General features: G+C 39.3%; 1 protein-coding gene and 4 pseudogenes across 3 annotated transcripts; 4 read left to right on the top strand and 1 right to left on the bottom strand.

Moving 5' to 3' along the window:
- Positions 1 to 54,308: 54,308 nt before the first annotated feature.
- On the bottom strand, positions 54,309 to 55,472 carry LOC149191665 (NAC domain-containing protein 18-like; annotated as a pseudogene).
- Positions 55,473 to 55,595: 123 nt separating this feature from the next.
- On the top strand, positions 55,596 to 56,624 carry LOC149191664 (uncharacterized; annotated as a pseudogene).
- Positions 56,625 to 56,672: 48 nt separating this feature from the next.
- On the top strand, positions 56,673 to 57,802 carry LOC149191663 (uncharacterized; annotated as a pseudogene).
- A 27,860-nt stretch (positions 57,803 to 85,662) lies between these two features.
- LOC149191662 (beta-1,6-galactosyltransferase GALT29A pseudogene) lies at positions 85,663 to 102,861 on the top strand (annotated as a pseudogene).
- A 60,231-nt stretch (positions 102,862 to 163,092) lies between these two features.
- LOC149191661 (2-Cys peroxiredoxin BAS1, chloroplastic-like) lies at positions 163,093 to 416,536 on the top strand. 3 transcript variants are annotated; one of them, XM_089404386.1, is made up of 7 exons: positions 163,098 to 163,466; positions 202,337 to 202,411; positions 290,057 to 290,138; positions 290,306 to 290,385; positions 361,809 to 361,934; positions 415,843 to 415,956; positions 416,072 to 416,536. In XM_089404386.1, the coding sequence occupies exons 1-7, from the start codon at positions 163,212 to 163,214 to the stop codon at positions 416,186 to 416,188; spliced, it is 849 nt and encodes a 282-aa protein (XP_089260512.1). In that variant the 5' UTR covers positions 163,098 to 163,211; the 3' UTR covers positions 416,189 to 416,536. The 3 variants fall into 3 exon arrangements, with proteins under 3 accessions (XP_089260513.1, XP_089260512.1, XP_089260514.1); XM_089404387.1 differs by lacking the exon at positions 202,337 to 202,411 and having other exon boundaries at positions 163,093 to 163,466; XM_089404388.1 differs by lacking the exons at positions 290,057 to 290,138; positions 290,306 to 290,385 and having other exon boundaries at positions 163,100 to 163,466.
- Positions 416,537 to 576,716: the final 160,180 nt, after the last annotated feature.

Genomic DNA, 576,716 nt, shown 5'->3' with positions numbered 1-576,716 from the left:
TGACTACTGTTGACCATAATCTGAATATTTCTGAAATTATCTAAACTATGAATCAAGATGTTCGCTTGAAGGATGTCAGTTCCAGGTGACCATGTTTACAAGTGACCATGACATACATATAGATATGTCATTGTGTTTGAAGTTTGTGCTACAATAGTTTGACATGTTTTTGGTTGATTGATATATATGAGTTGTATGATGTCTAATGATGACCTAGATCTATGACTTAATGTTTGAGATATGTCTTGGACTATAGATCTTACTGTGATAGCAAACTTGGATATTGACATGATGTCTAATGTTTTGACTTGACCACTAATTATTTGTCTTGATGACTATGATATATGAGCATAGTGAATTCTTATGGCTTGTATTATGGGTATGACTTGATTCATATTGTGTGGGTGATGAAAACATGTTGGCTTGATAATAGATGATGTCACGACTAGATGAAAGCTCTACTTGTCATCTGGTTCAAATAATTGACTCTGATATATTGGTAACTTTTGATATTGGTGGAATACTCCCTAGGTATGACTTTGATTTTGATTTTGGTTTTTATATACTAACGGTCTACTTTTGTCAAGTAAAAATCCTCTGATGATATAAGTAAGAGAGATATGGATTTTGAATCTCGTAATAGTGTATCCTGGCATGATGAATCAATTTCTGAATATGGGAAAAGATAATCTATATTGTGAAACTATTGAGAAGTGGACATGAAAATCCTTACACACTCTGATTTGAAGTAAAAGATGTTGACATGGAATCCGAAATTTGTTTGAAGCATTGATGTTCCATTTTGAACATCCATCTATTTAATGTGGATAGAACCTGAATAAATTCATGATTGAATTGCTTCATACACATTGTCGCCAAGTATCCTTCAATATGTTTACATGATATGATCTATTCTTGGTCTGAGATATTCTTCCAATGATATATGACTGTATGGATATGCTAATGTTGATTATTGATAATCACATATGAGTGTCACCTTAGTATGATATCTTCCATTATGAAAGGTTTGTGGCACAACCGAGGTTGAGTATGATGTTGCCAGCATGACTAGCTATGAACAAGATGCAGAAGCTCCTCAGAGAGTTGTCTAAGCATGATCTGGATATGACATGGATACATTGTGATAATAAAGAATGGGATCCAATTGGAAGATAATCCCATATACATATATAGTTGGGAACGCAATACTCTCATATATTAAGACAGTGCAGCTATGCGAGACAAGCTTAGGCTTGTGGTTGACACCTCCTTGAGATGGAGGATGATTATGGTATCCTTTTGTGATTTATATGATTTATATTTGTGCTCTATCATGATATTTGATTTGATGTTTTGTATAAACAGGAGACAGATGATACTGACAGATAATGATTACTTGATAGAAGTACGATGATATGAGCATGATGAGATAAGTGTTGATCGAGGAGAAAGAGCCAACTCTTCCTACCCTATTTGAGCTCCCAGGGTGAGGAAGTGAGATGGATGGCTCCTATGGTTGAGGGAACTCTGGACAATAGGGTGTTACCCCTATCTATCACCCATGGGGTTGGAGTAGTAGCTCATCCTATATTGGACTTTGCAGAGTATACCCCAATCGGCATCGTACCAACAAGTTGGGCTTGTTTGGAGTACTTCTCCTTGTCTGGCCAATGAGTTGAGTGTACTTGGGGGTGTACAACCTAAGGCGATTGTGATGTAGGTAGTCTAACACTTGATTATTCAAGGTCATGTCTGGGAAGATTAGTAGTCAATAGGATGGGTTGAGTAGTGTTGTTGGGAAAAGTATCCATTCGGAATGCCCCTATCCCACTCTAAGGTGTGATAGTGCCTTAGCAACAAACAAGGTAAACTAATTGAGTATTCTTCTTTATGAAATATAAATGAGGAAGAAGGATGTAACTAACCTGTGTCTTACGCTAGTTTGTCGATCCAAATCACTCCTCTCTTCAGTAGCTCCCAGCTTCTTGCTCCTTCACCGGCCCAGCTTCACCGAATTCCTGCAAGATCACAAGAGAGAGAAACTACACAAAGATACAGATATACATTCATAAAAAGCTCAAGATCAGATTAAGCTAAACATGTAAGCATAACAAAACATCATTGGTACACAGCATGTAGGAGAAACTCAAATAGTTTATTGATAGAATAAGAAAGTCCAAGAGGAGATACAACCAAGTGAGTTCCGATCCAGCATCTACCTCCCAGCAAAGGAATCCCTTCCTCTCCTCCAACAAAGCATAAATCACCCAATTTACTAATCTCAATCTCAAACCAACAGCAATTCTCTGCAAAGTACAAAATTCCAGCCTCCTGAACCTCTGGGTGAGCGATCCATATATAGATGTAAGCAGAGAGGATGAGTCAGCTTATGTTTTGACTTGTGGCTTCTCTCTGTCAGTTCTTGCTTCCACTTGGAGGTTGAGAGCCTCTTACTCATCACTAGTCGAATTCATTGAGGCAAGTGTCATTGGAGAAGATTCTGGAAGCTTCCAGGGTCTTTCCACCTCGTTGAATGAGTTTGCCATTTGTCATTTCCCGCTCAGCGCACCCAGGTAGTGCTTCCACCTGCATTGCAGTGCACCTAGCCAGTGTAGCCTCTGCATTTCAACGCAGGCAGCTAGTGGAGCCTCTGAATTGATCCTGAATTGACTGTTTCTGAGTGGTTTTTGGTGGAGAACTTCTGGGAGAAGCTATCATTGGTTGACCTTGTTCCTTTAGGAGCTGTAACAACATCTTTAGGGACTTTGGATCCCTTGAATTATGGACATTTCATGCTTATAGCTGTAAGGCACAAAAATGTCTATAACAAGTAGTATCTCCCATATATCACCTAGTGCTCCATATGGAATTATAGTAGTATCTCCCCCATGAGATTTCGAGTAGTATCTCGATGGTATCTCCAGGTAGTATCCTGATGACTCATTTTTGAGTTGTATCTCGATGGTGTTTCCTGGTAGTAGCCCGATGGTATTTCCAAGTAGTAGCGTGATGACACATTTTCAGCCTGTAGCCCGATGGTGTTCCTAGGTAGTAGCCCAATGGTATTTCCAGGTAGTATCCTGATGACACATTTCTGGGTTGTAGCCCAATGGTGTTTTCGGGTAGTTTCTTGATAATGTTTCCAAGTAGTAGCCTGATGAATTTTTGGGCTATATCCCATTGAATAGAGGGTGGTAGATTAGGATCCCCTCCGATGGAAAATTCTTAATATTCTAGATCCGAGAATATTCAACATATAAGCAGGAACAATCAAGAATTAGAAATATATGTACATTAATGATCCAGGATGATGAGATACTTGATATGGGATGTATCTCATGTTGATCAATGGTTAGATATTGATAGGTGGAATACTCCCTAGTTGAGAGGGAGTGATAAAAATATGCAACTACAATCAAATTCCAATTTGGACTACTCATTGATGGAGATGATGATGGAATCATATTTCTCTTTCTTAGAGGACCAAAATATACCTAAATATCACCTCATTTGGACAAGTGAAAGTAGAGTTATGAATTATTTTATTCATACATATATTTTGGATCAGGTCGGCCCTACGTACATGTACCAATGGACAAGTCAAGTGGACCATCATGGAAGCCTATAGATAGAAGATAACTCAAGCTCATTTGAACACACACATAAAGCTCTCTTCTCCTCTTTTATATTCTCTTGACTCGCATAGGTCTGAATAAGGAAGCTCGCTCAAGGGTCTGAAACTTCAGGATGAAGCTCACACTGAACTACGATTTTATGATTCAAAGCATTGGCACAGAGTAGTCATGAGAGCGACTTTGGGTCCTTGGTCACTGGCACAAAGTGGTCATGAGAGTGAATTTTGGTCCTCAGTCGCTGGCACAAAGTCTTCTTGAGAGCGACCAGGAGTCTGGGCAAGTTTGCTCCCTAGTCGCTCGCACATAATGGTATGGGAGCAACCAAGATTCCATAGTCACTATCTTGTAGTTCATAGAGAGTGACCATGTCTGTCATAGTCGCTTGCACAGCTCGTCCTCCGTTTGGATGAGACTCCTAGATGATATTTCAGTATTCCTAATATTTCCCTCAGTGACAAAAGTCTTCAACAGTAGGTTACAGGCAGTGACAATACATTACAGTTATTTGAATCAGAGTTCCAATGTTTTTAGATGCATTTCATGGATATTCTATTTGTTGTGAAGATATGGATCATTGTACTATCTTTTGTTGAATTATTTGATGATAATCTATTAGAAGAATATTTGCAAGGGTTTCCCCATAGTGGGTTTTGCCCTGGACTCTGACCAATCTTGGTGTCTCTATGTATGCATGATTTTCTTCTATTGCTTCTTTATGTTCCACTACATTGATGATGATGTTGTTGTTCTATCTACATAATTGCATATGTTGATGAATAATGAAGTAAATTTGATTAATGTTATGACGCTATGGGGTGAACTTAATACATTAATGAAGAAATTCAATTATCAAAGCAAAGAAAAATATAGCCTATGAAAAATTAAGAGTTTATGGGTATCTTGAAACTTAGATTTCAACAAAGGCTAATATAAAGTTGTCATTTGGAAAGTTATCTGTCAAAAGAGTTTCATTGCTTGATATAAGAAAAAACAATTATTTTCATTAAATGTTGGCAAAATATGATTCATTTATCAGATATGGACCTCGATTTTTTCCCTAAAAAACATTGGTTTTATAGACCAAAAATTAGTATTTGTCAGTCTTTATGAAATTGTTGTTGCTTTTCTTCCTAAAAAGTTTCCTCACACAATTTACTTTTATTGTAAGCTTTTGTATAATAGGTCAAGAGGCACTCATTGTAAAAGGGGGATTTTTGTGTTTGAGAGTGGGATGGAAGCCTAAAGGTTACGTCTTTTTGTAAGCCCAGTGAGCCTCTGCATCATATAACTTTGTCAAATCCAAAGGTTTTTTGTTGGATTCATGACTCGAAATAGCTCAGTTTTCTTCGCTATTTTTTTCGTTAAGCAATCTTTAAAATTCATTTATTTTCTTTCTATTTCAATTGTGCAATAATTTTTAGTTTTATGGAACACATGATAGGTTAAGTTGAGTATCAAATTCCCCTAATTCTCCTAGAAAAATTATGTTTGACATTGAGAATATAATATAAACAATTTTCTTGTATTACCCCTCTGCATCTATTGATTGTTTCCCTAATTTCATGTGACTAAAATTTTCCATGTTGTTTAACCATTAAAATGTTTTTCTCATGTGTTTTCTACAATAACAAATATCAAATATATTTGGTGAATATCTAGGTTTGTTATTTTTCTTCTTATGTTCTTCCACCTTTCTCCTATCATCTTTGTGCTCTATCTTTCAGGACTCCATTCCCAATGGAATTTCCTTTCACCATCTAAGGTTTTTACTATTTTATCCCAGTTATCCACTATCCTTATTCTCAACCCAATTTATCATACTTATATCATCTAAATCTAGCCATTGCATTAAAACTTGCGAACCATTATCTACTGACAATATAAAACCATTTAGTTCATTGAGGGAGCCCCCTCTAGTTCAAAGGTCAGCTTGGGCCTAAAGTAGGTTTTTTGTTACCTTGAAGTAGTTCCTAGAAGTTTGGAGCCATCTAAAAGAGTTTCGACATTTTCCATAGGTATATACTTACATACATACATATACATACACATGCACACATATACATACACACACATGCACACGCACACACATGTACATGCACATGGAACACATGCATGCACGTGCACACACACATCCCTTTGGTCTAGATAATGTGGTTGAGTACTTTAATATTCATATAAGAGGTCTTGGAGTCAATTCACTATGATAGATATATTTATTTCATACCTCACTCAATTTCCCTGTGAGGTCAACTCAAGTGGTTGAGAAATATGTCTTCAAAAAATGATGTCTTATTGTCAAGTCCTGAGGTCAAGCATATTATAATGCACATAAATGATTTACCTTAGTTTTCACCTTTGACCTAAAGTGAAGTCTCTAATAATTTTGCATGGATGGACTACATGGATTATGCATACATACACACATGCATACATGTGTGTGTGTGTGTGGTTGGTAACCATTGTTATGAAACCAGCTCACAAAAAGATAGAAAAGATAGATAAACGCCTTAGAAATAAGCCTCTTCGAGGGGGCAACCTCCTTTACATTACACAAATGAAAAATTCTTAGATGATTCAAATGACAAAATCTCCTTTCTATATATAGGAGTCTAAGGGGTCACAATATAACAAAATCCGACCTAACAATAATAATATAAAGGCACAAAAATAAAAATAGTGGGATTCCATGGGGCACAATAATAACAATATGGGGACAATAGGGGCACAACAATAAAAATAAGGGATATAATGACAATAGTAATGGAGGAATCACTAGTATTATAAGGACCTAACATGCCCCTCTCCTTCAAAAAAGTGTTGTCCTCAACGCTTGAGTAGTTTTGGATTCTTCTGTATAAAATTCTCATCCTCCCACGTGGAATCTTCAACGGGTAAGTTCTTCCACTTGATGAGATACTCTAAAATTGATCGATTTCGTAATTGTTGAGTTCTTGTTTCTTTGACTGCTTCAAGTTCCAATATGATTTTTCCTTCCTCATCAAGTTCTGGCAATATTGTTTGAACTGGAAGCTTGTCACCTATAAGCTTTTTTAAGCATGAAACATGGAAAATTGGGTGTGCTACAGGAAGCTCCAATTTGTATTCCATAGTACCTATCTTTTGCAACACCTTGTATGGATCGTAATACTTTGGTGATAATTTATTATCCTTCTTAGCTTTCTTGAGGGACATTTGTTTATATGGTTGTAGCCGTAGGAATACCCAATCAGCTACATCAAAACTTCTTTCGTTGTGATATTGATCTGCCTGTTGTTTCATTCTATTATGCGCGAGGGTGAGGTTATCCTTTAAGAGTTGGAGAACTTGTTGTTGATGCTCAATGTGATATTCCACTGCTTGAACCTTAGAATTTTCTCTTAAATTTGATGTGATGGATGGTGGATGATATCCATAAAATGCCATAAATGGGGTCATTTTTGTTGCAGTATGGAAGGAAGTGTTATACCACCATTCAGCCAGAGGCAACCATTTGACCCGTTGTGTCTATTTATCAGATACAAAGCAACGAAGATACTCTTCCAAACATTTGTTTACTATCTCAATTTTCCCATTAGATTGAGGATGATAAGATGAGCTATGAGCTAACTGAGTACCAAGACAAGGAAATAATTGTCCAAAAATTTCCTGTGAAAATGGAATCTCTGTTGCTTACAATAATCTTTGGGTTTCCATGTTTCTTTTGAATTGTTTCCATAAATGCAGTAGAAACTGGACTTGCTTTAAATGGATGAAATAATGTACAAAAGTGTGCATACTTGGTAATTTTTCAACTATCACCATGATAACACTCTTTCCTTTGGACTTGGGTAAACCTGTGATAAAATCCATTGAAACCTCCTCCCAACATTGGCTTGGAATGGATAAACGTTTTAATAGTCCTGGGGTCTTAATTGTTTCAACTTTACTTTGTTGACAAACCAAATATTCCGCCACAAACTTTTGAATATCCAATTTAAGGCCATCCCAAAAAAAATCCTTCTTAACCCTGTGGTAGGTTTTTAGAAATCCTGAGTGCCCTCCTAAGCGAGAGGTGTGCAATTCCCTAAGAATCTTTAGTTTGAGTTGGGAATTCTTACATAGGTGTTTGGTCAATTTAGTGATGTCTAAATTGCAACTTTTAAATGTCAACCCGGGGCTCGTAAGTTGATGAAGTGAGGTGTACTATATGTACTTAGATAACCTTTTCTAAGTCTTTTGTCGTTTTTATCTTTTTAGTTTGTTTTTTATTGTATCTTTCCTAATGTGATGTGATGGAGATGTAATAAAGCGAGTGAATGTGGGTGATTATGATGATTTCTAAGTGATTTCTTGAAACTTAAAGAGTATTCTAAAAGAAAACTTGAACAATAACTGAAATAAAATCAAAGCTTAAAATCAAATAAAGGACTAATGGCATCGGCCCAGTATCTCTGCTGCTGATGAAAATGAAAATGAAATCTATATTAACTCAATTAAAAGCAAGAACAACTACTTTACTCTACTTGACACTATTTTAACTCTTCATTTAAATCTAATCAATGTGAAATTTAAGTGAGACAAATCACACTATTTCAACCTTTTCTTAATCATGTGAGAACAATTATGAACAGGTCAGTAATGTGAGTCTTAAAAAAAAATAAACCAAGCTGCACTAAGTGATATTTTAGCTAAGTTAGTTGATTATAGAAAAAGAACCATCAATAAATGAAAAACTTGATAACTACTGAGCAGAAAGTAAAATGCAAGTTAAAGAAATGATACTAATGAAAATCAAACTGCAGAAAAATAAAGGTCAGCAGCCTAGACAAGATGATCACACATGCCACTAGCTATGAAAAGAAAAGAAAGAAAACTGTCTCGGGCTTGCCTAAGAAACCTGCATAACACACTGATCAGTCATGAACAAAAGTGCAGAAATGTAAATCAGCAGAATTCAAAGTTTATGTACAGCTATTATACATGTTGAAAACGCAGCAATTTAAAAGACATCTGTACAGCTATTATACATGAAATCAGAAAAAGAAATGCAAGAAATTAAAGATTACTATACAGGACTTCAGCAAACAGGGGCCCTCTGCCTACTTCAGCCGATTCAATGAGCAAATATACGCTTAGATGTAAAACAGTCTTCTCATGTATTAAACATCAAAATGTCAAGTACAGTGGGGAGTTCAAACAAAATGATTACAACAGCGACTAACTATCCAGCGTTCAAAGACGCTTTATTTATAACAGAGGAAAGCAAACTAACTTAACGAAAACTAAGCTATTCAAGCAGCTGTGTAAAAACACGTAATCTTGCTGCGTCCTCGGATTTAGGCAACGGTCGTTGTGGGCATTCAATCTACTGTTGGATTCATGTTTCCCACTGTCTTCGTGGCTGAGGAAGATGCCTCCTGTTCTTCACGTGCTCCAAAACAGAACACGCAGAGTCGTGCCACCGCCAATGACTTTTGTTGACCGTATTTGCCTCCTCGTTGACCACGGGTTTTTATGACCGGTTTGGGTGAGTTGGAAGGACACACACCATGTCCTCGGTTCCACGAACTTGCCCATGTGGCTCTTCTTCCCGGAGGACACCTGGAACATATCATTTAATAAAACAACTGCGGAATCCGGGGTTGGCTGCGGAAACCGGGATCAGCTGCGGAAACCCTGTGTGAGCTTCGGAAACGCAGCACTTTGAACCAAAATTCTAAACCAACAACAGTCATTAGCATAATTAGCAAACCATGTAAAAAGTCCTAAAATACAATGATTTGAGCAATTTGATGGAGGGAATGAGTGGCAAAAGAAGGAAATGAATAGGAAAAGGAGGCTGAGAGGATGTGTAAAGAAGTGCAGGTTTGAGGCTCAAAATACCCCCACTGTGAAGGTGTTGCATGTCCTCATGCAACCAAAACTTTGTCATTGTTTTTCAATCCATGTGCTCAGATGCTTCTACCAAAACATCTAGCCTTCTTCTCTTTCTCCTTGCTGCCAAAATTGTCCTTGGTTTTCTGACTAAACACTTGAATTTCAAATTGATCAATTCCCTGCTCAGCTTCTCACATTTTCTCTTCAATTTTCTGTTCTTCTTCTGCCAGAGTCCTAAGTGAAGCATGGTATTGTCATGGAAAATTTTGTCCACCTTGATTTGTTCTTTCAATGCTTCGTTTTCTTGTTTAATATGTCGGTTCAGGACTTCTAGCTCAAACACCTCCTATTTTAAAGATTGGACCTGTTCATCAAGAGGCAATATAGTGCTTGGACCTGCAACTGATTGCTCTAAGGTCTCCAAATAATTGTATACCTCCTGCTGGTCAGGGTCAATTTCAGGTGTTCCTCTTGGGCTATGTTCAAAATCAAATTCTGTTTGAGGTTCTGGCTGAAAGGGACTCTCTTCACGTGGAGGAGTGGACTCAACACGTGGAGGACTTGACTCAAGGTCAAGCTGAGTTGGAGCCTTTTCAGGTGTACCTTCTCCCAAATCAATGAAATGTGATTGTTTTTCTTTAGTCACACTCATTTTTCCTTTAAGTCTACTGCTTCTTCTCACTTGTGCACTAGTGCTCTTTTGTTGGGCACTCTGTTTTTCTTTCTGTTTCTTCTTTGAGAGGGCAGCAGCTTGAAGTTGTGTTAGTCTATCAGCCAAGGTTTGAGAGTCTTCTTCTACTGAAGGTTCAGGTGATGGATATGATTCTTGAACAATTGTTTTCCCTTTATCCTTTTTCTGTTTCTTGGTTTTATCTCCCTCTTCCTCTTCTTCTTGAGCAATTTCTTGAGTTTCTACTGTAGGAGGATCTTGGGCTGCAACATCTCTTTTTCTTCTCCTACTTCTTTTTGGAATTCTAGGGGAACCGCTAGAGGCTTCAGTCACCTCTTGGAAATGGTTTCTGATTAGAAACTTTTCCCATGTATCCTTGTTATTCTTCAATTGCTCTTCTATGAGAATTCTAATGAGCCCGTGATGACAAAGGTGGGATTCAATATGGCCTACATGCTTTTGGACGGTGGAACTCATTTTCTTTAGGTTTGCTAACAGAAAGTAGGGTAAATTGAGGGCATGGCCTTCCATGAAATTCATCATAATCCTTGCATGGTACATATACATAGTGCCAAAGCGGCCCTCACATGTGATAAACTTTTGAACAAGTAATAACAATGCAGTCCATTCTTCCTTAATTACATGCACAGGAATCCCTTTAGTGAATATTGAAGTGTCCATACCTGGGTTCTTAAGCATGTCTTTCCATCCCTGATCTTCCAGCCCTCTATTCTTAAACCATCTGTCTCCCTGTTGTGGTAAACTGGTTGCTGCTGCTATTGTATCCTTTGTTATTGTGAATTTTAGGTCCCCTACTTCCACGGTGTGTCCATTGAAGGATCGAGCAAATGCTTTCGTTACCTCCTTATTATACCCTCTGAATTTTTGAATAAACTTCAACCACTTTGCTTTCTTTAATGCTTCCTTCGTCTGTGGATATCCTTCTAAATACTTCGGACCCTCAGGTTCAGCTCTAAGCAGCTTCCCCATCTTCAGCTCTCAACTTCGGCTGAAGCTTTGACTGTGTGTGGATGCTCAAGGAGGATGCTCACGAGAAAAAACAGGTGGATTACGGCTGTAAGTGGAGTAGCTGTAAAGTAATGCAAGGCGTATTGTAGAACTGTAATCGGTGTTTGAAACAGAGCTGTGGAGTTTGCAGCAGAAATGAGAGTGGAAATGGTATGAGTACGAGGGAGTAGAAGACAAACACGAGAAATGAGTTCAATGCATGCGGAAATGGAGTGATAAGTGAACGGAATAACAGCCGAATCCTTTAGAGTCGGGTGGCTTACGCACACGTCTCAGCGTTGGCTACGGAAATGATGGTGAGGAGAGCCGTGGTACATTGGGTTACGTCACAGAGGTACGGCTAGTAATGGAGGAGCAGCCCCGCTTCAAGTTTTGAATTAATGATGATTAGGGGACCGTTAGAAAGGTATGAGGTGGATGAAGCATTATCGTGGAGGAGGAGTGGGATGATCTTGCCGAATCATTGCATTTAGTGGCTCTTTCCACGATTTAATAACTATGCATAAAATGACATTAAATTATTGTTTGGAAAAGATTTTGATCATACCTTCATAAGTTTTCCATTTGTTGATTAAGGTTGCTGACCCATTATTGCTTTTTGATCTTGCAGGTGCCTCATATCTTTGCTGCTTTTGGTGATGATGATGCTAACCTTTGACTGTGATTTTCATTTGAAAACAGAGTGTTGCTGTAGAGACAGAGTGATGCTGGCTGCGGAATCATTTCGAGCTGCGGAAACTGGTGCGAGCTGCGGAATCATTTCGAGCTGCGGAAACTGGTGCGAGCTGCGGAAACTGAGACAACAACCCTTTAACTGCACAAAATAGTTAGAAAAACAACTAACTGAATGAAATAGTCCTGAGAGGGACTTTTATTAATGGAATGGAATGAGATGGAAGTGTAGTGGAGTGAAGTGGAATGGAGATGAAGATGAGATGGAGGTGAAGATGGAAATGACAAGTGGAGTGAATATGGAGAGAAAGAGATTTTTTTTTTGGAAAATATAGAGTGTCAGGTGTCCCTGATTTTCACTCCATATTTTCTGTATAAGACTGCCAATCTGAGATTGGTTTTCAGGCTTATACACATTTTTTTTTTTTTTTTTTTTTTTTCTTTTTTTTAATTCAGAAGAAAACAAAGACTAGGCTGATGGAGGAGAAGAATTCTTCTCTACCAGCCTCATTGCAGAATTCTCTTGAAACATTTTGACAAAGTCCTCTTTTGAGAGTGGCTTATGATAAATTTTCAATCGGTGGCCATTCACAATGAGAGGAGTTTGAAACTCATCAATAGTCTTGATTCGAACTGCTCCATTGCTAAAGACTTCATCAATCTCATATGGCCCAAGCCAATGAGTTTGAAATTTTCCTTTGAAGTCTTTAAACTTTGAATCAAACAGTAACGCCCAATCTCCCTTTTGAAACTTCTTCTCTTTGATATATCTGTCATGCCACTTAGTTCTTTGGTGCTGAACTAGATCGGTCCTTAAAATTGCATCTTGTCTTATTTCATCTAGATCATTCAGCTACTCCATTCTGTGCTTTTGGCCTTCTAATAGACTCATCCCCAACTGAACTTCCATCTTGAAGGTCTTGACTTGAAACTCAATGGGGAGCAGGACTTCTTTCCCATAAACAAGTTCATAGGGAGAATGTCCTGTTGTGTTCCTCCATGTAGTTCTATAGGCCCATAAGGCTTCAGGAAGCCTTTCTGCCCAATCTCTTCGGTGGAGATGAACAGTTTTGGTGATGATGCTCTCAAGAACTTTATTTGTGGATTCCACTTGACCATTTGCTTGTGGATGGTATGGAGTAGATTTTCTGTGCTTGATTTTGTATTCCTCCATCAGCTTCTCCATCAAGTTAGATGTAAATTGACTTCCCTGATCTGTCACAATTTCTCTTGGGACACCAAAACGAGTAAAAATATCCTCAAAAAGAAATTGAACAACTGAATTTTCAGTGGCAGAAGGCAATGCCTTGGCTTCTACCCATTTAGTAACATAATCAGTGCAAACCAATATATACTTCTTTTGTTTAGATGGTGGATTAATAGGTCCAACAAAATCTAAAGCCCATTTCTCAAAGGGTTTGATGAGTACCTGTGGTTGTAATGGCATTTTATTTGAAAGAGTTGGTCTCCCAACTCTTTGGTAGCTGTCACACCTTCTAACATATTGTTTTGCATATTTGAAGAGAGAAGGCCAATAATATCCTAAAGAAAGGATTTTATAGGCAGTCCTCTTGTCAGCAAAGTGTCCACCGCACGGTTCATCATGACATGCTTTAAGGATGTCAGGTATTTCATCTTCCCGAACACATCTTCTGATCACACAATCTAGCCCTGTTTTGAACAATTCATTAGAAATCCATGAATACTTTGAGCTCTCCTGAATGATTTTCCTTTTCTCATTAGGAAATAAGTGTGGAGGTAGCTTCCCTGTAACCAAATAGTTAGCAATATCTGCATACCAAGGAGTTTTAGTAGTTACTGCAAACAGATATTAATCTGGAAACTTATCCTCTACGGGAGAATCTTCGTTAGTATTTTGGATTCTAGACAAGAAATCAGCTACTGTATTTTGTTTCCCTGATCTATCTAACACAGTAATATTGAATTCTTGTAAAAGTAAAAGCCATCTTGTGACTCTGCCATTAGTAACAGGTTTGTTCATGAGATATCTAATTGCAGAATGATCAGTATGGACAAAAGTTTCATAGCCTGTTATGTAATGTCTAAACTTGTTAATTGCATGCACAACAGCTAAGAACTCTTTTTTAGTCACAGTATAATTTAACTCAGTGGGAGTCAAATTTTTACTGGTGTAGTAAATGGCATAAGGAACTAAAGCCTTTTGACCCAACACAGCTCCTAGAGCTGTATCTGAAGCATTTGTAGAAATATGGAAAGGAAGTTTCCAATTTGGTCCTCTCAAAATGGGTGCTTCAGATATTCTTGTTTTTAGAGTTTCAAATGCAGATTGACAGTCAGGATCCTAATTGAATTCACAGTCTTTTGTAAGTAATTTGAAGAGTGGAGATGCTATCTTGGTGAAGTTTTCAATAAATCTTCTATAATATCCAGTAAAACCAAGAAAACTTCTAACATCTTTTTGACAATTTGGAATAGGTAACTTGGAGATGACTTCAACTTTTGATCTATCAACTTTAATTCCATCTCCTGAAATATGATGTCCTAAAATAATCCCTTCAGTAAACATCATAAAACATTTTTCATGACTTAATGAAAGATTTGTTTCTTTACATCTTGTAAGGACTTTTTCCAAATTTTCTAATGCCTCTTCAAATGAATTACCATAAACTGTAAAATCATCCATATAGACCTCTACACAATCATGAATTAGATCAGAAAAGATTCCTAGTACTGCCCTTTGAAATGTTGCAGGTGCATTACATAATCCAAAAGGAAGTACTCGGTAAGCAAAAAGTTCCCCAAGGACAGGTGAATGTGGTCTTGTCCTGGTCTTCAGGTGCTACCTGAATCTGATTGTAACCACTAAAACCATCCAAGAATGAGAAATACTTTTTGCCTGCTAAAGTATCTAATACTTGATCAATAAAGGGCAAAGGAAAGTGATCCTTCAAAGTTGCTTTGTTTATTTCCCTGTAATCAATGCAAACCCTCCATTTACCATTCTTTTTAGGTACTATAACCAAAGGGGAAACCCACCGGCTATCTGAAATGGGGTAAATGAAGTTTACATTAAGTAACTTTTGGAGCTCTTCTTTCACTATCTCCCTAAGGTTTGGATTCATCCTTCTTTGAGGTTATCTGATTGGCCTACTGTTTTCCTCAATGTAGATATGATGAATGCAAGTCTTAGGGTCAATACCTTTCATATCAGTATACTCCCATGCAAATGCAGTAGAATGTTTTTACAAGATTTTGGTTAGCTCTTCCTGTTGTGATTTTTCCAAGTTTCTGTTGATATTCAATGTTTTTCCTGGAAAAATCTCAATGGCAGAACTACCAAACTCTTCCATAGAGAAAAGAGACATTTGTTTAGATGATAGACACTCAATATCAGAATCCAAATGAAATTGTGTGTGGTCATATTCTGAAGATGGTTCAAAGTTTTCTAATGTGTTCAGAATTTGACTATCTTCACTAATCTCATAAATGGTAAAGACAGGTTGTATAGTATCTTCATCATCAACCCACTCATTATCCCCTATTTCTGTAATTGCTTTTGCTGGAGGATACAGATTGAACTTCTTTGTCGAATTACCATCAGAAATATACATATCCCCAGACCTACAACTTATGAAAGCATCAGCTGTGGCTAGCCAAGGTCTTCCTAAAATAAGAGGATGTCCTCCTAGATTACTCTTGGGAGTTAAAATCATGAAATCCACTGGATATTCCCAAGAGTCTAGGGAGACTGGAATGTCTTCTAATACACCATCTGGTTTAATAATTGATCAATCTGCAAGTTGCAATAAAGTAGGTGTAAAAAGAAGATTAGGAAGTTTTAGCTGTTCCATAGTCTGTCTACTCATGATGTTGATAGCAGCCCCTAAATCAACCAAAGTATTTGGTATTTCTACCCCATTGATATGTGTTTTGACAATTGGACTACCGGGATCTACATATTTATGCATAGTAATTTTTCCCATCATGATATCTGCAATTTTTCCTACCAGGTGGATCCTTCTGGTATCTCTTGGTTTCCTTCCTGGTCTTTTAAAACTCAACTCCTTTATTGTTTTTGCTAGAATAGGAATTTCCTTAATGGCTTGTAACAATGGAATCTTGATACAGACATTCTTCAATTCATCTAGAAAATTATAGTCATGCAACCAAATTTGTTTTTCCACTCCTTTGTCAATTTGTAATCTTTCAGGAAAAGGAGGTGTGGATAAAGATGCAGGTTTCTCAACTATGGGAGTTGTGGGGGTTAATTCTTTTTCTTTTTCTTTTTGAGTGTTTGGGTTTTGAAGAGATGCTTCAGAACCCTTATTGGCTTCAAGAGATTCTTCCTCAAAAATGCTTTGCTTTTGATCATTTATGGAAGGTTTATCTAGGACTCTACCTGATCTGAGTTGTACTTCATTGAGAGGAACAATCATATAGGTAGGAAATTGTTGACCTTCCATCATGTAAGCATTTTGAGGGTTTTTATTATTCGGGTTTGGCAATGGCTGAGAAGGAAGTTGATTTGACTTCTGTTGGAATGGGAGCAAGAGTTGAGAATTTGGATTCTGTTGAGAAGGTTGTTGTTGTTGTGGAAATGGAAATGATAGTTGTGGATTTTGATTTGGAAGTTGTGGAGCTTGTTGGTTTTGAAAAGATGGAGGATATTGGTAAAATTGAGCGAATCTCCCATAAGGATTTTGCATACCTTGTACCCATGATTGAAAAGGATTTTGAGGTTGGGACCAAGGTTGTTGCCAAGGATTCCAATTTGGTGGGGGTTGAAAATTCATAGAGTTGTTAAACCCTTGATTTTGTTGCCCCTGCCAAGGTCTCCTTGTGACAAAACAGAGAGATTCGAGTGTATTTGGATCTTCTTGAAAGACAGCTTTGAGCCCAGGGATTGAAGGACAATCCTTGGTCTCATGATTCTCTGAACAAATTACACATGTCTCTACAAATTTTGCATCCAAGGGACATTCCCTTAGAGCATGTTTCTTTCTACACTTTGGGCAAAAGATGGCCAAAGCCTCAGCTTCTGCTTTCTGCTTATTGTGAATCTTAAGGGTGTCTAGTTGTTCACTAAGACTTCCTAAGATATCAGTTTTGAATTCATCAAGCATATTGCCAATCTCAGCCCTACTTACTGATCCAGTTGCAGATTTGTTTGCTCTGATGAGAGAAGGATCTCTAGGCCCTTTTTGAGTTTTAGATTTCCCCCTTTAGAGATGGACACATAGTTCTGCTATATCATTGAGTGAAAGTTGAGATATATCTCCCTTCCCCATCATGTTCAAAATATCTATCCATTCATCTCTAATGGCTTTTAAGAGAAGGGCTTTCAAGGTCTCCTCATCTAAGTTGTTCATTTTTGCTCTTTTCAAGTTGTATTGAAATCTTTCAAGCAAATCCTCCAAATTTTCATCCTCTTTTTGCATCATTTTGAATACCTCATCCTTGTGATTGGTGGGCATACAGTAGTCCAGATACCTATCCAAAAATGTTTGTTTCATATCATTCCAAGACCTAATGGATTGAGTGAGTAATCCCATGAACCACTTCAAGGCTGCTCCTTTCAATGTTGAAGGGAACAGTTTGAGTTTTTGAGAGTCTTCCAGATAATCATAAGTTCGACATACTACCTCAAACTCAAATAGAAATGTTTCAGGGTCCTCATTCCTCATCCCATGGAAGTTTGGGAGGACAGATGGTGAGATGTTTTTCATGGTGGCTCGGAAGTCCTCATCAACTATAGGAAACCCGAATGAGTTATCCCCATCCCTATTTCCTCCAATGTTACCTCTACCTCCTCCATTGTTTCCTCCTCCTCCTCCTCTACCTCTACCTCTACCAAATCTAGTTGCTCCTTCCTATGTCATAGTAGTTTCCCTAGAGACTTCAGAGTCTTCTGGTTCTTCTACAAAGGGTGAACGAGAAGGAATTTCTCCCTCTTCTTCAGATGATTCTACTTCTTCAATTACAATTTGTCTCTCTGTAGAAGGAAGGAAAGGATCTCTCTCTAGTTCAGATTCGATGGAAGGTGTGGGAGAGTCGACTCCTGCCTCTTGAATTCCAGGAATCCTAGGGCTTGGAGTGTAAGTTGGAGAAGATGGAGGTGTCTCTTGTCTATTCCTTGAAGTAGATGGACTTGTAAAAATCGAACTCTTGGCTCTAGCTAAAAACCTTCCCCTAGAATCTTTTGCTCTATGCATGTCATTTTTTATTTTTCTTCAAGTCGGGGTAATAATTCTCTTTCTGATCTTCCAGATCACTCTAGGTGCAAGAAGAGAGCATACTCAAGAAACTATTAAACCAATAACTTTCTCTTTTCTGATCCTCCAGATCACATTAAGTGCAAGAGGAGAGCATACTTTGAGAGGTTATCAATTTTCCTTCCTTGAAATTTTCATGTTTTTTTTTAAGAATTGGCTACCTAATTTCACTTCCCTGGCAACGGCGCCAAAATGTTTGGTCAATTTAGTGATGTCTAAATTGCAACTTTTAAATGTCAACCCGGGGCTCGTAAGCTGATGAAGTGAGGTGTACTATATGTACTTAGATAACCTTTTCTAAGTCTTTTGTCGTTTTTATCTTTTTAGTTTGTTTTTGATTGTATCTTTCCTAATGTGATGTGATGGAGATGTAATAAAGCGAGTGAATGTGGGTGATTGTGATGATTTCTAAGTGATTTCTTGAAACTTAAAGAGTATTCTAAAAGAAAACTTGAACAATAACTGAAATAAAATCAAAGCTTAAAATCAAATAAAGGACTAATGGCATCGGCCCAGTATCTCTGCTGCTGATGAAAATGAAAATGAAATCTATATTAACTCAATTAAAAGAAAGAACAACTACTTTACTCTACTTGACACTATTTTAACTCTTCATTTAAATCTAATCAATGTGAAATTTAAGTGAGACAAATCACACTATTTCAACCTTTTCTTAATCATGTGAGAACAATTATGAACAGGTTAGTAATGTGAGCCTTAAAGCAAAATAAACCAAGCTGCACTAAGTGATATTTTGGCTCCAATAAAGTTAGTTGATTATAGAGAAAGAACCATCAATAAATGAACAACTTGATAACTACTGAGCATAAAGTAAAGTGCAAGTTAAAGAAATGATACTAATGAAAATCAAACTACAAAAAAATAAAGGTCAGCAGCCTAGACAAGATGATCACACATGCCACTAGCTATGAAAAGAAAAGAAAGAAAACTGTCCCGGGCTTGCCTAAGAAACCTGCATAACACACTGATCAGTCATGAACAAAAGTGCAGAAATGTAAATCAGCAGAATTCAAAGTTTATGTACAGCTATTATACATGTTGAAAACGCAGCAATTTAAAAGACATCTGTACAGCTATTATACATGAAATCAGAAAAAGAAATGCAAGAAATTAAAGATTACTATACAGGACTTCAGCAAACAGGGGCCCTCTGCCTACTTCAGCCGATTCAATGAGCAAATATACGCTTAGATGTAAAACGGTCTTCTCATGTATTAAACATCAAAATGTCAAGTACTGTGTGGAGTTCAAACCAAATGATTACAATAGCAACTAACTATCCAGCGTTCAAAGACGCTTTATTTATAACAGAGGAAAGCAAACTAACTTAACGAAAACTAAATTATTCAAGCAGCTGTGTAAAAACACGTAATCTTGCTGCGTCCTCGGATTTAGGCAATGGTCGTTGTGGGCATTCAATCTGTTGTTGGATTCATGTTTCCCACTATCTTCGTGGCTGAGGAAGATGCCACCTGTTCTTCACGTGCTCCAAAACAGAACACGCAGAGCCGTGCCACCGCCAATGACTTCTGTTGACCATATTTGCCTCCTCGTTGACCACGGGTTTTTATGACCGGTTTGGGTGAGTTGGAAGGACACACACCATGTCCTCGGTTCCACGAACTTGCCCATGTGGCTCTTCTTCCCGGAGGACACCTGGAACATATCATTTAATAAAACAGCTGCGGAATCCGGGGTTGGCTGCGGAAACCGGGATCAGCTGCGGAAACCCTATGTGAGCTGCGAAAACGCAGCACTTTGAACCAAAATTCTAAACCAACAACAGTCATTAGCATAATTAGCAAACCATGTAAAAAGTCCTAAAATACAATGATTTGAGCAATTTGATGGAGGGAATGAGTGGCAAAAGAAGGAAATGAATAGGAAAAGGAGGCTGAGAGGATGTGTAAAGAAGTGCAGGTTTGAGGCTCAACAATAGGTATAACCAATCCTTGTACCATAACGAATCATTTTTCCAGCTAAATGTATCAGATGCACTGGGATCTTGTTGTATCTTTTGAATGACTGCCCACACTTCCTCATCATTCTTCCATTCATCCCTTGCTTTGTTTTTCTAATCTGGTTGGATAATAGAAATGGTGCAAAGAAATGCTTCCACATCCTCATCCTTTCTTGAGAGTGCATCTGCCACAACATTTTGCTTCCCTTTTTTGCATATGATTTCAAGTCATAACCCAACATCTTTGTGACCCATTTTTGCTGCTCTTTTGAAGATAATCTTTGTTCTAAAAAGTATTTAAGACTGACATGATCTATTTTTACCTTGAAGTGTCTTCCCATTAGGTAGGGTCGCCATTTCTTAAGTGCATGTAGTATTGGCAACATTTCCTTCTCATAAATAGCTTTGTGTAAATACTTTCCTTTCATTGGATGACTTTCGAAAGCAATGGGTCTTTATTCTTGCATTAAAATAGCACCAATTCCATTTCCTAAAGCATCACATTCCACAATAAAGGTTTTTGTGAATTTCGGTGTAGCTAAGACTGGTGCTTGGCACATTCCCTCTTTAAGATGTTCAAAGGCCTTCGTTGCTATTGGAGTCCATGAAAATGCATCTTTCTTCAATAATGTTGTTAGAGGTGCTATTATTCTCCCATAATTCTTAACAAACTTGTGATAATACCCTGTCAACCCAAGAAATCCTCGTAGATGCTTTATGAATGTGGGGATTTTCCATTCCTTAATGGTTTTAATTTTGCTAGGGTCTACCTTAACACCTTCATGAGATACAATATGACCTAGATATTGCACCTCTTGTACTCCAAAGAAACATTTGGAGATTTTTGCATATAATGGTTTCTCCTCCAATAGTTTGAGCACCATGTCAACATGTTGGACATGATCCTTCCAAGACTTGTTGTAGATTAGTATATCATCAAAAAATATTAACACAAATTTTCTAAGGAAGGGTTTGAAAATGGAATTCATCAAACCTTGAAATGTAGAAGGTGCATTAGTAAGGCCAAAAGGCATGACCAAAAATTCATAATGACCCTAATGAGTTCTAAATGTTGTTTTTGGAATGTCTTCAGTCTTCCTTCTGATTTGATGATATCCTGAACAAAGATCCAACTTGGTGAAGTCAATTGATCCATTCAATTGATCCAAATAATTAATCAATGACAGGAATGGGAAATTTATCTTTAATAGTGTGCTTGTTGAGCTCCCTATAATCTGGACACATGTGCCACGATCCATCCTTCTTGTGAACCAATACTACTGGAGCATATAAATAATTTTGACTAGGTTGAATTATACTAGCCTCTAGCATTTCTGCAACCATACGTTCAATTTCACTCTTTTGGACATAGGGATATCTATAAGGCCTGATGTTTGGAGTAACACTTCCTGGAATCAAATTAATAGCATGATCATGATCATGAATAGGTGGGAGGCCTTTGGGAGTCTCAAACACCTTAGAATGATTGTCTAGGACTTTTTGGAGATCTAGAGAAATGGATGATTTCGATGTGGGAACCTCTAGTGAACATAATTGTGCAATTATGCCTCGTTGTTATTTCTTTAGAAGCTTTGTCATTCCATTAGATATGATTATCTTTCTCGGTTTCCCTGCGATACCCCTTAATTCAACTTCCTTTCCTTCTAAACAGAATTTCATGAAAAGTTCTTGAAAATTAAAAGCTATTGTACCCAAGGATTGTAGCCATTGGACTCCTAGTAAAACATCAGCACCACCCATTGGAATGGAAAGCATTGGACTATTCAATACATATTCTCCCATGGATAATTTGATATTATGGCACTTTCCTGAGCAATTTATGGTTCCTCCACTTGCAACCATCACTTGACATTCTGGTGCTGGATATAGGAAGCAATTTAGTTCCTTGGCTATCTTACAATGAATAAAATTATTGGTACTTCCCGAATCAATCAACACTGTTACCTTTTTCTTCTTAATATGCCCTTTTATCTTGATAGTTTGAGTGGTAATTCCAGCCAATGCATTAAAAGATATGGTTGGATTCATTTCTTATTTTTCTATGGTTTGTTCCTGATGTATATCCTCTTGTTTTAACATTTCTTTTTCCTTTTTTTCTTCCTCTTCAAAATCTATGTAAAATAATTTCTTCTCGGCACACTTAACACCTTCAGTGTATTTGCTATCACAACTGTAACAAAGCCCTTTTGCTCTTCTTTATTCCAATTTTTGTTGTGTCAACCTTGTAGGTTGTGTATGGCTAGGGGCAACAACACTTCCATCTTTATGATTGTGAGTGGTAGGCTTCCTTGTTTCCCTAATTTTTCTTTCCATTTTTCTTGCCAACCTGAATGCCTTCTCCAATGAATCTGGTTCCCAAAGGCGAACCTCATGTTGGATGTTATCTTTTAAAGTCCCTATGAACACATCAATCCTATGCTCCTCTGGAATATATTTTACCCTTATATTCAATTTTTGGAAGTCCTCAATGTGCTCCATCATTGAACCCTTTTGTTTGAGATTTATCAATTGGCTAAAAAGTGTTGCTTTTTGTATCCTCATAATGTGCTATCATTTCATCCATAAAAATAGCCCAAGTGACAATTTTTTTACAAGAGAAAATCCATCGATACCATACAAACTGATTTGGTTCCAAATATAGAGTTGCAATGCGTACCTGTTGTGTGTTTTGCAATTATGGAGATTGAAAAATTGCTCCATCTGTAGTATCCATGTTCTGGGATCCTTGCCATCAAACTTCCTCATATCAATCTTTGGAACATGGTGGTTCTTTGATCCAATGTTAGAGTCTATGAAATCATGATTAACATTTATTTTGTTCTCATCATGAGTTTCCTTTGCTACCCTTTCGCCATTAGTAAGCATTTCTTGTAGAAGCTTTGTCAAGTATGTCTTCAAATCTTCCATGTCTTTCTTTAAATCATCCATCTTAGCTTCCACGACATCCATCCTAGCTTCCATGCCATACATATTAGCTTTTATGTCTTTATTTAAACTTTCCATCTTAGCTTCTGTTACTTTTTGTGCAAGTGAAATTTGTTGCACTTGGTCTCGTAATTTTGATATATCATGTTGCATTTCTTCCTCTTCTTCATGAGTCATGCTAGATATTTCAGGTTGCTTACTAGTTGTTTCCATTTTCTTTCTTCGGGGCATCAATTACCGATAATAATGCTTCACTATGCCCTTTGAATTCCTTCAAACTAATTTTCCAAACCAAGCTTATGCAAAAATTAAAAAAAAAAAAAAACTAGACACCTTTTTTCACTTTGTAAGAGCTCGATATTGAATCTGATGTATCTCTATAATTTTGGATCTCCAAGGTCTAAAATTTCTTCCTGTAGTAGCCCCTTAGTAATCTTTCTAACCCCACAAGTCTGATCAATATTGGGTTCTCCAATGAAGATTTATGTCAAATCTCCCACGATGACCTAAGTATAGACTGGTTCAGTAGAGCGAACTTGTACAACGTGCCGCGGGTCACTTTTTCAACCTTAGGTTCTGAAAATAATAGCCAAAAAACTACAGTCTATCCTCTTGTTGTAACTTCTTACGAAAATTCAATATGATGCTCAGAGTGAAAGTTGTGATGATTTTCCAAAGGTCACCTATTTGGAATGTAATTTGGGGGTCTGCAAAAACCCTAAATTCCTCAGATTATATATCCGAAAATATAGCGAAACAAGATTTGAAATTTGGGCCCAACGTTTAGATCGATTCCATCTCAAATGGGTTTTTTTTTTATCTTCTGAAACTTTGTAGCGAAAAAGTTATAGCGAAAATGTCACGATAACCTGTTTGGAGCAACGAAACCCTAGAATCCAAAGCTCTGATACCAAATGTTATGAAACCAGCTCACAAAAAGATAGACAAGATAGATCAACGCCTTAGAAATAAGCTTCTTCGAGGGGGAAACCTCCTTTACATTACACAAATGAACAATTCTTAGATGATTCAAATGACAAAACCTCCTTTCTATATATAGGAGTCTAAGGGGTCACAATATAACCAAAGTTGACCTAACAATAATAATATAAAGGCACAAAAATAACAATGGTGGGATTTTATGGGGCACAATAATAACAATATGGGGACAATAGGGGCACAACAATAACAATAAGGGATATAACGACAATAGTAATGGGGGAATCACTAGTATTATAGGGACCTAACAACCATGGTAAACCATTGTTATATAATAAAGTAGGATTGACCCAAAGGGGGCATCAAGTATTAACTATCATAGAGTTAGTTGCTATGGTGACTTTATCAAGATAGCTCTTCTTTGTAATTCACTTGAGTTATTCCACTGATCTAGTTACCTTTGTTACAATTCTCAATTGATGAACCTACTAGGTAAGCCACCATAATTAAAATTGATAGGTTTACGTTGGGTGGCATCAACATGATATTAATAAGTGCTCAAATGTTCCCTTGTGTAGTTTTCCTTGGTGTGTGTGTGTGTTTATGTGTTGAGTGCTAGCACAAGAACTCATTGGTACTTCTCTACATTTACAAATGGTACCTAATATAAATCAAGTAGTGCTTACTATGATTCTTGAAACCATATGGACATGGAGTGAGGCATGCAACTAAGTTACGAAGCTTAAGGAACTGACCACAAAATTGTCTACATGAAGCTTAAAGCACCCTAATCACTCAAGTTAGCCAACCCACTTACCCACACATGCACACATAGATATATATATATATATATATATATATATATATATATATACAGAGAGAGAGATTTGTGTGTGTGTGTACATACCTATTCATGTGTGTGTCGTTTTTCTAAAGAAAACCCCACTAATTCTCTTATTGTTCTCCATAATATCCTAATGAATGGAATTTCAATCACTAACTACATTAATGCTTGGTAACCACAATGGATTTGACCATATTTTAACCTGTGACCCATGGCCTCCTTGTTGGTAGTAAACCATGGATATATGGTTCAATAGATTAAGAAAACCCCTCAAGGATTTTACATATTCAAAAAATCCAACTCCTCATACATGAAACTCAAAAATTTTTACCATGATCGTGTTTCGCTTATTGCATGGCTCAGTCAATGTCCCTACTTATTGAGGCACCTTAAGCAATGTCAACAAAATCATATTGGGTACCATATAAAAAAAATGGAAAGTTCATGAATATTCCCTTGTGAGGTTTTCCTTGGACTCTTTCTCTCTCTCTCTCTTCACCCCTCCCCAACCCCCCACACACACATCCACGTGGGATAGCTCAAGTGGTAGAGTGTTTTAAACTTCATGTAGGACTTCTCTGAGTCAATCCTCCCAATTTTCTACTTCTATTGTATGCCTCACTCAATGTCACTACCAAGTCATGGGTTAATAGTTTTACACTAGGTATCATTAATGAAATATGGGGAATTGTGTTAGTATTCCTAAGTGAGGTTTTTATTGGATTCTCTCTGTATCATTCATGAAATATGGGGAATTGTGTAGGTATTCCTAAGTGAGGTTTTTATTGGACTCGAGAGAGAGAGAGAGAGAGAGAGAGAGAGAGAACCCCAAGGTTTAGTGTAATTAATTAGACCATCCACCAAATTCATGTCACTCATAGGGACACACACACATATATCCCTATGGTCTATCTCAAGTAGTTGAGTGTTTTAATCATCATGCAGGAAGTCTCTGAGTCAAGTCCTAAGGTTAGTTGGCTCCATGGCATGTCGACATGTTAAAACTTAATGTCCCTATTGGGTTAGGAATAATGTAGTCCACATCAATGATTTACCCTTGTTACCACCTTTCAAATGTATGGAAACTTCTAAGGGTTCCTCATGCATGGATTACATGGACTATACATACATATGTGTGTGTGCACGTGTTTGGTGTTATATACCTAGGGGGGATAATATGGGGTACCAAGGGAGGTACCCAAGGTAATAATGTAATAATGGAATGGGCCATAGTAATAAATAAGGTGGTTAACCCATGTCATGTAAGGGACCACAAGTAGTTAATAATAATGTAATGGGCCCATGGTATTAGTTGATGGTATGAGGGAACCATGGTAATGACCCATGGTATTGTATGTATGAGGCCTATATAAAGGCTAGAGACTCCACTTGGGAGAGAGTGAAGGATTATTGTATGAACAGGCATATGGCTTGTGGAGTGCTCTCCTTCCTTAAGGAGTGAATGTATGGTGTTGCCCTACCATAAGGGTTGATCAATAAAGAATCATTTCATCTTATTCTTGGGTTTATTTTCATTATCTTATATTTTCGTATTTGATCTAATATTTCCGGGTCAGATCCATAACAATTGGTATTAGAGCTACAACAAGTGGTATCAGAGCTACAACAATTGGTATCAGAGCATTGTTGTAGATCTAATGCAAAAATATACAATAATGGAAATAAACCCAGAAACAATAAGATAGAAATATAAGATAATGCAAGTAAACCCAAAGATAATATGAAATGCTTCTTTATTAATCAAAACCCTTAAGGTAGGGCAACACCATACATTCACTCCTTAAGGAAGGAGAACACTCCACAAGCCATATGCCTGTTCACACAATAATCCTTGACTCTCTCCCATGTGGAGTCTCTAGCCTCTATATAGGCCTCATACATACAATACCATGGGTCATTACCATGGTTCCCTCATACCATCAACTAATACCATGGGCCCATTATATTATTATTAACTACTTGTGGTCCCTTACATGACATGGGTTAACCACCTTATTTATTACTATTGCCCATCCCATTATTACATTATTACCTTGGGTACCTCCCTTGGTACCCCATATTATCCCCCCTAGGTATATAACATTCCACCCCCCTAAGCATGTTTCGTCCCCGAAACATGGGAAGAACACAAATAATAAGATCTACTCAAAAGAGTAGTCCACTGATACCATGCACGTGCATCTAGCCATCCAAGAGAAAGGTGAACCCTCGATCTCGCTGGTGCCTCACTCGCTTGAGATGGAAGTTGACTGTGGCAGCTCTTCTGTGTTGATGTGTAGTGGGTGGATCTTCTCTCCTCGCTATCCGTCATGTGACTACTTGGTTTCCATCTTGATGGTTGTCTTGCGGGGTGATGTGGGCGATGATATGTTGAAGTTTTAACCCACGATGGCTTTTTCTTTACTTCACCCTGCTGTGGTGCTTGTTGTGGTGTCTTCTTTTTCAATATGACTTCAACCATTGATCCCTCCTCAGATGTGTCAGCACCTATAACCTTTTCGTCTTGAGCCTCTGTTTGTGTTTGATTTTCGACCATCAACTGCTCATCATCTGATATGCCATTCTCTGGAACATCTTATGCTTCAGCCTCCTTGGACTCTACCTGTTTATTAATGGAAATATCCTATAATGTAATTTTCTTCTTTTTATACCAGAGCTTCAGGAATTTCTTCTGTACATTAATATTGATAGTACCCACTGATTCCATCCAAGGGTATCCCAAAACAACATCCATGTTATCCTTATCTGAAGCATAAAAATCCCCATGCAACACATACTTATCCATAGAAAGCTTCAAATCCTTATAAATTTGAATAGCCTCATCATCAACCTGTGTATTTTCAATTTGTTTTGTTGGAACTTGCAATTTTTTTGCCAAATTAACATTGATGAAATTATGCTTGCAACTAGGATTTATAGAAACAATGATCTTCTCTTTCTGAATCAATCCATGAACCTGCAATAAGGAGACACCTGTAGCAAATAATCCCTTATGTGTCGCATTCTCCTTTTTTCTAGCACTAGACCATTTGTCCAAAAAGACTTTTTCAAATTCTGCATCTGAAAGTTTGGTCAACTGCTCTTGGTCAAGTGATGACCACCAATTTTCAGCCTCATCTCTCAGATTAAGCATCATTGAAACCTTCCAATATCTCACATGTATGGACTTGTGACTCTGTATGAATTCTTCCATAGTAGGACCATCATCTTTCCCTGTAAAATATAGCATCTCCATGAAGAGGGTTTGAGAAAAATTCCTCACTTGGCGAAAATTTAAAGTGGCCACAGTTTAGTCAATATTGCTCAGAATCTTTATTATGACCTGTTTTCGAAAATGGAATGACCATTCTGCATCTGCCCATGTGATATAAATCCTGATCCAGGCACTAGAATTCCAGATCTGCGCTGCAACTCTCCCGCAGTCACCAAAATTTCTGCAAAAAAGAGCTGATTTTAAATCAGCGATATCTCCCTCATCCGAACTCCGATTCGACTGATTTTTTTTTTGAAATTGGGTAATTTTTCTCAAACAATTCATATCTACAATTATATTTTGTAGATCTTGCACCACGACATCTAGATCTGCGCCGCAAACTCGCTGCCCTGAAAATTGTCTGCAACCCCCCTGATTTTTAAATCAGCAATATCTCCTTCATCCGGACTCCGATTCCACTGATTTTTTTTTGAATTCGACTATTTTTGCACAAAGAATCCAGATCTGTAATTATATTTTACAGATCTTGCACCAAAATGTACAGATCTGACCTGCAAAGTCGCCGCCCCCGAAACCCTGCAAAAAATAAAAAAAAATCTCCACTTTTGTGCCCAAGAAAGAGCTCTGATACCAATTGTTGTAGATCTAATCCAAAAATATACGATAATGGAAATAAACCCAGAAACAATAAGATAGAAATATAAGATAATGCAAGTAAACCCAAAGATAATATGAAATGCTTCTTTATTAATCAAAACCCTTAAGGTAGGGCAACACCATACATTCACTCCTTAAGGAAGGAGAACACTCCACAAGCCATATGCCTGTTCATACAATAATCCTTGACTCTCTCCCATGTGGAGTCTCTAGCCTCTATATAGGCATCATACATACAATACCATGGGTCATTACCATGGTTCCCTCATACCATCAACTAATACAATGGGCCCATTATATTATTATTAACTACTTGTGGTCCCTTACATGACATGGGTTAACCACCTTATTTATTACTATGGCCCATCCCATTATTACATTATTACCTTGGGTACCTCCCTTGGTACCCCATATTATCCCCCCTAGGTATATAACATTTAGTAACTATGATAAGCTATTGTTATATAATAAATTAGGCTTGAACCAATAAGGACACCAAGTATTAGCATATCGTAGAGATAGTTGGCCCACAAACTTGATTATGAGACTTATTAATTACAATGCACTTGAGTTATCCCACTAATATAGTTACTTATACTGCAACCCTCACTTGAACAACCTATTGGGTAAGTCACCATAATTAAAATTAACATGCTTAAATTGGGTGCCATCAACGTTATTTAAAAAAATATTGAGAGTTTCCCTTGTGTAGTCTTCCTCTCTGTGTGTGCACATGCACTGTCGCATGCTCTCATGTGTGTGTGTGTGTGTGCATGTGTGCTCACGCGTGCTCTCATGTGTGTGTGTGTTTCCTTTTTGATCTAGCCCAAGTGGTGGATTCAATCGCTAGTGTTGGCTACTTTGTTACATGACTCACTCAATGTCCATACTGGGTTAGGTGTTGGCTAAAGTGGTTGAGTGTTGGGAATTGCAAAAAAAATCTTAGGTTCAAGTCCCTAGGCAAATATGTTATTTTTCAATGTCCTTGTTGGGTCAAGTCTACTTTGTGTACACGTATTCCATGTAATCCATGCACAAGAAATCCTTTGAGATTTCATTGCATACAATAGGAGTTAACTAGGGTGAATAATCAATGTAGCTTATAATATGCTTTACCTTAGAGGAATATTAAGTATTAATGTATCAAAATCGTGTACGGGAAACAAACTTGGGATATTAAGCAAGGCACAGAATAAAGTAATCCTACCCTGGGGATTGACCTTGAGACCTTCTACATGAAGATTAAATTACTTGAACACTTGAGCTAGAAAATAGGGATGTGTGTGTGTAAATACACAAAGGTAACCGACCCTAGGGATTTACCTCAAGACCTCTTGGATGAAGAATAAATCACTCAATAAGTTAAGTTAACACACAGGGATATGTGTGTGTAAGAAAAAATAGAGAGAGAGAGAGGGGCATGGGGGACCCTACAAGGGAGCTTCAATCACTTTCTAAAATGACAAAGATGGTACCTATTGTAAACCTATTTATGTTTATTGTGGCATATTACCCAATAGGTTCATTGAGTATGTCATTAATAGAGGTAACTAGAATGATGGGCTACCTCAAGTGGTTGAAATATTTGATATTCATGTATGAGGACTTTAGGTGTGGGTGTGGGTGCGGGTTTGGGTGTGGGTGTGGGTGTGTGGGTGCGTCTATGCATGCATACATACCTACATACATACTTACACACACACACACACATGTGTGTGCCCTCATGGGTTGATTAATTTATTGAACCATTCATCCAATTCATGTTGCTAATGGGGATGCCATATTTCATAGATATAAATCTATGTGAGTCCCTTGGGGTTACCAATTACTTGCTAAATTACATGAGAGAAAAATAAATTTATGAAGAGAAAATTTAAAACACCCAACTACAAAACATGAAAAACACAAGTCTTATCTTGGAAAACCCAAATACGAGGAAAAACAAGTTAAAGGAATTACATTTATCTGTTGGACAAAACATGGCTAAGCTATAAAACTGAGCCTTCACTTCTCACCTCCCAATGCCTATTACAATGAAGTATCCCTAAGCCTTTTAAAGGCTTCATTACATGCAATCCATGGCCAGAAAAACCATGTGCCTGAAACCACTATTGTATACCAAGTAACTTTGACTCTTTCACAAAATCAAGTTTTACCTAACAATCTCCCCTTAAAACTTGACTTAGGGTTCGTTGACCAAATATGGCCAAGTGAGCCAACACCACCCACCTCTAGGCCCTACACCCTCAAAGTTTATATCTAGGGTATACATACCCCCTATCACCTAGGTCTATCTCTAGACTTCTTTACAGTAATTTCATTGAGGTACGCATGCTTACTAGGTGTTACAATCATATTCACATTTACATGAAATAAAAAGTTTTTTTTACTCCATTATACACACACACATATATATTTTTATTCTAACACTTAAGCCATCATCCTCTCACCTTTCCATCACTCTTACCTCTACTATGAACCAACAAGCCACAAACACTCCAACCTATTTCAAGAAAAAAAACTCTCTCTCAAAGTCACCCATTGAACATAATATCTTTGCCTCAATGAGTTTGAACCTTCACATGCAAGGTTCAACATGGTTTGATATCAAAACCACCTTGTAATCACAAGAACAATTGTTGTATTTATGCCTTGTGATGTCATGATGTCATTTTCAAAATCTTGGGGTTTTCACTCGCAAGTGATCTCCTCCTTGTTATGCAACCTTGTGTTTTTGTGTGGAGAGGATCCCACTCCCAACACTTCGTTCAATTATTTTTTCATTTAGACATCCTTTCATTCTAACTCAGTAGTGATCAAGAAACCATAGTCCTTCACTCCATCATGTTGACCAAATCACTATGTCTCTTTTTTATTTTCTTTGGAATTGTCCACACCCTAGCTAATGAAACATTTATCCAACTTGAAGTATTTCCTCCATGGAAAATCTGGTGTTGCCACCGCATTTTTATTCTCCATCCCAATCACTTAATTCAATCTTTTTCCAATCCTTTATTGTTTCAACCTCCCTTACTCCACAAGCCACTTCCTGAAAATCCTCATCCTCCTCATTTATATTGGGTTATTCATTCCATGCCCATGCTAACCATCACCTCTATCTAGAAATCCAAGGGAGCAATTTCAACAAGAATGATCGTAAGGATGATAACTAGGACTCATCCTATGATCCCAATGTTGTGGCTCGTCATCAAAATTAGGTCCTAGACTATGCATTCGTTCATACCAAAGATTGTCCCCACCTCTCATGCTTGAACTCAATTAAATAATAACCGATTAGAAACCCTAGGGCTTGGGCTTAAGGATTTTCCACAATAACCATGTGAATAGGAATGGGAATTCAATATATTTCCATTACTAGAGGTGTAACAATACGTTTGTACCTTGATGGAACTGATATATGACTTGAACTTCAACTTTGGTTGGTATTATTACCCTTATGATCACCCAGGCCACCATTTCATCAATCCCCAGTTCCAGATATCCCACATTAATTGTCATGTATCATTTTTTATGGCCATGAGACTATATGGGAATAACCACCACCTTCATCTACAGAAAAAATAGATACAACCTCTAGAACTCAAAGCGCTCTCAATATTGGGCAAACACATTTCGATGAAGGGAAATAACTTTAACATCTCACAAATAAAGCCCACCCTCACTAGAGAATCTAGGTTAATCCTTGACTTTGATACCATGTTAAAATCATCAAAGAGAAAATTAAATTTACTAAGAGAAAAATTTTAAACAAGCAACAAAATATAAAACACACATTATTTATCTTGGAAAACCCAACAAAAAAATTTAGCCAAGACTTGACCAAGTTGAACAAGTGAGCCTTCACCACTCATCTCTCATGGCCCATTACAATGAAGTATTCTTAAGCCTTCTATTGACGATGCTAGACCTGCCAACATTCAAGGGGTCTCCCTGATATATGGTCCCCATTAGACCTCAGACTATTTGGGATAGGAGCCCCATCTGGAATATGGCCCATTTGTCGGTTATCTTAAATATATTTCTTGTCTCTAACTATCAGCAAGAGAGAGGAATGAAAATGTGCCTTCGAAAAGCAAGGGGGGTGTGCTCAGTGAGTGTTTGATCATATGTGTGTAAAATGTATTTCACTACGGAGGGGAGAAAATTGAGCCTCTAAGGGAGAGGTAGTAGTACCACCCTAGTAGAGACACACATAAACGAGAGGGATTCGTACAACATCAAGCGGAATAGCCCACAAATATGTGATGGTCGGTGAAACCAATATAATGAGGAGAATATGTCTAATATTTGGTGGAACAGTGCACAAGGATGTGACAACGATAATATCAATTACAACACATTCTCAATATGATAAGTACCAAAATAGCCGAAATAGTTCAACTACTTTAGCACATATTAAATCAAACATGAATTACAAACATTCACATAACAGTCTTATAAATATCCATAATGCATGCATGAAGAACATGTTAGCCCATAGGGCTTCTTATATTAAGTAAAATTTCCAAGACACATGTATACAATTAACACCACTAGCTCCAATAGTGGAGCGTTGGAGCCACTCATTGCTCCTCAAAAGAACTAGCTTGTCTCTCTAATGCCTTGCGAGAGGAGCCAAGGTGAAAAGTCCTCTACTCTTAGAATGAGGGTGTATATATAACAATGAGGAAGTGATGCTTCACCTTCCTTATGAATCTTCATCTTCCCTCATGACCATTTCACTTCCTATGACTTTTCAACTTTATATGACTCTTCATATTCCATACATGTCCTATGGACTTCCACTTTACAATACATTTTCAAAACATAATTTATGTCATTAACCACAATGGTGTGGCATGTGACAACTCATGACATGACACTACTGACATAGACTTACTTGATGATGTGGCAATTCCAAGCCACTACTGCCACTTTGTGTTGTAGGTCTTCTTCTTTTCACATCTTCATGGCTTGGTGATAAGGGATCTTCAATGACCTCAAGTCTTGAATGGTGATCGCAAATTTGTGTCCCTTTGCTTTCTCTTGATTGATCAGCTTGTGTATTCAGCTACAAGATCGTCTTTCAGGATGTTTCCCTCCTTCATCTCCTTATTCATCATCTCGCCATGGCATAATAAGGTACTTGTTTATGCAATTCACTCATGACAAGACGACATTAGTCTAAAAACCCCCTAGTCTAAGATTGAGCATGTTGATCCATTGACTGAGATAGAACCAAATGGAAGGCTGGGAAAAGGGCTTAGTGACTACGAAATTGTACAGTTTAAGCAGAAAAGGGGAGCCTTGAGACTGCGCAATGCATTGTTCAGGCTAGGTTGAGGGGACAAACTGCGTAATTCCCAGGGTCAATGTGACAGGTTGAGGGGATGAGCACTGGGTGAGCACATTGCTTAGTTCTAGGGGAAAATAGAGGTTGGGCCATTATGCAGTTTCATAGTTCAGGAGATCATGGATGAGCTTGAGGCTAGTGACTACACAGTGTACAGTTAAGGCCAGGTTGGGAGAAATAATTGAGCAATTTTGGGGGTCAAGGCAAGGGCTTGAGCATAGAAATTGCACATAATTCATCAGTCTTGGGAGGCAGGAATAACACATTTCGCAGTGAAAAGAGTCAAGGTCATAGCTAAGGACTAAGACTGGCAGTGCGTAGTTTAGGGAGGCTAGGTGAAGCTAGATTGCTTGGTCTAGAAGCTTTCCAAAAAATGACTAAGTCTAGGATCAGTGATGCTGATGTGAATAGTGATAAAAAATCAATTGTGATCAAACACTTAGAATAATTGATGACACAACAACATAGATAATCCAGGAGACATGATAATGCATTTCCTCCGCGTGACATCTTTACGACAAATGTGACACTTAAGATACACTTTGCAACGACCGTGACGACACTTGTGCGACAGTGTTTAAAACTTTGGGAATGAGTGCGACAAATGTTTACATGGTTAGAACAACTCATTTACAAAAAGGTGACCTCTTGAAACCACTAGAACAGGATTTTATAGATGATGTGACAGCTGACATGCGAAAATATGACATTTTTCCTCTCTTGCAAAGGGGAACAAAACTCCTCAAGAAAACACATGGAATGAGTTTCAAATTTTGTGACGACAATGTAAAAGACCAAAGAAGGCTCAGAAATTGAGCGTAATCCAAAATTTTAGAGGGTGTTTTAGCAGCGACAACACCTTCTAAAGGCTTAATTACATGCAATCCATGGGCACAAAACCATGGGCAACAAAAACCATGTTCCCAAAACCACCATTGCAGACCAAGTAACTTTGACTCTTTCACCAAGTCAAGTTTTACCTAACACTACTAACATGGTTATCATATATCACTTTTGGAATTAACTACATAGAGTAAATCATTAAACTATTACCATATCCATGAAGGGAGCTCTAATTGAGTAGTTCATATGGCATAATACATGCTGAGATTTTGTAAATGGGGTAGCAAGATAAGTGGTATTAATTGTGGAGAAAACTCCATAATTAAGCATGCTTGAACCAGAAGTTTCTTGGGATGGTGACCTCCTCATAAGTCCTAGTTACTAGATGCAATCCTTGTAGGTGATGATATATGTGATTTAATTTTCTAGTAACAATCCCACTTCCTCACCCCTTTAAGGACCATCCAAGGTAATGAGTGTTATGTGGACTACTCAAAATCATGAAAAATATCAATATGTTACACTACGAAAGCCCCTTAATTAAATGAAAAGTGTGAATAGAGATGTAAATGAATAGTTCATATGGCATAATACCCTCTAAGGTTTTGCAAATGACAAATAAATCTAAGTGGGATTAATTATGGGGAAAACTCCATAGTTAATCACACTTGAGCTAGAAGAGTCATAGGATAGGTGACCTCCTATGAAGTCTTAGTTATCTAGTGCAATCCCAAGAGGTGATGATTGATGCTATGTGGTTTATTTCACTACTATCAATCCCACTTCTTCACCCATGTGAGCATCATTTGATGCAATGAGTGTTATGTGGACTACTCAAAATCATGAGAAATTTGGTTAGTTGAGACTCATATTCATGGGTATGGTCATATTTTAATGACTTACTCTATGCAATTAATATGTTTCACTAGAAAATCCCCTCAAGTAAATGAAAATAATGAAGGGAGCTCTAACTGAATAGTTCAAATGGCATGATACTTGGTAATGATTTAAATATGGAGTAGCAACATAAGTGGGATTAATTGTGGGGAAACAATTATAGTTAAGTGTCATTGAGCCAGAGGATTATTGGGATAGGTGACTTCCCAAAAGTCATGGTTATTAGGTGCAAGCCCCAAAGGTGACGATTAGTGTTATTATATTTATTGCGCTAGAATAAATCCCACTTCCTCACCCCTGTGAGCATCACCCAATATAGTGAGTGCTATGTGGACTATTCAAAATCGTGAAAAATTTGGTCAGTTGAGACTAATATTGATGGACATGGTCATTGTTTAATGACTTACTCTATGTGTTAATATGTTTCCCTGCAGAAGTCCCTCAATTAAATTTAAAAAGTGAAGGAATCTCTATATGAATAATTCATATGGAATAATACTTCCTAAAGTTTTGCAAATGGGGTAGCAAGTTAAGCAAGATTATTTGTGGGGAAAACTCCACAGTTAAGCATGCTTGAGCCAAAGGAGTCTTGGTATGGGTGACCTCCCATGAAGCCCTGGTTATCGAGTGAAAGCCTCATAGTTGATGATCGATGCTATGCAATTTATTTTACTATATCAATCCCACTTTTTTACATGTGTGATAATGACCTGATGCAACGATTGTTATGTGTAATATCCTGAATTATGAGAAATTTGGTAATTTGAGACTAATACTCATGTATATGGTCATTGTTTAATGACCTTCTCTAATTAATTAATCTATTGCACTATGAAATCCCCTCAATTAAATGAAAAGAGTAAAGGCAGCTCTAAATAAATAGTTTATGTACAATAATACTTGCTACGATTTTACAAATGGTTAGCAAGCTAAGTGGGCTTAATTGTGACAAAAACTCTACAATTGGGCATGCTTGAGCCAGAAGAGTCTTGGGATGGGTGACCTCTTGGGAATTCCAAGTCACTAAGTGCAAGCCCAAGAGGTGATGATTGATACCATGTGACTTATTTTGCTAGTATCAATCCCACTTCTTCACCCCCGTGAGCATCACTTGATGCAATGAGTGCTATGTGGACTATTCAAAATCATGAGAAATATGGTGACTAAAATTCATGGATATGGTCATATTTTAATGACTTACTCTACATAGTTAATCCTTGAAAATTATATTTAACATGTTTCGGTGTGAATGCCCCTCAATTAAATGAAAAGATTGAAGGGAACTCTAACTTGATATTTCATAAGGCATAATACTTGCTAAGGTTTTTCAAATGGGGTAGCAAGATAAATGAGCCTTAATTATGGGAAAACTCCATAGCTTAGCGTGGTTGAGCTAGAGGAGTCTTAGGATGGGTGACCTCCTGGGAATTCATGGTTATTGAATGCAAGCCACAAAGATGATGATCGATGCTATGTGATTTTAGCTAGTAGTAATTCCACTTATTCATCCCTGTGAGTTGCACCTAATGCAATGAGTAATATGTGGACTATTAAAAATCATGAGAAATTTGGTCAATTGAGACTAATACTTGATATGGATATGATCATAGTTTAATGACTTACTCACACAGTTAATATGTTGCACTGTGAAATACCCTCAATTAATTTAAAAGTGTGAAGAGAGCTCTAATTAAATAGTTCGCATGGCATAATACTTACTAAGGTTTTGCAAATGGGGTAGCAAGCTAAGTGGACTTAATTTTGGGAAAAACTTCATAGTTAAGCGTAGTTGAGCTAAAGGGGTCTTTGGATGGGTGACCTCCTTGGAAGCCTTGGTTTACCAAGTACAAGACCCAGAGGTAATGATTGATTCTATGCAATTTATTTCTCTAGTATCAATCCCACTTATTCACCCTTCCTAGCATCACACAATGTAATGAGTGTTATGTGGACTATTCAAAATCATGAAGAATTTAGCGTGTTGAGACTAATACTCATGGATATGGTCATAGTTTAATGACCTACCCTACACAATTAATATGTTGCATTGTAAAATCCCCTCAATTTAATGAAAAGAGTGAAGGGAGATATAATGTAATAGTTCATATGGCATAATACTTGCTAAGGTTTTGCAAATGGGGTATAAAGCTAAGTGGGATTAATTGTGGGGAAAACTCCAATATAAGCACACTTCAGCCAAAGGAGCCTAGGGATGGGTGACCTCCTGAGAATTCTGTGTTTACTCAGTGTAAGCCCTAGAAGTGATGATTGACGTTATGTAGAATATTTCCCTAGTGTCAATCCCACTTCTTAAGGTAGTCAAACTCACTACTCTTGTCACTTGTTGAGGTTGTGCCTTCGAATCTTATATAACCCCATAGGATGTTCCTTCCTAGGACTTGAATGCTCGACTTTATCTCATTTCCTCTAGCCCCTCGCAGGACCCTAACCCATGTTACTATGGTTTTGGGACTAGGTGCTCACATTACGACTTCAATAAACACAATCAGATGAATAGATATGCAATCCAAACATGGCATAAGTCTCTACCAACATGTCCCAATAAGCTACGGACATGATCAGAGGTTCAAATTAATAGCACTAGTTACTTATGGTGGGGTGACCCCTGACATTAGTGGGGGGGGGGTCCTCACTCGTAGTTCCCACTCAAGGTTCTCCTCTATAAATCAAATGATGTTGATTTGGTAGAAGAAATCAATGACCCACATTGATTGCATGGGGGCTCCCCTGTGATGTAAGCAGAGAAGGGGGATCCGCACTTGCAGTTCTGATCTCTTGGAACCTTGCACTAGACTTTGTGTGCCTTCACTCCCAATCTGGGGAAGTGGCATTCGAAGCCAAATTTTGCACACAACCTTCAACGAGCATAATAGTCGGATCCTAATTCCTTCTTCTATGTCGATCTTGGTGAACCAAAATTTCAGTTCACGCTCTACACAAATGTTTTTATATCTACAACAACCCCACATTTTTCCTTGAAAAACTTTAAAAAAATAGGGACCGTTTAAAAAAAACATTTTCTTTTTTTATATCACTAAAAAAAAAATTGTTCAAAATACTTAAAGTGATACAAGCATTATTGCCTTACTCTAAATACACATTTAGGTCGAAGGCATTGGAAGTTGATACTTACGCTACAAATTGTTATCCGATCATACCAATTTTTCATCCCCCTGGCCTCCCGAGTCCTAATCATCCTGATCAACCTGACTTGTCAAGTCCCAATCATCTTGACCTCCTGAGTGTCAATCGTCCCGACCTCCAAAGTATTCCATTGAATTTACATGTTTTCACCCCTTTCAATTTTTATAGGTTTTCAATAAAATTCAATACTTGCAATACTCGGCACTCAGCTACTTCGTGCTTGTTTGAGCATTGATTTAATAAACATTCTAACTTTCCAAACACCTCACCACGCACTTCACCATTGATATGATAAATTATTGGTGATTTAACAATGCATTTATTGATATTTAAAGGAATCAATTCACGTGCATTAGGGGAATTTTGAGGTCTAAAATGGGCCTCCTAAGAAAAATGTACAACCAAAATAAACTTTATAAGAACCAAGAGGATTCAAGATGATGATTTCAACCATGGGGGATGATTCATCATTTTTGGAGTAAAAAAATAAAAAGATTAAAAAATAATAAAATAATATAACTACCTTTTCAACTCGTATTTTCAACTTATCTCCCTAATGTTTTACTCAAATTTCAAGCAAGAGTACTTGTTGGATGCAAAAATTAATTTATCATCTAACGCATGCCCATGTTGCATACTTTCGATTCACCATGCTACACGAAAAATGAGAAATACATGAAAAACGTGATTATAATCACATTTTCCATGTATTTCTCATTTTTAGTATATCAAGGTCCATCGAAAGTATGCAACATGGGTACTCCTTGGTTGAGGAATCAAACTATGCATCCAATGAGTGTTCTCGATCGAAATTTTAGTAAACCCATAGGGAGATAAGTTGAAAATACAACTTGAAAAAATATTTTTTTCTTTTTTTCCATCTAAAAGTTGATGATGTAATCTAATCTTATTTTATCATTTCCCCTATTATTTTATAATTTCCTTAGGAGGCCCATTTTAGACTCAAAATTCCCCTAATGTTTACAGGTCATTAACTCCGTGAGATTTTCAAAAAATCATATATTTACTATTTTCAAGAAACCATTAAATTTTTTATATTTTCAAAAAGTTACTTGTTTATTATTTCAAAAACCCATTTTTGTGTAGTTAATTGAGTTTTACAGTCTAAAATCCCTTTTTCTCTTTGTACTCAACTTCTCAATTTTCTATGAAAGATCTATTAGTTATTCAAGAGTTTTATTTTTTTGGTTAGTATTAACCTATATTTCTTTTGAATTCAACTTTTCATTTTTGTTAAACAAGTATATCTTATCATTCCTTTTAGGTTGTTTAAAGGTGAAATAATGGAAAAGAAGGGAAAAATGAAATCTTCAAAGTCAGCAGTTCAGAATATTAAAGTGAAGATGAAAGTGACAAAAAATTTAGTGCCTAAGAAAATAAATCTCAATTCATCATTTATCTCGGACACGACATACAAGTCTAGGGATGTAGACACGGTTTCATGGGAAGAAATCTATGATTTATTTGAAAACGGTGAATGGAATGACCTTGAAAATTTAGATTATAACTCATCTAATAAAGTTGTGGGAAACAGAGCAATTAAAAGGACTGAATTGCACAAAATTGCTACCAGGCCAACCATGTTCCCTTACTACAACATGGTAAGTTGGATTATCTCTCAAGATCATGTTCAAATTTGCTCCATTGTTGACCATAGTAAAAATGTTATTGCTTCTTGGAGGTCATAAGTTCTTAGGACTATCTACAAGATTAATTCTTGTGAAATTCTTCTAGATGTGGAATTTTTGAATGACTTTCATAACAATGTACTTAGTAAGAATAATAGTGATTATACCCTAGTTATCAAGAAGTGACTTGATGATCCTAAAGGGGATAAAATCAAAACTAGAAAAGACTATCCAATAGCTCTTTTTAAAATCCCTAAGATAATTGTCATTAAGATGCTCGCAAGATTGTATGGTGAATCAAATCCTGAACATTTCAAGGTAGAATCAGGTCCACTTATCTATGGAATATTTAAATAGTCAAAGAGGTTTAATTGTGCTGATATTTTATCCCAAAATATTTCAAAAGAAATTAAGATATCTTTAATTGCCCCTCCATGTTGTGAACAGGGTTTCTTTAGGTCAGCATATCTTATGGATATTGTTATTGCATCAATACCTTTCCCATTGATGGAATGGAGTTACTCTCTAACCCATCAATAGACCATTCAACATTTTTGTTTTATTATGTGGCAAAGTAAATATAATAATCATTTTTATAATATATGTGACAATTTTATTCTTTATTTTCATGAGGTTTTATTTGGAAGGACTCCACCTAGGGTGATCAAGGAATTTTAGTCTGCACTATCTCAAATTCGAGACCGGTTCATTGAAGAGAATTTTTCTTACATCAAAATCTATGGAATTGAAATAGGACCTCATGTATTTCCATGGTTCATTTCAGATAGATTATCAATGAGAGATATTTCGAATAAAATTGCTTTGAATAGAGTTACCAAATTCTTACATAAAATCCAAAGAAAATTATGGCCTAAATTTCCTATCAAAATTGGCGAGATGATATTGAAATATAGAGGGTATGTTGTAGTAGAAGAAAATGTCTACATGAAATATAGTTACATTCACCTCCTCATTACAAATATGATCCAAATAATGTTATTGTTGATCATTTTAGCTTAATCAATTTTTTTAAAGTTTATCTTCATCAACAACAACTCTTTTATTATGATTTTATCAATTATGATCATTTTGATCACGTTTCACCAAAAGATCATTTTATTAGCATGGAAGAAAAGGTCAAGTTGCAGAATTTAAGGGAGGAAACATATGACTACTAGCTTAGGTAGATAAGTATAAATTTTGGCGGGTCACTTGAAAGATTGAAACTTTTTTAAGGTATTAGCTTTTGTTTCAGAGTTATTCCTTCATAATTTTATTATCAATCTACATAGGAAGAAAATGTTGAGGTTTTGAATCCTTTGGAGTTACATGTTTCTTCAATTCCAGTAGATAAATATCGTGTTCAATCATAAATCAGTCAAACAGAAGTATCCATACATTCTTAGGCTATAAAGAAAATGATAGTTCAGGAACATGGAATTTCCCTTTAAGATAAAATGATCATAGATGTTGAATATCCTGATCAGATAAGTTAGCCGAATGATCATATAAAATTGATTCCTTTGAGGCAGATAAAGGTAAAGACTTGATTGAGGCTCAGGAAACTATTCAGACAATTGTTCAAGAAATCAATAAGGAGACTCAAGAAAATCCATTGTCACTGACTTTAGAAGTTCAAGATGTTTCTCCATAAACAATTCTAGAATTTGTGATAATTTCTCAAGGCACATAAGAGGAACTAGTCTAAGATATTTTAAATACACCAAGTTCATCAATACAAGTTATGAAATATATTTCTCCAGAGGTATCAATGACCCCATTTCAAACAATATTGTTTTTCCATCTTTAATTTTCAAACCAATTTCTGAATTAGAGCTAGATGCTCAAATTTTGTTTTCTTTAAGTGAATATTACTATAATTCCCAAACAAAATTAACAGTGAGGTCTAGGAAAAGGAAACATGATTCTATTGAAATGGTCTCATAATTAAGCTAGCGAGCTATAGAAAATCCTAAAGAGAAAGCACAAGAATCATCATCGGCATTAGAAGCTTGTGTTCTAAACCTATACTCAAAACCCAAGTGGGGAGTTATATGAATAATTTGATACAAAGTTGAACAAAACTAAGGAATTGGAAGAAGAATTGGAAAAAAACAGATTATTTAGTGAACAACAGTGGCAAGCACATGCCTCAATAATTCTTAAAGAAGGATTTGATCTAGCAATACAAAAAATGGAGGTAGAACATAGTCTGGAAAAATTAGATTTAGAAGAAGGATGGCAAGCCAAATTGGAAAAATTAGATAACAAACATGCCCAAAAAATTGAGTCTTTGAAACAATTTCAAAGTGTTGAAATTAGAATTCTTAAAGAAGAATCATATGTTAATTTGCAAACAATTTTCATAACTTATGAAGAACAAATCAAGTCCCTGCAACAACAAACAAAGCAAATCCAAGAGGTTACTTTAAGCATCAATGTTTTTAAAAAACGGGCTTTAAATGTTAATGAACAACTCAAAGGGGTATAAACTAAATTCTTCAAGCAAATGGATATAATGTATACGTTCTTTCATGAATTTATATCCCTCACTGATAAGATTGTTTCATTAACCAAAGATGACAAGATAATAAGTTAGATATTTTTTATGATTTTTTATTGGGAAAGACATTTTAATCCAGATAACATTATGAAATTATCCAATAATGATAAAACGTTCATGTGGGATTCATTAGGTGAAAGGGATTCTAATTGTAAAGAAATTAAGGAATGGATCGATCAAGCCATTAATCTTTGTGATGTTGTATGGGACATTGGGCTTGATATTATAGATGAATTTGACATGCATCGGTCTCAAGCTCTTTGAAAAGCACAATCAGGGGTAATCAATCTACTGGAAATAGAAGAAAACAGCACAGTTGAAGCACAAATAATCAGGGAAGTGAATGTTTGGGATGCATAACATACACAAATATTCTTTCAATTTCCATAGGAACAGATGAAAATAATTTCAAATTTTTCATCCAAGTACAATGGTAAGAAAAGACACATCCAGAGCCTCATGTCTAGATGCTATGTCAGCCTTCAAAATTTCATGCATATCTATCTTTCATAGATATCTAAGAATTTTTCATAATAGTCCCAATACATCAAAGAAAATGAATCTCCCAAAAAGTTGTGAGATGGCTTATCACAAATCACAAAAACGAAGGAAAAATATTAAAACAGCCTACCCAAATAACACGAGAATTATAATGAATTAATAGGATTTTATTTCATAGTTATTCCATGTGAGAAAATCTTTATATTTTCTATATTTAGAAAGTAAATCCTATATTACTTTATTTTATTTTTGTATTTATATAACCATTTACGTTGGAATAAGGGTTGGAAATTATTGCACTTAAAGAGACTCGTATTTTTAATCAAAAGATTTCACCCAATTTTTGAAGAGAAATTAAGCGTTGGGGTATTTCTAAATGTTATGATTTGGATATTGCATGACTTTTAATTTATTTGAAGCCATTGTTGTTAATTTTATCTATTGTTTTCATTAATATCAATATCGATCGATTATTAGAATGCACTTTTGTTGTTTCTTTTGAAACAATTAAGCATATCATGTTGTCGAAATGTTTAAATTGAATTAGATTTATTCTTGGTTCATTCTAAGTGAATTAACATTCATTTTCTAATATTCAAAAAATATAGTTTAAGCAATTTTCTCTCATTTTTTAAATAGGTTTCATTTTTCTGTTAAATATATTAGCCGATTGCATGCAAATAAATTTCGGAAATATGAAAAAATATATTCATGATATTTCATAAGATCTTCAAATAGAGCCAAAAACCAATCTAGTGGTTGACTAGGCCCACATTTCAGTTAGGGAAATCACCATTTTTAAACATTTGTAGTACCTTTCAAATAATGCATATGGGTGATTTCCTCTACCTACCCCCTAATGTTAAAAATTGTTAAAGAAACACTTAAACACACAAAACAGGTTGTAATTTTTTTTATAATATATTGTAAATATTTAATTATGTCATATATTTTCCCTAACTTAGTTTAATTTTTATCATTTACTTAGATTAGAATCGAATAGGAAATTGGGCATTTGCTTTGAAGAGTATATGGCTATCCCAAACTAATAGGGATCTAATTGGGACAATAATAAGGCCAATACTCTCTCATTGTAGGAGGAATTTTTTCGCTTGTAAACAATTATGGCACTAGAAGGAGGGCCACAAATAATGTATGAATTTACAATCTTCAGATATAAATATTCCACCTACATCACCTGATTTCGGTACCTCTCCCATATATCTTCATCAAGTTGAACCACAAGCTATGTTTTTAACAATTACACATGTTTATGAAACATCTCAAACTATAGTAGATTCTTCTAGAACTTAAGCATCCCCCTATGAAGTTTTTTTCTACTCATGTTCATCCTTAACTACATCTATCAAGTGATTACACTCACTCACAAAGTAAGAATTTGGGTTTATCCCCACTTTTGTGTACCTTATCTAAAAAGAGGAGACCTAAAAAAGAAGCTCAAGCGTTAGTTTCTTCTTCATCACAAGTTGATCCAAAAACACCATCTGAATTTTCCTCAGTCACTAATCCCTTATTTCCATTTGAGGAAATTGATTTGGATTCTCAAACAATATATTTACAATTAGTTTAATCACTTAACGTTCCTAACTCGACCTCATATATTTTTATACCTCCCCCTTCTTCGACTCAACCTATCACTATCCCTATAACTTTTGTTACAAGTTCTTCTACACCAACAGGTCAACTTGTTATCACACCACCATCCACTCCAATTCTGATTGTAGCCATGGCTTAACAACCTTAGTTGTATGGAGGAGCATGTAATGTCCTCGGTGCTCAACATGACTTAGCTAAACATCTAAAAAGTTTTCTTCCAAATTATAATCTTTAAGGGTTGGTTTCCCTTGAAGAACACATTAAGCAGTTTATGCTTTCTTTAAAGTTATGGGAAGTACAAAATGAAGATGTTTTTTTCATTCATTTCCCTTATACTTTTGAGGGAAAATAATTTTCTTGGTATTTTTCTATACCGGATGGTTATATCAATAGCTAGGATATGCTTCAATCCAAATTTCTCAAAAAAAATGGTGAGGACAAATCCCCTGCATTTTTAGTATTAGAACTTTCACAGATGGACCATATTATTGTTTGTGTGAAGTGTATGTTGAGGGGATGATGGCTCTATGTTGCACTAGGGTTATGGGTTTAGATGACCTACTACTTGGTGTCACCTTTTGTTTCTTGATCGAGAGATGTTGTGTCGACAAGATGGGCTGCGATGATGAATCCATGTTGTCCTCGCATGATGTGGATTGAAGGGATCTTCGATTTTTTTTATCCTGTGAATGGGCCAAACCTTCATTTATTTATGCTTTCGATTCAAGAGTGTAACCAAATATATTGTATGATTAACTGCATTGGTATTAAGGCTCCCTTTTAATGTGCAACAAATAAAATGTGCATCAAAAAGTAGACAGGAGGTTACATCTACAACGAAAAGGGGCTTTTTTGCTATTATCTTGTCTCGATCACCCTATGGGGTTTTTAAACATCAATTCTCCTTCTACACATTAGGATTTCAGTTCCCTTGGGTATAGAGGCTCATTTCTCAGGGTTGGGGGATGACAAAGGATCAGTTTGCAATAGATTTGCAACACTATATGATTCTTATCTGTGAAACAAATAATCTCAGATGTTATTTCTAGATCTTCCCTTTTATGGGTCTCCTCCCTATTTTCAAGATCCAAATTTGGAAAATAGCCAAAAAGAAAAAGAAAAAATACTAGATATTTGACAAGAATTTAAATGGAAAGGCCACAATCCAATGGATATGGGACATAAATCTAGTGAAACAACTAAAGCAAAGAATTAAAAATGATGTGGGAATATAAAAAACACATCAAGTTTTGTTATAAGAAGTAAAAGTACTCTGGGACTCTCTCTGGCTGAAATATTATGGGGTGGAAAAGGATTCTACCATAATTTTAAATCTAAGGATGTGTGGTGGTGGTGGGGGGGGAGGGGGGGGGGTGGTTTTGTACAACCTTCATAAACTCTAATACAAATCCTATAAACACAAATTGTTCTATCTCCTTCAAGGATGCACTGAAAGGGAAGAATGTAATTTCGGCCAATCAAATCCAAAATCATCTAGGACCTTACATTATTGAACAAGTGGACAAGGTACCAGTTATGGACATAAAACCCCGGAGGTAAAATCATTCTTTACTGATCTACAATCTAAAGTATTAATTTTTAAATTTAATGGTTTATGGCTTAAATCTAAAGACTTATATCAGTGTGTGTACTGATGTTGGACAACAAATATGATCTCTACTTATGCTCTAAAGGCTTCTTCATAGTATAATTTGATACATGGCAAGATGTGGAAAATTTTCTAAACGAAGGGTTGTGGTTTTGGGGTAGATATGCGCTTTTTGTTACACCATGGTTCTTGAAGTTTGATGTTACAATTATGGTGGTAACAACAATGTAATTTTTGGTGAGGTTGTCAAACCTCCCTCCTCCTTTTTGGCACCATTAAGTCTTGGAGGATATTAGAAATAACTTGGGAAAATTCAAAAGGATGGACCCAGACAAAATAACAAAAGGTATCTTTATATTTTCCAGGATGTGTAGAGATCAACCTTAGCAAAGGTCTTCCTTATCATCTTCTCTTAAAACATGAAAAATTTCAGTGGACACAGGGGTTAGATTATGCGAATACAACATTCAGATGCCGAACTTGTTTTCAAACAGGACACTTGCAGCACACTTGCCCACAAGCTAAAAAGGGCCCAAAAAAGAAAAAGAGGTAGACCTCTAAGACAAGGAAATGGAAATTTCTTGACACTTCTAAAGATGAAAAATAAGAGCCTGATGAAAATACTCCAAATACAGAAGAAAAGACTCAACCTGAAAGCTAATCAAATGGCAGAGTGGGGGATCAACTAGAAATAGCGTCTCCTAGCTAGAAGTGTCCTAAACCAATAGATATCATAGTATCAAAGAAGCACAAAATAGAAACAACCATGGAAATGGAATCAAGAGGCATAAAGAGACCCCATGTATTTGAGAGCTTGAACTCAGACAAAGAAGTCCCTCAAAAGGTAGATGGAGATCAACTGGAAATAGTGACAATCATCCTAATCAAGGAGTTTGGCAAAAGTTAGAGAAATAGAACAGAAAAGGGGGGAAACTAAGTGATTTTTATCACACTTAGCCTTGACAGCCTATGTAAATTTTCATATTTTTTCTTCTTTCCTATTGTGCATCAGCCATCAGGTTAACATGATCAAATGCTTTCGAGCATCTGCAAAATACAATTTTGTTCCTTGTTTTCAGGTTGAATAAAATTACAAGTTTTTCTTTAGAAAAAACAACTTTCAAGGATTGAAATGAATCCAAAATAATCCATTAAGGATTTCATTCATAGATCTCTACTTCTTTTAAATATGATTGATTTTACGTCTATGATGCTTTAAATGAAATTTATACTACTACTCTACACCCATGAATTGAATTAGTTGTAATTAGAGAAAAAAAGCAATCATTAACTGAGAATTTCAAGGAATTTAAATGTTGGAAAACAAATTTTATGAATAGCTTCTAAAAAAGCAACAATTTAAGAGAAAAAGGTTGTTTTTATTATAAAATAATATATATATATATATATATATATATATATATATACATGTATATATTTATATATATATACATATATATGTATATATATACATATATACATGTATATATATACACACATATATATATATACACACACACACACATATATACACACACACACACACATATATATGTATATATATCTATATATGTATATATATCTATATATGTATATATATACGTATATATATATATATATATATATATACATATATATATATATATATATATATATATATATATATATATATATATATATATATATATATATATATATATATATACATATACATATATATATATATATATACATATACATATATATATATATATATATATACATATATATATATATATATATATATATATATATCTAAAATTGTTAATGACAAAAAGGATAAAGATTTTATCGATTTGGAGACTATTATGAGAATTATAAAGAAACTATCCAATGAAATCATAGATTTCAAAAGCATTATTTCATAAGGGCCTTCAACTAAGAAACCCTGGATACATTTTAAAATATATCCAACTTCCCAACCTCAATCAACCCATGTTGAGGAACTAAATATTAAGGATTATGCATAGGAGGATTACTATAGAGCCCATAATTCCAATCATTTAGAGGAAACATGAGCAAGCTTTGAAAATATCCTTAAACCTTTTGTCAGTAAAGAAGAAGAAGAACAATTTCCAAAAGAGAATAAGGAAGAAGTTGAACCAAGTAAATTAGTGAATGTTTTATGGGATGTTTACCAAGGATGATTTATTAATAATGATATTGAAGAAGAAGAAAATGAGGTTAATGTTGTATAGACTAGGAGTAAAGCGCATAATCTAATTCCTACTCCTGCAGTTACTAATCCTCTTAATCCTTCTAATAAAACACAAACACCAGAAAAAGTTTTTGCTTAATCAAGTATTAATTCCCAAACCGAAGGTTTTTAGTATGGCTTAGTAGAACAAATGAAGAAGAGTAGGGCTAATGTGTCTTTGTTCAAGTATCAAAATTATCTCCAGAAAAAAACAAATTTCTTAAATCCTTAGGAATCGATACTGCTGAAAATCAATCTTCTACCAAAGGTAATTCTCAAAATACTTCATCAAAGAAAATATCAAATATTAATGCAACCTTAATTAGAGATATGTCAATTTATCATACTCCTCCTTTCTTTTCAACCTTTGAGATATGTAATCGAAATGTTCATAATTCCTAGTAGACTCGAGGACCTCATCTAATGTTATGCCTTTATGAATTACTAAGAAACTAAATCTAGCCCCCATACAATCTGCCACGCAAATTGTGCAACTTTCTAGGTCCAATGTCAAGATACTAGCACAGGTTAAATATGTGTTAATGCGACTCAATTCCAACCCAAAAATTTATCAGATCATTGATATTATCATTGTAGATATATCAAATTCATATGGTTTATTAAAATATTGGTCAAAGAAGCTTAATGAACATTTCTCCACTAATTGGTCATGTGTATGGTTTCCCTTAAATGGTAAACCTAACATGATTAAGGTTGAGAGAGAGAAACATATGAAATACACTGTGACTGGTCCCAAAAAACACAACGAGCCCATTCTATTTACTCATGATTCACTAGGTAATTATTCTTTTGATACATTTTTGGCTAGGTATGCATCTGAAGAGTCTTCAATTAAAGAATCAGAAGTTGAAAGCTTTAATTTCCTTACAACACCTATTTTTCTGATTCAAAGCATGTTTTGTCTTCTTCATCGTCTTCTTGTATTTCAGTTAATTATGTAAATACCAATTTTTGGACTTTGTACTTTGATGGTTCCAAATCAACAGAAGGCATCGATGTCGGCTGTGTTTTATTGGATCCACAAGGTAATAAGTTTCTCCTTTCACATAGACTTAACTTTCAATGTACTAAAAATGTTGCTGAAAATGAGGATTTATTACAAGGTCTTCGAAAAACTATAGATATGAAAATTAAGAAAATTAAAGTTCTAGGTGATTCAAAGAGAATAGTTAGACAATGTAAAAATATTATTCATTGTGCCTCTAACCTAAAAACAAAACAAAAAAAGAGGTTTGGAATTTAGCTCAAAATTTTGATAGTTTTGATCTACATTTTCTACCTCGATCACAAAACAATGATGTTGATATTTTGGCAAATGTAATTTCCAGGCTCCTTCTAGAAGAAAAATTTTCTCCTCATAAGTTATTTGTTGAAATCCTTTTTATGCCATCATTTCCTGACAATATATCTAATTGGGAGTTTCTGATGATGATGGAAAAATAAAGGATTTCCTCACTATGGAAGAGACCTTTAAGGGATTAGTAATAGATGAAGAACAACATAATTTCTAGTTAAATTCAGAGTCTTTGGATGAATCTAAATCACATAATCCTATCCCTAAATCAATAGTTCATCTTTAGAATTTATATGATTATAAAAACAAGTTCAAAAGGAGTAATAATTGTAAAACCAATAGTTCTTCAATGCAATACGAAGTTATAAATTTAGGAACTCAGAAAAATCCACAAAATGTTAATCTGGGAGCCAACTTTACTCCTGCTAAACACTCAAAATTTATTAAGTTGTTTAAAGAGTAAGAATATATTTTTTCATGGACATATGATCACTTATGATACCAAAATTATCCACCACATCATTCCGATTAAACCATATCCCAAACCATTTCAAGAAAAACTCAGGAAATGCATCCTAGACTTGAAATTCAATTTAAAGAGGAATTAAATAAACTTTAAAAGCTAAGACATTTTTTCCTATTAGGCACTCACAACGGGTCTCAAATTTAGTTCCAGACTGGAAGAAAAATATGGAAATAAGGATTTCATTTATTTACGCAACCTTAATAAATCATTTGAAAAAGATAACTACATCATTTCTCCTATGGAACAAATTTTAGAATCTGTTGCTAGATCAAAAATGTTTTCCTTGCTTGATGGGTTTTTTGGGTATAACCAAGTTTTGGTTGCACTAGAAGACCAAATCAAAACTACTTTTATAACAAAATGGGGAATTTTTGCATATCATGAGATTCCCTTTGGTTTAACTAGTATTTGCACCAGATGTTGCAAAGGAAACGTCGTAAGGCATAAAGTGCAGAAATCCATTATCCATGTAGTGTGTGTATTATTCAACAAGGTGGATCTCTCTAAATTTGTTCCAAACATTTATGTTGTTGCATTGCTAATTTATTTAGAATCTACTACTACCTCCTCTTCTTGGAATATTAAATTTCTTATCACTCCATGATGACAATCCCTCTTATTATTGGCATCACAATTTTTTCCACTTTAGTGGCTTTCCCTTCAACCTAAAGAAACATGAACTTGAGTCACTCAATTAAAAAGAAATTGCTAAATTGTTATTTATCAAGTTTTGAGTAAAAACAATTAATAACTCATATTTACAACCCTTTAAGTCTTGTATTTATAACTCATATTTATAACCCTTTAAAATGAAACTAACTATCTATATTTTTATTAATAATAAAAAGAATCTTCTTTATAAAACTAACACTCACATGCTACTCCTATATATTTATCTTATATTTAATATTCAGTGTCCATCAATTGAATGAAAAGTTGAAAGCTCAACTTAATTGCACCTTTCTGAACTCCTTTGTGGGAATTCATGTCCCATTAATTTAATGGCAAATTGAAGTTTCAAATACAGTACACGTTTTATACCAGACTCGGAGAGTTAATGAACAAATTTTCAAGGTTTTAATGGATCTAGGTCGTTTGTATTTTCTCTGATGTTGACTATATTACAAAAGCCAAAATCTCTTGTATTGTGGTGAAACCTTGGCTAAACCATAATCCAAGTGGAACCATGAATAATCCAGGATTAGCGAGTATATTACGAAACCCAAAATGGTGTAACCTTGGCTAAACCATAAATCCAATTGGAACCATGAATAGTCAAGGATTTATCATCACAAAAAACATAAAAAGGTACATTGTTTATATTAGTATACGTCCAATAGAACTTGTTGTACCATATTGTGGATTACTGTGGCCAACCAATGAGAACCAAATACCATGCTACCTTTGTGGGTGGAATCTAATTCGTTGTATCTAACCCCGGTCAACGTTCTGTATGCCCCAATGAATATCTAATAAACTATATAATCGAAGAATTATGTAACACAACATATACTGATAAGAGGTCTCCTTTCATAGTCCCTAGCATTTACAATGTGGAGTTGCAGCAGTAACTCGCTATTAAAAAATAATTATTTAGCAATGTGTTTATTTTGCAAAGAAACATGTTGGACAGTATTCCATATGGGCACAAACTGGAATTGACTAACAGAGTCCAATTAACATTTCACATTTGTAGCTTTGATAACTGTTTATGTTCTATAAAATACTGATAAAATGATAACCTTACAGAAAAAGAAGACATCACTTTGTAGGGTGTGTTATTTGTATTTACACAATTAATTTTTTTATTCAATCAGCTATGCTATTCTTTGTGCTTTTGTTGGGTTCCTTCATCACCACCATCATTGGGAAATTCATTTCCCTCTTGAAGTATGAAACGAGTAGCAATTCCCAATTGATCTCACACTACCACCACAAAGAAGCTAGCAATCCTGATATACAAATCGAACTAGCCATCCTATCAAGCAATCCATGTAGTTCTCAATCTATAGCTTTGATAACCCAAAACTCAAATATTTTATATCTAATATGTATAGAAATTTTCACATTAATATGTCAGGATCTCATTCTAAGATCTTTACAGATCTGATACAGAGGTAAACCAGATTTTTCATACTATGACAAGCAATATTAGCAAGTCTTGGAGTCCCTCTTATGTAATGTCTCCTCCTTATTTGATATTGTTGCTTTAGTATGGTTTGATATAGAAACTTAATTGTAGATATGGGTCTCCTGATCTCTTGCAAACATTCTGATCTGATGATTGTTATAGCTATGCATCCCATGAATACTATGGAGATTTTAATTGCAAACCTTCTGATTGAATATAGGAATATTATAATACAAGTTTCTGCTCTTATGCAGAAATTGGAAGTACAAGCCTTCTCATCTTTAGGAAGGCTTTTGTATGAACAACCGGTCTACTCCTCTATAAACAATAATATACCATAGTGAAATGCTACAATGATCTGATGAATAAAGGCCTAAATCCATAGACAGTTTCTTTGCACCTGATACGCTGATTGTATATACCTATTGCTATACACAGAATATAGCAAGCTGCTATTGTTCATTCCATGCACAAATTATGACAATTTTCATGTATACCATAGAAACTATTATACAGATCAGTTTTAGAAAGAACAATCTATTTTGAGTTAGTATCCAAAAAAAATTGTGTATACCAATCTTAGTCCTGTTGAAAAGAATTCAAAATCTTTGTGATGAGCGGTTGCTTAGGTGGTCCAATGCATGTTCTGAATGTAGGGAAGTCTGAAATTCTGTTGACTGACATTCAATGCGCTTAGGAAGTTCTGTTGTTGGAAAGTTTGATTGGGCTGCATTGAATTAAGCAAGGCTGAAACATTATTGTTGACGTTGTAGGTGTAGTTGTTTTGCATGTTGTTGAATCTCTTTGCAGGTTTGGTTTCATCGTCCCCATATGCTAGGGAGAGGGTCCTCTTGAGAGAATTGAATTCGTTGTCATTCTCCATTGCTAATTCTTCTTGTTTAGGGACAACTTCATATCGGCAATCACTATTGTTATCATTGTTATTGCTGAAATTGTTGTGAGAGATGTTGGAGCTCTGGACTTGAGGTAGTCTGCTGTTGTTTCCATTGCCATCCTTGGCTTCATCGTTTAAAAAACCATCTATGAAGGATCGTCACTCTCCAACAACCCACTGAAAGAGGCAATTTTGGGCAGTTGCAGTTTTTTTTGCTAATCAATATTAGGCAAAGAAGCCATCACTTCATCTGCACTTGGTGATTCATCTCATTCTACCCCTTGTACTCTCTAAGAATGACCATTTTTCTTGTAAAGTCAGCACAACACACAATCATCAAGCTGGAGAACAAAAGTACCATAAAAATCAACTATATCAATTTTAGTTGAATGAATCAATTCCTATTCATAAAGAATCAAAACACAAGAACTGTGAAAGGAAAATCACTCATATTGATCAATATTCACCGATATATGAACAATAATTCCATCAAATATTGTCACAAAATAGTCAAATTAGAATATTTCAACAATATTCTGGAGCCCAGATACAGGAATTCAACTAATAGCTATACTTACTCTCAAAGAACCCTTCTTGTTAGGAAAACTGCTAGGTCTGGCTCCACTATCAGCAAGACGGTATTCATGCATGATCCAGTTGGTTTTTATCCCTTTGGGTGGTCTTCCTCCATAGAACACCAGGGCCTTCTTCACTCCCACCTTCTGTGTACCTGCTGATGTAGATGTTAATATAGGCTTGTCCGTTCCAGTAGCTTTCCAGTACCCAGATGTTGCAGCTCTATTAGGTCTAGCCCCGTTGGGGTATTTCTTGTCCCTTGGGCTGAAAAAATACCATTCTTGCTCTCCAAAAGTTGCCTTCTCTGCACATAATTCAGATACCCAAAAACTCCAATTTTAGGATCAATACAAAAACAATTTTCCTTCTACAATCTTCAAAATTGAGTTACTTCTAATGGAATAGAATATCTCTACTGGAATTCTGCAGGATCTAAGGAAAAAGATCATAAAAAATTGTACAAAATGGTTAATCCTGAGATTAGCTGCAGTTCATCTTATAGACCTGCTCTATCTAATATACAAATTCTTATTATGGGGTGATGCAGCCTAAAGATATAAGGAATCCATAAAAAATTATGAAACGAAAAAATTGAGCAGAGAGGTTTTTGGTATTCACCAGGTAGCTTCCAGGGATGAAACTTGTAAAGTTCAATTTCTGCAATAATCATCATAGGCAGAGGCGTGGAAGATGCCTTCTTCCTCAGGTAATGAACAACCAACTCCTCATCTGTGGGGTGAAATCGAAATCCCGGAGGCAGTTGTGGCTGCTGATGTTGATGCTGATGAATAGTTCTAATGAACTTAATGTTGATGAAACTCAAATTTCCTTTATAGTAAAAAGCAATCAGCTACAGAAAGGTATTTTGGTTCCTCCATCTTCTAAAGTTAGTTCTAATACATTCAATAATCCAAACAAAAGCTTTAAAAAAACTTCAATGAGCAGTGCTCTTTATATGTTTCTCCCAATACAAAATTATCATTCCCTGTTCAACAAAGGCAATGAAAGGATCCCTAAGCCTGTGAATGCATTGGACCGCTGATAAGTACAATTCTTAACTTTAGAGAAGTATGAGTGAAAATTGTGACATGAGTGAGAAAGGATTTTTCTCTTTTGGAATTGGAAACAATAAATCTTACCCAATATACTATATCTTCTTCAAGTTCTTGAAGTTTTTTGGGTTGTTAGTTGTCAGGTCTCTATATGGCACAAGGTTACCCCTGGCATAAAAATTGCAGACGAAAATTTGCAGGCGTCTTCAACAACACCCAACATGAATCTGAAGAAAAATTTCGACAACGGCAATGGATTTATCAACAGCTTTTCTTCCTCTAGGGCGAATTCGCCCTCGACTCCTGCAGATTCAATCATGAAAACCATTTGGATGCAGCAGTCGTCGTCAAACGATTCATCTCTAACCTTATTTGATCCGGATCTCATTTCTACATTCAGGAAAGCCATGGATGAAATTTCCCCAGAGATTCGATGGAGCCCGTTTCAAAGGTCTGTTAGGGCTACATGGGAAGCAAGAGCGGAGAAGATGAAAAGGGTACCCAGGAAAATCTTTCAGGCTCCGATCTAGCAGCATTCAGGTGAGGGTGAATGCTTTGCAGCAGATAATAGACGAGAGGTCGACCAAACAACCCCCCATATCCAAAAAATCCTCTATCAAAAATGCTAAGTTGATGGCTCCCCCCGGGGGAGAAGATAAGGTGGTTCTGTATTTCACAAGCTTGAGGGGAATAAGGAAAACATTTGAGGATTTCTGCACTGTGAAATTGATTCTTCGAGGTTTCAAGGTTTCGGTCGATGAATGGGATATTTCCATGCATTCCCCTTTTTGGCAGGAATTGCAGGATCTTTTGGGGAAGCCCATGCCGGTGCCTAGCTTGTTTATTGGGGGGAAATACATTGGCGAGGTTGATGAAATTCAGCAACTGCATGAAATAGGGGAGTTAGCTAAGTATTTTTGGGGTGAAATCGAAATCCCGGAGGCAATTGTGGCTACTGATGTTGATGCTGATGAATAGCTCTATCCCTGTTCAACAAAGGCAGTGAAATGATCCCTAAGCCTGTGAATGCATTGGGCCGTTGATAAGTACAATTCTTAACTTTAGAGAAGTATGAGTGAAAATTGTGACATGAGTGAGAAAGGATTTTGCTCTTCTAGAATTGGAAACAATAAATCTTACCCAATGTACTATATCTTCTTCAAGTTCTTGAAGTTTTTTGGGTTGTAAGTTGTCAAGTCTCTATATGGCACAAGGTTACCCCTGGCGTAAAAATTGCAGATGAAAATTCGAAAGCGTCTTCAACAACACCCAACACGAATCTGAAGAAAAATTTCGACAACGGCAATGGATTTCTCAACGGATTTTCTTCCTCTGGGGTAGATTCGCCCTTGACTCCTGCAGATTCAATCACGAAAACCATTTGGACGCAGCAGTCATCATCAGACGATTCATCTCTGACCTTATTTGATCTGGATCTCATTTCTACATTCAGGAAAGCCATGGATGAAATTTCCCCCAGAGATTCGATGGACCCTGTTTCAAAGGTCTGTTAAGGCAGCACGGGAAGCAAGAGCAGAGAAGACAAAAAGGGTACCCCAGGAAAATCTTTCAGGCTCTGATCTAGCAGCATTCAGGTGAGGGTGAATACTTTGCAGCAGATAATAGACGAGAGGTCGACCAAACGACCCCCCATATCCAAAAAATCCTCTATCAAAAATGCTAAGTTGAGGGCTCCCCCTAGGGGAGAAGATAAGGTGATTCTATATTTCACGAGCTTGAGGGGAATAAGGAAAACATTTGAGGATCGCTGCACTGTGAAATTGATTCTTCGAGGTTTTAGGGTTTCCGTCGATGAACGAGATATTTCCATGCATTCCCCTTTTCGGCAGGAATTGCAGGATCTTTTGGGGAAGCCCATGTTGGTGCCTAGGTTGTTTATTGGGGGAAAATACATTGGCAATGTTGAGGAAATTTAGAAATTTCATGAAATAGGGGAGTTAGCTAAGTATCTGGAATGCTTCCCAGTGCAGGGTCATTCCAAACCCTGCGATGGTTGCGGTGACGTGAGGTTCATTCCTTACCAAAACTGCGACGACAGCCGCAAGATTTTTACAGAAGAGGAAGGTCAGGGCCTTTTCATTAGTTGCCAGCAGTGTAATGAAAACAAACTCATAAGGTGCCTTGTGTGCTGCTGAGGTTTTTGTGAAAACCTGAACAGGCTGCAAATATGAGAAAGAATGGTGCAGAGTTACCATGTCGCCAAGGTATGGTGGTATTGAACTAGACAACAAATTATGCGAGATAAATTAGAATGGTGCCTCAGTTTTACAGAGGCCCTTGCTACAGAGAACCTTCGATGTTCGGATGGTGCTGGAAACATGGAGTAGGAACCCAAGTCAGTAAACCACAACTGTTTTGCAACTGTTTCAAATATCGTGAATAGTTCCAACCACTCAAATACCTTCCCTTGATCGAACAATTAACAATCCTCTAATCGTCTAACACATAATCTAACAACACACAGGGATGACAAGTAGATTTTAGGGAAGTTCATTTCAAAGGGAAACGCCTTACGGCATAATTAATGCACAAGCAACTTTCCAATGAGCAATGGATACTTCTTTCAATAGACTCATCAATAATTTTACGGTTGTATATTTGTATGACATAATTGTTTATTCTAAGAAAAGAGGAGTGTGTTGATCATTTAAGGAAAATATTTGATAGTTGTCATAAATATGGCTTATCATTAAATCCAAAAAAAACTATCTTTGATGTTATTGAGGGTAAACAATTGGGATTTGTGGTATCCAAAACCATAATTATAATTAATCCAAATAGAATAAAAGCCATTCTACAAATTTCTCTTCCTCATAATAAAAATTTTATGCAGTCTTTTTTAGAGAAGATTAATTTTGTTAGAAGATTCATCCATGGATGTACGGAAATTCACAAACCTATATACGACATGATTAAAAAGGATCATATCTTTAAATGGGGCACTACAAAAAAAGACTCTTTTAAGAATATCAAATAAGCTATTGTTGTTGCACCAGCACTAATTAGTCCAAATTTTGAAAAGGAGTTTATCTTGTATATGTTTGCATTTGATGTGCCTTATGCAATTGTCCTTACTCAGAAAATTTTCGAACGTATTCAAATAGAAATTTAATTTATGAGTTATGGGTTTCAAGGTGTGAAATTAAATTATTATGACATTGATAAACAAGCATATGTGATTTTCAAATCTATCAAACATTATAGACCTTTTCTTTTAAATTCACAAGCTAAAGTTATTTTTCCTCATCCTATGGTGCATAATTTGTTGGTGCAGAAGGACCTGGGAGAAAAGAGTACAAATTGGATGACAACACTCCAAGAGTACGACCTTGAAATCAATCCATCTAAGATCATTAGATGACAAGGTATGTGCAGATTATCAACCAAATCAGAGGGTTCTCAATTTGACCAAGAAGAAGGTTTGTACAATGAATTTGAGGTAAGCCAAGAGGAATTTTTCTATATTCTTGTGCCAATAAACTCTTGGTACTACGAAATTAGGTGCTTTTTGACAAATGGAATTGTACCTAATAATTTAGCTATAAACATAAACGAGATTTAAGATTAAAGTGTGTTAATTATCAACTTGTTGATGGAGTACTTCTTAGGAGAAATTACGATAATGTTTTACTTCGTTATTTATAAAAATTTGATGTCGAGAAATTCATGATTGAACTTCATGATGGTTTGGCACGAGGGTGTTTTGGTGGAGAAACTATTGCACACAAGATTCTTCAATCCACTTACTATTGGTCGAATCTGTTTAGATATTCATATGCATATGCAAGAAAATTTAAAACATGTCAAACAACTTCAAGAAAAGAAAAAAACCAACTTTACCTCTTCAACCTGTTGAAGTAGAAGGCCCTTTTGAACAATGGGGTCTTGATATCATTGGTGAGATAAATCCAAATTCCTCAAAATTGCATTAAATATATATATATATATATATATATATATATATATATATATATATATATATATATATATATATATATATATATATATATTGGCCTAACTCACGGGGATTTGAACTTTGGATCTCATGCTTTACATATTACTTCATAACAAGGAGGTCGTTAATTGGGCTACACCCCGTGGCCTCAAAATTGCATAAATATATTCTCACTTTTACTGACTATTTCACTAGGTGGATTGAAGCAATTCCTTTGAAAAAGGTCAATGATGAATAGGTAATATCTTTTCTTGAAAGTTATATAATATATATGTTTGGAGTACCTACATCTTTCGTATTTGAAAATGCTTCTTATTTTTCATCCCTTAAAATGATTGAATGTTGTTTCCATAAGGGAATTAAATTTAAGTTTCCTTTTAATTATTATACTTAGGGTAATGGATTACAAGAATTAACCAACAAGAATATAATTAAAATATTAAAAAAACCTATTCAAAATCATTAAATAAATTGGCATAATAAACTCCCCAATACTCTGTGGGCTGACAAAGTTACTCCTAAGAGATCATTAGGGAATTATCCATACTTCCTTGTCTATGGTAAGCAAGTCATCCTCCCATAAAATATTTTCCTACCATCCATGCAATTAGCTCAAGTTGTAAATCAAAATTCAATTAAATACATGGATGTTATAATTTATACCATATTGAAACTAGAGGAGGAGAGACAAAAAACTAAAACCAAATTCCATGAACATCAACAAATCATTAAAGCATGGTTTGATAAAAATTCAGTCACTGATAGGGATTTTTCCAATGGTGATCTAGTGCTCAAATGGGATAAGAGTTGTGAGGAAAAAGGAAGACATTCCAAATTCTGACATTTATGTCTTGGACCTTTCCAAATCTTTCAAAGCTTGGTCCTTCAACTTACGTTCTACAAACATTAGAAGGCGAGGTTGAAAATATGTCTGTGAATGGCCAAATTTTGAAGATATATTTTTCCTAAAAAAACATTGGTCCATATGTAAATAAACTGCCATTTTTTTAAAACCAGAATGAGTATATATTATATTAAAAAGCCACACTCGTTCACAACAAAATCAGGGATTTACATCAGTGTATCCATGCTTCAAAAAGCTGATAATAATTTATTTCCCATCTAGAATGTTATAATACATATTTCTTTCCTGATTATAAAAGTTTCCCATTCCGGGATATTTACAGTTATAGCCTCGACATAATTGAAATAAGAGGTATATACATTTACAGTTCATCATGATGATAAAACAAAAAAATAAGACAGAGGTGATCAGATATCCATTGGAGCTGGGCAGTTTAGATCCAGGCCAGGAGAAGCATCTTCTGAGTCTTTGGAATTCTCCTGGTCTATCACGCCCTCCATGTTTGCCTCCATGCCTTCCTCCATGGTTTCCACTTTGATCTTCAGATTTTCTAGTTGATGGCACAGTGCATCCACTTCGTCCTCCAATTGCCTAATGTGTTCTCATTTCTCGAGCTCCCGTTCCTACATAGTCATGTTATCATGCATTTGTCAGTGCATGCTACATTGGAGTTTGGTTAGAACCTCCTACAGGTTCCAATGGTCTTGTACACAGGTGATACAGGAAGGTATGTTTCTACCACCCTACCCCGAGAAACCGACCCTCTTCCCTCCAGACCTCGACCTGTGGCTTCCCCACATGCCTGACCAAGAACTATCGTATGTACCCTGCATGTTGGCTTCCTAAACATCACTTTTTATCAGTCTCCAGTAATTTTAATTGTTTTCCATGTTCTCCCACAACTAGGCACCCTCTCTAGCCCTCTAAAGACTGCCTTATTCCTCGGCTAGTATGTGCCTCCCAACCTCACTCCAACTCCAATTCTCCTCCCACTTCTGGAGAGAATTACGAACCCACCCAGTGTCCCAAACCTAGTATGACTACAAACACTCAGAACTACCAAATCCCAGACCTTCCAGCGCCCGTGACCCCTCATTTATACTCAGAATTTCATTGCTTTCCTTTAAACCCTTAGACAGGTAGACCTTCCACCCCTCATTTTGACTCTTCACAGCATAAATCATTGCCTCCGTGACACAAAAACTAATAAAAAACAACCTCGGCTCTAGCCACCAGGATTTTGTGGAGGCCATCATCCCACTCCCAAACCTTAAAACATATAAAATCCACATATCGTTTTGCACTTTATAATTGTTGCCTAACCGAGAGGTGATGCAGAGATGATCAAGGAGATTGTTGTAATCGAGATCCCATGAATAATCCATCATAACTCTACCATACCCCATTAATTACCCACCAAGCTCTTGATCTCTATCAGCCATCCCCATTATTCTCCCACCAGCGAACCCGACTTAACTGAGAACTTAAATTTTTCTCCGTAATTCTCAAATCCATGCAGACGCCCGAGGTGATTCGTCGCCCAATCCTCCAAGAACCAGGGAAAAAACAATGAAGTCGTATGCTATGACTTAATCTTGGAATGTGTTTGGTACTAAACTTCCATATGATGCCACATCTCGTGCGAGTGTGGATGTCCAGCTTGCTACGAGTCCTCGTGGTGGTGAATATAACGTGGAGGGACATAGGAGAAAAGGGAGGGACCATGGGGAGGGGTAAGGGGAGGGAAATGAGGAAGGGGAGGGGGAAAGGGAAAAAGGGGAAGGGAGGGGGGAGGGAGGAGGGAGGGTAAGGATGGGGGGTGGGGTGAGGAAGCGACAAGGGGAGAGCAAGGGGGAGGATGGAGGGTCTTCATATCTTTATGATGTGTTAAATGTGACTTTTCAAATTCCTTAGCATTCCTTCAAGACTTTAATAACAGCCTACAGATGTATCTCTCATTTTCTTAAGGAATATTTGTCGTTCCCATGACATCATTTAATACACTTTTTTCCTCCTCCAGATGGCATGCCTTATTAGCATGTCTATCAATGTCTTGGTTATTTCCCCTCAAGACATGGTAGAAGGATGCTCAGTCAAAAGCTAGGAGCAGGTTCTGGGCTCTCATAATGATTTGGTTCAAGTTAGTGATCTTAGCCTTTGAAGTGTTAATCATCTGCCTTATAATGATCATGGAGTCTCCTAACCCCTGAATCTTTTTTATCCCATTTCTTTGTGCCAGGATTAGTCCCAAGAGAATTCCATATGCTTCTTCTTGGTTATTGGTCTTCCAATCTAGCCCCCAAGCATAATGAAATTTAATGATTCCATCAAGATTAATGAGAATCTCTTTCCCTCCTGCCACCCATGATTACCTTGTGATGCACTGTCAAATTGAAGGGTCCACTTATTTGTGGTTTTAGCCACTGCGCCTGGTCATTTAGGGAGAGCCTCAAAATCTAGCTGGCCCTAACATAGGGAGTTTGATCCATACCCCGAGAGGCAGGGAGGACCTCCCATGGGGCCATCCAAGTAGATTCCAACCGATCCAAGGAAGGGTTATTGAACGATTTATGCAGTTCCATACAAGCCAAGAGGGTTGTCATGGCTATATTCCTTGTTGGGACCCGGAACATTCTAAAAATCGCCTTGTTCCTGGATATTTATATTTTCCAATTAATATACTTCGGGAGAGCGGACCATACCTCCTTAAGATTATTTTTGTCCTGAAGAGAGCCCACGTATGATTTGGGCCAAGAGTTGAAGAAGGAACGAATGTATGCATGCCAGATGGTTCTGTAGTATAAAGGACCAAGGGCCACAACCCAAACTTCCTTTGTCACATCACATTATAGGAAGAGATGTGAGATCGACTCCTCTGATTTGTAGAGAGGACTTCTTTAGGGGCCAATCTACCCCCGCTTTCTAAGATTTTTAGCAGTAAGAATTTTTTTATGGGTGAGCAGCCAACAGAAGAAATTGATTTTTGGAATGGAATTTGTTTTCCAGATTTTTCCCCAAACCAAATTTTTAGGAGGTAAATGGGTATCAGCGAGCATGTGCAAATAACCATTCTTCACAAAGTAGATGGAATTCTTCCAACCCCAACTGTCTTCCACATTTTGTGCAATGGGGGCACGACCACTTAAAAACTGCAAGAGCCTTTCTCGTTGGGGGAAAGAGCCTCCGGGATGATATCCATCTTCCATCGCTTCCAACCACCTTGCTAGTTCCACTCCACAATCTGATCCAGTGAAACCACCCCTCTACTTTCCAAGAAGAGACGAAGGTCCACTAAAGATTGATTAAAATCTAGGGATTGAAGGTTGAGAATTGAATCAGAAAAAATATTAATAGTGACACCATTTCTAGCGATCTTTCTTAAATATTTTGTGATGAGATCCCTGGAGGAATTGATCAAACACCAAATGGGGGAACCCCATCTAGAGGCCAATTATCCAACCCAGTCATTTGGAAGAGATAGATACTTAGACCTGATAACTTATGACCACCATTGGCTTGGATTTGTCGCTGAGCTCCAGTAAATATTTTGCTCCTATAGCCATATTTGCAATTCCTGGGTCCCTAATCCCTAGACCACCATGTTGCTTTGGGGCTCTAACTGTTTACCAATTTACTAAGTGATATTTCTTGGTTTCTATTTTTCCCCCTTGCCATAGGCATTTCCTGATGTACGTGCCTATTTGGTGAACCACACTTTTGGGAGCTTGTAGAGTTGTGAACTGATACAAGGGATAGCCGAAAGGACTGATTTTGCCAGAATTTCTTTGCCCGCATTATTGAGCCAAATTTCACCCCAGTTTACAATTTTGGATTTCATTTCATCTTGCACTTTTTTCCAGGCATTCGGTGCTGCACATCCCAAGAATATTGGGATCCCTAAGTAGTTGAAATATTTCCAGTCTCGGATAGCTTTAAATCCCAGAATTTCCTCAATCTTTTTTTTCTTTTTTCTTTGTAATATTCCATCTGTCTATGTGGCACTTAATGTCACTTGTATCTCCCCTCGATGCAGTGAGAAATTTGTCCAAAATGTTTTTAAACCTCCTTGCAATAATGGTAGAAGCACCTCCCATTAATATAGTGTCATCTACAAATTGTCCATGGTTTATGATTTTGATGCCCTCCTGGAAAGGAATGCCCAAGAGGTTGAGGGAGGCCTATTTTGATTCCAAATATCCACTAGCAGGGCATTATCCATAATTATATAAAGGAAGGGTGAGAGGAGACACCCTTGATGGAGACCTCTGGAGGCTTTGAAGAAACCATAACCCTTCCATTCACCAATGGATCAATCCAGTGGGAGGATATACAAAGATTTATCCATCTTATGAAGGTCTCATCCATACCGAGTTTACGAAGAAATTTTTATAGAAAACTGTGTCTAACTCGGTCAAAGGCATTAGCCATATCCAGTTTAATAATCATGCCCTGATTACCCTGCCTCCAGCTAGAGTCCAGGGCTTCTTGGATGAGGATAATGTTGTCAAAAAATTATCTCCCAAGGACAAAGCCTCCTTGATTTTTAGAGATTACGAGGGGCAGTAGCAGCGTTAGACGTCAGGCCAACAGTTTCGAAAAGATCTTATAAGAGACATTACAGAGGGAAATGGGATGGAATCTAGAGAATGAGGAAGGGTTCGACTCTTTAGGGATTAAGACTAGGAAGGAATAATTTATGTCGCCCCCCATTGCTCCATTTTTAAAGGAGTATCCCACCAACCTACACAGATCTTTCTTTATGACATACCAGAAAGAGTGATAGAAGCTTGCCAAGAAATTATCTGGGCCCGACGCTTTATCCGGGAGGAAGGAAAAGAGTACCTTTCGAATTGCATCCTCCATTGAAGGAGAATTTAGTGATATATTCCAATCCATTGAAACAAGGGGTGGAACACCCTCAAGGAAGAAATCTTCATTGTCAAAATCTCGTGTGTGGTCCTTGGTACACAAGTTTTTATAGTGCTCGACTGTTGCTCATTTGATTTCTTCAAACTTATTGATGGTCTTTCCGCCATGGGTAATCTGAGTGATATTGTTTTTAGATTCCCTAAAATTGGTGTGCTTGTGAAATAATTTAGTATTTCTATTACCTGCCTTAAGCTAGTTATTTCTTGATTTTAATCTCCCATACTCCTCTTCCTCTCTAAGAGATCTGTGAAGGCTCTTGAAGGTTTCTGCTTCTCTATGGATATCCATACCTTGAATCGGCATGGTTTCCATCTGCACTTGGATTGCAACCAATTTTTATTCCATATTTTTTATATTGAACTGCCTTTCACTTTTGTTCTCCTTTAGCCAAGTTTCCGTGTCTCTTTTCAATCTGCGTATCTTGGCCTCTCAGATAGTAATTGGGTTGTCATCAATCCAGCCCGGGCAAGAAGTGGAGACCATTTCAAAGAAGTTGGGGACTTCCATCCATTAAGGAAAGTAACAGAAGGGAATGGGCCCTAGATATAGGGGCATGGAGATTTCCAAGTGAATTGGTCGGTGGTCCGATCCAGCCCAAGGGAGGATGGATGACTTAAGGCAGTAATTAAAAGTTAGGATATTGTCAGCTACCAAGAAATGTCTAAATGGGTCGCAATATGATTTAGACCCACTCTTCTGTTAGACCGGGTGTAAAGGAATTTTTGGGGTTTGACATCATATAAGTCCAGGGCTCAGATGAGAACCTCCATGTATTCCTGATGGGCATCCATAATTATGGAGCCCTCTCTTTTTCATGGCAGCCCATTGTAGTATTGAAGTCCCCCCCAATAATGCAGTTATTCCCATACTCAATATTTTTTAGGTCCATCAGGGAATTCCACCATTCTCGCTTTCCCGGAAGTGGGTGGGCATGTACAGATTTATCACAGTGAAGATTTGTCACTTCTCAATTTTATTAAAAATAGTTATCATCGAGTGCGTAGTTTTTAGAGTACTTACCAGATTTAGCTTTGTTGCATTCCATAGTGTACAAAGGCCTCTGGACGCCCCTTCGGAGTTGATTGTTTCAACCTTGCTAGTGTTCCAAAATTTATGTTTAATGGATTTGATAAACTCCTCACCCATATTGGCCTCCTATAGCAAGGTGACTTTGGGCCTTTCTTTGCTGATGATGGATTTCACTTCCGTGATTCTCTTTACCGAACCCAGTCCTCTACAATTCCAAAATATTTTATTCATTAATCACTTTTTTTGGTTCTCCGCCCCCTTTTTAGGGCCTGAGTTGTTTCCTTTCTTCCCCCCACCTCCTTTGTTTCCTACATTTTCCATCTAATGTGGGATAGTGTGTTATACTCCCAATTCTTTGTCTTTCTCAATTTTTTCCCATATGACTTCATTCGTTGTTTTTCACCCTATTTTCTTCTAATTTCAGATAGTTTGTTTCTTCCTATGCCTGTCTGATCTACCTTCGACTGAGCTTAACTTCCCTGTTGTTCCCTTTCCTTCAGAAGAGGTCATGAAGCCTTCCAATTCCTCCTCCTCGTCTGATCAGTCTTTCGAAGAACTATCATTTTCTGGACTTGAACTGGTCTCCATGTGGTCGCTGGTGGGGAGGCCCTAGGGAATAGAGCAAGGGGCGGAGGACCCAAAAACCATAGGGGGAGGCAGGGTGGGTTTTGGTCTTTCCACACCAGCCTCCAAGCCTAATACTTCAAACTTATTCGCATTTTCCAATCCCGAGCCATCCCCACCTGGAGGGCAACTTAGGGGGGCCAAGGCCATCCCTAAACCGGGGGAGTTGTCATGGGGCGGGATCTTCAAGGACTTGTGACACTTGACCTACATCCATTTCTCTTTTGATCCCCCAGAAGGTTTCTCCATGGATTCTCCCCCTTTAGGGCAACATTTAGCAAAGTGCCCATATTCATGGCACCACTTTCACTTGAAGGGAAACTAATCATAGTCAATCTCTTGTATGTGTGACCAACTATCCATAAAGAGGCTGACTTCCATCAGGAGCCCTTTTTCCAGGTCCACCTCCATGCAAATTTGAGCATAGGAGAATAGGTCATTCTTTGGTTCAGAGCAGTCGATGTATTTCCCAAGAGAGGTCCCAATAAGTCAGAATGTCGCATCATTCTAGCAGTGCAGGGGAAGGTAAGGGAGTTTCACCCAAATAGGAACTGAGGAAAGAACATCACAGTCGGGGTTGAAACTAGGGCTCCACCAATACATATAGAGCCCTTGGGCCAATATAAAATACATATCATTTTGAAAAACAAGGTCACGGTCCAAATGGTTCTCAAAATAAAAAATGTAGAACCCTTTGCCACATAAGGAGGAGATCACGCCCCCCTTGATCAGAGGATTCCAGTTCTTTTCAACCCAGGCCTTGACAGTACGAGGGGAAGGCCAAAGACCCATGAGCTACCCAATAAGGCCATTTTCAGCTAGCTAGAGGGCTCTTGAATGAGCTTGAGGGGCACATATTTCAATTTTGGGGATATCATTAGCTTTCTTCACAAACTTAGAGTCCCCCTGCTTGCAGAATTTTGGGCTAGAGGCGACAAGAGAGTTGAACGTAGCAATTTTAGCTTGCAAAGGCATGGTGGCAGCCTGTAGAGGCTCATCCTAAGGTGCCGACATTCCCACCAAAAAGGGGACAATAGGACCATGCCATAGAACCCTACGGCCACCACCGACCAAACCGACTGAAGACCACCGAAGATGACAGCAGGATGTGCCCGAGAAGGATGGAGCTCAAGGCCTTGACAACCAAATGGGCACGAGAATGTGAAGCAACAAGCGCTGACAGACCACAAGCCAAACGGCTCAACTGCAATAGGCACTGACAGACTACAAGCCAAATGACTCAACTGCAGAAGGCGCTGACAGACTACAAGCCAAACAGCTAAACTGTAGCAGGCGTTGACAGACTACAAGCCAAACGGCTCAACTGCAGCAGGCGTTGACAGACTAAAAACATAAGCCAAAGACAAAGGAGGCAGTCCCACGGCAGGGAGATGGCAGAGAGGCAAGGAAAGTGAGCCAAATGGGATCGTCCACAGCAGGCGCTGCCAGTGAAGTAACACATGCTAAGGCCGAGGAGAAAATCCTGCCTGGGGGCTTAGACCCACCGTAGGGAGATGGCAGCTAGATGCTGCAGACCTGCAAAGATTAGGTCAAGCCGCCATGGATGTCGAACACCTCTCAAAAATCGTAGGATAATAGTTATGACCAATGTGCATAAGTGTAAATTGTCATTTACTAAATGAAGTTAGTTTCCTTATTTTATTTTTTTATTTCATTCTTTGTAAATGCTTTTTTTTATTTCTCTTTGTTCAAAGGATTATCTTTTAATTTATTTTTGCTATATAATTTCAACAAAGGTTACACTTGTCGAGTAATGTATATTTATAATTATAGTATTTATTATTCAAACAAATCAGAATGTTAAGGGAAAATTAATCTTCAATTATATATAGTCTTCTATGCTTGATATTACTTTATTTACTAAAAGTTTTCATTAGTTAAGAAAATACTTGACTGATATTTTTAGGAGAGCTCCATTCACTTTCACATAAAATAGCAGACTTTATTTTATTGATGATGAATAATAAAATGATAAGTTATAATTATTAATGCATCAAAACTTTTTCTAATTAAAATAACTCTCATATCACCCCACTTCTTAGATATCCAAAAAATTGCAAAAGCAATACACATATTCAATACCAAAAGGATATCAAATTATTAAGGAGTTGAAAGCATTTCAAAAACGAAATGTGGGAAGCATTAGGAAACTCGTTGAGGCTATGGGTGCTTGCTAGAAGCGGGTAAATTATTCTATGATATTAAGGCATCTTTGTCAAGGCTATAGATGCTCGAGAGCAGCAAACAAATGTAGAATAAAAGAGAGAAAAGGAAAATATATTGCTAATTGTTTTGATAGTATTAAAATTCAAAACTCAGTATTAGAAGTTCAAAATTGATAGATATTATGTCTTGAAATAATAAATGCACTTCATCACTTGGCTCTTCTTTAAAATTCCAGGCATGTTATGAGTATTTGTTTTGACTTCTTACCTTATTTTCTAAATGCCAAGCATTTTCAAATTGATTATAATTTTAGATAAAATTTCTAAAGCTTTAGGATTTATTTGAATTTTAAATATTTATTGGTAGAGATAATTGTTTCTCACAATGTGTCATGATTTTTTCATAGGTCTACAACAACCCCTCATTTTCCCATGAAGGAATTTAAAAAAATAAGAACGCTTTAAAATATATATATATATATATATATATATCTATATCACTCAAAAAAAATTGTTTGAAATACTTAAAGTAATAAAAGCGTTATTGTCTTATTCTAAATATGCTTTTAGGTCAGATGGTTAGAAGTCGATACTTGCACTACAACTTCTTACTCAATCATCCCGATTTTCCATCCTCACGATCACCTCGACCATCTTGGCCTCCTAAATGCTGATCATCCCAACCTCAAGGGTATTCCAATGAATTTACATTTTTTCCCTTTTTTATTTGTATAGGTTTTCAATAAAATTTGATACTTGTGATACTCGATACTTAGCTAGTAGGTGTTGATTTCAGCGTTAACTTAATAAACACGCATACTCACCAAACACCGAACCGCGTACTTTTCCATTGATATGACACATTGTTGATGATTTATTGTTGCCTTTATTGATATTTGATGGTTTGACTTCACATGTTTATAGGTTATTAACTCTATGAGATTTTCAAAAAATCACATATTTACTCTTTTCAAGCAACCATCAACTCTCTGAGATTTTCAAAAAGTTACTTGTTTATTATTTCAAAAAACCATTATTATGTAGTAAATTGAGTTTTACACTCTAAATTCTCCTTTTCTCTTTTTTCTCAACTTCTCGATTTTCTATGAAAGAGCTACCAGTTATTCAAGAGTTTGATTTTTTTCCAGTTAGTATTAACCTATATTTCTTTTGAATTCAACTTTTCATTTTTGTTAAACTAGCATATTGTAGCATTCCTTCTGGGTTTTTTAGAGGTGAAACAATGGGCAAGAAGGGAAAAACACAATCTTCAAGGTTCACAATCTAGAATATTAAAATGAAGATGAAAGCAATAGAAGTTCCAACAACTGAGGGAGAAAAATCACAATTCATTATTTATCTAAGGCACAACATAAAAGACCTGGGATGCAGAAAATGTTTCATGGGAAGAAATCTATTATTTCTTTGAAAAAAGTGAATAGAATGACCTTGAAATTCATATGATAACTTGTTTGATAAAGCTATGGAATATGAAGCAGTTAAAAGGACTTAATTGCACAAAATTGCTACCAAGCCAATCGCATTGCCTTACTACGACATGCTAAATTGGATTATCTCTCAAGCTCATGTTCAAACTTGCTCCATTGTTGATCTAAATAAAAATGTTATTGCTTCTTGGAGACTTGAAGTTCTTAGGTCTAACTATAAGATTAATTCTCCTAAAATTCTTCTGGATACAGAATTTTTGAATGATTTTCATAAAAATGTACTTGGTAATAAGAATAGGGATTATACCCTAGTTTTTAATAGGTGGTTGTATGATCCTCAGGTAGCTTAAATAAAAATTGGAAAAGGCTATCCAATAGCACTTTTCAAAAGGCCTCGGATATTTGGGAATAAGATGCTCGCAAGATTGTATGATGAATCAAATCATGACCATTACAAGGTAGAATGGATTCCACTTATTAATGGAATCTTTAAATGGTCAAAGAGGTTTAATTGGGTTGATATTTTATCCCAAAACATTTCATAAGCAATTAAGTTATATTTGGTTGCCCTTCAAGGTTTTGAACAGTGTTTATTTATGTCGACATATCTTATGGATATTGTTACTGCATAAATTCCTTTCTCATAGATGGAATGGAATTACTCTCTAAGCCATCAACAAACCATTCAAAATTTATGTTCTTATAGTGGGAAAGTAAATGAAAGAATCATTATTATGATATATGTGACAATATTATGCTTTATTTTCATCACGTTTTATTTTAAAGGACTCCACCTAGGGTGAGAAAGGAATTTCAATCTGCATTATATTAAATTGGAGATTGGTTCATTGAAGAGAATTTTTCTTACATCAGAATCTATGGAAGTGAAGTATGACCTCATGTATTGCCATGGTTCATTCCATATAAATCAATAATCACAACGATTGCAAATCAAACTGCTTTGAATGGAGTTACCAAATTATTACATAAAATGCAAAAGAAATTGAGGCCTAATTTTCCTCTCAAAATTGGCTAGATGATATTGAAAGACATAGGGCATGTTGTGGTAAAAGAAAACGATCTATAGGCAATTGAGTTACATTCACTTCCTCATTACAAACATGATATAAATAATATTATTGTTGATCATTTTAGCTTAATCAATTTTTCAAAGGTTTATCTTCATCAATAACCACTTTTTTATTATGTTTTTATCAAATATATGATAATTTTGATCCAAGTTTCATCAATGCTCGTTGTATGTATGAGTGTGGAAGAAAAGGTCAAGTTGTAGAATTTCAAAAAGGAAACATATGAATATTACCTCAGGTAGAGAAGTGTAAATTCGGGTACGTCACTTGGAAAGATTGAATCTTTTTAGGGTATTAGCTTTTGTTTCACAAATATTCCTTCAGACTTTGGTTATCAATGTTGAGGTTTTGAAGCCTTCAGAGTTACTTGTTTCTTCCATTCCAAGATATAAATATCATGTTCAATAAGAAATCAGTCATATGGAAGCATCGAGACATTCTTAGGGTACACAGCAAATGACAGTTCAAGAACAAGGCCTTTCTCTTCAAATAAAATTATCATAGATATTGAATCTCCCGATTAGATAAGTTATCCTGATGATCATATGGAAATTGATGATTCCTCTGAGGCGAAGAAATCTAGAGGGTCAATTGAGGGTCATGAAACTCTTCAAACAATTGTTCAATAAATAAATCACTAAGGGGACTCAACTCAAGAAAAATTGTTATCACCTTCTTTAGGAATTCAAGATGTTTCTCCACAAACAATTCCAAAATATGTGACAGACAATTTCTCAAGGCATACAAGAGGAGCCAGTTCAACATATTTTATAGACTCCAAGTTCATTAATACGTGTTATGGACGATATTTCTCTAGAGATATATTCCATGTCACTCCCATTTTAATCAATATTCCTTTCTCATCTTTAATTTTCAAACGAATTTCTGACGTAGATCCAGTTGCTGAAATTGTGTTTTCTTTAAGTGAATATTGTAACTATAATTCCCAAAAGAAAATCAGTCGTTAAGAGGTCCAATACAAGGAACAATGATTATATTGGAACAATCTCAGAATTAATTTGACAGGCTATAGGAAATCCTAAAGAGAAAGCACCAAAATTGGCAGAAGCATTAGAAGATTTTGTGACTTATATTCAAAACTTAGTCAGGGCATTATCTGAAGAATTTCATAAAAATTTGAACAAACTTAAGGAATTGGAAGAAGAATTTGAAAAGAGAAAGTTATTTGGTGAACAACACTGTCAAGAACATGCCTCAATTCTTAGAGAAGGATACGCTCTAGCGATATTATAAATGGAGGAAAAGCTCAGTTTGGAACAAGGTTGGGAAGCTAGATTGGCAGAGTTAGATAACAAACATGCCCAACAAATTGAGTCTTTGAAACAATTTTAGAGCGATGAAATTATAATTCTTAAAGAAAAATCAGATGCCACTCTGCAAACAATTTCCACAGCATATGAAAAATAGATCAAGTCCCCACAAAAACAAACATTTGGAAAAATCAGATTTAGAACAAGGTTGGAAAGCTAGACTGGCAGAGTTAGATAAAACACATGCCCAACAAATTGAGTCTTTGAAACAATTTTAGAGAGATAGAATTGTAATTCTTAAAGAAGAATAAGATGCCAATCTGCAAACAATTGCCACAACATATGAAAAACAGATCAAGTCCCCACAAAAACAAACAAAGCAGATCCAGGAGGCTACTGTAAGAATCAATGTTTTTAAAGAACATGATTTTAAGGTTAACGAACAACTCAAAGGGGTACAAGCTAAATTTTCCAAGTAAACAAATAAAATTTATAGTTTCTTTCAATAATTGGTATCTCTCACTAATAATATTGATTCATTAACCAAAGATGGAAAGATAATAAGTCACATATTTGGCATGATTGTTTGTTGGGAAATATAATTTAATTCACAGAACATTGAGAAATTATCCAAGAATTATAAAAATCTCATGTGGGCTTCATTAGGTGAAAGGGATTCTATTTGTAAATAAATTAAGGAAAGGATCGATGAAACCATTAATTTTTTTTGAAGTTGTATGGGACAGTGGGGTTGGGGTTGATATTATAGATCAAATTGAAATGGCTCAACCTCAAGCTCTTAGAAAATCACAACCGGGGGTAATCAATGAACTAGTAGTAGAAGAAAACAGGACAATTGATGCATAGATAATCATGGAAGTGAATTTTTAGGATCCACAAAAGATATAAAGATTCTTTCAGTTTCCTTGGGAACATATCGAAATGATTTCAAAATTTTCATCTAAGTAAATGGTAAGAAAAGATACATAGAGAGCCTCATGTCTAGATGTCAGGTCAGTCTTGAAAATGTCATGCATATCTCTATCTTTCAAAGATATCTGAGTAGTTTTCAGAACGGTCCCAATACATCAAAGAAAATGTCCCTAGAAAGTTTTCAAATGACTCCGCACAAATTACACAAATGAAAGATGAAAATTAAAATGGCCTACCCAAATAACAGGAGGATTGTAATGAATCCAATAGGATTTCATTTATATCGATAACAATTAAATGTTAGAATGCACTTTTGTTGTTTCTTTTGAACTCTTAAGTATATCATACAGTCAAATTGTTTAAATTAACTGGGATTCATTCTAAGTGAACAGGCATTCATTTAGTGATATTCGAAAAACATAGTTTAAGCTTTCCGCTCTCATTTTTTAGATAGATTTCTTGTTTTTATTAAATATATTATCCCATTACATGCAAATAAATTTTGAAAATATAAAAAAATATGTTCACAGTCTTTCATAAGCTCTTAAAATAGAGAACCAATCTGGTGGTTGACTGAGCCCACATTTCAGAAAGGGAAAACACCATTTCTAAACATATGTAATACCTTTCAAGTACTGCATATGGTTGATTTACTCTACATACACCCCAGTGTTCAAAAATTGTTAAAGTGACACTTAACAAGTTGTAAATGTGTTTATAGTATATTGTAAATATTTGATTATGTCATATATTTTCCCTAATTTAGTTAAATTTTATCATTTACCTAGGTTGGAATAGAATAGGAGATTCAGCCTTTGTTTTGGAGAGCATATAGCCATCCCAAACGAATAGGGGTCTAATTAGGACCCTGGTCAGGCCAATACTCACTCGTTGCAAAGACAAATTTTTCCACCTGTCGATGACAAGGCAGAGAGCTCGATTCTTATGAGACACATTGCTCTCGCTCATTATAAGGCATTCAACGTCCTCACATTATTAATTCTTTACATTCCAGTTTTTTTTGTAGGACCTTCTCTACCTGAATTGCACTCTCTCTCTCATGTTAAACTATTAGACCTTCCCTTGTCCATGATTAATATTAAAAACATTTTCGAACATGCAACAGTATGCTGGTAGAGCACTTCAAAAGCAGGGCCATTGTGGGACATTGGTACTCAATAGTGCCCATTGATTTCCATGAGCATGTTATGACCGGTATGATGGTTTTGAGGTAGGGATATGCCTTGGTTGTTTGACCTTCTGATGCGAGGAAGCCTTGCCAAGGGATGGATCACCTAGGATAGGGGATTTCGAGGAACTTGGAAGGTGAGTGAGTGCACGGAAGGGGGTGATCGGATTCCCTGAGGGACTATGTAGTAGAGAAGGGAAGGTCGCAGATATGTTTGTTTTGGTCAATAGCATTTCCAGATGGAATCAAATGAACATTGGGAGTGAGCCCTGGAACAATGAGTCGGTAATTGTTCACTGAGAGGACAAGTGGCGCAGGATTATAGCACTGAACATTGGATGCATATTTGACTTTGCAATGGATACTGGACTTCCTGGGAAGGAGGTTAATCCTGGTATTACTTTGAGGGTGGAGGTGTGACCCTTTGGACTCCCTTGTTACGAATGCAAGCATCATATCCTTTTATTTGTTGGTTGAGAAAATGTGCATATGTGTGTATTATTGTAAATATTGTATCGAGCTAGTTTATAAAGCTCCACAGACATTATGATTATTTGTTGGTTGAAGCAAATGTGTATGTGTATATGTGGTTAGTGTAGATACCATAATGGGTTGTGTTATAAAGCTCCAGTAAATTGTATGTTTGTAATGTTTCAGCAGTGGTCATTGTAAATACTGCAACGAGTTGTGTTATAAAGCTCCATGGGCAATATGTTTTGTTTTTAGCGTTCTCATTGGTTATAGGTGTCAATGAACACCGAGGACGGTGTTCCCCCAAGGGGGAGGGTTTTGGAACAACCCTGGTGAAAATTCCATGTAAAAATATATAAGACCACGGTTGATGGGACACGTATTCCAAGCTAAATGTTGGCCAAGGCATTCTAGGGGATGTTCATTTGTTTGTTCATGGCTAAGGAAATTGGAAAAGGCAATGACTAAGGCTTTGGAAAGGCATGAGGCATTAATTGGCATTTTATATATGAAAATAAAGGAAATTAGGAGAAAAGAGAGGTGAAAGGTCACAAGTTGCATGTGAGGAGGAAAATGAAGAAAACGGAGGCCTCATTAATAAAAAGGCTTCTGAGGATTAGTTGGCAAGCTCTTGGCTCAAGCTTAGTCAGTGTTAAGCTCTTATTCAGTGTTAAGCCCTTGGTCAGTGTAATCTCTTGGCTCAAGTTTTTGCTATGCTTATGCATGGGATCAAGAAAGGCAAAGAAGGAAAAAGGAAGCAAAAGATCAATCAAGGAAGAGAAGGATCAAGCAGCTACATCAGGATGCTTTGTAGGTATTGATTTTCATGTGTTTTTTCCTTGCTAAATTTGGCATGCATGGTATTGCATGTGGTTCTTTTATTGTTATCGCATGGGCTTTGCCATGTGTAACAGTGTTTTCAGCCTCGCCTTGTCATTTCTGAATAGCCATGGTGTGATGGGGTTCTCATGTTCTGGTTGAGCTGGATTGCCGAATGGATTCAAAGTTGAATGAGGTGGATCTCTGAAATGATAGAACACATGGCCTAGTAACCCTTGAACCAACTGTGGTTTGGGGTAAAGCCAAATTTTGTGTTGCCTCGGATGGCCTAGGAATCCTTGCTGGTGAATGGCGGGATATACAGTAAATCCTAGAGGTGGTTTGCTCTCCGTTGGGCCTAGTAATCCCAGATTGGGATATGTGGTAAAGCGTGGAGAGTGGGTCTTGGTTTAGGGCCTAGTGATCTGGTGTGGATTGTGGTAAACCCTAAGAGACTGGGGTCTCAGTGTAGGGTGTAGTGATCCGGGATTGGATTGCGGTGAAGCCTGAGAGACTAGGAAGCAGGTAAATTCCTCATGATGTAGGTCGAGAAATCCGGTGGAATTCATGCTTGTTTGGCCTAGTGATCAGGTGGAGATCACGATAAAGCATGTTATGATGTGTTAATTATGTTGGCCTAGTGATCCGGGATGGATTATGGTAAAGCCTGGTTTCTATTGATGAGGGTGAGGTGGTTTAGCCTGGGTATGCCTTGGTTAGTTCTTTTGGTTTGAGTCCCCATTCATGCTTAGAATATGGCATGAGGGTGAATGGTTGAAGAGATATTTGACTCAACCATTCTATGGTCGAATGGAGCGTGGAAGTCCCATCCCGGGTTTAGTTTTTGCATCATTAATGAAGGTTATTTCCCCTTGTATTTCTATGAGTATTTTGATGGATTATATGTAGTCTATATGCTTGTACTTTCATGAGTATTTATGTTGTTATTATGCTAGTTATATGTGTGTTTTTTGACAACAACTATGTATGGCTCTCAGCATGTTTTTACTTGTAAATGAATGGATAATGTATCTATGGTATAATAGATGGTAACGAAAAAAATGACATGAGGGAAAAATGGTTCTTAGCGATTCTCAGATAAGTACAAGATCCCTATGTTTATTCTATTGGTTACACTTGTAGATTACATGCTTGCGACATGTTTGACGAAATTCTTGTCATGGCTAGTAGGTGTCTGATTAAGGTCTTGTTTAAATTATTACTTTTGCATCATTGTTTCCATGTTCTTTTACTACTCCTAAGTTATAAGTGGCTCAAATCCTGGGGACGCTGGCATAGCACTGACTAAAAGAGTCTCTGGACATTGGCAGGCAAGCCTGTGAGAGCGACTTTGTGTTTTTTAACATTGTCATGCCTTTAGCATGAGAGTGACTAAGGCTTAAGTTGTCCAAAACCTTACTGGGACCCAAGGCAAGTTTTCTAAAGTGTTGGATGGGTTCCTGAGGGTCCTGAAGATGATGTTGAATGTATGTTTGGTGTGTTTCCTCCGGTTCCACTTCCTTAACGTGACTTAGGAGGTCGAATCATATCATAGTGCCCTCTCATCGCATGTTTAACCTAGCTAGCCGTTTTCTTGGGTAGTTGTGGGAGGAGGGTGTTACACATAAAATCCTCTTTTGACTAGACTCAGGGACCCTAACATCTCGACCAACCCGATTGTAGTGGGATTTACCCTCGTACTGGTTGTAAGACACATAATGCAGATGATGACTCTGACCCATGGCCTCTCCTATAATGTGACAATCAAAATATTGCATGCATGACTGGGCAAATGACCTTCTTCCTTTTTTACTATTGTCCATCTCTTAGGCAGATTGGCTACCCACAACCCTTGGATTCGTTAGATTTGTATCAATGTACCCAAAGTGAAGTGACTGCAATTGGTGATACCCAAACCCTCCCTGGTGCACCAAATGCCCCCCATGCCCCAACTCCAAGCAAATACAATAGAAACAAAAACACAGATGGTTCTAGCCCCCTGATCCCAGGGAAGAGGGAGCCTGAGGATATGAATAAAGAGGCGAATATAATTAAGCCAATCCTAGGATGGGGAGTAGTGAAGGGACCAAAATACCAACACACTATCGAGCGACCATACTTATCTCGTAACTAGACGAAGACACCAATACCAACCATCCATAACCAATTGAGACAAATGCACTTCACAGAAGACATTATATGAAGGAAGGGGTCGACCTAGATGTACCCATTAAAGCAGAGGTAGAAAGAAGAATACACACAAATGCAGCCTATTCTAGGGCGTTAAGCTCGCCTCCCGTTGGGAACGTAATCCGCCTTCTCAACCATGTATTATCTATAAGAATTTTCCTGTAATTCCCTCTCGACTTACTACCACCAGCTATAACAGCAACACCTTCAACCTCAATCATCGCCAAATGCCTCCACCCTCACTCGTAATAATTCCCTATTATTCCTTGCATGGGATTACATGTGTGGGCGTGGCCACACCACCCCCCTTCCTAAATGAACATAATGACCATTACTGTGACTCAATCCCACAATGCTCTCTATCTTGGCTCACACGTTGATCCGGGAGAATAAGTTTGTTAAATTTATTAACAAATATTGTATTCAAATATCTAACATTAAATTTAAAGTTAATACTAATTTTTTAATGTTTATTTATATGTGTATTTAAATTGTAAATTATAATAGAAATTATATATGTAATATTGATGGTTATATGTCATTGAGCAAGCTCAATTTGCAATAGTTGTGTTATGAAGTATTATGTAAACCATAAGATTCAAGATTTAAATCAAGCCAACCCTAAAAAAATATTGATAATTATAAGATTATATAACCATCAATATTTTTAGAGAGTATAATAACTATATATTATTTAACTATTCATACTAAAATCAATTAATAATATTTAATATTTACTTGTGATTGTAAATATTTAACATATCTTTAAATTATTTATTTGTTTATTTAACATATATTATTTTATTTCTTTCTTTCGCTAAACTACATGTACTCCGGTTAAATATAACCCTTCTATTTAATATAAAATGTTGTGTATACTTTTTCTCTATACAATCAACCAAAACAATAATACAATGCTCTCTCTCTCTCTCTCTCTCTGTATATATATATATATATATATATATATATATATATATTATATATATAACCAATATATAATAATATAATATATATATATATATCTCTCTCTTTCTCTCTCTATACATATATATATAAATATATAATATCTCTCTCTCTCTCTCTCTCTCTATCTATATATATATATATATATATATATATATATATATATATATATATAAGATTGTTGGATTCCATTATTACAATTATATTTGAGCAAAGTGCGAATCTTGAATTCACTTGTGAGGGAATGTCTGCTTAGTGAGATTCAAACTTTTAGTACTAGCATTTGCACAAAGAGGTGCAAAGGCACGTCGATAATGTTTTGGGGTTTTTTTACACTTCGAATATATATACAATAACCTTTGAAATGGAAGGGTTTCTAATGTCTCACTGGAGGTTGAGGATTGACTGGTCAAACGTGCTCGGACGTTGGCTCGTCGAACAAGCTCAGAGTTCAAGTATCTCTTCAAAGGTCTAGTGTGGCGAGGGGCCCAAATATGTAGGATGTCATTTTATAAAAATGGTTATATATATATAAAGTTCTGCTAATGTCAATATTGAGATACAATGGAGGACAACTAGAGCGGATCAATTGAGGCAATCAATAGGCAAGTTGGGAAACAAAAGATAGTTGTATATTGGGATTGCAAATAAACAAAGTAAAAAATGGAGGGAACCAAGTATTTGATTACCACTTTAACCATATAATTATTATTAACTTGGTAACACAATTTCACAATAATTCTTTGTACCTCAAAGTTCTAAGAACTATTACCACATTAACCATATAATTAGTATTGACTTGGCAATAGGAATTCCAAACAATTGTGTATACCTCAAATTTCCAAGAACTTTATGACAAGATACTTGCTAAATAACCCCAATATCAAAGAAAACACTTCTATTGCTACAAAATAGTGATTTAAACACCCCTTAGAAGAATCCAAAGACCCATACCCCTCAATTGTTCTAGGAGTTTTGTGGCAAGTTGCTCACTATGATACAATATAGTTGTTATATTTTTCTTCTCAAATAACATTCTGGTAAGCCTTTGCATTTATTTGAGAGGACGTGAATTTGACATATCCAAGAACCCATATTACTTTGTATTCCATATGAATTTACATTTAAGTTCTGCTACAACAATCTAATTTCATTTCCAGAGAATATCAATGAAATTAACTTGAATAACTACCTTTCCAACTAAAAACAACAAAGCATTTCTCTGAGGATTCGTCACTTTGACTTATTAGGAGAAAACGTAGGTTCTCAAAGTCTTGACCTTAACTGTTCTTAGGGATTTGTGACAAACAACTTACCAGCTTTCAAGCTTTGTGACAAGTTACTATTAACATTAATACATTGGTGAGTTGCTATATTATTTTTCTTCTTAAATGGAATTCCAACAAGCATATTGGTCAACTTTGCATTTCTTTCACAGAACATCTGAATTTGATACAGATAACCCATAATCTTTTATATTCCATATGACTTGCATTTATGTTTGGATACAAAATCTAATTTCCTTTCCAGTGAATGTCAATGAAATTAACAAACTTTAACTACTTTTCCAATATAAGTTGTAGGAAACAGACATAATGCACTCATATGAAAACAACTAATTTATACTAATGCAAACCATATACACACAATAAAGAACAATGAAGACTTACATTAATATTTTGTATGTACATAGGATATATACATGGCGAAGCACAATGAATCATGTTTTGAATTCAATAATATCCATTGTCACAAGGGTTAACAACCCTACGATGTTCCACAAAATTTCACATTAACATGTGATCCCAAAACCCTCATAAAACTCACATGGAATTAAATACTATATGACCAAAACCATTTAAAACTCCACTAGTTTTTCACAAAGTTGAACCTAGGCATGAATGATTGACTTATAGTTACCTAGTTTTTTTTTTTTTCAACACGAAATTGTTCTTGACATCAAATCTTGTATATGAAATTTGCACTAGAACCCAATAGAACTTTGAATTGTGTACAAAAATGTGATCTAAGACTTCGGAGCTTAGGTTGTAACCTTAGCTATTGCAACTCCCCTACCCTCTCCTTTTCTTCATCTTACTCCCTTTCCTTTTCCATGCATCTTCAACAAAATAGTGATTATGAAAATTTGCAAATGAAATTAGTAATCCATTATACAGACCAATCCAATTAAAATAAAAGACACAAGCATGATAAAAATCTACCCTTTCATATCATATGATATGTGCTCGTCATTGGACGCAGAACATAGACACCCTAATTTGTTATAACAACAAAAACAAGCACATTGCAAGTGACACTTCCTGTACATAGGCGAAAAATGTGGAAGGCGATGTGAGGGAACAAGGTTATGTTGAATGCTATTTTTTAATACTAATTATAGCATAATAAACTTCATCAAATTTTGAAGCTATCTATCAAAATATTACTTATGGCAACAACCCCTCTTCAACTGGCTCCCAAACATATGTTATGCTTGTTGAGTTGATTTTTGTAATTTGATGTTGACCAAGAACTCTTCCCCATAATGACAGTGCAATTATGTAGACGACTAATAAAAGTGCTGAAAAATATGCTTTGAGCTTTTAAAAATAAAAATTCATAAGAGAACCATTAAAATCTAAAAGAATAATATTCGGAAAATTTTCCTACAAACATAAAATGTGCTTACTTCTATTATTTTAGCGATAGCTACAACCTTGCTAATGGCTTGGCCCATTGCTTTCAGCATAATTTATGGAGCTGCTAAATACAAATAAAAAGTGCTTGCATCTTCTATCTTCAAAATACCGACTATGAAATACAAAGATAATTTGGACAATCATAAATATCACAAAAAATTGAATACTAACTGTCATTTCCTTCAATAGCCAAGATTCATTCACATATTTACATATGTGAAGAAAAGCAATGGACCGAGGTCATTTAAATTAAAGGAGATAGACATAACTTCACATGATATTATTAAGTAAACCAAGAATAGGGAATGAAAAATACAAAAGAGCAAGAAATTAGGAGTGAAACAAAATATTATCCAAAATGAATAGATGATGGCACAACCATTTCATGACTAAAAACAGTTTGATGGAGCTTGCAATAAAAGAGAAAATGAGGCTAGTGTGCTATTATGGTCACCTGGCTGATGAGAATTTTCTCAAAGTTGATGATCCTAGGAACTACATATAAACAAGTTCTCTCTATTGACCCACGAGCAATTCATTACTACTAATGCTCCCCTATTTCTCTCTATGAAATACCCTTTAGCTTACTAAATTATGCAAGACAACAACCAATGTGAAAAGAGTAATCGTTGAATAAATAAATATGTTTAAATACAAATGATTAGCATAATTCATAGTTGGTTCTAACATTAATTTTAATTTTAATATGTCAGAAATCTTTTTATTTAATTGATTGTTGTACTCGAAAACTTCTTTTATAAATTAATAAATAAATATAACTCCGATGAAAATTCAAAAATCACCATACTCAAATCCATAACCTATTCCCAACAAACACACTCAAAACCCTAGACATATGTGTATTTCTTTATTCTACAAAAGCCTAGATACACATTGAGAAAATGAAGTCAACAAACATGCTCAATTTCCTTCATTGATAGAAAGTTTTGATAGACATTTATAGTGTAAGGTGGTTTGGAGGGGGATTCAAAATTGGTCGGATGTGTTTACTTGAACTACACTATTATTGATTTGTGAATATGAATGAATATATAAATACCTACCTTAAGAAAAAATAAATTCCTCCTTTTGAACAAATCAAAATAGATTTACACAAACATCATTGTGCTTGTGCGAGCAGAAAGTAACTGAAATGAAATGAAATGGTTGTCATTAAAAATAATATATTATATTAATAAAAACTAAAAAGTTGGGTAGGCTAATCATGCCACGTCCGCCCTCGTGGTGGGTGTTGTATGGACTATTAAGACATATGGCCGACATAATTTGGTGGAAATTCATAGGGTTGAACCGACTGACCGTCACATGTTTACAAAGAAAAGAAAAATACCTTGTCCAAAATTACATTCATAAAATCTGGTCTGAAGCTGTTATGAATTATATGAAGAGCAACACCTTAATGCAATGCCGGAGCACCATCAAATTTTATTTGATTGACTCCCGGAAAGTCAATTTTTTTGAGTTGAATGGTGAGAAGTGTGTTATTAAATGATTTTGTTGGTAAGGATAAGGATAGATTTGGGAATATTAGTTAGCTAAATTACAGATTTTTATAAAAGTAGAAATGAGGATTTGCTAGCTAGTTCATATATCCTATTTCTTGGGATCTAGATAATGTTGATTGATTGGGCTTTTTATAATGTAATTTGTGATGGAGTGAATAAAAAAATGGGAGTTAGTCGGATTCAATTACATGTAATTGTTTGTTATGGATGTGTGTTCAAATCTATATTCTCAGCGTGTATATGAAGTTCTGCAATATCGAATTGAATGTCGAGAGACTCTGTCTGTGTGTATAAAATTTGGAATTGTGAAGAAATGTGACTTGTGTGTGTTTATTGTATTGTAAATGCATTTTGAAATATTTTTGATACCCTATTTTAATCCTCATTATTTTTATTTTTTTACAGAAACGGTTATGGGATTTCATTAGATTTTTGGCAAAAAGCCACAATTCAGGTTACAGATAGTGAAGTTGGTTTCTGAGCGCCTCTCCAACAAGAGGGACATAGCACATACACTTATGAGTCGCCTCTTTTTACATTTTATAATGTGATCTATTACTACTGCTTTCCCGAGCTTATGAACGCATACAAATTGTTTCAATAAAATGCAGTAAAACATGGAAGATTAGGGGATTGGATCCCATGAGGTTTCTTTGTCTCTGAGAATAGTCCTAGCAGATAGCTGGACTGCCTTGTTTGCCTCTATGTCTGCCTCTTTGTTGTTTGCTCTCAGTACATGGAAGAATTTCAAATTCAGGGCCTTTGTCATGTCTTTGATCCTTGTAATCGTCCTAGCAAGACGCAGATCTGCTGGATTAGTATTGGTCGCCATTGCTTTGATGATGACCTGCGAATCACCAAAGACATTTGCCTCTTTGTGTCCCAACTCTTTGAGAAGTTTGATCCCTTGGAGAAGGGCCATCGCTTCAACTTGCATGCTTGAGGAGTGACCCAGTCCCCCAGCATATTTGTGTATAGAAGTTTCTTCTGAGTTTATTATGAGCCCTCTTGCACCAGCAATTCCTGGGTTTCCTTGGCTGCCCTGTCAAAGAAGAGAGAAGGAAGTGTTTGCTTAGTAATCCAGGACTGAAATTCTTCTTCATTTTTTCTAATTTGCCAATCTTTGAGAAAGATAGGAATGGTGGTCGATTTTTGGAATTGGAGATTGAGTGCAGCACCAAACTCAATATCTTGCTGACAAAGATTTGTATCATCCCTTTTGTCTCTCAGCCAATCAATTAACTGACATTTCACTGTATTTCCAACAAGTTTGAAATCTTGTTCTTTATTTCTGAATATCCTTGTATTCCTCTCTAACCAAATTTTCTAGCTGATGAATTTAGGAAGAGCAGTCCAAGCTGCTATGATAAAAAAAAAAAATTGGATTTGGGCCTGGGTATCTGGCCAGCCATCCAGCAAACAGGTCCGAGACGGAACAGGGGAAGGCGAACTTAAAATTCCAAGTTCCAAGAAGCTCTTGCCAGATAAGGCCTGCGAATTTGCACTCTAGCATGAGATGAAGGGCGGATTTTGAGCTTTCTTTGCATAACGTGCATCTTGAAGGGCCGAAGAAGCCCCTTTTCTATAACCTGTCATCTGTAAGGATTTCTTGATGAGAGATCAGCTAGCAGAAATGGTCGATTTTTGGGATAGAGGGAAATTTCCAAATGCCAAACCAAGGTGTCAGATTAGGAGGGACATGAGGTCTTTCCACGCATTTGACGTAGCCCAGAGTGACCTTGAAACCATCCCGATGCGGACCCCAGCCTCGCACATCATTCCTCCGAGCGTGGGAAGGAGCCAGACCATGCATATTGTTAAGGAACGCAGCGAAGTCGATTTGCAGTGCGGGTGGAACCGGGAGCTGCTTCCATCCAGCCCAGCAGTCACTGTTCCAATTCGAAAGATCCCACAGCATTTTAATGTTGGCGTCCTTCATCCAATTCTTCAGCTCAGTCATGGAGATCGATTCTGCCAGCGGGGGCCTGTTCATTATGCTGTCGTCCCACAGGTTGATAGATTTTCCATTCCCAGGTATCCAGAAGGAGTGAGCAGTTATCAGAGGGGCAGCTTTGTTGCAGAGCATGTTGAATGGCGTTCTGAGGTGGGATTTGGGTTGATCCAAGCATCGGAGTCTCTGTCCTCTGAAGTATTTTTTCCACAATGCTAAATGCACCCAACTTGGTTTAGGAGCTATGATTTTCCAAATCAACTTTGCTCCCATGGCTAAGTTTTGAGCACAGAGATCTTTGAAATTCGGCCCTCCCTCCTGAAGCGGTTTGGTGACAATTCCCCAGTTGACTAGAGGGATCTTCTTTTCATTTTGTTTGCCTCCTTTCCAGAAAAAATTTTTGATTAGCTCCTCCATCTTCTTGAGGATTCCCCCAGGTGCTAAGAGAACAGAGAATTGTAATAAAGGCAGGCTACTGAGTACTGCTTTGCCACCAATGTTGAGCCAAGAGGATCCCCAGGCCTGCATTTTTTATTTGAATTTCTCTATCTGAGGGTTCCAGTCTTTTCTCAAGGCCCTCTTGTGGAAGATGGGAAGGCCAAGGTATTTGAAAGAGGTCCAATTTGAAGAGGCTTCAAAACCTAGACATCTGGCAATGGAGTTTGCGGATGAGAAAGAGGTATTCTAGTAGAAGATGTGACATTTGCCCTTATTTAATTCGATGCCCGAGACTTCACAGTAATCTTCCAGCACTTCTTTAAATATGGCTGCTGAAAGTGGAGTTGCAGCCCCCAGCAGCAAGGTATCGTCAGCGAAAAGGGCGTGGTTGATGTTTTTTACCCCTCTTGCTATGCTCAGGCCAGCTATTTCTTGATCTTGTTGTTTCTTATCTAAATAAAAGCTGAGGACAGAAGCCTGCAACACAAAGAGGAGGGGTGAGAGGGGACACCCCTGCCTCAATCCTCTAGAGGCTTTGAAGAAATCAGCAGCCCTACCATTTACCAAGGGAGAAATCCAGGGCTCCGAGATAGAAGCTTGGATCCAGTTGATAATATTTTGGCCAAAACCCAACTTATGCAAAACATCTATCAAAAAGCTATGCCTTACTCGATCAAATGCATTTGCTAGGTCTAGTTTAATGACCATACCTTTTTCTTTTCGGTGAAGACTAGAATGGATCACCTCTTGAACCAGGATGAAGTTATCCACAAGTTGTCTGCCATGAATGAATCCTCCTTGATTCTCCGGGATGATTTTGGGGAGGATATTTCTCAACCTGTTCGCTATCACCTTGGTTATCACTTTGTATCCAATGTTACATAAGGAAATTGGGTGGAATCTACTGAATGAGCTTGTTCCTTTTTCCTTGGGGATGAGGGTGAGAAAAGCTGAATTTGTGCAACCTCCAATTTTCTGACAATCTTGGGACTTTTGAATCGTCTGGTCCCAGGGCTTTGTCGGGATCCATTGCAAAAAGGGCGTCCCTGACTTCATTTTTGTTGATTTTGCTTTCAAGCAGCTAGTTCATTCTAGAAGTGATAAGGCATGGAACAACGTCCAGGAGAATAGAGCTTTGTCCAGCCTCCATGTCTTCACTATACATCTTCTTGAAATGTTCGAAAGCTACATTTTTTATGTTGGCAAAATCCTTTAAAGTGCAGTTTTCTTCTTTGATTTCTGAGATGGAGTTACAGCATTTCCTGGATTGAGCTTGCTTATGAAAAAAGAGGAGTTTCTATCACCTGCTTTGAGCCATAGACTCCTGGATTTGAGCCTCCAGAATTCTTCTTCAGCCAAACAAGCTTTATGAAATTTCTGCTATAGCTGCGACTCCTTGTCCAGCTCTTCTTTGGTGATTTCGGCTGCTTCTAGATGGATATGTTGCGTTTCTAGGGCGTTTTGAATTTTTTTCCTTTCAGTAGCAGGGTTGGGCAAGGTCTTGACCCAGTTTTTTAGCATTGCTTTTACTCTTCTAAGTTTTTCCTCCCAAACAAAAAAAGGGGAACCCTTGACTGGGTCTTTCCAACAATCTCTGACCTTTTGCATGAAGTCTTCCTCTTTAGTCCATAGTGAACTAAATTTGAAAGGGATAGGCCCCAGGTCCTTAGGAGCCAGCAGCTCAAGACTAATGGGCTTGATCCGATATACTGCTATGAAGGATTTGCATTCTAGCCTCTAGCCCAAGAAGCAAGAAGTAGCTTTAACAAAAAATCTATCAAGTCTTTCCGCTATATGCCCAAGACCAACTCTCTTATTTGACCAAGTAAACTTACCAGAAACAGGCTTGATGTCTAGCAGGTCCCAGTCCTGCATGAGATCCTCCACCCATTCTCTTGTCGGATCCCTTACAATGCTGCCTCCTCTTTTTTCTGATGAGAGGAGGGTGAGATTGAGATCACTGGCTATGATGATATTTTCCAGGTTCCCTAGATCTACCAGACTTTTTATGGAATCCCAGCAATTTTTTTTTCACCTGCATTGTTAGGAGCATACACATTGAATAGACAAATGAACTCCTTAGTTTCTAAATGCTGCATTTTTAAGAAAATCCAATGGGTATTCAGAGTCTCAGAGATTAATGAGAACTTATTTGGATTCCAGAGCAACCCAAGCCCTCCCGAAGCTCCACGGGCAGAAATTGCTTGCGCTCCTCTTTTATTCCAAAAATTTTTACTTGCTTGGAGGAAAGCTGCATCCTCCATTTTGGTCTCCTGGATGAGGAGGATGTCTGGGGTTTCCAATCTTATTAAACTTTTCATTGCTTCTTCCTTGGCTCTAGAGCCCATACCCCTATAATTCTGGGAGACTATCTTCATCATTTATTTTTGTTGTGCAGGGCACCCTTGGAGCCCTGGGATTGGTTCCTCGTCGTCTTCGGGGTTTTTGCCAATAGCTTCTCTAGAGTTGGTTGGTTTCCCTGAAGCTTGTCCTTGTAGGTTTCTTGTTCTCTTTTTTCCCTTGCAGACTTGCGTCCTCTTGTGGATCTTCTGGGAGAGGATTGAGAGTCTCCTATTTCTCCTTCTTCTTCTGATTCCTCAGATTCTTGGGTTTCCTCCTCCTCTTCTGAGATCTTGCCTTTGGATCTCTCTGCTGCACTTCCACTTTTGATGGAGGGGGAAGCTTTGGATGGAGAAATTTCCTTTGGGATCTCTACCTCTTGGGAGATCATGATTTCAGATCCTAGAAGCTCGAATTTGTTCCCTTGGCCTTCCATGGTTGGTTTCTGAGCAGGACCCATTTGTGGAGCTTTAGCATTTGCATTCGTAGTCTTCTTGTGAGAGATTTTGGTGCGCTTTACCTAATTCCAGCCCTCTTCTTTCCCACGAACTCATGTGATAGGTCAGAGGTTCATTGAGTGAAACCCTCGTGCTCTACACTAAATAACAGAACATAGACACCACTTACTCTCTTTCATGGGCCTCTTTGTAGGAAACGTCTTTAACCTTCTCTCTACTATTACTATTACTACTAAATATGCCACTAAATGTCTCCTCTACTTCATTTTTTCCCTTTTCTCTTGCGTTCAGGATCAGGACTGTCAAGTGTAGTCCAATTTTCCTCTTTAAATTCAAGGTTTGGTTCATTGACACCTACATCATCGTAATCTGGGATGTCTCCTAAACTTTTAGCACGTACTTGTTTCACGTCTTGTCTCTAATATTCCTAATATTCAAGTTTTCTCCTTCTTGCACTCCCCTCCGCGTATGCTCCACCTTTAATAGCCACTCATCCAATACTTGAATTGTCCTTGGCTTGGCTTCCAATACCGACAGATAAACTATTGAATGTTTTTGTATTCAATTGGTTCACGCTAATAATTAAGTAATATTTTTTTATAAATTTGTGTAGCAGTGACTATGTTGCCATGCATCACTTATTTAATTGGAACAATCAAAGTTACAAAATTGTAGTTTTTTAATGTATTTTGTCATTAATTGCGTTGATAGGTGTGACTATTTTATAATAGACTTTTTCATAACTTTATTTTAATTATTATTAACTATTATGTGGATGGTACAGATTTAGCATCCATAGAATATGCTAGAATATTCATAGTAGTATGCATAGATCAAGAGTTTAGATTTATCTCCATGTTAGTTATTATATTTTAATTAAATTATCTCAGATTAATTAATTAAATAAATGTCATATCAACATGTGGTATCGTTAAACCATGGTATTGTAACAAAAAATATTTAAAAGTTACAAAATTTCGTGATAAAGTTGACGTGAATCTCCATGATTAAGAATATCGTTACATGTTCTTTTAAATATATATATATTTGTAACAAAAAAATTTAAAAGTTACAAAATTTCATGATAAAGTTGAGGTGAATCTCCATGATTAAGAATATCGTTACATGCTTTTTTAAATGTATATATATATATATATATATATATATATATATATATATATATATATATATATATATATATATATATATATATATATATATATATATATATATACGGTTATATTAATTATTTAAACTCCGTTGGGCCGAGGCCAAAAACAACCATCATTACAATACTCAGAAATACTTTTAGTTGCAGCTATCCTTTCCTTACATAGGTGTAGATTTACTCTAGATTACGAGATCAGGATCCATGTAATTTCTTCATCATCCTTGCTGAAAGCTCCTTGTGGCAGAGGCATGCCTGGTTTGCTTTTGTGTCTGCTTCCTTATTTGAGCCACGTAAAATATGGAAAAGAATGTAGGAGGAGAAATCTTGGAGCACGTATCTCAACGTTTGAAGTGTCTTGTTGAGCGCCAGATTGTTGAAGTGGTCCTCCGAGTTTAATATCTTTATCAAAATTCTTGAGTCCCCAAATACTTCTATTTCCTTATTGCCTTTTTCACGTGCTATTTGATAGGATTTTAGCAGCCCAAGGATTTCTGCCTCATTGTTGGTTCTCTGTCCAAGGCCCCAGCTGAAGCTATCTTCTCGAATTCCCTATGAGGAGTAGAACACTCTGCCTAATCCTGCTATCCTTGGATTGCCTTTGGAGGCACCATAAAAAAAGATTGTTGTTTTACCCTGTTTCCTCCACCAATCTTGAAAATCTGAGTCTGTTTTTCATAATCTCCATACAAGAGTTTTACTGGGGCAAGTGGTATTCTTTATCTTGTCTCAAAAAATATATGTTCCCATCCATTTCTTTTCTTCAGGGAGAAGCATGTTATCATTTTTAAGGGGATGATTGGCCACAGTCTCAAGGAGTAGTGCTTTTGCTTTTACTGCCACCTTCAATGGGGAATTCAAAATGTTGTTGAAGATCTTATCATTTCTGGTGAGCCATATTTTCCAACAGGCGTATTTAGGAATTGCTTTCCAGATTTTGTTCCAAGTTGTCTTTCTTTGGGTCCTGTGACGATATCGTATTCTCCAGGTGCTAAAAAGGTTAGCTATTTTGACTTGCGATGGGGCAGAGACATTGAGGCCTTGGAGGATGCATTTCCAGACTTCTTGAGCAAAAGTGCAATCCACGAACACATGCTTCATGGTTTCCTGAGCTTTGTAGCAGAGAGAACACCAATGTGGCCCATGAATGCCTCTTTTATTCAGATTGTCGTCAGTTAGCACTTTCCCATGCATTAATACCCAGGTGAAGAAGTTTATTTTGGGAATCCCAAGAGGATCCAAAATCTATTTCCACATCGATGCAGTGTGGCTCGAGGCTTCTTGTGCTTGGAGGGAGGCAAATCCATGCCTTACCTTGTAAATTCCAGTCTTTCCCCATCCCCATTTATCCATCGAACACATGTGAACTGGTGTCAGGCCCGTTAGCGCTTCTTCTAGGAGAGTCTTTTGACTGCGCAGCTGTTCAGGAACTCGTGGAATTTCCCAATTTCTCCATTTTCCGGAGTCATCCCAAGTCGAAATATCTACCAAGGTGAGGATTCCTTGTTGCATGAGGAAGTTCTTGATTTCTTTGATTTCTTCATTTTTGCTAAGAGGCGATTGTCCCATTATGTTCTCTTGCCACAACATCGTGTTTTTTTCGTTGCCTGGGATGCGATACAAGTGATTTTGAAAGAACTCGAGCCCCTGGCAGCAAAGGTGCCATATTGACATCCCTTTGATGTTGTTATCTATCTAAATGTTTCTTAGCGTTGAGCCTTTTAGATATTTTTTTTATGACCTGACTGACAAGGTGTTTGCTATTTGAGAAGAGGGTCCAGAGTATTTTTCCTCCAAGAGCCAGATTTGCAAGACCTAGGTCTCTTAACTGTAGGCCTCCTTCATCTATGGGACATTTAACTGTATCCCAATTCACTAAATGGAATTTTCTTTGATTTCCTCTTCCTCCTCTCCATAGAAAATCCCTAATCATTCTGGAGATTTGTTTTGTGATCTTCTTTGGAGCCAGCAGAAAGGAGGCCTGATAATTTGGCAGGGAGGACAAAACAGATTTTATAAAGATGAGTTTGCCTGCATTGGTGAGCCATTACCCTCCCCAAGCTGTAATCTTGGACTTAATTTTTCTTATTACCTCTTTCCATAGCAATAATTTGTTAGAGCCCAGGGTTATTGGTAACCCGAGATATTTGATTTTATCCCAAGAAGCATATCCCAAAAAGCCTAAGGAGTAGGCTATTCTCTGAATTGCTTGTTGATCCACATTCCACCCGTATATTTCACTTTTCCTTTTATTTATAAGATCTCCTGATATGCTACAGTATTTTTGAAGGATTCCACAGTAAGCTTTGGCTATCTTGATGGAGGCTCTACCCAGAAGAAAAGAATAATCTGCGAATAATGCATGGTTGAGAGGCTCTAGTCCTTTCATCAACCTGACTCCTGGAGATGTCCCTACTTTCCTTTTAGCTACCAGTTTTCTACTTAACGAGTCTGCCATCAGTATGTACAAGAAAGGGGAGAGGGGGCAACCTTGCCTTATTCCCCTCGAGGCTTGAAAATAGTTTGTTGGCCCGCCATTAACTAAAGGTGTTATCCATGGCTTTTCAGTACAAGCTTTAATCAAATTGACGAAGTTAGAGATAAAACCAAAGGAAAGGAGGACTTTGTAAAGGAAAGAAAGATTTACCTAATCGAATGTGTTTTCCATGTCAAGCTTTATGAGCATACCTTGATCCTGTCGAAGGTAACTAGAGTGTATGACTTCTTGCCCCTGTATTACATTGTCTAGTATGTGTCTTCCTTTGACAAAGCCTCCTTGGGTGGCGGAAATGAGTTTCCGAAGCAATGGATTGATTCTATTTTCCAACAATTTTGTCAGTATTTTGTATGATGCATTGCGGAGCGAGATTGGCCCAAACCTATCAAAAGTGCCCGGATTCACTTCTTTTGGTATTAATGCAAGGAAGGTTGAGTTAATACTACCTCCCACTTTGGCTTTTTGATTAAAATCTTTAATCATCCTCACAAGATCAGTTTTTATTATTTCCAGCAGACTCTATAAAAATGAATTGAGAAGTCGTCAGGTCTTGGTGCCTTGTCTAGCTCCATGGACCATTTTACTTTATAGATTTTTTCCTCGGAGAAAGGTTTTGCAAGACTAGTGTTGTCCTCCTTGCTTACCAAAGATGGAATGTGGGAGAGAAATTCCGATATGACTTCTTCACTCCCATTCCCATCCACTTTATACAGATTCTGGAAATGATCTTCTGCTACCTTTTTTAGTTGTTCTTGACCTTTAAGCACAGACCCATCTGAGCAAGTGATTTTAGAGATATGATTTCCAGATAGTCGGGCTCTATATTGCCTATGGAAGAAAGAGGTATTTCGGTCTCCAGCTTTAAGCCACAGGCTACGAGACTTAAGCCTCCAGGTCTCTTCTTCATGGCGGAAAGTGCGAAATGATTTGATTTGGGTAGCTTGTTCTTTTTCTAAATATGAAGCAAAGATCTCCTTACTTTCAAAATCCATTTGCAGATATGATAAAAATTTAACTGTCTCCTTTCTCTCGCTGGTAGGAGAATTTGAGGGTTCTTTAATCCATTTTTTCAGATCTCTCTTAGTTATTTTTAGTTTCTGCTCCCACGCGAAGCTGGGAGATCCTGCCATGATTATGGACCATGCCTCCAGAACAATTTCCATGAACCCATCTTTCCCTGACCAAAGCGGGTTGAATCTAAAGGGGATAGGGCCAAAATTTTCTTCCTCTTCCAACTGTAAGAGAGGCCATCTTTGGGAGAATTTTCAAGGAGGATCAGTCTTTTTCCTAGAAACAAAGAGCTATGCGCTAGGAAATGATCTAGGCGAGCAGAGATGTGTTCTACCCCAGCTTTATTGTTTGTCCAGGTGTAAAGACCTTTCTTCGGTTTGAAATCATGAAGATCCCAATGAAGTATTATCTCCTCTACTAATGGAAGCATTTACTCCCTACCACTATTGTCACCTCTCTTTTCTTTTGGATCAATGACGAGGTTGAGATCTCCAGCCACTATTATATTTTGAGGGGAGTAAATGTCTAAGAAATCAGACAAGGTCTGCCAGCATTCTTTCTTCTATGTAAGGTGGACTGGAACATAAAGGTTGAAGAGAGAGATGGAGAGCTTACTAGAGAGGTGTCGAAGTTCGGTGAATATCCAATGTTGGATCTCAAAGGAGCTTTCTAGTTGATACTTGTCCTCCGACCACAATGTTGCTAGGCCACCATAGGAACCTCTTGCACTAATGGCCTTTCCTGCATTTTTCCCCATTTTAATTTTTTGATCTCAAGAAGGGTTTCCCCTTCAATCTTAGTCTCTTGGAGCATGAGGATCTCGGGAGTTTCCATTTTTAGAAGATCTTTGACTGCTTCAGCTTTCTAAGGGTTCCCCAAGCCTCTACAATTCCAAGAGACTAGTTTCGTTATATAATGGGACTAGAAGGAGTTGATACCCCCTTAGAGGGCATTGTTCTGGCGTTTCTCCCAATAAACATTTCAATGGTGGATTGGCTGCCTTGCATTTTTTGCCTCTCCACCTTTTCTTCCCTGGCTTCCTTATGACATTTCCTTCCAACTCTTTTAGAGGGTCTCTCGAATGTCTCGTCTTTCGATGACCCAAAGGTTTCCGGGGGTTTTTTTTCTTTGTCATTTCTGCATATGTAGGAGAGGAGAAGGTTCATGTTGGGGAGTCAAGTTGGGTTACTTCTACGTTCTTATTTTCTGCTTCGAGTGAAGGAACTTGGTGTTCAATCTCCTCTATCTCTATTTCTGGAATTTCGATTGAAGTGTTGAGGGTTTTGAATGGGTTTATTGTATCTGTTGTCTATGGTTGTTCTCCTCTTCCTTCTGTTTTAACCATTCCTGTTAAGGGATTTCCATACTCCATCGGTACCTCTTTCCCTTTATTCCTATTACTCACCTTGGCCTGGACTTCTTTCTGCACCTGGATCCATTTTTCTCCTTTCGACTTCTCTAGATCTTCCTCCTCCAATTTTTTTTTAGCAATATCTTGCGAAATTCCCATATTCATGGCAATTTCTGCATTTGAATGGTAGCTGCTCGTATTCTAACTCTTTGATATAAGACTAGTCTTCTATTGTTAACTTTATGGCTTCAAGTAACCCTATTTCCAAGTCGACATCGACGCATATCCTTGCACATGATATTGATCCCTTCTCTCTGCTCATTCTATGTATTTTCCCACGGTATTACCAATCGTTTCTAGTGACTTTGGGTTCTAGCAGTGCAATGGAAGATGAGGGAGGTGCACCCACACTGGAACTGCTGACGGCACATCTTGTGTTGGATCGAAATTTGGTGACCATGAGTTTAGATACAGACCTTGAGGTCCCATGAAATATGGTCCATTCCTAAAGATGATATTTCTGTCTTCTACTGAATCAAAAACAAAGACAAAAAATCCATTACCAACTAGGAAACTTCTGATGCCTTCCTTTAATAGTGGTCGCCAGTTCTTCTGTACTCATGCCTCTACAGCCTTGGGGGAAGGCCATAACCCTGTAAATTGACCGATGAGCCCTCTTTCAGCTAAGTTCAAATCAGATTTGCAAGAATATTCAACAGGCAGGGCGACTGTGGGGATGTTGTCAAGTTTCTTTACAAACTTGAAGTGAGTTTCCCTTCCTAGGCGTTTACTACTATCGCCAATCAGCTTCCTGAACGCAAGGATCTCTCATGGAGTAGGCGAAGGAGGAGGGGCCTCAAGGCCCCCTCCCGGGGCCGTGGCTATGGAGGGAGTACTCAATTTGCACGAGGGGCTACTGCGCACGCGAAGCAGAGGTTTTTTATTGCTTTTTTAAATGTATATATATTTAACTCATATATTATTTTTTTAATTAATAATAATAATAATAATTTAAAATAAAAATTGTTTGTTTTTTTAATTAATTAATTAATTAGTTAATTTTTTTATTAAATTAAGTTTGTATTGTCTCAAAATTTCAAAAACATCAAAGTACATTTGTCATATGTCCATGTTTTTCTAAGTTCATCAAAACAGTCTCAATTTGCCACTAGGGAAACCAAATATATTAATTGCCACCTGAGTAAATAGTCACACCAATACAAAGATAACTATTGAAAGTCAGCCAACCCATCAACTAAGAAACTAAAAAGGAAAATATCTAGTTGGGCATCCAGAGTCTCCACGCATGAATGTTGGAACCTTTTAACATGTTTGATGTCATTAAACATTGAAAAAAATATCATATTGCTCCTCTTGCTTCTCCTTCAATACTCTGCTAAGGAGAGTTTTAAACTACCAAGATGAGTGATTGAATTAAGATATTGTTTATGTCTTCCCCTAGTGTGAGTAGGATCGAGAACCCGATGGGAAGCGTCTTTAAGATTTGTCCCAGTATATATATATAAAAATATATATATATATATATATATATATACATATTAAAATATATATATATATATATATATATATATATATATATATATATATATATATATATATATATATAAATATATACAAAAAATCAAAAGCAAAAAAAAAACAAAAGCAAAACAGAAACAAAACAAAAAAAAAAAACCAACAACAACAATGTGGAAAATATTAGAGACAGCTTGTGCCTGTGCTTAGGCATAGGTTCTAACTTGTGAACTACAACCACCTCTCCTTCACAACCTGCTAGGCCCCTATACTACTAGTGTAACCCCTTATTGTTATTAGTACAACCCCCTTATTATATTGATGTACACATGTAGTGCCCATATTGTTACTATTGTGCCCCATAGAAGCCCACTATTGTTATTATTGTGCCCTTACATTATTATTGTTATGTCGGCTCTGATTATATTATGACCCCTTAGACTCCTATATATAGAAATGAGGTCTTTTCATTTGTATCATCCAAGAATTGTTCATTTGTGTAATGTAAAGGAGGTTTCCCCCTCGAAGAGGCTGAATTCTAATACGTTTGTCTCTCTTTTCTATCTTTTTGTGAGCTGGTTTCATAACATTTGGTATCATAGCTTTGGATTCTAGGGTTTCGCTGCTCCAAATAGGTCATTGTGGAATTTTCGTTGTAACTCTTTTCTGCGAAGTTTCAGAAGCGAACAAAAAAACCCATTTGAGACAAAATCGCATTGAACATCCGGTCCGAATTTCAGAGCTTTTCGCACTATATTTGCAGAGATATGATCTGAGGAATTTGGTCTTTTTGTAGACTCCTGAATTACATTCCAAACAGGTGACCTTGGGAAAATCAATATAACTTTTGTTTTGAGCATCAGATTGCAATTTCGTAAGAAGTTACAGAAAGAGAATGGATTATAGTTTCCTGTGTATATTTTTCAAATCCTAAGGTTAACACAGTTACACGTGGCACTTCATACAAGTTCGATCTTCTAAAAAGGTATATAATCAGGTCATATTGGGAGATTGTTCATAACTCTTTCTTGGAGAAACTAAATTTGAACAGACTGGTGGCATTGGAAAGAGGACGTAGAGGGATACTGCAGGTCACAATTTCAGAACTGGAAGAACCGAAATTATAGAGTTATAGTCATTTCAAGATCGAGCTCCTAAAATCAAGAAAAGGTGATATGAGGAAGTTTGATGGCAAGGATCCGATATTTTGGATACTTCAGATGGATTAATATTTTGATCTACATGGTGTACCACTGTTACAAAAGGTATGTATTGCATCTTCATATTTAGAACCGGATCAATGTTTATGGTATAAAGGGCCTTGTTCTCGTAAACAACTTGTTACGTGGTCAATTTTCACGAAGGACATGATAGCACATTATGAGGATACAAAGAGCAACACCTTCTTTAGAGCAACACCACAACAATTCGAAAGAGTAAAAGGGCTTTGTTACATAGTGGAAAGTAAAATTATGGCAACAAGGAAGTCTACCCCTCACAACTATAAAGATGGAAGTGTTGTTTCTCCTAGCCTTCCACAACCTACAAGGATTACACCACAACAATTGGAAGAAGAAAAAAGAGAAAAAGGACTTTGTTACAATTGTGATAGCAAATGCACTAAAGGTCATAAGTGTTCTGAGAAGAAATTATTTTACATAGAGTATGAAGAGGAAGAAAAGGATCAAGAAACATCAAAAGAAGAGGATATACGCCAAGACCCAACCCCAGAGAAAAAAGAAATGAATCAGACCATATCTTGTAAAGCATTGGCAAGAATTACCACTCCTCAAACTCTCAAGATAGAAGGACATATCAACAAGAAAAAGGTGCAAGAAGTGAAAGATCACATCGAGAAAGAAGAAATGAATCCAACCATATCTTGTAATTCATTAGTCGGAATTACCAGTCCTCAAACTATCAAGATAGAAGGACATATCAAGAAGAAAAATGTTCAAGAAGTGAAAGATCACATCGAGCATCAAGAAATGAATCCGACCATATCTTGTAAAGAATTGGAAGAAATTACCACTCCTCAAACTCTAAAGATAGAAGGACATATCAAGAAGAAAAAGGTTCAAGCAGTGAAAGATCACATCGAGCATCAACAACAAGTTCTCCAACTTTTAAAGGATAATGCCACTTTGGTGCAAAATCGAATGAAACAATAGGTAGATCAACATCATAGTGAAAAATGTTTTGATGTAGGTGATTGGGTATTTTTACTGCTACATCTCAAGCAAGCTATTTATGAGAAGGAAATGTTGGCAATACTACATGCACTTAAGAAATGGCAACCTTACCGAATGGGAAGACACTTCAAGGTAAAAATGGATCATGATAGTCTTAAATACTTTTTAAAACAACTATTATCTCTAGAAGAACAGAAAAAATGTGTCACAAATATGTTGGGTTATGACTTTGACACCATCTATAGAAAATGGAAGCAAAATTTTGTTGCAGATGCACTCTCAAGAAAGGATGAGGATGTGGAAGCGTTGTTTTGTGTTATTTCTATTATCCAACTAGATTGGATAAACGAAGCAAGGGATGAATGGAAGAAGGACGAAGAAGTATGGCCACTTATTCAAAAGTTGCAAAAGATCCCAATTCAAACAATATTGCCAGAAATTGAAGAGGAAGGAAAAATCATATTGGAACCTAGAGCAGTCACAGAAACAAGAACCTGACAACTACGAAATCGATCAATTTCAGAGTATCTCATCAAGTGGAAGAACTTACCCGTTGAAGATTCCACATGGGAGGAAAATAATTTTATACAGAAGCATCAATAACTACTCAACCGTTGAGGACAACACTTTTTGAAGGAGAGGGGCATGTTGGGCCTCTATACTACTAGTGTAACCCCTTATTGTTATTAATACAACCCCCTTATTATATTGATGTACCCATGTACTGCCCGTATTGTTACTATTGTGCCCCATAGAAGCCCACTATTGTTATTATTGTGCCCTTACATTATTATTTTTATGTCGGCTCTTATTATATTATGACCCCTTAGACTCCTATATATAGAAAGGAGGTCTTTTCATTTGTATCATCCAAGAATTTTTCATTTGTGTAATGTAAAGGAGGTTGCCCCCTCGAAGAGGCTGAATTCTAAGGCGTTTGTCCCTCTTTTCTATCTTTTTGTGAGTTGGTTTCATAACACAACCACCCCACTCTCCTTGGTAGTTGTGCATGCACTGTTGAGGTTGTGAACTCATAGTAGAATGTCATTGAAAATAAAGGTCGACAACGAGAATGGTAAGAGTAGAGGAACATAAGTTGATATTAACCATAAAGATGCAAAGGAGAGAGCTAAAATTGGTTCTGCAAATAGAATGAAGACATTGGTTCATGCTAGGAGGCAAGAGAAGGCTATCCAGGTTGGACTTCAGATCATTTATAGCATGTCACTCTTCTCAAAACCAAAAATCAATAACAACATACCACCTTGTAAACTTGATGTCAACTATTAAACATTCAAATGAGAAGGGAACATTGATAATGGTCACAAACAATACCACTAGAAGAACCACTTCCCTACGTCTAGGGTTCGAGAGGTGGTGGATGACAAAAGGCACCACTACTACAGTGAAAGGAAGATGTAGAGGCCCCACAACCCCACCTATAAGTAGAGGTCCACCAACGCCCTTGAACCCCTAATTCCACTCGCACCGTAGATGCTCAATCACTAGAGAAACAAAGTTCTGAACACTTAATACATAGAGCACCAACCTCATAACACAACAACTTGCAACAAATTAATACATTACCTAAATTGTCTGAGGAAGAGTCTTAGGAAAAATAGGGAAATTTCCCCTCAACATAACCTTGACACATAAAGGCTCTAGATGCAATCCCACTTGCATTGGGGAGGGAATTACCTCACAATAATTAACTTGTTTTTGTCATGGTTTCGTATAATAATGCAAATTGAAAAAAAAAAAATTCCATATTCATATTCACCATGAAGTTAACTCTCGTGCTTATGCATGTGGGGGGAAAGCCATGCCACCCCCGTCATAAATGTTGCATGTGGAAATGGGGTGGTGGGCTTGCCCCCCAACGTTTTGCCCACCCTTGACCTCCACCCCAATCGGGAAATAATATAAAATAAAGTTATAATTTAGTTAATTTTATAATAATAAAAATAATAATAATTGGGCAATGTGAGATATATCATGAAGTGTTTTGATGTTTATCATAAATTGATGGCCCCACTACTTTTTATAAATTTTTAAATTTGAATTATGAATTTACAAAATTTAAATATCTCATTTAAAAAAAATACTTAATTTACTTAACTTACTTTAAACAACAAAAAAATACTATAATATTATATATAGTCAATTTTTAAAACATAAAAAACATTCTCTTATTCATAAATACTCACCTTTTTCATTGTAAATACACCAACCTAGATCCATCCTAACTCTGGATCTTCCAAGCTCCCAGAGGGATCAAATCTCTTCATGTGCAAACCTTTTTTAAAGTGAACATAATTAATCCCTCTCAGAGCTTGGTAGATCCAAAGTTAAAGAGAGATATAGGATGGTTAATAAATATAATTACCGATTTTATTTTATTTTATTTTACTTTTATTTTAAGTAATTTGGTCGAGTCAAAATGTTTAGATAACATAACATAACGTAACACGACATAACAACATCTCTTCCATATTGGGTTAGAGAGTGTCTATCCATACAAAAATTAATTTAAAAATAAATATTTATAAAGTATTTTGATTATGAAATGAGAGATAGTTTTATTGCATGTGGTATTGATGAGCCATGGTATTGTAGCAAAGTCTATTTAACCATGGTGAAGTAAGGAGAGTATAAATAGTTAAATATCGTGTCATATGTAAGTATTAAGTTTTCATGTGCTTATTAATGAAATTTAAATATGGTTACAAAATTATTATTTTAATGTATATAGTAAAATGGATTTACAGCTATTATTTATATCTTATATATATGTAAGTATTAAGTTTTCATGTGCTTATTAATGAAATTTAAATATGGTTACAAAATTATTATTTTAATGTATATAGTAAAATGGATTTACAGCGATTATTTATATCTTATATATTTTAATGTGATAGAGGGTTTAGGTATATCTCAAAAGTAATTATAATCTTTTCTTTTTAGATTTAATTAAAAGATGTTGTAAAATTGAATTCGAATAGAATATTTAAGCTGACGGGTCTTTCTTTTGAATCAATTCATCTCAGTTTTTTGTCTACCATTTTCATATGACCTTAACATTTGTCCAACTACAATGACATAGTTATTTCTTATAACCATGACATTTGTACAATTACAGTTCCAGATATTTTGCCCTCACTCTTCTTGCTATGCCCCTTACGCCCTGTGTTACGCTTACTGCCCTCATTGGGATCGATCCTCTGCACCTGAAAATCTATTAGATGTCAGCTGCAAGAGACGAAATTAGATCGCCACTACAACGACACCAAGTCTATGGAGATCTGACCCAAACAACCCTACCAGAGTTGCGTCATGGTGGGTAACAACAACATCCTTCTGCAGAAAAACCACAACCACGGACCGCTAATCGATTCCCATGAGATGGTAATCTGACTCAACAACGCCCTCACCAGGGGTTTCGAAGAAAAAGTGGGCTCGAAGACCACTCGGTCATTCATCAACGGCAATATTCTGCATGGCTGCGCCAGGAGAGTTGGGTGTTTCTGCCATTTGTACGGGGAAAACATCCCAATTATAATATACATCTGCCATCCGAGCCAATTCATAGATTGTTCACTACAATTTGACCCACATGCCCCACTGCTCGTCACCGATGCCCGATTCGACAACCTTTGCAGCAGATTAGTGAAGTATTATTCTCTCAGGGCATGTGCTCATCGTTGATGCCTGATTCAAGAACCTTTGCAGCAGATTAGTGAAGTATTGTTCTCTCAACATTTTTGTGGAGACCACCGGGAAGCATCTGGCCAAATGGAGCGAGGCACACAAAGGTCCCATGTTCCATTACTCCTCTGGAATGCAGGCCGTGATGGTTGCATTGGGGATTTGCGAGAAGGTGAGTCTCTTCAGTAAGTCTGCGGAGGCAAATCACCATTACCATACAAATCAGAGGAGCGAGCTCACGGCTTCATGATTATGAAGCCGAGTATCGATTATATCGTGATTTGGCTGATAGGTCACCCAATATACCTTTCCTAAGCGAGGTCTACATTGAGCTTCCACCGATGGAGATCTATTTTTGAGATTCCTTCTCTCTCTATGATTTGATTCATCAAGGGTGAGCCCTAGGGTTTTTTATCATTGGTTTGCTTTGTTTAAAGAGTGAGAATGAGAATGAATTCTCTTGTTTTTATTTTCTACTGGTATTGTAGTATATGTGACATTAATTGAATTATCTCATATCAACTATAGCTTCATTGTTTTTCTTAGGTTTGTAGAACATGAAAAGTTTCTTATCAAGGGTATGCACAAAATTGTTGACGTGCCTCATGTATAGGACTTAGTTTCATATCATTAAGAGTTGATTTCAATTTTGGTATAAAATATTAGGCTTTATTTCATATCATCAAGACTTTAATTCGATTTTTGGTTTAGGATGTCATAATTTTCATATTTCATTCGAAATTTGTCATGGTGCTTTGGTTTTTGTTAGACAAAATGTATTAGACCTATAAATACAAATTTATTGAATTGTTGACCTGTTTGGTATATAGGAATTTGTTCGATATCATTAGAAGATGGTTTAAATTTTGGTTTATAGTGTTGGGCATTTATCATATCATTTAGACTTGAAAACTCAATTTTGGCTAAAGTGAGGGTTCTAAAATTTTATTTTTATAGGTGAACTGAAATTGCTTAGGACACTTTGCTTCTTGTGCATCAAACTATATTAGAGATATAAGCACTGGATCACGCTTCCATACAACCAATAGACCATATATCAAAATTGCAAAGATTGAATTTTTGTTTGTAAAAACAACAGTAGGCCACAGACTGATAGAGAGGCTTCAAACTTTATTTATTTTTGTTTTTAAATATAACACAGTATACATCTATTAAATACCCTTACGGTAAAAGGAACATGTTACAAAAAAATAGATAGCAGAAAGTCTATTGTCATAAAACACAGAAGGGCTATATACAGGGACCTTAATTGAAACTAGAACTTGACTTCAAACAGATCCCCTTAAGCACAAAAATAGGAGGACAACAAAAAAATTGTCTAATCCCATGACAGAGAGACAAAGAGAAACATAAATCAACGAACAATCCTTTTATAATGTCTCTGGAAACATGCAAGGGAACAACATGTGCTTGTTTAAAGAAGCAGAAGTGCATCACCCATGTGTTTTGCTTCATTGCCTTTAAGGTCACCTTTTAAACATTTTAGCATATTATATATTATGCCTTGTGTTTTTTTTTTCTCGTAGAAAAAATCGTAATTTTATTCATAATATAAAATTACATTTTGTAGATGCTAAAATAGCATATGCAGGAAAAATTGTTCTTGTTTTTCACAGGAAACATCAAAAATTAAAACTAAATAACTATTCTTTTCTCCCTTTCTTTTTCTCCACCTTACGCCATCCCCCAGTGTTGGGGGTAGTAGTTACAAGGGAGAGTTGATTTTTTGTTGTGGTTTTGGGAGAGTCCTTGTCCGACTCAGATCCTTCTGATCCATGAGTTCTCTTGTTTCCAATTATTTCCTTTTATGTTGTCTGGAAATCGTGTTGCTGCAATGGGTTACTGGGGGTTTCCTCTTGCATTTGCATATTGTGTTGGATTTTTTGTTCTTCCTTTTCTGCTTGGTCTTCTGTAGTGTCTGTTGTGTCTTCTTCTTCTTCTAGTGACTCTGTATTTTGCCATCCTTTAGTCTTCTTCTGTTGCTTCTTATTCCGATTGGGAATGTTTTTTGCCTATGGACAAGCACTATGAAGGTGGACTATTTATAGGCATCCTTGGCATCGGAATGTTGTATTTTCATAATCCAAGGACTATATCCACTCGATGTTATTAAAGTTCAGTGTTATACTATCTGGTAGTCCCTGGTTGAGATCTACTTCAACACATATTCTAGCGAATGTAAATATTCCCCTTGTAATTTTGTCTTCATCAATTTTTAGAAATTTCCCCAGGGTATTGCCTATAGCAATTAAGACCTTGTCGTGCCAGAAGTGTAGTGGAAGGTTGTGCAGCCTAATCCAGACTAGCATCTTTGATACTACCATAGTATTGGTGTCAAAATCTGGAAACCATGGGGTGATGAAGAGCCCTGCGCTGCCCCAGAACCATGGCCCCTGATTAAGGATGTATTCCTTGACCTGTTCTGTGCGGAATCTTACTATAAAGAAACCTTTTGGGTATAAGTAAATATCACAGTCTGGTGTCCAGGTAGTGTGGATCCAGTGGTGCAGGTCGCTAGATCTAGGCCAAAACCCATTGAATCTGCAAATAATTGAGTGGGAATATAGATCTGAGTACATAACATTTACCTCAGGCATTGCAATGGTGAGCGCAGGATTCTCAGTTTTTTGTTCTACAATGTAGGGCCCGGGAAGAACAGGGGTTGTTGCAGGATTGGCTTGCGCTTTCCCTTTACCCTTGATAGCATCCTTGAAGGAGCCCGTGTTCTTGTAGTTGATGTTCTTTGAGCTGGTTCCAGAACATCCACCTCGCAGACGAAGGTTGATGATGATGGTCGAATCTGTGGTTATGTTGTAATCCTGGAGGGTATAGTTGTCCTGTAGGCTGCGTCCCATGTAGAACAAATTTTGCCCCAGTTCCGGTATGCCAAGTAAATTCTGTATTTTATTCCTTAGCTCCTGGATGTTGCTGCCCTTCCATGACCTTAGGCAGTAATGTTTGCCTTCTGGTGCTTTAATGAAGAACTGTATGTATTCTTCCTTTCTAGGGTTTAAGTCTGACTGAGTAGGGCTTGAGTCCGACTGAGTTTTCCCCCAATCTGCTACCCGGATCATCCCGTTCCCAATCCCTAGATCATCACCATACAGACGGCACTCTTCTGTGATTGTGGCCCGGGAGTCAGGGCATAGGGAACTCTGAACGTTGTGTGTCCCCAGATCTGGTTTTTGTGTAGGCTGTTGGTTCTTCTGAGTTCCAGATCTGTTGTTTCAGTGATGGGTCTAAGCCACTGACTGCCTTCCATGGCCAGGATTCTCGATCCAGATCTGTGCATTGACCCTGCAAAAACATCTTGAACAAGTTCGGGAAAATAGGGAGGGTATATAACATACGATTTGACCCTTACCACATATATAATGCCTTGTATAGATCCAGCTTCAGCACTCAGGTTGCCCTCGTGCCATACGGCCTCCTCAGAGATCTGAGGACTCAGGACGAAGTTGTATTCTTGGGCGTGCTCCTTTATAGTTGTCGTCCAGTGCTTGATGATGCATACACAATAGGTCGGGATGGTCTATCGGACAAATCCTAATTCGTCGTCATTCCAACAACGTTTCTCAGTCCAAGGTTCTGGATCTGATGGATCTTGGCATATCTGTCTATTGTGTGCCAGATCGATTATGTCAATGGTTGATCTGGGGTTTTTTTGCCCTTCCACAGTGAGAGTGTACAACCCGATTCCTTGCACCAGTCTTCCAGGGGCTACAGTAGCAGATCTGGTAAACTGACCAGCAGATCTAGCACTGTTAGCGTCGATAACCCCTTCCCTTTTCTCCCATCTTTTATTGCTCAGAGAATCCGACTTGGCTGCATGTCGCTGGAGGTGACTTGCCCTAGCCCCTTCTGTGATGGACATGAACGTTGGAGCACCATTGGGTATTCTACGGTTCAAACCCTCTCATCCTCCATAGCCGAGGTTCTTTACAAATGAGAGCACGTAAGGCTCCATAGCGCAATCCTCCCTCCTGGTCTCCCTTTCTTAGAGCAGGAGTTCAATTGATCGATAAAAAACCCTTCCTAGTGTTGTTATCAACATCATCTTGTTTACATTAATGATCCTTTTCCTTGAAGAGAGGTTCATGGAACTTGAGTTTATCACAGTTATGTGTCTGTGTTCTTTAGACATTACTATTTGTATGTAGAATCTGTGTCAAGTTTAATTACTAGAACAACAGTTTAAGCTTTGGACACAAGCTCTTGGATCTTTTGTTTCATTGGTGTATATAATATACATAATATTTGTGATTACTTAAATATTTTAGCTTCAAGTAGATAGATCAAGTTTGTAAGAATTCAATCACTAAAGATTGTTTATAATAAATATCTATGATCTCTATCAAGTTTAGTACATGTAATTGCCTCAGATTCCCAAAGACAAGATGTATTGGAATAGCGAGCTATTTTGTCAATCGTACTAACTAGATAGTTTTCACGAAAGAATTCAATGAAACTCGCAACCATTATGTCTTTACAATATGAATTTGAACGGATGATAAATGATGATAGCACTTGGATTCAATGTTTTTCTTAGGTTTTTTGGGTGGTTCTAGTTTTTCCCTATGATAGTCTGATTAAACTAAATAAAATCATTTGAGTCATGCCCAAAAACGAGAGTCTGACTATCTATCTTTGTATTCAGTTTGTTCTGTTGCAGTGTGAGAGTATCGAATGAACTTGGAGTTGGGTGCCCAAAGGTTGGATAGTTTACAGTAGTAGTAATGACCTTGACCTCACTAATGATAGGAATAGTATGTATGATCATTATTTTCGGCACCAGAAATAAATTTCCAGTGGCTTTTATGAATAGCGAGGAGGTTGTGCATGTAGTATCCAAGCTAGGAACTTTGCTTGCAGTGACAATGCTTCTCAACAATGTGCATCTAGTTCTATCTGGTAAGATCTTTAATAATTGTTTTTCCTATCCTTGTTGTTAGAATTGCACAATACTGTTTGCATAGTGCAACATGTATAAAGTGAACAGAGTCCACTGGTTTGAGACTATATCGAGGCTTTCCTCTTTTTTTCCTATCATTAATTTTCTGAGTAATTTTTTTTACATTCTGTATAACAAAGATGCAGTCTATGCTTTTATAATAAAATTACTGGCCATGAGATCCATTTTTAGAAAACTTTACCTGACCCCATCTATATTAGCGATATTGAAGAAAAACTATAATAGTCATTTAGTTCAACACATACTTACAAGTATAGTCCAATAAGAACAGTTAGGTTTCTCACAACGGTAAGGAAGAGGACTCACATGCTGCAACATCTTAAGATAAATCCCAAGGTGTTGTTGTGACTATACAATCAATAATGCCAGTGGGTATCTATTAACTGCTAATTGGCTAGGTCTGGTATTCGATGAGGCCAAGATGGATGGGAGATAATATAGAACTTAGAGACTTTTGGGTTGAGAATAAGTGTTTGCTCCTCTGAGTGTATTTACAATGTTCTTGAGCCTCCTAGTTACTATTGTTGCCTACCTCCTCTTATAAAAATAATACTAAAAAATGGGCCTTATTGCATTGCAAGACTATGGCGTTTAGGGATGCGTTGTGTGATATACTGATTGTGCAGAGCTTTACAAAATGGTGATGGATGCTCTGCATCATACTTACCTTGTTTGAAAATTATTTTGAACCTCCTCGTTCAGAGTCATTGAATTTTTTTCAGCTTTCTCCACCGGTCAAACTATGACTCAATCTGCACAATGCCCCACCTCTTTGCTCCAAGGTCTTCCTCAGCTATGATCCCATGAAAATCAATTATATTGTTAATAGTTGATTCCATTTGTATTAGGTGCACTGAATTGCTCAGCGGTGATATCTTTTTTGATATTGTTTTGCTTATGGATTGGATCTCTGCCTTTCTCTATTGTTCTTTAACCCTTTTTTATTATTATTTTCCATATCACTTGCTTCTCTTTTCGGTAATGGTGAGGCTACATCATAGTCATGTCCAAGAATAACACCCGATTAGGGTTGGGAATTGAACCAATGACTTAACATCTAGGAGTGCCTTAACAATGCACCTAACTATCCAAGACCCCGTGGACGATAGCGTGTTTGCTTTTACTTATATAAAACTTTTCTATTCTACAATGTTCTTTTCCCTTGTACTCAAACCTCAGTTATGCATAGACTTTGGGTCTGTTTTCTTACCAGAAGTAACTATAGCAATTATTTTGAACAATGACTTCACATAATTAATATCATCTAGTAAGGATTGCTCTTAGTAGTTTTTATATACAATCATCAATGTACTGGATTTGTATACAAAATATACAAGACTACATATATTTTCATGCTCCCCAAAGTTTTGTTATTATAAAACTAAAGAATGGAAACTTGTCTAATTCTCAAAAAATTGAAATATTAATGATGATTTAATTTAGGAGAATAATAACATCATGCCCATGATGTTATTTTGTGCAGGGATATTATAATTGAGCATCCTTGTATATACTTGTGGAGCAGGTGATGTTGATGCAGATGCGGATGGAATTTTATATGAAATTTTGAGAAGTTCATTGAATTTGAAAGGTATGTGTAATTTAGCTGCAGAGTTGTTGCAGTAGTTGTAATTCAACCAGGGACAAGGCTTAAGGAAGAAGATGGCATTGAGCTAGCTAAAATATTTTCACATTATTTGTTTTTCAATAACCATATTACAGATATGTGTACATACTTATATTCAATCAAATCAGATTTCAAGTATTTGAAGAGCTCAATTATACTCAATTTTCTAGGACAGGTTTGAAGCAAGATCTGTACAGCAAGGTCTCTTCTGACCTAGAATTTGAGCAACAATATCCAGAAATTGTAGTAGGGTTTTGTTTTCCATATTATGGATGTTAGGCAGTGTGAACTCATAAATGTATAATTTAGGTATTGTGAATGTACAGATACATTTTCGGCATTTTGGAAGGAAAGTTCCTTTTTCACCTCTAATTTCTCTATTTTTTTTAGCATTTTTCATTTTGGAAGGAAAGTTCATTTTCACCTATGATTTCTCTATTTTCACTCTTGAGCATGCCAACTGCAACTCTTAGTGGGAAAACCTCTTCTTCTTCTTTTTATAATAAAAGTTGCATTGATATTTCAAAGCGGAGTTCAACAAATAGTAACACACACAAGGGTAGGGAGAGGCATGAATGATATCTCTTGCAATTGTGTGCACAACAATCTCTACTTGGCAATGTTGAATTCACCTATCAGATGTGCTTTTACAACCTTCTGAAAGTTTTAGTGTTCTTCATGCTATGTTTATAAAAACTAAACATGTTACTTAGACTTCAAGTTTTCCTAGCCATATTCAGAATGTGAACTATTTCCATTTTTTAGTTTTTACTGTTTTATAAACTTAGATATAAACCAAGGTGATGAAACAATCTTTATTAGCATCACTAGAAGCATGAGATAATCTGGGATGGAGGAGAGTTGCCTGTGTTAATCAATTTTAATTAAAAAAATGTTTTTTTAGTTACTTTATCATCCAAATTTTATTCATATGTATTCATATTTAAACAATAACCAAAACCTAGTCAATGAAAGTATTTAAAAATATTATTGCTATACAACTTAAATAATAATTATATATTATGTTAATTAGCTAATTATTATAATAATAAAAAATTGGTAAAAGTTGGATAAAAAAATTAGAAAAATAATATTTAAATGATTTCTTTAAAATATATTTTATATTTATTATAATATAAAACTTAAATTCTATGATGAAAGTTAGAAGGTGAAAAAAATAAGAGAGAATGAATAGGGTACACTATTTTACATAAAATAAAATAATTTATAACACCAACGAACAATAGATTTATTTTAAATTGATCGAATTAATGTAACATTCAATCAAAAAAACGACGGATGGAGCTCCGGGAAGAAATCCGGTCGCTGCTTGATGCAGGTTAGGGTTTGGACGCATACACTCTGTTGCGCCTGAAGCTGCTGCCCCAGTCAAGCATTTGCCTGCATACTCCGTCCATGTTACAACATGCACCCTTCGCACCCGAGAAGGCTCACTCGTTCTCTTAATTTCTCTTGGTTGTGCAGCAATCCACTGGTGAACGGATATTCGAGGACTCCTGGCAGGTGACACGTTGTTTTCAGACAGTTAGGGTCATGGAACTCGACCAGGTAGACTATACCGAGGACCCTTTTGCCTCTGTCTTCATCTAGATGACATCCCCTCCCCCGATATCGGAAGAGCAGTTTCCCCATATCCCTGGCCTGCACGATGTCCCTCTGCCCTCGCCATTTGTTTCAAGTCCCTCCTGTCTGGTTGCATCCTTGCCTGAAGACCCCCCCTCTTGGCTGGTTTTCGCAACCCTTCCACCTTCATCATCAACCCTATAGTTTATGGCTAGTTGCATTAGCCTAGACCCCTCCATTTACCCCTCAGGTTAATCACTCTACCCTCAGGTCGACATCTCTACTCTTTTACCCTCTACTGCTCCTGAAGGAGGACCCCCTGTTTTATCCGATGAACCACCTCTCCCACACTTTTCGGCACCTCCCACCTCTGGCTGTTTTGAGGGCACTCCACCAAATATTGAAGAAAATCACTCTGAGCCCCCCCCCCCCCCCCAGACGAGCAAAATCCCCCTCCAGGAACTCCTCAGATCGACAACAGCGCAAAGAGTCACAAGCTAGGGAAGAAGGCTAAGTGTGTAAAGGCCAGATATCAGAACATCGCTCTTCATTTGGGCGAAGACATCCAGATGGGCGAAGCACTGGATACTGCTGATAGGGTTTTAGTTGGTCGGGTGCGAGGACAGAATTACTCCACGACTAGGCTCAAGCAGTGGACTGCTGAAATATGGGGGCACATTTTGACAGAACTCCCTTTTATACAAACCCTTGTTAAAGGATGGTTCGTGCTTCGCTTTGCAAGGGTTGAGCACACCACATGGATTTTATCCAAATTTTGGCATATTGAGCACACCCCTTGTTGCTCAAAAGATGGAGCCCTCTTTTCGACCCTGAGAGGGAGCAGATGGGCAGAGAGCCATTGTGGGTCAGACTACCAGGATTTCCCCTTCACTCTTGATCCAAGAATATATTTCGAAATATTGGGAACGCTATGGGAACCCATCTAGAGCATGATAATTCATACCTATCCTCGGGCAATATGTCCCTAGCGAGGATACTGGTTCACCTCGACACAAGGGAGGGCCTGGAAGAACATATTACACTGCACTGGAAACATTACACGCGCATCCAAATTCTTGATTATGAGGGGGTTCCTTTCCAGTGTAGGAGGTGCCACAAAGTTGGGCATTTATTCAAGGAATGCCCTTTAAATGGGCCAGCTAAAGCAATCGATCACCAGACGATAGAACCTGTCAAAGACACAGGAGTACTTGAATATCAGGCGACCACCAGCACTGCACAGAACAAGGCAAACAAGGAGACTCTGAAGAAGCGCGGAAAATCTCCCATTCGGCCTCCCTCTCTTCCTATGACCAGGGCCCGTGCGGCTGCGCTCTCTTCGGGTATGTCTATGTGTACCCCTTGCTCTTTTATTTTCTCAAATTCGTCTAGTGCATCAGTGATCATCTCTTCTCAATAACAATGTTTTGTTACTACTTGCCCGACTCCACACTCCTTGGCCTGCTCTCTGAATCCACCCCCTCCCACTATCTCTTGCACCCCACCATCCTTCCCTGAGTCGGCCATCTCTTCTGCACACTCCACTGACTCTGATTCTCGGAATCATTCTCACTCCTACAATCTTCGATCCCACCTCTTGATACCATAGGCATTGGCATCATATCCCCTTCCATCCCCCCCAAACCACCTCAGCGTAGACCCTCATCCCTCTCCAATGCCAAGCAACAAGTGGGTATGGACGTCGTAGCAGGCCAACAACTAACTATTGACCAGGTTCTTAGAGCAAAAAAACACCCTGGGGTCCTCCCCCTCATGAAGTTGCTCTCCTTCAATTACATAGGGTTAGCTAGTCCTGATAAAAAACTAGCGTTCTGTAGGCTCCTTAGCATTGAATGGGTGGATGTCATATTTCTCCAGGAGACTCTGGGTTTAACGGAGCCCATTACACACCTTCTTGAATCCATGCTTCCCGGATGGCATTTTCATGCCCTTGATGTACATGGGAGGTCTGGAGGCATTGTGATGGGGTATAACACCAGGACTATTAAATTAAACAATATATGTGGGGGATCTGGATTCATTGGGGCAGATCTCTACACATCTGATCTTGGTATTGAAATGAGAATGATCAATGTATATGGTCCTTGTCAAAATCGGGGTTTCTTCTGGGAGCATTTGCTTAGATCCAGCCTCATGCAAGTGGATAACCTCATTTTGGGAGGAGACCTAAATTTCTCCATTGGATACTCAGAATCATGGGGACAAAATGCACAGATTGATTCCCTATCGAACTATTTCGAGAAAGTATTGGAGGACCATGGCCTTATAAATGTTCCATCTGCTAGGTTGCAACCCACCTGGAGGAACATATGGACTGGGGAAGCTAGGCTGGCCAAAATATTAGATCGCTTCCTCCTAAAAGAATGACTCCTAGGATTGGGGTGTAACTATCGGCAGTGGGTCGGGTCGGGGGGTCTGTCAGACCATTTGCCCATATACCTTGATATCTGTGGACATGTAAACAAGCCAAAAGCGCCATATAAGTTTAATGCTACATGGTTAAAATATGTTGACTACATTAAGCTTGTCACTGACTACTGGAAGACCCATCCTCCTAGTTAGGGAGGTAACATATCAGAAGGATTTGCCCACAATTTAAACAATCTGAAGAGCCTGTCCAAGAGATGGGCTCACAACAAGGGACTGATAGAAGATCAAGTCCTGAGAAACACTGAAGCAGAGATAGCTTCCATGGAAGATGAACATGGGAGGGGATATCTAACACCAGAGCATAAGGAGAGGCTCACATCCCTGGTTGCTCAAAGGGACAAAATTCTTAGAGACAGAGAAGAATCGTGGAGGTTACGGAGTAGAGCCATCTGGCTACAAGAAGGTGATGACAATACAAAATTCTACCACAAATTCGCCAATGGACGTAAAGCAATCAACACCATTTGGCATATGACTAATGAACAAGGCATCAGGGTTAACTCCTTTCAGCAATTAGCCTCTCTCGATACTACACATTTCAAGCATCTCTATAAGGCCCCTCCCAATGCATCACTGGCTGAAATCATCAGAGTGGCACAATTATTCCCCCGGTTTGTTGATCAGGAGGATGCATAGGATCTCAATAAACCTATTACAATGGGGGAGCTAGAAGCTACTCTGAAATGGTTCAATAAGGACAAGAGCCCTAGACCAGATGGTTGGACTATAGAGTTCTATAGTGTTTTTTTCGAAATTATAGGAGAGGACCTCCTTAAGGTCATTGAAGAATGTCGAATCTCAGGGCGAATGTACGAGGCCTTCAACTCCACTTTCATTGCGCTCATACCAAAATCCGACAACCCCGACTCCTTCAATGATTTCTGCCCCATCTCACTCTGCAACTGTATTTATAAAATCATTGCCAAAATCATATCAAATCACCTCTACCCCATCTTATCTTCTCACATCTCCTCTGAACAATTTTCTTTCCTTCAGGACCGACAGATACATGAATCTGTAGGTACAACATAGGAGGTCTTGCATTCCATTAAGACAAAGAAACTGAAAGGTATGATACTCAAGGTAGATATCTCAAAAGCTTTTGATTGTGCTAGCCGATTATACATTAGAATGATTTTAACTCATCTAGGTTTTCCCATAGAGTTCATTAATTGGATTATGTGTTGTATAACAAATGTATCTTTCAATGTCTTTATAAATGGATCGGCTTCCCCTTTCTTTCACTCAGAAAGGGGTCTCAAGCAAGGCTGCCCCCTCTCCCCTCTTTTATTTCTGCTCATCATGGAGGGCCTTAGCAGACTCATTTTGGATGATCACAGGATGGGGCGATTACAGGGAATCAGGATAACAAAATAATTGCATTCTGACTCATTTACTTTTTGTTGATGATGTTCTTATTTTTCTCAATGGCGGTATTGGGGACCTGTCAGAATTACAAAACATCATGGCCATATTCAGTACTGCAACAGGTATGGAGATCAACAACATAAAGTCTACCATCATTATCTCGGGTTGTTCACCGCATGAAATACAATACGCTCTCCACAGGTTTCCATTCACTCTCCAAACCCTGGATGATGGACTAAGATACCTGGGTTACAGACTAAAACCCCACTGCTACAAAATTGTTGATTGGATATGGTTGGTGGCCAAGATCGAGAGAAGACTAAACATATGGCATCATAAATATCTCTCCAGAGCTGGTCGCCTAGTCCTCATAAAAGTCGTTCTGGAAACCACACCTATGTATTGGATGTCCTTAGCATGGATTCCTAGGGGCATTCTCTCCAAGATTCAAAATCTTTGCTGCAAATTCCTTTGGAAAGGTAAGCAGGAAGGAAGGATATTTGCATGGGCTAGATGGGAGTTACTAGTTTTGCCCAAGAAGTGGGGACGCTGAGGTATCAAAAGTCTGCCTCATTTTTCAACTGCTCTGGCCGCTAAACTAGGATGGAAACACATCACTTCTTGCAACTTAGGGACGAGGGTGGCCTACTCGAAATACATATATCCCCAAAACATGATGGACTGGATCAGACACCCCACTTGGAACAAGTCAGGCATATCCATCATTTGGAAAGCAATACTCAACTCCCTGCCTCTCATTAAGGATGGGATCACTTGGAAAATACACTCTGGCTCCTCGGTGTGCATTGGATGGGATCCCTAGATTGGCAGTGGCAACTCACACAGGCTCCCTCAAGAATTAATCATGACGCTCAACAATGTTGGCATCACGCATATTGATCACATTGCGGATCCTGAAAACACCACTCTTTTCCAACAAGCATGGAAGTCTGCACACCATCTAAATCTCCCACACATCTTGCATCATAGTTGGGAAACATACCTCTCGACCCTTGTTGAATCACACATTAGGATCACAGAGGGCGATGACGAACTAATTTGGGCACAAGCAAAACATGGGATATATTCACCCAAAGAAGGATATATCTGCATCTATGCAGACCATCGACCTCCAGTTATCAAGCTTTGGTGGAGCCAGCTATGGAAACTAAAGGCGCCCCCCAGAACGCGACTGTTCATGTGGACAGTGCTCAGGAACAAGGCCCCCACGGGAGACAATCTCATTAAACAAGCCTTCCACATTCCATCTTGGTGTGTTTTCTACAAAAATAGCTCAAAATCCATTGACCACCTCTTCCTATTTTTTCTTATCACTGTGGACCTCTGGCTTTCGACCCTCCGTGCCACTCACATCCCCAACCGATGGCAGGGTACATCTATAAGGGACACTTGGCTATCTTGGTGGGCATCGGCAACTGTTGGTATCATCCCATGACCCCCTTTGCCTCCTAAAACATATCATTTGCCCATTCCTTTTCATCATATATCTCTTAGAATCCTTGAAAATTGATTAATTAATAGTCCTATAGTTATTAAAATGCATTGAAATTGATTTAGGAAGTTTATGTTAAAGAATTAGAAGTTTTTGGTAAAATGGTTACAGGAAGTTCCAACATCCTGTGATTGGCTCATTGTTTGACATGTGGCACACCAGCTAGGCTAGAGCGAAAGGCATGGATGAAAAGTAGAATGTCCAAGCATGGACAAACACCTATCCTACAGCAGAATCGACCCTCCTACATGCGCGGTCAACACAGGTCAAAGCATGGCACACTGGCGACAAAGGCAGCAACAGCAGCGCATTCTAATTTGATTTAGTTTTTGTTCTTTTTGAAATCAGTTAGGATAGAAACATTTTGAAAATCTCGATGTAGTAAAAGCGGCAACAGCCATATTCCAAATGTACATTCATTTTCGAAATGACATATGTAAATACAGTTCAATGTAATAAACGATGGTTAATCGTTGTATCATTCTGAAACAAAGTTTTTGAACTAAATACTAAGAATCCAGTTACAGTTACGACTCGTGTCTTGTGCATTGATTTGCTAGTCGGTTGAATATAGTCCAGTATACCTCTAGAACGCGGACGGGCCCTGTGTTAAACCGGTATACTGTTCTTTTCATTTTATTTGCACTTAGGGTATTATATGGTTTGCACAGTAGTTACGATTGGTTTCCGATTTCAATAGCTCTTGATTTCAATTGAATGTATATGGTTTGCGTTTATGGTAATGCTTGAACAGTCATCGCTGAGATCTTGAAGCGCGTCCTGTAAGGGATTCGATCCCTGTGTGTCTTTTAAAAGCAATGTCATGAACTTTATTTTTATTTCAAAATCCATTTATGATCTCTGTATATTTTTACCTTGTGTAAATATTAGTGAATGTTGGGTGTTTGCAGAACAAGGGTTTTATGTGTGATGTCTCTGTAAGGAGATCGAAAACTTGGTTTGCAGTGATACACAGTGTTTAGGTTCAGTATTTAATTTGGTAAAAGCATTTAGTGATAGTATTGTAATCAGGTATGTTAGCAGAGTGACCTGAGTGTTTGCATGATAGGTAACATACCCCAATCTTCTGTAAGGAAGTAGTGTGACCTACATCATAACCACTTAGTCAACAATCCTTTATGTCTATATACTTTAGACGCATGCCTCTAAGTTTACGCATCCTGGTCGATAATAAATATAGTCTAGTCTAGTACCCTAGCTAGAACACTACATTTTGGCGCCGTTGCCGGGGAGGCGTACTTAAAGGATTCAGACAAAAAGAAAAAAAAATTCAACACACAAAAATAAACAAAAACACAGTTAGAAATCATGTTCATTTATGCCTAGATTTAGAGACAGTCAAGGTAGATTTGTAAAAACCCCCCACCATCTAAAAACTAACCCATCATCATCAGGAGCAGACTCTCTAGGGAATACAACACCAGCTGAGGAAGTTATCCAAACATTCGAAGAAAAATTTTATTCAGGACAGAAACTTACTCTTATTGAGAGGGAAACTTTATTCACACATAAATCGCAGAAGAAGCACTTTCCTAGACCTTTTACACAAGGAGAAAGTAGTACAGTTACCGAACAATCTTCCTTTCTCCTTTTTCCACCAAGTGACACTGATACAGAGAGACCAATTAGAATGGCTGAGGAAGGATCTGGATCAGTACCACGCCAAGGAGATGAAGAGGAGTCAACTTTTAAGTTCCCTATACATGAACCACAGGAGGATGAGGAGATCAAAATGAAAAACATACCCCCATCCGTGCTACCAAATTTCTATGGTATGGCTTCGGAGGATCCAGACTCATTCTTGTTCGAGTTTGACATTGTATGTCGAACTTATGGCTATACAGATGATGCCCATAGGCTTAGATTGTTCCCATCCACATTAAAGGCATCAGCCTTAAAATGGTTCATGGGGCTTGGTGAGCATGCTATAGTTGATTGGGATGGCATGAGGAGAATATTTCTTAGGAAATATCAGCCTTATTGCAGATCCAAAGACTCTAAAGATGATATCTTTAGAATGAGTCAACAAGAGGATGAAACCTTAGAGGAATATTTAGCACGGTTTGTCTACAACTTACAAAAATCTAAACACCGAACCATGCCTCCTGATCTGGTCCGCACAATATTCTTGAAAGGTATCCGAGAGGAATACATGGATGATCTCAACTTGATGGGAAAAGGTGACATTTCTGCCTTACCCTTTGAAGAAATCGCTGAGTTGTGTGAAAAGCATTCAAGGAGTAAAGCTAAAATGGGAAAGAGAAGCTTGTCATCAAGGGTCACAAAATCTGCCTCTGCAAGTGTCACAAGGGCCGAAATAGGGAATCTTTTAGAAGAGTTTAAAACAGATCTGTTAAGCACTCTAGGGAACCAAATTGACACTTTAAAAGCCAAGAAGAAACAAGAAGATGAAGATCATATCATGGCTATCTTCTGCCCAAAATGCCGGAAGAAACATGCATTAAAAGATTGCCCTCTAGATAACATCCAAGTTTGTGCTTTCTGTACTGAACATCATGATATGTTTAACTGTCCTAAAGTTAAAGTTTTGCAGAACTGTAATATGGCAGCCAATACAGAGATGGAAAACGTGTATTACATGGGCACAAAGCGACCATGGCAGCCAAGGCCAGCACCCCAAGGTATGTTTCCAAATCAAAATCTGCAATTTCCTATGAATGATCAAATGTATGCACAAAACTCATGGAATGTACCCATGCCATGGCAGCACCAAAACCAACCACAACACCAATGGAGACCGTCTCAACAGTACTCCCAATCTTATCATACATATCCTCAATCATACCCACCTTACTCACAACCATATCCACAATACCAACAACCGTATCCATCACATTCTCAACCATATCAACAGTATCCTCAGCAAGTTGTCTATCAGCCCCAACCTCCTCAACAAGCACTGCTTGCTCCTCCACCAATAAATGCACCACAACTGCAATTTCCAGCTAACTCACAACCTCCCAGACCCACTCAAATTCCTGCTCAAACTGTCCCAAATCCGAATAATAGAGCAGAGAGGCCAGCCTACAATGTAGAAGAAGGAACCTCATATTCCACACTGCCTTTGCAAAACATTAATTTGAGGTCTGGTAGGGTGCTCCACAAAGATTCTCCAATAACAGATAAGCAAGAAGAAAACTCAGAAAAGGAAAATGAAATGACAAATCAAACAAAACCAAACAATGATACCAAAGACAAACAGATGCAACCACTGCATCCACCTTTTCCAGACCGATTGGTCCAAATAAAACCACCACTGTCTATACCACAATTTGATGTCTTAGATGAACTTAAAAATGTCTACATAAAAATTCCATTGCTGCAAGCTATAAAAGACATTCCTATCTATACCAAAGCCATCAAAGACATGTGCCTCAAGAAGCCTGCTAGAAAAAGGATTGATCCTCAAACCATTCATGTTTTAGGAAATTTAGCAGGCCTTATGACCAATACCATCTCCATGGAGAAGTATGTTGATCCTGGCATCCCCAAAGTGACCACCATCATTAACAACATACGGATTCCAAACACTTTGATAGATCTTGGAGCCGCAATCAATGTCATGACTCTTGAAACCATGAGAACACTCCAGCTCATAAATTTGCAACATACCACGATTGTTCTAGAACTAGCTGATAGGTCCAAAGTCATTCCTGAAGGGATTTTGGAAGACATCATTGTCTCACTGGACTCTTGGGAGTATCCAGTGGATTTCTTAGTCCTTCAACCCAAATCCAATTTAGGAGGACACCCTATCATCCTTGGTAGACCATGGTTAGCGACTGCTGATGCATTTATAGGATGTCGATCGGGCAACATGATCATTTCAAGAGGGACCGAAAGAAAACAACTCGCCCTTTATCCATCGGCACAATCACCAGCAGTAACACACAATTTGTGGCTTGATGATAAATTCAATGATAAAGAAGAAGTACAATTTGTTTTTAGCATTGACCAAATCTATGATTTCCAGGAACAAGACAATAATGATTTGGTAGAATTATTCCTTTCTCAACCTGATATGTCTGAAAATTTGAGAAGTGAACAATATCATGCTGCAGATGTACTTTTGGCCCAAAACTTTCAGGAAACATGCACCATCCAATCTTTGCAAACTACATTTCACGACATTTTTCCAGTTCAATCCATCACCAATACACAGAGTCGGATCATAGAGATTAGTCTAGGGAAAACTCTGAACATAGGCAATCACCTAGACTCATCTCAACAAGAGAAATTGATTAAACTCTTGAGAAAATACCAAAAAGCCTTTGCTTGGGACTACACCGATATGCATGGGATTCACCCCGACACATGCACTCACCATATCTATACAGATAGCACCATTAAACCAGTGAGGCAACCACAGAGAAGAATGAACCCCATGCTCCAAGATATTGTCAGAGAGGAATTGCAAAAACTTTTGAGAGTTAATTTTATATATCCTATTTCTAACAGTCAGTGGGTATCCCCATTGGTTATAGTGCCCAAGAAAAATGGTAAGTGGCACATTTGTGTTGATTACAGACAGCTGAACAAAGCAACGCTCAAAGATTATTTCCCACTGCCATTTATTGACCAAGTGTTAGACACTCTAGCTGGCAAATCATCATTTTCTTTTCTTGATGGTTTCAGTGGCTACAACCAGATCAGGATCGCCTCAGAAGACCAGGACAAAACCACATTCACCTGTCCTTGGGGCACCTATGCTTACAATGTTTTGCCATTTGGACTTTGTAACGCTTCAGCTACATTTTAGAGAGCTGTGTTAGCTATTTTCGCTGATTTAATTCATGATTGTGTTGAATTCTACATGGATGATTTTTCAATATATGGCAATTCATTTGAACATGCATTAGAAAATCTTGAGAGAGTTTTTAAAAGATGTATTGAAGCTAACCTGTCCCTCAGCAATGAAAAGTGCTTTATGATGTTAAACGAAGGGATAGTGTTAGGCCACTATATTTCTTTTCAAGGCATCCAGGTTGACCCAGCAAAGATCCAGATCATTGTTGATTTGCCAATTCCACAGAATCAAAGAGAGGTAAGAAGTTTCCTTGGGTACGCAAGCTATTATCGAAGATTTATTGAAAATTTTAGTAAGATAGCTTTACCTTTGTTTAAACTTCTAACCAAAGATGTACTTTTCAACTGGAATGAGAACTGCCAACAAGCATTCGAACAACTCAAAAAGAAGTTATCAACCGCACCAGTCTTGAGAGGGCCTAATTGGAGCCTACCATTTCATATCTTTACAGATGCATCTGACACTGCAGTAGGTGCATCATTAGGCCAAAAAGAGGAATCTTGTACTTATGCCATTTATTTCATTAGTAAAAATCTAACACCTGCAGAGTTAAAGTATACAGTTACAGAAAAGGAAACACTTGCCATCATTTATGCTGTGAATAAATTCCGACATTACATAACTGGTTATGAGGTCTTTGTACATACTGATCATTCGGCCATTAGACATTTAATGAATAAACCAATAACTAGTGGCAGAGTTACCAGATGGTTACTATTGTTACAGGAATTTAACATCACAGTGTTAGATAGACCAGGCAAAGAGAACCAGGTGGCAGATTTTCTCTCTAGACTGCAAAATCCAGGTGAGGTTGTTCCAGTTGAAGATTCTTTTCCAGATGAAAACTTATTTGCAATTTCCATAGTAACTCCTTGGTATGCTGATTTGGCCAATTATTTGTCTACAGGAAGGACACCTCCACACTTTACTGCAAAGGAAAGGAAGAGACTAGTCAAACAAAGTGCTAGATATTCATGGCTTAATGGCGATTTATTTTACACTGGTTATGATATGATTATTAGAAGATGTGTAAGAAATGATGAGGTAATTGATATTTTAAAATCTTGCCATGATGAACCGTGTGGTGGGCATTTTGCAGCGAAGCGGACAACATTCAAAGTTCTTACTCTTGGATACTACTGGCCATCCATTTTCAAGGATGCCAAGAAGTATGTAAAGAGTTGTGACAGCTGCCAAAGAATGGGCAGGCCCACAGCTACCGATGAGATGCCCCTTCAGCCCCAAGTTCACTTAGAGCCATTTGACAAATGGACTCTAGACTTTATAGGACCCATTAACCCAACCTCCAATGGTAAGAAGTACATCTTAGTATGTACTGATTACGTCACAAAGTGGGCTGAAGCAAAATCACTGGTTAGAGCAACCGAACACACAGTAGTAAATTTCCTTTTTGAAGAGATTTTTGTGAGGTATGGAGCACCAAGGGAAATTGTGACTGATCAAGGTACCCAATTCACCTCAAAGCTAGTGAAGGATATCACAGACAAATACCAAATCAAGCATAGGAAAAGTACCCCTTACCATCCACAGGCCAATGGGCAGGTGGAATCCACAAACAAAACTTTGGAGGGGATCATTACTAAAACTGTTGCAATGAACAGGAAAAATTGGGAAGAGAAGCTCAAAGATGCACTCTGGGCTTACAGGATTACCTGGAAAGATACTACAGGATTTACACCATATCAGTTGGTGTACGGAAAAGAGGTAATGCTTCCTATTGAGTTCCAAATACATACTTTTAAACTGGCTGCAGATTTACAAATTGATTTGGACCAAGCACAAAAAGAAAGAATTCAGCAGTTGAACCAGTTGGATGAGATGAGGCAGCAAGCAGAGGAAACCACAATCCTCATGCAAAAACAAAGGAAGCAGTGGCATGATGCACATATTAAGAAGAAGCAGTTCAAGGAAGGTGACTGGGCTTTACTTTTTGACTCAAAATTCAGAGATCATAAAGCCAAGTTCACCACCCATTGGATGGGCCCCTATGAAATTGTTCAGGCTTACGATAATGGTTCAGTCAAGCTCAAAACTATTGATGGAGAAGGTCACTCCTTTACTGTCAATGGTCATCGCCTGAAACTATACACCAAGCCCATCAGCAAGCAAGATTTTCTCCATACACTATCTCAGCAAAGAGAGGTTGAGATACTGCAGCCCTCAGCTGCAGTATCACTGCCTTAGTTTCTTTTATTTCAATTTCAGAGTCAAAAAGAAATAAAATAAATAAATAAAATTTATATAAAACAAAAACTAAAAAATATATATATATATATATATATATATATATATATATATATATATATATATATATATATATATATATATAAAATAATAATGGGTTAGATGTGAAAACCAGCCTCTGGCACACTCTAACCCCGAATTCCTACTTGAAAACCAATTCGTTGGCGGGTATGAATTCTTTTGTTCACTGTTTGATTTATCAGCTGAATCATGACTTGAGGACAAGTCAAAATTTTAGTCGGGGAGAGAGGCATCAGCATTTTGTTCTTTTATCTCTCCATTGTAAATTCTTAAAGATTTCTTATCCTATATCTTCACTATAAATTTCCAAAGCAGCTTGTTCCAGCATTCCAGACTTCAATAAATAAGCTGTTTTGTCATTGTTTTATCTCAGAGGGACCTGGTTATAAACATTATGCAGGGGGACCTGTTCTGTCCAAACATCTATGCTACCAACACCAGCAGTAAAGGGACCTGTTTAAGACACCCAGAAGGGACCTGTTAAAGAGATTGACACCAAGGGCTACTTCAACAAAGTTTTATCAAGTTTCTACAAGAGTTTCATCAAGTTTCTACAAGGATTTGGGCACCAAGACTCCATCAAATGCCCAAGTTCAATGAACCTGTATACATATAAGGAGCTGCATGAACATCTTCAAATCTTTCTCAAGGGACCTGTTGCATTCAATCTTTCTCAAGGGACCTGTGCATTCAATCTTTCTTAGAGGACCTGTTACAACAAGCAAAAGAACAGTCAAAAGGGACTAGTCCTACTCAGCATGTCAATACAACAATAACCAACAAAAGAGTAATATGTTTCTTATTCTTAAACATTTAATTTCTTAGATTGATTTTTAATGTAAATTTGATGACTGTGAACTGCTATGATCGATTTCAAGGACACCTACATTTCCTATCATCCCTTATTCCACCGATTCTCATCATTCTCAATCTTCAACCTATTCATACTTCTAAACCCATTACCAACACATCAACCTTGTCATACATCCTACAGTCATACCAACATACCAACCGAAACAGGACACGTGGTGGATTGTGTTTTTAAATAAAAGGGGAAAGAAACAAATGTAAAGCGGGCTGGCTATTGTATTCCACACGGCCAAATCATGACTCCACCACCCGACGTACCCAAGTGATTCAAGGGACTCCCCGAAATCATACCCAGCATTATATATATACGCTCCCAGCGCTCTTGTGGTGACATCTATGCAAGCGTACAACACTCCTCTGTTCTAAAAAAAAATGAATACGCAGTGAGTAAGTACAGCTGGTTATCCCACCATCATTTTCGGTTATCTTACGTTGGCATTTGATTTCCCGTGACTTCCACAGTAAGAATCAGAAGCAGTGAGCGCCGAAGGAAACATTATCATATGGTTTTGACAAGAACCGGAAGCAGTGAGCGCTGAAAGAAGTATTACCATTTGGGTTCGACTTACACAGTGAGGATTGGAAGCAGTGAGCGCCGAAAGGGAAAATATAACCACTCTGTTTTGACTCCCACCACAGTCATGAGACAATCGACCGACCGAGCATCATATTGAAGATTAAGGGAAGCGATACACCAGGTAACAAATTTGAAATTTCTTTGTTGAAATTGTAGAAACATAAACAGAGAAGGGTTAGAGCACGACCCTCTGCCACTATGACTAATAGGGTCGAGCCGAGTGTGTTCGACAGTTCAAAATATCATGAAGATTGCATTGAAATTCTTAGAGAGATACAATGGTTACCATTCTTAGAGAAATTTCATGGAAGTAATGAAGAGGTTACCGAGCAATTTGCTTTCACCTTTAATGGAGAAAAAGCCCTGATAGGTAACTTCTCATTCAGGGTTTCAGAGGATACTATAGCTCAGTCAATAGGGATTAGTCCAGAAGGGGAGAAGTATTTTAAAACAAAACAATTTAAAGAGAAATCGTGGACGTAGTTTATGTCTAGATCCAGAGTCTCATCAGTCAACTGGAAGAAAGGTGTTCCCAGAAGTTGGTTGATGCATCCCTGGGATGAGATGGTCTACATCCTTCAAAAATTCATAACCTGCGAAGGCCGTTACAGTATTGTCTATCTATACCATATTAAACTACTGCTCCACTTGAAGAAACAATGTGTTATCAGTCTACCATATTTTCTATTACAAAGCTTAACCAAGATGTCCAAGACTATCCAGAAGCAGAAGGGGAATGAAGACAAGAGCCTATATCACTTTGGCTTAATTAAAATTCTTATTGAGCATGAATTGCAGAGAAGAGGGAAACCGTGGAAAGAATTCCTAGCTGCTAATCAAATTAGAGATGAGGAAGATAAAGAAGAAGTGCAAGAGGACTCAGGGTTCATGAAGGATATTGATGAAGAAATCCTCGTATCCAAAGCCAGCAAGGCACCTCTACCTGTGGGCAGCATAAGGACCAGGAACATGAGAAAGGAATATGCTAAGAGGGCCGAACAAGATAAAATTTTCACCACTTACTCACGAAGAACAAGGAGGACACCAAAAGCCCAGTTACAAGAAGACCAGCTTGAATCCAATGCACCTGCACAAATGGATGTTGAGAGTGGTGACCACTCACTACCAGGACCAGAAGTTGATATAGAGGTAGAAAGCAATAACAAGCAGGAAAAATGTTCACCACCTCCCATTAAGAGACAGAAGAAATTGGAGAAACAAATTGAAGAATTAAAGGAAGAGCTCATGGAGGCTAGTATGCTAGAAAAAGTTATCAAGAGAGAAAATGAAATGCTCCGGGCGCAGAGTAAAGAAACTCAGAAGAAGAATGAAAAGTTAAGGGAGAGAATCAGTGAACTGGAGGCTGAGCAAACGGAGATTTCTAACTGGGCCACTAAGTGGTACAATCAGAAGAAGACCCTCAAAGAAAAATACAAAAGGTTAAAGCAGGAGCTCAAGGGTCAGAAAGATAACCAGGTGAAAAAGAATGTGGACACATTGCTCAAGGCAGCAGAGATCCAGGCAGGGACAGAGTTCAAGGGAAGCACTTCGGGGATAGCATGAGGACATGCAAATTCCTTAAGTCAGGGAGAGATGTTGGTATCATCCCATGACCCCCTTTTCCTCCTAAAACATATCATTTTCCCATTCCTTTTCATCATATATCTCTTAGAATCCTTGAAAATTGATTAATTAATAGTCATATAGTTATTAAAATGCATTGAAATTGATTTAGGAAGTTTATGTTAAAGAATTAGAAGTTTTTGGTAAAATGGTTACAGGAAGTTCCAACATCCTATGATTGGCTCATTGTTTGACATGTGGCACACCAGCTAGGCTAGAGCGAAAGGCATGGATGAAAAGTAGAATGTCCAAGCATGGACAAACACCTATCCTACAGCAGAATCAACCCTCCTACATGCGCGGTCAACACAGGTCAAAGCATGGCACACTGGCGACAAAGGCAGCAACAACAGCGCATTCTAATTTGATTTAGTTTTTGTTCTTTTTGAAATCAGTTAGGATAGAAACATTTTGAAAATCTCGATGTAGTAAAAGCGGCAACAGCCATATTCCGAATGTACATTCATTTTCGAAATGACATATGTAAATACAGTTCAATGTAATAAACGATGGTTAATCGTTGTATCATTCTGAAACAGAGTTTTTGAACTAAATACTAAGAATCCAGTTACAGTTACGACTCGTGTCTTGTGCATTGATTTGCTAGTCGGTTGAATATAGTCCAGTATACCTCTGGAACGCGGACGGGCCCTGCGTTAAACCGGTATACTGTTCTTTTCATTTTATTTGCACTTAGGGTATTATATGGTTTGCACAGTAGTTACGATTGGTTTCTGCTTTCAATAGCTCTTGATTTCAATTGAATGTATATGGTTTGCGTTTATGGTAATGCTTGAACAGTCATCGCTGAGATCTTGAAGCGCGTCCTGTAAGGGATTCGATCCTTGTGTGTCTTTTAAAAGCAATGTCATGAACTTTATTTTTATTTCAAAATCCATTTATGATCTCTGTATATTTTTACCTTGTGTAAATATTAGTGAATGTTGGGTGTTTGCAGAACAAGGGTTTTATGTTTGATGTCTTTGTAAGGAGATCGAAAACTTGGTTTGCAGTGATACACAGTGTTTAGGTTCAGTATTTAATTTGGTAAAAGCATTTAGTGATAGTATTGTAATCAGGTATGTTAGCAGAGTGACCTGAGTGTTTGCATGATAGGTAACATACCCCAATCTTCTGTAAGGAAGTACTGTGACCTACATCATAACCACTTAGTCAACAATCCTTTATGTCTATATACTTTAGACGCATGCCTCTAAGCTTACGCATCCTGGTCGATAATAAAAATAGTCTAGTCTAGTACCCTAGCTAGAACACTACAACAACCCCGATCAAAGCTAGAAACCTTCCTCTCCTCATCTACTGGGTTATCTGGTTAGCCTGGAACCAACTCATTTTCCTGAACATCATACCTACTTGGCACACCATCTTTGCCCACATTTTGGCCATCTATCACCTCATACCTTGTTAAAAATAGCAACAAAAAATGATAAAAATAGAATCTAGTATATTCAAAATTTAATTTGTCCTTGAATTAAAATTCGAATTTAGTCTCACTAGCTACTTGAAAAAATAATTAATTAATTCATCTTGAGTTCATTAGTTAGAGAAATTCAAGTTAGAAGTATTTGTGAAGTCATGCAACAGTTATCCCTAAAATTAAGGAGATTACCCCTTAATTAAGGAGATAAGATTGAGTTGTAATTAGTTAGCTCAGTTTACGGAGTTAAGTCCAGTTAAATTAGTTCCAAACTGCTTGAGGAACTAACTGTGAGTTCGGTCAGTTAATGCATGCATGCATCCAACTAGTGTACTCCAGATAATTGAAGATTCTCTCATCAGTAACTCATGCATGTATATTCAGAGAAAGACCGAGTTGAGCGAAATGTCAAGGCATGTTACTATCAATTGCATGAGTTTTCCTATAAAGGAAACTTATCCATGCAGAAGGAACAAGGTTCCTTGAGGATTGCGTAGTTTTACAGGGTGTGAGATCAGTGTTACACTTGGTAATAGTAGGATCACCCAGGAGAAACAGCGCAAGGAAATAGGAGGCTTGGAGGGCAGAAGAGAAGGTTTGTGAGAAGCCTTGTTTGCATGTGAGCATCCAGGAGGATTATACTGAGAGTTGGCTAGCTGTGACAGCTAAAGCTTTGTGTAATCTTGATGTATTTCCACCTTGTCTGATAATATAGATAGTGGGGTTTTTAGTTGAGGCTTTCCCCTGAGTATTCTTTTTTGTTTCATGTGCATTGATTCTTCTTCTAGTTATATGTGTTCCGCTTGATCTTGCTCAAATCTATTAAGCTTCTGCAAGTTTGATTGTAAAGTAGATTAAATTATTTTGCTTTAGTTATATTGCATTATCAGGTTAATCTACAATCAGAATTTCTACATGGTATCAAAGCAAAGGCTATCAGAGCTGTGAACAACATACTGAGAAGAGAATTCAAAGTTTGAAGTTCGGGGTTGCAGGTGCAAATTGAATTCATCTCATACTTCAAGGTTGGTCAATGGCGTTCTATGGCTTGAGACTTGAGCATGCCTCGGAAGGCAGCTCGAATTACATAGCATGGAAAGATTGCATGGAGACTGTATTAGAAGATAACATCATGAAGGATTTAATTGATCAAGAAATCCCAAAGCCAGGCTCAACTAATGCACAAGAGTTGGCTAAATGGAAGAAGTGTGTGGCGAGGGTGAGACAAATTATCCTTGAGGGAATTTGAGACCATATTGTCTCGAGTCTCCATGGGAAGGATACTACATATTCAATGTGGAAAACATTGAAGGACCTCCACTAGAATAATAGCGACTAGAGGAAATTGGCGATCAAGGATAAGCTTCGAAGAATCAAGATGGAGAACTGCGATACTATTTCCACATATCTGAACAAGCTCACCACTTGCAGAGATGAGCTTAGCAGTGTGGGAATAACTATTGTTGATGATGATATGGTGAGCCTCGCTCTCCTTGGCCTTCCAAAGAGCTGAAATAGCTACCAGGACTCTGTGAATGGAAGGGAGAAACTACTGGATTGGGAACGACTCTGGTCGGATCTCATGTAGGAGGATATCAAGAGGAGCACACAAGATGGTTTTTCATCCAAGGATGATGAAGAAAATCTAGCTTTAGTAAGTAAGGCAAGGAAAGGGAAGGGGAAGGCGTCCGATTCTGAATCGAATTCTTCTTGTGGAGGGAAGAAGGTTGACAAGTCTAAAGTGAGATGCTTTAATTGTCACGAGATGGGTCATTATGCAACTAATTTCCCATCGAAGAAGTCCAAGAAGGGATACTCGGAAGGATTTGAAGGTGAGGCATTAACCTCTCAGTTTGAGATGGACTTCACCCTCATCGCATGCATGGTGTCATCGATGATGGATTGTGGTTGGTTTCTTGACAGTGGAGCCTCATTCCACATGACCGACGATAAAAGTTTATTCAGTACACCGGAGGAGAAATACCTCAATATGTGCATAGAGATGGGTGATGATGAAAGGTATAGTGTTTCAGGAGTGGGCATGGTTTCTTTTCAGAGGGAGCATGGAGCTCTTATCACCTTGACAGATGTGAAGTATGTGCCTGGACTGAAGAAGAACTTGGTATCGATCGCTATGTTGGAGGACAAAGGCTACGATGTTATTTTTAGTAAGGGAAAGGTTTTCCTTAGACACATCACCATGAGACAGGTGAAACAGATCAATTCACGAGTCAAGAACCTGTATGCTCTTGAGGTTCAAGATGCATGCAAAGCCTTGAGGAGCAAGGAAAATGTTAAAGACTTGGTGGTTGAGAGGGAGAGTAAATTACCTCTCAACATGCAATCCCAGAAGAAGTCTCAGACAATTGTGGAGGAGCCACAATTGGAGATGATGAGAGGAGACCGAGTGGAGGAATCCACTCATGCAGAGACCTCCAATATGGGGAAATTGAGAGCCAAGTCAGCAAAGGGATCACATGTAGCCATACCTCCAGGTGTGAGGTGGGGCGATGTGAAGTGATAGTCTCAAGAAGGCTTAAATTGGATAGGGTCCATTGAGAAGCTTTATCTCATGGATCGTACCTTGCTATGGGAGCCCAAAGTACAGAGTAGTGGGAAGAATCAATTGGATTGTTGCAGTCAGAGATCAAAGTGACATAGGCTAGAGAAGTTAGATACCGAAGAGCGCAAAGAAGGATTGACAATAGTGCAGAAAGGCTGAGTCAGAAAAAGCGCAGAGTTTTCAGTTGACAGAGGCAATAGCAGTCAGAGACTTTGGTGACAGATGCATCATACTGATTCAGGTTGGATGTTTTTGTTTTTTTTTTTTTGTTTTTTTTTTTGTGGAGTTGCTGGAGCAACAATAATAGAGAGAAGTGTTGCATGCAGAACATTCCAAAGGTTCAAGATCGAGATCGAGTTGAATTCCTTTCTTGTTGAGAGGGAGTGTTAAAAATAGCAACAAGAAATGATAAAAATAGAATCCAATATATTCCAATTTTAATTTGTCCTTGAATTAAAATTGAGAATTAAAATTTGAATTTAGTCTCACTAGTTGCTTGAAAAAATAATTAATTAATTCATCTCGAGTTAATTAGTTGGAGAAATTCAAGTTAGAAGTCTTTGTGAAGTCATGCAACAGTTATCCCTTAAATTAAGGAGATTATCCCTTAATTAAGGAGATAAGATTGAGTTGTAGGTTAGCTCATTTTACTAGTTTAAGTCCAGTTAAATTAGTTCCAAACTGTTTGAGGAACTAATTGTGAGTTCAGTCAGTTAATGCATGCATGCATCCAACTAGTGTACTACAAATAACTAAAGATTCTTTCATAAATAATTCATGCATGTCTATTCAGAGAAAGACCTAGTTGAGCTAAATGTCAAGGACAGGTTACTATCAGTTGCATGAGTTTTCCTATAAAGGAAACTCATCCATGTAGAAGGAACAAGGTTCCTTGAGGATTACGCAGTTTTACAGGGAGTGAGATCAGTGTGAGTGATCAATGTTACACTTGGTAACAGTAGGATCGCCCGGGAGAAACACCACAAGGAAATAGGAGGCTTGGAGGGCAGAGGAGAAGGTTTGTGAAAAGCCTTGTTTGCCCGAGAGCATCCAGGAGGATTGTACTGAGAGCTGGCTAGCTGTGAGAGCTAAATATTTGTGTAATCTTGATGTATTTCCACCTTGTATGATAATACAAATAGTGGGGTTTTTAGCTCAGGCTTTCCCTTGAGTATTCTTTTGTGTTTCATGTGTATTGATTCTTCTTCTGGTTATATGTGTTCCGCTTGATCTTGCTCAGATATATTAAGTTTCAGCAAGTTTGATTGTAGAAGTAGATTGAAGTATTTTGTTTAAGTTATATTGCATTATCAGGTTAATCTACAGTCAGAATTTCTACATACGTGATGACGATGTTACACCATCCACCAGGACTATTATACCTGAGGCTATCAATAGAGACTACCCTTGGGCTTATTTTGACGGGTCAACCCAAGAAGGAGGGTGTGGGGGGTGAGACATACTCTATCTATCTAATACTCATTTTCTTAAGATCCAGGTGGGGTTGGGAATGTGTACAAATAACTTTGCAGAGCTCATTACACTTAGACATATCCTACAATTTGCCTTAGAAAAACAATGCAGAAACATACAATTTTTTGGGGACTCAAAGATTGCTATCAACTGGATAAAAAATATTTATTCTTGTCATGCTTATTGAGGCACATTTTGGAAGAGGCACACAGACTCATAGCACTATTTGATCATTTTGTTTGTTGCCATATATACATGGAGCGCAGCTAGATTTCTGATCAGCTTTCCAAGGAAGCTGCGAACTGGCCTCGAGGTACATGGATGATACAGGAACAGAGGGATGATTAACGCTCCCAATACTATCATCGACCATACATGGACTCAGAGCATAATGGGCCCGGAGGGGCCTGTCTTTATAGGATTTATTTTTTGCATATTTATCAGTACATATATATCTCGATTTTACTTGTTATATATAAGGGCAGAACAAAAACTGTACTCCCTTTGTGGAGCATTTTTGAAACTTTGATTTTTACTTTGAACACTGTACTTCCTGCGCGGAGCCATTTTGAACTCTAATATTTTTTGGATGGGCGAATCACCTCACTTTATAGCATATGTGACACAACATCTAAAATATGTAATTTTCTTATTATCAATGAAAATTACGATTTTTTCTTAAGGAAAAAAATAGCTTTATTTTAAATTAAAATGTATAAACATTAAAACAAACATAGATATAATTTTATAGTTTTCAATTGAGGTGTGGGTAATAGTAAGTTTTAATTAAAGTTTGGATCTAATACATGATTTTTCATCTTCAAAGGTTGATGTTGCTAACTTTGAAAATGAAAAACATATGACATACACGTCTACAAATGTCGTTCTCATACAACTTTTCCAAATTAACAAACCTACGGGCCTCTTTTTGCACCATTTGAGGTAATTGCTAGTTATATAATATTTTGATTGTGAAATGAGAGATGATTTTTGGATGTAATGCCGCCTAATAATAATAAATAATATAATATAATATAATATTAAAAGATAAGTAAATAAATAAAAGATAACAATAGTAAATAAATAGTAAACAACAAAGAAAAGATAATAATAATAAATAAATAACAGATAATGAAGAGAATATAATAATAATAAATAAATGAAATTGTAAATAATAAATTGGAGTTCTAAATAAACATATATAAAAGTAAACTATGAAAATAGTAAGAATAAGTAAAGTTAACAAAAAAAAAAACTAAAAATAAATAAAATAAGAAAGAGTTAAAATAAGAGAAATATTAAATTAAGTAAAACTTAAAATAAATAAATAAAAGATAACATGTTGACACATGGAATGTGTGCATGTGAATCCCTTTCCATTTTTGGAACTGTTTGGTCTATTTAATGGACGATGAGGAAGATGAGATGCATTCATTTCTTTGTCCATTTCCTTGGGAGAAAGTGTTGAGAGACAAAGGATTCCTTGACAGCAGTATGTTGATTGAGGGCTCAAGGGTGGCCAGTTATAGAAAGATTATGTGTCGCTGAGCCTACGGTTTGGTGGAGAGACGTCCCCAAAACTTTGTTGCAGTTAGCGGAATTCAAATAACATTCAACTCCAAAATCACAAGTAAGGAATATCATTATTATAGGTAAATTGTTTATGCTTATATTTTTCGAAATTCTAAGCTAATTAATTGAATAATTGTGTGTTGATTATAAATCTAATCAGTTGTATATTTAAATTGTGGATTGTTGCATATAGTACCACAAGATTTCAAATCTATTGGACCTTTGAATTTTTATATTCTTACTTATTATAAGTGATATTTCCTTTTATTATATCTATTTGAAATTTTTATAATATAAAATATGAAAGATAACAAATACTTTTTTCAAATATTTTTAAATAAAAATATATTTTTGTAAATAAAATAATAATTAAGTATTTTTTCAGTTTGTATATTTTGTGTTAATCGAACCTTTATTTAGTCATCTCCATTCTCATCCTCTCTTGGAGCGGAAGAAAATAAATCTTATTTGACACTCAATTTCAGAAATGAGAATAATATACGAGTTGGGTTTTTGGATTTTGGTAAAATAAATAAATAATCAAATGATAGGATATTTTGAGAGGACATATGTGCTTACATAACCTAGGGCTCTGCTACAAAAGTTCTGACAAAGCGCGCGCTTTTGCTCCAAATACTTGTTTCATATTCCACAGGTCGACTTGCTTCCGATTATGATATATACACATTAGTCGACTTTAGATCACAATAAAAACCTTAGCCATTGTGCATGGCAATAAAAAAAAAAAAAAAAATGAAATTTACTTTACCAAGAAACAGTTACGAATTATATGGTGAATTTATTCAACCATGAAATTATATATATATATATATCCATGGTCGACCTCGCTTCGGTTTGGTTTGGTAGTGAGGACCGTGTGTTGTAAAGGTAGATAACCAATGGCATCTTTGAATTTCAAAGTGAGGGGTTTTAGCGTCGACGGAAAAATTGAAGGTGGAATGGAGCTAATCCCTCCAAACAAACAAATTTTAATCCTTACATACGCTATAATTCACAATATTAACCATATGTCATTCCATTCCACACAATAAGTTTAAATAAAGTAAGTTGACATACAACCACGTTATGTTCTTTCCTTTTCCTTGAGGGAAACCAAACATATTCTAGATACTTCACACAAACTATTACCCAGTTAAACCAAAAATATCCTCCAAATTAAATGAATAAAGCAAACAAACTATTACCCAGTTTAACCAAAAATATCCTCCAAGTTAAATGAATAGGCGAATAGGCTCGCGGGTTTGACCCCAGGACTTCCTCCCACCAATTATCTTTAAAGCTATTCGTAAACCAATGAACCAAGTGGGGCCAACCAATGCTTCCTACTCTTATACTTATTGAGTCCTTGAATGGGTATGAAAACGAAACAAAACAATTTTTCCATGTTAGGCCAGATATATATTAAATAATTTAATTTTATTAGAAAGGAGTTATTGTGTAAAAGTTTTGGTGTTCCAACACATTTAAGGAGGCTATAATATTAGGATGTCTATTGATGCATTTTAAATGGAAAAATGGATTATAGATGCATTTTTATTACTATGATGATATTATAGTACTCATATAAACTATCAAGTATATTTTGATTACTTATTGAAAATAAAGTAATTGTTATTGAATCTATGTTAATAAATAATAATTGTTATTGAATCTATGTTAATAAATAAATTTATTTGACTTAGGTCAAAATTAAAGAAGGGGATTTTTTTTTAATGTTTATGTAATTTTTGTATTATATTTTATAGAAAAATCATCTATATTAAGAAAATAATAATATTATTTTTTTTTTTTTTTCCAAATTAAATTAAAAATAAAATTAAATATATATATATATATATATATCAAAATAAAATCTAATCCTTTTGGAATGATAGTAAACATTTCATTAAGATAATAAGATTAAAAGATAAATATATTAATATTGTGAGAAAATGTAATACTTAAAAAAACGGTGCATTGAAATGCAATAATGAGAGAAAATAGATAGTATATGTAGATATAAATTGTTAATGAGTGTAAAGTTAGTCATGTTATTAATTTATAAGTTATAATGGAGCTGTTCATTAAGTGGGTTTATGGAAGATGAATTCATTTAAACAAAAAAAAAAATGGATTTAAGGGTCTTAATATATAAATGTATATGTTATAAGAATCATAGCATGTTCACTTATTGTAAGAGGATATCTTAACTATGGGAAATAAAAGTTGAATGAATAATGATATTGAAGATTAACCTTCTTAATCATGGTACTTTGTTATGAACAATGCCAAATTGACATAATAAATGTTGACTATAAATATTTGAGTAGAGTTTAAAGAACTCATGGATATAGAGACATAGTGGATGTTTAACCCCCTTTGGTGAAGGGATTAGAAATATCAATTAAGACCCATGTGGGTGCTGAGTTTTTTAGCTTGATAAAAACAACATGCACAAACATCAAGTCAAGGTAATACTTGGAATTTGTTAGTTGGATATTACATAATTGGTTGTGAAACAATTTGTGTGTCCACATTTAAAATTAATGTTTAAGTTTGCTTCGATGATGTTGCTTCTTAAAAAGGGATGAATGTGACACTGAAGGGATGAAGGAAAATAATATGACGAATTGATGAACATGAAACAAATAATGACATCTCTAGAGTTATCTTGTCAAATGTGTCAACTAGTCTAGATTTATTTTTCCAAAGGAAAAATCATAATCTTTCATTATTTTTGAAAAATTACATATGGTAGATGCTTGGTAGCATATGCAGCATTTGGCCCTTAGCCATATCAGTGTATACAAGTCAAAAATATATACATCCATGTCCATTTCAAAAATGGTGTTGAGTAATAAACATATTCACCATGCAAGGTGATAGCATGATAGTGTGTGAAATAGAAAACCATAACTAAGATATCTAAAATATAGATTCACCGTGCAGGGCGATAGCATAATAGATAGTTTGAAAATAAAAACATACTATGATATATACAATGAATAATATTATTTCTTGATATGTCCCAAAAATATTTAGGGCCTATATGCCCTATGATATGCCTTATCAATATAAGGCCTGTGGTAGTATTGGTACTGGACTGTACCCCTCTGCTCCTGAATCATCCACTGGCCTCTAGGTAGTAGCGTGGCTTCCTTGCAAAGCCTATCAGCGCTTTTGTTATGTTCCCTGTAAATGTGATGGCAAGAGATGGAGTTAAACTGAGATTTGAATATGACCACTTCATCCAAAATATTTCCAAGAGTGTGTGCATGGAAGGAAGTGATGTTATTGAACCAATTTATAATGATTTTCGAGTCTCCATAAATCTATAGATTGGTGCAGTCATGGCCTGGTGAGAAATGTAGTAAATGTCGAAGGGTGATTAATTCAGCATAATTGTTTGTCCCTCCTCCAAGTCCCAGCTTGACCTTGAAATGATGATGATCAGATAAATACAATATGAAACCTCCCCCATACCCATGTTCCTATGCAGCACCATCAAAGTATACCCAGGGGATAGATTTATCAACGTGATCAGGTGAAAGTGGTCGTCGAGGAAGAGGCATTGTGAAATTAGGCATTTCATGGTAGGCGGAGATGATCTTAGCAGAAATAATCTGCCGTCTAGCAATACCATCCTCAAAGATAATTATGTTCTGGGTCAGCCAGATAGACCAACATATAAGCAAAGGGAGGCAAAGCAGTTTTGATTAGTGATGAGAGGTATACCAGTTTCTCCAGGCATGATTTAAGTTTTCCCCATCCCATTTGCCAACAAATTGGATCGATGTAGAGATGGATTGCCAAAGGCTTACAGTAGAACCACATTTTAGAAAAAGGTGTTCAATCGTTTCTGAGGCCTGCTTACAGAGGACACACCAGTGCGGTCCATATATGGCACGATGGGTTAAATATTCCCCAGTGGGAACTTTTTTACTAAGCACACACCAGAAAAAGAGCTTGGTTCTCGGTGGAGTTTTAAGCTTCCAGATAGTCTGCCACCAATCTTGAGTAACCTCCAGCTGTCTGTTATTAATCAGCCCGAGATAACCAACTTTTGTAGTATATAGTCCATTATCAGTTAAGCACAAAATAAGTTCATCAGGTCCCTCCTTAATTCTAATGTGAGATTCAATCAGTGCAGAAGTATAATGTTGCCACGTTTGGTGCCATTGGGGTGGGATATCAAGTAAGTGAGCAGACTTCCATCCCTGTGCAAAGATGGAGCTATTATCTTGATATGCAATGTGAGTGATAACTTTGATGTATCTCTAAATTAGAAGGTGGATAATCTCTCTCAGAAGATGGTGTCGATCGCCTTCACCGGTCCAGGGATCCAGACCAATGCGAGCTTTTGAACCATCATTTATCCTCCGGGCCAAATTATTGCAGATGATAGGTAAGGAGTGAAGCAGAGCTTTCCAAACAGAAGATATGCCAATCCTATACCATCTTGGTAGACACACCTAGTCCATGAGCTGTAGAGGCCAAATGTATTTGTGATAAGTAACAGTAGTCCAGAGGTTCTGTCCAGTGAGTAGTGTCCATCCCATTTTTGCAGCAAGAGCCTGAGAAAGGAGATTTAAATCTTTTAATCCCCAACCTCCACATTTTTTAGGCAGAGCACTCTTATTCCACCTAACCCAAGCAAAAAACTTCTTATCTTGATGACTGTTCCATAGATATCTGTTACATATATGTTGAAGGCGAGCAAGGATGCTTCTGGGAATCCATGCCAAAGCCATCCAAAAAATAGGTATGGCCTCCAATACAAATTTGATGAGCACTAATCTTCCTGCTCTAGATAAGAATCATTGACACAAATTTGATAACCTTTTCTCCAACTTAATGAACAACCATATCCAATCAACAATTTTTTGACACAGGGGTTTGATCCAGAACCCCAAGTATTTAAAACCCTGATCAAGTGGGATGCTATATGGGAAGTACTGTTAAGCAAATCGAGACTCTTGGATGGAAGTGTGGGCTAAGGTTCTAGTGGATTTCCCATGGTTAAACATCATGCCCGTAGCCCGAGAGAAAAGGGAGAGTACATTAGCAAAGGAGGCAGAGTCTCGTATGCTACCATCAAGAAAAATGAGAACGTCATCAACAAAAAGCAGATGAGTGAGGTAACATAGGTCATTCACTTTTAGTCCAAACAATCAACCATTTCTCTTTACCTATGCAAGGAGCCGACTGAGTCCTCCCATGACAATAAGGAAAAGAATGGGAGATAGGGGGCATCCTTGTCTGAGTCCCCTCTCAGCATGAAAGAAATGTGAAGCAGATCCATTGATGAGTACACTTAAGGAGGCTGAGGTGATGCAAGACATGATCCAGGTGTTGAAATCATGGGGGAAGCCCAGATAAATGAGAAGCATTTTGATGTAAATCTAGCTAACACGGTCGAAAGATTTTGACAAGTCAATCTTTAAGATGATACCCTTTAGATTTTTGGTCCTGATCGAGTGTATGGCCTCTTGAGTAGTGCCAATGGCTTCGTGAATTTGTCGATTCTCAAGAAAAGCAAATTTCTCCGCTGATATATGGAGAGAGAGGATGGGCCTGATCCTGTTGGCAATAATCTTTGCAATGATTTTGTAGAGACAATTGCAGAGAGAGATGGGGCGAAAGTCATTGAAAGATGATGGAGAATCAGACTTGGGTATAAGAGCAATGAAGGTGGAGTTAATGGCATCATATAATTTTCCAGTGGTCCTGCATTCCTCCACTACTTTGAGCACGTCTTGTCCCAAGAGTTCATAAAAGGCTAGATAAAATTCAATAGTCCATCCATTCGGCCCTAGACTTTTATCCTTTTTAAACCATTTCAGGGTCCCATCAAGTTCAGCAGGTGTCACTGGTGAGGTGAGATCATCCGCCATATCTTCATCCACAAATCGAGGAAAATGGACAGCTACTTGAATAATGTCCGCTAGATTGGACCCAGGAGGGGTTTTGTAGAGATTCTGAAAATGAGAGGTGCCTAGAAGAGAAATTTTATTGAAAGTGTCTGCCACACCTCCATCAAGTAAGGGCAGATTCCAAATAGTGTTAGACACCTTTCTTCCCTTGGCATTGTTCTGAAAGAATTTTGTGTTATCATCTCCTGCAAGAAGCCAAATGGCCCTGCTCTTGAGTTTCCAAGTTTCCTCTCTCTACTTCAATATCTTATCCTTCTATTTCTCAAGCTCAATAAGATGGGATTTTTCATTAATAGTTGTAAACCCCTTGTTACGATCATCCATTAAATTACTCAGTTCTGCTTCAGTCTGAGATAGGATATGATCATCCCTCTGTACTTTCTCTTTAGCCCAAGTGATAGATAGTTGCTTGAGATGAGAAAGATTGTGGCAGAAACCCTCAGCCAGAGATCTATGTCCCGATATGGGATTTTCTTTCTAGTAGTCAGTGATCAGCTTGATGTATCCCGGATCTTGTAGCCACATGTGGTTGAATTTAAAGGGGGATTTAAGCATTGAATGGGGACCAAGGATCTCCAAATATATGGGAGAGTGATCAGATATGCCCCCAAAACCCACCCATTGTCTATATCTATTCAGATATTGTAACAGAGGCACCTTAATCAGGAATCGATCAAGCCTTCTAACTAGAGCTGCATCCCCAATCCTTATGTTCCTCCAAGTAGGAAGGGGCTTGTTATAGACATTTTTGTGCCTTACAGCTCCAAGCATGAAATTTCCATAAACCAAGGGCTCCTAAGTCCCTAAAAGCGTTGTTCTAACCCCTAAAGGAACAAGGTCAACAAATTACAGCTTCTCCCAGAAGTTCTCCACCAGAAACTGCTCAGAATAAGTCAAAACAGGATCATTTCAGCTGCTAGACTGGCTAGGTGCATTGCATAGCACCTAAACACACTAGCTAGGTGCGTTGCAACGCACCTAAATGCACTATGAGGGTGCATTGGGCGAGAAATGACAAATGGCAGTGTCATTCCGCGAGGTGGAGAGACAATGGAAGCTTCCAGAATCTTCTCCTGTGACACTTGCCTCACTGAATTCGACCAAGGATGAGTAAGAGGCTTTCAGTCTCCAAGTGGAAGCAAGAACTGACAGAGAGAAGACACTAATCAAATCACAAGCTGACTCATCCTCCTTGCATACATCTATATATGGATCCCTCATCCCAGAGATCCAGAGGCTGGAATTTTGCACATTGTAAGGAATTGCTGTTGGTTTTGAGACAAATATCAGAGTATTGGGTGATTTATGCTTTGTTGGAGGTGAAGAGGGGCTTCTTTGCTGGGAGGTTGATGCTGGGTCAGGAATCATCGGTTGTAACTCCTCCTGGATCTTCTTGTTTATCAATAAAAATTATTTGAGTTTTTCCTCCATGCTTTTGTATCATTGATGCTTGTTACATTTGTATGGTTAACTTAAATCTGATCCTAAGTTGTTTATGAATATAGATCCATGTCTTTGTATAGTGTTCTTCTTCTGTGATCTTACAGGTACTTGGTGAAGCTGGGCAAGTAAGGGAGCAAGGAGCTGGAAGCTGTCAAAGAAGAGAGGGATTGGATCAAAGGATTAGCGCAAGACACAGGTTGGTTCTTTCTATTCCTCTCTATCTATAGTTCATAAAGCAAATACAAAAGTAGTTTTTCTTTATTTGTTTCTAAGGCAGTTGTCACACCTTAGTGGGATAGAGCAGTTCTATATAGACACTTTTCCCGGTAACAGGGCTTATTCATGGGGACATCAGAGAGGTTATGTTGCGCCATTAAATTCATCATATACCCTGATAGAGGATCCACTTGGGCCTGTGAACCCCATGATTCCCCAAATCCTGGGGAGAAATTGAGATCACCCCAAGCACAAGGTGATCAGATGAAGTTATAGACAGATTGAGGAATATGTTCCAGAAATCCTCTCGCCTATGACAGGGTCCATATATGTTAATGATCCAGAGATCCATACCAAGTTCAGTTGAGAAAATATCCATACCAATAACCCCTAATCCACCCCACGATGATATGAACTTAATGGTGCGAGGATTGTATCCATGGCTAACCCCCAGAATGCCCCATAGCATCAAGGAATAAAAGTGCCAACTAGGTTTTAAGGATTCCAAAGATCTGGTGATGAGATCAGCATCACCGAGGGTTTCTTGAAACATAATGATATCTACAGACTCAGTATCAAATAATTTGTCTAAGGCTGGTTTTTTGGAGGCACTAGCCATACCTCTGCAATTGAAGGAAAGCCACTTCATGGGGGAAACCTCCCCTGGGTAATCAACACTCTAAGAGCCCTGTCCAAGGAGGATTGTTTGCCCGAAACTACTTTTGCCCCAACCTTTTGAATGGCTTTAGAGAGATAAGATTTTCGGCCACGAGACGATTTGGTGAAAGATCTAGGGAGGGCAAGTCCCAACCCTAAATAGGAGGGTGTTTGACCTTCTGAGTGAGAGCGAGAGCGCAAATTGTATGAATGAGGCAGTTCAAACTAGTCCTTAGAGGATGAGAGAGGAATGGAGGGTGATGGTGGGAATGATGGAGCGGTGGTAGAAATGATGGGAGGGGGAATGGTAAGAGTGCAGGGTATGGAGGGAGTAAAGTGCTTAAAAGATGATGAATCTTGAAATGCAATGCGAGAATTAGATACAGAGGAGTTAGGGTGAGAGGAAAGAGGAGTACCCGCTTTTCTCGCATCCTCAGCAGCAACCTGGGAGCGCATCATAGGAGGAGATGGTGTCCTGTGCGAACATTATGCAGCTGGGGGAGAAGCAGCTCGAACGGTGGCCTGCAGGACCGAAACAGGAGTACGGTCTGGAAGAGAAACTGCTTGACCCTTTGTGGCTTTTGGTGCAATCGGAGGATCAGGTGATTTTTTTACCAGAGGGCATTCCTTGAATATATGCCCCACCTTATGACATCTTCTGCATCAAAACGGGGCTCCTTCATAGTCCAGAATCTGAACCCGAGCAAAATTCCTCCACTGTAATGTGATTTTCTCCTCCAAACCCTTGCGGGTATACAAATGAACTAGAATGCAAGATAGGGTTTGATTCTTGGACTGAATGTAGGATTTATCATAGTCAAGGTAGGTGCCAAGCGTATTCCCAATCCTGACCGAAACATCCTCTGACCAATATTGTAGTGGGAGTCCCGGTAAACGAACCCAGAGTGGTCCAGCCCTAATTTGTTCCCTATCTGGATCGAACAATGGACTCCAACGCTTAAGAAGGACCAGAGCCATCTCTATATGCCAATATCAAGCAAGTACCAGATTTGTATATTCCTCCTTTGAAAAATGTAGAGCAAACCACCCGCGAGGGAGGATCTGAACCTTCGGCAGTTTTTTGAGGGTATTTCCCCAGATTTCTTGTACCCAGAGGGTCAATCTCTCTGTCGAATAAGTCCTACCATGGACATGCCCAACCAGAACAGAGTTGGCCTTATTCGTGACTTCACCCATTGACAAACCCTCATCGAATCAGATGGTGAAATCCTTTGACGAAGCCTTTACACACTTAACTTTCCGCTTACCAGTCTGGGGCGCAATAGGATGATCCTAAAGCGGGTCAGAGAACAGTGTGCCCATCCTGTTGAAATTGAGATGTCGATTTAACCCTAATCATAGGTGTTTCAAAGCATCCAGACGGAATATTTGCAGTAGAAATTGACAGGATGGAGTTGAGATTTGAAGGACCCCGAGTTGTGTGATCTACAGCTCCAATCCTCGCTTGATCCTAAGGCGGTGGAGAGCTCGACAGATGAAGAATGTCTTTGAGAGGGTTTGGCTCAAACGAGGGCAAGGGCTGTGAGACTACAGCGAGCAGGTGAAGATTACCAGGGGAGAGCGATAGACAATCCAAAGCACGTGAGTCTATAGAGAGGGTGCCAAAATGAAGGGAGGATGTTGTGAGACTAGGGAGGGTGACCACCGGGGCGGAGCAGGACGGAGCAGATACGGAAGGCGGAGGGGAAACAGAAAACGTCGGGTTAGGGTTAGGGCTTCCAAAAATAAGCTGGTCGGGAAACGAGTCTGGTGAGTAATCCACCTCCTCAAAGTCCATGTATTCTTCCATATTCAGCAGGGAAATGACACCGTGGCCGCTGGCGACAAAAGGCAACAGCAAAGGGAACGGACGCAGTCGGAGAGCCAGTCGGAGATTTGCAAGGTAAACGACAAGCCTGCAGTAAACCGAGAAAAATTACCCTAAACCCTTGCAAGGCAGAATATTCGGGAGCTCCGTCATCGTGCCTCCTCATTGTCCAACATAATAGTTTTAGGTACCAATACTATATGGTCTTTCTATACTTTTTTGTTCTAATTACTGCTCATAAAATTGCACAACAATCTAAAATCACAAAGTTTTCAATCATATTCACCATTTCAACTAGTCTAGATTTCTTATGTGTGATTCTCATATAATTTTATGATGTTATGATATGAGGTATGTTGACATGTGGTTCATTTATTATGTGATTTCATGTTATATCTTTGATGCTGATATGTTGATGTTACAACTTAGGATGGTATTTTATGATGTGAAGCTTGTGGTGTGTTATGACATGCATGAGCATGCAATTCGTTATTATTCAGAATATTGAGGTTAACAATGATGTTATATTATCATGATGGCATGCAATACTTGGCATGTGCATTTTTTTCTATGATATTATGGTGCTATAACGAATGCATTGGTTGCATGTTGAGATGTGGTGATTGACAGGAAATCCACCAATGGGCCAAGAGGTCTGGTCTATTTGATGATCTCGTGGGAGTCCATACTTGCGTGTTAGGGTCCAACCCTAACCCCTTTATTTATGTAATAAGCCCAAGGGGCCAAGTTAGAGTCATAGTTAGTTAAAGCGTTAATAAAGCCCGCATTAATAATTGTAAGTGATTGACCCACATTATAGAAAAGGGACCACAATTAGTTGTAAATGGACCATAGTTAATAAATAATGTCGTTAACTCATGTTATGCAAGGGACCACTAGTAGTTAGGGTTTTGGATGTCATTTAGTTATAAATAGCCTTAATTAGTGAGGAAACGATCATCAAGTCTTATTGCAATTGAGCTTTGCTCTGTTGGAGGTTGCCCCCTCAAAGAGGCAAGTAAACATTGTAATCTGCTTTTGAATAATAAAATATCTTGCAGTTTGTCTCATTTCATGTGATAATTATGTGTTTTGGCCTATATTTCTTCGTATTTATGGTATTTTGGATTTCTCGCAGGTCAAGAGTATAACACTGCAAGGGAGAATATGTAACACCATATGGGTTGGGGATAAACTCAATCAACACTACATAAGATATTGTTCTTTTGTCTTGTATAGCTCTTGATAGATAACTCTTGAAGGGATATATGACCATCTTGAGGAGGTCAAGTGCCTAATATTGTAGTCCAAGTGTTTGATAATGGATTGGGATGTCGAAGTCTGGTGGGGGTGTAAGGACTTCAATGTTTGGGGTTGTGCACCTTAGCGAGTGTGGAGAGAGTGAGCCAACCTCTTAAGATGCTTGAAGTATTATTGCATGGAGTACTAAGTCAGGTGTCTGCCTTAGGGCAGATGAGGTCTGAGCCGAGTGCGAGCCTTGGGGCCAACCTTGGGCTATGTTATGGACCAATGAGGCTTTATGTATAGTTCTGAAAGTTGGGAAAAAGGACAAAGATTCCTTGGGATTTCCCGAGTGTTGTGGAAACTTTTGATGCTTGCTAGTTATTTAACTTTCTCTTGGGAGAAAAGTGTTGTGAGACAAAGGATTACCTGATAGTAGTACATTAATTAAGGGCTCGGGGGTGGCCAACTGTAGAAAGAGTATGTGCAACTGAGCCTATGGTTGTGTGGAGAGTCGTCCCCAAAACTTTGTTTAGGTTAGCCGAATTCAAATAACATTCAACACCGAAATCACAAGTAAGGAATATCATTGCCACAGTTAAGTTGTCTCTACTTTTATTTTTCAAAATTCTATGCTAATTAGTTGAATAATTGTGTGTTGATTATAAATCACATAATTGATCTAATTAGTTGCATATTTAAATTGTGGGTTGTTACATTGGGCATGTGGTATTGATGAGCTATGGTATTGGCCCATGATATTGTAACAAAGCCTATTTACAAGTTAATAATACCTATGGTCAAGTGGGCATGGATATCCATGGTTAAAAATATTGTTATATTGTAAATTTATTTAAAGTATTAAGGTTTTTATGTGCTTATTAATTAGATTTAAATATGGTTACAAAATCATTATTACATCAACACGAGTTTCTATTGTGGGTTTCTTCTTAGTGACATTGTAGAGATTTGTCGTCCTCCACTGTAGAAATATTCAGATGACATTGGTCGAGGTCATCATGATAGTTTGATCAAGGTTATCATGGCTTGCAGTGTCACATCTAGGGTTCTATCTACGTAGCGTGTGAATGGGGCCAAGGAGTTAGTTCCTTCTTTATGCAATTCATGGTTCCTTCTTCCTGCAATTCCCCTCTGTCTACATAGTGTGAAAAAGGGGCTAAGCAGCCAAGGACTCAATTCCTTCTCCCCTCCCCAAGTAAGATCTGTTACTCACATTTCCTCTGCTGCTCACTTTTCCTCTTCCATTGACTTCCAGGGTTTTAATTTGTTTGTTATGGATTAAGTGCAAGAGTAACTCTTAATGATGCTTCTTGTTGCTTACTATATCAATTCCAAGGTTTTAATTTGTTAGCTATGGATTAGGTGCGAGAGTAACTATTTTTGCTGCCTCCCTATTGCTTATTGTATCAATTAGGTAGGTTGGTTGAGACATGCCCTGGTTGAGGTTGTTAGCTTCCAAACCCCTGGAATGAAATACATTGCGTTTGTTTCTATTTGGTCGAATGAAATACACTGCAAAACTCATTTTGTTCATACATACTTAGAAAATAAGAAGACAAAGAACAATGAAGAGTAGATAACAATGAAGATCAAACTTACCTTGATCAGGGAATACGATGTCAGCTGCAGAGGTCTTCCATGTATCCAAGTATCCACCAGGATCCACATGAGAGTCTCCATAAGCTCCACCAATTCATAACCATGCCCAAATCTTGACAAAAAATGCAGCAACCTATAAACAAGGGTTGAATATGTTGAAGAAGGAACCATTCATACCGAAGGAACATGATAGGTATCTGTTTTTCTAGTTGTTTTTCTTAAAATGGGATGCAAACTATTTGCAACAATTTCAACAGCTAAAGCCAACTTGAAATTTCTAATTGGTTTAAAAACTATTTGTAGTGTCGATTCAACTATTAACATAACATTGCGACTCAATGCTTAGAAAAACCTAGAAATGGGCAAATATGAATGATGCTTCTCCTTTTACCCAAAGTGCAAATGTTGCACATTAAGACTATATTTAGTTGAATAGGTACTACTCATACAGATTCAAAACCAAGAAATATAAATGTCATGATTACGCAAAAAAAAATTGATCCCTGTAGAAATGACATATTTTCTTCCCCTTTTCTTTCAATGTTACTGTAATAAAGGTGCACAACAAAATCTACTACAATCTAGAAAATGTGAGGGGAAAGATAGTAGGCTAAGTAAAAATGCCACTTCTTGACAGGATCTTCAACACACACAAATCGAATGATATGAATTCAATAAAACATTCAATATCAACATTAACACAAGAAACATAGGTGCACCATCTGAAATATCAGATGACACAACACCAAAAACATATTATCTTGATCGCTCTTGATATCTCCTAGAGGAAGAGCCATATCTTCCATGCCTATCTGATGACTGAGTATGGCCTACTCTAAGATGACAACCTGCTTTTTGAACATGGACAGGATCTTTAAGATCGTCTTGGACTGGGAGATCGAGCCAACCGTTAGCAAGTGAAATTCATGGAAATCACTGTAAAACAAATTCAAACATATATATGCTCAGGAAGAAATAAGAAATTTGAGTTTTACCAGGTAGAGTCGAACTTCATGTATATAATTGTCTTTGCCCATATACACATAAATTTTGGACGGTGAATCTAAGTGAGACAATCAGAAATCGACGACAACCTTACCGTAACAAAATAAATTCCATGTTCTTAGTCATACCACCGTGGGATTCCAGAGCCCAGCTCCCAGCTCGTCAAAATGAGAATGAAACGTGGCAGTGAAAGGACAAAATGATGGTCAATTTCCCTAATGGTGGTGGAGAGTTTCACACCATTGGTCAAACCAAAAGGTTGTATGATACATGCACTTGTCTAGGTTTCAACTAGCCTTAAATATGGTGTTCCATAAAACCTCGCCATGTGTGTTGATCTACCATAAGCCATGCCACCATAAATACACTCCACCAAGCCCATGGTCGCGCTGCTAGTGAATCACCTCACCATTTTTCCACAAAATATTAAATAATATAAGATCGATTATTATTAATCATAATATTCCTAGTTTTTCTTTCTTCCAAATTATTGAAGCCCCTAGAATTGTAATAATGAAATTGAAAATAATAGGAAGAAAAAAATCTAAGCTAATTATAAATAAAATCTTCAAAAGGGAACATTTCTTTAAAAAGTAATTTTCATTTTCAACTAAATCGAAAACAAAGAAAGTCGTGAAAAAATTATCTATGAGGGTTGTGAGGGTTCAATGCCAATATTTTTATTTTTATGTCCCGAGAAGGCAAAATTCAATGAGAAACGTGGTGAAAGGAATCTCCGTCTCCACGTTTTTTGGTGGTTTAGGCCCAAAAGCTCGAACACTAGCCAACGCCCTGAATGTTCACGAACTCGCCTTTCCTTTCCTTTCCTTTCGTGCCTTGTGATAGAGATAGAGATAGGTCTTTTCCGTAGATGATTTGGTGAGCTGGCCATTGGTTTAAAGTTACAAATTCGTATATAACTCCCTCTCAATTTGTGTTCCCACCATGGTATATGAGTTTATAATGGTTTGTATAATATAGTGAAATTATAGTTACCATATGTATGCTTTTGTTCATATGTATGCTTGTTTTTATATAAAATGTAGTTTATAATGATATATAATATGCTTGTTTTTATATAAAATGTAGTTTATAATGATATATAATATGCTTGTTTTTATATAAAATGTAGTTTATAATGATATATAATGTACAACAAGACTGTAGAGTTAGTATTCTCTCTCACTTGTTTTAATTATTGAATTTTAAAGTTAGCATATTAAAACACATTTAATGTATAAGATAAATAAAAGAAATTTGATTTTTGAATAGCAAATTTAAAATACATAATCTTTGCAAACCAAATCTTTCCAAAACATACTCACTAATTCTCAGCTACATCATAAGACACATGAAAAATCACGTATATTGGATGCAAATAGCAATTACCAATTGTCGTTCAAATGTCCTGATCAAATGTTACCAATTGTCAGCTAGTTGGTGTGATTTTACTTAATGACCCCATCAAATCACAACCACTAACCAAGGAAATAATTAATGAAATTGATATTGTTATGATCTTGAAATGAAATAATGTCAAATCAATTCAAATAAATTTGTGAACTGATGCAATAGGGGAGTATGGATCCTTGAAAGCTGCAACATCGCCAAGTTGAGAAAAGACCATCTGCTATCAACACCCCCAAGTTTTTGCACAAATTTTAAAACTTACAGGTACTCAAATTACAGTTGCAATAGTACAAATTTATTTATGTTAGTTTGGTTTGGGAAGATTTACATTATGACAATGTTGCAATTTTGCTTATGCAACAGTATGCTGGTTTTGCGAGAAAGGCATACCTGATAATCCGTTAAGGTAAGAGTTTTACATCCTACTGCACTGTATAAAAAATAGTAATCCCATGTTCGTATAAACTTCTCGTTGAAGCCCATTTTTAATATATCTTTGCATACATGATGAAGAAAATAGTACATGTAACTTAGTTTGAAATAAGCGGTCTGGGTAATAAATTGAAAGTAATAGTGCACTCGTACGAAATCACTGCAAAAGTTATGGAGTGTGACCTGGAGTGAGAGGAGGACAACCGCTGAAAAATTGTTTGTACAATTTTGTAATAATTGATCAATAAGACCTAAAACTTAATAGCCAATTAGATTCAAGAAAATTAAAATAATTTGTTTAAAAAATAAATTAAAATAGTTTCCAAATGTTAACTTTAATCAATATGATTTAATTTTTAGTCAAAGTTTAAACTAATTGCAGTCAATTTTTTTTGAACACGTAATACCCCTGCCTGCAGCAAAGATAATAATATTAATATATCATAGCTTGAAAATATATGTTAAATCTTATATATGATACCTTGAAACGTCAAGCTTTTATTTTAATTTTGCTTCTACATATTTATTTGTGCTCATCCCACTATCAATTTTGAAGTTGATCTTTCGATTCTTTAATTAAATTGTACATCCTTCTTGTGAAGAATCTAAGTAGTCCTGTAGGCACCATTTTAGAACATGATAGTTAAAATCTTATTAGATACATCATAGCATAGAGAGATTCAATGAGGTAAATTATTTGTAAGGGGAATTATTAACACGAAAATTATTGTTTGTTGTTATGTATTTATATTTTTGTATTTGTTGATGAATTTGTCATCACCCCTAAAATTGGTAGAATACGTTCAATTAAAAATGTATTCGTTGTTTTTGGTCTGAAGTTTTCCAATTGTGAAGATATGACATTTTTAATTGGTAGAGGAACATTATTGATGTCAATAATTTTGTTGGTTAACTAGAATAGTAGCCGTGTTTCAAGGGAAAAGGCAACAACCAAAAAATTGGTAAATTACATAGCAATTTATAAAGATTTGAAAATACACTGAAGGTATTAGTATAGGAAAATAAGTTGATCTAAGAAAATCCAGCTTGAAATTATAAATGACCACTGCTGCATGTAGCATACTACAAGCTCAAAAGATTTTTTGATGATAGTCTTGATTGTGATTGATACCATCAACATTGACCATTAGTGACTCTCAAAGTTTAAACAATTCCCTCTTTTAAATCTTTAAATGTTCTCTCTTTCGAAAGAGGGTCATGTTAAATTATGGTTACAACTTTTAAATACAAAAAACCAACATGAACATATGCCGAGAAAAGAAACAAAAGGAAATATATACAATCTAAAAACCTATAGTAACTCACCAATAATTTAAGACTCCGAGAAAGAAAGTGCAGAAATCTAGCATCTCTACACGAGCGCCGGCACCTCCCTACGCTGGTGCCTTTAAATGCTTGCAGAAGGAATAAGAATCTCATTTATCTGTCCGCCTCATTGATGACTCACTGTCTGTCGGTCGGGGTTCGGTCGGGCCGGGAACCAGAAACAGTCGAGATTCCTTACGGTCGGGCTGGGCTGGACTGCTTGAGTAAGTGAGCTCACTCTCCGCCTGCCTCCTTAGTAGCTATAGTTTTCCTCCCTTCGGTCGGGTTCTCAAAAAACACATGTTTATAATGAGACTATGATGACTTGCTAATTCAACTCTCGCTTGCTTTTGCACCTTTGTAAATGCTAGTTTTGATTTAAAAGTTAAAATGGATTTTACTAATAGCTACTACTTATATGTTATATATTTTAAAGTGATATCATATTATGATTTTTATTTTTTATTTTTATTTTTATTTTTATTTTTATTTTTTTTTAACTAGAATGGTTAATGTATTATAAATCAATGGTTGGGTTGTGGCCTAAACAACCGACATTACAAGGAGTTTTCCAAATCTTTGTGCCTTTCTACACCTAACAATCTTTTAGTGCTTTAGTACTTAAAGGTGTATCACGTCGGCAATTTAAGGATACAAAGAGGTGCACACAAAAGGAGCGAATAGCGAGTCCCGAGCAATCGCATTGGAGGAAAGCTGCGAAAGGCCCCCGAAAGTTAAGGTCCCTTGATACTTGGGCCTTTTTAAAATTGAATATATATAAATCACCCATTAAGCCTTTCATCGGAGTTTAATTCTGAGTTTCAGTTTTCGTCATGGAACAGTCTTTACTCAATAATCGAGGTTCCACCTTTATCGGCAACGGGGATCGGCTCATCCTCGGGACTCTTTGCAACACTCCACCTCCGCGATCAATATGCTGTGTAAACTAGCGGACTTCAAAAGATTTAGGCACCTACGCATAACCATTTCGGGTCCTCGCCCATCGGCCCTTCATGAATCTCTTGGCTCCGTCAGTGTTGAATACTTATAATATTTCTGCAAAGTAATCCTTTCCGCCATATTATTGTCTTGGCTCATTATTCGAGGGTCCACCTTTATCGGTATCGAGGATTGGCACAATCCTCGGCTCTTTGCAACACTCCACCTCCATGACCGATATGCGATTTAAACTGACGGACTTAAAAAAAAAAAGGCTTATGCGCATAACCTTTTCGGGTCTGTGCCCATCGGCCCTTCCTAAAGCTCTTGGCTCTATCATTCCCCGATCTGGATTGGTCAACTTTTGAGGTGAGCTTCTGCTGTTGATCTATTTTGATTAGATTCTATGGTTCTCTTCCTTTTCAGACTTCAGGTTTTATAGGCTCTGGCACAATACCACATCGGGTCTGCACCCATCAGCCCATCACAGAATCTCTTGTCATTGCCAAACTCTGAACTCTGAACTGCGAACCTGCATGTTGTATCTCCACCGTTGATCTATTTTGGTTAGATCCAGTGGTTCCCATGTGTTTCGGGTTGATAACACACCCGTGGGTTAACCACCCGATAAAGCGGTTTCCCCACCATCCCCCGCTGCTTTGTGTCCTTCGCTTATTGGAATCGGAGCCAAGCTCACAATACCTCTTACCACTACTAATGCTGCCCAAAAACCCACTCTTGGCTAGAAAACCACCCTTCTGCTGCTTTAACTTCTGCGCTCTTTCACAAGCGATGCCCTTGATCTGCTCCAATGATCTGTTCCAGTAGTTCTATTTAGTTCAATTGATGTTGAATCTGGTCCTTTGATTACTGAGATCCAACGGTTGCTTGAGGTGTGTTTTGCTTGGTTCATCACTATTAAGCTATGGAATGGTGGTCCACACTAGTTCATGTGAATTTATTTTGAGAAATCCTTGAGTCAAATAGCATCACTCGTTGGCTTTGTTATCTGCCTCTTTATTTTAAGTGCAGAGAATGTGAAAGAAAGAGGAAGAGGTGTAGAAACTCAGCAAGCCCTGTAGCCTCTGGAGAGTGTTGTTAAGTGTCGGATTGCTTAGATGCTCATCTGAGTTTATTGCCTTTATCAATATTTTTTAATATTCGAAGACCTGGAGAGCTATGTGACCATGTTCCTGGGCAATCTGGCAACCTTTAAGAAGCCCTAGAATTTAGACCTAGTTGTTGGTACTCTTTCCTAGTCCCCAGCTGTAGCTATCTATACAGGAGCAATCATGTGAGTAGACCACACCACTAGCACCAGAGATCCCTTGGTTGCCTTTGAAGGCACCATCGAAGAAAACGATTACCTTTCCCTGCTTCATCCACTAGGATTGAAACTCTGTATCTTGTGTTCTAATGCGCCAAGTAGGATTAAATGTGGGTCGAGCAGGAACTTCTTTGTTGACCCTGGCAAGAAGGGTACCCAACCAGCTTCACTCTTCAGTTATGAGAGTGTCATCTAACTTATTGGGGTAGTTCCCTAGAGTCTCCATCGGGGCCGCCTTAGCTTTGGCTACCACAGACAAGGGGGAGGACAATACATTGTTAAATGTCCAATTATTTCGGGCTAACTAGAGCTTCTAGAAAATGAACTTGGGAATGGAGTTCTAGATCCAATTCCATGAGAGTTTGCTCTTAGGGTCCTAGGATACCTTTCAGTCCAAGTGGAGAAAAGTTCCACTACTGTGTACTAGATAGGGGCAGGTGCATTTATACCTTGAAGGACGAGGGCCCATATAGATTGTGCAAAGGCGCAACTTATGGAGAGATGATTTATGTTTTCGGAAGCCGATCTGCACAGAATGCACCAGTGCATCCCTATAATGCCTCTGTGGGCAAGATTTTCACCTGTCAGCACTTTCCCGCGAATAAGTAACCAAGTGAAGAAATTCGCCTTGGGTATACCATAAGTATCCCATGTGGAGGGGTTAAGGACTTGATTTTGCATGGGTTGCAAGGCAACAAAGCCAAGCGTAGGGGTATATACCCTTGTCTTCCCCCATCTCTAGAGATCTGGTGTATTGAGGTTAATTGGTGCCGAGATCTTCAACTTATCCAAGAGAAGGTGCTTTTGTTGTAGTAAATGTGCTGGCAGATCATGGAAGACCCAATCTTCCCAGTTCCCTTGATTGTCCCAGACAGAAATGGCAGCTAGACTGTGCAATCCGTGTTGAGAGAGCCAGTCATGGATATCAGCTAACTCTACTGTGTGTTCAAGGGGGGAATTGCCCATGATTTTATCTTGCCACAACATGATATTTGCTCTGTTTCCAGGCACCCTGTAGAGTTGGTTTTGGAAGGTGGCAAGCCCTTTTCTGCAGATATTCCAAAGCGACGTGCCTTTGGGAACTCTATCTGCTTGGAGATTTCTCAATGAGACTCCTTTGAGATATTTATTCCGGAGGAGTTGACTGACTGGGTGATGTTTATTGGAGTAGAGCTGCCAAAGGATTTTTCCACCTAAAGCGATGTTAGCCAGTCTAGGATCTCTAATCTGGAGACCACCTTCCAGCTTTGGCCTTTTCACTTTGTCCCAACTTACTAAGTGAAATTTCTTTTCATTTCCTTTGCCTCCCTGCCATAGGAAGTTTCTGAGCAGCTGTGATATCTGATCCGTGATTGTCTTTGGTGCCAGGAGGAAGGAGGCCTGATAGATAGGGAGAGAGGAAAGGACGGACTTTATGAGGGTTAACTTGCCAATGTAGTTAAGCCACTGCCCACCCCAAGTAGCTACCTTAGTTTTGATCTTGCTGATGGCTTCATTCCATAATGAGGCTCAGTTTGCCCCTAGAGTTAAAGGCAGTCCCAGGTATTGAATTTTGTTCCAGGAGGCATATCCCTGAAAGTCCAGGATTCTAGCAATTCAGAGTGTGGTTTGCTCCTCTGTGTTCCAATTGTACACTGCACTTTTTCTTTTATTATTGAGTGCTCCTGAAATGGTGTAGAAGCTCTGTAGTGTCCCATTGAATTCCTTTGCTATTCTAGTGGAAGCTCCTCCCAAGAGAAGAGAATCATCTGCAAATAAGGCATGGTTGATTGGTTCTAGTCCAATCGTTGGTCGGATGCCTGGGAGAGTACCTTTGTTTCTTTCCGCTTTCAGTTTCCTACTCAGGGTGTCTGCCATTATTATGTACAAAAAGGGAGATAGCGGGCATCCTTGCCTTATCCCTCTTGAAGCTTGGAAATATGAGGTGGGTCGGTCGTTAACCAGCGGGGAAATCCATGGTTTGTTAGTGCAAGCCTTGATCAGATTCACAAAAGCTGGGTTGAATCCGAAGGTAAGAAGAACTTTGTAGAGGAATGAAAGTTTTACCCGATCAAAGGCGTTGGTCATATCCAACTTGATCAACATCCCTTGCTCCTTCCTCTGATGATTGGAGTGCATGGTTTCTTGAACAAGTATTACATTATCTAAAATATGTCTTCCTGCTACAAATCCTCCTTGACTGGGAGAAATGAGCTTAGATAGCAAAGGTTTTATTCTGTCTACAAGCAATTTAGCAAGAATTTTGTAAGAGACATTACAAAGAGAAATGGGTCTAAATTTGTCAAAGGTAGTTGGATTCATTTCTTTGGGTATTAGGGTGAGAAAGGTGGAGTTGGTATTGCCTCCCACTTTAGCCTTTTTCTGAAAAGCCTTTGCCATTCTTAGTAGGTCAGCTTTGATGATTGTCCAGCAAGCTCTGTAAAAGTGTGCCGAGAAACCATCTGGGCGTGGGGCTTTGTTAGGCTCCATGTCCCAAATTACATTGTTGATTTCTCCCTCAGTGAAGGGTTTCATTAGATTTGAATTATTCTCCTCGTTGACCAAGGAAGGGATCTGGGAGAGGAATTCATTGGAAATCACCTCATCTCTTGTTCCATCCTCTGAGTATAACCGCTGAAAGTGAGTTTCAACAGCTTTTTTAACTTGGGTGAAACCTTTGGCAACTGTCCCATCTGCTGTGATGATTTCTGAGATGTGATTCCGGGAGACTCTTGCTCTGAACTCCCCGTGGAAGAAGGTTGTGTTTCGGCCACCTGCTTTCCCCATAGGCTTCTAGACTTAAGCCTCCAGAACTCTTCTTCTTTTCTGAAAGAGCTGAAAGAGGCAACTTGGGCTACTTGTTCTTTCTCCAATTCATGTGTGGTTACATCTTTATCCTCCATCTCCAATTGAAGATCTGCTAATTGTTGGACAATTTATTTTCTGTGTGTGGTGTAGGTGTTGGGAGGCATTTTGACCCACTCTTTTAGAGCTGCTTTGGTTGTTTTTATTTTTTTGCTCCCAAACATAACTGGGTGACCCGATGACCATGGTAGACCAGCTCTTGTCAACAACTTCCATGAACCCTTCCTGCTCTATCCACAAGGGGATGGAGCGAAACAGTATGGGCCCCAGGTTTTCTTCCTTGTCTAGTTGTAAGAGGATGGGTTTATGGTCTAAGGTGAGCTTTGGTAGGATTCTCATTGATACTATTCTCTTGTCCATCAAAAGAGTGGTCTGCACTAGGAATCTGTCAAGCTTGGCTGGGATGTGAGCTGCCCCTGTTCTATTGTTGGTCCAAGTGTATCTCCCCTTTTTGGGTTTAAGATCAAGGAGGTCCCATTGCTGAATTATGTTCTCCACAAGGGGTAGCAATGGATCTTTGCTATTGTTGCCCCCTCTTTTTTCTTTTGGGTCAAGATTGATATTTAGATCTCCCACTATTACAATGTTCAAGGGAGAATAACATTCTACAAAATCGATAAGTGTTTTCCAGCACTCTTTTTTCTCAAGGTAAAGCACAGGAACATAAAGATTAAACAGGGCGAGAGTGAGCTTACTTGCTTTATGTCTGAGTTCGATGTAAATCCAATGTTGAGTCTCGAAGGAATTCTCCAACTAGAACAGATCCTCCATCGAGACTGTGGCAAGTCCTCCTGAGGTTCCCCTCGCGCTTAATGCCATCCCAACTTTAGTCTTCCAGGTCATTCTGCTTAGCTCAAGAAGGGCTTCCCCTTCTATTTTTGTCTCTTGGAGCATGAGGATCTCTGGGGTTTCTGTTTTCATGAGATCTTTAATAGCTGCAGCCTTCATGTGGTTCCCCAAGCCTCTACAGTTCTAAGAGACTATATGCATTATTTATTTGGGGTGGTGGAGGAGAGGCCTCCCTTTGGTGGTCGTGCTCTGGTGTTTCAACTTATGGTCATTTCTAGAGTGGACTGGCTTCCTTGCATTTTTTGCCTCTCTGCTTCTTCTTCTCTTGCTTCCTTGAGGGATTTCCTCCCTGCCCTCTTCGAGGGTCTTTCATTTGTCTCCTCTTCTGATGAGCCTGTTAGTTCCAGAGGCTTCTTTCTTATCATGTCTGCATAAGAGGATGGCAGGTTTTCTCTTTCTGGGGAGTCATTTTAGATCGGAGATGCCCCTGTGTTTCCTTCCTCAAATAGTGAGGGGTTTGCCTACTGTTCTGCATCACTTTCCGAAACAGGGTTTTCCTCCTGTGTGATGAGAGCTGTGAAGGAATTTGAAGGAAGGTCTGTTCGTGGGAGTGTTGCCCCTTCCGGCTGCAATTCTGTGGATGGCTCACTATTTCCGCCTTATGCCCCTTTCCTTCTCTGTTTGTTATGCTGCTTTGATGTGGCTATTTTTTGCACCGTTGTCCATTGGTCTCCTTTTATTTTCTCTGCTTCTTCTTTGGTTTTCTTTTTACAGTTTCTTGCAAAGTGCCCGTATCCATGGCAATGCCTGCACTTGAAGGGCAGTTGTTAGTAATCCAGTTCTTGCACATGTGACCAATCTGCCACTGTTAGTTTTATAGCTTCTGGAAGCCCAACTTCCAGATCTACCTCAACACAGATTATGGCACATGAGTATTGTCCCTTCCTGTCTGCTCTATCAATATACTTTCCAAGGGTGTTTCTAATGGTTTCTAAAGTCTTCGGGCTCCAACAGTGCAAGGGTAAATGGGGGAGGTGCACCTAGACAGGAACAACCGAGGGCTGGATCAAAGTCCAGGGTCCGTTTGTTCAGGTAAAGGCCTTGAGGTCCCATGAAGTATGGCCCGTTTCTGAAACTGAGGTTCCTGTCTTCAATGTAGTAAAAACTGAAAACGAAGTAACCCTTACTGATAAAATGACATTTTATTCCTTCTGAGATCAACGGTCTCCAGTTGCGTTGCACCCACGATTTGATGTGTAAGGTCCTTGGTTAGTGACTCGGTTGGGTGCCGGGCGGACCAGGCACTGGCACGAGCGCGCGGGCGAGATGGCAGGCGCGCGGGCGAGTTGGCCTGCACGGGCGGGCGCGCGGGCAAGTCGAGTCGCACGACGAGCACGCGGGCGGGCGCGCGAGTTTAGCTGCACGCGGGCGGGTGCGCGAGCTGGGCTGCACGCAGGCAAGGCGCGGGCGCAGGACGAGTTGGAGCACACGAAGGTGAGACGAAACAACAAGTTACATGCAACGATATGGGAAACGATGAGAGTTTATACCCGGATGAGCGTGGAACAAGGAGTTAAGAGCCCGACCATATTGTAGGGCGTTCAGGGGTGTGTTTTGGTGGTCAGCTAGGCGAGCCACCACTCCATTGCGATGGCTATATATTATGGATACGCTTGAGCTTTGGAGGATCATTCTTCACAAGCATCTTCGCTAGAACTCAAGAAGGAAGTGTGCAGAAAAAGAAGGAGAATGCGCATAGCTCATGCGCACATCTCATAGAAGGTTGCTCACTTGGTTAACGTTCTTGGAGTTGGTCGAAGGTTGGGCAAGGTGTGCCCGGGGTTGTTCTAAAGTGCAGATTTGTGTGAGACTTGAGGAGGGGGTCTTGGTGTCTCGGGTGAGCACCCTCCCACCGTGCAAGGTATGCACAAAGGTTGTAAAAGGCTGTTTTGCCTCTATTGTAAAATTGGCTAAGTATAGACTTGGATTTTGCCAAGGATACTTGTGAAGCTTGTATTATTGAAGAAAGATTGATTAATATATATTGTTGGGCAGACTCATTGTTCAGGGAGTTGCCCCTCCCTTTATACTGTGCAATTGTTGTTCTCTTTTATAATTGTTGATGATAATGAATGAGTATGGGTGTTCATTAGTATAAAGGTTATGCTTAATAATACTTGGTTGCGAAACACAAACTAAGTAAGAGAAAGTGAATTAGGCGTAGTCCATGAACATTAGTATTGGTGAAAAGAAAGTGTTCGGTGGTGCCACACCTCGCCAAGAGCAGTTGGAAGACTACCGCAGGCCTGGGGGCGTGACAGTTGGTATCAGAGCTAGTCTGAAGACTTGGAGGAGTCTTGCAGGAAGCTGGGTGAAGCAAGTGTGCATACACTTGGAAGTTGATGACAGGTACTTGCAGGTGAAGGAAGCTGTTTCACATACAAGTGGAACAAGAGCTGGTTCATGATTGCAGGGACTTGGTGAACATGGAGATGGCTGAAAAGGTAGAGATGGTGGATGAACCTACGATAGGTGAGTCTAGCAATAATGCAGTTGAAACCTTCCGGTACAAAGTGTTGGAACAAATGAGTCGATGGAGTTCTGATTGGGTTTCGATGAAGGCTGAGAACATGAAGATTCGGGAGAGCTGCTCGGAACTAAGAAGGGAACTTGAAGAACTCAAGAGCCAATGAGAAAGTACGACATATGTTGAACTCAAGGAACTTGATGAGGAGATCCAACAGAGTGGTCTTGGTCTTCAAGAGCTCTTTGATGAAAGAGCCCGGTTAAGGAAGGAAAGTGCCAGGGTGGAAGACGAAATCAAGCAAGTTGAGGAAGAGATAAAAAAGAAGCTTCTTGGTAAGAAGGTTGTTGTGATTGAGCAGGAAGAGCTCGACTACATTGATAGGTTGGGAACTCACTACCGAGATAATCCAGAGGACATTCAGAAGTTTAGTTCTATGAACTTGGTCAGTGGACACTTGGTTGGTGCACTTGAGTAGAATGCGATGGAGGACAAGCTTGAAGGAAGTCAAGCTAAACCAGGATCGAACCGCTTAGAAGAGCTAAGCAGGGAGGTAAAGTACCTTAGGAGGAAAGTCAAGATGGAGCATGAGCCAATTGACACTTCTGAGGCTGAATTCTTGAAGAAGGTTGCTGATGTAAGGCGCAAGACAAAGCCAACCAAGGGAGGTGATTCCTTGAAGCTAAGTTTTGTGCAGGTGACCGTGAAGGGCAAGATATTTGTAGCTTTGGTGGATACGGGAGCTACTCATAGCTTCTTAAGCAAGAAGGCAGCAAAGTCTTTTGGGAAGAAAGAAAAGATGGAGAGGGAATGGAGTGCTTTCAAAGCAGTCAACTCTACCATAAGAGCTGTTGATGGTGTGTTAAAGGACACTCAGGTGAAAGTAGGATCGTGGTTTGGAAAGTTGGACTTGAGGGTTGTGGACATGGATGATCATTCTATGGTGCTGGGGCTGGACTTTATGGAGCTTGCACAAGCCATACCAATGGTGGACCGGGACATTCTCTTGATTACAGATGAAGGGAGAACCATGATGGTACCGATGAATAGAAGAAGTTGCTTGGGGTATAGGCGAAGGACGACTTCTATGGTTTTGTATCCCAAAGATCCAAATGTGAAGCATGAGGATGTGGAGCAAAGAGGACTTGGGAGTGTGACTCAAACAACGAAGGAAAAGAAGTTGATTGACTTCGTTGCAAGAGCCAGGAAGAAGGATGAAGAAGGTGAGAAGGCAACCTCACGAACATGGAGACACTTGATGGGAGCATCTTCTACTAATGATCTTCACAATGGAGTTGCAAATGAAGGGAGTCCGAGTACTACTTCAGAGGCAGTGGTTGATGAGGATTATGGAGGTAGAGATCCTGCTGGGATAGTGGACTTTTGCAGGTATGCTATGGGCATATATGACTTTCAATTGACAAAGGACAAGCTAGGAGAGCTTGGATGTACATGTGAGGAGATTGAAGCTGTGCATAGATACTTGAGGACACGCCATCAATCTGACACATGGGTGGATGAGAGTCAGGGAGGAAACTTCTTGGCCCTCCTTTCTCTATAGACAGCCTTGGAGATGGGTTGGTGTGGAGGCCTTGGTACGGAGGAACCACACCAACTTTGCAAGGCGCCTTGGGAGGAGGCTTCTTTATGACAGATTGCAGACTTGGATGCAAATGGCCAGAGGTTGGGATGGAGTCTACATGGGTTGGACGTCATGGACAACTAGAGTCATGGACATCGGGTTGGAGAGATGGAGCATGGCAGTTGTGAAGGGACATGAAGCAGGTGCATTCTATGGGGAGTGCCGAAGCAAAGGATGTTGTGCAAGTACTGTTATGGAGATGTATGAGCTAGTGGAGAGGTTGTACACTCTTGTGCAACAAGACCATGGCTTGGACATGTTGCAGATGGGATGGAGTTTCCATGGACCTGAGCATGGGATGATAGATAGATTCTTGATGAGTTCGAGATGTAGCAGAAGTCAGGGAAAGACTTGTGGTGGCATAAGGATGTGCATTCTTGTGATTTGGGCGTATGGTTGGACTGATCACCCGACTAGTTCGAGTCATGAGGGGTACCAATGTGCAGAGAGATGTGACTATCAGTTTTACACTTGACAGGAACATACATAGGTGTGTTCTGATGAGAGACTACATGGAGGGATGACACATGATGAGGTCGACACAGGATGTTGCAGTGGAGATTGTTTCAAAGGGGTCGAGATGATATCTGACATACTGTTGAGGAGTATACCTTGGTATGGTAAGCTTGGTGGCAGTTGGTCACTAAGGTGAGACATGATGGAGATGGAGTTTTGCATATGTTGCAGGGATGTTTGCCATGTGTGGAGGAGTTGACATCATGGATAGTGATGATCTTGGTGGATGGTTACCAAGATGGTATGTTGTCGAGGACGACAATGATTTCAGGTGGAGGAGGATGTAAGGTCCTTGGTTAGTGACTCGGTTGGGCGCCGGGCGGACCGGGCACGGGCACGGGCGCGCGGGCGAGATGGCGGGCGAGTTGGCATGCACGGGCGGCGCGCGGGTGAGTCGGGCCGCACGACGGACGCGCGAGTTTAGCTGCACGCGGGCGGGCGCGCGAGCTAGGCTGCACGCGGGCAGGGCGCGGGCGCAGGACGAGTTGGAGCACACGGAGGTGCGACGAAACAACAAGTTACATGCGACGATATGGGAAACGATGAGAGTTTATACCCGGATGAGCGTGGAACAAGGAGTTAAGGGGCCGACTCATAAGAGGAGCGGGCCGACCATATTGTAGGGCGTTCAAGGGTGTGTTTTGGTGGTCGGCTAGGCGAGCCACCACTCTATTGTGATGGCTATATATTATGGATACGCTTGAGCTTTGGAGGATCATTCTTCACAAGCATCTTCGCTAGAACTCAAGAAGGAAGTGTGCAGAAAAAGAAGGAGAATGCGCATAGCTCATGCGCACATCTCATAGAAGGTTGCTCACTTGGTTAACGTTCTTGGAGTTGGTCGAAGGTTGGGCAAGGTGTGCCCAGGGTTGTTCTAAAGTGCAGATTTGTGTGAGACTTGAGGAGGGGGTCTTGGTGTCTCAGGTGAGCACCCTCCCACCGTGCAAGGTATGCACAAAGGTTGTAAAAGGCTGTTTTGCCTCTATTGTAAAATTGGCTAAGTATAGACTTGGATTTTGCCAATGATACTTGTGAAGCTTGTATTATTGAAGAAAGAATGATTAATATATATTGTTGGGCAGACTCATTGTTCATGGAGTTGCCCCTCCCTTTATACTGTGCAATTATTGTTCTCTTTTACAATTGCTAATGATAATGAATGAGTATGGGTGTTCATTAGTATAAAAGTTATGCTTAATAATACTTGGTTGCGAAACACAAACTAAGTAAGAGAAAGTGAATTAGGCGTAGTCCATGAACATTAGTATTGGTGAAAAGAAAGTGTTCGGTGGTGCCGCACCTCGCCAAGAGCGGTTGGAAGACTACCGCAAGCCTAGGGGCGTGACATGATGGCTCTTGGTGATGGCCATAACCCAGGGAATTGGCCGATGAGTCCTCTTTCTGCAATATTCAGGGCAACACGACAGGGCTCTTCAGCTGGGAGAGAGACGATCGGGATTGTTTCCATCTTCTTGACAAACTTGTATTGGGAGGCCGAGATTGGGCACTCGTTGCATTCACCCACCAGCTACTTGAGGGCCAGGAGCTCAGGGGGGAGGGAGGAAGGAGGCTCAGAGCCTCCCTCTGGAGCCATGGCCGAGGGGAGGGATTACAGGGGGACGGTTGCAGAGGGAACAATGGTGCGCATGCAAAAAACTAAAACCCTTCAAAACATTCAATTTTCCATTAGTTTTAACTTTTTATTAGTACTTAATTGAATCAATATATAAATATTTATTAATCTCTTTTTTTGTAAGTTTGGTGGGGCTACATTTTCATCATATCCAATATAATATCATCTAAATTATCTAAATTGGGACTAAGAATTGAATGGAAAAAAGACAGGGAATTATACCAGTAACTTCACATCAAAAAATACCTTAACAAAACACAGATCATCGTCTATCCAAAACCAAACCAATATTTTACTTCTTGACATATAAAAATGTTTTACAGTAGACTATTAGACTCATAACATCACTTTTCATAACATCACTTTAGTGCGGTGTAGGCATAACATCACAGCTACCAGACCTAAAGAAACTTTGTTTGCGTATGTGAAAAGAATATTCCTCTTTGTCCATTGTGTTCTCCACCCCTTATCAAACTAGTATGTGGCGATAAGTAAGTCACTATTTAAGTGAGCGTTGGCTGCATGTTCCATCTTATCTGCGCACATCTTCAGGGTTTTGTTCTTCCTTTCCAGTTTTGTGAAGTGGAGTGGCATCCATGGCCTCTGCAAGATCTTTATCTTCCCCGCTACTGCTATCTTCTACTCACGAGAGGGTCAGGGCAGGTTCTTCATCGTCAGGCAGGTGGAGGGCACCGATGGGGGGTTTAGAAGGCCTGTGGAGAGTACCCAAGGGGGGGTTTGAAGGCCTTGGGAAGACCTTCAGCACACGATTGGCAGGCCCTCGGACCGCTCCCGCGTTCACCTCTAACATTAAAAGCAGCAACCTAGGGAGGAGGCTGGTCGTCAATGCTGTAAGTATACCTTCGTTTCATATCATATGTAAACTATATTACGTTTAAATTCAGTGAGTCTTAGTTGTTTTAGCTCTTGGGTTCCTACATTACTCCACAATCAGTTAATTAAATACTATATGCAAATCAGGAAGTTCGTTCTTCTGTTATTTTTTGTTACATGTGTCAATATTACTAGATTAGGGATCGCATGTATTATCATTTGCTCAATAATACTACTGCGCTTGCCTTTTAGCAACTTAAATTTCAATGTTTTGATGGTTACATTTTTGTTAGATTCGTTTTCTTCCAATTATTTGTGCTGCATCTGCATGCCGAAGATTCAATTTCTGGCACCGGTTAGTTATATTAGCAGAGTAAGGACCTTTTCCCATAAGCACATAATTTAATTTAACTAAGCTCTTTGGTTTCCGTTTTCTCAGAGGATAATCCTCTTGAGTTATCATTTCTGTTAAGTTCAAGGCGAAGAGTTCAAGAAAGCTCTATCATGATTCGCGATGAATTTGCCAGATCGACATAGGCTAAATGTTGGTGAAGCAGCTGTTGAAAGCGACTCAAAATCTCGTTACTACTTGTTAAGATGTCTCGAGAGGTGCATTATAGCGAAAGTCTGTTTTAGTTTAACCAGTGAAAGGAATATTACATAGCGGTAGTAAAGTGGCTAAGATTGATGCTATCCTAGACTGAAATAACATGCATTCATTAAGTATTCCTGAATTTTAGCAGCAAAGGTGATTCACTTGCATAAGTGTCTTCTGACCGGATTTTTCTAACAAAAAAGTAGGAACCCAATCAGCATGCTATGCTGGCGAATTTTTCATACGTGCGTACTATGTTATGCGTCATAACTTATAAGTCATGACCCACAAATCATCGAGATTGTTACCAGTAACATACGCTGAATACTTCGGTCATTCTCATGCGCTGTTGCATGGCTACCCTCCACACGACTTGATACCCATGCTGGACCAACACCAATGTCACCCACTTCTGGTGGTAGAATTTGCTTGAAGTCCATCTAGTGGAAGTTGTCCTTTGCAAATGTTGTTGAGTTGACTTCCCATGATCCAATACGAGGAGGGAACAATCTCCCTGAAGACTACTGGGTTTGCAACAATGGTGTTGTTCAATTTGTTGTGCGTCAATGGAAGATTATATTTCTTGAAGACCAATTCATTCCACTTTTGTTGTTCCAAGCCATTTCTCTTCTTTGTGTATATACACCCAAACAGATTCTAGTTTCTTTCACAACAATAAGTGCTACATTTGTAGATAACGATCCAAATCACAAACCTTTGCAACTTAGGGAAGTGGTAATTGAATTGGTTCCACTTGTGAATCGTGATAAGGGTCAAAGACAAAGTTGGAACATTCAAGAAATAATTCTATGATAAATAATACATTTTCGAATCAGAATTTCAGATTTTGAATGTATAATAAGAACTATATAATCTAATAAATTAAAACTTCTTACCTGGTTGGCTGTTGGCTCTTTGTCAAATTGTCAACTCTTCACCAAAAGTACCAACACTTTCACAATAATCCATAAGCTTATTTTTTTGAACATCTTGTTGTTTCTTATTGGAAACCATGCTTTGTATGGAATTATACAATATCTCTTGTTTTCTCTTCTTTCTGTTAATTAGTTTTCAGTTATGTTGATATGACAAGCTTTCCTGTCCTCATCTAGGAGATTTTATGATCACTATTGTCAACTTACAACATTTTAATTGGAATTCTCTGGTTGAGGAGGAGTTGTGTTTGGCAATTTCCTATTTGCCAATATCACTAAAACTTTCACCTGACCCCAGCTTTTATTGCAAGTACAAGTGCATAACAAACAAGAGCACAAGCGTGAACGTCATTGGAGGGACATGACCCCTGGTGGAGACAATAACATGCTTGGGTTTGCAATGACTTGATAAGCCATTGTTGACTACAATCCATCTTTTCACCTACTCATTTGTTGAAAAGTCCTTTGTATAAATTTTGGTTTGAGAAACACCTAGTTGCATTTAGAGTTGGGAGATACTTGTTCCGTCAATGATTATTGAAATAGAAAGGTAATCTTGTCTTGTCTTAGAATTGAGATTGTGGTCAACTTTGTTGCACTTTTTCATTGTGTTCAAGGGTTATCGACTCAATTGTGGATTAGGATCGGTATACATTTCTCTCTTATTTCTCACTAGATACCATTGTCTTGTCTAGCCCTCCTTTGTGAGTAGGTGGTTTGCTTTGGGGGGTCTTGGATATTTTAGAGTCCTTGCGTATTTCAATGGGTTGCCTCCCCTTATTTAGATACTCCCTTGATGCACTTGACCACATCTAACCTATTAGACAAGAGTGGACAATATTTATAGATAGTTCATTGATGTCAACTGGATAGACTTGTGGGTGAGTTACATTCGAAGATGGCCTCCTATGCAAAACACATAATGGAGTCGAGGGACTACCTCATTATTCGATCTCTATATAGATATCACCACTTGATGCATGCTCATTGTATTCCCTTGGGCTTGTTCAGAGTCAGATCACATAGGCTTTGGGTGGAGGTTGAACACTAGCTTGACCAATTGGACATAATTTTCCACTTCTGCCATATTTAGGAGATCAAGATAGAGAAGCACTTCACATTTTGTTGCCCCACCCATTACGAGATCCAAGGGTGTTTCCATTGTGTATTCAAAGAATCATGGACCCTCTGCAATTTCTTCCAATGCCTTGACTAGATATGCCAAGCTTTATTGATCCGTAAACTGCTGTGGATATTCCACTGGATAGTTCGTCATAATAGATCTGATAATATTATATTAAAAATATGAGATTCTACACTATTATAGTTTTATTTAATTTATAGATCTGTAAAATTAAATGTAATTAGTGCATGTATGTAAAAGTAAATCAAGCAAAAAAGTAGAGAACGGCAAAATAAGCTCACACATACATAATACACAAGATATGCTCTATGGGAAACCCTTTCGGGAGAAAAACTAGCTGGAAGGCGAGGTTGCTTCACTCTCTTTCTCTGCCTAGAAATATGGTTGCAGCTACAAAGAATCAATGTCTATGGCTCGTGGGCTGCTATAGTTGATTCGAATAGAAAATGGCATCAACCCATGGTATTCATCCACACATGTTATTCATCCACCCATGAAATTTACCCATGGTATTGTAAATGGCATCCACCCATGGTATTTATCTACCCATGGTATTGTAAGTGACATCCACCCATGGTATTTGTCCATGGTATTATGACATCGACCCATGGAATTGACCCGTGGTATTGTAATTGAAAAATATTAGAAGTAACAAGTCACATTTTGTAAAAGGATAGTTTGTTCGCCACAATGTAGCTTTTACAGTTATTCTTCGTTTTAATAAATTTTTTTTTTGTTGTTTTGTTTATTGGACATTCTCCTTTTTTTCTTTTGGCATTTCAATTTTTTAGATCTTAGGGGCCTCCCCCCAAGATCCAGATCAGTGGTATCAGAGGAGGTTATGATTCCATATGAATGAGGATTTGATGCATATTTCAGTTTCAAATTTTGCAGCAATATTTAACAAATTTCAGGCATGTGCTACATCCTCCATAGAGCATTTTCTTGGGCCAAGCGGGAATATTTTTTTGTTTGTAGGATTGTTTTTGGACGGTGAGTGTGCAGATCAGATTTGAAATTTTCAGTGCAAAATTTACAAAAACAAATAACAGATCTGGATTCCTTGCGAAAAATACCCAAATCCAAAAAAAAAATGGTCGAATCGAAGTCCGGATGAGGGAGATATCGTTGATTTAAAATCATCTATTTTTTTCAGAACTTTTGTGACGACGGAAAAGTTGCAGCGCAAATCTGAGATTCTAGAGTGTCCAGATAAAGATTTCCAACACATGAGAAGATGCAAAATGATCATTCTATTTCCAAAAACAGGTTATAATAAAGATTCAGAGTTATATTGACCGAGTTATGTCCATTTTAAACCAGGAGCAACATTCGGAGCAGGTTCCCTTTGGAGGCGTGTCGTCCCACCTCGCTTTAGTAGGCGTTTGCTTCATATTCATTAGTTTCAGCATAGTAGCATTCGGCTTAGGTTCTTTGGAGACGTGCCCTCCCACCTCAAGCTATGTAAGCACCTACTACTTCATCAACAATCAACATCACGGTTATGGGTCAACCACACAAAATCTTTGTCATTGAAGTCCATTTGCTAGGCCGCACACTGTTAGTATCACGGTTGGTCACAAGCATTACAGGGTATCTCTATCCTCGGATCTTTGTTTGTCATGGTTATGGGTCATCCACAAATCCACACTTTGTCGAAGTCCATTTGCTAGGCCGCACAATGTTAGTATCACAGTTGGTCACAAGTATTACATGGTATCTCTATCTTCGGATCTTCGTTTATCATGGTTATGGGTCATCCACAAACCCACACTTCATTGAAGTCCATTTGCTAGGCCGCACACTGTCAGTATCACAGTTGGTCATAAGCATTACAGGGTATCTCTATCCTCGGATCTTCGTTCATCATGTCCACAAACCCACACTTCATCGAAGTCCATTTGCTCTGCCGCACACTGTTAGTAGCACAGTTGGTCATAAGCATTACATGGCATCTATATCCTCAGATCTTCGTTCATCATGGTTATGGGTCATCCACATATCCACACTTCATCGAAGTCCATTTGCTAGGCCGCACACTGTCAGTAGCACAGTTGGTCATAAGCATTACAGGGTATCTCTATCCTCGGATCGTCATTCATCATGGTTATGGGTTAACCACATAAAACCTTTCTCTTCAGTGGCTCTTCATATTCAACAAAGGCTTCGCAGGAGGGAACTTCACGCAATGGAGATCTTTGTTTCTTAAGGGGGGAGGAATGATCCAAATAGAAAATGGCATCAACCCAAGTATTCATCCACCTATGGAATTTACCTATGGTATTGTGACATCTACCCATGATATTTATCCACCCATGGTATTGTAAGTGACATCCACCCATGGTATTTTCCCATGGTATTGTGACATCCACCCATGGTATTCATTCACCCATGGAATTGACCCGTGGTATTGTGACATCCACCCATGGTATTCATTCACCCATGGAATTGACTCGTGGTATTGTAATTGAAAAATACTATAAGTAACAAGTCGCATTTTGTAAAAGGACAGTTTGTCTGCCACAATGTAGCTTTTACAATTATTCTTCGTTTTAATAAAAAATTTCTTTGTGGTTTTGTTTATTGCGCATTCTCCTCTTTTTCTTTTGGCATTTCAATTTTTTAGATCTTGGGGGCCTCCCCCCAAGATCTGGATCAATTGTGCACAAATCCTCTGTGTGTTCTCTACCTCCTATCTCTCCTGGCTATCTTTGCTCAACTATGGAACCTAATGCTCTCAGAAGAATGGAATGCCTCTTCCTCCTAGGGGCCCTGTTATAACACAATCTGATAGCCTACTAGTGGTTAATTTTGACTACATCAACTTTTAACTAGAGTTACAAAATAGACTCTTCTAGAGTCTTTTACATCACAATCACGTGGCTAGCCCCGTTTCCATGAATAATAGGGGTTGACGCAGCATCCTCCCGAACTATAGGTGTAAAAACAGGAAGGTCAACTTCTGAGTGGCATAACTTTTGCATACACACTCTGATTGACATGATTCTTGCGCCATTGGAAAGCTCTCTATGTGTAGAATAGCATGAAAAAGTGTGATGCTTAATCGACAAAGTTTTACTTCCAAAAAATGTTGTTTGATGCCTCAAAACGCTCTCAAAAGGTTTCAGACCCCATTTTGCCAAATTGGGTCCCGCCAATAAAAACGGTCTCGTGAGTTGATTCCTCCACTTTTTCCACTCCAAATGCACGTGATGGAAGACAAACAATATAATGATCCAATTCAGATCACACCTCCCTGTTTTGGGAGGCTTTTGGTCCCTAAAATCTTTTACTAAATGAGGTGAGAAAATTTTTCCTCCACCTTCTCTCTGGTGTACCATTTAGCTTTGCTTGGAAGTTGTCCCTTCAACCCAATCTGCCAAAGGTCTTGTTGCCCTTGTCTTGTAGTTCTGGACCTCTTCTGCAAAACTGTATCTTCTGTCAACTCTGCTTGAGCATTTGGTGCCAAATCCTCCACAGAAGGTAGGACCTGTTCCTCTTCTTGATCTAGCATGGAAGGCTCATAGAGTTTCAAATTCTCCACATTTACAACTGAGTAAATGCGCATATATGGTGGTAAACTGAGTCGATAGGCATTATCACCCACCTTTTCTAGTATCTCAAAGGGACCATACCTTAGAGCCTTGATTTTCTTACCAGGCCCCTGCAGCCTCTCCTTGTTCAACTGTAGCCATACTCTGTCTCCCACCTTGAATGATTTCTCTGTTCTATGCTGATCATGCCTGGCCTTATACTTCACCTGCGACTTCTGCAGTGTTTCCTGTACCTGTAGATGGATATGCTTGATCTTCTTTATAAAATTTTCAGCGCTCAAAGCATCTTCTGTAAGGTCTTCCTTCACTCCTCCTTGCTGCTCATATGCAATATCCAAAGGTGAAGGTGGCAAATATCCAAAACAAGTTTCAAATGGGAACTTTCCTGTAGAAAAGTGTGGACGTTGTATATATACTAGATTTTCATCCCAGGTCTTCGGATGCTTCTGGTTGTAAGCCCTCAGAAATTGCACCAAAGTTTTGTTGACTACTTTTGTTTGTGAATGGAATGCTATAGATCTCTTCAACTTCGTGTCCATATTCTCTCACAATGTAGTCCAAAATGCACTGAAAAATCTTGTATCCCTGTCTGAAATGATGCTCCTTGGTATCCTAAAGTGTACCCAGACCTGTCCAAAGAACAAGTTTGCTGTTTCTTGTCCGCTGATGGTCTTTTTACATGGCATTAGAACACACATCTTACTAAACCTGTCAACTACCACGAACAGGTAGTCATGTCCCTTCCTGGTTGTTGGTAAACCTCCCACAAAGTCCATGGAAATGCTTTCCCAAGGACGAGTAGGTATAGGTAAGGGATGATACAGACCCTGTTTCCTATTGCTAGGCTTGTTGGTACAACAAAGCATGCATCCTCTTATGAACCTAGCTACTTGTTCTTGCATCTTGGGCCAATACACATACCTTTGCAAGTTAGCCATGGTCTTCCCTACACCAAAGTGCCTTGCAACCTTGGAGGTGTGAGCCTCTCTAATCAGCTGCAAATGCTCACCTTTAGGAACACATAGCTTATCCAACTTGTAGAGTAACCCATCTTGGAGATGGTAGTCAACGGTGCTGTCGCCATCGTGCACATGACTCTGACTCTGCAATTGCTGATACACCTCCTTGAAGTCCTCATCTTCTGAATATGCCTCTTTGTATGCATCATGGGTGAATGGCTCCATGTGCATAAGAGTCCCCAAAGCTGTAATCTTTGATGTGGGTGGCCTTGAAAGCATATCGACCAACTTGTTTGTGTTGCCCTTCTTATACTTGATCACTAAATGAAACTGCTGAAAAAACCCCATCCACTTATAATGCCTGGCCTTATGTAGCTTACTTTGGGCTTGCCAGTACTGTAATAGTTGGTGATCTTTGTGGATTATTGTCTCCTTTCCCATCAGATAGTGCTTCCACTTCTTCATAGCTTGCACCATGGCATAAAGCTCCTTATCGTAGGTAGGGTAGTTAAGAACTGCCCCATGAAATACTTCAGAATGGTAGCAAACGTGCCTTCCTCCTTGCATCAAAACAACTCCCATAACATACCCACTTGCATCCTTATCCACTTCAGAGGGTCGTTGTAAGTTTGGTAATGCCAGAACTGGTGCTTCATTGATCTTCTTTAACTCATCGAAAGCCTTCTGTTGCCTTTTTCCCCACTGGAAACTCTTGCCACTTGCTGTTATGGCGTGGAGCGGTGTTGTTACCGCTGAAAATGAGGTTATGAATTTCCTCAGGTATTGTGTTGCCCCAATGAACCTCCTAACCTTAGTAGCATTAGTAGGCGCTGGCCATTTCATGATGGCCTCCATCTTGGAAGGGTCTATCTTCAATTCTCCTCCACCAATCACATATCCCAAATACACCAAGGGCTGCTGCACAAACTCGCACCTCTTGAGATTTGCTAGCAGCTGGTGTTTCTTCAATGTTTCCAGCACCTGCGTCAAATGTGAAATATGCTCCTCCCAGGTAGTGCTATATACCAATATATCATCCAAATAGACAATAACAAATGAATTAATACGTCATTCATTAATCTCATAAATGTAGCTGGTGCATTACATAGGCCAAAAGGCATAACTAGCCACTCATACAAACCTTGCCTGGTTCTGAAGGCGGTGTTCCATGTATCTTCTTCTTTGACTTGAACCTGGTGATATTTAGACTTCAAGTCCAACTTGGTGAAATACTTTGCTTGTTGTAACTGATCTAGCAAATCGTCTATCGTGGTCTGGGGGTATCTGTTCTTGAGCGTGATTTTATTCAACGCCATGTAATCTATACACATTCTCCAAGTCCCATCCTTCTTTGGCACAATGATGATGTGTGACCCACATGGTGATGTACTCGTTCGAATGACACCCTGTTCCAGCAGCTGCTGCAACTATTGCTTCACTTCACTTGCTTCTATAACAAACTGCCTGTACATAACAATATTTGGCAATGGGGAGTCTGTCAATAGCTGAATCTTGTGCTCCACTTCTCTCTTAGGGGGTAACCCTTTAGGCTCTCGGAACACGTCCTTATATGCTTGTAACAACTCCTCCAATTGTTGTTTTTATTTCTTAGTACACCCCTCTAGGGATGCCTTGCCTCTTATTGACTCCTCTACAAACCAACCTCCTCTTAAAAACAATAAAACATACTTCTTGTTGGAACTTGGAACTGATCAATTTCTTGGCCTGGTTGGCACTTACCAGTGAATTTTTCGACTTGCCTTTGTGCACGTTGATGATGGACGATTTTCCATCCTTGATGAGCTGGTACTGGTTAACTCTCATGAATATTGCATCACGCATGTACATGTATGGAATCGCAAGTACGACTCCACATACATCAAGGGGAACCACATCTAAATCTACTTCATCAATAAAATCAACATTGATAACAAATATAATTTTGCACTGTTTTGTTACCTTCAACTCTGCATCCTTATGCACCCATCCCAGTGGATATGGGTTTGGATGATCACGAACTTCCAGCCCCAACTTCTTGACTAGATCTGTTGCAATGAGATTTGCTTGCGATCCTGAGTCAAAGAGAGCATCAATCTCCGTCTTCTTGACCTGTATCTTTACATGGAAGAGTTTGGTCATTTCTTTCTCTCCGTATTGCTGAAGGCTACTCAGATTCACCTCCTTCTGCACTGATGTACAAACGATCTTCTCATCCACGTCTAAGCTGCTTTCAACTTAGTTGCTCGAATCAGTGGCCATGAGATTTTTCTTCTTATTATCTTTCTTCTTGTTCTTCGGGTTTAGCTCTGGATGAAACTTCCAACACTTCTCCTCTATATGGCCATCAATGTTGCAATGGTTGGTAGGATCTTTGCACTAGTGTGCTGTGGTTGCCGTCTTTTTATCTTTCCCCCTTTTTGCTTCTTCTTCCCCTCCTTAGAAGCATCTTGTTGCTCCTTTTGTTTCGATCCACTTGATTGCGCTCTTTTTAGGCCTATGTTCTCTAGGTATTGTGCCTGTACACAAGCCTCGTTCACTGTTTTGGGCTTGAACAACATCACTTGTTCACACAGATGGCCGTGCAGACCCCACAAATACTTAAGTACATCTGGGTTCTTTGGAGAGATACCCAACATAGCCATTTTTTTGAATTCTCTGGTGTACTCGTGCAAACTTTGGCCCGACTTTTCCCTGAAGGAATGTCACTGGATCCACTGGTCTTCCATGTACTCAATGGGATAAAACTGTGACTTGATGACGGTTTTGAAATCCTCCCACTTAGTCACTGGAGGTTCTCCCTCCAACCTCAGGGTTTTCGTGTGGCTCTCCCACCAAGTCAGTGGATGGCCCTCCAATTTCAGCTGCGCAAATGAGATCTTCTGCCCTTCCTCGATCTGATGGACACTGAAATAAACTTCCAGTTGCTACAACCAGCGGTTCAGCTTCAAAGTGTCAAAATTACTGTGGTATGGTTTGATATCAACTTTTGCTTCCACTATAAATAGGGATTGGTTCACAACACTCAAACTGGGTTGATCTTTTCCAAGTTCTTTCTTTCGCTAGTTCTCTGCGTCTTCCTGATCTCTTGACCCCCCTTTTGATTTGTCCTCTGCATTCAAACCCCCTTTTTCTCCAAATATCCCCAACTTATTGCTTAGGGCTGCCATGAGGAGGTTGACATTGCAGTTTATATTTGTGACTTGTTCTTCGAGCTGTGAGAACCTCACCTTTGCAGGATCACGAGGTTTGTTTACAAATTGGTTGCCCATGATTAGGGTTTTACGCTTTTGGGCCTCCCCAATCTAGATCCCTGCAATCTCCATAGAATACCCAAAGAAACCCCCTCTTTGATACCAAAGGATCCTTAAACTGCCGTGGATAGTCCAATGGACAGTATGTCACAACAGATTTGATAATATTATATTAAAAATCTGAGATTCTACACTATTTCAATTTTATTTAATTTTTAGACCTGTAAAATTAACTGTAATTAGTGCATGCATGTAAAAGTAAATCAAGCAGAAAAGTAGAGAATGACAAAGTAAGTTCGCACACACATAATACACAAGTATGCTCTCTGGGAAACCCTCTTGGGAGAAAACCCAGCTGGAAGGTGAGGCTGCTTCGCTCTCTTTCTCTGGCTGGAAGTATGGTTGCAGATACAAAGATGTAATGTTTGTGGCTCGTGGGCTACTATAGTGCACAAATACTCTTTGTGTGCTCTACCTCCTATTTCTCCTAGCTATCTTTACTCAACTATGGAACAAAATGCTCTCGAAAGAATGGAATGCCTCTTCCTCCTAGTGGCCCGGTTATAATACAACTCGATAGCCTACTAGTGGTTAATTTTGACCACACCAACTCTTAACTAGAGTTACAAAATATACTCTTCTAGAGTCTTTTACATTACAAACACGTGGCTAGCCCATTTTCCATGAATAATGGGGGTTGACCCGGCATCCTTCCGAACTATAGGTGTGAAAATAGGAAGGTCAACTTCTGAGTGGCATAACTTTTGCATATGGACTCCGATTGACGCGATTCTTGTGCCGTTGGAAAGCTCTTTGTGTTTACCCCAAAAAAACGTCGTTTGATGCCTCAAAACGCTCCCGGAAGGTTTCAAACCTCGTTTTGCCAAATTGGGCCCCACCATTAAAAATGGTCCTGTGAGTTGATTGCTCCACTTTTTCCACTCCAAATGCATCGAGATGGATGACAAACAATATAATGATCCAATTCAGATCATTTATAGATGAGGGGAGGCCTTGATGGTCCGTTCCTAGATTATCTATTGTCTCCATTCTCTTCTAACAATTCCTTGTACCCTCTTCCAAAGCATCTCTTCGGGAAGTTTTTGATTTTGGATCCATAGTGGTTTGGTATCTGACTAGCCTAACAACACTTTTATCCTTAGTTTACCAAATTTAAATCTTACACTAGATCTATTTTTGGCTTTTATAGGTGTGTCCCATGCGCTTCAACAATCTATTGATACTTTCTTACTTAGTAGTCTCATTGACCCATTTGTTGTCATTTGTTGGATATTGATATATTTATCTTACCATATCTTATATAGTCATTGACTAAACCAATGTCGTTTAGGACAACCACATACTTTTTTAAGGTGCTCCAATTTTCTAGGTGTACCAAGTGGTAGATTGATAGTAGTGTTATTTTTATTTTTGAACCCAAATCAATGACGTACCAAGTGGTAGATTGATAGTAGTGTTATTTTTATTTTTGATCCCAAATCAATGAGGAGGCAAGAGGCAAGATCTCACTCCTTTTTTTTAGAGATCTTAATGACATTATGCTCGTGTTCACTAGCAATTATATGGATTTGTCCATGCCTTAGATTTGTGCTGCCTCTTCCAAATAGCAACACATTGCATAGACTCAATCTTCTTCTAGGTCCTCCTATAGATGTTCTTCTATTTAAAGTTTCCTCCATTTAGCCTCATATGTTAGGGAGCTAGTTTTAGTAGTACTTGATTTACTCATATTATTTGTTTTTAGGCTTCTTGTTTCAGCCTTTTTACATCTCCCTGGCATATTCATTCTCTAATCCTAGGGTTTTGACCCTAGGGTTTTGGCCTTAGGTTTTAGCTCTTAGCTTAATATTTGCTTTACCTTTTTCACGTTACTTCATATTGGAGTTGCTATTGTGATAACACATTGTATTAATACTATTGTACTGAGTAGTCCCATTCACCTACTTTTGTGATCATTTGTTGGACATTAATAAAATTATCTTATCTATCTTATGTCCTTGTAAGGCTCGAACATTGCCTCTTTGGTCTAAACCATGGTCTAATAAATGTAACCAATTGCAGGCTTATCTCCATCTAACATTCATGAAACTTTAACAACAATCTTAATGATCCTGATGATCTATTAAAATTGGAAACTAGGACCAAATTCCATTTTAGACAACTCACTTGATGGAAATGATTATTGCATTGAATTCCTCTTTTCGAGAGGACCAAAATCGACCTAAAGATCATCAAATTTGGATAAGCAGAAATGTGTTTTTGAATTTATGCCCACACGTGCAAATGGTCACAGTCGGCCACATCATCATGTAGGTTCATGAAGCCCAAGAGACATGCCACTTCACCCTCAACGATTTGTATAAATAAGAGAGACCTCAAACCTCATTTGGCATCATCTCATCTCACATATTCTTCTCTCTCCTCATCTGATTGGTTCGTACAACTTATTGGGCATCTCTTTTCCTCACATGTGTGGCAGCAGAAGGATGAATTACGAGGTTGAAATTTCAGAGTCTGTTGCAAGTTTGACCAGGGGTGTTTTGACCACATTTCACTGTGATTTTTGGGTCAAAATTTTGTTTTTGGCAAGCCACATTTATTGGTACATGAATTAAGGCATTTTGTTGATTTTGATTGCAGACCAATCGTAGGGTTGACCACAAAATTTGACCAAGTTTAACCGCCGTTTTCATGACTGTTTTGGGTTGAATTTGACTAGCAAAGAAGGCTGCGTTTGATTGGGCTTGAGTGAGCTGCATAAAGTACTGTTTGTTGCTGTGTAGACCAACATTGACTTTTTGGTTAGGGAAAAATTGATTTGTTGACTTTAGATTTCACAGGCCTGTTTTGACTATCATTTGGCAAGTCAATTTTGGCTTTATTGTACTCTCTCTCTCTATTGAACATTTTATATAATAATAAGAAGAATTGATTAAAGGGTTTTCCCCATCTTGGGGTTTTTCCCTGGCATTAGCCAAATCTATTGTTCTCTTGTCTTGGCCTAGCTTCTACATTTTATTGTTCATGTTCTATCTACAGTTATTGTCAATGTGATTTATGGTTCATGTGATTGCTATTGGAAACTAATTTAGAAATTGTCATTGGGATGCTAAAAGGACATTGAAGTAATTGTGTTAAACATAGAACATACCATTGTTAACTAAAATTAACATGGTATCAGAGCCCAGGTGAAGACAAAGCCTAAGAAAGAGAGAGAAAAACAATCACTAAGAGAGATCTGTTGGACAAGACTATTAGACAAGTCTCCATGGCATCTACATCTCACTTCAAGATTGAGGACAAGCTCAATGACAAATCTGACTATCATGCATGGCAAATGACTTCGGACTTGACTTTGGAAGAGCATGATGCAATGGACTATGTGTTGGGCCTCCAAAATGTCATCCTCTTTCACCCTCACTTTTATCATTTTACCATATTCCATAGCTCTTTACCATATTCTGCAACTTTATAATCCAACATTAATACCATTTGCATGATCATATAGGTTTATCATTATTATTTTCCAAGTCATTTATTTTTTAAGTATATTAAGAGAATTTATGATTAAATATTAGGAAATTAGCATGTTTTCATATATATCTAAAAGTGGGATGAGTTTTATGATGTTGTAAGCCTATTTGAAGATTCTAGAAGAGTCTTATTTGGCCACTCAACCACAAATTCGAATTTCAATTTCAACTCATGAAAATTTGTGGAATATTTGTAGAAGATTTGGATCATTGACTAAGCACATTCAAAGGAGAAGAATCATGGATGTTTTGATGTGTCTCCATTAAAGGGTTTTCCCCATCTTAGGGTTTTTCACTAGCATTAGCCAAATCTATTGTTCTCTTGTCTTAGCCTATCTTCTACAATTTATTGTTCATGTTCTATCTACAGTTACTATCAATGTGATTTTTATGGTTCATGTGATTGCTATTGGAAACTAATTTGGAAATTTTCATTGGGATACTAAGAGGACATTGAAGTAATTGTGTTAAGCATAGAACATACCATTGTTAACTAAAATTAACATGGTATCAGAGCCCAAGTGAAGACAAAGCCTAAGCAAGAGAGAGAAAATCAATCATTAAGAGAGCTCTGTTGGACAAGTCTCCATGGCATTTACATCTTGCTTCAAGATTGAGGACAAGCTCAATGACAAATCTGACTATCATGCATGGCAAATGACTTCGAACATGACTTTGGAAGAGCATGATGCAATGGACTATGTGTTGGGCCTCCAAAATGTCATCATCTTTCACCCTCATTTCTATCATTTTATCATATTCCTTAGCTCTTTACCATATTCTGCAACTCCATAACCCTACATTAATGCCATTTGCATGATCATACGGGTTTATCATTATTATTTTCCAAGTCATTTATTTTAAGTATTTTAAGAGAATTTAGGGTTAAATATTAGGAAATTAACATGTTTTCATATACATCTAAAAGTGGGATGAGTTTTATGATGTTGTAGGTCTATTTAAAGATTCTAGAAGAGTCTTATTTGGCCACTCAACCGCAAATTCGAATTTCAATTTCAATTAGAAGATTTGTGGAATATTTGTAGAAGATTTGGATCATTGACTAAGCACATTCAAAGGAGAAGAATCATGGATGTTTTGATATGTCTCTTAAAGATGTGTGAGAGGATTTGTATCTCATATGTTTAGGTAATTGGTTGTAACCACAAGAGATAATTGTTGATCTAGGAAAGATTTGTGGATTTACATTTATTGATTAGTTATCTTAAGTTTTTGTATAAATAGGAGTGCATCCATCATTCAAAGGTGTTCTTTCCAAGATATGAGATGTTATAGAATAACGAATAATGGAGAAGAAATAATTAATATAATTTGTAAAGTGGGGATAGAAAGGAAGAGAATTTAATTATTGTAATATCTTTGGAATTTTCTCCAACTTTATGGAATACATGTTGCTGCTTTGATCTCCAAGCTTTGATAATCGTTCGGTGTGCTTGCTGAGGAGTGGAGGGCACCCATCAACCGTAGCTTGCACACTTCTTTCATTTGTTGTAAATATTTATGTTATTTCATTTTATGCAAGTTTAGTTTAGTTTCTTTTATGTTATTTTGATTATATGTTTTAATGTTTATTTCATCAATGTTGTTTTGTTAAGATTGTTTTAATTTCCTTATGTTTGGATTGGATTGACACACTAGTAATCTCACATTAGTAATCTCATAGACTACTAGATTAAATTACTTTTTCATTTCATAGCTTAGATTAGAATTGTTGGTTTTTGTAGAGCTAGTCTTTGAGAGAGAACATGCTTGATAGAGAACGTGTGCACTTGATTTTCATTTGCTTTCATTATTTGCTTTGAAATTAGTTTCAAGTTTCTTGCATTAGATTAATCTATTTTGAGAAATAATCGCCTAGTACATATAGTACACGTTATATCTCTTCAGTTCACGAACCTCGTGTTGACAATTTAATGACAGGGGGATTTGACTCACAATTAAATCATCCAACATTCTTTCATTATTTGCTTTGTAATTAGTTTCAAGTTTCTTGCATTAGATTAATCTATTCTGAGAAATAATCACCTAGTACATAAGTACACGTTATATCTCTTCAGTTCATGAACCCCGGGTTGACAATTTAATGATAGGGGGATTTAACTCACAATTAAATCACCCAACATTATTTCATTATTTGCTTTGTAATTAGTTTCAAGTTTCGTGCATTAGATTAATCTATTCTGAGAAATAATCACCTAGTACATATAGTACACGTTATATCTCTTCAGTTCACGAACTCTGGGTTGACAATTTAATGATAGTGGGATTTAACTCACAATTAAATCACCCAACATTTTGGTGCGACATTTTCGAAAAGGTGCAAGGGGAAAAGTCCTGAGAGGTGAAAAGGGTCTTCAACAAAATGGTCCTGAGAGGTGAAAAGGGTCTTCAACAAAATGTTAGAGGCATGAAAAATGGTACCAAGCTATAGATGATCAATTGATACCCTCCAGTTGGGGTCTTGAGCAACCCTCCCTTATCTAGCTACCAGCCCGTAGCTAAGAAGATACCGAGGTGAGTTCAGTACTTGTTGGTTCATAGCTACCAACCCGTACCAGTATCAAGCTAGCTCTAGATACCAACCCTATCGGGCAATTGAAGGCGAGCTCAGGTCAAGTGTTTGGCCACCTCCCGTTGCCATACCTTGGATGGAAGTCTTGTTGCCTTACCATAGGTTTTAACAACCCTGGGTTTAAAACCCATCCATCTCTAACAACTAAGTGAAGTCCTTCTCACTCAATGTAGAGATGCCTGGCTATTGGTTCAAAATTTCCGGGGAGCAACCATCCCCCTCTCACTACACCTTGGTAACACCGATGAGTCATTACTCACCGTGGAGAGGGATCGGCTATTGGGCCTTTCCGGGGAGTCAGGTCTTTGGTTGAGCCCACGGCCAATTCACCCTAATGTGAGGTGACCTCAGGAAGAGGTGAGGTTTTCGTAAAGTAAAAGAGGGAGTCTTACAGGACCCCTAAACGACATTCTGGCTAAGACATCTCTTGTCAAGCTTCGTAGAGTTTCCAGAGGAGTCTTACAGGACCCCTGAACGACATACTGGCTAAGACCAACCTCTTTTCAAACTAAGAAGCTGACTCTACTATCCCTACTTGATAGGGACCCTGATTTGTCCCTTCCCTTTTGGGGGGTACCTTTTTTTTTCATTTTTTTTTTACTCTGAAGTGTCACTCGAAATGGTGTGGTATTTTGGTGCCAAAATGTTGGGTGATTTAATTGTGACTTAAATCCCCTTGTCATTAAATTGTCAACCCGGGGTTCGTGAACTGAAGAGATATAACGTGTACTATATGTACTAGGTGATTATTTCTCAGAATAGATTAATTTGATGCAAGAAACTTGAAACTAATTACAAAGCAAATAATGAAAGCAAATGAAAAGCAAGTGCACACGTTCTCTCTCAAAGACTAGCTCTACGAAAACCAACAATTCTAATCCCCCTGTCATTAAATTGTCAACCTGGGGTTCATGAATTGAAGAGGTATACGTGTACTGTATGTACTAGGTGATTATTTCTCAAAATAGATTAACCTAATGCAAGAAACTTGAAACTAATTACAAAGCAAATAATGAAAGCACAAATGAAAATCGAGTGCACACGTTCTCTCTCAAAGACTAGCTCTATGAAAACCAACAATTCTAATCTAAGCTATGAAATGAAAAAGTGATTTAATCTTGTAGTCTATGAGATTACTAGTGTACCAATCCAATCCCAAACATAAGGAAAGTAAATCAATCTTAACAAAACAACATTAATGAAATAAACATAAAAACATATAATCAAAATAACATAAAAGAAACTAAACTAAACTTGCATAAATGAAATAGCATATATATTTATAACAAAGGAAAGAGGTGCACAAGCTGTGGTTGATGGGGGCCCTCCACTCTTCAGCAAGCACATCGAACGATTATCAAAGCTTGGAGATCAAAGCAACAACATGTATTCCATAAAATGAAGTTGGAGAAAGCTCCAAATATATTACAGTAATTAGACTCTCTTCCTTTCTATCCCCACTTTACAAATTATATTAATTATTTCTTCTCCATTATTCGCTATTCTATAATATCTCATATCTTGGAAGGAACACCTTTGAATGATGGATGCACTCCTATTTATACAAAAACATAAGATAACTAATCAATAAATGTAGATCCACAAATCTCTCGTAGATCCACAATTATCTCTCGTGGTTACAACCAATTACCTAAAAATATGAGATACAAATCCTCTCACACATCTTTAGGAGACACATATCAAAACATCCATAATTCTTCTCCTTTGAATGTGCTTAGTCAATGATCCAAATCTTCTACAAATATTCCACAAATCTTCTAATTGAAATTGAAATTTGAATTTGTGGTTTGGTGGCCAAATAAGACTTCTAGAATCTTCAAATAGGCTTACAACATCATAAAACTCATCCCACTTTTAGATATATATGAAAACATGCTAATTTCCTAACATTTAATCATAAATTCTCTTAAAATACTTAAAATAAATGACTTGGAAAATAATATTGATAAACCCATATGATCATGCAAATGGTATTATTGTAGGGTTATAGAGCTGCAAAATATGGTAAAGAGCTACAAAATATGGTAAAATGATAGAAATGAGGGTGAGAGAGGATGACATTTTGGAAGCCCAACACTATGCGTAGGGAAAAGTGGTGGAGCATCTTTCAGATGCACTGACTGCTGCTAAGACAAAGTATAGAGAAGGTGAGGTCAAAGCTAAGAAAATTATCTTTGACTCCATACAAAAGCATTTGGATGCTTATGTTTCTGATTTGGAAACATCTAAAGAGATGTATGATAAGCTGTTTGGGATGTTCGAAGTAAACATTGCAAATCAAATCCTCTTTCTCGAAAACAAGTTGAAGGACATCAAGATGAATAAAGTGGAGTCTATCCAATATTGCTTCATGAGAATATCTCAAATCAATAATGATCTGCTATCTATTGGAGAAGTTATTGCCGACATGGTGCTCACTCTCGTTGCACTTGGAGGTCTTACAAGACCTTGGGATGTATTTGTCACCACTATTCTCAACAATGACATGATACCTGGTTTCAATCAGTTATTGGCTAGATGCATTCAAGAGGCGATTAGGATGATGGAGAGAGACAAGCCCTCAAATGGAAATGAACCTACTGCCTTCTCTGTTCATGCAAAAAGGAAGAATAATGCTGGTCCAAGGAGTCAGGGTCAAGGGTTCAAGAAGGGATTCAAGGAAGGAAGAAAATGTGCATTCTTAGTTCATGCAAAAAGGAAGAATAATGCTGGTCCAAAGAGTCAGGGTTAAGGGTTCAAGAAGGGATTCAAGGAAGGAAGAAAATGAAGGTGCTAAAATTACAACAGGTTCAACCACTATGCTAGAGAGTGTCCTAAAAAGAAGAATACTCCAAGGAACGATGACAACAACGACAACAACAATTTCAAAGGCAATGGAAATCAAAGGAACAACAAGTTCAATAATAAAGGAAAGAGGAATGCTTTCGCTGCTCAAAATGGAAATGGTTGACCTCCCAAGAGGACAAGAAATGCTATGTATGATGAAAGTAATGTTGTAGAAAAACAAGATGAGTTTTATCTTATTTATGCTCTACCTACTGCCTCTCCTCCGGATACGTTAGATCATTGGTTGATTGATACTGGAGCCTGAAGCCACTTCACTGGATATGAAAAGGCCCTCTCAAATTTGGTTGAAAAGAAGACTAATTTAGAGATCATACTTGGATATATTGCCACCTACCCTGTGAAAGGGATAGGTACTGTCACTCTTCACTTGAATCAATGTCAAACCATTCATCTACAAGAAGTATTGTATGTGCTTGATTTGAAGAAGAACCTAGTGTCTATTTATGCAATGGAAGATAAAGGCTTCAAGGTAGTATTCATTGATGTAAAGGTACATATTTGGCAAAGAAACCCTAAAGATGCATTTCCTCTTTGATTTAGGGTTGATGGTCTCTATCAAGTTGGTGGAAGTCCTTTGAGAGCTTTAGTAAGCGATACTTCACTTCAATCTGAGTTATGGCACCGAAGATTTGCCCACTTATATTACAAAGCTTTACCTAGGGTAAGGAAGATGGTCATAGATATGCCCGAGTTCAACATGAATCATGAAAGTGTTTGTCAGGGTTGTGCAGCTAGGAAACTTACAAAGGGACCATTCCCTTCTAGTGAAAGCGAGATAATCGATATTCTTCAACTGGTCCATTTTGACTTGTATGGTATGTTGCCCGTAACATCATTGGGAGGATACTTATATTATGCAATCTTTGTGGATGACTACCCTCATAAAACTTGAATCTATTTCTTGAAGAGGAAGGATGAAGTGTTAAAATGGTTTTATTTCTTCAAAGCATTGGTGGCAAATCAAACAGGGAAGAAGGTCAAGATATTGGGGATTGACAATGAAACCGAATATGAAAATGAATTGAATGACTTTTGCAGAGAGGCTGACATTAAGAGGGAGACAATTGTCCCATACACTCTTGAGGAGAATGGCGTTGCTAAAAGAAAGAATCGAACAATCATGGAAGCCACCCTTGCCATGCTCCATGATCAAGGCCTACCAAAGTTCTTATGGGCGGAAGTTGCCAACATTGCCGTATATGTTCAAAATAGGAGCCCGCATCAAACCTTAGATTTCAGTACACTCGAAGAAGTCATCACTGGTAAGAAATATGGTGTTTCCTGATTTTAGAATCTTTTGTTGCCTGGTATTTTCTTGTGCCTAAAGAGAAAAGAAACAAGTTGGAAGCATCTGGGAAGAAAGGTATATTCGTTGGCTATAGTGAAAATTCTAAAGCATATAGAATCTATGTGCCTGGTCAAAGAAATGTGGAAGTAAGTTGTGATGTCACTTTTGATGAAGACACTGCCCATGGGAAAGCCATAGATCTCCCTGTGAACCACCATTTTGTGGGTGATATCTCTAGGAGATATTTTTTTCCAAGACGGTCCTCAGCCGACAGCTAGCAACCCCTTGCAGCCACGAACTAGCTCATTATGCCATTTCTCAACCACCTGAGCCAACCATGTGGTCCCTCGCCCATCTGCCATGATCGTATGATTGAAGGTGGGCCTCCCGAACCTAAAGGTATGCCTTCTCATTTGGTAATTGGGTATTGTAGTTTGCTTATCATGGACTCTTTTAGGCGTGGATTAATGGGGGGATTCGGTGGAAAGAATGGGTTAGGTCTGTGCCCTTGTCCCCTAGACCCCTTTTGGATATGAACCTTGCATTCTAGTCCCTTGGGATCTCATTTATTGACCATTTGGCTCTAGGGATGGTATGTAATGGTAAACCCCGATTTTGGTTGCGTGGTCTTACTCCCTTATCCACTCATTATTACCCTATTCATCATTTCTCCCACTTGGGTCTACATTCTTCCATTAGGTCCACATAGGGTTAGCTTGCCCCCTCCCCTTGTCCACACCTTGGGTCATGGCCTGGAACGATGCCCGAAGGTTGATGTAGCTAAAAAGAAAGATAAAAGCATATTTGGCCACATTCAACAGGAAAATGTACCACAAAATGCAAAATATGGCTAGGGCAAACATATTTAGCACGTGGGCAAAAGCCAATACATGAACTCTACCCCATCATCATGGCCATCACCCTGGTTCCTACAGGTACTATGAGCCTCCTTCATCATATAAGAACCCGTGATTGTCCCAACCCCTGGTGGGCAATGAACCGCCTTACCTTAAAGCGAGGTATTCACTACTATATCTTATACATCATGCTCTTACCCCTTTAGCCCTGACCAATCAATCAAAGAAAATCATAAAAAGGCAAAAGGCATACAAAGGAGGGTGGAAAAATCAAGGTCGAGGCACCTCATGTACCGTGATTGCTCCTTCCTATACATTATAAACCCAAGTGTGGGCTTCCCTTTTATTAGCTACCCTTGAACCTCAGCATGTGGCCCAGGGCTACCCCTTCTCATCCCCTACTTTATTCACCTATCTGTCACATGCCACCACCTTTTGAAGGATGTACCTTGAATATATTATCCCCTTTAGAAGTAGAAACCACCTAATAGGATTCTTGGTTAACCCCATTTGGAGTTTAGGAGACATTGGCACATCCTGAAGCCCATTATCGAAGCGCAGGCCATTATGAAGTCCCCACCTGTGGTCCATGATTGTTAAGCTCATTTACTCAATTTCTCTAATAACTTGTTGTTTTGGAAGGCTATGGGATGTATTGGATTTTATGCAGGATTGCAAATGGTCTCCATTTTGGGTTTAGTCTCCCTATACGGGGTCCTAATCTTCCAAAGGGTTACATTGGCACAAGTAGGGTGTGTGTTGAGAACCATGTGCTTCCACAACAATAGACAACACTCCATGGATCCCCGAGGATGGTCAAAGATGTTCGAGATACTCCTGTTAGATGAGAAAGATGCACTTGGTTCATTTTTTGCCTAGCTAGCCCCATTGATGTATCGTGCACTTGGCAGTTGAGCCAGGACTTGTAGGACGATGTGGCATCCCCTACATCGTCATCAAAACTCCTGCAGATGATCTATAGGCATCTCCGACTCATTTTGGAGACCCATGAGGTTATTGACGCGCCCCCACACCCATGGGGAGCAACACATGTTTATTGTTTGGAGAACAAGGGGCCAACCCCTTGTCCATCACTTTTTAGGGTCCTACTCTTCATTATGGTACCCATGGACCTTATTAGGCCTCTTAGAGGGCCCTAGACATGCATAGATTATTATCTGACCTCTTGAGAGGCTTATTTTTCATTTATGAGCTAGTTTGGTGGGCTTGTCACCAAAAGTTAGATTATTGAAACATTATTTTATTTTTGGGGCTTATGTAGAATAATAAACTTTGGGAATGGAGAATTTTCAAAAGTGAGCATATCAAGACTCCTCCTCTCCCTGGGCGATGGGTTATGTATTTTGATGGGGCTCACTTTAGGACTGGATCAGGAGTTGGCATTGTCATCATATCCCCTTCTGAGGAGTACTTATTATTCTCTTTAAGACTCCAATTTACTTGCGCCAAAACATCGCTGAGTATGAGGCCCTCCTACTAGGACTTGAGGCGGCCCGATCGAGAGAAATCCAACAATTAATCATAATTGGAGACTCTGACCCTGTCATCTCACAAATAAGGGGGGCTTTCGAAACAAAGCATGGAAAATTGAAACCCTATAGAGAAAGAATCACTAGCATGATCAAGGGGTTCAAAGAGCTAAAATTCTTAGCCTTGGATCATGTCTTAATGACATGGCCAATGCCCTAGCCCTAGCCATAGCTGCATCCACATCCTTGATCATTCGCAGTGACATCGCTAAAAGAGGGAAGTGTATAGTTGACACAATCCACTGGCCCTCCGTTCCTGACTATGAGGAACATTGGCCTGTTTTTGAAGATGATCAATAGTCAATTTCCTTCAAGGGCATGAAGATCCTGATAGGAAAGTAAAGATTTAATAAATGAACATCACTTCGATAGGAATGACGTTACTAACACTGAAAATGATGTTCAACAATGTCTGATTCGTTGGATCTCAACCTTGGATCTAAAAGCTCTCCTCAAATGGTCAAAATCGGGAGAAACATGTCCAAAGAAGAAAGGGGTGAGCTCAAGAAATCCTTAAGGGAATTCAAGGATGTGTTTTCTTGGTCTTATGACAATTTGAAAGCTTATAGCCGTGAGGTCATCTAACATACTATTCCTTTCAAGGAGGGTGCCAAGCTTGTTAAGCAAAAAATAAGAAGAATAAACCCAAGCTCGCACCTTTGGTCAAGGAAGAGCTCCAAAGATTGGTCGATGCAGGGATAATAACCCCTATACGAGACTCGTCCTGGATCTCTAACCTTGTGATCACTCGTAAAAAGACTAGTAACATTAGGATGTGTATTGACTTCGTGGATCTCAATTGTGTGTGTCTAAAGGACAATTAGCCCTTGCCCAATATGGAGAATCTCTTGCAAAGAATAACAAGTTCCCAAATGATGTTATTCCTTGATGGTTTTTCAGGGTATAACCAAGTCATTGTAAAGGAAGAAGATCACATGAAAACTGCCTTCACCACACTATGGGGAACATACATTTATCTTAGGATGCCTTTTGGCCTCCTCAATGTTGGATCCACTTTGCAAAGGGCCATGGATTTTGCCTTTAGAGATCTCATTGGAAAGATCATGGAGATATACCAAGATGATTTGACTGTTGCAAACACTTGAGGAAGGTATTTGAGAAGTGTAGGCAATACAACATCTCCCTGAATCCTAAGAAGTCAATATTTGATGTTGACAAGAGTAAACTGTTAGGACACGTGGTCTCCAAGGATGGGATTAGCATTGGCCCTGAAAGAATTCAAGCCATCAAGAGCATTCCCCCTCCTAAAGATCAAAGTGCCTTAAGATCCTTTTTCGGCAAAATAACCTTCATGAGAAGATTTGTGCCAAATTTTGCCGAAATTGTCAAGCATGTGAATGACCTCGTAAGGAAAGGTACTCCCTACTTGTGGAACCAAACAACAAATGAAGCCTTTGAAGAAACTAAAGCAAGAATTGTCTCTGCTCCTGTACAGTATGCGACTTGCATACTGTACAATGACTCACTATATTCTCTGTGGTTCGTATTGTGGCTAGCTTGCATCACTATACCTGTGGATCACATTTGTTATACTATGTGATTCACATTACTACTTTCTATGGCTCACACTCTCTATTTGTGGCTCGCGTTTAGTGGCTTGCGCTAATCTTTGTTATAGTGAGTAAGTAATCTTGATGATAGTAAGTGATTTATGTGACCGCGAGTTAGTATGAAAGTGAGTTAATAACTTGTAATGACCCTTTGGTATGGCAGTATATAGATAACAATAACCTTGAGCTTATGACAATTGATATGGTAGTGACCTCGTTGCCTTGATGACTGTGATAGCATATTCTTGTTGACTCTGACCTTGATGACAGTGATATCAGTATATAGTAACCTAGTACGATATGGCAGTGATGTGTGTCTAATGTGATAGTGCCTCTATGACAAACTATGATATATTCAATGGGGGAAACGACTCTAATAGACCTAACTAGTTAGGGTTTTGCTAATTTGCCCTAATCAATGACATTTGGACAAAATAACTCTTATGATACATTGTGATAGTGACCTTGCTCTTATATGATGACAATGACCATGTTTATGATACATGATGATGATAACCTTTGATGGCAGTATATCTTTGTTGATGACACTTGACAACGATGGCACTTGTTCTTATGACTCTTTCACAAAGATGATAACATTTGATAGCACTGATTTGTGACAATGATGATGTCTCTTAACATTGATGACCCCTGATAGTGAAAACAGTTTATCCTATGACATGGATGTTACTTCTTGTGACAATGATATGGCAACAACTCTCTAGAGATCAAATCGTTCAATTCACAAACGTAGTTGTGAACTGACTTGTGTTGGCCCTAGGAGGCCTAATGTGATTGATGTATTTCATTCTTATTGTACTTTGTATCTAAACAATTGATGAATGCCTAATAGAAGAAGAATTTGGTTGGGTTCTCCCCCTTGTGGGGTTTCTCCTTGGTCTTTGACCTAAATCTGGTGTCTCTATTATGCTTGCTTTTCATCTGTTGTTCCGCTGAATTTTTGATCCTATTGTTCTCTCTACGTAATTGCTAATAATGATATTATGTTATAGGTTGAATGTAATGTGAAAATGTTGAAAATTTTATAAATGCAATTATCTACAATAGAGAACAATCTAGCCCTAAAAGTTAACAGTTATGGCCTATAATACTTATCATAATTCTTCATTCTTGATGTTGAAGACATGAGATGATATAATCTTTGACGGGTTGAACGTAATCATCATATTGTGAAAGGGTTTGCCCACCCTAATTTCATATTTTGTGGATTTTTGTGGCAATGAATTACATTTTGAGAATAAATCATGCTAGAATTAAGTACTCTTTGTAATATAGTTTGAATATTGCCCTTGTTTAGAGCAACGTTGATACACAAATTGGTTGAAGTATTGACCCTTGTGATTTGGATGTTAGCAAGGTGACATCATATGATGATTTTTCCTTATCATGCTTATTGGGTTTCCCTAATTCACTTTTGGTATTGTGTTTTCTTCATATACTTGTGTCCCTTTGTTGATTAGTAAATTTTCATTGGTAAGGACACTTCGGTTTTCACCATTTGTACTTTGACATTTGAAGATATCATTACTTCCACTTTATATATATTTCTGAATTATGATGTCAATTTGGTCTATATTGGTTCTTTTCTCCATTACTTATCACGAAAGACTTCTCTAGTTCAATTAGATCAATGATTTTTTCTTTATTGGACAATGCTTCCATGTTGGTAAGTTGTTCTAACTTACTTTTTGTGACTTCTTTTTGTTCTTCAACTTCTTTATTGTGCAACCAAGCTTTGATTATGATTCTTAAATTGAGAAATTTCTGTCTTTATTAATGACAACCTTGTCAAATTCCTTTTGTATCTGTTATACCTAATTTTGATTATCTTGAAGGATCACCTTTCAGAGATCTTTAAGGCCTTATGATATGGAAGCGCTACTAAATCTAACTTCATCGAAACATCCTTCAATGTTATCTTCTTCTTATGGAAGTGTTGACCACTACGTTTCAACGACCCATAGCAGTACACCCCCTTTTTTTGCAAAAGGGATAGCGCTTGATCGACGTGTCCGTGCCATTCGACTATCATCATCAGCCCGATCATGTTATGTTGTAAACCCAGTCTGCATGTGTAAATGTGTAAATAATCTCAGTAGATCTGTGTCATGTATGTATTTGCCTAGGTAAACCTAATTTTCTGATGATGATCTACGTTCCAAAAGGTTTTTTGTCTCGCCGACCCATGGTCGGTAGAGTTTTCCTTCAGCCTAACCCCAAAGCTGGAATTGATTTTGTCATTAAAATCATAGGGGAGTCCTAGTGTGCTAGGTCGAGTCTATGTAAAAGTGATTTGGGAATAATCCTAACTATTTGGTTAGGTTATTTTATTACAAATTGCTTGATCTGCTAAATTATGTTTGTGTCGCAGAACTGGGTAGTTTGTGTGGGTCTATATCAAATGGGTTTTCCCCCTTAAGATTTAAAAATGTAAAAACCATGATGTAAAGTGTCTTGAAGGTTAGAAAAATGCTTTATCCCCTCATAAGTCTTAGGTCCTAGGTATTTTTAAATTTTCCGAAGTTCTAGGGTCCTTTAAAAAATTAATTTTTAAGAGGTCCAGGGACTAAGGTTAAATGATTATTTTGCTAAATTTTAGGCCCTTGGTCCCTTGGGTTAAGTCAAAGTCAAAATTTGAGGAAATTAATTCAAAAATTATTTTTTTGAATTAATTAAAATGCATTTAAATGGTAATTTCGAATTTCCTCATTATTTTAATTTCGACGGCTGAGATTAAAAGATTTTTTGATCTTCATCAACGATCGACATCGCTTTGACAATGATCACTCGAACTAGCCGTTGAGAAATTTTTCTTTAAATAGGAGGTCAATTGTCATTTGACCTGGGAGTCGTGTGCTGAGTGAAAGCTCTCTTGTAATCGTTTTTCATGTGCAAATAAATAAAGAAAGACTTTGGGGTTAATCTCTGCCGGTGTTACTCTTCGGAAAAATTTTGTAAGATGTTTTATTTTCTTGCATAAGATTTATTTTCAACCATTGATGTTAGCTTATTGAAGATTGATTTAAACACAAATATCCAATGTTCCACCAAGTCTCCGGGACGGGGAGACGCGGGTGCGGGGAGACGCACAAAGGGGACGTGTGGGAGAACCCTGAAATTTTAGGGAAATTTAGGGGAGACGGGGAGACGTCGGGGTATATATAATATAATTTTTAATTATATATATATTATATATATGTATATAATTTTGAAATTTTCATGTTCATATTCATTGTTCAATAATGCTAATTCATCAAGATTCAATAATAAAATTCAATATGAAATATTCAAATACAATGTACATTGATCCATATCATTCATCATTCATCAATCATCATTCTATAATTTACATCATTCTATAATTTACTGTTATATTGAATCATTGAGCTAAAAATTAAATTGAAAATTTTGAATACATCATTCATCATTCTAGTCTTCTAAATTCTAAATTGAACACTAAATTCAAATTTTCAATTTATATAACTCAAAGTTTCAAACTCAAAAATAGTTCAGAGTGAAGAGTCGGTCATCAATATCTAGTGTCACAACTCAAATGTTAAAAGTTAAAACTTAAAAGTAAAAATGGAAAATCAAAATGAACACTGAAAATAAAATCAACTTCAAGGACTCAATCTCAATGATTGGTCCTCTACATCCATCTGCTGCATGAAGTCATCAGGAACATCAATGGGAATGTCGTTATCTGAGTCAGAGTCACTCTCTTGAGTAACCAATGGAACTCCAACCAAACCATGCTGCAACTCATCTGGTCCATCCTCATCATCTGTCTGTGCACTATCCTCTGGATCCACATCCCATCGTGTTGCTGGTCCCCTCCGATACTCTGGTGTCTTCCTATGTGCAAGACGTAGAGAACTATGCACTGCAACTAGCTTCTCTGCTCTCCTAGAGGAAAGTCTATTCCTCTTGATAGAGTGGATGAAGCTATATGTGGACCAATTCCTCTCTGCTGCAGAGGAACTAGCAATCTGAGACAATAAACGAATAGCAAGATGTTGGATCTCTGGAGCCTCATCCCCATGCATGGTCCACCAACCAATGGGGTCAGTCTGGCCTAAATCATTGCGATCTTCCCTTGCATCCGGCTTGTTGAAGGGACCACTTAGACTTGAAAATTGCATCCACTGTCTCCTAATGGATCTCCCTTCTTCTGAACTATACATCTTTGTAATGGCTGCTCGAAATCCCTTTTTGACCTCTGGATCTTCAATGGGAAGAATTCTACCACTTCTTGCCACATACCATTTTGGGTTGAGTGCATATGCCGCCATGTGCAAAGGTGTATTCATTCGATCCCACCTACGCTGAATAATGGGTCGAATCTGAGTCGTATAGAACTCTAAGGAAGGATCTTTCTCACGAATGGCCACCCTTACTTGATCCAACATACTATCAAAAGTCTCATAGATTTCTCCAAGACTAGGAGAATCTGTGTCAGTGTAGCGAATGACCTCAACTACAGGACGTAAGAGTGACACCAAATAACCACAATCTGTCCACCAATCATTATCCAATATCTGAATCCTGATTTTCTTCCCTTCCTCTGTCTTGGATTCTGCCCATCTGTTCCAATCTGGAGTCACAACCATGGCCTGCAATGCTGACTGCACCTCCAACATCCTCTCTAATAAAAGAAAATAACTAGCATATCTGGTATCAGTAGGCTTGAGGAATTCCTTCCTCGCATGAGACCTGTACATGGCTAAGGAGGTGTGGTGATTGCAAATAAACATTTGCACATTTCTTGCAGCTGTCACCAAGTTAGATACCCACTCAATTTTGCCAATGTCTTTCAATGCATTATTGAGTGCATGCACACAACAAGGGGTCCAGAAAATATGTTTGTATTTACTCTGAACCATTAATCCTGCTGATCTACACACTGCTGCTGCATCTGTCACAACCTGTACAACATTTGTAGAGCCAACCTCCTCTATAGCATCACGAAGAAGCTCAAATTGGAAAGCTGCATCTTTGCGCTTTCCAGAACAATCAATAGCTCTAAGAAAGAAAGGCCCCTCTCGGCAAGTGACTATGATGTTGATGAGTGGACGTTTGGCAATGTCTGTCCACCCATCCATAACAATAGAACAACCTTCCCTCACCCATGTCTGCCTCAAAGTTTCCTTTTGCACATTAATATTGGCCACTTGCCTTTCTAATATCACTGTCCTCAACTTATGTTCACCTGGGGGCACATATGAGGGTCCTGCTGTTGCAATTGCCTTGACCATCTCCTTGTAGTAAGGAGAACGACTAACATGGAAAGGAATTCCATTGGCAAAAAGAAATTTGCCAATGGCATCATCTGTATCATCACGGTTCAACTTACTGTACATCCCTGCAAGAGTTGGTCCCACTGCACAAGAGCGGGAATCCTTAGTCCCAATATGAGGTGGTGGAGGCATATCTTTCTTTGATTTTCTTCTTGAGCTTGTGGCTTCATTAGAATTTTCTTGAGGCTGGGCCATGACATTTTTGCTTGAGAACATGCCCTTTGCATCTGCTGCCATTTGCATTCTCAAGAGCTCTGATTTTTGCAGCAGTGTTAAATGTGAACATATGCTAACCCCTTTGCCACCTACACCCAAAAGATGCATCCTGAGACGACTATAACTCCCAGCCCAAGAATGGGCACAAATGTTGCATTTCCAATGGCGTGTCCCACCTCTTGTGCTTCCCGGTTTTGGTTGGGTTGAAGGGCCAGTGATTTTGGTAGCATATAGCAAAAGAGGTTTGCTTGGATTGAATGTCCCCTTTGCATATTCTGCCAATGACTTTGATGGGGTTGCCGTTGGAGTCGGTGAAATGACATTAGCACTAGCTGTACTACTGAAATGGGTTTCATTCCTTGTTGGTTGCGTTTCAGTTTGAAGAGGACTCCTTGTTTCCGTTTGAGAATCATATTCATTTTCAGTTTGACTGTCACTGCCACTTTGGTCGCTGTCACTCATTTTGCAAATAGTTTATTTTGCAGATTTTGTATTATTTAATGCCCTGCAAGAAGGGTTTGCTTTAAAAAAAAAAAAAATTTAAACGGTGAATTTAACAAACAATTTAAATTTTACAGTTCTGAGTTAAAAAAAAAAAAAAAATTAACAGTGAATTTGACAAACAATTGAATTTACAGTTCTGAGTTTTTTAATTTTTAATGACATGTAAATGAAAAAACTTCAAAACTTTAACACTGAAACAGTGAAAAATGAAAAAAAAAAATTAAAAAAAATTGCAGTCAAACTCACTGTGTACAGTCTGGAGCAGCTGCGTGGAAGTTTGGACTTTGGAGCAGCTGCGTTGCATTACACTTTACACTGTACAGGCTTACAGTTACAGCAAATATTGAAATATGCCGGCTGGGTGGAGGACCATGGTATAGCAGCAATGCTGCCTGCGTGGAGGGTTTGGCACAAGTCTGTTAAAACAATTTAATAATTAATAACAGCATTAAAATTTAAATAATAAATTGCCAGATTAGTGAAGGCTGAGAAGCCCAACGAAACCACCTCAGAAACCACCTCAGAGACAGCAAAAAATCCCACAAAATTACTTCACAAAATCAGTAAATCACCTCAGAAACGAATTCCTCCGAACGTCCTCCTCTGTTCAGTGTTAAAACTACTTCCTCTGAACGTCCTCCTCACAAAATCACTTCAGAAATGAATTCCTCCTCTGTTCAGTGCTAAAACTTAACATCTGTTGCGTGGGACTGTGGGAGAATGTCGCTGCCGGCGTGGGAGAATGGCGCTGCCCGCGTGGGAGAATGCCGCTGCCGGCGTGGAAGGATTTCGCTGCAGCTGTGGGAGAATGATGCTGCCGGCGTGGGAGGATGTTGCTGCCGGCGTGGGAGGATGTTGCTGCCGGCGTGGGAGAATGTTGTCCACGATTTCACTGCGGCTGTGGGAGAACGCTGCTGCCTCAACGTAATAGCAACTTGAACCTGTCCACGATTTCGCTGCGGCTGGAGAATGCTGCTACCTCAACCTAACAGCAACCTCAACCTGTCGCTGCCTGGACTGGAGTATGCGCTGAAGGTTTGTTGTGTTCAGAACTCAGAAAATGGAAGAGAACCGAAAAAATGCGTTGAACAATGAAGGGTAATGCGTTTTCATGAAAGGCGGCAAGTCAAAACTAAAAAGTCGAATTAAGTTTTAAGTTTTTAACCCTAACTTACTTTTCAATATTAATGTAATTTTTTATTTGTAGTTATTAATTTAGTTTTTTTTTATTTTTTATGTTTTTTTAATAAATGAATTTTCATTTTTTTTTTATTTTTTATTTAGTTTATAAAGGTTAATTAGACAAAAATGAAGGGGGACGCCCAGAAGAACCCCATTTTCGGGGGGACGCCCAGAAGAACCCCATTTTCGGGGGGGACGCCCAGAAGAACCCCATTCGGGGAGTCGAGTCTCCCACACTGGGGAAACGCACCCCCTTGCGTCTCCCCGAGTCTCCCCAAAAGGGGGACGTGGGGAAACGCACCCCCGAGAGTCTCCCCGTCCCGGGTGCGTGGGGTGCGCGGGGTGCGTGCACCCCACCCTGGGGGACGCGTCCCCGTGGAACACTGCAAATATCTTGTTTGATCACTAGGGTTTGAATGCTAGTTTAATTTCTGAATATAATGGCAGTATCTCCATCAGATCTGAATTTCATTATTGTTTTCTCTCTCTATGTTAATGGTTGAATTAAGCTGTGCAGGAAATCCTTGATTTTGAGTTTACCGGGCGTCCGAGGAAGTTCTCGGCTAAACTAGCCAACTCCTAGATTGCATTTTTTGAAGAGCCCAACTGGTTTTGATCCTGGGTTTATCATTAGAATTCCTGTTGCGAATGCATGAAGGGTTTTCTGAAGCACCTCATATTGAACTTAAAATTTTGAAAATATTTTGTGGCATAATGATAAATCTGGGTATTTAGAGCCTTTAAACTGTGAATTTTGTTTCTTGCTTCTGGGTGTTTGTTTTTTCCATTGTAGGTTGCAGAGCTGAAGAGGATATTTTTTTTTGAAGCCAAATCTAGGCGCTGGAGGGTAAGATCTGGCCTCAGAGTCAGCTCTTGCAGGGGTTTTCTGGAAAAGGTTTTTGAAGAAATTCGAGGTTTTCCAAGCCATTTGATCGCTGGGGTTCATAAAAATTGTTTTCTAGGAATATTAACCAACATTTTGCAGTCCAAGGGTTTTAAAGTCATTCATTTTCAGATCTGAAATTTTTTATGAGGGTTTCAAGAAATTTGAAGCAGAGCTGATTCAAAAAATTTCAAGTTTTCTGGAAAATACTTTTAGGTTTTGGTAAATTTTTTCTAGATTAATTGGATGCCTAGTGGGGTTTCATTGCGCAGAAAATTTTCGAAATTTTAAAGGCCCACAAGCTTTGCTGCTGCTATCCCCTCGAAAATCCTCGCAGTCTTCCAGCTGCAAGCCAAACCCACAATCCATCAAACCCTCATTCCTTCTCCATCATCGCCCACCTTCCTTCTTCTGCCTGCGTAACTCTTCATTATGCCTCTCACAGCCATAGCCTCATCCGATTGCTCTACGCAGTCGTCATGCAGTCCTTTTCCTTCTACGCATTCTGAGTTAGCCCTCTCCTATCCATAACAATCTCTCATGCGGGCTCCATTACAACCACTGTCCAACTTGCAATCAAATCCACTCAGCCTCCCACGTGCTGTCTTTACCTGCACGGCTCCTTCCTTAATCCAACATTGCCTTTATTCCCTGCAAGCAAACACACCTTCTCCATTTCCATAACGCACAGTCATTTCTCCATTCTGCCTACAAAAATCGCTCGATTTGCATCACCTTTCCTTGCAGCTCCTCCTGCGGCCCTCCATTACTGTCTCCCCTCCTTGCCGTCGAGTTCCTCTTGCCATTGTTGAGCCCTGCACTGACATCTCTTTCGCTCGAGCCTCCTCATCCTCACTCTCCAAGCGTTGTCTACATCGCCATCAAGGTCTGTCTGCGCACAAGAGAAAACCAATTCGATACATTCAGATTCATTTTGTTATTTCTCCTTTGTTTATGTTTATGATTAGGGTTAGACCTTTTTTTTATTTTTTATTTTATTTATTTATGTTTTATTTTACGTATTTAATTTTTAGTTTAGAATTTTATTTTGTTCCTTAGGTTAGCGTATTTTTCATGAAGTGTGTTTTAAATAGAAGAAATAAAAAAAATCTGATTTTCATTATTGTGTGTTTGATATTATTAGGTGTTAGTTTTAATTAGACTCTTATTTATTATTAACTTTTAGTTTCATTTAACTTAGGTTTTTTGGTCTTAGAATATGGTATATTTAAGTTTAGTTTTGTTCTATTTTTTGATCTTAAAATAAATAAAAAATCATTAAAAAATCATAATAAAAATTATAAAGCATCCTAAAATGCATAAAAAGGGGTTTTGATTTTGATTTTTTTTTTAGGTTTTGTCTAGATTTTCATTTAATTATATATATATATATATATTTTCTTTGAAAATTAAAAAAAAATCATTAAAAAAAATCTATAAATTTATAAAAAAATCCTAAACATTTAAAAAATCATAAAAATTTTGGCGATTGAAACTAAGCAAAAGGGATTTGCGCTTTAATGTTAAATTTTTTTAAATGTGGCCTATGGCCCATTAAATTTTTTATTTTTAGCCCTTTAAATTCATTTTTTCATCGCGTTAAAAGATTTTAAATTTTTCAGTTACCATTAAGCATTATTTTCTAAGGAATAATTCAAATTAAAATTTAAAGTTCCTTTGGTCATTAAATGCATGATTTTCCTATGGTCAAATTACGATAAACGTTTTGAAGCTATATTGACTTTTGGAAATTTTTTATTAATTCTAGATCTTGGTCATGAACAATAATTGTTTTGAATCTGGAATATTTTGCATGTGACAGTGTTGGGCATTTATGTGGATTATCGTCACTTTTTCATCACATATTGAAAATAGATCTGGATAGCTTGTTTTATTGATGGTTGATTTAAGTATCGAAGGCACTGGTCTGAAATTATTTCTATCTTGTGGCCGTGTCTTGTTTTGGCATTTACTCTATCATCAAGATCTCCAGGTGCTTGTTTGCCTTGTTGTGTCTCCCAACCCAGCTGGTTCCTAGTTGGTCTTTCTTTATCCCATAGGGTCTACCCCCCTTAGCCTAGGGAGACGGCTTAAATGGGGAGATCGGGGATCAGGGTGACAACCCTCGGTCTGAGCGTTGTCATGCTGCCTAGACACTTTGCGCGATAACAGGAAGAACATCAAAAACTTCTTCATGTTTAAGATGAAAGTCCCTAATGTTTCCATTTGAGGTGAATCCAAAATTATGTCAATGTTTTCTTTATATAGTTGTAACATTGAAGTATGAATTTATAATCATCAATGTTAATTATAACTCCCCCATTTCATTCTCGTTACTAAAAATGCTTTTCTTTTCAGTAATTCATGGCTTTGGAATAAATAATTACTCCATCAAGTCGATGTCAATGTAATTTTCCTTGGGTCATGATTTTCTATGAGTTTTTTTAGTGCTCCCGCTTTGTATTCTCACAAATGTACTTAGTAGTTCCGTTGACCTATTTGTGGTCATTTGATAGACTAACAATATTATCTTCTCTTTTCATATGAACGAAAAGGATGCTTCCTTCGAATTTTATTATTTCAAAGCACAAGGTGAATAACTTTATAAGAAAACCTACCTTCATTATTGTTATTAAAATCCATTTAAAACCCACCCTTTTGTATAAATTCCCTTTATATCTCTTGTAATAATATTTCCCTTTATATTATATTCACTATATATATATTTTAAACAATAATGATAGGTGTTTGCATTAAATCTGCGGCGCTCGGACACAACAAATACTTGGGAAATCATTACGTTTCATCATTTTCAAAGGGTCCTTCGGGGAGGAATTGTCTATCAGGACCAAATAACTATTAACTAGAAAAACTACAATATCAGTCCAACATACATAGATTCTGCAAAATTGAGACAGCAAAAAGCAAATTTACAGTTTGCTCCCACCACTAAGGAAAGAGGGGGTCTTCATCGGTTGGTTTGTTCAAGTCGAAATTCAGATGGGAAAGAGCTGGACCCATAGTGGTGTTAGTAGGATTCTCATTCTTTGCAGTGTTGCCCTTGTTTTGGAGATCTTCAAGCTGTCTTTTGATACCATCAGTCTCATCATCTTGACGGACAAATATGAGATTGAGTGATTGAAGCTCCTCAGTTACAAGAATTAAGTAATTATCTTATTGTAGAATTTGCCATTTAAGTCCATAATTTCCACTTTTAAAGACTCCTAGGGGTTGTTGTTGACGATACTGGGAAAGTTTCCAAAGGAGCTTGAAGAGTTATGACTGGAAGACATGGCTAATAGGATGGAGGGGTCGCTGAGAGGTGCGCAAGGGGGAGCAGAGATAATGTTATGATGATTGCAAGTGGGAGGAGAGAGGGCTCGAAGGGCTGCATTGAAGATACATGAAACAAGGGGGGTGAATAAGAACAAAGAAGTCTCGAAATGAAAGCCCGAGGAAGCGCAGGGGCACTTGAAGGAACATGGAATGGGTGGCAGAGGGGCGTGGCTAGGGCTGACCATAACAAAGCAAAATTAGAGGGGTGTAAGAAATAGACGAATAAATGATTCATCGCCAGATGAGATTCTGACCGGAGTAAAACATAACTAAAACGGCAAAGACTGATCATCAAGCCTTTGGACGCTAAGGCCGATCCACACACAGTCCACACTGCTGATCTCTGTAGAAGAGGTCCTTGAAGGAGAAAATCGCCAAATTAATTTGCAGGGATCGGGGAGCTAGGGATTCTCGCCACTTATGGACACAAATCCTTCAATCTTGAGGGGCTTGTTGCAAAACCACATGGAACAGAGGAAAGATGATGCCATGACTCCTGTGAAGGGTAGGAGTGCAGGTGAACCAAGAGGGTAGGGAGAGAAGGACTTCGTTGAAGGAAATGTCGAGTCAGAGAGATGGGAGGGTTGGACCATGTCATAAATTTAACAATGAGAAACGTCCTTCTCATGCGAGACCAATCTCTTCGTAATTAAAACTCTAGAGAATAAGGAGCTTTAGAGCCATCAATATGAAGGGTGGCCCAGTTGGGCTTGAGGCCATGTATAGTACCTCACAACATTGAACTTGAAGCCTAAAGGATTATAATGGCCTCCCACGCATGAGAGTTGCACTCTGTTGTTGCCATGACATCAGTCTTCAAGGCCTTTGAGATTTTGATTTTATTGTTCCTTAGGTTCCAGAGGTTGTTCATACTAGGGTGGGTTGAGGAGGAAACCTTAGGACAAGGAATAAACATGAGTAATTATGGAATGGGGTATGATTCGTTATTGCCATTAATCTATTTTTGACCCCCATTCAAAAGGCATGATGAGTTTGCTTGGTAGTCAACCTTGGAGTTTTGATTTCAGAGGATGTGAAAGAGAGAGAAAGAGGTAAAGAGGCTAAGAGCGCGGTTGATTCTTTTAAAAAGGAGATTAAGGGGATTTTCTCGAGGGAGCGTGCCATTGATCAAATGTTGGATAATGAGCATAAAGTCTCCAATGACGATTAGGTCCAAGGTCGCCATAGTTAATCCCAAAAGAAGTCCATATATTTCATCTTGATTGTTGGTTTTCTCGCCTAAACCCCATGAATATTTGACTACAATTTTTCCATTGGGATTAATGAGAATCCCTCCCCCTCCTGTCACCCCTTTTATTCACTTACTATATTAAGGTGAGATATGTTCATATTCTTCTTGAATTCTTTCTCGAAATTATATAAGCTTGTTCATTCTTATATAATCACTTCCTTGGAAAAAAACCTTTTACTAGGGATGGCATGAGCAAGAGGGATCATTATTGATCCTCAAGGAAAAAAGGGAAATTCAAATTTTTATTTATGGGGTGTGGGGAAGGCTTCTAAAAATCAAGTTGAAGCTCTCATCTTGTTCCATGGTTTAAGTATTATTGACGAAAGGCAACATAAGAGATTAATTGTCGTTGGGGCTTGGAACTGGTAATCAAATTATGTGTAAAGGTACAGGGCAGAGTCAAAGTGCACTATCCAGAATACTAGACAAGATCGACAAAGAAGTTGAAAGGTTCGAGAAGGTAGAATTTTTCCTTGTGTTAAGATCATTGAACTAGAAAACGAACAAACTAGCTAATGCGAATAGTAGGGATTGATCAAGGAACCTTTGGAGATAAAAAGGGCCAAACGTGTTTCCCAATTCCATAATCCAATGGTTAAGAGGAAGTTTTAAAGACATTTTTGGGGCATTAAGCCACATGCCCCATTTAACTATGAAGGAATTTATTACAGAATCATGTTGTATGTGTTACCCCACACGTATGTCAAATCACATGTATCGAACCAACAACTTCATCTGACATGGGGGAGAGTGGCTGGGAATGTTGGGAGTCTGTCTTATGGGGTGTCGCCTTGTTTGTGAGAAAGCTAGCACAAACACTAAAATAGTATTACTTATGGAGATACTGCAACATAAACGACATGAAATTGCTGAGCTGAAAATAGAATGTGCCACATTCAGGCACACTTTAAATGATCTGATTAGTTGCCAAAATATGATAGACTTTATGGCACACCTTTCTGTAGGCTCGTCAGGTAAAAGGGAGGGAGAAATAATGCAGCAACAACTGGTAGACATGGAGGTGGAACCTGAGGTGCAGAAACTAGTGAGCACAGAACTCCACCTATGTTGACCTAAGCATTCCTTTGTCCTATATGGCAATCTTCACAGTGCAGCCTCTCCAAAAGGGGTGTTAAGAAACAACCTGATATCAGCACAGCTCCAGACTCACCCTGCAACCATGATGGGGATTTATCTGCATATTATGAATTTCTATTTCTTTCTTCTGAAGCTTTGATGGATGACGCTGCATTCTATTGCCTCCTTGGCAAAGATAAAAAAATTGTAGCTTCAGGGTCATTTGAACTTGTGAATTGGATTTGGTCAATTTAATAGGCATATCTCTGAAGTAACATGACTAGAGGCAGGCTGATGATATTTGTTAAATGGTTTCCATATTTTATTACCATGTTTTACTAGATGATATTTTTGACCATCTGACTCTTAGCTCTTGGGATGTTTTTTGGTTGCTCAACAGGGTGAACTTCCATTGGTTGGAAACAAGGCTCCTGATTTTGAAGCAGAGGCTGTTTTTGATCAAGAGTTCATCAAGGTACTCTACCCTGGGAAGTTTTGATTAATTATCCAAAGAGGGGAAATTATTAAATGATGCTATTTCTTTCTGAAATTGTGATGGTCCATAAGTCTATTCTTTCCATAGCGAGTAACAAACTAGATTGACTCAAAAAGTAAGGTAGGAGTTCTGCATGAGCTTTCTAGTTTGTTATTTTCTTGGGGTTTTCCAAACTTCTTCATTCTGAATTTCTAATGAGTTTAGTTCATTGAATTTCCTTCTGGAATATGTTCTGTTCAAGTAAATTGAGACTAAGAAGGTCTATATAGTCAAATATCCAAAATCAGAAAGCAAGGTTTTAATGATTCTCAAATGCTTGTTTGAGAAGTCTCGAAATACTTTCCATAGCACTTGGACATTTGTGATTGAAGAAACAAAGGCTTTTTGCTGAAAACCATTTTCAAAATCAACAATGTCAGTTCCTAGTATCTTTTGTTAAGTGGAACAAGTTGCATGGGAGGAACTTTTTTGTGTGGGCATGGCAGTATATGTTGCTGCATTGTGGAATGATAGTGTCTTTTTTTTTAATTAATTAATTTTTTTTTTTTTACACTGGAGTGTTTTATAAGTACCAGGTTTATATAGAAGGACATGATTGCTACAAAGGATGTCGACTTTGTACAGTTTCTTACTTTACAGCTTTGAATGTGTAAGGAGAGTTTTTCAACAGGATGCAATTTTTGAGCAATCCAGGATCTCATATGAAGATTACAGTAGTCAAGAATATTTAAATCTCAAATTTGATGTTTGCTATTTGCAAAAGGTTTTCAAATCCCCTATTTTAAGATTTGCGTTGATATTTGCCATCAAATCTGCATCAAGGTCATTTGATCTTGGTACATTTATGAACTTCATGCTGTTGAAGTTCAAAATTAGGTCTCCTTTTCTTTACGTTTTAACTTTGAGTGATTGATGATGTTGTTCCTTGTAGACAGTTTCTGGCTAGGAAACTGTGTCAAGGCATCAGGATGTGGGGTTGTTTGAAAAATGGTTGCTAAGGGTTAAACTTGTTGCTTTAAATACGAAGAACAGTTCCCCAGAAGTTTAACCAAAAGGCCCGCTCTCAACCCTGACAGATACTAGTAAACTGAAGATAACAGACAGCCTTACACTCAACCTGAATATATCAATTATCTGGTATAGAAAGAAAGCGTATAAAATGGCAGTCAATGTGTTGTAGCTCCCAGAGACAGCCTCGGATTGCTTACAAGACCAGTGCTTGGGCACATCTAAATTTGGAGTGTCTCAAATGATCCTTAGTAAAGGGCGACCTCACTTATATTCTATATGTATATATAATGGGTTGGTTCATTCACCTAAAGGAGTAAGACATGAATTTATGGTATTTCTTTACATATACAAATCTCAGAAATATGCATAAAACAGTGGAGGCCGATTTGTTCAAGGACTTACAATTTAATAAGCTTTTGTAAGGCAATGATAGAGGATAAGAAGAAGGAGCAACTCATCATATGGAGCTTACAGCATCAAGAATTCTATGTTTAACACATGGAGCTTGCAGCTTTAAGAATTCATACACTTGTTTGAGTTACAGGTAGATATAATGGACAGCAGAGAGATGGGGTGATATGATTCATGGAGTGCTACTATTAAATATATAATTTCAATGACCCATTAGACACATGCATTAACAATGTTGATACAAATGAATCTGTGATATAGTTACAGGCACTTGCATCAACATATCAATCCAAACGAATCTGTGAGGAAACTTGAAATATTTCCAGTGGCTATGATTGCATGAATTCAGTGAAGAAACATGAACATCAAATGGGTTTTAACAGCGGGATAACACACTGTAATACTTGAAGGGGGAATCACCACCATTTCCTTGATATTTTGAAAAATTTGTATTACAAAGCCATACAGTCTGAAAATAACATGTAGTATTTTCTTTAGAATTTCTGAACATTTGTTAAGTGTTTCTTCCCTCTATTTATCTGGAGAGGGGATCATGGACATTCATTACAACAAAAATATCTTTGGCCAAGTCTCAGCTGTCAAGTTGACTAGCTGTCTTGGCCTGAAATGGCTCTGTGGCCTAGAAACATTACAAAATTAATTGCCTCATTGAAAGGAGGCACCTTACAGGAAAACACATCAGTCGATCACATAAGAATGTCAACAACATATCTCCGTGCCTATTCTGTGCTCACTCCTGCTTCAGGTTGTAATTTGCTCATGGTATGGCCTCTTGTGCTGCTCAACTGACTCCCAACGCTTCTGCCTTCACTGATTGAACCATACATTATTTAAAGTTGGGAGTGTGCACCATCAACTCCATGCTGCAGTACTGAGATAGAAGACCCCTGGGCGGTACTTCGTCTCTCTTTGTTATGGGACACCATGCCTGAGAATTTAATCCTCCTGAGCTAACAAGTCTCTTTCCACTCTTGTCAGTATTGACCCTGATTTCGTGTCGCAACAAGCCTTTCTGAATCGGCCCATATCGGTTTTGATTGCACCATCTGTTCCTCTTAAAGTCACAGTTGCCAACCCATCACGTCTTTGAAGCCTTGATATACTTGGTGATGCTCTCTTGGTGGCAATATGGAGGACTTTCCCATGCTGCCCTTTCTGTTGTAAAAAACGTTGCGAAACAAACAAATCCCGATCCCCCTTAGCCCCCTTCACTTTGGCTCCCTTTCGTAGCTTTCTTCATATGACTGGGGTTGGAACCAGGGGCTTAGCCTGAGGGTCCTAGAGCCATTGAACTACCTGCCAGGGGACTTTTTCCTTTGTTATATGAAATCCTGCATAGCGACGATTCCCGATGCTTGCCCTTTATATTTCCTCTAGACTCCTGCGATCGCCGATTTGCGGGGTAGGGCCCTCTGAAAGCATTGCATATCGCAATCGGGAGAACAAGTCCCATTACCTTTCTTTATAGTGCTGGCCGACTCGTCTGGACGCGAAAACTTAATAGGCCAGATCGCATAACATATCGCATCTGGGAGGATCTTGCATATTGCAATCGCAACATCGGCGAAGGAGGGATCTTGCCTTGTGCGATCTTTAATTGCGATGGTGACATCATCCCTGCCACGTGTCGCCCTATGAGTGGTGATACATGTCACCTAGAAATGCCCCCCTCAGGACCCTGAAAATGCCGAATCCCCGTGACACGTGTCCAACGTACTACCACATCAACTTCGTACTGCCACAGGGTTCATAAGGACCAATGATATTCCACCACGTGGTCCCCTGGAGGAGAGAGAAAAAGGCCGCCCGACCTTGGTTTTTCTTTGGATTCCTTTGTTAAATGAAGTCGACCCTCCTTGGTGATTTAACACTACATCGACAATTTTTTTTTGTTTGTTTTGCAGTCTTTTAACCCCGGTCTTGTCCTGGATCGTCGATTTGCGTGAAGTGCGAAATGCGGGACCAACCATCTTCCACCATGTGCCCCCCTAGGAGGAGAGGGAAAGGGGCTGCCCTACCTTAGTTTTCCATTGATTTTCTTTGTTAAAGTTTTGAGGGCATCATTTTAGAGGGTCATTCCAGGCTTGAGGAAGACTAAGTTTTCAGTCCCTTGGCTAGCCGAACACCACCCCTTCTCTCGGGCTATGTTGTCTTCATTTCCTTGGACGAGATTGCAGTGGAAGGGAAATGACAATACTTCTGCTAGCTATCGCTTTTACCAGGAGATTGAGTTTAGTGTTGAATTGGGTGGAGCGAACTTCAGTGCTGGAGATTGCAATGAATCTCATCTAGTTGATTAATCAGAGACCAAGTTTTCCCTTTGTTGTGCGTAGTGGCTGCCGTAGTGAGGAATCTGAACACAGAAGATAATTCTGGGCAGCGTACTCACCTGCCTCAAATGCTGCAATATCATTTCAAGAAGCCACATTCTGAAGATTGAATTCATTGTCAAGTCATCATTGACAATATCGGCCATCAGAGAGATGAGGACTGTTGAATGTGCTTGTTGTATTACTGAAGAAGTCATAATCCTGGAGTTGTTTGTGACATAATATATCTTGAAGACTGAAAATTTGTAGGAAGTTGTGTGACAAGGTTCAAGACCACATTCTCCTTCAGAAAAGGGCGTAAGGAGGCTGCATATTTCCTGAGCAAAGTGATTTTACCAGGTTCCTCTGTAATCCATGTTGCTATATATTTCCTTTGTCAAGTAAATTAAATTTGTGTATATATCACCTTGTCATCAAAGCAATATGTATGCCATTGATTCATGTATTTTTGGGAATGATGTAATATATGAGTTGCTGGTTTGAAATTAAATTATATGTCATAAACCAAGACTACCCCTACAACAATACAATCATAAACTGTTGGCAAAACCATTCGCAGTGAAACTCATATACTCTCAGAGAACTCTGAAAATATCAAGCGAGAATTTTTCAGGGAGCTTGAAATTTTCAAATTTTTTAGCTCATGGATGAGTCACTAAGGCAGCTCGCAGCCCTTAGCGCTGACCCTCTTGTTAAAAGAAATTTGATAAGGAGAATTTTTGGAGGGTTCAGATCTGGAAAAGGTGAGGAACCAAAGAAAGAGCAGCCTCCAAAACTCCCAAAGAAGAGTAGAAATCAAATGAGAAGAGAGCGGATCTGTTTTACATGTCAGGGAGCATGGACACTAGATCACAGGTGTAAATCTAAGGGAGAAATGATAGAGGTAGAGGAGGGGGAGACTCATTCTGTCATTCAAATGAGGGTTATTTTGAAGAGCATCAATAGGCATGTGGGGATGATCGCAGTAGTCGTGGTATGCATAATTATCTGGTGGATCGGTTTAATGAGCAGCAGATTATTCCCATGCGGAGAGGAGACTGGGGAGGTGAGCTATCAGTGGCGATCCGGCATGGTGAGCACATAGGAGAGCTTGAGAAGACCTGTAGAGATGTTGAAGACAACCCAGATTTATATCCGGGTGTGTATGATGAGCTGCCAGGGAATCTTGGGAGAGACCTTCAGGATGATGAGTCACTAGTGATGATTCAACATGAGCAGCGTATGGTGGAGCATGAGTCAGCTCAGGAGGATGATATGCATAGTATGCATGTTGAGATTTTTGGGGAGAGCCAGTTGGAGGTTCATGTTGAGCTCGTGATCGTGGAGGATGAGCAGCCACCCTTGGGGTCAGCCATGGATGAGGAGCAGACAGATGCGCAAATAGTTGGCAGCGTGACACTATTCGTTGACACTTGTCCTCAGGAGATGCTGGAGTATCACAGGGTAGTTTGGCAAGAGATTGGTGGACTGGAGGAGCGTGGAGTTTCCTATCAGGCGAGGGAGATGGTAGTGCATCCATCTTTGGGTCTACCCATTGGTGAGGTGCAAACCAATGTAGTGGCATTTAGCCGAGCTGCAACATTTTTAGGCAGCAACCCTCTCTAGGAGTACATAGACGGGGCTTGCAACACAGTTTGCCCACTTTTCCCCATTAGAGTGAGAGAGGCAGGATTTATTGGACATGTTTTGGTTGTCCAGGTAGAGCATCAGGAGTTGACCATGGACCAGTTTCAGCATAGCAAATGTATCCCTTGCACAAGTGCCCATGCATTGGGTTGGCGAGAGATCATGAGTTGGTGTCCTCTTGATGGATTATCAACCTTAGCTCGGGGCATAGTACAACCGGGGCACATAGATGAGGAGGTTACTATATGTTTCAGTGAGCAGTGGGAGGTGGATCGACAGGTCACCAACATTTTCATAGTATTTTACCTGCATCAGCAGAGGTGATGGCCTTGGCTTATGCCCAAGGTTGGATTGGAGAAAAGTGATGAGCTAGTATGCAGTTGGTGGGACAACATTCATAGTTGGAGCTATAGCACAACCAGAGCCGTGGGGCATTGGTGTTCCTTCTTAGTGGCATTGGGATCTAGGTGGATCTACTAGTAGCAGGTTGAGTCAGAGATGGACATGGGATCCAGGTATTGGAGGGTCTAGTCATGTTTCGATAGCTCGGAGGCGTGACGTGGACCAGTGGTTTGTGTGGGATTCGGGCATTGGGCCACCAGATTGGTCCACATATTTGGATTGCTCGAGGGAAAGCAATCTTGGGGCGGGAGGATTGTCATGCCCCCATTTTTATTCTTCTTCATAGTACAACGAGGATGGATTTCTAGGGTAGGGGATGGCTAGTTCAGTGGAGCAGTTTATGTCTTTAGGGGTCCCGATGGAGTTTTGAGGAGTTTCTATGAGGTCCGATGGCATTCGCTTGGTATATTCCATCACTCGCACAGTTTGCCTTTCATTTCGTCGCATTCTGACTACTTTCAGAAAACTGAGTTATTAGTGGGCTTGACTCAACTAATTACGCTTAAGGTGGCATTCCGAGAGGAATATGTGGCAAAACACCTCAGCGTAATGGCTCATTGGAACCAAAACGAGAAGATCTACAAGATGGGATGGTTAGATATCATTTTCAATTACCCGAGGAGATGTGGTGGCCAATTTATCATTTTCGTGCATTAAAAATAATATTTTAATTGAAATAAAACAGGGAAAAGTGCTCCATGATTAAAATAATAATAAAATAGAAGGTTCTAGAGGAGTCCATCAAATCTATAAAAGAGGAGGAGGAGACCATTGGAGGACATCTTGGATTTGATATTATATCTTGTATGAGGTTTAGAACCCGGTTCTCTACTCCATTGGTAGCCCCAAGACGAAAACCATCGTTTGAATTAGAGAGATTGGGCGGGCACTCATCTCCCCTTGGTGGGTCCATTTAGGATTCACAGGTTGCAGTGTATCGTTTTCCAGTTTGTTTTGGGAGGCCCATTGTATTATTATTGCAACTCTGTTGAGGCCAACTATCTCAACTATTTTTCCAGCATGTAAAACCCCAGTTATTATATTATAATAAAGCTGAGATTGTTTCTGCTTATCGTATTATCAATTTGCATGCTTTTTATATGTTATATTTTACATGGCAATCTTCTGTTTGTGAGTAGAAATTTTATGTGAAAGGAATGTTCCAAATTTATTTCGTTTGGGACATTACAATCACCTTATGGGTTTCACGGTCACCCTCCACCAAACATAACACCAATACCCCCGTCGGGTCCTTCCAGTAGAGTAGGCCATTGGATATGATATATTTTTGTGCTTGCAACCTCAGAGCTCAGTATTTGGATTTATCTACCCCCAACGGGCACCTCAAGAATAAGAGATAATGAACAATGTTCTTATACCAGGGAGATCCCTCATATTTGGCATAGATTTTCTGCTCAGATGTTCTAATCCCGCTTTGATGATCCTTGAGTCTGCCCTCCTTTGTGATCAGGTTTATCCCTAGAGCTTGGCAATTGGATTTAGATAAAACCTTGGCCAACCCCTAACCTTTAATGAGCTTGGTAGGCTTTATTTCTAGCTCATATTCTTGTATTTTTGTTATCCACCTACCCCTTTTTCCTTCGCTGTCTCCTTGCACCAAGATGTCCTTGACTGTTGTCGTTGGGACAAACGCTGTGATTTCCGATTGCAACACATATATGCGAAATGCCTTCAAAGCCTTGACTAGTGCATAGTCTTGTTTCTCTGATATGTTATATTTCAGCTCAACATCCCTTAGGACCTGGCTGAAGAAGGCAATGGGTTGTTCATAACCCTCTTCATTTTTCTATAGCAGCACTGTAGCGATAGTTTGTGGGGACGTGAAAGAAAAGATGTAGAAAGGCACTGAATAATCGGGGCTGACTAGTACTAGGGCTTCAACCAAAGCCTATTTAATTCTAATGAAAGAGTCTCTGGGGGTATGGCTCCACTAGACGTCATTTTCCTTCTTGAGCATGTCTGTAATACCCTTGACAATTTCTGCGTAGTTGGGTATGAACCTCCTCAAGAAATTTATTCTCCCTAGAAAGGCTTGAACCTCTTTCTTGTTTTTGGGCAGGGGAATATGGCTGATGGCTTTGACTCGTTTAGGATCGATCTTTACTCCTTCTTGCGCTACTATGTGTCCAAGTAGCTTCCCCTCACTTAGGGCGAACTGAGATTTCTTAGGATTCAGAGAGAGACCATACCTCCTGCATTTTTCAAAGGTGAGCTTTAAATGGAGGATGTGCTCTTCATCAGTCTTAGAAAAGACTATGATATCATCTAAATAAACCACCACAAATTTGTCTTGGTCCCCTACGAAAGCTATGTCCATGGCTCTCTGAAATGTGGCCCCTGCATTAATGAGACCGAAGGGCATGCGAGCGTACATGAATGTTCCCCATGGGGTGGTGAAAGTAGTTTTCTTTTGATCCTCAGGATGGACTGCCACCTGGTTGTAGCCAGAGAACCCATCCATCATGGACATTTTGGCTGAGCCAACCACCTTTTGCAATATATGGTCCATCTTAGGCAACTGGTAGTTGTCTTTTGGCGACGCCCTGTTTAGATTCCGAAAATTTGCGCTTAGCTTTATTTCTCCGCTCTTTTTCCAGATAGGGACTAGGTTGGCCACCCACTCATAGTACCTTAAAGGCACTATGATCTTTGCCTATAATAGCTTTCTCACCTCTTTTTCAATGGAGGGGAGTAAAAGTGGATTTATCTGCTTGAGTTTCTGTTTGCATGGCTTTATTCCACTCTTCAAAGGAATCTTATGCTGAATGATGCTAGTATCAAATGCTTTCAAATCCTCATAAGGCCAAGAAAACACATCCTTGTAAATTTTGAATAGATTTAAATACCTTTGTTTATATTGCCAGGGGATTCCTTTTAATAGCTTGATCATCTGGGGTTCCTCCTCTGATCCAATGTTGTAGTCTTTTATTCGATCATCTATCTCCAAGGCTATTGGTTTGGAGACTATGTCATCCTTATTAAAAAGCCTTTCCAGTGCTACCAATCCGCGCGGGTTGGTGTTCCCTTTCAGTTGCAAAATTTTGCGCCCAACCACAGTGTCTTTCCATGGAGTGGCTTCTTGATCTTCTTCTTCTTCTTCTTCTTGATTGATGGTGGAGTGGGTGAACTCCCCAACGGCTTCTATGAATCTTTCACCTGCTCGTCATTCTCGAACACCTACTAGTGCTTGACATCATCAAGAATTGAAGGTCTGTATTGGACTTCTACCTCATATCTGAGGAGCGGATTTTGCGGGGGCCTGAAATTGCTTGCTGCTATGACAAGGGAGTTAGCCATCCAGTTTCCTTCCCTGGGCAGAAATTGGATATTAAAGGCCAGGAAGAAATTATCAATTAGATCCCACACTTCATTCCGGTACGTCCTCAGTTTGGGGTGTTTGGCCTGGCATTGATCCCTGGTCTACCTTATGACCATCTCAGAGTCTCCATAGACTGTTAGGCATTCAATATTCATTTTTTTGCCGTTTGTACCTCAAGGAGCAATGCTTCGTACTCTACCACATTGTTGGTCGCCTCAAATTCCAGCTTGAAAGAGGGGTATCAGGCTGCCCTTCGGGGATACCAACAATATTCCAGCTCCATTTCCCTCTTTTGAGTTTGCCCCGTCGAAGTATAACTTCCATACTTTATTTTCATTTGCGCACTGATGCTCTAACTACCTCGTTAGGTGCACTGATGTTTCCTCTAAGAAGCTCTCATCTTCTTCTAGAAATAGCCAGGAGAGGTCACTTTCTTTCCCATGCACTAGGAATTTTCTGAGCCTTTAGCTAGAGTCACAATCTTTACAAACTTGGATTCTCTGTACAGCCTCCTTTGCTCGCCTCCAAAAGTGGGAATCGTGGCATAAGTCAGAGATAGAACCCCCCACCTTGGAACCTCAAGATCTAGATAAGAGCATGCTGAAACGAGGAGGAATATCAGCCACCACTATATCCATTACCACACTCTTCATAGGGATCTGAGCCATGTTTACCACCAGCTCCTTTATCATCCCTAAGCACTTTACTCTCTTGGAGTCAAAGGAGTATAGGTCCTTGTATGGTCTGGTGATCTCCAAGCCCAATTGTTCCATCATTGTTAGTGGCATGAGGTTGTGAGGCTCCGGAACCCAACATGCAATTATGCAGTAAGAGGTCGTGGATTACTAAGGTCACGTAGAAGGATGCAGTAGAAGGATCCAACTCTTCCACATGCGGCCCAAAAACAACCATTGGCCTCTCCTCTTGGATGTTTAAACTGTCATGAGTTGGTGCTGAGGTAGGTGGATGCATGAATTGAGAGACTTGAATCCTAGTGAAATTGCTCAATTAGGCTGGACATCATACTTGTAAGGGTAAAACCCTCCAAAACCTAGCCTTAGGGCTAGATCTTCCACAAAAATTCAATTTCCTTTGAGGCTTGAGGATCCACCTGCAAAAAATGGATGAAAGAATTCCACAACCCCAAATATATACAAAATTTTTGAAACCAGAAAAACCCCAAATGCTACAAAATAAAACAAGGGTTAGAATATCTTACAAATATTTACAAAATATTTTTTTTGGTTCTCATTAGCATGTTAAATATTTTTAGCCCAAGATCAAATAAAATTTTGGGAATTTTTTTAAAATAAATGTTATGGATGAATAATTTCGAAAGAAAGACCAGTTGAAACCCTCCTGCAACCCTCTTGCAAAATAAATCGTCACAATGAAAGATTAGAGCCCAAACAAGGTTGACTCTTCCCCATAGTCTATGAACTTGGAGCCCAAAGGCTAACTAACCTGTAAATATTTATTAAATCTTAAGACAAACTGTTAGATCATATAATGAATCGGATCAACTAAGATAACTCGTACCAATTGAATGTTCTTATCACCGCCGAATGAAATAACAATTAAATATGCAACATAATATAGAAGATGAACTCATAACTAGCACATACCACAGATCAGTAGATAGAAGAACACCATGAACTGAAATCCCAAAGTCTTTCTATTATGAGAAAAATGTTTCCACTAGAGCAAAATCTCAGTAAATGAATTACAAAATCACCTCTTCCAAAGATGGGAAATATAAGCTAAATGGCTTCTTTATATAGAGAAAACCCCTCCAAGTGGAAAATAATGGCTAGTTGGCTTGATTTACTTCAAAATAATCTCGACTATTGAAAATAACTTGATTATCTTTAATCCCCACCGTCGGATTTTTATTTTTGAGGAAAAATTCGAATTTCTCTTAAAAACCATTTGTTATCTAAGTCACAGGACACGTCCCCCAGGGTCCCGTGTCCCATATTTTACGTATTGGACACGAAAACGGCCCTAATACGTGTCAAATATGATTTTCAACGTTTCATGAAAACTTGAATACGTATTCTACGTTTTCCGTCGTGTCCTAAATTTCGAATACGCGTATTTGGTTGGTAGAATACGTTGCCCTAACGTATTTCGACAGGTTGAATACGTACCGCGAAAAAAACATAATTTAAAGCCTAGGCGTTGGTCTATTCCAGGTTATTTTTGTCCTGCTGTTGTCTGGAGCTGTCGTGTGGAGCTGTGAGCAGGGTGTTTGTCTTTGAAGTTAGCATTATATTTGAAGTCTGGAGCTATTTGAAGTCTGGAGCAGTCACTAGATTTACCTGACTAAATCTCTAAATTTGAAACTCCAGCAGATTAGTCTCTCTTCTAAAATGGAAATCCGAAAGTGATATGTTACATTAGTTGAAAACTCACAAGTTAATAGGCACTCCCTGAAGGCTGAAATCTCTATGTAGCACACTTTTCTGCCAATCATTGGAGATTCAAAATTTGTATCACATCAGTTTTTTATTAACTGGCAAAATATGTCAATTTGAAATTCATTGTGCCCATACTTCAAAACTCACATTTCGTTGTGGCTGCTTTATATCTGACAGGGTATTATATTCAGCTGTTGAACCTTGATCCCATTAAGTCAGTGAGAATTTATGCATTGCTAACCATTAAGACATGTTGATCTAACATTGATTCCCTACCAATAGCTACTACTGCTAGCTTGTCTGCTTGTGGGATTCCATTCTTCAGAGCTTACTCTATTCCTTTAAGATGTAACTTCAGTTATTCCTTCAATACAGAACTATGAGAAACTCGACTGCTGACAAAGCTGAGTATGATTACAAAGGCTGACTCCCGTGGCAAACAAGTTGATAGCTGAAACTTTCAGCTTTCCACAGAATATGAAAAACCACCTTTTATATATATATGCAGGCTGCAGCTATGCTTATTGTGTGAAATGAAGTCAGTGCTGTGGAGTTCACTGTGTATATTTCCTTTGTTACCATGGGTACTGTCACCTGTGGCTACAGTTTTTCCTAACTTTTAACAATTTGTAATTAATCACATCAAAGACACCCCAACAATTTGTAACAAACTGAATATTGAATTAAAATTGAAAAATTCTTAAAACAGTGAAACACATATCTGACAGTGATAGATTATTGTGACCTTTGACAGTGCATAATTATTTTCCATTGTCGTTCTCTCAGGAGTTAGTATCTACTATGATCTATCTATGTACATTGTACACTGAACAATGATACATTTTGATTTTGATGACTTAATGGAAAATCTGCATTTTATGGTTTTAATATCTAAGTTCTAAATTTATAATTAGTAGTAAGTACTTACTACTTAGTTTCTTATGTGCTTGTAAGTTGTAAATTTTGATTCTATTTTTTTTTTTTTTTTAAAGTGAACTATGAACATTGAACTTTGAGAAGTAATTAAATTTTGATTCTATTTATTTTTTTAAAGTGAACTATGAACTTTGTGAAGTAATTATATTTTAATTTGATTAGATAAGCTGCAACCTGCAATTTAATATGGATAAAAAACTATATTTCGGTATATATATATATATATATATATATATATATATATTTTTAAATATATATAAAACGTGGCCCCCGTGTCCTGTTTCAGGTCGCTGTGTTTCGTATTGAATACTCGTATTTACGTGTCCTCTGTGTCTCGTGTCCTCGTGTCATGTGACTTAGTTTGTTATTAATCCAAAATTCAATACTTTGGATTAATTTCGTCAAAAAGGTGACTTTGGCTTAACCACCAAGGTCCAAGGGCTCAAATTTTCTTAAAATATCCATTTTTCCCTTGGTGGAGGACCTCCAAAAGTTGACTTCTTTTTGACCCACGAATTTTTGATTATTTTCCACTTAGAGAGAGTAATTTCTCTATAATTATTTTTAACTCAAAATTAATTAATTTTCTGGCTTAACATTTTTACTTAATTTAGCTAGAAATATTAATTAATTGACTCTAGAGGGGATTAATAATTTTTCCACCTTCAAATATTTTAGCCATTGCGAGGGACCATGCACTAAAATATTTTTACGTCAAAATAATTACAATATCAACCCTTAGAAGGGGAAATACACATTCAGACCAGACCCTCAAGACATTACCCAATTCTGCGACATAATGATCTAGTATGAAACCAAGTGTGCTTATAATAAAGTAATTTGGCCATGGTGTTCTGATTACAAGGGAACATGCACTAAAATTATTCCCAAACACACTTTTACATCAGACTTGATAAAAAATAAGACTCACCTAAGACCTTGTCAACGAATTCCACCCTAGCTTTGGGGTTTAAGCTGGAAGAAAAACTCTGCCGATTATGTGTGTTTACAAACAGACATCATTTGGGGAGGTTAAAAAACTTGCTAGGATGAAATCCTTTTTTAAAATTAGAGGCTTACCTAGGTGTTGTTACATAGTTAAATGCTCATACTAGCATCATTTACAATAAACTTTGCAGAAATTGGGTTTATAATGATGAATGATGGCAAAACATAATGATCTAGTATGAAACCTAGTGTGCTTATAATAAAATAATTTAGCCATGGTGTTCTGATTACGAGGTAACATGCACTAAAATTATTGCCAAACACACTTTTACATCAGACTTGATAAACAATAAAACTCACCTAATACCTTGTCAACGAATTCCACCCCAGCTGTGGGGTTTAAGCTGGAAGAAAAACTCTGCCGATTATGTGTGTTTACAAACATACATCATTTGGGGAGGTTAAAAAACTTGCTAGGATGAAATCCTTTTTTAAAATCAGAGGCTTACCTAGGTGTTGTTACATAGTTAACTACTCATACTAGCATCATTTACAATAAACTTTGTAGAAATTGGGTTTACAATGATGAATGATGGCGACTCATGACTTCGATCTTTGAAAAATTTCCTCCATTTCTTTGTACTTTGCTTTCTCAGAGTGTTGACAAAGTGTTGTCAACACTACTTTTGTACCATAAGGTATCATTTTTCCATTTAGAGTTTGGATTTTGATCCAAATTTTTGATTATAGAGTAAGATTCTGGATCTTTGACATACTTAATTTGAATCTCATCCAACCAGTCAGGAACTACTACTAATGTTGTGCATGCTGTTATATCGTCATCTTTACGCGAAAGTACGTTAGTGTCTATGATATCCTTCCCCCTTTTATGTAATATTTCCATGTCAAAAGTATGGAGTTTCTCCATCCATTTTTGTTGTTTTGTAGATAATGTTTCTTGTTGCAACAAGAATTGGAGATTGTTGTGATTTATATGAATCGAGAATTTGCTTCCCATGAGGATTTGTCGCCATTTATTCATGTACATATGATGACAAACATTTCCTTATCATAAGTGAATTTTATGGGTTTCTTTTCGTTGAGATTTCGACTTTCAAAACATATTGGATGGTTGTTTTGCATTAATATTGCCCCTATTACGAACCTTGAAGCATTATATTCTACCACAAAAGGATTGGAAAGAAGCATTATATTCTACCACAAAAGGATTGGAAATATCTGGGGTTGCTAATACTAGAGTAGACAACATTACTTCTTTTAATGTCTTTAAACATTCTTTTGCCTTGCTATCCCAATGAAAGGGATTTTTCTTTAACAAGTTGGATAGAGGTGTAGTCAAATGCGCATAGTTATTTATAAATCTTCTATAATATCCTATTAATCCTAGAAATCCTCTTAGTTTTTATATATTTTTCGATTTTGCCCATTTTTTGACCATTGTGATTTTAGTGGGGTCTACCTTGACTCCTTCCTTGGATATGATGTGGCTAAGGCCTTTGACTTCTCTTTCACCAAAAGTGCACTTAGATAATTTTGCATAAAATTGAGTTTTTTCCAGCAAGGAAAGTACATCCTCTAGATGTTTAAGGTATTCTTCCTAGGTCCTGCTATAGATAAGGATTTCATAAAAAAAACTAAAACAAACTTCCAAAAGTATGGACAAAAAAGCTCAGTCATGGTTGCTTGAAATGTAGCTGGTTCATTTGTTAATCCGAATCACTTTGAATTCATAGTGTCTTTCATGAGTTCTGAACGCAGTTTTCTCACATCTTCTAGCATTAATTGTATTTGATAATAACCTTACCGTAGATCTAACTTCGAGAAGTACTTTGCTTCGTGGAGTTCGTCTAACAACTCATCTATGAATGGAATGAGGAATTTGTTTTCTATAGTTATTTTGTTTAACCCTTGACAATCTATACATAGTCTAAAAGATCCATCTTTCTTTCGAACCAAAACCACTAAAGTTGCATATGGACTTCTGCTTGTTGTAATAACCCCACATTTTAATAGACCTTGATGTTGAGTATGTTGTCATTGATGTCAAAGCGGGTGCAACAGATGCAAGATGTCGTCATTGATGTCCTCGGTATGCTGGTTGTCATGGATGAGATGATGAGTGTTAAAACCTTAGCTCGAGGGTTTGGATTCCTTAGACGATGTTCATACGCCACACTTGTTGGAGGTTTTTGCAAAAGTAGGTCAATGAATTTGCCTTGGAGACCCTTTCCATTGGATTCTCCTCATCAAACTGATTCTATTGATATGTGGAGCGTCTCGTGGGCCTTCGCGGTTTGAGAGATATGTTCGTTCAAAGATCGTGCACCCAACCAGTGGTCCAAAACCGCGAAGGTGTGTTGATGTGGCAATTTCAGTGCTGTGATAATGTGGCATAGAAAGATTGAAGGCCTCAACAAATTGATGATGTGGCAATTTAGTATTTATAGAAAGGACCCCCATGACAAGGATATTTCATTAAGTAATTAAATTTTATTGAGGATAAAGTCTAGGCTCCAAGAGTTTCAATTCAAATTATTTTCAAGGGGTTTTTTCAAATCGACCCTTATGTTTGGCTCCATTTTGTTTAATTTAAAATTAAGTCTTCCCTCCTTGTTGGCTCCTAGAAGCCTCTTTTATTGCTATAAAAAAGGGTCAAGGTCATCAAAATGTGCATGGACTTGTGTTCAGACTCTGAGATATCACGCTCAATCTATTAAGAAGAAGGTTGATACACATTGCTAAAAAGGGGTTATGGTTTCCGTGATTCTTTTGGAGTATGGGATTCAGTGGTTCCTTTTTGTAGGAGGTCTGCATACATAGAGGAGCTATTTTGTTCCCTGAAAAGCAGTTCATCATGAAAGAATGCTAAGATCCTCTAAAATTACCTGTGACTAGATGTGAAAGGGTTTTCAATTGTGTTTGTGGGCAATGGTTGCTCAAGGGTTTTGTTGGGGTTAATTGTTTTTTTGCAGGTGGTCTGCCTACTCATTATGGCGTTGCTCAATTCCCGAATGAAACATTTGTAGGCTGGAAAGTGCCACTGATTTTTGTAGGGTTTAGCTTTGTATTCTTGTAGATGAATTCACTGTGTATTGAAGGGTTAAACTTGGACACCTTCGGCATGTTGGAAAATGTAACTAGGTTTGGTCTTCATTTAATGTATTTGAGTCATCTTGTAATATACTTGTCAAAATAATAAAGAAAAGAATTATTATTATTATTATTAAGACTTATTAAAGCATGGGTTTCATGCTTAGGTCATCATGTTTTAGGTCAAAGGCCCCATTGAGGACTTCTAGGGTTTATTATGAGTTAATAGAGTCAATGTACTTTTAAAGAGACCCTTCTCGGGCTTTTGAATCATGTAAAAAGGTTAAGTATTGAGTAAAAAATGAACTATGTAACCTCCACACCTAGTCGGCCTCAAGGAAGGCTATTTGACCTCACCTAAAGGCTATAAATGAAGCAGACCAAATTCCATGTAGAGGACATCAACTCAAGCAAGTTTGATATCTTTGAAGTTGGGAAAAGTGCGAAGTGAAGGAAGAAGGCAAAAAGAGTACGACTTTGGTCTAGGAGAAGGAAAGGAGGAAAACCGAAATTTTGGTGCTTCTATCTCTCTCTCTCGTGCCTTGGTTTCGAAGATCGAAGTTCTCTTGTTGATGTCGTAGCCAGTTGCTGTGTGTCACTGCTGCTAGATCAAAGTATAGGTTGAAGCTGCTGGCGCTGGATGTTGCTGCCTCAAGAAGTTGTATTGGGCCAAGATCGAAGTTCCTATGTGAAGATCAAAGTCTTCCAGTGAAGATTGAAGTCTCGAAAGCAAGGTCGAAGTTGCTAGGTTGAAGAAAGTGCTGCTACTGCTGCCATGTCAAGTAGGATCATGTGCAAGAGAAGAGGAAGACTGACTTGGTGTGGAGGAAAGTTTGTGTCAAGGTCTAGAGTCTTGGAATATCTTCGGAAAACTATTGAAGGAAGAATTATTGACTGGGCTTTCCCCTAAAGAGGGGTTTTGCCCTGGCTGTGAGCTTATATCTGGTGTCCATTGTTTTATGTGCTATTGCTTTGGTAATTGCTTGATGAACTGGTAGTTAGGACTGGCAGTTACCGATTCACCATGTGGTTACAAAAAAATAAAATTGCTTGATGAACTAAAAGAAAGAAGATGTAAAGAAACCTAATAAGAAGTCAAGAACATCACAAGTAATTATCAAGTATAAGAAAATCTTTCTTCCTTTCTGATTTTCTAACACAACATTGATCTATGCTCTGAATTTTTATCCCTATCTTGAAGCTGTGACATCAACCATTGAAGCAGTCATCTAAGCCTCGATAGTTTTGGCCTGAAAGCAAACTTGTTGGTAAAAATTCCTAAAATATCATTGGAAATACTTATAAGCCTGTTGTCTTGGACTTCTGAAACAAGTTTTATTTGTTGATACATTACAGAAAAACCTTTCCAGTAGTGGAATTGAAGATTTAATGCCCTAAATTCGACTGGTGATATTACTCTGTTTGAAAGGAAGTGACAACATGACCTTTATGACCTCTGCAGCCTGTACACTATATCTTGTGCTCCTGCAATAACTAGCATGAAGACCATGTGTTGAAGATTAAGATCTGGGCTCTAAGAGCAGAATCATCAATGAAGGATGCGCACTTGACTGACGCTGCCTTGACCGTATTCTTAATTCCATGATCTGTACTTTCAGCCATCTTTCATTCCAAGAAGACTTTGAAGAATTGTGACTTAGTTATAATTTTGGACTGGTGAAGCCTTAACATTAAGACCAATTTGTGGAACCATGGCAAACCTGTATTTTTGATCTCCGTAGCCCTGAACCTGTGGAATTGTAGATATAACAGAGTATGTTGAAGATAAAATTGGTATTGATACGTTGGGTTTTTGATGGTGCAAAAAGATGGCATGGCACACTAAAGTTTGTTTTAATAGGCAGAGATGTATTGTTGTGATGGATGTGATCATCTGAGAATAAATTGCAGAGAGAAAGTTTGAGAAAGCTGAGATTTGGAGTATGGCAACAATTTGCGTGTGGAAATGAAATGTGTGTGTCGCCGGTGTTTGTTTACAGATTAAGATTGCCTCTAGCATAAAATTATGCAGAACATTGACAGTGTATTGTAGTAATAACGTAGATGTTATTGTGGGATGACATTGCTTTTACTGCTGCTTGTAGCAGAGTGTGAGCAAGTATCAGAATTCAAGTATGCTTAGACAAAGAGGTTATACAACTGCCATTGATATTTGGGTATGAGAGAAATGACACACTGATATACAGTTGTGTATCTGTGATGTATAGTGACATATGATAGTGATGACAATGTATAGGATGACAATAGTGTGATGAATCACAGTTCATCTATGAATGTTGTGACTCTCTACATGACTCTAGATGACAATGATAACAATTAACTTATTGTATGGTAGAGTGACCTTGAGTATTAAGACCAATTTGTGGAACCATGGCAAACCTGTATTTTTGATCTCGGTAGCCCTAACCCTGTGGAATTGCAGATATAACAGAGTATGTTAAAGATAAATTGGTATTGATACGTTGGGTTTTTGATGGTGCAAAATGATGGCATGGCACACTAAAGTTGGTTTTAATAGGCAGAGATGTATTGTTGTGATGGATGTGATCATCTGAGAATATAATTGAAGAGAGAAAGTTTGAGAAAGCTGAGATTTGGAGTATGGAAACAATTTGCGTGTAGAAAAGAAATGTGTGTGTCGCCAGTGTTTGTTTACAGATTAAGATTGCCTCTAGCATAAAATTATGCAGAACATTGACAGTGTATTGTAGTAATGTAAGAGATGGTGCAAAAGGAAAGCACGTTGTCAGGGGAAGCCTATAGAGATGATGCAACAGGTAAGCATATTGTTAGGGGGAGCTATATCATATGGAGATATCGTCAAGGATGTGTCAGCCACCCTTTTCCATTGATATCAAAGAGGGGAGAGAATCTAGGAAAGAAATGAAGAAAAAAGTATGAAGTTAAGGGGAGCTTATGCAACACACCAAGTTATAATCAGTGTGTTGACATCAATGACAAAGAGGGAGATTGTTGATTTTGTTGTCATTGATGTCAAAGCCGGTGCAGGATGTCATCATTGATGTCCTTGATATGCTAGCTGTCATGGATGAGATGATGCGGGCTTGAAATGTGGAAATTTCTGAATCTAACACATCAGAAATCTGTATTGCATTATCTCGTTTATTATCTCCTCCTTATTCTTCCCATTAACAAGTTATTTATTAATATCAATACCAAAATAAACACAAATGCAACCTTCACACATATACAGATCAACAACTGAAATAACTGAGACAACACAAGGGACACCGTTATTTTTGGACAATCGTCCTCGGAAAAACCCAACCGGTGCAACAAATATGAGGGTTTTATTACTATGCAGTTTTCTGAATACAACTAGGGTGCTAGAAATGGCTCACCCTTCAGAGATTTTCCTTGGTAGAAATACCTTGCTCTAGAGACAGAGATTCCAGTTGATCAGCAATTGGATGATGGGCCCCACAGTGACTTCGATTGTTCCTTAGCTAGACAACCAAAGGTGCTTGAAGCTTCTCTTTGGAATTGCATCACCCTCCAGGGACAATGTCACCCTCTATGGCTCTACATCACCCTCTATGGCTCTGCGTCTGCCTCTCAGCTCTCAGTCTGCCTCACGAAACACCACAGCGTAGCTCTTTTTGCCCAGCGTCAGCTCTGCCAACCTCTGCGTCTGCCCGCATTAGCTCTGAGTCAGTTTCTTGGTCTCCTACGTCACCAATGTTGGTACTCCAAACCTCTGCGTCAACCCAGGCTGCCTCTGCGTCAGCCCGCATTAGCTCTGAGTCAGTTTCTTGGTCTCCTACGTCACCAATGTTGGTCCTCCAAACCTCTGCGTCAGCTCTGACTGCCTCTGCGTCAACCTAGGCTGCCCTTGCGTCAGCCCAGGCTGCCTCTGCGCTGTCTCTCCGACACTATCTTTGCCTCTCTGCTATGTATTCTTGACCTTTTGCCGAACTGCCCTTCTTTGCAATAGATCACTAACTTGATTTCTCAGCAAACTCTGCCCCAGAAAATCGAATTGACTGATCAACTTGGTGTGTCTCCAACTGACCCTCAAGCCTCCTCTTATACTTTTCCTGTTGACGATTCAATGACCGAGATTAAGTCCCTAATCAACGGCTAAGATTAGTTCTGGCTTGATCTTCGTTATTTATAACTTTCTCACTCAATTTTATATTAATACACATTAATATTTTAATTTTCCTAAGTTTAGACTTAGGAACCCCATTAAAAATATTAATTATTTTAATATCTCTCCATCTGGGTGGAATTTCCCCAAACGATTTTGGGTCTTGGAGACCTCATGTGCCTTAGCCTCCACCAGTTTTCATGGCTAGAGCACATCTGATGCTACCAAAAATCAGCATGAAACCCTAGCTTGAGGGTTTGGATTCCTTGGACTATGTTCATACCCCACACTTGTTGGAGGCTTCTGCAGAAGCAGGTCACTGGATTTTCCTTGGAGATCCTCGCCATTGGATTCTCCTCGTGATGTTGATTTTGTTGATATGTGGAGTGTCTTGTGGGCCTTCACTGTTTGAGAGATATGTTCGTGCACCCAACCAGTGATCCAAAACCCCAAAGGTGTGATGATGTGGCATAAAAGTGTTGAGGGCTGCAACAATTTGATGATATGACAGTTTAGTATTGATAGAAGGACCTCCATCAAAACGATATTTAGTTAAATTAATTAAATTTTATTGAGGATAAAGTCTAGGCTCCAAGAGTTTCAATTGAAATTATTTTTAAGGGGATTTTTCAAACCGACCCTAATGTTTGGCTCCATTTTGTTTAATTTAAAATTAAGTCTTCCCTCCTTCTTGTCGGCTCCTAGAAGCCTCTTTTATTGCTATAAAAGGAGGGTGAATCTCATCAAAATGTGCATCGACTTGTGCTCAGACTTTGAGATATCTTGCTCAGTCTATTTTGAAGAAGGTTGATGAACATTGTAGAAAAGGGATTATGGTTTCACTGATTCTTTTGGGTTATGGGATTCGATTGTTTCTTTTTACAAAAGGCCCTATTTGCAGACATTTTGCCAAGGATCCAAAGGAGCAGATGTACCATATTTTTCTTCAAAGGATTGAGATCATCAGCGTCAGTGCTATGTTATTGTAAACCCATTTTGCAAATTTTTAATGTAAATGATGCTAGTAAGACCATGAATGTATGTAACGACCTAGGTAAGCCTATTATTTTGGTGATAATTTCATCTTAGAAGATTTTTCGTCTCACTGACTCATCTGTCTTTCTAAACACAGATGGTCGACAAAGTTTTTCCCTCCAACTTCACCCCAAAGGGTGGAATTTGTTGTCAAAGTCTTAAGTGAGTCTTAGTGTTATAGTCGAGTCTTATGTAAAAGTGATTTGGGAATAATTTAAGCTAATTGGCTAAATTATTATATTACAAATCAATTGGTCTACTAGATCGTAATGTGTCGCAGAATTGGGTATGTAATTTGAGGGTCTAAACCGAACAAGTATTTTCCCTCCTCGAGGGTTGAATTTGTAAAAAAATCTTATGTAAAAAATATTTTAGTGCATAGTCCCTCATACTTAGACACCATGGCGATTAAAGGGTGAAAAAATAATTAATCCCCTCAAGCGTTAATTAATTAGATTTTCTGGCAAAAATAAATAGAAAATCCTAAGTCAAAAATTTAATTAATTAGTGTCAAACTGAAAAGTCTAGCGAAATTAATTTCTCCAAATGGAAAAATTCGTGGGTATCAAAATAATTAATTTTTGGAAATCCCCCAAGGGAATATTGGATATTTCAAGAAATATTGGACCCTTGGACCTTGGTGGTCAAGTCAAAGTCAATTTTTTGAGGAAATTAATTCAAAATAATTTTGAGTTAATAAAAAAGGGATTTAATGAGAAATTCGAAGATTCCTCAAAATAAATATTTTCAACGGCTAAGATTGAAAGGTCATCAAGGATTTATTGATGACCAAGATGTAGAAATTTCTGTTTTCCCACCCCGGTTTTCAGTTTCTCCTTATTTCTCCCATGTAGTTAAATGCCCATTCCCATAACTATACATTTAACAGACTGAAAAAATAAATATTGCTGAAAACACAAATTCTGGAAATTTTTCAAAATGCTGGAAATTGCAGAATTAAAAAAATCAGCAATCAAAAACAGCCATTAAAACAAATTAAAACACTGATATTTTTGGTAAACTTGACCCTGGAAAAACCCCCTACAACTCTTGGGGAAAACCAGTTTGAGAGCTCTTCTTTATTTCTGAAAATTGCCTTTTTACAGTGAGAATTATTCAGCAAAAAATCAGCAAGCAAATTTACAACTTATCTCCTTTCCCGTGCCTCACAGCAATCTGGAAATTACAGCAAACAGGACAACAATAAATGCTGTACGGCCTCTGTTTTGTGTGCAGAAAAATAAGCAAACTGCTCCTCGATTTTTGTGCAAAAATCTGCCTTTCACTATGTGCTGAATCAGCTGTACAAATCTGCTCAACTGCTGCCTTGGAATGTGTGCCAAGCTGCTGTCTCCTTCTCCTCCTTGCTCAGAAATCTCTCTTGCTCTCCTCTCCCTCCCAATCTGCTCATGAAAGAATGAATGACCTTTTCCTCCTTTTCCTCCTTTAATATAACTCCAAGTGACTTTTGGGTGATCTCTAAATCCAATGGCTGAAATAGATTTAGATCAATGGTTGAGATTAAATGCTCATTTAAATCTCACTTTCTATTTTTTAATTCACCCCACTTTAATAAAGACCCACTTAGTCATTTATTTCCAAAGTCACTTTTCCTTTCTAATTTTTCATTTACTTTAAAATTAGACTTAGTAACTTTATCACTTAAAGTCACTTTTAAATTAGATTTAACTTTATAAAATTATAAAGTCACTTTAGGAGAAAAATTAAATTCTTTTGGACACTTTTCCCTAGGCCAAAGATCAAAGCCTAAGGGAACCACCTGTCCTCCGGTACCAAATTTCAACACAAGATTATTTTGACGAGGATCAATCCAACTAGCTGTTATTTTTTTACTTGGAGGATTTATCTATATATATATAGAGTCATTTGTATGTTGAAGCCATCTGAGTTTCGGCTTATCTAGCTTTTAAAATTTGATGTAAATTATTGTCTTGCCGGGAACGTTGGAATATTCATAATAAATACTTTGGGGTGCAGTTCATGGTGTCTATAATATGATGATTTGTGGTATGTGTTGGGTACGGGCATTCCTATATTGTGCTTTATAAATATTTTAATTGTTATTTCTTTTAGGTGATAGCAACATTCTATTGGTAAGCTGTGGGCTTATCTCAGGTGATTCGATTCACTGGGTGTTCTAACGATTTGTTCTTCAGAAATATATAGTGTTTGTAGGTTCCCTAGCCCTTGGACTTCAAGTTCACGAACTTCGGATAGAGACTAACTATGTTTGGACTCTAATTATTTTTATGGTGTTCTTACTTCGCTAAGGCTGCGATTTATCATTTATCTTTTGAAATACATTTAGCCACTACTAAAGATATATAAAGTTCCAAAAATTTCAAGCATTTTACATGTATATTTTGTAAATATAATTTGTACAATACACTTGTAAATTATTTTATTTTCTAACCCTTGTTTTGCAGTTGGGGTTTTTTGGGGTTTTGAAATTTTTTGTATATATTTGGTTTGGGTATTTGATATTTCTATTTTTATTTTTTTGTGGTGATTTTCTCAAGCTATCAAAGAAGATCATTTTTTTTTAAATGCTAGCCCGAGAGTTAGGGCTTTTAATACCCTAACAAGGCCATCCAAAAAATTTGGCAGGGGTTTGTAAAAATTTTCAGAAATTAATCTAGGGCTAGATCTGCCTCCTAACTCCCTCTAGTTTCAACGAAGAGAGGGCCGTAGTCCATTGAGGTAAGAAGCAAATCATTTGTGGATAATTTTCTGAATTCTAGGGCTAATGAATAGATTTTGTAGGGGGTCCAAAATTGATTTGAGCTTGGTTCGTGGCTTTACTAGGCCTTCAAGGCCTAGCCTCATCTACTAAGGCCTCCATGAACCCAGTCGCAGGCCTAGTGGACTTGCTCTCCATAGCAACAGGATTCATTAGCCCTCCTCCAAGTTTGTGCAGGCGTAAAGGCCTTATCCCTGCCGTTTGTTTGCCCTTTCCTTCTTTGCTGTGGCTTCTTGCCCTTCCTTTTTTCCTACCGCAGGCATAAAGGCCTTAGTCTTGCCCTCCATTGTCGTCCATTCTTTTTCCATAGCCCCTCTCGTGGCCTCACCTCTCCTCCAAGCTTCCTTCTCTGCCTCTATCCTCTCGCTTTTCTCTTTCGTTGACCCTCATCCTCACCCGTCAACCTCCATTACCCTTCCTTATAGCTTCCTCCCCTATGCCATAAGCCTTCTTCCTCTCGGTTGCCCTTATTCCCCCCTTCTTGCTTGCTATAGCCTCCTCCTCGACCCCTTCTCTCCCTCGCTTTCCTTGCTGTTTTCTACCCCTCCCTTGACCCTTCTCAACTATATGAACCATGAAGAACTTTAGGCACCACAATGCCATGGACTAGATTCCTGACCAGGGTAATCTATCCATTGTCTCTCAATAATTTAGGCACTGCAATGCCATAGACTAGATTCTTGACCAGGGCAATCTATCCAAGTGGCCTCACCTCTTGGATAGATTGCCCTGGTCAATCTATCCATTCTTTTTCCATAGCCCCTCTCGTGGCCTCACCTCTCCTCCAAGCTTCCTTCTCTGCCTCTATCCTCTCGCTTTTCTCTTTCGTTGACCCTCATCCTCACCCGTCAACCTCCGTTACCCTTCCTTATAGCTTCCTCCCCTATGCCATAAGCCTTCTTCCTCTCGGTTGCCCTTATCCCCCCCTTCCTGCTTGCTATAGCCTCCTCCTCGACCCCTTCTCTCCCTCGCTTTCCTTGCTGTTTTCTACCCCTCCCTTGACCCTTCTCAACTATATGAACCATGAAGAACTTTAGGCACCACAATGCCATGGACTAGATTCCTGACCAGTGTAATCTATCCATTGTCTCTCAATAATTTAGGCACTGCAATGCCATAGACTAGATTCTTGACCAGGGCAATCTATCCAAGTGGGAATAAGATGGACTCAAGCTTCAACCCCTGTAGGTACCATTAGACTTACTTATTAACCATCAACCCAAGGACCTAGGTGCGTATCCATGGTCAAAGCTCTATGACCCATGCCACCCTCCCTACTTCGGGACCTACACATTAACACAAAGTGTCGGCAAGATGTCCTCCTAGACAATGCTTCACTCACAAAGCCTCAACACTCCTTGATCCAGCAGATCAAGGATGAGCAATCTCCCCCAATCAAACTGATTGGTAACCAGTATGCTATCAAAACCTTTGAGAGATTCACCTGTACAAACACAACCCTAATCAATAATATACTTTCATATGTACCTAATCAAATTCAAACCTCCAGGGTCTTTCAGACAACTTGATGTTGCTTCTCAACTTTTCATAGTAGGACTATCAACCGAATCTCTTACAGAAGATTCCTCAATCATACACTTTCCTTTCCTACTTCTCATGCAACAACATATCCTCCGAAATTCATTCTTCAATAAAAACCAAGCTATGCCCTCCCTCTCGACCAGGGAGCATCTCTTTATCTAGATTCCCTCTTAGTCTTAGGGAGATCTACTTCTTTTCGTCATCGGAGTATTTTTCGTGGCTTCCAACCATTTCGTCAGAGTTATCATGATCCACATCATGCTTATCATATCAACGAACATCTTCACCATCTTGAAGATTGTATACTTGCACAACTTAGATAGCAAGTACAACCAAAACTATAGAAGCATGAAGTTAGCCATATGAGAATCACAGAAACATTTCAACCTTACATATATCAGATACCCAAAATTAAACAAGAGACATACTCTTCAACATCTAGCTAGGGGCTTTGTCATAAACCCTAGCCTACTTCATAACAAGTTTCATTATATCTTGGGATTCAATGTTTCTTCCAAAGGTATGACATTCCTTACTACAACGCATAACAAACCCTTGAAACAATTCAAACAAATATAGATCAACAAAGTATCTAATCACTTTTAGAATTCATATGTTAGACTTCCACCAGGGTTTCATACAAATACTAGATTTCATAAAAGAGTATTAATCAATCAAGACCAATCACAGCTTAGTCATTAACATGACCAACTTCTACTAGGGTTAGTTGCAAACCCTACATTTTCAATCAAACATCAATCCCAACTAAAACTCAGATTTCAACAATCTTACACAAATGTCAAATCATCATATTGTCACCATACATCAGAGATTTTTACTTCTACTTCGGTTCAACTCCAAAACCCTAGAATTTCACAAATACTATCATCATGGAAAGACAAACTTTGACTATGGCTTAGTTCCAAACCCTAGGATTCATGACCACTGACAAATAGGTTAACTCATACATCTAGGACTTCATTATCATGCATAGGCATTTCATATCATGTGTTAGTCAAACCCAAGTTCAAAAAGATTAATAAGAGTTAGACAACAGATTCGACTAGGGTTTGATCAGACAAATACACACATATCAAGGCAATCATTCTAAAGACATTATAAGGTCTTGCTTACACATTACACAAAACCCTAATGAGTTAGGGTTTCAATGTAGAAACATAGCAAAGCCAACATTACCAATATTTTCAAATGTTTGGGACTTTATCATTCAACACTAACAAGTTAGGTTTTCCTGATCATACCAAAGTCCCAAACATGACATCATCAATAAAACTTCAAATAGCATTTTTCAATATCCCTAAGCAGTTTAGGGTTTCCTACATTCACATTAGCATACCCTTATGTTAGGGTTTTCCAGAGAACTTGTCTAGAGTTCTATAAAAACAATTAAGAATGTCCTTCATTGTTTTTCTGTAACTACTAACAATACAACTGCAATAGTATGTTCAGATGCAAAATAAAAAATCATAAAATCCTTTGTAAAGTCAGGGCTAATTAAAACAGGAGCAGTGGTTAAAGCTAACTTTACTTTAGTAAAAGATTTCTTGGCTTCAATATTCCATTCTATTTCAATATCTTCTTTTAGCATGTTTGTGATGGCTCTTAAGATCTCGACCATATTTGGAATAAATCTCCTGAGGAAATTTATCCTACCTATGAAGGATTGGATTTATTTCTTGTTTCTGGGAGGGTCAATTTTCAGTATGGCTTCGACTCTGTTAGGATCTATCCTTATACCTTCTTTTAAAATAATATGACCTAGAAGTTCCCCCCTCTAATCCAAAAAGAGTTTTCTTGGGGTTCAAGGAGATACCATATTTTCTGCATTTTTCAAAAACCTTTCTCAAGTGTAAAATGTGCTCGTCATATGTTTTAGAAAACACAGTAATATAATCCCGGTAAATGACAATGAACCTATCTTTCTCATCATCAAATGCAATGCCCATTGCTCTCTGAAAAGTAGCTTCTGCATTCATAAGGCCAAAGGGAATTTTTATATACATAAAAGTCCCCTAAGGTGTAGTAAAAGCTGTTTTGTGTTGATCATCAGGATGAACTAGAATTTGGTTGTATCTTGAGAAACCATCCAACAAAGAAATTCTACTTGAACCAACTACTTTTTGCAAGATGTGATCCATTTTAGGCAGAGGGTAGTTGTCCTTGAGAGAGACTTTGTTTAGATTCCTAAAATCTACACAGAGCCTTATTTCTCCTGTTTTCTTTCTTGTAGGTACTAGATTAGAGACCCATTTTGAAAATCTTAGAGGTACAATGATTTTTGCATCAAAAAGTTTTTTGACTTCTTTTTCTATCAAAGGTAATAAGACTGGATTCACTCTTCTCAATTTCTGTTTGAAGGGTTTTTGATCTTCCCTGATGGGAATGGTATGTTGTATGATACTAGTATCATATGATTTTAAATCTTCATAGCTCCAAGCAAACACATCAGAAAATTCTTTAAAGAGTTCAATGTATTTTTGTTTTTCTTTAGGAGGTAAGGATTTGGACAGTTTCACAATTTTAGGACTCTCTTCAGTTCCTATATTATAGTCCTCTACCTCGGCTCCTATTGGTTCTATTTTTGGCTTCTTGGCTACATTGTTGAAATCAAAAAGCTCTTCCAATGGCACCAATCCTCTTGGCAGCACATTGTCTTTTAGTTGCAGAACCTCAAGTTCTTATGGATTGTCATTAGTTTCATTTAACACTATTTCCTTTTTATTCTCATCTACATCATTATCTGTGTCAATATGTACACACTCAAATTCATCTTTTAATTGTAAAAAAAATTCTACTTTTTTATCACTTCCAAAAACTTGCCAATATCTTACATTGTTGGGACAACTGGCCTGTGTTTTATCTCGACCTCATATTTTCTGTTAAGATGGAATGAAACCTTACAAATACTGGCTGAAGTAGCTAAAACATTAGCTAAAATATTCTGGCCTCTAAGAATAAGAGACAACTGATATTCAGGAAAAAATTAAAGAAAATCTAAAACTGCATTTCTATAGGCTCTTAATCTAGGGTGTTTGGCTGAGTACTCACCTTTAATCTGGTTAATGATGAGTTCTGAATCCCCGTGCACATAAATTCATTTTGCCCCTAACCTCTTTAGAAATTGTAGTCCTAAGATTAATGCTTCATATTTAGCTATATTGTTTGTACATTGAAAATTTAGCTTGTAAGAGTGTCCCTTAGCTATATTTGTTTGTGAATTTACAATGAAAACACCAGCCTGTGCTCCTTCCTTGGTCACAACCCCATCAAAGTCCATGTTCCATAGGGCTTCACCCTCTTCCTTTGGTTTTCCAAGTTCTAATTTCATTTCCTCTGTCTTGCTTAGTACAACTTCTAAGAGTGAAACTTCCTCCTCTACAAATTCATCATTATACAAAATAAAGGAGTCTAAATCTAAATGCACAGAGTACAGGCGGTAATTGTTTGTTTTTTCTTGGCTACTAACCATTCACTTCATTAGTGTCTCCCTGTATAATCTTCTCTGCTGACCAAAAACAAGAATGATAGTATATGTCTTATCCATTTGCAAAGTACCTTGTAACTCTGCTCCCCATGATCTTGATAGCAACGTTCCATACCTGGGAGGTATGTCTGCCATTACAATATCTATTACCAAACTCTTTGTTGGTATTTGGACCAGAGTAACACATAAATCTTTGATTAATCCTAAGTATCGTACTTTGCTCGAATCAAATGAATATAAATCTTTTTAGGGTCTTGTTATGTCTAATCCTAGTTTCTCCATAATAGCTCTAGGCATAAGGTTGTCTGAGACACCAAAATCAAGCATAGCTGTTAAATTATGGTATGTTCTATGCTTAGAGCAGTTTACTTATCTTTCTAATTATTATCCACAGATTAGCAATCACATGTACATAAGTAAAGTGTAGATAGAACATTAAACGATCAACAAAAACAAGCCAAGACAAGGGACACAAGATGTGGCGGCTAGCTAGGGACAAACCCCAATAGGGGGAAACCCTTTGATCAAATCTTTTTTTATCTTCAATAATTCAGCAAAGAGAAATAGTACAAAAATCTGATTTATATCAGCAGTAGCAAACCCTAGATCAGCGGCATAAGCATCAGCGACATCAACATCATCGGCATCACCGGCATCCGTATCATCGGCATCAGCGTCATCGGCATCAACGACATCAGTATCATCGGCATCAATGTTATCGGCATCAGCGGCTTCAGTATTATCGACATCAGGGACATCAACCGTAAACTAGGGCAGTCAATATCTTCCAAACCGTAGGTCAGATCACCTCGATTCTTGTGCCAAAAATTGCAGATTTCCAAGGAGAGTCAGCTTCACCTACTACATAGTCAAGAGAGAGAAATGCTGGTCAGTGCTGGTAAAACATCCAATCTGCAGTTTGTAAACCCTTAGAAAACTGCGTCCTTCCTTCCCACGTGCGAGAGAGAGACCTATCTGCGCAGGAGAGAGAGAGAGACTCTTTTCTGCGCAGAAGAGAGAGAGAGATGGATGAGAAGTGTGTGTCCAAATGAAGAGGAGACATCCTGTATTTATATGCAAACATTGATGATGAATAGATGTGTCTGTTGGGCTTCTGAGCCTACATAAGTTGCTGGCCGACTTTGACAATTTGTCCATAATAAAAATAAATTCATATCTCCATAGATACTTATTGGAATCGGATGATCTTTAGATCAATCCTACACCTCTCGACGAGAGGAATCTAGATAAAATATTATCAGCCATGAATAAGGTGATCCTCATGGAGTTTGGCCCTAGTTGCCAATTTTAACGCTCCCTCTCAACTAGGGAGAACTCCATCTGCAATTCGTCTGACTGTTGCTACTATTCATCCATCAAATGCACTGCCCTGAACAACTTGACCCCTGCTCTACTCTGCTTTGCACTGCCTAGCTATGCTCAGCTCTCCTCTGCTTTGTTTTGCTCTGCTCGAACTATGAAGAAGAAGAAATGATCGAGGATGTATCATACCATCCTCCACTGACCTGAAGTCAGTCTCAGAGTGTGTACCATTCTCACTGGTCCCAGACCAGTACCATTGATCCCAGACCAATGGTGGTCATCCTAACATAGGGAGTACGGTAGATACAACGATGCGTCCATCGGTACTACTATGGTCCCTATCCTCATTCCCTGCTCATTGATCAGATGAGAGGTACTTCCCATGAGTCCCAGACTCCATGGGTAGGATGCCTCGACAGGAGAACTAGTCATCCTGTCCACAGGAAAGGGAATCATCCTGTCCCACAAGAGAGCGAATCATCCTGTCCAAGGAGAGCGAATCATCCTTGTCCCACAAGAGAGCGAATCATCTTGTCCATAGGAGAGTGAATCATCCTGTCCACAGGAGAGCAAATCATCCTGTCCCACAAGAGAGCGAATCATCTTGCCCACAGGAGAGCGAATCATCCTATCCACAGGAGAGCGAATCATCTTGCCCAATGGATGCTACGGAGAACTAATCATCCCGGCCTACAGGAGAACAAATCATCTTGTTCCACAATCACCATGGAGAACACATCATCCAGGGCCATAGGAGAACTAATCATCCTGTTCCATAGTCGCCACGGGGTGTCACAAGGGAAGGTTGAACCTTTTATCCTGTACAAAGTGCACCAACAGGGGATGATGAGTCACCCTGTGGTCATATGTCGGTCCAAGAAGTACCCCATGACCCCCATGGAGCTCCCAGAGCTCAGTAAATCATACTTGACCCTCATCAGAGGGTCTCTGAACGACACCAAGTTGTTCTCAAAAAGTTAGGAATTTGACCTTTCCTAGGGGCGTTGTTAGAATGTCGGCGACCTGTTCATTTGTACCGATATGTTGGAGCCTTATTGCTCCTCGTTGCACCATATCTCGAATATAGTGGTACCTGATATCGATATGCTTGGAGGGATCATGAAATACGTGATTTTCTGGTAAACAGATCCTGCTTTGGTTGTGACATAGAATCACGGTGGTGTCCAATGTAAATCCACATAGCTCGCTGAAGAGCTTTCACAATCAGACTGCCTCACAGGAGGCCATGCTAGCAACAATATACTCTGCCTCGGCGGTGCTCAAAGCCACTGACTTATGCTTCCTCCTCATCTAGGATATCGAAGCAGATCCCAAGGAGAAATAGCACCGGAAGTGCTCTTACGGTCCACCACACTGCTTGCCCAATCATTATCAGTATATCCAAGTAGTCTGACATCTCCTGCAGTGTATCTTAACCCATAAGTAATTGTGCCACGAAGATATCTCAGCAGATTCTTGGCACCAATCCAATGTATGTGGTGAGGTTCAACCATATGTTGACTCAACGTGTTGACTGCAAAGCATATATCTGGATGGGAGTTCACTAAGAACATGAATGCTTCGACGAGTTGACGATACTCGGCGGCATTTCATAAAACAGGTCCAGCAGCACTATCGCTTAACCTTTTGAAGTCAAGCTCCATTGGGGTGGGTGGTTACGGGCTTACAGTCCACCATAGCGAATCTTTCCAATATCTTCACCACATATTTTCCTTGAGATAGGAAAATTTCCCCTGGCTTCTGCCAAACTTCAAGTCTTAGGAAATAGTGCGTCAGTCCTAGGTCCTTCATTTCAAATTCAGAAGCCAACTCCCTCTTACATTTGTGAATGAGAGGGTCCGCACCTTTTAGAAAGAGGTCGTCAACATACAGCACCAGTATGAGAGGTTTGTCATCTTCAACCTTTAAACGTTGGGATCGGCTTCACTCCTAGTGAATCCCAACTTCATTTGATCCTCTTACCATGCTCGGGGTACTTGCTTTAGCCCATAGAGGGCATTCTTCAACTTGCACACATGAGATTTTCGATCATAAATCTCAAATCCTTTGGTTGCTCCACGTAGACCTCTTCTTTGATCGAACCATGCAAGAACGCGGTCTTAACATCCATCTGATGTAGTTTCCATCCTTGTGAAGCCGCAAGGGCTATGATCGAGCAGATGGTGGTATATCTTGCAACAGGTGCAAATATCTCATCATAGCCTATACCTTCCTTCTGGGAGAATCCAGGAGCGACAAAACGAGCCTTATACTTTTTCGTACTTCCATCAGTTGCATGCTTTATCTTGTAAAGCCATTTAGAAGTGACAATTGTCTTATCCAGGGGTCTGGGAACCACTTCCCAGACATCATTCTTCATAATAGACTCATATTTTTTGGTCATAGCATCCTTCCATACTTGATGCTTGACAACACCTGAGAATGATGAAGGCTCATTTTGAATGATCGCGCTCATGATGTTCAGGTATCCCTGATACCTGTTTGGTTTCTTACTTTCACAGAAGGTTCCTTCGGGTGCAGTGTGTCCTTTAGCATCATCAAGTGTCCCCCTAAGCCATGAAGGCCTCTTCCTAGAAGAGGAAGGCTCAGGTGGAGGAGGATCAATAGGATCCATGGGTTCTTCCACATCGGGCATTGTTTCATCATCTTTTTCTTTCGGTTCCCTAGTGTCAGCTTCTTGAGAGCTCCTCACTGTAGGAAGATTGTTCAAAGGTGACATCATGATTAATCACGACTTCCCTTTGACCGACTACATAGATTCTATAGCCCTTAGTATTTTCTCTATAGCCCACGAAGATTCCTTTCTTTCCAGATGCACCCAATTTATTCCTTTTCTCTTTCGGCACATGAAAATATACAGGGCTTCCAAAAATTCTAAAATGAGATACATCAGGTTTCTTATCGGTGAGCATTTCTTCTGGAGTTTTGGAACCCAATGCTTGATGGGGGCATCGGTTTTGTACATATACGGCGGTGTTTGCAGCTTTGGCCCATAGAAACTTTGGAAGTCTTTGATCATGAAGCTTAGCACAGACAACTTCCACAATCGTATGGTTCTTCCTTTCCGCCACACCATTCTGTTCAGGAGTGTATGGTGTAGTAGTCTCCCTCTTAATGCCAACCTCTTTACAAAATTCATGAAACTCATTAGATTCATATTCAGTCCCATTATCAGTCCTTAAGATCTTGATCTTCAGATGCCATAGTTCGGACTGAAGAGATGTGTCACAAGACATGACACGTAGCGGACTTCCTCCGACCTGATATAATGAATCAACTCGAAACCTAAGAGTGAAGACATCTTTAATATTGTTTTTCCATGCACGTACGTTGCCATTGCTGAAAGCCACCTTATAGCCTTTGTCTTCCATTGCTGAAATGGACGCTGGGTTCTTTTTGAGATCAGGGACATATAATACATCCTGGAATTTCTTGCCTTCTTGAATGGTTGTCCTCTTCCTTGATTTCCAGCGCTCCTTTGGATTTAGCCTCAGAATTGTTTCTTCTTTTAATATGAGAAGAAAAGGCAGCGGGATGTCCTTTAAGTGTGGGCATTTCCTGTTCTTCCATCATTGCTTCTTCTTGAATGCATCTTGCCATTAATCCCTCAAATCCAGGAATTACATTATTGTTGAGGAGAGTAGTCCTGAATATATACCATTCAGATGGTAGTCCTCCAAGAGTTGTGAGTGCCATTTCCCTATCAGGAATTACTTCCCCAATAGATAGGAGATCGTTCTTGATCTTGGTGATTCTTAAGAAATATGCTTGCATATTTTCATCTTTCCCCTTCTTAATTTCCTTCAGCTTATTTCTAAGAAACAAAAATTGATTTGCATCATTAACTTTAAATAAACTCACCAGTCTATCGTAGATTTCCTTGGAGGTGTTCAGCTCAGAAACATAGGCCACCAAGCGCTTGTTGATAGTCCCGGATGATCTTCTTTGCTTTGACTTCTCCAGATTTCCATTTGTTCCTGGCAGCAGTGGATGCATTTGATAGAGGCTCAACAATATTGACTCTCACATGGTCCAAGACTTCCTGATTTTCTAAAGTCAGATCGAGAGTCATCTTCCATTCGTGATAGTCAGACTTCTCACGGAGCTTGTCTTCGGCGGGGAAGAGTGTTGAGGACCCCATAGTTCTTTTTAGATAGCCTTGCCAACCTTCTCTTGCTCTTGCTTGGGCTTTGTTTTCACCTTAGCTCTGATACCATGTTAAATTATGGTATGTTCTATGCTTAGAGCAGTTTACTTATCTTTCATATTATTATCCACAGATTAGCAATCACATGTACATAAGTAAAGCGCAGATAGAACATTAAATGATCAACAGAGAACAAGCCAAGACAAGAGACACAAGATGTGGCGGCTAATCAGTGGCAAACCTCAATATGGGGAAACACTTTGATCAAATCTTCTTTTATCTTCAATAATTCAACAGAGAGAAATAGTACAAAACTTTGATTTATATCAGCAGTAGCAAACCCTAGATCAGCGGCATCAGTATCATCGGCATCAGAGGCATCAGTATCATCGACATCAACGACATCAATATCATCGGCATCAGTGAGATCAGTATCATCGGCATCAGCGACATCAATATCATCGACATCAGCCCTAAACTAGGGCAGTCAATATCTTCCAAACCACCGGTCAGATCAACTCGATTCCTGTATTTATATGAGGAGGAGACATCCTGTATTTATATGCAAATGTTGATGATGAATAGATGTGTTTGTTGGGCTTTTGAGCCTACATAAGTTGCTGGCTGACTTTGACAATTTTTCCATAATCAAAATAAATTCATATCTCCATAAATACTTATCGGAATCGAATGATCTTTAGATCAATCCTACACCTCTCGATGAGAGGAATCTAGATAAAATATTATCAGCCATGAATAAGGTGATCCTCATGGAGTTTGGCCCTATTTGCCAATTGTAACAATAGCATTGTGCAGGATTTTGTCGTGAACATTCAAACTGATATAGAAAGGTGGCACATTGCCATCCTGAGATTTCCCATCAACTTTTGGTCCTGTTAAGTTATGGTATGTTCTATGCTTATAACAATTTACTTCTTTTCTTGTTATTTCAGATTAGTAATCGCATGTACATAAAGTAAAGTGCAAATAGAACATTAAACGATCGACAGAAAACAAGCCAAGATAAGAGACACAAGATGTGGTGGCTAGCAAGGGACAAATCCCACAATGTGTGGGGAAACCCTTTGATCAAATCTTTTTTTATCTTCAATAATTCAGCAGAGAGAAATAGTACAATAAATCTGATTTATATTAGCAGTAGCAAACCCTAGATCAGCAGCATCAGCATTAGCGGGGTCATCATCAAACTAGGGCAGACAATATCTCACAAACCGATCGTGGATCGGCATGATTCCACCACCAAAAGTTGCGGCTTCCAGAGGAGGTTCAGATGAACCTACAACGCAGTGCAGATGAGATCTTCTAGTCCACGCAGGTCAAACTGTACTTCTGCAGTTGCAACTTCAGTTCCATTAGCTTCATCAAATTAGGGCAGTCGATATCTTGCAAACCGTCCGTTGGATTGACTTGATTCCACCACCAAAAGTTGCGGCTTCCAGAGGAGGTTCAGATGGACCTATAACGCAGTTCAGATGAGGAGATCTTCTAGTCCACGCAGGTCAAACTTTACTTCTGCAGTTGCTTCAGTTTCAGCAGCTTCCTTCAAAATAGGGCAGTCGATATCTTGCAAACCGTCTGTCGGATTGACTTGATTCTACCACGAAAAGTTGCGGCTTTCAGAGGAGGTTCAGATGGACCTACAACACAGTTCAGATTAGGAGATCTTCTAGTCCACGCAGGTCAAAATTTACTTTTGCAGTTGTAGCTTTGATTTTAGCAGCTTCCAGCTTCAAATTGTGTGAGGGAGAGACCCTTTTCTGCGTAGTAGAGAAGAGACTCTTTTCTGCGCAGTAGAGAGAGAGAGAGATGTGATGAGATGAGTGAGTCCAAATGAGGAAAAGTCCTCCTATATTTATACACAACGTTGGTGTTTGAATAGATGTGACTGTTGGGCTTCTGAGCCTACATGAGTTGTAGGTCGGCTTGATAATAATTCCATAATCAAAATAAATTCATATCTCCATGAATACTTATCGGAATCGGATGATCTTTATATCAATCCTACACCTCTTGACAAGAGGAATCTAATAAAAATATTATCAACCATGAATAAGATGACCCACATGAAGTTTTGGCCCTAGTTGCCAATTTTAACACTCCCTCTCAACTAGGGAGAACTTCATCTGCAATTTATTTGATGGTCGCTACTATTCATCCATCAAATGCACTGCCCTGTACAGCCTGACCCTTGCCTTGCTCTGCTCTATTCTGCCTGTTTTGCCTTGTCTTGTTCTGCCCTGTACTGATCTGTATTGTTCTACGCTGTTCTGCTCTGCTCTTGCATTATTTTGTTCTGCTTTGCTTTTGTCCGAATTATGAAGAAGAAATGATCGAGGATGTATCATACGGACTCAAAGTCAGTCTCAGAGTATGTACCACTGGTCCGAGACCAGTCTCAACCAACCCGAAGTGAGCATCATAGTGAGTACAACTCCATTGGTCCCAGAACAGTATCAGCCTCCACTGACTCAAATTCAGTCTTAGAGTGCGTACCACTGGTCGCAGACTAGTTTCAACCGACCCGAAGTCAGCTTCATAGTAGGTACCACTCCTACCACTGGTCCCAGACCAGTGTCATAGTCTCAGAGATTGTACCACTAGTCCCAAACCAGTCTCAACCGACCCGAAGTCAGCGTCATAGTATGTACCACTCTCACTGGTCCCAAACCAGTACTGCATTGACACAAAGTCAGCCTCAGAGTATGTACCACTGGCCCAGACCAGTCTCAATCGACCCGAAGTCAGCGTCATAGTATGGTACAACTCCTACCACTGGTCCCGGACCAGTATCATTGATCCCAGATCAATGGAGGTCATCCTAGCGTAGGGAGTACGGTAGATACAACGATGCGTCCATCGGTACTGCTATGGTCCCTAACTTCATTTCCCTACTCATTGATTAGAAGAGAGGTACTTCCCATGAGTCCCAGACTACATGGGTAGGATGCCTCAACAGGAGAACTAATCAATCCTGTCCTCACAGGAGAACACATCAATCCTGCTACAATCACCATGGAGAACACATCAATCCAGGCCGCCATGGAGAACACATCAATCCAGGCCTCACAGGAGAACACATCAATCCTGCTACAATCGCCATGGAGAACACATCAATCCATGCCTCACAAGAGAACACATCAATCCTGCTACAATCGCCATGGAGAACACATCAATCCTGCTACAATCGCCATGGACAACACATCAATCCAGGCCTCACAGGAGAACTAATCATCTTGCTACACAGGAGAGCGGATCATCCTGTTCCACAAGAGAGCGAATCATCATGTCCCACAAGAGAGCGAATCATCTTGTCCCACAAGAGAGCGAATCATCTTGTTCCAGTGTGCACCACCAGGGGAGGGTGAGTCACCCTGTGGTCGTATGTTGCTCCAGTAAGAACCACAAGCCCTCAGAGCTCCCAGAGCTCAATGTATGCAACATGCAGGACCCTTCTACAAGGGTTTCTTGACGACTCCAAGTTGTTTGGGAAAATCACAGATTAGATCTTTCCTCGGTGCTTTCTCAAGGTGTATTGACTTGTACATCATCTTAATGCGATGGAGCCTCCTTGCTCATCGACTTATCATATCCCAGATGATGTCTATCTGCTGGAGCAATCGACGAATACGAGATTCATCAATAATCAAATCCCACCTCTGGTTGTTACAGAGAATTACAGTGGTATCCAATGTAAATTCAAACATCTCACTGAAGAGCTTTCGCAACTAGACTGCCTCATAGGAGGCCATGCTAGCAGCAATATATTCTGCTTCGGCGGTGTTTAAAGCCACCGACTTCTGCTTCCTGCTCTTCCAGGATATCGAAGCAGATCCCAAGGTGAAACAACACCCGGAAGTGCTCTTACGGTCCACCACACTGCCTGCCCAATCAGCACAGTATATCCAAGTAGTCTCACATCTCCGGCAGTGTATCTTAACCCATTAGTATTGTGCCACAAAGATATCTTAGAAGATTCTTGGCATCAATCCAGTGAGGCTCAACCAAATATGAGCTCACAATGCTAACTGCAAAACATATGTTCGGACGAAGGTTCACTAAGAACATCAATGCGAATGAGTTTATGAAACTCAAAGGCATTTCCTAAATCTGGTCTGACATCACTACCATATAACTTCTAAAAGTTAAGATCCTCAAGGTAGTCACAGGTTTGCAGTCCATCATATCGAATATTTCCAATATCTTTACCACATATTTTCCTTGAGATAGGAAAATTTCCCTTGGCTTCTACCACACTTCAAGTCCTTGGTTCTTCATTTCAAATTCAGAAGCTAACTCCCTCTTACATTTGTGAATGAGAGGGTTTGTACCTGTTAGAAAGAGGTCATCCACATACAACACTAGTATGAGAGGCTTGTCATCTTCAACCTTAAAGTAAATGTTAGGATTGGCTTCACTCCTAGTGAATCCTAGCTTCATCAAGTAGCTATCGATCCTCTCATACCATGCGTGGGGTGCTTGCTTCAGCCCATAGAGAGCCTTCTTCAACCTGCATACATTAGATTTTCGATTATTAATCTCAAATCCTTCGGGTTGCTCCACATAGACCTCTTCTTTGATCGAACCGTGCAAGAACGCGGTCTTGACATCCATCTGATGTAGGTTCCATCCTTGTGAGGCCACAAGGGCTATGATCAAGCGGATGGTCATATATCTAGCTACAGGTGCAAATATCATAGTCTATACCTTCCTTCTAGGAGAAACCACGAGCAACAAAACGAGCCTTATACTTTTCGGTACTTCCATCCGCTGCATGCTTTATCTTGTAAAGCCATTTAAAAGTGACAATTGTCTTGTCCTGGGGTTTGGGAACTACTTCCTAGACATCATTCTCCATAATAGACTCATATTCTATGGTCATAGCATCCTTCCATACTTGATGCTTGACGACATCTGAGAATGATGAAGGCTCATTTTGTATGATCGTGCTCATGATGGTTAGGTATCCCTGATACCTGTTAGGTTTCTTACTTTGACGGGAGGTTCCTTAAGGTGCAGCATGTCCTTCAGCATCATCAAGTATCCCCCTAAGCCATGAAGGCCTCTTCCTAGAAGAGGAAGGCTCATGTGGATGAGGATCAATCGGATCCATGGGTTCTTCTACATCAGGCATTGATTCATCATCCTTTTCTTTCGGTTTCCTGGTGTCGACTTCTTGAGAGCTCCTCAAAGTCGGAAGATTGTTCACCTTGCTGAGAGCCATATCTTCGTCAAAGGTGACATCATGACTAATTATGATTTCCCTTTGACCGACTACATAGATTCTATAGCCTTTAGTATTTTCACCATAGCCCATGAAAATTCCTTTCTTTCCAGAGGCACCCAATTTATTTCTTTTCTCTTTCGGCACATGAAAATATACATGGCTTCCAAAAATTCTAAAATGAGAAACATCAGGTTTCTTACAGGTGAACATTTCTTCAGGATTCTTGGAACCCAATGCTTGATGAGGGCATCGATTTTGTACATATACGACAGTGTTTGTAGTTTCAGCCCATAGAAACTTCAAAAGTCTTTGATCATGTAGCATGGCTCGGACAACTTCCATAATTGTGTGGTTCTTCCTTTCCGCCACATCATTCTGCTCTGGATTATGTGGTGTAGTAGTCTCCCTCTTAATGCCAACCTCAGGTATGCCTAAGTGAACCAACTGTAATATATCAGAGGTCTTGCTTTGGCTTGAGGGGAATGGTCCCCTTTTGAGCTTTCTTTCGGCACATCCTGGACATACACCTTCTTTCTCTACTTGGAATTCGGGCATCCCCGTCACCATTTGTCTTACATCGAGTAGAGCTTTATAATGAAGGGGGGCAAACCTTCGATGCCAAAGTACGGATTGAAGAGATGTGTCGTAAGATATGACACTAGCGGACTTCCATCGACCTGATATAATGAATCAACACGAAACCCAAGAGTAAAGGCATCTTTTACATTATTTTTCCATATACGTACCTTGCCATCGCTGAAGGTTACCTTGTAGCCTTTGTCTTCCATTGCCGAGATGGACACTAGGTTCTTTCGGAGGTCAGGTGCATTTAATACATCCTGGAATTTCTAGCCTTCTTGAATGGTTGTCCTCTTCCTTGATTTCCCGCATTCCTTTTACCTTTGCTATTGAATTTTCCATTCCTTCAATTACCATGAGAGGGATTTTGATTATCGTCACGGTGAGAGTCCTTTCTATGAAAGCATTCCCTTGCATAGTGACCTGCTTTATTGCAGATGTAACATTGTCCTTTTCTTCCACCCTTAGATCCAACCTTTCTTTTCGAATTAGACTCGAAATTATTTCTTTTCTTAGCATCAAAAGAAAAGGCAGCAGAAGGACCTTTAGGCATGGGCATTTCTTGCTCTTCTACCCTTGGTTCTTCTTGAATGCATCTAGCCATTAATTTCTCGAAATCAGGAAATACATTATTGTTCAAAAGTGTAGTCCTGAACACGTACCATTCGAATGGTAATCCTCCAAGAGTTGTGAGTGCCATTTCTCTGTCAGTAATAGTCTCCCCAATAGATAGGAGATCGTTCTTGATCTGGGCGATTCTTAAGAAGTATACTTGCATACTCTCATCTTTACCCTCTTGATTTCCCTTAGCTTATTTCTAAGAAACAAAACTTGATTTGCATCATTAACTTTAAATAAACTCACCAGTATATCGTAGATTTCCTTGGAGGTGTCCAGTTCAGAGATGTAGGCCACCAAGTGCTTGTCGATAGAGTCCTGAATGATCTTCTTCGCTTTAATTTCTCTGTTCTTCCATTTGTTCCTGGCAGCAGGAGGTGCATTTGATGGAGGCTCAACAATATTGCCTCTCACATGATCCAACACTCCTTGATCCTCAAGGGTTAGATCGATAGACATCTTCCATCCGTAATAGTCAGCTTTCTCATGGAGCTTGTCTTCGGCAGGAAAGAGTGTTGAGGACCCCATTTTTCTTTTTAGGATAGCCTTGCCAATCTTCTCTTTGGTGATTTCTCTTGCTCTTGCTTGGGTTTTGTCTTTACTTCAGCTCCGATACCATGTTAAGTTATGGTATGATCTATGCTTATAATAGTTTACTTCTTTTCTTGTTATTTCAGATTAGCAATCACATGTACATAAAGTGCAGATAGAACATTAAACAATCAACAAAAAACAAGCAAGACAAGAGACATAAGATGTGGCGGCTAGCTAGGGACAAACCCCACAATGTGTGGGGAAACCCTTTGATCAAATCTTCTTTTATCTTCAATACTTTAGAAGAGAGAAATAGTACAATAAATCTAATTTATATCAGCAGTAGCAAGCCCTAGATCAACAACATCAGTGTTAGCGACTTCATCATCAAACTAGGGTAGACGATATCTCACAAACCGACCGTCGGATCGGCATGATTCCACCACCAAAAGTTGCAGCTTCCAGAGGAGGTTCAAATGAACCTACATCGCAGTTCAGATGAGGAGATCTTCTAGTCCACGCAGGTCAAACTTTTCTTCTGCAGTTGCAGCTTCAGTTTCAGTAGCTTCCTTCAAATTAGGCCAGTCGATATTTTGCAAATCGTCCGTCGGATTGACTTGATTCCACCACCAAAATTTGCGGCTTCCAGAGGAGGTTCAGATGAACCTACAACGCAGTTTAGATGAGGAGATCTTCTAGTCCACGCAGGTCAAACTTTACTTCTGCAGTTGCAGCTTCAATTTCAGCAGCTTCCTTAAAACTAGGGCAGTCGATATCTTGCAAACCGTCCGTCGGATTGACTTGATTCCACCACCAAAAGTTACGGCTTTCAGAGGAGGTTCAGATGGACCTACAACACAGTTTAGATGAGGAGATCTTCTAGTCCACGTAGGTCAAATTTTACTTTTGCAGTTGCAACTTCAGTTTCGGCAGCTTCTGGCTTCAAACTGTGTGAGGGAGAGACCCTTTTTTGCGCAGTAGAAAAGAGACTCTTTTCTGCGCAGTAGAGAGAGAGAGAGAGAGAGAGAGAGAGAGAGAGAGATGTGATGAGATGAGTGAGTCCAAATGAGGAAAAGTCCTCCTATATTTATACACAACGTTGGTGTTTGAATAGATGCCACTGTTGGGCTTCTGAGCCTACATGAGTTGTAGGTCGGCTTGATAATAATTCCATAATCAAAATAAATTCATATCTCCGTGAATACTTATCGGAATCGGATGATCTTTATATTAATCCTACACCTCTCGACGAGAGGAATCTAATAAAAATATTATCAGCCATGAATAAGATGACCCACATGAAGTTTTGGCCCTAGTTGCCAATTTTAACAGGTCCAGACTCCAAACAACAACTCAAGTTGGTCATCAGTTAAGTTGACTGTTTGTCCCTTCCCCTATTTTTAGAGCCTTCATGATGTGAGGTCTATATGAATTTTTGTTGATTAATTATGTGAGAGGAATAAAAATTTTCACCTTAGCCAATTCATTTTCAATGCTAAAAGATGTCCGAGGTTTGTCTATCTCTTTGATATTCAGATCCTGGTTTCTAGAAGTCTCCTTTTGAGAATCATCTCTTGACTGGCTAGTAGAAGGGGTGTCATTTTGAATTTTTTTGTGGGATTTTCGGCAACATTTTTACTTCTCAAATTGTAATGTCTGTGCACCTCCATGATAGCATTTTGATATCCTTGTTTATAATCATTTGACTCTAAAGGGAGGATTTCTGGTTGGGAAGGCAAGAACATGTGTTACTCTTTGGTTAAGAAAATGTGGTCAATTACACTTTCCTCAAATAAGTTTATTTGATTTTCTTCATGATCCTCTTGTAATTTAGATTCTTTATCTGCATAATTGTCTTAGAAAGGAGCTCTAATTTGTTGCTGATCAGTTTGGCCTCTCCGTTCTCTTTGTTTGATTTGAGGTGGGTTTCTCTTGAAACCAGGGTTTCTAATTGGAGGACCATCTTGATTTTCTCTTGGAGGAGCCCTATCAGTTAAACTTATCCTTTCCATCATTTTCTCCATTGTTTTAACTAATGTATTCAACTTAGCATTTGATGAGGAATAAGAAGGTTCTTTCTTAATAGTAACTCTCCTCTCAACGTTTCGTTTGACTCCCTTTGCCAACAAATTGGCTTCTACACTGACTGCATTTCTCTGCATTTCCTCAATGGTAGCAGGGTTTTTCTCTCTAAGTTGGTAAAACATGTTTGGATCAAATCCATTAAGGAATTTGATCAGAGCTAGTCTTGGTGGGGGTTGTATTGCAGTTGGGTTAGAATTGTAAATGTTATTAACTCTAGTGCAATAGTCTTGAACTGTTTCACCAGGGTCTCTCTTTATACTCATATTCAGCCAAGATTTGGAGAGGATTCTTCTTTATTTCCCATCTTGTGAGGAAAGTTTGGTGAAATTGTGCGAGATCTGGGATAGAGGCAGCTGGCAATGCTTCAAAACCATTTCTTAACTTCTCCTGTGAGACTTTGGACAAATAGTCTCAATTTCACATCATCATCATCAATTTCTTTGAAATCTAAATAATCATTCATTTTGTCTATATGTTGTTGAGCAGTGATTGGCCCTGTGCCTTCAAATTGAGGTATTCTACTTTGGTAATCTTGTGGCATGGCATTGAGTTGCCTAGTTAAAACCAGGGGCGTACGCTGACCTGCCATGATGGGTATATGAGAGGAAGAGGTAACCACAATGGAGGTAAGATGTGGAAGGTTTTTAAGGAGGTGGGATGGTAGTTTGTTGTGTTGGTGTAGTGGCGGCAGGGATAGTAGATGAAATGGGTATACTGGTGATAGGGGGAATTACTGGAGGGATAGTAGTAATAGGTGGAATCTCTGGAGCGGTAGTAGTAATAGGTGGAATTACTGGTGGGGTTGGTGATGAAGCTTCAGTGGAAGAAGAAGGTGAAGATTTACATGATTCAAGAGATTTCTGCATAGTCTGATCTAATTCAGTTGCTAACACTTCAAGCTTATTAAATTTTGATGACATCATCATCAGAGTCTATATTAATAGGTTGATGCTTTGAAATATAAAGTTTTAAAATGATTTGATAAAAAATAGTTTCAGGTATGAAGCTATCAGATTTAGTACGAAAGAGGCTATGTTCAAAAGCTAAATCAAACTCAAGATCCTCTACACTTACTACACTTATAGGAAGAGAATTAAGTTTGGGCAGTGGATTATTAAGTTGGGGGTTTAGGATCTGGATTAGCTCTAGTATATATATTCTTAGAAGCCAAATCTACTGTAGTATATTTACATATATAAAGTATGTACAACTTATAAGTGACAAACAACCTTAATCAAATCTATTTCATAGTCACACACTTGAAATAACTTTTAGCTCTAAAATAAAATTTACCAGGGAAAAAAAATTGAATTGAACCAGAGTTGTTCAAAGTCCCCAGTATGGTCGCCAGGATGCTATCACTCTGTAATTTCTTAAGGCTGTGAAAGAAACCCAGAGGTAACCATAGAACCCCTTTTAAGCTTAGAAGCTAGTCCTTCCAAACTCAGAGAGGGATCTCTCTATTGGATTTATATTTGTTGTTGTGGGATTTTAGGCTAGTTATTAGCTTCAGAGTTTGGTTTTTTGAAATGTTTGATTGAAACTGCAAGGAAAGGCCATTGGGCAATGGAGTCAAAGTCTTAGGTTGATCATATACAGAAATATTAGAACAAATTGAAACAGGGCAAGTTAGGCAGACTATTAGATCTTTGAAGCTTTGTGGAGTGAAAGGGAGGAAAAAATTCAGATTCAATTAAACATAGATCATTTTAACATGAATTCTATATTTAATCTCAGTTTGAAAACATACAGATTGCTTATAAGCCAGGACAGAGTTTAATTAAACAAGTTCAACCCTTCATCTTCTTTTAAACAATACAAATAAGAAACACATGAAAAACAAAGATATAACAATTTTATAAGAGAAAAAACATCACCAATTTGCTTGACACATAAATCTTGGAACGATCTTTTGTATTAATGAAATGATCACTTTTAGCTCCGTGAACAACTTTACATCAAAGTATGCTCTCTTGATACAAGTTCCAACATTTGTACTTTCGATTTATGAAGTACTTATACAAAACTTATCAAAATATCTTGATTTGGAATATCAAGATTTTTACAAAATATCTTAAAAACAGTTTACAAAAATAGTACAGAAATATAGGCAACTAAAACTGGTGTAGTCCTTTGGCACTATCTTCGAGGATTGTTGGTGATGACTCGGCCTGAAAGAGGTCTACTTTGCTGTTGAAGGTGAATTTTTTTTACCCAAGTAATTGGCACAATTTGTCCCATCTGTCTTCATCTGGAGTGGAGAATTTAACTAGCTTCTTGTAGGTTTCATCCACCTTGGTGTACTTTTGAAAAGTAGGTTTGACAATGAATAAATGCTTTATCTCATGTTTGATAAGCAAGTCAAAATCCAAAGCTTCCATGAAGGCTTTTCCTGTGATGCTTCCTTTGATGGTGGAAAACTTTGACTTATCCCTGGCTATGGTATATAACTTATGGTGATAATCTTCTATCTTGATCAACTTATCTCCAATTCCTATCAAACCTGGCAGCCCCTTCTAATTCAGTACATTGAATTTCCTGTGAAACTTTTGAATGTTGGCCTCTAAATTGTGGCACTTGTTCTCCAACTGTGGCATCAGGTTCCTTTTTGTAAGGACCCTCCTCACCTCCAAAATTGTCTCTGTCTTGTCTGCAATCTCAAACTCCTCCAATTCTTCTTTGGTCTTCAAATTCAAAATATTGATTAAAGCAGTGGCTTCACCTGGCTTCTGTCCTAAATCTTCTTTCACCTCTTCAATGACTTCTTTAGATCTTTGTACTAATTCCTCCTGCTCAAAAATAATCTCAATAGAGGGCCATATTTCAATCATGGCCTCATTTATTTCTATCCAAATGTTTTCCTTTGCCTGTGCAAGTGTTTGTGCCATGGCATACTCATTTTCCAACTGTTCAATTCTCTGGGTTAACTTATGAGTGTTTTGAAGCTCTGCTATGTACACATTGTCAATCTTTAATTTTTGTTCTTGGAGATTGTTTATCTGAGCTTTCAACTTCTCAATTTCCTATCCTCTGATAGATAGGTCCTCCATTGCTTTAACAAGTTCTCCTGAAGAATCTGTAGATTGTGCCTCAATTGTGATGGTTGCTGAAGTGGATGCCCCTGCTGTTGATGTAGATGCAATAGGAACTGCTGTGACTGGAATCGCTGCCAGGTATGTTGACTGTTCTCTCTCCTTCAACAATTTCTCCATCTCAATCTCCATTTCTTTGATCTGTCCACTTTGTTCAATAATAATTTTGAACATGTCTTCCTTCTCTTTCTCTAACTGTCCAACTTCTTTTGTCTGTGGGTCTTCAGTGGATGGAAGCTTGAGCTACTTCTTGAGTGCTGCAATATCAACATTCTTCCTTCTAATGATTTCTTCTGCAACTTTCACATTGCTGGGATCATATCCCAATTTAATTACTAGATCTTCTAAAGACTTGATTTTTGTGTCTTTAGCTAGAGAAGAGATCTTTTCTAATTTGAGTTGGGACTAAATGTTGTTGACTGAAGCTTGCAGCCTAGAAGCTGCCATTGCTGAAGTTGTCAAGGTCGAATACAACATTTCCCTTGTTTGCTTATGCAAGTCTATCTGATCAATTGGATGAATTTGGTCAACATTGAAGGAAAAGATGGATTTCTTGTAATCTTCTGGAGTTTTAGGGAAAGGAATTTCAGCCTGGAGGAAGGCTATCTGCATTTTTCCTTTCTCTATGTCAAAGGTAGAGAGTAGCCTACGATGTGAGGATGATGTCTTCTTCCAAAACTGTCTATAAGTTGTAGCATTTAACATCTCATTTTCTACTTAATCTCTTTATACTTGGCAAATATATTTTGTTCAGCTTGGTCATGAACCAATTCCACTAACTTAGAGGTATCTAGTGACTCTTGGGAGGTCGAAGAGGATGGAGATCCTATAAAAATATCCTCATTTCTGGTAGAAGTATGGGGGCCTGTCAAAAAATGGTGGACTGTACATTTTCCTCCAAAAATTCTCCCGCTGGATTGGTCTTCCGTCTCTTCTTGTAAATATTGAATTCCTTTCCTTGGATTTCTATAACTAAAGGGGATAGATCTTCTCTTGGCCTCTTGTCCTACTTCTCCTGTGGTGTTGGAGTCTGTGATGTTGTTGTTGAGTGTACTTGTTCTTCTGCATCCTGTAAAGTATTCTCTAGCCATTGATCTCGATTTGCATATTTTTCTTTTTTTGGCTTGGGAGTATGAGTGTAGGAAGTAATCTTCTATTCTACTCTTAGCTTTGAAATTATTCCCAAGGGGTCATATGACCAAATGAAGTTGAGTTTGAAGTTCATTTGCTTGAGGAGGATGTCTGCTGTCCTGGTATTGCAGATAAAAAGGCCATCATGTTTTTATATTTTAAATTGATATTTCTTCTTGGCTGCCACAAAGTGCAACTCATCCATGTTAATCATTTGTCTGATATACTCTAGTGAGAAAATTATCATTGGGACAAACTTGGGCAACCTGTATGGTGGCAATTCACACCCATAAACTCTGATTTTTGTATAATTTTGGTACAGGTACCAACCACCTGTTTTGGTTTGCTCATTGAGATGAAGAAATCTTTTTATCTCATGTTCGATCCTTGGCTCAACATGTCTATTCAATAAGCAAGAGACTATATATAAAAATTGGTCAACATATTCACTGAAGGTAAATTCATTGCACTGCTTCCTCATCAAGGAAGTCCAATGAATTACAGATTGGGCATTTCTTTGCTCATCCAATTTCTGTAAGGGAAACTGAAATTTGTCTACCTTATGGAATAAAAATAAATAAACTAGAACTGAAGAATACTTGAAAGTTCCCTCTATATAAAACTTTAGGAACTGCTCGTGGATAGCATCTGCTAGAAACTCACTGTAGTTGAAGATGATTGAGGGCTTCTCACCTGTTGAGCATCCTCAAGGAGAAATATTTCAAAGACCTTTGCTATGGCCTTATCAACCCATTGATTGGATTGATAGCCTAGTAAACAAGAAACAATGGAGATAATTTGTTTTGTCATCTCAGAGAACATGGAGGATGAATATGGGGGGTTTTTCTTAGGCAATTGAGCATCCTTTGGGAGAAATGTTTCAAAGACCTTTGCTATGTGTGGGAAAGTTAGGTTCTTGTAGAGTTCGATGAGGGAATCTACTGAAAAAGGTTTCAGAGGGGCAGAGTTTTAAACTGCAGAAGCACAGTCTTCGCGCTCCAAGGATCCAGACAAAGGCGCGAGACTATAAACATATGCAGCAGATACCAGTACAGATGTATGGAAGTAGTTCAGACATAGAGGTCTCGGGACAGCGTATGCAGCAGATCCAGCAAGCAACAACTCAGTGTGTTGCTGACCTCCGCGCAGTTCGAGAACAGTTGGAGGAACTCTGTGCAAAGATCGCCGCGCCGACAGAGTGACTCGAGGGCGAGTCACGGTGTTTGTGTTGGGGGCCTGTTGGGCATGGAATCCCCCCAAGGCATGGTTTGGGCTCAAAGCCCAAGTTTTGATCGAATTTTGTTGTAAAGTTCTGCGAATTGCGGGCACGGGGCCCGAAAGTATGATAGAGTCACAGGGTTGTTTGCCCTAGTTTTGTGATGTAATGTCGGCCTACCCATGGCCCGCGGACCATGGGATTGTATAAATAGAGTGAGGCTCTAAGTGTAAAAGATAGATAGTAGTAGAGAAGAATAACAAGTCTAAGGGATTGAGTCGCAAGTGTAAAGTGTGTCTTTGGGTCGTAGGGTATGAGAAGGCTTTGCAGCTGAATGTGCAGAGGCCTAGTAGTCCACAGCTGAGTGTGCGAACCCCTGCAGCTGAGTGCACAGGGCGGAGTTGAGTCTGTAACCGATGAAGGAATTAATAAAGAGAAGTTTCATCGTAATTCTGTGTATCTGTTCTTGGGTTAATGCATGTTTGATATAATTTGCGAATATACTGTTTATTTACTGCGCGCATCTGTATGAATGGTTTATATTGTTAAGTATAACTTAAAGCATGCAAGTAGGCTAAGGTAATCAACTAACATTGGAAGATCAGTAAAGTCTTGGGTAATAACGCAGAAGCGCAACGTTCAACCCCTGAGTAGGGCTGCGCGAAGGTTGCGAGGTACAGGAAAGTGTGCGAAGCGAATTGCGCACAGGATCGAACCACGGACCACTTGAACTCATCATACAGCTTCAGGGTGCGGAAATCTGGTTCTAGCACCTTCCCATACTACTTCGGGTGAGACCTTAGTCCGCGCTCCGCGGACTGTTGCCGAAAGGGCCAGTAGTACCAGGATTGGAGCATTTAGGAAATGGAATTAGAGGTAATAGTGAGAAGGATATCATTGTTTTGGGCCACAATTGCTCTCTGACTGGGAATGTACCAGAAGTGGCACCATGAAACGAATTTAGGGAAATGGTATGTCTGAGGAAAATGAATTGGGGTAGGAAGGAGTTGCACAAATCCAATTCATCACTAAGATCTATGAATTTATGTTTTAACTAGCTGTGGAGTTCGTAGAGGTCGAACTCACAATTGGTTTCAAGGATTTTATATTCTTGGTCTACCAGTGGTTGATGGTCCAAATCTATTACAGGGGGTAGAAGGGGGTTTTCATATGTAGCCTTAGATTCACAACCTTTCATTTGAGTGAAAACCTTATTGAAAACAACAAATTGTCGTATCAAAATTCTATTTAAACTAATAATTGCGGTTATACAATGCGATTTGACTAATTAAATAACTTAATCAAAACTAATTTGATCGCGTTTAGACTGTGCAATAAAATACGTGTAACTAAACACACTTTATTCATCAAGTCTAATCACGCTTAAATGGTGTGATTAAACAATTAATCCTATTTATTTATTTAACTCTAATGTGGTATTTAGACTAGCTGCACATTATTCTTGATTTTTTGAAGGTATTTCTCATCACATTTTTTCATTTTTTTCGAATGAAGTGACATTTGAATTTGCTCATTTATTAGCGTTATTTTCATTTTTTTCATATTTTTATTTCTTTCATTTTTTTCATATTTTTATTTCTTTCATTTTTTCACATATATATTTTTTCTTTTGTATCTACTTTCTTTTCTTTTCTTTTTCTTTTTATTTTTTCTTGGAAATAATTTGCAAAATGAAACATTATTTACAATATCTCATATAAAAATCAACAAATAATCATCAATTCATCCTATAAATAATAGGGCCCTAACAAAGGTCTCGGTGCTATCTTAAAGAAAATATATCAGTGCTATCTCAGGAAAAAGGTCTCGGTACTAGCTTAGGAAGAAGTCTCGGTGCTACCATAAAGGACTGTGTATTTAGTTTCGGTCTCATTGCAGAAGGAGAAGTTCAATGCCATTACAAATGATCACAGGATTCAATACAGTGACCTCAAGTGATCTTATACAATAAGAAATCCGAAACTTAAGTGTGTCTCGGTGGTAACTATGTCTCGGTGCTAAGAAGGTCGAGGAGGAAAATGAGTCAAGAAGAACCAAAGAGCAGAAGACAGTCAAGAGTATCTTGGTCTTAGTATTCGTCAATTGGAATCTCGATAAGAAGAATTTGTGCGATTTTTCCTCTCAAAGAGTGAGAGGTTTTGGCCCTGGCTCATAGCATACATTCTGTGTCTCTTGTCTATTTATGTTCATGCATTGGTAGCTATTTGATGAAGAAGAACACTAATAACTTAAGAAAAGAAGATTCTAATTGAAGCGAACAAAGTTCTTACTTTTCGGTAAATACTCCAGAAGACTTGGAATATGAATATATCCATTGAGGATATAAAGATTATATATTAAAATGTATGAAGAATGATGATACAATGAGAATGAGGGTCCTATATATATAGCCAGGTAAGTACCATTGTACGAACAGTTATGTCCTTTAGGGACATACCTTTTCATTAATTTCTAACTATTTAATCATTTAATCTTATTTGTTGTTTTTATATTATTTGTGTTTATTTTTATATAAATTTAGTTTGTTACATTGTCTTATGCTTCAAAACGCTCTGCCCTCAAAGCTTACTGATGAAGGATCGATTCTCTTTTGTTGATCGGTTTATCTTCTTAGTTCTGAGCTTTCATCTTTGTTGATACAAGACGATATGATGTTCTGAGCAATAGAACAAATTGTCGTACTGAAAACAGATCAGACCATCCTAGATTAATCTTCTAGGAAATCTTCTGACCCTTGGAGCTGTGTGATGAATAGTTGTTGTATGATTGGATTGAGCTCACTTCAGTGTTCTTCGGAACATAAGTTTGTTTTTTATGTTCTGCGTGATATAGATTTATTAAGGCATCTACTCTTGTGATTCAGATGTAGATAAGGAATTTTTCTTGTTTAAACGTTTTTATCGCAGTTCCCTGATTTCCATCAGGCATTGTTGTTGTCAACTTAACTATTGAATCCTTATTTAGGGTGTCCTCTGTTTGAATGACAACCTCTGAGTACGTTTTTACTTCAATAGTGTTTGAATTTGCTTGAACTGCGAGATTAGTGGTATTGATGTTTGCTTCTTCAGTTTGGATTGCTACATCTGGAGATTTTGATTACTTCCTTTGCGACAAGTTCTTTGAACATATTTGTCAATGATTTCTATTCGTCCTTAAATTTTTTAATCTGTTTGAGCAAATTTTGATTATGATTTTTGAGATGTAAGCCTTCCTCATTCTCTGAGTTAACTTTATTTTGGCCTTCACGCTTCTCGTCTTTTAATCATTTGATTTGTTCTACTAATGTTTGGTTAAGGCTCTTTAAACGTAAATTTTCTTCTTCTTGTTCCAATAAATGCTCCTTAAGTTCTTTCTTTGATGCTTCAGTGTTCTTGACTTGTTCGAGTAGTTTTTCTTGGTGATCTTTGAGGCGCAAAATTTCTTTTTCTTTGCTGCCAATGACTTCTGCAAGCTCTTTTTGCTTATTTGATATATTTTTTTCATTATCTTGAAACATCAAGTCTGAGATATCCTTTAAGATCTTCTAATGAAGATTTTATTGATTTTGATTTACTTGTTATGTCTCGAAACATTTATAAGGAAACGTCGAAACTTGTTTCTCTGTGTTTAACATGAATGTACCCAAATCCTCAAACGAGGGTTGACCGAGTATGATGTCAGTTTTTTTATTTGTCCTTACAACATGAAATTGAGATATGTACTCATAATGACCTATTATCACTTGTAGATCACTAATTTTCTATTCTTTTTGGTCAAAAATATTTTTCTTTACACCAATGCTTAGCTATGGAATTAGTAGCTGATTTGCCAAGTTGATGTTGATATAATTTTTATCGTTGCTTGTGCTGATGGCGACCTTAACTTCTCTGCCTTGGATACTTCCTTTTAATGTAATTACTCTGTTATCTATAACTGAAAGACCATTATAAGAAAACTTTTCTTCCTTCGTTATTTTAAAATTGAGCTCCATCATTTCTTTCAACGATTGATCCTATTTGTTTTGTTGAGATGGCTTAAGGTCTTATGTAATCACTTTTTTTTTTTAATACAAACCCCCTTTTTTCAATATTTTTTTTAACATATAATTTCTTTTTTTGTTTGTTTTTTAAATAATATATATATATATATATATATATATATATATTAATTAATTAATTAATTAATTTAATAGTTCTAATTAAATAAACTAATTGAATTAAATTAATTGAATTAATTGAACTAACTCAATAGTTAATATAGTCTATTGAATTAACTCAATCGTATATGATACGGTTCAGCCGTGCACTGAGTCACGAGACGGGCCGTCAATCCTGCATGAGGAAAAGTTGCACCTCTCCACGATCGGGCACGATTTTTTTTTCTTTGCAGCGTCGATTTTCCCTGCAACGTCAAGAGTATCTTACCGTTCTCGTATCCTCACGACAGAGCCGACAGATAGCCTCTGACAGGCCCTCAATCCGGGTTCCTTCACGGATGACAGGCGTGGGTTGTTGACGGGGTTGGAGTAGCAGCAGGGTCGGAGTCCTTCGGTGAGTTCTACTGTTGTGTGGCACGAATTGTCAGTGCAATGGCTTGGAGAACATTGGTTGAGCAATGTTGTGGCTAGTAGTTGCGTTCACCGTTGATGGTGGCCGCCGTTTGGCCGATTTAAGCAACATTGAGTGCGGTTGGTCGCCCTTTTGCGTCGAGCTGCCGATATTGGCTTGGCGGCTAATGGTTGTTTAATTTTTTTTTTATTTGTTAATATAATTTTTGTTTAATTTTGTATTTATTTATATTTTTATATAATGTTTTTATTTTTTTGTTATATTTTTTATTTTTATTATATCTATATATATATATATGTATTTGTTTTTTTTAATTCTTTATTTATTTTGATTTTCTTTTAATATATATATATATATATATATATATATATATATATATATATATATCAATGTTGTGAAAATCACGATCGGGATTAAATCGGCGTGGGGAACAAATCAGAAAAATCGGGAAAAAATTGTTTGGTACAAAAATATTCATTTTTTTTCAATTTTTTTAATATCTAAACCATCTACAACATAAGATAAATACATTGACACATAAATATGATAAAAAAAGTTAAAACTAATATATAAGATGTTTAATATCATTTCTAGCGCTAAAATCTCACATAACATTGAATCATGTCCTGAATAGTAAGTCCTGACTCCTGAGTCCCAACTCAGCCTCAAAATATCAACAAAAATTATGATAATGTATCTCATCATGTCATAATATCATATACAATAAAATGAAAGTCTAATCCTATTGATTTCCTCTTCCCCTCTTGCGAGAAAATGCCACAGCTTTCCCTTTCCCTCTAGATGTAGACGCTGGTGCCTGTGCTGGTGGAGATGGCAGTGGAGTCTGATGTGCTCTAGAAGCTGAAGAACTAGAAGTAGGAGCTATAGGAGGTAGACCACGTCCTCTACCTAGTGGCAGGGGTAGCTCGGGTAGGTGGTGTCACTTAGAAACATTACAATCTCCCAATCCTGAAATCCTGAAAAACTGATAAGTCTGCTGGATTTTAAATGAAATCTAAAATTCTAGTTTCTCCATATGAAATCCGATGAGGCTGGAACCACTCTCAAACACCCTGAGTCATTTCATGGTAATGTTAAAAATTTAAGTAAAAGGATGAATAGCATATCCATACTAGGGCCTAGACTTGATCATTAAGCTGCCCCTCTCAAAAATTATTTGTTTCTTTCAAAAAAAATTGCATGAAAAACCCAAAAAAACGTTATAAAACTATGTTGTCGCGTCCCTCGACGATTTTTTAAGTTTTTATCGCGATTTTTTCAGTAAAAATCGACAAAAAAATACCGGCGATTTTTTCGTATAAAAATCGCGATTTGATCGGCAGAAGGAAAAAATCGCGATTTAATCGCGATTTTCACAACACTGATATATATATATATATATATATATATATATCTTCTAATAATGGCCAAAGGCCCAACAACAAGTTGGAGAAACTCCAAAATTAGTAGCGAAACACAAACATCATGACGGCAACACAATTGACGACAGGTTGATGGCCAAAGGCCAGATCAGACGAGGCTTTTATACCAAATGAAGTGAACGGAGTTCGTATTTCTTGATAAATACTCCAGAAGACTTGGAATATGAAGATATCCATTTAGGATACAAAGATTATTTATTAAAATGTATGAAGAATGATGATACAATGAGAATGAGGGTCCTGTATATATATCTAGGTAAGTACCCTTTCACGAACAGTTATTTCCTTTAGGGACATACCTTTTCATTAATTGCTAACTAGTTAATCATTTAATCGTATTTGTTGTTTTTACATTATTTGTGTTTATTTTTATATAAATTTAGGTTTTGAGACTAATCTAAAATTGTAAAAAACACTCACAAGCAGTTACTAAAGGAAGAGAAATCGCCTAATATTTGATGCCTAGATTTCTCAACATAAATCTCATTCAAATCCATTTGAGAGAGCCATAATTTTCAGGGATTAACAGTTTGCTTGCAACACTTATCTTCCTAGCATCAGTGTCTACAGTTAAGATCATCAAAGGAGGGCCTGGGGCCATGTTGTTTGTACTCGAAGTCTTGCCTCCTCATCATTTTTTCCAACATTGAGGCTCTTGCTTACAGTGGCATAAAAACTATTTGACAGTCGATTTAATTCATTAGAACATTACTTATATTATATATTTCTTGAGGATTGATATATAAATTACAAATCTATGAATACGAAATAGCAGTGGTAAATTTGTTATTGGCAGTTTGTTGCAGTAACAGTCATTGCATTTGCATTGCCACCCTTTGCATATAAGTTGGACTCTAATGATTGATCCTATCTGTTAGCAATCTCATAAATGCATATATCCTCCACAAGGTAAGTGATGAATCATCAACATTTGTTCTGATCCTAAGAGTATTCACGTTGTCTCTAATTACTAATTGCAGACCTGAATAGTGTTGACTCTTACCTCAAAGGGTTTTAGCTTGTTCTTGATTTAAAATTAGCATTGTGTCACCTAATTTCAAATTTTGTATATTCCTAATTAGCCATGGCTAATTGGAATATTCGAATTTTGTCCAGATTTTGCCTTCTATAGTTATTTGTAAATAAAAAAGTGAGGAAGGGGGACATAACTCATTTTTAGAATAAAAGGTCACTTCCTAGTAGCACAATGTTGTGACTTAAAGGGGAGCCAAGGGGGCCAAAGGGGGACGTAGAAATGGAGCCCACGCAGACACATGGAGGGACTGTGCAGGAGGGAAGACACACGTGGCAAGAGGGGAATCACACAGGAGGAGGTGAGCCTTGGGATTGAGATAGGCAAAGGCTATAAATGAGAAGGGAGCCCCCTCATTTTGATCATTCTGTGATGAGCATTTGTGATAGTCATTTCGACTTAGAGCATGCTGGCTGTTTAGCTAGTCTGCAGCACTGTTTAGTGCATTGAGTGTCTCCGTTCGGAGATCTCACCCTTAGCCCCGGGGAACTTCGAGTGTCTGCTCGGGCAAGGTATTTCCATTGGCATTTCAGCAGTAGTTTCATCAGCGTTTTTGCAGCAGTAGTGGCAGCGTTTTGGAGGACTGCGCAGCACTGAGAGGAGGACGCAGTTCTTTTTGGCAGGAGTCTGGGTTGAGGATTTGCAGGAGGTTTTGTGTTGAGAGGTAGAGTAGGGGATCAACCCTTGCATATTGGGGAGTTTTGGCAGGGGTTTCAGGCAGGTTTCTGGAGTATCTCATTCAATGGCTGTGCAGAGCAGTGAGGAACTGCGCACAACCCCAAGTGGGTGATTTTCGGGGGTCGGCCATTCCACGAAAGCTTTCTAGGTTTTTCTGGGTTTCTCGAGTCGAGTCCGATTCCAGAGTTTCAACTTTTTCTGAGGAGGGGAGCAGCCCCAAATCCTTGTCTGATTTCTAGCAGCAACAACAACACATCAGTTTCCCAGCAGCTTGGACGCAGATCAGAGAGGGGCCATTCCTTGCTATTCTGAGTGTATTTCTTCACTTGCCTAGTGCAAATAAAGGTGCCATCTTCTTGATCACCTCTTGTACTCATTTTATTGCTCAATATAATAAAATGGCTTAGCATTCTCTCTGCATATCTTGTGCATCTGCTTATGGTTTATTTTATATATATCGTATCATTGTTATTTGTATCTCTTCGAGCATTCTCTGCTATTATACCACTTGAGTGTTTTATTTATACTTTTAGATAGAGTTTGGAAAGGGCCAGGTAGCCTCCGGATCTCGTCCTCTTTTTAGAGGCGACATATCTGGTAAATGCCCTCCCAGTCCATCTTTGGTTGGAGTTTGCTTGTGTTTGGGGTGTATTCCTGATAAGGGATATTACAGTGGTATCAGAGCATAGATTTGGCTCAGCTTGTGGAGCTAGCAATCTATGACACCTGGGGAAAAACCCTATATCTGTTACAGAAGGCGGAGATACAAAGACATTGGGCATAGGTTGGAGAATACCTACAAAGAGGGAGACTGTGTTCCAGTGGTGGACGTAGAACAGGAGGAGCCTGTGGTGGACGCAGAGCAGGAGGCTCCAATGGCAGATGATGATGGGAAGAGATTTGCGGATATGCTCCTCAAATCGTTGCAGGATTTGTCGAGGCAGATTGAGGTGATGGGGCAGAGATTCACAACAATAGAGGCTAGATAGCATGAGAGCCCACGGGTTTTCCAGGTTGGTGAGGGATCAGGCGCATCCCATCATTTGCCAAAGCAGTGTGATACTGCGCAGCAGGTGGCCTCACATGCCCCTACACGCTCTACCATGCCCACTTTCTTAGGAGAAGACACAGGGGGCTGTAGCCCAGCAGGAGGCAGAGCCTGGACATATGGGTGATTACTTTGCAGAGTACCAGGCCTATGGGCAGGAGTTAAGGGAAGCCCTCTCATTCAGAGATTTTGTTCAGCTCCAGTGGGATAGTAGACCCCGCAACCATCATAGAGGGTACCGACATTATCATGATGGTGACACCCACCGTGCAGCGAGTAGATTTCACTTGCCTACGTTTGATGGTTCATCAAACAGTTCGGCAAAGTCTTGGGTGGAGAAGCTGGACATTTATTTCCAGCTTAGCCAGATGTCGGAGACAAAGGCCATCAAGGTGGCAACATTGCATTTGGATGGTGAGGCCCAGGATTGGTGGTTTCATGGGGTGGTTACACTTGGGCACTCTGTAGTGACGACATATGCTGAGTTTAGCAGGAGATTGATGGAGCGGTTTGATCGGAGGGATCCAGAGTAGCATTTTGTTGAGCTGACGAGGCTCAAATAGACAGGGAGCCCAGAGACCTACATCGCAGATTTCTTGAGAGTCTCCGTGATGGTGCTAGACCTATCCATGGCACGGAGGGTCTATATGTATGTTGAGGGGTTAGCAGAGCCACTTCGGGGTCTAGTCCGATCCACTAGACCAGCCACACTCCAGGACGCTATCAGCAGGACCCGAGACTTGTAGGATGTCTTACCCAGGACCTGGACACCTTACCCCCCAGAGATAGACTTTCCAGTCCAAGGGGAAGGACGTGAGGATTCCACCTCCAAAGGGGAATCCAAGACGAGTACAACTTGATGATGAAGCCAGGAGGGAGTTGAAGAAGAAGCGGTTGTGCTTCACATGTCAGGAGCCGTGGGCACCGACACATAGATGCGCTGCTGGCAAAGCATATTTTATTGAGGTCTTCTTCGAGAGCAGTGGAGAAGAGGATGACGAGGATGATGGGGAGGTAGGAGATAGCCATGCCGTACAGGGACCTTTACCACCTCCACCACCAGCAGCGGGAGGTGCATCATTTGCACCCACCGGAGGGGCCCTTGCAACATTGCGAAGAGTTCCCAAGTATCTGATGTGGCCAGCGGGTATCGGTTTTGGTCGACAGTGGGGCGACCCACAACTTCATCGATGCACAGATGGTTGAGCGGAGAGGTATACAAACAGAGAGCTTCGATGGGTTTTCAGTCCTGGTCCTAGGAGATCAAACCATGACGTGTGCTCATTATGTTCCAGAGCTTTTAGTGATGATGGGCACCTACACTTTGACTGACCACTTTTTCGTGGTCAATATTTCCAGTGTTCCACGGGGACTTGCACCCCCCCCTCCCCCATGGGTTTAGTTTCCTCGCTCCCCAGCGGCTGGGGACTTGGGGACGAGCAGGGGACGTTTCCCCACGCTCCCAAAATGGAGGAAACTTAGGGGGACGTGCCAAGGAAACGTTTCCCTTCCCTGAGGAGGCATTTCCGAAAAGGGGGACGTGGGGGGACGAGAGAGGACGAGGGGGGGCTAGACGGGACGATGGGGGACGTGGCACACCTTTAATGCATTAAAAACCATTTTAATTAACTAAACGCTGAACTTAATCTTTAATTAAGAGTTGATTAACGTTTAGTGTTTTGGAAAATCATTGTTTCATGTTATAAAAACGACACCCTGAACCATGAACAACACACTCACAACCTTTGCAAGTTCGCTGAGCGCTCCACTCACAGCGTTTGTTTTCACTGTTTAGATTTTAATAAATAGTGCCTGTATCATTATTGGTAGTGCCTGTATCATTATTGATTGTATTAGGAATTGTATACAAAAGGTAAATTACCTAAAAAAAGTCAGTGAATTAATACTATTTGTTGAAAGTGCAAGCTAGGAAAACCAAGACCTTGAATCGGTTCAATATGGGCTCTCCCCGTTCATGGTGATAGTAGGTTTAGGAAAAGAGCCTATTGTCACATGTTCTAAAAAGTGGATCTGACTATTTTGTTTCCAGGAACCAATTAACCACAAGTATGGGTGAAAAATCCGACTTCTAAAAACTTAAAAGACAGCCTCCTTGATTACCAAGTGTTGTGTTGATGAGACCTGACTGAAATATAATATTGTTGATATAATAAGACCTCATTAAAATACAGAATGTTAATATTCCACCAGCCACCCAACTACCTTCCTATATGATTTCTCAAAATTCTGCCCTGACATCTAATTTTGATCCCATGAGAACTTAAAGGGTTCAAAATATACATTCGCTCAAAGAAAGAAACCAGCAGGATCTGTAAAATGGAAACTAACTAAGCAGTCTAACAACATGAAAAGAAGAAAGTAACTTCCACTTACCTGTCTATCATTTTTTGCATGAGATTGCCGATGGAAAAATCTATGGCACAAGGTTATGGCTATCGCAATGGTTACCTGGGAACTGAATAAACAATAGACAATTAGCCTATTACTATATTAGGCCTATGGTCTTACTTGTGGAAAAAGCATCCAGGTTCCGTTTAGTCCAAGTTCCAAAAATGATTTCTTTTAGACTTTTTCTCTATGTTAGCAGTATCTAAAACAGAATTGTGAAGGTATATCAGACCTATGGGCTAGTCTTATGGAAGCATTGCCAAATAGGCTATTCATATATTAATATTATCAGTTGAAAATCTATGGCCTGCCTAACTAATATGTCAAGAACTTAGAAGTCCAGTTTCTCAAAATCATTATACATAATCCACTATAGTTCTGAGTTCTCTCTATGTTTAAGTTTTCTTCTAAGAAGGATAGTTCTCTCTTTGTTTAAGTTTTCTTCTAAGGATTGTGTAAATTTTCAAATTCATTGCTTTCTTGCTCTAGGAATTCATATCAATGATCATGCTTTGCAGCTTTTCAATTCAAACCAAATTGTCATAGTGGACTCAATTAATAAATTATATTTTATATTTATAAATTTTTAAGACCCTAATGCTCCCCAATGTTTCCTAAAAAATGGTAGGGAGCTTTTGCATAGGCCGCTCCCGCGCCCCCTCACTCCCTCGCCCCGTCGTCCCGGAACCTTGGTGGAACATTGGATATTTCAGACACCAACATGATATTGGGTGTTCAGTGGCTTATCACTCTAGGGAAGGTCACGACAGATTGGAAGACCCTAAAGATGGAGTGGGATGACGAGAAGACAGGGAGGCATGAGAAGATACGGGGACAACACACATATCCGCCTCAGACTGTTTCGACTCATCGGATGGAGGCAGTCTTCTGAAAGGGAGACATAGAGTGGGCAGTGGAGCTGCGTGCATCAGAGGCCAGTGAAACAGGAATCAGCAATTTTGCCGATTAATCGCGATTCCCACTCGGCTCGGCCACGAAACGATCAGAGCCGAATCTTCCCGAGTCAAATCGCGTTGACCAAGTTTGACTCGTGGTCAACGCAATTTTGACTCGCGCGTCTGCCGATTATTCCGACTCTGCGTTTTTTTCTGAGTCCCGCCAAAATTTTTGGGTTTCAGTTTATCGGGTTCTGGGTTTCTGTTTGTGGCGTTTATCACTCCCTCGTCCATACTCCCGCGTCCAGCGTCCGTACTCCCGCGTCCAGCGTCCAGACACTGCACAGTCGACATCGCTACAGAGCCTCGGAGTTGCATTCGATGCCGCATTGTTGAGAATCGATAAAGCGTATACCTGCGTGAGCCTTCAAGTAACTCCTCTCTCTCTCTCTCTCTCTCTCTATATATATATATATATATATATGATGAATCGTGTGCATCAGGGGATGCGAATCGCAGACTCGCAGAGAAGAACAGATGTAATATAGTAATTAAACCGTGATCCTCCTTTATTTCTTCCGTCACTAATGAGCTTTGTTTTGGAGTGATACGATATATCTCTGCCATAGAAAGTCTCCTTCTGCTGCAAGCACGCACTTCAACACGGATGAGGCTGCACCTGCCGGCTATTTAAGCCAACTTATTCCATTCTGAGCAGCCATAGCTTGCTATCCTCACATCGTTCGATTGGGATGCAAAAATATGGTTTGATCACTAAGAAAATTGAAAAGTAAAGACACAACAGTGGTAGTTAATAAAAGGATGCCACTGTTTCATGAGCTTTGAATGCATGGAAAGATTGAGAAAAATCCATGTTTGCTTCCACATTTCTGTTCTGTCCTTGTTGTCCCTTGCCATATTACATAACGTGAAATTGCCTCAATTTTTGTTCCAATGTGTCCTTACGAAAAATAATCCACTACTTTGCACCTAAGACCTAGGTCGAAAACTAGTTTAGACACCAGTGTAGAACGCAATAACATAACAAATTTAATCAGGTGAGATTTTTGCGCTCAATATCCAATAGACAAGTACAAAAAATTACCACAAAAAATACATATCAAAATAAAATTAAACACATTACATGTAGCACGTATATATGCAACGAAGTTAGCCTCGCGACCACAAAAACATAGACAACATCAATTTGTGAAAAAAACACTAAAAGTTAATACATAGATAGAAACTTTATTAAAAGAGAGAAAATATGCAAGTTGAAAAGAATAGAAATGTATAGAATGTATATATGCAACAGAGTTAGCCTCTCGACCCCACAAAATATAGACAATAGCTCTTTGGGATTGGCTACTGAAACATATATATAATCTTAGTTAAATAGATGCAATATGCAAGTTATACTATATACTTATACTATATAGAAAGCCTAATCCATTTCCATCCAGAAACTTTTAAGAACTGAGTTATCCTTTTCTATTGTGCCACTAAAATTCAAGCCATCGCCATTGATCCTCAAGTCACACTGCGGCTGTTCTCACTGTTCTCAACCAGCAAAACTTAAAAGGCAGTATTGCACTTTGGCCTTTCAGCAAGACATGGCACTTTCTTGGTGTGCTTTTGTGCCAATTTTTAGAGCTCTGTTGTGCTCCATTGAATAAAACCAGGGTTCTGCTGCCTACATGTTTTCTGGTTTTATTGAAAGGCAACATTTCTATATGTTCATTGACATCTGTCTTCATTTATTTTTTAAATTTCTAGCATATTTTAAATTTTTGGATCATTTTTAAATTTGATTTTTTGTTGTCTTTCACAGGAGCCACAAATTAAATAGAAGCCAGACTCCAAATCTTAACAGAAGCCACAAATTAAACACAAGTTCAAAGCAACAACAATGCCGAGAGAGTGGGACTTTGCTTGGGCTTATTGTGACAAGATTCCCGGAAAATCCATGCTCCTTTGTAATTTTGCAAAAAGGAATGTAGTGGAGGCATTTATAGATTCAAGTTCCACCTTGCACAAATACCTGGCCATGATATAGGTCTTTGCGGCAAGGTTGACGACAATGTCAAATACCAAGCAACCTTGGCCCTTGATATGTTAGAGCAGCATAATGCCAAGAAAGCAAAGCAAAATGCTGAAATAGGAACTGTTGGAGTTTATACTTTTTCTGCCACTAGCCCCATGTCACCTCAATCTGTTGAATCCTCAATGCCGTTCCCAAGTTTTCCACACATGCCTCCAAGGCCAAGTCAAACTCAAAGCCATGCGAGTCCTTCAACTCCTTCCTTCAACACTGGAGGTGGAAACATAAACACCTTTTTTGCTCCCCGCACAAAACCCGGTTCCCAACCTACCTTGGATGGCACTGGTTGGAAAAAAAATATCTATAGTCAGGCAAGGAAGGCCATTGCTAACTTTTGGTACTATTCTGACATACCTTTCCACTGTGCCAGAAGTCCTTATTGGCAAGCTATGATTGATGCAATTGCTGTTGCAGGTCCAGGGTTCAAAGCCCCTACGTCAGAGAGCCTTAGGACATATATGTTGTTAGAGAGTGTTGAAGATGTCATGCTTGTGCTAGCCGAGTTTCGTTCATCATGGGTAGAAACAGGGTGCACCATCATGAGTGATGGATGGACAGATCAGAGGAATAGAACTTTAATAAATTTCCTTGTATCTTGTCCCGCAGTAACAATGTTTCTCAAATCAGTGGATGCTTCAGACAAGGTTAAGACTGCCCAACTTATCTGTGAAATGATGAAGTCGTTCAAGAAGTGGGAGAAGAACATGTTGTACAAATTGTCACCGATAATGCAACAAATTATATGGCTACTGGTAGACTTTTTGAGATGAGGCACCCCACTATTTTTTGGACCTCTTGTGCTGCCCATTGCATAGATTTAATGCTTGAGGACATTGGTAAGCTTCATTGGATACATGAGGTTGTGGAGAAGGCAAAATCCATAACCAAATACCTATACAACCACACTATTGTCCTAAATACTATGAGAATATACACTGAAGGTAAAGAAATTGTTCGACCTGCAGTGACTAGATTTGCAACAAATTTCATATCTTTGCAATCTGTGGTTGAGCAAAAGATAAATTTGAAGAGGATGTTCTTGGGACCCGAGTGGATGGGATCTAAACATTCCAAGACCCCTGAAGGCATCGAAATTGCTGCACTTGTGTTTAATGATGGCTTCTGGAAAGATGCCGAAGAGATTATTGCTGTGACGGAGTCCCTTGTTAGAGTTCTCAGGTACTTCAAGTCTTTTAACTTTTTCATTTTTTAAATTTCATTTCAAGCTTCTTTTTATTTACAATGTTTCATATTTCTTTAAATTTGAATGCTTGAACTTTCAAGATGGTTGATGGTGAGAAACCCGCTATGGGTTACATTTATGAGGCGATGGATTTCGCAAAGGAGGCCATCAAAAGAAGATATGGGGATGTGTTGATGCCCCGAAAATCGTTGTATCAACATTGGGGGATAACCACCCGGTCCGGACCTTAATACAACTCCTTTTCCGTTTGGAATGGTGGCTCCGACTGGGGATAATGAAACCAGTTTCCCAGCGATGAATAAACGGAATGAATGAATGATTGATTGACTAATCTAATGATAGGCGAATAACTTAATTTATCAGCGAAATAAAAAGAATTACTACTAATCCCAGGAACTATTGTACTTTGAAGTGTAGCGCTTAATGATCTATGTTTATTAACAGGCATGTAGATGACTCCATCTAATAAACATGGACATTTACTCATTCAAGGATTACTTTGCTTAAATAGTTAAACAAAGTGATTAACGCAATATTGCTACACTCATTATTTATATCATCAATACATATATGATCAAAAGAAAAGCATTACTATAAACATCCAATAGTGGAGGGAATAAACAAATGCTGTTAAAACACATATATATATTCGATAATAGCAAAGGCGATCTAATAACAATTCATATAAAAATAATGGATTCAGACATAGATAATAGTACCATATGAGCTGCGAGTCACTCTCCAATATCAATCGCTATTTGAAATTCTTCCTCTAACGCAGAAATACTTTCAAACAAAGACAGTAGTGCACATTTGCATAAAAGCTTCTTTGCCAAAATCAGAATGATTGGTTTAGTTTTATAAAAGAATATGCCTGAAGCACAGTAGTGCAACTTCTGGTTTTAAGTCAAGTACAAAATTTTACGACCCTTTCTAAAAACATGAAAGGGTCTATAAATACTGAATTAAACTAACTATCTATGAAACTGAAATCCTACTTAATTGGTATCAAATGATTTTGAATATCTCCTTTTTAGCAACCTGGCAATCGGCGGCATGAATCATCAAGTAGGCTGTTTGCCTTTAAACTTGAGCTGACTTATCGCAAGCATTGGCTCCACTTCGGGCGGTCTGTTGAGGCGAGAGTTAAGCTGGGCAACATAGTTGGCATCCTGAATATCGGGGATAATATACCCGATTGCATCTATAAGGCATTTGAGGGCGGCTCTTTGACTGTGGTTTTACCAAGAAGAACCAATAGGTGTCCCATGTTAAACTGTTAATTCCAACAATTAATCTCCCCTTTTCCTCTAGATCTCGATAACATGACTTCTCCAATGTTTTCACCGCTGTCAATTTACCTGGAGTGCATTGGGAAATCATGTTTGACAAGTAGAGAGTATTATTAACCAATTCAACCAAATTACTTGTGGTTGATTTGCACCTTGAAATTGCCCTCTCTGCTTTCATTAACTAGGACTGCCATTCTGTAAACAATATTGTTGGCATTATGATTCTGGTATGGCTCTATGTTACAGATGTTGTACTTGATGGTAACACCCGTGGCAATGCTCTGATCAGGCTCTCAAAATGTTGAAAATTAAGAAGTACGCAGGAGAACAGTTCAGAAGATGCGTACACGCAGGTACACCGTGAAGGGACCGCGGCCAGACACGCAGGTCACCCGTTCAGGAGGTGCGTACCCCCAGTTTCACTTACTTCAAGGCAGAGAAGCGCGTTCACGTGGGGTTTCCTATGTTTGGCCCGTGGTATTTAGCCCGCCGCTCTTGATTCTATGGTTTTGGCCCGTGGTATTGTTTTATATTATTATTATTGAGCCCCATGTTTTTGGGCCCCTGGTATTGGTTATCTATGGTATTGATCCATGACTTTAGGAGGAGCTTGCCTATATAAAGCAAAGGAGATCACTTGGCTAAGTATCTTTTGCAATTGAATATCTTAAGATCTGAAATATTGGGTTATTGTCTTAAAAGCTTGATCTATATGAAAGTGAAGTTGAAAGCGAATCTGTGAAGGGTGATCTCTCGAGCGCATGATCAGATTTGGGCATCCGACTAACTGTGGCACACTGGTGAAATGCCAATTCGGCCCTAATCAGAAGTACGTAGGTGATTAACGGTGCAAGTGCGTGGGTATGCAGAGCAGAAGAAGCAGAACTGCGTGGGTACGCAGAGGAGAAACAAGAGAGCTGTGTGGGTACGCAGAGCAAAAGAAGCAGAACTGCGTGGGTACGCAGCGCGACAGAGGTTCAGGTGCGTACGCACAGTAAAAGTACGCGGCGCGATAGTATCTATGAGTGCGTGGCTTCAGTAGCAGTACGCGGCGCGATAGTGTCTCTGGGTGCGTACCTACAGTAACAGTACGCAGCGCGATTGAAGAAGAAGTGCGTGGGTACGCCGTGCAGCAGAAGGCTCTCTGCGGGTATACGCAGGGAAGCAGAAGGTGAAGTGCGTAGCGACGCAGGCCAGAGAAAGAAAAACTGCGTATCTGTCTTAAGATCTTCTGTTGACTGAATTTTTCTGTTGATAAGGTGTTCTGGGTGTAGTTCTGTTATTGATGATCTGGTTGCTGCAGTTGACTGTGTAATTTACATGTACTTGATGATCATTTCATGCTTATGGATCTAGTTTGAAAATTTATGAAAAGTGGTCCTTGTAAGAAAAGAAGTAGGGGGTTGTAGCTCCCTTCCAGGAAAGACTGGAAAATGAGAGAGAGTTGTAGCTCTCTGCAGGTTGCAGCCTGTGTACTGGTAAAGGACTGCACCAGTACAAAATCATTGTAAAAGGAGTTTCTAATTTGAAAGAAGATAGAGACATATTGCAGCAGGTGGTTTTCACCCACATTGGGTTTCCACCTTATATCTGGTGTTCTTTGGTGTGACTATCTGTTTTTCTTGTTCATGCTCATTATTTTATGGTACTGATATGCAAAAATAATTCAAAGTATAAATAAGGAAGATTTGTTAAAAGAACTTGATAATACTGATTCACCCCCCTCTCAGTATTATTTCCAACAAATATTTCTTTATGTGACTCTAAAATTCTTGGTAAATTTGCTGCTTGTCCTTGATCGGTATCTTGCCAGTCAAGAAATTCAGTTAATGTTTCTTCAGCTTGGTCTAATTCTGTTCTAGCCTTTTCTGTTCGTTTACTTATCGATGCCATCAATTCGCATAGTGGTTCCGCTTGGGCGATTTGTTGACATAGAAGCTTGATTTGTGCTATTAATGCCTTATTTATCTGTAACGCTTCTAATTTGAATTCGGTTATTTGTGGAACACCCTTTGTCTTCTCAAGCTGTGCTGATAGTTGAGCAATCTGCTCATCTTTTGACTTCAACATTTGTTCATTTGCTGCCCTCAGTTGTGCCAAGGCTTCAGACAACTCTTTTTGCTTTTGGATTGCGCTGTGATCAATCCTCTGTTTCTCTTCCCGCAATTGTTGAGTTAATTGATTATTTATCTGTTGTTGTGTTAACAATTGCTGTTCTGCCTGCTCCGCTTTCTGCTGTGCTTCTGTTAGCTGTGTTTGCAATAAAAAGATTTCCTGGTCTTTTGTTTTTAATAAAAGACTCACATCTGATGCCTTGTCTATTGTTGCTACCGAATAGGCTCCAGCATATTGTGATAGTTTTGTTAGGTCATCAGAGGGGTCAAATTCCTCCTTCCAAACCACATTGCCCGTGACCGTCTGTTCTGGGAAAAGGGAAGGTTGATCAGTCCTTCTTCTCTTCCTCTGTTGTTTTACCACAGCTTTGTGCCTTGGGCTATAGAAGACATCCAAGGGAGGAATTTCTTCTATCTGCAAAATGATTTGATCGGAGGGGTCCTTTGGGATTATTTCTACTTCCTTTGAACTGGGTAGGCCGCTGGTTCCACTTGGAACCTGTTGTGAAGTGGTTTCCTGTGTATCTGTTGCTTTCGAAGTTTCGGTGTCCTTTGAACATTCAAGACTACTGATAATTGAATCAAATTGCTGCCATTCCTGGAGCAATTTGGGATCAATTTGAGTATCCACATTCACCTCTATGTTGCTCTGTTTCTGCTCTTTAGTCTGGGTTTTCTCTTGCACTTTTTCCTGTTTTTCTGTTGTAACCAGCGGTTCCTTTGAATGTTGCTGTTCAGGCTCGCTTGGTCTTGTTGCTGGGGTTGTTGCTAACAGATCTAGAGGCAAAGTTTGCAACCTCTGTTCTCTAAGTCTGTTGAATTCAACTGACCCTTCATCTTTGTATTCCATTATGGCCAGCGATCTAACTTGATACATTGATTCAGCCGAGGAGAACAGGTCATCAAATTTATCTTCTATATGATCAAACTTTGTCAATTTGGCTTGTTCAAGAGCATTATAGGCGACTTTGTTGGGATCAAATCGCCTATTAGGGAGAGTCGCTAGAGTTAATGACTTCATCTTCGTAGCTTCTTTCTCTGCATGTTTGAAATCATGCAACGTGTAGACACCACATCTCAGAGGAAAGGAGGGCCAGACCTGCTTCTTATTTTTCTTTAGAGTTTGTGTAACTCCTTCGGATGTAATCTGATAAGCTATCTCCCTCGCCAGCAGTTTATCAGGTATGTACAAAGGAAGAACATGAGGTTCGGCTTGGCTGCCGAAAATTCTTACATAAGTAAATTTCTCCTCTCCGAACCATCTTCCTATTGATGTTAAATCAATCCCTGCTTGGTAAGAAATTTTGAGAGCAGGTTTATTAAAAATAGAATAATGAATGGGTAACATGAAGCCGTTGCAGACTTGGTACAAATGGTGCTTATAGGAAGTATGTGAATAGGCGTAGGGTCTTGTGGAGTCTACCTCCAGCCGAGTACAGGAAACTCAGAATTAAAACACAGGGTATCTAGTATATAAGCACTGTAGTAGAATGGGGGAATAATCATTTCTGAGACGGAAGTTTTAGTTCTAAAACTAAGAACTGTGGTCGCTAGCTTATCTGAGAGTATGGTTGCCCAATCCATTATCTCACTATTACATGCCTCTTCCATCAAGGGAACCATTTTTATAGTGAAATTAGCGGAATCATGCAACCCCCACAATCTACACATCATTATCCCAGCATAACAATACGGAGAACATAGAGAATCAACAGAGTACTTACCGGAAGTTTCTTTGTGTTTCGCCGGATTTTGCCTCCATTCTCGAATGGGTTCGGATTTAGTTTCATTCTCATTTCGGAATTTCTCCAGAAATGCCTTGTTGTACTTCTTCTCTGGCTCAGGCAAATGATACGTTTGCCTCAAATCATCAGCCTTGAATGAACCGAAGATTCTCCCATCTCTGGTGCAGAAAGTTCTGTCTGTGATTGGGATTTCCTCAATTGCCCACTTTACTACATCCGTATATGGGAGAATTTGTTCCCGAGCCGCTATCCGATGAAGGAAAGAGTCGGCCAAGTCTTTCAAAGTACCATCAGATTTTCTACTGGAACCCGCTGTAGCTTGTACTGCCGTTACCTTTGGCAAGTCCTGAACATGTAGTATCAGATATTAATCCTTTCTTTTTATTTGCTGGATCAGCGACGACTTGTCCTGTGGCTGGTGCAGTGGAAGCGACTGTGGTTTTCTTAGATTTCTTCCCCATTCTGCTTGAATCTATTACTTCGGAAGAATTCTGCACAGTAGTGGAAATAAGCGTAACACAAAGAATTGGTAGCGAAAACCAAATACGAGTGAGATATATTGATCAATGCATGATGAGGGATTAACTTTAAAGTGGCCGCAGATACAATCTATGAGAGGATTTTTTAAGCTTACTATTTCATTAAATGGCCATTAAAACCTGCCAATCCTTTAAATGCTCATCATATCTCTTATCGGCCGCATGATTTGTTTAAGCGTGCCTTGGACGTTTTGGCGGTTGAGCGCAGGTGAATCACTGTTTGAAAGATAAGGCCTTAAATACGAATTAATCGTAATACCTCTGCTTTAACGGCTTTTTGAAGTTTGCGCTTTTGGCTTTATCGCAATCGGGTGTCAGGGAAAACTTAAATCTTCATATTGACACCTTTTGAAATCCCTGATCGCCGATAGCGATATCGCATCGCATCGCATTGGGAGTATGGGCACTTTAAAAGCATGCATGGTATATCGTCGATCGCCGATAGCGATATCGCATCGCATCGGGGCGAACGGGAGTTTATCGCATCGCATCGGATCGAAAGGCACTTTAATTATGGGAACTTATGATTGCCGATGTCCGATAGGCTATTGCATGTTATCGCATCGGAGAAAACCAATGGGCCTTTAAGTTATGCCTCTTTTGTCATTGCGATATGCGATCTTGCGATCGCTTTATCGCAATGATAGAAGATTGATTATTTATATTATAAGACCAAAATTGGTTTGTCAAAAAGGTTTTTTGTAATGTTTTCATTTTGTTTTCGAATCTTTTTGAATAATACAAAGTTGATACCAATCAAAACTAAAAGGGACCCATTTTATATGATAGTTTTGTGAATAAAAATGATATGAAATGGGGGGTTGTTGTAGAGCACAACAGGATGATGAGACAAAGTATATGCCTCTTTGGGACATTATAGATGCATGTTGGGATAGGCAATTGCATTCCCCCTTACATGCTGCTGGGTACTTCTTAAACCCACAATATTTTTATGATAAGAGCAAATTTAATGAGGATGGGGAGGTTGGCAGAGGACTTATGACATGCGTGGAAAGGTGCTTCCCTGATGCAGAACAACAAAGTCGTGTCTTTTCCCAACTACAAGATTATAGGGCACCATCTAAATTGTTTGCCTATACCAGTGCTATAAGACAAAGGTCTAAGATGTTGCCAGGTACCCAGCTTGAAGGCTTCATCAATTCATTAAATTTGTTTAAACTTTATTTTGTATGTTAAATGTTTTATTAAATTTTCTTTTTTTTTTTAAGTTTTTACTATTTACTAATTTAGTACTTCTAGTCCTCTACTCACAAACCCTTACCACTTGCTAGGTCTTTGGTGGCAAAACTTTGGTAGTGATACGCCAGATTTGAAGAGATTTGCCATTCGAATCTTAAACCAAGCATGCGGTGCTTCAGGTTGTGAACGCAACTGGAGCTGTTTGAGAAAATACATTCTAAGAAGCGCAACCGATTGACACAAAAATGCTTGAATGACCTTGTATTTGTCCATTACAATCTACGACTTCGCAACAAAGAAATACAAGGTGAGATTCGAGAGCTTGAATTTGAAGGTTTCATAATCTAGTTCGTACTTTAAAGTTTAAAGTTCAAACTTCAAACTTCAAACTTCAAAGTGAAATTTTAATTCACATTTCAATGTCTCATGATAATGACAGGTATGGATCATTTACCAATTGACCTTGAAGAGATAGATTTACAAGCTACAAATGCGGCAGACTGGGTTCAATTAGATGAGCCTCCTCTTTTAAGCCTTCATGACTTGGAGAACTTTGAGAGTCAAGCAAGCGAAGGAGTGGAAGGAATCGCTTCCAGTTCTCACTCTTAAGAGTCTTAGACTCTTAGTTGCTGATTTTTTTTCTGATTAGTATGCAGTTTTTAACTTTTTTGTAAACTTTTAGAAGCATATGCTTGTAAGGACTCAAGACTCAGTGCTTTGGATCATGTGTGGACTCATAACATATATGAGATACTTATTTATTCATGATATTTTGGACATCTATTGATATTATGCATTGTTTGGACATGCCTTTACCCAATATTAATGAAAAATGGTTTTTTTTTTTTTAATGCAATATATATGTATATTTTTATTTAATGAATTCAACGATTTTTTGCCGATTTTTTCCCGATCCGATTAAAACTCTTCGCTCTTTTGCCTCGCCGATTTATTGCCGATTCCGAGTCTGGTAACATTGTCAGAGGCAGGGTCTACAGGGCAGACGGTACATCGAAAGATACAATCTATCCTTGATCGGTATGCCATAGTGTTTGGGGAGATTCCACCAGGGCAACCACCAGATCGAGGGTTTGAGCATACCATCAAGCTAGAGCAGGGCATATAGGTAGTGATCACCACTCCCTATAGGCACCCCAAGGCCTATCGGGATGCGATTGAGAGGGCTATCTAGGAGTTGCTGGCTCTTGGGCACATTCGACTGAGCATGAGTCCTTTTGCTTCTTCTGTGGTGTTGGTGAAGAAGAAGGACGGTAAGTTGAGGATGTGCATTGACTACAGGGCCCTGAACATGAAGACCTTGAAGAACAGATACCCTATACCTAGGATCGATGAGTTGATGGAGGAGTTGAGAGGGGCACGTTTCTTCTCAAAGATTGATTTGAGATCGGGGTACAATCAGATTCGCATGAGGGAGCAGGACATTCCCAAGACCGCCTTCAGGTGTCACTATGGGCACTTTGAGTTCTTGGTGATGCCTTTTGGACTAACCAATGCACCAGCTACATTTCAGTCCTGCATGAATCACATCTTCCGTAGTCACTTGAGGAAGGTTGTGTTGGTATTCTTTGATGATATTCTCATTTACAACAGGACTTAGGAGGAGCATCTCCAGCACATTGAGACAGTATTGCGTATCTCACAGGAGCAGCAGTTCTATGCCAAACTCTCCAAGTGTGAGTTTGTGTTGACGGAGATGTTATATCTGGGACACATAATAGGGGTGGACGGAGTGAGAGTCCACGAGGAGAAGATCAGGGCCATCAGAGAATCGCTGGAGCCGGGAAACGTGACGGAACTTCGAGGATTCATTAGCATTTGTACTTAATACTGGAAGTTCGTCAAAGGTTTCTCACAGCTTGCTGCACCCCTGACAGATTTGACGAGGAAGGGGGCATTCAGTTGGTAGGACATAGCGTAGTGAGCCTTTTACAGGCCCAAGGAGGTTATGAGTAGCTGCCCAGTGCTTGCATTGCAAGATTTTACGTAGCCATTTGTTTTGGAGTGTGATGCGTCAGGAGAGGGGATTGGCGCAGTATTGATGTAGGGAGGTCACCCTATGGCCTTTGAGAGCTGGAAGCTCCTTCCGCACAAGAGGTTGTATTCTATATACGACAAGGAGATGCTGGCCATAATGCATGCATTGGCTAAGTACCGGCAATATTTGGTGGGTAACAGGTTCAGGGTGAGGACTGATCACAACAACATCAAGTTCTTTTTGGAGCAGAAGCAGCTACAAGAGAGGCAACAGAAGTGGATCAGTAAGATCCAAGCATATGACTTTGACATTGAGTATGTCAAGGGTACGAACAACATGGTAGCAGATGCCCTTTATCATAGACCAACCACGTTGTCTCCTATGAGCTTGGATACAGATTGGAGGGCTCGACTCTTAGTAGAGTACTCCAAGGATAGGTTTGCATGTGAAATTCTGGACGGGAAGGTGGCAGATGACAGGTACAGGGTGATCGATGAGATCATCTATTACAGGGATCGGATCTTCTTGACTGAGGGGTCTCAGCTCAAGAAGAAGATACTCCAGGCATCACATGACTCACCATTGGCAGGCCATCAGGGGTTTACCAAAACCTACAGGGCCATTAGAGAGAGGTTCTCATGGAAGGGCCTCAAGGAGGACGTACTCCAGCATATCAGGGAGTACGGTGTTTACCAGAGGAACAAAGGGGAGATGAGCCATCCCGCGGGATTATTGCAGCCTTTCCCATTCCGGAGGGGAAATGGGAGAGTATTTCGATGGACTTCATCACAGGGTTGCCCATGGTACAGGGCAAGGATTGTATCTTTGTCGTCGTTGATCGACTGACAAAGTACGCACATTTTTTTGCCATATCCGCACACTATACAACAGCACAGGTGGCCGAGCTGTTCTTCAGGGAGATCTTCAGGCTACATGGTCTTCCTAAGACCATCATCAGTGATAGGGACAACCGTTTCATGGGCGGGTTTTGGCAGGAGCTTTTCCGGTTGGTGGGGACGGAATTGACACCGAGTACCAGTTATCACCCACAGACGGATGGGCAGACAGAGATAGTTAACAAGTGGTTGGAGGGCTACTTGCGTAACTATGTCAGCAAGCAGCAGCGAGCATGGCTGAAGTGGCTGCATCTGGGGGAGTATGGCTCCAATACTTCACATCACATGTCCATTGGTATGTCACCATTCTATGCCTTGTATGGGTATCATCCTTTATCTTTTGTTGACGTGATGTTTGGTGATAGCAGGGCTCCTAGAGCCAAGATTTGGATCCAAGAGAGTCAGGATATCCTCCGAGCTCTCGAGGACAACATGGCTACAACGCAGAATCACCAAAAGCTGTATGCTGACAGGGGTCTGGTGGAGAGACAGTGCGAGGTAGGGGACATGGTCTACCTACGATTATAGCCATACCGACAGTCATCACTGAAGCAGAAGGGCGCTGAGAAGTTCAAGCCCCGCTTTTATGGGCCATACAGGGTGATACGCAGAATTGGATAGGTTGCATATGAGTTGGAGCTGCCCCAAGGCAGCAAGATTCATAACATTTTTCATGTATCATGCCTGAAAAAGGCATTGGGGCAGCAAGTGATGGTGACAGATGAGCTACCACCCATGGATGATGAGGGGCATTTGGTATTGCAGCCGAAGGCTATCATTGGTACCACAGAGAGGCAGCTGCGGAGCAGGACGGTCCGGGAATTCTTAGTGAAGTGGAAGAATTTGCCGGATGAGGATGCCACTTGGGAGAGTGAGAAGATCTTACAGCTTCCATCACTTCAGTTGCTTGAGGACAATCAACATTTTGCCGGGGGAGACTGTAATATTTCTAATTAGCCATGGCTAATTGGAATATTCGAATTTTGTCCAGATTTTGCCTTCTATAGTTATTTGTAAATAAAAAAGTGAGGAAGGGGGACATAACTCACTTTTAGAATAAAAAGTCACTTCCTAGTAGCGCAACGTTGTGACTTAAAAGGGAGCCAAGGGGGCCAAAGGGGGACGTAGAAATGGAGTCCACGCAGACACATGGAGGGACTGCGTAGGAGGGAAGACACACGTGGCAAGAGGGGAATCATGCAGGAGGAAGTGAGCCTTGGGATTGAGAGAGGCAAAGGCTATAAATGAGAAGGGAGCCCCCTCATTTTGATCATTCTTTGATGAGCATTTGTGATAGTCATTTTGACTTAGAGCACGCTGGCTATTTAGCTAGTCTGCAGCACTGTTTAGTGCATTGAGTGTCTCCGTTCGGAGATCTCACCCTTAGCCCTGGGGGACTTCGAGTGCTTGCTCGGGCAAGGTATTTCCATTGGCATTTCAGCAGTAGTTTCATCAGCCTTTTTGCAGCAGTAGTGGCAGCCTTTTGGAGGACTACGCAGCACTGAGAGGAGGACGCAGTTCTTTCTGGCAGGAGTCTAGGTTGAGGATTTGCAGGAGGTTTTGTGCTGAGAGGTAGAGCAAGGGATCAACCCTTGCGTATTGGGGAGTTTTGGCAGGGGTTTCAGGCAGGTTTCTGGAGTATCTCATTCAGTGGCAGCACAGAGCAATGAGGAACTGCGTAGAACCCCAAGGGGGTGATTTTCGGGGGTCGGCCATTCCACAAGAGCTTTCTGGGTTTCTCGGGTAGAGTCCGATTCTAGAGTTTCAACTTTTTCTGAGGAGGGGAGCAAGCCCAAATCCTCATTTGATTTCTAGTAGCAACAGCAGCACATCAGTTTCCCACCAGCTTGGACGCAGATCAGAGAGGGGCCATTCCTTGCTATTTTGAGTGTATTTCTTCACTTGCCTAGTGCAAATAGAGGTGCCATCTTCCTGATCACCTCTTGTACTCATTTTATTGCTCAGTATAATAAAATGGATTAACATTCTCTCTGCCTTTCTTGTGCATTTGCTTATGGTTTATTTGATATATATCGTATCATTGTTATTTGTATCTCTTTGAGCATTCTCTGCTATTATACCACTTGTGTGTTTTATTTATACTCTTAGACAGAGTCTGGAATAGGCTAGCTAGCCTTCGGATCTCGTCCTCTTTTTAGAGGCGACATATCTGGTAAATGCCCTACCAGTCCATCTCTGGTTGGAGTTTGCTTGTGTTTGGGGTGTATTCCTGATAAGGGATATTAAAAATTCTGATTTGATCACTGTTGTTGATCATCATTTGAATAGTAGTATTGTCACTGACTTACAAATCAAAATTTTTCCACTGAATGGAATAAGTGTTCTTATAGTCTTAATCTGATAATAAAATCAATGTGACAAAGTGAGCAACATATCTAATCTTACAGTTAACCCACTCCTAAAAAGCATTGAATATCTTGTTTAAATTGGTGCGATACAATTTGATCATTAAAAGACACCTTGGACTTGAAATATGTTAATGTCTCTTGTCCCTACACGAAATTGATGATCTGATAACACCGAAGTTGGCATTGGGATAATCTAACTGCGAATCCTCGTGCAAATTATCGTTCCAATCTTTGTTGGCATGTATCTCATTGATATATCTCAGGAGCTTTAAATTAAGTGAGGAATGTTACAAAGAGCAACATATCTAATATTACAGTCAACCCACTCCTAAAAAGCATTGAATATCTTGTTTAAATTGGTGCGATACAATTTGATCATTAAAAGACACCTTGGACTTGAAATATGTTAATGTGTCTTGTCCCTTCACGAAATTGATGATCTGATAACACCGAAGTTGGCATTGGGATAATCTAACTGTGAATCCTCGTGCAAATTATCGTTCCAATCTTTGTTGGCATGTATCTCATTGATATATCTCAGGAGCTTTAAATTAAGTGAGGGCATTGATAATGTTGTGGTAATAATCATTTGCATCTTGTTAAAAATTGGCTAGGTTACAAGATTTTGGCACATCCTGTAGTTGTTGAAGTTTGGTATCTTGTGGGTTTATATACATATTTCATTGGCACTTAGTATCTTGGCACATTTTCTTATGATTGAGATTATAAATCATTGGCAAGTACTTATAACCAAACCATAATTAAGTACTTAAACAACGTAAGCAATCCTAACTTAAGAAGCACTCGTAATCCTTGCACTTCATCTGGGATAGTCATTCATCCAAGCAACGATTGTCGATCCAGTTAGTTGGGTTTTAACTGACAATAAGCAAGAAATTGACTCCATAAGGCACTGGTCTCAAAATTGAATCTAATCTAACCTTTAACTCTTGCTTAAATAAACCGAGTTGCTAGGCCACTGAATCATGTCTGGCTGACTCGTTGGTTTCCAACTTGTCCTTCATCTTCACATTTCCATAGCGACTACTCCCCAATGCCTGCTGTTGGGAGGCAACTAGAATGGAGAGGTCGAAGATCAGAGTGACAACCTCCGGCCTGAGTAGTTGTCGTAGTGCCTGTACAATCTGAGCAACAACAGGTCCACAAACATAGAGGAGCTAATTCTTCCCTGAAAAGTAGTTCATCAAGAAATTTGCTAAGATTCGTCTGAAATTGGCTGCAAACAGATGTGAAAGGGTATTCAATTGTGTTTGTGGGCTATGATTGCTCGAGGGTTTTGTTGGGGTTAATTGTTTTTTTGCAGTCGGCATACCTACTCATTATGGCGTGGCCCAATTCCTGAACAAAACATTTGTAAGCTGGAAAGTGCAACTGATTTTTGTAGGGTTTCACTTTGTATTCCTGCTGATGAATTCGCTGTGTATTGAAGGGTTAAACTTTGACACCTTGGCAGTAGATCTACGCTCTGTATTTTTAACCCTATCTTGGAGCTGTGAAACATCAACCATTGAAGTAGTCATTGAAGCATCAATATGTTTTGGTCTGAAAGAAAACTTGTTCGTACGAAATTCCTAAAATATTGTTGGCAATACTTATAAGCCTGCGGTCTTGGACTTCTGAAATAAGTTTTGTCTGTTGATACTTTACAATAGAACCTTTTCGCTAGTGGAATTGAAGTCTTAATACTTTAATTTCGACTGGTGATATTTCTCTCCTTGAAAGGAAGTGTGACAACATGACCTTTATGACCTCTGCGACCTGTACACCATATCTTGTGCTCCTGAAATAACTAGCATGAAAACCATCCGTTGAGGATTAAGATCCGAGCTCCAAGTGCAGAATCATCAATGAAGGATCCAAACTTGACTGAGGCTGTCTTGACCATATTCTGAATTGCATGATGCATACTTTCGACCATCTTGCATTCCACACAGCCTTTGATGAATTGTGATCTGGTTATAATTATGGACTGATGAAGCCTTAACATTAAGACCAATTTGTGGAACCATCACAGACCTATATTTTTGATGACCGTAGCCCTAATCTTGTGGAACTGCAGATATAACAGAGTATGTTGAAGATAGAATTTGTATAGATTCGTTGAGTTCTTGATGGTGCAACACAATGGCATGACACACTAAAGTTGACTTTGATAGTCAGATATGTATTTTTGTGATGGATATGATCATTTGAGAATATAATTGCAGAGAGAAAGTTTGAGAAAGCTGAGATCTGGAGTATGGAAACTATTTGCCTGTAGAAAAGAAATGTGTGTGTAGTCTGTAGTTGTTTACAGAATAAGGTTGCTTGTAGCATAAAATTATGCAGAACATTGATAATTTATTGTAGTAATAACCTAGATTTTATTGTGGGATGAAATTGCTTTTATTACTGCTTGTAGCTGAGTGTGAGCAAGTATTGGAATTGAAGTATGCTTAGACAGAAAGGTTATACAATTGCCATTGTTATTTGGGTATGAGAGAAATGACACACTGATATACAATTGTGTGTCTGTGATGTATAATGACATATGACAGTGATGACAATAGTGTGATGAATGACAGTGCATCTATGAACGTTATGACACTCTACAGGACTCTAGATGACAATGATAACAATTAACTTGTTGTATAGTAGAGTGACCATGAGTATTCTTGATAGGAATGGTAGCATACTCTTGATAACCTTGATGACAATAATAACAGTCTTATGACTTGACAGTGACCTTGTGACAGCATTTGACATGAGATTGAACTATTATGGCAATGACCTAATATGTGTGCAATGATAGTAGGGTAAGATATTACAGTGACTTGATGACAATGACCTTGTTTAGTAACACTGAGCTTGGCATATGGCAGCAGTTACCTTGCTTAGTATCGAATTGGCAGTGACCTTTATGTAATGCAGTATGTGACATTGTCTTTTTGACAGTGATTTGTAACAATATTCCCTTGACAGTGATGTATGACTGTACCACTATGACAATTATGATAGTGAATCTAAGACGAGGCTCTTGATGACAACAATAATGTGATGTGACAATGAATCCTCGACCATAACAGTGATTTTGATGCGCATGCATTTGTGACAACAATCTTAATAGTGACGTCAAGATACAAGACAGTGATATGTAAGCACTGATGGTAGAGCCGGGAGTGACCTAGTATGGAAATGACATCTGTTGTGACAACTTCTCTATGATGGTGTCTCTTTGACATTGATGCAACAATAGTAGCATGTGAGAAGATGTAGGTTGCAGGGCTGTGGTGACAGTGATCTTGAGCAGCAGCAGCAGTAACAATGGCAACAGTGAGCAGCAGTGGCAACAATGGACAGCTGGAGTAGTAGTGGCAGTGAGAGTGGAAAATTATAATTGGGTCACTGTCCTTTGTATGGAAGCCCAAACCCTTTTCAGGGAGAATTTGCTTCCTTCCAACTTTGCTGGTAAAACCTTTGGGGAGCCTCTTCTACTTCTTTCAAGATTCATCTGGTAAATTTGTATGTACATCATACATAACAAAACACTTGGTTGAGACAAGATTTCTGTGTATTCATCTTTTGATGTGATGTTGTTTCATGTGTTATTTTGATGGTATGAATAATTAATCTAACCAATTGTAAAAATTAAGGAAAATATTGATTCACACCCCTCTTAGTATTTTCAACAATTGGTATTAGGGCTAAGGAAAATACTGATTCACCCCCTCTTAGTATTTTCAACAGTTGGTATTAGGGCTGGTTCTTCTTTGAAGCTTAACAACTTGAAGGCAGGTCCGTAGCATTCTGAGTTGTTTGGTGGAGATAGCAGTTGAAGATAAGATGGCTGTTGATCCTGAAGGGGATGTCAATTTCCCCAAAGGTAAACTTCAAAATGTGGAACGGGAAAGGGATTTGAACAGATTTATGTTTAATAAGCTTAATGCAGAACATAAACAATTGAAGGAGAATACGAAGCGTTATGATAACTGGAGATGGTCCAAAGTTGAAATCACTTAGTGTCAAGATCAAATTAAGAAACAACAAACACTAGAAAAGGATCGTGAACTTGATGAAGCAAAGAAGGAAGTGGATCACCTCAAAAGCATGCTGTAAGAGGCAAACAATAGGGAAATCACCTTGACCAACCAACTTAAGAAAAATAAAAGCCAAATAAATGGAACAAGCAGGTTAAAGAACTTGGCAAGCACATTACTACCTTGAAGAGGGAACTTGAAGAAGCCAAAAGGTCTGAGGAAGTCTTCAGAATTCAAATGAAGCAGAAGGAAGAGGATTGCGTAAAACATGAATAGGAAATTGTCATCTTGAGAGCTATGTTACCAGAAACGGAATGGGAGCATTCGTTTCCGAAAAAAACGCAAAGAAAACGAAACGGTACGGAAAACGACGTTTTGTACGGTCGTTTTCGTTTTTCAATTGATAAAACCGGTTTCTCCAGAAACGGATGGGTAATTGATAAAATCGGTTTCTCCAAAAACGGATGGGTTTTTGATACAGTTTTGAGAAAAGTCGTTCTGGTTCGTTTGTGATGCTGGTGTCATTCCAATTGGACGTTGAGCCTAATTAAAAAAAATAATGAAGGTTGGTTTTGTGGATAGTTTTTGGTTTCATGATGTGTTGTGCTCAGCTTAAAATTTCTTTAACATTGTCTATTTAGGAATTTTGTTCGTTAAAATTATATTATTTTGATGTGTTTCCTATTGTTATGTTTTTTTAATGTTTTAATTATTTTTTAGTGTAGAGTTTCTTATATAGTTTTATTTTATTTAATATTTAATTTTTTTTTTTGTTATACAAAATTATAAATTTAAATGCACATGGTTACATTATATATTATTTTTATTATTATAAAGATTAATTACTATTATAATGGATTAATGATAAAGTTTTGAAAGTTTGATGGTAATTTTTTTAGGTTTTGTTTAGTTGTAGCATTTGTGGTTCTCAACCCTTCCACTTTTTCTATACAAAATGTTTGTGGAGGGAGAAACACTTCTTCCTATAACAAGATTTTTAAAGGTAGTAGTAATTCTAAACAACCCTCTACTTTTGGCTCAATTCCGGAATCCCAATAGGGCTCAATTCAATCTTCACCATCCTATTATCCAACTAGAGAAACTACAACCTACTAGTTGCTTGCCAAATACTACAATATTTCCAAATTTGAGGTCTGCTCAAATCATATGGGAGAATATACACATGATATGTGAGATCATGTACTCATCCGGAAATTTCTAGGGATATGGCCTTCAAAAAAATCTCACTCTCACTAGGTCCAAATCAAATGGAAATGGAAAAGTCAAATCAAGCTTGAGTTCAATGCCAAAGGTTTCTTCACTATTACAGGATCAAACATGGGTATTTGAGAATGACCCATGTAAGCAACACAAGCTTTGTTTCTCACTATGAATATTTGAGAATGGTCTACGTGAGCAAGGAAAGCCTATAAACAACTACCTATGAACCACATTATTGGAGAATGCAGATGATGTTTACTTTGTTTTATTTTTTTCACATTTTTCTTGTTTTCTCTCTCTCTCCTCGTTTCTTAAATGTGAAACCTCGAAACTCTGTTTCTCGTCCCGTTGTCGTTTCTCGTTTCTGGTAACATAGCTTGAGAGCTGAAGTGGACAAGCTGAATAAAAAACTAAGGAGTTCACAAGTCTTGGATGACATTATCAATTACCAAAGATCACCACTTATCAAGACATAACCTTTGGATATATTGGTGAGTTCTCATGCTGCAAGGATGTGAAGTTGTCAAAGAGGAGGAGATGTCACATGACGAAGATGGAAAGCAACCTCATGACGAGAAGTGTAAAGTCAAGTTTTGCACAAATCAACCAACACCGGATACTATAAGACAAATGCCTCAAAAAATCAATATGATGCATTCAAGACAACAAATCATAGAAGAGTATTTGAAAGTGGATAGCAACAAAGCTTTGGATACTCAAGGGCGAGACACCTTTTAAAGATCATCACCCTATACACCCAAGTATGTAGGCACATTTCATGGTTATTGCTATGAATTTTCTAACTATGGACATAGAGCTAGAGATTGCATGGATTATAGCAAAAGTAATGAAAGAGGTTTTTATCAAAGCCCTAGAGTCAGATTTTCTAGAAGACAAGATAGAGTCCCATATGCCTATGACAGCAGAAGCTACAACACTTTTGTTCCATTATTGCCCCTATAGGCGCTCTCTAGCCCAGTATTGTAGAGATGTTGTAATGTAATGTTTAACATTTTGACTAAGTCAAATTACATAAAAATAAAAGTTAAATTTTAATAGTAAAATTAAATAAAAAATATTGTGATGTAATGTCAACATTTTAACTCAGTCAAAATAAAATAAAAAATAAAAATAACCCTATAAAAATAAAATAATAATAAAATAACCCTAGAAAAGTAAAATAATAATAAAAATAAAAATGGCCTATGGTATTGACCCATGGTAGTCATGTGGAATGTAACATATTTAAAGTGGGAAATTAAACCAACCTAGATCCATCTTAAATCTGGATCTATCAAGTGCCGAGAGGGATCAAATCTCTTGATATGCAAACCTCTTTTAGAGTGAAAAGGGGTGTCCAATACCAATGTCCTGTTCCAGGACCTCTACACCCACTAGCAACCAAACATCACCAAGAGAATACACACACCTTGTTCTCCAACACACTGCTGGTTCTCTTGTCCTTGGGATCCGTGTTACCTGAAGTCTAGTTAGGGCACACCAGCTGCCCTAAACCACTGCTCCAAATCCTTGGTTACCCTTCCAAACTTGCTGCCCTTCTTCGCTGCCTCTTTTGGGCCTTCCACACACTCTTCTAGGCTTAAGGATGCTCCTCAAGATACTCTACAGTACACAGACCTGTTACAGCAAGAGGGATCTGCCTTCTTTCAAGGGTTAACAACCCTATTACTCCTTCGCTACCCTCTGTACACCTGTGGCTAGCATCATATGGACTGCCGCTAAGGAAGAAGGCTCTAAAATAGGCCCCTTGGCCCTCAGACAGTCCTCCACTCACTGCTGTAGGCACAGCTCCTACCTGTGGTCCAGAACAGAGTATAAACCACACTATAATATATGCACAAACTCACCTCAGACCTGTGGCCCTGTCCTGCAATGAGATCTGTACCCAAACACGAGAAACTCCTCCACAACCTGTGCCAAACTCGCCCTCCTTGCTGCCTCAGACTCGCTGTGCATTTCAGAGGTAATCTTTGATGTGATTGCACTTTGGATGTGTGAGAATAGCCTCACACTTATCCTCTATTTGTATGCTAACATGTGGGTTTCACCAACTGCTCTTGTGGCTCTCTTAAACCCAAGCCGACCTGCTCTAGGTGCCACAAAACCCACCAGCAACATACAAAAGTTCATATCTCATATTAGGGACCTCCTATTTGAGTGATTTTTGCTTCCCCTAGTTCCTCTAGGGACCCTCTAACATCTCCATGAGTCAAACCACTTAACCAACTCATTGTTTTGGTCCCAGACCGATGAGTACAAAACCCCAAGCTTTGGTTCCAAGCCCACAAAACACTTTTGTGTTGCTCCAACTTCCAAATCCTGAACCCTAGGGTTTGGAGTACATCCCAAGCTATCAAATCTCAACATTTCACTCGGGCTATCTTGCTCCAAGTTTCATCATATAGGCATCTAGATAGTACATGAAGCTTTGGGGTCTACTTAAAGATATTACCCTGCTCTGCCTCTACACAACTAAAAAAGAAGATATGGTGGGTAACAGACTTCAAAACATAGATAATCCCATTTAACATAAATAACCTAAGCTAACTTTACCAAGTTACCTAAATAAAACCATGGTGGTACAATCTTTGCCTTTTACATGTGTCTTTTACCTAGGATATAAGGTATTTGTTAAGTTTCTTGATTGGGAATTGGTAAAGGTAATCTAATTTATGAAAGGGGAGTAGGGAATGCATATGAAATTACCTTCAAAGTCAATAGATAGTGTACTATGTTTGTCTTTGGCGCAACTATCTATTTTTTGGATAGGAGTCTTCATTTTCTTTGTGATAAACCTTTGAGACCGAGTCTTATATTCAATTTTGCTATTGTAGGAGCTTTTTCTTATCCCCTTTTTGTTAGTTTTCTTCAATTTCTAGTCCATTTTCCTTTGGATTGTCATTTATCTCTAGGACTTTAGGGGGTTGGCCTTTTAGTGGAAGTAGTGCAATTTTTTTTTTCCTCTCTACTTTTCAGCATTTTCTTTTGGCTTTATTTAACTTCGGTTTGCTTGATTGTTTTCATGAGTTCTTCATTTACACCATTTTGATAACATTGGATAGTCTATTCACAAGTGGGGAATGTAATTTTTTATAAGGATGAGATGGTGATGTAAGGTAATTTGTCTAAGTTGCAGGAAACGTTGGCAGGGGAGGAGTTTCCGTACAACAACGGACAACACCGTTTCCACATGCAACTTGACTTTTTTTTTAGTTTTTTTTATTAATTTGTCTTCTAATTTTTAATTAGGTTTTTCTAATGCGTTCAAGTTGTTTCTAGATGCCTGTCTAAAGTTATAAAAGTGAACTTTTGCCCTAGTGTTGATATACAGTTCATTAGGAAGTTTGAGGCATATGCAGTTCACTTTTACTTAAATTTTTAACATCACCATGAAATGACTCAGGATGTTTGAGAGTGGTTTCGCCCTCATTGGATTTCATATGGAGAAAGTAGAATTTTAGATCTCACTCAAAATCCAGCAGACTTATCTGTTTTTCAGGATTTCAGGATTGGGGGGATTGCAATGTTTCCATTGGATTTTATCATGTACTAAGGTATGGAACTTGTATTTAATCAAGAGAACCAAGTTGTCTATGCAGGGGAGACTCCCAATAATCAAGAGCATGTAGAGTACTAGGGTATGAAACTTGTATTTAATCAAGAGCACTAAGGTCGTTCGACTATGTAGGAGGAGACTCCCAATCAAGCACAAGACAAGAAATTAGAAATTTCTCGTGGCTGATTTTGGATATTTCTATTTTCATTATGTGATCATTCATGAGTAAATGTGATGTAAATTTAGAGACTTATAGTTTATGCATTGACAATTGACAATTTTATCATAATGTAATAAATTAGAATGTATCATATATGCTTTATGATTGCACATATTTCTTAAATGTCCTAATATATATATATATATATATATTCACGTTTCCCCGTTTCCAAAATTTGGGGGGGTCACGTTTCGTACCCGTGCCCATTTCGGAAACTCGTACCCGTTTCCCCGTTTCGTGCAACCTTGTAATTTGTGGAAAGTGTTAAGTATGGGTATGATATGGTTATCCTGCCTACCTTGATTTCTAGTAGTCCCTATTAGTTTAGTTTAAGACACGGTTATCCAAGGACTATTATGCCCCCTTGTGGTTGAATAAGTTAAAAAGGTAATATTTTTTTTTATAAATGTTTGAATTTCATATCTAATGTCATAGCACACTTACAAACAAGACAGAACTATCAACAACATTTTAAAGCTAGGATACAACAGCGAATCGGACCAATAGAAGGAAATTATGATGAAGTAATATATGTGAGCGTACATGAGGTGAAGTGTCTAGGGTGGAGGAGCTGATATTCAATTTGAAATTAAGTGTATGATGGAATGTAGAAGAGAAGCAATCATGGATCTGAGAAGCTGGAACAGAACCTTATCCAATGTAGAAACATCACACCCAAAAGGTTGTCTCTAAGGTAGTTACTTTTTATTTTTTATTTATTTATCTTAATTTGAATTTTTCCATTATGATCATTAAGAACCTGTTGTGCTCAACCCATCTGGATAGTTATTTGAATTTCACGGGACGGAATCTCAATGGTGTGGTTATGGGGCAGGAAGGGATTCTTTGTTTCCCTGTTGATTGCTGGAAATTCTACTGCTATTAGGAATTTTCAATCCTTGTCAATTCGATATGCATTGTTGAGTGGGCCAAGAGACTAGTTGTTGGTTGCTCTAGAATGTGAGCTCACAGGGAGAGTGCAGGTGGGAGGGACTGACATGGAGGTAGAGAAGGGTCTAATGGGGCTAATAGATGCATGAGAAATGGGATTTTGCAGAAATACGAGGAGAAATTAAAAAAAGGTAATCTTAGAGAATACTCCTGGAGTGTACTCATTTTCTCATTGGAACATTCAAAGAAGCTAGCAATGTTCAGTTCATAGAGAATAAATCTTTATAATATTTACATTCTGGATAGATATGGTCTTTCCATCTGTGGGATGGAACATCGTCTCAGATATTTTTGTCTTTGGAAAATTGTTTCCAGAATTTTCAAATAGTAGTAATTTCATCACTGTATCAATTTTGTGAATGGAGACTTGCCATATTTCTCTTGATTCCTATCCTTCCAAATGTTTATTATGAATATTCTTTTTGTCCTTTGTTACTGGTAGAGCAAGGTTGGAAGGAAATTCTAAATCAGTGCAGCCTGTTTGTTTATGCATGGTTGCTAGGAGGAAAAACAGCAATTTTTTTTCTGTAAGGATAGTGGCTAAGCTTATGTTGTTTTTTGTGCAGGTCAAGCTGTCTGAATACATTGGGAAAAAATATGTTATTCTATTTTTCTATCCTTTGGACTTCACTTTTGTCTGCCCCACAGGTGGTGGTCATGTGAATCAGATATCTCTCTTGTTTGCATTACTTGAAAGATATTTGTTCCAGGAGAATATTATAAGCATTTTGAAAATTATAAATAACTGATAAATATTTTCATTATTCAGAGCAGTGGTTCATCAACTCATTGATTTCCGAATGTGTTCCTGGCAGAAATCACTGCTTTCAGTGACAGATATTCTGAGTTTGAGAAGTTGAACACTGAAATTCTTGGTGTTTCTATTGATAGTGTGGTAAGTGTCGGTGCGTCCTCTGTCATTTTACTTAGGGATGCTTATCATGGACTGAATATATTGTTGCTTTATGATTATTTTAGTGCAAAAAGCCCTATGTTGGATCTTTGATATTTGCAGTCCTTTTTGGCTACACTGAAGTAATTGTGTAGAAACTAATCTATCTCTCTCTCAATCAAGCACTCCGTTCTTTCAAAGGGCACATGACTGCTATCTTCTTCATGCAATTATGGAGATATTTCTATTAACTGATGAGTATTTTAGTTAATGTATATGAAAATGTTTTCATCAACTGACATTTGATTTTACCATTTGATGAGAAAGTAATATATAACATTGATGTAACACCTGAGCTACTGTTGATGTGAAAATTTGGGGGAGCCTTTGACAAGAATATTGGAGAAAATTAGAGCAGATTCAACAATGATTTAATGATAAAACAATTTTTTTTATTCAATTTCATATCTTATAAGGGCAGGATGCCAAAAAGAAGTCAATGTAATATACAAACAAATATTCCTGGAGTATGGGAGCGGAGCAGGAGTGCTAGGAGCACCTTTTCCCAAAAACCCTCGGGAGTGGATTGTCCCCAGAGTATATATATATATATATTTATAAAACATGCAGAATGCGTCTCTTGGTGGGATGATGGGGTGGTTTCTCACAGGGATGTTATCCTCTCCACCCGGTTTCAAATCCCACGGGGGGACACCATGGCCCGTCATAGTACGGCTGGAAGGATAGCCGTCCTGTTAGAGTCTGGGAACCTGGCTCCAGTTTCAGGTGGTCTCTGGACATCTAGGTCCTAGGCTGAACTATGAGTTTTTGATGTATGTGGGTTGTGGGCTGTTGCATATAATTGGGGAGGTTGCTAGTTCCCCATCAACCATTTTATCCTTTAAAAAAACCATGCAAAATGCCAAATTAGTTACATAATATATGAAAACATGCATATTTGTGCTACATATAGATGAATACTACATTGTTATGAAGTTAGAAATGATGCTTATACTACAATAATGATTATATAGAAACTTTGAAAGAAAACATTACGAATAAACAAGTGAGAACATCTAAATGACAAACATAAATGGCAATCAATGTTCCATCATTGCTTATATTGGTAACCTAATTATTAGTACCACTTTGCCTCTACCTCAAACCAAAAGGAACACTCTGTAGGAATTTTAGGTTCCTGTGGCCCCTCCAGTTTTAATTTGTTTGCATATAGCTTGATGCCCACAACCTCATTTGGCTGATATTTAAACATCATATGCATTAAAACGTAAAGCTTGGTTTGCTACTACTACACTTTTACATTTCAGCTGATAAGAGATTTAAACAAGCTTCTCACAAATTGGAGACACTGATTTTGGTCAATCTCTAACCCTAGAAAAACCCACAATGGGAAAAGCAGTCTAGAAGGAGGATTTTATTATGCTTTTCTCAGGAAAAATTTACACAACTTAAATTACACTTCAGGTACTTATATCTCCCTTGAAGTTTGTGCTACTGGCAGACTTTGGCTGCCTGCAAAAATGTGCCACTTTTCAGCACTCCAGATCTGGGAATATGTGCCAATTCGTGCCACTGCTCAGCTCCTTTTCCTTCCTTGAGAAACTTGCTGACATACTAGGAATCTCTCCTAGTTTTTTGTGCCACAGATCTGCTCTCTGCTCCTGAAAATACTAATCAGCAGTCAGTCCTCTTCAGCCCTGAAAAGTACACTGTTCCTAAATTTTCCGGCCCCCCCAAAATTTTCCCACCTCCTAAATTTTTGGGCATGGTCTCCTAAAAACGCCGGCCTGAACTTGCCCCTATTCCAGTGCTGGAACATGCCTTAAAGTCAGTTCTGTTATCACTACGGTCTGACCTTAAACTCGGGTCTAAAGTGCTGCTATCAGACCTTAAAGTGGCCAGCAGCAAGGCGCAGATTCATTTCTAAATATCGCTAAAACCATAATAAATTTAAAAATTGATCTGAACTTTTATAATTGGCCATAGGCGTTATGCATAACCACTTACAGGCTTACACACAGTGTTAACACAACACTTTACTCTATGCGCAGACATTGGATCTTTTGCAGCTCCACAGCTCATGTACATCCATCCACATGCAGATCCAGCTTCTACAGTGCCTATGCAGTTCATTCATGCATAGTCTGGGCGGATTTTTTTATGGGCCAACACACAACTCCGTTTATGCAGGTCCACAATTCATTACATATGCACCACTGATGAATAAATGAAAATTCTCACAAATTTCACTAACTCTTTGAGCCCATGGCTCTGATACCACATGTAGGATACTAAACAAAATTAACACATAAAAAATACCAAAAACATAGAAATGGCAGAAAAGGCCTCAGCCTCATTGTATTCCTCTCATGATGCAATCCAATGTACAAAGAATGATAATGGTAGAAATAAATACATGAGGAAGTTTGTCTCAAGATAGTTTGTCTATCTTGGACACTATGATTGAGAAAATATCTCAACAACACACTAATCTAGGAGCCTAACTAGTTGGAGAGAATCTCTCAACCAACTAGATCTAAATTGATTCCTATCCACGAGGAACAAACTCAATCTAGAAAGGTAGGATTAAATACTAACTTTCATGATTTTAATTAATTTAATTGTTTTGGACTTATAAATGTTTTCATCACATGAGAGTGAGTCTAACAATGATGAGATATTTGCACCCGTTGCTCACTACACTACCATCCGTTCGATTATAGCCCTCGCTGTCTTGCAAGGATGGAATCTACACCAGATGGATGTCAAGACTGCCTTCTTGCATGGTTCACTTAAGGGGGAAGTCTATGTGGAGCAACTTGAGGGGTTTGAAGTTCAAGATTGTCAGACACATGTATGCAAGTTGAAGAAAGCCCTCTATGGGTTGAAGCAAGCACCCTGGGCTTGTTATGAGAGGATCGATAGCTATCTGATGAAGCTGGGATTTACAAGAAGTGAAGTTGATTTGAACCTTTATTTTAAGGTTGAGTATGATAGACCTCTCATCTTGGTACTCTATGTGGACGATCTCTTTCTGATAAGTGCAGACCCTCTTATTCATCAATGTAAGAGGGAGTTGGTTTCCGAATTTGAGATGAAGGACCTAGGATTGATGCATTACTTCCTAGGGTTGGAGGTCTAGCAAAAGGCAAGCGAGTTTTTCCTTTCCTAAGGAAAATATATTGTGAAGATTCTTGAAAGATTTGGGATGGTGGATTGCAAGTCCGTGACTACTCCGATGGAACTTAACTTCAAGAAGTTATGCTGAAGTGCTGCTGGGCACGATTTGGGAAATCCTTCGGAGCATCGTTAACTTGTGGGGGCCTTGATATTCTTGGTGAACTCCCGTTCGGACATATGTTTTGCAGTGAATACATTGAGCCAGTTTATGGTCAAGCCTCATCACATACATTGGATTGCCGCCAAGAATCTCTTGAGATGTCTTCCGGGCACAATCAATTATGGGTTGCAATACACTGTCGGGAATGTGAGGCTCCATGGTTACTCTGATGCAGACTGGGCTAGCAAAGTGGTGGATCGTAAAAGCACATCTTGATGTTGCTTCTCTCTAGGTTCTGCTTCAATATCATGGATGAGAAGGAAGTAGAAGTTGGTTGCCTTGACCACCGCTGAGGCTGAATACATTGCTGCTGTAATATCCCTTATCAGGGGTATCCCTCAAACACAAGCAAACTCCAACCAGAGATGGATTGGGAGGGCGTTTACCAGATATGTCGCCTCTGAAAAGAGGACGAGATCTGGAGGCTACCTGGCCCTTTCCAGACTTTGTCTAAGAGTATAGGAGAAAAACACACAAGTGGTATAGTAGCCGGGAAGCTCAAAGAGATAAAAATAACAGTAGTGCAACATACAATAATGTATACATGGAATATAAGCAGATACTCGAGGAAGGCAGAGAGAAATACTAAGCCATTTTATTATACTGAGTAATGGAAAGAGTACAAGAGGTGATTAGAAAGATGGCACCTCGACTTGCACAAGGCAAGTGAAGAAATACACTCAGAATGGTAAGGAAATGGCCTCTCTCTGAACTGCGTCCAAGCTGCCGGAGAATTGCTGTGCTGCTGCTACTACTGGAATCAAGTGACGATTTAGGGCTGTTCCCCTCCTCAGAAAATGCTGAAACTCTGGAATCAACCTCTGCTCAATAAACCCAAAAAAGCCCAGAAAGATTTTCTAAAATAGCTGACTCCAAAAAATCACCCCCTTGAGGATCTACGCTATCCCTCAAGGCTTTGCGCTGCCCCTCATGATAATCTTCCAAAACTCTACCTGAGACTCTGCCAAAATCCTCCAATATGCAAGGGCTGATCCCTTGCTCAATCTCCAAGCTCAAATCCTCCACATAAACCCAATTCGGAGCTACTACCAAAAGAGACTACGTCCTCCCCTCTCAAGACTGCGCAGTGATCAAAATGCTCAGTTCCTCCTCATCTCCAGAGATCGCTCCTCCTGCAAAATGCTGATGAAACTACCTTGCCCGAGCAGGCACTCGAAGTCCCTCGGGGCTAAGGGTAAGATCTCCGAACGAAGACACTCGATGCACTAAATAGTGCTGCAGACGGGCTAAACAACCAACGTGCTCTAAGTCGAAATGACTAGCTCAAATGCAACATAATCCAATGCCAAAATGAGGAGGCTCCCCTCTTCTTTATAGCGTTGGCCTCTCTCAAAACCCTAAGGCCTACGTCCTCCAACGTAGCCTCTCTCTTGCCACGTGCTCCTTCTCCATCTGCGCACTCCCACCAAGTGTCTACGTGGGCCCCCTTCTCTACGTGGTCTTTTGGCCCCCTTGGTTTCCCTTTTAAGTTACAATGTTGTGCTACTAGGGAGTGACTTTATTCAAAAAGTGAGTTATGTCCCCCTTTCCTCACCTTTTTCTTTATAAATAGCTATAGAAGGCAAAATTGAGCAAAATCGAATATTCCAATTAGCCATGGCTAATTAGGAATATTACAGCTGCTAGTTTGGCCTCCTATGACGCTGTTTGATTGATGAAGCTCTTTAGTGAGCTCTTTAGACATGTGCTTGATACCACTGTGATCTTCTGTGACAACCAAAGTGGGATTTGTCTTTCGGAGAATCCCGTGTTACATGGTCGCTCTAAGCATATTGATATCAGGTACCACGTTATTCGGATATAGTACAACGGGGCGCTATAAGGCTCCATCATATTGGGACGGATGAGCAGGTCGTTGATATTGTTTCGAAGCCCCTCGGGAAGGTCAAATTCTTCACCTTCTGTGAACAACTTGGAGTCGTGGAGATGCCCTCTTATGAGGGTCCTGTATGAGATGGATAGTGAGCTTTGCGAGCTCCAGGGATTTTCGGGTACTTCTTTGAGCGATGAGCGAACATAGGTTGACTCACCCTCCCCTAGTGGCGTGTTATGTACAGGATGAATGGTTCACCTTCCAATGTGGTACCCCTTGGTGGCATATGCATAGGTTGAGTGGTTCACCCTCCCTTACGACATATGAGAAGGATGAATGGTTCACCTTCTCCTGCCGGCACATCCTACCCATGCAGTGCGAGACTCATGGGAAGTACCTCTCATCTAGCCAATGAGTAGGGAAATGAGGATAGGGACGATAGTACTACCGATGAATGCATCATGTACTACCATACTCCCTATGCTAGGATGTTGATATTGATATGAGATCAATGGAAACTAACTACAGGTTAGTTAAGAGTGGTATGTGTTGGAATTTCTAAGTTTAACCTGTTAGAAATTCTTTTTGTACTATCTGGTTTATTTCTTCCTACTTGTTTAATTACTTAACAAGTTATTTACCATGTAAACACTGAAAATAAACACAAGTACAATATCAACATCTATAGATCATCAACTGAAAGAAAACAAGCACACAAGTGACATTGTTATTTTTGGACCAATGTTCCTGGAAAAACCCAGTGCGGGAAAACCGGTGCAACTATTCAGAGGGTTTTATTATTATGCAATTTTCAGAATACAACTAGGGTGCCATAAATGGCTCACCCAACAGAGAATGCCCTCGGCAGTAGTACCTCTCCTCGGAGACAGATATTCCGATTGAATAATCATCGGATGAACGATCCCACAACAACAATTGCAGCTCCCACTGCTCTGCGTCACTCTGATAGCACTGCCTCACCCTACCGGGCTCACCAACACCCCATCTATCCCAAAAAATCCTTAGAACACTGCCTGTTGGCCCTGCGTCAGCTCTGCTAGCCTCTACGTCAGCTTCTGGAGCTTCTGCGTCATCCCCTAGACCCTCTGCGTCTCACACGCTGGCCTCTCGTGGCTCTGTGCAGCTCTTGGCTACCTCTACGCAGCACCCAGTTGCCTTTGCGTCAACCTCTCCGGGCTCTGCGTTATCTCTCTGGTACCAACTTTGCCTCTTTGCTATGTATTCACTGCCCCTCGTTGTCTCTCTGGTACCAACTCTGCCTCTTTGCTATGTATTCACTACCCCTCGCTATTGATCACTGATTCTATCTCTCTTAGCAAACCCCGCTCTAGAGAATAGAATGACTGATCACTCTGGTATGTTCTCCAACTAACCCTCAAGCCTCCCCTTATACTTTTCTCGTTGGTGCATCAACGATTGAGATTAAATCTCTAATCAATGACTAAGATTAGATTTGGCTTGATCCATGACTTTTGGAACATTCTAACCCAGTTTTATATTAATACCCATTAATATTTTATTTTTCCTAAGTTTGGACTTAGGAACTCCATTAAAAATATTAATTATTTTAATATCTCCCAAACCGGTTAGAATTTGCCCAAATCATTTTTGAGTCTTGGAGATCTCATGTGCTTTAGCCTCTCCACCAATTTTCATGGCTAGAGCACATCTTATGCTACCCCAAATCAATAGTATGACTCACTCTCTATTGTTGGAGACTGACTTCGGGTCAGTGGAGAATGATATGATACATTCTCGATCATTTCTTCTTTCTTCATTGTTCAACAGAACAATGCAGTGATAGGGATGTTACAAATTGTCAGACAGTTTGGCAGGTGATGTTCTCCCTAGTTGAGTTGGAGACTGACTTCGGGTCAGTGGAGAATGGTATGATACATTCTCGATCATTTCTTCTTTCTTCATTGTTTAGCAGAACAATGCAGTGACAGAGATGGTACAAATTGTCAGACAGTTTGGCAGGTGATGTTGTCCCTAGTTGAGAGGGTTTGTTAAATTTGGCAACTAGGCCAAACATCATTTTGGACAACTCTTATTTGGCAACTAATATTTTTCTTGGATTCCTCTTTCCAAGAGGTGTAGAATTGATCTAAAGATCATCCCATTCTGACATGTACAAATGAAGTTATGAATTTATTTTGATTATGGACAAATTGTCAAGGTCAACCAACCATCAAATTAGCCTCCTCCAGCCTTCAACGTTGCATATAAATACAATGTGTCTCCTCCTCATTTTGGCATCACACTCATTCATCTTTCTCTCTCTCATCTTGATTGGGTACAATTTTTTGGGGTTCTCTCTCTTTCCACACGTGTGAAGGAAGGTCTGATTTTATAGCTACTATGTTGACCGGATTTGACCGAAATTCCTAAATTTCAGGTGAACGAAATTCAGGAGGCTGACTTTGACCAGCGTTGACTTCAGATTTGTGAGGGAGACTTGTATTTGGGCAGGCACAAAACCGAGTCAGTTTGACCCCTGCGTTGACCAACGTTGATTGCCCTAATTCTTGTTGGCGTTGACTTTAGTTGACAAGGTTTGATTGGTTAATTTCAGATTGTTTTGGGCTACATTATCTTGTTGTTGGAGGCCGAGTTGACCAAGGTTGACCAAGCTGTTTTGGAGATCAATTTCTGTTTCAGTTTCTACTGTTTTGACTGATCAGATTGGGCAAGTGAATATTGTAAATTGTACTCTCTCTCTGCTAAACTTTTTAAGAATTATAAGAAGAATTGATCAAGGGTTTCACCACATTGGGGTTTGTCCCTGGCTGGTGCCATATCTTGTGTCCTCTTGTGTTGGCTTGTCTTCTACTGTTATTGTTTATGTTTTATCTGCATGTTACTATCATGTTGATGTGATTGCTATACTGGATATGATATTGCGCTAATAAAGAAAATTGAAGTAAAATTGTTCCAAGCATGGAACATACCATTGTTATCCTAAAATTAACAACAAACCAATTAGTGATTTTTGAATCAAATATCATTGAAACAAGTTTTATTGACACAAGTGGCAAACAATACGGCATAAACAATCTACAACTAAGTATTGGAGATTATACTTTTATCTCACAATTCAATGTGAAAACCTTATTTTTTGACGACAGTGACTTTGTTTTGGGTTCACCTTAGATGGAAACCTTAGGGTCTTTCATCCTAAATACAGAAAAAAAGTTTTTGACATTTACATACAAAAAGAAAAAAATTAACACTACAAGATGTTACATTGAACCCAGGTTCAGTGACGCCTGTAGACATATAAGAAATCTCAAAAGTAATTCTTCAAGAAAGTAAAAAGGCGATACAAAATATGCAAAGAGAAGCTGACAAGATCACCGCTGACAAAAATGAAGAAGTTTCTCAACTTAAAGAACACACTGAAAAACTACTGACGCAAATTAAGAAGCTTAAGAAGGACAATAATTCATTGTAAAACAAGGTACACCAACTTATTGAGAAGGATGTGTCGAATGTAGAAGTTCAAGTTGAAGAGAAAGGAATAAATTTTGATACAGTGAATACAACAACTCAAGAAGACAAGCCATTCGAAGAAAATACACACTTAGATGTTACAGTTCAGACGATAAACATCCAAAGTGAAGGTTTTGCAACCAACTCAACAACATTGTCACCTGAATTAAATCATAATCTTGCCTCACACATTATAAAGGAAGGACAAACCAAAAGAACTCATTATCTACATCCGAATCACAAGAATAAACATCTTAATCGATCTATTAATTTGTATCACTCTGAACAAGAACATAAAACTTATGTTAATGTCAGTGCAATTAAGTCTTGTGATAGCAATTCACACAAAGTATCCAGTAACCACAAGATTGTACAGGCAATCCATTATAGAGGCAAACAAGGCGAAAAAACAACTACAACAACTACTGGAATAAGGTGTTGTCTAACAAAGTACCTCACCATGTGGGTCACCCACTATAATTAGGCCTACTTAGAAAATGTGCATTGATTACAAGGAGTTAAACAAAATTATGCTTAAGAACAAGTACCCCTTGCCCAAGATAGATGATTTGTTGGATCAGTTGCAGTAAGCCTAATACTTCATCAAGTTGGACTTCCGATATCACCTAGTTTGAGTCAAAGAAGAGGATACCTCGAAGACTACCTTCAAAACCAACCAAGATTTCTATGAGTGGTTAGTTATGTCGTTTGGCCTCTACAATGCACCAACTACATTCATGAACTAAATGAATGATGTATTGCGTCCTTTTATAGATTCATTTGTTATTGTTTATTTGGATGATATAGTGGTATACGGTGCTATCTGGCAAATAATACGGCATAAACAATCTACAACTAAGTATTGGAGATTATACTTTATCTCACAATTCAATGTGAAAACACTATTTTTTGACGACAATGACTTTGTTTTGGGTTCACCTTAGATGGAAGCCTTAGGGTCTTTCATCCTAAATACAAAAAAAACGTTTTTGACATTTACATACAAAAAGAAAAAAATAACACTACAAGATGTTACATTGAAGCCAGGTTCAGTGACGCCTGTAGACATACAAGAAATCTCAAAAGTAATTCTTCAAGAAAGTAAAAAGGCGATACAAAATATGCAAAGAGAAGCTGACAAGATCATCGCTGACAAAAATGAAGAAGTTTCTCAACTTAAAGAACACACTGAAAAACTACTGACGCAAATTAAGAAGCTTAAGGACAATAAGTCATTGGAAAACAAGGTACAACAACTTATTGAGAAGGATGTGTCGAATGTAGAAGTTCAAGTTGAAGAGAAAGGAATAAATTTCGATATAGTGAATATCACAACTCAAGAAGACAAGCCATTCGAAGAAAATACACACATAGATGTTACAGTTCAGACGATAAACATCCCAAGTGAAGGTTTTGTAACCAACTCAACAACATCGTCACCTGAATTAAATCACAATGTTGCCTCACACATTATAAAGGAAGGACAAACCAAAAGAACTCGTTATCTATATCCGAATCACAAGAATAAACATCTTAATCGATCTATTGATTTGTATCACTCTGAACATGAACATAAAACTTATGTTAATGTCAGTACAATTAAGTCTTGTGATGGCAATTCACACGAAGTATCCAGTAACCACAAGATTCCATAGAAGATTAATTTAGGATGGTCAGATCCATTCTTCGTGCGACAATTTTATATATCACTCCGAGCATCATATCGTCTTGTTTCGACAAAGATGACCGTTTCGAGACAAGAAGAAATTCGAAGCAGAAAAAAGAGATCAAGCCTTTCATTAGTAAGCTTTGAGGACAAAGCTTTTTGAAGAGTTAGGCAATGTTATGAATAAAATATATCAAAAATAATGTAAATGATAATAATCATAAATAATGATTAGTTAATTAGTAATTAGGTTGAAGAGGCATGTCTATGAAACATGACTCTCCATGAAGAGACACCTGCTTGGTATATAAGCAAGTCTCTCACTCTCATTGTATCATCATTCTTATTCATACATATAATATATATCCTTGTATTTCAATGGAGATCTTTATATTCGAAGTCTTTTGGAGTATTTAACTTGAAAAACGAACTTTGTTCGTTCCATTAGATCTCATCACTCATAGACCAGTGGTGGAGATCTAATCTTTACTTGACCCCCTTTTTATGTTCACCCCTCATTAATGAGCTCCATAGTCACTTCAATGTTGTTTTTTGTACCTTGTACCTTTTTAACCTAAAGTCAACTTACAAACATAAAGTGACCTTAAGTCACGTGACTATAATAACCTCATAAAGTCACTTACTAAAAAGGTTTTCTCATGTGTTTTCCTAGGTCAAAGGCAAAGGCTTTAGGACACACCTCCTTGGTACATTTTTCCAACACAATGTTAACACCAAACAATTTCGATGAAAATTCTTAATTGAAGCTTTAAAATATGGTAGAAACAACTTAATGTGCCTAATCAACGAGTTTGGTTTGAGTGAAAGGTAGATTTTCGCTAAGGCCATTACAAAGGAGTTCAAGAATCAACACTAGAACATCGGAGTACATAAAGGACTTGTGCTCTTGAATAAATGCCTAATCACATACTCTCATATGTGATAGAACACAATGAAAATGTTGCAATCCCACCGATGATGAAATCTTGAAAACTGTTAAAGTCTGTTGAATTTTGAATAGGATATGAAATTCTACTTTCTCCATATGATGTCCAATGAAATTGGAACCACTCAAACATTTTGACACAATTGATGGTAATTTTAAAAATTAAATAATTACTTAAAAAATTTAACATTATTATTAATTTCCAACATTTTTGGTCAAACATACTCAAGAACCATAATCAGGGTTTAAAGTGGCATGGAAGTGCCAAGGGAGAATTTAGGGAGTCCAGACCTTGCTTCAGAGTGTCACACTCCCCACAGTTGCAAGGAGTGTCCTAGGGAGTCACAGAGTGCACTGCTAAATTTTGGGATTGTGCAAACTAGATGCTTCCATTTGGAGTTGTGGTTTCGAGCGCGTAGTGGCCCTTGGGAGGCTGATTGTGGCAACATTGGTACAAACTCGTCGTCAATGTTATAGGAATCCCATGTCAAACTCACTAAATTGTGGGTTTGACTTGGATAGGGATGTATTGGAGTTTTTCGGCTTGGTTTGAGTCAAACTCTGGGTTGATTGATTTTGACTCAATCTATGTGAGTCTAGGTCTTGATTAATTGTGAGTCAAACTCTCCTTGCTATTTTTTTGAGTTTTTGTATTTGTTCATATCTTTGTATTTTTTTGTGTTTTTATTTATATTGTGTACTCCTCGATTTTTTCCCAAGTTTCAGAGAGTTTTCCTTGCTCCGAGTCTAACTCTTGGCATCTCTGCCTCATCGTTTTTTTTTTTTTTTTTTTTTTTTTCTTTTCTGATTTTTAGTATAGTAACCTTGTTCCCTCACCTTGAGATAAGGTCAAGATGAAGGAAACCCAAACTTCAATTATTTAATAAATAAAAGATATGGAGCGTAGAAGGTTGAAATTGGGTGCACTAAAGAAATGCCAAAATGGTTGTTGATTGAGGGACTTACTAGAATTTTCATCCAATCGTCGTGACTAAGGAAAGTTGTGAAAGACTAGCATTCATTTTTTTATGGTATTCCGGAGCTTTTCATATTAAAATAAAAATATGTTTTGATAAAGGGTTCATTAATCCACATATAGGAGAATAACTGTCTTCCACTCCATGACAAGTTAAAATAAAAAAAATAATTCTTTACGACTTAAGGAGCAACTATTATTACTTGTGGGAGATAGATTGATCCAAAAGCGCTTATGTGTTAAGTGCAAGTAAAGTATGCCATTAGGATATAGTTAGAAGATGAAGGTCCACACACTATCAATTTCCAAGATTGGCTTATTGTCAGGGAAGAATTTTTTTCAGTGGATTGAAATATATTATGAATTTATGCTACACCTAGAAATTTGTTCCATCAACAGGAAATCATCTATTTTTAAATTGGTGAAGACTTTTGTTGTTGGAATATAATCAATGTTTGTGTTAGAATATAAGACATAAATATAAGTACGTCGAGTGTTATTTGCATCTTGCTGATGCCTTTTCATAAAAGAGTGGGTCTTTTTTCTTAAGCAAGATAATTAGATGAGTGGGACACTAGGGGAGATTTCAATGGTTGAGTGCATGGTGACTGATTGTTGGGTGTCTCAAATTTTGCTTATTGTGAGAACACATTTGCACCAATAGGGTGTTACACGTGCTCTAATTGATAGTGTGGTATTTGTTCTAAGTTGTTGGATACGCCAAGCTACCACCCCAGAAACAACGTTCTTAGTTTCGGATCCGGATTCCAATACGATACACCGTAAAAACGGCTCGAATACGTTTTTGGGTGATTTTTTTTTAGTTTCCGGAAATGGCAGGTGTGGATTTGAAACATTTTTTTGGAAGTTTTTAATGAAACGGATACACCTCTTCTGGAGAACGTATTGCCATCTCTGGCCGCCCGGAACGGATTTGAACATTTTGTTTTAATTTTTTAACTCGCTCGGAACCTAGCCTATTTGCAAATTCACGTTAGATTTTATTTACCCAAGTTTATTTACATTTACGGTTTATCATTTTCGCTGAGTTTAACCGATTGCGACGCCGTCAACTGTGAGTGCCAACTGCCACAGTGCCAAGCCGCCGACTGTGAGTGCCGACTGCCACAGTGCCAAGCTGCCGACTGTGATACAGGATTGGAGTGTCGCCACCGCTGATTGGAGTACCGAGTGTCGCCGCTGTTGACTGGAGCCGTCGCCGCCGTTGACTAGAGCCGTCGCTGCCGTTGACTGGAGCGTCGAGTGACAAAGGTATAATATAACAACATTCTCTTCAGCAAGTAAGAAGACAATATTGATTACTTTGCTTTGTCACCATTTTGCAATTATTGAAGAAGTCTGGAATAAAGCCTATTGGCTTGTTGAGAAATCGAACGTTGTTCATCCAAGAGACAGAATACAATACCCCAGCTTTCAAACAAAATGATTTACTACAGTTTGGGCTAATTTAATTATATTGCAATTTTTTTTTGAATCCTCCCCTCGCCCATTTAAGTCTTTGTCATATGATAATGAGTTTGTAGAAAGAGCTCAATACATTTTGGTCTTTAGGCCATGCAGTGATATTTTGTAATTTTCTCATATCGCCTAAACATCTATAAATTGCCCTAGCCTTTTGGGTTAGATTTCTTTTTACTGTGTCCTAAAATTAGGGAAAATGATAACCCATTTTAACATTTTGAAGTCCACACCTCTTCTTAAATTTTGGTTCAATGGGTATAAGAGAAAGGTTTTTGATTTTTTCAAATTCTCTTAAGACCACCTTCGTATTTTCATGACTTAAGCTGGTGCTTGGCATAAAAAGAATTAAGTCTGCTTTGTCCTCCTCTTCCTTAACTATTTGAAGCAAATTTGTATTCATAGGGGTCTAGGTGCTCCACTGTTTCATTGAAAACCTTGGGGCCCTTTTTATTAATATCCAAAAGCAAATCTTGATTAGCCCTCTCTTGTGTCGTCGAGATATTGGGGGCCTTTTTGTCTAGTACTTTAATTCGCCCAAATTCATCTTTGGTCAAATTCGCACTAGTGTTTTCTGCTACTATTGCTCCGCTCGGCTGATGACTTTAGGCCTCCTGTGATCTGCAATCATTCTTTGATACCATGTTGAGGATTCTAAGTCTACTTCGTTAGAAACCCTCCATGCACTTTATCTGATTTATTCCTACCTAATATTTATGTTACTTAACACGTTATTTACAATGTAAATGCTGAAAATAAACACTAGTGCATGCTCAACGTATTACAGAGCAACAACTAAAGGAAACAAAAACAATCACACCATATGACATCATTATTTTTGGACCAATGTCCCCGGAAAAACCCCAATGTGGGAAAACCGGTGCATCTATCTAAGGGTTTCCTTATTAAGCAATATCAGACTACAATCTGGGTGCCGAAATTGGCCTACCCAACAGAGAATTTCCTTGGAAGTAATACCTCTCAGTTTCTGACAAATCTCTTGGCGAAAACCCCGAATAATCCTTCCGGCAACTCCTCAGCACCAATCTGCCCCAGAAACCCCAACGTCAGCCTCTCTTTGGACTGTGTCAGCCCCTCTTTGCTTAGAGCTGGCCATGCGTCACCCCGGATGTGTCTGCGTCAGCCTTAGGAGGCCCTGCGACAACCCTCTGGCCCTCTGCGTTAGCAAAGATGGCCTCTCTGAGCTTTGCGCAGCTCTCAGCTGCCTATGCGTGGCCCTGCGTGAGCCTTGATTGGTTCTGCGTCACTCTCCCTGGCTACTGCGATGCTCTCCTGGCACTATCTCTGCCTCTCTGTCTCTCTGTCCTCAATGACCCTCAGCTGCAACTCTCGATCACTAATTCTATCTCTCTTAGCAAACCCCGCTCTAGAGAATAGAATGATTGATCACTGTGGTGTTTTCTCCAAGTGGCCCTCAAGCCTCCTCTTATACTTATCCTGTTGACATATCAATGACTGAGATTAAGTCCCTAATCAACGACTAAGCTTAGATCTAGCTTGATCCATATCTTTTGGACCATTCTAACACAGTTTCATATTAATCCACATTAATATTTAATTTTCCCTAAGTTTAGACTTAGGGTCTCCATTAAAAATATTAATTATTTTAATGTCTCCTGAACTGTTTAGAATCTGCCCAAATCCTTTTTGAGTATTGGAGATCTCATGTGCCCCAACCTCTCCACCAAATTTCGTGGCTAGAGCACATCCGATGCTACCCCAAATCAACACGCCCTCTTAGCGAATACTGTGCTCTAACAATACACCTCAATGAGTATTACTCTGATCATACGGCATCAGTACCTGTGCTGATGTTAGGCCTTCTTGCCCAACATCCCCTGCGCTGCTGCATCCTGTACTGCTGCCCATGGTTCTGCCACTGCCACTGCTGCATCTATACAACAACTCCCTCTGCATCTGTGCTGTTGCTGGTCCATTCTCCCAACACTGCATCCACACTGCACCTCCTCTCATCATGTTGCATCGTGCTGCCCACTGTTGCACTGCAACTCAGTTACTGAGAAGTAAGTAACTGATCTCCCAATTTGACCTCTCTGTTGGGCTAGAGACCCTCCTGATGTTGAAGCTCCCTCTGTTGCTGACAAATGCTCCCTATCTGACCTCTGCATTGTTGCAACAACTCCCTGCATCTCGCACCGTTGCATACCTCTTTGTGCCATCCTGCACTGGTGCAACACTCCCCTCCCTCTCACATTGTTGCAGCCTGCTAGCCTCGCACTGTCTCGGGAATCCTACACTGTAGCTCTCTTTGTCGCTCCATCCGCATCCGTCTCTACCTACATCATCCAGTCCTGCTACTCCTCTTCAGGGCTCCTGTAGAAAGGTCTAATGCAAGAGGCTGGGTACCTCAAGGATCCTACCGCTCATCGCCTGTAGTCCGTCTGACTGCAGCTCGATATCTCCCCACTTCTTCTCAAGTGGTGCATGTGCACTTATGGCACAATCATTGTTTGTCAAAGCTTCCTTCTCTGCCCGTGCTGGCGCTGCGTTAGTCCCTTACTCTTCTTCCTTAGACACTAGGTCGCATAATGACCTAACTCCCCACAGTGGAAGCACTTGATCTTGGAGAGATCTTTCTTCTTTTGCTTCTCCTGCTTTCCCTCAGATGCTAGGGCAACATCTTCCTCCTCCTGCTTGACTTTGACCCCGTTGCTGTTGCTACCCGTCTTCGACTGCCGTTTGATCTCTTCTTGGCGAAGAGATGCCCACATCTCATTCCAAGGTGGAAGTGTCCCTCTGCCTTGTATACTCTGGACAAATACCTCCCAGTCTTCTGAGACATCATTCAGGGCTGTTCTCACCATCAACTCCTGATTCAGCGTGGCTTCTATAACAGTCAACTGATCTCAGTTCTCGTTCAGTTCTCCGAAGAAGGTGCCGATCGGTTCTCCCTTCTTCATCTGATACGACCTCAACTGATTCTCAAGTAACATTCTTCTTTGCATAGAAGTATGCTGGTACAATTTGTTGAGGGCCTTCCACATCTCATATGTCGTTTCCTTCTCGGCAATGTGTGGTACTACATGGTCCTTGACCCCGTCAAGGATGATGCTCTTGGCTCTTGCCATTGCCTCCTCGTACTTGTCATTATCATTGGGGTCAACTGGGATAGTTATAACCTTCAAGGCGAAGTTCTTGACACAATATCTGTCAAGTACGGATATGATTCTGGCCTTCCAGATTGCGAAGTTCAACGCTCCATCCAGTCTATCCTGGTCTCTTACTCTGTGTAGTGCCATGATGCTCTTCTACTTCCCTCCTGGAAGTTCTCTGTTTGATTCCTCCGAGTCTCTACTTGTTTGGAAGTTCTCTTTTGGTCTCCCTCTGAGTCCTGATTTCCCTCCTGGAAATCCTTCTGCTGCTGTCGAGATGCCCCCTACTCTGATCGTCTTGTGTAATTGCACCACTGATCTGGGTTCCTCGGCTAGAAATCCTTGGTAGCAACTCCCTCCTCTTGGCCTTGCTCTGTCAAGTACTGTTCTGACTACAATACCTCACCAGCTCCACTCTGCAATATTCCCACAGCCTTCTAAACCCCAACAACCTGAAGGTGAGAGCTCCTAGGCTCAGTGCAATCCTGACATCAGCAACCCGGCCTCCTCAGTCAACCGCGTCAACCCTCCCAGCTTCTGCGTGAGGCTCCCTTTGCCTTCCTTAGCCTCTGCGTTGCCTCTTCCTGGCTCACCCTTGATGACGCAGGCATTGCGTCACCCTTCCCTTGTTGTTGCTCTGCTAGAAACAGCTTCTGTCACCTTGGGACAACTGTTTTTCGCTGCAATTGCTCCGCTCGGTTGATGTCCTTAGTTCTCCTGTGATCTGCAATCACGCTCTGATACCATGTTGAGGTTTCTAAGTCTACTTAGTTAGAAACCCTCCATGCACTTTATCTGATTTATTCCTACCTACTTGTTATGTTACTTAACAAGTTATGTACAATGTAAACACTGAAAATAAACACTAGTGCATGCTCAACATATTACAGATCAACAACTAAAGGAAACAAAAACAATCACAGCATATGACATCATTATTTTTGGACCAATGTCCCCGGAAAAAACCCAATGTGGGAAAATTGGTGCAACTTTCTGAGCGTTTTCTTATTAAGTAATATCAGAGTACAATTTGGGTGCCAAAACTGGCCTACCCAATAGAGGATTTCCTTGGCAGTGATACCTCTCAGTTTCTGACAAATCTCTTGGCTGAAACCCCAGATAATCCTTTCGGCAGCTTCTCAACACCAATCTGCCCCAGAAGCCCTAGCGTCAGCCTCTCTCTGGACTGCGTCAACCTCTCTTTGCCCAGCGCTAGCCCTGCGTCAGCCTTAGGAGGCCTTGCGTCAGCAACGCTGGCCTCTTTGCGGCTTTGCGCAGCTCTTGGTTGCCTTTGCGTGTCCTTGCGTGAGCCCTGGCTAGCTCTGCGTCACTCTCCCCTGTTACTGCGCTGCTCTCCCGGCACTATCTCTGCCTCTCTGTCTCTCTGTACTTAATGCCCCTCAGCTGCAACTCCCGATCACTAATTCTATCCTTTTTAGCAAACCCTGCTCTAGAGAATAGAATGACTGATCACTCTGGTGTCTTCTCCAAGTAACCCTCAAGCCTCCTCTTATACCTTTCCTGTTGACTTATCAATGACTGAGATTAAGTCCCCCTAATCAACAACTAAGATTAGATTTGGATTGATCCATGTCTTTTGGACCATTCTAACACGGTTTCATATTAATCCTCATTAATATTTAATTTTCCCTAAGTTTAGACATAGGGACTCCATTAAAAATATTAATATTTTACTATCTCCTGAACTGTTTAGATTCTAAAATTTGCCCAAACCTTTTCTGGGTATTGGAGATCTCATGTGCCCCAACCTCTCCACCAAATTTCGTGGCTAGAGCACATCAGATGCTACCCCAAATCAAAACTTCTATGGTGGGGCACTTCCACATATCAAAAAATTGGCCATCATGATTTTGTCACCGGTTGCTAGTTCCTCTTTAGCAGAAAGGAACTGGAGTACATACGAATTCATCCATTCAGTGAAGCGAAACAAATTGGGCTCTAAGAAGGCTGAGAACTAGTGTATGTTCATTCAAATCTTCGCTTTTTGTCACACAAGAGAGATGAATACAAATTTGGGCCCACCAAATTTTGGGACATGGAACCAGAGTTGCCTAACTTGGATATGACATTGAATGCCATGTCTCATATGACTTTGTTTGATGGAGAGTCACCCAATAGGTGGATCTTCAATTGGACCTTGCAACAATATTCCCAGTCCCACTTTTGGAGAGGATGTGAAACTTTTTAGTGGCATGATTGAAGACATATTTGATGATATGTAAATGTAATTTATGATGGTGTTTTAACTTTTAAACTTTTGAACAACCATATGGATTATGAATAATGATAGTAGATTGCTAGTCATAGTTCATTTGTACTTTGTGCTATGTAGTATGCATTATTAATTTTGGTAATGATGGTGTAACTTGTCATGTTGATAACTTGATGATTGAAATTTGAAACAAAAACTTGGTGATATGTTGAATCATGAATGTTATAATAATGATCAATGATGATGACAATGTTTATGCTAAATTGATGATTATGAATCATGATAGATCATAGATGATAATTGATTAGTAAATTTTTTAGTCTTTCGATCTAGATTCTAATCAAGATTCTAAAATATGAATGGTAATATGAAATTATTATTTTTTAAATATATATGTGTGTGTGTGTGTGTGTGGCGTTTCTTGCCATATCATATACAGATTTTTTGAAAAGTTTCCGTATCCGTTTCAAACCCCATATCTGTATCTGTGTGTGTGTGTGTTTGTGCGTTTCCTGCCATATCGTGTCCAGATTTTTTGAAAAGTTGCCGTATCCGTTTCAAACCCGGTATCTGTATCCGTTTCAGTGTTGTATCGTATCCAAATCTTTTGAAAAGTTGCCGTATCCAATTCAAACCCCGTATCTGTATCTGTTCTCGTATCTGTTTCAGTGCATCTTAGTATTTGTTGCATATATGGTACATTGAACAAGTTTTATGCAAATTCATGTGTCACCACTTTTGTAATACTAGCAAAAGTTTAATGCATGTTGACTTGACTAGTACTGGGTCTGATCACTAACCCCTGCCGATCATCCATGTAGAGTTTGGGGATGAACCCCTTCGATATGAGATTAGATTCAATGCTGTTTCATTTCTACATTATGTTTGAAGTTTCATCAAATGGATGAAGGGGTACAATTGGTACTTGTACAATGTACTCGGCCTATTGTTCAGCAAACTCCTTTGCTGTGGTTAGGCCTTGGGTTGTCCTCGATGTTGGCTTTGTAATTTCCATTCTAATTAATTGCCCTAAGGAAGACGAAGTAGCCTATTTAACTCTGTAGGCTGTAATCATTGATAAAAGAAAACCCATTATCTAGTGTTCTGGGGCATCATTGGGTAAATTTCAGGGTAGCTAGGGAAAAAAGCGCAAATTGGGGGCTACACTTGTAACCCATTGCATTAATTCAAGGATAAGAGAGTTAGAATAATTTTATCATCATTGATTTAAGTTGGATTCTCTGTTTCCTTTGAGCCAGAGGCACTAAGGGTTTTGAAACCCCTTTTTCTTTTTCTTTTTGAGACCCTAGCTAGTTCCTTCTTTTTCTGTTTTGTTACAGCATAACCTTTAGAAGCAAATTGGATCTGTTCTGGCCAGTAAGGAAGATACTCCCTGGATCAATGAACTTATCTTCTCATCCAAAGTTTGAAGCTGTTCTACAGGCAGCGAGGGTATAGTTTATGCTAAACCAAGGATACAACTCGGATTTGTTCCCTTCTAAAGACACAACAGGTTGCAGTGAAATCGCTAGACCAGTCTGAAGCTTGTTTGTGGAGGGCTAAGGCACAGCAAAGGGGAGCAAAGTAACCAGACCAGGCTAAGGTTCATTCTGAGGACGACAACTTAGTGATTGATGGATTAAATATAACAGCGTATTATGGATTGTGGGAGGTTTGTAGGAGGTTCAAACCCCTGTTTGATTGAGCTCAGCAAACACCAGCCAGCTAGGGAAACCTTAGTATAGTGGAAATTTAGTAAACCTGAAATCCAGTGGTTACATAGAATAGTTATTTTGAAAGTTAATTGAAGTTGCTTGTGGATCAGCACTCTTGAAATGGTTTCAATACTATTGAATATCACTACTATAGTTGGGATTTTTTCTGGAGTGTAGGTTTGCTGTTAATTGGATGGTTTGAAGAAGAATTTATGACTGTTGAACATCTTTATATCATTAAGGATACTTGTTGTCATTTTGGTAAATGAATGTGTATTGTTGTTATGGTGTACAATTTCTCCTCATAATTTGTTCAAATCTTAGACCAGTAGAACCCTAAGGGCAAAAATCCCATTGGGACATTAAGGCTTGTAGACGTCTCAAATCTTTTAGTCTGTGGGTATTTTAATGGATCAAGTTCCTTTGTTTAGATTCTTGCTTCACTGCGGACATGCTCTTTATTTTTATCTAAGCTAGTTCAGAGTGGGCTTGCATAGACTTGAGGTGGAGGTGGATCACTAGCTCCACTAGTGTAACACGATCTGCCAATTGTGCCACCTTTGGGAGGTTGAGATAGAGGATCACTTCATCTTTTGCTTCCCCATTGATTGTGAGATCTAAGGGAAATACCATTGTATATTTAGGGAGTCATAGACCTTTTTTGGTTTCTTCAGGCACCTCTACTACATGAAAAGGTCCTCAAACTTTGTTCCCATACTCTCCTTCAGCCCCCTAGACTAGTCTTTACTAGGGTGTTTACTTCCTTTCTTATGGTGCTCTCATTTGCTTGAGGCTCTAAGAGAGATAGATAATGACTTGTGGGACTACCCACAACTTGTGGATGCCTCATTGGCATCATTAGTCTAGATATTGTATCGACAATTAGTTGAAATCATCTAGGCGTCATTCCCGCCTGAGTTGGCCCCTTGGCAAAGTTCGATCAACATGCTAAATGGTAAGCACAGAGGAGATGCACTCACTGTAAACTTAGCGCACTCTCCTCTCACTTTTGGCCAAATCCTAGAATGCCATGGGGGGGTATCTCAAATTATACACACTTCACTAATGATCATAGAATGAACATTGTCTATAAACACTCGAATGATCAGATGTTAGGAATTCAGACCAGTAAAGTAAACACTCAATAAGTGAAAGAATGAGCTTTGGAAAAGCACAAGAATTGATTGTGAAGAGCCCTTATCAATATTAGGATCAAATACCTTGATATGTCCCTTGGTATGTGGCTGGAAATGAAGATAAGGCTTTCTTTTCGAAATCTTCAGACCTGCAAATCTGTAATAAAATGCAGAATCCAACAAGCTACAACCTACTTTGAGGCCACCCACAAGCCTTAAATGACTAAGAAAGATGTGGCCATGGGTTAGAAGTGTTAATATACTGAAATATGAATCAAATTAACCTTTAAACAATTTAAAGTACTATGTAATAACGAAGATATTCGAATCTGGAATTTGCTTCTTAGTTTCAAGGGTAAAATCCCCAAGAGGTCAAAATGGAAGTTGTCCCAAAACAATGTAAACTCTGTTGCAATAATAGGGACAATTCACAACACTTCCAAATGTAAATAATAGTCATTTAGAATGCTTTAGTGTTACGAATCAAATATATAAAATAATGTAAAATAATTGTAAACAATAATAATCATAAATGATGATTAGTTAAACTAGTAATTAGGTTGAAGAGGCATGTCTAAATGAGACATGACTTTTTGTGAAAAGACACTTGCCTGATATAAAAGCAAGCCTCTTGTTCTCATTGTAATTCATTCTCTGTTCTCATTCTTATTCACATTTAATATATAATATTTATATCCTCAATGGATAATTTCATATTCCAAGGCTTCTGGAGTAATTAATTTATAGAAGGAACTTTGTTCGCTTCACTCGTATCAGAGCCACATTTGGCTGATCACCAGGCCTTTGGCCATCAACCTGTCGTCAACTGTGTTGCCGTCGCCATCGTGATTCCAGCGTTTCGCTATCAGTTTTGGAGTTTCTCAAGCTTGCGCTGAAGCCCTTGGCCATTTAAAAAATAATAAATAAATAAATAAATTATGTATGAAATATTATAGAAGGAAAGACCAGAAAAAAAGAAAAGGAAAAAAAAAGGTTATATATATATAAAAGGAAAAAAAAGAGAGAATTAAGAAAAAAAACAATTAATATATATATATATATATATAACAAAAAAACTAATAAAAAACTAAAAAATAAAAATAAAATAAAAATTGTTGCAGCCCCCAACTGCTCAATGACCACCACAGCTGCCATCTGCAATCTGCCGCTAGTTGTCACTGTACATTTCCCAACATCTAAAATAGTCGTCCACGTCCTCGCTGCAAAAACCTAGTGTACAGTCACCAATTTAATTTCTGCTACTTAAATTGAAAGTCTGTACAAAATTAATAAATTGGCAGGTCATACCAGTTACATCAGCTAACGTAAAAATTGAATTGGGTGAGAAAAATAAAACCACAGAAGAAAAAATTATATATAAAGAGCAGTTAAAAGTAAAAAGAGTAAAATTAAATAAAAAGTATATAAAAAAGAAAAAATTTAATAAATCCAAAAAAATAAAAAATAGAAAGAAGTTGTCTGACCTAGTTGATTGACCACCACTGACACAGCGTCGCTCGAGTACCATTGCCTTCAACAAAACGTGTACACACCACTATTTTGTTAACATGTTATCTCGCTAGTTCTCTACACCGCTGCCACCAGTTTCTCATCGCCTTTGGGCCTTTCAACCTTGCTAGGGTTCCCATCGCTGCTGAAGTTTCTCTGAGACGCCTTTCGACAGGCTGGTGTCCACAATAGACAAACTAGTGTCTGTAGCAACAACCATCGTTAAGACAACAATCGTCATTGCTTAGTCGCCTTCTCTGTCGAGTTTTGTGGTTCCATTCACCGCTGTACACTTTCGAACTCCAAACTTCAACAGCTATTTTCCCATACACAACACCACCAGAGTTTTCCCTTCTGCCGGCTAGAATGCTATTCGCTGTCAGAATCCTCTCCGTCCGTTGTTTTGGTGACCGCGGGTCAATAGTCAACGTTCTGTCCACTGGAATCCACTCAACGTATGCCAATTTCATAATTAGGTCTAACGTCACGCTGTTTAAAAAATCGATTCAAGGTGACAATGACTTATAGTTAAATATTATATAAGTTTATATATTATATATATATATATATATATAAGTTAGTTAAATTAATTATTTGGATCCTATAAATTAATTAAGTTAGAATATTGATCCAGGTGGACGTTGGTGGCCACCCACCTATCCCATTTGGACCCCCACAACTGTCTCTTTCAGTTTTTAACGTCACGCTGTTTAATCGATTCAAGGTGACAATGACTTATAGTTAAATATTATATAAGTTTATATATTATATATATATATATATATATAAGTTAGTTAAATTAATTATTTGGATCCTATAAATTAATTAAGTTAGAATATTGATCCAGGTGGACGTTGGTGGCCACCCACCTATCCCATTTGGACCCCCACAACTGTCTCTTTCAGTTTTTCACTTTCCTTAATTATAGTGCAGTTTACTATTTTTAGCAGTTTTTCGGGTCCTAAACTTCCGGAGCCGTTTTGAGGCCCTAAACGACGTTTTTTGGGAAATCCACCGTCAGTGATTTTTCTGATAAAAATCGTCTTTTCCGTCGTAGTCCTCGGAGAGATCTTTCCAACGGGCTATCATGCGCGTCAAACGGAGATAAGGCGACCAATTCGCGACCCCGGGAAGTTGGTTGTCCAACTCACCCCAAAACGGGGCCCACAGTTTGGCGTTTCATCTTCTAGGGTTAGGTTTTGGAATGTGAAGGGTTTTCCATTGTTTCTCAATAATAAATAGGCCCCCGAGCCTCATTGTAACACAGTTCGAAACAGTTCAGAGGCATGTAGCCGACACATCTCTTCTCAGAGATAAGCTACCATCGCCCTAGCTGGGTTATTTCTATTTGTAAGCATATTTCAGTATTCTCCATTAATGAAATGAAGTATTATTTCCGCTGCATCTCTGTTTTTATGGTTATCGCATCTCTGTATTTATGGTTATCTCTGTACAGTGTAATCTATTGCGTTCCTGCTTAAATCCGGATCAAATACAAAAATTATTAAAAGGGTAAAAAAAAATAAAAATAAAAAGAAGGAAAATTAATATAGGAATAAATAAAATAAGAAGCGGATTATTGAAGATAACTATAAAGGTAGTAAAAAGAGAATATATTTGTATATTCTCAAGGCCCATATAAGAAGAAAAAGAGTTCTTAGAGGTAAAGTAATTGGTGAAGCTAGTAAGTGAAAAGTTATAAAAGGAGTATTTTAGAAGTTAAAAAAAATAAATAAATAAATTCCATACAGAGTTAAAAGAAAAAAATGAAATCTCTGAGTAATAAACAAAAGCAATTCCAAAGAGATGTAGAACAAGTAATCACAATACTTGAGCGACAATATGCTGAGGAGAAAAAGAGAAGGGAATCCCTATTCCATTCTCTACATCCATCATCACTTCCACAGAATGATGTAATCCAGTATACCGAGAAAGTGCAGCTAAAAGATCAAGAGAATGGCAAAATAGCCAAAATCCAGCGAAACAAGGAAGCGTTAGAGCACGAACATAAAGATCTTGAGGATATGCATTACAAAGGAATAATGGATAAGGATGAAGAAATTTCTCCTCTCAAGGACCACGTCGAAAAATCACTGGCGCAAGTGAAGAAGATTAAGGTCACAAAGAAAGAACTCAAGAAGCACTTATCAGAACAAGAAGATGAAACCTTGCGTTTAAAGAATCTTAATAAAAATTTATTAGAACAAATCGGAGATCTAAAAGATGAAAATCTTAAAATTCAAAACGTTGAAAATAAGGTTGATAAATCAGAAATCAAAGAAGTTTTACGAGTGAGAAACCATAATCAAAGTCTACTCACTCAAATTAAGAAACTTAAGGAAGATAAGAAGGCATTAAAAGATAAACTAGAACAATTCACTCAAGAAGAAGTATCGAAATCTACAGTCGCAACAGTTCAAGTTGAAAATAAGGGAACAAATACCGGTCCAGTGACTATGACTACTTAAGAAGACAAGTCAATTGAAGAAACGACACGCTTAGATGTTGCAGTCCAAACAATGAACATCCTTAGTGAATATTCCATAACCAACTCAACAACATCTTCGCTAGAAGAAAATCTAAAAATTGCCACATGCTCAATAAGGGAAAGTAAAGTGCCATCTCGACATTCGAATCATGAGAATAGACGAATCAACCATGCTACATATCTGAACCATTCAGAACCGAAACAACAAGCTGATGTTCCAGATAATAGTGATGTAACCTCAATCCAATCTTATGCTAACAAGTCGTTACAAAATTCCGGTGATCAGAATACTATATAGAAGATTAATCTGGGATGGTTTGATCCCTTCCTAGTGCGACAATTTTGTTTGTCACTAAGAAGATCATATCAACTTGTATCGACGAGGATGACTATTCCGAGAGAGAAAGATGTTCGAAGCCGAAAAAGAGATCAAGCCTTTTCGTCGACAAGCTTTGAGGACAAAGCTTTTTGAGGAAGGAGGCAATGTTACAAATAAAATATATAAAATAATGTAAAATAATTGTAAACAATCATAATCATAAATAATGGTTAATTAAACTAGTAATTAGGTTGAAGAGGCATGTCTAAACGAGACATGACTCTTCGTGAAAAGACACTTGCCTGATATAAAAGCAAGCCTCTTGTTCTCATTGTAATTCATTCTCATTCTTATTCACATTTAATATATAATATTTATATCCTCAATCGTAATTTCATATTCCAAGGCTTCTGGAGTAATTAATTTATAGAAGGAACTTTGTTCGCTTCATTTAGAAATTTTTCTAGGGCTTAGAAGGGTTAGAAGAGGCCTTTCACAAAACCCTATGCAAGGAATCTCACCAGCCTTTAAGCTAGAATTGCTGAAGATAAAATTAGATTGATGAAACCACCTTCAAAATCCTGAAAATTATGTTAGATAACCTTTAGAAACAAAAATATTGAGGGCAGCTAATCTTAGCCTTTAAGATATTCAACGTGTCGCGTTTTCCAAGAAAATGGGTTTAGAATGAAAATGTATTAGATATAAATTTTGGGATTCAACTGCGTTAAGTAAGTCATTCAAACGTATGACCATTTCCATGAGAGGTAGTCGTAACTGACTAATTTCTCATGATTTTTTGAATAGTTCACTTAGCACTCATTGCATCGGGTGATGCTCACAGGGGTGAAGAAGTGGGATTGAAACTAGTGAAATGTGGAGAACGAATCACATAGCATCAATCATCACTTCCGGGGCTTGCACCCGGTAACCAGGACTTCCCAGGAGGTCACCCATCCCAGAACTCCTCTGGCTCAAGCGCGCTTAACTGTGGAGTTTTTCCCCACAATCAAGCCCACTTAGCTTGCTACCCCATTTGCAGTGCTAAGTGAACTATTCAAAAAATCATGAGAAATTAGTCAGTTACGACTACCTCTCATGGAAATGGTCATACGTTTGAATGACTTACTTAACGCAGTTGAATCCCAAAATTTATATCTAATATAATGCACTGCGTAAATCCCCCATACTTAAAATGAAAATGTAATTTTTCATATTTTTTCTAGACATAAAAGAGAACAAATTTACTGGCATAGATTTGATTTTTGATGGTTGGATTTTATAATTTTATAATTTTAGTGGTTCTTTTTAGGATAATAGAAATAAATAAAGGCAATTGCAAGAATTTGTAAAAACTTGGGTTGGTTGTTGGATTAGGGCTTGAGTGCCTTATTTCACTAGGTCTATTGAGGTCAAATTGATGCCCTCTTAAGTTTGTTGATAAATGCTTGTAGATTAGGGCAAGAGATGGAACTCTAGAAATTTAATCACCTCCTTGCCTAATCAAAATAAGTTATGAAACCAAGCATCCATATTGTAACTGATCTCCATGGGAGCCAACATCTAGGTCAAGCAAAGCCGAAATTTGGATTGTAGGGGTTAATAAAAGGATTGATATAGGTGGAACTCATGGGCAATACAATGCAATAAAAAGTTCATGCCCTTTCCAATAGGGTTCTAGAGGTAGATTTTGAAATCCTTATCCTCAAATAGATAATCTGTGACTCCAAATATTAGAGAAACCTCCAATGCCTAGGGAACTTTGATCATGTTGAGATTCTAGTCCTAAAAAATAAATAGGCTGACATCACAAAACATCAGGTTTTATTCACAAGAGATGGAAATCCAACTTATTTCTTTGTTAAGGTGGTTTGCATGAGGGATAAGGCTCCCCCTTGAGTAGGAGTAGAGGAAGTCGTATAAGCCGAGATAGTTGAGGAACACTCGAGGATGATGTTGGAACTCGGCTTTAAGGTTTGTAAACATCCTCTGTTGCCTTCAACACTTGCTGACAACATGTAGGAAGCAACTTCTTTTCTCTAGGACACCTTGATCCTCCCTAACCTCAATGACTACAATGCTTGGTTTAACTTGGATTCTACTATGCTCTTTCTTAGATTTTAGTCTTTGGGCAATAGACTATGTTCGTTGTGACTGAAGTATAGACTCTTTTCACTTCCCCATAGGATATTCTTGGATGCAATCTTGATGCACTGTAGTTGGTGGGAACTAAAAAATGCAAGGACTATGTAGCAGTGGGATAAAAAGTGAGGAAATGGGCAATCATTTAGAGTCATTCGAGACTCATATGCTAGAGTGGGATTGCTATGGATCTACTAAATAAACTTGCCCTGAAAGAATGAGTGGTGTATTAGGAATCATGATCAGATGTTGAACTCTAATGGCGCCTTCTAGTCCTCTCTAGGGGAACTTTACGATGCACTCATGTCCTCATATATTATCTCTCTGATTGATATCGATACAAGTTATTTTTGATTTATACTAGAATATCTAGGTTATCATTTATTTTTAGGATGAAGGAAAGAGACATGAAGTTTTGGTGGGGTTAGGATTTAGATGGTGTTGCTTGTTATATCCAGGGTTCTTTGTAGGGAAGAGACACCATGTTTAGCTATGAAGAGGCAACTCGATTCATTTGGATCTAAATTAGTGGTTTGTCCTTCTTTCTCCATGACATAATTGTGGTTTGTTACTTCCCTCCTACTTCACGTGATTATGCTTTACTAAAAGACTCTAGTGGGGACCCCTACTTGGGCTTATATGTTGACATTGGTCAATGTTTGATGTATGGTGAGGTCATTCTTTTGGGGGACTTTAATGCTCATATCAGAGAAAAGTAGACACTGCTACATCATAGATCAAAGGATGCTATATGCATTCATAAGATAAATGTAGCCTCAATGCAACTTCTTATGATAAATATTGGGTTGGGCCCCCTTTTTGCTTATGGTAGACACCTTTGCACTTGGATGAGTCTCATTAAATCTTGATCCTTAATGTTCGAATTTGTTTCCTAGGGTCGACAACAATACATGTTTTCTTGATTGTAAGGGGGCCATCATTGATTATGTCCTCACCAACTAGGACTTGCTCCCATATATCTGCCTAACTCTTAGTCCTTTGAATTCCCAAGTGGACCATGCTTTTCTATCTTTTAGACTCTAGCTAACCCTCTCTCGCCTAACCCTTCCCCCCTATGCCCTCCCCATATCGTCATTTCATTTGATGATGGGGACAATGATGCATACAGTACTCATCTTTGCTAGCTATTGTACCTACTACCCCTTTTCTCATCAATTTAGTTTCCCCCCTCCAAATATGTTTTCCTCTATTCAACTATTTGGGGAGTGACACTTAACCACTAGCCCCACATTACCATAGCCCCTTATCAGTCCTTGAAATTTGGATGTAGACCAATGAATCAATGGTATGGTGAGGAATGCAAATCATAGTATAAACAATGCAACATCCTCATGCATGACCGTGTCTCTCATCTAAAACTTCAAATCCTATTGCTATATCCCTTGGTGTAAGAATCAACTCTTTCTCCTCCAAAGGAGATGGTAATTTTATACAACATTCAAAGCTCACCCAAAACTTTTTGACACTACCTCCTCCTCTATGACTTTTGTCTAACCCTTGATCATGACCTCCAACCATGCTACCACCCTTTATTATGTCCTTGGACAATGTCAAATTTCCCTCTTCTTATTATAACATATTGGGGCTCATATGTCTTGCAAGCAATATGGGATATGAATATTAGCGAGGTTGTATATGAGAAAGGTCTTCAAGGAGTGTTTTTGAAGCATTGCATTCATCAATTAGCATGATATATGATTGATCTATTTAATCATGTCATTTGCTTACGATTCTCACCCGCATGGCCTCACCATACTCTACACATGATACACAAATTGAGGCCCAGTGTTGATCCAAATAGGTACTAGATATCATGGTAGGCCACAGTTTCGATATATTTGTAAATGCCCTCCATTTGAGACTATAAATTTTACTTTATGAGAGACTTCTTTGACGCAACAATTAAGTGAGATTTTGACTATAGTACCGGAACATTGACCATATTCTCACTTTCAGTGCATCATAGATAAGATAAGATAAGATAATTATATTAATGCCCAACAAATGACAACAAAGGTAGGTCAGTAGAATTGTCGAGTACAATGATGTCGATAGAAAGCAAAAGGACCAAAATGTCTTCCATATAAAGTGTTGAAAATTGGCAACTATGGTCTAAATTTCACCATCAAAATCATTTGCAAAACATGGAGAAAGGTCACATTTGCACATTGAACAAGTTGGCCCCATAGTGGAAATTGCTCCTATAAAAGACCTTCGTTGTGTTAATGTAGCATCTTAGTGACAAATTCCAACCATGGTACGAGATTGAAGCTCAGTGACAAATAGTACAATATTCCTCTTTCCGAGAGGACAAATTTTGACTATTGAAGCGCTCAATTTGAACAAGGGAAAGTGTCTTTTGAATTAAAGCGCACAGGTGCACATTTGATCAGGTCGGGCCTAAAGCAAATTGGACACTCTTGGAAGTCTATAAATACAAGTGGTGTCAACCTCATTTGGACATGATCATGAAGCATTCTTTTATTCTTTTCATTGGTTTTGGCTTACACAGGTCTAAGGTAGTTCGCGGAGATTGACTCACACATGTCCAAAATTGCAGGGTCTGAAGCTTGCACGTGTGTTCTAGCGTTTTTGGTTCCCAATCTCAAGCATGCTACAAAGCAATTTCGATTGTAACCGCAGGCATGCAGGCCTATGCGTGCGGTTGAAGGGTTTTAGCTGCACGCATGGCACTCACTTTGTGCGGTTGAGACCCAAGGGTTGAATTTTACATTGGCCAAAGATTTTGTTAGTTGGCCTCTGAAGTTTGAAAGGAAGAATCATGGCATGATGAATTACTTTATGAAGTTGGAAAATAAAATCTATATCGTGAAGTTATTAAAAAGTTTTTAGAAAGTGGAAATGCAAATCCTTGGACACTCCGATTGAATTTCATGAAGTTATGAAGAGGTATTGTTGAACCTAACTTGGCAACCGGTAGTTGATTAAAACATTGATGTTTCGTGTGAACATATGTTTTGCATAGAATCTGAGTTAATTTGTGATTGAGCCTCTTCATACACATTGAGTTACCGCCGAGCACCCTTCGAGATATTTGCATGGATCGATCAATTTTTGGTCTGAGATATTTTTCTTATGATATGTGACTGCATGGATGTACTGATGTTGTTTGGGATCGTTATTGATAAGATGAGCACCTCTGGGTGCTGCCTTAGTATGAGATCTGCCTTGAGAAGTCTGTAGTGTCAAGCACGACCGAGGTTGAGTACGATGTTGTTAGCATGGCTAGCTGTGAGGCAGGTTGAAGAAGCTCTTTGGAGAGCTGTTTGAGCAGGTTTTGGATATGACAAGGATACATTGCGATAGTAATGAGTGGCATCCACTTGGCGGAGAATCCCATATATAGATGGGACTGAGATATCTTCATATATTGAGATAGTGTTGCTGTACGAAACAAGCTTAGGCTTGTGTTTGCCACTTCCGTGAGAGGGAGGATAAATATGGTACCCTTTTTGTGATATATAATTTGTTCTAATATAATATTTGATTTGATGTCTTATATGAACTGGAGACTGCTGCTATTGAGACATGATGATTAAAATCTTCAAGTGAGTTGTTCCAGTTGATACCAGATATGAGCACGATGATATGTTTATGATATATAGAGAGCAGGTTTGATCTACAACACTGAGCCAACTCTTCCCCCCCTCTCTGAGCTCCCAGGGCGAGGAATTGAGGTGGAGGGCTCTCGGAGTTGAGGGATCTTTGGACACTAGGGTCATAGACATTGCTCCTCTATCTGTAACCCATAGGGTCGGAGATGTTACCTCCCCTATCTTGGTCCATGCAGAGTATATCTTAGTTGGCGTCATAGTCACATGCTGGGCTTGTTGGGAATACCCCTCCCTGTCTCACCAACTGGTTGAGAGAGTGATTGGAGGTGTACAACCCAAGCTGATTATGATGAAGGTGTTCTACCACATGATTCTTGAGGGTCATTGTTGGCAAGATCAGTGGGCAATAGGATGGGTTGAGATGTGCTCCCCTATGCAATGACTCCTATTGCTCGACATAGTGTGGAAGATGTTTGCTCCCCTATGAGATGACTTGGGGTGAGAGTGTCCAATAGGAGCTTCCCCATAGTCATGGACATGAGGCGATAGTGTCCCATTGTACCTTCCTCATTGTCATTTCGGGTTGAGATGTGCTCCCCAATGTGGTTTCAGGCTGAGATGTGCTCCCTGGTGTGGTTTCAGGTTGAGATGTGTTCTCCGATGTGGTTTCAGGTTGAGATGTGTTCTCCGATGTGGTTTCAGGGTGAGATGTGTTCCCTGATGATAAGCTCTTTGATGTTTCCCGGGTGGTAGCATTGGGATCCCCGCTGGTAGTGATTTCAGGTATTAGTAGTGGCTCCCTGATGGATAGAGGGTGGTAGCTTATGCTCCCCTCTAATGTTAAATTCTTCTTCTTTTAGATTCGAGAATGTTCAACATATGAGCAGGGACAAGCAAGAGATAAGCAGAGATGAGTCGAGATAAGCAGTGATGACATTTGATGACGCGATACTTTAGATTGGATATGATTTGATGACAAGATATCTATGATGATTACATGATGAAGTTGGAATTTCTCCCTAGTTGAGAGGGAGTGTTAATTTGGTACCTCAGTGACAAATTCCAACCATGGGACAAGATTCCTCTTTTCAAGAGGACCAATTTTGACTATTGAAGCACTCAATTTGGACAAGGGAAAGTGTATTTTTGAATTAAAGCCCACATGTGTACATTTGATTTGGTTGGGCCTAAAGCAAATTGGACACTCTTGGAAGTCTATAAATACAAGTGACCTCAACCTCATTTGGACATGATTATGAAACATTCTTCTATTCTCTTCTTTGGTTTTGGCTCACACAAGTCTGAGGCAGTTCGCAGAGATTGGTTCACATAGGTCCGAAATTATAGTGTTCGAAGCTCACATGTGTGTTCTAGGGTTTTTGGTTCCCAACCGTAGGCATGCTACATAGAAATTTCGATTGTAACTGCATGCATGTAGGCCTATGCATGCGGTTGAAGGGTTTCAGCGACACACACAACACTCTCTCCATGTGGTTGAGACCCAAGGGTTGAATTTTACAGTTGACCGAAGATTTCATCAGTTGACTGCAGAGTTTGGCAATTGACCGTAGACAGTGACAATTAACTGTAGGCTTTTGAATCAAGGTTTTGATTATTGGCATTGTTGGGTTCATCTCATGATGTTGTTTAGTTGATTTTTGCTGGTTAGGATTAGGTTATGGATCATTGTACTCTCTTTTGCTGAATCATTCAATGACATTCTAATAAGAGGTTTGAAAGGGTTTTGCCCATAGTGGGTTTTGCCCTTATCTCCGACCAATCCTGGTGTCTCTATTTGTGAATGCTTTTCTTCTATTGTTCCTTTATGTTCCACTGCATTGATGATGATGTTGTTCTTTCTATATAATTGCATATGTTTTTGAATAATGTTGTAAAATTGAGTAATGATATGATGCTATGGGGTGAATTTAATATGCAAATGAAGAAGTGCAATTATTTAAAACAAAGAACAGTAAAGCCCTAAGAAAAATTTCACACGTTGACTCCTCATTTGACACATCACATCAACACACAATTTGTTCTAACATTAACAAAACAAGTTCACATGTGCAAAGGAGTAGGATGTTTTTTTGTTTGATCAAAATTGACTTTTCTAATCTGTTTTTGCCTGCGTTGACTAATGTTGACTCTCTTTGACTTGGGATATTTTCTTTTGGTTTGATTGAGTTTTCAGAGTGTCTTGGAGGTCGAGATTTTTAGGAGAGTTTGACTCTATTGATCACACTGTTCTGGGCACTTTGACTAGGGTTTGACCACAGGTCAAACTTGTGATTTTCTCTCTCCTTTGACTGAGACTTTTGTTGCTGATTTGACCAAATTCTGATTGAGGATGGAAGGTTGAATATTCTCTATGTTGACCGAATATTTGACTAAACTTTTGGCACTATTTTCTGAGTGTTGACCACATGGTTGATTGAGATTTGACTGCAGGCTTGATTGTAATAGTTGACCAAAAATTACAGTGTTCGTTGGTTGAAGTTTCATCGTCTTCCACAGGGATATGTGTTGACTAGATTTGACTCTCTCTCTCTAAATTGATTGGTTTTGGTTTAGTTGACTTGGATAGTCAAAGTTTGACTTTGACTGGTTATTGGATGTACTAGTGGACTGATGTATCTGAGTTGAACATTGATTGACTAATAGAAAAAGAAGAATTGATTCTAGGTTTTCCCCCTTTTGGGTTTTTTCCTTGATCTTGGACCAAAATCTCAGTGTTTCATTTTGCTTGGCTATCTTCTATTGTGCATTTATTGTTTAATTTTCTATCTATAATTGCTTAACTATTATTGGGGTGAATGAAATTGGTTGAAATTGTTTAAGTGATTATATCAACATGGAAAACTGTGAAAAATTAACATGGTATCAGAGATAAGGTGAATATTAGCCTTTGGATACCAGAGAACACCCCTTTGAGACACTCTCCTTGCCAATTGGTGATCAATTTTCTAGGGCAAGATCACTACCTCTTACTTCAAGATTGAAGAGAAGCCGAATGATGCCTCCAACTTTGCAGCATGGAGGGCTAGATTGGATCTTACTCTTGAAGAGAATGATGTGATTGAATATGTACAATGTTGCAAACATCGCGATCGGGATTAAGTTGGCAAGGGTCCGAAATTGGAAAAAATTGTAAAAATCGGGAAAAAATGGGTAAAAGTCTGGAAATACAAAAATATTCATTTTTTTTTTTCAAAATTTTAATATCTAAAGCATTTCGAACATAAAATAAATGCAGTGACACATAAATATGAAAAGAGAACTAATATATAAGATGTGTAATATCCTGTCTAGTGTTACATCACACATAACAACGAATCATGTTCTGAATACTAAGTTTTGAGTCTCAACACCGCCTCAAAATATCAACAAAAAATATAATAATGTATCTCATCTCATGAGTCATAATGTCGTATTCGATGAAATGAGCCAAATAACTAATACCACTGATTTCCTCTGCCCCTCTTGCGAGAAAATGTAACAACTTTCCTTCTAGATGAAGAAGGCAGTGGGGTTGGCAGTGGACTTTGCTGTGCTCTAGAAGCTAAAGAACTAGGAGCTATAGGAAGTAGACCATGTCCTCTACTGGTGACAGGGGTAGGTGGTGTCACCTCCTCCTCCTCCTCTCTATCCCCTCCACTACCTCCTGCTCTAACCAATCAGGGGCCGACTCCATGATAGGCCCTCGGCCTCAACCCTCCATGCAACTGTGGTGTCAATCCTATCCAATGAGATGACCTCCACATAAGGTGTCCTCTCAAGTTGCCTTACCCATAATCGAAGATTGTAGTAGATGTAGACCATGTCACTAAATTGCTGGGACTCCAACCTGTACACGGGTCATGAATTAATAAATTATAAATGATAAATTAATAATTGTAAAAAATTATTATTTAATGAATCCAAAAATTTAATTGGAAATTTGGAATATTTTATTTTTTAACTTGTTGTGCTTCTTGGTGTGTATTTTTTCAAATACACTCTAGTTGCGCTCACATCCCGAGGAGATACATGATTGGTTTAACCCTCGAATGGCAAGCCTTTGGAGTTTGGGTACTCTGCCACCATAGCTTCTCCACCATGTATCTACAACAAATAAGATAAACATAAGAAAAAAATGAAATTTGAAAGTTGAAGCAAAGTATGAACTTGAAGAGACAATGAAATTTGAAACAAATTAAATCTTACCTGGCATTTTAGTCTTCCTATCCACAAAAACCTTGTTGAAGTTGAATGTGCCATCTGCCATACTGTATATCTCCATTTCTTTGGAGATTTCTGCACGTTCTGCTGGAGATGGCACCATTCTCTGAACACAAGTGCAAAATCCATCCATGACTTCAGCGTCTAATAAGAAACCATAGGAGTAAGAAAATGAAGGGTTCAGGTAGACCCCTGTAGCATGAATGGGACGATGGAGTGTATTGTTCCATCGCTCATCAATCACTTCCCATAGGAGTTGTTGTTTCGCAAACCCCTCATCCCCCATATCACCGTAGTAACTTTGAATGGATTCTTTGGCCCTATCCATGGCCTCATACAAGTAGCCCATTGTCGGCTTTGTCTCCATAAACTAATTGAAGAACCTTTACCAAAGGTTCAATAATGCTACACACCTCCTGCACCCTCGCCCAGAAGTTTTTCTGGTACGAAACTAACTTACATATGGCCTCTCCCTCCGGTTTGCGATTATATGCCAAAGCACACCACTTCTATAAAAGAAACATTCTCTTCACATCCCACATAAAATTCAAGGCCGATTGAAGAGAAATGAAATTAGTGGCAAACCGTGTAATGACAGGGCGCACCAACTCCTTATTGTGGGCGAATGTCCTCATCAAATGAAGCACAGATGCATGATTATATAGAAATTTTGTAATGCTTTTTGATGATTCAACCATATCCTTGACATAAGGAATTTTTCCAATGTGCTCCAACATGAAATCAATGCAGTGTGCAACACAAGGTGTCTAAAATAAGTTAGGATGCCTCTCCATAAGCATCTTGCCAACAACAACATAATTTGCAGCATTGTCTGTTATGACTTGGACAACATGTTGTGGACGCACCTTCTGAATGAACACATCCAACAAATCACATAATAACCGTGCATCTTTGATATGTGCAGATGCATCAACAGATTTCATAAAAACTTTCCCCGTGGACAATTAACCAAGAATTTAATAAGGCTTCTACCCTTTTGATCGGTTCAATCCTCTGACATCACAGTGCATCTTGTGTGTGCCCATGATTCCCTAAACTCCTCCAATCTCTTAGTGCAATCAACCTTTTCATTTTTAAGAATGCGCCCTCTAAAGTCATAATATGAAGGGACTTCGTACCCTGGGCCAACAATATCAATAACATCAACCGTGCGCTGGAAAAATGGATTGTTCCTGGCAACGCTGAAAGGAATATCACTCCAAAGAAGAAACTTGCCCAACAACTTGTCAACTTCTTCCTTCTCCCTTTTTTTAACAACTAACGAGATAGATGGTTGTGTAGCAGGTGTGGGTCTAGGAACAAAAAATGATGGGATAGCTACAGGGTTGGGTGTAGATGCCGATGGTGAAGTAGAACCAGTATCACTCTCATGGTCACCTCCCAATCCTAACACTCTACTCCCTGCTATTTGACTGTTCAGAGCTGCTTTGGACAATTTGGTTGTCTCTATTTCTTGCAATGTTTTGAGGACTCTTTGGATGATTTTTGGATTCGTATTTGAGCAAGGCCCTACCTCATGTGCAGGAACTTGTGCAAGGTGATACTTCAATCTGTATACCCCCCCTGTCATATGATGACCACATAACTTGCAAGTCAAATGTGATCTGTCCAACCCTCCATCAGGTTCACCAAATTTCCACTGAGGGTCCAATTTCCTTGGCATGTTTGTAACTTTGTTGAATCTTGAGTTTTAATGTAAGATTGAAGTTTGAAGTTTGAATCTAGGGCACACGAAGAATTGCAAGTTAAACAAATGAAATTAAAATTTACATACAACACTTTGAATTTTTGACCAAAAAAAACTCTCAACTCAATGCATCAATAATGGCAAAAATTACACATTCAAACCCAAGCAAAAATGATGGAAAAAAATGGGGCACAAGAAGAAATTAAACAAATAAAACTAACAATTGTGATTTTGCATTTTTGACCCAAAAAACCCTCTCCATTAAATGCATCAAAAATGAAAAAAAAAACACACTCAAATCCAATAAAAAATCATGGAAAATAAATATGTAATAGAAACCCAAGGGAAAACAAGAAAAAAACAAAAAAGGGCCAAATTTGATGCCCATACCTGAAAACCATGCTCTGTTGAAGAAACTTGGTCCAAACTTGTTTTTTTTTTTTGCTTGGGATGCTAAATTCCTTCACTTTTCTCCTCACTTTCCCTTGTAGACGAATTCTCCTCCTCCTTAGCTCTCACTCTTGTCCTTTTTTTGCAAAATGAACAAAAAAAAATCGAATTTAGCTTTAAAAGTTCGTTGTTTTTTGCCTTGGTGATTTTTAATGATTAGGTCAGGATATTTTCCCGATTTTTTGAAATTGAAAAAATTACCGATAACAATGGTCGATAAAATTGTTCTCTTGAAAAACTCGCGATTTTTTCAAAGCATCGCGATGTTCACAACACTTAATATGTATAGGGCCAAGTAGCTGAACCCCTTGAGAATGCCAATGCCAATGTCGATTCGAAGTAAACGATTAAAGAAGGGTGAGATCAAGGCCAAGAATGTCATTATTGATTCTCTCTTGGATCATCTCATCACTTATGTATCCAAGATGAAGAAGTCAAAGGAGATGTATGACAAATTTGATTGGGATGTATGAAGTTAACAATGTCAGCCAAGTCATCTCTTTGAAAAGTCAACTCCATGATATCAAATTGAACCAAGTCTGAATCTATAATAACCTACTTCACGAGTATCTTTGAAATAAGAGATAAACTTATTTCCATTGGAGAAGTCATAATTGATAGAGAGCTTGTACAAATGACTCTTGGTGGGCTCCCCATTTCTTGGGAGACATTTTTTATAAGCATTGGTTGCAGAAAAGAGCTGCCTAGATTCGATGAGCTTTTGGGCTATTTCAGTCATGAAGAGTCCAGACTCATTTGTAGAGGGAGAATTCAAAGACAAGAAGAGGTAGAACCTATAACCTTTGCAGCCAATATCAAGAAAGGAAAAGGAAAAGGAAGACTGTGCAAATGGAATCCCAAGAAACCAAATCCAACATTCACCAATAATAAAAGGGACTTGTCCAAAGTACAATGTTATAGGTGTGACAAATTTGGCCACATTGCCCAAGATTGTCCTTATGGGAGAAATGCTCGAAGGCCTAGCAAGAACAATAACAATGGCAACAACAACAAGAAATTCAACAATAGAAGGAAACAGAGAGGTCTTGCTACCCATGCAAGTGTTAAAGAGACCTGGCACCCTCAAAAGAGGTCCAAGAACATAAGGTATGACAATAATGTTGCTAATACACAATTTGAATATTTTCTTGTTGCTACTTTTTCTAGCTCATCTGAAGATAACATTGATAGCTGGCTGGTGGATAGTCGTGCATCTAGACATTTTATTGGGTATTCTGAAGTCCTCTGAATTTTGGTTTAGAAGGAGACCAATTTGAAAATTCTAATTTGGGATAATTCTTCTCATACTGTCAAAGGGTCTGGTTTTGCTTCCTTGTCATTTGGAATCTGGTCAAATCATTCAGCTACAAGATGTGTTGTATGTGACAAGCTTGAAGAAGAATCTTGTCTCCATCTCTGCTTTGGAGGACAAAGGATTTAGAGTTTCATTCATTAATGGAAAAAGTCCTTGCTTGACCAAGGAGATCTAACTTGAGTGTAGCCTTCACACTTGGTGTTAGAAATGAAGGCCTATACAAAGTTTGTGGACGACCAATCCAAGCATTGGTCCATGATACTACTAATCAGTGTGAGCTTTGGCATCAAATATTTGCACACCTTCGTTACAAGGCTTTGCGTGACTTGAGCAGGATGGTTACAGGGATACCCAAAATTTAGGTAGATCATAAAGGTGTATGTTAGGGATGTGCTACTGGAAAGAATGTCAAGATACCATTCCCTTCTAGTAGCAATAGATCTAAAGAGATTCTTCAACTCATTCATTCTGACCTTTGTGGGCCCATGCTGGTAACATCTCTTGGAGGATAATTATATTATATTATCTTTGTTTATGACTTCTCCTATAAGACTTGGATCTTCTACTTGAAGACCAAGGATTAGGATTTCAACATGTTTAGGGAATTCAAGGCTCTTGTGGAAAACCAAATAGGGAAGAAGATCATGATCTCGAGGATTGATAATGGAGGTGAATACAGTTCAAATGACTTCAAATATTTTTGCAGAGATGTCGGGATTAAGAGGGAGGTGTGATATGTAAAAAATTAGTTAATTTTAGGGTTATTATTTAATTTTAATTTTAATTAGACGAAAGGGCACGATCATAAGATCATGCCCTTTCCCAAAGGGTGTCCGTGGCGATATATAAGCCAGGAACCCCATTGTAATCAATCATCATCTGTCTATTCATCTATTAATAAAATATTTCTATATATATTTTTGTCTACCCAGAAGTTTTATGCTTCATCTGGTATCAGAGCGTACCATCCTCGGTTGCTCTACTGTGCACAGGTCTAATTAGCCATTCGTTTCCACCGTTTCCTACTGTGCCAATTTGCTATTCTGGCCGATGCCATATTGTTATCTGCCAACTTCCGTTCCCCGCTGCGTCTATCTTCTACACCCCCAACCCCTATCCACTTCGCTGCTTCCGTGTATAATGTTCCGCTCCCCGCAACAGTGATCAGCTTGTCCGCGTCATTAATCCTTTTTCTGCTGCGACTGTATTACACACACCGACCCCTGCGCATTCACTATCGACCAACACATATTCCACTGAAGCGACACGTCTGTCAAACGAGAGGTTGTGGCTACAGGTTATTGCGTGGCTCTGCGGTTCGAAGGTGCGGGCAAGTGTCTGCCATAAAAACTTGAAAAAACGAAGAAAGGTGAATATTCAAACAAGAAGCGTGACTTTACGGTTGGACGTGACTGTCCATTTGGTCATTAAAAATTAGAGTAATACGTGTCTGTCCATATAAAACACATATATAATATATATGATATATATATAAGTTATATATAATATATATTAAAAATTATATAACATACAACTTTAATTTAGTTGTAAGTTATATATATATATATATATATATATATATATAAAGTTAATTTAATTAATTAAAATTATTTTAATTAATTAAAAAGTTATATATATATATATAATTTAATTAATTAAAAATTATATATAAGTTAATTTAATTAATTTAATCTATTTTAATTAATTAAAAGTTATATATATAAAATTTATTTTTGCTTAAAAAAAAAGAGAGAGGAAAAACATTTTAGCTAGCAAATAAATACACGCCACCGCAAACCCGCTCAATGTCGACAATGACAATGGTGGATTTCCAAAAAAAATTGTTGGACGCGGAGCATAAGATGAATAACAACCACGACGAGGTTAGTAAAAGATTAAATGAATTCCAGATCAAGCTTGGGGAGCAAGCTGTTGAAATCAAAAATCTTCACGATACGACAAATCGAATAGAAATAAAGATGGAAAATTACCATGTCCAAACAGAAGCAAGCATCAGAGAGGTCTTAACAATGCTGAAAATTCTGTGTAAAAGGTCGAATTGTACACCTGAACAACTACTAAAATAAGGTGAAGAGAATCAAGAACACATTTCGTCGGATTCAACAAAGTCAACAGACTCTCATGAAAAAGTTGAATCTCCAAAAAAATCAGCAACAACCCACCAAGAAGCAAGTAACACAGCCTTTACAAACAAGCAACTCTGGGATAACTTTACCAATCAACACCCTTTTTTCGCTCAACCATTAGCAACATACCAGCGAAGGGCAAAAGTTGAGATGCCTAAATTCGATGTAAACGAAAAAAACAATGTTGCATGGATAAATAAAGCAGAAGAATACTTTGAAATATATGACATCAATGACGATGACGAAAAGCTCAGGCATGCATCCATGAAAATGGAGGGAGAAGCATATAACTGGTATATGTGGTGGAAAAAGACAACACGTCATTAGCTGGAGGAAATTTAAAGATGCATTCTTCAAAAGATTCCAAGGTGTAAAGGAAGAAGAGTTCTTTTCAAAACTCATCAAATTACGACAAAAAGGAAGTGTGGACGAATACACTCAAGAATGGGAGACCTTAGTAACACGAGTACCTGGGTTATCAGAATCTCGTCTAATTCAGTCATACATCTCGGGACTCAAAACCCATTTACAAGCAGAACTTGAGATGCATGACATTACATCTATAGAAGTAGCCAGACGGAAAGCAAAAACAGCCGAAAAGAAATCCGAACCAATATTTTGGTCAAAAGCGGAAAAAACTTATGCAAGACGAAGGATACCCCAATATGTGGATTTAAATAATACAAGATATGTTCCACCACATCGCCGTGAAGATGAAAAATCTAATGTGGAAATACAAAGGATTAAAGAGGGTAAATGTAAACGCTGTGGTGAGAAGTGGGACCCCAAACATAGATGTGCTAAAGGTAAAGAACCAAAGAACCTATATAATTGTGAAGCAACCAATGATTCAAACAGTGAAGATTATGACATAGAAGACACAGAAGATGCCCCAAAATTCTCACCAAAAGTAGATGACGGAAGTATTCCGCAAGTGTCATTATCAGCTATGACAGGTATATCACAACCTCAGACTTTAAAGTTAAAAGGACACATAAAGAAGAACAACGTAGTGGTTCTCATCGACTTGGGTAGCACACATAATTTTTTAGATGCAACCATGGCAAGGAGACTCAATATTTTCTCATTTCCCTTACCAAACATGAAAGTGATGGTAGCTAATGGTAAGAAGATTGAAAAGGTAGGGAAATGCCATAAGGTCAATTTGCAGATTCAAGACTTTAATCTAGAGTCTCCATTCTTCACGGTACCGTTAGGAGGAGTAGATGTAGTCTTAGGTATCCAATGGCTACGAACTTTAGGTACTTATGCCGCCAACCATCAAGTACAATTTATAAAATTCAAATGGGGAGGTCAGAAGTACAAACTACACGGATTCCAAGCACCCGAAAATCAAGTTGTATCATCATCTCAGATGATGAAGCTGAGTCGAAGAAGAGAACCTGCTTATGCAGTACAATGTCACCAGTTAGAAATGTTATTTGCAAATATGACCAGAGAAGAGTCACCAGAGATACAAGATATGATTCGGAAGCATGAAAAAATATTTCAAGACCTACCTATGAAGATGCCGCCTAATAGGGAAATTGAGCATACAATAGAAGTCAAGGTAGGGTCAGACCCCATCAACATCAAGCCATACCGATATCCACATCTCCAAAAAACGGAAATTGAGAGATTAATCCAAGACCTTTTAAAGTGTGGGACCTTAATCATCTTGGAATATATAATCAAGTGGAAGGACTTGCCGAAGAAGACTTTTCTTGGGAGAATGAATCATTCTTCAACAACATCTGTCGTTACTTATGCTTTGAGGACAAAGCATTCTTTCGAGAGGAAGGCAATGTTATCTAAAAAATTATTTAATTTTAGGGTTATTATTTAATTTTAATTTTAATTAGACCAAAGGGAACGATCATAAGATCATGCCCTTTCCCAAAGGGTGTCCGTGGCGGTATATAAGCCAGGAACCCCATTGTAATCAATCATCATTTGTCTATTCATCTATTAATAAAATATTTCTATATATATTTCTGTCTATCCAGAAGTTTTATGCTTCAAGGTGACTATTCCATACAACCCTCGACAAAATGGAGTTGCTGAGAGAAAGAATAGGTCCGTCTTGGAAGCAGCCAAAGCCATTATTGAGGATAAAAAATTCCTATGTTTCTGGGGGAGAAGCTACAAATACTGTCGTGTAAGTCCAAAATAGGAGACCTGATGAAGCCTTGGGAGACAAGACTCTTGAAGAAGTATTTACAGGTGTGAACTAGAAGTTGAACACTTGAGAAAATTTGGCTGCCCTGTCTACTTTCATGTATCGAAGGAGAAGAGGTCCAAGCTAGGGGCTTCTAGAAAGAAAGGTACGTTTGTTGGTTATTGTAAAAATTCTAAAACTTGCATATATGTGCTAGGTCAGAGGAACATTGAGTTCAACCGAGATGTGATCTTTGATGAAGATGCTGCCCTTGGAAAAGAAAGGGAGTCTTATGTCCTTGCCAACATTGGGAGAAGAGATGATTTTATGGATGTAGATGCAGAGCAATCCATGCAAGAGCCTGACCTTGCAGATGAGCCTATGACGCCTATGGATCCTTTAGATCCTGCTACTTGTGCTTGTCCCACGAGGAAGAGACCTTTGTGGCTTTATGATACATTACAAGATGCAGAGAGACATTCAACCCTGAGAGGCACTTTTAGAGAGAGTAAGCAACCTCCCAGATATCAGGGATATGTTGCTTTTATGAGTGACATCATACAATTTGAACCTTGCAACTTCGAAGGAGAAATGAAGGAACATGTTTAGAGAGATGCCATGGTCAAGGAATATGAATTCATCATGAAAAACGATTTATGGGAGTTTGTTCCGAGACCTGAGGGGAAGTCTGTTGTGACTTCCAAGTGCATATACAAAATTAAACATGTAGCTAATGGTAGCATTGAGAAGTTCAAATCAAGATTCTTGGCTAGAGAATTTTCCCAGAAAGAGGGGGAAGATTATGATGAGATATTTGCACCTGTTGCTCGATACACTACCATCCTATCCTTCATTGCTCTTGCTGCTAATGAGGGTTGGAGTCTTCATCAGATGGATGTGAAGACAACCACTACCATCCTATCCTTCAATGCTCTTGCTGCTAATGAGGGTTGGAGTCTTCATCAGATGGATGTGAAGATAACCCTTCTTCATGGCATACTTAAGGATGAGGTGTACGCGGAGTAACCGCATGGCTTTGAGGAACATGACAGGGAAACCCATGCTTGTATATTGAAGAAAGATGTCTATAGTTTAACAAGCCCTCGGGGCTTGGTATGCTCAGATTGATGGGTACTTGATGAAGCTCGGATTCAATAAGAGCAATGCTGATCCGAACCTCTTCTTCAAGGTTGTTCAAGGTATGCCTTTGATTTTGGTTTTATATGTTGATGATTTGTTCATGACAAGAGAAGAGCCTCTAATCATCTAGTGTAAGAGGGAGCTTACCTTCGAATTTGAGATGAAAGATCTTGGGTTGATGCACTTTTTCCTGGACTTAGAAGTGTGGCAGAGACTTAGAGATATTTTCCTTAGCCCAAGAAAATATGTTGTCAAACTCTTGGAGTGCTTTGGGATGGTCGATTGCAAATCCATGGCCCCACACCGATGGAGGAAAACTTCAAGAAGTTGTGTGGTAAAGCTACGAGATCAGATCTAGTGAATCCTTCTATATACTGACAATTGATTGGGGCTTTGATGTTTCTAGTCAACACAAGACCAGATATATGTTTTGCCATTAGCACCTTGAGCACGTGCATGGTGGAACCTTTGCATGCTCATTGGGTGGTCGAAAAACATCTGTTGAGATATCTACATGGGACGATCAACTATGGACTAAGATATACCTTCGACGATGAGTTGAGACTACATGGTTATACATATGTAGATTGGGCTGGGAGCGTTATTAATAGGAAGATTACATTAGGGTGTTGTTTTAGTTTGGGATTTGCCATGATTTCCTGCATGAGCAGGAAGCAAATATCTGTCATTTTCAGTACAGTTGAGACAGAGTACATTGCAGCTAGTATGGCTAGCTGTGAGACAGTGTGGTCGCAAAAGCTCTTTGCAGTGCTTTTGAGCAGGTGTTTGTTACGACCATGATATACTGTGACAATCAAAGCGGGATTTGACTTTTAGAGAATCCAATATTCCATGACAGGTCGAAGCACATTGAGATCAAGTACCACTTTATCAGAGATATGGTACAACGAGGAGTAGTGAGGCTCCAACACATCTCGACTGATGAGCAAGTTGCAAACATTGTCACCAAGCCTTTGCTGAAAGCGAAGTTCTTCTTCTTCAGAGAGCAGTTTGGAGTGCAGGAGAATGTATCCCTCCTTGAGAGGGAACACTGCTGATCAAGAACACTGAGCATATGCTCTCCCCTAGTCTTTCAACTAGCCAAGGAATTGGTGAGGAGGGATGAGTAGCGAGGTTCTTGGGTGTGAGGGTGCTCCTTAGAGCCATTGACTTGGTTAAGCTTGTTGGGTTTGCCACCCATCTGGCCAATGGGTGAGGATACTTAGGTATGTGTGATCGTTACCAATGTTGGACGCGACTAGAGTGGACTTGGTTAAGATTAATTGATTTCCCCTAAGTATTGGATGCAGGTGTTCTACCACTTAATTATTGAGAATCAAGTTGGGTGAGGGTCGGTCAGTGGACATAGGGTGTGTGATCTTTACCAAGGTCATTTATGACAACCATTGACTTGGTTGTGGTAAATCGATCTCCCTTGTTACTGTGTGGATCATTCTTCTTCTTCTATGGATCGAGCCATCATCGTTCAACTGAGATGAGGTGAGATGAGATAAGATGAGATGAGCTTCTCTTATGTTGAGACATGTACATCCAAAATGAGACTTATGGTGTAGCTAAAAAATTACACCCTAGCTGGGAGGGAGCGTTGAAAGTTTGTAGCTATGGTTTGAATTTCACTATGGAGAAAGGTCACATTTACACATTTGACCAAGTCAGCCCCAAAGTGAAAATTCCTTCTCCAAAGTAAACTAACTACAAATAGACCTTTGTTGACTCCTCATTTGACGCATCACATCAACTCACAATCTGTTTTGAAAATCGCAAAACAAGTTCACACGTGGAAATGAGTAGGAGCGCATTTTTTTATTTGATGAAAGTTGACTTCGTTGATTTGTTTTTGCATGTGTTGATCATCGATGACTCTATCTTTGACTTTGGCTATTTTGTTCTGGTTTGATCGAGTTTTTGACTTGAGACAACGATATGGGACACAATGCATCAGGAGGGAGACTTCCTAGTTGTGTCATATGGTTAGGGCACGAGTTGACAAATACAAGATTGGGAATGAATAGATCTTCTGTAGAGATAGGATATGTACCGCCACTGAGATCACACTTAGGGAGATGCATGTCACACTTTTGGTAGGACATTCCAAGGTACTAATGAGCATATATAGCGGGTGGTAGACATCTCTTACAGGAGGGCATTTAGGCTCCAGGCAATAATTGGGTACCTCACCAAGAGATGGGATAACAAAGTCCGATGTACGATCTAGTGGGAGCAAGGCAGTGTAGTATACGTCGGATTGATTCATGATACAGGGTGTTCGTCTATTTGTTACATACAAGGATCGAAAATGAGGCACAGATGGGCTCCAATAGTCAACAATACTTTGCCACAAAAGTCAATTATGATTAGAGTGTTGTAGCGACAACATGGCGGTCTCCTTTGAGATCAACATGGCACCTTGGGATTATAGGTCTTGGCAGGTCAACTACCATTATGGATGAACTGGTCTTTATAGGGAAGATCACTTGGATCTTCCATTAAACTTCAATTTGGCAGAGGACATTAGAGGAGGAGCAATTGGTTAGTTCATGCGGGCGAGGACCCTTTTTAGTGGGAGTTGGATTGAACTTTTAGGAGTTTACTCTTGACGTACATGGGATTGGTTTTCCGATAGAGCAACTTGTCATAGAGTTGGTCGGAATTTCACATTTTCGAGACACTCTACTTATTGGCAGTATGCAAAGGGCCTCTGGTGTCTATGCCTTGTTGGGGAGTGAGTGGAGCAAGAGATGCTTAACAATGATTAGGATGGTTTGGGACCTTGGTGTTCATTTGGACCAATCTGTAGGTCAACAACATGCGACGACATTGCTTGAGGACAAGCAATTTTGGGGAGGGGAGACTGTAATGTTCCCAAATTTTGGATTACCTTGTGATGTGGTTAGGAGGGATTTACAGAGCTTGTGTCACCCTGGTCAGAGGAGTAGGATTACTCCATTGGTGGGCCTGAAAAGTTTTAGAGGAGTTTTATGGGTCTGACTAGGATCACTTTCTATATTTCATCATTAGGATCAGTTCTACACGGTTCGCTATTGGTTCCGTTGCATTCTGATGATTTCTGTAAAACAAAGTTATTAACATTATATTTTAATTAAGTACGCTTAAGGTGTTGTTATAGGCTGATTACTTGGAGAAATACCTTAGTGTAATAGCTTTTTGGAATTAGGGCGAAAAGATCTACAAGGTAGGGTCATGAAAAGGGGCTTTCAGTGGCTACTGTAACCATGAAGGTGAATTAAGCATTTTTCGGTGTTAAAACTGGTTTTAATTGGTTAATAACATTCACTTAATTAAATAAGAAAGGAAACATGCTTTTATTATTTAATTGGAGGGAAAAGGTAAAAATGGTGGCAAAAGATTCAAGTGAGTTATAAAAAAGGGAAATGAGGGGGTCTCTCCTTTAGTCTTTTGCGGTTTGAGAAAAAGAACTTTTGGAGAGCTCTTGGAGAAGAGTGATTCATAACTGTTGTGGATATTCCACTGGACAGTTTGTTACAACAAATCTGATAATATTATATTAAAAATCTGAGATTGTACAGTATTACAGTTTTATTTAATTTCTAGATTTGTAAAATTAACTATAATTAGGGCATGCATTTAAAAGTAAATTAGGCAGAAAAGTAGAGAACGACAAAATAAACTCACACACACATAATACACAAGATATGCTTTATGTGAAACCCTTTTGGGATAAAACCTAGCTAGAAGGTGAGGTTGCTTCGCTCTCTTTCTCTCTCTGGAAATATGGCTGCAGCGACAAAGAAGTAATGTCTATGGCTCGTGGGTTGCTATAGTGCACAGATCCTCTGTGTGTGCTCTACCTCCTATCGCTCTTGGCTATCTTTGCTCAACTATGGAACAAAATGCTCTCGAAAGAATGGAATGCCTCTTCCTCCTAGTGGCTCGGTTATAACACAACCCGATAGCCTACTAGTGGTTAATTTTGAGTACATCAACTCTTAACTAGAGTTACAAAATAGACTCTTCTAGAGTCTTTTACATCACATATACGTGGTTAGCCCCTTTTCCATGAATAATGGGGGCTGACACGACATCCTCCCAAACTATTTATGTGAAAACAGGAAGGTCAACTTCTGAGTGGCATAACTTTTGCATATGGACTCCGATTGACACGATCCTTGCACCGTTAGAAAGCTCGGTGTGTAGAATATCATGAAAGGGTGTGGCGTGTAAAACGACAAAGTTTTACCCCCAAAAAATGTCGTTTGATGCCTCAAAACGCTCCCGGAAGGTTTCAGACCCCGTTTTGCCAAATTGGGTCCTACCAGTAAAACCGTTCACATGAGTTGATTCTTTCACTTTTTCCACTCCAAATGCATCGAGATGGATGACAAACAATATAATGATCCAATTCAGATCAAAGAGTCTAAGGTTTTGGAAACCCTAAGTCTAGTTGCTAGTTTCGATGTTGAAACCATACACCCTAGATAGTTTGAGGAATGAGATCACTCAGATTTTGCCATTGTGTTTCAACGAAAAAGAGGATTTGAATAAGATAACCGAGGTAACAATGATTATCAATTGATTTTATCTTCTAATAGTGGGTTTTTCTTCATCTCTTGGACAGATTGTGCATACCCGTTAAAAGGTGAATATTGCAAGCTTAAGAGGGACTAGTTTTATTTCGATAAAAGCCGAAGTCATCCTTAGTCTATGGGTCAAATTTTTAAGATGATAGATCAAGATTCTTCACTGTTGTAAGAAGCCGAGTTTGATACTGAAGAGGGGTTGAGTTTAATGTGAGAAAGGGTCGGGTCTTTGTTGTTGCAATGGGCATGGGCCAACTTCATTATTTTCTTGAGTTTATTTGCTGAGAAAGGGACGAGTTACTTCCTATATGGGCTGCATATAACTCCTTTCTGTTGGTTGTGAGTGGATGCGTTAAAAGGAGGTTGAGTTCCACGGTTACCATGGGTCGTGAGCCACTTTCCTGAAGCTTCCATTACTCCCATTCATTTGCATTTGCTGAGTCCTTTCTACTGTGTTGTCTACTATTCTGTGCGTTGGGAGGACATGGTTGTCTACTATAGTGATTGGTACAAGTTGCTGAGGCATTTTTGATATTGTATACTAGTTCAAAACCACTGCTATAGCCAGTCTGGAGCGTGTATACTTGGACTCTAAATTGCGGATATTATTCCCTTTGTGAATCTGATAGATCATGGCTACAATGGTGACATGATTTCAAACTCTATGTAAATATATTTTTGAGTTCACTTGCATCTGGCTGGGATTTAGTGTTGAAGGGGATATCAAACAGTCTCTTCATTGTGCTTGCTGAAGGAGGCGATGAGTTACATCATTGCTGGAACATAGGTCTTCTGTACCTGTGGTGTCAATTTCTGAGCATATTTGATTGTCTAGAAGCCGTATAATGGTATTTAAATATTTGTTAGAAGCCATAGCGTGTTGTTGATATAAATTTGAAGTGTGGCAGTCACCTACAACCATCTTCCTTACACTAATTGGTATTTCTCATCTTATTCCTCTTCAATTTGTTGGAGTAATTGTTATCAGCGGTATGTATGCCCTTTGACTTTAATGCAAAGTGGACATTAGTGGTTTTTGGCACTACCTGTGTTATTACGGTTAAAATTTGTGAACAAGACACCTACAACACATTGTATGCCAAATGGTTGTTAAAATGCCACTATGACCAAAAATAAATAAACTCATAAATTTTGTGGGTTTTCCAAGATAATCTGGGAAGGGTATCCTACAAGAGTGTTCATAGGAGGTGTGACATCACTCCTCGAAACTTTTCTTCTTTTTTATTAACTTTCAAAATCTCATTCCAAATGAGATTGAGATTCAGAATTAGTCTTCATTTTTAACTTAGGCTTCTTCACCTTTGTCTTCAATTTTGTCATTGGATAGACGATCATTAGCCTTGATTTGAGGTGAAGAGGATCTTTTGAATAATTCTCACTATCTCATTTTTGACATTGTTTGTCCTCCCTAATTAAATAGGGCAACTTTTTTGTTTTGGGAAATTCTTGTTCATTCCCAGGTTGAGTCTTTTTGGACAACGCTGGGTTTTGAATAAGAATTTACTTGGCAATAAATGGCCTTTGGCAATCGTTGTAGATATGATTTATTTTCAAAAGTTCTTATGTGAATAAACCTAGTTGTACAATAGGAACAAATACTCTTGAAGTATAGACTAGCATTTGATTGTGTATCTTGTGGCATTTCGTAAAAGTGACCATTTTTGGAATTCATAACATCCCTTGTGTTGGCCCAAGGTAGGGCATGATACCACTGTAATAAGCATGAGAAATGTATATACACAATAAAGAATTATGTCTATGACATATAATGATATATTATATAATTCACGAGATTGATAAGATAGTTATATTGAGGATAACTACGAGTACAAATAAACTCTCAAGGGTTATATCTATGAAGAGCCATGTCTTTTCATTAGCAAGATTTTTATTTTTATTATTATTTTTAAAGAAACTGGAGAATATATATATATATATATATATATATATATATATATATATATATCCTCTTGCTAGAGCTCACAAGAAAGGTACAAATCAAAAACTTCCTATCTAAGGAACCAGATTCGTCCCCCCCCTCGTGTCTCGTATCCGACAAATCAGGGACGATTCTCTAGGACATGTATCCAATTCTCATGTCCAACGTGTCCTAGAACGCAGGATTCTCGTGTCCAGCGTGTCTTGGAGTGTGTCCCAATGTGTCCTAGAGCGTGTCTTGGAGTACACCCATCTATCATTTTTGAAGATTGCTGATACACAATTTGCCTCTTCATTCATCATATTGAAAAGGTTGAGGGAGGTCAAGATTGCTCTTGGGGCCATGGTTATTTCAGAGTTTTGGTCTTTTTGGAGAAGGACAAATCAAGCAACCTCAAAAAGAGTCAAGGACATAGTGTTAGATGATGCTTGGTGGGAGAGGGTAGGTCTCAATATTAAGATCATGGACTGTATCATTGCTTTTCTACGATTTGTAGATATAGACCAACCCATCCTAGGAGAGGTTTATGAGGGATGGTATTCCATGTTTGAGTCCATGCGGACCATTATTTTATAGAGTGAGTGCCTTGAGTATGAGACATCATCAGGGGATGCCTTCATCACCATATAAGATATTCTTGTCAGCAGATGGGACAAGAATTGCACACCTTTGCATTGTTTGGCTTACTCATTGAACCCAAAAAACTACAGCCATGAGTGGCTGAATGGTGGACCTTCTCGCGGATTCCCTCCTCACATAGATGGTGAAATTTCACAGGAGAGGAAGGATGCATTGAGGCAAATATTTCAAGATAGAGCATCCCTTGATGAGGTGGAGGATGCCTTTGGCACTGGGCGATTTGTAGGCTATGATGTTATTAGAGACAGGGGGGCTAAGAAGCCCTATTCTTGGTGGGCAACTCATGGGACAACAAGCCCTGCTTTATAGCAGTTAGCCATGAGGTTCCTCTCAGGTGACTTCATCATCTTGTTGCAAGAAGAATTGGAGCACATATGGGAATTTGTATTGTGTCAAGGAGAGAAGGCTTGAGCAGTCCAGGATAGAGACAATGATATATGTGCATACCAACCTTTGTCTTATTTACAAGCAGAGGGATGAGTGGCTGAAGGGAAAGACAAAGATGTGGGATGTCTTTCTTGATGATATAGGTTTGGATAGTAGTGTTGAGTTGGCATTGGCCAACGTGAATCTTAATGCCACAATGCTAGAGCCTGTCACTTTTGATGATGGTGATACTCTTGAGGGGTCACCCTCCACACTAGCAGATGTAGAGATTACATTGGATACTGTTGGGTCCCTATAATACTAGTGATTACCCCATTACTATTGTAGTTATACCCCTTATTTATATTGTTGTGCCCCTATTACCCCCATATTGTTATTTCTGTGCCCCATAGAAACCCTCTATTGTTATTTTTGTGGCTTTATATTATTATTGTTACGTCTGCTGGATTATATTGTGACTCCTTAGACTCCTATATATAGAAAGGAGGTTTTGTCATTTGTATCATCCAAGAATTGTTCATTTATGTAATGTAAAGGAGGTTGCCCCCTCGAAGAGGCTGAATTCTAAGGCGTGGATCTCTCTTTTCTATCTTTTTGTGAGCTGGTTTCATAACATTTGGTATCAGAGCTTTGGATTCTAGGGTTTCGCTGCTCCAAACAGGTCATCGTGGCATTTTTGCTATAACTTTTTTTCTTTGACGTTTCAGAAGTCGCAAAAAAAACCCATTTGAGAAGAAATCGCGCTAAACCTTGGGTCCGAATTTCAGAGCTTTTCGCGTTATATTTTCGGAGATATGATCTGAGGAAGTTGGTATTTTTGCAGACTCCTGAATTACACTCAAAACAGGTGACCTGGGGAAAATCGTCATAACTTTCTTTCTGAGCATCGGATTGAAATTTTGTAAGAAGGTACAGAAAGAGGACGGACTGTAGTTTTCTTTTATATATTTTTCAGAGTCAAAGGTTCAAGAAGTGACACGTGGCACTTCATACAAGTTCGCTCTACTGAAATAGTCTATAATCAGGTCACTGCGGGAGATTGTGCATAACTCTTTCTTGGAGAATCCAATTTGGATCAGACTAGTAGAGGACATACAAGGCTACTACAGGTCACAATTTCAGAACTGGATGATTCGAAATTACAGAAATACATCAGATTCAATATCAGGCTTCTACAAAGTAAAAAAAGGTGTGTAGTTTTTTTTTTTAATTTTTGCATAAGCTTGGTTTGAAGGAATTCAAAGGGCATAGTAAAGCATTATTATCGGTAACTGATGCCCCGAGGAAAGAAAATGCAAACACCTAGTAAGGAACCTGAAAGCTCTAGCATGACTCATGAAGAAGAGAAAGAAATGCTACATGATATATCAAAATTACAAGAACAAGTGCAACAAATGTCACGCTCACAAAAGCTAACAGATGCTAAGATAAATGGCGTGGAATCTAAGATAAATGGCGTGGAATTTAAGATAAAGGGCATGGAAGCTAAGATGGATGATCTGAAGACAGATTTGAGGACAGATTTGAAGACAGACATGGCAGATTTGAAGACAGATTTGACAAACTTTCTATAAGAAATACTTACTAATGGTGAAAAGGTTGTAAAGGAAACTCGTGATGTGAACAAAAGAAATGTTAATCATGATTCCATAGACTCTAATGTTGGATCGAACACCCACCATATTCCAAAAATCGATATGAGGAAGTTTGATGGCAAGGATCCCGCCACATGGATATTACAGATGGAGAAATTCTTCGATCTCAATAATGTGCAAAACACACAAAAAGTACGTATGGAAACTTTATATTTGGAACCAAATCAGTTTGTATGGTATCAATGGCTTTGTTCTCGTAAACAATTTATCACTTGGGCAATTTTTACGGAAGAATTGATAACACATTATGAGGATACAAAAAGCAACACTTTTTTTAGCCAATGGATAAGTCTCAAACAAAAGGGTTCAATAATGGAGCACATTGAGGAGTTCCAAAAATTGAACATAAGGGTAAAAGATATTCTAGAGGAGCATAGGATTGATGTGTTCATAGGGTCTTTAAAGGATAATATCCAACATGATGTGCACCTTTGGGAACCTGATTCATTAGAGAAGGCATTCAGGTTAGCAAGAAAAATGGAAAGCAAAATTATGGCAACTAGGAAGCATACCATTCACAACTATAAAGATGGAAGTGTTGTTGCCCATAGTCTTCCACAACCTACAAGGTTGACACCACAACAATTGGAAGAAAAAAGAGCAAAAGGGCTTTGTTACAATTGTGATAGCAAATACACAAAAGGTCATAAGTGTGCTGAGAAGAAATTATTCTACATAGATTGTGAAGAGGAAGAAGAAAAGGAGCAAGAAAGGTCAAAAGAAGAGGATATATTCCAGGAAAAAAGCCTAGATGAAGAACAAATAAATCCGACCATATCTTGTAATGCATTGGCGGGAATTACCACTCCTCAAACCATCAAGATAGAAGGAGAAATCAAGAAGAAAAAGGTAATAGTGTTGATTGATTCAGGAAGCACCCACAATTTTATTCATTGTAGGGTAGCAAAAGAATTGAATTGCTTCCTATATCCGGCACCAGAGTGTCAAGTGATGATTGCAAATGGAGGAACAATAAATTGTTCTGGAAAGTGCCATAATATCAAGCTATCCATGGGAGAATATGTATTGACTAGCCCAATGCTTTCCATTCCAATGGGAGGTGCTGATGTTGTACTAAGAGTCCAATGGCTACAATCCTTGGGTACGATAGCTTTTAATTTTCAAGAACTTTTCATGAAATTTTCTGTGGAAGGAAAGGAAGTTGAATTGAGGGGTATTGTAGGGAAACCAGGAGAGATAATCAGCTCTAATGGCATGACAAAGCTTCTAAAAAATGAGCAAAGAGGTGTAATTGCACAATTATGTTCGCTAGATGTTTCCACATTGGAATCATCTATTTCTCCAGATCTCCAAAAAGTCCTGGACAATCATTCCAAGGTATTTGAGACTCCCAAAGGTCTCCCACCTATGTGTGATCATGATCATGCTATTCATCTGATTCCAGGAAGTGTTCCTCCAAAAATCAGGCCGTACAGATATCCATATGTCCAAAAAAGTGAAATTGAACATATGGTTGCAGAAATGCTAGAAGCTGGTATAATTCAACCGAGTCAAAGTTCTTTCTCAGCTCCAGTAGTATTGGTGCACAAGAAGGATGGATCATGGCGCATGTGTCCGGATTATAGGGAGCTCAACAAGCTCACTATTAAAGATAAGTTCCCCATTCCTGTCATTGATGAATTACTGGATGAATTGCATGGATCAATTTACTTCACCAAGTTGGATCTTCGTTCGGGATATCATCAAATCAGAATGAAGATTGAAGACATTCCGAAAACGGCATTTAGAACTCACGAGGGTCATTATGAATTTTTGGTCATGCCTTTTGGCCTTACCAATGCACCTTCAACATTTCAAGGTTTGATGAATTCAATTTTCAAACCATTCCTTAGAAAATTTGTGTTGGTATTTTTTGATGATATACTAATCTACAGCAAGTCTTGGAAGGATCATGTTGAACATGTTGACAAGGTGCTACAACTATTGGAGGAAAAACAATTATATGCAAAAAGATCCAAATGTTTCTTTGGAGTCCAAGAGGTGGAATATTTGGGTCATATTGTATCTCATGAAGGAGTTAAGGTAGACCCTAGCAAAATTAAAGCCATTAAGGAATGGAAAATCCCCACATCCATAAAGCATCTGCGAGGATTTCTTGGGTTGACAGGGTATTATCGCAAGTTCGTTAAGAATTATGGGAGAATAGCAGCACCTCTAACAACATTATTGAAGAAAGATTCATTTTCATGGACTCCAGAAGCAACAAAGGCCTTTAAACATCTTAAAGAGGCAATGTGCCAAGCACCGGTCTTAGCTACACCGGACTTCACAAAAACCTTTATTGTGGAATGTGATGCTTCAGGAAATGGAATTGGTGCTGTTCTAATGCAAGATGAAAGATCCATTGCTTTTGAAAGTCGTCCAATCAAGGGAAAGTTTTTAAGCAAAGCTATTTATGAGAAGGAAATGTTGGCAATACTCAATGCACTTAAGAAATGGCGACCCTACCTAATGGGAAGACACTTCAAGGTAAAAACAGATCATGATAGCCTTAAATACTTTTTAGAACAAAGATTATCCTCTGAAGAGCAACAAAAGTGGGTCACAAAGATGTTGGGTTATGACTTTGAAATCATCTACAAAAAAGGGAAGCAAAATGTGGTGGCAGATGCACTCTCAAAAAAGGATGAGGATATGGAAGCATTGTTGTGTGCCATTTCTATTATCCAACCAGATTGGATAAACGAAGCAAAGGAGGAATGGAAGAATGACGAAGAAGTGTGGGCACTTATTCGTAAGCTACAACAAGATTCCAGTACTTCTGATACATTTAGCTGGAAAAATGATTCGTTATGGTACAAAGATCGCTTATACCTCTGTAAGAATTCCCAACTAAAACAAAAGATTCTTATGGAATTGCACACTTCTCCCTTAGGAGGGCACTCAGGATTTTTAAAAACTTACCACAGGGTTAAGAAGGAATTTTTTTGGGATGGCCTTAAATTAGATATTCAAAAGTTTGTGGCGGAATGTTTGGTTTGCCAACAAAATAAAGTTGAAACAATTAAGACATCGGGTCTATTACAACCCTTATCCATTCCAAGCCAACGTTGGGAGGAGGTTTCAATGAATTTTATCACAGGTTTACCCAAGTCTGAGGGAAAGAGTGTCATCATGGTGGTAGTTGACAGACTTACCAAGTATGCACACTTTTGTGCATTATCACATCCATTTAAAGCCAGTACAGTTTCTACTGCATTTATGGAAACAGTTCAAAAGCTACATGGAAACCCAAAGATTATTGTAAGTGACAGAGATCCCATTTTCACTGGAAATTTTTGGACAAAATTATTTTCTTGTCTTGGTACTCAGTTAGCTCATAGCTCATCTTATCATCCTCAATCTGATGGGCAAACTGAGATAGTAAACAAATGTTTGGAAGGATATCTTCGTTGCTTTGTATCTGATAAACAGACACAATGGGTCAAATGGTTGCCTCTGGCTGAATGGTGGTATAACACTTCCTTCCATACAGCAACAAAAATTACCCCATTTATGGCACTTTATGGGTACCAACCACCATCAATCACATCATATTCAAGAGAAAATTCTAAGGTTCAGGCAATGGAACATCACATCGAACATCAACAACAAGTCCTCCAACTCTTAAAGGATAACCTCGTGTTGGCACAAAATAGAATGAAACAACAGGCAGATCAACATCGCAGTGAAAGAAGTTTTGATGTAGGTGATTGGGTATTCCTACGGCTACAACCATATAAGCAAATGTCCCTAAAGCAAGCTAAGAAGGATAATAAATTATCACCAAAGTATTATGGTCCGTACAAGGTGTTGGAAAAGATTGGTACTATGGCATACAAATTGGAGCTTCCTGCAGCTTCTCGATTGCACCCAGTTTTCCATGTTTCATGTTTAAAGAAGGTTATAGGCAACAAGCTCCCAGTTCAAACAATATTGCCAGAACTTGATGAGGAAGGAAAAATTATATTGGAACCAGAAGCAGTCACAGAAACAAGAACTCGACAGCGACGAAATCGATCAATTTCAGAGTATCTTATCAAGTGGAAGAACTTATCCGCTGAAGATTCCACATGGGAGTATGAGAATTTTATGCAGAAGTATCCAGAACTGCTCAAGCGTTGAGGACAACACTTTTTTGAAGGAGAGGGGCATGTTAGGTCCCTATAATACTAGTGATTACCCCATTACTATTGTAGTTATACCCCTTATTTATATTGTTGTGCCCCTATTACCCCCATATTGTTATTTCTGTGCCCCATAGAAACCCTCTATTGTTATTTTTGTGGCTTTATATTATTATTGTTAGGTCGGCTGGATTATATTGTGACTCCTTAGACTCCTATATATAGAAAGGAGGTTTTGTCATTTGTATCATCCAAGAATTGTTCATTTATGTAATGTAAAGGAGGTTGCCCCCTCGAAGAGGCTGAATTCTAAGGTGTGGATCTCTCTTTTCTATCTTTTTGTGAGCTGGTTTCATAACAGATACAAAGGAGGAGGATGCAACAAAGGAGAGCAGTGGTGACCATGAGAAATTTTGATGATGATGATGATTGCTAATTGATGAGCTACCCACTACCTTGAATTTGTTTTGTATTTGCTATTTTCTATTTTCCATCAGCATTGCTACTACCTATGTAACACAATTTGATTTTGACGACTTAAAAAGAAAACTGCAGTTTGAAGTTTCTGTTATTTGTATGCATAACGTTACTTTGTAAAACTTACAAATTTTAAATTTACAATGTAGAATGTAGATCTATGTCTGAATTTGTATCATGAATAAGAATTTGTGTAAGAGATATCAAAATTTTAATATATATATATATATATATATATATATATATATATATATTGTGTCCTATTCCGGGGGGTCAACGTGCCCGTGTCAGACACCCAAATCTTTGTGTTCTGCGTGTCTTGTGTCCTCGTGTCAGGTGACTTAGCTTTCTATAGGGTAGGGCTTTATCATCTAAATCGTAGTAATTCCAAATACCTTCTTCTAAGTGTTTCTTTGTAAATCCTATACAATTTCTATAGAATTCTAATGATAACTAAATTAAAATTAGCCAAAAAATTCTAAAAAAGAACCACTTATAACTGAGAAGTTATTTGAGCTCTATCATGGATCTTTGACGCCTTCTCATTTGTCACACTAGTGATAGGACTAACAAAATGCAGAGGGCAAGAAACTGAAAAATCCATAGCAAGAGACAGAGAGGCGAGCAAGGACATTGATGACGGGCGATTCTTCCCTTGCTCCTGCACCACACGCTCTAGGGAATCCAGTGTATGGTTGAGCTGAAGAAGAATGCCCATAACTACATCTAGACTTGGATTGCCTTCAAGCTTGAGTAGGTGACCTTCTACCTCAGTATAACCTTGCTTCAATTCCTTTATCTCCAATTCATGTCGATTGAGGGAACTACGAGTGGCTCATACCTCCTCGTAATCCATGAATCATTATAGCTTGCTTACAAAGACGTGGGGGGTTGCCCTTGAGAAGAGTAACTAGAGAGACCAACTGGAGAGACAATCTGAAAGGAGAATTCCAACGTGGCATAATTCCAAAGGGAAATGAGATTTCTTGAGTGACGAGGTTGGGGGGGGGGCGCTTCCTTATAAAGGATCCAAATGGAATGCCTCGATTGTTGTTCTGGTTCATAACAATATCCTAGAGTTGCAATGTGGGAGTTGATGGATAGGTAGATAATCATGAATGTCGTGGATTTATGAGCTCCGATAATGCTACATTTTGAAGGATCTTGTGGATCCTTTGTGACTTGATTCTTCACTTGAACTTTTGATTAGTGGAGTGGTTAAACATATCATGAATTGTTATTAAAAATCACCCTTTTTTGCTTAGCTTAATTGCTTGGTTGGTTTGTAAGTCTGCCATAATGTTATTTGACTTCTTACCTGGTACCATTCCACTTGACAATCGTTTCTTAATATGGATCGTATCCTTACTAGGATTGCTTCTAGTTAAAGATCCTTGGTCGCTGATTCTTTAATGGTGTGCCTTATAATAATTCAATAATCTCCAATGATTATTAAAGAGGAAAGATAAAAGGATTGTACAGTAATGATCTGCTAAATAATAACATGGGTTTTAGCCAACTTATTTGTTAAATTTCCCAACTCGCTCATGCTTACATTATGGAGTTCTTTGGGGTGAAAGATTGCCTCCCTACAACTACCTCCACTATAAAGTTATTATTATTATAAGTGTATTTCTTATTATATCCATTGGATTTATACTCATTACAACAACAATAAGCTAATTTTATTTTTGTCCAACAAACGAAACACATTTAGGTAAAGGGGATAGTTAAATACAATAGTATTAATACATTGTGGGAGTGTAAGAATTGATCCATTGTGTGTCTCACCTTCACTATATAGCAGCCTGTTGCAAGTGTTTGGGAGCAAAGCTTTGTTTCCCTTGGTAGTGGAAGAGTGGAGACCCAATGCCTCTCTCGTAAGCAAAGCCAAGCAACTTTGATATAATAGCCAAAGGAAGATGGAGAGAGTTCTGAGACTCTTTGACGTGGTAGTAGAAGCATACTTGTATCTTGTAGTAGCTTGGTCATTGTAAGGCAAAATGCTCCCATGTCTTAGCCTCTTTCAAATAACATAGTTGGCATATTTTGTCCTCCAATGGTATCTAATGCCCGACCTTGACCTAGAGCCTATGTGAGCCTGCTCAAAATTGGCTCAAGGGGATCGTGAGCACGTGCATCTAGTGTCACAATGTATATGAGGAACTGATAACGAGGCATCTCTAAACACCAATAAGTGCTTCACATAAAATGCCATCTTGGGTCATGGGGGTTGATACACTTGATTTGAACATATTGCCTGTAAATGTCATGTCTGCTATCTTGTTCATCTCCTTCTTATTCAAGAGATGTTTGTGGGCATTCAAAGACTACCTTAGAGGAAAGATGTGGTCTATTGAGATATTATCACCAAAACCACTCTCGCCAATATTATTCCCTGAAATTGTTGAGATAATTTGCCCGGTCGAAATTGTCGCAATAATTTGCTGAGTCGAAATTATCGCGAGTCAAGAGGAAATTATCGCCCTCTTGCTGGAAAAAGGTGATATAAAGTTCTGGTTTGGGATTTTTTAGGGTCATTTTTGTTTTTTATAGGGCTAAGATTGAGCTCTGAGGGTTGTGTGAGTCTTGTGACCATTTTTCATCAAGCAAACAAGGGAAAATCCATAGTTTTCGCTGCCATCAATTGAGCATTTTTGGAGTGGATATTTACTCTAATATACCATATCCATATTTCAAAGTATGTAAAAAAATTGCCTTCCTTTTATTTGTTTTCCAAGATTAGTATATACTATAAATTTAGAGTCTTCCTCTTCTCACCCTTTTTTGAATTTCCACATTTGATTTGTGTCGTAGGTGCAAAACATGAAAATTTAACCAGAGCTTTACAAAATGGCAAAGCCATTAGACCAGATGTGGGAGTGTGGTGAGCCATGTGAGCGTGATAATAGAACAAAGCTGAGTTCCAAGCTATGTGGAATGGAATTGTTTGGTGAAATCACCCGCTTGAAATACCACCTTGCCAAAATCCCAGGGCATGAAGTGGATATTTTCCCTATAGCTACCCCAGACATTGTCCTTATTGCAAAGAACTCAATTCTTGATACTGCTAGAAAGAGAGATTAGAGGGAGGAACTAAGGAATTGCATGGGAACCACAAGCTTCTCAAGGGTGAGGGAAACCTAATCCTTGGCCACACCTTCTTAGTGCATTATTATTATCGGATTATTGTTATAGTATCTAGATGCCTCATGATGATCATCTCATGAGATACATTTATTTTTGTTTTATTGTGATTTTGGATTAGCTATTATCTTGTTAGAACTTATGACTGAGGACAAATATCATATTTCAGTATTTACTATCAATGATTGATGTACCACTTGACATCTTGTACATTTTATATTGTAGTTTTATTTTCATATTTGTGTGACAAAGTATTTGTTTGATGTTGATATTGCTTTTTTTCCCATAAGGAAAAATATTAATTTCATTAAGATAAAGAAATTAAATTCTGTAGATGCAGCGGATATTCAGATCACAACATGACAAAAAAGCAAAAATTTGTTGCCTTATCCACGCAGAGAGGCAACAATATATAAGGCTGTAGGCCAAACCATATCATACTGTTTATTCAAACTGTTAAAGAAACTGTCTATATATATATATATTCAAGAAAATATGTTATGTGGCTGTCTATAACAATACCAAATATATAACAGAAATTATGCAGGAAAATCCATGAAGGGCCAATGGAAGTATTGGTAGAAATCTCCCTCATGGTGTTCTCTGATCATCCAGATGCCCGGCTCCCCTAGTGCAACCTCTTTGGAAAAGCTGTCAGTAGCCCCGTTCTGCTCCTTGAAAATATGTTTACATTTAAAAGAATCAAAAGATGAAATTAATCTCAAAGTTTCATCCAGTATGTGATCCAAAGTATAAGTAGAACATCTAGTTTCCCTGTTTAGGCAATCACATATGATTTTAGAATCCGCAAATAATTGCAAATCTCTGCAGTTTTTTTCCAATGCAAAATATATGAGGTGTTTTGCAAAAAGGAGCTTAGTATAATTATTAGTGCCTCTGCTGAAACCTATAAGCATCCTAAAAGAATGTTGTTGATTTAAATGTAGATGTTGATGTTGCTTTAAAAGAATAAAGATTTGAAAAAAAAAAGAATATTTTTATTTTTTTATTCTCGATATTTTCCCCAATATTGCTGATAATTTAAATTTTGGACATGTTTCTGCTCAAACTAGCGGGGATCTTAGGAGGGGGGTCATATAGGGAAACTACTAGGTCAAGGGCAATAATGGAGGGATAGCCGACTGTCAACTCAGCTAAGGCTCCCTGCTCTTTACCTAGTATAAAGTGGATCACGAAGATGAGTGGATCAATGATAGGGTGAAAGGTGATCCTAGAAGCCTATTCACAGGAGAGGCTCAAATGTATGGCTTACATGCTTGGAAAGCAAGATGAAAGGGTCTTTAAGAAGGGCTTAGGGTAGTTCCAAGGGATAAGGTTTGAGTATATGACTTGTCAAGGAGATCCCTAGCACCTAAATTCCTTGTGGAAACTTGGACTCTAAGTGGTCTTTGTGGATTGATCTTTAAAATGTTATGGGACCACACGGGGCCAAGTGGACCTAGAATTAAGTCAAGGGGATGAAATTGATCAACCAAGGGTGTGCTTGACCTGATTGATGGGGAGAAAGGGATTAAAGGAGATTTTTTTTTGAATTTGATGCAATAATCCCAATGAGGTCACCAGCCAAAGGAAACCTAAGGCAAGAAACAGTCCTCAAGCCAGGGCTTACAATATCTCGAGATTCCATCGGTAGATTTGCTTCAAATTTGGAGGGCCTCTAAAGAAAACTCCAGCGTAGTTGTGGACCAAATATCAAGGTATTTGGATGGCTAGATCGTGAGATAAGTGATGCCCTAGGTTACCTATGTAGGCTAGGCCTAGAAATAAATGGAGAAGGTGAGAAAAATATACTTGAAGGTGATCACCTATGGAAGACCAGTGCCTATTCCTTTGGGAGAAATGGAGTCAAGAACATTCCAATGAGTAGGATGGTTTCATTCAGTCAAGGAGGCTTCTAGAACAATTTCGCATGACAATTAAGGCATTAGGAAAATTGCTTAAAGGTTTTTATGCTTCAATGTCCAATATGTGATGGCTTATCAAGATAAATTTCAATGAAATATCTCTAGGAACATTCACTTATTCAAACATGGCCCATAACATGATGCAACGCTAATAAAAGACAAATTTATACCCTTTCACCAAAGAAAAGCAACAAAATTTCTGCCCAGTATAGCAAAAATCCCAACATCATTTATGTGACATAGAAAAGAATGACAAAATAGCCTTAAAAGAGCACTTGGATGTGAGAACAATTATATCCAATCATCATCATATGCCAATATAGAAGCTCCATGACAAAAATGAAGATATCCAAACCAATGTTTTAAAACTTCGACTCTGACTTGGACGTGGCCGAGGGTCGACTCCGACTCGGTATCGACTCAGCCAACTCGATTTCAATTACTTGGTCGTTGTAATATATATATATATATATATATATATATATATATATGATAAAAAAGCATAATTTTAAAGATTTTCATTTATGTTTCCAAACACAACATTAGAATATAGATAGAAGACACCATATGATCAAAGTAGGCTCATGAATATATCCATTATATCAAAATGGCACCCAGTGCACTGTCCAATACATACATGATGATGATATAGAGATCAAAACAAAAACACATAACCAAGGAGTCTAGAAATGGCCTTTACAACAAAAGTAAACTGTGACCAATACTACTGGCTACTACTAGAGGAGCCAAGACCATCTGGGTCAACCTCTGGATTAGAGTTAGACAGGGGGCCCCATGGCTCCTCCTCATCAGCATCTCCAACTACAACTGTAGAAGTGGTAGCACTAGCTGGCTGTGCAACAGCTGCAAGCTGAGATAGACGAGATATTCGCTTCTGTCATTGCTGAGCAGAGGAACCGCCTGCAACTGGAGGACTTGCTGGCCTTGAGGCTGAGGCTAGTACAAGTGGATCAGGATCTGCATTCAACTGAACATTATGTTCGAGTGATGCTATTGTCTCATAATCGTAATCGATATCCTCATCGGAATGAAACTTTGCTGGATGACTCTCCACTACCCAATCTGATGTTGGATCAATGTCTTCCAACACAATGGGATCTAAATCAGGTCTTTTGTTCAAAAATTGGTTGCATCTGAGCTGGAGGTTGTATTGGACATAGACTAGATCATTTAACCATTTTTGATCCAAACGGTTTCTCTTCCTCCTGTGAATCCTCTCAAAGACAGACCAATTGTGGTCACACCCAGTAGCACTGCAAGTTTGGCTCAAAATACGAATTGCAAACTTTTGTAATTGAGGACAATGGCTCCCAAAAGCCTCCCACCATTACGCTACAAAAAACATAGGAGTGTAATGAGTTAGCTCAACAAACTTACAAATTATATCCAACTTTCAAATTATAAACGATTTAACAAAATAAGTATTAAGAATTTGAAAATTGAAATTTTTCTTTACCTGGCTCATCTGCTTCCCTTGCAATCTTTGCTAGGTTCTTCCCAAAGGTACCTGAGGCATCGCTGAAGGTTGTGGCTTGTCGGTGTATCTCCAGCTGATCACACTCCAATGGGATCATGCGATCAATGCAGTCAATCAATCCATTTCTAACCTCCCCCTTCAAAGCTCTTGTCTCCTTAGCTTTATAATGATACCATGGGTTCAAAAAATACCCAGCTGCATGTATAGGGTGATGGAGTTGATTGTTCCATCTTTCATCAATGTTTTCCAAAATGGGCCCATACTTAGCCACTTTATCCTTGTATGCCCTCTTTATTTGCTCCTTTGCTTGATCCAGAGCCTCACAAATGAAGCCCATTGCCAATCTTTCTCCATCCACCAACTGCAACACCTTAACCAGTGGCTCAACAAGCTTCACAATCTCTGTTGCCTTTCTCCAAAATATTTCTTCATTAACTTTCTTTTTCAATTTTTTGCCTTCCTGTGTATGAGACCACTAGCTTTGATTCCATTCTTCACTGGAAAATATTTTTTGCAAGTTTCTATGTTGTGAAAGCATAGATTGCAATGTCAAAAAATGAGTAGCAAATCTAGTGATGGTAGGCCTATTAATATCCCTCCCCCCTTTGTGTTTCCTCATCAAGCTCAAAATCTATGAATGATTGTAGATAAATTTTGTTATGCTTTTGGCATGATCTACAGTGTTTTTGACCCGATCTAATTTGCCAATATCTTCAAGCATGAGGTCTATGGAATGTACAACACGTGGGTTCCAGAAGATGGTTTTGTGTTTTTCCTCTAACAGTTTACCAACAAGAACATAGAGGCATTATCTGCGATGACTTAAACAACATTAGCCATCCCCACCTTCTCAACAACCTTATCCAATATTTGAAACAACAATTGTCCATCCTTTACCTTATCAGATGCATCAACTGATTTTAGAGACATGGTTCCCTGTGTGCAGAAGATAAGAAAGTTTATGATGGTACTGTTTCTTTGATTAGTCCATCCATCTGACATGATGGTACATCCTTTTCTTGCCCATGAGTTTTTGAAATCTTTCAAATACTCATTAATGGAGGCAATTTCCTTTTGCAAACGATACCCCCTTATCTCATGCATAGTGGGGCCTTTGAAGCCTTTTCCAGCAGCATGTATGACATCAAACATAGGCTCATAATATGGTGAACGAGAAGGATTGAAGGGGATATCAGCATCATACCACCATTTACATATGTAATCACAAGCAGTCTCCCTCAATTATTTCTTCCAATGGTCATCTAAAGTGGGTTGCAAAGTTCTACTAGCTTGAGGACAATGTGCATCTGATGGAGAGGAGGGTGTGACAGTGAAATAACTTTTGATATTCATATCACCCTTATTTTTCATTTTACGCTTACCCTTTTCTTGAATAGACTCCAAAGAGGGAGGAACATATCGGAAGGGGTTGGATGCATCTATACAAGGGATAGAGGAAGAACCCTCAAAATCCAAATGGGGGTTGGTAGCCAACATTTTTTGTATATTCTTCTTCCTCTCAATTTCAACCTCTAACTCTTTTTGCTTAGCCTTTTCTACTTTAAACTTCTCAAAGTTGGCTAACAATTCCTTCCTAATCTCCCCAATTCCATCTGATTCACATGGAGTAATTTGGTCTCTAGTCCCCGCCAAGTGTTGTTTCAGCCTATTAATGCCTCCAAGACCTTAATTTTTCTATGGCAAAATTTGCAATGCATTTGACTATCAACCATTTCAACATATGCCCAAGTAGCATCTCTCACTCTAGGTGCCATTTTTTGTCTTGGAAATGAAAACAAAAAATCTAAAAATGAAAACAAAAAAAATAGCATTGCTTCAATGTTCATTCCTTTCACAAAAAACGCTCTTTTCAATTTCCAGATTTGCACATAAAAATTAATAAGCAAAAACATATTTTTACAAGTGAAAATAATACCTCCAGGCACAATCTGCCTCCTCAAGGTTGCTCCAACAAACCAACTTCTCAATGCTGCTCCAAATGGCTGCCCAAGAAGCTCCTCACTCTTGCTACAATGCTTGCCGAAGACTCCTCATTGCTGCTCCAAAAACAAACTCCACAACTCCTCACAAACTCTCACTCAAATTCTCACTCAAACGCAATGAGATGGCTGTGAGGAAATGAGAGGGGTTGGGTGGGTTTTATAGGATTTAGGAGAGGGGAATGGACCCCAAATAAACGATAGGAAAATTACAAATCTGTTTGGGGTCCCCAAAAAGCAAAAAAAAAAATTTGCTATTTTAGAGTTTCCGGGCCGCTGTCATCAAACTCGGCCGAGCCGGCCGGGTTATGACCGATCCGACCGAGTTATGACCGATTCGATCGAGTTTTTAGAGCACTCGACCGGCTCAGTAATAACCTGGCCGACCGGCCGAACCGGTTCATTGATTGAGTCTACCCTGTGAGGCCTTTACTCGGACCAACTCGGTCGAGTCGGTTCCGAGCTGGCCGATTCTTAAAACAATGATCCAAACATCAAAATTCATCCATCCATCCAATTTCGTCCTCCAAAAAGAAGAGCAAAAATCTCTTAGGAGGGAATGATCATTCCAAATGATGATGAGAGAATGAATCAACTCATTATCTATTTATACAATGTTAAATGAATTCGATTTAGCTTATTTTGGTGTAATTTAGCCCCTAGAATAAAATAATGTGCATAATAACACTAAATTTTTGTTACAAGCCCACCAAATAGCTCAGTAATACATGAATAAGCCTCTCAAGATGATCGAATGATTGATTGAGTGAGTCGTTGGGCCTTTGAGGAGGCCTAATGAAGTCCAAAGGGTGCCGCGATGTAGAAATGGACTCCCAACATAGTGGACAAAGGGTTGACCCCTTGTTTTCCAAGCAAAAACTTGTGGTGCTTCGAAGTGGGTGTGGGGGCACATGGTCATCCTTGTGGGTCTCCAAATGGATCGAAATTGCATGTGTACCATTTGTAAGGGTTGGAATGATGACATAAGCCCTACTTTTGTAGTGGGGAACAATCCTTTGGACCCTGGAACATGCCAAATGTATGGTGCATCTGTGGAGCCGGTTGGGCATGGTGAACCGGGTGCATCATCCTCGTCCAAAAGTTGAAATAGGAGTAATCAACGAACACTGCTGGGGATCCATGAAGTAGTTTCGACTATGGTGGAGATCCATGGTTCTCAACGCTCACCCTACAAGTGCCAATGTGGCCCTCTGGAGGGCTAGGACCCCGTTTAGGGAGACCGAGCCCCAAATGGAAATCCACTTGTAATCCTGCATAAGATCCAATGCTTCCCCTTGCCCTCCAATATAACGAATCATTAGAATAATCAAGTAAAAGAGCTTACAAGTTATGGAACTAGTGGGGCATGTCATGGTGGCATGCCCTTCCATAGTGGGCTTTGGTATGTATTAGTGTCTCCAAGCTCAATAAGGGGTTAGCCAAGTACTCTATTAGGTGGTTTCAACCTCTAAAGGGGGTGACATGTCCATGGTACATCCTTCAAGTGGTAGGTGGCAAATGATATAATAATGGAATAGAGTGGGGATCAGAGGAAACACCCAGGCCACATGTCAAGGTGCAAGGGTAGCTATAACAGGGGAGGCTCATACCTAGGTTTATAAGTGTTGGAGGGAGCAAATTGTGCTACATGAGTTACCCCGACCTTTTTTTTCAACCCTTCTTCATATGCCTTTTGCCTTTTATGATTTTTCTTTGGTTAATTGCTCGGGGCTCAAGGGAATGAGAGCATGATGTGTAAAGTATAGCAATGGATACCCCTTTTAAGGTGGAGCCGTTCATTGCCCAGCAGGGGTTGGGATAATCATGGGTTCCCAAATGATAGATGAGGCTCATCTAGGGCCTATAGGAACCAGGATGATGGCCATGGAACGGGTAGAGCTTATGTATTGGCTTTAGTCCACGTGCTAAATGTGTTTGTCTCGACCATATTTTGCATTTTGTGGTACATTGCTTGTTGAGAGTGGCCAAATTATGCTTTTACTTTTCTTTTTAGTTACATCAACCTCCGGGGCATCATTCCAGGCCCGACCCAAGGTGTCGACAAGGGGAAGGTGAGGCTAACCCTATGTGGACCTAGTGGACACATGTGGACTTGGATGGGAAAATAGATGAATGGGGGTAAAATGAGTGGAAGTGGATTGATGTAGGTGGTATCGGGAAGCGGGACCATGCAACCAAAATCAGGATTTCCCGTGTAGTGCCAACCCAAAAGCCAAATGGTCAGTAAAAGAGACCCCACGGGACTAGGCTATAAAGGTAACCACAAAATGGGCAATGGAGACAAGAATATAACCCTAACCCACTCTTTCCGCCAAACCCCCTCACCAATCTATGCCCAAAAGTACCCATGACAAGAAAGGAAAATTACTCAACTATACCAATGAAAATCTATACCTTTGGGGTTGGAAGGTCCACCTTCAAACATACGTTAATGACAAGTGGTTGAGGGACCACATGACCAGCTCAGGTGGTGGAGAAAATGGCACATGAGCTATCTGGTGGCTTCAAGGGTCTGCTGGCTGCTGGCTGAGGACCATCTAGGAGAATTTTTTTCTCCCATACATATTACCCACAGGTGGTGGGTAACATGACCCCCAATGACAAATTGCCAAAAATGATAAATGTAACCTTGCCCGAAATCTCTGAAAACCAGCATCCCCTTGCATGCCCTAAAAGTTTGTTTGAAGCAATAGCCTCTGAAGAGTAGAAAGTGACGTAGTGGTAATGTATTAAATGTTCGAAGAAATGAGCTATCATCACAAGAAATTGTAATACATCTCAAGAGTTTACTATATTGCTGAAGTAAAACTCTAGACACCCTACAGCAGAAACAATGTCTTCCTAATTGTGGAAATAGGTAACAGAAAAATTAACATTGTAATGATTTTTGTTGTATTCAAGCAGTACCTACATAGGCTATGCAATATTTGCACTTAGAAGTTTGAACATCACTGCAAGCTTGCATTTAAGAAATAATTTAGAAATCATGATATTGTAGATACAAGAGAAAAGACACTTGAATCTCTCCTTGATGATGATGACATTCTTTTGGAATTCTCTTCATGGTTTAAAGATTCCCCTTCAAAGAGAATGAGGATGAAGGGAACATATATTTTTCTGCAAGAAATTGATAATGGTTGTGTCTGTCTTCATAGTTAGAATTGTGTACTGATCAGGTAAATTTCTTATGTCCATTCACCACAGATTACTTAATTGAAATTGTGCAAGTAGATTTCCATGAAGGACATGCAAATTAGGGTTGAAAATTGTCAAGCACAGATGAAATTCAGTAATTCTGAAATATGTCACAGTTTCCAAAATATGTGTTCCTATGGCCATCGTACACAGATCAACTAATACATCTAAGTGCAGTGAGGAAAAATGGGGATAATGGTGAAATTCAACAGCTTGAACACTCGTTGTCTTTTTTGTTGGCTACCATTCCTAGGTCAATATGATTCATAGTGACAGGCAAAATTGTTTGGATAAGGATGTTAAATCACTCTGATTTTTTACACTATCTTTTAGGTAAAAGTGATTATGATTTGCTGCAGTTACTTTCTGAGCTTTAAAATAGGGTTAGGATAACATATCATTCTTACAAGAGAAGTCAGAAATATGTCTGTCTTCTTTAGTTAGAATACACATGTTTGAGCTGTGAGGTCGAAACCTGTGTACATGGATCGTCTCATTATGTCTTAAATTTCCTGAAATGAAATCAGCAAAATAATGAATTGGGAAGAGTTTCGAATTAATAATTCTGATGATGTATTGCTTTTAATAGGCTTATGCTTATCTTGGTTTCCATGTTGTTGTACTTGCAGTTTTCTCACCTTGCTTGGGTTCAAACTGATAGGAAAGCTGGCGGTCTTGGTGATTTGAAATATCCTCTGATATCTGATGTTACGAAGGGTATTTCAAAAGCCTACAATGTTTTGATTGCAGATCAGGTTTGTATGATTGGTACTTATGTGTCTTTGTATTAGTGGAAGTCCAAAACTTCAATAGACAATGTGGCATGATATATATTGAAGGTGTGTACATATTTTTTATGTGGTGTCTTATTTTTGTTTTAGCATTGAGTCACTTTGCTTCAGCATTTGATGTCACTAAGCCTTTATTACAAACCTGTCTTGGGATCTTTGAAGAAGCTATTGCTTGTTTTATGTAAGATATGGAAATAAATTCTAGCTTTTTCTATAGATACCTGCAAGGACTTCGTTTATGTTTGTGTTAGAGTAGATATTTTATAATGGCCACATCTTGTAATATAGTTGAAATTAGGAATGATTTATATTGTAATGGAATCACTATGTAATAAAGATATACTGACTTAAGTTGATGAAGTCATATGTTTTTGATTAGATGCTTGGTGGTTATGTAACTTACAGCTCCTCCATTGAGACAATCCTATGTAATGTTACACACACTATTTGATGAAGGCATCATATTGACTTGTTATATCCCATATGTATTGTAAAGAATATGCCTTTGCATGTGTAATTCTGATACCGTATCAGAGCTATATAGTTGGACTTGAGGAGGTATTTGGGAGACACAATGAAGATTGAAAAGGTGACGAGGGGTTATGTATACACATGAACAGTAAACAAGGCTAGGGATTGGCACGCATTGGGGTAGATGGCAGGCAAAGGTGGGATTGCATGGGTGTACATGCAGGAATGTTTGAATTTAAATAATTGATGCAAATCTAATAAGTTAAATTTGCCCAAGTTTTGAACACGACGGATTTACCCTTTATTTCAAAACCAAAGGGTTGGAATAGGACATGAGATTAAAAAAGAAACACAATTCTAGAACAGAGATTGCAACACCAAACAAATGCGATGATATTCCAGTGGGTGTGTGTTTCTTTTGGCAAAGTTTGGTAGTGTAGGTGGCCAATGGATGGGCTGGGGGCACAGGTTGAGCTCACACTTGCTTGCAACAAATGAACCTTGGAGACAGTGTCTGCATGAGTGTAAATAGGTGCAAACCACGTCTCATTCTCACATGGTATTTATAAATTTGGCTGATGGCTTTTAGGGCTTGTGCAGACAAAAAGTGTGCGTAAGACTTTATTATTGCATATATACATGAAATAAACAAAAGATGTCATGGACTGAATAATGCATGCCATATATTATGTCAGGGTCCTACTTTAACCCCCTTACTTAGGATACTTTATTAATGAGCCTACCTTCCTTGAATAAATACCACTATATAATTAGTTAGTAGTCACTCATTGTAAAAAGTGTCCTATTTATTAATAAGATCCAAAATATATAGTGGGCCCTCATTATAAGTAGGCCATGTTATCGCAAAATGTAGCACCTTATTTTGAAGCCTTCACAAGGTGCGAACACTTAATGCAACATTGGAAGGGTTACCACTGCCACTTAGCAACTCGTAAGGCAAGACACAATCAAGTCTAAGGCCTGCTGAGTATCTACCCAATTCACCACCAAAGAGATGCATCAAGGAAGTCAAGGATAAGGTGGTTACTCAAAGTAAATTCTAGATTTGGTTTAAAATGCTTGAAGACTAATTTAGGGAATTATCAAGTAACAATTTCATGCAAAACAATCCCATTTCCAGTCAAAATATGAAAATTATCAATGGCTTTTGTAAAACTTGCATAAAAGATAGTAACTTACAGGAGTAAATGAGTTGCTTCAACAATATAATTTATCCCTCGAAATGAGCTATAAACTAGTATAAAATAGGCTCAAATAATGAATATCAATATATCTAGGGTTTGATTAACTTTTAGAATCTGAAAATTACAAGGCATATAACAGCCAACCAAAAGAGAGGTCTAGCCCTAATTATGCAGCAGTTTAAATCAGCAAGACATGTTTTATTCAATAAAATGATTTTAGGTTAAACATGCAAGAAAAACCTTAGGATTTTAGGCTAAGAATATAAAATGAAACCCTAGATTTTTAGGTAAAAAAATATGCATGAAAACCTAGATGTCTAGGGTTTTTGATGGTTGAAAACGAAATGTAAGTTAAACAAAACCCCCTAAGTTTGCCCCAAAATATAAAGTAAAATTTAATTTAATTTTGCATGTCTGATTAAAAGTGAAAAGACTACTATATTTTTTTTGGGGTGGGGGGGGGTGGGGGTGGCGGGGGGCATACGAGGTGAATTAAGTATTCGCTTGGTGTAGGAGTCCCATCCAGTACGATGGCCCGATTTGCATTATCGTAAAGATATGCCTTATCTCTTGCTTGTTAGCACGCGAGAGTGGTTTGCTTTGACTTCGAGCAATGAGGTTGCGTGCCTGGTGAGTGCTTAGTGTTGCTTGTGTCAAAGTTCTTTGCTTGTAGAGGGAGAGGGTGGAAGTGAGTCTCAGGTTGAAACGGAATAGTCCGAACTCTACTAGAGACACACAACACAACAGGACATGCGTAGCTTCCGGCGGAGTAGTCCACATGGATGCGGCAGTCACAAATACAAAGTGAACAGATAACATGCACAACGCCCAACGGAATAGTCCACACGAGTGCGACGAGCGTTATAACAAGTTTACGAGAATGAATTTGTCGAGTGTCCGGCAGGATAGCCCACATGGGCGAGACAATGTTAGCAACTGATACAACACATTTCCAACAACATATGTACTAAAACAACCGAAATAGTTCAATTGTCTTAATACAAGTTAAAGCAACATGCATTACAAGCATCCAAAGAATAGTCTTACAAACGAATACAATACATGTGTGAAAATGTGTTGGCCTGTTAATAGGCTTCTGAATTAAGCAAAAGTTCCAAGACACATCCATACACCATTACATCACTAACCCCGATAGCGGGGTGTTGGAGCCACTGCTCGCTCCTCAAAGAAAAGATTATATACTCTCAAGGCTATGCGGGAGGAGCCAAGGTGAAAAGTCCTTTGCATTTACAAATGAGGGGTATTTATTGCCAAGGGTAAAACTGGCCCTTGTGATTGTTTGACTTCCCTCATGACTGTTTGACTTACATGACTCTTCAACTTTACATTGCTATTCAGATTTACATGTGGGTCTCTTGGATTTCCATGTTACATTACATTGATTACAATAGTATGGCCCATAGTAGCGATGTGATCGAGATGACTCATGACATGACTCGACACGACAGAGATGGTATGTTCATGCTGCTGAGTGATGGATATGCTCTTGGTGTATTATAGCTTCACCTCTGCATGGCAAGGTGTGCGAAGTCTTCCATGGTCTTAGTGTTCGCTTGATGTTGCACGTGCATGTCTCTCCTTCTCTTGTACTTGGCATGCTGCATGTGTTCGTCTGTTCGCATACAAGTCTCCTTGCGTGTGCTCCTTGTTCATCTTGTTCGTCGTCGCGCCATGTCTCATCCATGTACCTGTATCTGCAATCACTCATGACGAGACGCCATCAAATCAATAAATATGCTAGTCTAACATGATGCATTGTTTTTCGCTTTCAGATGTAAGTGACGGGGGGAGAGGACAAGGCTCTGAAACTGCGCAGAGCACATTGCAAGCTGGGATGCAGGTTCCGGGCACTGTCCATGAAAATTGCACAGAGGTCACTGGGAGGCTGGGATGGGCAGTCCGGATTAGCAGTGACTGCTTGCGGCTTCTGGGTCGGTTGGAGGGCAGATCTGCGCAATGTTTCTAGGGAGACAATGCAAACAACAGGGGGAGATTGGTAGTGAATACTGTACAATTTCTCTAGGGAGGCTGCAGCGGGTTACGGGAGGTTGCTAGCAAAAACTGCACAGAGTTGGGAGGCTGGCTTGTAGGACATCCCTATGTAGTTTCTGGGTTGAGCAAGATGCTGGGCAACTGGGAGACTGCTCATGAAAACTACGCAATTTTAAGGAGCAGCAACAGGTCGACTGACAGGCTGAGAAAGCTGCACAATTTTTGAGGGATGTGCAGTGACAGGCAACTGGTGTTTGTCTGGCATGTCCGCGCAATTTCTTCAATCAGCAGGAGTGGGCATGCTTGGCAGCTTCTGCACAATTTTTTGGAGTGAGGCTCGGGGTCACTGCCTGGTCAAACTCTCCAGTTGACTAGCTGGAGGCTTGGTGGTTTTTCTTGCGGGCAACGCAGATTGAGATGGGTTGCTGAGAAACTTCTGCGCTATTCTGGGTGACAGCCAGTCGGGTTGATTCTAGTATTGCGTAGTACAGACTGCCTGGGAGGCAGCCTCAGACTCTACTCAATTTTGAGCAGTAGCACATGATCATTGAGAGCTGAGACTGCGTAGTGCAGTGCAACATTGGGAAAAATGGCTAAGTGTGTGAGCGAGTGAACTTGTGTATACATGACCTTGTGAATACACACTCAACATGACTGGACGACAATACATCTCGAATCAACAAGACAACATATGCTCAGTGTGTCTGACCGCAGGACTGTCTAATGGTGAAAGCGACAAGTGCGACACTTCGGATAGACCTTCAGATGACCGTAACGACACTTGCGCGACAATGCTTACAACATCGTGTGTGAGTGCGATAGATGTTTACATAGTGAGCACAACTCAAGCACAACCTTCAACATCATGAGAACGAGGTTGCACGCATGACATATCAATCAAAATGTCGATGACTACAGTTGGTCAAACAAGTGAAAAGGAAGTAAGACATGTAGAAGAAACACATAAAGTGACTTTTCGTGTTTGCGCACATGCATGTTACTAAGGACAGAATGATATGACAATGACAAGCAATCTTGCAAACTGAACTAAGAGGTGTACTTCGAAAGGTGTTCTTTACTTACCATACTTACCCTCAAGATGATCATGCATCCGACAGAGTTTGCATGTGGTCCTGATCTTTTCCATTACTTGGTTCCTTTGTCCTTCTCAACTCCTTGGAAGTAATTTCAATATGTCACCTTTTCCTGTAGTCAGTGAGAGGTAGATTTGCCCAATTTCAGCGGACAGTGACTGCTGTCGGAATGAGGCCCTGGGAGGCTTGTCTGCGCAGTTTTTGAATGCAAGACAGACAGGGTGGCTTGGACAACATTGTGCAATTTTAAGGTACAGGACACTCATGCGGGATGGGGGTCCTGGGAGGACACTTGTGCGCAATTTCTGACTGCAGTGTAGCTGAACTACTCTGCACATTTCTGGAGAGTAGTGCTGGCTGGGTTCTTTGTGCGCTGCGTGTTTTCAGCAGGCAAGGGAGGTTGGTGTCTCTGTGCACTGCAGGGTTTCAACAGGCAAGGGAGGAAGCTTGATGGTTGCAGAAGCAAAGCACACAGTTCTGGGAAGCTGGATGAGGCTAGGTTGCTTGGGAAAATGGCTAAGTGTGAGATCAGTGAAACATATGTAAACATTGATAGGACTTGACTATGATCGCACACGAACACTTAGTGACACAACGTAGACCATCTAGAATGCATAAGACATACTTTGCTTGATGCAACAACCTTTGTGACAAGAGTGCGTGAAGTGAGAGTGAAACATGTTTATGTGATGACGACCACTCATACACACACAATTCCATTGAAGCAAAACAACATTCCCTTTTCTTGACAATCAACAACCCCTATGCTCGAAAATGACACATGCTGCATAAAGATGAGAACGCAGACAACTGTTAGGATCAAGAAGGGGGGCTTCAAATCATCAGCTTACCAACAAGTGACCAAGGATGATCGATCACAAGATCCAAGGTAGGCTCTGAAATTTGCATGCGAGCCAAAATCTTGGAGGCTTGTTGTAGCCGCTACAACAAGTTGTGCACTACAAACCCTAGAAAAAGCACCTAGTACGTTATTAAAAATGTCATTATGATTCAAGGAAAGGTATTCCACTAGTAATCTTTGAAACCTTTTGAAAAGGAGGGCTTGTTCAAGAAGAAACCAAGGGAGTGCATCATCATCACTATGGAAGTACAATTACACTTACAAGAAATCTTGAAATCTTTCAATTACAATTACACTTACAAGAAATCTTGAAATCTTTCAATTACAATTACACTTGCTCAAGAAACCTTTCATTTTTCAAAACCCTAGCAATGATCATCCATAAGGTAGCAAAGCCATTCACAAAAAAATCTCCACAATAAGTTGCTCTGACTATTATAGCTATTTTTAGAGAAAATATAAGAATAATAGACAAGTAGTAATGGTTCTCAACAAGTAGCAATCATTGACAAATGATAATTTCTTCTCTTATTTATATGTAAGATTTAGCACTCTTCTCATTATAGTAATATATTCTCCTAGCTTTTATCCTCGGAAAATATAAAAATACTTTTAACTCTTTACTAACCCTAGATAAAGATAAGATAATATTGTTAATGTCAAACAAGTGACCACTAATGTATGTCAAAAGGATTGCTGGGTACAATGATGTCAATACAGAGTGGAGTGCTAAAGTGACTCTTTTAATGGAGAATGTAGAAATCAAGAATTTAAATCTAACCTAAAGCACGTCGAAAAAAAACTTGGACTCCATAGCTAGAGTTGACTATTGGAGAAAGGTGTACAATATACTTAGATCCAAGATAGGGATGATGTAAATATGCAATGAACATTGTGTCTCATAGTCTGCCGTATTTGGATCCGTGTCTCCTAGCATTTGAGGTTGAATGGAGGAAGCTCAACATTGATGTTTGCATAGAAGAAGCACTTGAAGAAAGGTTGGATCACCTTAAACAAAGGAAGCAATACAATATTTTATATAAAATAAAAGCTCTTTTAAAAAAATAAATTGTGGAGATTTATCTTTTCAAAGGTGAGAAGGTACAAGATCCATAGTATCGTTTGAAGAAATTATCAACTAATACAAAATGGAGCTAATTACTGAAGAAAAAAGAACAAATTATAATTCAGAAATGAAGGAATGAGGATTTTCAGAAACTTCGTATAACTATGCTTTAGTGTTATTCAAAATGAAGGGGACTCTTGTAGGAAATGATGTCACTATTTTCTATCTCGCCGTTGAAGTTAAAAATTATATAAACCCTAAACTTGCTAACCAATTGGTGATTCCCAAGTCAAATATAATAAAAAAATTAGATCTCTAGAACACAAAACTGTATGACATAACCGATTTAGAATTAAACGTTGGGGACTATATTTTTATATCGCAATTATCTGGGCAATCTCTATGGGGCGATCAAGGTGACAATTTTGGGTTCACCCATTCAACCCCCTTTGAAGGCTATATAAAGGAGAGATCATTTCTCCTTATTTTGAAACACAATTTTTGTCACACATATCTTTGATTCAACGAAATTTCTGGAGGGCCGAAATTTCAGGTTGAGGGCCAAAATTTCAAGAGGACAAAATTCTAGGGAGGGACGAAATTTCAGGAACATGGTTTTTAACAGGACACTTCATCATAATTAATTGTTTTATTACGAGTACCATATTGTTATATTCATCTTTTACTTTGTTCATTATTACCTTTTTATTATTATTTTTTCCATATAGTATTATTTCTTAGTTGCAAAATTTTCTTGGACAATGGCATGGGCTACAAACCTCTTTCTTTTGCTGAAGGGGGGAACCATGAGAGTCTATACACTCTTCTTGACTCAATATAGCTCGAGCAAACTAGGCCCCTATAGATTAGAACCCCAAAGAATCTTGGGATGAATAACAGAGTCCATGAGATCTATCTTGAATTATATGCCTTGAAAGTGATTCTAGAGACATTGTTGCTTGATGAGAGCAAGCGATTCAAATCCCATTTTTATGATTTTAGGTTGGGGAGTATTACTTAGCCCAAATCTAGGTGTTAAAAATTGCAATCCCTAGTTGTTGTAGTGCGTAGTCTAGTGATCTTAGCTTCCTCACCCTAGAATAATAAATGAAAATATTTTAGGACACTCTCAAGCTATTAAAGATCATCACCTTGGTTTTATCTAGGTTGATTGTCTTTTGTCAATGACCACAAAATATGGATAGGGCATCCATGTATGTATGCATACCCTCTAAGGTAGGGGCCAAAAGGATCATAACATGTGCAAAAGGGAGGATGGAGATCAAGACCTAATGGAGAAGATGTCCACTCTTGGGCTAAATATGGTCCTCTAGGAAGACCTCCATGTCATCAATATAGACTACAAACAAGTTTAGGGAGAGGGCACCCTTGTTTCTCCCCTATGGTGCTTTAAATGAAATTAAATAACCTATTTGTTATGTTAAGGTGGCCAAGGTCAAATTCATAGTCTTAAAATGGGAGTGAGAAGGGATTCAAATATACCAAGGTCTCGAGGTTGTTTGAGATTGTGTGAAGAGATTTTTGAAAGTATACAAAGTAGTTTAAGACTTTTGAAGGATAGTGTCTTTCCTCCTCGGTGATGTTTTTTAGAGTGAGATTATGGTCAAATAGTCTTTTGCCTAGAATAGAAAGTTGCTTATCCTTTGGACCTCAAGTGATATCTGTCAAGATACTTTGGTAGTTGTATATGATGGTCAACAACATAGAGATTTGAGAAAGTTTGATTCACTTTGACCATCCTGTAATTGTTTTGATAGTTGTATGTGATAGTCAATAGCGTAGAGCTTTGAGAAAGTTTGATTCACTTTGACCATCCTGTAATTGTTTGGATCAGTCCTGGACCCCAATATGTGCCATTGGTTGGTTTTGCATTGTGTGTCATGCGAATGGTTCATAGGCATGACTTCTAATTGGGAGATCTGTAAGGAGATTTGGTGACATGGGGATAGGAGTTGTAAGCTGCATCCCAAATAGTTGAGGATAATAAATCATATTTGGAGTAGACATGTAGATCCATGTTGATGAACAAGATGTTGGTTTTATGGGGCAAAAGAGGGGTGAGGTATGAGGGTTGCAGAGGGTTAGCTCAACGGTGAAAAGAAACGATAACATTGTTAGCTAAAGGGATCATTGTAGTTGAGAACCAACAAATAAATAGGATCCAGTCATGGTTGGGCAAGACATAGTCAACAACACTAGCATTCTTTTTGTGAGGAAAATAAGTGAAGCCATTGGAAACTAGGAAGCAAAGAAGGCTGTTTAGAATCAACAAGGAAAATTTCCACATGCTTCATTCTGGAAAACCAAATTTGTTCATCAAATTTAACGATTGTTGTAGAGTTGGACGATACCAAATTTCTGGAGGCAACATTTGTTGTGCGTCTCTCCCATGTCTCTGCGACTCTACTCATAATTTGACTTGTATGAGGGTCATTGCATAATTGCTCTTCGACTATAACTTACGGTATAAGTTGAAAGTGTGTATTTGAGGTAGTAGTAGAAGTGCGCTGTTGTCTTTTGCAAAAAAATATCTTCCTCTCAATTATATTTTTATTTGGAATTGATAATTGATTTGTCAAATATATTAATATAATTTTCTATCTGGCTCATGCTATAACGATATTAATCTCAATTATATTTTTATTGGAACTAATAATTGATTTGTCATAGATATAAATGTAATTATTTATCTGGCTCACGCTATAATGATATTAATCTCAATTATATTTTTATTGGAATTGATAATTGATTTGTCATAGATATAAATGTAATTATCTATCTGGCTGATTACGATGTTAATCTCATTTTTTTGAATACTATCTTTTAATATGTAAATAATTTGCAACATACAATTATGCAACCTTTATAAAAGAATCTCCCTTGTTTCATATTATGATATTAAGTTTGAGACAAATACTTTTGGAAGTTTTTAAATACTTTTTATGTATATATTTATTAAAAAAAGAACCTTTCTTTTACTTTATAAATATGATCTTTTAATAGCAATGAAATATTCGTACTTCAATATAACCTTTCTTGATAATTAAATACTTGAGAAGGGTTGTACTTAGGCTAAAGACACCTTATTTAAAATGCTACACTTCATGTGCAAATGCATATTACTTGTAAAGTTGTATCTTTCGGTAATTTTTAATTTTTAATTTGTTTTTTACAAATTAAATACTTTTCAACAAATCTTTTATTGAACCTTGAAACTCATAACCATTATTTAATTATAAACACTTTCAATAATTAATTTGGCATGCAAGTGATAGGGTCTATTTCTTTTGAGTAACTAATAGATGAAATGGCTTTTTAGTTTGAATTCAACAATACAATTTCTAGCAAGCTATGTTGTAGGAAATTTCTAGGAACTCAGTGTTTCGGGGCATACTGGTACCCGAAACTTGACCATCATGTAATCATCTATGAGAGTTAATATAGATTTGGTTTTCTTTTTAGATTGTCATCTATAGATCTTATTCACTATATATATATATATATATATATATATATATATATATAACGTTTCAGCTGATGTTTCCATTTTTTAGGAGATGACATTCTAAATGTACCCGTTTCGGAAACTCCGAAATGTTTCGGCGCTTTGTGCTAGCAAAATTGTAATTTCTTCTTGTTTAAAATACACTTCTGAATGCATAAATGGATTCAACACTCTGAAAAACCCGACCTCTGAGATAATGGATCTTCGCAAATTAAATAACTTAAATTTATGACTTAAAAATCTCTACTTGCTTTTGAACAAAGTTCACCCCAAAAAAAATATGGTTGGACAAGGACAATTTAGTCTATTAATTAGACTAAATGTGTGTATATATTAGTGTTTTAAAAAATGCTTGAGCCAACTCGGAATTTGTTGAAAAGTCACAACAATGAAATGTAAATGATGTAATTGTGGGTAAATCTTATTTTACTTTCAATTAGTTTTATAATGAGATTTGTAATAAAAGGAGTTATGTAATGGGGTAGACCATATTAATTGATGATTGCTCGAGAGGCTTATATCTTGGAGAATCATCTTTGAGCAATAAGATTTACAATCTCTTGGCCCGTGGAGGTTTCCTTGACACACTGTCAAGGTTTTACCACATAACCTTTGTGTGTTCTTGCTGTGTATTTGATTCAATTTCCCATTCAATTTTTCTAAGTATGTTTTCCCTGTGTGTATGTTTAATGTATCTTAAGACCAACAAGTGTTATTAGAGCTCGAGTTGAGAGCTGTCGACGGTTGGAGGAAAACTCTGTTGAAGTGGGCGGTTGGAGAAACCCCTGAGCCGCGCCGTCGTGTGAAAATTAGTCCAAATCGGGAACAGGACGCCATGAGACTGAACCCCATCTGCCCTGCCGCCATGACTACTGTTGCTGGAGAAAGATGTTGATCTAAATTTGTTGAGCCGCCTGTATGAAGTCCACCGGAAAGACAGAGTCCGGGTAAGAGAGCTGCAGAGGCGACCATCGAATTTGATGAGCCGCCTTTGTGAAGTTCCGCTGGAAAGACATAGTTTGGGTAAGCGAGCTGCAGAGGCAGCCACCGAATTTGTTGAGTCACCTTTGTTAAGTCCGCCAGAAAGAAAGAGCCCGAGTAAGCGAGCCGTAGAGGCAGCCACCGATCTCCTTGAGCAGATCAAAGGAGCAACAACTAGATGAGGGTCTTCTGCCGTGGAAGAAGCCGTAATCTATTCCACCAGAGCTTGCTGACGCTGGAAAGAAAATAGAACAAACCACTGTTGTTGTTGGAAAGAAAAGAGAACAATGCCCTGACGTTGGAAAGAAAATAGAACAAGCCACTGCTGTCGCTGAAAAGAAAAGAGAACAATGCCCTGACGCTGGAAAATAAGTGAATCGCCCCCTTAAAACACAGCCCGCTGATGCTAGAACAAATTGTCATCTTCTTTTTGGAGCTGTGGCCCATTGAACGAGCCACTACCAAAAGCACTGTTATTGCAAAAATCGATAGAAGCGACTGGTCAATTAATGGAACAGAAGCCGCCGGAAAGACAGAGTCTGGGTTATTCTTTTTATTTTCTGAATTTAGAAAAACAAATTCATAATTTTTTTTGTTATTGGGGTTTTTTCAGAAAACTGGTGAATGTTGTTGAATGAAGGTTTTTTGAGCAGGGTTACGCTAATTAAGGATTTATTTATTTTTATTAAATTTTCTATATCTGAACAGAAACAAAATTATTTTTTGAAATTCTTGAAAGTGAAATGGAGTAGGGTTTATTGAGCAGTAACAAAAAAATTGGAAGAGGAGGAGATTTCCCAGAAATCATAAATTTCTTTTAAAAAACCCTAGTTGAAATAATGGAACCATAACTTTTTAAAGAAACCCTAGCCGGAAGAAGAAAACCTAGGAGGAGGATTTGTAGGAAGAAATGGAAAAAATGACGAATGCTAAATTTGAGGTGGAGAAGTTCATCAGAAAGAACAATTTTGCATTATGGAAATTGAAAGCTAAGAATTTGCTGGTGCAACAGGGGTTGCACAAAGCTCTAGACGGGGTTAAAAAGAAATCCGTTGGCATGACAGATTTGGATTGGGAGGACTTCGATGCTCGAGCTCTCAATACCATCAGGGTGTGCCTGGCAGATTAAGTTCTCTTCAACATTGTTGAAGAAACATCGACATCAGGTTTATGTGGAAAATTGGAGATGTTGTATATGACCAAATATTTAACCAATAGAATTTATTTGAAAACACAATTGTACAGTCTTCAGATGGAGGGTACAAAAATTGCAGAACATTTTAATATTTTTAATACACTTATTTACCAATTGTCAAATATGGCAGTTAAATTTCAGGAAGAGGACAAAGCTATCACCCCGTTCCGTTCTCTCCTTGAGTCATGCGACCACGTCGTAACTTTTATCAGTTTGAGCACAACTGAATCTTTGGAATTTGATACAGTTGTGGGAGCTTTGTTATCTGAAGAAGTACAGAGGAAGTCCAACATTGAAACCTTCGCACCAGAAGCGATGGTAGCCAGAGGCCGATTAAGGGAAAGAGGGGAGAAAGCAAGGAGTTCTTCCAGATCAAAATCAAAGAGCAAGTAGTGTAAAGCCAAATGTTGGTACTGCAAAAAAATTGGACACTTCAAGAAAGATTGTTGGAAACGAAAGGAGTCTAAAACCCAAAGAAGGAAGCAAATCAAGTTGAGTCAGGTATGATTGATGAAGTTTTATCTGCTGAATTGGGTATGGTAGATGAAGCTTTACCTGTTTGTAATGTCTCTTAGAATTATGATAATTGGTTGTTAGATTTTGGCGCTTCTCATCACATGAATCCGCACAAAAATTGGTTCACGTCATATGAAACTGTGAATGGTAGTTTTGTGCTTATGGGTAATAATGTATCTTGTCAAACTGTTGGGATGGGAAATATCAAAATTAAAATGTATGATGGTACAGTTAGAACATTAGCTGATGTTAGACATGTCCCTGAATTAAGAAAAATATTGATTTCTTTTGGAGTGTTGGACATGGAAGGTTAGAAGTTTATGGGTCAGAATGGAGTGCTCAAAGTCTCAGAAGGTGCCTTGGTTATGATGACAAAAAATATCGGAAATCTTTACAAACTCAAAAGAAGTACTCAGGGCAGTGAGGCATCGACTGTATCATAGAGGGCAGAAGAAGTACTCACCTATGGCTTCAACGAGAAGGGTCTTCAGGTACTGATGAATCGCAAGTTGCGCCTTGATTTAAAATCCTTGAGGTTGGATTTTTGGAAACCTTGTGTTTATGGTAAACAATGTAAACATAAATTTAAAACTGGAAGTCATAATAGTAAAGAAATTTTGCACTATATTCATTCTCATCTTTGGGGACCATCTCTAACTGTATCCTATGGATGTGTATTATATTTCTTAAACATTTATTGATGATTTCTCGTGGAAAATTTGGATCTATATGTTGAAAAGAAAAGTTGATGTATTTAATGTCTTTATACAATTTAAAGCTATGGTGGAAAAGAAAACAGACAAAACAATTAAATGATTAAGAACTAACAATGGCGATGAATTTACTTCTTTAAAATTTGAACGATACTGTAAGAACGAAGGGATTGTTAGACATAACACTGCTGTTTATACTCCTCAGCAAAATGCTATTGTTGAACGTATGAATTAGACTCTTATGGAAAGAGACAGAAGCATGATCAACAATGCTAACCTACAAAAGGAGCTGTGGGCAGAAGCAATATCTACTACTTGTTATTTAGTTAACAGATCACCTTCAGTTGCCATTAATTGTAAAATTCCCGAAGAAGTTTGGTCAGGTCAGTCTTGGGATTATTCACATTTAAGGATTTTTGGTTGTGATGCATATGCTCTTATTCTTGAACGTTAGACCCAAAAGAGAAATGTTATGTCTTTGTTGGGTATGACTATGTGGTGAAATGATATAGGTTGTGGGATCCTTCTTCACAAAAGATAGTCATTAGTAGAGATGTAATGTTTGATGAATATTCTTTTCTAAAATCAGATGTTGAAAAAGTTGAACAGGAACAGGCATCGCTGAATCAACAAATTTTGTTGGAGGCTTAACCTTTTTCAGAATGCTGAAAGGAAGGAGAGGCTTCTGAAGAAAAATGTGAAGAAGGTGCAAAGGAAATTGTTGAAGTTCCAGAACCAGTTCAACAACCAGTCACTCTAAGAAGGTCTACAAGTGAAAGAAAAACACCCAAATGGTATGAAGATTCTGCGTCATCTATTGCATTGATTACTGAAGATGGAGAACCTTCTTGTTATCAGGAAGCAGTGGATGATGCAAATAGCAAAACGTGGAAAAGGGCTATGGATGAAGAAATGGATTCCTTAGCCAAGAACGAAACCTGGGATCTTGTAGAACTCCCTGAAGGGAGAAGTGTTTTTGGATGCAAATGGGTCTGCAAATTGAAACAAAATGTTGATGGAAGTATCAAAAGGTGTAAGGCGAGGCTAGTTGCAAAAGGGTATTCTCAGGTTGAAGGTATTGATTTCATGAGATTTTTTTACCAGTCGTAAAACTTGTTTCTATTTGTATTGTGTTAAAACTAACTGCATTGCTTGACCTTGAGTTAGAACAGTTAGATGTTTAAACAACTTTTGTACATGGTGATTTGGATGAAGAGATTTATATGGAACAACTAGAAGGTTTCGTACAAGGTCGTAGCAGAAGATTAGTTTGCAAGCTCAGGAAATCATTGTATGGCCTGAGGCAGTCACCCAGGCAGTGGTACAAGAAGTTTGACTCCTTCATGGTGAGTCAAAATTTAATTAGAAGTGAGTATGATCATTGTGTATACTTCAAAAGTTTCCATGGTGTATTGATTGTCTTGATCTTGTATGTTGACGATATGATTATTGCGAGCAAAAGCATGGAAGAGATCAACATGTTAAAGGCTCAACTCTCTAGGATGTTTGATATGAAGGATCTTGGAGTGACAAAACATATCTTGGGCATGGAGATACACAAAGAGAGGAAAAATGGAAAGCTTTGGCTATCACAACATAAGTATGTGGAAAGAGTACTTGAAAAGTTCGGTATGAACAATGTGAAACTGTTAATGTTCCGTTAGCTTCCCATTTTAAACTTTCTTCGGTTTTGAGTCCTAGAACTGATGAAGAAAAGAAGTATGTCTCGTGTAGCATATGCAAATGCGGTAGGAAACTTAATGTATGCGATGGTATCTACAAGGCTTGACATTTCACATGCAGTTGGACTTGTCAGCAGGTTTATGGCAAATCCAGGAGAAGAACATATGCGACCAGTGGTGCTTCGGTTTTTGAGAGGCACAAGTGACCATTGCATCATCTTTAACGGTAGTGAAGGTTCAGTCTGTGGATGTGTCGATGCTCGCTGTGTAGGGGATTTGGACAAAAGGAGATCGACTACAGGTTATGTCTTTACTCTTGCGGGTGGAGCAATTAGCTTGATGTCATAGCTTCAAGAAATAGTTGCTTTGTCCACTACTGATGTAGAGTATATAGCTGCTTCAAATGCCTGTAAAGAGGCAATCTGGTTGAAAGGTCTACTTGATGAGATTGGAAGGACGCTAGAGAATGTGAATGTGTTCTGTGATAGTCATAGTGCTATTCATTTGGATACAAATCCGACTTATCACAACAAGACCAAGCACATTGATGTAAGGTGTCATTTTGTGAGACATGTGATTGATGGCGGCAAAGTAGCTCTCAAGAAGGTACATACACAAGAGAATCGTGCAGACATATTCACAAAGCCAGCGACAGTAGAGACGCTGTGATGGTGTCTAGCTTCTCTTGGCTTGTAGAGGAGATGATGAATAGGCATGGGCAAGGGATTAGGAAAATTGTTGTCAAGGTGGAGATCATTGAAAAGTGACAACAATGAAATGTAAATAATCTAATTGTGGGTAAATCTTATTTTAATTGTTAGTGAGTTTTATAATGAGATTTGTAACGAAAAGGAGTTATGTTATGGAGTAACCCATATTAATTGGTGATTGCTCGAGAGGCTTGTATCATGGAGAATCATCTTTGAGCAATAAGATTTCCAATCCCTTGCCCCGTGGAGGTTTCCTTGACACACCGTCAAGGTTTTACCACGTAACTTTTGTGTGTTCTTGCTATGTATTTGATTCAGTTTCCCATTCAATTTTTTTCGTATATTTTTCCTATGTGTATGTATAATGTCTCTTAAGACCAACAAAATCAATCGAGCTGATTGAGCTAGCCTTGCCCGGGCCGACTCGGTACAAAAACTGGGCCAAACGCTGATTTGTTACCGAACCGGTAAGTTCAGTAACAAACCGGCTGGCTCGGTCGAGCTTGACTTAACTTGACCGAGCCAGTCAAACCTGGGCCGCAATTCAAAAAGTGAGGGAAACAGAATTGAAATTGTGTTTAACTTTGGTTTTAGGGTTTTGATATGCCTTTATAACCTCTCCCAAGCCTATAAAAGCTACCCAACCCCTCACATTTCCTCACAACTATCTCATTGCATTTGTGGGAGCATTTGTGAGGAATTTGTGAAGAGTTGGTTTTTGGAGCAACAGTGAGGAGCTTCTTGGCCAGTCATTGGAGCAATAGTGAGGAGCTTCTTTGTTGGAGTAGCATTGAGGAGGCCTAAAGGTATTTTTTTTTCACTTCTCAAATCTGTCTTTGCTTGTTTTTCTTTTTTTTTGCAAATTTGGAAATTGAAAGAGTAATTTTTGTAAAAGAAATGAACACTGAAGCGTTGTTTTTTTGTTTGTTTTCATTTTCAGATTTTTTTCCTTTCATTTTCAAGTCCAAATATCTAGAAATTGCTCCTAGAATGAAAGATGTTTCTTGGGCATATGCTGAGATGATTGATAATCAAATGCATTGCAAATTTTGTCATAGAAAAATTAAGGGAGGTGGAGGGGGCATTCATAGGCTGAAACAACACTTGGCTGGTGTTAGAGGCCAAATTACTCCGAATTAAATTAAAATGCACTTAATTGAAAAATTCGAATTTCCCCAAATATTTAAATATTTCGACGGATGAGATTAAAAAGAATTTTAAACTTCATCAACGGTCGAGATTGCTTTGATGAAGATCACTTGATCTAGCTGTTGGAGGATCTTTAAATAGGAATTCATTTGTCAGTCGATTCATTTGACCTTTGAGTCGTGTGCTTAGTAAGAAGCTCTTGTGTAATCTTTTTTTGGATAATTAAGAAAGACTTTGGGGTTAATTTTTGCTGGTGTTACTCTTCGTGGAAACACTGTAAGATGTGTCGTTTTCATGCGTATTTTTTTAGCCATTGATGATAGCTTTTGAAAGAGTGATTTGAGTACAGGGATTCGTGCTCAGTCGCTGGGGTTTAAATGGTAATTTAAATTTTGAATGTAAATGCAGATATCTTTATTTCTCTGAATTTTATTATTATTTTCTCGCTCTATTTTGATCGTTGAGTTGAGTTTTTCTGGAAAGTCTTGATTTTTAGATCCTCGGGCGTCAGGGGAAGTTTTCAGTTGGACTAGTCAATTCTCGATCTGTGTTTTCTGAAGACCCAGCTAAATTTAATCCCAAGGCTTATCATAGGATTTTTATTAGGGATGCATGAAGGATTTTAAGTTAAGCACCTCCTTTAAAATAAAAAAAAAAATTAATTTTTATGTACGAAGTTGATAAATCTGGCTGTTGAGAGCCTTATATTATCAGATCTGAGAGCGGAGTTGTACTTGCACTCCTAAGATCTGATAGATATACCATTCCTATTCATAGATTTGTAATTTTTTTGGGTTTTCAGACTTGGGTTTTTGGGGTTTTATTTATTTTTTGTGTATCTGGGTTCTGGGTGTTTTTGTTTTCAGGTATAGGTTGCAGATCTGAAGGTGAAGTTTGATTCGAAGCCAAATCTAGGCCTTGGAGGGTGAGTTCTAGCCTCAATTTTTTTTTTTTTTTTGCAGTAGCATGATTTTTACAGTCCAAGGGTTTTTATTTTTTATTTATTTTTATTTTTGTAATCTGGAAATAGTTTTACAAGGGTTTCACTGATAAAATCTGAAGCATTAAAATACATTTGTGTGAATTCTTTTCTCTGGGTTTGTTTTGAGTTTGGGCTACAGTGTCTCCGCTGCCTGGGGTTTTCCAACAGAAAATTTCAGATTTGTTTGCTGCCTTAGGTTTTCCAATAGAAAGTTTCGGATTTGTTTGCTGCATGGGGTTTTCCAATAGAAAATTTCGGATTTGTTTGTTGCCTGACGTCTGTTGTTCCTACCTCCATTAAACTGAAACCCATATGCAGCTCCAAATGTGGCTCCTTGTCACTGCCATCTACCTATTCGCAACACTTGTTAACCCTCAAATTCGCGGCCTGGTTTGTTTGTTCTCCTTTGTGTGGCTGCCTCGTCCCATTTCTGCGTGCAACCCTCGATTCTGCCTTTGCTGCCTTAGCCTTCTCGCAACCATATCTCTCTCTGCATTCACACGTTGTTCCCATTCTTCACGCTGCCTTTTCCACCATCAAACCCTTCCGTCGTTGCCTCATTGTGTTCCTCACTCTTTGCATCGATCCACAACTCTCAGTTTCCATAGTTGCGTCCTTCATTCCAACTGCAAACCCTCACATCCTTGCATTTCCACTTTTGCCGGATTGCTGCTCTTCAACATGCCCTCCACGCATTCCGCTACAACTCACCTCTCTCTCTCTCTCTATAGCGATCCAATTCCACAACTACTTGTCTGCAACACTTTTCCTTTCGACCTGCAAAACAAACTTCGCTGCCATAAACATCGACCTTCATCTACTGCTCACGCTGCCGTCGAGCTCTTTTTGCCGCCACCAAACCTGCAGAAACAGAAAACAAACACTTCAACTTTTTTATTTTAGCTTGTATGCACATAAGTTAGGGTTAATTTAGATTTTAACACATTAGTTTTTTTTTTTTTTTTTTTTTTTTTTTTTAAATTTTCATTCTTTGCCTTAGGTTAGATTCATTTTTTTAAATTCGACCTTTGTTTTGATTTTGATTTTTAATTTTTGACTTTTTGATTTGATTTGATTTTTTCACTTTTTTATTTTTAACTTATGATTTAAAGTTTATATTTAAAAAAATTTCTTTTTTTGTGACTTGAGACTACTAAAAAACTACATCTAAAGGGATTTGGGCTTTCACATTAAAAGTTTTAATGTGCCCTATGGCCCATTAAAATTTTAATATTTAACCCTTTGATTCATTTTAATTCTATCACATCAAAATATTTTGATTTCTTCATTTGACTAATTGCCTAAGGAATAATTAAGATGCTAATTTAATTTTCCTTGGTATTCTTTTGTTTTAAGTGCAAAATTTTAAATTTTCATGATTTTTCTATGGTCAAAGTGCGATTAATGTTTCAAAAAATTATATTGGCGATAGGAGAACCGAGAAAGTTAATTAAATTCTAGATATGGATCCTTAATGGAAATCATTTTAGGTCTGGAATCTCTTGCATGATAGAATTTTGAGTGTTTACATTTAATCGTTCATGATTGTCATTATTCGTCACATTTGTGAATTGCTTTGGATAACTGATTTTTACTTAATCTATGGTTAATCGAATACTAAGGCATCAGTTTGTAATCATTTCTTTTTTGTGGTTGTGTCTTGTGACCAAGATTTGTTATAAATTCATCTCAGTTGACCAAGATTTGTGATAAATTCATCAGGTTGTCCATCTTTAGGTCTCCTAGAGCCTGTGTTCCATAGGATATTCTCATTTATTCACCTTAGGGACTACGCCCCTTGACTTGTCTAGGAGAGAGTCTAAATAGAGTGAGCAAGGATTAGAGTGACAACCCTTACTCTGAGCGTTGTTGCGGTGCCTAGACACTTTATGTGACAACGGGCCCATGTGCTGCACATTGCATAGACCTCATGCTTGAGGATATTGGAAAAATAGATTGGGTCAAGAACACTGTAGAGCATACCAAAAGCATAACAAAATATATCTGCAATCACTCATGGATTTTGAATTTGATGAGGAAACACACATGGGGTAGTGATAATATTAGGCCTACCATCACTAGATTTGCAACTCATTTTTTGACATTGCAATCTATGCTTTCCCAACATGGAAAATTGCAAAGGGTGTTTTCCATTGATGAATGGAATGAATGTCAATGATCTTGCAAACATGATGGCAAAGATGTGAGAAATAAAGTTAATGAAGAAATATTTTGGAAAAAGGCAACAAAGATTGTGAAGGTTGTGGAGCCACTAGTTAAGGTGTTGCGGTTGGTGGATTGGGAAAGATTGGCTATGGGCTTCATTTATGAGGCTATGTATTCATTTATGAGGCTATGTATCAAACAAAGAAGCAATTAAAGACAACATACAAGGATAGAGTGGCCAAATATGGGTCCATTTGGGAAATTATTGATAAAAAATGGAACAATCAACTCCATCGCCCTGTAAATGATGCTATTTATTTTTTTTTTATTTTTTTTTTATTTTCTGAACCCAAGGTATCATTATAAAGCTCTGGAGGTAGAAGCTTTGACTAGGGAGGCTAGAGATGTATTGATTGACTGCATTGGCCACATGGTCCCTAAGGAGAGTGATCAACTGGAGATACAGTGACATATCACTTGTTTTAGCAGAGCCACAAGTATCTTTGGCAAGAACCTAGCAAGCATTGCAAGGGAAGAAGATGGGCCAGGTAAACAAACAATTTCAATTTTCATATTCTTATTTTGTTAAATTGTTTATTATTTGAAAGTTGGATATAATTTGTTGAGCTAACTCATTACAAAACTATGTTTTTTGTAGCACAATGGTGGGAGGCATTTGGTAGCCATTGTCCTCAATTGCAGAAGTTTGCAATTTGTTTTTGAGTCAAACTTGCAGTGCTACTGGGTGTGAGTGAAATTGGTCTATCTTTGAACAAAAACAATTAAATGATCTAGTCTATGTCGAATACAACTTCCATCTAAGACGCAACCAATTGTTGAAACAAAGGCCTGATATAGATTCCATTGTGTTGGAAGATGTTGATCCAACATCAAATTGGGTAGTGGAGAGTCATCCAACAGAGTTTAATTCTAATGAGGATATTGGTCTTGCTTTGGATTTACAGACAAACACATTAGTTGAAGATAATGTTCAGTTGAATGCAACTCCACTTGTACCAGGGCCAACCCCAAGTCCTCTAGTTGCAGGCACTTCCTCTACTCAACCACGACGGAAGCACATATCTCATCTATCTCAGCGTGCAGTTGCTGTGCTTGCTAGTGCTACTACTTCTATAGTTGTAGTTGTAGATGGGGATGAGGAGGAGGAGGAGCCATGTGTTTCCCTGTCTGAATCTGATTCAAAGTCTGAGCCAGATGATGTTGGCTTCCCTAGCAGTAGCCAGTAGGACTGGTGACTAGTGATGTTTTTACAGTTTACTTTTGTTGTAGAGGACATTTAGAGCCTCTTTGGTTATGTGTTTTTGTTTTGATCTCTATATCATGTATGTATTAGACATTGCATAGGGTGCCATTTTGATATGATGGATATATGCATGAGCCTACTTTGATCATATGTTGTCTTCTCTCTATATTCTTATGCTTTGTGTTTGGAAACATGAATGAAAATCTTTAAAACAATGTTTTTTCATAAAAAAATATTTAATGTATTTTTTACAATGATCGAGTCATTGAAATCAAACTGGCTGAGCCGATATAGAGTCAAAATCGAAATTGGTGTTAGAGTTGGAGTCGGAGTCGACCCTCTGTTGGTTCCGAACCTGAGTCAGAGTTTTGAAACACGCACACACACACACACACACATATATATATAATGAATTTATTAATATAATAATATAACTTTTTGCCCTTTACATAACCATATATATTAATTTATTGTGCGCTTAACTTGATTTTTATAATCCACATCACGTCAGTCATGTTCATATTATATTTTAATCGATCAAAAAAAATATGTGGATTTCACAACAATCTGAATGTTATTTTTCCTTTTCAATCGTTACAGGTGGTTAAACCGATGTGAATCCTTAAATACCCTTTTATTGTTGTATACCTTCTCTGCTAAAATTGTGACAAAATGTTGTAGATAATAGGGTTGCCTTTCATCGGTATGTCACGTTCTTGAATTTTCCATAACTGTCAATAACTTGTGGTGGCCCAATTAGAACAAATATGGTTAGTCGATGCCTTCATAATGTGCACTTGCCTGTCCAAACGATTAAGCAGATATGGTGATTTCTTCTCCGTTGTATGAATCGACCTCCACAATAGTCAACATATTGAATTTTAGGAAATGGTGGCTAATCGTGTGGCCTATCCCATCCACAATTTTTAAACGATGGTTGTAATCTACACTATTATTTGATGTAATCTGTGGAAGCTCATCTTAATACAAGTGTTTGTTGTTTTGCTATGACAATTGTCTTCTATCAACCTGCTTTGTTTTGGAGGATGCCAACGCTATTTTTGAAGTCTGTATATGTCAAAGTTGATGTTTGTTACTATCACAACATCCAATTTATCTTTCAATCCTTAGTGCCCTCTTTCTTTCTTCCTCCTTTTTTTTCTTTTTCTTTCGATAGTTTTTTGGATAATTTATCTTTTTAAATTTTAGTGTGTTCCAAGTAGAATGGTTTTTTTTTTCTTGATTTTTTTTTTATTGGGGACCAATCACTATAAATAGGGTGGAAACACTTCGCATAAAATATAGTTCACAAGTTTGGATCCTTCTGTGGTTTTCAAAGGACAGTTACAATAAAGTATTTTTAGATGCCTAAACATAGTGCACAATTCAGATAAGGTAAGGACAACGAGGAGATCTAGGTACAAAACCTCGTAGATCTTTGTGGTTTTCGGATGGGTAGCAACAGAGGCAAGTTCTCCTTGCTAACTACTTGTGAATGCTTTTTACTTGATTAGATTAGGAGCTTCTTTATGTCAGATTCTTAGTGTTCTTCTTCATCAAAGAGTAACCAATGCAAGAACATAAATAGACAAGAGACGCAACATGTAGGCTATTTGCCAAGGCCAAAACCATCCCTCTTTGAGAGGAAACCCTCCACAAATTCTTGTTATAGAGATTCCAATTGACGAATACCAAGACTAAGACCCTTGACTTCTTAACCACTCCCTAATCAAGACACAAGTCCTCCTCCTCCTCCTCGATCTTTTTTTCCTAGGTTCCTTAAACTTTAGACATTAAACCATATCTATTGCCTTCTAATATACCAATGAACCCTTCCTTCTTTGTAACAACAATGAGATCTATTGTGATTTTTCTTATGTGAGGGATCGAATTCTTGTAGCAGTGATAGTATTGAATCCCTATAGCATAACACGAAACTGTGACTACTTCAAGAGCTTTTGTATGTGGTCTATATAGAGACCAATATACTTCACAAGAATTAAAGGTATCAAAGGATGAAGGGATATCTTCATAAGATGTCATCTACGAAATCTGGGAAAGATAATACGAAGATAATCACGATTGATCTAAAATGCACTAACTAATGATCAAGTTAACAAATATCCATGGGGATAAGAAAGCTACCTCATTTGACAACTTGTGGTTTCTATGGAAGATAGAAGAAGACAAGTTGAGGGCAAAATTGTTGAAGGTTAATGTTAATTTTAGGTATGTTCTATGCTTAGAGCAATTTATTTCAATTTTCAGAGTTAGCTCAATATCTTTTCCAGATTAGCAATCACGTTAGCATTAAAGTAAATTGCAGATAGAACATAAACATAGATCGCAGAAGACAAGCGAAGACAAGAGGACACAAGATGTGGCACTAGCTAGGGACAAACCCCAATGTGGGGAAACCCTTGATCAATTCTTCTTATATGTTCTTCAATAGTTCAGCAGAGAGAGAGAGTACATTTATAACAAAAGTCAACACTTTGACTTATCTAAATAAGAGCATAGATCATCTCTAAGAAGATGATACATGCGGTAGTTGAACTCAGTTGAAGACATACTGCTTCAACTGATTCTCCATCACCTCGCTGCACCTATCATTGTGTTGCTCCTCATCATCATGCTGCACCTCACTATGCTGAACCATGCTTACCCATCATCACTATGTTGCATCTCATCAAGCTTCACTAGTTATGGCTGTACCCATCACTGTGCTCAATGTATACTGCAAAGTATCATCACGCTGCACCACTGTCATTAAGCTCCTCTTCATCACATGCTCCCATCACCAGGTTGCACTCGATCATTATGCAACACTATACTGCTATCTCTAACACCATGCTGCATCCAATTGCTGCATCTAGATATGTAGTTGCATCCATACGCTGTATGTTGCATCAATTGCTGTAGCCAACCATAATGCTTCATCACGATGTGACCTTGCTATCCCATGCATCTTTGCAGCACCATGTAGCCCAGTTGTCTCATGTCTCTTTGCAACACTATGTATCCTAGCTATCCCATGTATCTTGTTGCACTAGTCACCTTCCTGTCCCATGTATCATGGCTTCACCAAGCTCCATTGCCTAGCTGTCCCATTTACTAGCATTGTTGTCGCTTCAACACTACTGTTCCAAGTCTGCCTTCATTGCTGCTTATATTGTCACTAGTTAGGGCATCTGGCAGCCCTTACACACCCATATCAGTCCACAAACAACCCTTAAGGACTGCAACATACCTCCCCTAGCACGCTGCTGTGCTAGGCATATTTAAGCCCTCAATTCACTTTACACAAGTCCTAACTATGATGCTATGGCTTGTGGCCTAGCACATTGCCTAACTATCCCATTTACTAGCATTGTTGTCGCTTCAACACTACTGTTCCAAGTCTGCCTTCGTTGCTACTTATATTGTCACTAGTTAGGGCATCTGGCAGCCCTTACACACCCATATATCAGTCCACAAACAACCCTTAAGGACTTCAACATACCTCCACTAGCACGCTGCTGTTCTAGGCATATTTAAGCCCTCAATTCACTTTACACAAGTCCTAACTATGATGCTATGGCTTGTGGCCTAGCACATAGTACTTATGTAGCTTATGGCCCACATATCGAGCCCAAAACGACCCTTATCTACCTCGGCCTTCAAGGAAGGTACTTCATCCCTTTATAGCAACAATTCGGTCTTCGTACAATGATGTGTGGTTTGACAGTAAGTCACTTGGGCAAAGCTTGGGTGACCAAAGTTCAAATCTCATTGAGTACATTGACCTGCTGTGGTGGAAGCTAAAGGGGCAGATTCCCCAATCCTGTCTTGGCGACACCTGAGTCTGCTCTTGCTAAAATCATAGGGTCTTAGTATACCCGACTTGCAAGTGGTTGGATGTACTCCTGGTGTTATAGAGGCAGCTACGAGGATTGATCCTGGGTCTCCCATAGATTAGGACTGGTAGTCACCGATTCACCATGTGGTTAAAAAAAAAACAACAATTGTCTTCATAAAATAACCCTAAAACAGCCCACGTTGTTCTGTCCCTCTTACTGGTTAGGGCAACCTTAGGATTGCGGTTAGGGTCACTCTAAACCACCAGCTTGTGGCACTTGTTTGGACTACGACCAAGGCTTGTGGAGGCCTCCTCTAAACAACGTTGAGGTAGTCTCCCTTACAGCGTTGAGGTAGTCTCCGTTATAGCGTTGAGGCTTCTCCTTCAAGACTGTGTTAGGCCTCTTTCTAGGACATCGTTAGGCTTCTTCAAAACATGCCTCAATACCCACGCTGTTCAACGCTCCTTCGTTGCGGCTAAGACAGAGTTCTCTTGCCTCTAGCTTAGGGCTATCTCCTTTTCTATATGACCGTGTGTTAAGTTTAGGTATGTTCTATTCTTAGAGCAATTTAATTCAATTTTCACAGTATCTTTTTCTAGATTACCAATCACATCAACATTAAAGTAAACTGCAGATAGAACATAAACATAAATCAAAGGAAGACAAGCCAAGACAAGAGGACACAAGATGTGGTGCTAGCTAGGGACAAACCCCAATGTGTGGAAACCCTTGATCAATTCTTCTTATATGTTCTTCAATAGTTCAGCAGAGAGATAGAGAGAGAGATAGTACATTTATAATAGAAGTCACACTTTGACTTGTCTAGATAAGAGCATAGATAATCTCTAAGAAGATGATACATGATATCAGTTGAAGACAAGATGCTTTAACTGATTTTCCAAGGTGACGCCTTCACCTATCATTGTGCTGCATCTCGTCATCATGTTGCAACTCACCGTGTTGCACCATGCTACACTACTCTCCCTGTGTTTGGCACTGTTGTACCTTGTGCCACTACTGCACTATGTTGTCACCCATGTGCTTGCTGCACCATTGTTGCTTTGTGTACTTGTTGCACCAAGTACCATACTACTGTCCGAATGTACTTGCAGCACTATGCTTGCTGTTGTCCATGCTTCACCATGCTTGTTGCTGTCCATGCTTGCTGTTGTCCATGCTTGATCATGCTTGCTGTTGTCCATGCTTGATCATGCTTGCAGCTGTCCTATTTAGACATGTTGTGCCTTGCTGTCCATGTATTGATCATGTACAACTATACTGTTGTCCCACTGTAACACCTACAACATACATTTCCATGTTGTCACCTACAACACACTTAGATTTCAGCTGCAGATCTTGGCTATGCTTAACGACAGATTAGGACTTCCCTTTGATAACGTATAGGAGTTCCTCTTGACTATAGATTAGGCCTCCTCTCCTAGATGTGTATAGGTCTCCTCATTTGCTGTGAATCTAGCCTCTCTTTATTGCAGATTTAGGCCTCCTTTCTGTGGCCAGAGCTGTCCCTTAACGGCTGCTAGAGCTCTCCTTCATCTGCGGCTAAGTCTCCGTTTAGATCTGTGGATAGGGCACATTTAACTCAGTTGTATCCTTACCTTAGATCTGTGGTTAGGGTATACTTAAGGGCTCCTTTGGACAATGGATTAGGGCAGCGTATAAGGGTAGGTTAGGGCAGCGAATGGGAGCCTCCTTATTGTTGTTAGGGTATCCCTTTTGCTGCGTCTAAGGGCTGTCTCAAACCCTTCCAGAACAACGTATAGATTAGGGCATGATAGGACTGCGTTAGGGTCTGCTGTTAGGCCTCCTTCACTGCTTGCTAGATCTCCCTTTCCTCTTGCGTCTAGTTCTTCTTCATTAGGGTAGCGTAGAGCCTAGGGCGCTCCCTCTAGATCTCCATTAGGGCAGCTTTATCCCTTAGGATCTCTCCTCCAACCAAAACCCAAAGACAAGTAGAGAGGAAGAGATCCCAAGTGAGTGTGTCCAAATGACTTTCAAGGCACCTCTATTTATACTAAAATGTTGAGCACATGTGGGGTTTATTTGGTTGTTGGCCGACCTTAACGAATTGTCCCATAACACAAATAAATTCATATCTCCATGAATACTTATCGGAATCAGATGATCTTTAGATCAATCCTACAGCTCTGGATGAGAGGGATCCAAGAAAAATATCAGCTGCCATTAATAAGATGACACACATGGAGTTTGGCCCTAGTTGCCAATTTTAGCACCGCGTCTTCTTAGTTAGGGAAAACTGCGGTTAGATATCTTTTAGGACTATGGCTAGGGCATCCTCTTTTCTTCCAATGTCTACGGCTTCTTCCTCCTAGATTTCTCTCACACTAAACAAGTGGAGAGAAATCAAGTGAGAAGTGTGTGAAATGACTCTCAAGTCATCTCCTTTTATACTAAAACGTTGAGCACATGTGGGGTTTATTTGGTTGCTGGCCGACCTTGACGAATTGTCTTATAACACAAATAAATTCATAACTCCATGAATACTTATCGGAATTGGATGATCTTTGGATCAATCCTACACCTCTCAATGAGAGGGATCTAGGAAAAATATTAGCTGCCATAAATAAGATGACCCACATGGAGTTTGGCCCTAGTTGCCAATTTTAACACTCCCTTTCAACTAGGGAGAACTCCATCCATTGATCCATCTGCTAGACTATACTATCTCTACCATCAGTGCCATGCACTGCTCTGCTGAACCATGAAGAAGAAGAATTGATCGAGAATGTCTCATTCCATTCTCTATTGACTTGAAGTCAGTTCCATATGAAGAGAGTATGTCATACCACTCTTACTGATCCTAGATTAGTTCCAAGAGAGTGAGTCAAATCACTCTTACTGACCCGAAGTGAGTTTCATTGATCCCAGATCAATGATCACAAGAGAGTGTCTCAAATCACACATATTGATCCTAGATCAATGGAGGTCATCTTAGCATAAGGAGTATGGTAGATACAATGATGCGTCCATTGATAGTACTACTATGGTCCCTAACCACATTTCCCTGCTTATTGGCCAGATGAGAGGTACTTCCCATGAGTCCCAGACTATATGGGTAGGATGCCTCAACAGGAGAACCACTCATCCTGTCCCTAAGTCACCACGGGGTATCACAGGGGAAGGCTGAGCCATTCACCCTATACACAAAGCACCATTAGGGGAGGGTGAGTTGCCCTATGGTCGCTTGTTGCTCCAAGAAGTACCCCAAGCCCCTTGGATCTCCCAAAGCTCAATGCATGCATCATGCAGGGCCTTCATAAGAGGGTCTCTCAATGACTCCAAGTCGTTCAGGAAAGTCACAAATTTGACCTTTCCTCGGGTCTTCGACAGAATATCTACGACTTGTACATCAGTCTCAATGCGATGTAGTCTCCTCACTCATCGATGTACCATATCCCAGATAAGGTAGTATCTGATGTCTATATGTTGGAGCAATCATAGATTACGAGATTCCTCAACAATCAAACCCCCCCCCCCCCCCCCCCCCCCCCCCTTGGTCGACATAGAAGATCACAGTGGTATCCATCATGTGTACAAACACCTCACTGAAGAGCTTCCACAACCAGGCAGCTTCACACGAAATCGTACTCGTAGCTACGTATTTGGTCTCAGCGGTGCTCAAAGCAACTGTATTTTGCTTCCTGCTCATCCAGGATATCGAAGCAAAACCCAAAGAGAACCAGCACTCAAAAGTGCTCTTGTGATCCTCCACACTGCCTGCCTAGTCAACATTCGAATAATCATGCAACTTCACATTTCTAGTAGTGTATCTCAATCCATGAGAGATTGTGCCCCGAAGATATCTCAGAAGATTCTTGTCACCAATCCAGTGAAGCTCAACAATATATGAGCTCATCATGCTCACGACAAAACATATATTCGGACGGGAGTTCACCAGGAACATCAATGTTAGTACGAGTTTGTGAAACTTAGAGGCATTTCCCAAAATAGGTCTGGTATCGTTACCACATAACATTTGAAAGTTAAGATCCATCGAGGTAGTCATGGGTTTGCAGTTCACCATTCCATATCCGGAATCCAACTCCCTCTTACTTTTGCAAATGAGAAGGTCTGTACTTGTCAGAAAGATGTCGTCCTTATAAGGTGCCAGTATGAGAGGTCTATCATCCACAACCTTCAAGCAATGGTTTGGATCGGCTTCACTACTAGTGAATCTCAGCTTCATCAGACAGGTATCAATCCTCTCATACTATGCCCCGGGTGTTTTGCTTCAAGCCATAGAGGGCTTTCTTCCACCTGCATACATGAGATTCTCGATTATGAATCTCAAACCCCTCGTGTTGTTCCAAACCTGTGGACCTCCTACATGAGGGGAATGGTCCCCTTGTAAGATTTTCCTTCGGTACATCTTAGACATGTACCTTCACTTTCTTTTGAAGTCAGGCATCCCAGTCACCATCTGACTCACATCAGGTAGGGTCCTATAATAGGTAGACCTCCGGTGCTATCGATGAGATATGTCAATTGACATGATCCCCAATGGACCATCCTGCTACTTGATACAAATTGCCAACCCTGAACCCATGAGTAAAAGCATCTTTGAAAATATTATTTTCAAACACATACCTTTCCATCGATGAATGCCACCCTGAAACCTTTGACTTCCATTGCTGAAATGGACACCAGGTTCTTCTTGCGATCAAGTACATAAAAGAGATTCTATAAATGAATTGAGTTACCCTCATTCAATTGAGGGGTAACATTCCATACATCCTCTGCGGGATAGGTGGCATCAACTCCAAGTATAATCCCATAATTGTTTCCATCTCTACCAAATAGAGAGAGCACCCTTCTATCTGTTGAAGTGCCTTGAAGCACTATAATCAATAAGCCAGATTCCCAAAGAGTCTGAAGGAGAGGGCCAATACAAGATAGCACCTCTTTATCTTATCATAAACAACATTTGGTTCTTCATACCTGGGGTTCCTTGCTTCCTTTGAAGAGTCGGCCGTTTCCTTGATGACCTGTATTACCTGTGATTCCTTTGATCATTGAAGATGTCCCTGGAATGATTGTTATCATCATCAAGTGATGTGTCCCTACCTCGGACACTCCTTCACATAATGGTTGAACTTATTACACCCAAGGCATCTGCCTTTCCATCCACCCTTAGATCCGGACTTCCCATTGAAGTGATCTTTAGGTCATCAGAAGCTTCCGCTGCGTCATTCTGATAATGTTCTCTGCTTCGACTTCACCCTTGGTGAATTTGAAAAGGGATGAGGAATCCATTGATCTTATTGTCCTTTCCAAACTGTCTTCGGTGATTTCTCTTTCACTCTTGCTTGGGCTTTGTCTTCACTCAACTTTGATACCACGTTAATTTTAGGTATGTTCTATGCTTAGAGAAATTTATATCAATTTTCACAGTTAGCTCAATACCTTTTCCAGATTAGCAAGCACGTTGGCATTAAAGTAAATTGTAGATAGAACATAAACATAGATCACAGAAGACAAGCCAAGGCAAGAGGACACGAGATGTGGCGTTAGCCAGGGACAAACCCCAATGTGGGTAAACCCTTGATCAATTCTTCTTATATGTTCTTCAATAGTTCAACAGAGAGAGAGAGAGAGAGAGAGAGAGAGAGAGTACATTTACAACAGAAGTCAACACTTTGACTTATCTAAATAAGAGCATAGATCATCTCTAAGAAGATGATACATGAGGTAGCTGAACTCAGTTGAAGACATATTGCTTCAACTGATTCTCCATCACCTTGCTGCACCTGTCATTGTGTTGCTCCTCATCATCATGTTGCACCTCACTGTGCTGCACCATGCTGCACCCATCATCACTATGCTGCATCTCATCATGCTTCACTAGTCATGGCTGTACCCATCACTGTGCTCAATGTATACTGCAAAGTATCATCACGCTGCACCACTGTCATTAAGCTGCTCTTCATCACATGCTCCCATCATCGGGCTGCACTCGATCATTATGTAGCACTATATTGCTGTCTCTAATACCATGCTGCATCTAGATATGTAACTGCATCCATAGGCTGTATGTTGCATCAACCGCTGTAGCCAACCATAATGCTTCATCACCATGTGACCTTGCTGTCCCATGCATCTTTACAACACTATGTCACCCAACTGTCCCATGTATCTTTGCAACACTATGTATCCCAACTGTCCCATGTATCTTGCTGCACTAGTCACCTTTTTGTCCCATGTATCATGGCTCCACCAAGCTCCATTGCATAGCTGTCCCATTTACTAGTAATGTTGTCCCTTCAACACTGTTGTTCCAAGTCTGCCTTCACTACTGCTTATATTGTGATTGGTTAGGGCATCTGGCAACCCTTACACACCCATCTATCAGTCCACAAACAACCCTTAAGGACTGCAACATACCTCCCCTAGCATGCTGTTGTTCTGGGCATATTTGAGCCCTCAATTCACCTTACACAAGTCCTAATTGTGATGCTATGGCCTGCAGCCTAGCACACAGTACTTATGTAGCTTACGGCCCACATATCAAGCCCAAAACAGGCCTTATCTACCTCGGCCTTCAAGGAAGGTACTTCAGCCCTTTATAACAGCAATTCGGTCTTCATAAAATGACCCTAAAACAGCCCACGTTGTTCTGTCCCTCTTGCTGGTTAGGGCAACCTTAGGACTGCGGTTAGGGTCACTCTAAACCACCAGCTTGTGGCACTTGTTTGGACTGCGGCCAGGGCTTGTATAGGCCTCCTCTAAACATCGTTGAGGTAGCCTCCTTTACAGCGTTGAGGCTTCTCCTCCAAGACTGCGTTAGGCCTCTTTCTATGACAGCATTAGGCCTCTTCTAGGACAGCGTTAGGCCTCTTCAATACAAGCCTCTGTACCCACACTGTTCAACTCTCCTTTGTTGCGGCTAAGACAAAGTTCTCTTTCCTCTAGCTTAGGGCTATCTCCTTTTCTATATGACTGCATCTTATTGGTTAGGGAAAACTGCGGTTAGACATCTTTTAGGACTGCGGCTAGGGCATCCTCCTTTCCTCCAATGTCTAGGGCTTCTTCCTCTTAGATTTCTCTCACACCAAACAAGTGGAGAGAAATCAAGTGAGAAGTGTGTGTGAAATGACTCTCACATCATCTCCTTTTATACTAAAACATTAAGCACATGTGAGGTTTATTTGGTTGTTGGCTGACCTTGACGAATTGTCTTATAGCACAAATAAATTCATAACTCCATGAATACTTATCAGAATCGGATGATCTTTAGATCAATCCTACACCTCCCGATGAGAGGGATCCAAGAAAAATAACAACTACCATAAATAAGATGACCCACATGGAGTTTGGCCCTAGTTGCCTTAACAGTTAAAGAACTCGAACATTTGCTGAAAGGAAAGGAAGTTTGAAAAATTTTGGTCCTCAGAAACGAAAGAAAAGAAACCCATATCACTGAAGAAGTGAAAGAAGATGAAGAAAGGAAGTCCAAGAAAAGAGGAAGTAAGAGATCTTGATTGAGATAATCTCCCTCACAAAAGTTCTTTACATATCTCCTAAATCTTATAGGATATGGCTATAATAAATAATAAGATGCATCGTGGCATCATGGAAGCATTAGAAACAAGAGCTCGTGACATCATCATAGGAAACATGAGGGATGTTCGATAGTCAACTTTGAAGGATATAGCTCTTGTGGACCTCATTGAAAGATCAAAGGAAGAAGTCATCCAAGACAAAACTCATCATACATCTATTTAAAAGGGAAACATCTGCTGAATAAGGATATGCAAGATGGAATCCTCATTTGAGGATTCACCGATCTACATAGAAAGAAAGTGTTTCATCAGAAACTCCAATTTATGGAGTTCATGGGATGATGGTATGATGACATGAGAGATGATGCAGATCAAGGGGTTGAAGATCTTTTCATTCAAGGAAGCTGCTGAAACAAACCTCGATGACCTAAAGGTAGATAAGGTATGTATGCTTGTTTTTAATATTATAAAGTTATGTCGTATGGTTGTAGGTAACAAGGATCACTACTTCTATTTTGAAGCATGATCAAAGGAAATGAATCTCCTCCTATGAAAGAATGTCGGAGGGCATGAGTCGCACTAGATGAAATCAACATAATATGTCCTCATATGAAGTATGAGGTGGTTAACTACGATTGAGGAACTCTGATTTGAAGCTCCTGAGAATGAAGTGTGTGAAGGGACAGGAAGAAGTCGTGATAATATGCAACGATGGTAGAAGGCATTCAACATCCGATGTTCAAGAAGATGTGACTAGAATATTGTTACGAATAAAATATATAAATAATATAAATATAAGTAACGAGGATAATTGTAATAATGATTAGTTAATAATAATTAGTAGTTAGGTTGAAGAGGCATGTCTAAATGAGACATGACTCTCCATGAAGAGACACTTACTTGATATATAAGCAAGTCTCTCATTCTCATTGTAAATTCTTATTCTTATTCAGACATTTTAATATATAATATTTGTATCCTCATGGATACCTTGATATTCCAAGTCTTTTGGAGTAATTAATTTGTAGAAGGAACTTTGTTCGCTTCATTTGGTATCAGAGCAGTCGATCCTTTGGTCGCTTCAAATATCTCCCGGAAAGATGTGAAGACTTTGATGGAAGACAGAAAAAGATAGAGACCATTGACACTGAATATCTTTGGGAGATGTGTCAATCTGCATGCATGATGCTGATACATACAGGAAGATGTCATGGTGAAAGATAATCACAAAGGTAATTTTGATTTAAAGTGTTCATTGATTATTTTTGAACTAACATCTGGTTGGGCTTATGCAGATCTGTCAAAGGGAAAATCTGTGAATGACTTCCAAGCAAACCATATAGAAGGATTTAATGTCCTTACAAAAAATATGGCATGAAAGCAGAATGACATGAAGCAAAGCCAGATGGAAAATCTGATGAATCACTTTCTGATGAGTTGAGGACATGAATAACTTATGGACAAAAGTGATGGATGGTCTGTGACCTATGTATAAGTTCCCAAAGATGAAGACTTCTTGACGAAGAAGAAATTCATGACATCGAAGGAAGGAGCTCTTCAAGCAGCTGGTTGTTTCAGGATCTCCACATGAGGAGTGGCGATAGGTCCCTGGTTAAGAGGGAGCTTGCAAAGAAGTTTCTTGCTTGGAAGAAACTTGGAAAATTCCTAAGTAGGAGCTTAGATATATTGCTTTGTGATAGGAATGAGTACATTCCTTTAATGGAATATGTCCTCCTGGTTTGAAAAGGAGAGATAGACATGTCGTTCTGTTCTTCACCTAGGAAGACAGAATGGAGGATTGTGTAATCATTTGGCATCCGATACTCTTATGGGATGAGATAGGGCCCATAAAAGAGTAGTCGTGGAGGACCAATATTCTTTGTGGGATTGGGGAGTTGAAGAAAAGAATAGTCCTCATGGAGCATATCTTGAGAGAACCCGGTAGGGTATGTTCAGAGAGAGATAATGATGAGTGTTTCTATAAATCATTGGTCTCGTGAGCATTGTGCTCTGATCTTGTGGAGAGATAGAGCTGTTAGTCAAGGCCTTGCTATATGACAATACTGGTTGATATGATGTTATACAAATGAGTTACAAACCCGAATTGTTATTATGAGAAATTCTTCAGATTGAGAATGACCAAGCACCATTATGAATAATTCCCTAGTTAAGGAGTGTTAAAAAGTGTAACTAGGTTCGGTCTTCATAATGACTTGTAATTGTGATTTTTGTAATTGATGTAATAAAGGAAATACAATTATTTTTGTAATCCTTGCTTCATGGGTTTCATGAGCAAGTGATTTTATTTTAGGTGGCTGCGATTGAGAGCCTTAGGATTTGTCATTAAGGTCAAAGAATTAATGTCATGTATGAAGAGCTCTTCTTGAGCATATGTAAAATGTATATGAGTCAATCAAGTGTTTAGAAAGCCCTCCAAAAGATAAGCACAACCCTCCTCTTCCTGTGTCGGCCTACCAGATGATATAATGGCTCATGTCAGCTCACTCAAGAAGACATCCATTTGGTGCTCATGTCGGCTCACTCAAGAAGACATCCATTCGGTGCTCATGTCGGCTTAATATATATGGACTAATCACTATAAATATGGTGGAAACACTTGCATAAAATACAGTTCACAAGTCCAGATCCTTCTGTAGTTTTCGGAGGACAATTATAGTGAAGTATTTTCGGATGTCAAAACACAGTGCAAAATTCAGATAAGGTAAGGACAACAAGGAGATCTAGGGACAAAACCTCATAGATCTCTGTGGTTTTCAGATGGGTAGTAGTAGAGGCAAGTTTTGATATATATCTCTGAAATTTCGGTGAATAGAGACAACAAGGATTCATATCATCTATATTCTCGGTGAAGGACAAGACTACAGTTCTGTGGAAGGGAATTTAGATCCATCTCTAAAGTAGATCACAATGGCAACGAAGAATTATATTGGTCTCTGTATAGACCACAGTCCAAATCTCTTGAAGTAGTCACAGTTTTGTGTTATGCTACAGTGATTCGATACTATCACAACTGGAAGAATTCGATCTCTCACAAAAGAAAGGTCACAATAGATCTCATTGCTGTTACAAAGAAGGAAGGGTTCGTTGGTATATTAGAAGGCAACAAATATGGTTCAGCGTTTGAAGTTTAAGGAGCCCAGAAAAAGCAATCAAGGAGGAGGAGGACTTGTGTCTTGATTAGGGAGTGGCTAATAGGTCAAGGGTCTTGGTTTTGGTATTCGTTAATTGGAATCTCTATAAAAAGAATTTGTGTGGGTTTTCCTTTCAAAGAGTAAGAGGTTTTGGCCCTGGCTCGTAGACTACATGTTTTGTCTCTTGTCTATTTATGTTCTTGCATTGGTTACTGTTTGATGAAGAACACTAAGAATATAACGTAAAGAAGATCCTAATCTAATCAAGTAAAAAGCATTCACAAGCAGCCAACAAGAAGAGAAATGAACTAATTCTAATGCCCTAGATTTCTCAACAAGAGGGGACCTCGACAACCCAACACATACAGACCAACGCACCACAGAAAGGGCATCCTCAAACTGTGACATTAGCGAAGAAGAATGCCACAACAACACAAACGAAAGGAGGCACGAACCAGGGGCTGAGGTGGCTAGTGTCGCAGTCGCCCCGCCCATTGCTGCCTCATTTTTCTTGATTTCTTGGTAATGGGTTTTCATATTGCAACAAAAATTTAGATTTCAAATAGCCAAGAGGCAGTTATGTTAAAAAATCAATTCTTCAGAGAAAGTCTCAGAAAATATGGTAGCTTAAGGTTGAATTAGGCAAGGTTTGATAAAAGTTTGTGGCCAAGGACCAAGATTAGAAATAAACTTTGAAAAGAGTGTGTGTTAAGGCTTGATTTAGGAACCAGGCTTTGATATTAAATCTGACAATCAAATCTGACTCACCATTTAAATATCCAAAATATTTGAAAAATAACGAAATCTATTTAGAATAACATAATAATATATTGAATAAATGTATGAGAAATGATATGATAGGATTACAATGAAGACCATGTATATATATCTAAGTGGAAATTCCTTTTCATTGAGAGTCATATCCTTTAGTTGAGACATTTCTTATAATTATAATGTGTCTCTTCACTAGTTATTAATGATTAATTATTAATTATTGAAATTGAAATTTTTATCTCATTCTTAGCTATTAATATTTATGTTCATTATATAAAAGATACATGTGTGCTCAAAGGACAATAGCTAGAGTGGTAGCTAGCGGGTTAAATTCCCCCTCTACTTGGATTCTATTCTCCGAAAACATGTTAGGTTGTGGCAAAATTTGAACATGTTGAAAATCACGAGGAGTAATTCCTATAAGCCAAATAGTTTGAAATTTGAATGTATAATATCTTATGTTATCTATTTGTAATGTTACATGCAATAGAAATCAAGATACTTTGCATATTTTGAGTAATGGATTGTTCTTTTTTTATGGAAAACCTCAAGGGGGAACGTAAGGGATGCTTCTCCACATTCCATTGCTGCCATTAGTAGTACGCCAGTCGATCTAGACTAGTGTGCCTCACCCAAGGGGATTTGAGGTAGACATTTGCTAGCACTGAATTAGTGAAATGCCCAACAACATTGCCGACAATTGGTTGACCAACCCCTTGGGCTTAATAGTATGGATTTACATTGATGTGCATGAGTGTAATTTGAATGTTGTTTGCTTTTTCTAATTTGATAGAGTAGCTTACTGAATCAATGCCAATTTCAAAACAATGTGGAGCTGAGTTATCGTTTTTGAGTAAATTGGTTCCTAACATGATGACATGGCTAGAGGTAGAACTTAAGCATTTTTGTAACTTTGCCAAGGCCATGATTGTGTCAATTCCTCCAATCCTTGAGACTAATCTTCATCATATGTATGAAGATGAGCCTGACGAGATTGACCCTTCTTTTCTTGTACCTCTTATGGCCTAGTTGGCAATGCCAAAATCTAGTAAGTAGTTGTCTTGATTCTTGATCATTGTTGAAATTAGTCACTTTTGAATTTCTTGTATCTCTGTATACATCCATTTTAACCATGGATCTATCAAATGTTGAGAAGGATCAAAGTCCTTGATACACAAACCTCTTTAGGGTGCAAAACTTGAAAAAGAGTTTTCACCTAATTGGATTTAATCCTTCTAATCACTTATAATTTTTCATTGTTTAAATTGTATTTTTAAATGGATAAATAGATACAACAATTTGAAAATCCACTCGGACACTTGGATTGTGTAGACTACATAGCTTAAACTTGCTTCCAACAAATCTTAGCTAGATTTTACACAAAATTGGCCTAAAATTATCCCTGAAAAAATAACAAAATGTAGAATAGTGAGACTACATGTTCTAACATGTTTTAACCATCATATTTTTTTTTGTCAATTGCTTTATATAATATATACATATATAATATACATAATTAACATTAAATATTTTACTTAACATGGGTATTGAAATATTTAAACTGTGAACCACATTTCCCATGTTAAAATGTTTTTGTATTATTAATATATTTTTAAATACATGTCAATATTTCTTAATCTTACATATTGAAATGTTTTATTTATGACTTGCATTGAATTTATTATTATTATTAATATTTTAAAATGTCATATATGATATGCTTTTTCCCCTCGGAAGAAACGTAATTTTCATTGAGATATAAAAATTACATGCTGTAAATGCAAAAGCATATGCTATAATGAGGCTGTGCCTGTAAAAAAAAGCCTTTCTTCCACGTAGGGAGGCTAATCACTTAATATCTTTTTCTGTTCTTGTCAAAAAAGCACTGGCCTAAGGCTGCCAGTTTTTCTGTCAAAAAATAGAGTTCCTGAAGTAGCTTGAAAATAAATAGAACATATGAATATTTACATACGGATGTGAGTAATATAAGAACAAAAACCAAAATAAACTATGCTCCTTGAGAGCTCTCTACATTGTCTATGTCCATAAAGGGTCTGTGATAAAACTGATAGGCATGCCCTTCTCTGTGCTCCTGTATCAACCAAGTGCCGAGAGGCTTGTGTGCAGCTTCTTTGGATAAGCTGTCAGCGTCCGCATTTCGCTCCCTGTAAATATGTCGACATGTAAATGAATCAAAAGCAGTAATAAGATGGTGGGCCTCATCCAGAATATGAAACAGTGAGAAAACTGAGCATCTGGTCTTTCTATTGATCCAATCACAGACAATTTTTGAATCACCAAAGAGCTGCAGGTCACGACATTGGGATTGTAAGGCATATTGGATAAGGAATTTTGCAGAGGACAGTTCTGCAAAATTGTTTGTACCTCCCCCTAAACCCATTTGTATGTGGAAAGAATGAGTGTCAGTGAGGTTTAAAATGGCTCCTCCCCCACATCCCTCTTCCTGGGCAGACCCATCAAAATAGGCCCATGGTTTTGAGTGGTCGATGGATTCCGGAGTGATAGTCCTAGATCGGGGTAGTTCTTCGTCTTCAGGGATGAGGGAGAAATCAGAGATGATTCGGGAAGAGATGGAAGGCCAATGCGGCATGGAGTTTTGAAAGATGAGGTTATTCCTAGCTATCCAAAGGCCCCAACAGACCAGCAGAGGCAAGTTCCTGAGTTTTTTGGGGGAGGTGCTGGTCCACCAAGCTGACCAGGCTTCCGAAATCGAGGCACCCTGCCATCTTTACGAGGAGGGGATTGCTGCTGAGATGGATAGCCAAAGATCCCGAGCAGCCTTACATTCAACAAAGAGGTGGATTGCGGATTCATTGTTGCATTTACACAGATGACACCAAAAGGGGCCATGATGAGCTCGCTTTAACAGGTTATCTCCTGTTGGGATTTTATTCTTCAGAATAGTCCACATTAGAAGTTTGCTCCTGGGGGGCACTTTAGTTTCCATAAATGTTTCCACCACTGTTCCAAATTCGGTGGGCGCCATTCCTCAGCAAGTACCAAATATCCCTCCTTTGGCCTATATCTTCCGACCTTCGAAAGTGCCCAGACTACTTCATCGTCCTCTTCCCTGATCTTGATTTGAGCTTCAGAGAGGGCCCGAGTATAGTCATTCCAAAGATGAGTCCATTGAGGGGGAATGTTAAGATCTCAAGTAGTTTTCCAAGCTTGCTGGAAAGGGGTGGAGCGTTCCATATTTGCTATTTGACCAATATATGTAATGTTGTTGTCCTGAAGGAAAGATCGAAGGTCCTCTGGCAGCCTGTGAAGGTTCCCACAACCTATCCAGGGATCACGACCAATTTTGACTCTCATGCCTGACTGGATTTTCCAAGTAAGACCTTCCCTGATGATGTTGAGGGATTTTAGCACTGCCTTCCATATAATGGAGACCCCTGGGAGGCTGCTTGGAGGATGGAAAATCCAGTCCATCAAGGGTACAGGGCCAATGTATTTTGAACAGGCCACCTTGGTCCATAAATTGTTCGATGAGAGCAACTGCCATCCGAACTTTGCCGCCAAGGCTAACGAGAAATCTTCCAGCTTCTTTATGCCCCATACACCCCATTTCTTGGGAATAGAGACGACCTCCCATTTTACCCATGCAAAAATTCTTCTTGATTGTTTCTCTTTCCAAAGGAATCTGCAACATAAGGCCTGAATCCTGGCTAGGATACCCCTAGGGATCCAGGCCAGTGTCATCCAATAGACTGGGGTAGCTTCCAAGACTGCTTTGATGAGTGTGAGCCTACTTGCCCTGGACAAGTATTTGTGAAACCAGATGTTTATTCTCTTTTCCAATTTGGATATTAAGTAGTTCCAATCAGCAATTTTGTACCCCAAAGGCTTCAGCTTGTAGCTAAGATATTTAAGCCCCTCTTCCAACCTGAGCAGGGTCCATTTCTTGGGAATAGAGATGGCCTCCCATTTTACCCATGCAAAAATTCTTCCTGATTGTTTCCCTTTCCAAAGGAATCTGCAACATAAGGCCTGAATCCTGGCTAGGATACCCCTAGGGATCCAGGCCAGTGTCATCCAATAGACTGGGGTAGCTTCCAAGACTGCTTTGATGAGCGTGAGCCTACCTACCCTGGATAGGTATTTGTGAAACCAGATGTTTAATCTCTTTTCCAATTTGGATATTAACTAGTTCTAATCAGCAATTTTGTACCCAAAAGGCTTCAGCGTGTAGCCAAGATATTTAAGCCCCTCTTCCAACCTGAGTAGGGTGTATTGAAAGCGGTGCAGAGCATAATGAATTTCATGGGGGGAGCATCCATTTTTTGTGAGGGTCGACTTGTTACAATTGACAATCATCCTCGTAGCTTTTTGGAAGAGGACGAAAATGTTCCTTAGGGAGGTTAAGTCGCCTATACTGTCATTGAGAAAGATGAGCACATCGTCCACAAATAGCAGATGAGTTAAGATGCAGTCTGCTGTAATCTTGATTCCTTGAAGTCTACCCCTTCTGTGCTCATCTTTTATTAGCCTGCTGAGACCGTCCATGATCAGAAGGAACAACAGAGGAGATAAAGGACATCCTTACCTGAGTCCTCTTTTTGAATAGAAAAAAGGGGAGGCAACTCCATTGATAAGCACACTGAAAGGAATGTTGGTTATGTAGCACATGATCCATTTAATAAACTCAAAAGGAAAACCCAAGTGGGTTAGGAGCATTTTGATATACAACCAATTTGCTCTATCGAAAGCTTTGGAAAGATCTACCTGGAGGATCATACCTTTTAGTTTTTTGGAGTGCAACGAATGAAGTACTTCTTGTCTAGTTCCTACTGCTTCATGAATGTGCCTCTCTTGTAGGAAAGCAAATTGTTCGGGCAAGATGAATCTGGAAAAGATGGGACGATTCTATTTGCAATGATCTTAGCTAAAATTTTGTAAATGCAATTACACAGCGAGATAGGTCGAAAGTCATCAAATGAGGAGGGGTTGTCAGCCTTAGGAATGAGAGCAATGAAAGTAGTGGTGAGGGATTCAGGGAACGATCCACAAGTTTTGGAGTGTTCCAAGACCTTTAGGAGGTCTCCTCCCAGAGTGTCAAAAAAGCTGAATAGAATTCGATCGCCCAACCATCCAGACCTGGGCTCTTGTCCTTTTTGAAACCCTTAATTGTGGCTTCCAATTCCCCCATAGTGATTTCTCTCATCAAATACAAGCTAGCCTCCTGGTCCACGAAACGAGGGAAGAGCTGGGCTATTTGCATGATTTCAACTATATTAACTTCAAGGGGGGCCTTATAGATCTGTTTGAAGTGAGCAGTTGCGTGGGTGGCCAGATGAGGAAAAGTGTTTGCTTGATGACCTTGCTCATCCAAGAGATTCTAGATGGTGTTTATGTTTTTCCTTCCATTTGCGAACTTATGGAAGAATTTTGTATTATCATCCCCTTCTAAGAGCCAGGTCGCCCTACTCCTCAACCTCCAAGCTTCTTCATGGTCCATTAGAATTTTCTTCCTAGAGGTGTAGAGCTCCACTAGTTTGTCTTTCAGATCAGTCCTACTGTATGCTCAGATCAAATCATTTTCTAAGGCAGTTATTTCCTTTTCGGCATTTAGTAAGGATTGATCATCTTTTAGGCGCTTGTTATGAGCCTAGATTTCAAAAAGTTTCTTTAGCCCCCTAAGATTCTGTGCAAAACCCTCCATTATGTCGTCACATTTAGTCGTGGGGTGGGCTTTCTAGTACTCCTTGATCATCTGAATTTAAGAGGGCTCTTTTAGCCACGATGAGCTAAACTTAAAAATAGGAAGGTGGTCAGAGATACCCCCTGAGCCCACCCATTGTCTGTGAAATAGGCCCATAGATACCAACCCTTCCTTAATAAGAAAGCGATCCAAGCGTCTCGCAAGACTGTCCTCTCCAGATCTATTGTTCCTCTAGGTTGGCATAATCTTGGCAGAAGCGATGCCTAGGAGGTTATGGAGCTCCAACAGGTTCTCGAAATATGCAGATAAGGGGTCTTGCTGTGCATGAAACCCCCAGGATTCTGAGAGACCTAAGGAGAAATTTAGATCCCCTCCCAAAATAAGCAGGTTTGTTTGGAGGATAGCAGAGGCAAGAAAATGGTCCCAAAAAGCAGGTCTCTAATGGCAAGGCCCATAGATATTAAGGATGCGAAGCTCCAAGCTCAGCTCTAAAGAGAAAAGGTCAGCTCCCAGGGGTCCATGGCCTCCCCAGCGATTGTTAAGATGAAAGGAGCGGGAGTTGAAGCCCATTGCTAAGCCTCCTGATCTTCCATTGGCATCAATTCCAAAAAATCTCCATCCGGTGAACATGGCTTCCAGGAGATGGGAGATGGAGTCAGCGGGTCCCAGAGTCTCTTGCTGAAGGATGATGTCGACTGGAAATGTCTGAAACAATCTGCGCAGGGCTAGTTTCTTGTCGAGCCTAATTAGCCCTCTACAATTGAAGGAGGCTATCTTCATAAGGGGGACAGTCGAGTGGTTCATTGCTCTAAGTATCCCATTGATAGTAGCTTGCTTCCCCGAAGCAATTTCTCCGCCAGCTCGAAGCTGAGAATTTGGGAGAGAGGAGGGTTGCTCCCTAGGGAGCTTGGGATGAAAAGGAGTCTGAGAGGGATCCAAAATAGAGGGGTCTTGAGGGACAGGTTTCCGCTTGGCCTTGGACCTTGTTTGGTAGCAAGGGGGGGGAGTCAAAACCGAGGTCCGGGACGATCACAGAGAGGGGGGGAAGGGGGAAGAGGGACCCTCAGGGAAGGGGAATGGGGGGAATGGGGAGTAGCGGGTTCGACCAAGGGGGGACAAGAGGGAGCCTTTAGAGGGGAAGGGGAAGCCGACTTCTTCAAGGCAGATTCAGAAGGAACATTGATTAAAACATTAGAAGCATGAAACCAAGAGGGAGAAGGGGAAGTATGCTGCTTACCCGAAGAAACCGCCGAACCTGTATCCGCTCTTGCCCTGGTGAGAGGAGGGGAAGGAAGGTCGAAACAAAGATCTGCTGTGTTTCTTCAGGGGTCCCTGTGAATGAGTTTGATCCTTTGGTGCCTAGTCACTCTGATTCCCTTCATCTGAGTTGCGGTTCTGCTTCCCCTAGTTCATATTAGACTTTTGGGATAATTTATTTCATGTTTCCCCTCCATCCAAGTTTCAGGAGTTCTTATAAGCAGGCAATCCTTAAAAATATGCCCACCTTGTGGCACCTCCTGCATCTAAAAGGAACCCCTTCGTAATCTACGTTCTGCTTGCGGGAGAAATTCCTCCATTGAATTGTAATGTATTCCTGTTATCTTCCGTTTGTGTCAATATGAACTAGAATTCGAGCATACGCCATCTTCCCAGTCGAGAGATAGGACTTTTCATATTCAAGGTATGTTCCCAGGGAGTTCCCGATGCGTCTGAAGATGTCTTCAGACCAGAACTGCATGGGAAGACCAGGCAATCTAACCCAGAGAGGGCTGGCCCCTAACTGTTCTCTCTCCGGATCAAAAAGTGGAGTCCATCGCCGAAGGAGGACCGGAGCTTGTTCAATGTGCCATACCGCTGATACCACCCAGTTGGTGTGCTTTGCCCTAGCAAATCTGAGCGCAAACCAACCTTTCACAAAGGTCTGAACCACCGGGAGTTCGGCAAGGTGGTTTCTCCATACCTTTGAGACCCACTGCTTTAGCTTGTACGCGTTGTAGTGGCGACCCCGAATTCTTCCAACAAGCACCCTCTCTGCAGTTTCCATGGCCTCGCTCCACTGGAAGTCCTCTCCCAGCCTTAAGAAGACCTCCAAGTTTTTGGGTCTAAGGATCCTTTGCTTCTTTGAGTTGCGAGGGCCTTCTTCAGGGGAGGGGTTCAGAGGGGGATCATGGGTAGGGTTAAACTTAGGAGCCGGGTTACCCACGGGAGGGATAGAGGGGAAAGCCGCGGAAATGGGGGGGACCTTGGTGAAATTGCTGGAAGGGGGAAGCGCTGAAGCCAGAGCGGATGGTCTAGAGGTGGGGACGACGGGGTTGCCGGAGGGTTCAGAGGGCATACGAGAACTCACTAAGGAGGGGAGGTCTTCTGCGGACAAGCCCAGGCTCGAATCGAGAGATTGATCCATAAAATTGAGGGTGGAGGGTGACAAGGTTTGGCCGGTGACATCGGGGATGGAAGGAGTGACCTCGGAGAGCGTCGTTATCGAGCACAAGGGCCCTGAGATCGAGGGAAGCGGCTACTGTGTCGGTGAATTCATCGCCAAAGTGATAGCTGTTGGCCGAAAAAACCTTCAGAGAGGACCAAATGGAGGTGCCCTCTAGTGGGTCTTCGGAGTAGTCAACAAGGTCTTCCATAACCGACACTATAAAACCGCGCCAGTTGCCTTCAGAAACCCTAGGTTGAGATGCTGTAGAAACCGGGAGGGAGATTAGGGTAATCCTGTAACAGCAAAAAAAGTAAATACCTAGGACATAGATGGGCCTAGAGCAATACGGGCCGACGTACGGGGGACCAGGGGTGCTGCAGTAGGGTGACGCTGCCTCAGGGAAGGTGCATGCTTTGAGAAAACCGGCAAAACCTTAGCCCCATCTCCTTCGTTGCTTTGGAGAGCTCCTCATCGTTGCCAAGCCATGTGTTTTATATTATAAGTGAAAATATTGTTTTTTCTTGTCATAGATGATATTTATATTAAGAATTGAATGAATTACCCATCCAAATCTCTTGGTAAAAGTGGGAAAATTTAATTGGACGATTCATCAAAATAGAGAGGAAAACATTATCAAAAAGAATTTTCACCCATGTCCGCATATGTGTTGAAGTTGATTTCAATAAAGGATTGCCAGATAAAATAGAGCTCAAGCGGATGGGGAACATGTGTTCTCTACTCTTGTACTATGAAAATACAACGCTTTCATGTAGGAATTTCCAATAGGCTATTCACCTTCAGAATGTCTGTTCCTTTCCAAAAGTGGCTGCCTCCTCTCAGACGTCTAAGAACTCTAGCCGCGGTTGGAGGGATCCTAAGGAAGAAAAAGGGTCCAAAGATTTTGCTAGTGAGAAGAGGGGCAATCCACAACAACCAAAGGCATTACAGGAAAGTCAAATTCCCCAACTTCTATAGGAACCCTAAGGGCTCTGTCTCATTACTCAACAGGAAGATCCATCCGAGTAATGAGCAAGAATGGACTTTAGGCATAATTGTCGTTGCATCAAGTGGACATAAAAGAAACCATGTTTTTTTTCTTTTTGACAGTGACAAGGAGATGGCAACTAGGTTTGATTCCATGGCTTTGGATTTATATCACAGAGATAAGGCCACAGATTCACCTGATAATACAACAGGCTGGATTGATGTCCGTAGAAGAAAAGGGAAAAAAGAGGAACCTGGGACATGTTTGGAGAGCTAAGCCAAAGAATGCAGGCTCTATGATTAGGTATTCAAGGATTTTTCTGGACAATAAATGATGTTCCTTATTCTAGGCTGATGTGAGCACTCCGCTCTAGGGTATCTTAGGGTATTGGGTTTTTTAATAGGGTTTCTATGGGGATTCCTGGGGAATGATTTGATATCTTGGGTGTGTGGTAAAGAAATGAACCCCAAGAATATTGGTATGAAAAACCCTGTAATTGTGTTTTATTGAAGGAATATAATTGCTATAATTTACAAAAGAAGAAAAGAAAAAAATGAATGAATTACACATCTGTAATTGAACTTTTTTACTTGTAATTACTTATTTTCTTTAGGCATTGAAATATTTTACTATGGCCAATATGTACATATAACTTTCACTATATATACATATATCATGTTACTCCATAGCCCAAGGTGACTGTTACTGATTCATGTAACAAACTTTGACCACTTGGACACTGTCAATCATGGTGTGTGCACACATACATGCAGAGAGTGCCACTGCCGAGACAGACATGAAATGTTTAACTACAAACAAGCATGCGTTCACATGTTTGGCGGTTGACACCAGCGGCGCGAGGAAGGCCTTGGTTTGATGCCATTGGAGGGCAGTGGAGGCACTGTTTATACATGCGTTTGGAGGCACTGTTTATCGAGTCACAACGTCGCACTTTCAAGCGCTCTAGGTTTCCAAAGCTTCGGGCATCTCTAACACTCTAGAATGCAATCTTGCGACCAGTCGCAAATACGGTGAAGAGAGATAACTATCCATAAAGGAAATCCATGGTGGAGGTCTTTGCAAGGTGAATTGCATTGTATTGGTCTGATATATTCTCGCCCCATCCGTCCAGTACTACCACCGCTACTAGCTTACCTTTCGGGAGCTTAGGGTGGTCGACCAATTTCCATGTTGTTATGCCACTTTTCATATCGATACCAGCAACTTCAAAAACACTACGAAAGTTCTTGGTTGAATGCAAATGAGCAGATGAAATGAAGTGAAAATGGTCGTGGGCGATAAATCAAGGTGGTTCCGACAGTCCGGTTTAATCTAGAGGCTTCTCGAGGGCTCGAATCGCTGCGTTTATCAACTTTATGAAAAGGATATTGACTAGACATTCAACCGCAAGCAGCAAGCGCTTTGGAGTCTCTAACAACCCACTTCAACCATTGCGGAGGGCATATATTAGAGGCATCCATCCATCGACCGAGCTCAACTCCAAGGCATTATCAAGCCGCCTCATCATCAATCGATCAAGAACGCGGTTTGAGCAGTGTGGTTAGCAGTGAGAGTAGCAAGCAGTGCAAAAGCAGGGATCTTTTATGCAATAGAAGCATTGAGCCAACAAATGCATTCAAACATGATAAAGTAACAAGAAATTTTAGAGCAGGTGGAGGCAAATGATTTAGGACAAGTGAAAATTGCCTCATCCGCCAAAGCTGGGAAGTGGGTTTGGGTCAATGCCAAACAATATCGGGGCATTTTAAAATGAAGAGTAGCCTGTCTAAAATGGGAGGAAACAGGGAAGAAATGGTCTAAAAAGAAAAGTACTCGAGCCCTTCGCAAAAAGCACCCAAACAAGTCTCCTCTACTAGCACGTGGTAACAAGAAGACTAGAGGAAAAGGCACTGATGATTCTACCTTATATAGTCCCATATCCACACCGCTCACTTGGTCATCCGATCTTTATGTGAAAGAATTGTTAAATGCAAAACAAAGGTTGGAGGCCTTAGAAGCTAAAGGGCAAGAAATAGATCATAAAATTCATATAACAACAGTTGAGAGCAAGGAATTAGTAGAAAGCAATAGAGTTTTAAAAGAACAAGTGGCATTGCTACAGGAAGCTCTCCTGATAGGGAAGACAAAATGGCAACGCATGAAGGTGGAGGTGCAAAACATAAGGAAATCTGTAGTGGAAAGTATAGAGGTGGTGAATGTGAGACCATCCCGAGAAAGAGAGAATGATTGCCCAAATAAACAACCATGAAGAGAACCCAAGAGAAGAAATGAAAGGAGATTCCACCAAAGTTTCCAAAACTTGGGCTCAAGTTATTATCAATTCTGCTAATAAGGAGAAACAAATATTAAGGTTGACGATATGCAAGATAGTGAAGGCAAGGAAATACAAAATAGGGCAACAAACATAATTATTAAAGGGGTGAAAGAATATGGGAAAAATGAAAGTACTCTTGACCTTGCAAGGGACTTCTTGAAAGACAGGTTGCTATGGCAAGGACAAATATGCCAAGCATGGAGGGTGGGTAAGCTTAACGAGGAGAGAGCCAGGCCCATAAAAGTCATTATGCCTAGCTTGGATGATAAATACACCATTCTAAGTAAGAAACATATCTTGAGGGGTTCTCGTTTTTTCCTAGAAGAAGATTTAACTCTAAAGCAACAGGAGGAAAGAAGGGAGGAAATTTTAAAGGTTAGGGCAGCAAGAGATGAAGGCAAGAGAGCATGGATTTATAAAGGCAAAGCTGTGATAGCGCGATTTGGACCTCCTTCCAAAACAGAGCAGCAAGATGGTAATAAAGAAGAGGCAACAAACTCTTCAACAGGAAATCAAAAAGCAAGGTCAGTATGGGAAAGCAGGGACAAAGACTCAAATGTGAGTCTTGCATGTCAAAATAAATAGCAATCAAGTCATACCTAGGTTTCCTTAAGATTAGTCTATTGGAACTACAAAGGTTACCCATGGAGACGAGGGCCTGGGTTAGGGCCTATTGCGAAGATAGAGACATAATTTGCGTCATAGAAACACAGGAGCATGAAGGGTGCAAAACACCTCTTTTTGCAGGATATTGGAAGATGGCAGTGTGGAACAAGGCAACAAGGAATCGAAAAGGGCATGGGGGTATCATGGTTTTAGTAAGGGAGAAAGATGGTCGTCTCATTTAGGTAGAAAAAGAAGACTGAAATAAGCAATTCATTTGGTTTAAAATAGCAAAAAATGGAAACAACATCAGAATTGTAGCATGCTATTTTGCACCACAGGTTTCAAAAATCTACAAAGGTAGAGGGCTTGATCACAAAGATCCATTTGTAGCCTTAAAAACAGATATTGCAACATATTCGCAGCTAGGTGGAGTCCTTATAGTGGGTGATTTCAATGCTAGGATTGCAAGTGAGCAAGCTAGCATTCTTTGTTGTAAAGATGATTGTGACCCTATTTGGCTTACAGAAGAAAGTAATCATCAGTGGGAAAGAATTTCAGAGGACAAGGGCTGCAATCTCTTTGGTGAATAATTGCTTACTCTATGTGGGGTCTTTGAGTTAGTCATTTGTAATGGCTTGACTAGATGGGCAAACTCTGGTAATTTCACTTGCAGTACTTACAATGGATTAAGTGTGGTAGATTATGTAATTTGATCGCATGGTTTGTGTGAGAAAATGGAAGAAATTTTAATTGGAGATCAATTGTGGGACTTGAAATCAGATCACAAGCTAATTTATCTATGTTTCTCTTGGATTGGAAAGAAACAGTTAGGGCCAAAAATTCAGCATGTCCAACAAAACCTCCCATAGGGCAGAATTCTTTTGACCCCAGAAAATTGTAATACCTTCAAAATGACACTAGAGAGGCTCTTCGGGAAGGAAAAAATTACAATTCATAGCGCTCATAGTCATGAATTAACACATTTAATTCAATGTGCACTTGCAAATTGCAAAAGAGCAAAAATTAAGAAGTCTGAAACAAATTGCTTTATGGTCAATGCTTGGTTTGACGAGGAATACAAAAAGTCAAGGGGAATGTGGAAAGATTCAAACAAGGATAACAGAAAGCTCAAAGCTTACAAGCAATTATTTAGCAAGAAAAAGGTCAATTTCATGGCTTTAAGGAGGGAAGAACTAATATTCCTTGGGAAAAATAATCCCAAATTATTTTGGAAGGAACTCCAACCGAAAAAGATGCAAATTGGAAATAATATTACAGCTTTTAAATGGTTTGAATATGCAAGACAACTCTATGAGCAGGTTCCCAAGATTGATCCTCCTCCCTTGGTCGACACTAATACTGAACTCTTCACGGTACAAGAGATAGAGATGGATATCAAGAAGTTGGGTGTTGGAAAAGCAAAAGACTTAACTGAACTCCAAGCAGAATATCTAAAGTGGGGCTCAAAAATTCTTGCATCTCACATTACAAAAATCTTCAACAACATCATACAATAAGGGCTTCCCACAGATTGGACAACTAGTCTAGCAATACCTCTTTCCAAGAGCGGTGACGTCAATAATCCCTCCAATTATAGGACCATCATGATAAACCCTTTGTTTGCAAAGCTATTTGGAAGCATGCTAGAAAACAAAATTAGCAAGTGGGCAGAAGAAAGAGATAAGTGTGCTAAAGGGCAAGCAGGTTTTAGACCTAAACATTCCACAATTGATCATTGTATAACTTTAAGGCACATCATCGAAAAAATGTGGGAGAAAAAGGAATAAGTCTTCTTTTGCTTTGTTGATTTCAGAAAAGCGTTTGACTCAGTTCCTAGGGATAAGCTTTGGTACATAATGGAGGAACTTGGGGTTCCTAAACATTTGAGAGCAGTTGTGCATAGGCTGTATGAAGAAGTGAGAGTCAAAATTAAAACTTCAACACGCATTTCTGAAAGTTTTACTAGCGATATCGGGGTCAAGCAAGGTTGCTCACTGTCTCCTACCCTTTTTGGTTTATATATCGACAAGCTTGAGGAGTGGTTAAATTCACAAGGGGGTGATGGTATCTATTTGGGAAAGTTTGTTATAAGGCTTCTTTTGTATGCAGATGACCTTATTCTTATTGCTAAATCGGCTCTTGGTTTGCAAGAGCACTTACTATCCCTTGAGCATTTTTGTACAACTGTGGGGATGCAAGTTAATATCAACAAAATGAAAGTAGTGGTCTTCTCTAAGAAAAGAAAACATAACCAGCATAAGTTTTACTTTGAAGGCAACATTCTGGAAGAAGTTGCGGACTACAAATACCTCGGAATTGACTTCAACAAAAATCTAAGCTGGAATGGTTGTAGAAAGAAAAGAACTTTGGGGGGTTGGAAAGCATATTATGCTTTTCAAAATAGGTGTAGAAAGGCAGAGTTATGGGACTGGAACGCCACTCAAACTCTTTTTGGGCTTCTAGTGATTCCGGTAATTCTATATGGTTGTGAACTATGGGCCAACAGTACATCCGACATGCAGTGGAGACAAATTGAGAAAATTCATTTAAGGCACAGTCGGTATCTTGCTAAGTGAAACAGGTACATTGAAGCAATTGCTATGGTTTGGGAGCACTAGTGTATTCTTCTTTTTGGGCTTCTAGTGATTCCGGTAATTCTATATGGTTGTGAACTATGGGCCAACATTACATCCGACATGCAGTGGAGACAAATTGAGAAAATTCAGAAGCGTTTGATTACAAACAAATTTAAGATTAAAAGCACAGTCTCTTATGGTATCTTGCTAAGTGAAACAGGTACCGCTCCTATTGAAGCAATTGCTATGGTGTGAGTCATAAGGTATTTAAAAAAAATTGAGCAAATGGAACAGGGTAGATGGCCTAAGGTTCTCTTTAGTGATAGATTGTGCTAGAGCAAAAAAACTTGGATGCAACAAAATAACAAATGGTTTAGTAAATGGGGTATTTTCCTGAACGTGTGTCCCATAAATGACAAAGACATAAAAGATTTTGTTATGGAAAAGTTCCACAAGCATATTTGGGACAAGGAGCTAGGAAGAAAGAAAAATTACTATATTGAAGTGTTTAATCCCGCTCATAATCATCAACCAAAGACATACATAGAGGCCAATATCTCTTGGAGAGCCAAAATTCTTATTGCTCAGTGAAGGACTAATTCTCATCAACTACATTGTGAAATTGGGTGCTGGAAGAGGCCAAAGGAAGTGTGGGAGGAAAGAGTATGCATTTTTTGTTCTTCCGGAAAAGTGGAAACGGAAAAACATTTCATTTTAGAAGGTGAAGCTTTTAAAGACAACATGGAAAGTTATGCAGATATGCTGGCAGCCAGCTCTTGGGATAATCTATTTAGCGAGAGGTTTGTCGAGACGCTGGGAGCATTTATTTTGAAGCTTCACAAAAAAATGGCCGAATATATCACGCAGATGAAGAAGCAAGCTGTCCCATAGGCTATCTTTAGCCTCGTGGACATTAAAAATAATTTCTTTCTTTCTTTCTATATATGAATTGATATTGAAACATATTAGGTTCATATGGAATATTCAAACAAAAGTATAAACATTTTTTAAAAGTATATATATATATATATATATATACACTTTTGATTACTTCATCTCTTTACAAAGTGGATATAAATTATGTTACTTAATATACACATCAAAATATTTTATTTGTCTTTAAGAGAAATATTTTTTTGCATTTTCACACTGGGTAGTAATATCAACAACTAATAAAGCGAGTATAGTGGAAGTGAGATTATTGATTTCTTTTAATAGGGTTGGAAAACTTATTATAATTCAGTTGTAAAATCAGTAGTGAGGACAGCCATCTCTAGTTGCTATCCACGAATGCAGGCCGACTCATCACCATTATTGATGTTTTATAGTGCTTTTAATTAAATCTAATTCATTTCTATAATTTTATTGTAACCGGCATTGTTTTTGAAATTTTATAAAGGACTTACATTACCCCATTACCCCTCATAGTAGACTATAGAATGTGTGGCTTGACGCAATAAATTTTTGTTTTGTCATCTATATTCTGGATTCCTCGTTGTTTGGATAGCTCTTTTTTTGTTTTAATTAATTTCCATAGTTATATATATATATATATATATATATATGAACTATTGTTTAGCATGTGTGTTTTAATGTGGTTTTTGAAATTTTTGTTTTGACAAACAAAACGAGTTGTTTTTAGTGTGATTTTTTCCGCTAGGTTTTTTCTAGTCTAATTTGTCTAAAATCTGGCAGGAATTTATTGAAATCACAATCTTGATAGGTAACCCCTGCACAATTGAAGTGCCCTAGAGATTTTTGAGGGCGCTGAATCCATATATATAGTCAAAAAGCCAATTTAAATAACACAAATCAAGATTTCACCTCAAATTTTTACGCTAGATTCCATCACCTGAAAGTCCAAAAAGTCGCACTAAAGACCACTCCCAAACAAAATCATTACTGGGTCAGGTGGCTGGACAATATATTCCTTTAAATTGCAAAGCATTGGCTAGAAGATATATTCCTCTAAAAGGACCAAGTTGCAAAGCATTTTTATGACGGATTTTGAAACATGAAAATAGAGGAATAAGTAACAATTTTGAATTGAAAAGAAAGATAATGTAACATCACAAAGCTTTTCATATAAAATAACTCCAGGCATGCATTCATACTATCATTCGTTTCTATCTAGAATATGGAATTTTTATTTTGATTTTTCTGTAAGTAGGAATGCCATCACAAACATTGTTACTGGAGACTTGTAGACTATTAATCTAGCACTGAACCGGTTGTCTAGTATGTTTTTCAGGGTTGTATTTTTTTGTTTTCAATTGTCTCAAATGTTCAAGGGTTTAAATTTAAATAGCAGTTTTGTTTTGGTAATTTTGCTGCTAATGTTTGGCATTCTATTTGTGTTAATAGGGAATAGCATTACGCGGACTCTTTATTATTGACAAGGAGGGTGTGATTCAACACTCCACAATCAACAATCTAGCCATTGGTCGTAGTGTGGATGAAACGTTGCGTACATTACAAGTATGCTTAAATCTAACTTTGAATTACCACATGCTATTGTGAATAAAATGGAATTTGATGATCTCTTTCGGTTTGAGTTTAGCGCTATAGTATTGATTCTCTTTTTCTCTGTTAGGCTCTTCAATATGTTCAGGATAACCCCGATGAAGTTTGCCCAGCTGGGTGGAAGCCAGGAGACAAATCAATGAAGCCAGATCCCAAATTGAGTAAAGAATACTTTGAAGCTATCTGAAAATCAGGATGAAAATTAAATATAGCGTTGGTCCATAACGCTGCATTGTGGTCCAAGTCAAGGTTTACTCGGGATATCAAAGAATAAGGCATTCAATTTTGATTATTTTCTTGATATGTAGTTATTTTGATGTCGCCTACATTGAAGGCATGACTGCGAAGATCAACGTTTTTCAGTACGTGTTTAAGAAATCCTTTCCTATTTTTGTATCCAGCTCATATGATTCAACAATTGCTTGGAATCTTTCCGTTCCAAGTGTTTGATTCCTATAGCGTGTAAAGATGTATGGTAGAAGATTCAAGAATAAGGGCAGCGGCGGTCTTATAATAATATATTTAATTTTTATCATGTGCAAATTTCCATTCTGATACGAATTTGTTTAGGTTGCATTCATTCATCATTGTTCAATGAAAAAAATAGCCTCATAATGCATTCGGGATGCTTAAATCTTGAGAATTAAATTAATACTGGTGGCTGAAACTTCATATTATTTAAGAGGTGAAAGAAACCGTTGGATTGTTTTGAGAAATTTAGAAACTGTATTATTCATGCTAAGTAAGTTGCATGTCTCCGTGGGACGAGCGTTATTGGTAAGAACTTACAACCGAATACCACTTAGTTTAAAGAAACTAAAACGGAGCCTTAATATTGACACTAATGGGGCTGACAATACTAAAACCCGAATACCACCGAGTTTAAACTTTAAAGACACCAAAACAGAGCCTTAATATTACACTGGCAAATCATTTTACTCGTAGGCAGTTTTGAGTCAGTGATTTGCAATTGGTCAATCGTTCCATTCTACATCCAGGGTTTTGCTGCTAACAGATTGGTTACTAAACCTGGAGAACGATATTCAGTGGATAATGGAGGAACTGCGAGGCTCACTATTGCGCTGGTGTTGGTAGTGGCTTGTACACCAATATAAGCTTGCCTATATTTTCAGCAGTATTTCTATGATGAATGTAAACTGCGGAATAATTCAGCCTTAGTGTTACTAGCAAATTTTCTTCTCCATTTAGGTTGGTGCATTGCAACCTCGGGGATGTTCCTATCCTAGCAAATGTGGTGTTTACCTATAAATCTTATATAACATGCGAAAAAACATCAAATTAATGGCTGTTTGACCAGCAAGTTAGTGACCAAAAAAGTTTATACTTAGCATTTTAATTAGTAGAATGATCTTTAGTAATTACCTTTTTATATGAATCTTATATAACATGCGAAAAACATCAAATTAATGGCTGTTTGACCAGCAAGTTAGTGGCCAAAAAAGTTTATACTTAGCATTTTAATTAGTAGAATGATCTTTAGTAATTACCTTTTTATATGAATCTTATATGACATGCGAAAAACATCAAATTAATGGCTGTTTGACCAGCAAGTTAGTGGCCAAAAAAGTTTATACTTAGCATTTTAATTAGTAGAATGATCTTTAGTAATTACCTTTTTATATGGAAAATAAAACACTCAGCTTTTTTAAATGGTAGATTTTACCCCCAAAAAAAATAGCTTAAAAACTTCCACCAAATTATACAAAATACCATTGAAACATCGAACAAACTTGGATAGATAGCATAAACCATAACCAAGTTTTATTCTACAAGGCCAAAATCTGGTTGCACCAAGATGACTTTTATAGAATTGATGACAATGATACTAAACACAACAAAGTAGAAGATAGAAGAGAAGAAAAATAATATGGAGAGACGAGAGTAATGTTGTTGCTTGCTAATAACAATTTTGATTTGAGACCTTGGCATCCCTATGTATTTATAATCCCTTCCTTTTTTCTTTTTCTCTAATTAGTATAAGAGACGAGAGTAATGTTGTTGCTTGCTCATAACAATTTTGATTTGAGAACTTGGCATCCCCATGTATTTATAAAATCCCTTCCGTTTTTCATTTTCTCTAATTCGTATAAGAAGACTGGGAGGTCGAATTCTCCAAAAATGGCCATCAATGCAGACTTGAAAAAATAATGTAGAGTGAACTCATATTCTAATGCATTAGGCTGGAGGAAAATATTGAGTGAAGTGGCACACTTTTGAGTTTAACTGATATTTCTGATTTGTCACAAAATAAAAATATCGTTGAGCATAATTTAGCCAATTCTACTGGGTAAAGATGATCTTGGAGTATTTTGAGTAAATTCCATCTGTGATAAAATTATCTTTGGGTAAATTTTGCATTTCGAATTTGGGATAAAAATAATTTTTAATAATTTGAATTGGATAAAAAATACCATGGTATAAGAAAAGGAGTGAAAATAAGAGTGAAAATAGGAGTGAGACAGAGAATACTAACGGGCAATAGAAGAGAAAATAGGGTGCAAGAAAAATAATGTCATTATTGTCATGTCATGCTTCCAAAATAATTTACCCATGCACTTTGCAACACCATTGATCATTCATTTGTAAATCTTGCCATTTGTCCATTCCATAAATTGTCATATGTCACTTTTCTATAAATAGACATGCCAAAAATAGTAATCCCCTAAAAATAGGGAAAAAGTAGAAATCTTTTCCATATATAATATGCATTCAAATAGTCACTCAGAAATAGGAAATTGTTTTCATGTCTACAATATTATACTTATTAGAAATTCATGGGAAATTCAAATATGCTATTAGCTTTGCCATGCAAATACTGATAAAATACCAACAAAATGACATCTCTGAAAAGTTGTTTGACAAATCCATCAAATGTCAAGCTGCAATATGAAAGAATCCATTTGTCTTTTTCTTGGTCCAATGACCATCCAAGGGAACAAAAGAATGTTCACAAATGCTCTTGATCAGATTTGCAGTTGCTTTCCCACTGGAAAATTTGACGATGTCCATTCGCTGCTTTGTTGATGTCCACTGGCTGATTTGTTGATGTTGTCGGAGAAACTTTTAGATTGACAACCAACTTCAATTCCATTATCATTTCCCCCCTTTGTTAGTTGAAAGGAGAGAATCATCTACATTTGATTTTTGAACTCGCCCATTTAAGGTGTAAGAGAGTTTCTCTTTTTAATTCTTGAGGAAACTTTATCTGTCTTAAGTAGATTGTAGAACATGTGCACTTTCTTTATTTCTAGATTCCATTTCCAAGGGTTTATCCAGCCATAATTAACTGCCACTTGAGTCTGCATTCGACATTTCTCTGATAGATGATTTGTTTTCCCACGATGAAGACAAGGATAGAGGTCAAAAACATTTATTTTCCATTTGACCATTTCTCTTACAATGGTTACACTTAATATGATTCTGGGTATTTTCTATAAAACTTGCATTGACAAACTGAACTGGTTTTGAGAAATCTGAAATATAAAAAGTGTTTTCTTTGTTGTATCCCAAGCCATGTCGATCTTTGTTGAAAGAAATTTCTTCCCAAGCTCTGATCACCTTCTTGGAAAGAACATTTTGTTGTTGTTTTTCACACCTGTTGTTGTTGCTGTTAGTCATTAAGTCATTTGTATCACACTGAGGATCAATCGTTATTAACAATTCATCTGTATCACATGCTGCATCAAAATTTTCAACTAGATCTTCAATACTATTAGTTGCATCATTTAGTAGTACAATTTGCTAAATGAGATCATCAGTGCCACAACTTTCATCAACTTGGTGGATTAGATCATTTGTGTCACAATTTTTATCAACATGTTGAATGAGGTCATATGTTTCAGAAATTGCATTTGTTGTTTGGATGAGATTTTTTGTGTCACACACTGCATCTATCTTTTCTATACATAGTGCATCAAGTAGATCTTGTTTTTCACTTAATTCAATATGGAGTGCATTAATGAGTTGTTCTTTCATATCTAGCTCAGTTTGAATTTTTTTGTTCTTTCTAATGTGTTGGCCATATGATTGATTAAGTTTTGATTTTGCATTAACTTTTACTCAAGCACTTCAATTGTGTTTTGTAATTCATGATTGCACTCTTGCAATCCTTTGATTTGTAGCTCTGCACTTTTAAGACGGTTTCCTCCTTTACTCATTTTGGTTTTTAACACACTCGCTTGTACATGCTCGCTTGCTTTCACGTTCGCTTGATTTTTGCATCAATAGGATGAGAGTGTCAAATACCACTGGAAATGCACCGAAGAGATTGTTTACAATGATTTAATGACTTACTTGAAAAATGACAATGGTTGACTCACTTGACTTAATTGACCCCTATCAATTTTGAGTTAATGATTCAAGGTTTGGGTCGGCTTCAACCGAGAATGTACCCGATACAACTCAAATTAACTTACAAAAATGATGGGTTACACTTAAATTCAATTTCAATTTCTGCTACATCAGCCCTCACTTTGACTTTTGGAATTCTACCCCAATTTAACTTTTGAAATTCAACTCCAATTTAAACTTTTGACTCATCTCATACTTTTACCATGATTTTATTTGAGAATAACTTTTGAAATTCAACTCCAACTTAAACTTTTGACTCATCTCATACTTCTAGACTGATTTTATTTGTAAACAAATTGTATATGGCAAGCGGAAAATAGTTCATGTCTTCAAATGCACATGGATTTCAACGTTGCTTCAAGTGACTCAATCTTCCATAATTGATTTGCTATAACAGATGTTGCCATGCACATACACTACCATTTGATGCAGAGGAGACCTCTGGAAAATTCATCCGGAATCGAAATTTGTAACAGAAATTGGAATTCTGAAAAGTCCCTGTTAGAGTGCGCAATTTTCCACCTGCAATGTGCGCTTTCTCCTTTCGAGCGCTTTAACATACTCAACACTCTCGTCTTCTAAAAATCGGAGAACATATTCTGCGTTGATCGAGCTTTCATTTATTTCGTCACGTTTTCCGAACTTCGAAAGTCCTGTTTGGGGCAAAGAATGAACGACCAGTGAACCGAGTTCGCATCGCCCCTAGCAAACTTGATTTTATAGCTGCAACGACGTTGTTGGGGATCGGCGCGTTCTTCGTCACAAGATTGCTGCTACGGCAACGCTGGCAAAATACCCAAGCTAACAAGATGTTTAAAGGTACTGACATTATCTTCTCCATGCCATTATTGGACGGTTGAGTTCATGTCCTGCAATTTTCTAAATGACGTGATCATACACAGAAGACATTCTGCATCATGCTTGTTCTTCATAAAAGGACAACTCTCGACATTGAATTTATTATATGTTCAATGCAATAATGAGACTAGCTTCACAGATCTAGTAGCATTAAATGACTAGATCTATCGAATAGTAGGCACTTGAGTGACAGGCACAACAATTGAAGCAACATTATTTGCCAGCACATATGTTCGCATCCTCTTCTTTCGAAAAACCCTGGCAGATTCGGGCACTACAACAGTCTACTCAACAGGTAATCAACCAAGTCTTTGGAAAAGATCGTCCAGTTGTTCAAGGATTGTGGCACCCACCACCCAAAAACCCTTTTGACCTGTTAGCAGATGAGAATATTTTGGAGGGAATCGTGGATGAATACTCAGGAAACCTCAATTCTGGAAATTGCTTTTGCAACTTATCGGTCCCTTTCCGAAAGACATTGGGAATGAGGATTGCTTCTGTTGATTTGCTCCAGAGATGTTTTTGCCTCCTGCAGTGCATACAACAGATTTTTACACCCAACCTTTTCCTAGGGAACTATTCTTCGTTTCAAAAATCACCGTGCTGTGTAGAATGGCTTACAACTGTGTGAGGAACTTGTTGCTATAGGTACCTAGATAATTACAACCCGATTACTAGTACTACAATTTTCGCTATCACCAATCCCACCACTATGCACTGGAATCACAATGCACTTCAAGAAGCAAGAAGGCAATCTAGTTATCCCCTTAGCAGTCAGTCAATCTAGGCTTACCATAGCTGGTTGCCCCTCTTCCAGCAGGTTAAGATGGCCTCTCGACAAATTTTGGTATACCCCTCCTAGTTTGCTAAATAAAACCATTTTTTCAACCAAGATTGAAGATGAATGATAATTTGCAGAAATTAAATTCCACAATTAAGACATAATGTGGGAAGATTGAGAGCAAACAAACCAACAGATTTTTAGATGAGGAATACACCATGTACCTCCAGTAACGTGAGATTTTTTCATCAAGTAGCGATTCAAGGCAAACGGTCGACTCATCCAAGTCAGCCATTCCATCAAGATTGAAGGTGAATGATAATTTACAGAGATTCCAACAAGCAAGAAAACAAACAGACGATTTTTCTTAGATGAGGCATACACTATATACCTCTAGCAACATGAGATTTTTCCATTAGATACCAAGGAGCAACGATATTCTTCGTGCCCATTGTACTCCTTGAAAAGATAAAACTCAACCACGATCTTTACCCTTTCACAAAAAGCTTTGATTGGGAATTCAACTTCAAAATCACATTTTTGTCTCAGAACTGTAACTCTGTACGCATGAACGCTGGCACATAGATCGCCACATAGATCGTTGCTCTCCAACGATGGCAGATCACGCACAGGCTTCATTGTATATGATATTGCATTCTTTCATGGTAATGGGGTAATCCACGCACGTCACACTCATCATCAAAAGGATCTCCACACAATTCCAGGCATAAGCTTACAACTCAAGTGCCTCTGAATGGATCTCCATTGTTGCGTTTACACAAATCACCAACGATCTCGACTTCAATTGCTAAACTCCTCACGAGCTAGAGAATTGCTACCCGCAGTGTTTTCTTCAGAATTCAGATCAGGCTCCTCATTACCATGCTGATGACCTTGGTCTTCTCAACACCATGACTCTGCAAACCTTTTCCTTAGATATCGATTTACCATCATTTGATTTGTAGAGGATAAATTTGATGTTGTAAAGAGGATAAATTTGATGTTGTAACAACTTATAGTGACGCTCATGGATACCTTCCTTTCAACACCGTAGTTGAGGCTTTGGGGCGGCTGCATTCTCAAGCGAAGGCGTTAATTAAAAAAACTTTGCAGCTCCAAGGGACCGCCAGAAATGGTGCTAAGGTTATGTATGATCCACATAAACCGCTGTTTTATGATTGTGGAAATGTCTCCCACTTAGAATAACACCTATGAGGAATCAGATTGTAAAGAGGTGTGCACCTAGTCTTCAATCAATATCCAATGTGAACAACATGCTTACCAAACCCACAAATCTCCTTATGCAATCAAATCTCATCCCATTTTTTTCCAATTATAAATCTCATCCCATTTTTTTCCAATTAAAACAGAATGATTATTATGATATGGGGTTTAGAGGTGAGTTTCGCTGGGTGAAACCCACAAGATGAGGGTTCAAATCCCGTTGAGTATGTATTTGACCTGTTGTATCTTGGCCAGAAGAGTAGGCGACCCCATAGAGGACGTCTCGGCTCTTGTTGAGGCATAAGTTTCCTGCTATTGTGCGGCTTGCAGGTTGTTGCACGTAGCCTAGGTTTATAGTGGCAGTGAGTTAGATTTGATCCTAGATCTGTTCAAGATAACTCTCACTAGTTACCGATTATCCTAGATTCAAAAAAAAAAAACATGCTTACCAAACCTACAAATCTCCTTATGCAATCAAATCTCATCCCATCTTTTTCCAATTAAAACATAATGATCATTATGATCAGAAGAGTAAAGCGCACTAATAAATCTATAAATTAGCATTCCAACAACTATAGCAGTGTCACGGCTCTCACTCTGCAACATCTATAGAGATAGCTCACAACCTCACTCTGATACTAAATAAAGGAATTTAAATAAACATAAATAAAATATGAGAAAGATCAAACAACAAAAACATGGCAGAAAAACCCTGAAGCCTTAATGTATATTGTCTCACACACTCTCTCTACAAAATAATGATAACAATACAATATTAATACATCAAGAGTATGTCTCAAGATAGTGTGTATATCTTGGACACAATCACTTTGGTTGAGTAAATATCTCAATCACACACTAATCTAGGAACCTAACTAGTTGGGGAGAATCTTTCAACGAACTAGACCTAAAAAACTCCAAAGTTTAAGGAAAAGTCATATTCTAGAATAAATAAGTAGGAATTAAGTCAAAATTTACAATTTTAATTATTTGGACTTACTGATTGTTTTATGTGAGAGTGAGGCTAACAATTTGATCAGGTTGCTACAAGAATGGTAAGGGGTTGATAGGAGTACTGACAATAAGAAAATAGAGGATTGTGGAGGGCCAAAATATTGAATTTGATCAGGTTTGGCTTGAATTGGACTTGGATATTGGCACACATTTATAGATAAAATTACTAATTTTGTAAACCTTGTTGAAGAATAATATTTCCTAAGAAAATTTGGTGGGTTTTCCCCCAATGTTGGGTTTCCCAGTGTAAAATTATTGTCTCTATTGTGCATGGTTGTCTTCTTGTGATCTGTACTGTTTTCGCTACATTTACTGTTGATATTTCCTAAAGTGTAATTGCTCAATGATATCAGTGGCATAATAACAATGTGTGAAATTCATTAGGAAGTAATTATTGTCTCTATTGTGCATGGTTGTCTTCTTGTGATCTGTACTGTTTTCGCTACATTTACTGTTGATATTTCCTAAAGTGTAATTGCTCAATGATATCAGTGGCATAATAACAATGTGTGAAATTCATTAGGAAGTAAATTATTTGGCAGAAAATTGTATTCTACTATTCATATTGTATTAAAATAAACATGGTATCAGATCTTTGTTGAAAGAACAACTTTTGACGTCAACTTAAGAGACAAGTGTTCAACGACTTGATTGGCTTTTGAATCTTTTGTCAAAATGACACTAAGTCTCATAGCTGGAGATATGTTAGATGGTGCCATTAACTTCAAATCTTGGAAGACCAAGATACTCCTTATCTTAGAAGAGAATGAACTTCAGGATCATGTGGAGAAAGTTATTCCAGAGCCAGAGGGAGTTCAGGAGAAAGACAAGTATAAGACGAATGAAGCTAAGGCTAAGAAAATGTTGGTAGATTGCATAAAGGACAACTTGATTCCTCATGTTGTTACATTGAAGGCTGCCAAGGAAATATCTGATGCTTTGGTAGGATTGTATGACAGTAGCAACACTAGTAGGAACTTACCCTTGAGAAATCGTCTTCGTAGAGTCATGGTGACTAGATCAGATTCTATTGTCTCGTATGTTATGAGAGTCTCCTAGATCAGAGATGAGCTTATAACCATTGGGGATACCATTGATGATATAGAGCTTGTGACAATCATTGTCAATGGATTCCCTTCCTCATGGGAGCCATTTATTCAAGGAATTTGTGCACGAGAAAAACTACCCAAGTTTGATAAGCTATGGAATGATTGCATCCAAGAGGAGGCTAGATTTTTGTCCATGACTAACTTGAAAAATCCGCAAGATGAAGAAACTCAAACCCTTGCAGCTCATATAAGGAAAAGGAAAAATGAACTATGGAAAGTTTGATATGAAGAATACAGGTTGAAGACCTGTTCCCATTCAGGATCAAGAGAAGGATAAGTCAAATATCAAGTGTTTCATTTGTCATGATTTTGTACACTATGCCTCCCAGTGTCCTGAGAAGAAAAGGAAGGGAACACAACTTGCATCAACAACCAAGGTTGATGATGATGAACATCCACCTCAAAAGAAGTCAAAGAAAACTTTTCTTTAGGAACTATTACCATTAGTAGTGATGTTTGGTTTGTGTGAGATAGTGGTGCTTCTAGGCACATGGCATTTTTCTAAGTTTCTCTTATAGATTTGTGAGAGGGAAGTTCTCTACAACCTTCAAAAATTTGTCCCTTGATTAAAAGATAAGTACTTCCATTCATTTTTTTTTTCTACTCTGATTTTTTGGTTAGCCTATTGTCCTTTTATTTTGTATGCTTTGATATCAAATATTGACTTCTTGGTTATGGTTTTTTTCTTTCTTTCCATGGCCTCCTAAATGGGGTTTGTAGAAAGGAAGAACAAGTCCATTGTGGAGGTTGCCAAGGCAATGATTTATGCAGTATATGGCAACATCAAGAAATACTAAGCAAGGTTTGTGGCATGAGGGTTCACCCAAAAAGAGGGAGTGGACTACGAGGATAATTTTTCTTTAGTCCTCAGATGGTCAAGTTCTTATATGGCCTAAGGGCTCGAGCATAGACTCAATAGGAATGATTGATGTTCGGGAGAGAGCATTGTACAAATTGTTAGGATGTCCAAGATCGTGCCAAATGACTAGAAAAGCTTCTAGTTCAGAGGGAGTAGATAGTCTGACAAAGTGGAAGGAGGAACCTTCCAAGAGGATGTCATGGGTTGAGATTGTCAAAATGTGAAAATTCCTTGAATGCAATTATTGGAGTTTTTTCTTCTAACTGTTAGCAGTTTACTTGTATTATGTAATTAATATTACGACAAATAACAAATAATTCACAATTTCATTTTTCACAATAAAACACACCACAAAAATATAAAAATATGGAGCCGAGACATAGATGCACACACACAAAAATTGACACCGTTTTTTTTTTTTACAATTGTCCCTGGAAAAACCTCGAAGGGAAAACCAATGCAGTAAATGAGGGTTCTATTATTATGTCTTCAACAAAATATGAGAGTACAATTGCTTTCCAATCTGGCTAGGTTCCGACAATTTTATCTTAGCAAAATAATATGGAAGACACCCTTTTCTTGCTCTACAATCAATCTAGCCCTCTCTCGACAACTCACACTTACTTGGAAATTTGAACTGCCTAACTAGGTATACACATTGTTGCCTCCAGAAAATTCATCCTACCCTGGAAACATCTCTAGGAAAGTCATCTTGCCTTCCTCTGCCTTTAGAATCAATTCGCTTTGCCTCCCGGAAATAGATTCAGGCACTAGCAACTGAATCAATGCTCCTTCTGACAACTCGCACTGGGAATTTGACTAACCCACACTAAAAAATTCAACCTCCTCTGCAAATAATTTAGCCTTCCTTTTCCTACCTCTTTGACACTGGAAAATCATTAGGAATCTCTTCTTTGGACCTCTACTCTCAATCTCTGTTGAAACCCTCCTTCGATGCTTTCCCTAGCTTCAATTGCACCCTTGATGAATGTTGTAAACTGGGTAAGCCGAACTACTCAAACTCACTCGATGCCACTTCTCGAAGCCCTCGACTTCCTCTTACAATCTTCTGTTGGGAAGCCAATGAACAAGATCTAATCTCGATCAAAATAATATATCATTTTGACTCCATCAATAGAAGTCTTTAGAGAAAAATCAAATTACCTTAATTAGTTAACTTTAATTAACCAACTTTCCTAAGTTAGACTTAGGTAATTATTAATTTATTGGCGAATTAATTAAATTAAGCCGTTTTTGAGTCTTATCTCGCGAATTATTTTGTGGGTTTTGGAGATCTCGTGTTCCTTTTCCTTTTAGAATCATCTGAGACTAGAACACCTATTTGCTACTACCAAAAATTAACATAGATTAGATGCTGAGAGACAAGAGGTATCTAGGAGGAGTATTCCTTCTATGAGGGGACCATGCTAGACAATAAGGTAACTTTAATGATAGAGGGAGTAGCAGTGGCGGGAGGATTTACTTCGGTGATAAAAGGAGCAACCAATATTGTCACAGGAGGATCTGCTTCAGTGTCGGTGTTAGTTCCCTATAACATTAGTGTAGCCCCTATATTGTTATTCATGTGTCCCATAAAAGCCCACTATTGTTATTGTTGTACCATTACATTATTATTTTTATGTAGGCCTTAATTGTAGTTTTACCTTTTAGACTCCTTTATATACCAAGGAGGTCTTGTCATTTGAATCATCCAAGAATTCTTCATTTATGTGAAAAAGGAGGTGTCCCCATCAAAGTGGCTTATTATAATGACGTTGATCGATCTGTTCTTATGTTTCTGTGTTATTTTGATATAGGTACATAAAATTTGGTATCAGAGAAGACAAACCTTAGGATTGTCTTTCTCAAAATAAGTCATCTTGGAATTTTTTATATAACTTCTTTTTGGCTTGGGAAAAGGGTTTGAACTTTTATAGTATGAATATTACAAGTTGAAGTACTTTAGGTTCAACTTTCAACAAATATTCGTTGTGGCTTGGATGTTATTATCAGTGCAAGTTAGGGTTTTTTAGAAGCCCTGAATTCAGTCTTAAATAGGTGTTTCGGGGAAAATCATCATAACTTTCTCTTCAAGCATCAAATTTGAATTCTTTAAAAGTGATTAAAAGTGCACAAATTGTAGTTTTTTTGGTACAAGTTCTAGGGTTGAAGGTTGAAACAATGACACGCCGCACTCCGTACATGTTTTCTCTACTGAACCAATCCATAATCAAGTCATCATTGGAAATTTGTCTTAAATTTATCTTAAAGAATCCGTTGTCACTTAATTTTTCTTAGGAATCAAATCTAGCCACTTGATGCGTTCACGACCTTTACCATAGCTAAATTTCAAATCTACATCGAAAGCATGGTCTATTTAATATTCCTATGTCCTTTTCATCAAATCTGACAATTATCAAACTATCACAACTATATAATTAGACGGTCATCGAAATTTGATTGACAAATGTCATATTCCATTGGACCAAGAGATGTGCCCTGTTTAATTGCTCCTTTTCCACCTGATGCCATATGAAAATCCGATCAGTTTTGATCCAACGAATCTTGTACTTCAACGGGTTGGAAAAGTGTGTGCTCTTCAATGCCCTTTCCCACACCTAATGAGATCCAACCATCCGTTCCTATCTTGATCAACAACGGTTACACCTTATCAGGTTTGAACTCGCACACAAGTTACGCATAAAATTGGACACAATGGATGGGATTGCGCACAGATCCCATAGTGACATTTAATGTGATTAGAGGGAATTTAATTAATATGACATACATTATGTCAGTGTATTAATGCCACATTGATAACACACTCCTCCGTCCTTTTGCCACTTTAATTCATACTCTCCTTGTTAGGAGCCCATTCCCCCTTGCATGTAGTTTAGTCTGAATCAGAACCTTGTGTCACTCATAGTGAGGTGAGCCAAAATTACAATTCAACCTAGTTATTTCATAAAGGCCATGCAAGTATTATTGGAAATAGTACCAAGGAGAGGTGTTACTAGGCATTTATCCCTTTTAGCCTAGTAGACACATTAATGACTTTTGTCTTGGTGACATTTATGAGTTATATTAATGTAATGGGTGGAAAATATACTTAAAAATGTTGTACCATGCACTTTTATAATATTAAAGTCACGTATAATTTATAAAATGAATTAATGTGTAAAAGTACTAAGTGTACTTTTATAATATTAAATTGAGTTGAAAAATCACTTTATGAGAAAAATAGATAAAAGGCACAACATGAAAAAGGTACTAGGATTCTTTTAAGTAATGAGGCCAATGTGTGAGGGGGGTCATTTTGGAGAATTGATTTCAACCACACATTTTGAGATTTGGATATTAAATTTCGTCCATTGGATCTTAGGTTTAGGGATTCAATCTTTTCTAAGAGACAAAAGGAGAAAAGGGAGGCCCATTCTTCACTTCACACTTGAGAGAGCATTAGGAGAAGAGGAGAGGAGAAATTCAAGGAGAGTTTGTAGCTCGAGGAGGGTTCAATTTTTTAGGAGGGAGGCAACCATAAGATGCATGAATTCCAAGGAGAGGAGCACAAAAATCAAGGAGTCAGTTAGCACAAAAAACAAGGCAAACAACAACACATAAATTGACGCAAGGGAGCAAAAATTTCGAGGGATGTGGCATGCAGTTTGAGGGACTGTTCAAAGTGATTTTCGAAGAGGGTCTGTGCTGTCACCTTGCATGAATTTCAAGGTTTTTCCGGTCATTTCCAGTGTAGAATTCAAGGCTGTTTCAACACGTTTTTTGAGGCAATAGACCAACACAAAAGTCGAGGAAGTCTGCCTCAAACTCAACATAGAAATCAAGGCATCTTCAACACGAATTTCAAGGCAGATTTATGGGCATAGAAATCGAGAAGTTGAGCTGTGGGAAAGTGCAGAAAATTTATGGGCATGAAAAAATTGTAAATGTAAAAATCATCTGTGGGCACAAATTTCCAGAACTTGCATTTAAAGCTTCAGTTGAAGGGAGAAGTAATGTGTTTAATTTTATGTACTTAGACTAATTTCTCAAGCAATAAAACCCTCATTTGAAGACTGGTTTTCCCCAAGAGGCTGTGAGGTTTTTTCTACGGTCGGCTTGACCAAAAATAAGTATCTCTCATGCTTGAATGCTTGCCTAAATTTTGTATAAATTTCAGCGGATAGGAAAAGTGAAAAATAGTAGAAGTACTCTTCAAATGTTTACAATTAATGCATTCTGAAATTTATATCAACATGAAAATACATGTGGGTTGGGATAAATAAACACATGCAAACTTGTAAATTGGGGTAAGGGTGCATATCATTAATTTTCTACATGGTATCAGAGCCAAGTTGAGCCAAGTTGAGGCTTAAATCTTTATTTTTAGTCAACTGATAAAGAGGGCAGCAAGCTACCAAAGTCTTCAAACAATGAATCATACCTCTAAAATTTTTCCATAAACCAAAAGACTTCAGCAGTTCACATGGAGATTGGTTCTAGCTTCCATATTTGCTTCATTTTGTTGGTTGTGGGGTTATGGCTACTAGGTTGAGAGTAGATGATAGATTGATGGGGACTAAAAACTTTGGTCCATGGAAGGGGAGGATTATGCTTTTATTAGAGTAGGCAGAAGTGTGGGATGTTGTTGAAGTAGTTGTGTAAGCACCCACTAATCCAACTTAGTTGGTAGAATTTAACAAGAAGAATGTGAAGGAAAAGAGGATCCTTCTAGATGCCATCAAAGACCATTTATTCCCTCATATTTCAGGGATGATATATGCATATCAGATGTGGGATTCCTTCGTCTATTTGCACTAGAGTTCTAATGAGAATACGAAGATGGTGTTGAGACAAAAACTACGCAACACCAAGATGACCAAGACCATCAATGTGACATCTTTCCTCACTAAAGACTCACCTGTGAAGGATGAGTTAGATGCTATCAGAGAGACTATTCTAGAGGAGCAGTTGATTTGGATTGCTTTAGAGGGGTTCACTGAGAAGTGGGATAGTTTTATCCACAACTTGGTGGCTAGAGGGCACTTTCTTGGTTGGAGGAGGATGTGGGACGATTTCATTTAGGAGGAGATCAGGAGGAGTATGAGAAGTGGCAACATGAGTGGTGGGGGAGCTGAAGAGGAGAATGTTTCTCTTGCAGCGAAGGGTAAAAAGAGCAAGAAGATCAAGAAGGGGTCTTCTAGTGGATCAAAGTAGGATAAGGGGAAGAAAAATGATAAGGAGACGGACATGAGAAAAGTGAAATGCTTTGCTTGTGGGAAGATGGGTCACTATTCTGTTCAATGTCCTAACAAGAAGGGTAAGAAGAAATAAGGAGTTGCAGCTTCAACAGACGTGGATGAGTTTGCGGCTATATTTGATTCACAGTGTGCTTTGGTGCTGCGTTTAGCCACTCATGTCACATCTTTCGTGCATGGTTCATATACAATGGAGAATCCTGCCATATGATTGGAGTTAGATTTCCTTCACGAGATTTTTGGAGATTGACATTGACTTGTAGGTTGTGCTTGGAGACAACTCCAAATTCAAGACGACAGGTATGGGGATAGTTTCATTTCAGAGGCAGTCATCACCTCCTCTGAAGGTTACAAATGCTCTTTATGTTCCAGGGTTGATGAAGATTTTGATATCAGTTTCTAGGTTGGAGGACAAGGGGTATAAGGTACTGTTTCGGAAGGTACAAGTGTTGGTATATCCTAGAGGATCCAATATTGATTCTACCCGTGTGATTGGAGCTCGTAGTGGGAGACTGTACAGACTCATGTTTCAGCCTCTCGAGCTATGGTAGTGCAAACCGGTAACAATTATTTATGTGAGTTGTGGCACAGGAGGATGGCCCACTTGTACCATGGAGCTTTCAAGATGTGTGCATGGGGTGTGCTTTGGGGAAGAACACTAAGTCACCTTTCTAAAGCAGCGATGGTAGAGCTACATGTATCCTTGATTTGATTCATTCTAATGTATGTGGTCCTGTGTGCCATGTTTCATTGAGTTGATATGATTACTATGTGATGTTCATTGATGAACACTCTAGGAGGACATGAATTTACTTTATGAAGACCAAGGATGAGGTCTTCTGGTGATTCCAAGAGTTTAAGTCTCTTGTGGAGAACTAAATAGGCAGGAAAATCAGGGTGTTGAGATCAGAAAATGGGTGTGAGTACACTTCAGCAGACATGATAGATTTTTGTGGGAGTGTTGGCACTAAGAGGGGACTTATTGTGCGTTATAACCCTTAGCAGAATGGGTTTGCAAAGAGGAAGAACATGACCATTGTGGGTGCAAGTAGAGCGATGCTGCATGATCAGAGTTTACCTTTCTTCTTGTGGGCTAAGGCGTGTAACACTTTGTTTATTTGCAGAACATGAGCCCACACAAAAACTTGGGGAGAAAGACTTCTGAGGAGATATATACCATCAAGAAGATGGAAGTTGGGCACATTAGGATATTTGGGCTCCTTACATATTCACACTTCCCTGAGGAGAAGAGGATGAAACTAGGACCCACAGTCGAGAGGGGTAATCTAATGGGTTACAATGAGAACAATAGAGCCTACCACATATATATTCCTGCAAAGAGAAAGATTTTCCTGAGGAGGGATGTGACGTTTGAGGAGGATAGGGCTTTGAGGAGGTCTCGGGAGGTTGATCAAGTAGAGAAGAAATCTCCTCAACAGGGGGCCACACCACAGGTTTTAGGTGCGTCAAGTAGCACATCAAGATGTAGAGGTTCACTTTCTTCAGGGGTGACAAGTTAACATGGTACAATTTGCCTGACATAGGGTCACTTGGTGCAGGATCATCATGCACAATATCTCAAAGTTTAGATCTACTTTGGTTATTTTAGAGCCTTCCTTGCTAGGAGGAAAGGCACTAGTTTAGGATTTTCCCATACCACCACAAGAGACTATTACAGGGAGGAGGAAGCCAATATGGTTTCGAGGGACCCCGAAGGAGGCTCAAGAGGCAGTGGGGAGACCTAAGTGGTTAGTGAGGGAGAGTAGACTGCCAAAGAGGTTGGGTGGCTTTGTGGAAGATGTTGTGGAGATAGAGCCAACTAGTTTTGAGGAGGCCACTAGACAACAAATATGGAGGGATTCCATGGTGGAGGAATATGCCTCTATCATGAAGAATGATGTTTGGGAGGTAGCGCCAAGACCTGATGGGAAGTCAGTTGTGAATTCCAGGTGGCTCTACAAGGCCAAAAATGTTGCAGATGGAAACATTGAGAAGTTCAAACCTCGGTTTGTGGCGCTGAGGTTCTCACAGGTAGAGGGAGTTGACTATGAGGATACCTTTGCACCGATTTCTTGTTATACTTCCATTAGGGTAGGGATATCTATAGGAGCAGAGATGGGTTGGAGGATTCACCAGATGGATGTGAAGACTGCCTTTCTTAATGGTGTTATACATGAGGAGGTGTACATTGAGCAACTTGAGGGCTTTGAGTTGCATGGGAGGGAGTCTCATGTTGTAGGATGAAGAAAGCCTTGTATGGACTGAAACAGAAACCGAGGGCGTGGTACGAGAGGATAGATTCCTACTGGCAGTAGGTGGGGTTCCAGAAGAGTGATGCATATCATAACCTATACTTTATCCTAGTAGGTGATGACCCACTCATTCTGGTATTGTATGTGGATGAATTGTTTATCATAGGGGAGGATAGTCTCATCGAGCATTACAAGAGTGATCTTGCTTCAAAGTTTGATATGACTAGTATGGGGCTAATGCATTACTTTTTGGGATTGGAGGTTTGGTAGGAGGATGGACACACTTTGTGGGACAGGGCAGGTATGTAGGAGATATCTTGAGGAGATTCCATATTGATGGTTGCATACTTATGACTACTCCTTTGATCACCAAATAGAAGAAGCTTCATGATGCTGATTCCGAGTTGGTGGATCCCACCTTGTATCATCAACTAATCAATTCATTGATGTATCTGGTCAACACTAGACCATAGATTTGTTTTGTAGTCAAATCATTGAGTCAGGTTATGATGGAGCCCAGGAGAGTACACTGGGTGGTTGCAAAACATGAGCTGAGATACTTATAAGGCACAATAGATTATGGTTTGGACTATGTTAGATGTGATGGGGTTAGATTGATTGGTTGCACAGACTCAGATTGGGATGGCAATGTCAGTGATTGGAAGAACACTTCCGAATGTTGTTTCTCATTGGGCTCGATAGTTGTGTCATGGTTCAACAGGAAACAAAAGTTAGTGGCATTGAGCAATGCAGAGGCAAAGTACATGGAAACTAGTTAGGCAGGGTGCGAGGCATTATGGCTTTGCAAGATGCTTTGTTGTCAATTTGGTCAGATTCAAAGAAAAACTACGATTTACTGTGACAATTAGAGTTGTATTAAACTCTTTAAGAATCTAGTATTTCATGATCGGTCCAAGCATATAGAGATCAGATACCACTTCATCAAAGACTACATTTAGCGAGGGGCCGTGAAGCTTGATTATATATCCATTAAGGAGAAAATAACTGACATTCTCACTAAGTCTTTTCCAAGAGGCAAACACGCTTTCTCAAGAGACATGATGGGAGTGGTGAACAACAGCTTCCTCGGTAAGAGGGAGTGTTGGAAATAGTACCAAGGAGAGGTGTTACTAGGCATTTATACCTTTTAGCCTACTAGACAAATTAATGATCTTTGCCTTGGTGAAATTTATGAGCTATATTAATGTCATGGGTTGAAAATGTACTTAAAAGTGTTGTACCATGTAGATTTCTAATATTAAAGTGAGTTGAAAAATAACTTTATGAGAAAAATAGAAAAAGGTACACAACTTGAAAAAGGTACTAGGAGGCTTTTAAGTAATTAGGCCAATGTGTGAGTGGGGTCATTTAGGAGAATTAGTCTCAACCACACGTTGAAATTTTGAGATTAAATCTTATCCATTGGATCATAGGTTTGGGGATTCAATCTTTTCTAAGAGACAAAAGGAGAAACGGAAGGCTCATTCTTCACTTCACACTTGAGAGAGCATGAGGAGAAGAGAAATTCAAGGAGAGTTTTCAGCTTGAGAAGGAGGGTTCGATTTTCTAGGTGGGAGGAAACCATAGGAGGCATGAATTCCAAGGAAAGGCGCACGAAAATCAAGGAGACAATTAGTGCAAAAACCGAGGAAAACATCATCATAGAAATCGAGGCAAGGGAGCACAAATTTCGATGGTTGTGGCACACATTTCAAGGGATTGTTCAACATGATTTTCGAGGAGGATATCTGTTGTCACCTGACACAAATTTCGAGGTTTTTACCATCATTTCTAACGCAAAATTTGAGGTTGTTTCAGCGCATCAAACTTAGCACAAAAATAGAGGTAGCTTCAACATGAATTCTGAGTTATGGGAAAGTGAAAACAATTTCTGGGCATGAAAATTTTTTAATTCTGAAAATTATCAATGGGCAAAAGTTTCCATAAATTGTATTTAAAGCATCAGCTGAAGGGAGATAAGTATTGTGTTTAATTTTATTTACTTAGACTAATTTCTCAACCAATAAAATCCTCATTTGAAGACCGATTTTTCCGAGGAGGTTGTGGGGTTTTTTGCGGGGTCACCTTGACCAAAAATAAGTGTCTCTCATGCTTGAATGCTTGCCTAAATTTTGTATAAATTCTAGTTGATAGGAAAATTGAAAAATAGTAGAAGTACTATCTGAATGTTCATAATTAATGCATTATGAAATTTATATTAGCATGAAATAAGATGTGGGTTGGGCTAAATAGACACATGCAAACCTATAAACTAGGGTAAGGGTGTAGATCATTAATTTTATACAAGTATCTGGGTCATCACCTTATGAAATTTCTTCATTTCGGGGACAATCCACAGACAAGATTATAGAAATGTCGGAGGAATCATCTAGGGAAGTTTATATAAATGTATTAGCCAAAACTAGGGATACCTTGGTGTGAAATACTAATATTCTAACTCTGAAAAGGAATCTGAGATTAGCCTCTTAGTGATTTTGCAAGATGAATATTTGGTTAAGTTAGGAGTTCTGGCAGCTGTTTTACCTGCAACTCACTTTGACCTAGACTCCATTTTGCTTACGGCTGGATTATTCAACTCTCAAAGTGGGAATATTAATTTTGTTGTAACTAATCAAATTTTCTTATAAATGTATGAAACCACATTTTCCAAAATGTTAAATTTTCCCATGACTGGTGTAGACATTATGGATAAGAACTTTGACGAAGATTTCATAACTTGGGTCAAAGATGAGAAACTCAAATTCTTTCAAAATCTACTCTAGGCTCTGACCGAAAATCAAAAAATAAAGGTACCCTTTTCCACCAATTTATTAAAACCATTTTCTTAGACAATGAAATCACTTTTAGCCATGATTTTTGGTCTTTTGGATGACTCTATAATGGATGAAACCACATTCATGACTATCAGGTTTATAATGTGAAAACGAGAGGAGATGACCATTAATTTCGCTAGATATTTAACTAGAAGCACAATTTTAGACCTCAGTACAACAGGTCCTTTCAAAGTTTGTAGACATTGCATTTAGTGAATTTGGTCCTATTTAACTATCCTCCATATTTTTGGTCTACATGATTGATACAAGGAGTCAAAGACAAATATGGAAAGGAAAAATTGATTTATAGTTGGACTGATATTTTGTATCTTGGGCGAGCCCTGGAAGATATGTTCAATTCATCGACCTTTTCTCTTTCTACCTTTGGGTAAAATCGTTGGAAGAAGCCCCAAAGAGGATATCAGAGGAGGCAAGAAGAACTTTATGGCTAACAAAAGAAGACAATATCAATAGCTAGTTCCTTTTCCTGACTATTCATTCGTTAGAATCTATGGTTTCAAAAAATTAACATTACTGCCTCCCTAAATGTATTACTCCACTGATATTTACTTAATATGAAGTGCTAAGGCAAAGGCTTATTGTGAATGCTTTCCATTTTGTTTCCAAAAATAAAGAAAAAAACACTTTTTAGTTTTCCTTATGGATTTCTCTCTCTAATTACTAGACATAATACAACTATTGATGTGATTGAAAGAGAAACGCCATCTTTTGGTCGGGTACATGATATCTGCTGGAAATATGATCCTCATGCCATCATTTATAACTTAAATAAATGGGTTGGCATTTCTACTTATATTCATGATCCTAGATTAAAAATTGAATAGATGGCTAATGTTTTCCTTCTGTATCAGAATATCAAAGATTAGATATATGCAAGTGGCCACAAAATAAAGCGAGTAAGAAATGCATAGAGAAGAGATGAAAAATAAAGTCATTATTCCAGGAGTAGTTCAATCTAAAGATGTAGAACATGCTCAACCTTTGACTGTATCACTAATAAATGCTCTAAGAACAAAGTTTGATGCATTGCATTTAGAAGAGACATAAAGAAAAATCAAGGAAAGGGAAGATGAAGACAATGAGTTTGAATTTTTGGAAAGAGTAACTGAACAACTATCCAAGGAAATCCAACAAACCCTCGAGGAATCATAACCCAAAGACTCCAGAGAACAAGCATTAGTAGTCAAACATAGTTTTATTAAAGAAAAGGTTGTGGAAAATCCAAGGAAATAATTAATGCTCTTACCATAAGAGGCATATGTGGTAGAGAAGATCGTGCTTGGGGAAATAAGCCCCACCATAGCTTCGAGATTTATTTCGTCAACTGATTTTGAAAACAACACGTTAAATTTTACTATGATACAACCAGAGGTAGATGATAAAAAAATATTATCAGGTTCCAAAGCATATTCCTTGGGCATTAATCTCGGAAAACTAACTGAATCTGATGTGATCAATTAGCATAGATAAACTGGAGAATTTGTTTCCAAAAGGTTATTAGATTCAATTGCTAGTAACAAAAATTTGCAAGCCATGCTTGTGAGGGTCACAAAACAAATCTACAATGCACGAGTGGCACCGAGGACTAAAGTTAATCAGATAAAGGAGCTTGAAGACAAAATAATAAATCAATCAAGACAACCAAAAAATTGTTGATTTTTTAGTATCTTGGAGGTACTCCAAACCATAGGGTTTGGGATTTGGAGGGTGGAACACCACAAGGTCACTTGTGGGCTTGGAACCCAATATTCGGGTTTTTCACCTATCGTGATTTGGGCCAAAACCATGGACACATTTTGACATGTGATGGATGAGGAGGATAGTACTTGTCGAGACGAATATGATGCATTGAAAATCATCTGATTCCGATTTGTAGAAATGGAGTTATGAAATTTTGAATATAAGAAGTGGGTTTGCACAAGAAGAGTCTAGGTCGGCTTGATGTTAATAAGCCTTATGAAAACTTGTCAAGCCCTAATTTGACGTTTTGAGGATGCCCTTTTTATGCATATAAATAGAAGGTGAGGATAAGTTGTTTGAGGTAGATCCAAGCTGCAACACAAGCATAAAGGAGCTCATTGAAGGAGGACATTTCTCTGTTTGGCTGCAAATACAAAAAGGAGGACCAAAGAATAAGGAAAAGGATTGGAGAAGCACTGTTCCATGATTGTTTGGGCACCTTACCTAGCCAGGGGGAAGGCCGAGTAAGGTAAGGTAAGTCTGAAGTGATTTAGGGCTTGTTTATGGGTGGACTGTCCCTAAAATAGGATACCGCAAGCCTGTGGAGCCTTACTAAAGCATGCCGCAGTGAATTAAGGAGGGGTCGAGGACTATGTGAGGGATAGAACAACCTAGAATTGTAGTGGAGTATCACGACCTCTCAAGGTAGGACAACCACAACCTTGAGGAAGATTTTTGGGCGTGTTTTTAGGGTAGAACTTGACTATCATCTTGCCCTAGCTAGGCTGAAATATATCAGCATAAAACATACCCTAAATCAGTGAAAAAAGGTATGTACGTTGATGCATTCTTGTAGGTGTTGGATCAATTTTGGATCAGTTTTTGTAGCATCCCGTGGAAGCCATTTGTTGGGGTTGTCATGGGTGTTAATAAACCCCGACTAGGAGCATATTTCACAGTGGTTTTGTCTTAGTTGGATTGGGCACCTTTGGACTGTTGGAGGGCAACATGTTGGTGCCTTAAAGTAGCCCTAGATCAGCATGACAAGAGGTGAATCTATGGAGCCTAATGTGTAGCTCTTTGATGGAGGAAAGAAGATACTAGAAGGCATATTGGAGGTAACGTGTTGGAAAACCTAGAAGAGTAGATTGGATCAGGTTGTGTTCATCGTAGTAGAAGCAACTTGCAATAATGATAGGTGGCATCCCTCCTGAAGACTCTATGCATTGTCCTTTGATGGACTAAGGGGCATCTAGAAAGCATAATAAGGGAGAAGGACAGACAGGATGAGATATGACATAGAGACTGTAGCGATATTGTCATTGTATCTTGTATCCTTTGTATGGGAGCCCTAGGCTGTTGTATTACTCAATTGGTTTAATATAAAGAATATTGGGTTGTTATACATATTTGTACAATATTTTGTAAAAAGTTGTCTATACTTGTGCATGTGTGATTTACTGATTTATATTTTTCGTTGTGCAAAGTAGTTATGTTGCGATTCTTGGTTTGTGTGATGATTCAATGTCTTCCAAAGTAGCTCAGACACACTTTGATACCATGTTGAATTTCCACAACCTTGGGTCTAGGATAGAATCTTAAAATATCCGACGATGAGTGCACAAAAAAGTACAACTTAAGAGGGAGTTCATCACATTGTAGGTAAAAATGTCGAAGTTACAGGCTAGTCTTCAGTATGAGGACATGTTGGAGGGGTTGTCTAACTATAGTCCATAGAAGGAAAGGATCAAGTTTGTCTTGTAGGTCAACAAGATTTGGGAGTTCGCCAAGAAAGCCATCACGAAACCAACTAACCCAAAGGAGCTAGAAGTGTCTGAGGATTTGCATACGAGGGCGGGATTGATCACCCTTGATGGTGTGAAGGATCCCCTAATATCTCATTTGTCCAGGAATAACATTGCACATGAGATGTCGATGGCTCTTCAGAATTTGTTCCAGAATAAGAACGAGAACCAAGTACTTGTATTGGAGGATAAGTTAAAATCCACCAAGATGATATACAGTGAAGGAGTGACTTCGTATTTGACGAGATTGTCTCAGGTCAAAGATGAGCTTTCTACTGTCGGTGTGACTATTTCAAAGAATGATATGGTGAGGATTATTTGAAACGGTTCACCGAGGAATGAAATCCATTCATCAAGGGGATCGTTGTCAGAGAAAAGTTTCTAGACTAGAATAGGCTATGGGATGATTTCATTTAAGAAGAGTTGTGAGACGAGGATCTTCATATGAGAACGAAGGATTCAGATGATGAAATGGCACTTGCAAAACGAATGAAGGGTAAGAAGAAGAAGGAATCGAGTAAATGTTTCAACTATGGAAATATGGGTAATTTTTCGTTGAGATGTCCAATGAATAATAAGGGAGATGACGAGAAGAAGAAAGGGAAGCAGGTTGCCGATGTTGCCACTTCTCCTGAGATAGATGCTCTCCCTAGGGGATTGGAGGAGGAGGATTTTTCCATGATATCTCATTTCTCACAGGGTATTATCGATGAGGATGGATGGTACATGGAAAATGGTGCGTCGAAACATATGATAGGGTCACACGAGGTTTTTGAGACTCTAGCTAAGTGGGGTTGCACATGGTGTTAGGCGACAAGATTAAGAAGGAGATCTAAAGATCGAGAGTTGTGCCATTCAGGATGGAGATAAGACATGCGATGTAGGTCCAGGATGTACTGTTTGTATCAGGAATCATATATAGCATGATATTTGTATCAATGATCGAGAATAAGGAGTTTGAGGTCTTATTCCAGGATGGGAAGGAAAGACTCAGGCCTAGAGGTTCTAGCTCCGATGGGATTGTGCTTTGAGTTAGAGAGCATAGTCTATACAAGAGGACAGGAAAGCCTATGGATCATGGGAAGAAGAGTAAGGACCAAGTGCAGGTTCTAGAGAAGCAGATGTAGGTGCAGGCTTCAGAGGTACATGTACAAGTTACAGAGAAGAAGGTCCAGGTTCTAAAGGTCTAGAAGGAGTTGAGTTCTAGAAAGAGTTTACAGATTTAGAGGGATACTTTGCAGCCCAAGAAGAGCATGTGGTTAGTGGGGAGAAAGGGTGCTTCCACATCTACCAAGAAGGAACCATGGATGGATTGGAGAGCGATACGAGATAAGAAGAAGAAGAAGGGTGCTTCTAGTGAAAATGACACTTCTGAAAGAGACATAGTTCATGCTACAGGGATTGCTGCAGTGGTGAGCGCCAAGAGTTGGGCAGTTGTTGTGAGTAATGATGATGATGATGAGTTACTTCCTAGTCTTGAAAGTACCTCCCTCGCTAAGAGGGAGTGTTGATTTTTTAGTAGCTTGGGAGGTACTCCAAGCCCTAGGGTTTGGGGTTTGGAGGTTGGAGAACCACAAGGGTTGCTTATGGGCTTGGAAACCAAGCTTGGGGTTTTTCACCCATTGTGATTTGGGTGAAAACCATTGACACATTTCAACATGTGATTGATGAGGATGATAGTACTCGTCGAGATGAATCCAACGCATAAAAAATGATCCGGTTTCGAGTTGTAGAAATGAAGTTATGAATTTTTAGAGATAAGAAGTGGGTTTTCACAAGAAGAGTCTAGGTCGGCTTGATGTTAATAAGACTTATGACAAATTGTCAAGCTCTAATTAGATGTTTTGAGGAAGTCCTTATTATGCATATAAATATAAGGTGAGGAGAAGTTGTTTGAGGTAGATCCAAGGTGCAACAAAAGCATAACAAATCTCGTTGAAGGAGGAAATTTCTCTGTTTGTGTTAAGTTATGGTATGTTCTATGCTTATAACAGTTTACTTATTTTTCTTATTATATTCCACCGATTAGCAATCACATGTACATAAAGTAAAGTGCAGATAGAAAATTAAACGATCGACAGAAAACAAGCCAAGACAAGAGACACAAGATGTGGCGACTAGCCAGGGACAAACCCCACAATGTGTGGGGAAACCCTTTGATCAAATCTTCTTTTATCTTCAATAATTCAGTAGAGAGAAATAGTACAATAAATATGATTCATATCAGCAGTAGCAAACCCTAGATCAGTAGCATCAACATTAGCGGCTTCATTATCAAACTAGGGCAGACCATATCTCACAAACCGACAGTCGGATTGACTTCATTCCACCACCAAAGGTTTCAGCTTCCAGAGGAGGTTCAAATGAACCTAAAACGCAGTTCAGATGAGGAGATCTTCCAGGCCACGCAAGTCAATCTTTACTTCTGCAGTTGCAGCTTCAATTTCAACAGTTTCCGGCTTCAAACTAGGGCAGTCGATATCTTGTAAACCGTTCGTCGGATTGACTTCATTCCACCGCCAAAAGTTGCGGCTTTCAAAGGAGGTTTAGATGAACCTACAGTGCAGTTCCAAAGAGGAGATCTTCTAGGCCACGCAAGTCAATCTTTACTTCTGCAGTTGCAGCTTCAAATTCAATAGCTTCCGGCTTCACATGTGTGAGAGAGAGAGACCCATTTCACCGCAGTAGAGAAGAGACTCATATCTACGCAGTAGAGAGAGAGAGATGTGATGAGATGAGTGAGTCCAAATGAGGAAAAGTCCTCTTATATTTATACACAACGTTGGTGGGTGAATAGATGCGACTGTTGGGCTTCTGAGCCTACATGAGTTGTAGGTCGGCTTGATAATAATTCCATAATCAAAATAAATTCATATCTCCATGAATACTTATCGGAATTGGATGATATTTATATCAATCCTACACCTCTCGACAAGAGGAATCTAATAAAAATATTATTAGCCATGAATAAGATGACCCACATGAATTTTTGCCCTGGTTGCCAATTTTAACACTCCCTCTCAACCATGGAGAACTTCATCTGCAATCTGTCTATCGGTCGTTACTATTCATCCATCAAATGCACTGCCTTGTACAGCCTGACCCTTGCCCTGCTTTGCTCTATTTTATCTGTTCTGCTTTGTCTTGTTCTGCCCCTCACTGATCTGTACTGTTTTGTTATGTTCTGCTCTGCTCTTGCATTGTTCTGTTCTACTCTGCTTTTGTCCGAATTATGAAGAAGAAGAAATGATCGAGGATGTATCATACTGACTCAAAGTCAGTCTCAGAGTATGTACCACTGGTCCCAGACCAGTCTCAACCAACCCAAAGTCAGCGTCTTAGTGAGTACAACTACAATGGTACTGTTAGCTACCTATACCAATAGGTTTCATATTTCATGATTGGCTATGAAAAGGTCCAAATATGCTCTGCTTTGATGATTCAAAGATCACATATTTCCAAAAGAACGCAAGCTGTGCTTATAGCTTGGTAAGGACTTAAATTTTGATGGATGGTCCAATAGTCTAATCTGGATCATGTCATGTTTTAAATTTTTCAGTTGTAGAATAGAGAAAGGAGTCTGTCCAAACTGTTTAATCTTGGCAAACAAGTAGTTTAGGTAGAGAAAAAAGGCTCCCAACAGCTTAATCTGGGACCTTGGAAGAAATAAGGGTAGAAATAGATAGAAAAACAAAAGAAAAGCCAAAGAAAAGAAAAGGCAAGTAAGGGTCTGCAAGTCCAAGTGCACCCTCCAAGAAGAAATAAAAAATGCTAGGCAAGTAGCTGGGTAAGTAGTTGGGGTTGCAGAAAGGTTATCTTTACCATTGCAGGTGTGTTAACTTTGTTTACCAAAGCAAAGTCAATCAATTGAGAAGGTGTTCTTCTTCATCAAGTTGCAGCAAGCAGGAAGCATGTCTAACCTCCCTTCTTCCCCTTTCCATTTCATTACTAACACTCCCTCATCAGCTGAGATTCATGGAAGAAGATTATGGTTTCATGGTGGTTCTTGTTCCTTCAAAAGCCACATTTCTTGTGTAAAAATCTTTTCATTTTGATCTACTCCCTAAGCTAAGTGTTTCTCAAATAAACCTAGCTTTGTCTCCCCTAATCCACTTCTTTCATCCATATTAACTCTAACTTTACTATATAAATCCCCTATATCACCTTTCCCCTACTAGTATTAACACCATGGTGTATAAACCCCAAATTTTGTATAAATATCCCTCCCCTTGGCATTATAGCCATATGTTCTCTAAAAAAGGAATCAAAATGACATCTGGTCACTTTGATGAACCTATACCTCCTCTCACCCCCTTGTTTCAAGTCATTCCACTCATCAAACCATCATTTGCAAAGAAAAACCCTATAAAAACCCCTTCCTACCCCTAAAACCCTTTGAAATTATGAAAAAAACCCAAAAAACCCACTTTCGTCGCTTAAACAAAGTTGGCGCATATATGTGATTTTCCAAATACATCGAAAACCTTACAAAAAACCCATACCCTAAGGTTTTCCACCGGGCGCTGCTTTCAAAAACAAATATTAAATTATACCCGCCCGCATCCGTATCCACCGATCACATCGTCCTCCCGTCCATCGTCGGATCGGACCCATGGGATCCGACGGCCCTCATTGATATTGGAGCGGCCCCCACGACAGACATTTAGCGCCCGAGAAAATGACGAAGGGATACGTCATGGCGCGGCCACGCGTCACCCTCTCGGGTCTCTCGGAGCAGCCCCTGACAAAACCAGGGCCGTATCGTAACCGCTCCGGGAGACCATAACCGCTATGGCCCTTAACCGTAACCGTTGTGTCACTTACCACCTGGTTTTCTGGTCCCGCGTCAGACCCACATCATCGCCACCCTGCCATCGCATCAGTACTCTTGTCCGCCCCTGTGCCAGCGTGTTTGCCACCGCATCATCCCCATGGACCAATAGTAGCTCGCCACCTCACCCGATGACGTCATGCTGACATCATCTGAGCTTGACCTCACCCTATGACGTCATGCTGACGTCATCCGAGAAAACGTGCCAAAATGCCAAAAGTCCATATTTAGGCCAATTTTTGCGTTTTTTCGTACTTTTGCTACCAGAACTGTTGCTTTCTCTGCATGATTGTTACGTCCAAGTTACACCACCTTTGTTGAAGCCAACTTGGAGACGTCCGGCGCGCCATTTCCACAGTCATCCGTGACCATTGCTCGCTCTTTACCAGGTATTCTCCATTAAAATCCTTCATATACCTACTCTGTCTGTGATTTCCCTCGAAAGAGCTTAAGCGACGTAAAACTCTCAAAATTCACCGGTGAAACTTGATGCCTAGCCCCCATTTACCACTGCAAGCTCGAAAACCACCAGCTGAGCCTTGATTTCCCGAGTTCTTATAAAAAAACTGTGAACTGCTCGCGCAATCGTGAAACAGTTGGTCAACCCATTAAAAACCTGCCACAGAAGACAAAGTGAGACCAGACATTGGTCTTATTCATAATTCAGATAGTATTTCAATTGCTGTGTGCCCTCTTCACCCTCTGGTCCCTGAAATTCACACTTTTTGCAAGTAATTACTTCAGTGTTGTTCTGCCTACTTCAAACAGTTCACCTGCAAAACAGAAGCTTAATAGACCATGGAAACTCCAATTGCACTGAACATCAAGCCTCTCAATGCCCCTCATAGGGAGTTGGAATGGAAAGCTCTGGGAGATATGGATTATCAAATGTTGGACTGGTTTCCATTAGGCTCCAAATACAATATTCAGATGCTAAATGAGTTGAAAGCCCAACACCTTAGTGGAGCTGATATCCTAGGGATTTGGGATTCAAACTTGCCCATCTACAACCTCCCCCAGGTAAATTCTATGCCAGAGTTGATCCAGAGATGCCAGGAGTGCTATGATCCATGCCAAAGAGCTGTCCTCAGCCCTACAGGCTCAATTCTGTTCCATATCACCCCAGAGAGCATAAATGAGATGCTGCATTTCCACAATGCAAAACCATTGACCCCCCTCTACATGCAGAACTTGATAAAGAAGGGGAATAAGTTGTCAAATGACCAGATCATCAAAATCAACCAGCCGTTTGTACAACCAGGCTCTGAAACCATCAGAACTCCACCTATTGGATATGTATACTTAAATGAATTGGGCAGAATGTTAGTGGATTTGATCAGCTATGTCCTAGGGTTCAAGGGAATGGAAGATGTGGATGAAATCATAATGGCAATGCTGTCTATATTCTCTCCTGGAAAGCCTCCAGCTGTACATTATGACTATGCCACATATATTGCAGATAGGATCCATGACCAGCTAATGAATCTGCAAAGGGAAAGACTGTTCAGATATACTTCCTTCATTTACCATCTATTCTTGTTTAATCAACCAGGCAGCTTCTTCATTCCCCTGAAACAAGTTAATGCCCAGGGGAATCCAAGGTCAGTTGTGTTTTGGACCTATGTTTTTCATTGCACCTCTGTGTTACCATACACATACTGTGAGTTCATAGACTTATTCATACATCCAGCTATGACATTATTGTATGGAGTTCCTCCTCCAAGATTAACTGATGACATGAGGAGAATTCTCCATCTGAACAAAACCTACAATATTGGTAATTCGTACCTTTACCAAAACCACAAAGTCATCAGAGTATATGGCTGTGAGTTGAAGCCTTTTAGGCTGCCGCGGTATGTCCCCATGAGGCTTTTTGCCCTCGAATATTTCAGGCAATTTGGGAATGCCGACTACCTCCACTTCCAAAGTAAGAACAAGAAGGCACAGTTGAAGGTAAGGAGCCAGCTGGGCCCTTTCCTATATAACAAAAAAGAGGAAGGATGGAAAGAGGCAAACAGTATCCTAGAGGCCCTCAAACTGCAAACTAGCTTTGAGTGGATACCCTATGACCCCAATCATTTTGTTTCCCTCAGGAGGATAAGATACAAACTGGGTACCTATTCACATGTGAGGCAGCCTGAGATTGAGCAGTATGCCAATGCATTAAGCTGGGAAGAGGGCACCCTAGAAGAGGAAATCACTAGTGAAGAGCTGCTAGAAAGAGAGGCCAGAAATATTCAAAAGGAAACTGACTTAGAAACTTGTGGACAGGTCCCCCTCTCATACAAAAGACAACTTAGAGCAGCTTCCTCAGCCTCAACAACACATCAACAAGCTGCCATGAATACTCCACAGACAACCAGCAAAGGCAAAGAAAAGCAGGTGGAACAGCCACCTCCTATGACTGAAGAGCAAATGGAAACCCTAGTGCAGCAACAAGAAGAAATGGAGCAGCAGGGAGAAGGGCAGCAGCAAGAAGAACAGCAACAACGGGAAGAACAAAGGCAGGAACAGCCTGTCCAGCAAGAGTAAACAGTGGAAGCCCCCTAAATCCACTGAACAAACTGTGCCTCCAAGGCAGGAAACTTCAGCTGAGGCATCAATCCTCCAAACTCCACAAAAGGAGGATACAAGCAGGAAAAGGGACAGAGAGACTCCCATTACAACATCATCATCTCATGGGGAGAAAAGACAGAGAATTAATCCCTTCTCAGAGAAAGAAATGCCAATAGGACAATCTTTTGGTATGGTTCCACCCAGCAGGGAAGCATCAGCAAGCTCCTTTCAACAGGAGCAGGATAGAGCAATGGGGGGAGAGGTGAGTTCCTCAAATCAGCAAAGGGAAGGTGGACCCAGCATTAAGCAGCAGTTCATCGACATTAAGAGAAGAAATGAGCCCATCAAGATACAGCTATATAACCATCTGTTGAACATGGCTCCCACCAATCAACAAAGACTCATGTCTGCATATGATGTGCAGGAAGGCAAAATGATCATGAGTCATTTTATGCCAACAGCAGTGCAGCCCCAATCTGCCTCTGACTACTTGAGGACTAACCTGGAAGTCCTTGCCAAGGATATCCATCCAATGGATAATATAGAACTGCATAAGCAAACGGGTGAGATGGTCTATGCTTCCTTGGCAGACCAAACGTTGGACAACTACAGGCTACAAAATAGCCTTAACAATACAGCCTCTCAGCTAGAGTTGGAGAGAGCATCATCCCAGGCAAAGGACAACAGAATAAGGTCCTTGGAGGACATCATCATAGAGATGGGGCATGATCCCAAAGATATCAAGGGCATACAAGAGATATTAAAATTGAGGGATGCAAACATGGCAGCCTTGAGGAGAAAGATCAAACTCCCAGCCACAATTCACCCTCAAACAGATGATGTTGCCCAGCAAAGACATGATCAACAGGACACAACCTTGTTGATATCTCTGTATAAGCAGCTAATCCAAACTCAGGAAAAGCTGGGAGAATCGGAGGCTGCAAAAACAACACTACAGGCAGCCTTAAAACAAAGAGAAGAAGGGCAGACCTCTCAGGCTCCTCCTCAAATCATAAACCTTGAGGAAGCTGCCCCAACTACTGTTCCTCCCCCCCAACAAACTGATCAAGCTGCACCACCTACTTTAGCACATCCACCAACAGAACAGGCCCCTAGCTTGGACATGCAAAAGCTAAAAAATGAGATTCAAGCCCTGGAAGCTCAAATGGCAGAGCTAAATGAGACCAGGGATAAATTGGCCAAGGTGAACGGCAGATATGACAAATCCAAGCAAGCGGTGGCAGAGAAGGGCAGGGAGGTGAAAGCCCTCAAAGACAGGATAAAAGAGCTAGAAAATGAGCTCAAATTAGATAAAGTTATAGCTGGGCTTAAGGCAATGCTATGGGCCAACATTGGCCAATCTATTACTGACCAATGGCAGTATATAGAGACAATCCATGAGCAGCTAGAGCTCATCCCAAAAGCACAAGCTGAAATTCACAAGTCAAGGGCTGCTATAGGCAACATGCCTGAAGTTGCCACCAGGATGATCAATGTGCTGAATAATAGAACAAGTACTCAGCTGGCAAACATGGGAATTCCCAATAGAACTGAGGCCATTCAGTTGATCAAAAGGGTTCTCACATTGAGAAATTTGGTGCAGACATTGGAGAGAAGAACCTAGGACATGCAGACTGAGGTAAAAAGATTCATGGATAAATTCCTGGTGCTGCAAAACAGAGGACTCCCTAGCTTACTAAACAGCGCAGGGAGACTGCTCATTCATGAGCAGTATGCCAAAAGAGTGAATTCATTTGCCACAAACGAAATCCATGAGAAGCCCAGCAGCTCAGAAGAAACAAGGCCAGCTACAGGACAGACTATCTACAACAAGGTAGAAAGTCTATTTTTTATAATGAATGAGATCAATCACCTGTTTGATGTGGCACCCAATTTTTACAAGTATACAGAGGCAGAGGAGACTATGGATGCAATTCTCAGGCATCAACTCCCTACACAAGACTGGTGGACAAATACAATACAGAAAATTTTATAAACAGTGAGCCATTCACCAAATTTTGTTGTTAAAATATGAATTATTATGCAAAGCACAGTTTAACAAAATCAACATGCATTAAAGATTAAAGCTGAGCCAACTCAGCAAATATTTTGGCCAACAAAGCAAGAGTAGGAAACCACAGCTGGCAGAGCCGAGAAGATACAGCGCAGCAAAAAAGTAAAGACACATTTTCCAGCATTAAAGCAAAGCGGTTCAACCGACTCAATGACCTCCAAAGGTCAAATTATCCTCTGACAGACTTAAAGAGCAGTTATGCTGCATTCAAAGCTGTAATAACTTCTTTTCTACTTTTCTGTACGAAGTAATGAAGATATTTTCTCTCTCAGATGACTCAATGCCTGAGATATTTTGTATAAACATTCCTATAAAAGTCCCCTTCGCATGAGTTTGCAAGCGTTTTTGTTGATTTCTCCTGAAGAAGTTCTTATGCTGTAATCCTTTCAGAAGTTTAATAAAGAAAGTGATGGAATTTCTCGGATTTCTGAAGTGTTGAATGCGTTCTGGTGTCTATTGAAAACTGCTGGATTCCTGTGGATGACACCATACAATAAGTCTTTGTAACTCTCTCTGTTATGTATTTTTGATTTGTTAAAATCCATATATGTTTCTAACTTTGAATATTTAGCAACAAGGAAAAAGAATAACTTTCAGGATTTATTCAATGAATACCCTGAGTTCAATCTGTGTTGTTAATGAATGTTTTCTTCAGCTGTAATCTTGATAAGTGTAATTCTTAATTTCTGCACTTTCAGAATACATCTTTCACAGTGACCTTTGTCACAGGAATTCAAGTTTGCTCCTGTGCAACATGTTTCACTTTCACCTCACCAGCTTAATAGAAAATTCTTAATTGCTTTCTGTTGGCTGACATGCATCACCATTCAAGTTAAATTTGTTTGTCTGTGATACACAATTGGCCCTGCAGTTTGAACACCACCAATCCTGCATTTCAAAGCATTTCACAACTCCAGACTCCATTGCCCAATGATATATTGCTCTCTAAACACTACATCTTAAGCCCTGAAAGAAATCCTTCAACCAAAACATAAACCAAAACCTGAGCATAATAGCTAGCCTAAAACACCATCATAACAGAGACAAATCATAAAGAGAGAGCCCTCTCTGATTACAGTTTGGCTAGAAATTGTGATCCAAAGATTGGTTAGTGGTTACCCCGGCCGTATTCCCTTGGGAGTCATAGGGAACAACCTGGGTGTTAACATAAATGGCGACTCCACTGGGGAGTGCTTGAGATTTTTCAATTACTATATATCTTCCATAGCTACTATCAAGCCTGAAATCAGTCAAGAGGCCTTTAATATGTTTCTGTATCACATTAACAGCTTTAGGGAGGAGCTTGTTTAGGGAATCTTCATCTTATCTCTGGAAATATATAGCCATTCCAAAATCTTCATCCAGTCCTTGCAAATATAAAAATTTCCTACAAAATCCTAAAAAACAGTTAGAAGCTGGCTCCCAAGAAAAATCCACGGCATACTAGGGCAAATCCTGACCCTAATCCACCCATCATTGTTGATAATCCAAATACCATCCCAAGAAACATTAGGAGGCAGCAAAAGCAGGAGCAGCCTGCTGATTTAACCTCAGATTCAGATCATCCTAGCCTTATCTCTACCCCATGCAAGGTCCTTTTTCGGTCTACCCCAAATTCCCCTAGTTCACCATCCACATCTCAAAGTCCTCCTATCACATCTTCATCCACTGCACATATCCCCTTGACCAACACTCTAGGTTCACCCCTACTTGTCACCCCTGTGGTACCCATTGTTCCTATTATCCCAGCTACCCCTGTTAATCCTCTAAACCCTGTAAATATGGCTAACAGATATGCACCTTTGCAGATACCAGCTAATGCTGCAGCTCTACCCCAAGATTACCAAACCAAAATCTCATATTTTGACTCCAATGGCCCTCTAACAGCTGTTCAACATGCTAAGAGGATGCAAGACCATTTTGAGACCTATGAAATAGATGATGACAATGTCAGAATGAGGATGTTTGTTCAAAGCCTAACAGGGGATGTTAGAACTTGGTTTAGATCCCTGAATGCAAACTCCATCACAACTCCTGATGAACTGTATCAAGCCTTTACTAGTAGATGGGAGAAGAAGAAAGATCCTCTGCACATACTTGGGGAATATGACACTATCAAAAGAGGTCCCCAAGAGACTGTTTTGGAGTATTGTGCAAGATTTAACAATGTATATAATGCAATTCCACAAAATTTAAGACCTCCTCCTGATTTAGCCTTATACAAATTCCCTGATGGTTTTGACCCTGACATGGCCTATCAATTGAAGGAAAGAGATCCTCAATCCCTTGCAGCGGCCCAAAGGGTTGCTGTCACAGTGGAAGCCAACCTTATTGCCAAAAGGAACAGGGCAAGGTTAGAAAAGAGGACTGCTTTCAAAGAGGAACCCTCTGCCTTTGATCAGAAGCTGGATGCAATACTCAATGGAATGAAAAGATTGGGGGATAGAGTGGAATCAGTTGAAAGAAAATCATCATGGGAACCACCACCAAATAACCCTCCTAGGAATCCAAATTTTAGGAGAACTCAAAACCTAAATGTCAGCAAGACCGGTGCTGACCAAGACATAAGACCCCCTTTCCAAGAAAATTATGCAGAAACTTCCACATCAACAGAGCCCAATGAAGATCCTGAGATTAATTTATTGGGTCTAGATGGTGAAAGTCAAGTTTTCTTAACACAAGAAGATCATGAGGATGATGAAATCAAACTGTTCCAAACTAAATCAGGTGAATCCTTTGACTTCAAACAAGGCTATGACATCGCTGTTTATGAAGTCCATAAACAATACAAGCTGAGGAGCAGAACTGTGAATGTTAACCAGCCTGAAAAGAAAAAGGATAATCAGCAGCCTGAAAGAGTTATAGTCATAGAACCTAATGACAAAATGAATTCACATACAGAAGAAGTGATTGTTGAGGAGATCACTGAACCACTGTCCTTAAAACAGCAGCCTATGGCCACTCAACCTTCTCAACCCAATTCAACTATTACTCCTCAAGAGATGAGTAAAAGAGGCAAGTCCCAAAGTCAAGATAAAAATCAAGAAGAAAATTCAATGAACAAGGAAAGGACTGTCACCTATAACCCCAAAACCCAATCTGAAAAACCTTTTGATCTAGAAATAGAAATTGGCAAAATAAAGATAGCTATTCCTCTCTTGGAACTAGCCAAGCATGACATCTATAAACTACAGATCAAAAGGTCCCTTCAACTCACTAGCAACAAAGATGATGTCAATGTGCTGGATGACACCCCAGAACTCCTGTTTGGCCCAGAAGTGGATGGAAAAACAGTAGTCACAGGGGTACTGCCTTTCTATGTCAGTTTACATATTCATGATAAAATATTACATAATGCAATGTTTGACTCAGGTGCCTCTCACAATCTCATGCCAAAAGCAGTCATGGAGAGATTGAATCTAGACATAACAAGACCATACAAGGACCTGTTTTCCTTTGACTCCAGCCAAGTCAAGTGTTTAGGTCTCATAAAATACTTGTGTGTGTCTCTGGTCCAATACCCAAACAAGACAATCCTAATGGATGTGGTAGTTGCTGATATTCCACCTAAGTATGGGATGCTGTTATCAAGATCATGGGGAGCTAAACTCCAAGGTTCCCTGCAATTAGACATGTCATATGCCACTATCTCTGTTTTTGGGCAACCAAAAAGACTGTACAGAGAAACACTAATGAAATACATGGTCAGCAGTGAAGAAAAGCCTCAAAACTTTCCTATATATGCTGTCCATTCAGACACAAACTCATACATTCTCTTCAATGACACCACAACGCCCTCAAAAGGTGAGGTTGAAACCAAGATATTCATACAAGAGAAAGACTCAAATGAAAGTATCACCACCCATGAAACAACAGTCAATCAAACACTAGATACTGCTGCTGTTCTAAATCTCAAGCATACCCAATTAAATGATGAGACAGTCCTAGAAGACAAGCTAGAGAAAAAACCACAACTGCTACTCACATTGCCAGCCCATGAACCGATCATCAAATCTCCCTCACAACGAGATATTCTATGGTTCCTTGAATTTGATGGCTCAGTCAACAAATTAGGGGCAGGAGCTGGAGTTTGGGTACACAATAAGGAGAATAGTCATGCAGAAGGCAGAGCCTATAGATTGAACTTCAGATGTACTAACAACATGGCAGAATATGAAGCTCTTTTACTAGGCCTCAAGTTAGTAAAGTTCTTACAAGCTGCCAGGGTTTCAATCATGGATGATTCAGATTTAGTTATCCAACAAGTGAAGGGAAACTTTGTCACCAATGACAAAAGACTAAGGACTTATAGGTCTGCTGTTGCTGAGGTACTAAACCTTTTTTCTGAATTCCAAATTACTAAAATTCCCAGAACCCACAATCTGCACGCTCATAGTTTAGCCACCTTTGCAAGTACCTGCAAGCTTCCTTTTGAGCCCCATCATTGTTTTACAGCTGAGTTAAAACACAGACCCTCCATTCCAAACAACGTTAATGATTGGCAAGTATTTGAGGATGACAAGCAAATAAACCATTTTTTAACTCTGCAGCAAGAATTTGCAGGACTAAATATTGACACTGATACAGCAAGTCAATCACAAATACTTGAGACAGCAAGTCAATCAAAAATATTTGATGGAGCAAGTCCATCACAAATACAGTTTCAACAGATTGCTCACCCAATATCACCCAGAACAGCAAAACAAATACTAAATCCAACTATTTTCAACATAGACAACATTCAGCAAATTCAATCAATCAATGGTGAGGAGGTGGCCAATGCTGAAACTGAAATCATTGAGCTGAAGGACAATTTTCTACCAACAGGCCTAACCCCACTAGAAGACATCTTTGACTCAAATGATATTCCCAGAAAACCAAAAATGCAGCCCTTAAATGCAGCCATTGAAGAATGCAACATAGGTACAATTGACAAACCCAAGATAATTAAATTATCTGCTTCCTTACCTCCCGACCAAAAGCCTAAGTACATTGACCTCTTTAAAGAGTTCCAGGATGTCTTTGCATGGAGTTATGAGGACTTAAAGTCCTATGACACCTCTGTTATCCAGCATACAATCCCTCTCAAACCTGACCAAAAGCCCTTTAAACAAAAATTGAGGAGAATCAATCCTATGCTTCTCCCAGCAATGGAACAAGAAGTATAGAAAATGTTCAAGGCAGGCATCATAGCACCAATCAGATTCTCTGAATGGATCTCCAACTTAGTCCCCACAAGAAAGAAGACTGGTGAAATTAGGCTGTGTGTGGATTTGAGGAATCTGAACCAAGTATCCCTCAAAGACAACTACCCCTTACCCAAGATGGATCACATTTTGCAGAGAGTAGTGGGGGCTTCCAGAATTTCTCTACTTGATGGATTCTCAGGTTTCAACCAGATCTTAGTTCACCCTGATGATCAGGAAAAAACAACATTTACAACCCCATGGGGAACTTTCAAATATGTAAAGATGCCTTTTGGATTGAAAAATGCAGGGGCAACTTTTCAAAGAGCAATGGATATTGCTTTTTCCAAAGAGATTCATGACTTTTTAGTCATTTACCTGGATGACCTTACACCTTTCTCAAAATCAGACCAAGAACATATAAAACATTTGAGACAGATCTTCCTAAAATGCAGAAAATATGGAATTTCCTTGAATCCCAAGAAATCCCTATTTGGTTTAGAGGAAGGTAAGCTATTGGGCCACATCATTTCTAAAGATGGCATTAGAATTGACCCAGATAGGATACAGGCTATCCTGCAAATGCCCCACCCAAGAAATGTCAAAGAGTTGCAAGGATTCTTGGGAAAAATCAATTTCTTGAGAAGGTTTATCCCAAACTTAGCAGAGCTAATCAGATTATTAAATAACATGCTAAAGAAAGATTCAAAAGTCAAATGGACTGTTGAAGCCAATCAAGCCTTTGAAGGTATAAAATTGGCCCTTACCCGAACCCCAGTGTTGACCAATCCTCAGTTTGACAGAGAATTTATCATTTTCTCTTTTGCCTCCCAGCATACTATTGCTGCTGTTTTATTGCAAAAAGATGACCAAGGAAATGAGAAGCCAATTGCTTTCTTTAGCAAAGCTCTTAGAGATGCACCTTTAAAGTATCAAATCATGGAAAAGCAAGCTTATGCTTTAGTCAAAGCCATTAAAGACTTTAGGATTTATATCCTTTATTCCCATGTTATAGCATATGTGCCAAGTCCTATTGTCAAAGACATTCTCACCCAAGAAAATTTAGAGGGCAGAAGAGGAAAATGGATTGCCAACATCTTGGAATTTGACATTGAGATAAAACCTACAAAACTAATAAAAGGGCAAGGCCTGGCCAAATTAATGACAGAAACAAATTTCCAAGCCTTAGACATTAACCAGCTGGACAGTGAACCGGAGCTGGCGACTCCAAAGATCAATGTAGCCTTTGAACAATCCCCCTGGTATTCTGATATCTGTTATGTGTTACAAAACCTGTGTGCTCCCCCAGGACTGTCCAGAACTAAGTGTAGATTCTTAAAAATGAGAACCTCAAGATTTTGTGTGATGGATGGTAATCTGCTTTGGAAAAACCACGAAGGTATATTGCTGCACTGTTTAATTGAAAATGAAGCTGACAATATCATAAAAGAATTTCATGCAGGTGACTGTGGTGGACACTTGTACTGGAAGTCCACTGTGGATAAAATACTAAGGGCTGGATATTACTGGCCCACCATGTTCTCTGATGTCAATAAATTCATCACCTCATGTCATAAATGTCAAGTGTTTGAGGGAAAGAGACAGTTGCTGCCACTTCCTTTAAGGCCTATTGCAACAGAGAGACCTTTTCAACAATGGGGATTGGACTTCATTGGGGAAATTCATCCCTCATCTTCAGGCCAACACAGATGGATCTTAATAGCCGCAGACTACTTCACTAAGTGGATTGAAGCTGCCCCATGCAGACAAGCAAATGATTCAATAATTATTCAGTTCTTGGAGAACAACATATTGGCTAGATTTGGCTGTCCTGACAAAATAATAACAGACAATGCTGCTGCTTTCAGATCCAAGAAAATGGTGAACTTCTGCCATAAATTTCACATCACCCTGGGCCATTCCACTGCATACTATCCCCAAGGAAATGGCCTTGCTGAGTCATCAAATAAAAGTCTGGTAAACATCATAAAGAAAGTGCTAGAAGAGAACAAAAAGAATTGGCATAAGAAGCTTGTGAATGCCCTATGGGCAGATAGACTAACAACCAAAATATCAATTGGGACCAGCCCATATGAGTTGGTTTATGGATTAGAGGCCAAATTCCCCTCATCACTAGGAGTGCCTGTTATGAAGCTTCTTCAAGAAAGCCAAGCTGAACCAAATGATATGCAAAGAAGAATCAATCAAATCATATGTCTGCAGCAAACCAGAGATCAAGTTTTCAGCAGAGTTCAAGTTCTACAAGAAAAATTAAAGAAGGCCTTTGATAGAAGAACTAAGGCAGAAGATTTCAACATTGGTGACAAAGTCCTCAAGTTGGATGCAAGAAGAGAAGACAAAGGAAAACATGGAAAATTTGACTCCCTTTGGAGAGGACCATTTGCTGTCCAAGCAGTGCAAGGAAACAATACCTATTTCCTTAAAAGTGTAACTGAAACTGACTTAGATGAAGGTCCTGTGAATGGTAGGATGCTGAAGCACTATTTTGACTACCACCCATAAGTAGAGCATGAGCTTCCATTGTACATACCCAAATGTATATATTACTTTCTGGTAACGTGTAAATATGAAAGTTCTCAAAGTTTTCTTAAATCTGCCAGCAAAGGGTAAATAGAATCAGAGGTCTACCAAGAAGAGAAGCACACAATTTTGGCACTTCAAAGCAGCAAACTTCAAGATTGGCAAGAGCAGTCAAGGAGCAAGGCAATCTGACCTGCTGTTCTTGGTCTTTCAAATGAAACACCATCCCCATGTGGAGCCACTGTTAGCTACCTATACCAATAGGTTTCATATTTCATGATTGGCTGTGAAAAGGTCCAAATATGCTCTGCTTTGATGATTCAAAGATCACATATTTCCAAAAGAACGCAAGCTGTGCTTATAGCTTGGTAAGGACTTAAATTTTGATGGATGGTCCAATAGTCTAATCTGGATCGTGTCATGTTTTAAATTTTTCAGTTGTAGAATAGAGAAAGGAGTCTGTCCAAACTGTTTAATCTTGGCAAACAAGTAGTTTAGGTAGAGAAAAAAGGCTCCCAACAGCTTAATCTGGGACCTTGGAAGAAATAAGGGTAGAAATAGATAGAAAAACAAAAGAAAAGCCAAAGAAAAGAAAAGGCAAGTAAGGGTCTGCAAGTCCAAGTGCACCCTCCAAGAAGAAATAAAAAATGCTAGGCAAGTAGCTGGGTAAGTAGTTGGGGTTGCAGAAAGGTTATCTTTACCATTGCAGGTGTGTTAACTTTGTTTACCAAAGCAAAGTCAATCAATTGAGAAGGTGTTCTTCTTCATCAAGTTGCAGCAAGCAGGAAGCATGTCTAACCTCCCTTCTTTCCCTTTCCATTTCATTACTAACACTCCCTCATCAGCTGAGATTCATGGAAGAAGATTATGGTTTCATGGTGGTCTTGTTCCTTCAAAAGCCACATTTCTTGTGTAAAAATCTTTTCATTTTGATCTACTCCCTAAGCTAAGTGTTTCTCAAATAAACCTAGCTTTGTCTCCCCTAATCCACTTCTTTCATCCATATTAACTCTAACTTTACTATATAAATCCCCTATATCACCTTTCCCCTACTAGTATTAACACCATGGTGTATAAACCCCAAATCTTGTATAAATATCCCTCCCCTTGGCATTATAGCCATATGTTCTCTAAAAAAGGAATCAAAATGACATCTGGTCACTTTGATGAACCTATACCTCCTCTCACCCCCTTGTTTCAAGTCATTCCACTCATCAAACCATCATTTGCAAAGAAAAACCCTATAAAAACCCCTTCCTACCCCTAAAACCCTTTGAAATTATGAAAAAAACCCAAAAAACCTACTTTCGCCGCTTAAACAAAGTTGGCGCATATATGTGATTTTCCAAATACATCGAAAACCTTACAAAAAACCCATACCCTAAGGTTTTCCACTGGGCGCTGCTTTCAAAAACAAATATTAAATTATACCCGCCCGCATCCGTATCCACCGATCACATCGTCCTCCCGTCCATCGTCGGATCTGACCCATGGGATCCGACGACCCTCATTGATATCGGAGCGGCCCCCACGACAGACATTTAGCGCCCGAGAAAATGACGAAGGGATACGTCATGGCGCGGCCACGCGTCACCCTCTCGGGTCTCTCGGAGCGGCCCCTGACAAAACCAGGGCCGTATCGTAACCGCTCCGGGAGACCGTAACCGCTATGGCCCTTAACCGTAACCGCTGTGTCACTTACCGCCCGGTTCGCTGGTCCCGCGTCAAACCCACGTCATCGCCACCCTGCCATCGCATCAGTACTCTTGTCCGCCCCTGTGCCAGCGTGTCTGCCACCGCATCATCCCCATGGACCAATAGTAGCTCGCCACCTCACCCGATGACGTCATGCTGACGTCATCTGAGCTTGACCCCACCCTATGACGTCATGCTGACGTCATCCGAGAAAACGCGCCAAAATGCCAAGAGTCCATATTTAGGACAATTTTTGCGTTTTTTCGTACTTTTGCTACCAGAACTGTTGCTTTCTCTGCATGATTGTTACGTCCAAGTTACACCACCTTTGTTGAAGCCAACTTGGAGACGTCCAGTGCGCCATTTCCACAGTCATCCGTGACCATTGCTCGCTCTTTACCAGGTATTCTCCATTAAAATCCTTCATATACCTACTCTGTCTGTGATTTCCCTCGAAAGAGCTTAAGCGACGTAAAACTCTCAAAATTCACCGGTGAAACTTGATGCCTAGCCCCCATTTACCACTGCAAGCTCGAAAACCACCAGCTGAGCCTTGATTTCCCGAGTTCTTATAAAAAACTGTGAACTGCTCGCGCAATCGTGAAACAGTTGGTCAACCCATTAAAAACCTGCCACAGAAGACAAAGTGAGACCAGACATTGGTCTTATTCATAATTCAGACAGTATTTCAATTGCTGTGTGCCCTCTTCACCCTCTGGTCCCTGAAATTCACACTTTTTGCAAGTAATTACTTCAGTGTTGTTCTGCCTACTTCAAACAGTTCACCTGCAAAACAGAAGCTTAATAGAGCATAGAAACTCCAATTGCACTGAACATCAAGCCTCTCAATACCCCTCATAGGGAGTTGGAATGGAAAGCTCTAGGAGATATGGATTATCAAATGTTGGACTGGTTTCCATTAGGTTCCAAATACAATATTCAGATGCTAAATGAGTTGAAAGCCCAGCACCTTAGTGGAGCTGATATCCTAGGGATTTGGGATTCAAACTTGCCCATCTACAACCTCCCCCAGGTAAATTCTATGCCAGAGTTGATCCACAGATGCCAGGAGTGCTATGATCCATGCCAAAGAGCTGTCCTCAGCCCTACAGGCTCAATTCTGTTCCATATCACCCCAGAGAGCATAAATGAGATGCTGCATTTCCACAATGCAAAACCATTGACCCCCCTCTACATGCAGAACTTGATAAAGAAGGGGAATAAGTTGTCAAATGACCAGATCATCAAAATCAACCAGCTGTTTGTACAACCAGGCTCTGAAACCATCAGAACTCCCCCTATTGGATATGTATACTTAAATGAATTGGGCAGAATGTTAGTGGATTTGATCAGCTATGTCCTAGGGTTCAAGGGAATGGAAGATGTGGATGAAATCATAATGGCAATGCTGTCTATATTCTCTCCTGGAAAGCCTCCAGCTGTACATTATGACTATGCCACATATATTGCAGATAGGATCCATGACCAGCTGATGAATCTGCAAAGGGAAAGACTGTTCAGATATACTTCCTTCATTTACCATCTATTCTTGTTTAATCAACCAGGCAGCTTCTTCATTCCCCTGAAACAAGTTAATGCCCAGGGGAATCCAAGGTCAGTTGTGTTTTGGACCTCTGTTTTTCATTGCACCTCTGTGTCACCATACACATACTGTGAGTTCATAGACTTATTCATACATCCAGCTATGACATTATTGTATGGAGTTCCTCCTCCAAGATTAACTGATGACATGAGGAGAATTCTCCATCTGAACAAAACCTACAGTATTGGTAATTGGTACCTTTACCAAAACCACACAGTCATCAGAGTATATGGCTGTGAGTTGAAGCCTTTTAGGCTGCCACGGTATGTCCCCATGAGGCTTTTTGCCCTCGAATATTTCAGGCAATTTGGGAATGCCGACTACCTCCACTTCCAAAGTAAGAACAAGAAGGCACAGTTGAAGGTAAGGAGCCAGCTGGGCCCTTTCCTATATAACAAAAAAGAGGAAGGATGGAAAGAGGCAAACAGTATCCTAGAGGCCCTCAAACTGCAAACTAGCTTTGAGTGGATACCCTATGACCCCAATCATTTTGTTTCCCTCAGGAGGATAAGATACAAACTGGGTACCTATTCACATGTGAGGCAGCCTGAGATTGAGCAGTATGCCAATGCATTAAGCTGGGAAGAGGGCACCCTAGAAGAGGAAATCACTAGTGAAGAGCTGCTAGAAAGAGAGGCCAGAAATATTCAAAAGGAAACTGACTTAGAAACTTGTGGACAGGTCCCCCTCTCATACAAAAGACAACTTGGAGCAGCTTCCTCAGCCTCAACAACACATCAGCAAGCTGCCCTGAATACTCCACAGACAACCAACAAAGGCAAAGAAAAGCAGGTGGAACAGCCACCTCCTATGACTGAAGAGCAAATGGAAACCCTAGTGCAGCAACAAGAAGAAATGGAGCAGCAGGGAGAAGGGCAGCAGCAAGAAGAACATCAACAACGGGAAGAACAAAGGCAGGAACAGCCTGTCCAGCAAGAGCAAACAGTGGAAGCCCCTAAATCCACTGAACAAACTGTGCCTCCAAGGCAGGAAACTTCAGCTGAGGCATCAATCCTCCAAACTCCACAAAAGGAGGATACAAGCAGGAAAAGGGACAGAGAGACTCCCATTACAACATCAACATCTCATGGGGAGAAAAGACAGAATTAATCCCTTCTCAGAGGAAGAAATGCCAATAGGAGTGTCTTTTGGTATGGTCCCACCCAGCAGGGAAGCATCAGCAAGCTCCTTTCAACAGGAGCAGGATAGAGCAATGGGGGGAGAGGTGAGTTCCTCAAATCAGCAAAGGGAAGGTGGACCCAGCATTAAGCAGCAGTTTATCGACATTAAGAGAAGAAATGAGCCCATCAAGATACAACTATATAACCATCTGTTGAACATGGCTCCCACCAATCAACAAAGACTCATGTCTGCATATGATGTGCAGGAAGGCAAAATGATCATGAGTCATTTTATGCCAACAGTAGTGCAGCCCCAATCTGCCTCTGACTACTTGAGGACTAACCTGGAAGTCCTTGCCAAGGATATCCATCCAATGGATAAGATAGAACTGCATAAGCAAACGGGTGAGATGGTCTATGCTTCCTTGGCAGACCAAACGTTGGACAACTACAGGCTACAAAATAGCCTTAACAATACAGCCTCTCAGCTAGAGTTGGAGAGAGCATCATCCCAGGCAAAGGACAACAGAATAAGGTCCTTGGAGGACATCATCATAGAGATGGGGCATGATCCCAAAGATATCAAGGGCATACAAGAGATATTAAAATTGAGGGATGCAGACATGGCAGCCTTGAGGAGAAAGATCAAACTCCCAGCCACAATTCACCCTCAAACAGATGATGTTGCCCAGCAAAGACATGATCAACAGGCCACAACCTTGTTGATATCTCTGTATAAGCAGCTAATCCAAACTCAGGAAAAGCTGGGAGAATCAGAGGCTGCAAAAACAACACTACAGGCAGCCTTAAAACAAAGAGAAGAAGGGCAGACCTCTCAGGCTCCTCCTCAAATCATAAACCTTGAGGAAACTGCCCCAACTACTGTTCCTCCCCCCCAACAAACTGATCAAGCTGCACCACCTACTTCAGCACCTCCACCAACAGAACAGGCCCCTAGCTTGGACATGCAAAAGCTAAAAAATGAGATTCAAGCCCTGGAAGCTCAAATGGCAGAGCTAAATGAGACCAGGGATAAATTGGCCAAGGTGAATGACAGATATGACAAATCCAAGCAAGCGGTGGCAGAGAAGGGCAGGGAGGTGAAAGCCCTCAAAGACAGGATAAAAGAGCTAGAAAATGAGCTCAAATTAGATAAAGTTATAGCTGGGCTTAAGGCAATGCTATGGGCCAACATTGGCCAGTCTATTACTGACCAATGGCAGTATATAGAGACAATCCATGAGCAGCTAGAGCTCATCCCAAAAGCACAAGCTGAAATTCACAAGTCAAGGGCTTCTCTAGGCAACATGCCTGAAGTTGCCACCAGGATGATCAATGTGCTGAATAATAGAACAAGTACTCAACTGGCAAACATGGGAATTCCCAATAGAACTGAGGCCATTTAGTTGATCAAAAGGGTTCTCACATTGAGAAATTTGGTGCAGACATTGGAGAGAAGAACCCAGGACATGCAGACCGAGGTAAAAAGATTCATGGATAAATTCCTGGTGCTGCAAAACAGAGGACTCCCTAGCTTACTGAACAGCGCAGGGAGACTGCTCATTCATGAGCAGTATGCCAAAAGAGTGAATGCATTTGCCACAAACGAAATCCATGAGAAGCCCAGCAGCTCAGAAGAAACAGGGCCAGCTACAGGACAGACTATCTACAACAAGGTAGAAAGTCTATTTTTTATAATGAATGAGATCAATCACCTGTTTGATGTGGCACCCAATTTTTACAAGTATATAGAGGCAGAGGAGACTATGGATGCAATTCTCAGGCATCAACTCCCTACACAAGACTGGTGGACAAATACAATACAAAAAATTTTATAAACAGTGAGCCATTCACCAAATTTTGTTGTTAAAATATGAATTATTATGCAAAGCACAGTTTAACAAAATCAGCATGCATTAAAGATTAAAGCTGAGCCAACTCAGCAAAAATTTTGGCCAACAAAGCAAGAGTAGGAAACCACAGCTGGTAGAGTCGAGAAGATACAGCGCAGCAAAAAAAGTAAAGACACATTTTCCAGCATTAAAGCAAAGCGGTTCAACCGACTCAATGACCTCCAAAGGTCAAATTATCCTCTGACAGACTTAAAGAGCAGTTATGCTGCATTCAAAGCTGTAATAACTTCTTTTCTACTTTTCTGTACGAAGTAATGAAGATATTTTCTCTCTCAGATGACTCAATGCCTGAGATATTTTGTATAAACATTCCTATAAAAGTCCCCTTCGCATGAGTTTGCAAGCGTTGTTGTTGATTTCTCCTGAAGAAGTTCTTATGCTGTAATCCTTTCAGAAGTTTAATAAAGAAAGTGATGGAATTTCTCGGATTTCTGAAGTGTTGAATGCGTTCTGGTGTCTGTTGAAAACTACTGGATTCTTGTGGATGACACCATACAATAAGTCTCTGTAACTCTCTCTGTTATGTATTTTTGATTTTTTAAAATCCATATATGTTTCTAACTTTGAATATTTAGCAACAAGGAAAAAGAATAACTTTCAAGATTTATTCAATGAATACCCTGAGTTCAATCTGTGTTGTTAATGAATGTTTTCTTCAGCTGTAATCTTGATAAGTGTAATTCTTAATTGCTGCACTTTCAGAATGCATCTTTCACGGTGACCTTTGTCACAGGAATTCAAGTTTGCTCCTGTGCAACGTGTTTCACTTTCACCTCACCAGCTTAATAGAAAATTCTTAATTGCTTTCTGTTGGCTGACATGCATCACCATTCAAGTTAAATTTGTTTGTCTGTGATACACAATTGGCCCTGCAGTTTGAACACCACCAATCCTGCATTTCAAAGCATTTCACAACTCTAGACTCCATTGCCCAATGATATATTGCTCTCTAAACACTACATCTTAAGCCCTGAAAGAAATCCTTCAACCAAAACATAAACCAAAACCTGAGCATAATAGCTAGCCTAAAACACCATCATAATAGAGACAAATCATAAAGAGAGAGCCCTCTCTGATTACAGTTTGGCTAGAAACTGTGATCCAAAGATTGTTTAGTGGTTACCCCGGCCGTATTCCCTTGGGAGTCATAGGGAACAACCTGGGTGTTAACAGGTATCAGACCAATATCATCCTCCACTGACTCAAAGTCAGTCTTAGAGTATGTACCACTGATCCCAGACCAGTCTCAACCGACCCGAAGTCAGCGTCATAGTATGGTACAACTCCTACCACTGGTCCCAGACCAGTATCATTGATCCTAGATCAATGGAGGTCATCCTAGCGTAGGGAGTACGGTAGTTACAATGATGCGTCCATCGGTACTACTATGGTCCCTAACTTCATTTCCCTGCTCATTGATCAGATGAGAGGTACTTCCCATGAGTCCCAGACTGCATGGGTAGGATGCCTCGACAGGAGAACTAATCAATCCTGTCCTCACAGGAGAACACATCAATCCTGCTACAATTGCCATGGAGAGCACATCAATCCAGGCCTCACAGGAGAACACATCAATCCTGCTACAATTTCCATGGAGAACACATCAATCCAGGCCGCCATGGAGAACAGATCAATCCAGGCCTCACAGGAGAACACATCAATCCTGCTACAATCACCATGGAGAACACATCAATCGAGGCCTCACAGGAGAACTAATCATCCTGCTACACAGGAGAGCGAATCATCCTGTTCCACAAGAGAGCGAATCATCTTGTCCCACAAGAGAGAGAATCATCTTGTTCCAATGTGCACCACCAGGGGAGGGTGAGTCACCCTGTGGTCGTATGTTGCTCCAGTAATAACTACAAGCCCTCAGAGCTCCCAAAGCTCAATGTATGCAACATGCAGGACCCTTGTACAAGGGTTTCTTACCGACTCCAAGTCGTTTGGGAAAATCACAGATTAGATCTTTCCTCAGGGCTTTGACAAGGTGTATCAACCTGTACATGATCTTAATGCGATGGAGCCTCCTTGCTCATCAACTTACCATATCCAAGATGATGTCTATCTGCTAGAGCAATTGATGAATACGAGATTCCTCAATAATCGAATCCCACCTCTGGTTGTTAGAGAGAATCACAGTGGTATCCAATGTAAATCCAAACAGCTCACTAAAGAGATTTCGCAACCAGACTACCTCACACGAGGTTCTGCTAGCAACAATATATCCTGCTTCGGCGGTGCTCAAAGCCACCGAATTCTGCTTCCTGCTCATCCAGGATATCGAAGCAGATCCCAAGGTGAAACAACACCCGGAAGTGCTCTTACGGTCCACCATACTGCCTGCCCAATCAACATCAGTATATCCAAGTAGTCTCACATCTCCGACAGTGTATCTTAATCCATGAGAGATTGTGTCCTGAAGACATCTCAGAAGATTCCTGGCATCAATCCAGTGAGGCTCAACCAAATATGAGCTCACAATGCTAACTGCAAAAAAATATGTTCGGACGGAGGTTCACCAAGAACATCAATGCGAATGAGTTTATGAAACTCAGAGTCATTTCCCAAATCTGGTCCGACATCACTACCATATAACTTCTAAAAGTTAAGATCCTCGAGGTAGTCACAGGCTTGCAGTCCATCATACCAAATATTTCCAATATATTTACCACATATTTCCCTTGAGATAGGAAAATTTCCCTTGGCTTCTGCCATACTTCAAGTCCTAGGAAGTAGTGCATCAGTCCTAGGTCTTTCATTTCAAATTCAGAGGCTAGCTCCCTCTTACATTTGTGAATGAGAGGGTCTGCACCTATTAGAAAGAGCTCATCCACATACAATACCAGTATGAGAGGCTTGTCATCTTCAACCTTAAAGTAAAGGTTAGGATCGGCTTCACTCCTAGTGAATCCCAGCTTCATCAAGTAGTTATCGATCCTCTCATACCATGCTCGGGGTGCTTGCTTCAGCCCATAGAGAGCTTTCTTCAACCTGCATACATGAGATTTTCGATCATAAATCTCAAATCCTTTGGGTTGCTCCACGTAGACCTCTTCTTTGATCGAGACATGCAAGAACGCAGTCTTGACATCCATCTGATGTAGGTTCCATCCTTGTGAAGCGGCAAGGGCTATGATCAAGCGGATGGTCGTATATCTGGCAACAGGTGCAAATATCTGGTCATAGTCTATACCTTCCTTTTGGGAGAAACCTCGAGCAACAAAACGAGCCTTATACTCTTCCGTGCTTCCATCTGCTGCATGCTTTATCTTGTAAAGCCATTTTGAAGTAACAATTGTCTTGTCCAGGGTCTGGGAACTACTTCCCAGACATCATTCTCCATAATAGACTCATATTCTACGGTCATATCATCCTTCCATACTTGATGCTTGACGGCATCTGAGAATGACGAAGGCTCATTTTGTATGATCGTGCTCATGATGGTTAGGTATCCTTGATACCTATTAAGTTTCTTACTTTGACGGAAGGTTCCTCAGGGTGCAGCATGTCCTTTAGCATCATCAAGTATCCCCCTAAGCCATGAAGGCTTCTTCCTATAAGAGGAAGGCTCATGTGGATGAGAATCTATCAGATCCATGGGTTCTTCTACATCAGGCATTGATTCATCATCCTTTTCTTTCAGTTCCCTGGTGTTGGCTTCTTGAGAGCTCCTCAAATTCGAAAGGTTGTTCACCTTGCGGTGAACTTTTCTTTAGGAGTCTTTGAACCCAATGCTTGATGAGGGCATCAATTTTGTACATATACGACGGTGATTGTAGTTTCAGCCCATAGAAACATCAGAAGTCTTTGATCATGTAGCATGGCCCAGACAGCTTCCATCATTGTGCGATTCTTCCTTCCCACCACACCATTCTGCTCAGGAGTATGTGGTGTAGTAGTCTCCCTCTTAATGCCAACCTCAGGTATGCCTGAGTGAACCAATTGTAATATATCAGAGGTCTTGCTTTGGCTTGAGGGGAATGGTCCCCTTTTGAGCTTTCCTTCAGCACATCTTGGACATACACCTTCATTCTCTATTCAGAATTCGAGCATCCCTATCATCATTTGTCTTACACCGAGTATAGCTTTATAATGAAGGGGGGAAAACCTCTAATGCCAAAGTTCGGACTGAAGAGATGTGTCATAAGACATGAAACCTAGCAGACTTCCATCGACCTGATATAATGAATCAACACTAAACCCGAGCAAAGGCATCTTTAACATTATTTTTCCATATACATACCTTGCCATTGTTGAAGGTTACCTTGTAGCCTTTGTCTTCCGTTCCCGAGATGGACACTAGGTTCTTTTTGAGGTTAGGTGCATTTAATACATCCTGGAATTTCTGGCCTTCTTGAATGCTTGTCCTCTTCCTTGATTCCCAGCTCTCCTCTTACCTTTGCTGTTGAATTTGTCATTCCTTTGATTTCCATCAGAGGGATTTTGATCATCGTCCTAGAGTGAGTCCTTTCTATGAGGGCACTCCCTTGCATAGTGACTTGCTTTATCGCAAATGTAACATCGTCATTTTCTTCTAGCCTTAGGACCAACCTTTCCTTTTGATTTAGTCCCGGAATTATTTCTTTTCTTTGCATGAAAAGAAAAGGCAACAGGAGGAACTTTAGGCATGGGCATTTCTTACACTTCTTCCCTTGTTTCTTCTTGAATGCATCTAGCCATTAATTCCTCGAAACCAGGAATTACATTATAGTTCAGAAGAGTAGTCCTGAACACATACCATTCAGATGGTAATCCTTCAAGAGTTGTGAGTGCCATTTCTCTGTCAGTAATAGTTTCCCCAAAAGATAGGAGATCGTTCTTGATCTCGGTGATTCTTAAGAAGTATGCTTGCATACTTTCATCTTTACCCTTCTTGATTTCCCTCAGCGTATTTCTAAGAAACAAAACTTGATTTGCATCATTAACTTTAAATAAACTCACCAGTCTGTCGTAGATTTCCTTGGAGGTGTCTAGATCAGAGATGTAGGCCACATGAGGTTTTCACCCTGATGTAGGTCAGCAGGGGCGCCTCCATGAGGTTTTCACCCTTACCATCTGCCTTGAGCGCCTCAAAGAGGTTTTCACTCAAGGGTCTTTTTCAAACATTTTCAGAAAGACAGTAGGGATGCCTCAATGAGGTTTTCACCCCTACCATCTGCCTTGGGAGCCTCAGAAAGGTTTTCACCCAAGGATCTTTATTTTTATTTTGATTTTTTTTATTTTGATTTTATTTTGATTTTTTGATTTTTTGATTTTATTTTTAAGATCTTCAGGGTATGCCCAAAACAGAGGCAGAACCCTGATCTAGGACCAGCACTGACTTTTCCACAGTTTTGATGAATTCTTGTCTTGAGAGAGGTTTTCTGTAGATCTTTAGGCGATGCCCATTGACAAGCATAGGGATGGCCTCCTCATCAATGGTCGGAATAAGAACAGATCCATTGTCATTACATTTTTCCACTGCATATGGTCCCAGCCATCTGGTTCTCAGCTTCCCCTTGAAATCCTTATGCCTGGAATCATACAACAACGCCCAATCTCTCGGCTGAAATTTCTTGTCATTGAGGTGATGGTCATGCCACACCTTCCTCTAAAGTTGAACCACTTCTGAGTGGAGAAGGGCCTGCATTCAGTGCTCGTCCAATCCATTCAGCTGCAATAACTTTTCTTGTTGGGCATGGCTGAGATCCAGGTCCAGCTGAGCTGCCATCCTCAAGGTGTTGTATTCAAACTCAATTGACAGCAAATCTTTCTTCCCATAGACCAGCTCATAAGGTGTGAAGCCGGTTGTGGTCTTCCAAGTGGTGTTGTAAGCCCATGTGGCCTCAACCAGGCGATCCGCCCAATCTTTCCTGCTGCTGCTCACCACCTTAGTCAAGATCCCTTCCAATGCTCTATTGGTGACTTCCACTTGCCCATTTGCTTGAAGATGATAGGGGGTGGAAGTCCTATGCTTGATTTTGTGATGAGCGAGTAGGTCTTCAATTAAGTTGGAGGTGAACTGGCTTCCTTGATCGGTGACTAACTCTCTTGGGTAGCCAAATTTGTAGAAGATGCTTTCTCTTAAGAACTCGACCACCTTTTCTTCTGTCGCTGCTTTGATTGCCTTGGTTTCTGCCCACTTTGTCAGGTAGTCTGTGCACACAATGATGTAAGACCTTTGCCTCGAAGGAGGATTGATCGGACCCACAAAATCCATACCCCACTTCTCAAATGGCTCAAGAGTCACTTGAGGTTGGAGAGGCATTTCGTCCCTTGGAGTCGGTTTCCCCATCCTTTGGCATCGGTCACATTGGCTGATATACCTTCTGACATCTTGATGAAGCGTGGGCCAATAGTAGCCTGCCTGAAGGATTTTGAAGGCAGTCCTTTTGGCTGCAAAATGTCCTCCACAAGGCCCATCATGACAGGTTAGGAGGATATCAAAGACTTCCTCCTCCCTTACACAACGCCTTAAGATCTGATCAGGGCCAAGCTTGAACAGGTTGCCCCCGATCCAAGTGAATGAGGCACTCTTCCGTATGATCCTGATCTTCTCTCTTGAGGATAGGTGCGGAGGAAACTGTGCTGAGACAAGGTAGTTTGCTATATCAGCAAACCATGGAGAGAGTATTGAGATAGAAAACAGATGTTCATCTGGCATCTGGTCATCCACTGTTCCATCCTCTCCTGCAGGTAAATCCAATCTAGACAAAAAGTCAGCAACAACATTTTCTTTACCTGGTTTGTCAACGATAGTCAGATCAAACTGCCGCAACAAAAGTAACCATCTAATAATACGAGCATTCACATCTGGTTTATTCATTAAATATCTAATTGCAGCATGATCAGTATGTACAAATTTTTGATATCCAGTGATATAATGTCGGAATTTTTTCAGTGCATGGACCACGGCCAAGAATTCTTTCTCAGTTACAGTGTAATTCAGTTCTGCCTTGGATAAGTTTTTGCTGACAAAGTAGATGGCATATGGAAGTTTTTGTTCAACTTGTCCTAAGGCTGCCCCTATGGCTTTGTTCGAGGCATCAGTGTGGATGTGGAAAGGTAGGGCCCAGTTTGGACCTCTCAAGATTGGGGCAGACACCAACTTGTCCTTTAATTCATTCAGAGCCTTCTGACAATCATCAATCCACTTAAACTCAACATCTTTTGCCAAGAGGCTAAACAATGGCGAGGCTAGCTTGCTGAAGTCTTTAATGAATCTCCTATAATACCCCGCTAATCCTAAGAAACTTCGAACATCTCTTACCTTTTGAGGAGGTGGAACCTTCTTGATGAGAGCAATTTTGTTAGGATCCACCTGTAACCCTTGGCAAGAAATGGTATGGCCTAGCACGGTCCCTTCAGTCATCAATAATTCACACTTTTCAGTACTAAGGGACAGGTTCATCTCAATGCACTTGGTTAGGACTTTTCCCAGATTGGACAATGCTTCCTGGAAGTTGGACCCATAAGGAGTGAAGTCATCCATATAGATTTCCACCGAATCATGGACCAGCTCAGAAAATATGCTCAAGACGACTCTCTGGAAGGTGGCAGGAGCATTGCATAGTCCAAAGGGAAGAACTCGGTAAGCAAAGGCACCCCAAGGACAAGTGAAGGTGGTCTTATCTTGGTCTTCCGGGTTGATTTGGATCTGGTTATACCCTCTAAACCCATCCAGGAAAGAGAAAAAATTCTTTCCTACCAGTCCATCCAACACTTGATCTATGAAAGGTAGAGGAAAATGGTCTTTCTTGGTGGCCTTGTTCAGTTCTCGGTAGTCCACACAGATTCTCCACTTCTCGTTTTTCTTGGGAACCAACACCAAAGGGGACACCCATTCGCTATCCAAGATAGGGTAAATGAATCCGGCATCCAACAGTTTTTGTAATTCCTCCTTGACGATGTCCTTAAGGGCTGGATTTTGTAATTCCTCCTTGACGATGTCCTTAAGGGCTGGATTCATTCTCCTTTGGGGTTTCCTAACCGGTTTACAGTCTTCTTTGATGTATATGTGATGGGTACAGATCGAAGGATGGAATCCTTTCATCTCCTTATAGCTCTAAGCAAAAGCATCTAGATGACCGGCCAACAGACTACACAACTCCTTTTCCTGGGAAGGAGATAGGGAGGAGTTGATCTTTAATGTTCTCTCAGGACCGAACTCCACATTTTTGACTCTGGGAGTGACAGGGTCGGTCACACAAAGGCCCACTAAGGTGCTGGCTTGGGCATCCTCCACCAATTCCTCTAAGGACAATGCACTAGGAGGTGGATTCTGGATCAAGGTCTCAATCAAATCATCCTTGGTTGGGAGGCCTCCCCTAGTGGTGTCCAGGGTGCACAAAGGTGCTGAGTACACCTCATCCTCTTCTCCTTCCTCCAACCAAAGTGGTAAGTCATGCTCTAATAAGGGTTGGGCAGGAGGGTACAAGACTAGCTGCTTGGACATAGGACCATTTTTGATGGTCATGTTTCCTGCACGGCAGCTTATGTAAGCATCTGCAGTGGCTAACCAAGGCCTTCCCAAAATAAGAGGGTATCCAGTAAGCTTTGCCTTTGGTTGCAGAACCAAAAAGTATGCAGGGTACTCCCAAGAGTCGACAGAGACTAAGACATCCTCTACAATCCCTTCGGGGGTCACAGTGGAGCGATCTGCTAGTTGTAGGACTGTGGAGGTCTTTCTTAGGGAACCCTGAAGGTTGAGTTTGAGCATGGTATCTCTGGTCATCACATTAATGGAAGCCCCCAGATCAATCAATGTGTGAGGTATGATGGTGCCATTAATGTGGACATCCACTACAGGACTCCCAGGATCCAGATACTTTGGGCAGATGGCCTGCCCCAACATAAGATCAGACAGTTGTCCTATGACATTGATGGTTGAAGAATCTCTTTTTCGCCTGCCTGGGTGTCTGAAACACTTTTCCTTAACCAGTTTGTTGTATATCGATACATCTTTGATGGCTTGGAGAAGTGGTATTCTCACACACAACTGTTTGAGTTCTCCCAGAAGCTCATCCTCCTCTGGGTTGGGTTGTGTTGTGGTCGTTAGTCTCTGAGGAAAGGGTGGAATGGCCTTTGGTTCACTTTCCTGTTTATCCTCCTCGTCCTCTGGGGGAGGAGGTTGGCGATCTGGAAGAGTCTTTCCAGATCGCAGATTGATCTCCTGGATCTCCACAGCATAGGTAGGGCATGATGTTTCCCCAGTATATACCTGCTGGGCCTGTCTGTTGTTGGGGTTCGGGTTCGGTTGAGCAGGCATTTGGGGTTGCCTTGGAGGAGCAGGAGGTAATGGTTGTGGTTGAGCCGGTGGTGGAGGCAAAATGGCAGGAGGAGTATTGTACTGGGGCCTCCACCCCGATTGAGGTGCATTCCACTGAGGCTGTGGCTGGGCATGTGAGTGAAACGAAGGAGTAGTGGGCTGAGTATGGTACTGAGGCGGGTAAGACCATGGAGGAGGTATAGACCAGGATGGATGAACAGGGGGTCCCCAAGAAGGCATAGGAGCGGATTGGTTGGGGCTGTAATAAGCTTGGGGTGTCCCTTGCATCCCCTGTTGGTAAAGTCTAGGTCCATGTGGCCTTCTTTGGTTGAGGAAATAGAGAGGTTCAGTGGGTGCTTCTGTCCCTTGATATATGGCTTTAAGCCCAGGTAAGGTTGGACATTGGTTTGTTGGGTGGTCCTCCTCACAGACAAAGCATACCTCAACCGAATGTAATGGGCACTCGTTCTTAGGGTGTTTCCTTGTACACCTAGGGCAGAAGATAGCCAAAGCCCTCTCAGCTTCCTCTTTCTTCTGCTGGATTCGGAATGTATCAAGTTGCATGGCGATGGTCTGTCTCACCTCACTCTTGAGGTCCTCTAATTGATTTGCAAACTCATGTTTGGAGAAAGGAATACCAGCTGAGAGGGGGTTTCCTCTACCTATTTTTCGGGCTACCCTAGAGTGGTTTCTAAACACAGTATTTATGTCCTCATAAGGCAGTTGGTAAATATCTCCTCCAGCTAGCATGTGAAGGGTATCTAAGAGGTCTTCCGGGACTCCTCGGAGCAGGAACAACTTAAGAGATTCAGGGTCAAGTGTGCACCTGGCCCGTTTATAGCTAAGTTGGAACCTTTCCTCGTAATCTTCTAAAGACTCATCATTCCCCATGGTCATCCGAAAGATTTCTCCCTTGGTTTCCTTAGACCTACAGTAGTCCCGGTATTTGGTATTGAAGGCTTGCTGCATCTGGGCCCAAGTGGTGATACTGTTCCCAGGTAAGCCCATGAACCAGCGTAATGCTGCATCCTTAAGGGTAGAGGGGAAGAGTTTCAGTTTTTGCTCATCTTCGGTATAGTCATAGGTTCGGCACAGGACGACAAACTCAAATAGGAAGGTATCAGGGTCTTCAGTAGTCAGTCCATGGAAGTGAGGTAAAGCAGAGGGGCTGATGTTCTTCATTTTCATGTCTCCATTGGTCTCTCGGATGGGGAAGGCACCCTCAATTCTCTCATTTTCTCCCCTATTGTCAGCCATAGCTTCAGATGGAGTGTTCTCTAACTCTTCTTCTGCTATAGGATCTTCATATATCTCAGGAGGTTCGCCTATAGGTTCTTCTGGATCACTGTCACCAAAGAAGAGAGAAGGATGACTTAGTGATGTGGTGGGGGTGTTGGGTAAGAATTTGCCTGTTTTATCTTGATTTCTACGAGGCATGAAATGAAAATACTTCTGATTGCTTTTGTTTTTTCTGGTACCTGCAAAACTAAAACAGATTGAACTGCAACTAACTACCTTGCTGAAATGGAAATGCGGAATTGAAATGAAAGCATGAAAGAACTAATCTACTTTGCTCAAATGAAATTGCAGGAATGAAATGCTAAGCTATGCTTTGCAAAATTGAAATGCTAATCTACGCTTGCAGAAATGAAAGTGCGGAATTGAAATGTTAATCTATGAAAGTAGGAAATGTCTATGCTACTTTTGCAGAAAGGAAATTGCAGAACGAAAATGAAATACTACTTAGCAGAAGGCGAGAGTAGGAAAGTAGAAGAAAAGCAACAATCACCAATACTCTGACGCTTCCCTGGCAACGACGCCAAAAAGATGGTGGGCTCCAGAATTGTAGCAATAATGCTACAACTCCTGGAGCTTCCTTCTTTAGTTTTATCAACCCGGTAGTTCGTAACAAACTTGGAAGCGACGGTGTTGTATGCACAAGTACTAGCTCTTGCCACAGCTGTCACTTGGTCAGCTGGCACAAGTCCGCTAGGGGCTCAAGCCAACTTCTATGAGCTCTTAGAAGAAGCTTTTTAACTGATGGACGAAAGCTAATCTCAAAAGAAGCTTATCTATTTGCAGAAAGGAACTGAAAGCCAACAAGAAACGCAAACCCTAGCAAACCCTATTTCTACCAGCTAGTCCTACTGATGCAGAGATGGGGATGCAAACTACTGAAAGGGATGCCATTACTTCTATGAAGGTGAAATGCATGTGTCTAGACTATCTCTATCTGAAGAAAACATCTTTTGTATTATTGTTTCAATTATTAGAATTATCATGCATGTGCTTTTAACTAGCTTTTTACTGTGTAGAGGTGGATCAAGGAGGAGGAAGGCTTGAAAAAGGTTGGGAAAGTTCAAAGAGGGTCTAAGGGGTCCCTAACACCCTTCCAGAGAGTTTGAAAAAGTTTGGCTACCAAGAGGCGGCGTTTATGAGCTTCTACAGGAAGTCTGTAGGGGTTCTACAGGATGTTTCAGAACTTCTACAGGATGTTCAGTAACTCCTACAGGATGTTTTGCAATCGGATTTTTGGGTGATGGGTGAGTGGAAGAGGCTGCATGGGTGGATAGGGAGGTAGGAGAGGGGTTTGGAATGACTTAGTGACAGAGAGATGAGATGATGAGGGGGTGTGTTAAGCTAGTTTGTCTAAAGGAGGGTAGAGGGAATGAAAGGCCGAAAAGGTGGGATAACGTGGGTAGTAGAGTAGCTGAGAGACAAGGGGTCTAAGTGGGAGATGAGTAGTTGGCCTGGGCAAGGCTTAGAAGGATGAGAGAGTGAGGGGAGTAGCACTGCACAGTGCAAACTGAATCAAATCTTCCACGTCCTGCATATAATCAAAACATTCCTAACTGTTTAATGGAACCAATGAACAACAACGTTATTCTTAAGGAAAATCATGTATGGTACTGAAGCAAGGAAACATTCCAAGAGGTCTGAACGCATGGACAACTTCTACAAACAAAAATATTGCACCACAGATTGCATGTATTCGTAAACCAATGTTTTTTGGTGGGTAGCACTGTCTGCAATTCCAGCCCCTAGGAAGAGGTGAAACTAAGTGTGCAGGCAACCCTTTTCTAGATTTTTTATCAATTCCAATCTCTTCACTCTATTCTAAACAGCTGAGGCAACTCTGTCTTATAACAATGACCTACTTAACCACACCAAGAAATCTAACTCAGCAAACTGTGTTTCGAATGCATGTAAAGAGAAAAACCATAATGTTGAAAGAAAAGATAACAATACAGAAGAAGGAGGCCTTAGGCTCCCAGGTTGGGCCCAACCCCGAGAGCTATGGCTCCTTTAAAAGCTCAGAACTGAGATCAAATACGACTGCTTTCCATTAAAAAATAATAATCATAAGTCAAATAGCATGCCAATAATGGCCACAAAAGAGCAAAACTAAGCTAGCAGCTCGTAGTGCAGGATGTGCAACAATGTTTCAAAAGTCCTTTTCGAAGGCTAAAGCCTTATCATTTATACATCACGAGGCCCCAAGCTGGCCTCCTAAATCAGTGGGACTCGGCTGACCAAACTAGGAGTGAACTGCTGCTTCCTCAGAATCCGTTTGACTGTCTTTTAATCCGGTTGTGGTGGCTGCTCGAGCTTAGAGTTGGGGGTGAAGATGCTGAGGAAGGTCATTTAATGTTGTGGAAAACCATCCTACGAATCCTCAACCCCATCTTGGCTGTCTCCTAGTCCTTATCTGCTCAGTTTTGTTCCAATCATGTGTCAAAAAACCTGAAATGAGCACGTGTTAGCCACCTAGGAATAGTGACTGCCCTTATTCGTACAAATGACATAAACATACTAAAAAATGATGCATAAGTTATGAAAAATGAAGGATTGAGCAAAGGTAGTTAGGCCAAATGAGCCCAAAATGTTACCAAATTTGGGGCTCATCATCACTCCCCAGCTAAAATGATTGCTCATCCCTGAGCAACTAATCCAGCTCCTCGTCCTTCATTGCTTTCACCGCCACCCTCACATCCCAGGCTTCTAAAGTGGTCTCCTCCTCACTGGCATGGAACCCAGCCTTCCTTTCCACCTCTTCCCACTGCTTATGCTCTTCTTTTTCTGTGTTGCCTTCCATCAATCCTAACAGTAGAGGTGGGCTTAGCTTGAGGCCAATCCAGTTGGCTGGGAGGTTCTATATGGATTTCTTATAGAGGGGCACCCGTGCTAGAGCTTCCCTCATTCGAGTTGGAGTATGATATTCTTTTATTTTAAGGCTGTGGGACAATGTGTTCCATCGGCGGGTGCAAGCATGAACACAGTTGTCCCCTAATAGTCGCTCCATATCCTCGAAATGTGCTATGGCCTGTGCCTACTAATCCATGTATTTCAATAAAGTTTGAGGGTTGGTGGCTAAGTGTTGGTGGGCCGATATTAATGTAGTGGGATCCCCTGGCTCTGCTCTGATTAGGAGTGGCTCATGTAATTCTCGGTCCATGACCTCTTTGACTTCTGCTGCCCTCTTTTCTTCATGGTTAAACCATGAGGCAAATGCCATCAACTGCATATCCCCTACAATTGTGTTGGGATCCCATGTAGTCACGTTAGGAAGGGCCAAATTATGGAGATAGAACTCCGAGAGTTTGGCCTTATCCTCTGATGAACTGCTATTGCATAACGCTGTGAATTGTTGGGGGTCTTGGAGTTGGGAGATACCCCTCTGTGCCAATGCATTAATCTGATATTGCAGCCACTAGTCTCGTAGGTACAGGCCATAGGATTTGGCCGACTGTCTGCATTGTAGAGCATCCATGGCCCAACTGGCCATGCAAGCCAGTTGTGCCTCTTTCTGCTGCAATTGATGTTTGAGAGTTTGTATCTCGATTTGTGCTTGCAGTTTCTTTTCCTATAGATGCGAGGTTAGCTCCCCAAGACCAACTTGCAGTCCTTCTCTGCCTTGATGTTCTGCTGTAGTGTCCCCTGAGGATGTGCCCTTTTCCTTCTTCAGTTCTTGTAGCTGCAGTTTAAGTTTCTCGTTAGGAATACCCGCTAGCAGTTTGTCACGTGTTTAGCCATAGCTAATTCTTTTCTTGCCTCCTTGAGTTGTTCCTCCAAGGGGCCTATATCTGCCACTCCTTTTGATTTAGCTATTTTCATCCACGTGTGGGTTCTCACCCTTTCTTCCTCCAATGCAAAGAAAAGCAGCACTGTGAATTTTTGTGGGATAATTTTCCCAGCCTCCAAAAAGTTATAGTACGAGCTCAAACTTGGCTGGGGACTAGGTTCCGAAATATGCTCTTTCTCTTCTTCCCTTGGTGGCTCTACATCGTCTTCCCTAAGTGGTGATGAGGGTGCCTCTCCCTCCATCCTTTCTGTCTCCTTAAGCCGGGCCAAGGTTTCCTGTAGAGCGGCCTCAGCGTCCGGTAGCCGGTCTTTTGAAGCCAACCTGTCCATTCTTTCCTTCCAAGTAGTTATCTTCGGGCTCCCCCGCTCATAAGTGACTGATATGTTTGAGGGGGACCTCTCCCTTGGCGAGGTAGGAGTATCTTCTATAGTAATTGGGATGCTGGATGGAGGTTGTGGCCTGCCTGTTTTGATTCTCACACTTCTCCTGGCTTTGAAATACAGAGGGATCTCCCTCTTTCGTTTTTCCTTCGGCTTAGGAGGTGTACTAAGGGCGGCCAACACGGCTGCTGCCTCCCTTGCAAGAATTTCGGCTCTCTTCTTCTTTGGTTTTCCTTTCTCAGGGCTTCCTGTAGAAGGCCCTGTATCAGCTGATTTCTGGCTTCCTGTAGAAGCCGTTTTTGGTTTTCCTGTAGAAACAGGTGGCACCGTTTTAGCCTGTTTGACTGAGGGTGCTTTGCATTTTGACTTGGTTGAGGCTGCTTTCGAGGTGCCTTTACGGACGTGGACGAGTTCAGTTCTTTCCATCCTACTCTGTAGCCTTTTCTCTCTGGGTGTCAATGTGGATTTGTCACCCTCCTTTTCGGCAACCTGGGGTTTCTCTTGCCTCCCCTTTTGTTCTTTCTTCGGTGCCTTGGCCGCGGGTTCTTGGCCTTTCCCTTTCTTCTCTGTGTGTACTAGCTCCTTCTCCTCGCTGCTGGAGGTGGTGAGCTCTTCGGTCAACATCTTGATATCACCATCCTTAGTCAGATTTCGGAAGGCTTCCCACGAGAGCGGGACTGTGTAGGTGTGGAGTGCATCCTCCACGAGGAGCTTAATGAGCCCATGATGGGCTACCTGGTCTGGCGTGCCCTCTTTTATCTTGGTGACACATTCAGTCATAGACTGCAGGAGGAAATAAGGAATACTTAGCTTGTTTTCTGAAGGTAGGTCCATTTGGTGCCTCAATTCTGTGAGTAGCCGGAAATGGTACCCATATACAATGCTGAATCGTCCTTCACACGTGATGTATTTCATAATTTGGAGGCTGACCTCACTCCAAAGTGGCTGTAAGCTAGCTCTGCGAACCCCGTTCTTATCCTCTGAGAATTGCTCCTCTGGTGGGAAGAACTCCTTTTTAGCCTTTTGGCCTAATTTCCTCTCCTCCTTGTCCCACGGTACCCCCATTGGGAGGTCAGTGACTCTGCTGATGAGCTGTGGGGTGAGTCTGAGATTCAAACCCCTGAAATTAACAATGGCCAGCGTTTTTGATTTTGGCTTCAAAGCTCGCAGGAACTCCTCTGCCACCTCATCATCATAGCCTTGAAGTTTGTCGCAGAACGACATCCATCGCGCCCGAGTGAACAATTCTACCACCTCCGGGTTCTCCCGTAGTTTCTTTGAGTCTGTCGGTTCTTTTCTGATGAATCCACCCGGCATGGTGAAAGCCTGCTATGTTAGCCGGAGGTGGCGGGTGCGTATCAAAAGATGGCCTTTCGGATTTCTTTGGGACAGAGCGTAGAACTACGCCTCTATCACGCACACAATTCGTGAATTCTGGGCTATCTATAGATGAGCCTTGACAGGGGCTCGATTACAAACCACATCCTGTAGAAAACCCCGCATATACTTCGACGACAACTTTCATGCAAAAGGAAGACTGCAGTTTTACATTTTTGAGGACGTCGACTTCGGCACCCTTCAAACCAATTGCATGGGAGGAACAGGTTGAGGCTTACCTTTTCCAATTCGCCACCTTTGACGTGAATAGATCAACTTTCCTTCGTAGCGGCGAGCTTCCTGTAGAAGTCGCGCACAGGTTCCAGAGAGCACATCAGTGGTTCTTCTCCTTCTGTGCCACCACCAGACGTCTGAACGAGCCGAGGACTTGGAGTAATGAGCTTCAGAGAAATTTGGATGCTACTCGACTGCAAAACGGCTGGTGATAAATGAGTGGAGTGACGATCTAGCCGGTGGATTTGAATCCCGGCCGAACTCGTGGCGCGGGGGTGAGCTGTCCCTGCCGGACCGTTCGACGACGTCACCTTCTCATTTCACTGCAAATCTCCCTGACTGCCGCATCATTCCCTGCAGATCTGCCACCGCCATTTCCGTTAAATCGCCGCTTCTCCCCGACTGGACGCTTCTCACGTGTCCATTACCCGTTTTGCTTGCCACGACCACCACTTTCCAAATCTGACTAGACCATCTGACTGGTCGTGGTGGCCAGTTGAATGGCTACCCGACTGCTCAACCCATTCATTTCCACACTTGCAAACATTCTAGAGTATTATTCATGTAATTTGACGAAAAAAAGGGCGAGGCACTTACCTGTGCGGCCGCGACATTATTTTCAGGTTTCGGGACGAGGGTGATTGGATTTGCTGGTTGCTGCTTCATACACAGGCACGGAGGTCCCTCCTTGCAGACTGCTGCTGATGACGAAGCTTGTGACTCGGCTGCGGGTGGTGCATGTGCCCGCTCTATGTGTTGCAGGTGCCTTGATGGTGTACACTCTAGCTGGATGAATTGCTACGGGATTCCTGTAGGATGTCCTGTAGAAGTTTTTCCTCCTCGGGTGAATGATGAGGCAGTGGAGACGGTGGCATCACAGTCACGATCGCAGGGCCCTCAGATGGCTTTGATAAGTAGTGCATGGTGTCTCTGCATCTTTTTTCCATTTGAGAATCGCTTCCTCTGATAATTCAATGTTCTGTTTTGACTGTGCAGGTATTTCCATTGCATGGCAACTGGGGTGGTAGAAGGAGGCGACAACAGTGCGTGATGGAGAAAACATTAGCTTGCATGCCTCCGTGTTGGACCTCGGGCGTTAGATCTCCCCACACAATTAGTTCTGGGCCGTCCAAAACTTCTACAGGAAGTTTCCTGTAGAAATACAAAACTTCCTGTAGAAAGTCCTGTAGCTTCTTGTAGAAGGCTAAATTGTGATCAAATCATGCCCAGACCTTGGAGAAGATGAGTGTTTCCGGAGGGAGTGCTGGTGAGGTCACCTGGTAGCATAGTAGGGACCCTTGTCTTTGAGTTGAGGGGCCTCTTTTCCTGCATGGAATACCTGCAACCTGCATGCATTGCCACATTGTGAACTTGCTTTCCCTATTTTTTTTTGTTTATTTTTTTTTATGAAAGATAGCAGGGGCGCCTCCATGAGGTTTTCACCCTTACCATCTGCCTTGAGCACCTCAAAGAGGTTTTCACTCAAGGGCCTTTTTCAAAACTTTTTCAGAAAGACAGTAGGGACGCCTCAATGAGGTTTTCACCACTACCATCTGCCTTGGGAGCCTCAGAAAGGTTTTCACCCAAGGATCTTTATTTTTATTTTGATTTTTTTTTTAATTTTTTTTTTTTTTAAATTTTTAAGATCTTCAGGGTATGCCCAAAACAGAGGCAGAACCCTGATCTAGGACCAGCACTGACTTTTCCACAGTCTTGATGAATTCTTGTCTTGAGAGAGGTTTTCTGTAGATCTTTAGGCGATGCCCATTGACAAGCATAGGGATGGCCTCCTCATCAATGGTCGGAATAAGAACAGATCCATTGTCATTACATTTTTCCACTGCATATGGTCCGAGCCATCTGGTTCTCAGCTTCCCCTTGAAATCCTTATGCCTGGAATCATACAACGACGCCCAATCTCCCGGCTGAAATTGCTTGTCATTGATGTGTTGGTCATGCCACACCTTCCTCTGAAGTTGAACCACTTCTGAGTGGAGAAGGGCCTGCATTCGGTGCTCGTCCAATCCATTCAGCTGCAATAACCTTTCTTGTTGGGCATGGCTGAGATCCAGGTCCAGCTGAGCTGCCATCCTCAAGGTGTTGTATTCAAACTCAATTGACAGCAAAGCTTTCTTCCCATAGACCAGCTCATAAGGTGTGAAGCCGGTTGTGGTCTTCCAAGTGGTGTTGTAAACCCATGTGGCCTCAACCAGGTGATCCGCCCAATCTTTCCTGCTGCTGCTCACCACCTTAGTCAAGATCCCTTCCAATGCTCTATTGGTGACTTCCACTTGCCCATTTGCTTGAGGATGATAGGGGGTGGAAGTCCTATGCTTTATTTTGTGATGAGCGAGTAGGTATTCAATTAAGTTGGAGGTGAACTGGCTTCCTTGATCGGTGACTAACTCTCTTGGGTAGCCAAATTTGTAGTAGATGTTTTCTCTTAAGAACTCGACCACCTTTTCTTCTGTCGCTGCTTTTATTGCCTTGGTTTCTGCCCACTTTGTCAGGTAGTCTATGCACACAATGATGTAAGACCTTTGCCTCGAAGGAGGATTGATCGGACCCACAAAATCCATACCCCACTTCTCAAATGGCTCAAGAGTCACTTGAGGTTGGAGAGGCATTTCGTCCCTTGGAGTCGGTTTCCCCATCCTTTGGCATCGGTCACATTGGCTGATATACCTTCTGACATCTTGATGAAGCGTGGACCAATAGTAGCCTGACTGCAGGATTTTGAAGGCAGTCCTTTTAGCTGCAAAATGTCCTCCACAAGGCCTGTCATGACAGGTTAGGAGGATATCAAAGACTTCCTCCTCCCTTACACAACGCCTTAAGATCTGATCAGGGCCAAGCTTGAACAGGTTGCCCCCGATCCAAGTGAATGAGGCACTCTTCCGTATGATCCTGCTCTTCTCTCTTGAGGATAGGTGCGAAGGAAACTGTGCTGAGACAAGGTAGTTTGCTATATCAGCAAACCATGGAGAGAGTATTGAGATAGCAAACAGATGTTCATCTGGCATCTGGTCATCCACTGTTCCATCCTCTCCTGCAGGTAAATCCAATTTAGAAAAAAAGTCAGCAACAACATTTTCTTTACCTGGTTTGTCAACGATAGTCAGATCAAACTGCTGCAACAAAAGTAACCATCTAATAATACGAGCATTCACATATGGTTTATTCATTAAATATCTAATTGCAGCATGATCAGTATGTACAAATGTTTGATATCCAGTGATATAATGTCGGAATTTGTTCAGTGCATGGACCACGGCCAAGAATTCTTTCTCATTTACAGTGTAATTCAATTCTGCCTTGGATAAGTTTTTGCTGACAAAGTAGATGGCATATGGAAGTTTTTGTTCAACTTGTCCTAAGGCTGCCCCTATGGATTTGTTCGAGGCATCAGTGTGGATGTGGAAAGGTAGGGCCCAGTTTGGACCTCTCAAGATTGGGGCAGACACCAACTTGTCCTTTAATTCATTCAGAGCCTTCTCGTCAGTCCACTTAAACTCAACATCTTTTGCCAAGAGGCTAAACAATGGCGAGGCTAGCTTGCTAAAGTCTTTAATGAATCTCCTATAATACCCCGCTAATGCTAAGAAACTTCGAACATTTCTTACCTTATAAGGAGGTGGAACCTTCTTGATGAGAGCAATTTTGTTAGGATCCACCTGTAACCCTTGGCAAGAAATGGTATGGCCTAGCACGGTCCCTTCAGTCATCAAGAATTCACACTTTTCAGGACTAAGGGACAGGTTCATCTCAATGCACTTGGTTAGGACTTTTCCCAGATTGGACAATGCTTCTTGGAAGTTGGACCCATAAGGAGTGAAGTCATCCATATAGATTTCCACCGAATCATGGACCAGCTCAGAAAAGATGCTCAAGACGGCTCTCTAGAAGGTGGCAGGAGCATTGCATAGTCCAAAGGGAAGAACTCGTTAAGCAAAGGTACCCCAAGGACAAGTGAAGGTGGTCTTATCTTGGTCTTCCGGGCAGATTTGGATCTGGTTATACCCGCTAAACCCATCCAGGAAAGAGAAAAACGTTTTTCCTGCCAGTCCATCCAACACTTGATCTATGAAAGGTAGAGGAAAATGGTCTTTCTTGGTGGCCTTGTTCAGTTCTCGGTAGTCCACACAGATTCTCCACTTCCTGTTTTTCTTGGGAACCAACACCAAAGGGGACACCCATTCGCTATCCGAGATGGGGTAAATGAATCCGGCATCCAACAGTTTTTGTAATTCCTCCTTGACGATGTCCTTAAGGGCTGGATTCATTCTCCTTTGGGGTTGCCTAACCGGTTTACAGTCTTCTTTGATGTAGATGTGATGGGTACAGATCGAAGGATGGACTCCTTTCATCTCCGTATAGCTCCAAGCAAAAGCATCTAGATGACTGGCCAACATACTACACAGCTCCTTTTCTTGGGAAGGAGATAGGGAGGAGCTGATCTTTAACGTTCTCTCAGGACCGAACTCCACATTTTTGACTCTGGGAGTGACAGGGTCGGTCACACAAAGGTCCACTATGGTGTTGGCTTGGGCATCCTCCACCAATTCCTCTAAGGAAAATGCACTAGGAGGTGGAGTCTGGATCAAGGTCTCAATCAAATCATCCTCGGTTGGGAGGCCTCCCCTAGTGGTGTCCAGGGTGCACAAAGGTGCTGAGTACACCTCATCCTCTTCTCCTTCCTCCAACCAAAGTGGTAAGTCATGCTCTAATAAGGGTTGGGCAGGAGGGTACAGGACTAGCTGCTTGGACATAGGACCATTTTTGATGGTCATGTTTCCTGCACGGCAGCTTATGTAAGCATCTGCAGTGGCTAACCAAGGCCTTCCCAAAATAAGAGGGTATCCAGTAAGCTTTGCCTTTGGTTGCAGAACCAAAAAGTCTGCAGGGTACTCCCAAGAGTCGACAGAGACCAAGACATCCTCTACAATCCCTTCGGGGGTCACAGTGGAGCGATCTGCTAGTTGTAGGACTGTCGAGGTCTTTCTCAGGTAACCCTGAAGGTTGAGTTTGAGCATGGTATCTCTGGTCATCACATTAATGGCAGCCCCCAGATCAATCAATGTGTGAGGTATGATGGTGCCATTAATGTGGACATCCACTACAGGACTCCCAGGATCCAGATACTTTGGGCAGATGGCCTGCCCCAACATAAGATCAGACAATTGTCCTATGACATTGATGGTTGAAGCATCTCTTTTTCGCCTGCCTGGGTGTCTGAAACACTTTTCCTTAACCAGTTTGTTGTATATCGATACATCTTTGATGGCTTGGAGAAGTGGTATTCTCACACACAACTGTTTGAGTTCTCCCAGAAGCTCATCCTCCTCTGGGTTGGGTTGTGTGGTGGTCGTTAGTCTCTGAGGAAAGGGTGGAATGGCCTTTGGTTCACTTTCCTGTTTATCCTCCTCATCCTCTGGGGGAGGAGGTTGGCGATCCGAAAGAGTCTTTCCAGATCGCAGATTGATCTCCTGGATCTCCACAACATAGGTAGGGCATGATGTTTCCCCAGTATATACCTACTGGGCCTGTCTGTTGTTGGGGTTCGGGTTCGGTTGAGCAGGCATTTGGGGTTGCCTTGGAGGAGCAGGAGGTAATGGTTGTGGTTGAGCCGGTGGTGGAGGCAAAATGGCAGGAGGAGTATTGTACTGGGGCCTCCACCCCGATTGAGGTGCATTCCACTGAGGCTGTGGCTGGGCATGTGAGTGAAACGAAGGAGTAGTGGGCTGAGTATGGTACTGAGGTGGGTAAGACCATGGAGGAGGTATAGACCAGGAAGGATGAACAGGGGGTCCCTAGGAAGGCATAGGAGCAGATTGGTTGGGGCTATAATAAGCTTGGGGTGTCCCTTGCATCCCCTGTTGGTAAGGTCTAGGTCCATGTGGCCTTCTTTGGTTGAGGAAATAGAGAGGTTCAGTGGACGCTTCTGTCCCTTGATACATGGCTTTAAGCCCAGGTAAGGTTGGACATTGGTTTGTGGGGTGGTCCTCTTCACAGACAAAGCATACCTCAACCGAATGTAATGGGCACTCGTTCTTAGGGTGTTTCCTTGTACACCTAGGGCAGAAGATAGCCAAAGCCCTCTCAACTTCCTCTTTCTTCTGATGGATTCAGAATGTATCAAGTTGCAAACTCATGTTTGGAGAAAGGAATACTAGCTGAGAGGGGGTTTCCTCTACCTCTTTTTCGGGCTGCCCTAGAGTGGTTTCTAAACACAGTATTTATGTCCTCATAAGGCAGTTGGTAAATATCTCCTCCAGCTAGCATGTGAAGGGTATCTAAGAGGTCTTCCGGGACTCCTTGGAGCAGGACCAACTTAAGAGATTCAGGGTCAAGTGTGCACCTGGCCCGTTTATAGCTAAGTTGGAACCTTTCCTCGTAGTCTTCTAAAGACTCATCATTCCCCATGGTCATCCGAAAGATTTCTCCCTTGGTTTCCTTGGACCTACAGTAGTCCCGGTATTTGGTATTGAAGGCTTGCTGCATCTGGGCCCAAGTGGTGATACTGTTCCCAGGTAAGCCCATGAACCAGCGTAATGCTGCATCCTTAAGGGTAGAGGGGAAGAGTTTCAGTTTTTGCTCATCTTCGGTATAGTCATAGGTTCGGCATAGGACGGAAAACTCAAATAGGAAGGTATCAAGGTCTTCAGTAGTCAGTCCATGGAAGTGAGGTAAAGTGGAGGGGCTGATGTTCTTCATTTTCATGTCTCCATTGGTCTCTCGGATGGGGAAGGCACCCTCAATTCTCGCATTTTCTCCCCTATTGTCAGCCATAGCTTCAGATGGAGTGTTCTCTAACTCTTCTTCTGCTATAGGATCTTCGTATATCTCAGGAGGTTCGCCTATAGGTTCTTCTGGATCACTGTCACCAAAGAAGAGAGAAGGGTGACTTAGTGATGTGGTGGGGGTGTTGGGTAAGAATTTGCCTGTTTTATCTTGATTTCTACGAGGCATGAAATGAAAAGACTTCTGATTGCTTTTGTTTTTTCTGGTACCTGCAAAACTAAAATAGATTGAACTGCAACTAACTACCTTGCTGAAATGGAAATGTGGAATTGAAATGAAAGCATGAAAGAACTAATCTACTTTGCTCAAATGAAATTGCAAGAATGAAATGCTAAGCTATGCTTTGCAGAATTGAAATGCTAATCTATGCTTGTGGAAATGAAAGTGCGGAATTGAAATTTTAATCTATGAAAGCAGGAAATGTCTATGCTACTTTTGCAGAAAGGAAATTGCAGAACGGAAATGAAATACTACTTAGCAGAAGGCGAGAGTAGGAAAGTAGAAGAAAAGCAACAATCACCAATACTCTGACGCTTCCCCGGCAACGGCGCCAAAAAGATGGTGGGCTCCAGTATTGTAGCAATAATGCTACAACTCCTGGAGCTTCCTTCTTTAGTTTTATCAACCCGATAGTTCGTAACAAACTTGGAAGCGACGGTGCTGTATGCACTAGTACTAGCTCTTGCCGCAGCTGTCACTTGGTCAGCTGGCACAAGTTCGCTAGGGGCTCAAGCCAACTTCTATGAGCTCTTAGAAGAAGCTTTTTAACTGATGGACGAAAGCTAATCTCAAAAGAAGCTAATCTATTTGCAGAAAGGAACTGAAAGCCAACAAGAAACGCAAACCCTAGCAAACCCTAATTCTACCAGCTAGTCCTACTGATGCTGAGATGGGGATGCAAACTACTGAAAGGGATGCCATTACTTCTATGAAGGTGAAATGCATGTGTCTAGAATATCTCTATCTGAAGAAAACATCTTTTGTATTTTTGTTTCAATTATTAGAATTATCATGCATATGCTTTTAACTAGCTTTTTACTGTGCAGAGGTGGATCAAGGAGGAGGAAGGCTTGAAAAAGGATGGGAAAGTTCAAAGAGGGTCTAAGGGGTCCCTAACACCCTTCCAGAGAATTTCACAAAGTTTGGCTACCAAGAGGCCGTGTTTATGAGCTTCTACAGGAAGTCTGCAGGGGTTCTACATGATGTTTCAGAACTTCTACAAGATGTTCAGTAACTCACACTGGTGGCATTGGAAAGAGGACACAGAGGGCTACTGCAAATCACAATTTTAGAACTGGATGATTCGAAAGTACAGAGATACATCAGAGGCAATATCGAGCTCCTACCAAGTGAAAAAAGGTGTGTAGATTTTTTTAAATTTTTGCTTAAGCTTGGTTTGAAAATTTATTTTGAAGGAATTCAAAGGGCTTAGTAGATCATTATTATTGGTAATCGGTGCCCCAAGGAAAGAAAATGCAAACACCTAGTAAGCAACCTGAAAGCCCTAGCATGACTCATGAAGAAGAGGAAGAAATGTTACATGATATATCAAAATTATAAGACCAGGTGCAACAAATGTAACTTTCACAAAAGCTAATAGAAGCTAAGATAAAGGGCATGGAAGCTAAGATAGACTATTTGAAGATAGATTTGAAGACAGATTTGAAGAGAGACATGGCAGATTTGAAGACAGATTTGACAAATTTTCTACAAGAAATACTTACTAATGGTGAAAAGGTAGTAAAGGAAACTCATGATGTGAACAAAAGAAATTTCAATCATGATTTCGTAGACTCTAATGTGGGATTGAAGACCCACCATATTCAAAAAATCAATATGAGGAAGTTTGATGGCAAGGATCCCGCAATATGGATATTATAGATGGAGCAATTTTTCGATCTCAATAATGTTCAAAACACACAAAAGGTACGTATTGCAACTTTATATTTGGAACCAAATCAGTTTGTATGTTATTAATGGCTTTTCTCTCGTAAACAAATTATCACTTGGGCAATTTTTATGGAAGAATTGACAGCACACTATGAGGATACAAAAAGCAACACTTTTTTTAGCCAATTGATAAGTCTCAAACAAAAGGGTTCAATAATAGAGCACATTGAGGAGTTCCAAAAATTGAACATAAGGGCAAAAAATATTCCAGAGGAGCATAGGATTGATGTGTTCATAGGGACTTTAAAGGATAGTATTCAACATGATGTTCGACTTTGGGAACTTGATTTATTAGAGAAGGCATTCAGGTTAGCAAAAAAAATGGAAAGCAAAATTATGGCAACCAGGGAGCATACCAATCACAACTATCAAGATGGAAGTGTTGTTGCCCCTAGTGTTGTTGGGAAAAGTATCCAATACGGAATGACCCTATCCCACTCTAAGGGTGATAGTACCTCAGCAACAACCGAATGCAAAGCTATTCAAGATTACTTCTTTATGAGATGTAAGAGAGAGGAGAAAGAGATCCACTAACCGTTATCTTCCGCTAATGATTGATCCAATCTTCCCTCTTTGCTGCTTGTTCCCAGCTCCTTGCTCTTTCACTGGCCCAGCTACACCAAAATCCTGCAAAGTGACAAAAGAGGGAAACTACAAGCAACATACATTCATAATTGATTCAAGGATTAGAATAAATCAAATATACAAGCATCAATACGCCATTGAGACACATGCATATAGAAGAACCTCAAATGCTTTATTAATGGAAGAAGTAAAGTTCTGAGAGTGTTACAACCATAAGAGGCCCAATCCAGCAACACCTCCCAGCAGAAAGAAATCTCCTCTTCACCTCCTTCAAGCAAATCACCCAATAGTTCTATACTAAAACCAACAGCACTTCCTTACATTCACAAGATTCCAGCCTCCCTAGACCTCATGAGAGAGCTCTATATATAGGAGTTTTGGAGAAAGGATGAGTCAGCTTGAGCTTGGCATGGAGCTGACTAGTGTCTTCTCCCACTTCAGTTATTCTTCAGTTCTTGAGTCCACTTGGAGGTTCTTGCTTCCACTTGGAGATCTAGACCCTCTTACTCATCACAAGGCGAATTCCTTGATCCAAGTGTCATTTTGGAAGCTTCCTGGGCATTTGACACATTGAGGAATGACTGTGCCACTTGGCCAATCTCGCCCAGCGCAGGTAGCCTTCATTAGAGTTGACATTCAGCGCAGGTACAGAGTGGATCAGTTGACATTCAGCGCAGATGCTCAGTGGAGCAGTTGACATGATCTAGAATTTGCTTGTTTTTGAGTGTTTTCAGGTGGAGAACTGATATTTAGTGCTGTGGTTTGCTGACCTTGTTCCTCTAGGGGTAGGAATAACATGTTTAGGGACTTTGGATCCCTCAGATTATTGACATTTCATGCTTCATGCTGTAAGGCACAAAAATGTCTATAACAGTTGCCCCCTAAAGTATGAGGTCGTTTATCGGGTGAAATGCTTTATCAGGAGGATCCGAAGTTCATTCAATCGCTGAGAGGTGCCCTGTAATAAAATACAATACAATACATTATTTTTCATTCTGCTTTCATGATCTAGCTGAGGCGGGCATTCCCATGCTCAACTTTATAAATTCATTTCGGTACATATAACAGACGATCGTCTGATGGTAGACAGATAATTCTCTGCTGAAATTATCATCCTTTGAGTAGGATGATCATCTGCTGCAATAATGTACATATCAAATGTCTTTATATTTCCTGAATATATATCGCAGCCCAGATGGATGAAACTAGATCCGGGGTCTTCAAACTCGTTCGATCTTCACTCTAAGTACAAGTCGATCCATGTGAGAATTGTGCTGAAGTCGAACATGGAAAGACATCGCTTGATTACCGGTCAATAATGTAAACCGTTAACAAGCGCGAGAGGAATCACTGATAATGATAATGACCCTCAAGGTACTACAGTACAATTCACGTGGTGTGAATATAGGACTTGGCGTCGAACACCACGCAAAATCTTCTGGTCGAAGGTCATTGATGTATACCTTTCGCCGGAAGTGAGAAACTTGCCATTGAGGCATGCAAGCTTCAAAGTACTGAGGGGGGTGTTCCTAGATCAACTTCTTGGATAATGGGTTGAAGTCGACAAGAAGCGATCCGTCAAATGAGGGCCTTAATGAATCCCACATCAATGATGCAGAACAGAGCTAATGATTTTAGTGGAGGTGAAAACAATCCGTGAGATATGATTCAGGGTGGCGATCATGGGTGGATGAAGGATAATGTATGGCAGTGGATGGGACACGGTTGACTCTTTCTGAACAACATATCTTGAACATATAACGACACTTATGTGATGGATCGGTAGCATTACCCCAAATGTGGATGGTTTGGCGAAGACCATGGTGATGAGACCGGTGAATGAAACAACCCAACCCGATGTGATACGGAGGACAAAGTGTCATGTTCAAGAGAGACTTGCTACCATTAAAGCTTTGAGGTTCTCCCAATTTTCCCCCAGTCATTTCTGACCAGTACCTCTTTATTTTTGTCAAGCTTGAGGAGGATAACGTATGCTTGTTCTATAACCTGCCCTTTGGGCAAGCCCATCGCTATGTTTTAACGAGCCTAGCGATAGGGAAACTCGTTCTCGTCTAAAGACAAGTTTGTCGCTATTTAATCATTTTAACGAGTCTAACGACAAAGAAAACTCGGTCCTTTTCATTTTTAGAGAGTCTGAAAAGGTACAGAAAGTTAACTCCAAAATTCCTTTTTCGTCATCTAATCCCTTAAGTCCGAAAAAGTATAAAACAATACAGAAGGGATGAGTTTTCGATAACTTTAACGAGCCGAATAAAACAAGCGCTCGACCTTTTTGTGTAATAATCCCTCAGGTCCAAAAAGATTAAAATCTAGAGGAGGGATAGCTCTTCCGGTCACTTTAACGAGCTGGAAGGCCAAAACTCGGCAAACTTTTCATATTTTACAAGTCAGGAGAAAAGAGCTCAAAGAAGACTTGTCTTTTGAGGAACGAGTGATAAACAGGGATAGCAGCAGATTCCAGGTACAGGTTGGAATTTTCCAATCACGGCAGTGTCACAAGGATGGCTAAGTGAAATCACTCTTCGCAGCTGTTCCTCAAAATGGGTAAACAATCATATGGGGGTGAACGATCGGCCAAATGGAATGGAGGTGGCAAGTGCAAACACGACCAAGGCTTTTTATGGCTAATAAATTTACGATCACAATGGTTATTTACCGAAATAGGTTCATTTTTTAATGAGCTTAAACTCTGGAGGAAACTCTTGCTCACGCTTTTCTATTTTTTAACGAGCATAAATTCCGCGGTAAAACTGCTCGTTATACCAGTCATAAGATAAGAAATGTCTCCTTTGAAACTCCAATTTTTATAGAGCTTGCGCCTCACATAAGCTATGCTCCCTCTCTTCCTTTCTTTATGCAAGTTCGGAAACGGTTAATTCCAAAAACAGATAAATAACCGCCCCTAGCTTGCACTCCAAAAGGTTTGCATGCCCCCAGGTATAAAGTACAATTTCAAGGCTGCCCCTACTTATCCGATAAAACATTTGTTTTAAAGGGTGAGGCTTGCCTCTTCCTGGTTACCCAAAGATTGTTTTGTTAACAACATCAAACGAAAACATTTCCTCGGCACTGTCTACCGAAGTAGACAATGGTGAATGACCTTTGTCAAACAAGTAACCTTATCAAAAGAATCATGTTCTAGAACAACCCCTCTTCCATCAACGGACGGGGTACGGACTAGTCATATTCTTTCGCGGAAATTCTACCTTATACCCAAGGTTTCTTCTGCCCGAAGCAGACCAGGATGCATGCCCCCTGGGTTCCAGTCCCATCTTTCCGAATCACTCGCACTCATCGGGAAGGAGGACTGGGGGTGGAAACATTTCTTGAGTGAATAGACCATTCAGGGTTGGTATTTGACTATTTGCGATGCGTGATCCCGGAAATGAAAGTTGGTCTACGAGCTTGACCATTCTTCCTTCGTGTGGAAAACACATTACTCTAAAGAGTGAGGAGACTATAGCTCCCATGCAATATATATAGTCTCGTCCAAGGAGTAGGTTATAATCCAAGGGTCCTTGAACGACCATCACGTTCATTTGAACGGTCTTCCCTTTCAATGTAACAGGTACATTGGGGAGGATCCCTAATGGTCGACTGGTTCCTTTATCAAAACCCGAGAGATTTCTTATCTCAGGCAAAAGCGTTGGGGAACCCAACGCTTTCCAAGCAACAGAGGAAAGGATACTCACAGATGCCCCTTCATCAATGATAGTTCCAGCCATCACCATTCTATAAATTTGGACTATGATTCTGAATGGTATACTGGCTGGTAACTGGGGTGTGCCTAGTTGGTTCCAATCAAAGGATACAACCAGGTTGCTTGGTGGTGGGAGCGAATACATGGCCGGATATGACCCTGACGATGTTCCTTCCTGCGATAAAGGAATGGGCGCATTGCCCTGATGCTCATCAGAATCTGTGTTGATGAAAAGAATCTGGATGGTGTCATCCTTATTCTCTTCAGTGAAGGTGTCATTTGAAGATGAATCTTCAGTGACGGTGTCATTTGAGGATGAAACCTCTGAAGGAAGAACCGGGTCAACTGCCGTATCGACCTTTAGACTTTCGTCTGGTCTGGATTCAGTAGGTTCATTTTCAATGACTGACGCTTCAGCTGACCACTTGAGCGGGCCAGCTGTATTTTCAACCAACGAAGGACTTGGCACGAGTTTTTTGTATCCAGGAGGAAGTCTCAACGGTGAAACCGAGCGATCTTCCAAAACTCTCTTCGCTTCGTCTAAGAAGGGACAATGGTGGATGGCGTGATCGCCTTCACACAGTCTACAGGGGGATCTTGCTCCCCCTCTTTGTCTTGAACCTTCACTTTCGCTGGTTGACGGTAAGCATTCAACATGGCTATCAGAGGTTGATGCTCCCGAATTGTGCAACCGAGGGGACCAGTCCCTTAGTATCCGAGGAATACAGGGACAATCTCTATGGAAGTGGTCTCCTCTACATATGACACATGGTGATTTAGGCCCGGTCTGTGCTGTGTGTGGATTTTTGTCAGATGTCTTTTGCTTTCCCCCAGTCGCCTTAGGCTCCTTCTTCTTCTTCTCTTTCTTCTTCTTCTCCTTCTTCTCCATGGGAGCTTGGCTTTTGCCGGCTCTACCTTGCGAAGATGAAGGATTGGAGGAAGAGTTATAGGAAGTAGAAGGCTGGTGGGAAGCTCTAGACTGATGTAACTGTTGACTCGACTGTTCAGGAACCATGGTGTTCTGAACTACATTGGTTGAGAATAGCCAAATAGGCAGGCCAATTGTCAGTCCTGGAAGCGACAATGTGGCCATGTGGGGCGCACCAACTTCTCCCCAAGAGGAGAAAGGACTAGGATTTCCATCCTGTGGAATTCCTTGGTTGGGGCGTTCCATGTTCTCAACCTACAGATCAACGCAGGAATAGGAGGTGATTATGTTCCGTTTAAAATAAATTTTATAACGACGCTTTAGACACAACTTGCTTTTTCACTTTTTAAGAGTCGAGAAAAAGCTAAAGATGACTCTAGTCTCCTTCGATGTTTTAACGAGCCCGAAGTGACAAATGCTCGGATGGACTTTTTCAGTTATAGAGTTTGAAAAAGGCCAAAAGAAACTGCTCTGGAGTTCTAGGCAGAGGGTGTGCCAAACTTTTCGCAAAACCACAGAATACGTTTTACGGTACGAGTGGTCGATCTTCGTGAATGCTGTGTTCACTGCATTGCGATAAGTAGGGCGGCCGACACGGTTTCCTATGGATAAAGGCTTTGTTCCTATAAGGGTCTCCCAATATATACGCGATGGTACGTGGGAGCACAAGTCCGTATTGATACTTATCGCTTCACCGTGGAGGAATCACCCAACCACTCAACGCTAAGATACCACGTTTAACGACGCCGGAACACGTCTCTAGCTTAGACCTCTATGTGTTTGCGTGCGTTATGTTTCAATGCGTTGTTATGTAAATTCAATTTATTTTAAGGTTGATCTTGTTTAGCAGTTTGCCTTTATGGATCACCACGAGATGTATAGTAACACTCCTAAATGCAGTCTAAGATGATAAGCAAGCTTTTCAATCTTCCAACTTTGAAAATCTTAACTACTGAGGGAAAAGAAAGATAACATCTTTTCACACAGATCATAGAGCACACACTAATGCATTTTTCCCTAAATCAACATGCAAACTGTCATAATGCACATGCACAATGCAAGTATTTCTTTTCTCTTTCTTAATGTTTGTGCGACACAGAAAGAAAGCTGTTGTATAATTTCGAATTCAATTTCAAGTGAAAGCAAACAAGCTTGTCCAAAATCAAAAGACACCTTAAGATTTACTTGTTTCGACACTAGAAATATATAAACTCAAACCATATGATGAAAGCAAAAGCTCAATCAGCTATGAACAACAAATAAACTAACTCTTAAGATCAAAACGACACTTAATCACAGGTCTAGATCTAAGAGGCCACAACAAGACTAGTTCACTTTCATTATGGGAAACTGTAAATGATATAAGAAATACACAAAGAACAAACACAGTTTATTTATACAACCGAGGCAGAATAGTGGCAAGGAAAGTTGGTTTCAAATAGGTACATTGACTGGTAACAGGCTGCAAAAACAAGAGTGAAAACAGGGCAAGAAACAGCAGGAAACCCCAGTAGCACAAGGCAAGACTGGTTCAGCGCAGGTGGTACACAGGCAGTTTGACCTTCAGTGCAGGTAGCCCCTTCGGGAACTGCGCTGAAATGCAGACAGCCTTCACACAGCATGCACTGAAGAACGAAACTTTCGTTTCTCTTGGTTTCCGGGTCACAGATTGCTCAAAAATTCACAGTTTTTGGCCAAATCAGAAGCTATCAGTCAAGTACACACTAAGGGATGAAAAGGAGGATGAAAAGCTATCACTAAGAGCTTATTAGAGTCTTTGTGGATCAGCTCTTCAAATCATAGACTTGCCCAGAAACTGAGCTAGAGTAGCTGCCCTCTACTTTGCATTTGAAAGATCCAAATGCAGTTCGATTCGGTACTCCCTGTGTTTATGAAATGAATAGCAAAAACACAAACAACCAACAAGATACGTTCCCCAGTGGATTCGCCAATTTGTTGTTGGGAAAAGTATCCAATACGGAATGACCCTATCCCACTCTAAGGGTGATAGTACCTCAGCAACAACCGAATGCAAAGCTATTCAAGATTACTTCTTTATGAGATGTAAGAGAGAGGAGAAAGAGATCCACTAACCGTTATCTTCCGCTAATGATTGATCCAATCTTCCCTCTTTGCTGCTTGTTCCCAGTTCCTTGCTCTTTCACTGGCCCAGCTACACCAAAATCCTGCAAAGTGACAAGAGAGGGAAACTACAAGCAACATACATTCATAATTGATTCAAGGATTAGAATAAATCAAATATACAAGCATCAATACGCCATTGAGACACATGCATATAGAAGAACCTCAAATGCTTTATTAATGGAAGAAGTAAAGTTCTGAGAGTGTTACAACCATAAGAGGCCCAATCCAGCAACACCTCCCAGCAGAAAGAAATCTCCTCTTCACCTCCTTCAAGCAAATACCCAATAGTTCTATACTCAAACCAACAACACTTCCTTACATTCACAAGATTCTAGCCTCCCTAGACCTCATGAGAGAGCTCTATATATAGGAGTTTTGGAGAAAGGATGAGTCAGCTTGAGCTTGGCATGGAGCTGACTAATGTCTTCTCCCACTTTAGTTATTCTTCAGTTCTTGAGTCCACTTGGAGGTTCTTGCTTCCACTTGGAGATCTAGACCCTCTTACTCATCACAAGGAAAATTCCTTGATCCAAGTGTCATTTTGGAAGCTTCCTGGGCATTTGACACATTGAGGAATGACTGTGCCACTTGGCCAATCTCGCCCAGCGCAGGTAGCCTTCATTAGAGTTGACATTCAGCGCAGGTACAGAGTGGAGCAGTTGACATTCAGCGCAGATGCTCAGTGGAGCAGTTGACATGATCCAAAATTTGCTTGTTTTTGAGTGTTTTCAGGTGGAGAACTGATATTTAGTGCTGTGGTTTGCTGACCTTGTTCCTCTAGGGGTAGGAACAACATGTTTAGGGACTTTGGATCCCTCAGATTATTGACATTTCATGCTTCATGCTGTAAGGCACAAAAATTTCTATAACACCTAGTCTTCCACAACCTATAAGGTTGACACAAAAAAAATTGGAAGAAAAAGGAGCAAAAGGGCTTTGTTACAGTTGTGATAGCAAATATACTAAAGGTCATAAGTGTGTTGAGAAGAAATTATTCTACATAGATTGTGAAGAGGAAGAAGAAAAGGAGCAAGAAAGGTCAAAAGAAGAGGATATACTCCAGGAACAAAGCTTAGATAAAGAAGAAATGTATCCGACCATATCTTGTAATGCATTGGCAGGAATTACCACTCCTCAAACCATCAAGTAGAAGGACAAATCAAGAAGAAAAAGGTAATAGTGTTGATTGATTTAAGAAGTACCCACAATTTTATTCATTGTAAGGTAGAAAAAGAATTGAATTGCTTCTTATATCCAGCACCAGAGTGTCAAGTGATGGTTGCAAAATGAGGAACAATAAATTTCTCTGGAAAGTGCCATAATATCAAGCTATCCATGGGAGAATATGTATTGACTAGCCCAATACTTTCCATTCCAATGGGAGGTGCTGATGTTGTACTAGGAGTCCAATGGCTACAATCCTTGGGTACAATAGCTTTTAATTTTCAAAAACTTTTCATGAAATTTTCTATGGAAGGAAAGGAAGTTGAATTAAGCGGTATTGCAGGGAAACCGGGAAAGATAATAAGCTCTAACGGTATGACAAAGCTTCTAAAAAAGGAACAAAGAGGTGTAATTGCACAATTATGTTCGCTAGATGTTTCCACATTGGAATCATCTATTTCTCCAGATCTCCAAAAAGTATTGGACAATCATTCCAAGGTATTTGAGACTCCCAAAGGTCTCCCACCTATTCGTGATCATGATCATGCTATTCATTTGATTCCAGGAAGTGTTCCTCCAAACATCAGACCGTACAGATATCCCTATGCACAAAAGAGTGAAATTGAACGTATGGTTGCAGAAATGCTAGAAGCTGGTATAATTCAACCGATTCAAAGTTCTTTCTCTACTCAAGTAGTATTGGTGCACAAGAAGGATGGATCATGGCACATGTGTCCGGATTATAGGGAGCTCAACAAGCTTACTATTAAAGATAAGTTTCCCATTCCTGTCATTGATGAATTACTAGATGAATTGCATGGATCAATTTACTTCACCAAGTTGGATCTTCGTTCAGGATATCATCAAATCAGAATGAATATCGAAGACATTCCGAAGACAACATTTAGAACTCATGAGGGTCATTATGAATTTTTGGTCATGCCTTTTGGCCTTACCAATGCACCTTCAACATTTCAAGGTTTGATGAATTCAATTTTCAAACCATTCCTTAGAAAATTTGTGTTAGTATTTTTTGATGATATACTAATCTACAGCAAGTCTTGGAAGGATCATGTTGAACATGTTGACAGGGTGCTACAACTATTGGAGGAGAAACAATTATATGCAAAAAGATCCAAATGTTTCTTTGGAGTACAAGAGGTGGAATCTCTGGGTCATATTGTATCTCATGAAGGAGTTAAGGTAGAACCTAGCAAAATTAAAGCCATTAAGGAATGGAAAATCCCCACATCCATAAAGCATTTGTGAGGATTTCTCGGGTTGACAGGGTATTATCGCAAGTTTGTTAAGAATTATGGGAGAATAGCAGCACCTCTAACAACATTATTGAAGAAAGATGCATTTTCATGGACTCTAGAAGCAACAAAGGCCTTCAAACATCTTAAAGAGGAAAAATGCCAAGCACCGGTCTTAGTTACACCAGACTTCACAAAAACCTTTATTGTGGAATGTGATGCTTCAGGAAATGGAATTGGTGCTGTTTTAATGCAAGATGAAAGACCCATTTCTTTTGAAAGTCATCTAATCAAGGGAAAGTTTTTACACAAAGCTATTTATGAGAAGGAAATGTTTGCAATACTGCATGCACTTAAGAAATGACGACCGTACCTAATGGGAAGACACTTCAAGGTAAAAACAGATCATGATAGCCTTAAATACTTTTTAGAACAAAGATTATCCTCTGAAGAGCAACAAAAGTGGGTCACAAAGATGTTGGGTTATGACTTTGAAATCATCTACGAAAAAGGGAAGCAAAATGTGGTGGCAGATGCACTCTCAAGAAAGGATGAGGATGTGGAAGCATTGTTGTGCGCCATTTCCATTATCCAACCAGATTGGATAAATGAAGCAAGGGAGGAATGGAAGAATGACGAAGAAGTGTGGGCACTTATTCAAAAGTTACAACAAGATTCTAGTACATCTGATACATTTAGCTGGCAAAATGATTCGTTATGATACAAAGATCGCTTATACCACTGTAAGAATTCTCAGCTAAAACAAAAGATTCTTATGGAATTGCACACTTCTCCCTTAGGAGGGCACTCAGGCTTTTTAAAAACTTACCACAGGGTTAAGAAGGAATTTTTTTGGGATGGCCTTAAATCAGATATTCAAAAGTTTGTGGCGGAATGTTTGGTTTGCCAACAAAATAAAGTTGAAACAATTAAGACACCGGATCTATTACAACCTTTATCCATTCCAAGCCAATGTTGGGAGGAGGTTTCAATGGATTTTATCACAAGTTTACCCAAGTCTGAGGGAAAGAGTGTCATCATGGTGGTAGTTGACAGACCTACCAAGTATGCACACTTTTGTGCATTATCACATCCATTTAAAGCCAATACAGTTTCTACTGCATTTATGGAAACAATTTAAAAGCTACATGGAAACCCAAAGACTATTGTAAGTGACAGAAATCCCATTTTCACTGTAAATTTTTGGACAAAATTATTTTCTTGTCTTGGTGTTGTGGGGAAAAATGCCTATGCAGGACGATCCTATCCACCTAAGGTGTGACAGTGCCTTAGCAACAAATGAGTACAGCTACACTGGTTTCTTCCTTTATGAAATGTGAAAGAAGAGAGATCAATAGACTTACCGGTGTCTTCCGTTTGTCCCTCGATCCAATCTCCCTTCTCTTTGGGTGTTCGCAGCTACTTGCCTCCTTGCTTATCCAGCTACAACTTCCTGCAAGATCACAAGAGAACAGCTACTTGCGACAAGAGAAGAACACTACACAAAGACAGATGTTCACGTTCATAACTAGTTTAGGATTAGAAATAAACCAAATACACTAATACATTTATACATCAAAATACATCAGCATATAGGAGAAACCAAGATAGCTTTATTGATGAATAACAAAGGTTCAGGAAGAGATACAACCCAGAGGGCTCCAATCCAGCATCTCCTTCCCAGCAAATGGAATTCCTATCTTCAGCTCCTTCAAAGCATTAAGTACCCAATGATTCCAGTCTCAAACCAACAACAATTCTTTGTAATAACAAAATTCCAGCCTCTAGATCTCATGGAGGAGAGATCTATATATAGTTATTTTGGAGAGAGGATGAGTCAGCTTGAGATCTGACTAGTGTCCTCTCCCTCTCTCAGTTCTTGAGTCCACTTGGAGGTTCTTTCTTCCACTTGGAGATTTGGAACCTCTTACTCATCACCAGTCGAATTCCCTGAGGCAAGTGTCATTTTGGAAGCTTCCTGAGCATTGACACCTTGAGGAATGAGTCTGCCACTTGTCCAAACTCGCTCAGCGCAGGTAGCTAGTGTTGGAGTTGACATTCAACGCAGGTAGACAGTGGAGCCACTAACATTCAGCGCAGATGGTCAATGGAGCAGTTGACATGATCCTGAATTGACTTGTTTTTGAGCAGTTTCAGGTGGAGAACTTTTGTGAATTGCTGTGGTTTGTTAGCCTTGTTCCTCTACGGGTAGGAACAACATGTTTAGGGACTTTGGATCCCTTAGATTATGGAAATTTCATGCTCAATGCTGTAAGGCACAAAAATGTCTATAACAGTTGCCCCCTAAAGTATGAGGCTGTTTATCGGGCGAAATGCTTTATCAGGGGGATCCGAAGTTCATCCAATGCTGGGAGGAGACCTGTAATACAATACAATACAATACATTATTTTTCATACTGCTTTCATGATCTAGCTGAGGCGGGCATTCCCATGCTCAGCTTTATAAATTCATTTTTCTGTACATAGAACAGACAATCGTCTGATGATAGACTGATAATTTTGATGAAATTATCATCCTTTGAGTAGGATGATTATCTGCTGCAATGATGTACATGTCAATGTCTTTATCTTTCCTGAATATATATTGCAGCCCGGATGGATGAAACTAGATCCGGGGTCTTCAAACTCGTTCGATCTTCACTCTAAGTACAAGTCGATCCATGTGAGAATTTTTCTGAAGTCGAACATGGAAAGACATCGCTTGATTACCGGTCAATGATGTAAACCGTTAACAAGCGTGAGAGGAATCACCGATAATGATAATGACCCTGAAGGTACTGCAGTACAATTCACGTGGTGTGAATAAAGGACTCGACATCGAACACCACGCAAAATCTTTTGGTCGAAGGTCATTGATGTAAACCTATCGCCGGATGAGTTTTCGATAGTTTTAACGAGCCGAACAAAATAAGCGCTCGATCTTTTTGTGCAATAATCCCTCAAGTCCAAAAAGATTAAAGTCTAGAGGAGGGATAGCTCTTCCAGTTGCTTTAATGAGCTGGAAGGCCAAAACTCGGCAATCTTTTCATATTTTACGAGTCAGTTGAAAAGAGCTTAAAGAAGACTCGTCTTTTGAGGAACGAGTGATAAACAGGGATAGCAGCTGATTCCAGGTACAGGTTGGAATTTTCCAATCACGGTAGTGTCACAAGGATGGCTAGGTGAAATCACTCTTCGCAGCTGTTCCTCAAAATGGGTAAACAATCATATGGAGGTGAACGATCGACCAAATGAAAAGTGGAGGTGACAGATGCAAACACGACCAAGGCTTTAATGGCTGATGATATTAAATTCACGGTGGTTATTTACCGGGTAGGTTCATTTTTTATTTTAAAATGAGCTCAAACACTGGAGGAAACTCTTGCTCATTGCTTATGTTTATTTTTTAACGAGCATGAAGTCCGCGTTAAAACTGCTCGGATCTTGCGTTTATTTTTTAACGAGCATGAACTTTATGCTAAAACTGCTCGAATATATAGTCAAATTTTGATTTTTTACCATAACTAGCTTTTCTCTTTTCAAGGATAGTACTGCATTCTCAATTGCTGCATCAAACTTAGTTAGAAATGAGTAACATTTGCTTGAAAATGAGATTAAAACCCTAATATTTCGCTTTGAACTACGTAAAAAGCAATTAAAAAGTGTTTTTACCTCTCATTTTACCATTTCATTTGAACTTGGTTTGTTGGAGCTTTGGAGGTGCCTCTTCCCCCTTGATTTTCAACAGCTGATTTCGGGAGATTCTGTGGACGATTCTCGGCGCCGTCTGGACCAGGTAGGAGCTAAACCCTAGCTCTTTCTTTTCATGGTTTCATTTTTCCATTCTGTGCCTGTTTCCCTGTCTTTTTGAGCACCTGGGGTTTTGTCAGGGCGCCCTGCCATCAACGCAGGTGGTCCATTCGAAACCTGCGTTGAATATCAATCTGCCTTAAGGCAGTTTGACCTTCAACGCAGGTGGGACACTGGTTACCTGCATTGGACACAAAAACTGGTCTTCTTGCACAGTTTTTTGATGAAATTTTGCCAGTTTCTCATCAAATCCAGGAACTTACTCTTTCTCTTGTTTGTTTTGCAGGGATCTTTGAGAAAAATGTCCCTTACATGGCGAGAACGAGAACATGAAGAAGAAGATATGATCGCTCTCCATGACCCTGTCACGGTGAACGCGCTGCGGAACTGTGGCCTGCTGAAGGTTTTCCGTATCTCTAGCATGAGAGCACAGATCTCTTTACTGCAGTATATGCTTGATGCTTGGGATCCCATCAACCAAGTATTCCAGATTAGGGGAAAATCCATCCCCTTGACCATAGTGGACATTTACTTCTTGACTGGGTTGTCAAGGCGGGGTGCCCCCATTTCTTTGTCAGGTTCGGCCTGGGGGAATGACTCCGTGAGAGATTATGTCCGCCAGTATTGCAGGGAAGGTTCCCAGCCGAGCAGAGACGACAAGGTTGTTATCCGTGAGATTACTGACAGGTCTCTCCAGTCCATTATGTATACTATTGGTAGGATGGCCGGTAGTGCATCTCTTCATGTTGCCAATAGGTCCTATGTACAACACGCCTTGGAGTGTCTCCAACCGAAAGTATTCAACTGGTGTGATGCAGTACTTGTTCAGATGAAAAGTCAATTGACCAAGGTAAAGGACGGGAAGCTGAAGAACTTTGGATTTGGTTCTATTTTGACTACCTTTGCCTTGGAGAAAATACCACTGATGCAACCTCAGTATATTGCACTCGACCTGCCTTCTCCTACTGAGCCACACATGCAGAAATGGGTTGACCACATGTCTAAGCATGCTGGTCAATCTCAGATTACTTTCACTGATACCTTCTTCAGGTGGTTCGAGCACCAGGAGATGGTCTATTCTGAGTATCCATATGTTGGTATGGATTTCCGAGGTGATCCGGACTTGGTACTACCGGATGGCGAATAGTAGGGCGTTATTGGTAAAATCTTGACCATATTACAATTTACTGTTCTTATTTATAATGTACTTGTGCTTTATTCTATCAAGACTTTAATCAAACTCATGTGTGCATGCAGATGTTGGTATTGTTCGTCCAGCAGTTCGTCCGAGAGCGCCAGTTGCTGCCCCAGCAGGGGAGACTGCTGGGAGAGTTATTCTCCGCGACCTTGACGTAGCTGAGACCCTTACAGCTGTGCAGGAGCAGGTTGAGAGCCTTACTCTCAGCATTCCCGATGTGAGGATTGATGAGTTGCCTTTACAGTTGCAGCGACATACTACTGGCGTGCCTAGACGATGGATTCGTCTCTTGCGCATGATCGCACAGGCCGTGACGTGCTATCATGAGCATCACTAGACTAGGGTGCCCCCTAGCACTTTTGAGTTTTTGGGTCATATGACTGATTTTGTCTTGGTTACAGAACATTATGTATGAACGATAAACAGCTTATATATATTTTGATTTTCGAGTTTTATTCTGGTTGAGTTATATGATCCATATGTACAATCATTGATGATGTGTCTCTTTTTATAAATGTCGCAAATGTCTATCTAACACATAGTTTGCTAATGAGTCAGTTAATGTGTTCAAGTTTCTGGAAATATGCTGGTATTGAATTGAATCAAACTGTCTTTCCAAAATCTTAACCCTTAGGAACATGCGATAAATAGCTGGATTGCGAACGGAATATATACCATTGAGTTGTAGTATTACGAGTTGTGAGTCTAGCCTGACAATTAGTCGGCGTATACCATGGGTGATGGCATCAGAAAGTAGTTCTATCAACACGCTATACTCAGCAATGTTATTCGTTGATTGCCCAATACACACACCTCTGAAACTTACTAACTCGCCGCTTGGATAAAAAATGGCCCAGGCTGTAGAGGATGGGTTCCGCGAACTACGACTCGCTCCGTCGGCATATCCAACACATGTCTCCAGAAGGTTTGACATCTGCAATAAATGAAAAAGGTGGATCACTCGACCAAAACAAACACTTTAGCGAAAACAAAATACAACAAAAGCATACAGGTTACTATTTAAGCATAGTAACGCTTGAGGTACAACCCGTTGCGGGGTTGCGCCAGTGGAATTCCATCATAATCCATTAACTCGTAGGCTCCTTTTGCTAACACTCGTTTAACAATATAGGGGCCCATCCATAAGGAATTAAATTTACCTGCTCCCAATTTATCGGATTCTTGGTCGTAAAGCAAGACCAAGTCACCTTCTGAGAAGACACGGGGTTTGACATTTTTGTCGAACTGCGGCTTGATTCGTTTCTTATGGGCTTCGTTAGCCAAAGCGGCATCACGACGGGTTTCATCCAATTGGATTAATTCCAAGAAACGTGCCTCTTCTTCTGAAGTTCCGGCGAGGAGATCAATTGCGAGTTTAAGAGACGAAATTTCACACTGGACTGGTAAGACTGCCTCCAGGCCATACACCAGTTGAAAAGGTGTGAACCCAGTCGCATTCTTTACCGATGTTCGGTAAGCTCACAAGGCTGAGTACAGGATTAGGTGCCACCTTCTTTTATGAACCTCGATCATCCTTTGCAACATACACTTCAGGACTTTGTTGATTGCTTCAACTTGTCCGTTGGCTTGCGGATAATACGGGGTAGAGCTGTCGTGAGATAGCCCTAGCTTGGCAGCTAATTCAACCATCATGTGATTGCGAAAATGCGATCCATGATCTGTCACTATAGCCTGTGGTATGCCGAACCTGGCGACTACATGATTGAAAAAGAAAAGGGCAGCCGTTTCACCAGTGTTATCCAATGTAGGCATCGCCTCGGCCCATTTGGTAAAATAGTCAACGGCGACTATAATATACCCATGCCCCCCAGTCGAGGTGGGGTTACATTGCATGAAATCAATACCCCATTTGGCGAAAGGCCCAACAACAACTATTGGCTGTAAAGGTGCGGGTGGTCTTCTAGTTTTGCTATCAAAAATTTGACAAGCATGGCAACTTCTGACTGCGATTATGCAATCTTTGAACATGGTTGGCCAGAAGTATCCTGCTCGTAATATTTTTTGTGCTGTTGCATATCCAGATTGATGCCCCCCACATGCGCCTGAATGACACTCATTCAGGGCTTTTTCGGCCTCCTCATGGGTAAGGCACCTCCTCAGGACTGTATCGATACCACGTCGGTAAAGCGTATCACCGACGATCATGTAGTCTTTAGCTTGGTATCGTATACGTTTCTGTTCAGAGTGTGAGGTGTTAGGCCTGAAATTTTGGGTTTGGAGATAAATTATGATATCTCCATACCACTCATTGCTTGTAGATATCAGAAGCAAATTCTCGTCCACGATTGATTCTTCAGAGGTTTCATCATTGGACGACGATGGGAGATCGCACAATAATTCTGCGAAAACTAGAGCTTTCTTTGATTTGGATTTTACAAATTCCAAATCAAACTCTTGAAGGATCACTATCCATTTTGAATATTTGCCCCCCAGCAACTGTCGCGACAGTATATACGTCATGGGGTTGCAATCTGATAAAATGGTAGTTTTCCGAAAGAGGACATAATGTCGAAACCTTTGAATCGCTTGAACAGCTGCAAGCGCTAGTTTTTCAACATAAGAATATTTACTTTCTGTATCATTTAAGTTTTTACTTAAATAATATATAGGATGTTCAATTCCATCGACTTCTTGAACTAAAACCATCGCAATGGTCGTATCCGCTGCAGCCAGATACAGGCTAAAATCTCTTTGATAGTCTGGGGCATACATTAATGATGCTTTTACTAGAGAATCTTTCAGAGCATCAAAGGAAGCTTGCGCCACCTGATCCCAAACAAAAGGTACATCCTTTTTCAAAAGACGAGTATAACCTTTAGCAAGTTCTGCGTAATTTGGAATGAACCTCCTCAGAAAGTTTGCTTTCCCTTGGAGTTTCTGAATCTGAAGCAAATTTGAAGGTGGAGGCAAATTAATGATTGCCTGAACCTTGCAAGGGTCGAGACGAATCCCATCCTTAGAGACTACAAAGCCAAGTAAACGACCAGAACTGACGCAAAACACACATTTGTGCGGATTGGGTCTTATCTTGTAGTGTCGGCAACGTAGAAATATCGCCCTTAAATGCTGCGGATGATCAGTCCACTTTCGCGAATGAGCCGGAAGATCATCGAGATATGGTTGAACGATGTTCTTGATGTCATGGAAGGCATAATTCATTGCCATCTGAAACGTCGCCCCTGCGTTCTTTAAACCAAAGGGTAATTTTTGATAAGCGAATGTGCCCCACGGACAAATAAATGCAGTCTTTGACTGGTCCTGTGGGCGGATATTTATTTGATTATACCCGGAAAATCCATCCATAAATGAAAAGATTTCACATCCGGCGCATTCATCAATTATCTGGTCGATGAAGGGTGTAGGGTAGTTGTCCTTCGGACAAGCTTGGTTTACATCCCTATAATCGACACACACTCTGATTGTCCCTTGTTTCTTCATAACAGGGACAATATTCGATACCCAATCGGTTAGAGGAACCGGGTAGATGAATCCAGCATGGAGAAGTTTTTCAACTTCTGCCTTAATGGCAGCGGCTTTCTTGGGGTGCACCTGCCGAAGCCGTTGTCTTACTAGTCTGACCAGGATACATTTTAATTTCATGTTCAACGATACTCGAGTCAATGCCTGGCATTTCATCATATGACCAAGCAAAGACATCTCTGAATTCGCGAAAAAGAGCGTTATATATTTCCAGTTCTGAAGGGGAACAACCTTTGCCGACATAAATATTCTCTACAACATTTGTTTTAGTCGAGATATTTATGGCTATAGTCTCTTCAATATTGGATAAGTTTCGCTCGGAATCCACCGTATTTACAGTATTTGATAGGAATTCAAAAACTGAAGGGTGATAAAGGTCATGTTGAGTATCTTCTTCATATTCCGGAAGAAGGGAATGATGGTGGCAATCATTCCATGGTGCCCCCTCAATCAACATTGATTGTAGAATTCCTTCATCAGTCCCATGTACTTTTGACCAAGGATCTAATGGGGTACCATATTCTCTAGACCTATCTACCCAAACGCTTGATGAGCGTTGATTTGGGTTCGCCTCCCATGCTCGAAACATTGATTGCTACAATACTTCTATAGGGCTTGGGGGCAAAACCATTGCATGATCCATTTCGACATCGTCTTCTAAGATCTTCGTAGAAGATATCATGTTGTAGGCTCTTACGAATGCTACTTCTCCTATATAGCATGGAGGTGGAAGTGCGAAAGTTCCCATTAATGTGGGGTCTTTCAGTAGGCCTACTCTGATGTCTTGAAGCGAATGGTTGCTTCCATGGATCATGGGAATGCTTCCTGTAACTTGTGAACCATTAGGGAGGAAGTTTTGTTGGTCGACGATCGTAATCCCTCCTTCAAATGGGAATGCGATCTTCCTTAAATAAGTCGACACAACAGCTGCCATGGCATAGATCCATGGTCTTCCCAGTAGGATGTTGTAGTCAAGATTCCCATCGATGACCTCAACATCAATTTCTACTGTTTTTCCTCCCAGTTCAACCTTCAAGTTATTAAGGATACCGTACGGGGTATAAGTCCTTCCGTCGAAAGCTTTTAATGTCGTCGAAGATCGTGACAAGGTTGGAGATCCTAAAGTTTTCCAGCAACTCATCGACATAATACATGTAGATGCTCCCTCATCAATAATTGTTCGATGAACAGTTTTGTTGAGGGATTTCACTTGAATAAGGAAAGCTAGTTGAGCTGGTAACTGAGGATCGTATCCTTTGTGATCAAAGGATACAAGATTGGAATCCTTAGGATCAACCCCACCAATAGCCGATAACAAAGCCTGCCTTTGGGATGGGCAATTTTGTAATACTTCAAGAGTCGACATAGCGGATGGCGATTGGGCCAAATCTTCCACTATGTTATAATGCTGCGCCGCTCTGGCGCGAGGATTAAATGTCGACTTGTGTACTACTCCCTTTGGCGGTTTTATTGTTAATTCAGGAATGATGGGCGATACAACTTCTGTCAAAGTTGTTGTCGAACTACTTGGTTGATCTTTACCTTTGTCGTTCGACAGCTGCGGATTCCCGTAATCTTTGTTCCTTGTCGAAATCAAAGCATCATTCTGCTGTTTTGAAACCGACAACATAAGCACTTGCGACGGGGAAGCATTTCCACTATCAACCAGATTTTGACCTGGGTTGGGAAATGGATCAGTTAACACAGCTAAGGTTTGTGAAATTTTAAAGAACGTTTTAAGCTCAGCTTTATAGGGACAATCCCTTGTCCAATGATCCTCCTCATCACATATTTGACATGGATAATTTGGTTTCCCTTTCCCAGGAAGGTTTGAAGAAGTTTTTCCAGGAGATGACTCACCCTGTTTCTTCTTCTTCCCTTTGTTTTGTTTCTTCTTGCTTCCTGGTTGATTGGTTTCTTTGCCTTTATCTGCTGATACGGCATTTACTTCCGAAGCAAGAATTTCATCTTTTGCATTTTGATCCGAATTCTTACGGGTTTTCTTAGACGAAGCCTTTGTTGATTTCGCGTTTGCCGTGCCAATCACGCCATCGCCGGCATGAGAGTCACTATTGGATTTAGGAGGAGGAGGAATTGAAAATTCCGGTCTAGGGGCGTCAGGTATTTTATCGTAGAGCGTGCCAGACTGAGTATAAACTAAGTCTAGATATTGTGCACGAGCAATAACTTGCTCCTCTGTTACGACTCCCCCCTTTTCCACATCTTCTGTTAGAGCAGGAAGTAACGACTTTATAAACCATTCAGCTAACAGCTGATCGGGAACGTATGTTTTCACCATCCTACGACGACGACGCCACTCATGTATATGATCGGATATATGAGTGGCAGTTGTCTGCTTGAAGTTGGTTAAGATTTCGGTTCCCGTTTCATACCTTATTGGTAATTGAAAATGGGTTAAGAAAGTCGTGGCTAGGGAGATAAAATTGTCGAACGAGGCTCTAGGTAATTCAATATACCATTTTGCTGCTGGGCCCGTTAACGTCCTCTGGAAAAGGCGAAGCCTTATTGAATCATCATTTAGGGTGTTTGATGAACACCACAGATGAAAAGTCATCACGTGATTCGATGGGTCTTCACCTGGATTTCCATTGAATTTAGGAATGTCAGATGGAAGTTTGTGAGGAATCGCTGGCCACCAAGGGGCGTAAGCAATCAGATCGTTGGTTAACCGGTGTAAATCGGGTAACTCTAAAGTTGCCACGAATGGTAACTGTTGATTCAGGTTAGGTGAAGCATAACCAGGGTACGATGGAATCACTTGAGCAGTGGGCCTTTGCATACCAGCATAATGCAATTGATGTTGGTATGACTGATACGGTTGGTGGACTTGACCACCGTAAAGCGGTTGGTTTTGACCATTTTGAATATACGGTTGTCCACTGTTCGCAAAGATCTGCTGCTCAGAACCTTGGTACACTTGCTGGAATTGTGGTTGTTGGTATTGCACTAGCCACGGTTGTGAAGCCATGTTTTGTTGTGCTATACTAACTGCTGGACCAAGGTGTGGGGTAATTGTACCCGTTTGGACCTGTGTCGCCCCACCAGTTGGCGATTGCGGTTGTGACCCAGGGTCAAGGGGCTGTTGCATTACAACCTGAGAAATCTGAGGTTGACATACAACAGGCAACGTTTGAACCTGCGACATTGTCACAATAGTCGGTGTGGTCGGGATATTCGACATAGGTACACACTGTTGCATAGAATATTCAACCCTTGGTTGTTGAGGTAGCATAGGTACCCAACCACTTGATGTAATTCCAGTATAACCTGAATACTGTTGTTAACTCCCGTATGGATACCCTCCCGGAGGGGGTAATGAAAGGGCATACTGCCCCCCATACGGTAGCAATCCGGAACTCAAGGGGATTGTTTGTCTTTGGGGACTGGATTGCCCAAATTGACTTCCAAATGGATCAATCTGGCGAGTCTCAACATAAGAGTTGCCGGATATTATTCCGGATGAACAAACTGGAACGGACCACACTGTCGAAATAATCCCTTGGTGGACTCCTTCTAGCGGTTGTGAGCTAGTCGGGACAGATGGTATGCCGACAAACATTGTTGGAGTGACGGCAGGGGCTTCTGCTGTCGCTGTGTCGTTCGACACAGTCCTAGATGTTGACGGTTGTTCAGACATTTTGAGTCTATCCAATAGATTGCCTAGCGATTCTACAGGAACTTCCACTTGTGGTGGATTAACTTCTGATGAAGGAAATAGAGTGACCCCGACTCCAAAATGGGTTGGAGTACTTGCTTGCGGATCCTCTACAATTTCCTCTATCGTAATCAAACCCGGTGGAAGAGGAAGACCGTCAGGTCCGTAAAATATTTCTGGTGCCGAAGAAGGGGTTGAATTGACAGCGACAGTTGTTTGGGGAGCAAGACTATCTAAACCGGTTACAGATGGAACTGGTTCAGTAACGCAAGTATTTGCCCCCAGACTAGGATCAGTATTACTGTCCCTCTGTGGCTGTTGAACTTCTTCTATAGAGGCAGGGTTTCCAGAAATGTTTGGAGTAACCGGAATCTCAGATGTGGTTGGAACACTTGTTCTAACTTTGATAGGAGATTTTGAACCGGTTAAATGAGTTCGATTTTTCTGTACTGTTTTCGATTCCAGAGACAAAGACGGTTGAGTCGTAAGCCTCCGCGAACGACGGGGTTTCAATTGACTTTCTTCCACGATTGCGGATTACTCGATCAACTAAAATACAAAAATGGAAATTGGTGTTTCCGAATTGAATGAATTTTATTAGACGCTTTAGACACAACTTGCTTTTTCACTTTTAAAGAGTTGAGAAAAAGCTAAAGATGACTCTAGTCTCCTTCAATGTTTTAACGAGCCCGAAGTGACAAATGCTCGGATGGAATTTTTCTGTTATAGAGTCTGAAAAAGGCCAAAAGAAACTGCTCTAGAGTTCTAGGCAGAGGGTGTGCCAAACTTTTCGCAAAACCGCATAATACTTTTTAAGGTACGGGCGGTCAATCTTCGTGAATGTTGTGTTCACTGCATTGCGATCAGTAGGGCGGCTGACACGGCTTCCTAAGGATAAAGGATATATGCCTATAGGGGTCTCCCAATATATATGCGACGGTACGTGGGAGCACAATCCGTACTAGTGCTATCGTCCCTCAGGAGGAATCACCCACCTTCCACGAGATCGACAGTCACTAGGCTTAACGACGCCGGAACACGTCTCTAGCCTAGACCTCTATGTTGTGCGTTATGTTACAAAGCGTTGTAAGGTTCATTCAGTTTATTTTAGGTTGATCTTTCTAAAGTTTTCCTTTCAAGGTTCACCACGAGATGTATGATACAAATTCCTAAATGCAGTCTAAAGATGATAAGCAAGCTTTATTATCTTTTCAACTTTGAAAATCCTAGCTACTAAGGGAAAAGAAAGACACCATCTTTTCTCAAAGAGCAATCAGCACACTCTAATGCACTTTTCCTAAATCCAACATGCAAACTATCAAATGCAAAATGCACAATGCAGGTGTTTGTTTTCTGCTTTCTTAGTATTGATGCCTACAAAGAAAGCTTTTTGCACAACTTTGAATTTGCTTTTAAATGATCAATACAAACAAGTTCACTTTTTCGAAATCAGAGAGGGTAGAAGAGATTACACTACTTAACGATTTTCGAAATAAAGACTTGTTTTGACACTTAAAAGAGACAAATTCAAACCAATAAGAAAAAGTAAATCTATAATCAATCTGCAAACAGCCAATGAACTCTCTTCTAAGGTCACAATCAATCAGATCTGAATCAAAGGCTACAAGATGATTATTTCACTCATGCAAAGGAAAACTGTAAATGATGCCACAAACACATAAAAACACTCACAGTCTTTTTGTACAAAAGGAGGCAGAATCTAAGCAAAGAAAAGGAGTTATCTGACTGGTACCTATGCTGGTTAAAGGCTGCAAAAAACAGAGATCAAAACAGGGAAACAGAGAGCAGAGAACCCCAACTGCACAAGGCCAAACTGGTTCAGCGCAACCTCAACACTGAGGATTTGACATTCAGCGCAGGTAGCCTTCACGGGACCTGCGTTGAAATGCAGACTGCCTTCACAGCAGTTGCGCTGAAGGAGAAACTCTCGTTTCTCTTGGGTTCTGGGTCACAAATTGCTCAAAAATCAACAGTTTCAGGCCAAATCAGAAACACAAGCAAGGTATAATCAAAGGGATGCTTTGAAAGCTACTAAGATCTATCACAAGGATCATCAAATCATTTGTGGATCCATTGTTTAGATCATAGACAAGTCCAACAACTGGATCAAAGCAGCAACTTTCTACTTTGCATCCGGGAAAGATGCAGTTCGATTGTTGTTGTCAAGTCTATGAAGTAAACAAATGACAGAAACACAAATGAAATGAATAAAAAAATTCTCCCCAGCGGAGTCGCCAATTTGTTGTGGGGAAAAATGGATATGCAGGACGATCCTATCCACCTAAGGTGTGACAGTGCCTTAGCAACAAACGAGTATAGCTACACTGGTTTCTTCATTTATGAAATGTGAAAGAAGAGAGATCAATAGACTTACCGGTGTCTTCCGTTTGTCCCTCAATCCAATCTCCCTTCTCTTTGGGTGTTCACAGCTACTTGCCTCCTTGCTTATCCAGCTACAACTTCCTGCAAGATCACAAGAGAACAGCTACTTGCGACAAGAGAAGAACACTACACAAAGACAGATGTTCACATTCATAACTAGTTTAGGATTAGAAATAAACCAAATACACTAATACATTTATACATCAAAATACATCAGCATATAGGAGAAACCAAGATAGCTTTATTGATGAATAACAAAGGTTCAGGAAGAGATACAACCCAGAGGGCTCCAATCCAGCATCTCCTTCCCAGCAAATGGAATTCCTATCTTTAGCCCCTTCAAAGCATTAAGCACCCAATGATTCTAGTCTCAAACCAACAGCAATTCTTTGCAATAACAAAATTCCAGCCTCTAGATCTCATGGAGGAGAGATCTATATATAGTTATTTTGGAGAGAGGATGAGTCAGCTTGAGATCTGACTAGTGTCCTCTCCCTCTCTCAGTTCTTGAGTCCACTTGGAGGTTCTTGCTTCCACTTGGAGATTTGGAACCTCTTACTCATCACCAGTCGAATTCCCTGAGGCAAGTGTCATTTTGGAAGCTTCCTGAGCATTGACACCTTGAGGAATGAGTCTGCCACTTGTCCAAACTCGCTCAGCGCAGGTAGCTAGTGTTGGAGTTGACATTCAACGCAGGTAGACAGTGGAGCCACTGACATTCAGCGCAGATGGTCAATGGAGCAGTTGACATGATCCTGAATTGACTTGTTTTTGAGCAGTTTCAGGTGGAGAACTTTTGTGAATTGCTGTGGTTTGTTAGCCTTGTTCCTCTAGGGGTAGGAACAACATGTTTAGGGACTTTGGATCCCTTAGATTATGGACATTTCATGCTCAATGCTGTAAGGCACAAAAATGTCTATAACACTTGGTACTCAGTTAGCTCATAGCTCATCTTATCATCCTCAATCTGATGGGCAAACTGAGATAGTAAACAAATTTTTGGAAGGATATCTTCATTGCTTTGTATCTAATAAACAGACACAATGGGTCAAATGGTTGCCTCTGGCTTAATGGTGGTATAACACTTCCTTCCATACAACAACAAAAATGACCCCATTTATAGCACTTTATGGGTATCAGCCACCATCCATCACATCGTATTTAAGAGAAGATTCTAAGGTTAAAGCAGTGGAACAACATATCAAACATCAACAAGAAGTCCTCCAACTCTTAAAGGATAACCTCGTGTTGGCACATAATAGAATGAAACAACAGGCAGATCAACATCACATCGAAAGAAGTTTTGATGTAGGTGACTGGGTATTCCTACGGCTACAACCATATAAGCAAATGTCCCTCAAGCAAGCTAATAAGGATAATAAATTATCACCAAAGTATTATGGTCCGTACAAGGTGTTACAAAAGATTGGTACTATGGCATACAAATTGGAGCTTCCTGCAGCTTATCGATTGCACGTAGTTTTCCATGTTTCATGTTTAAAGAAGGTTATAAGTGACAAAATCCTAGTTCAAACAATATTGCCAAAACTTGATGAGGAAGGAAAAATTATATTGGAACCGAAAGCAGTCACAGAAACAAGAACTCGACAGCTACGAAATCGATCAATTTCGGAGTATCTTATCAAGTGGAAGAACTTATCCGCTGAAGATTCCACATGGGAGGATGAGAATTTTATACAAAAGAATCCAAAACTACTCAAGCGTTGAGGACAACACTTTTTTGAAGGAGAGGGGCATGTTGGGTCCCTATAATACTAGTGATTACCCCATTACTATTGTAGTTTTACCCCTTATTAATATGTTGTGCCCCTATTGTCCCCATGTTGTTATTACTGTGCCCCATAGAATCCCTTTATTGTAAATTTTGTGGCTTTATATTATTATTGTTAGGTCATTTGGGTTATATTGTGACTCCTTAGACTCCTATATATAGAAAGGAGGTTTTGTCATTTGAATAATCAAAGAATTGTTCATTTATGTAATGTAAAGGAGGTTGCCCCCTCGAAGAGGCGGAATTCTAAGGCATTGATCTACCTTTTCTATCTTATTCTTGAGTTGGTTTCATAACAAGTAACTCTTTATTTTTGTCAAGCTTGAGGAGGATAACATATGCTTGTTCTATAATTTTCCCTTCGGGCAAACCTGTCACTATGTTTTAGCAAGCCTGGCGACAGTGAAACTTGTTCTTGTCTGGGTGGACAAGTTTGTCGCTATTGTTTTAATGAGTTTAACAACAAAGATAACTTGGTCCTTTTCATGTTTAGAGAGTTTAAAAAGGGACAAAAAGGAAACTCTAGCAGTTCTTTTTCGTAGCATAATCCCTTAAGTCCGAAAAAAGATCAAAATAATACAAAAGCGTTGACTTTTCCGATCACCGAGCCGAAAAAGACTAGCGCTCGAACTTTTTCATGAGATAATCCCTCAGGTCTGAAAAGTTTAAAATATACAGGAGGGATGGTACTTCCAATCACTTTGACGAGTTGGAAAAGCCAATAGCTCGACAATATTTTCATATTTAGCGAGTCTAAAAAGAGTTTAAAGGAGACTCGTTTTTGAGGAACGAGTGGCCTTTAAGGGTAGCAACTAGTTCCGGGTAATCTTGGAACTTCTCAAAAACATGGTGATGTGAAGAGGGTGGCTAACAGGACCACTCATCGCAACTGTTCCTCAAAATGGTAAACAATCAAGTGGAAGCATATGATCATCCAAACGGATGGAGGTGATGGAAGGAACACAATCAAGGTTCAAAAGGCTAATATAATGGCAATTACAAAGGTTATTTACCGAAGGTGGGTTCATTTTTTAACGAGCTTGAACTCTGGGGGAACATGCTCAGTTGGAAGGTTTATTTTTTAACGAGCTTGAACCTTGCGGAAACATTGCTCATTTTCCTTTTTATGTAAGTTAGGAACGACCAAACTAAAAAGCTAAAAAAAACTATAAGGCTAGGGAACTACTGAGGTTATGTAGGATGGTTTTGTCCGTAGAATGGTTCAAACGCTTCCTTTGCTTCGTCTGTGGCGCAAACAAAGGTGAATGGTGGATTAGACCAATCACCTAACCTAAGAAGTTCAAACTAAAAAGCTAAAAAGCTTAAAAAACTAAAAGCTAAAAAATGAAATTGGTCATTTTTAGCTTGCATAAAAAGGTTTGCATGCCCCCAGGCATCGCGAAAAGGAGAGTCTCCAGGTAACCCATATGGAAGTCACTACAGTTAAGCAGGATTGTTTTGTCAACGGAGCTGGCGAAACACTGCCTTGGCTTTGTCCATAAAATAGACAAAGGTGAATGGTGTGAGATAACACCTCCAATCACATAACCTATAGGGAAACCTATCTTTTCAGTTGGATTCGTCTCAAAATAGACAAGGGTGCATGCCCCCTAAGATTCGTTACATTCACCAGACTACTCCCGGCAGTCAGTTGGATGGAATGAAGGTTGAAGAGACACTCTTGATGCAAAATGACCATTTAGAGATGATGTTTGACTTGAAGCTATGTTTGAACCGGGAAATGAAAGCTGGTCAAGAGTGAAAATTTTGCCTTCATGTGGGAAACATATCACTCAAAATAGTGTGGAAACAATAACTTCCATGCTATAAACATAGTCACGTCCGAGGAGTAGATTGTAATGTAACGGTCCTTGGACTACCATCGCATTCAAGTGAATGGTTTTCCTTCTCAAAGTTATCGGCAACTTAGGAAGGATCCCTAACAGTCGAGTGGTTCCTTTGTTAAATCCTGACAAATTTTGTGTAACAGGCATAATTGATGGCGAACCAAGCGCTTTCCAAGCAGTTTAGGAAAGGATACTCACTGAAGCCCCTTCATCTATGATAGTGCCAGACATGATCATTTTGTAAACTTGTACTATGATCTGGAATGGTACATTAGAAGGAAGGCGAGATCTCGCTAGTTGATTCCAATCAAAGGAAGTAACTAGACTGCTTGGAGGGGGTACCGAATAAACGATTGAATTAACCCCTTGCGTAGCGGGAACTGGGAGATTCTCTTCCTATTGTGAAGGAATAGGTGGATTTCCCCCAAGTTCATCGGACTCCAAAGTAACAAAAAGAATTTGAACAGTATCGTTCTCACTCTATTTGGGAATCGTATCATCTGAAGGTGGAACTTCTGAAGGAAAAACTGGGTCGACTGCCATCTCGACCTGCTGAGTTTGGTCCGGTATGGACTCAGAAGATTCACTTTCAGTGATAGGTGTTTCGATCGACGATTGAGTCAAGTTAGTCAGATTTTCAACTAGTAAAGGACTTGAGGTGAGTTTCTTGTATCTAGATGGAAGTCGCTGTGGTGAAGCAGGACGGCTACGCAATACTGTTTTGGCCTCATCCAAAAAAGGACAACGGGGAAGGTGATGGTCCCCTTCACATAATCCACATGGAATTTTGACCTTTCCTTTCTGTCCAGGAACTTCATTTTCACTAGTTGATGGTGTATTGTCAACATGATCACCAGAGGTTGATGACACCGGGCGATGCAAATGGGGAGACCATTCTCTCAAGATCTGCAGAATGTAAGGACAATCTCGATGAAAATGGTTCCTCTGCAAATTACACAAGGATATCTAGGATATTTGGTGTGTGTATTTTCACTAGATGATTCATGGTTGCCCCCTTGCTTAACATAATTCTTCTTCTTCTTCTCCTTCCCTTTCTTATTTTTTTCAGCTGCTTGGTTACTAGTATCACTTTCACAAACGAAGAAGTAGGTGAAGGGTCAACTTCAGTATCAACTAGTTGCTGATTCGATTACTGAGGAATCATGTTATTTTGAACCACAGAGGTTGAGAACAGCCACATTGGCAGGCCAATAGTCAGACTTGGCAGAGACGATGTGGCCATATGAGGAGCACCAATATTTCTCCAAGAAGAAAATGGACTAGGATTCCCCTCAAGAGGGATTCCATGATTGGTGGACTCCATTATCTCAACCTAAGATCAATGAAAGAATAGGGATGTTATTTTGAATTAATAAATTTCAATGATGCTTTGACACAACTTTGCTTTTTCAATTTTTAAGAGTTGAGAAAAAGCTAAAGATTGCTCTAATCCCCTTCGATTTTTAATGAGCCTGAAGTGACAAGTGCTCAGATGGACATTTTATTTTAAGGAGTCGAAAAGGAATGAAAGCAACTACTCTGGAAATCTAGATAGAGGGATTACCAAACCAATCGCAGAACTATAAAATACACCTTGGTGATAAATTAAAGAGAAATTACCAAGGACTTATGTACGATAGTCAATCTTCCTGAATGTTGTGTTCAGTGCATTGCGATTGATAGCGCGACATACATGACTTCCTATGGATAAAGGATATAAGCCTATTGTGGTCTCCCAATATATACTTGACGGTACAGGGAGCACAAGTCCGTGTTAGCACTTGTCGTATCAAAGAGGAGGAATCACCCAACCTTCGATGAAAATGATAGTTACTAGATTCTACGACGCCGGAACACGTATCTAGCCTAGACCTCTAGATGTGTTGCATTAGGTTCCAAAGCGTTATTAAGTTCATTGAAATTTGTTTTAGATTTGATCTTGCTTAGAATTTTACCTTTCAATTGTTCACCGCGTGATGTATATGTAAATTTCCTAAAAATGCAATCTACAGTGATAAACAATCGTTGTTTATTTTTAGCAATGAAAATCCTAGATACTAAGGAAAGAAGATTACGATTCTTTCAAACAAAGAGCAAAGAGCACACACTAAATGCACTTTTCCTAAATCATTTTTCGCACACAGTATAAACACAAATGCAAATGCATGTATTTGTTTTTCGTTCCCTTAATGTGAGAAATGCAACAAAGGAAAACTAAATATAGATCTGAAATATTTTCTTCAAAGAGACATTTTGACAATTTCTTTTTCAAAATGAAAGGAAGACTTAAACGCCACTTTTCAATTTCGAATAGAAGATGCTTTCAAAACTTCAAATATCAACAAATCAAATCAAATACAAGACAAAAAGTTCAATCGACTATCTAGAGAAGGAAGACTTCACGACACCTCTTTTTGACACAAAACGATAGTTACGACACTTTTTGCACCAAAAAGACAGATCAATTTAAACAACTTTTCAACAAATGATTAAAAATGATGGAAAAATACATAAAAACATTTACTAATCCTAATCAATGGAGGCTGAACTATGTAAAGCAAGGAGGCTTCAACAATGATATACTATTCATAAGCAGCAAAACTATTGAACAAAACTGAAAACAAGGACAAAAGCCTCAAATTTCAAGGAGAGAAATAGGATTACTCAGTCATCGCACCTGTTCTTCAAAGAAATAGGGATGAATCTCACCTACTACACTCAGGAAGTGCGATGCATACTGGTTTCCAGTGACAGACAGTGCGATGGGCCAAGGAGCGCAACTAAGATGGGTTTTGTTGGGTCCCTATAATACTAGTGATTACCCCATTACTATTGTAGTTGTATCCATTATTCATATTGTTGTGCCCCTATTGTCCCCATATTGTTATTATTGTGTCCCATAGATTCCCTCTATTGTTATTTTTGTGGCTTTATATTATTACTGTTAGGTCGGCTGGGTTATGTTGTGACTCCTTAGACTCCTATATATAGAAAGGAGGTTGTGGTCATTTGAATCATCCAAGAATTGTTCATTTATGTAATGTAAAGGAGGTTTCCCCCTCGAAGAGGCTGAATTCTAAGGTGTTGATCTATCTTTTCTATCTTTTTCTTGAGCTGGTTTCATAACATTTGGTATCAGAGCTTTGGATTCTAGGGTTTTGCTGCTCCAAACAGGTCATCGTGGCATTTTTGCTATAATTTTTTTTTGCAACATTTCAGAAGCTAAAAAAAAAAACTCACTTGAGAAGAAATCACACTGAATCTCGGGTCCTAATTTTAGAGATTTTTGCGCTATATTTGCGGAGATATGATCTAAGGAAGTTGGTATTTTTGAAGACTCCTGAATTAAATTCCAAATAGGTGACCTGGGGAAAATCATCATAACTTTCTCTCTGAGCATCGGATTGATATTTCATAAGAAGGTATAGTAAGAAGATGGACTATAGTTTCTTGTACATATTTTTCAGAGCCAAAGGTCGAAATAGTGACTCGTGGCACGTCGTACAAGTTCGCTCTACTAAACTAGTCTATAATCAGGTCACCGTGGGAGATTTCGCATAACTCTTTCCTGGATAATCCAATTTGGAGCACATTGGTGGCATTGGAAAGAGGACACAGAGGGCTACCGTAGATCATAATTTTAGAATTGGATGATCCGAAAGTACAGAGATACATCAGAGGCAATATCGAGCTCCTCCAAAGTGAAAAAAGGTGTGTAGATTTTTTTAAATTTTTGCTTAAGCTTGGTTTGAAAATTTATTTTGAAGGAATTCAAAGGGCATAGTAGAGAATTATTATTGGTAACTAATGCTCCGAAGAAAGAAAATGCAAACACCTAGTAAGCAACCGGAAAGCTCTAGCATGACTCATGAAGAAGAGGAAGAAATGCTACATGATATATCAAAATTACAAGACCAAGTGCAACAAATGTCACTCTCACAAAAGCTAATAGAAGCTAAGATAAAGGGCATGGAATCTAAGATGGACAATTTGAAGATAGATTTGAAGACAGATTTGAAGAGAGATATGGCATATTTGAAGACAGATTTGACAAATTTTCTACAAGGAATACTTACTAATGGTGAAAAGGTAGTAAAGGAAACTCATGATGCGAAAAAAAGAAATGTTAATCTTGGTTTCATAGACTCTAATGTGGGATCGAAGACCGACCATAATAAAAAAATTGATATGAGGAATTTTGATTGCAAGGATCCCGCAACATGGATATTACAAATGGAGCAATTTTTCGATCTCAATAATGTGCAAAACACACAAAAGGTACATATTGCAACTTTATATTTGGAACCAAATCAGTTTGTATGGTATCAATGGCTTTGCTCTTGTAAACAAATTATCACTTGGGCAATTTTTACGGAAGAATTGATAGCACATTATGAGGATACAAAAAGCAACACTTTTTTTATCCAATTGATAAGTCTCAAACATAAGGGTTCAATAATGGAGCACATTGAGGAGTTCCAAAAATTGAACATAAGGGTAAAAAATATTCCAAAGGAGCATAGGATTGATGTGTTCATATGGACTTTAAAGGATAATATCCAACATGATGTTCTCCTTTGGGAACCTGATTCATTAGAGAAGGCATTCAGGTTAGCAACAAAAATGGAAAGAAAAATTATGGCAACCAGGAAGCATACCACTCACAACTATAAAGATGGAAGTGTTGTCGCCCCTAGTCTTCCACAACCTATAAGGTTGACACCACAACAATTGGAAGAAAAAAGAGCAAAAGGGCTTTGTTACAATTTTGATAGCAAATACACTAAAGGTCATAAGTGTGATGAGAATAAATTATTCTACATAGATTGTGAAGAGGAAGAGGAAAAGGAGCAAGAAAGGTCAAAAGAAGAGGATATACTCCAGGAAAAAATCCTAGATAAAGAAGAAATGAATCAAACCATATCTTGTAATACATTGGCGGGAATTACCACTCCTCAAACCATCAAGATAGAAGGACAAATCAAGAAGAAAAGGGTAATAGTGTTGATTGATTTAGGAAGTACCCACAATTTTGTTCATTGTAAGGTAGCAAAAGAATAGAATTGCTTCTTATATCCAGCACCAGAGTCTCAAGTGATGGTTGCAAATGGAGAAACAATAAATTGCTCTGGAAAGTGCCATAATATCAAGCTATCCATGGGAGAATATGTATTGACTAGCCCAATGCTTTCCATTCCAATGGGAGGTGCTCATGTTGTACTAGGAGTCCAATGGCTACAATCCTTGGGTACAATAACTTTTAATTTTCAAGAACTTTTCATGAAATTTTCTATGGAAGGAAAGGAAGTTGAATTAAGGGGTATTGCAGGGAAACCGGGAAAGATAATCAGCTCTAACGGTATGACAACTTTTAAAAATTGAACAAAGAGCTGTAATTTCCCAATTATGTTCGCTAGATGTTTCCACATTGGAATCATCTATTTATCTAGATCTCCAAAAAGTTTTGGACAATCATTCCAAGGTATTTGAGACTCTCAAAGGTCTCCCACCTATTTTTGATCATGATCATGCTATTCATCTGATTCCAGGAAGTGTTCCTCCAAACATCAGGCCATACAGATATCCCTATGCCCAAAAGAGTGAAATTGAACATATGGTTGCAGAAATGCTAGAGGCTGGTATAATTCAACCGAGTCAAAGTTATTTCTCTCCTCTAGTAGTATTGGTCCACAAGAAGGATGGATCATGGCGCATGTGTCCGGATTATAGGGAGCTCAACAAGCTCACTATTAAAGATAAGTTTTTCATTCCTGTCATTGATGAATTACTGGATGAATTGCATGGATCAATTTTCTTCACCAAGTTGGATCTTTGTTCATGATATCATCAAATCAGAATGAAGACTGAAGACATTCTGAAAACAACATTTAGAACTCATGAGGGTCATTGTGAATTTTTGGTCATGCCTTTTGGCCTTGCCACTGCACCTTTAACATTTCAAGGTTTGATGAATTCCATTTTCAAACCATTACTTAGAAAATTTGTGCTAGTATTTTTTGATGATATACTAATCTACAGCAAGTCTTGGAAGGATCATGCTGAACATGTTGACAGGGTGCTACAACTACTGGAGGAGAAACAATAATATGCAAAAAGATCCAAATGTTTCTTTGGATTACAAGAGGTGGAATATTTGGGTCATATTGTATCTCATGAAGGAGTTAAGGTAGATCCTAGCAAAATTAAAGCCATTAAAGAATGGAAAGTCCCCACATCCATAAAGCATCTGCGAGCATTTCTCAGGTTGACAGGGTATTATCGTAAGTTTATTAAAAGTTATGGGAGAATAGCAACACCTCTAACAACATTATTGAAGAAAGATGCATTTTCATGGAATCCAGAAGCAATAAAGGACTTTGAACATCTTAAAGAGGCAACGTGCCAAGCACCAGTCTTAGCTACACCAGACTTCACAAAAATATTTATTGTGAAATGTGATGCTTCAGGAAGTGGAATTGGTGCTATTTTAATGCAAGATGAAAGACCCATTACTTTTGAAAGTCATCCAATCAAGGGAAAGTTTTTACACAAAGCTATTTATGAGAAGGAATTGTTTGCAATACTCCATGCACTTAAGAAATGGTGACCCTACCTAATGGGAAGACACTTCAAGGTAAAAACAGATCATGATAGCCTTAAATGCTTTTTAGAACAAAGATTATTCTCTGAAGAGCAACAAAAGTGGGTCAAAAAGTTGTTGGGTTATGACTTTAAAATCATCTACGAAAAAGGGAAGCAAAATGTGGTGGCAGATGCACTCTCAAGAAAGGATGAGGATGTGGAAGCATTGTTGTGTGCCATTTCTATTATCCAACCAGATTGGATAAACGAAGCAAGGGAGGAATGGAAGAATGACGAAGAAGTGTGGGCACTTATTCAAAAGTTACAACAAGATTCCAGCATGTATGATACATTTAGCTGGAAAAATGATTCGTTATGGTACATAGATCGCTTATACCTCTGTAAGAATTCCCAGCTAAAACAAAATATTCTTATGGAATTGAACACTTCTCCCTTAGGAGGGCACTCAGGATTTTTAAAAACTTACCACAGGGTTAAGAAGGAATTTTTTTTGGAAGGCCTTAAATCATATATTCAAAATTTTGTGGTGGAATGTTTGGTTTGCCAACAAAATAAAGTTGAAACAATTAAGACATCGGGCCTATTACAACCTTTATCCATTTCAAACCAACGTTGGGAGGAGGTTTCAATGGATTTTATCACAGGTTTACCCAAGTTTTAGGGAAAGAGTGTCATCATGGTGGTAGTTGACAGAATTTCCAAGTATGCCCACTTTTGTGCATTATCACATCCATTTAGAGCCAGTACAGTTTCTACTGCATTTATGGAAACAATTCAAAAGCTACATGGAAACCCAATGATTATTGTAAATGACAGACATCACATTTTCACTGGAAATTTTTGGACAGAATTATTTTCTTGTCTTGGTACTCATTTAGGTCATAAATCATCTTATCATCCTCAATCTGATGGGAAAACTAGATAGTAAACAAATGTTTGGAAGGATATATTTATTGCTTTGTATCTGATAAACAGACACAATGGGTCAAATGGTTTCCTCTCGTTGAATGGTGGTATAACACTTCCTTCCATACAGCAACAAAAATGACCCCATTTATGGCACTTTATGGATATCAACCACCATCCATCACATCCTATTTAAGAGAAAATTCTAAGGTTCAAGCAGTGGAACATCACATTGAACATCAACAACAAGTCCTCCAACTCTTAAAGGATAACCTCGTGTTGGCACATAATAGAATGAAACAATATGCAGATCAACATCGCATCGAAAGAAGTTTTGATGTAGGTGATTGGGTATTCCTACGGCTATAACCATATAAGAAAATGTCCCTCAAGTAAGCTAATAAGGATAATAAATTATCACCAAAGTATTATGGTCCGTACAAGGTGTTGCAAAAGATTGGTACTATGGCATACAAATTGGAGCTTCCTGTAGCTTCTCGATTGCACCCAGTTTTCCATGTTTCATGTTTAAAGAAGGTTATAGGCGACGAGGAAGGAAAAATTATATTGGAATCGGAAGCAGTCACAGAAACAAGAACTCAACTGCTATGAAATCGATCAATTTCGGAGTATCTTATCAAGTGGAAGAATTTATCCGCTGAAGATTCCACATGGGAGGATGAGAATTTTATACAAAAGCATCCATAAGTAATCAAGCGTTGAGGACAACCCTTTTTTGAAGGAGAGGGGCATGTTGGGTCCCTATAATACTAGTGATTACCCCATTACTATTGTAGTTGTATCCCTTATTAATATTGTTGTGCCACTATTGTCCCCATATTGTTATTACTCTGCCCCATAGAATCCCTCTATTGTTATTTTTGTGGCTTTATATTATTACTATTAGGTCGGCTGGGTTATATTGTGACTCCTTAGACTCCTATATATAGAAAGGAGGTTTTGGTCATTTAAATTATCCAATAATTGTTCATTTATGTAATGTAAAGGAGGTTCCCCCTTCGAAGAGGCTGAATTCTAAGGCATTGATCTATCTTTTCTATATTTTTCTTGAGCTGGTTTCATAATAGGTTTTGGCTCAAATTTGTAGCTAATTTCAGTGATTTAAGCTGAGCTATTATGGACAGTAAAGAACAAAGTACAGGGGTATGATCTTGAGAGGTTATTGAGCTACCAAAAGGGCATCTAGAATGCTTGTAATTCAGATTTTCAAATCATAAACTAAACCGGAGATTGACTGAAGCAGCATTCATCTACTTGGAAATTGTAGAGAAAGAGCAGTTCGAAGGCTATCTGGCTAACTTCAGGCTCCGTCTATAGTTTATAAAAAAAACAATCAACAACAAACAAACAAACTATTCGCTCCCCAGTGGAGTCGCCATTTTGTTTCTGGGAAAACTAGTGTCTTTTCGATCTGCTAGTCCCACTAGGATTGGCAACTATCCTAGAAACAAACAATCAAAGGAATTTGTGATTTCCTCTATGTATGATAGATAAGAGAGAAGAGAAGGACCAACCTAGATCTTCCGCTTGACTCCTTGCTTGATTTCTCTCCCCCTTGATAGAGCTTGCAACTCTTCTCCTACTTATCTCGCTTAGAAAATACCTGTAGAAACAAAGTAACAAAACACCATTAAAGCATCTTGATCTATTATATCATAAACAATGCAGAATCATAAATACATTGAACATACAACGACATTCACAAATAACAAGATTCACAAGTACACAATTGTATGGAGGAAAACTCAAAGAACTTTATTAAAATAGAAGGGAGAATTGCAACCCAGCTGTCTGATCCAACATCATCCTCCCAGCATCAAATCCCTCTTCACCTCATGGAAAGAAAAATCACCCAACAATACAATGCTCTTTCTCAAAGACAAACTATCAACACTTCCTTACAAATTACGAAATTCTAGCCTCCAGATCTCTCAGATGAGGGATCCATTTATAGATGTCTACAAGGGTGTGAGTCATCTCTGGGTTTTTGATTAGTGTCATTCCACTTGTTGTTCTTGGTTCCACTTGGAGATTTTTTGGATCTCTTACTCATCCCTGGGCGAATTCAGAGAGGCAAGTGTCATAGGAGAAGTTTCTAGAAGATTCCATGATCATCCACTTAGAAAACTGTCTCGAACATTTGTCCATTCTCGCTCATCGCACCCCATAGTAGGCCTCTTCAGTATGCAATTCACTTGGCTAGTGTAGAAGTCAGTATGCATCACACCTTGATAGTGGAGCAGTCAGTATGGTCCAATTTTGGCCAGTTCTGAGTGGTTTTTTAGGTGTAACTTTTGGGGAATGATGTAATCAGTTGAACATGATCCTTTAGGGTATGAAACAACACTTTTAGTGGTTAAAGAGCCCTTGGTTTATCGACATATAAGATTGGGGTTGCAGTGCCCAAATATGTCTATAACAATGTCATATGTATCCGGATTATAGAGAGCTCAACAATCTAACTATTAAATATAAATTTCCCATTCATGTCATTGATGAATTGTTGGATGAGTTAAATGGATAAATTTACTTTACCAAGTTGGATATTGATTTAGGATATTATAAAATTAGAATTTAAGACAAAATATATTCTGAAAATAACATTCAAAACTCATGAAGGTCAATATGAATTTTTGGTCATGCCATTTGTCCTTACTAATTCACCTTCCACATTTCAAGGTTTGACGAATTCCACTTTCAAACCCTTCCTTATAAAGGTTATGTTAGTATTTTTTTATGATATACTAATTTACAACAAATTTTGGGAAGATCATGTTCAACATGTTCACATGGTGCTCAAACCATTAGAGGAGAAACAATTGTATGCAAAACGCTCCAAATTTTTATTTGGGGTATAAGAAGTGGAATATTTGGGTCATTTTATATCTCATGAGGGTGTCAAGGTAGACCTTAAAAAAATAAAACCATCAAGGAATGGAAAATCCCCAAAACCTAAGGCATGTTCGAGGATTTCTCAGTTTGAAGAGGTATTTTGGAAAGTTTATTAATAATTATGGGAAAATAATAACACCTCTAATAACATTATTGAATAAATATTCATTTTCTTGGACTCCATAAGCAACTAAGGTATTTGAACATCTTAAAGAGATAATGCAGTGAGCTTCGATGTTAGCCACACCTGACTTCACAAAAACCTTTATCATGGAATGTGATGCTTTAGGAAATGACATTGGTGCTATTTTAATGCTAGAAGGAAGACCCATTGCCTTTGAAAGTTGTTCAATCAAGAGAAAGAATTTACACAAACATATAAATGAGAAGGAAATGTTGGCAATACTACGTGCCTAAAGCAATGACACCCTTACCTAACGGGAAGACACTTCAAGGTAAAAACAAATAATGATAGCCTTAAATACTTCTTGGAACAAATATTATATTCAGAAGAGAAACAAAAATGGGTTACAAAGATGTTGGGTCATGACCTTGAAATCATCTACAAAAAAGGGAAGCAAAACATTGTTGCGAATGCACTCTCAAGAAAGGATGAGGATGTGGAGTGATTTCTCTATGCCATTTCTATTATCCAACTTGATTAGATAATTGATGCAAGGGATGAATGGAAGAATGATGAAGAGGTGTGGAAACTCATTCAAAAGTTGTAGCAAGATCTCAGTGCATCTGATACATTTATCTAGAAAAATGATTCATTGTGGTACACATATCATTTATATCTATGTAAGAACTCCAAACTCAAACAAAAGGTTCTTTTGTAATTGCACACCTCTCCTATAGGAGGCACTCAGGATTTTTAAAAAATTACTACAAGGTCAATAAGGATTTTTTTGGGATGGCCTTAAATTTGATATTCATAAGTTTTTGACACAATGCTTGGTTTTCCAACGAAATAAACTAAAGACAATTAAAAGCCCAAGTTTTTTACAACCATTAACCATTCTAAGCCAACATTGGGAGGAGGTCCCAATGGATTTTATCATGGGTCTACCCAAGTCGGAAGGAAAGAGTATCATCATGGTGGTAGTTAATAGACTTACCAAATATGCACACTTTTGTGCATTATATCATCCTTTCAAATCCAACACAATCACTACTGCATTCATGGAGTCCTTTCAAAAGCTACATGGAAACCCAAAGGTTTTCGTAATTGACAAATATCCCATCTTCACTGGAAATTTTTAGACAATTTATTTATTTATTTTAATTTTTAATTTTTATTTATTATATATATATATATATATATTTTTATTGATTGTCAATTGGTTGGTAGCTCATCCAATGAAAAAATATTTGGAAGGATCTATTTGTTTCTTTGTATTTGATAGAAAAACACAATGGTTCAAGTGGTTACTTGTGGCAGAATGGTGATATAACATTTCCTTCCATACAACGAGAAAAATGATCCCATTTATGGATCTTTATGGATATCATCCACCATACATCACATTGTCTCTAAGAGAAAAATCTAACGTTCAAGTAGTGGAAGATCACATCGAGCATCAAGAAGTTCTCCAACTCTTTAAGGATAACCTAGATCTAGCACAATATCGAATGAAACAACAAGCATATCAACATTGTAGTGAAATAAGTTTTGACGTGGGCTATTGGGTTCTTTTACAACTAAAAAAATATAATCAAATGTCCCTCAAGCAAGCTAAGAAGAATAATAAATTCACCCAAGTAGTACGACCCTTATAAGGTGTTGTAAAAGATTGGTACTATGACATAGAAATTGGAGCTACCTACATCTTCGCGAGTATACCCAATTTTCCATGCTTCATGCTTAAAGAAGGTTATAAGTGACAAGCTCCCAATTCAAACTATATTTTCAAAACTTGACAAGGAAGGAAAGATCATATTGGAGCCCGAAGAAATCATTTAAATAAGAATCAAATAGCTACAAAATCAATCAATTTCATATTACCTCATTAGTTGGAAGAAATTGTTGAAGCTTCCACATGGGAGGATGACTATTTTATACAGAAGCATCCAGAAGTAATCAAGCATTGAGGAACATAGCTTTTTGAAGGACATGGGTATGTTAGGTGCCTATAATACTAGTGTAACCCCCTATATTGTTGTTGTTCTGCCCCATGGAAGCCCACTATTGCTATTTTTTTCCCTTACATTAATTTTTTTTTTTTTTCCACAGAAAAATCGAACCTTCTATTGATATAAGAGGGTTACATAGCATATGCAATGCATTTTCATTTCCCTTTTTTCAGAGAAAACCATAAGCGGCTATTTGTAGGAAATTTCAAAAATTCCACCCTATAGCCCTATCAAAACCGATCTATAATATAACAAAAAAAATGCGGTGTACCCTACCCTCGGCTTCCATATAGGAAAACAGCCGAAAACGGAGTAGACGGAAGCCCACACCAGTAAAAAAAACCAGCGAGTAGACACTATGTTGGTAGTAAAGTTTTAATATCAAGTATGGACAGGTGCTTAGGCCTCCATTATGAGGAAAACAACGCTGAGTCCCATTGTAGTTTGTACATATACATAAGAGTTTTTTACAACAAATTATACAAGAAAAAAAACTAAGGACTAGAGGGAAATAAGAGCTGTTGGCTGCTCCCGAATTATGCAAAAATAGGAGGAGAAAGTCCCCTTGCCACCCCATCAACCACTTCTTCTACTGACCATGTGCCCAAAACTTGCTCAGTGCCTTTTCTGGAAAGGCTGTATGCTTCTATGTTTCTTTCCCTATAAATGTGACAAATTTTTAGCTCAGAAAAACAACTTTTAAGACGAATAATTTCAGCAAGCAAGGGAGTTAAAAGAAAATTCCTGCAAAGATGCATTCCATTAGCCCACTTGATTTAGAGAGTCCCAAAATATCTGAGCCTCCAGCTCATTGTGCAAAGAGAGCCAACAAAGAAGCAAATGTAAAGCTTTGAGCTCAACAAAATTATTTGTTCCGGTACCAAGTCCAATGGAGGCTTTGAGGATGTTCCCTGAGGGAAAGTGTATGACTAGACCAGCGCCACAATTCTTGTTTATATCTGAGGCTCCATCGAAATAAGCCCACGGGATAGAGCCCTTTATTTCTTCTGCCTGAACAGGCCTGATGCTCTGAGAATTGGATGGGAGTGGTATGCTTTCATATATGGCCACTCCTTCAGCTGCTAATCTGGCAATGGGGAAGAAGGTGTCTTTGAAAATCCGGTGATTTCTGGCTAGCCAAATTCCCCAAACAACCAACAGGGGCAGCGATCTGACTTTATCATTGGGAGCCTGCTGCCACCAATTATTCCAAGCCTCAGGTATCTCCTCTCCCTCCCAACAGAAGGGGACCTTAGTCAGTCTTAACATTTCATTCCAGAGGCTTTTAGAGAAAGGACAGGCAAGGAAGATATGCTGGAGGGTTTCCTCGCTCTCCTTACACAAGGAACACCACCCAGGACCCATTTTCCCCCTTTTTTGGAGAAAATCCCAAGTAGGTACTTTCTTTTGAAGAACACACCAGAAAAACAACCGAGTCTTTGCTGGCCCTTTCAATTTCCACAATGGCTTGGCCCACCAGTTTGGCTCCTCCCACCCCTTTTGAGACATAAGCCAATCATATCCCTTCTTTGGAGAGTAGAAGCCAGTTTGAGAGTGCACCCATCTCAACTCGTCCGGCTCATTTGAAATACGAATATGAGAGTTCAGCAAACCTGCGCGAAAGGCCCCCCATTCATCATGGCATCTTTCGTCTAGAGCAAGAGCCTCCCCTGAAAACCACTCCTGCCGCCAGATAGATGAGTTTGCATTATCAGCAATTTGACTAAGAGAGAAGAGACCTCTGTTGTTTAGGTGTTCGAGCAGATCTCTTGAGAGGGAAAAGGTGTCTGAGCAGCCCACCCACGGGTCCCTGCCTAGCCTTACTGATCTACCGTCACCCACTTTCCATGCCAAACCTTTTTCAATAATCTGTACAGCTGCCACCAAAGCTTTCCATACCACAGAGGAGTTCTTTGATGATTTGATAGGCTGTCTGATCCATTCCAGAGGCGAGACTGGGTCAATATACTTTCTTCTAGTGACAGCAGTCCAAAGATTGTCTGAAACAATCAGCCTCCACGCTAGTTTAGCAGCTAATGACTGAGAGAAAGGAAACAAGTCCTTAATCCCCCATCCACCCCATCTTTTTGGTCTGACAATTTTATCCCAAGCAACCCAAGGAGAGACGTGATCCTTCTTCTGGCCAGCCCATAAGAATCTGCTACAAATTTTATTTATTTTCAGCAGAATGCATTTTGGCACCCAAATGAGACTGGCCCAGTAGACTGGAATAGCCAACACCACAGATTTAATCAAAACTAGCCGGCCTGCCCTTGACAGCCATTTAAAACTCCAATGTTTCATTCTGTCCTCAATTTTCGCCAAGAGCCAAATCCAGTCTTGAGCCCTGTAGGAGTCAGGCTTAAGCATAAACCCGAGATATTTGAACAGATCCTGAAGGGACTTTGCTTCAAACAATAGTAACTCTTTTACTCTGTTTACTTCGAGAGTTGAGAGTCCTGCTGTAGTGATGGAATATTTCTGTTCATTTATGACCAGACCCGTGGCTTTTAAAAAAAGGTCTAAAAGCCTTTTAAGACAACAACAGTCCTCCCGACTCCCATCACTAAAAATTAGAATATCATCAACAAAAAGAAGGTGGGTCACCCAGAGATTAAGCCCAACTTCTATCCCTTTCAGATCACCCTGTCTCTTCGCCGCTTTGATCATTAAACTTAAACCTTCTGCTGCTAGCAGGAACAGCAGGGGGGAGAGAGGGCATCCCTGGCGTAGGCCCCTTTGTGGGTTGAAGAAGTCCGAAGCAGCACCATTAATCAGAACTGCAATCGAAGTCGAGGTAACACACGCCATGATCCATCTTACAAAGTCATGCTTGAACCCAAGATGAGTTAGGAGAAGCCTTAGATACATCCAACTGATTCTGTCATAGGCCTTAGAGAGATCAATTTTGATGATGGCCCCTTTTTTCCGGCTTCTTTTAAGGCTGTGGAGGGTTTCCTGGGCAACACCAACAGCCTCGTGAATTTGTCTCCCATCCAGGAAACCGAACTGTTCCACAGAAATGTTTTTGGAGAGGAAAGGTTTCAGCCTGGAGGCAACAATCTTAGCAATAACCTTGTATAAGCATGTGCACAGTGAGATGGGACGGAAATCATTAAAAGAGGAAGGGTGGTCCGACTTGGGAATGAGGGTCAGGAAGGTAGCATTGAGAGGCTGGTAGACCAAACCTGAGACCCTAGATTCTTCCACCACCGCAGTCAGGTCTTCGCCCAAAGAATCAAAGAAGTGGAGGAAAAATTCCACAGTCCATCCGTCCGGTCCCAGACTTTTCTCTTTTTGCATCAATTTTAGGGTAGCTTCCACTTCATCCTTCGAGACCAGAGCCATCAAGAGATCATTTCCTTCTTCTTCAATGAAGCTTGGGAAAAATTGAGCTACTCTTATAACTTCAGCAATTGATGCTTCTGCTGGGGCTCTAAAAAGGTCTTTGAAAAAAGCTACCCCAAGAGAGGCAAGCTCTTCAAAAGACTGAGCCTTTTCCCCATTTGCTTTTGGCATTTCCCAGATGGTATTTAAATTCTTCCTTCCTTTAGCATATTGCTGGAAAAATTTTGAGTTCTCATCCCCCGCTTGGAGCCAGATAGCCCTGCTCTTTAAACGCCAGCTTTCCTCCTTTACTTGAAGAATTTTCCTTCTGGCTGCTTCAAGCTCCCGGATTCTGTCACGAGAGTCCACGGTGGCATAACCTCCCCCTGCCGGATCTTCCAAGAGCTCAAGTTCGGCGTTTATAACCCTTAAATCCTCATCTTCCTTCAAAGCCTTTTGGGAAGCCCAGTTTTTGGTTGCAGCTTTCAAACTTTTCAGGTTATTCATGAACGCCTTACTTCGACTTAAACCCTCCTCCTCAACTATCCCATCCTTCCTCCAAGTGGTATGGAACAGAGATACAAAGGAGTCATCAGCCAGCCAAGAGGCATTAAATTTGAAAGGGGACCCAGGTTTTTTGAGAGTTCCTTTTGCCTCCATCAGTATCGGGAAATGATCGGACAGGCCCCCTTCACCCACCCAATGCCGAAAAATGGACAATTTCTCAGATAGAACTTCACCCAAGAGAAAGCGATCAAGTTTCTTTCCCACCCAATCATTACCAACTCTTTTATTTCGCCAAGTGGGTCTAGATTTAAGAAGCGAGAGGTCGATCAGATGGGAAGAGGCAATCTTGGAAAGGAAAAAATCAGTTAGGGGGTCCGCTCTGGCATTTGCTCCCCACGATTCTGAGACCCCTAGAGAGAAGTTTAGGTCTCCTCCGATGATCAAATGAGGATGGCCAAGAAAGGACTTTTGGAAAAAGGAGGACCAGAACAACTCCCTTTCTTGACAGGGCCCATAAACATTGAGAATTAGAAGGGGTAGGCAGAGCTCCTTAGAGTAAAGTTCCAACGCCAGAGTGTGTTCAAGCCCCCAAGTAGAAATTTCTCTAAGATTTCCTGCTTTATATCCTGTGACCAAACCACCAGAGCGGCCATTTGCATCAAGGGCCTGAAAGAGCCAGCCTGGCATCAGTTTAGATAAGAGTGCTATAGTTTCCTCCCCTTTACCAAGGGTTTCTTGAAGCATAAGAATATCTGGGTTATAATGTCTGATCAAATCCCTTAAAGCTAGTTTTTTAGGTTGACTAGCTAACCCCCTACAGTTGTAGGAAAGAAAGATCATTTCGAAATATCAGGGGGTGGATTTGCTGCTCTAAGCACCCCAGTCAAGGATTTTTGTTTTCCGTCAACAATATCAATTATTGCCTTCTGCTTGGCCTTTGAAATATTGGATTTCCTACCTCTTGCTTTCCTGGGCCCGATTGGCACCAGATCCTGCTCTAGACCACCAGGAGCTGTCTCTTTCCCAGGACGAATTGACAGTGATCTCAGGTTATAGGGGGGAACAGTCGTGGAGGGAACAGATTCCATAGATTGACAAGGGACCAGAGATTCGACCATAGAGGAAGGAGGGACTCCAGAGGGCGGTGGTACCGAAACAACTAGACTGTCAACTGGTGAGGAATTTAGATTTAAAAAGGAAAACTCCATCTGAAGCTGCCTGGAGGGGCCAGGCATCGAAAAAACAGAGATAGGATCTAAATCAGATAAACATAAGGAAAAGGGGAGAGATAGTGGCATACCCGCCTGTGAGGCCCCCACTGTCCCAGCTGTTGTAGTAACCTGAGAGGCGGTCAACACAGGTACTTGCTCAGGAATCCGGTCGGAAGCAATCTGCTGCAAAGGGGCACTAGAGGTCACGACCTCCAAACCATCCTCTAAATCCTCCTCCATTGGTTCCTTTGGGAGATCCATGCCTGTGTTAGGAACAAGAAAAACCGCCGGCTTTCTGGGCACTTTGAAAGGGTTCCTTCTACGGCGATGACCCAGAGGGCACTCTTTGGCCAAGTGCCCATATTTATGGCATCTGTGACATCGGAATGGTAGGTTCTCATAATCCAGCTTTTGCAGGAACTCCATCTCTCTATATTTTAAAGTCATGGCATCTGCAAGCCCTTCTCGAGGGTTAAGGCTTACTAAGATCCGAGCCACACTAAGATCATCAGATTGTTCAAAAGACCTATCAACTTCCAGGAACTTCCCTAGTGTGTTTCCAATGGAGGTGAATACCGAATCAAACCAGAACTGAAGAGGTAGCCCTGGAAATTTGACCCAAACTGGAGATTCGTTCAGTTTTTCAGTCTGGGCATCAAACATAGGAGTCCATCTGCGAAGGAGAACTGGGCGTTTTCCAAAACACCAATTCCTGTCAAGAACCCAATTTACATGATCTTTGTGGGCAAAATGCAAAGTAAACCATCCTCTTTCCAGGGCTTTAATCTCCACTGGCTTACCTGGTGCATTTACCCACTCCGATTGAACCCAATCCCGGATATAATCAGCCGTGAATTTCCTCCCTCGCACTCTACCTACAAGCCTTGTCTCAGTGGCTGCCATTGCCTCTTCTACTCAGATATCCACTCCTAGGGTGCAACAAGGCTGTGGCTCCTTCTTTCTAATGGGACCCTGCTTTTTGCGCTTCCCACCCACCTTAGTTGCCTGCACCTCACCCTCCCCTGGTTCCTTGGGAGGTCGGGCATCGAAACCCTCTACCCCAGGCAAACCCTGGCACCTTTCCTCCGAGTCTCTGTTTACACTGAAAACACGGATTGTCGGTCCCTCAACCAAAGGGTCCTTTTCAAGTTGAGACTTCTCTGCGCCCGTGGCGCCCCCAGGTTCAACCTCCCCCTGTGTGCTCGCCTCTAATCTGACTCCCAACGGCTCCTGATGGATTACATATCCAGATCCATCGCCAGTTGCTCCGACCAGGATGTCGCTCTGATGAAAATCCTGGCTCACCTGAACAGAGAGATCATTTACACCTCTAGAGCTTGATTCTGGATTTTTGCTTTGTGTTGGGGCCCTACTTTCACTTCCAGACGCCCATGGGAGGTCTGCTCCTGATACAGGCCTTTTTCCAGTCTTATCTTTTGCAGCTAAGGGCCCTTTCAAGACATGCAGACCACAACTAGCCACCACATCCTCTAGCCCTCTGGAAAGAGGAGGAAACCCTGTAAGATCAGAGAGGTCTAACCCCGAAGAGAAGGGAAGAGACCCGATAACAGCAAGGCGGTTCCTATCGAAGCTTTCACCCTTTGAGGTACCACCCCTGGAGGGTAAAACGACGTGATCTGCCTTCTGAATGTTTTCCGGATCAAGGAGTACAGAACTGAGAGGGAGAGAAACCACACCTTCCTCTTTGGTAGAAAACCCGTGTTTCGTAATCGTCTTAGGGAAAAAATGCTCAAGGTTCTGGACAGAAACTTCGTGCCCCCATACAGTGAGTAAATCCTCCGGCGCCGGTTCTAAATCCACAAGTTCACGGTCGAGCCCCATCCCTGCTATTTGAAACAAACCCTAGCCCGACCTTACATTATTATTGTTATGTAGGCCCTAATTATAGTTTTACCTTTTAGACTCCTATATATACCAAGGAGGTATTGTCATTTGAGTCATCTAAGAATTGTTCATTTATGTGATGTAAAATGAGGTTTCCCCCTTGAAGTGGCTTATTATCAAGATGTTGATCCATCTCTTCTTATGTTTTTGTGTGGTACACAACACAAAGAGATAGTAGCCAGTCAAGGTGACCAAACATTAGCTATGGTGATGGATTTATTGGTGATGGTGACCAAACAAAGAGCCTGTTGCAATATTTCTTGGGATTTGAGGTGTGGCATGTTGAGAAATGCAACTAGTTTTAACATTCATAATTGTTGTACTCATTTAAATATGTATCCTATGTAATGAACAAGAAAAGGTTTCATGCTCATTATTAATGGTGTTTTAGGTAAAATCATGTTATTTTTTCTTCTATGGTTTGTTATGTCTTAAGATTTATTGTCATGAGTCAAAGGAATCAACATCATATTTATAACACCCTTCCGGGCAATTTGTAATTGTAAAAGAATTATTTTGGAGTCTAGAAAGTAATGGAATCTCCAAGAGTACAAGTTGGCCTTGATATCCTCAAGTCAGCCTAAAGGAGGGAATTCAATTCCTTGAGAAGGCTATATAAAAAACATTTTGACTTCATTTGGAGACACACTCACTCACAAGTTCAATCTACAAGAAATAATTTGATCTATTTTTGGGTAGCTACAAGAAGGAGAGCGAAGGTCAATAAGAAGGAAGAAGGGTGAAATTTCTCAGTTTTTGAGGTTCTCACACATGTAAAATTATAGGGTTTTTAGGTTGCAGGAAGAGGCCAAAGTTGTAGTAGGATGAAGTGCAGAAATTGGTATCTAGAAAGAATGAAACATTGTCTATAGCTTGTTGACCTTAGATATATATGTATTTCTATCGAAAAGGCCCATAGGGAGTTCAAATTAGAATTTCTTCAAGAGTTGTAGTGTTCAATGTGAAGCCTGATTATCTTCTTTATTCATAGGTATCACTGCATTGGACCCTAGTTCCCAATTAGGTGGTAACGCTGCCAGTTTAATCGTCATCAGGGGGAGGGGTGAAAACGATTTGATGAGCCCCCCTGGCAGGGGTTCGGGGGCAGTGGCCCCGAAGTTAACAATAGATGTAAAATTTCCTTGTAAAATATTATAATTTCGTAGTCAATTTGGGCCATTCATTAGGCAAATGATCTGGCGGTAGAAGTTATGTTAATTCAGGGTTTTTCCATAGAAGGAAAGCCCTCAATTTATATGAGGTAATTGTATTATGAATGTATATATGTCTACGATGAGCAAAAAAGAGAGAGGAGACTGTGTGAGTGAAAAGAGGAAATTACATTAGATTTGCTATAGGTTGTATCTCTTCATTTTGTTGGATAGTATAAAAGGAGGGATTGAATATTTCTCCATGGACATAGCCCAAATTGGGTAAACCACATATATATGTGTCTCTCTTATTTTACGCATTTTATTTGTTTGTGTTTCTACAATATTTTATGTGTTACATTTCTCTGTAATATATAATTTTCTAACATGTAGGGCTGAAGTTTCAAGTCAAAGTTGCAAGTCAAGTAGAAGTGTTGTAGCTAGCATATCAAGGTTGCAGTGTGTAGAATTTTGGTGCAGATTAAAGAAGGACTTGAGGAAGGGATGGTACTATGAGAAGGACTTGGTCTAGGGATTGGGTCTTTGTATCTCATTGGAAGCATATTATAATAAGAAAAGAGTTTACGGGTTTTCCCCTTGGAGGGGTTTTTCCCTGGCCAAGAGCCTACATCTTTGTCCTGTTTTATTGTTATTGCTACTTGATATTGTTTGATGAACAAATATAACTTAAATAAGATAAAGAAAATATCTAATATTCACAAGCAAGTATCAAGGTAAAAGAAAATAATTTAATAAGCTACCACTTTACATTTATAACATGGCAGAGACCTGATGAGATCTTCCTTAGAAAATGGAAGTGCATTGTTTAGATTTTGAGGAGATTCATTATGATGGAATGGAAGTGTATATTTTTACTTGTAGATTCAATAACTTATGTGATATACTAAAACATAAGACATGAATCTACTCTACTCATCAGTGGATACCAAAATTAGTCGATGAGAACACTAAGCAGGAAAGGAAGAATTTCAATCGCACATAACATAATATTTTTTTGGGGAAATCAACTGCTCAAAAACCTGACTATCTATATTGCATTAACCAGAAGATTTGAGAAGAAAATATAATGCCTGTTCAACCTGAACAATTCCTGCACAAGTACAATCTATCTCTCTACTTCACAAACTAGCTCAAGCCAAAACTTAGCCAATTCTGCACTTGTCAAACCCCTACTTCCTAGTGCTCAAAAGCTCCACTTACAAACTTGTGCTTCATATTTCTTAGTCTCACCAACTCATGCTCACCAAAATAATGATTAAAATTGTGCTTCTTATTTCTTGGTCTCACCAAATTGTGCTCACCAAAACAATGATTAAACTTGTGCCTTCATTTCTCCTTTTAAAGGCATCCTTCTGACTGCATGCACCACCTGAACAATTTGATGATTATACAACTGATAGTACACTTCCATTTAACTCCAATCTCAAATGGGTCTTCCGCATAACTGACATGCAACAACTATTTATAGTGAATGATTAGTTATCTAATTGATCACTACATGTGAATTAAATCTAATTTAATTCACTGAACCTCTTACTAGTTCCTTCATCATTTAGAAATAATTAAACTGATTTTAACTCAAATAAGTAAGTTAAATTATTACAACTCTAAATAAACTGCAACTAGACCCCTAAAACTTAGGGAGAACTCTACATGCCTCTAGTTTGACCCTCAAATCGAATTGACTGAGCTAAGTCTTCCTGACTTAGTTAACTTATACAAGCTATTATGTTATGTGGAATTACAAATTATTTCTAAATTAATTAAGGGAAAATTAAATCAGAAGCCTATTCTTGTTTCCATTTTCAATATTTCTTGTTGCAAATTTTAATAGAAAGTCCATGGTTATACCTATGATAACCAATCTAAAGAAGATGAGTGATTCCACTTTAGATTCAGATTTGGTGGATGCCATGATGTCTGGGCAGTTGATCAGATTCTTGATGCACCTAGGCTAGATATTTTCTTTGCAGTGAACACCCTAAGCCAATATATGGTTGAGCCGAGGCATATACATTGGGTTACAACAAAGAATGTGTTGAGGTACTTGCGTGATACCATTGGATATGGTTTAAGATATGTATCAAGCGATGAAGTGAGGTTGCAAGGATACATTGATTCATATTGGTATAAGAGTGCAAGAGATAAAACTATCAACTTGGGATCGAATATGATATCCTGGTTTAGCAGGAAGCTGATTTTTGTCACACTTAATATAGTAGAGGCAGAGCATATCACAACGAGTGCCACAGCCACATATTCTGCTTCAGCTGTAGATAAGGCAATCGAACTCTGTTTCTTGCTGAACCAAGATACTAATCTGGAGCCCATAAAGAATGCACCACCACTTGTGCTCTTCCTGTCATCCACGCTTCCGGCCCAATCTGCATCTGTATAAGCATGAAGTGTGAGATCTGTATCTCTAGGATACCATAATCCATAATTTTGTGTCCCTTGAAGATATTTGAAAATTCTCTTCACTACCTGAAGATGAGTCTCCTTTGGATTTGCCTGAAATCTCCCAACTATTCCAACTGCATGCATGATGTCTGGTCGGGTACCTGTCAAATAAATCAAACTCCCAATCATGGATCTATAAGTTGGTTGATGAACTGCTACTGATTCATCATTTGCACTGAGGCTGCATCCTGTAACCATGGGTGTACATACTGGCTTTGAATCTTCCATGCCATACTTCTTCAAGATCTGCTTGAGGTACTTGGTTTGAGACAAGAAGATGCCTCCTTCATTTTGTTGGATTTGCAATCCAAGAAAGTATGTCAATTCTCCAAGTAGTGACATTTCGAATTCTTTCTGCATAACCAAGGCAAAGTTTTGACTCATAGTCTCTTCATTGCTGCCAAAGATAATATCATCTACATAAACAACAAGTATTAGCAATTTGTTATTTTCAACTTTTATATAGAGATTGCTATCTGCTCATCCTTTTGAAAAGCCTTGTTGGTGAAGATATTTGTCCAATCGATAGTACCAAGCCCTTGGAGCTTGTTTGAGACCATAGAGAGCCTTTTTCAATCTGCATACAAGGTTTGGATCATTCCCAAGAATGAAACCATCTGGCTGCTCAATATATACTTCTTCTTCTAAGTCTCCATTCAGAAAGGCTGATTTCACGTCCATTTGAAATACCTTGAAGTTTTGAAAGCTTGAGAGAGCAAGGAACATTCGGATGGCCTCAAGTCTTGCAACAGGAGCGAAGGTCTCTTCAAAATCTATTCCTTCTTGCTGTGCAAACCCTTTACAAACAAGTCTGGCCTTGTTTCTAATTACTTCTCCATTTTCATTCAATTTATTTTTGAAGACCCATTTTGTCCCTATGACATTTTTATCTTTTGGTCTAGGAACCAATTCCCAAGTGTTTTTCTTTTCGATCTGCTCAAGTTCTTCATCCGTTGCTTTGACCCAGCATTCATCTTTGCATGCCTCTTTCACACTTTGTGGTTCAATGGAAGAGAGTAATGCCAAATAGCTTGAAGCTTCTGAAATTCTTCTTCTTGTTTGTACTCCTGCTTCTTTCTGCCCCACAATCTGAGATTCTGGATGATTCTTTTGAACATATCTGGATGGAGTCTTCTCCTCTATTCTTGTCTGCTCCTCTGGTTCTTCTTGAGGTTCTTCTTCTTCATCATTCTGCCTTTGAGGGTGGCCTTCATCTTCTTCAATGTCTTCATGATGAACTTGCCTAGGAATATATCCCTTCTCATCAACCACTACATCAATGCTGTCAACAATTCCGGCAAGTCTTTTATTGTAGCACTTGTATGCTTTGCTATGTGGAGAATAACCAAGAAGAATGCCTTCATCTGCTCTTGGTTCAAGTTTGCCAAGTTTCTCATCAGTATTCTTAATATAACATTTTCTCCCAAAGATTTTGAAGTGCTTCACCGAAGGAGTCTCACCACTCCAGAGCTCATGAGGTGTTTGAGTGCTGTTTACTCGGACATTTGTTTTGTTAAGAATAATAACCGCAGCATGTGCAGCTTCACCCCAGAAAGTTGCGGGAGTACCTGATTCATCAAGCATAGCACGAGCCATTTGTTGGATTGTTCTGTTCATTCTTTCCACCACCCCATTTTTCTGAGGAGTTCTAGCTGTAGAGAATTCTCTTCTTATCCCATGTTCTTCACAGAAATCGAAAAATTTGTTTGAGGTAAACTCCCCACCTATGTCAGATCTGAGGCACTTAATTTTGTGTCCTGATTCATTTTCAACCAAGGCTTTGAAGGATTTGAATTTTTCGAATGCTTCATCTTTGTGCTTCATAAGCCCTAACCAGACAAACCTGGAGAAATCGTCAATGAATAATATCAAATATTCTTCTCCTCAAGGTGTCCTTTTCCTAAATGGACCGCATACATCTGTATGGACTAGCTCAAGAGGTATGCTGGCTAATCCTTCCTTCTCTGGAAAATTAGTTCTGGTTTGCTTCCCAAACTGACAAGATTTGCATGTAGTGTTGTCTAGAATTTTGATATCTGGAAGACCACGAACTGCCTGATATTTGCATGCTGTCCTTATTTGTGAAAAGCTTAGATGCCCCAACCTCCGATGCCATAGCCAGTGTTCATCATCCTTGCTCAAATAGCATTGTTGTGGTCCTTCTTCAAATATGTATAGATTATTTGGAGTCTTTCTTCCTTTGATCACTGTTTTACCTGTATCAAGATCATGAACACAACATCCATTTGATCTAAATATTACCTCTGTTCCTTGATCGCACATCTGACTGACACTCAGAAGATTATGCTTCAATCCATCAACATACAAAACATTTCCAGCTTTGACCTTCTCTTTCAATGGAGCAACACCTTTTCCTTTTATGGCTGCAGAGATATCGTTTCCAAAAGAAACTTTCTTCCCCTTTTCTAATGCGGTATATGACTCAAGCTTTTCTTTGTCCCCTATCATATGCTTCGAACATCCCCTGTCAATGTACCATAGACTTTCTTGACCTTCTGCATAAAAGGCTATCCCACATCTTTCTGGTTGCGGTTCCTTTATTCTCCATGTTCTGACATTTGAGGTTTGTTCCTTCTGAGTTGTCTTCCGGAACCTGCTCCTGCATTCAGAGTCTTCATGACCAAAGTTATTACAAATAGAGCATTCAATTTCATTTTCAAGAACCGAAAAGTTGTTATAAGTCCTTTTCATGGTTCCAGTCATTCTCCCTTGCTTTTGAGCTTCTCTAGTCATGATTGTCTTGTAGGCAACACATTGAGCTGCTTTTTGACCGAAGTTATGGCAAGAAAAGCATTGGCCATTAAAGAAACTTCTGCGATAATCAGATCTATCATCCAACTGATTGTAGCTTCTATTCACATTCATTCTTGGAGCAAATTGGGAAGATTTGACCTGTGGCTGATTGTAGCTTCTGTTTGTCCTTAAGGCAGTTTGTCCCCGAATTTCTTGATGGTCTTTATTTGTTCTTGAGGTAAACTGTCCTTGATTCACCTGATGACTTTTATTTGGCCTTTGCTCGCTTCTCCTTGCTACATCAAGATAACTTTTAGAGGTAGAGGCTTGAGATGTTTCTCCATTATATCCAAGACCTGTCTTGATTAGAGGAGATCGCTGCACATTGATAATCTCATCCAAGGTTTCAGATCCTTTAACAAATTTAAGATTAATCGCTTTTGTTTTCTCAATCTCCTTTCTAAGACAAACAATCTCACATTCCAATTTTTCAAGATGTTTTTCCTTTTCAGCTAGTTGACATTGTAGAGAATCAATAATAACACTCTTCTCTTCTAAGCAAAATTTGAGATCTTTCATTTCTTCACAGAAGCCTTCTACATCTATAGCATCCACGTAGTCATCATCTTCAAAAGCCATTAAAAGTTTATATCTATTACCTTGTTCATCTTCATCACTATTTGAAAGACCATCACTATCTTCATGAGTGTAATAGCTTTTCTTCTTTTCATTTTGTTTCTTGTTCCATTTAACAGGTTACTTTCCCTTGTCATTCTTATCTTTTTGAGGACATCTGGCAGCATAATGACCTACTCTTCCACAAGCAAAGCATTTAAAAGGTAACTTACCTCTGAACCTTCCAGAACCCCTTTGAAGATTTCTGACAAAATTTGATTCTTCTTCTTCATCTTCTGGCATGTGGCTTGCTTCATAATAATCTCCTTTGCCTGAAGCCTTGAAAGCAGCTTCTCTTCTGTCTGATGGACCTCCCTTTCTCATTTCATAAGCAGTTAGAATTCCATGAAGCTGAGACATAGTAAGAATTCGTAGATTTTCCTTTTCTTCTATTGCAGAAAATTTAGATTCAAATTTGGAGGACAATGATCTTAGAACCTTTTCAACCACAATAGCCTCTTTTATTTCTTCACCCAAGTTTTTCATGCAATTAACAATCTCATCAACTCTAAGGAAATAGTTAGCCACACTTTCATCGTTATACATTTTGAGAGTCTCATACTTAATCCTGAGAGTTTGAAGTTTAGCACGCTTTACCTGTTCGTCTCCTTCATAGCTCGTGACAATCTTGTCCCATATTTCTTTTTCAGATTTATAGTGCATTACCTTCATGAATTCCGATTGGGATATACATCCCAATAGAGTACTGTCTGCTTTCGCATTTGTTTCATATTTCTTTTTCTCGTCTGCATCTGTAGGAGTAGCTGAAGGAAAAGTGTAGCCTGTCTCTACGATGTCCCAAACTTCTGTACCAAGAGATTGAAGATAGGTAGTAACTCTTACCTTCCAATAATTGAAGTTTGTCCCATAAAAAACCGGTGGCCTGATTGATGCTTCTCTCTCATAGTTGCTCATGATGAACGATCTACCTTCAAGCGATCAAGCTTCTCTGAAGGACCTGCTCTGATACCAATTGTTGGAAATAATACTAAGAGGGGGGGTGAATCAGTATTATCAGAAAAACTTTTTCATTTTATGCTCAGAAACATATACGCTACTTCAGTTAAGTGAAACAGCGTGTACACGCTACTGTGTTTAAAGAAACCAGCGTATAACAAGAAAACTTATGATTTAGTAGCTTATCTTCAATAAATGCATCAGGACATTATTAACCATTGTTATAGACATTTTTGTGCCTTACAGCATGAAGCATGAAATGTCAATAATCTAAGGGATCCAAAGTCCCTAAACATGTTGTTCCTACCCCTAGAGGAACAAGGTCAGCAAACCACAGCACTGAAAATCCGTTCTCCACCTGAAAACACTCAAAAACAAGCTATTTCTGGATCATGTCAGCTGCTCCACTGAGCATCTGCGCTGAATGTCAACTTCTCCACTATGTACCTGCGCTGAATGTCAAAACTAATGAAGGCTACCTGCGCTGGGCAAGATTGGCCAAGTGGCACAGTCATTCTGCAAGGTGTCAAATGCCCAGGAAGCTTCCAAAATGACACTTGGATCAGGGAATTCGCCTTGTGATGAGTAAGAGGATCTAGATCTCCAAGTGGAAGCAAGAGACTCCAAGTGGACTCAAGAACTGAAGAATAACTGAAGTGGGAGAGGACACTAGTCAACTTCATGTCAGTCTCAAGCTGACTCATACTTTCTCCAAAACTTCTATATATAGAGCTCTCTCATGAGGTCTATGGAGGCTGGAATTTTGTGCAAGTAAGGAAGTGTTGTTGGTTTGAGTATAGAACTGTTGGGTGATTGCTTTGAAGGAGGTGAAGAGGAGATTTCTTTCTGCTGGGAGGTGTTGCTGGATTGGGCCTATTATGGCTGTAACACTCTCTGAACTTTACTTCTTCTATTAATAAAGTATTTGAGGTTCTTCTATATGCATGTGTCTCTATGGTGAATTGATGCTTGTATATTTGATTTATTCTAATCCTTGAATCAGTTATGGATGTATGCTTCTTGTAGTTTCCTTTTCTTGTGCTTTTACAGGATCTTTGTGTAGCTGGGCCGGTGAAAGAGCAAGGAGCTAGGAGCAAGCAGCAAAGAGGGAAGATTGGATCAACCATTAGCGGAAGATAACGATTAGTGGATCCCTTTTCTCTTCTCTCTCTCATCTCATAAAGAAGTAATCTTGAATAGCTTTGCATTCAGTTGTTGCTGAGGTACTATCACCCTTAGAGTGGGATAGGGTCATTTCGTATTGGATACTTTTCCCAACAACAAATTGGCGACTCCACTGGGGATCGTATCTTGTTGGTTGTTTGTGTTTTTGCTATTCATTTCATAAACAAAGGGAGTACCGAATCGAACTGTGTTTGAATCTTTCAAATGCAAAGTAGAGGGCAGCTACTCTAGCTCAGTTTCTGGGCAAGTTTATGATTTGAAGAGCTGATCCACAAGGACTCTAATAAGCTCTTAGTGATAGATTTTCATCCTCATTGTCATCCCTTAGTGTGTCCTTGACTGATAGCTTCTGATTTGAGCAAAACCTGTGAATTTTTGAGCAATCTGTGACCCGGAAACCACCAGAAACGAAAGTTTCGTTCTTCAGTGCAGGCTGTACAAAGGCTGTTTTCATTTCAGCGCAGTTCCCGAAGGGGCTACCTGCGTTGAAGGTCAAACAGACAGTGTCCCACCTGCGCTGGACCAGTCTTGCCTTGTGCTACTGGGGTTTCCTGCTGTTTCTTGCCCTGTTTTCACTCTTGTTTTTGCTGTTTGTTACCAGTCAGTGTGCCTATCTGAAACCAACTTTCCTTGTCACTATTCCGCCTTGGTTGTATAAAGAAACTGTGTTTGTTCTTTGTGTATTTCTTGTACATTTATAGTTTCCCATAACGAAAGTGAACTAGTCTTGCTGTGGCCTCTTAGATCTAGACCTGTGATAAAGTGTCGTTTTGATCTTAAGAGTTAGTTTGTTTGCTGTTCATAGCTGATTGAGCTTTTGCTTTCATCATATGGTTTGAATTTATATATTTCTAGTGTCGAAACAAGTAAATCTTAAGGTGTCTTTTGATTTTGGACAAGCTTGTTTGCTTTCACTTGGAATTGAATCCAAAAATTATACAACAACTTTCTTTTTGCATTACACCAACATTAAGAAAGAGAAAAGAAATACCTGCATCTTTGCATTTTGCATATAAGTTTGTATGTTGATTTAGGGAGAAAGTGCATCAGCGAGTGCTCTTTGATCTGTGTGAAAAGATTTTATCTCTCTTTTCCCTCAGTAGTTAAGATTTTCATAAGTCGAAAAGATTGAAAAAGCTTGCTTCTCATCTTAGACTGCATTTAGGAATTTGTATCAATACATCTCGTGGTGAACCTTGAAAGGCAAACTTTAAAAAAGATCAACTTAAAATATATTGAATGAACCTAACAACGCTTTGAAACATAACGCAAACATCTAGAGGTCTAAGCTAGAGACGTGTTCCGGCGTCGTTAAACGTAGTGACTGTCGATCTCGATGAAGGTGGGTGATTCCTCCTGAGAGTCGGTGGCACTAATACAGACTTTTTCTCCCACGTACCGTCGCGTATATATTGGGAGACCCCTATAGGAATAAAGCCTTTATCCATAGGAAACCGTGTCGGCCGCCCTACTGATCGCAATGCAGTGAACACAGCATTCACGAAGATCGACCACCCGTACCGTAAAACGTATTCTGTGGTTTTGCGAAAGGTTTGGCAAACCCTCTGCCTAGTTCCCCAGAGCAGTTTCTTTTGGCCTTTTTCAAACTCTATAACTGAAAAAGTCCAACCGAGCATTTGTCACTTCGGGCTCGTTAATACATCGAAGGAGACTAGAGTCATCTTTAGCTTTTTCTCGACTCTTAAAAAGTGAAAAAGCAAGTTGTGTCTAAAAGCGTCTAATAAAATTCATTCAATTCGGAAACACAAATTTCCCCTTTTAATATTTTAGTTGATCGAGTAATTCGCAATCGTGGAAGAAAGTCAATTGAAACCCCGTCGTTCGCGGAGGCTTACGAGTCAACCGTCTTTGTCCCCGGAATCGAAAACAGTACGGGCAAAGCGAACTCGTTTAACCGGTTCAAAATCTCCTTTGAAAGTTAGAACAAGTGTTCCAACTGCAACTGAGGTTCCGGTTACTCCTAACATTTATGGAAACCCTGCCTCTATAGAAGAAGTTCAACAGCCACAGAAGGACAGTAATACTGATCCTAGTCTGGGGGCAAATACTTGTGTAACTGAACCAGTTCCGTCTGTAACCGGTCCAGAAAGTTTTGTTCCTCAAACAACTGTCGCTGTCGAAACAACCACTTCTTCGGCACCAGAAATATTTTACGGACCTGACGGTCTTCCTCTTCCACCAGGTTTGATTGCGATAGAGGAAATTGCAGAGGATCCACAAGCAAGTACTCCAACTCATTTTGGAGTAGGGGTCACTCTCTTTCCTTCATCAGAAGTTAATCCACCACAAGTGGAAGTCCCTGTAGAATCGCTAGGCAATCTATTGGATAGACTTAAAATGTCTGAACAACCGTCATCGTCTAGGACTGTGTCAAATGACACAGCGACAGCAGAAGCCCCTGCCGTCACTCCGACGATGTTTGCCGGCATACCAGCTGTCCCAACTAGCTCTCAACAGCTAGAAGGAGTCCACCAAGGGACTATTTCGACAGTATGGTCTGTTCCAGTTTGTTCATCCGGAGTAATACCCGGTAATTCTTATGTTGAAGCTCGACAGATTGATCCTCATGGAGGTCAATTTGGGCCATCTAGTCCTCAAGGATTAACAATCCCTCTGAGTTCTGGATTGCTACCATATGGGGGGCAGTATGCCCTTTCATTACCTCCTCCGGGAGGATATCCATATGGTAGTTCTCAATAGTATTCAGGTTATACTGGAATTGCATCAAGTAGTTGGGTACCTATGCTACCTCAACAACCAAGGATTGTATATTCTATGCAACAGTGTGTACTTGTGACGAACATCCCAACCACATCGGCTATTGTAACCGTGTCGCAAGTTCAAGCGATGCCTGTTACATGTCAACCTCAAATTTCTCAGGTTGTAATGCAACAGTCGCTTGACCATGGGTCACAACCACAATCGCCAACTGGTGGGACGACACAAGTACAAACGGGTACAATTACCCCACACCTTGGTCCAATGGTTAGCATGGCGCAACAGAACATGGCGTCACAACCATGGCTTGTACAATACCAACAACCGCAGTTCCAGCAAGTGTACCAAGGTTCTGAGCGGCAGATCTTTGCGAATAGTGGACAACCGTATATCCAAAACGGTCAAAACCAACCACTTTACAGTGGTCAAGTCCACCAACCGTATCAGTCATACCAATATCAATTACATTATGCTGGTATGCAAAGGCCCACTGCTCAAGCGATTCCATCGTACCCTGGTTACGCTTCGCCTAACCTGAATCAACAATTACCATTCGTGGCAACTTTAGAGTTACCCGATTTACACCGTTTAACCAACGATCCGATTGCTTATGCCCCTTGGTGGCCAGCGATTCCTCATAAACTTCCATCTGACATTCCTAAATTCAATGGAAATCTAGGTGAAGACCCATCGAATCACGTGATGACTTTTCATCTATGGTGTTCGTCGAACACCCTTAACGACGATTCGATAAGACTTCGCCTTTTTCAGAGGACATTGACAGGTCCAACGGCTAAATGGTATATTGAATTGCCAAGAGCCTCTTTCGACAATTTTAGTTCCCTAGCCACGACTTTCTTAACCCACTTTCAATTACTGATAAGGTATGAAACGGGAACAGAAATATTAACCAACTTCAAACAGACAACTGCTACCCATATATCTGATCATATACATGAGTGGTGTCGTCGTCGTAGGATGGTGAAAACATATGTTCCCGATCAGCTATTAGCTGAATGGTTTATAAAGTCGTTACTTCCGGCTATTACGGAAGATGTGGCCAAGGGGGGAGTCGTAACAGAGGAGCAAGTCATTGCTCGTGCGCAATATTTGGACTTAGTTTATACTCAGTCCGGCACACTCTATGACAAAATACCTGATGCCCCTAGACCGGAATTTTCAATTCCTCCCCCTCCTAAATCAAATAATGACTCTCATGCCGGTGATGGCGTGATTGGCACGGCAAACACGAAATCGATAAAGGCTTCGTCAAAGAAAGCCCGTAAGAATTCGGATCAAAATGCAAAAGAAGAAATTCTTGCTTCGGAATTAAATGCCGTATCAGAAGATAAAGGCAAAGAAACCAATCAACCAGGAAGAAAGAAGAAACAAAACAAAGGGAAGAAGAAGAAACAAGGTGAGTCATCCCCTGGAAAAAATTCTTCAAACCCTCCTGGCAAAGGGAAACAAAATTATCCATGTCTAATATGTGATGATAAGGATCATACCACAAAGAATTGCCCATTCAAAGCTGAGTTAAAGAGGTTCTTTAAAAGTTCCCAAACCTCAGCCGTGTTAACTGATCCATTTCCCAACCCAGGTCAAAATCTGGTTGATAGTGGAAATGCTTCCCCGTCACAAGTCCTTATGTTGTCGGTTTCGAAACAGCAGAATGATGCTTTGATTTCGACAAGGAACAAAGATTATGGGAATCCTCAGGTGTCGAACGAAAAAGGTAAAGATCAACCAAGTAGTTCGACAACAACTTCGACAGAAGTTGTAACACCCACCATCCCTGAATTAACAATAAAACCACCGAAGGGTGTAGTACACAAGTCGACATTTAATCCTCGCGCCAGAGCGGTGCAGCATTATAACATAGTGGAAGATTTGGCCTAATCGCCATCCGCTATGTCGACTCTTGAGGTGCTACAAAATTGTCCAACCCAAAGGCAGGCGTTGTTATCAGCAATTGGTGGGGTTGATCCTAAGGATTCCAATCTTGTATCCTTTGATCACAAGGGATATGATCCTCAGTTACCAGCTCAGCTAGATTTCCTTATTCAAGTGAAAGCGCTCAACAAAACTGTTCACAGAACAATAATTGATGAGGGAGCCTCGACATGTATTATGTCAATGAGTTGCTGGAAAACTTTAGGATCTCCAACCTTGTCGCGATCTTCGACGACATTAAAAGCTTTCGACAGAAGGACTTATACCCCCTACGGTATCCTTAATAACTTGAAAGTTGAACTAGGAGGAAAAACAGTAGAAATTGATGTAGAAGTCATTGATGGAAATCTTGACTATAACATCCTACTGGGTAGACCATGGATTTATGTCATGGCAGCTGTCGTGTCGACTTATTTTAGGAAGATCGCATTCCCGTTTGAAGGAGGGATTACGATCGTCGACCAACAGAATTTCCTCCCTAATGGTTCACAAGTTACAGGAAGCATCCCCATGATCCATGAAAGCAACCATTCAATTCAAGATATCGGAGTAGGATTATTGAAAGACCCCACATTGATGGGAACTTTCACGCTACCACCTCCTATTTATACAGGAAATGTACCATTTGTAGCGACCTGCAACATGATATCTTCGACGAAGGTCAACATGGATCATTCAATGGTTTTGCCCCCAAGCCCTTTAGAAATATTGTAGCAATCAATGTTTCAAGCGTGGGAGGCGAGCCCAAATCAACGCTCGTCAAGCGTTTGGGTAGATAGATCTAGAGAATATGGAACCCCATTAGATCCTTGGTCGAAAGTACATGGGACTGATGAAGGAATCTTACAATCAATGATGATTGAGGGGGCACCATGGAATGATCACCACCATCGTTCCCTTCTTCCGGAATATGAAGAAGATACTCAAAGTGATCTTTATCACCCTTCAGTATTTGAGTTCCTAACGAATACTGTAAATACGGTGGATTCCGAACGAAACCTATCCAATATTGAAGAGACTATAGCCATAAATATCTCGACTAAAACAGATGTTGTAGAGAATATTTATGTCGGCAAAGGTTGTTCCCCTTCAGAACTGGAAATATATAACGCTCTTTTTCGCGAATTTAGAGATGTCTTTGCTTGGTCATATGATGAAATGCCAGGCATTGACTCGAGTATAGTTGAGCATGAAATTAAAATGTATCCTTAGGTCAAACCAGTAAGACAACGGCTTCGGCAGGTGCACCCGAAGAAAGCCGCTGCCATTAAGGCGGAAGTTGAAAAACTCCTCCATGCTGGATTCATCTACCCGGTTCCTCTAACCGATTGGGTATCGAATATTGTCCCTGTTATGAAAAAACAAGGGACGATTAGAGTGTGTGTTGATTATAGGGATGTAAACCAAGCTTGTCCGAAGGACAACTACCCTACACCCTTCATCGACCAGATAATTGATGAATGCACCGGATGTGAAATCTTTTCATTTATGGATGGATTTTCCGGGTATAATCAAATAAATATCCGCCCACAGGACCAGTCAAAGACTGCATTTATTTGTCCGTGGGGCACATTCGCTTATCGAAAATTACCCTTTGGTTTAAAGAACGCAGGGGTGACGTTTTAGAGGGCGATGAATTATGCCTTCCATGACATCAAGAACATTGTTCAACCTTATCTCGACGATCTTCTGGCTCATTCGCGAAAGCGGACTGATCATCCGCAACATTTAAGAGTGATATTTCTACGTTGCCGACACTACAAGATAAGACTCAATCCGCACAAATGTGTGTTTTGCGTCGGTTCTGGTCGTTTACTTGGCTTTGTAGTCTCTAAAGATGGGATTCGTCTCGAACCCTGCAAGGTTCAGGCAATCATTAATTTGCCTCCACCTTCAAATTTGCTTCAGATTCAGAAACTCCAAGGGAAAGCAAACTTTCTGAGGAGGTTCATTCCAAATTACGCAGAACTTGCTAAGGGTTATACTCGTCTATTGAAAAAGGATGTACCTTTTGTCTGGGACCAGGTGGCACAAGCTTCTTTTGATGCTCTGAAAGATTGTCTAGTAAAAGCATCATTAATGTACGCCCCGGACTATCAAAGAGATTTTAACCTGTATCTAGCTACAGCGGATACGACCATTGCAATGGTTTTAGTTCAAGAAGTCGATGGAATTGAACATCCTATCTATTATTTAAGTAAAAACTTAAACGATACAGAAAGTAAATATTCTTATGTTGAAAAACTAGCGCTTGCAGCTGTTCAAGCGATTCAAAGGTTTCGACATTATGTCCTCTTTCGGAAAACTACCATCCTGTCAGATTGCAACCCCATGACTTATATACTGTCGCGACAGTTGCTGGGGGGCAAATATTCAAAATGGATAGCGATCCTTCAAGAGTTTGATCTGGAATTTGTAAAATCCAAATCAAAGAAAGCTCTAGTTTTCGTAGAATTGTTATGCGATCTCCCATCATTGTCCAACGATGAAACATCGGAAGAGTCGATCGTGGACGAAAGTTTGTTTCTGATATCTGTAAGCGATGAGTGGTATGGAGATATCATAGAATATCTCCAAACCCAAAAGTTCAGGCCTAACACCTCTCGCTCCGAACAAAAACGTATACGATACCAAGCAAAAGACTACATGATCGTCGGTGATACACTTTACCGTCGTGGTGTCGATACAGTTCTGAGGAGGTGCGTTACCCATGAGGAGGCCGAAAAAGCCCTGAATGATTGTCATTCAGGCGCGTGTGGGGGGCATCAGTCTGGATATGCAACGACACAAAGAATCTTACGAGCAGGATACTTCTGGCCAACCATGTTCAAAGATTGCATAACCGCAGTCAGAAGTTGCCATGCTTGTCAAATCTTTGATAGCAAAACCAGACGACCACCCGCGCCGTTACAGCCGATAGTTGCTGTTGGGCCCTTCGCCAAGTGGGGCATCGATTTCATGCAATGTAACCCCACCTCGACCGGGGGGCATGGGTATATAATAGTCGCTGTTGACTATTTTACCAAATGGGCCGAGGCGATGCCTACATTGGATAACACTGGTGAAACAACTGCCCTTTTCTTTTTCAATCATGTAGTCGCCAGGTTCGGCGTACCACAGGCTATAGTTACAGATCATGGATCGCATTTTCGCAATCACATGATGGTCGAATTAGCTGCCAAGCTAGGGCTATCTCACGACAGCTCTACCCCATATTATCCGCAGGCCAACGGACAAGTTGAAGCAATCAACAAGGTCCTGAAGCGTATGTTGCAAAGGATGATTGGGGTTCATAAAAGAAGGTGGCACCTAATCCTGTACTCAGCCTTGTGGGCTTACCGAACGTCGGTAAAGAACGCAACCGGGTTCACACCTTTCCAACTGGTGTATGGCCTGGAAGCAGTCTTACCAATCCAGTGCGAAATTTCGTCGCTTAAACTCACAATCGATCTTCTCCCCGGAATTTCAGAAGAAGAGGCTCATTTCTTGGAATTAATCCAGTTGGATGAAACCCGTCATGACGCCGCTTTGGCTAACGAAGCTCATAAGAAATGAGTCAAGGCTCAGTTCGACAAAAATGTCAAACCCCGTGTCTTCTCAGAAGGTGATTTGGTCTTGCTTTATGACCAAGAATCCGATAAATTGGGAGCAGGTAAATTCAAATCCTTATGGATGGGCCCCTATATTGTTAAGAAGGTGTTAGCAAAAGGAGCCTACGAGTTAATGGATTACGATGGAATTCCACTGGCGCAACCCCGCAACGGGTTGTACCTCAAGCGTTACTATGCTTAAATAGTAACCTGCATGCTTTTGTTGTGTTTTGTTTTCGCTAAAGTGTTTGTCCTGGTCGAGTGATCCACCTTTTTCATTTATTGCAGATGTCTAACCTTCTGGAGACATGTGTTGGATATGCCGACGGAGCGAGTCGTAGTTCACGGAACTTATCCTCCGCAGCCTGGGCCATTTTTGATCCAAGCGGCGAGTTAGTGAGTTTCAGAGGTGTATGTATTGGGCAATCAACGAATAACATCGCTGAGTATAGCGCGTTGATAGAACTACTCTCTGATGCCATCACACGTGGCATACGCCGACTAATTGTCAGGCTAGACTCACAGCTCGTAATACTACAACTCAAGGGTATATATTCTGTTCGCAATCCAGCTATTTATCGCATGTTCCTAAGGGTTAAGATCTTGGAAAGACGATTTGATTCAATTCAATATCAACATATTTCAAGAAACTTAAACACATTAACTGACTCATTAGCAAACTATGTGTTAGATAGACATTTGCAGCATTTATAAAAGGGACACATCATCAAAAATTGTACATATGGATCATGTAAATCAACCAGAATAAAACCCGAAAATCAAAATACATATAAGCTGTTTATATAAGTTCATACATAATGTTCTGTAACCAGGACAAAATTGGTCATATGACCTAAAAACTCAAAAAGATGCTAGGGGGCACCCTAGCCTAATGGTGCTCATGATAGTACGTCACGGCCTGTGCAATCATGCGCAAGAGACGAGTCCATCGTCTAGGCACACCAATGGTATGCCGCTGCAGCTATAAAGGTAACTCGTCAATCTGTACATCCGGAAGGCCACGAGTAAGGCTCTCAACCTGCTCCTGCACAGCTGTAAGGGTCTCAGTGTCGTCAAGATCGCGAATAACAACTCTCCTAGCAGGCTCCCCTGCCGGGGCAGCAACTGGCGATCTCGGACGAACTGCGGGACGAACAGGACCAATATCTGCGTGCACCCAAGAGCACAATTAAAATTCTTGATAGAATAAAGCACAACAACATTATGAATAAGAACAGTAAACAATAATATGGTCAAGGAGTTTACCAATGGCTCCCCACTGCTCGCCATCCGGTAGCACCAAATCCGGATCACCTTGGAAATCCATACCTACATATGGATACTCAGAAAACGCCATCTCCTGGCGCTCGAACCACCTAAAGAAGGCCTCAGTAAAATTAATCTGAGGTTGACCTGCGTGCCTAGACATGTGGTCAACCCACCTCTGCATGCGTGGCTCGGTCGGAGAAGGCAAGTCAAGTATGATGTACTGAGGCTGCATCAGTGGGATTTTCTCCAAGGCGAAGGCAGTCAGAATAGAACCAAATCCAAAGTTCTTCAGCTTCCCATCCTTTACCTTGGTCAATTGACTTTTCATCTGAACAAGTACCGCATCACACCAGTTGAATACTTTCGGTTGGAGACACTCCAAGGTGTGCTGCATATAAGACCTGTTGGCAACATGTAGAGCTGCACTGCTGGCCATCCTACCAATAGTGAACAGAATGGACCTGAGAGCCCGATCAGTAATCTCACGGATAACAATCTTGCCATCTCTGCTCGGCTGAGAACCTTCCCTGCAATACTAGCGGACATAATCTCTGGTGGAATCAGTCCCCCGGGCCGTACCTGATAAGGAAATGGGGGCACCTCGTCTTGACAATCCAGTCAAGAAGTACATGTCCTCTATGGTCAAGGGGATGGTCTTCCCCCTAATCTGAAACACTTGGTTAACAGGATACCAAGCATCAAGCATATACTGCAGTAAAGAAATCTGTGCTCTCATGCTAGAGATACGGAAGAACTTCAGCAGGCCACAGTTCCGCAGCGCGTTCACCGTGACCGGGTCATGGAGGGAAATCATGTCCTCCTCTTCATGTTCTCGTTCTCGCCATGTAAGGGACATTTTGTTCAAGGTTCCCTGCAAAGAAAACAAGAGAAAGAGTGAATTCCTGATTTGATGAAAAACCGGCGAAAAAATCATCAAAAATAACCTTAAAACGCAGTCTTTTTGAGCCCAGCGCAGGCAGGAAGTCTCCCACTTGCGCTGAGGGTCAGGCTGCCTTAAGACAGCTTGACCTTCAGCGCAGGTTTCGAAAGGGAAACCTGCGCTGATCCTAGGGCGCCCTGGCAAAACCCCAGGGGCTCAGAAAGACCGGAAAACAGGCAAAAAACAGGAAAAGGAAACCATGAAAAGAAAGAGCTAGGGTTTAGCTCCTACCTGGTCTAGACGGCACCGAAAATCGTCCGCAGAATCTCCCGGAATCAGCTGGTGAAAATCAAGGGGGAAGAGGCACCTCCAGAGCTCCAACAAACCAAATGCAAATGAAATGGTAAATGAGAGGTAAAAACACCTTTTAATGGCTTTTTACACAGTTTAAAGTGAAATATTAGGGTTACAATCTCATTTTCATGCAAATATTATTCATTTCTAACAAAGTTTGTTGCAGCAATTGAAAAAGCAGTACTATATTTGAAAAGAGAAAAGCTAGTAATGGTAAAAAATCAAAATGTGACCATATAATCGAGCAGTTTTACCGCGGAATTTATGCTCGTTAAAAAATAGAAAAGCGAGATCCGAGCAGTTTTAGCGTCATAGTTCATGCTCGTTAAAAAATAAACATAAGCTTTTGAGCAGTGTTTTGGCGCATTCAAGCTCTTTAAAAAATGAACCCAGTACCGGTAAATAACCATTGTGATCGTAAATTTATTAGCCATAAAAGCCTTGGTCGTGTTTGCACCCGCCACCTCCATTCTATTTGGCCTACCGTTCACCTCCATATGATTGTTTACCCATTTTGAGGAACAGCTGCGAAGAGTGATTTCACTTAGCCATCCTTGTGACACTACCGTGATTGGAAAATTCCAACCTGTACCTGGAATCTGCTGCTATCCCTGTTTATCACTCGTTCCTCAAAAGACGAGTCTTCTTTGAGCTCTTTTCTCCTGACTCGTAAAATATGAAAAGTTTGCCGAGTTTTGGCCTTCCAGCTCGTTAAAGTGACCGGAAGAGCTATCCCTCCTCTAGATTTTAATCTTTTTGGACTTGAGGGATTATTGCACAAAAAGGTCGAGCGCTTGTTTTATTCGGCTCGTTAAAGTTATCGAAAACTCATCCCTTCTGTATTGTTTTATACTTTTTCGGACTTAATGGATTAGATGACGAAAAAGGAATTTTGGAGTTAACTTTCTGTACCTTTTTAGACTCTCTAAAAATGAAAAGGACCGAGTTTTCCTTGTCGTTAGACTCGTTAAAATGATTAAATAGCGACAAACTTGTCTTTAGACGAGAACGAGTTTCCCTATCGCTAAGCTCGTTAAAACATAGCGATGGGCTTGCCCAAAGGGCAGGTTATAGAACAAGCATATGTTATCCTCCTCAAGCTTGACAAAAATAAAGAGGTACTGGTCAGAAATGACTGGGGAAAAATTGGGAGAACCTCAAAGCTTTAATGGTAGCAAGTCGCTCTTGAACATGACACTTTGTCCTCCGTATCACATCGGGTTGGGTTGTTTCATTCACCGGTCTCATCACCATGGTCCTCGCCAAAGCATCCACATTTGGGGTAATGCTACCGATCCATCACATCAGTGTCGTTATATGTTCAAGAGATGTGTTCAGAAAGAGTCAACCATGTCCCATACACTGCCATACATTATCCTTCATCCACCCATGATCGCCACCCTGAATCATATCTCACAGATTGTTTTCACCTCTGCTAAAATCATTAGCTCCATTCCGTGTCATTGATGTGGGATTCATTAAGGCCCTCCTTTGACGGATCACTTCTTGTCGACTTCAGCTCATTATCCAAGAAGTTGATCTAGGAACAACCCCCTCAGTACTTTGAAGCTTGCATGCCTCAATGGCAAGTTTCTCACTTCCGGCGACAGGTATACATCAATGACCTTCGACCAGAAGACTTTGCGTGGTGTTCGACGCCAAGTCCTCTATTCACACCACATGAATTATACTGCAGTACCTTGAGGGTCATTGTCATTATTGGTGATTCCTCTCGCGCTTGTTAACGGTTTACATTATTGACCGGTAATCAAGCGATGTCTTTCCATGTTCGACTTCAGCGCAATTCTCACATGGATCGACTTGTACTTAGAGTGAAGATCGAACAAGTTTGAAGACCCCGGATCTAGTTTCATCCATCCGGGCTGTGATATATATTTAGGAAATATAAAGACATTTGTTATGTACATCATTGCAGCAGATGATCATCCTACTCAAAGGATGATAATTTCAGCAGAGAATTATCAGTCTACCATCAGACGATCGTCTGTTCTATGTACCAAAATGAATTTATAAAGCTGAGCATGGGAATGCCCGCCTAAGCTAGATCATGAAAGCAGAATGAAAAATAATGTATTGTATTGTATTTTATTACAGGGCACCTCTCAGCGATTGAATGAACTTCGGATCCTCCTGATAAAGAAATTCACCCGATAAACGACCTTATACTTTAGGGGGCAACTGTTATAGACATTTTTGTGCCTTACAGCATGAAGCATGAAATTTCAATAATCTAAGGGATCCAAAGTCCCTAAACATGTTGTTCCTACCCCTAGAGGAACAAGGTCAGCAAACCACAGCACTGAAAATCAGTTCTCCACCTGAAAACACTCAAAAACAAGCTATTTCTGGATCATGTCAGCTGCTCCACTGAGCATCTGTGCTGAATGTCAACTGCTCCACTCTGTACCTATGCTGAATGTCAAAACTAATGAAGGCTACCTGCGCTGGGCGAGATTGGCCAAGTGGCACAGTCATTATGCAAGGTGTCAAATGCCCAGGAAGCTTCCAAAATGACACTTGGATCAGGGAATTCGCCTTGTGATGAGTAAGAGGATCTAGATCTCCAAGCGGAAGCAAGAGACTCCAAGTGGACTCAAGAACTGAAGAATAACTGAAGTGGGAGAGGACACTAGTCAGCTTCATGTCAGTCTCAAGCTGACTCATCCTTTCTCCAAAACTTCTATATATAGAGCTCTCTCATGAGGTCTATGGAGGCTGGAATTTTGTGCAAGTAAGGAAGTGTTGTTGGTTTGAGTATAGAACTGTTGGGTGATTGCTTTGAAGGAGGTGAAGAGGAGATTTCTTTCTGCTGGGAGGTGTTGCTGGATTGGGCCTATTATGGTTGTAACACTCTCAGAACTTTACTTCTTCTATTAATAAAGTATTTGAGGTTCTTCTATATGCATGTGTCTCTATGGTGAATTGATGCTTGTATATTTGATTTATTCTAATCCTTGAATCAGTTATGGATGTATGCTTCTTGTAGTTTCCTTTTCTTGTGCTTTTACAGGATCTTTGTGTAGCTGGGCCGGTGAAAGAGCAAGGAGCTAGGAGCAAGCAGCAAAGAGGGAAGATTGGATCAACCATTAGTGGAAGATAACGGTTAGTGGATCCCTTTTCTCTTCTCTCTCTCATCTCATAAAGAAGTAATCTTGAATAGCTTTGCATTCAGTTGTTGCTGAGGTACTATCACCCTTAGAGTGGGATAGGGTCATTCCGTATTGGATACTTTTCCCAACAACAACCATGATAGTAAAACAGGTGCAGTATAATAGAATAGATCATCATACAGAAAACACACACATGAACACCATGATATAAGGTGGAAACCCAATGTGGGTGAAAACCACCTGCTGCAAGTCGTCTCTATCTTTCTTTAATATGAAACTTCAGTTTACAATCTTTTGTACTGGTGCAGCCTTATACCAGTACATAGGCTACAACCTGCTGAAGGCTTCAACCTTCTCTCGTTCTCCAAACTTCCTTGGAAGGGAGCTCCAACCCCCTTTGCTCTTGTACTAGCTAAGATACTAGTACGTAGGTGCTGGCCTACAATCTTCTTTCCTTCAGGTACCACTTTTCATACATTTTCAGATTGGATATTCCTGAAGCACAACATTACAATCTGAAGACTACAATTCATTCAACTTTCATAACAGATCATTGAAGCACAAAACAACCAATACTAGCATCATCAATCTTTGAATCACTGAACCACTGAAACCCTGTCAACACCAGTCACTAGAACATAGAGCAGACTATAGAACTCTGCAATAGCAGTCAGACCCAACTGCAACCCCAAAAATCAAACTTCAAAAGATATACGCTACTTCAATGAGAGAAACCCGCGTATACACGCGCTTTTACCAAAGACAACCTGCGTACAGATCTAAAAATAAATTCTCTTAACTTGCAGCTGTACCAGACATCAGTTAGACCCAGAACATAACATTGCGTCAGTATGCAGATCTAGAAATACGCATAATCAACCATATCATAATAGTGCATTTCAAACTATTAGATCCCGATCTCTCCTTAGATCTTGTTCTCCATCAACCGGTGAGATCTCTCCTTAGCTCAGATCAAGCAATTGCATCATCAACCCATAACCTGCATACTGGATCTAATACTTCATCAGATATTCAAGACTTTTCAGATACATTTGCCTAATGATCTTCTTCTCCTTATATAGCCTTAGGCCTTGCTCAATACCACGGGCCAAAACCATAGAAATCCAATACCATCAACTTCAAAACTAGGGATCAACACATCCGTCGAGACACCATGGTCCAAAACCATAGGCACAACTTCCAAGGAATAACCGCCACGGACCAAAGATAAGTTTTCCACATACATGCTCTTTTACTGAATCCAACCTGCGTGTACACGCGACTTGGTATATAGCGAACCTGCGTATACGCAACTTGGTATATAGTGAACCAGCGTGTATATATTTTCTCTTCATACTTGTAGTTTGATCATCAATTCCTTGCTGCTATCCTTCTGCACTATGATTTGTCATCAGTGTGATTTGCCATCAAGTCCAACACTTGTCTCATAATGCCAACAATCTCCCCCTTTGGACTTGATGGCAACCCAAATATCCTTAGAACCATTCTCCCCCTTTGTCATCAAGGGCAAAGGGCTGTGCTCCCCCTGAGTACATGCTGATATCTCTGCTTAGCTGTGCTGAAACATGCTCCCCCTAACTGTAGGCAATATTTGCAAAAGATGTTCTTCAAAAGAACCAAGACCTTCCTATCACCAAAAGACTCAATACATACATCCATACTCCAAGAGGGGATACATCAGAAAGTTACATATAACAACCAATTATATTACATCATTCATCCCAGGCATAGTGGGGAAACCAACGTAGGCCGTTACATGACCTTGACACCATAAAAGAGATAAAAGAGATACATGACATAGAGACAACAAATCTAGACCAAGACTTATGAAAGTCACAAGCAGCATCTGATAAACATCTTTTAGATCAGCGACCAAGATTTCCTTCTGAGCTCCTTCTCCTAAAATCAACAACAGTTGTGTACTAGAACCAAAAGCATCTAAATGCTTTATGAGACTTTAAGCTGTTCCCCCTGAACCTGTGCCTGCTGCACCCCCTGAAACTGTGCGTGAAGAATTCTGGCATACCCATCTCAGACCTTCTCCAACCAGAGTCTTCCCTTGCTGTTCAAAACTCCATATACGTGACTTCTCCTCCATAAAACAACGTATGTACGCGGATATGATTTCTACAACACGCGCACGTCATACACGTGACTTTCCCAGCATAAATTTGCGTATATACGCAGATATCCCTTTCGTAACTTGCGTATACCAACTTTTCTGTAGAACAGACAAGCTTCAACAGCAGTATGAAGCATCAACTACTCCCAGCTTTTGTCTGAGATATTCAAAAGTTTCCCTGGGCAGTGGTTTTGTGAGAATATCAGCAACTTGTTCCTTAGAAGGAACATACTCCAACTTGACCTTCTGCTCAAGCACTTGTTCCCGAAGAAAATGGTACTTGATTGGTATGTGCTTGGTCTTTGAGTGCATGACTGGATTCTTTGAAATGCTGATTTCACTTGTATTATCACATAAGATAGAGACTGGTGAAGTTCAAGTGATTTGGAAATCCTGCAAGGTCTGCATCATCCAAAGAAGTTGTGTGCAACAAGATGCCGCAGCCACATATTCTGCTTCAGCTGTAGATAAGGCAATCGAACTCTGTTTCTTGCTGAACCAAGATACTAATCTGGAGCCCATAAAGAATGCACCACCACTTGTGCTCTTCCTGTCATCCACGCTTCCGGCCCAATCTGCATCTGTATAAGCATGAAGTGTGAGATCTGTATCTCTAGGATACCATAATCCATAATTTTGTGTCCCTTGAAGATATTTGAAAATTCTCTTCACTGCTTGAAGATGAGTCTCCTTTGGATTTGCCTGAAATCTCCCAACTATTCCGACTGCATGCATGATGTCTGGTCGGGTACCTGTCAAATAAATCAAACTCCCAATCATGGATCTATAAGTTGGTTGATGAACTGCTGCTGATTCATCATTTGCACTGAGGCTGCATCCTGTAACCATGGGTGTACATACTGGCTTTGAATCTTCCATGCCATACTTCTTCAAGATCTGCTTGAGGTACTTGGTTTGAGATAAGAAGATGCCTCCTTCATTTTGTTGGATTTGCAATCCAAGAAAGTATGTCAATTCTCCAAGTAGTGACATTTCGAATTCTTTCTGCATAACCAAGGCAAAGTTTTGACTCATAGTCTCTTCATTGCTGCCAAAGATAATATCATCTACATAAACAACAAGTATTAGCAATTTGTTATTTTCAACTTTTATATAGAGATTGCTATCTGCTGATCCTTTTGAAAAGCCTTGTTGGTGAAGATATTTGTCCAATCGATAGTACCAAGCCCTTGGAGCTTGTTTGAGACCATAGAGAGCCTTTTTCAATCTGCATACAAGGTTTGGATCATTCCCAAGAATGAAACCATCTGGCTGCTCAATATATACTTCTTCTTCTAAGTCTCCATTCAGAAAGGCTGATTTCACGTCCATTTGAAATACCTTGAAGTTTTGAAAGCTTGAGAGAGCAAGGAACATTCGGATGGCCTCAAGTCTTGCAACAGGAGCGAAGGTATCTTCAAAATCTATTCCTTCTTGCTGCGCAAACCCTTTACAAACAAGTCTGGCCTTGTTTCTAATTACTTCTCCATTTTCATTCAATTTATTTTTGAAGACCCATTTTGTCTCTATGACATTTTTATCTTTTGGTCTAGGAACCAATTCCCAAGTGTTGTTCTTTTCGATCTGCTCAAGTTCTTCATCCATTGCTTTGACCCAACATTCATCTTTGCATGCCTCTTTCACACTTTGTGGTTCAGTGGAAGAGAGTAATGCCAAATAGCTTGAAGCTTCTGCAATTCTTCTTCTTGTTTGTACTCCTGCTTCTTTCTGCCCCACAATCTGAGATTCTGGATGATTCTTTTGAACATATCTGGATGGAGTCTTCTCCTCTATTCTTGTCTACTCCTCTGGTTCTTCTTGAGGTTCTTCTTCTTCATCATTCTACCTTTGAGGGTAGCCTTCATCTTCTTCAATGTCTTCATGATGAACTTGCCTAGGAATATATCCCTTCTCATCAACCACTACATCAATGTTGTCAACAATTCTGCCAAGTCTTTTATTGTAGCACTTGTATGCTTTGCTATGTGGAGAATAACCAAGAAGAATGCCTTCATCTGCTCTTGGTTCAAGTTTGCCAAGTTGCTCATCAGTATTCTTAATATAACATTTGCTCCCAAAGATTTTGAAGTGCTTCACCGAAGGAGTCTCACCACTCCAGAGCTCATGAGGTGTTTGAGTGCTGTTTACTCAGACATTTGTTTTGTTAAGAATAATAACTGCAGCATGTGCAGCTTCACCCCAGAAAGTTGCGGGAGTACCTGATTCATCAAGCATAGCACGAGCCATTTGTTGGATTGTTCTGTTCATTCTTTCCACCACCCCATTTTGCTGAGGAGTTCTAGCTGTAGAGAATTCTCTTCTTATCCCATGTTCTTCACAGAAATAGAAAAATTTGTTTGAGGTAAACTCCCCACCTCTGTCAGATCTGAGGCACTTAATTTTGTGTCCTGATTCATTTTCAACCAAGGCTTTGAAGGATTTGAATTTTTCGAATGCTTCATCTTTGTGCTTCATAAGCCCTAACCAGACAAACCTGGAGAAATCTTCAATGAATAATATCAAATATTCTTCTCCTCGAGGTGTCCTTTTCCTAAATGGACCGCATACATCTGTATGGACTAGCTCAAGAGGTATGCTGGCTGATCCTTCCTTCTCTGGAAAATTAGTTCTGGTTTTCTTCCCAAACTAACAAGATCTGCATATAGTGTTGTCTGGAATTTTGATATCTGGAAGACCACGAACTGCCTGATATTTGCATGCTTTCCTTATTTGTGAAAAGCTTAGATGCCCCAACCTCCGATGCCATAGCCAGTGTTCATCATCCTTGCTCAAATAACATTATTGTGGTCCTTCTTCAAATATGTATAGATTATTTGGAGTCCTTCTTCCTTTGATCACTGTTTTAGTTGTATCAAGATCACGAACACAACATCCATTTGATCTAAATATTACCTCTGTTCCTTGATCACACATCTGACTGACACTTAGAAGATTATGCTTCAATCCATCAACATACAAAACATTTCCAGCTTTGACCTTCTCTTTCAATGGAGCAACACCGTTTCCTTTTATGGCTGTAGAGATATCGTTTCCAAAAGAAACTTTCTTCCCCTTTTCTAATGCGGTATATGACTCAAGCTTTTCTTTGTCCCCTGTCATATGCTTCAAACATCTGCTGTCAATGTACCATAGACTTTCTTGACCTTCTGCATAAAAGGCTATCCCACATCTTTCTGGTTGCGGTTCCTTTATTCTCCATGTTCTGACATTTGAGGTTTGTTCCTTCTGAGTTGTCTTCCAGAACCTGCTCCTGCATTCAGAGTCTTCATGACCAAAGTTATTACAAATAGAGCATTCAATTTCATTTTCAAGAACCGAAAAGTTGTTATAAGTCCTTTTCATGGTTCCAGTCATTCTCCCTTGCTTTTGAGCTTCTCTAGTCATGATTGTCTTGTAGGCAACACATTGAGCTGCTTTGTGACCGAAGTTATGGCAAGAAAAGCATTGGCCATTAAAGAAACTTCTGCGATAATCAGATCTATCATCCAACCGATTGTAGCTTCTATTCACATTCATTCTTGGAGCAAATTGGGAATATTTTACCTGTGGCTGATTGTAGCTTCTGTTTGTCCTTAAGGCAGTTTGTCCTCGAATTTCTTGATGGTCTTTATTTGTTCTTGAGGTAAACTGTCCTTGATTCACCTGATGACTTTTATTTGGCCTTTGCTCGCTTCTCCTTGCTGCATCAAGATAACTTTTAGAGGTAGAGGCTTGAGATGTTTCTCCATTATATCCAAGACCTGTCTTGATCAGAGGAGATCGCTGCACATTGATAATCTCATCCAAGGTTTCAGATCCTTTAACAAATTTAAGATTAATCGCTTTTGTTTTCTCAATCTCCTTTCTAAGACAAACAATCTCACATTCCAATTTTTCAAGATGTTTTTCCTTTTCAGCTAGTTGACATTGTAGAGAATCAATAATAGCACTCTTCTCTTCTAAGCAAACTTTGAGATCTTTCATTTCTTCACAGAATCCTTCTACATCTATAGCATCCACGTAGTCATCATCTTCAAAAGCCATTAAAAGTTTATATCTATTACCTTGTTCATCTTCATCACTATTTGAAAGACCATCACTATCTTCATGAGTGTAATAGCTTTTCTTCTTTTCATTTTGTTTCTTGTTCCATTTAACAGGTTCCTTTCCCTTGTCATTCTTATCTTTGTGAGAATATCTGGTAGCATAATGACCTACTCTTCCACAAGCAAATCATTTAAAAGGTAACTTACCTCTGAACCTTCCAGAACCCCTTTGAAGATTTCTGACAAAATTTGATTCTTCTTCTTCATCTTCTGGCATGTGACTTGCTTCATAATAATCTCCTTTGCCTGAAGCCTTGAAAGCAGCTTCTCTTCTGTCTGATGGACCTCCCTTTCTCATTTCATAAGCAGTTAGAATTCCATGAAGCTGAGACATAGTAAGAATTCGTAGATTTTCCTTTTCTTCTATTGCAGACACTTTAGATTCAAATTTGGGGGACAATGATCTTAGAACCTTTTCAACCACAATAACCTCTTTTATTTCTTCACCCAAGTTTTTCATGCAATTAACAATCTCATCAACTCTAAGGAAATAGTTAGCCACACTTTCATCATTATACATTCTGAGAGTCTCATACTTAATCCTGAGAGTTTGAAGTTTAGCACGCTTTACCTGTTCGTCTCCTTCATAGCTCGTGACAATCTTGTCCCATATTTCTTTTGCAGATTTATAGTGCATTACCTTCATGAATTCCGATTGGGATATACATCCCAATAGAGTACTGAATGCTTTCGCATTTGTTTCATATTTCTTTTTCTCGTCTGCATCTGTAGGAGTAGCTGAAGGAAAAGTGTAGCCTGTCTCTACGATGTCCCAAACTTCTATACCAAGAGATTGAAGATAGGCAGTAACTCTTACCTTCCAATAATTGAAGTTTGTCCCATCAAAAATCGGTGGCCTGATTGATGCTTCTCTCTCATAGTTGCTCATGATGAACGATCTACCTTCAAGCGATCAAGCTTCTCTGAAGGACCTGCTCTGATACCAATTGTTGGAAATAATACTGAGAGGGGGGGTGAATCAGTATTATCAGAAAAACTTTTTCATTTTATGCTCAGAAACATATACGCTACTTCAGTTAAGTGAAACAACGTGTACACGCTACTGTGTCTAAAGAAACCAGCGTATAACAAGAAAACTTATGATTCGGTAGCTTATCTTCAATAAATGCATCAGGACATTATTAACCATGATAGTAAAATAGGTGCAGTATAACAGAACAGATCATCATACAGAAAACACACACATGAACACCATGATATAAGGTGGAAACCCAATGTGGGTGAAAACCACCTGCTGCAAGTCGTCTCTATCTTTCTTTAATATGAAACTTCAGTTTACAATCTTTTGTATTGGTGCAGCCTTATACCAGTACGCAGACTACAACCTGCTGAAGGCTTCAACCTTCTCTCGTTCTCCAAACTTCCTTGGAAGGGAGCTCCAACCCCCTTTGCTCTTGTACTAGCTAAGATACTAGTACGTAGGTGCTGGCCTACAATCTTCTTTCCTTCAGGTACCACTTTTCATACATTTTCAGATTGGATATTCCTGAAGCACAACATTACAATCTGAAGACTACAATTCATTCAACTTTCATAACAGATCATTGAAGCACAAAACAACCAATACTAGAATCATCAATCTTTGAATCACTGAACCACTGAAACCCTGTCAACACCATTCACCAGAACACAGAGCAAATTATAGAACTCTGCAATAGCAGTCAGACCCAACTGCAACCCCAAAAATCAAACTTCAAAATATATACGCTACTTCAATGAGAGAAACCCGCATATACACGCGATTTTACCAAAGACAACCTGCGTACAGATCTAAAAATAAATTCTCTTAACTTGCAGCTGTACCAGACATCAGTTAGACCCAGAACATAACATTGCGTCAGTATGCAGATCTAGAAATACACATAATCAACCATATCATAAGAGTGCATTTCAAACTATTAGATCCCGATCTCTCCTTAGATCTTGTTCTCCATCAACCGGTGAGATATCTCCTTTTCTCAGATCAAGCAATTGCATCATCAACCCATAACCTGCATACTGGATCTAATACTTCATCAGATATTCAAGACTTTTCAGATACATTTGCCTAATGATCTTCTTCTCCTTATATAGCCTTAGGCCTTGCTCAATACCATGGGCCAAAACCATAGAAATCCAATACCATCAACTTCAAAACTAGGGATAAACATGTCCGTCGAGACACCATGGTCCAAAACCATAGGCACAACTTCCAAGGAATAACCGCCACGGACCAAAGATAAGTTTTCCACATACACACTCTTTTACTGAAGCCAACCTGCGTGTACACGCGACTTGGTATATAGCGAACCTGCGTATACGCGACTTGGTATATAGTGAACCAGCGTGTATATATTTTCTCTTCATACTTGTAGTCTGATCATCAATTCCTTGCTGCTATCCTTCTGCACTATGATTTGTCATCAGTGTGATTTGCCATCAAGGCCAACACTTGTCTCATAATGCCAACAATAATCATATAGTTTCCATGTATCTTCAGAAATAACAGAGATATAACGAATCGTCGGAGTCATTGGATCAACATCCTTCATCATGGGCTTCCTTCATGTGATAATCATTAGGCAAGACGAATCATCAAGTGTTATGCCAATGATTCTATAGCTCCCTCTGAAGTCTTATTTTAGTTGGTCATCTAGCCTTCATCAATCTACTCATTTTAGGATGAGACAATATCACGCCACAATTGTATCAACAAACTTCCAATTACCAAATTCCAACAATACACATGCACGAGAAATATCTCTCATGTGCTCTTCCTGTTTACAACATCTTTTGAACAATAATATATTCAACTGACAAACATCAATAATAGTATGATACCTACATCAATAGTACCTTTATATTACCGAAATCACAAGTACTTCTAACTGTTTGAAGATACTAAGAGACTTGATATGAATTTTGCCTTGGAATGATTTGCTTTGTTCCTTTTGAATTTTTTGCTTCGAGTCTGATTATGCTAAGGTGTCTTATGAGACATTGGTTCAGAGTCCTAGCCCTTATTAGCACTATTCCTAACATTTTCTACCACGCTCTAGATAGTCTAAAGAGATCCCAAGCAATAGATCAATTCAAGTTAGGAAAAGTTACTTCTTGGTCACAAATTTAAACTTTAGAACATGTTATCATAGGCTAGTTTCATGAGGTCATCAATATGCTTGGAATATATATAACTGTTGATGAATTACATTTCTTGAAAGATTCAGTGTTGTTGCAAAAGAATGTGGAAAATAGAGAATGCACTTTAAACTATTGATGAAGAATTAACATCTGCCCTCAAGGTCCTGATACTTGCCAATGGTTGTTGAAGATGAAAAAAAATGGGAACACTTGTTGTAGCCTAGGATCAGTGACAACATGTTCATCACAAAGTGAAATACAACTTTGACTTATTTCTCAAGCTAATGGAGGATTCAAACTACTTTAGGTTATCTTCTATATGATGTACGGTGAGAAAGAGAAATAGGTTTCAGTCTGATATATTTGTAGGGAATTCCATCATAGATATGTATGCTAAATGTGGGAGCATAGATACTGCAGACAAAGTGTTTCACAAAATGCCTAGACAAGATGTTGTTTCATGGAGTTCCATGATTTTCGAGTACGCAATGCACGGGTGTGCCTATGATGCCTTGCATCTCTTCAAAGAAATGCAACATTTGGGTACAAAACCTGACTATGTAATCCTTGTTTGGCATTCTGTCTAGTTGCTGCCACGCAAGCTTAGTGAGTGATGGCAGTAATTTGATCATATGATTAGTGATTATGGGATCAAACCTGGATTAGAGCACTATAGTTTCATGGTTGACCTCTTTGGCCGTGTTGGTAGGTTTATTGAGGCTTGGGACATTATCAACAAAATTCCAATGAAACAAGATGTTATTGTATGGGGATCCTTGCTTGCTGCTTGAAGAGTCCATGGCAATGTAGAGCTAGGAGACTATGCAGCAGAACACCTATTTGAATTGGATCCCAAGAATGCTGTGCATTATGTCCTGTTGTCAAATATGTATGCAACTGTTGGCAGGTGGGATGGTGTACAGAAAATGCGAAGAATAATGAAAGATAGGAGGGTAAAAAAAATGTCAGGATGTAGCTGGATTGGTTCGAATAATAAACTGAATACTTTTGTTGTAGGAAGTAGCATGCACCCCTACAACTAAAAATTGATACTAGATTTGGAACCTTCCCACCTCTGATAATGATTCCAAGTAGAAGAGGGCCATGAAACCTATGCTGCAGATTTGGTTGGACATCAAAACAAATTTTTTCTTTTCTAACATTGTAAAAAACTAAGAATTTTCTTTGAGTTTATGAGCACTTAAACAAGGGAAGGGATCCTTCAGTACTATATATTTGTGGCTGCTTCACTACTACCAAGGAGATTTCCAATATTGTCATAAGAGAAATGGTTGACAGAGATACCCCCATCATCTCCACTACTTTAAAGATTGGTGGCATTATCCTAGAGACAAGTATCTAACACAAAGAAAGGGATGTGTACCTATAGTGATTATTCATTGTTTCGAGGGAAATAGGCAAAGCCTATGGAAAATATGTGATTGTGTTGCTTTTAAAGTAAGCAGTCTCCCACTATTTAATATAGTTCTCGCACCTTGGTGACAGAATGAATGCCAGATCATATCTGGAAAGTAGGTTCTTACTTCAAAATTCTGTTTATTTTGTATGTCTCCAGAAAAGCAGAGTTTCCCTAAACAAACAAGAAAAATGAAATGAGCTATAAATCAGAACGATCAAAAGTATATATGCACTGCTCTGGCTGCTGACCTTCTAAAAATTAAACAATTTCATTTTTCATGTAGAACCTGAAAGTGATAATGATTTGTCAAAGAGTGACTTTGGACTACAACTAACCAACTTTTCAGGTTTTTCAAGCCAGATAAAGTGAAGGGCAAAAATAAAAAATCTTGTTCATGTGCCAGTTGGTATCGTATTCTATTTCCACACTTGCAACAATGATAGTGCAAGGGACAATGATAGCATATCCATAGTCAGTAATTCTTTGTCTACCAAAAGCTTACATTGACAGGGAATTCGGTTTTTGAGATGGTTTGGAAGTAGGGCCAAATTAAAATGGATGGCACAAAGGATGAAACTTGTAAAATATAAAAAAATTTGATTAAAACACCACTAATTAGTAATGACTTCTCTTATCACGAATAGGCTAACTTGCCCAGATTTTCCATTACTACGAATAGGCTAAATTGATCTTCGTATGAAGGTAAGTGATGAGTTTTTTAACTATATGAGGGTTATCAAACTTCAGGCATGGGAAGACCATTTCCAAAAATGTGTACAATGTATTAGGAATTACGAATATGAATGGCTCTAGAAATTTATGTATTCTGTTTCAGAATCATGAAGTGGGTCTCCATCAAAATTTTTGAAATCTCCATTACCATTATGTCCAAAACCATTGAAGATTCCTGTCTGTGAATGATATTTTTCAGTCCTCTTGTCTCTCTCCATGTATTGAATCATAGAAATGAAGTTGAATTTTCATGGGCTCACAAGCTTCTTCATGTATGCATTCTTCATTTAATTCATCACTATCTTTAGGAAAAGGGAATTCTACAGTGTCATATACTTCATCAGAAAAACAAGAAGAGAATTGGGTTCAACATTACCATCTTCATGCCCCAACCACCCTTCATAATTTTTTTTAACATCAGAAAATCTACATTGTGTGTTCACACACATGGCAACATCATCCTCTGGCATAGGACCAACATCACATACCCAATCTTGGACAACATTGGGATCTTCCACAAAGTTTGAGAATTCTTCATCAACATTATCATCTTCTGAAGAATCTTCTAAAAAGGAAGAGGACATGATAGTCATAGGGCAGTTGCCTATACACACCTCTTTCATAACAAGATCCCAGTAGTCTTTGAATGCTTTGATCAGATTAGTAAACAAAGATATCTCTCCTGTATGCAATCTCAGTTCATACCACTCTTTAGAATTATCTTCAAAAGTTAGTGCAAAATATATTTATAAAGACATCCTTGTGGCAAATATTTTCATACCACTCTTCAACATTATCTTCCAAAGTTAGTGCAATATTTTTATCAGTTCATGCCACTCTTCAACATCATCTTCCAAAGTTGCACAAATATTGTCATCAAGGCACCCTCATGGAAAATATCAAAAGCTCAGCAAATTCAGTGAAGATTTGAGATGCAGCTTAACTGAACAATTATGACCAGTACAATTTGGAAGATTCTCTCTCTCCATTTAGTTCCAACAGGGAATCGATTCAGATACCCTTGAATGTTTGAGAAATTCAATGGTGCAAATAGGCTTACAAGCCTATTTTCCAAAGAGAACACCATGGTTGAAATTAAACTTCAAATTCTTCTATAAAACATCTCTGCTATATATAGTATCCATCAATCTTCTCCTCTCAAAAGAAAAGGCTTTTAATGTAGTTGCATTGACATGTGGGACACCTAAATGAATTGACACTTGAATGCATTGAACTGTAAATATAGAAAAATAATGGAATTTTATAGAAGAAAAGTAACCAAATAATACTACAACAGACAGTTATGGGGAAAAAGCAAAAAGTAAATAAATGAAATAACCAAAATGAAAAAGTAATTAAAATGGGAAGGGAAATGTTGAGGTTAGGGATTTGTATGATCATAAAAGTCTTGGAGGTACTTGAAATTAGGCAATAAGCTTTGACTTGTCTCTACATAAGCAATTGTTTGCAAGATCCCAACTAGGAATGCCCCACTATGGCCACTAATTTTTCTGAATCTTAAATGCTTTTTCAGTGCAAGATCAAACACTTTGTTAATGTACTGCTATAGGTATTTTGGCTTATTTGTTTATGTATCAATGCTCAATGGAACATTTACATTACCATACCTCAAGCCCACCAATTTCATAACAAGTAACGTTCAGAAAATAGTTTGTTCTGTTGATATAAATTGTATTTCAACAAACTAAAAGGTATATTTTCATATTACTAAACTCCGATAATAAAATATATCATAATGGGCACATTAGAGAACCCATTTGGAATAGTGTTATCCCCTCCATATGATGCCCAGCCTTTAATACACTGTTGTAATAAAGACCCCAAGGGAATCAACCTCTTATCTCTCTATCTTTCTGCTTAGGGGTTACAATTAAGCCAATCTAGATATTGTTTTAAACATGTCATTGTGATCCAGAAGAAGATCATAGTCAGAACCAACAAAAATAAGTATGTAGATTCAGAAACACTGATAATATCTAAACTACACCTTGATCTCACATACATATACCAACAGTTGACTGTAATATCTCAAATTAGCTATATTAACTAATTCCAATGAGTGGCATGACACTTTTCCATGACGGACACCATCACATCTCTTACCACAGAAGTTAGTTCTTTATCCCGAATTTACTTGTCGTACCACTTAGAAGTGCCCAGGTACGTTTTGTGGGCCCCTTCCCGTTGCCTTTGCAATGCCTTCTTCCTTGCCAGATTACTAAAAACGAATTAGCAAATCCCTTGTTGAGGATTCCTTCCATTAAGAACTATACAGTACTGCAGGCTTTAAGGTGGAAGCCTTTTGCATTCATCCTATCTTTGGTTTCTACATGATCCATTGTTCAGCATGTTACTTGAATCACTTGGGCTCTATTGTGTGTACTATTTCTATTTCATATTTGAAGGCCTATTCAAGAATACGGATCATACTTTAACATGTCAAAACCTACTAACCCATATAAGGAATAAAAGCAACAACTCATATTGGGTCAGGTTCTGCATCAGTGAATGGAAGATTTTGGAGATTCTCCACAGTGAATGGCGAAACCCCTCAATAAAACAGCTCTGGTTGGAGCACATAAAACCCCAAAATCACCATTATTGGTTAAATAAAAACAAGATGAACACAACAAGTGATAGAGGAAGGAAAATGGCATCTACCTGCCATATAAGCAGAAGCATTCAAGGCATTCTTGCTGTATTCATAAATGGGGTTTTGCACAACAAATATCATTTGCCAACAGGCAGTCACAGGATCGATTCCCGTGCAGAACCCCAAAAATTTTAACCTTCGGGACCCCCAATCACAATGGGGGTATTGTGCTTTGTTCCCATTGAACTGTCATGACTGCATTTCAACTAAAACCAAATTTTTAAATGCGTCTAACGGGCACACACACAGACATCGTTGACGACCAGGTATTCAGATCGAATCTCCTTAGTAGCAACGTCAGGTCCCAGGATAGAAACCTTGCCTTGCATCAGTGGCTGCTGCTGCGGCTTATCAAAGGACGATTTGGGGGAGTTGAGCAGCATGAATTCGTGGTAACACTTGGAGCATATGCTCATGGTGGCCGGACTTTCGAATAAGCCACAGTTGTTGGCACAGCGCATGAGCCCTTCCGGGACTTGGCACCCGGTCTCCTCCTGGTTCTAGCTCTCTTGGGCCATTATATTCAGGAGCTCTCAAGTTTGAATCCAAGGAAACAAAGAATGAAAAGGAAAAAGCCAAGAAAACCCTGAACCACAACAGATTTTGCTGAAACAAGGCTGGATCTACTCACTCACTCGTGAGAAATTTAGAACCCAGGTAGACAAAAGAGGCCTTGGAATGATTGAAGATGAAAGGGGTTGAATGGAGCCTTAGATTTTATGGGCTATGAGAGTGCCTAAACGACCCCCGGATTTAATGAGCAGTCACTATGAAAATTTTCTTCTGGGTCGGTAGATCTGCAGAAACTGCAATGCGTCTGCATCTCCGTTGTTCCCATTATCGTTACTCTAGTACTATAAACCCTCTCAAGTCCAAAAATCAAGTTTATGATGAGGCAATTTAATATCTGAAAATAGGTGCAAGGTGGGTTTTGGATGGAAAATTTGAAGAACCTATATATTAGGATTAAGAGTCCTTATGAGGGTTATAAGCTCTTATAGCGAAATTTGAGTTTAGTGGATTTTGGGTCTAGATTTTGAACCAAAGCTCTGATAGCACGTGTAGGGCCCTATCCTAGGGTATTCTAACATATCTATATTCTATGGGAATTAAATGCAATAAGAGGCAATAATTTACTTTCTTACTAGACATTTAAACAATGATAATTTTACCATTTACATTCTAATCCCTACAACGAAAATAATGAACATCTCATTTCAATAACTTACATGAGTAATCTATGCATAGAGGAATACCTCTACCGATGGCCTGGTGGAGATGCTCTTGAGTTGCTGCTCCTACTGAATGATCCTCTTGACTACCGACTGGATTTACCTCCCAGCAAACTAGGAAATACTTCCTAGCCTAGGAAACCTCCATAGGTTCCCTAGCCCTTCGAACCCAAGTCCAACCAGATGTAGTGTGTCCAAGATGAATAATCCAGACCAAGATAAACAATACTTCCTCCAAAATACAAGCCCAGGAAACCTCCACAGGTTCTCTAAGCTCTCCCAAAATCACAACCAATCCAAAACTAAAAGCAAGACCTAGCATCCCCCCTTTCTCTCTTCCTCCTTCCCTTTTTATGCCTCTCCTCTCCTGTCCACCTCAACCACCTCTCATTAATTTCATAACTTCTCCCTCATCCTTACAGTTGACTTCTCTTCTCCCAAGTAAATTTGAGAGTACATTTGGGAATGTGATATGAATACATAAACTGGTAATTAATTGGAGAGGACCATGTCTTCTCCCAAGTAAATGTGAGAGTACATTTTGGGGATGAGAGATGAATATATAATTTGGTATTATTTGGAGAGGACCATGTTTTCTCCCAAGTAAATGTGAGAGTACATTTTGGGGATGTGAGATGAATATTTAAATTGGAATAAGGGAAGCAGACCATATCCTATCCAAGATAAATTTGAGAAGACAAGTTGGTAATTTTAATAATAGCAATAATAAATTTTACATCAGTAAATAAAATTTACAGTTTCCCAAATGAAGGTATTCATCAATATTTCTCAATATTTTCAGATAATGTAAACATTAACAAAATTTGCATGATAATATTAAGTGGGGCATTACAAACCCTCCAAATTCACAAAGGGGAAATTTAGGAGTTAACATATATGTAGATATATTCAGTAAAACTTTAAATATATATTCAATTCAAATTTTTTCATATTAGAATTCATTGCTATGGATTATTTTAATAGTGATGAATAAGTGATAGACTTGAATTTTGTTCTCTATATGTTGGATACTTTTCAAGGGTTAATTTTGTCACTAAATCAACAACTTCACCAATATATGTAAAGTACGGAATATGGTTGATATGGCCTTGATATTTTGGTTATGGACTGTCATATTGATACATGATAATGCACTTGATTATATGAATATATTTGTGGATCCAATTTTGAAATAATATCTACTCATTCTTTTTCTTTTCTTTAAAATGTATTGTTGCATGTTGTTTTAAAACAAGTGAAGTGAGTGATAGACTTAAAGTCAGATCCCTATTTTCATGCCATATTTCTTTGATTTTAAAGATAAGACAAACCAAATTGTGTTTCATATTGTGATTAGGTTTGAAAGGAGACACCAAATTGAATAAACTTTTGAAGGGTATCCTTTTCTAGGTTTTTTGGAATTCAATAGAATAGTTAGGATTAATTTGAATTTTGGAAAGGTGAACCAAATTTTGTTTCATATTGTTATTATATTTGTACGGAGTCTCAAAATTGAAAAGATATTTGGAGTGTATCCTTTTTCTGGATTTTTGGAATTAAGTGGAATAGTGATGATTAGCTTTGATTATGGATGTTTCTTTTAGGTTTTCCTTGAAAATTAGTAGAATAATGAGGATTAATATGGATTTTGGATGTAGTCAAACATCAAGTAGAATAAAGGACATTAATATGGATTTTGGATGAAATCAAACACCAAGTTCTAGTAATCATTATTTCCATGCTTCAAGTTCATTCATATTTTCCCTTGCTAGAGTTGGGGTGAGATCAATGTTATAAACCACCATACATAAGAACGCTGAGGAGAATACACAATTTTTTTGAGTGTAAATTTACATTTAGGACATGTTATGAATAAAAATGCATATGGTATAAAAATCTCTTTGAGAAATTACAAATTTGTTTTAAATAACTTGTAACGAAAAAAAATGTATATTG

The sequence above is a fragment of the Pinus tabuliformis genome, chromosome 2_2 (assembly GCF_031772625.1).
Source record: "Pinus tabuliformis cultivar Carrire ecotype Pingquan chromosome 2_2, CPIR1, whole genome shotgun sequence".
NCBI lineage: Eukaryota > Viridiplantae > Streptophyta > Pinopsida > Pinales > Pinaceae > Pinus > Pinus tabuliformis.
This window is presented reverse-complemented; position numbering and strand designations above follow the sequence as displayed.

What these genes read in the sequence shown, in the direction of transcription:
- LOC149191661 (XM_089404386.1), top strand. Translation starts at nt 163,212, where the DNA reads ATGGCCTCTGCAAGATCTTTATCTTCCCCGCTACTGCTATCTTCTACT. An exon ending in ATGTTTTGATTGCAGATCAG is followed by an intron (nt 361,935 to 415,842) that starts GTTTGTATGATT and finishes TTGTGTTAATAG; the next exon opens with GGAATAGCATTACGCGGACT. An exon ending in AAACGTTGCGTACATTACAA is followed by an intron (nt 415,957 to 416,071) that starts GTATGCTTAAAT and finishes TTTCTCTGTTAG; the next exon opens with GCTCTTCAATATGTTCAGGA.